This window comes from Brienomyrus brachyistius, chromosome 8, assembly GCF_023856365.1.
Source record: "Brienomyrus brachyistius isolate T26 chromosome 8, BBRACH_0.4, whole genome shotgun sequence".
Classification (NCBI taxonomy): domain Eukaryota; kingdom Metazoa; phylum Chordata; class Actinopteri; order Osteoglossiformes; family Mormyridae; genus Brienomyrus; species Brienomyrus brachyistius.
The window spans coordinates 24,099,380-24,670,667 of NC_064540.1; the positions used below are offsets into that span (position 1 = coordinate 24,099,380).

The 571,288-nt window shown below is 42.9% G+C and overlaps 32 protein-coding genes, 6 long non-coding RNA genes, 3 other non-coding genes and 1 pseudogene across 95 annotated transcripts; 22 read left to right on the plus strand and 20 right to left on the minus strand.

The window, feature by feature from the left end:
• The first annotated feature begins 8,326 nt into the window (after nt 1-8,326).
• On the plus strand, nt 8,327-13,152 carry LOC125747463 (rho-related GTP-binding protein RhoA-C). The gene is made up of 5 exons (XM_049022750.1): nt 8,327-8,448; nt 10,414-10,569; nt 11,110-11,230; nt 11,314-11,444; nt 12,161-13,152. Exons 2-5 carry the CDS (start codon nt 10,414-10,416, stop codon nt 12,332-12,334), a joined length of 582 nt encoding a protein of 193 aa, XP_048878707.1. The 5' UTR covers nt 8,327-8,448; the 3' UTR covers nt 12,335-13,152.
• Nucleotides 13,153-18,268: 5,116 nt separating this feature from the next.
• rbm10 (RNA binding motif protein 10) lies at nt 18,269-30,523 on the plus strand. 10 transcript variants are annotated; one of them, XM_049024052.1, is made up of 23 exons: nt 18,269-18,407; nt 19,939-20,014; nt 20,956-21,508; nt 21,638-21,826; nt 22,085-22,154; nt 23,113-23,186; nt 24,625-24,711; nt 24,831-24,891; nt 25,007-25,168; nt 25,455-25,615; nt 25,705-25,802; nt 26,201-26,288; nt 26,394-26,601; nt 26,753-26,868; nt 26,987-27,104; nt 27,186-27,277; nt 27,374-27,553; nt 27,658-27,837; nt 27,936-27,998; nt 28,124-28,324; nt 28,421-28,486; nt 28,563-28,651; nt 28,858-30,523. In XM_049024052.1, exons 2-23 carry the CDS (start codon nt 19,998-20,000, stop codon nt 28,958-28,960), a joined length of 2,976 nt encoding a protein of 991 aa, XP_048880009.1. In that variant the 5' UTR covers nt 18,269-18,407; nt 19,939-19,997; the 3' UTR covers nt 28,961-30,523. The 10 variants fall into 10 exon arrangements, with proteins under 10 accessions (XP_048880009.1, XP_048880010.1, XP_048880014.1 ...); XM_049024053.1 differs by having other exon boundaries at nt 18,286-18,355; XM_049024057.1 differs by lacking the exon at nt 18,269-18,407 and adding an exon at nt 18,447-19,129 and having other exon boundaries at nt 26,759-26,868; nt 27,005-27,104.
• A 792-nt stretch (nt 30,524-31,315) lies between these two features.
• Nucleotides 31,316-35,444, plus strand: lrrc23 (leucine rich repeat containing 23). 3 transcript variants are annotated; one of them, XM_049024066.1, is made up of 8 exons: nt 31,316-31,392; nt 31,511-31,660; nt 31,946-32,055; nt 32,724-32,986; nt 33,098-33,228; nt 33,518-33,654; nt 33,766-33,970; nt 34,108-35,444. In XM_049024066.1, the coding sequence occupies exons 2-8, from the start codon at nt 31,532-31,534 to the stop codon at nt 34,141-34,143; spliced, it is 1,011 nt and encodes a 336-aa protein (XP_048880023.1). In that variant the 5' UTR covers nt 31,316-31,392; nt 31,511-31,531; the 3' UTR covers nt 34,144-35,444. The 3 variants fall into 3 exon arrangements, with proteins under 3 accessions (XP_048880023.1, XP_048880022.1, XP_048880024.1); XM_049024065.1 differs by lacking the exon at nt 31,316-31,392 and having other exon boundaries at nt 31,408-31,660; XM_049024067.1 differs by lacking the exon at nt 31,316-31,392 and having other exon boundaries at nt 31,536-31,674.
• A 128-nt stretch (nt 35,445-35,572) lies between these two features.
• Nucleotides 35,573-41,447, plus strand: tktb (transketolase b). Its single transcript, XM_049024061.1, has 14 exons — nt 35,573-35,748; nt 36,572-36,689; nt 36,928-37,041; nt 37,139-37,236; nt 37,710-37,901; nt 38,066-38,193; nt 38,522-38,715; nt 38,875-39,039; nt 39,132-39,288; nt 39,870-40,000; nt 40,086-40,169; nt 40,236-40,332; nt 40,414-40,533; nt 40,600-41,447. The coding sequence occupies exons 1-14, from the start codon at nt 35,642-35,644 to the stop codon at nt 40,770-40,772; spliced, it is 1,878 nt and encodes a 625-aa protein (XP_048880018.1). The 5' UTR covers nt 35,573-35,641; the 3' UTR covers nt 40,773-41,447.
• tnnc1b (troponin C type 1b (slow)) lies at nt 41,421-44,466 on the minus strand. The gene is made up of 6 exons (XM_049024071.1): nt 44,330-44,466; nt 42,786-42,816; nt 42,534-42,680; nt 42,282-42,396; nt 42,075-42,211; nt 41,421-41,839 (listed from the first exon to the last, which is right to left on the minus strand). Exons 1-6 carry the CDS (start codon nt 44,351-44,353, stop codon nt 41,808-41,810), a joined length of 486 nt encoding a protein of 161 aa, XP_048880028.1. The 5' UTR covers nt 44,354-44,466; the 3' UTR covers nt 41,421-41,807.
• A 3,257-nt stretch (nt 44,467-47,723) lies between these two features.
• Nucleotides 47,724-62,925, minus strand: LOC125748173 (uncharacterized). The gene is made up of 5 exons (XR_007399481.1): nt 62,784-62,925; nt 59,487-60,196; nt 57,953-58,025; nt 57,508-57,626; nt 47,724-49,291 (listed from the first exon to the last, which is right to left on the minus strand). It is a non-coding gene; the product is annotated as an uncharacterized LOC125748173 (long non-coding RNA).
• LOC125748167 (extracellular matrix protein 2-like) lies at nt 48,049-62,981 on the plus strand. Its single transcript, XM_049024062.1, has 9 exons — nt 48,049-48,184; nt 48,888-49,021; nt 49,279-49,651; nt 49,891-50,006; nt 52,922-53,054; nt 53,164-53,321; nt 53,972-54,108; nt 59,832-60,158; nt 62,810-62,981. Exons 1-9 carry the CDS (start codon nt 48,049-48,051, stop codon nt 62,979-62,981), a joined length of 1,686 nt encoding a protein of 561 aa, XP_048880019.1.
• Nucleotides 62,982-73,891: 10,910 nt separating this feature from the next.
• bgnb (biglycan b) lies at nt 73,892-96,012 on the plus strand. The gene is made up of 8 exons (XM_049024063.1): nt 73,892-74,110; nt 87,862-88,150; nt 91,031-91,143; nt 91,996-92,209; nt 92,613-92,723; nt 92,820-92,913; nt 94,598-94,736; nt 94,851-96,012. Exons 2-8 carry the CDS (start codon nt 87,898-87,900, stop codon nt 95,046-95,048), a joined length of 1,122 nt encoding a protein of 373 aa, XP_048880020.1. The 5' UTR covers nt 73,892-74,110; nt 87,862-87,897; the 3' UTR covers nt 95,049-96,012.
• Nucleotides 96,013-100,364: 4,352 nt separating this feature from the next.
• Nucleotides 100,365-102,380, minus strand: cfap126 (cilia and flagella associated protein 126). Of its 2 annotated transcripts, none has more exons than XM_049024069.1 (6): nt 102,308-102,380; nt 101,484-101,605; nt 101,319-101,381; nt 101,153-101,230; nt 100,851-101,072; nt 100,365-100,726 (listed from the first exon to the last, which is right to left on the minus strand). In XM_049024069.1, the coding sequence occupies exons 2-6, from the start codon at nt 101,538-101,540 to the stop codon at nt 100,556-100,558; spliced, it is 591 nt and encodes a 196-aa protein (XP_048880026.1). In that variant the 5' UTR covers nt 101,541-101,605; nt 102,308-102,380; the 3' UTR covers nt 100,365-100,555. The 2 variants fall into 2 exon arrangements, with proteins under 2 accessions (XP_048880026.1, XP_048880027.1); XM_049024070.1 differs by lacking the exon at nt 102,308-102,380 and adding an exon at nt 101,699-102,015.
• Nucleotides 102,381-102,463: 83 nt separating this feature from the next.
• Nucleotides 102,464-106,447, plus strand: ccnq (cyclin Q). Its single transcript, XM_049024068.1, has 6 exons — nt 102,464-102,796; nt 102,883-103,066; nt 103,368-103,500; nt 103,934-104,152; nt 104,840-104,947; nt 106,001-106,447. Exons 1-5 carry the CDS (start codon nt 102,619-102,621, stop codon nt 104,927-104,929), a joined length of 804 nt encoding a protein of 267 aa, XP_048880025.1. The 5' UTR covers nt 102,464-102,618; the 3' UTR covers nt 104,930-104,947; nt 106,001-106,447.
• Nucleotides 105,053-105,727, minus strand: LOC125748176 (uncharacterized). The gene is made up of 3 exons (XR_007399483.1): nt 105,699-105,727; nt 105,207-105,329; nt 105,053-105,165 (listed from the first exon to the last, which is right to left on the minus strand). It is a non-coding gene; the product is annotated as an uncharacterized LOC125748176 (long non-coding RNA).
• Nucleotides 106,448-136,066: 29,619 nt separating the features above from the next.
• On the minus strand, nt 136,067-138,989 carry LOC125748175 (uncharacterized). Its single transcript, XR_007399482.1, has 3 exons — nt 138,779-138,989; nt 138,353-138,595; nt 136,067-136,186 (listed from the first exon to the last, which is right to left on the minus strand). It is a non-coding gene; the product is annotated as an uncharacterized LOC125748175 (long non-coding RNA).
• Nucleotides 136,145-169,348, plus strand: atp2b3b (ATPase plasma membrane Ca2+ transporting 3b). 4 transcript variants are annotated; one of them, XM_049024049.1, is made up of 21 exons: nt 136,145-136,600; nt 140,752-140,949; nt 141,206-141,463; nt 141,752-141,877; nt 143,657-143,782; nt 146,077-146,118; nt 146,984-147,148; nt 147,350-147,564; nt 147,667-147,909; nt 148,076-148,317; nt 148,629-148,863; nt 149,043-149,222; nt 149,361-149,448; nt 149,833-149,939; nt 150,104-150,295; nt 150,677-150,890; nt 151,028-151,239; nt 151,534-151,641; nt 151,941-152,123; nt 159,202-159,315; nt 165,659-169,348. In XM_049024049.1, exons 1-21 carry the CDS (start codon nt 136,375-136,377, stop codon nt 166,064-166,066), a joined length of 3,882 nt encoding a protein of 1,293 aa, XP_048880006.1. In that variant the 5' UTR covers nt 136,145-136,374; the 3' UTR covers nt 166,067-169,348. The 4 variants fall into 4 exon arrangements, with proteins under 4 accessions (XP_048880006.1, XP_048880005.1, XP_048880004.1 ...); XM_049024048.1 differs by having other exon boundaries at nt 159,202-159,288; XM_049024047.1 differs by having other exon boundaries at nt 159,202-159,355; nt 165,659-165,822.
• A 3,157-nt stretch (nt 169,349-172,505) lies between these two features.
• Nucleotides 172,506-177,883, plus strand: haus7 (HAUS augmin-like complex, subunit 7). The gene is made up of 10 exons (XM_049023129.1): nt 172,506-172,664; nt 173,220-173,335; nt 173,959-174,026; nt 175,003-175,064; nt 175,382-175,479; nt 175,577-175,744; nt 175,897-175,996; nt 176,308-176,514; nt 176,626-176,737; nt 177,027-177,883. Exons 1-10 carry the CDS (start codon nt 172,569-172,571, stop codon nt 177,083-177,085), a joined length of 1,086 nt encoding a protein of 361 aa, XP_048879086.1. The 5' UTR covers nt 172,506-172,568; the 3' UTR covers nt 177,086-177,883.
• Nucleotides 177,884-179,270: 1,387 nt separating this feature from the next.
• Nucleotides 179,271-185,491, minus strand: emd (emerin). Its single transcript, XM_049023130.1, has 7 exons — nt 185,387-185,491; nt 184,570-184,714; nt 182,848-182,946; nt 181,642-181,676; nt 181,529-181,554; nt 180,671-180,736; nt 179,271-180,533 (listed from the first exon to the last, which is right to left on the minus strand). Exons 2-7 carry the CDS (start codon nt 184,649-184,651, stop codon nt 180,305-180,307), a joined length of 537 nt encoding a protein of 178 aa, XP_048879087.1. The 5' UTR covers nt 184,652-184,714; nt 185,387-185,491; the 3' UTR covers nt 179,271-180,304.
• Nucleotides 185,492-188,343: 2,852 nt separating this feature from the next.
• Nucleotides 188,344-220,917, minus strand: flna (filamin A, alpha (actin binding protein 280)). 3 transcript variants are annotated; one of them, XM_049023072.1, is made up of 48 exons: nt 220,762-220,917; nt 217,461-217,934; nt 207,384-207,632; nt 207,169-207,266; nt 206,540-206,687; nt 206,306-206,424; nt 206,147-206,224; nt 205,897-206,059; nt 205,593-205,793; nt 204,372-204,509; nt 203,889-204,015; nt 203,580-203,716; nt 203,307-203,503; nt 203,045-203,158; nt 202,819-202,962; nt 202,586-202,709; nt 202,246-202,406; nt 202,070-202,160; nt 201,698-201,867; nt 201,479-201,596; nt 201,127-201,389; nt 200,664-200,982; nt 200,375-200,548; nt 200,124-200,286; nt 199,882-200,042; nt 199,604-199,771; nt 199,370-199,493; nt 199,066-199,222; nt 198,565-198,754; nt 197,985-198,008; nt 197,033-197,280; nt 196,718-196,804; nt 196,043-196,142; nt 195,763-195,903; nt 195,382-195,510; nt 194,810-194,983; nt 193,735-193,896; nt 193,320-193,523; nt 193,080-193,232; nt 192,870-192,992; nt 192,347-192,613; nt 192,118-192,255; nt 191,923-192,038; nt 190,529-190,661; nt 190,258-190,434; nt 189,952-190,170; nt 189,566-189,769; nt 188,344-189,199 (listed from the first exon to the last, which is right to left on the minus strand). In XM_049023072.1, the coding sequence occupies exons 2-48, from the start codon at nt 217,831-217,833 to the stop codon at nt 189,015-189,017; spliced, it is 7,653 nt and encodes a 2,550-aa protein (XP_048879029.1). In that variant the 5' UTR covers nt 217,834-217,934; nt 220,762-220,917; the 3' UTR covers nt 188,344-189,014. The 3 variants fall into 3 exon arrangements, with proteins under 3 accessions (XP_048879029.1, XP_048879030.1, XP_048879031.1); XM_049023073.1 differs by lacking the exon at nt 220,762-220,917 and adding an exon at nt 219,579-219,676; XM_049023074.1 differs by lacking the exon at nt 197,985-198,008.
• A 2,706-nt stretch (nt 220,918-223,623) lies between these two features.
• On the plus strand, nt 223,624-227,004 carry LOC125747664 (uncharacterized). Its single transcript, XR_007399360.1, has 2 exons — nt 223,624-223,686; nt 224,275-227,004. It is a non-coding gene; the product is annotated as an uncharacterized LOC125747664 (long non-coding RNA).
• An 8,613-nt stretch (nt 227,005-235,617) lies between these two features.
• Nucleotides 235,618-239,128, plus strand: rpl10 (ribosomal protein L10). Its single transcript, XM_049023078.1, has 6 exons — nt 235,618-235,774; nt 236,415-236,473; nt 236,819-236,926; nt 237,047-237,185; nt 237,725-237,887; nt 238,907-239,128. The coding sequence occupies exons 1-6, from the start codon at nt 235,752-235,754 to the stop codon at nt 239,060-239,062; spliced, it is 648 nt and encodes a 215-aa protein (XP_048879035.1). The 5' UTR covers nt 235,618-235,751; the 3' UTR covers nt 239,063-239,128.
• On the plus strand, nt 236,536-236,671 carry LOC125748217 (small nucleolar RNA SNORA70). The gene has a single exon (XR_007399495.1). It is a non-coding gene; the product is annotated as a small nucleolar RNA SNORA70 (small nucleolar RNA).
• Nucleotides 237,224-237,359, plus strand: LOC125748218 (small nucleolar RNA SNORA70). The gene has a single exon (XR_007399496.1). It is a non-coding gene; the product is annotated as a small nucleolar RNA SNORA70 (small nucleolar RNA).
• Nucleotides 239,129-239,416: 288 nt separating the features above from the next.
• On the minus strand, nt 239,417-247,828 carry dnase1l1 (deoxyribonuclease I-like 1). 2 transcript variants are annotated; one of them, XM_049023076.1, is made up of 9 exons: nt 247,624-247,828; nt 245,358-245,514; nt 244,557-244,645; nt 243,869-243,958; nt 243,524-243,636; nt 242,520-242,632; nt 242,183-242,340; nt 242,000-242,096; nt 239,417-240,465 (listed from the first exon to the last, which is right to left on the minus strand). In XM_049023076.1, the coding sequence occupies exons 1-9, from the start codon at nt 247,641-247,643 to the stop codon at nt 240,328-240,330; spliced, it is 975 nt and encodes a 324-aa protein (XP_048879033.1). In that variant the 5' UTR covers nt 247,644-247,828; the 3' UTR covers nt 239,417-240,327. The 2 variants fall into 2 exon arrangements, with proteins under 2 accessions (XP_048879033.1, XP_048879034.1); XM_049023077.1 differs by having other exon boundaries at nt 247,544-247,652.
• Nucleotides 247,829-250,903: 3,075 nt separating this feature from the next.
• On the plus strand, nt 250,904-255,676 carry LOC125747663 (uncharacterized). Of its 5 annotated transcripts, none has more exons than XR_007399357.1 (4): nt 250,904-251,011; nt 251,270-251,786; nt 251,974-252,280; nt 253,880-255,676. It is a non-coding gene; the product is annotated as an uncharacterized LOC125747663 (long non-coding RNA). The 5 variants fall into 5 exon arrangements; XR_007399355.1 differs by lacking the exon at nt 250,904-251,011 and having other exon boundaries at nt 251,205-251,786; nt 253,880-253,985; nt 254,176-255,676; XR_007399356.1 differs by lacking the exon at nt 250,904-251,011 and having other exon boundaries at nt 251,205-251,786.
• Nucleotides 255,677-256,134: 458 nt separating this feature from the next.
• Nucleotides 256,135-260,408, minus strand: LOC125747660 (V-type proton ATPase subunit S1-like). The gene is made up of 10 exons (XM_049023075.1): nt 260,226-260,408; nt 259,674-259,812; nt 259,205-259,279; nt 258,921-259,108; nt 258,787-258,827; nt 258,229-258,314; nt 257,851-258,092; nt 257,658-257,708; nt 257,118-257,355; nt 256,135-256,997 (listed from the first exon to the last, which is right to left on the minus strand). Exons 1-10 carry the CDS (start codon nt 260,345-260,347, stop codon nt 256,788-256,790), a joined length of 1,392 nt encoding a protein of 463 aa, XP_048879032.1. The 5' UTR covers nt 260,348-260,408; the 3' UTR covers nt 256,135-256,787.
• A 987-nt stretch (nt 260,409-261,395) lies between these two features.
• tafazzin (tafazzin, phospholipid-lysophospholipid transacylase) lies at nt 261,396-267,285 on the minus strand. 5 transcript variants are annotated; one of them, XM_049023141.1, is made up of 12 exons: nt 267,225-267,272; nt 266,683-266,756; nt 266,432-266,568; nt 266,211-266,339; nt 265,866-265,911; nt 264,899-264,984; nt 264,647-264,727; nt 264,207-264,248; nt 264,030-264,092; nt 263,876-263,928; nt 263,379-263,456; nt 261,396-262,947 (listed from the first exon to the last, which is right to left on the minus strand). In XM_049023141.1, exons 3-12 carry the CDS (start codon nt 266,538-266,540, stop codon nt 262,843-262,845), a joined length of 792 nt encoding a protein of 263 aa, XP_048879098.1. In that variant the 5' UTR covers nt 266,541-266,568; nt 266,683-266,756; nt 267,225-267,272; the 3' UTR covers nt 261,396-262,842. The 5 variants fall into 5 exon arrangements, with proteins under 5 accessions (XP_048879098.1, XP_048879094.1, XP_048879096.1 ...); XM_049023137.1 differs by lacking the exon at nt 266,683-266,756 and having other exon boundaries at nt 267,225-267,285; XM_049023139.1 differs by having other exon boundaries at nt 266,432-266,756; nt 267,225-267,284.
• A 39-nt stretch (nt 267,286-267,324) lies between these two features.
• si:dkey-150i13.2 (mitochondrial carnitine/acylcarnitine carrier protein) lies at nt 267,325-272,103 on the minus strand. 2 transcript variants are annotated; one of them, XM_049023135.1, is made up of 9 exons: nt 271,794-272,103; nt 269,868-269,960; nt 269,655-269,782; nt 269,413-269,503; nt 269,203-269,320; nt 268,710-268,782; nt 268,473-268,582; nt 268,188-268,309; nt 267,325-267,837 (listed from the first exon to the last, which is right to left on the minus strand). In XM_049023135.1, the coding sequence occupies exons 1-9, from the start codon at nt 271,902-271,904 to the stop codon at nt 267,775-267,777; spliced, it is 909 nt and encodes a 302-aa protein (XP_048879092.1). In that variant the 5' UTR covers nt 271,905-272,103; the 3' UTR covers nt 267,325-267,774. The 2 variants fall into 2 exon arrangements, with proteins under 2 accessions (XP_048879092.1, XP_048879093.1); XM_049023136.1 differs by lacking the exon at nt 269,868-269,960.
• Nucleotides 272,104-272,917: 814 nt separating this feature from the next.
• On the plus strand, nt 272,918-281,906 carry LOC125747855 (rab GDP dissociation inhibitor alpha). Its single transcript, XM_049023398.1, has 11 exons — nt 272,918-273,164; nt 275,233-275,340; nt 276,686-276,785; nt 276,885-277,019; nt 277,158-277,356; nt 277,447-277,578; nt 277,737-277,836; nt 278,094-278,265; nt 278,352-278,496; nt 278,990-279,044; nt 279,136-281,906. The coding sequence occupies exons 1-11, from the start codon at nt 273,120-273,122 to the stop codon at nt 279,286-279,288; spliced, it is 1,344 nt and encodes a 447-aa protein (XP_048879355.1). The 5' UTR covers nt 272,918-273,119; the 3' UTR covers nt 279,289-281,906.
• A 1,355-nt stretch (nt 281,907-283,261) lies between these two features.
• Nucleotides 283,262-288,230, plus strand: ndnl2 (necdin-like 2). 4 transcript variants are annotated; one of them, XM_049021758.1, is made up of 12 exons: nt 283,321-283,356; nt 283,487-283,573; nt 283,704-283,755; nt 284,137-284,247; nt 284,419-284,482; nt 284,788-284,867; nt 285,243-285,337; nt 285,908-285,987; nt 286,423-286,465; nt 286,551-286,613; nt 286,999-287,113; nt 287,339-288,230. In XM_049021758.1, the coding sequence occupies exons 3-12, from the start codon at nt 283,711-283,713 to the stop codon at nt 287,420-287,422; spliced, it is 780 nt and encodes a 259-aa protein (XP_048877715.1). In that variant the 5' UTR covers nt 283,321-283,356; nt 283,487-283,573; nt 283,704-283,710; the 3' UTR covers nt 287,423-288,230. The 4 variants fall into 4 exon arrangements, with proteins under 4 accessions (XP_048877713.1, XP_048877712.1, XP_048877715.1 ...); XM_049021756.1 differs by lacking the exon at nt 283,487-283,573 and having other exon boundaries at nt 283,262-283,344; XM_049021755.1 differs by lacking the exon at nt 283,487-283,573 and having other exon boundaries at nt 283,267-283,356.
• On the plus strand, nt 286,784-286,883 carry LOC125748213 (small nucleolar RNA SNORA11). Its single transcript, XR_007399493.1, has one exon. It is a non-coding gene; the product is annotated as a small nucleolar RNA SNORA11 (small nucleolar RNA).
• Nucleotides 288,231-288,234: 4 nt separating the features above from the next.
• On the minus strand, nt 288,235-301,895 carry LOC125747052 (6-phosphofructo-2-kinase/fructose-2,6-bisphosphatase-like). Of its 6 annotated transcripts, none has more exons than XM_049021751.1 (15): nt 301,533-301,895; nt 296,001-296,126; nt 295,003-295,099; nt 294,493-294,559; nt 294,224-294,298; nt 293,817-293,873; nt 293,563-293,684; nt 292,988-293,195; nt 292,729-292,875; nt 292,426-292,530; nt 292,179-292,308; nt 291,811-291,873; nt 291,637-291,701; nt 290,835-290,954; nt 288,235-289,444 (listed from the first exon to the last, which is right to left on the minus strand). In XM_049021751.1, the coding sequence occupies exons 1-15, from the start codon at nt 301,582-301,584 to the stop codon at nt 289,385-289,387; spliced, it is 1,494 nt and encodes a 497-aa protein (XP_048877708.1). In that variant the 5' UTR covers nt 301,585-301,895; the 3' UTR covers nt 288,235-289,384. The 6 variants fall into 6 exon arrangements, with proteins under 6 accessions (XP_048877708.1, XP_048877707.1, XP_048877706.1 ...); XM_049021750.1 differs by lacking the exon at nt 301,533-301,895 and adding an exon at nt 300,738-301,495; XM_049021749.1 differs by lacking the exon at nt 301,533-301,895 and adding an exon at nt 298,049-300,717.
• A 455-nt stretch (nt 301,896-302,350) lies between these two features.
• Nucleotides 302,351-313,540, minus strand: smc1al (structural maintenance of chromosomes 1A, like). Its single transcript, XM_049021747.1, has 26 exons — nt 313,223-313,540; nt 312,566-312,754; nt 312,031-312,143; nt 311,607-311,810; nt 310,964-311,202; nt 310,311-310,569; nt 310,078-310,218; nt 309,893-309,975; nt 309,616-309,715; nt 309,135-309,242; nt 308,864-309,049; nt 308,413-308,592; nt 308,165-308,311; nt 307,938-308,075; nt 307,726-307,842; nt 307,537-307,643; nt 307,285-307,426; nt 306,995-307,140; nt 306,613-306,766; nt 306,386-306,499; nt 306,135-306,291; nt 305,855-306,009; nt 305,497-305,648; nt 303,863-303,932; nt 303,523-303,633; nt 302,351-303,424 (listed from the first exon to the last, which is right to left on the minus strand). The coding sequence occupies exons 1-26, from the start codon at nt 313,329-313,331 to the stop codon at nt 303,344-303,346; spliced, it is 3,702 nt and encodes a 1,233-aa protein (XP_048877704.1). The 5' UTR covers nt 313,332-313,540; the 3' UTR covers nt 302,351-303,343.
• Nucleotides 313,541-315,020: 1,480 nt separating this feature from the next.
• On the minus strand, nt 315,021-359,311 carry LOC125747793 (neural cell adhesion molecule L1-like). Of its 5 annotated transcripts, none has more exons than XM_049023290.1 (29): nt 359,160-359,311; nt 342,372-342,668; nt 339,439-339,453; nt 338,131-338,233; nt 336,457-336,647; nt 335,027-335,149; nt 334,643-334,813; nt 334,032-334,146; nt 332,919-333,103; nt 331,953-332,084; nt 331,683-331,826; nt 331,451-331,562; nt 329,636-329,796; nt 329,148-329,316; nt 328,718-328,842; nt 328,270-328,371; nt 327,997-328,188; nt 327,383-327,453; nt 326,926-327,151; nt 326,576-326,691; nt 325,748-325,976; nt 325,542-325,664; nt 325,119-325,292; nt 323,290-323,400; nt 321,282-321,431; nt 320,161-320,280; nt 319,451-319,523; nt 319,083-319,094; nt 315,021-318,385 (listed from the first exon to the last, which is right to left on the minus strand). In XM_049023290.1, exons 2-29 carry the CDS (start codon nt 342,484-342,486, stop codon nt 318,112-318,114), a joined length of 3,834 nt encoding a protein of 1,277 aa, XP_048879247.1. In that variant the 5' UTR covers nt 342,487-342,668; nt 359,160-359,311; the 3' UTR covers nt 315,021-318,111. The 5 variants fall into 5 exon arrangements, with proteins under 5 accessions (XP_048879247.1, XP_048879245.1, XP_048879248.1 ...); XM_049023288.1 differs by having other exon boundaries at nt 320,149-320,280; XM_049023291.1 differs by lacking the exon at nt 339,439-339,453 and having other exon boundaries at nt 320,149-320,280.
• Nucleotides 359,312-362,179: 2,868 nt separating this feature from the next.
• Nucleotides 362,180-366,273, minus strand: hsd17b10 (hydroxysteroid (17-beta) dehydrogenase 10). Its single transcript, XM_049023428.1, has 6 exons — nt 366,070-366,273; nt 365,557-365,721; nt 365,078-365,242; nt 364,842-364,970; nt 363,687-363,795; nt 362,180-362,972 (listed from the first exon to the last, which is right to left on the minus strand). Exons 1-6 carry the CDS (start codon nt 366,091-366,093, stop codon nt 362,782-362,784), a joined length of 783 nt encoding a protein of 260 aa, XP_048879385.1. The 5' UTR covers nt 366,094-366,273; the 3' UTR covers nt 362,180-362,781.
• Nucleotides 366,274-366,318: 45 nt separating this feature from the next.
• Nucleotides 366,319-372,633, minus strand: LOC125747872 (uncharacterized). Its single transcript, XR_007399385.1, has 4 exons — nt 370,266-372,633; nt 369,087-370,189; nt 366,617-366,705; nt 366,319-366,393 (listed from the first exon to the last, which is right to left on the minus strand). It is a non-coding gene; the product is annotated as an uncharacterized LOC125747872 (long non-coding RNA).
• A 1,279-nt stretch (nt 372,634-373,912) lies between these two features.
• Nucleotides 373,913-384,736, minus strand: phf8 (PHD finger protein 8). Its single transcript, XM_049023407.1, is given in 23 exon segments — nt 373,913-375,713; nt 375,830-376,112; nt 376,114-376,209; nt 376,499-376,608; nt 376,717-376,812; nt 376,898-377,178; nt 377,343-377,461; nt 377,553-377,638; nt 377,789-377,955; nt 378,315-378,406; nt 378,539-378,826; nt 378,997-379,086; nt 379,193-379,284; nt 379,749-379,855; nt 380,121-380,208; nt 380,491-380,653; nt 380,784-380,970; nt 381,304-381,445; nt 381,534-381,694; nt 381,783-381,906; nt 382,048-382,133; nt 382,284-382,665; nt 384,345-384,736. Coding segments are annotated over 22 exon segments (3,045 nt in total). The 5' UTR covers nt 382,382-382,665; nt 384,345-384,736; the 3' UTR covers nt 373,913-375,624.
• A 231-nt stretch (nt 384,737-384,967) lies between these two features.
• fam120c (family with sequence similarity 120C) lies at nt 384,968-400,499 on the minus strand. The gene is made up of 16 exons (XM_049023406.1): nt 398,791-400,499; nt 398,080-398,326; nt 397,843-397,925; nt 397,452-397,580; nt 396,861-396,963; nt 396,554-396,627; nt 395,151-395,419; nt 394,473-394,719; nt 394,200-394,371; nt 393,544-393,793; nt 392,872-392,986; nt 392,514-392,723; nt 391,571-391,802; nt 391,348-391,483; nt 390,645-390,705; nt 384,968-389,992 (listed from the first exon to the last, which is right to left on the minus strand). Exons 1-16 carry the CDS (start codon nt 399,289-399,291, stop codon nt 389,705-389,707), a joined length of 3,117 nt encoding a protein of 1,038 aa, XP_048879363.1. The 5' UTR covers nt 399,292-400,499; the 3' UTR covers nt 384,968-389,704.
• Nucleotides 400,500-403,658: 3,159 nt separating this feature from the next.
• LOC125747794 (isocitrate dehydrogenase [NAD] subunit gamma, mitochondrial-like) lies at nt 403,659-406,893 on the plus strand (annotated as a pseudogene).
• A 9,947-nt stretch (nt 406,894-416,840) lies between these two features.
• On the plus strand, nt 416,841-422,948 carry LOC125747866 (proteinase-activated receptor 1-like). 2 transcript variants are annotated; one of them, XM_049023421.1, is made up of 2 exons: nt 416,841-417,081; nt 421,174-422,948. In XM_049023421.1, exons 1-2 carry the CDS (start codon nt 417,000-417,002, stop codon nt 422,277-422,279), a joined length of 1,188 nt encoding a protein of 395 aa, XP_048879378.1. In that variant the 5' UTR covers nt 416,841-416,999; the 3' UTR covers nt 422,280-422,948. The 2 variants fall into 2 exon arrangements, with proteins under 2 accessions (XP_048879378.1, XP_048879379.1); XM_049023422.1 differs by lacking the exon at nt 416,841-417,081 and adding an exon at nt 418,961-419,560.
• A 7,769-nt stretch (nt 422,949-430,717) lies between these two features.
• On the plus strand, nt 430,718-483,338 carry LOC125747863 (phosphatase and actin regulator 3-like). Of its 7 annotated transcripts, none has more exons than XM_049023408.1 (13): nt 430,718-430,996; nt 457,207-457,368; nt 460,442-460,519; nt 460,765-460,917; nt 461,730-461,969; nt 462,049-462,259; nt 462,338-462,549; nt 463,953-464,106; nt 479,051-479,106; nt 480,916-480,977; nt 481,945-482,085; nt 482,558-482,634; nt 483,026-483,338. In XM_049023408.1, exons 1-13 carry the CDS (start codon nt 430,891-430,893, stop codon nt 483,039-483,041), a joined length of 1,668 nt encoding a protein of 555 aa, XP_048879365.1. In that variant the 5' UTR covers nt 430,718-430,890; the 3' UTR covers nt 483,042-483,338. The 7 variants fall into 7 exon arrangements, with proteins under 7 accessions (XP_048879365.1, XP_048879366.1, XP_048879368.1 ...); XM_049023409.1 differs by having other exon boundaries at nt 462,052-462,259; XM_049023412.1 differs by lacking the exon at nt 430,718-430,996 and adding an exon at nt 452,157-452,394.
• Nucleotides 483,339-488,820: 5,482 nt separating this feature from the next.
• Nucleotides 488,821-494,617, minus strand: ppp1r3db (protein phosphatase 1, regulatory subunit 3Db). 5 transcript variants are annotated; one of them, XM_049023427.1, is made up of 2 exons: nt 494,539-494,617; nt 488,821-493,033 (listed from the first exon to the last, which is right to left on the minus strand). In XM_049023427.1, the coding sequence occupies exon 2, from the start codon at nt 493,006-493,008 to the stop codon at nt 492,085-492,087; it is 924 nt and encodes a 307-aa protein (XP_048879384.1). In that variant the 5' UTR covers nt 493,009-493,033; nt 494,539-494,617; the 3' UTR covers nt 488,821-492,084. The 5 variants fall into 5 exon arrangements, with proteins under 5 accessions (XP_048879384.1, XP_048879383.1, XP_048879382.1 ...); XM_049023426.1 differs by lacking the exon at nt 494,539-494,617 and adding an exon at nt 493,646-493,751; XM_049023425.1 differs by lacking the exon at nt 494,539-494,617 and adding an exon at nt 493,530-493,751.
• LOC125747865 (uncharacterized) lies at nt 493,755-497,837 on the plus strand. Of its 5 annotated transcripts, none has more exons than XM_049023420.1 (5): nt 493,755-493,860; nt 494,533-494,677; nt 495,204-495,309; nt 495,531-495,595; nt 495,834-497,837. In XM_049023420.1, exons 2-5 carry the CDS (start codon nt 494,574-494,576, stop codon nt 497,059-497,061), a joined length of 1,503 nt encoding a protein of 500 aa, XP_048879377.1. In that variant the 5' UTR covers nt 493,755-493,860; nt 494,533-494,573; the 3' UTR covers nt 497,062-497,837. The 5 variants fall into 5 exon arrangements, with proteins under 5 accessions (XP_048879377.1, XP_048879375.1, XP_048879376.1 ...); XM_049023418.1 differs by having other exon boundaries at nt 493,806-493,899; XM_049023419.1 differs by lacking the exon at nt 493,755-493,860 and adding an exon at nt 493,926-494,376.
• A 632-nt stretch (nt 497,838-498,469) lies between these two features.
• On the plus strand, nt 498,470-500,161 carry pdrg1 (p53 and DNA-damage regulated 1). The gene is made up of 5 exons (XM_049023431.1): nt 498,470-498,622; nt 498,807-498,885; nt 499,406-499,480; nt 499,583-499,663; nt 499,862-500,161. Exons 1-5 carry the CDS (start codon nt 498,539-498,541, stop codon nt 499,942-499,944), a joined length of 402 nt encoding a protein of 133 aa, XP_048879388.1. The 5' UTR covers nt 498,470-498,538; the 3' UTR covers nt 499,945-500,161.
• A 38,435-nt stretch (nt 500,162-538,596) lies between these two features.
• LOC125747870 (endothelin-3) lies at nt 538,597-553,327 on the minus strand. The gene is made up of 4 exons (XM_049023430.1): nt 552,934-553,327; nt 551,887-552,139; nt 542,712-542,867; nt 538,597-541,907 (listed from the first exon to the last, which is right to left on the minus strand). The coding sequence occupies exons 1-4, from the start codon at nt 553,055-553,057 to the stop codon at nt 541,904-541,906; spliced, it is 537 nt and encodes a 178-aa protein (XP_048879387.1). The 5' UTR covers nt 553,058-553,327; the 3' UTR covers nt 538,597-541,903.
• Between the last annotated feature and the right edge of the window lie 17,961 nt (nt 553,328-571,288).

Consider the following 571,288-nt stretch of genomic DNA (forward strand, 5'->3'; position numbering starts at 1 on the left):
AAGCTCGTGGAGCTTAGTGTCCCCTTCCCTCTGCTTTCAGGACAGTGGTTTCAGGGTATTGGCTCGGCTGCATATGGCAACAGCAGTGATTGTTGTTTCCTTGGTTTCCATCTTGCAATCCCTTGTAATCTCCACAATTATTGGCACCCCTTGTAAATATTTGTAAAAAGGGTTAGAAAAAATCTACCTTTCAGTGAAGTAGCTTCAACTCACACTGAAAAAGATTTGAAAAATCCAACCTTTGTTTGAAATAAATTTATTCAAAGAAAAAGCAAATTCTTCATTAAGAAATAATTATTTTTAACAAAAACAGATGTACCACAATTATTGGCAGCCCTGGAAATTACAGTGAACACAATGTAACTGAAGCATGTTTCCCCTGTAAATTGTACATCTTTGAGTTGATTGGAGTGAAAACGAACCTTCAAGCTGTCATCCATGACTTCCTGATTAACTGGGATACACTCATGACGTGACACAGAGGCCAAATTCCTTTAGTCATCCATCAACATGGCAAAGATAAGAGAACATATAAACCAAATGAGGGAGAAGTGTGTTGAGCTTCATAAGTCAGGGAATGGGAATGAAAAATAGCTATTTGCCTGAAAATGCCCATTTCTACTGTCAGGGAAATAATAAAAACTGGAACTGTTACAAACCTGCCTGGAAGAGGACCCAAGTTTAATTTCCATCCAACTACTGTACAGCGATGAAGATTGTAAGAGAGGCAAAAAATCCCCAAGGATCTCTGGTGGTGAATTACAAGACAAAGTAAAATCTTGGGGTTACCACGTCTCCGAAAAAACCATCAGACACCACATTCATTCTAACGGATTATTTGGATAGTATGCAAGAAAAAAGCTGTTTTTGTCAGTTAACCACAAACGTAAACACCTGGAGTTTGTGAAAGACTATTACAACTTTTACTGGAACCAAAATTCAATAGTCTGATGAAACAAAAATTGAACTTTTTGGTAATAAACATTGAAGGTAGGTTTGGTGTAAAAAGAAAGATGGCTGCAGTAAAAAGAACTAAAATATGGTGGAGGTTCTGAGATGTGAGACTGTTTTTCCTTCAAAGGCCCTGGAAGCCTTGTTTTGATACATGACATTATGGACTCCATGAAATATTATAGATAAAAATTTTGCTGCCTGTGCCAAGAAACTAAAATTGGGTCACTACTGAGTCTTCAAGCAGGACAATGATCCTAAGCACATGTCCAAATCAACACGAAAATAATTAGCTGATCACAAAATCAACTGTATCAACGGGGTGGGGGTGGCTTGGCAATGGTAAAAATTGTCGAGCTGGGAGTGGGATACTGATGCTAGAATTAAATTTCCTGTAAGTCCTATACAAGTATTACCTCACAGTTGATGTGTTGCCAACCTCTGCTTTAGTTATTTGTCAGTTACTGTTATGTGTATGTGTATATGTGTCTTCTAAACCATAATATAAATGACCTACTTACAGTCCTAACAAGGATAAATGGCTGGAGGCAGATGCAAAACAAAATCACCTGCATAACTTAGAAAGTGAGCAGTTTGTGGTTTGAAAACCTTTCAGAAAACACTAGTGGTCAGGTCTGAATGAAGATTTTAGCAGGTAACAGGAATGGGCAACCGGATAGGAGAAAGGGGGAAATGACTCATCCCAGTCTGGTAAACAAAAAGTCAGTCCGGTGATCTTAAGTGGGTGCATCCTTCTCCCCAGTTTAACAAAACGAACAGTATTCAGGGAAGGTCTGCAACAGAGATTTTTTTAGATGTACATTTCTGCAAGCCAAACACTGTGACACTCAGGAGGAGTTTACGAGAGAACAGCACCCCGAAGACTACGGAAAATGGGCACCCAGCATAGGAATTTATGTGTAAATATTACAATTAATGTAATACCATAAAATATATAATAAATATAGGAAATTAACACATGTACAATGAATCCGATGAGGAACAGGCATTCATTTCCCAAATTATCTGTAGGTGGCTAAGTACAGTCAGGGAGAGCAGGGGATTATGGGATTTACCTTCCTGTCGAAGACTCACGGGCATGAGGGGAGAAGACAACTGCAGAAACTCAGGTGAAGAGATATTTACCAGCATAGCAAAAGCTACTGCTGCATTCCAGTGTTATTACTTAATCTGTGATAGGACAGAGAAAGCCGGAGCATGTTTAAACCCGTGTAATACACTGACCTTCACAATGACTTGCGGTACTACAGTCACCTCACCTCAAGGTAGGGATTCCATTTCAGCTTAAAATTTCACCGTAGCCTTGTGTCCTAGTATCGTGTGTATTTATATTCTGTTTCTTAAATATAAAAGATATGACCAAAACTAACGGAACACTGCATCTATTCTGATGTCTCAATCGCAGTTGGCTAACCTGGTAAAACATGGGGCATCGATCTGATTTATTAAAAATTTGTGTTTCTTCATTACAAAGAAACTGACATTCCATCGATCCACTGGTAAAACATCTGAGGTACCTCTTTGAAGCTTGTCGGGAATTTGGCGTGTTAAACATGTTAATGAGTGATGATCAAGTTTACCTCCTTCTTGACTCCTATCAGGAGAGAAGATAAGATAGTTGGGGGTTTCCCATGTCTTGAAGGATTGCAGCACTGGCTATCACAAATGTTCCAGGTTGAAAGAAGAAGGTTATGTCAGGGACTGGCATCACTGCCATAGAGAACTCATGCCAGGCCTTATGCCATTCCTTGGTCATCCACAGTCACCTGCAGGAGGAGGTGGACATCTGTGTTCTACACCTCCCTCATGGGACTCCTGCTGGTTGCGGGCAACAAAGTACTACAGTACCCCATGCAGTGCTGCTGTAACCCTCACGGTCTGGAGCTTCTAATCTGCTCACATTTTGTTGTATTAAAGAAATTTCGGTAGCACTTTACTTGAGGCGGCACAAATAATGTAGTAGATACATTCTTACTTAATGCATCAGTTAACCAGAAAGTGTTAGTCATGTGTTGATCCCATGTTTATTCATCATTAAACAGTCAGAAGGGTTCATGTTTTTCCTGAAGTCACTATATATGTTCCTGACTTGTGAAGTACACACTATATATGTACTTCAATAGTGACTGAGTCAATAAGTTACTTGTGCTCCTCCAAGTAAAGTGTTACCAAGATTTTTGCCTCAAAAGTCTGCTACAAAATCTTTTGATTCATGCAAAAAGTAAGACTGATGAGAGCTTCATAGTCTTTCTACTTCAGTACAATAAAATTGTGTTGCCATTTATTCTGCAGAAGTTGTAAAACAATAATAGGAATGGAAAATAGAAACACATTAATTTAAGATGAAGAAAGTGAAACAGGTAGTTCCAAATAAAGTGCAGGCAATGGAGACAGCAGCGTATGTGTAAGTCAATATATAGAAAGTGGAATTATACCCAAGGTAGAGTTATTAAATATAAAGTATAAAGAGACAGTGGGAAAGCAATACAAAAAGTGGACAGGAACTACAGTGGTTCCCAGAGAGTGTTTCCTAAAAGCATAGTTTGTAACTGCCATAGCATCTTAGTTGGATACATTTAACTGAATGGGTCCAACTATGTAAGTGGCCAATGTGAGCTTTTAGGAAACACATTCCGAGTCAAGATGGCCCAGGAACTCAGAGCTAAGTCCTTAACTTTGGTGGAAGGGCACCTACTGGTATTTGATGTGTGCATGAGGGTACAGTCAAGGGGGGAGAAGAATGAAAAGCATGGAGCTGAACACACAGCCTGGTTCAGGATTAGAGTGGATGAGATGTGTGTTATAATCCTGACACTCCTTGGTCTGCTGGTAAGAAAATTCAACACCCAGGAGCTGAGATAAGTGTTCAGGCCTAATTACTTCTTAGTTTATGGGTTACACTCAATATAAACATGTATTTGAAATAGCACAGAGTTCCTGCTCCGTACTGGGAGAACCGAATTGAGAAACACTGCAATAGACCATATCCCTTTTCCTTCTTTAGTGTTTGTAATAGTTTTTATATTATATTATATTATATTATATTATATTATATTATATTATATTATATTATATTATATTATATTATATTATATTATATTATATTATATATTTTTTGGCTGCTCTGGGTCGTTTCTTTCTTCACTGTCTCTCTTTGTCTCCTTGCAGTGTTACCTCAGCTCTATAAATCAGTGTTTGCCTCACACACACACAGTGTGAGAGACTACTGCTTAACCAAGGCCTTTGTTCAGGAAATGGCTTCCATGAAAGAACCACAACTAACGATAGGTAGGTTCTTCCCTATTGTGTCATGTTCTCAGAACCTCTTGAAAATCAACCCGCCACGTTAATTGACTCTGCATACTCATTCCTGTATCAAAGCATTTACTCGGGTCTTGTCTGACCTATGGGACCCCACTGAAATATGTGCCTAACTTCCATGGCTACAGGTGAGTGCTTGAATTTCACGGGATGTCATTAAACTTTCTGTCACGCAACAGATGTGAGGGTTATGATGTTCAGTTAGCTGTTGTAAATGGATTCTGCCTAGTCATGACCAAATGAAGCCTCTTAAACATTTTTCTGTATTTTTTGACCCCACTAGATGCTGTCCTTGGTTTGCATTGGGACATGTGTTGAGTCCTTTTTTTAAATAGAGAGCACAATCTAGTGGGATCAAAAAATACAGCAAATGGTTCATGAAACTCCATTTGGCAATCACTAATTCTGACTATTCTCATTCATGCTAACAACTAATCAAGCCCTTAGCTTAAAAACTGTCATGGAGTCTAACTCTTAGAACCATAACATGAACCTTAGCAAGAGGAAATTGGCTGTTCTTGTTCCTCAGTCAGCAGGATGCACAGGAGTTTCTCCGTTTCCTGTTGGACAGACTGCACTCCGAGATTGGCGCCCAGCACATGGCAGGACAGCGCCCCCTAGGGTGTACTCTGTGCGCTTTAAGCTTAGGTACTGAGACGAGATGCTTCTTGGACTTCCTATCACCAATTCTGGTTTTATTGACATGTCTTTTTTTTCAGAATTGAGGAAGAAGCTGCCATTATGTGGGACAAATACCTTGAGAATGATGACAGTATGATTGTAGGTGAGTTTGTTTTCCATTCACATTTAGGAGATCGTAATCAGTTTCTCGCAGACAGTCACTTTTTGGCACAACACCTGTTAGCAAGTACTCGGCAGTGGAAAGAGAGTTATGGTGGTAAGTGTAATCAACACTCTTTACTAAATATAATGTAACTATATGGTACTTATCTTCTTCGTCTTCATAAAACAATTATTTCGATCGACAAATAATAGTAGCTTATGGTTTGGTTATGTTTAACAAACGAAATACAGATGTTATCATCATAGTAATCGTGTTAGGTGTATTTTTTTGTGATTTTACATAATTGCGTTAGCATTATCGTTAGGTAACAAATGTTAATTGTTAAGAGTGCAGTACGTCCTGTCTACAGTATAAACTTTGTAATTTATCACGGGATGCTGAAACGGTGTACAGCTATATCAATAACGGAAAATTATAATTCATTCACCTGTGCGGCCTTCTTGAGACATGTATCTGAAGGTTGTTTTGGTAAAATGTTTTATTTTCCTTGCTGATTACAGCATCCCACCTATTTCAGAATTGACACACCAGCGCCTGTACTGGTGCAGCAAGATGGTGTGTACAGGTGCCCGTGCTGCCTGTTCGCTTCTTCACAGCAGCACAGCATACATATTCACCTGAAAAATCATCTGAAATTAGCAGTGCGACATGGAGGTACATTAATGTTTTGAAATACTTGAAAATACTATGTTGTTATTTAGACCATCCAGTTCTGTATTTTACATTCATTTTAATGTTCACATTTAATTATCTGTCTTAATGTTTTGTCTAATCTTGACAGAATCTTATGCAAATGCAGCATGCCCTGCAGAGAAAGTCATGATTTCCACTGCATTACTTGTGAAAAAACAATTGTGAAGAGGGAACAGTTTATTAACCGTTTAAAAAATTGCAGTAGTACTCCACAACTTTCTGCTGCAGTTACCGAGGCACCTGCAGATCCTTTGATTACTCAAGCATCCATAGATGTTCCAGAGACACCGACACCATGTGCTTTGGTTGCCCAAGCATCCATGTATGTTCCAGTGTCCCGACAACGTGTGACACGTATCACTGACATATAATCTCTAATACTTTTTTATAATAATTGCACACACACAGAATGTGTCTACCAAACAGATACCAAACATTCAGGGAAACAGTTCAAGCATTCAGATACCATTCAGTTACCAGTACCTGTGTGTAATTGTTATGCTTATGTCAGGGTCGCGGGTGTAGCGACGGGCTGGCTGGCAGGAGGGATCAGGCAGGGATGAGGCAGGCAGGCGGAAGAAGGGGAAAACTGGGGATTTATTCGGGAGACCAGGGAAACAGCGACAAGGAAACATCGGACCTCAACCAACATCATTGACGGACAACAAGGCAGGGCAAGACAAGACTGGGCGAAAATAATAGGACACAGCTGGGCAAGATCGGGGAAGCACACATGGATAATCAGGGGGTGTGGCACACACGAGGATCGGACGAGCCGGGCGTGACAGCTGTATTCATATAGTTGTCAGATTTGATGCTGCAGGACATATTTCTGGATGTTGTCCTTTCTGAAGGAGATGCTGCAATCTTAAACCTTGCCCTGGCGTGCTCATGCTTTCGTGAAATTGTTCAGAGGGAATCCTTTAGGAGGCAGGCTCATTTTCTCTGGCTTGATAGTGACTGTTAAGAGTGTTTTAATGCAACAGTTTTTGTGCATTTTGATAATCCATTTGTTAAACATTATCTCCATCTACTAGAAAGTTTGTGATACATAGGTATCTCAGACTGGAGTAAATTTACAGATTGGTACAGAAGACAGTTCTACAGAATGTACACACTGGACACCTGCACGGGATGCAAAGTACTGTTTAAAAAGTACATATCAGGTGAGCAGAGAATAAAATGTTTCAACTTATTTTCAGTACTTAATTTTAAATTCATTGATTATTCTAATTCTGTGCTCTTTTTTAACCATATTGTGATACCTAGGCTACTTTGGCAAAAAGAGGGAGGTGATTGCATTTTATTCTGACAACAGCCACGCAGGTTTTTGCAGCTACTTGTGCAAAACTTTTGCATAAATATAGGTACATCAAACACATGTAGACATGTAAAAATGTCAAGAGTAATTTATATATGTTGTGGTTTGTTTATATCAAGAGATTTAATTTGTGCAGGATCTTTTGGTTTTACTTTTTTGTATTTTCCTTATATATTTCTTTATATATTTTTCTTATATATCTGTGGTAAATCTTTTTTTTTTGGAACTCATTCCTTGATTTCCATTTCCTTAAGGTATAGGTTTGTAGAAATTGTTTTATTCAAGTTATTTTTATTTATTATGTATTATCACCAAAATGATTTCATTTGTCATTGGCAATTTAGTTTAATAGTTACACTGAGCACAGTGAGAGGTACCCATGAGCAAAGTATCATCCACATCTGCTGCTCTCTGGCGGCCACGTGAAGCCGCCCACCGCTTTACTGGGTTAAACGGAGAAGATGGATTTCAGTACTGTACTGTATGTTCACCACAATCACAAATCACTTTCACTTCACTTTCAAGCAGGTTAGAGATTTGAACATGTTTTAAATTATTATGTTTATTATGGTCATTAGATATGTATTGCTTTTATTTATTTGGTAAATAAAATATATACTTTACTAATTGGTTATAAGTGTTCTTAAAAAGCGGTGTTGCACAGGAATTAGTGTTGTTCAATGATGTGCAATTACATTATGCAAATACAAAACCATACAATAAAGCACTTCAACAGCAAAAGTTGTTGACCAAAAAAAACAAATACAAATAAATTCAAAGTTACATTAAGTGTTGGGATAAATTAAAATCATTATAATGTAGTATATGTCATTAAACTAATCATTACGAAGAGACATGAGATGTGATGTGTAAGTAATCATTGGCAAAGCAAGTGCGATGATCCGCTGTAATGTTTAACGTTAGACAAAAACGGAGCAATAAAGTAACGTATTTAGAAGAACATCTAAATCCATCACATATAACAGTAAATGACAACAAAATGAAAGGTGTTTAGCGACGCAAGTGTTACTAATCTTCACGGAGCAGGACGATGCGGAAGTACATAGAGGAAATGGTCAACGAGTCAGATCTGAGAGACAGTGTAGTTTCTGACCAATCAGAAATGAGTGGGCCGGGCTGGCCGTGGGCCTGGCTGTCTCGCAACCTGCAATGAGGCACTCCTGGTACTGCTCTGCTTCCATTGGTTAATATCTCTTGTCATTTATAGGATACGGCAAATCTATTGGCTAAAGTGAGCGGTAGTGGGCGGGCCGATTAGTGTGGAGGAGTCGAACAGGATAGACTGAAAGCGGAGAGCGCCGAGACAAAACAAACGGTAAAGTAACTTATTTATACTTTACCTCACCGTTTGACTCACGAAAAAAGCGTAAATCATAATTTTATTGAGGGAATTTTACTAGTTAAATGCTGTTGTTGGATCGAGTCATGGCCCAGGGCTGATTAGTACTTTTTGTCCGCTTTTTGAGTGTAGTAATGGCCGATTAAAATCTCCGGTTTCCAATCGCGAATGCAGTGCATCATACCGCCGCGACTTGTGTTGAAGAGAAATATATATATATCCCAATATATATAATGGTACATACATATATATCATCGCGACCCCCTAGCTAGGCGTTAGCAGCTTTTCGGTCCCGTATGCAGCTTAACAGTAATTAAGCGACGTTAGTTTTGTTATTGCGACGGGGAGAATACTAACCAGCTGGTAAAATGGTATGGGTCTGTTAATTAGTTATCCGGTTAGTCCTTCCCTCTGGAGTAGTCACCTACGTGGCGCTTAGTTCTCCTAGTTAGCCTGGTTATCGGCCGTAAAGCCGGAGCTATTTATTCCGTACCAATGTTTCGACGAGAAAGCGAGATGTTAAAGATGGGAGTCTGTTGTTTTTCGGTGTTTAATTAAATAAAATAAAACTTTGGGGCGTTTCGGGGACGGCGGGGGCCCTAACGGTGGTTTTGGTTCTCGATTCGGTTGTCTTTTTTATTATATGAACAATGTCAGATATGCCGTGTAACCGCTTTACACTTAGAATGAACATCTTCATTTTCAAACTTTATCCAGGGTCCATGTCGTATATTTTGTAAATCGTTATATTAATGGAGATAATTTGACGGTAAACCCCCTACTTCCGGTCGGGCCTCACTTCCGCATCTGTACTTCCGGGGGAGTCTTTGACGCCGGACTGGCCCTTTTCCACTATGTGTTGTTGAACTATGACTAGTTTTGTTGGGCCGTAAGCAGTCGGGATTTTCTGTGTCGCACTGTCACCGGGTTATTTGTATTCTCCAAATACTACTCCAAGTACTAGGCCGTAATAAGAATAATTATTTAATTAATATTATAAATATTTGTGTGTACTATAAATAATTGTGTGAAATATCCTAACGTAGATAATACCATTTAAATATTGCTTTTAGCTTTGTGAACAGAGGTCATAATCTGTAATCTTCCACTCTGTTGCAGTGGCCTGCTTGTTAAAAATTATGCCTTATGTATATATAAGGCATATATGTATTATATGTGTATGTATGTATGTATGTATGTATGTATGTATGTATGTGTGTGTATGTATGTGTATGTGTGTGTGTATGTATGTATGTATATGTGTATGTGTGTGTGTATGTGTATGTGTGTGTATGTGTGTGTGTATGTGTATGTGTGTGTATGTGTGTGTGTATATGTATGTGTGTGTATGTGTGTGTGTATGTGTATGTATGTATGTGTGTGTGTATATGTATGTATGTGTATGTGTGTATGTATATATACAGAAACAGACCTAAGTTCATTTAAATATGCAAAACATACTGTGCTTTCCTTACAATATTCTTTCCTGGTGCAGAAAGATGTTATCCCTTCAGGAATTTCAGCATAATTTTCTTTCTCCTTTTTGCATGAATTCTTTGAGCCTGTTTCTTCAGACGTGGTACAAAAATCTCTGTATGAAGTGCATTGGTCATACTATGTGGTTGTATTTCAGTAACCCAGTGAGGCTTCGAACTTTTGACTCGCATTTCTCCCCTTTGGTGTGGTTGCTTTGACACTTGTCTCATTTGGGTGTAAGTTCTAAGATGATGGGCAAACTGATTGTAAAGAAATTTCACATATGACCTTGGTGTTTCTGTTAACAGATGGTCAAACACAGGATTTGAACACATTAGTTAAATATCATATTCAATGCATGTACTAAGGCATGAAGCTGAAGAATAAAAATTATTCATAGTAAAGCAATTAAAAACAAGACTATAACAGGTCTGACCTTGTCTGTCTCATTTTTCTGATTTGCAGATGGCTGCCATTCGGAAAAAATTAGTGATTGTGGGAGATGGAGCCTGTGGTAAGACCTGTCTGCTCATTGTCTTCAGCAAAGACCAGTTTCCAGAGGTATACGTCCCCACCGTCTTCGAGAATTATGTTGCAGATATAGAGGTGGACGGCAAGCAGGTAAGTGTCAGTAGGTTCTCTTTTCAATCTTTTGAGGTTTGTTGTTGTTTGCAAGCTCCTGTGTCGAGTCATGTTCTGTTTGAGAATTCTATAGTATTACCATGAAATGACTGTATATCTGAAATTCCCCTTAATGTTGCATGTTTGTCTTGTAACTTGGTGGTTCTTTATTTGTGTTATTTATCATTCTGTGTTTTTGTTGCTCTTTTGAGGTACATTGCATTCTACGAACTTTTATATGCACATTTTCACTTGTTTCCCATGTAGTTTTTTGATTGTGCTTCTTTATGCTCAGTGCACTGTTTCTTGTTGATTGCTGTTCCCCACTTTGCCTGTCCTTGCTGTGGGCGTGTGTGTGACGTAGTAAACAGATCAGTTTAAATTTCAGAGATCAATTTTGTTTTGAAGTCTGTTAAAACTTCCCTAGCTATTGAAAGTTGGCACCATTAGATTGACCTGAGCTCAGTCTGTGTTTCTGTATTTCTGTCTTGTAAGATATGACATGGAAGTTGGTTCTGGCTTTTTTCGTCATTTGTTCAGGTGGAGCTCGCTTTGTGGGACACTGCTGGGCAGGAGGACTATGACAGGCTGAGGCCTCTGTCCTATCCGGATACAGACGTGATCCTAATGTGCTTCTCCATAGACAGCCCCGACAGCTTGGGTAGAGCTCTTTCATCAGGCAATGTTCACTATGCAATGGGAGATGCACGGTCTCATGTTCCCGATGTGTGTCCCGCTTAACAGAGAACATCCCAGAGAAGTGGACCCCTGAGGTGAAGCACTTCTGTCCCAATGTGCCCATCATCCTCGTGGGTAACAAGAAGGATCTACGCAACGACGAGCTCACGCGTAGGGAGCTTGCCAAGATGAAACAGGTACCAGGATCAAGCTAGTAGGAATACCTCAGCTGTTGTGCCCATGAGTGATTACTTTATCCCTGTTGAAATGATAAAATAACTAGCTAGGTAAAAAGATTTTGTTTGAGTAAAAACATGAATTGAACAAACCTCAATGGTCTGAGGAATGTGGTTCAACATGGAAGTCAGCTAGAAATTGAAGCTCCACTGGAATGTTGCTTGGCAACCTGGTTTTTACAAGAAAATAATGTAGTTTATTGCACTATGATTGAGACCGGAGCCACCCTGAGATGCCTTGAGGTCTGTAGGTAATACAGGGACGGGCATTGTGGTCCCTGAGCAGCAGAATGGAGGTGAATAACACCATGAGGATGGCACCTCCTTGGGAGTTTTGAAATGGATGAGTGAGTCAAAGTAATTACAGGAAAGGTACTGATCACCCTGCAGCCATTTGAATGCATTGTCTTGCTTTCCAGTGGCAGCAGAAGTAATGGCTGAATTGTACTGGGTGGCTGTGTCCTTCCAGAATGCAGTATGCTGCCCTCTGCTGCAGTCCTACTGTCAGCAGTCATATCAGCAGTGGTTATTTCTTGTAGTCTTGGTGTTGCCCCCGCATTTTAGCTTCTCCTTAGGTCTAAAGAGGAGGACTGTCCCACATATTCTTTTCGCTACCAATGCAGGACTCTTTGTGGTCACAACATGGTTCTCAGATCTTTTTAAAATCATCTCTTCAGGAGCCAGTGAAACCTGAGGAGGGGCGAGATATGGCAAATCGCATCAATGCCTTCGGCTACCTAGAATGCTCAGCCAAGACAAAGGATGGCGTCCGGGAGGTGTTCGAGATGGCCACCAGGGCGGCGCTACAGGCCAAGAAGCGCGGCAAGAAGAGCGCCTGCCTCCTGCTATAGAGTGTTGAGGGAGGCTAGGGAAGGGGCTGAAGGAGTCTTAGCAGGCCAAGGATAACTGAGAGAAAAAAATGAGGGAACTTACACCAAACAGGCCAAGTAGTAAAAATGGAGGTCATTGTAACAGGCTAAAGTAGGCGTTAAAAGTTTTATATTCAAAGGGATGATTGACTTCATTTGTTCTTATTTTGACCAAAAAACTGTTTAGTACAAGCTACCTTAAAGAAGGCTCAAGACTTGTCTAATCCTTGTTTATGCTGGACTTTTAAGTCTATATATATATATATATATCCACACCTTTTTTGTACATTTTCTGTTTCCAGCCTTCAGCACCTCTTTCATACACTAGCTTCTTTTGTTGTGATCCCCACACATGATCTGTTACTGATCCAGAGGCTCCGGTCCACTATGAGAGTATGTGAACATGTGAGATGTTAGTGTGTGTTCCCACAATCTCTCCATCTCCCTGGAGTTCCGTGTGCACCAGCATTGGCCTGCGTCACATCTTCAGATCCTGTTTCGGTCTGTGGGCATGCATCTGAGCTGCTGGTTCCTACCAGTCTTCCTGACTAGTGTCTGATTTTAAAAATTCAAAGGACTGTGTTATTTTTTTATGGTTCCATAAACATTCCTAGGACCTCCTGTTCACTCCTTTTACGTTGACGTACCTCTTCTTTCCCCCCTCATTGGTTACTATTGATGCCAGTTATCTCTGGAAATAAAATAGGTGCAGCTCAATATTTAAACCACCAGCTGTTTTTAATTTTAAATATCTGAATTTTTAATTTCCATATAAAGATACATTAAATAACCTGAATTTAGCTTTTTTTGTATGTGCGTTTTTATATGCTTGTCAGATGTAGATGTTTAAATTAACTGCTTTGTTCTGTCACTAGGGTGGAATGAAAGCAGCAGTGCTTACACTATATGTTCGGATTTTGAAAAGGGGCGTGGTTTCGTGATGGGTTGTGTAAAATTCCACCCTCTCCGTCTTTCTCTGTTCACCCCATCTTTTGTGGTCTTTTGCAGCGTTGTTATGGTAACTTATTACTCAAATGTATTAGTGTTGTCTGTTTGTTCTGCCCGCTCTTGTACTGTATATTTAATCCTATGTGAAATTCTATTGGCTCCAATCAATTACTCCTCCTTATCACAAAATAAAATGTGAAAAGGAGATAAAATGGAATAATGACATATTTTCAAAAATAGGTCTTAAAATATTGTTTGAGAACCCAAAAAGGAGAGACCTTGATGCAGCTCTTTTTGTAAAATGCATCTTGGAATTTTCTCTGTACTTTAAAAAAAATAAATAGTTTTTAGGGTAAATGACTTTTGTGTTGTTCAGTTTGAATTAAAGGCACCTAACGTGATATTAGGATTTTACCCAAAATATGTGATATTTAATTGACAAAAAATTGTTTTTCCTGTTGGTGGCTTACACAATGCGATCCTGCTACGAAGCACCTTACCAGTTTAATAAAGTACTGGTAAGTGCAGATTTAAATGGTGAGGGGTAAGTGCAGTCATCTCTCTCTGTATGTATCTCCCCTCCCTGATGTGAAAGCACTAATCCCTCACTGCATTGTTTTGTTGTTCAGTCGTCGTGGGCCAGCCGGCGGCTGTGTCTCTAGGTCAGAGCCGAGGATTCGCCTTTGTCGAGTTTAGTCACTTACTGGAGGCCACCCCTGGATGGAGACCAACCAGGTCACTTCACACACACACGTACACGCCCACAACGCCTCTCACCAGGCAAGGGCCGCATGCCGGCCGCATGGCCTGCCTGACCAGTGTTGCCACAGTGAAAGCAGACTTACTATTCTTCATTTTCCCCCTTTGTGTTTTAATGGCTACAGTATCAGGATTTTTCACTCTTTTTACATTTACTTCTGTCTGAAAGAACAGACCTGCGTTCACTGACAGCATCAGGTCAGCAGTGAATGCAATACAGCAACCAGTAAGATGCTGATATCTGTGTTTTGGACATAGCCCCTCCATACAGACACATCCACGACACCCAAGCCCAACAACCTTTCCTCTTTCCTGTCAATTTGCTTTCTTCAATGAAGTATACATTGTTTAGAATCTCTGTAGTTCCATGCGAGCCCTAACTTCTTCGGCCCCCGCCCCATTTTGCCTCCAGAACCCATGTTCCTTCAGCATGGTGAACGTCATGGTGAACAGCATGGTCTGTTAGCTTCCCATAAATACTGATACATCAATTAGAAACTGCAATAACGTCACGTCTGGCCTTCATGTTATTATAGAAAAGGCCTTTGGTTTCATGTAGCGCATTCTGGTAAATGGGCTGATATTGTTTTCTCACAATGTGCAAAGTATCCCACAAGCCCACATTTAAATGACACAGGGCCTGCTGAGCTTTCAGGAAATGACGAATCTCCATGGGATCTTGGACTAGATGAATTTAAAGCACAGCAACATGCATGTTTAAGGCCTGCATTGATATGTAAGACAATAAGGAAATGATGCACTTTAACCCAAACAGTAAAAAAAGGGAAATAAAGGATATTCACCACAATCAAACAGTAGAGAGAAACACAAAATATGCACTATGACCAACACACTGCAACACATTTTTTTTGCAAGATACAGTCACACCAAAGCACAAGAAGGTGAGATCTGAAGTTTAATTTGAAGAATTTCTGACAAAATGTATTTCTTTCACAGTCACAGTCTGGAAAACGGGAGGGATTTTGTAGAAAAGGTAAGAGCTGGAAAATATGGAATTAAAGTAGTCAGTTACACCAGATGAGAATCTTAATCTCCTTCATATTTTGACACCTGCTAGCACATGTGTGTGCATGTTCCTTACATGTGCGGATGGACCCAGACAGTCCAACTAATGGATCCTTGGCAGCAAGTATGAATACACAAGTGAACAAATGGCACTTAAGGAAGCAAGAGCGAAAGTAGTGAGCTTCTTTGTGGGCCTGCTCTGCCACAGCCCTGCATCATTACATAAAATACATCACTCGATTTGTTCTTTATTCTACTACTTTCAACTTCTAAATGTGACATGCAGGTACTACCCAGCTAAGATCATGCTGCTGCAAATGGACCATGTCAGAATCAGGAGCCCACAGTCAGAGCAACCCTCCGAACTCCCTGCCAGACAGTCTGTTTTGTCTTGCTGTTTATAAAGCAATACAGCAGGATAGCGGTGCACGATCTTTATTGAAAGGATATCTTGCACTCCATGCAGGTAGGTAGAACTACTCAGACTGAATCTCAGTGAGTATGCATAAAACAAATCACGTGTACATCGACCAATCAACATCAAGCTTCTAGCAAACGTGTACACATCATTTGAATAATTAATTCTGTGCCTAGCAAATTATACAATATACTCTGCATGAATATTACACAGTCCACATTTTTGCTCCTGGAGCTGAAAGGGAGTAAAAAGGTGGACTGTGTCTATGGGTCCCCGAGGACACTGTCCTAGTTGATTACAGAGAGACACCACCTAACCACAAAGCTAGACAGGACTGTACAGGCAATGCCAAGGGACGATTTAAGCCTGCATGTTCAAAAGGGACAGAGAGCTGTCAGGACCACAACAAGGACCATCAGCCTGCTAAATGTCTTTGTGTTTGAGATGTGGGTCTAGAAATATGTGCACCCTGTCCCACTTTGGTGCTCACTTAATTCTATCTCTGTTTGGTCCATTTATTTACCTTTGTGTCCCAGTTCTGGGAGTTTTTTCCGTACGTGTATTACTCGTTTAGCCGGATGTAACTTGACGATTTGGCATGATCCTGGGATCTGTTTTCGAAACTCTTGCTAGATGTGTTGTCATAGCCGCACATCCAAATCCTCAAACATGCTCGGAGCAGGTTTGTTCTATGTAAACAATGATTAGCTCACACACTTAACCAGTGCCCGTGCATGGAAATCCGTTCAGTCATGGCCTCGCCATTCATGGATGAGCGACCAATTGCAATCGTTGCACAAATAATAAGAAGGGAATTTCAAACTGAGAGGGTTTTGCGCGATCGGCAAGATCCTTTATTGTTGCCAGATGATATTCTTTTCGAAAGATACCACTTCAGGTGAGATGGAATATTATATCTTAAAGATTTATTGGCTTAGTAGAAGTCCAACTAGGCGAAGTCAGGCGCTCACTTTTCAGACGCGGAACTTTTTGTATACTGTTAGCAAGGCGGAAAATATATCAAAGAGTAAGAGTGTTTGTTGTCATAAATAAGTTTCTGCCTTCTTCTTATTAGCTTCAAAAGGAATGTTTTAAAAACATTAAAGATACATAAAATTAACAAACACACACATACAGCATATATATATATATATATATATATATATATATATATATATATATATATATATATATATATATATATATATATATATATATATATATATATGAATAAAGTGTCGTGTTTGCCAGTATACACGTAAATATACCAGTATATTTTTGTACTTCACTTTAACTTGTTCTCGTGTCCTGCATGTCTGTGCTTGTATTTGATCTGTAATTATGACGACAAAATAATAATGAAACAATGAACGTAATACTACGTTCAAGTGATAAATACAATAAATAAAAAACTACTTACACATTTAATTTGTCGGACACTTTTTCCAGCCGTCTCTTCTGGTTTGGGAAGTTTTGATGCGTTTCCTTTAGTACATATTAAATCTTTAAATTCATCGTACCCCTCCAATAAAAGGTCCTCCTCGGATTGCGTGAAAAAATGAGCGCTGTTTATTTTTAACATTTTGTGGAAGCCAAAGAGAGACTTGACTGGTGTCACATCAAAGTCAAAACTCACACGCGTAAATATGCCACTGGCGAACACCGGACGAAGAGCCGCGTGCGCGTTCATCATAACATCATCTTCTCTAATGTATTTTCCTCCTTCCAACATCATGGTTGCGCTCACGCGCAAAGCGCATTTCCATCTGCCGCTCTCCGCGCTCGCGTTCAGTTTGCGGGCGGAGTCATGCCGTTTCTGACAGCGAGCGCTATTGGCGGATGAAGTATGGTTTATCTATGTTATAAGTATAATTTCACCGATTTTCATTGCTCCCTTGCCTGTTTCCCCATCAATATAAAACACATATGCCTACAGTTACAGAATGCAGCGACACACGTTATTGTTATATTTAGGTTCGGTATCTCCATACGGTAAAGTATCGTTATCATGTATTACGAGTTTCAATAGACCATGCATAATTTTTAAACCTCGTCATGGAACTACTTAGGATGATATTAGGTATTATAAACTAGTTCCAGATAATTACGGATATGGTTTGCCTCTAGCTACAGTCACTTGTGTTCAAAGCTTCAATATGTACATGCATTTCAATGACTTGTCTCCTAACATTTGGATTTATAATTACTTCTGTTTCAGTTAAACAGGGGGATCAGAGATAAAATCAGTAGTAAAACATTACACTAAAGTCTTTATCTGGAACTGGTTTATAATACCTGACACCATGGAGACAATTCAGTGTGTCCCCATGTGAAGATATTTTTTGAAAATCAATTCGCAAAGGGACATTACATTGCAGAGTTAAGTACTTTAGAACAGAATAGTTTAATTAACCCACAACGTTCAAATAGCCACTGAAAGCTGCAATACAAAATGCTACAACTACGTTAGTAATGCTCATCGTAAGTGGTTGGATGACGAGGTGTAGAAATTATGTATGGTCTATGGAAACTTGTAACACATGATGACGTTACTTTACCGTATGGAGATGCCGAGCCTAATGCCTGCCTCAGCATCTCAACGTGTGTCGCTGCATTCTGTAACTGTATTTGTTTTATATTGATGGGGAAACAGGCAAGGGGACAATGAGAATCAGCGAAATTATACTTATAAAACAGAGAAACCATACTTCATCCGCCAATAACGTTCGCTGTCAGACACGGTATGACTCCGCCCCCAAACTGTCAAAACCTCCCCCCGGGAGAACTCGAGCGCGGAGCGCAGCCATGATGTTGGGAGGAGAAAAATACATTGGAGGTGGTGATGTTATGATGTACGCGCACGCAGCTCTTCATCGTGTACTCGCTAGTGGCATATTTACGCGTGTGAGTTTTGATTTTAATGTGACGCCATAGAGTAAGCTTTCCGCGATGGGCTACCACCCTTAGCGGCGCTCAGGGAGCTGGGGGTTAAGGGCCTTGCTTTAAGGACCCGCAGACGTGCTGAGGCTGGGTTTAATCGGCGACCTTGTGATTACAGGCACACAGGCTTACAGGCCCACGGAGCCACACACTGCCCCTTAAACTTGATGCCGTGGTGCAATTGCAGTGATTGACTGGTCGGGTCACATGTCACCGGCAGGACTACTAGATGTACTTAGTTTAATTTAAATGGACATGCAGGCATTCATACTTTATCCACAATTGTTGTTTCTTACACAATTCGTAAAATAATACCTTTTGGTGCTATACAAGTTTCGCTAGTCGGCTTGCCTCCCGCAATCTGTTAACATTGAAAATAAAACAAATTACACCGAAAGGGAAGGAGACTACTACTTCAGTGGGTCAGACTGATAACGCAGGTCCACATGGGCGGACACGACAGGACTTTCGAGTGATAGCGATCCTGTCCAATCATCGAGTCTATACAGTGCCGCTCTGTTTTGTCTACCAGTCATAATCCACGTACACAGTCTAGTGCCCGCCCTTTTTGTAGTAGCCATTTTATACGAGACAGTTTGGACTGTAATTTAAGACTTATTTTTGCGCTAAGTACGTAAAATTTTTTAAGACATTTATGACTTTTCAGCTCCGTTCGTAAAACAAGGGTAAGCACTTTGTTTTGTTGTTCCTAATCAGGGAGAAAATCACACGGCCGTCGGTTGTCTTCCAGGTTTCCGGACGTAGCCTAGTGGGTTAGCATATTAATGATATCGACTCCGACTGGCGGAGCGCTACCTAGCAGGTTAGCATGCCAGCGTTAGCAGCTCCTGCTACTATTATGCGGCTGGTTGGTTAATTGGTCAGTTAGTTGGTAGTGATAACCCTGGAACCAACTTGCCAAGTACTCGTACTGATTCACAGATAACTGGTTAGAGAACGAGAGAGCCGAGTTGCTGGGCTTTACTGGCTAAGACTCCGTAAGGACATTTTCTTCGGTAAACTTTAGGTAAACTAACTAATTAACGCATTGAAGATAAATAGGAGTAGGTAATTATATATACTCCGAAATATGTTTCATTTAGGCTATTGCGAGGAGTCTGATTTGTGGGTTAGCCGTCAGCATACTTTTAAAATACTATTATATTGTAGTTTTGATTAACTAGTTTAATTAACTACATTTATGGTTTTATCTGACAGATTAAAACTAATGCACAGGGCCGCCATGTCACGTATGCGCAGTAATTTGACTTTAGCTACGTATCAGATACACTGCTAAACACAGTATCAGTGCTGGTTATAGTGTTAAAAACAGTATATTAAATAAGTAATATTAAACAGAGTATTAGTCAGTCCTAGTGTTAGATACACGTGTCGGTCATAGTGTTGATATGACGTTACTGTTGTAGTGAGTATTCTAGTATATCAAGAATCAAATAAAAATGCGTGTGGAATGTCATATTTCCTAACCTTTTAGCTCATGTGGATGCTGTAGCCTCAGTAGACATTGGAGTTGTGGAAGCTGGAGGGGGTACCATGGACTACGAGAGACGGTGAGTGTACCTCCCCTATTTTTTTCTTATCCTCGATTTCCCATGAATCCCTAGAGGTTCCTGGAAGTAAGGGTAATTTAGAGGACGTGTCTTGTTCACAGGGAGATGTAGGATGATCCACAAACCAGTAAACAAACAAAGTGACTGAAAGTGTGTATAACTGGACAGCTTTTTCTACTTGTGACAGCTGAATGTTATGAGTATATATCTGACACCATTGTGCTACCTGTGTCCTGCTGCTAATAATTAATACGTTGCCAGGCATATTGAATTCAAATCAGCAAGTATTTGTAAGCCGATGGCTGGATCATTATTTCAGCTCCGCAGCACTATGCAACAATAAAGTGAAATCAACTGAGTACTTGAATCAACTGAATGGGCTGGTTACCCCCTCAATGTATGTTTTTTCTTCTTAATGTCATGGGCATATTCCAGGATGATACTGGTAAGATTCATCAGCTCGAATTGTCAAAGAGTGGTTTAGGGAGCATGAGGAATCATTTATACACTTAAATTGGCCATCACAGAGTCCTGAACTTAACCCAATTGAAAGTGTTTGAGATGTACTGAAGAAGACTTTATGGAGTGATTCAACTCGCTTATCAGTATAAGATCTCAATGAGACATTAGTGCAAATCTGGATGAAAAAGTTGTTGATGTTGCATAAGCACATGGAAAGAAGGCATTGACAAGTGTGCACCTTAATCAAAGCTAAAGGCAGTCCAATGAAATATTAAAGTGCAACTTTTTTGGTCAAGCAGTGTACCTTTTCTCCTTGTACTTTAATTATTCTTTAACATTGTGCGGCCTGTACACTGTTTCTAATAATTAATATCTCTGTGTACCTTGCTTGTAATAACTGTTATTTTCTGTGTTTCTTCTGTGCTGTCATCAGCAGTTCATTACCAATATCTGGGCTGTTTTTTTTTTTTTCTGAATAGAGGCGGTCGGGGAGACCGCATGGGTCGCTATGGCAATGACTTTGATGAACATGACTACAGAGACATGGACTACCGAGGGTATGGGCATGAGGATGAAGAGCCTGGGGAATCCTATGAGGACAGGGTGCCCAATGAAAGACTGTACAGACGAGAAGAGAGAGCAGGAGGCGGGGTCAGAGAGTACAACAGCGGGGTCTTTCCTGATGGCCGGCTGGGTTTCCGGCAACGAGGACCGAGGGGGGAAGACGGCAGGGTGGGAAATGACTTCGCACGTGGCCTCCACTCCCAGTCCCACTCAAGATTTCGCAGGGGGGAGCACTCCTACGAATTTGATCGAAAGCATGAAGACCATCGCAGGGAGTACCGACCATTCAGGCCAGGGCAGGACATGGCACCTGGAGGTATGTACCCAGAGGAGGATGAAGACCTGGCTGAGCTGGAGGAGCAGGGAAGCTGGGGCAGGATGGATGCCAGCACCCCCTCTGGCCAGGAGGAATATGTAGGATTGAGACAAGAAGAAGACAAATACAATCATGGTCCAGACAAGCAAGCGGTAACTTGTGGGCTTCTCAAGTCTGTCCTCAACTCACTGTTAGAACGTGTCATGACTTCTACCTTGACTTGACTGCTCCACCATTGTTCATATTTAACTCTTTGGCTCTGACGTGTTCTTCATGTGTAGGATTTCTCAGATGTGCTGCAGTCCCGGGGAAGCAGCGAGAGAGGAGAGGGTGGGTACCCCGGTGGCCCAGAGTCCTCAGCCGACCCAGACCTCCGTGACCAGGACTACAGGGCTGATGTGGACCCCAACCAGAGGCCCAGTAACATTATCATGCTTCGGATGCTGCCTCCCAATGCAACTGTCAATGAAGTCAGTGGCCCCTCAGCTGCCAATAAATCTCCCTGTTGTTTGTAGGGGTTTTACGGGTTTTACGTAATGAAACATCACCTAAAATTACCTAATTTGAATACCTTTATTTTAATTATTAATGTTTTAATGCTGGAATGTAGGACTCATCTGTTTTCCTTTATTCTGACTTAAAGAAGCACGTGTTTTTAGTTTTTTTATGACAAATATTAGAAAGCTTTTTCTACAAGTATGCGGCCAATGGAGATGTTGTCTTCCCAGATCCGCTCCCAGCTGCAGAAGCAGGGCATCCAGCCCCGAGAAGTGCGACTGATGAGGAACAAGTCTTCAGGTGAGCCGGGGGTCTGGCTTGCCGTGCCATATGGTCTCTGCTTGCTTGCTGACTCTCAGTGGAGGTCCAGTGATGCCCTTGCATCTCATTTCTAACACAGCACAACAGTACGCTAGGACAAGTGTCTTTTACCCATAATCCTTTTCTTCCTGGATGCACAGTGAGAGATTTCGGTCACCCCCTTCTCCACCCCTCTCATTCTGTCCTCAATCCCTTTTTGTTTCTCATTCATGATTATCTAACACAAGGTTTTGGTGGTAAATATATTGCTGGCCCTTTTTAAAGAGGAGATCGTGCCCCCCTCCACCCCCCTCTACCCCCTTCCACCCCCCCATTAAGAAAGGCACTCCATGCACTCCCCATTTCTCCACTCTGCAGCCGCTTTCTTTGCAGGTCTGCTTGCTGTCTGACAAGACCATTGTAAGTATCGTGTGAATGCTGCTGCCCTCTTACTTTGACATGAGCTTAGCTTTTTTTTTTCTCCCCATACAGCCTGCTTCCAATAACGTTCTGTAGCCAGGACGGGGGCATTTATGTCTGTGCTGTGTGAGGTCGAATCAGTGTGTGCGGCACCGTAGCCTTGTGTGGAACGAGCGACTGTGCTGTGTGTGCATGCAGCTCTGTTTCACTCCGCACACACCATAGGTGTCTGTACGTAGGGAGTGTGAGATAGGAGGTTATGCCAGTGAGCTGGCCTGTCACATAGCCCTTGGTCAGTTACTGTTTATGTGCACAGACTGTAAGGTGTACTCTGTGGGTGAGTGGTAAGTGCAGTCATCTATCTCTCTATCTCTCTCTCTCTCTCTCTCTCTCTCTCTCTCTCTCTCTACCTCTCTCTCTACCTCTCTCTTTCTCTCCTTCTCTCTCTCCTCCCTGATGTGAAAGCACTAACCCCTCACTGCGTTGTTGTGTTGTTGTTGTTCTGTCGTCGTGGGCCGGCCGGCGGCTGTGTCTCCAGGTCAGAGCCGAGGATTCGCCTTCGTCGAGTTTAGTCACTTGCAGGAGGCCACCCGCTGGATGGAGACCAACCAGGTCACTTCACACTGCGCACACACGCACACGTACACGCCCACAACGCCTCTCGCCAGGCAAAGGCCGCATGCCGGCCGCACGGCCTGCCTGACCAGTGTTGCCACAGTGAAAGCAGACTTACTATTCTTCATTTTCCCCCTTTGTGTTTTAATGGCTACAGTATCAGGGTTTTTCACACTCTTTTTACATTTACTTCTGTCTGAAAGAACAGACCTGCGTTCACTGACAGCATCAGGTCAGCAGTGAACGCAATACAGCAACCAGTAAGATGCTGGTATCTGTGTTTTTGCTATAGCCCCTCCATACAGACACATCCACGACACCCAAGCCCAACAACCTTTCCTCTTTCCTGTCAATTTGCTTTCTTCAATGAAGTATACATTGTTTAGAATCTCTGTAGTTCCATGCGAGCCCTAACTTCTTCGGCCCCCGCCCCATTTTGCCTCCAGAACCCATGTTCCTTCAGCATGGTGAACGTCATGTTGGAATGGAGACAGAACTTGATTTAATTTTGCTGTGTTGGCTTGAAGTATTTGTATGCTAGAAACCCTCAGCAATAGAACCTTCATTAATTGCTCAGTGTTGTTTAGTCCTGTGTACCAATGGTAGACATATTAGGGGGACTCCCCAAGACATGTACACTATGATCTGTGATGGCATAACTGCTGATTCTATTTTTGTTCGCATTTAACGAATGGTGTCTGAACCCTCCAGGACAGCTGTCTTTGAAGAAGATCTCAGTCTTTTTCATAGTCTATCTTGATGGTTGAGATGCACCAAGGAGGCTCACTAGATAAACGTCAGACTAGGTTCCAGGGTGGTGGCTCACCATGTCGGGGCTGTTTTGGCCCATAAGTCTCTCAATGACTACAGTTGGCCATGAACTGCTGACCAAAGGAGAGGCCTCAGTCTCTCCTGTTGGCTTTGATGAGGTTCTAGTTGAAGTGGGATAGTCTGTTTTACATGTGGGTCAAAGTCCATCTTATTGTGTTTTATGGAGGCTCTTCCTGCCCCTCAGGGATTTTTTACGGCTTTTGTCAAATTAGTTTTATTCCCCCAGATGAAGCAAATGGGATCAGTGCTTGTCAGGATGGTCCAATTGGCACGTGGAGGGGACTTTTTAATTATATTTTTAGCCATCTGCAGGTTTCCCCTAGAAGGGGGGGGTTGAGGTTATGGTCTGGAGAGTGAGGTCATTGCCCGCTCCCACATGCCCCCAGTGGCATGCAGGCCAAGGTCTTGGTCCTTTCTCTAAAGTGGAAGGTGACCTTTCTCTGCGGCTTTCGACCTCTCTCTCGTTTCGGACCTCTCTTGCTCTCACCGGCCTTATTTCCGCCTTTCTCTGATCAGTTGAGGCTCTTCTCTTGGCCCAGCTGCTGGCTGGTGAAACTCACTTTCCTTCTCTATTCCCCCGACTCTCTTTCTGGGTGTGTTTCAGAGGGTCCTCACCATCTTGGGTCAGCGAGTCTCCATGCATTACAGTGACCCCAAGCCCCGTGCCAACGAGGATTGGTCCTGCAACAAGGTATAGATCGACCAGCTTTTGCTTGGAACTGTTCTCCTCCTTTTAGACTGTTAGCTGAGTGAAATCGGCATGCTTGCCTTCTGTGCCTCCTGGTAACCCTGAGTCTCCTCCCTCTTTAGTGTGGAGTGCAGAACTTCAAAAGGCGAGAGAAATGTTTCAAGTGTGGGATCCCAAAATCAGGTAAAGAATGTGTTTACACCAACCGTGCAGTGTGCTCAGATGCTGCTGTGCACTCTCCTCTCACTTGTGCTCTTGTGTTCTGCTCTGCTTCACTCATTGGTGTGTCCCTCCCTAGAAGCAGAAGTTAAATTACCTGTGGTGCATAAGGAAGCACTCATAGGCCAACCAAAGGAGTCAGGAGTTCAGGGCTTGCTGCCGCTGCCTACTATCTACACCCCAGCTGCCCCTATTCTGCCATTGGCAGTGCCCGCCCAGCCGGTGGAGGTAGCCAATGACAGTGAGTATGATCGACTGCCCTGGTCTGCTTGGCTGATTAAGACACACACCTTAAGCCAGGGGTGTCAAATCTTATCCGCAAAGGGCTGGTGTGTATGCTGAATTTTCGCTGCGAATCCCTAATTAGATTACTAAGTAGAGAACTGATTGGCTGAAGAGTCCTCACACCTGGGTTTGAACAGCTGACCACAGGTTATCCCAAAAACCTGCATACACGCCGGCCATTTGGGGATAAGATTGGACACCCCTGCCGTAAGCTGTCTTCACATACAATGGCATGCTCTCAGCTCTGATCCTGAGGAACCTGGGACCTCACACTGCCCTGGAGAGCATCCTGACTGCCCTGGCACCTTTCGCTACACTGTCCCCATCTAACGTGCGCCTTATCAAGGACAAGCAGACGCAGCTCAACCGTGGATTTGCCTTCCTGCAGCTCAGCACCATCGTGGTGAGAGACCTGATTTACCAAGACTATTAGTGTTGATAAGCTGCAGGCTAAATCTAGGCCTCACTCCCATCTCCTGCTTTGTCCTCTAGGAGGCATCCCAGTTGCTCCAGATCCTGCAGGCCCTGCAGCCACCACTGACCATCGATGGGAAGGTCATAGCTGTGGAGTACGCCAAGGGCTCCAAGCGGTAACTCTCACATACTCAAAAGTTTGATGGATAAATGAAGCTTCTTGAACCACTTACCTCACTAGATGGTGAAAAAAAGCTCAATACTTGCTCCAAAGCAAACCAAGAGCACCATCTAGTGGGGTCAAAGAATACAGCAAATGGTTCATGGAGTTTCATTTGGCCATCACTACCCTCAAGCACAGCCCTGTACCATCAGTCAGATCTAAACAAGGTGACATTCTTAGGAAAGTAAATCACCACAACGACACATGTCCCTCATAACCTTCGACATAAACATGCTTGTTATGGAGGGGGGGTGGCCTTATTTTCCTGTTCATTTGCATATTTCATAACCCATCTACCAGTGAGCTTTCAGCTGTTTGATACGCTTTCCACCAATGTCTGGTTTCTCTCAGGGACGTGTTCCTGACAGACAGCAGCCGGGTCAGTGCGGTCACCGCAGCCAGCACAGCCATCGCTGCCGCTCAGTGGGCAGTCACTCAGGTACCAGGCTGTGCGCTCTGCCTTCGCTTGTTTGTCCCAAGTGCTTTGATGTTACCGTTATCTCTATGCACTCCCCCCCACTTTTTTTTTTTTTTTTTTAAACAGACGGCACAAAATGCTGCCACTACATCACAAGGGGGCGAGTACAGCCTGTACCAGCAGGGGGCAGACGTGGGCACGTACACCCAGGAGGAGCATGAGATTCCAGGGTCGGAGGGGCAGGGATATGAAGGAGGCCGTGTGGCAGGGGCTGGAGCTGTGCCAGCTGCCCCTGGGGCTGGACTGATGGGAGCATATGGAGGATCCACAGCAGGTGAGGTGGTTCTGTGCTCAGAGAACCCAGAACCCACATCCTCAGTGCCAGAGAGCAGGATGTACTGGTACAGAGAACAAACATGGAAGTGGGCAGCTGCTCTATTGAATATTCTATTTTGAATGTGAATTTCTGCCTTTCTGTCTCCAAGCTACAGCTGTAGCATCCTCTGAACCAGAGGCACCAGGAGTGGATGCTAGCCAGGGGCCTCTGGGAGCCACACCAACCCAGGCACCCTCCATCCCTGGGACCACGCAGTCCGCACAGGTACGCTGAAGCAGACCCACAGGCAGCAGAATCGGGAGCTTTGGATAGATGGTATGGGTGTGAGTAGAGGCAGGAGCGCTCAGCAGATGGGACCCCTGACCCAATGCTTCTTCTTCAGGCTGTGCTCTACACCCAGGCCCCTGCAGCCCAGAAGACGGAGATCATTGGGAAGCCCCAGCCTGCGGCGCCCAGACAGCCAGCGACCCCCGGCACGCCCTACGAGTATCAGCAGTACCGTAAGTATGAGAGAGACTCCAAGCTGTCGGGGTCTCCCTGCACTTTGCTGTCAGAAACATGCTGTCCCTCCTTCCCTCCAGCTGTGCCAGATGTGTCCACCTACCAGTACGACGAGAGCTCTGGCTTCTACTATGACCCGCTGACTGGCCTGTACTACGACGCCACCTCTCAGGTCTGCTGTTTCCTTGTCCGTTCTGAACGGACAGCACATGTATGGAGTCTAGCTTTATGATTCACTTCGCACTTACGGTCTTTCTGCTTTACACAGTATTACTACAACTCCCACACCCAGCAGTACATGTACTGGGATGGGGAAAAGCAGACCTACATCCCAGCTCCCGCTCAATCCTCCACGGAGATTCCAGGCTCCGCATCCGAGTTCCCACTCTCCAACCTGGCTGCTTCCAGCAAGGAGAAGAAGAAACCGAAGACGAAGACTGCTCAGCAGGTACGCAGCTGTGGCAGAAGGGTGCAGGCGTGGTTCTTGTGACCCCGAATCGCAAGGCACGCTTGCTAAATGGTCCCCGGCGTGGCCACACTCTCCTGTTCCAGATTGCGAAGGATATGGAACGTTGGGCCAAGAGCCTGAACAGGCAGAAGGAGAACATGCGCTCAGCCGCTTCCACCTCCTCACTGCCAGGCCGCGGCGATGACAGGAAGGAGTCGGCCAGCGCCGACGCCGGATATGCCATCCTGGAGAAGAAGGTCGTGCCTGTCCCCCCCATCCCACCCGTAATTCCTTTTTCTTTCTTCTGGTTTTGGTGGGTGTCAGGGGCCTGTCGTCTGCTTCTGTGTCTGTATTCACCCTGCTGCATGTCTCCCATGTGCAGGGCACCCTGTTGGAGAGGCCGCAGACCCTGATGGACCAGCTGAAACGAGTGGAGGAGAGAGGGGTGAGGATGGAGAGGGAGAATAAGGATGGAAGGGGTGTTATCTCACTCTATTTTTGTTACTTGGTTTCATTTAAGCTGCATATCACCTCAGAGTCTGATGCCCTGAAATCTGACCCTCCTCACAGAAGAGCAGCCCCCCTCAGGGTCTGGTGGCCGCCTACAGTGGCGAGAGCGACAGCGAGGAAGAGGGTGGCGGGGAGAAGGGGAGCGTGGACAAGGAGGAGAAACTGACGGACTGGGCCAAATTGGCCTGCCTGCTCTGCAGGAGACAGTTCCCCAGCAAGGAAGCCCTTCTCCGACACCAGCAGCTGTCGGAGCTGCACAAGGTGGGTTTAGATCTCCTGGGGGTGGGGCCAGGTCATTTGGGTGGAGCCAACATGACACTGACTACTCCTCCACGTGTCTCCTTCCCTCCTACACAGCAAAACCTGGAGCAGAGGAAGAGTCGGCAAGCAGAGCAAGACGGCTCAGAGAGACGGGAGGCCGAGGTGTGTACTGGCGCGGTAGCATTAGTACGCACGGTGCCGCGTCGCCTGCAGTTTTACAGTGGGCCATTTTTTGCAGCTGAAGTACAGAGATCGAGCCGCAGAAAGGAGGGAGAAGCTTGGTGTTCCAGATCAGCCAGATGCCAAGAAGATGAAGTACAGCCCCCTGTATGTATGTACATAACCGCCGTAGGCATGTGTATATCTACCTCATTTATCTATCTGTCTCTATCTATTTTATCTGTCTCTATCTATTTTATCTGTCTCTATCTATTTTATCTGTCTCTATTTTACGCACATCACTGCTTCTAATGGGCCACTCGCAAGCTTCATCCTCTTACTGTCTTTCTGTTCTGTATCAACCCCATTTCCAGTGATGGAGTCAGCAACCACCCTGCAGTGATGCTGTGCGGTAGGGCACAGAAGGGCTTTGCAGTGCACAGCAAGGAGAGCGATGGGGTTCCCAGTCTCTGCTGACCTGTCCTGAGTGTCCATCCTTCTTCACGCCCCATGTCATATGGTGCGATGGCACCGCAAGTAGTATGGATTCACAGTGGGAGCAGCGACTGTCCTTCCTGAACCTTTCTAAGCTTTGGATGTGCCCTGTGTTGGTGTGAGGAGATGTGAGCGCAGAGACTGTTGCTGCCTTAGCAGACGTGTGGTAGCATTGTGCCGTATTTACAGCGCATCTGTTCTGTACCGCTATACATTTCAAGTTGATGTACAGCCGACGTGCAGGGATATGTGCTGTATAAGCTGAGCACAGGGTCTACATGTGCATAACTTACAGAGCGTTTACAGCAAGTGGTGGACCACCGAACACTGCTGTCCAGCTGCTGCCTTTTAATGAAATCTGTCTGTTTGTCTGTGTCGCTCTATGTGTTTGGTGATGATGGGTCAAGGGTTGATCCTGCCTGGTGTGACAGTGACAGTGTATTCGGTTGTCACCCACATTCTTTACATGCTTTTCCATGTTGGGATGAATTGCAAATGTGACTCTACTTTCATACCTGTATTTTTCCCTCTTTAGTCTTTATACATGCTGCCCGCATTCTTGACATACTGCTGTCAGTAAAGTATGAAAAAAGTTTGAATGGGTATAAGTAGCATAAAATTGGCATAAATTTACATGCCATTTAGTTTAGTAGCCCTGGGCAACCATGTCTTCGGATGTTGTATTTCCTTTAAAGACCAGAGTTATCTGTTACACGTGACTTATTAACCCTTTTCTGGGGCTGATTATATTCAGCCTGAAGGATGGCACAATACACACCTCTCTCCCTCAGTCCTGCGAGCGTGGCTGTGGTGCCCCCCGGGCCACGTGCATCTCATCTTCTGTGCCCTGTTCTCCGTTCTTATTGCCCCTTTCCATCAGCCTCCACCCCAGTTGCAAGTCCCTGCCACTATTGTCTCAAGTACACAAGAAAATGTCTAATGCAGTCAGTTGATGAGATTTGAGAACCTGAGCTTCATTTGTAATGTGGCAGCCAAAATAATGTACTCCGAGAAATGTTAGAAGTTTTGTATTTTTCGAAGCATGTAAACTATGCATTAAGTGATCCGTATCGCCCCTCAGAATGTAGTGTTCTGTGTTTGCACGCTAAACTCCAGCCTTGTGCATTGGTGCTGACACTTCCATGTACGGGCATGTTGTTGTACAATTTGTGTATATATTTTTCCTGTAAGTAATCAGTTGGTTATTAAGTTATTGGTTCCAGATGTTTTGTCTTCTGGCCCAAGCATTCTGTGTATTGTTAATTATGGCAGTGATTGTTCACTTTGTAAATGTACATTTGAGTTCAGAGGTGGAACTTTTGTGTTTAACAATTTTGCTGCTATGTTATTAACCAATGAAACATTTATATTTTTACCTTTGATTGTAATTTGATCTTTTTACGCATGCCTTTTTGGCGACTCAAATTAATTTACGTGTATCCTAATTGCGTTTGTTTTGTGTCTGAAGTTTGTTATTAAAAATGAGTAAGCAGGATCAGCGGCCTGTTTTTAAGTAGGCGAGAAATAAAGTGATATTTCATTGGATTCAGATACATTTCACATTTATTACATTGCCGGATTACGGCTGCTATCTGAAGCTCTTTTTGCCTTTGGTAGATTGCAGAAAGGCAAAAACCATACACCCATGAACATATTTCTATGTTGATTTCAACTGAACCATCAGGCTCCGTGTCCAGATTTATCTACCGCAATAAGAGGTACGGTATGCAATAGACAAGGTGCTCGACGTACACGTACAAAAATTTGCGATCCTCGGAGAGGAACTTTAACTAAAACGACTTACACGAACATCTATCACTTAATAATATCGTTAAAAAGGATGCAAAAGTGTTTAAGTTACTATATAGGAAATGGCTTGCTATTTGCTTTTACCGTGTTCGTAAAACCCCAGGATGATGCAGCATCTATAACCACGTATTTATTGTTCATTGATAAGTAGTCAAAATGTTACGATTCGTATGTTTACTTTTTCGTAGGCTATTGCATATTAGGCGTGTGTCGTAAGTAGTTTGTAAATCTATTAATCGACTTTGGTATCTGCACTTAATTCGTTTCTGATCGTTTCGGCCAGTGGGTCTTATGCTTACAAGAGAGATACTCCCTGTTTAACCAACCTACCGGATATATGATATGTGACCGAATATGAATGAATCTTATAGCACGAACCAACTCAATAGAACTACGCTTTGCATTTCACCTACAAACGACGCATCCTCTCCCGCTGAAACTATTGGCTACCCCCGACGTCAGTCATGTATGGTACTTCCCTAACGAGCTGAATGTCGTAATCTCCCTCTGAATCTACTGGCTAACCCCAGTGCTAATCATCTAAGGTCGTTGGCGTCGTTTCCATAGCTACGTTATTACGGGTTTCCAGAAGTTCAGATCACCAGGCACGTATTCTGCAATAATGTTACTTCATTAACTATGTAGCTGAAAATACAATAAACAGATCAGCAAAATGAAGTGAGCACACAGACCAAACACATGTTGTTTTTCTCCTTAATGTAGCAAACTACAAAAGTGAAAGAAATGTCAGACATTGAAGAAGAGGAGCTCAGCTTTGGAGAATCAGAGGAAGTAGAGGAGGAGGAGGACACCAAGGAGGAAGATGAGGAGGAGCACGAAGGAGAGGATGCCGTGTTCGAACCAGAAGACCAGGTACAGCTCACGTGGTGAGCTCACATTAATTACAGTGTGTTGTTGGGTCCAACGTGTCAAACTTTCTTAAAAATCACATCATGTTCAGTTAATCATGTTCTCTGTGTGGTTTGCTTACTTTCAGTGTCCGGTTTTTCTCGTTTAAAGGCTAGTTTCATGTATGATAAACAAAGATTTGGTTGTTTCTCTGATAGTTTCAGTGCATTCTGGTTTATTTCTATAAAAACGTCCCATGCAGTGTTTGTGGTCAGTGTCCATAGCACCTGTCTCCCTCTCAATACACAGATTGTTGCCTGCCCAGTCTCCCAGGAGATGATCGTTCATTGTCTGTCAATGTTATGTAAGATTGGGAACGGTCTGGCTCACGCTTTTGTCAAAATGGATTTGAGAGACAGGTAAGTGTCCCATCTGCTCCTCTCATCATTCGGGACTGTGACATGCTTACAGCACTCACCTATAAGGGCTTAAGCAGACCAGCTTTACTGCTGTAGCATCTCAAACCCTGTGTTTTGTCTCCTGCCCCTGTTTACATCTCGGCATGGATACAGTACCAGTCAAAGGTATGGACAGACCTATCCATAAAAAGGTTTATTTGTACTATTCTCTATATTTTAGAATAATTACAGACATCAATATTATAAAATAACATATATAGAATTATGCACTGGCCAAAAAATTTTATTTCTTGGAGGCCAACTATATGGGATGGGTCTTCAAATCCTATGATCGGCAGAGTGATCCCACCACCGGGCCGTTGAAGAAGTCTACAGCAGTTTCATGAGGTGGCCTCCTATGATGCTTCCCTAGCTGCCCAAAAACAGTTTCCACATATAGTGAGAACTCATTGGCTGCTTTTCCTTCACTCTCTGGTCAAACTCTTCCCAAACCATCTCCACTGTGTTTAGGTCAGGTGGCCCATGTCATATCATGTGACACTAGCACTCTCCTTTGTAGGCGGCTTGGTGTGTCCAAAGTTTTGACTGGTATTGTATAACTGGGAAGCTTTCTAGCGACGAAATATGCAACCCAGCCCTGAATACCCCACTCCTTTTTCTGTTGCCAGGAGACTGACAGACATCGCTCTGCTTAGCAACTTTGTCCACCTGCGGTTCCTGGACATCTCATCCAATTGTCTGTCAGACTTGTCTCCACTGGCAGCACTTACGCAGCTTCTCTGGCTGAAAGTGGATGGAAATTGGGTGGAGAGTTTGGCCGACCAGCCTATGAACCAGCTGGCCTATTTACAATGCCTCAGTATGGCAACCAATCGTATCCATAGCCCTGAGGGCCTCAAAGGTCCGGCCCTAGAAAGCCTCAATCTGATTGGTCAGTATCAGACAGATTCAGTCTGGGTAGTTATCAGTTTTGACAGTAAACTTTTGGGGTCAATCTGTCACAACTCTTGCCACTTTACACTGAAAGAACGTCTCTCCTCAGGTAACAGCATTCAGCGAATGTCAGGTCTGCAATGTGACAAACTGGCAAACTTAGTGACTCTAGAACTGAGAGGGAATCAGCTGGAGACGACCGATGGCATCCAGCTGCCAAATCTGCGCAGACTCTACTTGGTACAGTCTTCTCACACCAGAGGGCCTATCTGCGCAGACTCCAGAGAGCCTTGTTTGGCAGTCAATAAAAAAAAAAACATCTGCTTCTTTAGTTCCGAACCACTGATATAATGTAACCCAAATCCCCCAGCATCTGCTAAAGCTGGACTGTGTTCTTAACCTGTATTTTACCTGTGCAGACTCCACCTGGTAGAGCTCTCTCACAATTCAGGGTCTACTTGCTATAATATCAGTAGCAAAACAAAACATTCCTGCTAATCATTCGACCTCTCTTCTACGGCCAGCGTAGGCTCAGAACCGCATTAAGCAGCTGAAGGGACTGGACCATCTGGAGCGACTTACCACCCTGCACCTGCGGGACAACCAGTTGGAGATCCTGGATGGCATCAGCGCCAACATGAAGGCTCTACAGTACTTGAACATCAGGTAGCACCAGTGAAACCGTGGCTGTCCTTGGTACTGGGTGGAGAGCCCAGCCAGCTTCTGGTTACACCTTCACTGGAGATGATGCTAATTGGTGATGGTCTTTCTCACCAGGGGTAACCTGGTGTCCTCCCAGAAAGCTCTTCACTCCCTGACAAGTGTATCAGGTACCTTGCAGACGCTAGTTCTGTCTGAGAACCCCCTGGCTGAGGCCGAGGATTATCGTCTGCATTTGCTGGCCAGGCTGCCCCTGCTGGAGAGGTTGGACAAGAAGCCTGTCACAGCAGACGAGAGGGAGGAGGGCCAGGCTGTGTTCAGGGTCAGATTTTCATCTGCAGTGGGGGGGGGGGGTGGGGTGGGGGTCCAGGGGACTGCTGATGCAGCATGTATGTGTATGTTATTTTTATGAGAGACAAACAGGGGGAGTCATCTAAACAGATCATTTTTCCCTTTTAGGAATTTGAAGAAGATGATGTCTTGGAACAAGATTAGACACATCTGCAAGGGATGTGATTTAAGTCGTGATATTCTTTTCACATCTCTTGAAGCCTGCAGGAATCAGTCCTTAAGTTCAGTTTCAGCTTGTTACTAAGCTCTGTCCACGTCACTGAAATCAGTGTGGTTGGTTTATCATATTTCCATTGGTTCCATTAAAGTGACTAAGAACCTAGTTTTTCTCTTCTAAACTAGAAAAAAAAATCAGTGCACATTATTATAATCAGGGCTGCCAACTGTCATGCATCTGGAGTAACATTCACACTTTGACTCATATTCATGCAATAATTCTTATGGCAAATCCATCTTGTTCCATTATGAACCTAAAATTAGCTTCGTCAATAGCGTTGGGGTAGTTTGCAAAACATACAGACTATTTGCAAGGTAATAAAACTGTCACATACATGTAAATATGTGTGCATGTGTGTGCAGACTTGTCTTGAATTGGCAATCTCACTCCAGCCAGCTGACCGAAGTTTCCAACCCTGTTATGATCATTACTGTCTTCCAAATACAATGGTCTTTTAAAGAAAAGGACATTTCATTGCATGATGGTTCATCCATCGCAGGGCACACTCACACACCATTCACTCACACATGTACTCCTATGGGCAATTTAGTAACTCCAATTAGCCTCAGCATGTTGTTGGACTGTGGGGGGAAACCGGAGTACCCGGAGGAAACCCCATGACGACATGGGGAGAACATGCAAACTCCACACACATGTGACCCAGGCGGAGACTCGAACCCGGGTCCCAGAGGTGTGAGGCAACCACTGCACCACCATGCCGGCCCGGCTTTTATTATATCTGGAAGATATAAAATTATATATAGAACAGTGGAAGAGGTGTTGGTGTGGCCAACGGAGAAGCTCATCCTGTAATCTGTGTGGATCCCAATGCCCCAGTGCAGTAATGGGGACAGTGTGCTGTAAAAATGTGAATTCTCTCCTGTGCCTTCACCATCTTAGCTGCTGTGTGGTGAGCATACTGGTGCAGAATGGCTGCCGTATCATCCAGATGGGGGCTACACAGTGGTGGTAGTTAAAGTGGAATTTGCTTCCGTAAAGCACTTTGGGTGTTGTAAAAAAGCACTATATAAATGCAACATTCATTCATTCATTCATTCATCTGTGTTCATAATCCATTATCCTTGATTAAGCCGCTGGATCATCATAATGTAATAGGAAGATATGACATTACATATTTTTATAAAAAAATATATCAGGAAATTATTGCTTGGATGTTACAGTGTAAAAGCTGATAATTGTGAAATATCATGTGAAAATAATATACATAATTCCACAAATTAAAAATGGATAAGTGAAGTTTCCAGCGTTTGCATTGCTCGGGGGAGGGACGGAACAATGCAGACCCGGACCATGTGCCCTGTGGGAGGAAACGTGGGCTGGGCTATATGAGTATCTTAGTTTAAAACCTGCGGATCAATGAATGCATTCATCTTCTGGTGAAGGCAGAGAGAAGCTTTGGACGAGATGGCGAGCTACGAGAAGCCGTCTGATGCAGTCTTGCAGGCTCTTCAAGATGTGGCCAACAAACTGAGGATTCACTCCATCAACGCGACATGCGCCTCCAACTCTGGGTAAATTTCTTTCCCTTAAATTTATGTAATTCCCTCGTATTTCCGCAAAAAGTCCGCATTTATTCACACAGTGAGCTCAGACTTTTTTTTTAACTTACTGTGACGATTTTGTCGATTTAAATTTAATTGCTGTACATGTTGTTAACTCGTTTACTGCCGAAATACATCTTAGGTGTGATAATGCTACAAAAGCCGATATAAATTTACCCAAATCCCCCTGGCGTATGTTAAACGCGGCAGGACTGCGTTATAAATTTAGCATTGTGTTTCTTAAATCGCATTAATTTATTCCAATGAGCTCTCCGCCTGCCAATTAATGTGCGTTACCTTCTGGTATAATGGAGTTCTGTGGGACCGACCGGTACGCCCGGAGTAATCTACAAGTATTACCGTACTCTTGCCGATTGGGTTTGATTGTCCTAGACCAATACACTGAAAAGCATATTTGCGTGACGCCAATTAAAAACCACGTGGATACGTGCTGACCTCATGGCTGCCGTATTAATACTCACCCATTGATCTTGTCCCTACCTCAAAGTTTGGAAAAAGTGAACAAGAATCCCTAACTGATCTGACTACATCAGTTGAGTTAATTACTTGCATCTGACAATTTTAAAGCATGGTGTGAAAATGTAAATCCTTACTTTGTTCATGTCAGAATCTTTCCCTGTTGAATGTTGTCATGCTATTCATTTGAAACAATACTCATTTGCTTGTGCTGCAACCTCTGATGGAGGGCCGTAATGTACTTGTGATTGTCTTAGTTCAATGCAGTTGCACCACCCTGACACCCAGTAAGTTCTGATTCTGCTTCCTACTCCAGACACCCCACCTCATGTTGCAGTGCCGCAGAGATAATGTCTGTGCTTTTCTTCCACACGATGCGCTACAAGACGCAGGACCCATGCAGTCCTTGCAATGACCGCTTTGTCATGTCCAAGGTGGGCTACTGCTGTTAGGTTGTATTGTTTCCTTATCCCTTGTCTTCTACTGATGTGTGCAATTTGTACCTGACTGAGCTTTATTGATCTGCTATCAGCCATTACTCTTGCATTTAATTTAAGCATATTTGTTTGCAAGTTTAGCAAGTGAACCAAATATTGGCAGAACTGCAGTAAACTCTGTACCTGAAGTTACTTCACAACCCCCCCCCCCCCCCCCCCCCCCCCCCCGATCCAGGGTCATGCTGCACCTGTCCTCTATGCTGCTTGGGTAGAAGCTGGATTTCTGAAGGAGTCGAAGCTCTGTGATCTGCGCAAGATCGACTGTGAGCTGGAGGGCCACCCAACACCAGTAAGACCCTCTGCTTTGCCATGCATCACGCTGCTATGACCCCCCTCCAGCAATGGAAGGGGATGCTGTTTGACTGCATTTCTTCTCTGCTCTATAGAGGCTGCCATTTGTTGACGTAGCGACTGGTTCCTTGGGTCAGGGTTTGGGTGCTGCATGTGGAATGGCTTACACTGGGAAATATTTTGACAAGTCCAGGTATTTCAGCCCTAACTGAGATGCTTATTTTTAAATTGATTTAAGTGTTTTGATTAAGTATTAGACTCTCTGGTAATCAGAATGGCTTGATTCTCTACAGGTATTGATATACCTGTTTTGACTGACAGAATATAATCTCACACTCTGGTCCCAAACGTCATCACAACCTGTTGCCTTTTAGAATCTTCTAGATCACCGTTTCCCAACTCAGTCCTTGGGGACCCCCAGACAGTGCAGTCTAGGTTGGGAGTTGGGAGAGAGCAAAAAATGTGGACCAGCCATGGGTCCACATGAGGACTAGGTTGAGAAATACTGTTCTAGATCATTTTAAGCTGCACGTGAATTGCTTCTCATTTGTTGCATTTTAGCCATCAGTTTGCACAAGGTTTAAGTGGTGAAACATTACCGATAGTCACTCCTTGCCGTTCATTAACTGCATTTGCTCTTGCCTCTCTCCCAATGTCCCCTTTCAGCTACCGTGTGTACTGTCTACTTGGCGATGGCGAGTGCTCAGAGGGTGCAGTGTGGGAGGCCATGGCCTTTGCATCCCACTACTGCCTGGACAACCTAGTGGCCATTGTGGATGTGAATCGTCTAGGACAGAGTGAAGCTACACCACTGCAGCATGATACGGATATTTACCTCAAGCGCTGTGAAGCCTTTGGGTATGTGGATCAAACTTCCATTAGTGGACAGCAGTGACCATAAAGTTTGGATGAGTTCATAAACTGTAGAGCATTTGTTTGCCTGTTAATGACTTGCACATCCCCATGAATGGGGGTAGTGTCTGGCCTCGCTGTGGTTATTCAGCCCCTGTGTATCTCCACAGCTGGAACACATATGTAGTGGATGGCCACAACATCCCAGAGCTCTGCCAGGTGCTGTTGCAGGCCCAGCATGTGAAGGAGAGACCAACTGCTATCATTGCCAGAACTTTCAAAGGCAAAGGCCTGAAAGGTATGGGAACCCCCTACTGAAAACTGGGTCAATGTCTGTTTTTAAAAGAGATGAAGACCTCGGGTACCATAAAATGGCGTAAATATCTCCCACTCCGGTCCTTGAGGTACCTGCAGACAGTCCATTTTTCCGAATGTAAGCTAGGAAAAGGCAAAAACATGGACTGGTTTGGGGAAACGCTAGCCTAGATTTCTGAAACATCTTGTGAATTTGTTCAGTGGTCCTGCTTCAAGTGGAATATCCTGGAGTTCTCCCCTTGCTAGCTTTTAAGGGATTCCTTTGAGCTAACACAGTGATTGTAGGTCCTACTTTGTTCTCTTTTAATCAGGCATTGAGAATGAGGATAACTGGCATGGCAAGCCCCTCCCAAAGGACATTGTAGATGGCTTCCTATCAGAACTTCGGGGGTTGATCAAGACGGACAAACCCCCCTGTCCATTGTTGCCTAAAGAGGATGCTGCTGCTTTGGAGAGTGGTCACATCAGCTTGCCCTCACCCCCTGCATTCTCACTTGGTGATAAGGTGAGTGGATGTGGCTTGTCACTTATCCAAATGAGGTCAGTGTTGCTACTCTATGGAATTACTTGTCCAAGCACTGTTGGAACTCTAAATCATGTAACAAAATGCAACATTGAAAGCTTGCTGGGGAGAGTCCAAGAACTTGCTGTTCTGTTTCTGTAGGTGGCAACAAGACGTGCTTATGGTGTTGCTCTTGCAAAGTTGGGGCAGGTGTGCCAGCGCATTGTAGCTCTGGATGGCGACACAAAGAACTCCACCTTTGCAGAGACCTTCAAGAAAACCTACCCAGAACGCTACATTGAGTGCTTCATTGCAGAGCAAAATATGGTGAGGCCTAATGTCCAAACTGTTCTGCGGACACTTGGAAGGCAAAATCTGTTTCATTCATTAGGCTACAACTATGCTAATCTCCACCTCAGGTTAGTGTGGCTGTTGGCTGTGCCACGCGGAATCGCTGTGTGCCATTTGCCAGCACCTTCGGTGCCTTCCTGTCCCGTGCCTATGATCAGATCCGCATGGCGGCCATCTCCCAGTCGAACATCAACTTGGTTGGCTCCCATTGTGGGGTTTCCATTGGTAGGTCCTCAAGCAACCCACTACATCCTATGAACCAGGAATCATTCTTTCCCCATTGTACTTTTCAACAGTATGAATGGGATGAAGAAATGGACTTCTGTATGTGTGGGTGGGATGAGTTTGGCAAAACTATAGTGTGAATAAGTGGTTGCAGATGGTAATTACAGTACCTCTATTGGGTAACACTTGCCTTAAATTCCTCATCCCTAGAGGTTTAATCTTGCTTGTGAGACAGGGAGAGGATTTCACACGCATGGTTTTCATCCAGATACTCAAGTATCATGTGTGCCCTGCAGTAGACTGGCATCCCACTTGGCGTAGTGTACCACTACCTTGTTTCCTGTGCTGCCTGGGAAACTCCAGGTTCAACCCATCAAGAATGAGGGGCTGTAAGATTGTTGGCATCAGAACAACCTAGTGAAGAAATACTGAACCCTAAGGTCAAATAGCTTAGGATCTGGTATTTACTTTATTAAACTGAACATCCATTTATTCCACCCTCAGTAATTTGGGGTTTAGTCTGTCAAGTGTCTGGGATTTCCAGACGTGACTTTTAGATTGGAACCTCTACCTGTTTTCAGGTGAAGATGGACCCTCCCAGATGGCCCTGGAGGACCTGGCCATGTTCAGAGCTATTCCTACCTGTACAATCTTCTACCCCTGTGATGCAGTCTCCACGGAGAGGTCTGTGGAGCTGGCTGCTAATAAAAAGGTGAGACATGGAAACTCCAAGGATCTTGTCATGAGACATGAATCCATCTACCAGCAAGATCCTTAATATGCTGCCATCCTCTTAGGGAATTTGCTTCATCAGGACCAGTCGGCCAGACACTCCTGTGATCTACCCACCAGAGGAGAAGTTTCAAGTGGGATATGCCAAGGTAGGTGAGAACATTCTGTTGGTTAGTGTCCTCTTAACACTGTTTTTTAACCTAATTTTTGTCTAGGTGGTGCGCCAGTCTGACAGTGACAAAGTAACAATCATTGGTGCTGGTGTGACACTGCATGAGGCTCTGGCTGCAGCTGATCTCCTAGCCAGTGAGGGTAATGGCACAGTTCTTGCATGTATAGCAGGGTATCGCCTAGACTAGCATTGTTTAATAAACAGGATCTAATCTATTTTAGGTATGAATGTCAGGGTTATTGACCCGTTTACCATCAAGCCATTGGATGCTGATACCATTGTGTCCAGTGCTCGGGCCACAGATGGGAAAGTACTCACTGTGGAGGATCACTATAGAGAAGGTGAGCCCCAGAGCCAAGGTGCTGAGTTTGTATTGCTGCGTGGTTTCTCATGTCTATTCTCCTCAGGTGGCCTGGGTGAAGCTGTGCGTTTTGCGGTAGCTGGAGAGCCTGGCATCACTGTGCAGTGCCTAGCAGTTACAGAAGTACCCCGAAGTGGGAAGCCCCAGGAGCTACTGGATCTCTATGGCATTGGTGCCAAGGCCATTGTGGCTGCAGTCAGAATGACCTTTGCCAACTGAAGTAATGGAACCTCTGACTCTGTCCTGCTCTGGTGTCGGTATATCCATGTGTTCAGTGCTAGGGCCAGTCATTTTAGGGGTGTCCTTTGTAGTTGCTGCATTTCTGTCCTTATTACATTAAATGGGACATTCATCTAAATTGCAAGTCTGAGCAAAGCTAGCTTAAAGAATTGAGGTGACTGTAAAATCTGGGTGGGGGTGCCTGACTTTGACAGCCTCAGTAATGTATGCTGCAGAGGAGGTTCCCCAGCCCTTTATGCCAAAGATGTTTCAATGCATTGTCTCAGAACATTCCATGGTCTTGGTGAACATTGCCTGAGCCGAAGGTCTACAAGTGGAACAAGAAACATCACAAGCACTTAAATGCATGGTACCTTTTGATATGAAGCTTGGCTTGTTTTTCCCCTTCTGCTGTGCTCATGGCATAAGGAACAATAAACCAATTTCATGAATGACTTGTCTGTTTCATGTAATGGAAGCAGGTGCATGTGGAGGTCAGCTTCAGTCTGTACTTTGGAGTGGGATTTAAATAATGAATTCGGGGACAGCTTTTCCTTCAAAAGGCAAAAATTTATATTATAAACTCTACTAGTAAGAGTGGGGTTACACATAAATAACATTGATGGGCAAAAGAAGCTTCATGAACCCTTTGTGTGTTTTTTTTTTTTTTTTTTTGTCTCCATTTATGAATAGAGCACCATCTAGTGGCATCAGAAAATACAGCACATGGTTCACGAAGCTTCATTTGGCCATCACTAGTAAATAACTAGTATGCAAAAGTGTTTACTTATACTAGGAAGGCACCCTATAACCCCCCCCCCCCTCCCCCCATTGTATTTATAAGTGGGTGTTTTCCTTTTTTTTTAATAAAGGTTTGGGTTTCTTTACACAGGCTTGACTATCCAAGGGGAAATGTAGGATGTGAACAGTCAAACTTTGATGCTTGGCTGTCTTTGGTCAGGGCAAGGGAAAATATTGGGCTATTTTAATCTTGAGTTTCTGAATATGAGTCTTGAGGTCCACTGTAGTGGGGATCTACTCAACTCCCTTCATGAATTCCAAGAACTCTGCAGATTAAAAATGAATTAGATTACATTTTGCAGCTTGTGAATTTACAAATGTTTGCTAGTTTTCTGTATAAGTTAATGTGGTTCTAGGGTTTGTTTTGAACATAAGTCAATGTCGCTTAAGCTAAAGGTGCTTCATATGTGCCAAAACATATCTCCAGTGAACAGCTGTTTGTGTGTGGATTTCTCATCTTTGTGTGTGTTGTGTTTCATTGATGACTTGGGCCACACTCACCATCATAATCAATTTTTCCATCATTGTTTTTGTCCCCATCCTTCATTAGCTCTTCTATATCATCCTCTGTGATTGGTTCACCGGTTGCTTCCAGCATATTCTTTAGCTCTTCCAGGTCAATGTAGCCATCTCCATTTCTGTCAAATAGGAAATGCAATCTTCAACTGTACCTTTTGGGGTGGTGATTATACCGACTGATGGACTTACTTGTCAAACATGCGGAAGAGTTCGGCCAGCTCCTCCTCCGATTTTCCTTTGCTCTCCTCTTTCATGCAGCGTACCATCATCACCAGGAACTCATCAAAGTCTACTGTCCCGCTTCCTGACAGGGAATACACAAACTCAGGCTTGGTTTTCCTCCATCTGTAGCACTGAGCATGTTAGGTCTTACACATGTGAAGAAAGTCAGTATTGCTAATAACAGCCCTTTATAAAAAGGTAATATAGCATGCTACCTACCATCTTCATCTACTTCATCGATCATCTCCTGCAGCTCCTCAGCAGTTGGGTTCTGGCCCAGCATGCGCATGACCTTCCCCAGCTCCTTGGTGCTGATGCAGCCGTCCTCCGCATCCTGGACGAAGATGTCGAAGGCAGCCTTGAACTCTTAAGGGTGGTAAAAATGAGCAACAAGACCTTACATATTTATTCCTGGGTTCCAGTGTGACTGCATTTTTTTTTAACTTAAGCATAGAATAAACAATTGCTTACCATTTTTCTGCTCTTCTGTTAAGTTCTCAACCTGTTGGCAATGAACAAGGAACAAATAAAGGAAGTTTTAGTGAAATTCGTTTTTCCTTATAAATTTTGCAAATGTTTTTAGTATTCAGCTGAAATTCCAGTTCATTAATAGCAAAAATATGGAAAGTGAATCTGAGGCTGTACATATATCCATAATATAACTATAAACCACTACATGGAAACATTACATTTTATTTATTTATTAGGCACATTTATCCAAAGCAAAGCACAATCGGGGTTAAGGACCTTGCTTAGAGGCCCAGTGGTAAATTCTGTCTATTGACCCTGGGATTTGAACGGCTGCCTTCCGATCACAGGTACAGCCACATACACCCCCCCCCCCCCCACATGCTCTTCATTTTTTGTGCTGGTGAAATTATAATTCTGATGTCTATGAGCTATATTCAACACAACGTAGATTCCATACCGCAGATCCCTGTCATTGGGGAGCTCAGTCTTAAAGCCTGAGATAGTTTCCCTGCATGGAAACTAAATAGTTTCTTCGCTGGAGTCCAGCCCAGCATTGAGTTCATGGAGTTTTTTGGTCCATCTTGAACCGGGGGTCAGGTTTCTCCCTGCTGGTTTAGTCACATTGCTCTGGGGGCTAAACTGACAGCTGTTTCTAACAATCCTGCATTAATCCTGCTTTACTTTTCACTAGGATGGAAGTAACGCCACATAAGGACACACAAAGCCTTCTGATAGGACGATATCATTGAACTAACAATATTGTTCTCCTTGTTGCTCTGTTAGTGTTTCTTCCCTGGATGGAACTGTGAACAGCTTTGTTGGGTAATCTCTGCTGGTTGTAAATCAGCTAGCTGACACTAGCTTACGACACAAGGACACTTATTATGCTTGGCAAATCCTGAAAACCAGTCCTGCTTAATTTACCAAATTTCATCTTACCAAAATACAGTTATAATCTTATCTGAGGAGAGCGAGGAAAACGCAGGACAGAATATAGTATAATATAATTTGACTCTTCATTTCGGATTTGACTTGAACAGTTTATGAGAAAAAGTAGATTTTTGTAGAGGTCTCATGAAAATGGAATGCATGAGAATCCATCGGTCACGCCGACCGGTGGTAGATGGCTTGTAGCTCAGCTGTAACTCTGCCCTCGTTCATTAGGAGCTCAGAGTACTGCAGTGGTATCAGGACACAGCTGTGGGGACACCATTATAACCCAACATGGAGTCCTTCTACCATGCAAATGCTGACTTTTACAGCTCTTACCGCTATACCGTTTTTTTTCTTTTTGCATTTTATTGAAGCTGTAAGAAGCCCAGCTACACTTATGCCTGGTCTACTCCTTCACTGTACGTATGTTTGTGCTATTCACCTCATGCGTAAATTGCTTTGGACAAAAGCATCTGCTAAATATGTACAATGTAAATATATAGTCCTAGACACAATTTCCCAATGTACTACACTTACATTCTCTAATCATATGATACATATCTCCCCCCCTCCCCCATGCCCATGTCGGAGTGGCCCCCATCTCCACTCACCGCTGCTTTATACACATCATCCATGGCTTTTGGTTCAGCTTCGCTCTCTGTTGGACACAAACTCCAGAGGGGCAGACGCAGGACAAAGGCCTCGGGTGCTGCCTGTCACGGCCTTTATTGTTGGAATGACATCCCACCCACTTACGCACAGATATAATTAGATGAGGAACTAAGACAAAAGAACAAATGGATTTGGCTGGACTGGGACTGGGGAATGTAGGGTGTTGACCTGGACTGGAGGTATGGGCATATAGGAATCTCCCAAATATCAGCTATAGATAGTACAGGGATGCCCTTATCTGTGCATCTACACTATTGCTAAAGTTGTTGGCCTGGGATGCAGAAATTTGCCTGCTTTTCTCAGATTCTTGCTGCCAAGTGCTGTAGAGTGTTGTGTTGTTCACTGTGTCTGTTGACACGCCGTCGTCATATTTGAATGAGCTGCTGTGTCTCAGAAGATAGAACTGTTGCTGGTCAACCATTGAGGAATGGTTTTGAATACAAACATGGCCATGTAGGTATGGAAGGTCTGGAGGGTGCCTGTCCTCCCTGTTTCTGAAAGTGAGTAACTAGTGCTGCACTTAACCTGTTAAATTAATTTTGTATCTATCAAATCTCCATTACTAATTGTGTGAACATTATGTGTAAATGTTATTAAGACAAATGCTGCCTGGCCCAGTGACAAAGGCAAGTCAGGGTTAGGGTGCCTGGGTGGATGGGTATTGTCTTGATGACGGTTGTGCTATTTCAAGGCTATCCTGTGTCACGTAGTGCTCATGTCTGTAGAGAATCCTCAGCTGTTTGGAGGGGGGGAGGTGACCCCTCCCACAGCCTCCCATTGACACACTGTCCAAAGCTACACCTGCCATTGTCATGTAGCAGTGCCACAAAAGACACTGGTCAGAGGGCACCCGCAGAGAGCATCAATGTCTGTAGGGAGACACTGAGTGGTCAATCTACCATGATGATGTTGACTGTAACTTAGCAAAATGCAGGTGGCAAATGCCAGTAAAAATCACATTCTTACATTATGTCATTTAACCATGGAAGACACATTTTTAAAATCACACATCACAGTTCTCACACATACAGAAATTCCCACTGTATGAAAACACCCCCCCTGCACACTTTCATTTGAACCATGTTTCCTCCTTATTTAAAAACCCCATGGTAAAACAGTGATGTCACCATTGGGTCCTGATCAAGACCCTTAACTCCAATTGCCCCAGGTACTGTCTGACCACTCTATTTCAATCGTATGTTGAATGTTCAATCGTAAATTAAATGCAAATTTGTGGATGGGTTTGTCGACAAATTGACCACAGGACCATATAGGACCACCAGGGGGCGATCTTAGCCATTCCTTCATGTGGGGACTTTCAGAAAGGAAAGAAATCTAAAATTCAAAATTAAAACAGAATAATATGTAACTTAGACAACATGCACAACAACATTAGAACTGCTAAATTCGACAATATGTAGTTCTATTTCACACCCAGGACTAAAACACTGTCATTCACCCCCCCCCCCCCCCAAGCTTAAAGAGCTTCACAGTTATTAATTACAGAACATTTTTGGGCTAATGATGGAGAATCCCTCAGTGCGCCAATTCCCTTCATTCAGTGGCACTCAAAAGTGTTCTGATTCCACTTATCAGTGGAATTCTGTTTACCAACATTAAAATTATTTTCCAATGAGAGCAAATAATCCTTCAAACTGTATCATCTTGGCACATGGCATCACATACACAAGCAGGAGCAAGAATCTAACAACTGTATCACCATTTGCAGGAAATTCGACTCTAAAACTTCAATATCAAATAACTCAGACATTATGGGAGTGTATCTAGTCTGACCCATACAAAAATGGCTCCTCAGACGCACAGTCCAGCATTCATTTAGAGGAGCTGGTAGAAAGTACCTATGACTTTTCTGAACACATTTTTGGATGCCGAGGTTTTCACAGCACACACACAGCATGTGGTCTGTTCTTGCTCCTGCCAGGACACACCGGCCCCTCTGTGCCCAAGTGCGGGGGCTTGAACACTGCTGGCGCAGCATGTCTGAGCGGACGTCGCCGTCCTCACTGTGCTGCTCGGGCCACACGTTCCCCCAGAGCTGCGCTGAGTAAATGCTGGGCTGCTTTGGGAAACACCGGTCTGGAAGTCGCAGGCATCAGTCCGCAAGCAGGGTGCGATGAAAACGTTACTGTGCACAAACAGAGAGGCGGAGAGCTGGAGACGAGGGAGGCCGCCAACGAGGAAGGCTGGTTCATCGCGCAAAGGTCGCAGAAACACAGACAGGCAGGGGAAGGCCTGGGCGTCCTGTTTATTCAACAATATTTTATGTAACTTCGGGTTCAGACAGCATGTGTTTCATGTTTTTTTTTTTAGTCAGATCACTGTCTAAACTGCATCTGTGAATTTTCCTTTACATCTGAATTAAGCGGTGATGAGTACGTTTTTCCAGAGCATTGGGAATTCAATAAAGGTAGTTCATTAACGGCGTATGTAAGACTTACAGTGCAAAGGTCTTTGGCCAACAAAGAAAATGTTTATTGCTGTTTATCTGGGTGGTAAATATATATTTGCTAAGAATAAATAAATAAATTCAAAATAAGAACATATGGAAATTAATTAAGACTCTAAAAAATAAACTTGAATTTCTTCTGTTCTCCAAAAAGTTACTGATGTCTAGTTGTACGGCTAGATGAACCCTGCTTGGGGTGGTAAACCTCTCCTCAGGGGCACCTCAGCCGTTTCGTGTCCAGGGAGGGGGTTGTGGCTGTTGGTCTGGGACAATCGCCTGCATTATGACTGACTTAAGTCTATGTCGTGATTATTTACTTTGTAAGCCATCAGTCCATCTTTTAGTCAGACATCCTGCTCAGGGTTACCTGGCTCTTGTCTTGGGCAGTACAAGGCTGGGACACATTCTGGAGAGGAAGACCATCCGAATACTATGGGTACGTCAGAGACTGCAATTGGCCTAACTGCTCATCTTTGGACTACAGAGGAAGCAAAATGTTCACGTGCAGTGAAGAGATGGGGTTTGAACCCCAACCATGGAGGTATGAAATAACACTGAGCCCCCACTCATGCCAGTATGTGGTTTAATTGACAGTAAAAGATTTGTTTGTTTAAAGGAGACAGTATGAAATACCTTTCTTGGCCACAGAGCTCCAAGGTGGAAAGGATGTAAAACTGGGTGAGGAAACAGGACAAGCTGTGAGCGTGTGTGTGTGTGTGTGTGTGTGTGTGTGCATGCATGTGTGTGTATTGGTCTAGGCACAGGGTTGTCAACAAAACTACTTTTCAAAGGAGATTTCTTTCCAAACACATTCTTCAGATCCAACATGCGTCCAACAAAAATGGAAGAGAATCTCTGCAGTCCAGTTTACCTTTTGTTATATTTAATGTTTTTTATACCTAAGCTAAATTTGTCCCAGGCCAGTAATGTGGCCAAATGCGAAAAAATCTTGCTCTCCAGCCCATTGTGTTGACATCTCAGTGTGTATGAAGTGCCTGAAATGACACCTTGGTGCTGGGATGGGTGGGAAGACGTAAACTTTTTTTTTTTTTTTTTTACATGAATAAAAGGGGTGTTGTGAATCTTCTTCTCCACCCAATTTCTCATTGCTCATCTGAGTCTCCAGCTTCTCTGACCTTTGGGGGAGCATATCAAGGCTGTGCTTCAAGCATTTTTGGGCCCTCGATATCAATGTTCATATTTGTAGTCCTGTGGCTTGGGGCTTGTACTCTTACTGCCCCCACGGTTGAGGGATGGGGTTTCATGGAGCCCCAGCACCAGGCTGAGACTGCAGCAGGTGCAGCTGTGGTGGAAGCAACTCTCTCAGGTGAGTGTTACCCAGAAATGGTCATTGTCATTTGCACAGGTGCATCTGTGTCATGTGACCCATTCCCTTCCCAGTACTCCAACTCCAGGCCATGGTTGCCATGTAAACGGGATGTCCCTCAGATGTACAGTGTGGGTCACAAATGTGCTGGCTAATGAGCTGCTCTTTTGCAATTTTTAAAGGTATTTAATATGTTTTATCTTAATTATTGGTTCTGTGTTTTAATTCCATAGAGGTATAATTTGATCATGCTGATTCTTTTAAAAAGTTGAAAATACATTTATTGTCTAGTCTGTGAATTACTATTTGTTATTCTGTAAGGTTCTATTATACTAACAAAATATGTGCTTAACTAGGGTTCAGGCACTGGGAAGGGTTACAAAAACCGTGTAATTTACTATAAATGTCACTACATGCTAATATTACTTTAACAAGTTGTTGGTAATGCAAACAGAACATTTCCGATGATTTTCTGAGTGTATAAACACTGCTCTCCTCGGTCTTCCAGCATAAATAGTTTTGGAAATGGAAATGAAGTAGCTGATACCTTTTCTGTAACTAACAGACCCACTCCTCTAACTCACAGTTAGAAATATTTGACATTGACAATACCCTCGCTTCTGGGGGGCTTCCGTATGAGGTTAGTCCCCTGCTCAATGAGGTTAATGTCCTGCTTGCTGAGCTCTGCAGTCTCCTTCTTCAGCCCAGCCAATCCTGACCTTGAAAAATAAAGAAGATGATGATGGGGACAGAAGTGAGAGCATGGGCAAGAAAGGAGAAGGCGATGACCAGCTTTTGGTGACCACCAACCCTCCACATCCTGCTTCTCTCAATGAGGTCAGCATGCTTGCATTGTTAACCTATTTAGCCAGCAGGCTTTCATTTTCCCGGAATAACGTGGCTACAGTTTGTTCTTTATTTATTTTGCTGCCCGGTGAAGGTGAAGGGATGTTGGCATGGTGCTGAAAAAGTGATAACAGATGGGTTGTTTTAAAAGATGAGGCCTGGTTGCACAGGGGTCAGTTCTTTGAACTTTCAGTAAGCATTGCAGGGGGATGAATTTGGGGTTGATCATTTTCCTGCGTCTGGTAAAGGTGAAAGATGACACTGAAAGAGAAGCACAAAGTGTCAACAAACAACTGATGGATGAAGATGATGAAAGTGATGAGGATGAGGATGAAAGTGATGAGGAAGACAATGATGACGAAGATGACAAGGATGACAGTGAGGAGGATGGAGATGATAATGATAACGAGGATGAAGAGGATGATGAGGACAAGGAGGAGGAGGTAAACAATGGCCATGCAGATCCCCTTCCCGACGCAAAGTTGGCCAACAGGACCAGCTTCACAGATCCCCTTCCAGACGGATGTCGACAGGCTGATTCCCGAATTACCTGCCAGGGTCTCTACATCACCCACCTGCCAAACATCACTGGCCTGGGAGTCACGGCCTTCCAGCTGTCGGGTGAGGCGGGAGGTGTGGACTGGGGTGTAGGATCTCAGCTAAAGGACAGAAGATGCTCAGGCGTCTGATTTTTATATCGACCACATCTTCTGTGCTGCTTTTACCTTTAGCGGCATTTTCCTTAGCACAGTAGCAGTATATGTTTAAATGACAGTATCGCAGTGTGCTGCTTCACGACAATGTGGTTTTGAATCATTTCTGGTGTGTCAGGATAATGACTCGTGTCAGTCTTTATGTAGCCAGTCAGGTGCGTAAGATCCCTGTGAGATCCCTGGCTGGGCTGCCCCACCTGGAGGGGCTGGATCTCCGTCAGAATGAGCTGACCGACACCTCCCTCGCTCCCACCCTGTTCCGAGTAAGTCTTTTGAGCATGTCATGATTGCACGGATCTATCTCCGTGGCATTGCTGCATTCGGACGTTTTTGAATGTGTTTGTTTGGGGACTTGGTTTCTACTGAAACAGGAACCATTCGATAACATTTTAGGCATAAAGGCGCAACAGCAGAGCCCTTTGTGATGCTAGTTGTTGTAACCTTGTGGTTGTAAATCCTTAATCTTAAACAATATGCCATGTGCTGCCCACTGAATGAAGCAGTCTCATCCCGGCAGTGCCCTGACAGCCGGAATCTGCTGCCACCTGGTGGATGATAATGACAGAATCCCTATGGTTTAGATAAATATGACATTCCAGAGGCAGATATGAGAAAACTGTGAGTCAACATTGGAAACCACACAGAAAACAGGACCCAAATGGTATGGGTGGGTGTGAATCTGACTCTGGGACCTCGGAGGCTAGAAATCTGAGACGTTAGTGTCAAAATTCTCACCTAAACACATCTATCTGCTGTGGAATACATAGTAGCAAAGCGTCTTCATCTCACTCGGATTTTCAGGTCTCCACAACTACAGAAGCCCAGATGATGATGATGAATACACTTTTTATTGATCCCATGAGGAAATTCACTTTTCACCTACCCCATGTTGATGTTTGTAGGTGAGAGCAAGATTGGCAGTGAAGGGCAGCCACCTGTAGCAGGTGCCCCCACAGCTGGGGGTTAAGGACCTTGGTCAAGGGCCCACAGACATGCTAAGGCCAGACTCGAACCGGCGAGCTGCCGATCATATGCATAGGGGTTTATCTTACTGAACATTACATATCATTATTATTATATATATAAATTATTTGGTTACAAAATATATTGTAGAATTTGAATGTTAATAAGGGTCTCCCAGTTAAGAACTTGGAAAAAATTAGCCTTGTTTTGTCTGAGTCACTGCATGTGAAAAGCACATGAGTAGTTCTTGGCAGTGTCTTTCCCTGCCCATGAAAATCTTTGTGAAACAGTATCTATGAAACCCGAACAGAAAGGAAACATTTAGATTACTAAAAACAGTTTAGGTGCCTTTATACGGGCTGAAAACTCTCCGTTATTATTCAGTGACCGCAACCCTCAAATGAGGTTTTCATGCTACTGTAGGACCATTTGGAAATTTTAAACACAAGGCCATCTGGACAGACCCTAATCTTTAATTGTTACTTTTGAATCCTCTCCAGCTGGACTTCAGCTCCCTTTAGAACCTCTGAAGTGGGTCTAGTTGGAAAGCATCAGAACACAACAATTAATGGCATCCCAATCTGACCGGCCATGCCGGAACAAGACAGGTCTGCAAATAAACACAGGTGTTGTAGATGTGCGACCGCACCCCCTACTGGGAGATATGAGGCAGTGAAGGATCGTTTGGCAAGCGGACATTGTGGTGACCGCAGCTGGACCACACTGGTGCTTTTCAGGACACTGGTTACGTGGTCACTGTGTATCAAGGCTCGCAAAGCAGGAAGAAATTCTTTGAAAACTTTTACTATATCCTGTCCTCACTTCCCACAAATAACAGATGGAAAGAAACCGAGAGGGGATACATACGTATGTCTAGTGTGGGATTATAGGCTGACACCAGGTCCACATTTAGATTCCAAAAACAGGCACAAAATGTCTTTCTTAGAAGTTCTGCTGTCAGTTACTCAAAGTCTCAGATGATCATTCTGGAGCATCATTGCTTGAACATGACAGATTACTACTGTTGCTTAGAACTGAAATATACAGGTAAAATATTTTTAAACTGTTGAGTAATTTTTAGCTGTTACCAGGATACATGGAGGCGTTATTATGGTCCTTCAAGGCAAAAGCTGTCACACCAAATTATGAAGATGCATGGGTAGAATGGAGGACACTCTGTGAAGGCAGATCGCTAGAGAAATGTGACAAAATAAAGGGAGAAGTGAGCAGACAGAAGGAGCCGTTTATTGCAGCAAGGATGTGATAATTAAAGGCTTTATTTGACAAAACCTGAGGTGCACAGTGAAGACTTTGCTATTTAAGGCAAAGCTGTCAAATGTAACTGGGTCATCTGAGGATTCTGTGCTTTAAAATACGCTATATATTGTTTAGCTTTGAAATAGGATGGTACATCTGGAGTTTACAATAAAACTTTCTTGTGTTTGGTTGGAAACAGCTACTTTTAGTGGGTATTTACAATCATGGGTATGTTTATAAAGTGTGGAAAGGTGGTCTGTGTGTTCAGGCAGCTGGCCAGGAGTCACGAATGTCAGGTGACAGGCAGGCATGCAGAGGCAGAATGTCTTCTGAGATCTGAATTAATACAAATATACAAAAAGAACTGGGGAACTAATTACGGAGTTTTTCATCTCAGTAGTGGACAGATAAGTACTTAAAATGGGGTGGAAGTAATTCTTCCTAAATTCTTTGTATTTTTGCCTTTCCTTTGGTAGTAGAATGTTTTTGGTTTGATGTCTCATGCATGGTGTTCTATTTCTGAAAACATTTTTAAAGGCTTGGGCTGCAGACATATCTCACAGTAAACATCGCGAGTGTCTCCATCCTCTGTGGTTTTCTTACTTTTGATCTGAATGGCAATTCCACTCTAGGCTTGGCTCACTCACCTCTTTTAATCTGATCTTCATCACAGTAATTTTTATATATACACACAAGATATATATACACACACATACAAACACATACATACATATACATACACACACACACACACACACACACACACACATATATATATATATATATATATATATAAATTGTTCTGCTACATCTGGTTAAAGTTCATGAAGTCTCGTAGCTTATACTGTATGTCTTCTGCTGTGTTTTAGGTACTTTTCAGTGATTTTATTGAAGTCTCATGCCTTCCAGTCTCCTGGTTCTTTGAGTCCAGCCTTACCATACTCTTGGCTTGTTGTAGAATCTGTCAATCCTGAAGAAACTCAACCTGGACAACAACAATCTGACAAAGATCCCACTTCTGCCACAATCGCTTGAGGTGCTCAAGATCAATGACAACAAAATCAGCTGGCTGACACCCCAAAGCTTCAAAGGTGAGGGTGTGTCTGTGTGTCCATGAGTGCAACTGTTTAGAGTTGATCTTTCTGTATAAGCAAAGGTTGTAATGCTGCTGTCCAGCACTGAGTGTCTGGCTGTCTTCAGGTTTGTTCAAACTGCTGACTCTGGAACTCCAAGGCAATGGCCTCCATGAGGGAAAGGTGTCCCCTCTGACCTTCAGACCCCTCCGGAAACTAATCCACCTACGACTGGATGACAACCAGTTTAGAGCAATCCCATCAGGGCTACCTCCCTCCCTTCAGGTACCAACACAGAATTTCTGTAGTGACCTCTACAGGCAGGATGGTGTAAAGCAGTGATTATCTTGTTAGTAATGTACTGTTTTTCATGGTCTATTCCCTGAACATTATAATAGGATATGAAATATTAGTCTTGCGTTACTTGTAGGGGTGGCATGGTGGTGCAGTGGTTAGCACTGTTGCCTCACACCTCTGGGACCGAGGTTCGAGTCTCCGCCTGGGTCACATGTGTGCGGAGTCCCCATGGGTCCCCATGTCGTCGTGGGGTTTCCTCCGGGTACTCCGGTTTCCCCCCACAGTCCAAAAACATGCAGAGGCTAATTAAAGTTACTAAATTGCCCGAAGGAGTGCATGTTTGAGTGACTGGTGTTTGAGTGTGCCCTGTGATGGGCTGGCCCCCCATCCTGGGTTGTTCCCTGCCTTGTGCCCATTGCTTCCGGGATAGGCTCCGGACCCCCGCAACCCAGTCGAATAAGCAGTTTGGAAAATGGATGGATGGATGGAGTTACTTGTATGAATATCTAAATCAACTCGTATAACCAAACATGTATCCTTCACCAATAGGTATTATAAATATGCCTACAAAATCAAATGTAGCTATTTAATTTGCAGCATGTGAAGTATTTTATAAGTGGGATTCTGCTCTTCAACAGAGGCTCCGGTTCTCACAAAACCAATTGGAGGAGTTGACAGTAAACTCTCTGAAGCTGATTCGGCTTAAGGTTCTGGATCTGAGTCAGAACAGGCTGCAGGATGCCCGCATAGCACCACAAGCATGGACACATCTACCGTAAGCTCTCTCCTCTCCCTCCTCTTTCTGTTACTGTTCAATTGTTGTAAATATTAGGACTGCTGTCATGCCATTTCATCATTTACCACAAGAGTGTGCCATTTGGTCCTTGACCACATGCGTTCATTCAGGATAAGGCGCTTGGCTCTACTGGGACCATAGCATTAAGTCATGGACTTGCTCTTTTTGCTGGTTATCATTTTAACTCAACGTAAAATGCAAAATGGATGCTGCAAGGAATCGAGCTGTAAGTGTCATAGTCGGAATGTGTGTCCCCAAGTCACTGGAGTGATACGTTTACTGCTTTTTGGGGTCTTGTTTGAATATAAGAGATTCTGCATAATTATCTGCTGAGAAGTGCAGCCATGGGAACATCTGGGGATGTTTCAATATATTTTAACGAAAAGATAGTTCTATTTGTTGAATAGACAGGGGTCCATGTCTGGGTATGGATACTTGTATTGTTCAAATATTGTAAAATTCCATGCGTTTTTTGTCTCCGTGGAATCCTTGGGAACCAACTGAATCTCTCCAAGAGTGTACACATACGTTTGGGTAGCAGAAAACACAGTGTGACATATCTCCGAGCAGGACGGAGATGAGATTAACACCCCTCTCCAAACCACAGTGTGATTGGGTCTCCAATATGAACCAACAATGGAGATTGCAAAAGACAGTGTTTATGACCAACTCTAGTCAGTCTAGTTAGTTTATTATTTTATGTCTGTGTTTAAAGGCTTAAAAATGTGCTAATTGCAATATTTCCCAAACAAGAACACCAGGACAATGAAGACACCATGAAGGAAATTATGTTATGTCATTCTGGTGGATCCATTGTGTTCTGGCCTATTATTGAAGCAAAAGACCTTCTGCAGCATCATTTTATAAACAGGAAGACAGAACTACATTCTGCAGTAAACAAAAAGGGAATGTCAAAACTTGTCTTGAGATGATCCCAGACATTTAGATGTTCTAGTCCAGGGGTGGCCAATCTTATTTGCAAAGTGCCGGTTTGTGTGCAGGTTTTTGAGATAACCTGTAGGTCAGCTGTTCAAACCCAGGTGTGAGGACTCTTCGGCCAATCAGCCCTTTAATTAGTGACCTAATTAGGGAGTCGCAGCAAAAAGCTGCACACACACTGACCCTTTCTGGATAAGATTGGCCACCCCTGTTCTAGTCCATACCCATGGTGAAAGTTTAGTGTTGACTGGTTACTTTGATGAATCGATCAAAATTAAGGTGACCTTATTTTGCTTTGCAAGCAACAGGGCACCTGGAGCAGGATGCGCAGAGAGGCATCGAAGCAGCTCAGATATGCTCACAGAAAGTCTTCTGACTATAGAAAGCAAATAGCAACCTGGAACAAAGCAAGATCCTGGACATTTCAGTCATTATTAGGCCCCAAACAAGTGTGGGAAAAGGAGAACGTATGCTTACCCTAATCGAAATTAGTTTTATCTAATTGGTTGTGGGGTGGGGGCGGCATGGTGGTGCAGTGGTTAGCACTGTTGCCTCACACCTCTGGGACCCAGGTTCGAGTCTCTGCCTGGGTCACATGTGTGTGGAGTTTGCATGTTCTCCCCATGTCGTCGTGGGGTTTCCTCCGGGTACTCCGGTTTCCCCCAACAGTCCAAAAACATGCTGAGGCTAATTGGACTTGCTAAATTGCCCATAGGTGTGCATGTGTGAGTGAATGGTGTGTGAGTGTGCCCTGCGATGGGCTGGCCCCCCATCCTGGGTTGTTCCCTGCCTCGTGCCCATTGCATCCAGGATAGGCTCCAGGCCCCCCACGACCCAGTAGGATAAGCGATTTGGAAAATGGATGGATGGTTGCGGAGTGACACTGACCAATCTACATCATGAATCAGGTCTTTGGGAGCAGCAGATGACTGAGTAACTTGAGGTGTTCATTCTCACTCTTTGCCATGTTTCATTGGTATATTTACTTTAGTGCCACATTCCTGCCATTCTCAAATTACAGCTTCAATTTTGCATGGAAACAAGTACAAAAAAAGCTCATGTCAAGTGTAATGTTTCTCATATTCCTTTGGTAATGGTGAGAGTCAGAGGGCTTCACCATCCATTGAAAAGCCCCAATCTCCAAGAATCAAAGTGTTCGGGAATGAAGACTAAACCCTGGTTAGAACACTGGGAATTTCTGAAGCTGTAGATCTGTGGAGCTTCATGTGGTTGGTGCTGTATGTGTGGTCCGGTCCTGGTGGTGCGACTCTCCTGCCTCTCACTCACACATGGGGCTGAACCCCATTCATTCTGTATTGTTTTCTTTCTCGGTGACTCAGCACTTCATGTTTTTTGATTTTGACTTCAGTGTTTAGTATTTTTTTGAAACTTTGCTATTTTAACACAACTCCCAGCAGCTATTGTTTTCAAATTTAGTTCCCTGACATTAAGTAAATCAGGGCTTGCGAATGTTAGTGTCGGTTGCTCTCCACCCGCCTCCTTCCAAACTCCCGTGTCATGGCTGTTGTCAGTAAACAGCTGGAGAGAAGAAAGGCCACAAATTATTTTAGGGTACGCAGCCCAGTTGTGGTGACCAAATTTCACTCTATGGCCGTTCGTCTCGTAGGAAAAAGGTTTGTATTCTTACCACAGCTTTCAAATTTCTACTTCTGAGGTAACAAATCCAGAGCAGCCAAAAAATGAGCTGCAAATGTTCTGGGTTTGAGCCTCTGTCTTTCACATTGGCTCTCTGGCATCCAAGAAAGTGGGAACGTGGGACTACAATCAGTCCTGGGGGATTGACTTGCACATAAAACATGTCATGGACCTCATATGTATTAAATCAGGGGTCAGAGCCTATATCATATGATTCTCTTTTGTCATTAGCTGACTGTGATGGTCCATGATTTCTTCCAATTATATCCTTTGTGCACATGGTCATTCATAAGACATAGACCCCCACCCCCTCCCCAAAAGCATAACATACAGAGCTGCTACTGGGAAAGCTGCTACCCGTCTCATTTCATACTGGTCGTGATGTAACTTCGGGCCCTAGTGATGTCTTTAATCTCATCATTCATGCTCACAACCAAATCTAGACCTATTTTAATCAAAAACTTTGAAATTTCTACAAGATGAGGATGGTTGAAAAAGTTCAACTTGCTCCAACATCAACAACCCAAAGTATGGCTTTCATGCACAGCCCTAAGTATTTCTATGTTTTTTGTTTCAAAAAACCAAATGATTTCAACGTGTTTCCAAAATTGCTATCAACACATTGAATATTTGGTGGAATATTTTCAGGGCTGGTAATTATTCTCAGGGTGGCATGGTGGCATAGTAGTTTGCAAGTTCTCCCTGTGTCAACATGGGGTTTCAGCCGGGTTCTCTGGTTTTCCCCCGCAGTCCAAAAAACATGCTGAGGATAATTGGAATTACCTGTGTATGTGAGCCCTGTGATGGGTTGGCTCCCCATCCTGGGTTGGCTCCCCATCCTGGGTTGGTCCCTGCCTGGTGCCCATAGGCTCCGGACCCCCTGCCGCCCAGAATAGGACAATCTGTTACAGAAAATGGATGGATGAAAAGGAAGCCATGGAAGTCGTGGAGTTGGCACTTCCTGCCTTTGCGTGTGCTTCTCATTAGGAGCCAAAAATTATATGCTCACAACATGAGGTTGGGGGGGGGTCATAATGTCCTGGGGGGTCTTTTTCATGTGTAATGGGGCCATGTACCATGTTAGTCTTTTCCTCCTGCAGTTTAACTAGTTTTGCACCAAAAATAAAAGTAATTTCATGTGTCATAGTATGGGGACCTGGAATAGGTCACTACTGTATGCTTCCCAGTTCATACATGGTCATTCTTTGTCCTCAATGGTTGCACTTACTAAAATGATAAACAGCATCAGAAATGGTTTTGATGTTTACATTTCCGTCCTTGTAGGGGACTCACAGTGGGCTCTAAAAGAAAACAAACAAAACCCCCAAAAAGTTATCTTCAGAGTGTTGCACGTATTTTTCTGTGTGTCTTAACAAAAGCAGATGATGACAAAGGGGGTGGGGGGAGTGGGGGGGGGGGGGGGGCTTGTGTGGCCTCAGCCCGGATGTAGGGGATTTTTATAACAGGTTACATAAAGTTTCAGAGCCTTGGGGAGAAATCACTGTTCTCCTGCAGCTGTTTGCAAATGTTGAGCTGGAACTTCTGAATGTCAACAAGTCCATCTTAAAGTCAAACATCACCTCACACCATCCGTGTTAACAAGCACACATTCCAAGGTAACAGACAAAACCGCGAGACACAAATGAATAACAGAAAATGTCATTTACTCTCACAGAGGAATCGCAGGTCTGGTCTGTCCAGTCAAGCAGACACGAGCTCTTAGCAAACTGAAACAGAAGATCTAATGCTCCTCTGTCTTTAGGTTTGAACACAACTACACAATGAGCAGAATGCTGTGAATAATTTGGGTAATAGCTCAGGAGACGCCCTACTGAGGCCAAGCATGTAGAGTTATTGACATGTGGAAGTAAACACTGGTATTATAATTACTATGATCATTTTAAATTTCTGTAGTTCTGAAGCTGGTGTCAGGGTTGGTTCAACTCTTTCAGAACCAAAGGTAAGAAAGAAATGAGACAGAGCACTTGGAGAACAGCAGATATTCCACAGAGGGCTTTTGCTGGCCTCCTCATTGCCCATTGGTCATTCTGGATTGTGTAAGTGCTGTTGTGTAACCCTGACATTTGAGTCAGTGTCAGTTGGCAGGGTGCGATGGCAGCAGAACAGACCTGTCTGGTATGAGTGTGGGGATCTGGGTGTATGGGGTAGACCTTGCCCTGACAGGTCTTCAGTGCCAGAACGGTGCTCAACTCAAGAAGCCACAACTGCAACAGTAACTTCTTTCTGGGATACTGGCCCTTATTACGTTTCTGTACATGCATTTCAAGATACTGAAGTGGAACAGAACTGTTGATGCCACTAAGATTTATGGTTAATGCAGTAAGATTTGCAAGACCATATTTTTCAAAAACATCACGATGACATATGCGGTTACAAGTAATGAAATCACAATTGTGGAAATGTGGGATTCATATATAAAATCATCCATCCTTTGCTCATGGAAAGAAAAGGTTTGACGAGAACTAAAGCATTTTAAGATGTTGTTAGGTAACATGGATTGGGAATCAAGGGAATGTTTATTTTCAGATAAAAGTAGTGTAGGTACAAGATTAGTTCCTACAATGTTTTAAATGTTTTAATATGCCTGGTCGTTAACACAGAAGGTCACCCCCTGATACACCTTGACGTAGTCTGTAGTCCCATCTGCCTATTCAGTATTCAGTGCTGTCACCCTTTTCCTGCTGCACTGACTCCCTGGCTTCTGGGAATCTGGGGCAAAAATTATGATGTAATGGTCTCACCTGGGACACAGTGCCCTAGTGCCCATGCTGGATAGCCTTGGCTATGCGGCACCCCGCTGCTTTGGGAACGTGTCCCACAGTGACCAGCAGCTTTGCTTTCTCTGTATTTTTAAGGCTCAGATTTGATAATGTGCTCGTCGTAAATGCAGAATTTATCCTATTGTTTTGCCTGGGCGGTCAAAGGCCGAGATCATCAGGGGATTTTGGTTGACGCCTAAGTCACAGGGAGAGAGTCAAGAAGCTTGGATGGTAAACAGTAGAAATGACAAAAAAAAACAATGTAAATCGATCAGCCAGTTGCCTGCTGCTCCCTTTTCTATTTACCAGCGGGCCATTTCTTTACAGGTTGCTGGAGGTTCTTGACCTGTCCCACAACGAGCTTCTCCGCATTCCCTCCTTCTTGCCGGTCCCTCTGCGACAGCTCTCTGTGCACCACAACCAGATTGGGAGCATCCCTGGCTTGGTGTTTAGTCACCTCCGACCAGGCCTCGTGTACCTGCATCTGGCGCATAACAGGTTGGATGAGGGTGGCTTGGAAACTGCAGCCTTTCAGAGCATGGAAGACACACTGGTTCAACTGCTGCTGGACCACAACCAGCTGCGGTCTGTCCCATTGGCACTTCCACGACTTCGAGCTCTGCGGTTGCTTCGGCTCGACCACAACCTCATCAGGTGGGTCTCGGCTTAACGCTCCAGCCCCCCTCTTCATTCTGTCATTTGGGGGAAGATCACACCAAGGTCAGCCTGTGTCAGTAAGATCTTCACACTTGGATCTTCTCATTCTTCACTGATAACAAGTTCTCGCTTCAGAAGTCATTGTGCCTGGAGTTTAGCTGGTGTGGATCAGAGCAGGTTCAACTCAGCTAAATAAAGGTGACCAAACTCTGTCGTCTTCCTTATGGGGGAGCATGCAGACATCCCACCTTATTGATATCCTTGGACAACTGGGAGGAGGGGTGCTGGCAAGGCTTGAGCAGTATTATGGTAATACAGTATATTATGTTATTTTTGTTTGAAAATCCCCCTCCAGCAAAGAAATGCATTGCTTTTTAAAAGCCATCAAAATGCCACATGCCACAATAAAACCTGGATGGTATGACTATTAAAAATAAAGCACTGACCAAGCCTAGTGTCCAATTAACACATCACTCCCTGGTCTGATATAGGCATGTACCATACCACTAATCTTCTAGCTGATACATTTTTTGATTGGTCCTGAAAACATGCTGAGAGACTCACCAAGCTCTCTACTGTTCATGTTGATATCCTTTGCCATTAGTCTTAAACACTTTGCATCCTTTACCATGACCGTTGAAGCTGACAAATGCTTCATTGTTTATATTGAAGACTTCACATTCTTTGTTGTTTATCTTTAGAGTCTCACATCCCCCACAACTCATGCTGAAAATCTCATGTCCTTTATCATTAAGATTCCCATGTCCTGCATTGTTTATGTTTAAAACCTCATGACATCCACAGTTGTGTTGAAGACCTCATGTTCAATTCAATGAAATTTATTTTTATATAGCGCCTCTCATAACGCAGTCACCCCAAGGCACTTTACATGGGTGTGGTGTGATACATTACAACATCATGAAAACGATACGAAAACAATAATACAATGACACAAAAACAAGGAAAAGGGAAAGACAAAGAAAGAAAGAAAGAAAGAAAGAAAGAAAGAAAGAAAGAAAGAAAGGACAGGAACCAAAAAGGGAGAAAGGGAGAAAAAAACTTCTGGGGGTCCGAGATCAATTGGCTGCCCAATCCCCCCCCCCAACCCCCAGGCATGCTAACATTATTGCATTGGAAAGAGGGCTTGCTTGCCAAAAACTGTGGTCAAGATCAAAGCCAATATCCATCAATGAGTCAGTTCTCCACACCAGCCTGAGTAGGGTGGCAGATCGAAGGCGGGACCCACGACGTTACAGTTCTTAAGTCACATGATGTCACTCTTCCTCGGGACTGAACTGGACTCCAGCTCTCATGGTGCCCACCCCAGGTACCATCCGGACATTCTCCACAACTTGAGTTGAAGACCTCATGTCCTTTACCATTAGTGTTACAGACCTCACATCCTTCACTTTCCGAGTTTCTTGCTGTTTGTGTATAAACATGCTATCATGCTGATAACAGTGTCCAGCAGACTGAGGCAGGATGTCAGCCCTGCATTCCACTTCCCTGCTGTTTTTCTTAAAGGCTTCGTTCCAGCCACTGCTCCTTTGTCAGCTGAATGCGGCACTGTTTGCCTCCTATCAGCTTATTTAAATCCTGCAAGGCAGCCTGTTTTAGGTCATGTGCAGCCTTTTCAGGTCGTAAATGCTGGGGGCCGTGTGTTTACTGCAGGCTTTACGTTTGCATTTCCGTTCAGCCCATGTGTCAGAGCACCTTTTTAAACAGTTACTTTTATACAGGTTCACTTGCCTTGCTTTTTTCCTCGGTTGATACTTATGTCTGTGAGCTGATACTTATGTCTGTGAGCTGATACTTATGTCTGTGAGCTGATACTTATGTCTGTGAGAGTAGTAATGGAACTTTATTGATCCGGAAGGAAATTCCAAAAGACCTATAGCAGCATACACAAAAGTGACTTCAAACTGTACATATACAATAGAAAAAGACAAAATGCTATACAGAAGATAAAACACAATACAAGAACACAAAAAGTTGCAATGTGCAGTGTGAAACATTTAAAAATACAATAACAATCCAAAGGGCTGGCGACTGAGTGGGGTGAGTGGGGTGAGGGTCAGGGGGATACTTAGTAGCGTGTGATGGCTGCTGGGAGAAAAGACCTCAGATAGCAATCACTGGAGCAGAGCAGAGCAGAGCAGCTGTGTGAGCCTGTTGCTGAATGTGCCATTTAGCAGCCTTGCATAAAATAGGGTGACCATATAAGCCATGCCAGGGAGGACACTTTGAGCTACTTCAGGCTTTGCAAACTACTTTAAAACTGAAAGGCTCCTGTGCTTGGCTAAACAGTTTGGTTCTTCTTGCGCTTTGACTGTTTTGTTTGATTAAAAGACTCATCCAGCTGTTTCACATTAACATTAGTGGCACATGCATGATTATAGGAGACTGACCAATCAGCACACAGCAAGAACTCAGTGCTTAAGTTAAATCCACATCCTTTTAATTGAAATGGAAGTTTACAAATCCTGTCCTAGCTCAAAGTCTCCTATTTAACATGGATTATCTGGTCACCCTCTGTTATGATTCCACATTCCGAAAGTCTCAAATGGGAGTCTTTCAAATGAGAGCTAAGCATCACATTACAGGTGGCCGAGGGAAACTCACCTATGGCCTGTGCTTCCATCCCACAGATACATCCCGCCGAACTCCATCTGTGGCACCCAGATACACAAGAACTCCACCCTGGTCTCCCTCCATCTGGAGAACAACCCGATTGACTGCAGTAATGTCCAGCCTGCCACTTTCTCCTGTGTCGAGGATGTTTGGGGACTTCATCCCCAGTGCCACAAGGGGGAAGAATAGGCCAAATAGGATGGGGTTGGCCCAAGTCACCATTTCCTTCTTTCTGCTCCCTGCCCTGCATCCTCTTCCCACATTTATTTTAGCTGGAAAAACTTGGCCTTTCCTCAACCCTCCCACAAAAGTGCAGAAACTTCGTAATGACCACAGAGTTATATCTTGGCCATAACCTCAATTACTGTCACCCCTGTTCATAGCCCAGAGGTCCTTCCTCTCTATCTTGAATAGTAATAAAATTGTTAACCCCCCCCCCCCCCCCACACACACACACACACACACACATCAGCAGTCCGGTCCCTCAGAGAAACAGCTGGACAGATGGTCATTGATTGGCTGGGTCACTGACACATGATTGGTGTTGATTTCTGGGATAAGCTGAGCACTGAGAAGAGAGGTGTTAAAGGCTATGACTGCTGGTGGGAGGGGTTTGGTCTGTGGGAGCTTTGATATGGTCGTGTGTGGTAAAGCTCAACCCATCTGAGAGTGTGTGCTCGCTGAAACTCCGCAGCAGCAGCAGCAGCAAGGCTGTGACATACTGTCTGTGACTGTGTATGAAATAAATATCATTGGTGCCACATACATCAGCCAGTTATGCTACTTCCATGAAACATTGACTACTAATTCTGTGTTTTTGTTTCATATAACGTTTAAAAAGTGCTTCAGAGATATTGCTTCGTCAATAACGTTATATTCTGGCTTTTCATGGCCTTCCAGAGCAGCCCACATGGTCAAAACTGATGCATGCAGCGATAAAGGAAGACATTTCTGTACAGACTGAAGATACTGATGCTTTCATTCACACATATTCTACAGCATGTGGCTCTACTTCAGTATTGAAACTTACCTTCAGGATGTTACAGGATACTCTGGCAATTGTTTAGTTTGCTCTTCCAAGGTAAAGACATGACCAACTGCTACGTTTTTTCACCCTACTGAATCAGTTAGATCTTACTGAAGTTCCTGAATCAGGCACCACATGTCACCTTTGCACTGAAGACATAACCAACCTATGCTCTGTCATTTTCATATTTTTATCCTCGGGGGTAAAGCTTTTTGTCATTTCCTTTGCTCTGAATACTGTGTACATAGCGTTTTCTCTAAATGAACCTCTTCTCCGGAGGATCAATGAGACCATAGCACTCTGAATCCATCATAGACACAGAGCCTTGACACTGGCCTACTTGAAGTGGTGGATCCAGCGTAAATGATGGAAGAGACAAGAAGGATGGGGGCCAATCAAGAAGACCGACAAAACTTTAACAAGACAGTGTTGCATTGTGGGTATGGCTATAAAATGCTTCTCGCTGACTGTGATGACATATAGCTGGGATGTAGCCATGGAGAACAGAGGGTTCTCCAGGCCCTAACAGCACCCCCCTCCCATTAGGGGCTATTTACCTCTGCAATGGTGGTGGTGCGGGTGGGGTTTGGGGGGGGGGGTGGTGCTAGATGGGCTGACTGCATGGCTTACGTTGTACAAAGCCTGTGTTCTTTAGGAGTGGGGGGGGGGGAGAATTACCAAGAAATTGAACCCAGACGCAGGTTTGTGCTCTGGGAGTCTGCAGTCACAGGCCACAAGAAGTCAGGAGTGCTGCCAACATCACTGATGTGCTCCTGTTGTTTGTCTCACATCCTCATTTCCTGGACTTCAAACCCCTTGTTAATGACAATGGACCCCTATTCCACTGTCCCCGGGTGGAAGAAGTCAGCCTGTGCTGTTTCTTGTGTTTTGATGTCCAGTACAAAGCGGATTATTGTCCTTTACGGCTTTTTTCCATCGGAATGCCCATGGGATCATAGTGCCCTGGTCTGGGCATGTTTTCACTTACAGCTCTCCTGTCCATCATGAATTCTTTACCTGTAGCCAGTGCCGGTCAAGCTACAGGTGTCAACCTCTGAGGGGGGGGCAACTTGCCAGCTAATTTCATTTTCTCTAAGACAGGCGGGCATGATGCTAAGCTGGTGCTGCCTGCAGTTCCTTTCATTTAAAATTTATTGCCTGTACATTAAGTGCACTGATTAATTATTAACCATTGTAGTAAATTTACATAGGTGACTGAAGCATTCTGTGTTTTCCCTGTATTGATGGGATCTCCATGGCTGCGTAATCCGTGACGCCCGAAGATTCATTCTCTCATCATTTATAAGTGTCTTTGTATTTCATCTGTGGACATGCGATACTGTTTTATTTGAATTGTGCTGGCCTGTATCGCCTGGGCCTCGGTGTTCCCATTCTCCTAAAGGACATGCTGCTTGTACCCTCTGCCTTGCTCTCATCACATTAAAAAGACAGACTAGTAACATGAGAACACACAAGCAGCAGCACTGCTGAACTGTGACCACGAATGACCGAGGCTGAGGGGTGAATGCGGCCTCATGAGAAACCGCAGGGTCAGCATGTCACCCAGTGTGATGTCAGCAGAATCGTCAAACAGACACCCAGTGTCCTAAAGTCGGAGAGGGTCCCACAAAATAAGCGAGTGCATCCAGGCTTGATGGGAACTGACCGAGATCTGCGTCTCCCCGCCTTCCTTATCTGCTCCTATTTATCGTGTTTGTTTTCTCTGTTAATCTGAAGCCATGTTGAGTTTGCAGCCAAGAAGCCCCTTTTAACAGACTGAACCCAGTGAACTTGGGACGCTGCAGTGAATAGGCGCTCCTCCTTCCAGTTCACATCCGTCCCTGCAAGGCAGTCCCCTCACCTCCCCTGTGAAGATTCAGCGGAAGTTAGGCGTAAAAAAATCATGTCAAAGCAAAAACTCTTTTTCCAGAGGGCGACCGGCCAGAGCGCGGAGCCAGTTCTGTATTATGGGGTGGCTAAATTTACATGGCGACCATGTGCACTGGTGCAAAGAAACTGAAGGGTTTAAATGACATCCCTTTGCGCGTGCGGTGTTTGCCTTGTGGACGGGAGCCGATGACCACTCATTAGCGATCTCTGAGCTCTCCAAGCCTGTCCATTGCAGCTGCGCCGTTGGCTGCCATCTTAGTCAGACGGTGGCAGCCGTTGTCTTGGACCCTGTTTGCTTTGTTCCGGGCCTGGAGCGCTTTTCCACCTGACCTGAGTGTCTGGAGTGAGTTATGTGTACTAAAACAACACTTACAATACAGTTCCTGGCCCTGTCAATAGTGTTGCTAATATTCTCCTTGAATCGCAGCATTGTTTGAAGGAAAACAAATTGCAGCCGTGTGCTGGTGGTTACTGTTGCTATGCAAAATGCTGCACATCACGTTGGTGTGAACGCAAAAGGGCGCAGCCTCGTTATAAAGGGAAAAAGCAGTACTGTCTTAATTGGAGAGCGCATGGTGTCATCTGGGGCTGCTCCACTCCTACTGACTGAATAGAGCCTTGCCGTCCAGAGCACGTCTTCTCTGGGCCCTGTGGAAGTCACTCGGCCAAGTGTGGAGTGGTATGGTGCATGAGTCAACAAGACGATCATTCTTAGGTGTTTCTTCACACCTATTAGAAGAAGTGATTGGGGTGGGGGTATTTCAGCAGCTGTGTCTGTAATAACTGATAAATTCACTCAGCACAAAGGCATTCTATTGGAGCACAACAAGCATAGTTAGCAGGCTGACCAAAATGTGTGATTCTAGTTCCATGAGCGTCCAGTCCCACATCTGTGTGAAATGAGTGGTGCCCATTCGGGAACTGGACTTTCTCTTCAGGTCAGAAAAATCATCTCCTTAGTTACATACAATAAGGTTGCAAAACGTGACCTGAGAGTTCCAAGTCTGAGAGTCTTCATCCATCTCGTTTGAAAATACGCGAAGCGAATAAACTCCCGGAATTGAAGGTTTAATGATTTACGAGTGTTCAGTGGGTTATCATCCCATTATGCACGGCCCATTAGTGCAGACAATGGCAGTTGTGTTAAACATTTGAAAGAAAGTGGTTAGTGTGGAAAGACCAGTGGAGGAGAAGTTTATTTTGGTCTCTGGCTTCTGCCAGATTAGCCTGCAAGAGGCTCAGTACTTTCTCGGTATGCGTTTCAGCTCTTTACTTCACCAAAGTGTTATATAATCACTGCGGGTAGAAATATGTTTTCAAATGCTCATCTGATCGGACCAAAAAAAGAAAAATACATACTGAAGAATGTTGGATCTTCAAAGGCAGATTTTTGGAACACATTCCCCAAGGTGGAGTGGTGCTTTGTCTACATTCTGGGACTGTTAAACTGGTATCTTCAGTTTGCAGACATTCTGGAGAGTGCAAATCCACAGCAATACCGGTGTTGGGTAAGCGTCTGTATTTAGGGTTAGAGACATTGATACCCAGAGCTGAAACACTGTATTAAACCACATGCTGATACCTCCCACTCACAGACACCACAGTCTTTAATCAGGTCAAATAAATGTATGTAAGCAGGAAAATATGTGTTTATATATGAATTAATGAGGGTCTACTAGAGGTTTCTGTCGATTTTTTTTGTCCATTCTCATTCCCCCGACTTTGTTTCCTTAAGTGCATCCTTAAGGAATGTCAAATCAGCCTGAACCCTGAATGTGTATATTTGGAGGGGGGGAGTTATCTTCCCAGTCCCAATCCTTTATAATAACAAACACAGGAAATTTCTGGTGCAGAAAGAAGAGGTGAGGGGCAGGAAAACATGCTATCTAAACATTAGAAGCAAACTTAACTTCAGTCTTTTGTATGTAGTTCCAGTTAAAACCATGTCTGACCTGTTCAACATCTCATAATGAGAACAATCCTAAATTGACACTGACCCCACCCAACATATATCTTTCTCTTCGTCACTGTCAAACTATTCTTGGCGAATCCGTATATCTGTATTCACATGTGAATTCTTGTGAACATGCCTAGTGCTACAATGCAGAGGAACATTTGAGGGAATAGGTGTAAGTATCTCTGACCTTCGGCTTATAGGCACTGCCAAATGTTTTTCGGGAAGCAGGGAGCATGAGGACAGTGCACTAAGAGGCGAGAGGGCCGTGTCTCTGTGTCACAGCGGCTGTGAGAATACCGTCCTCCATACCACACCAAAGGAATCTTCTCATGGCTCATTAGTTACAAGCAGGGGCAGGTTTACCATAAGGCATGGGTAGGCATGGGTAACCACTTAATGAAAGAAGGAACAGATAAACTTCTTAAATTTGACCGATTGATCCTCCAGTGTGATACCCCCCACCCAATCAGCAAATTGCACCAACAGCATTCCCGCCCCCACCCTGATCGGTAGGTTTTACCGCTGGCACCCCACGCTTGATTGGAATATTATTGATGTTCCATTGTATTTATTCCCTCTTGTTTCTCTTTCGGCTCTAAAAATATCTCCAATGGCCCCCCTACCCATCTTAACCTAGGGCCCCCAGAGAAGTTAGTCCACCCCTGGTTGCAGGACTCATTCTCAACACAAAAGATGTCCTGTGTTTGGGAGCTCCAGGCCTGGATCGCACAGAGCTGTGTGTCTCTGATGCTGGAATCCACCAACAAGCCGTGCGAGATGCTGGTGGCAGAGTGCCGACTGTGCATGGGGAGCCGAGTTCCTGAAAAGGAGCGAGCACTTGTTTGCGATCTTGAGAATTTGAAACATGGAGAGGATTATTACTCTGAACTGCCGACAATAACACCCCTCGTTGAACGAACGTGCAATTACGCCGAGTCTCTGCCACGCCACGCACATGAAGAGACAAGCTACAAATCAGGGCAGAAATGGAAGGGGTTTAAAATACACCATGTCATTACGCGCTGTGTTGCGCAGTGCGCGTGCTGGAGCTGCGGGAAGTGCATTTCACATGATTAGACTGTGGGAGGGATGTGTTTGCTCAAGAGATAGCGCGGTCTGCAGTTCCTCTTGAACTTTATAAAAACAAAGACGTAAAACAGGACCCCATCCCCAACCAGCCTCCTAAGCTGTCTGGAGTTTGTGGCCTCTGTAGTTTGTAGTGGTGTGCATGGCTCAGTGGGTTGTGCTGTAAATCCCAGGGTTGCCCGAGTGAAAAAAGTAAAACGTAAGAGTGATGTCATTCTCCCCAGGAGCTTCTCAATATGTGTACTTGACCATACTTGTGTTCTCATGTACCCGTTTTGCATTATTTTCCATTGCCGAAGACCAGTTCAAATGCTCAAGAACGGAAGTACAGAGGATGGTAAATATCCCTGGATATCATTCTTGCTCTGCCCCAAATGTCAAGGACACATCGGTTGCATCCTAGCTGAACGAGACCAATCCTAGGATTCATTGCACCCCAAGTTTGTTCTTGGGAGGCAAGTTTGCTAGACTGGTCTTGGCAAGACCACAAGTACAATCTTTGTGTTCTTGGGATTTAGAAGCACCCAATCAGCCCGAACACAGAAATCCATCGGCCAGCAACAGAGGTGTCTGTACTTTTTATTTTCACCTTCTCCCCCCGGCTTCTTCGTATGCTCACACGCAAACATCGCTGTGGTCTCCCTGGCGCTGCTCCAAGTGCACAGTGAACCCTGGTTCTGCTTCGCCTTCTCTGCCTTTTTCAAGCCCGATCCATCTCCCAGCTTCTGCAGCTTCAGGGGTGGGAGGCCTTGCACTGACAGGCGGCTCGCGGGATCGAGCCATGAAGGAGTGATGAGTTCACAGCAGCTCTCAGCAACCCTGGAAGTTGCCTGAGAGACTGGCCATGGAGATGAAGGGGCTGTCATTTCCCGTGAGGGTGCTGGAGTCGCAGGAATCTCTGGATGTCATCAGCCACCAATAACAGGCAGAATGTCCTGTCGGACACTTGTACTTCGCCTGAATGGCTGGCGCCACTTTGCCTTCTGACATCTGGGTTCAACTTGCAAGTCCATTTTGGCTTAGGAAGTAGAAAACAGTTTTACAGCAGACCTTCGGAGCCTGGATGAGTCGGCTATTGGCAAAGTTGGGCATCAAAGCCTCAGTCCGGTGATGAGGCATTGATTAATCTCAATTAGCTGGTCATCAAAGCACTGATACAGATTCTCTCTGTGTTCAGTGTCATATCTGTTCTCTCTCTGTGCTCATGGTGTTACTTCTGTTCTCTCTCTTTACAGTGTCATTTCAGGTTCTCTGTGCTCAGTGTTATTATCTGTTCTCTCTCTGTGTTCAGTGTTATCATCTGTTCTCTCTCTGTGTTCAGTATCATTTGTGTTCTCTCTCTCTGCGCTCAGTGTAATATCTCTGTTCAGGAGCATTCCTTACCCTGTAGTAAACAAAGCCATGCGATATTATCCAATGACTTTTGCTGCTGTTTAAACTCCATCCATAAACACAAGCCCTCATAAAGTGCCTTGTGTAATATTTCCTTCAATCCTTGTGTGGGGGAATCAGGAGCCACTTCCTGGAAAAATAAAGATGATGAGAATGGCTGATGTGGTGAAGCTTGTACAGACGCGGTTTTCACACGAAGGATGTGCAGTCTCAGCTCGCTGCGTCCCAGCTTGTCATTTTAATTGCCGTCAAAATGGCTGTTGTACGTGTTTGTTTGGAACAAGCAGCTGGAAGCCTGTCAGTTGGACCATTAGAACCCCCAAAACACTGCGGTTCCCCAGCAGTGCTGGCCACCATCCCTTGGAGGTGCTAGGAGACACCAGATATGGAATGGAGAATGGAGAATTGTGCAGGAGCAGAACATGGAAGGAAACACCATCCAACGACTTGGATTAATCGTCCATTTACGTCTTGCATCCGCCTATCGTGACTCGGCTGAGGGGCCTGTTTTTGGAGATCGTGATGGTACTAACGTCTTCTGAGAGGTTCATGTCCATGATAAGTGCTCCAGGCTCATGCACTTTCAGGGTCTTGAGTCCTTAAAAGTCCATTGCCCTTTGGTTTGTAATCACTGTGTTTTCCCGCACAAACACACTCATACTTTTTGTTATGCATTGTTTGGATACAGGAAAGAGCGGCAGTGAGATTTGCATTTCGAGATTAGCGGTGGATTCCTGTAATTCATCTGAAACATGCCTCAATGTGCCCCTGTTAATATCAAACAGCTCACACCAATCATACCTACGCATGATGGAAAGCTCTACACACTACATTCACGTAATATAGGATAACTATGATAACTATATTGTACACTTCCACAGATGGCTTAGGGACTTCAGAACAGAGTCATGAGTTACTTCCCCTAGGATGGGGGGGGGGTAGGGTTTTACTCATAAAGACCTACTTTTAGGGGCAGCTTACTGAAAATATCACCCCCAGCGATGCTGCAATGCAACATGGCACAATTTAATTATTCCGGTACTGGTCATACCAGTCCCTAATTTGCTATCAAACATGACAAAATATTTGCATATTTTGGGAACCAAATAACAGAGGTCCTTATCTTCAAATGCTCTCAGAAGGTTTTATTCATAAATCTTCTTTCCAAACCAAATTCCCAGCAATATCATGATCAGAGGAGATTCCAGGGACAACGGGGACCCTAGGCAAAAAACTTCATGTGCCCCCCCAACTCCACCTCCCATGATAATATTTATTACCTTTATTTAACTGTGTAATGTACATTTATAATATCAACAAGGCAAATTTAATAAGCACAAGACCTGCAAAACAGAATACACAAATAAAGCAGATTTGTCGTTGCACTGTACTATGTAATCGGCAGCCCTCGGGGGCCCCCTCCCAGCTTGGGGCCCCAGGCCATTGCCTGCTCTGCCTGTCCTGTCACTGTGCTTCTGATTATGATAACTAGAGTGCAATGAACTTGCATATCTTTTTAAAAAAATATTGTTTAAACATTCCTGCGTCTGAATAGGAAACCAATGAACACAGAGAATCTTTTATCCATATGATTTGTCACGATCACGCCGGAGATAAGCGGCGATCGTGCGGGTAAGGAGCAGGCAGGCAAGCGGGATACGGGAAAACGGGGTTTTAATAAGGATAAGCGGGTCAGGGACCACTGGACGGCAACAGACATCAGGAAACATCAATCACGGACACTGGACTCGGGTAAGACACGGACTGAAATACACAGGACTGAGCAAATGAACTAGATACAGCTGGGTACAATCGGGAGAAAACACGTGGGTAATCAGGGGGCGTGGCACACAGGAGGAGCGGACGAGCCGGGCATGACATGATTATTCATTGTCGCTTTTTCCCCTCCTTTCCTTCTTTCTTGACCATTTTTAAGACACGGAACGACATCTGCACCATGTTCATAAATGAGAGACGGATCTGTCATTTCCCCAGTTTTAGGATTAAACTGTGGATTAATTCTTCTTACACCGGGAACTACATCCTTAGTCTTACACCCTGCCTGCAGCTGCAGAAGTCTAGGTTGTGTACAGTAACACTCTGACCATATAGAAGTGACAGGACTCAGTCTCTGTTCCTACTGATGCTGCCTGCCTATCAGCTTGTTTTATGCTTGGTGATTATATGCAATTTTATTCTCCATGTCCCGGAGAGAGGAGATGAGGTTCAGCGTAAACAGTTATGCGGTTATTGGGAGGTTGTATCAGGTCCTTTAAGTAGGCTAACTAAAGGTGTGAAAAATGAGGAAATGGTGCAAAACTTCGAATGATGCTTGGCACAGGCTAGGCTCGGATACACACAAAGCCCCCCCCCCCCCCCCCCCCCCCAACCACCAACATACTGTGAAAGACACAGTGATTCCATGCTTGAAGCGTTTCTGACAGTGTCCCCATCATAATCTCATTCAGCTGCTGATTCACATCGGTCACATCCTTATGGATTTACTGGCTGCTTGAAGAGGGGAGAAGACATGTTTGCGTACAACCTCGGGGCTCTGAGATCATCTTACGCTGTCTGCAGTAGGTTTGAGTGTACAGCGTTTGTGTAAACTGGCAGCGCGTCACGCCAGGATTAGAGGAACGGCATTTCAGTATGAAGCTTTATGTCCGCTGTGAGTCATGTGGTTAGGCTAATTGGAAAAGGATGAGGTGAATTTGATCGTGTCATCTGCAACTTGTATGTAAATATAAAGATGTTTATGTAAACATAATGGCAGGTTGTTTTTATTATGTCGAATAACTTTCACATAATAGTAACAAAATCACGTTTGCTTACTCGCCATTTACTCAAAGTCTTTGCTCCATCGATAATTGGCCAAGAAATTTTATTCTGAGATTTATTCATGTCATATATAATTACACTGATGACTCCACCGGACTGTCCCATATGGTGTAACTTGAAGTGCTGCTTATCCTGACTGAAGAACATGCAGTTTATGCCAGAAGCGAAGTTTCTCGTTAACCTGTTATTGGACGCAATTTAAATTTCCCCCAGCGTTTAGTGTCGTTTTTTCGGTAACTATATCTGGGGTCCTTTTAGCTGCCTTGTATTTTTTGACGGAAATGCACAAGGCTACGGACTTTTAGAAAGGGTTTCATTGATAAAATGCGTTTCTGGAACCATCACGTCTGTACTATTCTAGTACATGATTTAATTTTACATGAACAGCTCCCGACTGATTACGGACACCGATACAAAACGACGATTTAACTAAAACCAGTAAAGTCGAGTCACCTGTATCGTGGTACGTCCGTGTCATAGTATCACCGTAAACAACGTCTTTAAATCTGCTGGAGTACAGGTTAATACACGAGTTTTTTAACAATATTTTAAAATACGCGTGGTTTAAAAACTAGTCATAATATTACAAAGTTTATTAAGCATTTATGATAGTATGATTACATCACACAAAGTGAAATTATGCGCATTCGTACTCTAAAACCTTTAATATGCGATTTAATTCCATGGAGACATTTTTGATCAGAAATTTTTGAGTCCGGCTGATCCTATGAGCTGAAGACGGACACTTAAAAATTTAATTTAGTCAGATTTATGGATGCTTAAATTAAAATAAAGGAAATCGGCCGTCTTTTCCCTTCGCTCCCCGAGGCTGGTTGCCGATCTGGGCATAACTTTAGGAACACCCCCCACCGCCTGCACCATGTCAACATCCCCACTCCCCTCCACCATGTCATTACCCTGCTTTGTAAACCCAGCTCAGTACTCCAATGCTGCTGGCAAACACGGGCACCGCGAAAAGGCAGCCTTAACATACTTGAATTCAATAGTGAAGTACTCGTAGGTCGCTCCAACGATTTATACCAAATTCATCTATATCACACAACATAAAGGGAAAAAAAGACACAAATCTTGGTATTCTGTGGAGATTGCTGACTTAGATTGAAGGTAGGTTGCAATCTCTTTCTGTCTAGAGTTATTTGCACTATTCGGAAAATTTGGCTATCAAAATGCATGAGTTCGTGTATAATACCTTGATTTACGTAATTACTGCTGCAGAGGTCAATGTCACTAACCACAACGATACTGCTCGTTCCTTTCCTTGGTGCCAGTGCATTTATTTGATAATCTTATTTGTTTATTTTTAAAATATTATTTATGTTGCGGGAGGATGCATGTGTTTAGTGAAGGAATCTTAATTTTACCTGAAAAAAGCACACATAGGGAAATATCCTAATACTTAATCTGATAAATGGACTTCCAGTGGTTCTCCAGTTCCACAGAACTAGGTTCTTATCAAACTTGAATGTTATTTCGGTCTGTTTGTAGCTAGAACCTTGAAATGTGTGACTGTTCGTTTCACTTTTTTTTCCCTTTGAGATGTTATCTTCACCATGGATTGTAGATGGTAATCAGTAAAAACTGTAAGACGTTCAAGAGTTTAACAATGGAAATGGACCCTCTGGCACTTAGAGAGATCAAAAGACAGTTTCCACAGGGAGGATCACTTTGATCACTGTACAAATTGGCACCCTTCCATCCATCTCATTCAGTGTTTATCATGTGCTACGCTCATTAAGAAGTGAAACGTACTGTTTGGATTGGGAATATTTAAACATTCCGTCATTACTGCAGATAACAATGAATTTTCTAAGGTCTTCCCAGTGTGGGATGCATATGTTTATACAGCAAACCCCCTTTCAATAGCAACCCTATAATGAAAAGCAAATACAAAACATGAAAACAAGCTGGAAACACTGATTGGTCAGTCTTCTTATATTCAATCTAGTTCATCTGAGACCTGCTGTTGCTCATTTCTAGGTGAAGCTGCTATTCTCAGCCAAACCTATCTACACTTTCTCTGTCCCATCTAGCGCGCACACACACACACACACACACACACTACACACACAGAACACACGCAGAGACGCACACACTACACACACACACACACACAGACACACACGCAGAGACACACACACGCAGAGACACACACACACATAGAGACACACACAGAGACACACGCAGAGACGCACACACACACACACAGAGACACACACACTACACACACACAGACACACACACACAGAGACACACACACACGCAGAGACACACACACAGACACACACAGAGACACACACACACAGAGACACACACGCAGAGACACACACAGACACACACACAGAGACACACGCAGAGACGCACACACACACGCAGAGACACACAGACACACACACACAGAGACACACACACACACACACAGACACACACAGAGACACACACACCGGGCTGCAGGGCTTTTCCTCTAAGTCCACCTGTCTTCTTATCCACTGAGGGCTCTGAAGCTGCTGACTGCACTTTGCATTTCATGTAAAGAAAGACAGAAAACTCCAAATCCAACAGAAATGTCCAGAACCAGCAGGTTCCCCCAATAGGTCCATGTTCCAGTTTCCTTTGCACCTGGTATGAAACTTGCGACAATCATATGCACTGTGAATCCAGTGACAATCATATGCACTGTGAATCCAGTGACAATCATATGCACTGTAAATCCAGTAACAATAATATGGCAGTTGGGCAGTTCAGACTTCAGAAGCTTTGTTAGTTTTGCACTACAATCATACTTTAAAAGATGTCTATAACTTTCCTAATTAAAGCTAAATTAACTATATAAAACTAAAAGGCAGACTCACTCTTGCTGTATTGAAAAATAAACATTTAGGGAAAAAAATCCCGTAACGTACCAGGGAGAGCAGTTTTACAGTTTGGCTGAATGAGTCCAGTGTCTCAAAAACCGAACCCAAAATGGGAGGGGTTTAGCTTTTTAATGACCGGTGCAGTTTGGGTCGTAGCCTCAGAGCCAGAATGTGCAGGAACACCTCGGGTGTGGCTGCGGTTGGGAGGAGTTGTGGGCTTCGGGTTTGGAGCTGTCATGGGGCTGGGATCCGCTTTATAGGGGCTCGTATCCTGGCTTCTGCCAGTGGGCTTCTCATTTAGCGATATCCTCGAACTGCGCAGTGTGACTGCGTAGGACGGCCACGTCGTTAATGGCAAGAGGATTGGCGAGCTGCGAATTGATGAGGCTTTGTGAGAACTTGGGCCAGACTCTATAAATAAACCCAGAAGTGGACCTGGGTGCATTTTGCCTGTTTTGCAGAAGCCACCACATCCAAGTTAAGGGCTGCCAACCAGTTCCTTTTTTAGGGAAGTAAGGCACCAAATTATAGCCAAGGCGGGCAGCTAATTCCACCCGATGGCACCGACCCTGGACCCGCCCTGTGGGCGCCGTCGGTCTCCGGGGGGGGCCACATCTCTTTGTGTGTTAATGTGCGGTTAACAGCCAGTGCGAAACGTCTGTCACCGTGGCAATGCTAAAGTGTCATGTTCAGTTAATAATGGCATAAATAGTTAACAGAATTGAATTTTTCACTGTGGTGACCCTCTGCTGGGCTCCCTCTGAGTCAGAATCTGTTTTATATAAAGTGAGGGTCTTGGGCTCTTTTGTCCTATTAATCTCTGTCGATTAATCTTTACATCAATCCCTACCATCTAGTTGCATTTGGTCTATGAACAGAATTCTTTGCAAACAGGACTGGAGATGTGGAAGTTTGTGTTGGAAATGATTGAATGACAATTGTTCCCACCAGTTTCAGTTTTTTAACCTTCGTCCTGGAAATCGGGCTCATCTTCACAATGCCTGTGACGCTCCTGTGGATGAGGCCCCTTCGGAAGCCCCCCACCCCCGAAGGGCCACAGAGCATGAAATACCCCCGGCCTTTTATTTAGGCTGGGGAGGTGTTGTGGAGTCTTAGGCTTTCCTGTGGTGAAATGCAAGGGAGGGTAGGGGGATTAGGGATTGCACAATAAGCGGTAGTACAAGGACCCAATGGGGTGACCTGGGTGGGGGGGGCGGCTGGGTAAGGCTTTCCAATAGGTCAGTTTCACTAGACGATCTTTCCCAACTGGTTCCCTGTATTACAGACAGAGAAAATCTTTGTGACTATAGAGTACGTTACAATACCCGGGAATAACGGAGGCGCAGCCTGGGTTTTAGTGATGGCTGGGCTGGAAGGGGGGGGGGGGGGGGGGGGGTGCGGTGGGCGCCACGCTTCAGACCTTGCAGTTGTTACACTGTTTTTGAGCTTTTCTACTTCTGGCTCCTTCAAGATTCCTCACCACAGCAATACTTATATTCACTGGCAAGTGTTTGATTAATGATGGCAGATGTGTACCCAGACATGTGAGGCCTGGCAAAATGTTCTCAGCCCCCAGTCTGTCATTAAAGCCATCAGCCCAGGCTTCTGCATGGTTCTGTCGCTCAGTCATTACGCTGCACGCTGTGCTTGTTTCCTCCTCTTTTTGTGTCTCTCCACGGGTCTCTTAAACACTCACGTGATATGCTCATGTGTATGCTTGATGCATCATCTTTGTTAATCACCACAGACCGACGCACATCTGACTGCAGGTCTGGCTGTGATGCCAGGGTTGTAATTCAAGTCATGTTGGCTCAATGTGACATCTGATTTTTAATGCTCCATGTATTACTTACTAAACATGTTTAGGGAGATCTACTGTAAAAATGAGGAGAGATGAGGTGGGTTCATATGTGACTCTGGAACTAGTGAATTGCCGAGATGCAGGGTCAGCTTACACAACGCATATGGGATGAAACTGGAACTTCCAAAGCACTAGTATATTTTTGCAGTGTAATGTCTTCAAAGGCACCACAAGTCTCTCCAGCAGTGGTTTCCAACCATTTTTACAGTTAGACCTGCTTTTCAAAATTATCTGAGGAGCTGCCGAGTCACGATAGTATATTTTTCAGAACAGCAGAAATGAAAATTTCAGGTCCAGAAAGTAGTAATCCAGAATAGGCATTTGTTTCAACCAACCAATCGAGTACAACGAGCACAGTCGCAAAATACTGAACTGGTTGATTGAAACAAAATCTTGCTCTGGATTTTTACGTTCTGGCTTGAAGTTTCCACCTTTGCAGACTGGGAGATTTCACATTCCACTAGGAATTTCTTAACGATCAATCAATGAATCGCGATCCAGCAGTTGGCGACCACTGCGCACATGAGGCATTTTCATACTTCACACTCTGCGAGGTATCAAGATGGCTGCAGGTGAAGATGGTCAAAAAATGGGCCGCTGTCTTCTTGTGAGTGGGGGGTGTCATCTGGTGGAGAAGAGCAGCACGTGCTACCATGACCATGCGTTTCTGATGTGGGTTGACATCCGTGTTTTACAAGAAAGAATGTAACGGAACGTGTTTGCATGTCCCCCCCAGCTCTGCATATCTAAGTTTTTCACGGCGCCTGTCTTCTCACTTCTCTCGTTTCCTCTCTCTCACTTTTTCCCATAATCCTCTTTTTTTCCTGCATTCTTTTGCCTACATATTCTGGTTCCTTTGTATCAGGCTGCGAGAAGCAAAGTTGGCATTAAACACAATCAGACCACTGGAAACTGACTTCACAATATTGTGCTCCATTAAACAGAACTAGACCGATAAATTTAGGTATTAAATATAATACCTTTTTTCTTCAGGATATTTTTACACATTACAAAGATCTCTTTAATTCAACCATGCCATCTGTCAAACGCAAGGGAATCTTACTTTTTTTTTCTGCCTGCAATATTATTCCTTTAAAAATAGTAAAAATGCGAATTCAACACCATTTTGGATTGCAGGACGCAGTCAGTTTTAGTCAAGCTAATTTTGAGCTTCTCCTCGTCCTCCTCAGCCCCAGCTGAAGCCACTGCCGTTTTGGAGAGTGCTGTAATTTAGTAGCTATTTTTAATTTGAAAAGCACCAAACCGCGTGGCTGTCGCTGTGCTCTCTGTCTGCAGTAGAGAATGCTTTTGAGTGATTTCCTTTCTTCGTTTAGTAGATGACTGGAGCTGTTTCTGTACGTCACTTTCGTCCCAGTGCTGTTGTGATCTTCTGTTCGCTCTGTGTGTGGTTCCTGCGTGGTCTTTCCAACATCTGCTTCAGGGACACCTGTACTGACATGGGTTACTGAGACATTGCATTTCATCTTGCATCTAACAATCAGCTGTGCAAAGTTGGCAGCGTTTACCCAAGTGCTCCACCTATTAACGACAAGCACCTGATGATTTGAAAATTTTGGATGGAAACAGATCCAAGATAATCTGTAAAATCCCCTGTCCAGTGGACAAATCTGAACATTTTTGTCAAAAATGTCTGGGTTAGCCAACTAGTTAACTGACACTTTACCAAACAGAAGCAGCGAGAAGATGGAAGAGTTCGTGAGACCAGGTGCCTTTGAGATGCATATGAATGATATGGAGAGCGGAGGGATTTGCTGTAAACACAGGCCTGACACACACACACACAGACTATTTCCACCGAAGAATGAACTTGCATACTAAAACCCTCTTTGTTTTTTTCTGAATAAACTAGCCCACGTCTTCGCCATGTCTGGTGTGTTCAGCATTCATCCGTGGTGAGAAAAACACACCGTAGGGGCCGGAGTCGGCAGTGTGCGCTGCATTAATGCCTGTGATCATTGTCAGGGGCCACAAAAGCGATCGGCAAGGGGCATCCCAGAAGGCAAAGCTGGTCAGCCTCTGTTTTCGGATTTGTGGGGGTCCTCAGTGCGTGAAGGGCTCAGTTTTAAACATGCTTTTTATTTGGATCCTAACGGGTTTTCTCTCTATTCGTTTGCCTTTTGCTCGGCTTGTAAACACAAGACTGAAACCGTCTATATTTTAAAGCTTAAAAGATTTGAAATATCTCTTTAAAGACTTCTACTCACAGTGTAACAATAATACCCTAACTGCAATAAGATAACAAGGTTAAGGATATACCACCGATTACTAAAAGGAAATATTATTGTCACAACACAGTGTACATATATATGGTATATATATGGTAACCTAAAAAAAACAGAACAAAATTTTGGGAAAAATCATTTACTGTGGGAGCCGTCCTCCGCCCCTGCTGATGAAACACAGAAGTCATCACGCTCCCATACTCCGCACAGGAATATGACAGCGTTTGGACCATTTCTGCCACGTCAGCCAGAAAAGCACAGTTAACCTGGGTCTCGCCAACTAGGAGCCACTAAAACCTGACAGAGAGCAATAAGATGGGTTCGGGGGTGCAGAGAGCTCTGTCCCTTCCCCTATACTGGGCGTAGAAGCATTTTGGCTTGATTTCAGTAGCTTAATCTGGGCAGGAAATCTCCCCACCGTTTTTTTCTTTAGAAATAATTAATGCACGTAAGGTGTTTTTAACATTCTTGCTCTGTTTTTAAATACAGATCGAATGTGTTTGTAAAGTCTTTGTGTAAGTATTATACACTGTGATGTGTGTAAATTGATGTTTTAAAGCTGTTCCTTGAGCTATCAGTGGAATTCAGCCATTTTTTTGCGGTGTCTTGCATAGTATGATTGCCCAAGGACAGTAATAGTGGAGGATGATCTTTCCTGGATTACTGATGAATTGTTTCAGCGCTGTTGGAGATAATACCCTGCAGTCCTTCTTGCCGATATTTTACTTCCCTTGGAGCTGTGCGTTTCTCCATTGAATGTCACTTGCTAACTTGGTCGATGATATAACTTGGATCTGACTTTTCTATAGTTTCCAATGCCCTCCAATGCTGCTCCCTATTGGATGAGGCATTGGAAGATGGATAGATGTTTGTTGTTTGTCTTCATGTCCATCACAGATGTTGGATGACAGGAAGTCTTCCAATCCATGATGCAGATTAAGGACTGTGACCCCCTGTACATGTCATGATCTTCCCTGCATCTGTCCTTCACTCTGCTCTGCTGATAATTACTAAAGTAAGAAAGGTATTGAAAAGGAGGACCAGCAGATGGTCTGTGCGTTCGGTTTCCTGGGGCGTCATAAATGTGGGGGTGAGCAACAAGCATGGCGGAGTGACTGTTTTCTTTTCTCCCCGTTATGGTGGATGTGAAGCCACGTGGCTATATTTGGTGTCCTGTGTTTTACTGGTCCTCAGAAGCCGGACATTTTGCCCAAAAGGACAGTGGTGAGCAAGCCATGAAGTGGTTAGTGAGCAGTTTACTGGAAAGTTTAAACTGCAGGCATAGATAAATCTTGATAAATCTTCCTCCCGGTGCTTTTTTGGTAAAAAGTAAAATATCCTAAACTTGGAAAATCAGCGTTAGACTTTCTGCCAGCGTATCTCTTCAGGAAAGCTGGGATGTTCTTACTACATTGTTGTCTTGGACTCTTGTGTTATCCAATCGGTTGGTGTGTCCCCTTCACCCTTTCCTACACACAGAGTGCGGAGAGGCGCGGTTCATATAGCAGATTCTGGTCTGTAACTGTGTGCAAACACTGAGCAGGAATAGCCATGCTGCAGCCCTGCCTGGCCTGGCATTGGTCCTTATAGCCGTGCTGCAGCCCTGCCTGGCCTGGCATTGGTCCTTATAGCCGTGGACTCAGTATGAATGGTGGATTTATTAATTGCTGATGTATTAACTGCAGGTCTGTCAGCATGATGTAGTGTCTGCTTTGCGAAAACGTTGTCTGAATGTTAGGACTTTCTGAGCTGTCCTAGGAAATGGGGACAGGGTGGGGGGTGGGGGGGGGGGGGGTGCGTCTGGATAGCCTACAGTGATACTCCTGATGTGGTAAACTTGAAGTGGTTTATTACTTGACCTAAAAAAATCATTTAATGGGAAGAGTGTCCTGGTGTCCTTGTATATTTAATAGTGAATGAAATAACGTGTAGCAATTACAATAAGGAGAATGCTCTTTAAAATAAGGTCATAGTTTCACAAGGGAGTTAGTTTTCAAAATATAGAATGGGGGAGTTTATTTAAATAGAAAAGGCTATTTATTGGGGTGGCCCGGAAGCACTGTTAGCTTGTTACCTTGCAGCTTGCTGCAGGTTTGAATCTCACATTTGTTGTCTCTGAGTCTGGTTGTTCCCCCACGTTGTGTGGATTTTCCCTGGGGACCCCAGCTTCCTCTCCAAAGTCTAGCAATTAGGCTAATTGCCTTCTAAATGGCCCATAGTTTATGCGCCCTGTGAGGGACTATGATCACATCTGGGGTGTCCTCTGGACTCATTGAGCTGCATCGGATAGGCTCCGGTTCCCAGTGACCCAGTATAAGCAGTCGGAAGATGGATGAATGGTCAGTCAGGTTTTTTTTGTGATTTTCTGGAATCCATATGGGTTGCAAGACTGAAGTAAAGCGGTGGATCCAAAACCGACGAGAGACAGTCGCATATCCTGGGAGCAACGGTGAGAGGAGGAGGAAGGCGCTGTGGCAGCCTGACAGGCCGTCAGCCCGCCGAAGGGTGGAGCTCACATCGCCTCCTGTGAGATGACCTCACCGTCAGCTGTAGTGTGTTCAGGAATAACAGCAGTGAATCAGTCTCTCCGCCCCACAGTCACACATGACAGCAAGAAGGCACAAGCCAGCTTCCCCTTTTAATGAATAGATGATGTGTTTCACCTCTAAGTACAGTTCTTGCTTTTTCCAGTCTTCCCGCAGCCTCTGGCTGGTACCGTTGGCCAATATTACAGTTTTTTACTGCATGTTGGACATTTTCATGAAGTAGAATTGCCTTGCTGTCTTTTCTACTTCTGTGCTGTCCTTAAAATTAGATTTACGAGGATTTCACTGTACAGTAAAAATGCAGCTTTGTGAGATCAGGGATGATGATAATGGTACAGTAATGATGCAGCTCTGTGAGATCAGGCATGATGATCATGGTACAGTAATGATGCAGCTCTGTGAGATCAGGGGTGATGATAATGGTACAGTAATGATGCAGCTCTGTGAGATCAGGGATGATGATCATGGTACAGTAATGATGCAGCTCTGTGAGATTAGGCGTGATGATCACGATACAGTAATGATGTAGCTCTGTGAGATTAGGCGTGATGATCACAATACAGTAATGATGCAGCTCTGTGAGATCAGGCGTGATGATCATGGTACAGTAATGATGCAGCTCTGTGAGATCAGGCGTGATGATCATGGTACAGTAATGATGCAGCTTTGTGAGATCAGGCGTGATGATCACGATACAGTAATGATTTAGATCTGTGAAATCAAGAGTGATGATCACAGTACAGTAATGATGCAGCCCTGTGAGATCAGGCATGATGATCATGGTACAGTAATGATGCAGCTCTATGACATCATGTCCAATATATGGACGAAAGTATTGGGACACACCTCTTAATCAATGAATTCAGGTGTTTCATTCAGAACCATTGCCAGAATCAAGCACCAAGCCATGCAGTCAGGTTTACAAACATTTGTGAAAAATAGATCATTCTGAGTGCTCCGGTTTCCCCCCACAGTCCAAAGATATGCTGAGGCTGATTGGAGCTACTAAATTGCCCATAGGTGTGCATGTGTGAGTGAATGGTGTGTGAGTGTGCCCTGTGATGGGCTGGCCCCCCATCCTGGGTTGTTCCCTGCCTCGTGCCCATTGATTCCGGGATAGGCTCCGGACCCAAGTGCAATCCCCAGTGTCGGGAGCAGTAGAAATTTGTTCAGTGGAGTGATGAATCACGCATCTCCGTCTGGCAGTCCAATGGATGAGTCTGGGTTTTGTAGATGCCAGGAGAACGTCACCTGCCTGTCTGCATTGTGCTGACTGTAAAGTTTGGTGGAGGAGGGATAATGGTACGGGGTTGTTTTTCAGGGGGTGGGCTAGGCCCCTTAGTTCCAGTGAAGGGAACTCTTAATGCTTCAGGATACCAAGACGAATTTGGACAATTCTATGCTTCCAACTTTGCGGGAACAGGGTGAGGAAGGTCTTTTTCTGTTCCAGCATGACTGTGTCCAAGTGCACAAAGCAAAGTCCATAAAGACTTGGTTTGGTGAGTTTGGTGTGGAAGAACTTGACCGGCACACAACCCCTCACCTCAGCCCCACTGAAAACCTTTAGGATGAACTAGAGCAGAGATTGCAAGCCAGGCTTTCATGTCCAGCAGTACCTGACCTCACAGACGCTCTTCTGGGTGAATGGGCAAAAATTCCCTCAGACACACTCCAAAATGTAGTGAAAAGCCTTCCCAGAAGAGTGGCAGCTGTTATTGTTGCAATGGGGGGACCAACTCCGTACTAATGCCTATGGATTTAGAATGGGGTGTTATAAAAGTTCCTGTAGGTGTAATGACCAGGTGTCCCAATGCTTTTGTCAATATTGTGTATGTTGATCATGAGTTCCAGTAATAACATTTTGTAGTCATTGTAAATGTGTTTGGTTACTGAATATAGAAAAAAATGCAGTTTTAACAAGCAGTTGCTTGTTGACAGTCTCACATAAATATTTTGTTGCACATTTATTTGCTCTAGTCCCAGCTGAGATGCTCATTTGCAGATCTGTTTGTCTGTTGAAGAATTTGCCTGGGCAAACAAAGATGTTCGTTTCATAGGCCTTCTTCCAATGAATGAATCCATAATTCAGACCGAGGACTGTGGATCCCTCTTGTGCTTTCCTGCATCTGTCCATTGCTGTGCTCCAGTATTAATTGCTAATGTAGGAGGGAAGCAGGATGAGCAGATGGCTTGTGTGCTGATTGTAGAGCAAACATGGATTAGTGCTTCTGACCTTTTTCTGTTTTATTTTATTTTTTGTCTATTGACCTATTACCAGGTACAGTAACCAGGCTGTAAGTTTACCCTGTAATCATTTTTGAGTTATAGTCACGTCAAAGGTGTCTGTCACTCTGACGTGGTTAGAAAAGAGTTTTTCTGTGTCTTACATGTGGTCCAACTTCTATTTTTTAAGTGCACAATTTACTATTGACGGAATATAATTCTTCAGCATGATATTTCCCAGAGTTCCGGAATCTTTCTTCAGTGGCTGTGCCAGCCTTACCTGTACCAGTGCAGGGAGAATTTTCTTGAAGCACCACCATTGTGGTCAGCTTGTCTTCTTTGGCCAGTTATTCTGATTGGTCCAGTCACTGGTCTGTTTACAGAACTGGTCTTGAATCTACTGAAGCTGCTACCTCCCTTGGGAAACTCATGTTGCTGGATTAAACCAAATTAAGCGTGGGGGCCACCCCCTGTCTTTCTCATCTGGGGATCCAATCACTGTTCATTCATGATTTTATTGTGATTTTTAATAACGTGTTAAATTTAACACTGTAGCTGTGTTAGATAGTTCGGTAAGTAGGTAGATGTAGTGGATTGCATTTAGTATGTAAAATGTTTCATTGTGTCCTGCACATATGGCGATAAATTGCTTGAATCTTGAAGTCAAGCTGTGTATCTAAACATGAATTATTCTGCAGTTGCACATAATTTCATAAAATGAATTATGAATAAGTTTTACAACCAATAAGTATTCTTGAACAAAATTTATGAGGTGCCCTAAGCCAGATGCAGGTTTTGGGTCAGTCGTTGGATGCTTTAGAGCTCAACGAGGAATACACTACATACATATTTGACTATGCTTCTGCTTTTGAACTCAAAAAAGTCATCAATCAGTGTAATACTACTGCTTCTGCAGGACTTCTACTTTACCTGTGAAGTAGCTTGAAGTAAACTGTTAGTTAAAAGGGGCTCCTGGCTCTGGACTGGGCAAGTGACATAAATAAGCATTAGCTCAGCAGGTGGGCTGCTGGACTTGAAGCTGACCCACCATGAGGACGGCTACCATGGCAGCCCCAGCCGAGTGCCAAAGGAAGCTGGAATGGTGGCCCAGAGTTCTGTGCCTATGTGGATTTTCAGAGCTGATCCAGATCCAGTCCAAGTTCCCTTTGGTGTGAGATGTTTGGGATGGGCTGTGTCCCTGTAATGCTAATTAGGTGGAGTTTATTGAAAACGGAATCGGACTAATCGGAGGTTTGCACTCTTTTTCTGACAAAATTGTTCCCCAGTCCCATTGGTCAAGGATCCAAGGTCTACACTCAACAGCATAATGGGAACCTAATGCTGAGATCTGCTTTTTCTAAATGATGGACATTCCGCCATACTGATCATTTACATTTATTTATTGAGTAGGTGCTTTTGTAAAAAGCGATCTATAATGAGGCAGATAGTATATGTCATGCATGCAGCTATCAAGCAGCCAACTAGGTGTATGAGCAGCTTGGGTGTTCTTCCAGTGAATGATTAGTAACAAGTACAAGATAACATTGGCGCAAGAGCTATACAATTCATTATAAAACATTGCAAATCAGAGTGCTAAACTCCTGTCAGACAAGTACTAAAAAACATGAGCATCCAGTATAGACAAGAGACGACATCAGTGGAACTGCAGTTAGACAAAGCAGGTCAGTGGTTGGATGAATCTTGATGCGTTTTTTTGAAGGTTGAGATGATGATAGGATATGGATGGGCTGGTCATTCCATCATCAAGGAGCTACACATGAGAAATGTCTAGACTTGTTTTCACGTGGCTTAGGGATCTCCAGGAGGAGTTGGCCTGCTGTCCAAAGAGGGCAAGACGGGATGTGCTTCAGGGTTCTGCATCACCACTATGTGTTTGGTCATGTGAATTTAGGGCAGTAATGACACAAATAATTCACACCAGCAGAAAAAAACTGGAGAACAAGACCACTCACCACTCAGGATATGTGGCTGTGAGAAGATGCTTTAGGGTTTGACAGATTCCAGGGTGGTCTGGAAGTTAATGGAGATGAGAGCAGTGTGATGAGGAAGAAGCTCAGATGAAGGTAGAAGGTGCTGATGGATCTAATGGCATCAAGTTGTCTGATCCGTTCCGTCAACCCCTGACCTCTGCTGCTGTGTGGATTCTGGAGGAGGAAAAGTGCGGTTATAAGCTGCTCTCCTGCAAATTAAAGGCTTGCCGGATAATCGGGGAGGGAGTCTACATACACTAGAGAAGGACATCCTGAATCTGTCGGACCATTTTCCTTCCGCCGTATTTTTGCCATGTTTTGGGGCAGATAGAGTGGCTGCATGGGCAGGAAACCCTTTGTTTTGCTTCTCCCATTTTGTTGAAGAACCACCAAAGGGTTCCATCCCTTGAGGTCAGTTTAGGTTATATGGGCATATTTTTTATAAATACATGCGATCTTAACAGCAGTTTTAATGATCATTTAACAGGAAAAGAACCTTCCAGAAAACCTTTCCAGGTCAAATCCATTAATTCTGGGTGAGTCTGTCACCCTGTAACACACAGCAGGAAAGACACTGCAGCACTCAGGGTCAAGTTCAGATACTCGAAACATCAGAATGGATAAATCATGTGATCTAAGCCAAGTGGTGTCATTACTGGCGCAAGACATTGTGGTGTTACTGTCCTGGAATTTTCACAAACTACAATGTCTGGAGTTTAAAGGAATAGGTGAAAAAAGCAAAAAAACATACAAATAGTGTTTGTTCTTTTGCTGAAATCGTTTTATTAATGAGTCAGACGCGAATGGCTGGACTCAGGAAAGCAAAAAATAAAACAAACTGATGAGTGCAGATGGGCTTCTTTGAATGCATGACTCATCTACCCTTAAAGTGGTTCTGCAGATGACAGAGGGGTAAATAATAAAGGTGCCACTAAGTGTAGGATATAGTATGTTTGTTTATTGATGGGGTATATTTAGGTTACATTAAAGCACAGATTCAGTATGAGTTGATAAAAAGCAGGTCCCAAAGAGGAGTCACTAACTACAATGAAAATGTGTTTGAAGATCTTGAAGTGAAAAGACATCATGGAGAAAGTGCTGACACTTGGGTAACTGTGCTCACTATTGCCGCCCTACAGGTTCCTCCCTGTAAGTACGCCCGTGCTGCCCCAACCATGCTGAAGAACCTGCTGCCGCTCCTGCTGCTGTGGGCCACCTTCATATCTTCTCTCTGCTTGGCCCTGCCCTTTGAACAGAGGGGCTTCTGGGACTTTGGAATAGAAGGAGATATAGGAGGGGTAATGACGATGATGAGGGATGAAGAGGATGGGTCAGCCTTTGAACCAACAGTCGGGGTCATTCCCGAATTTCCCACATGCCCCTTTGGGTGTCAGTGTCAGCATCGTGTTGTGCAGTGCTCCGACCTGGGTGAGAGATACTGTGATCAGGGGAGAGGAACAAGGGCTTTGTGTGTGTGTGTGTGTGTGTGTGTGTGTGTGTGTGTGTGTGTGTGTGTGTTTGTTTTGGAAAAATCCGGCTGTGTAAGGAACACAAAGAGGGATGCTGAATGGGCTAATGTTCTTCTGTCTGCTCATAGAAAAAGAAATGCGACATAGACTTTCTTCTCAGGAGAAACCCATCTGCTTCATTTCCTTCGTGACACTTAGGAGGGAAATTTTATCTTGTGCCTGGAAGGCAAAGGGAAAGTTTAATACAGGCAAAAAAAACGAAACATCTGTTGAGATGCAAAGCGATCACAAACAATTTTCATATTCCCAGACAAACCTTCTAACATCCTGGCTCCTTTTTCATTGTGCAATTTCTAATCTGACAGTAAATTATTATAATTAGTTAGGTATTTTACAGCAATCCTGAGTTTTCTTAACGTCCCCTAACCATTGAGCTCTAACTGTAAAATATTATTTACTACATGCCATGGCCTGGGCATTTACTATTACTATATACAGAACCAAAACAGCATATGTAATATAACTTTCTGCTATTTATTGTGCCATAACATGAGCAAACATTTAAATATGCAGCGTTGTATGACATCATGGAACGCAGTACACAGAGGGACCACTTGTCTAAAAAAAGTCACCATTCTGCCACTGCTGTGACTTGTAAATGACACCCTGAAGGACCGGTACTTACCTGGGGCTTTGACTCCAATGCTCCAAATTTTAAATGTTTATTTCTGTGCTATGATGAAAAAAAACCTATCAATTCCTTCTTCGGTCTCACCTTTTCTTGTCACTCTACAAGTTCTGGGGATGATTTCTGCCACGTGGACTATTTCAGTTTAAATTGTCCTAATTATATAGGAAAGAGCTCCATGAAAACTCTCCCTCCCCGGGAGTCATTTATATAAACGCATATACACAAGAAACGTGAGGCGCACACAGACGCACACACACCATAAACCAGTAGATTACCACCAGTTTCCTAAATTACAGACTTCTGAAGCACTTTGGTAACAAGGCAGAAGCCTAATTAAAATGATTATAAGAAGGAAAAATGAATGTTTATTAGCACAGAAAAAAATCTATATTCCAGTTATACAAGAATGATTTTTAAACAATCATTTTAGCAGGACTGTATATTTTGATGTGGTTTTGGACTGGATGCCATTGGACATTAGATTTATGTGGGAAAAGTGGTTCTGGTTTGGTGTTTTTCACAAAATCTTTGTGGGCACCAGGGGCAGGTGGTAATGAATCATTTATGGTGTATTATTATAATGTTACTGATGAGAGAAACCAGAAACAAGTTAAGCTGAGTTGATCTGTGTGTTTATCCAGTGTTTCCTGCTTTCCGGTACCCTCGACACATAGGGGGAAACTGATGCAGAGTTCACCGTGAGAGGAAAGGCAGACAAACAGACACACACACACACACACAGAGGCAGACAAACAGTTAGACAGTGAGGCAGGCAGACAGACAGTGAGACAGTGAGGCAGGCAGTCAGACCAACAGACAGGCAGGCAGTCGGACCGACAGACAGACGGACAGGCAGTCGGACCGACAGACAGACGGGCAGGCAGTCGGACCGACAGACAGACAGGCAGGCAGTCCGACCGACAGACAGGCGGGCAGGCAGTCACACCGACAGACAGGCGGGCAGGCAGTCGGACCGACAGACAGACAGGCAGGCAGGCAGGCAGTCCGACCGACAGACAGGCAGGCAGGCAGTCCGACCGACAGACAGACGGACAGGCAGTCGGACCGACAGACAGACAGGCAGGCAGTCACACCGACAGACAGGCAGGCAGGCAGTCCGACCGACAGACAGACGGACAGGCAGTCGGACCGACAGACAGACAGGCAGGCAGTCACACCGACAGACAGACGGACAGGCTGTCGGACTGACAGGGACCCGGCCAGTCCAGGGTGTAGCACAGCAACCAGGAGCTTTTTATGAATCATGGCCCCTAATTTCTCTCTTGAAGTCAATGTTTGAGTCAGTGAGTGTCTGAGAATGTTACCCACATCACAAGCGGTTCCATAGTGTGGTGAGGTTGAGATCTTTAGTGGTCTGGATGTTAGGGCTTCTGACCAAGCGGGTGCAGCTTCCCAGGGCAGGTGCCTCTCACTGAGGGTAACGGCAGGACTAGCAGCACCGCCGCTGCACTCCACTCCATGTGCGGCTCTGTGATGAAAGATCTGACTCTTTGGTCTCTTTTAACTGGACGGGCCGCAGGTAACACGACAGGTACAAAAATGTGCCGAAAGATTTATGGAAACCCTCTGAGATCGGGATTTCTGCTGGATCCATGGCACCTAACCCAAATTTTTCCTGCAGCTGTGTGATGCTGAGGATTTAAGACAACAGCATCTGCTAAGCAGCTGAATAAATAACTGGGAGCACACTGGACAGGCTCACAGGGGGAGATGGGTTTGAATCCCGGGATAGAACCTGGCTTGATTGTGCCTGCAGCATAAACAAACTGCGATTGCTGTATTTTTGCCTTGTTCAGACATCAGAGATTTTTTTCGGGAAATTCAATTTTATAAAAATCTGTGACTGCAAACAAAAATTCTAAGACTGCCAAAAGTCTTGTGTTTTGCTTGGTTACTGGTGGTTAAGGTTAGGGCTGGGTAGGGGCTAAGCTTGTCAGGATATACCCATGGAAATGAACAGATGGTCCCCACAAAGATGGGAACACAAATGTGTGTGTGGGAGTTGTTGGCGTCCCTATCTGCATGCCCTGTTTTAATCATAATATTCTTGTTAACGTTCTGTTATTTTAACCACTCGATTGTATCGGTAGCCTGACCTTTGTGCTGTGGCTGTTCTCTCACATTCAGGTTTAACTGCCGTCCCAAAGAATATTCCCAGTGACACCAAGCTGTTGGACCTGCAGAACAACAAAATCACAGAGCTGAAAGAGAAGGATTTCAAGGGCCTCAGCGATCTCTATGTAAGAAGGCGTGTGTGAGGTTGGGCTGGTACAGGCCAGGGGTCCAGGAATGGATGGAGAGCAGGGTGTGCAGTGTTAGGCAGCTCGGTAAATATTAACAATGGGTGGAGCTGCAGGGATTACACATAAGGTCACTATTACCAACATTTATTAATATTAATGAATCACTGAGACGCAAGGAAATGGCAGGGCAATCCGAAACAGAAGGCGAAATGACCATTATGCTGGTCCCAAATAACTTTATTTAAGTTTCGCTTGCAAGTCTTTGAGTGTTCTCCCGTTTTACGACTTTCTGAGGCCAAAGTGAATATTTTTGTAAACTCTGTCTCTGAAGCCACAGACTCGCTGTTAACATTTATTCTGGAAAGTTGACCAAGACAATATTTATCCTGACCTTAGCAAGAAACAAAAAAATATTAAAAGATATATTAATATCCCCAATATCCAGTGACTTGTACCCCAGGCCATGTGAGTCTCCTCCAGACTTTGCGAGGCAATTTATAAGGCTTTTAATTTCCGTGTGTTACTTTCAGGCCCCAACCCCCCACCCCCCCCCCCCCAGCAGAAATTTCCTTCCGGTTTGTGTTTGTTTTACTTTCAGCTCAGATGTTTCTGAAGAACAAAGACCTTCTTTTAGTTTGGTAGTTTTTTCAGGGACTTGGATCTCCACACCATCTCGCTGCTCTCCACATCCAAGCTCTCAGATTGTGTTGTCCACACATATTTGCTCGGTCCTGCCCTGCCTCAGATTGTCCTCACAATGTCTCAGAGCACTGGCTCAGTGCCTGTTTGTGACATCACCCCGCACATACACCTTTACGTTCATACTCTCTCTGCTCTGTCCCGTCTTAGGCTCTCTCGTTGGTCAACAATAAGATCTCCAAGGTTCATCCAAAGACCTTCACCCCACTGCGGCACTTGCAGAAGATGTACTTTTCTCGCAATTTGTTGACGGAGATGCCAAGGAATCTCCCATCATCTTTAGTCGAACTGCGTATCCATGACAACCGCATCAAAAAAGTGGCCGAGGGGGCCTTTTCCGGCCTGGGCAACATGAACTGTATCGGTGGGTCTTTTGCTCTCTCTCCCATCATCTTTATTTTAGTTACTTGTGAATGAAACATTCATTACTACTTAACAATATAAATGAGTAATTAATCCAGTAGGAAAGTTCATGAGAATGATTAATTATGTTACTGTGTGGGAGGCTGTCAGGTCTTCATTTTTAGTAGCACAAACATTCCTTTTGAGACAGCCAATTCAGAAATGTTACGACAAGTCGTCAGAATCCAATTCACAGCCCATTTGAGGTTAATTATTTATGAAGTTTAGTTGAAGGAGTTTTTAGCAGTTTTGAAGTAAAATTAGTCCCACTTCCATCATTTTTAGCTTTTCTGTAGCACAGATCCAGCATAATGAGAGCTATTTAACTGTGTGGAAACATAAGGCCCATTTTCTGTCCTTTGTAGAAATGGGAGGGAATCCCATTCAAAACTCCGGCTTCGAACCTGGGGCTTTTAAAGGACTGAAGCTGAACTTCCTTCGCATCTCAGAAGCCAAACTCACAGGCATCCCCAAAGGTGACTCAGATCCGGGTCGTAGTACAGAACAAAATCGAATTTAAACCATGTGCCTCATAAAATGACTAAAGTCCTAATGTCACACTGTGCTCTCAGACCTCCCTGACAACCTGCATGAACTTCACCTGGACCACAACCAGATCCAGGCCATAGAACTGGAGGACCTGAGCAGATACAAGAACCTCTACAGGTAGAGGACACCAGGTGTCCACCATGACCAAGCAGAACATCTGTACCAAAACTGCCTATGTGAGAAGGCTCAGTCACTGGCATAAAACATAACCTAAGAAGTATGAATGACAGGGTTTATTTGATTCCAGCCACAACATATATAACAGTTTTTTGCATTACATTAACCATTGCATTAACTTTTAAACCAGGAATGGGCAATCTTACCCATAAAGGGCAGGTGTATATGCACGTTTTTGGGATAACCTTTAGTGCTGCTGTCCAGGTGTGAGAATTCAGCCAATCATTCCTCTAATTAATCTAATTAGGGAGTTGCAGCGAGAACCGGCACACACACCAGCCCTTTCTGGATAAGATTGCCCACCCCTGTTTTAAACACTGAACATTAATCTAGGCTAAAGTAATTGCATCCTGCAATTACTTCATTAGCTTGTGCAGTACTGACTCTGTCTTATATAGCACATCCATTGTCTGGGGCTAAACGTGCCTTCAGTTGTCAGATGAGAATGAGTAATGTTACAAGACTGGCATGTAGAACTATATTGAGTCTTATACACGCAGTTTTTGAATGTTGAAGAAACCACCTATGATGGCGACTTTGTCTTACTATCTGTGCAATGGTAGACTCTAGTGGTGAACTCAAAATTTACACTAGAAGTAAAAATTGACTGCCAGTTAAATCTTCAACAAAACTTTAAGTTTTTATATATACAGTATTTTGGGGATAAACTCCAGTAGTTTGAATTGGTATAAATAAAAACAGTGAGAATCTAAAAAATAATTAAATAATTTATTATTATTATTATTATTATTATTGTTATTATTATTATTATTATTATTATTGTTATTATTAATCCTGATAATATATAATAGTCTAAAATGGTCTTCTGGTGTAAATTGTATAACTTTCTGCTATTCATACTTTTCAAAACACATTAATGGATATTTTATAAATAATCTGGGTTACACATGAGATATTTGTCCAGGAATTATACTGGGCACCACTCCACGGCCCTACTGGAATTTCTCTTCCACACTGGAGCTGCCAGTGACGTTACATGTCAATGTCTTGCACTTTTAACGATGAGTGACGCTGTGGGATCTGGCCACCAAAAGCAGACAAGACTCATGTCTGCTTAAAAATCCTTAAAAATAGGTAACATGAACGACTCTTTGGCAAATCCAGCTTGGGTCCCAGCCATAGTTTGAGTTTGGACCTCAGGTCCACCACTGCCAAACTAAACAATCAGAGAGATGAACTTTCCTGCTACTTCTGGAGGGCCCACATCCCCCGGCAAAATAAGACCAGTGGTTTTCAGAGATGTACTTTTTTACTTGACTTTCCATTTCGGTTTCTGTCTCTGCTTTTCGTTTGACACACTTTATGTTCTCTGCCTCTGTTCTCTCTCACCAGATCCCCTTTTCTGTCTTCTGTTTGTTCTGTCTGTTGTTCTCTCTCTCTCTCCTTTGTCCCTGTCTCCTGTTCCTTTCACGTGATCCCCTTTTACGTTCTTGGGTTCTTTCTGCCTCATGTCTCCTGTTCCTCTTACATTATCTCCTTCTCTGTCTTTTTTCTTCTGATTACTGTTTTTCCCACTGCATCCTGTTCCTCTCTCACCATCCCCTGTGTCTTCCCGGCCTCCCGTTTTCAGCCATCATCCCATTCTTTGTCTCGTACTTGTCAGACTCGGCCTGGGATACAACCACATCCGGATGATCGAGAATGGCAGCTTGGCGTTCGTGCCTAACCTGAGAGAGCTACATCTGGAAAACAACCGCCTGTCCAGGGTCCCGGGAGGGCTTCCACAGATGAAGTTTCTCCAGGTGAGTCCAGCCAGGTGGCATAGCCATTTACCTTCTGTTGCCATGGCACCATGCCCCCCTGTACCTACTACTGCTGTGCCATTTAGTGTCCCATCACGTCAATTTTCACCTCAGGTGGTGTACCTGCATTCCAACAACATCAGCCAGGTTGGCATCAATGACTTCTGTCCCCTTGGCTTTGGCATGAAGAGGACCTTCTACAATGGCATCAGTATGTTTGGCAACCCTGTGAGCTACTGGGATGTACAGCCTGCCACCTTCCGCTGCGTCAGCGATCGGCTGGCCATCCAATTTGGCAACTACAAAAAGTAGATGGGAAGAAAGTTCAGAGAGGACAACCGGAAAGAAATGTATTCGGCCCAAAAACACCAAAATCTGCATTATTGTGAAAGGGAGCGATAACAATGGACAGGTGACAAATCTAGATTGAACAGCGTAACACTCCATGTTTTGTATGTATCTGTGTTGTTTGCACAAAATGAGGAAACATTGCATTAGGAAGGAGATAAGGAAGAAGACTCTTCTCAGCCTCATTCTCAGCGAAAACATTGTAGTTGCCCAGCCCTTATGTTACATTTAAATATGAAAAAGCAGAATCTGAAAGCTGGCAAAGAGTAGTAAAATCTTTAAGATGCATCTGTGATTTTCGATTAAAGTTTTGATTGGAAATAATGCTCATGAATAGATTTATGCTTTAAAGCGAGTCTCCGAAGTCTGCTTTTCAAAGCAAATTCTAAAACAAGTTTCTTACATTATTCAAAATGAATTTCATAGATATTATTATTATTATTATTATTATTATTATTATTATTATTATTATTATTATAGCGGTAATGTCAAAGGTGAAGTATTCTTCATGGTGAATTTATACAAAAACCAGTTTAGTAAAAAGGTATGTGACAACTAATTTTATTATAATGATAATGCTGGTTTTTAATGTTGTGAGACTTTATTGTACGTTTTTTATTTTACTTATAAATAGGCAGGTCCTGTGGAGGTTCTGAAGGGACTCTAACAGAATGAGAAAACAGAGTAATCTATAACATACCTGCTCTCACGGACTGGAGCAAACCATCTCCAGCATCTTAGGCTTTCGTAGCATATAGCCCATGAGAAATTTTGCACACATTTGCTGAGACCTAAAAAAGGTCTTTGCAAACTGCTATCTCTGTAGAATGCTAATGGTTTTTATACTATTAAAATCTGGGATAGGTCCTGTAGACGCTTACTGTGTATTTTGCTGCTGCATGTAAGAATAAAGACTTTTCCTCTTTCATCTCAGGAGAATAGCTAACGAATGAAGGTTAGACTGGGTGGCACAGTGACTCAGTGGAAAACGCAGTTACCTCTCCTCTGTCCCTCCTTAGGCTCTCTCGTGGTCAGCAATCGTGTGTGTGTGTGTGTGTGTGTGTGTGTGTGTGTGTGTGTGTGGATTAGGTTTATATTACATTGTGAGGACCACATGACCCCTACAATGTGATAAAAACCTATTATTTTGACATCGTAGGGACCATTTTTCAGGTCCCCACAAAGATCTGTGAATGCAATCAAAAAACTGAAAATGCCAAAAGTCTCATATTTTGTTTGGTTACTTATGGTTAAGGTTAGGACTGGGTAGGGGTTAAGGTCGTCATTGTTGTGATTAGAGTTTCCCCATAAAAATTAAAGGAGAGTCCCCACAAAGATATAATTACATACCCGTGTGTGAGCATGTGTGTGTGTGTGTGTGTGTGTGTGTGTGTGTGTGTGTGTGTGTGTGTGTGTGTGTGTGTGTGTGTGTGTGTGTGTGTGGGTTTCCACCAGAAGTCCAAAGACATGCAGTTAGGATAAGTGGCATCTTCAAATATCCAGTGATATATGAGTGCATTTGTCCTGTGATGGACTGGCATACATTCCAGGACATCTCCTACCTCATACCCTGTACTGCCGGAGATGACGTCCAGGCTTCCTTCAGCCCTGTACAGGGTAACTGGTTAGAAGATCGATGGATGCTTTCGACTCTGCTCATCTTAACTGAAAGGCCTCTGAATGCTACTGATTCCATTTAACACGTGAACTCCCTTTAGATATTTACATTTACATTTACAGCATTTGGCAGACGCCCTTAGCCAGAGCGACTTACATAAGTGCTTCAAGACTTTTTCCGATACTAGCTCAATAAGGACCCAGATATAGTGATGTTCACACCACTATTAACTGTTCGATATTGATGTCTGTGGAATGACAAGAGATACACAGTGACACATGTCTCTTTCAGTCATAGCTGCTTACTGTAGTTTAACCAGAACAATATCAAACACTTCTACAGTAGGAAACTCAAATGGCCCTAATGCACCATACTCCTGCACAGACGTGCTGCATCTAGAATCCAACTAAAGGACAGTTAAACCATCTATCTTCCAACAGCTTATCCTGGGGGGGGGGGGGTTGGAGGCTATCCCAGACAATGTAGAGCACGAAGCAGGGGTGTACCCCGGGTGGGATGCCCGTCTGCCACAGGACATGCACCTATGCACTCTTGTTCACAATCACAGTCACAGTTATGTTGTTTTATTTTCTCACTGAAACTGAATCTCAGTATGTCATGTTGTTCCTTGTTAACTGTGCGCAGTCTTTCATTCATTAAATAGCAGACACATTTTTGATTCCATCACACAATAATTATCATAACCAGAAACACTGTAATTACTGCACAAATATAGCGATACATACAGTAACTGTCAAATATTTGGACACGCCAAGTCAACTACAAAGGAGACTAATAGTGTGTCACATCACATGACCTGGCCACCTGACCTAAACACTGTAGAAATGATTTTGGAGAGTTTTGACCACAGACTGAAGGAAAATCGGCCAATGAGTGCTTAGTATACGTGTGGGATCTCCTGGAAAAACATCCCAGGAAGCCAGCTTATGAAGCCTAAGAAAGTATGGTCAGCCAGTCCCTGTAGCAATTGGGGTTAAGGGCCCAATGGCCCAGTGGTTGGATCACTCTGCCAACCACAGGATTTGAACCGGCAACCTTCTGAGTCTTAACCTACAGAGCAGTCCCCCGCCAACAAATATATATATATATATATATATATATATATATATATTTTTTTTTTTTTTTTTAATACTAGTTTGGTCTTTGTTCCATGCATAATTCCATATATGTTATTTTATTTATAATTTTGATGTCTTTATTATTGTAAAATAATAGGAATACTACAAACAAACCTTTCTGTGCTTCGGAGTGTCCAGACTTTTGACAGGTGCTGTATGTTGTTACCCAAGGAGACCTTTAACAGATTGAAAATGAAAACTGCATTTTTCCAGAGGGTACCTAGGATAGGTTTTGATATCACGATATAATACTGATCCCCCACCCTCAAGCCCTGCCTTTTTCTGTACTTTAACTAAGACATCACTTGCTGGCTGAATTATAAATTTGCTTCACATCCTGTTTCTGCAGCATCTGGTTTGCAGACACTGGATTCACAGACACAGGTGGCCAGTCTATGATTAGACGCTATAGTAACCAAAGTGTCTGCTGGAGCTGTTCCTTTGTATTGATAAGAAATTCATTAAGCTGAAAGTTGGCTTTCAGTTCCATTTGATACATCGCAATGTGTTTTTCTGTTTATTAGATTAGTATTAAATATGGGGGATTTCAGTTTCTTAAGATGTAAACATTTTTTAAAGGTAAATACACCAAATTTTAAATATTAATGCATATTTTACAGTATGTCCTTCATTAAGGGATGCCCTGATGTATTACAATGACACTTCTAAGCAATCCAAGACGGAATTTTTCTTAAATATTTGATGAAAGCTCAACCTTCAAACCTGGAGACGGCAGCACGTGACCCCGTACCTCTTAGCCCTGTCCTCTTTGTAGTGCTCTCTGCTTTGGCCGGAGTTCCTCTATTATGGATGCGTATTGCAATCTGATCCCCATCATTTTCTCCATTAATAGTTAATTCAGTTACAGACTTTTGCTTCAGAGCTTATGAGAAGTTCTTAGTGCACAATAACCTTTTAGACCTTAAAAAAACAACAACACACACACATCTGAACATTTGAACAACTCCGCCAAACTGGCAATAGTAAGTGTAAGCTTTTTTGCATTAAAGCTTGTCTGTTTTAGGAAATGCCCCCCGTCCTGGGTTGTTCCCTGCCTCATGCCCATAGTTTCCGGGATAGGCTCCAGACTCCCGACAACCCAGAAGGATAAGCGGTTTGGAAAATGGATGGATGAATAGATGGATGGATGGATGGATGGATGGATGGGTGTTTTAGGAGATGAATAAAAGCACATGAGACTGCTCTGTCAATGACTGGCCACTAGATGGCAGCTTTTGATTATGACTGCTGAGTATAGAAGTAGCATAGGATTACATTCACTCTGATTTAAGGCTGCATACATTATACGTAACATCACTTTTAATGCTTCTGGTCCCTTTACTTCTGAGACAGTTCTGATCCTGTTTTTTTTTTAACTTTCCATCATATTCAAATTGAAAGAATCCAATACTGATGAAGGTGCTTTCTTGTTAAGTAAGGTCCTGATTTGCATTTTACTGGATAATATTCACCAAATCGCTCTGGACTTCGAGTCTCTGTGTAGCTACCAGAGAAAATGACGTGCTCAGACAAGACAAGTGCTGCTGCTTTTAACAGCCCTTCAGCCTGTATGTCCTAATGTTCTCAAGCAAAGAATTTTGGTGACCTAGTGTGACTGAATCAGTGAGTCCGACGAGTCTGACACCGGACTGAATTTACAGCACAATCACTTCATGCAGACTAAAGTTGCATAATGTTACTTATACTGGGATTATTTATTACATAGCACTGGGTCAGACCTTAATGAACATCATTTAAAAACTGCAGAATCGGGCTGCAGCATAGTGTCGTTTTATGTCAGAAATATGCAGAATTTTATCTAATGTATGCATTACATGAGGAGGGATTTTCCTTCTGACTGCTGAAAATGCCTGGAAGACATCAGAAGGTGGATAAAAACCGGCTCTCGTAAGCAAAGAATCACCGCATTATCATCAGCATGTGTAGCACTGATCTGAGATGCCTGCAGAAATCCAGGCAAATTGAAACCTGTTTCGACATTTTCACAGCAACAAACGTGCTTTTGGAAGGACGGACCACCCACACAGAAGACAGGGAGGAATGCTGTCTACATAGCTGCCGGGAGTCAATATCAATTCAACAGCACATAATAATAATAATAATAATCATAATAATTTGATATTGTGGGGTACATCATGAGGATGACAAGATGATCAGGGTTTTACAGAGAAGAACGTCAGAGGAACCCCCTCAACACAGATCCCATCACCTTCAACATGCTGCAGGGTGAGTCAGCAATTTCCTGGCAGCCAAAGCACATTCCACAAAATGCACAATTGCTCACATTAAGGAAATCTATAACCTGCCTTCGTAAGTGGCAGCATACTGCCCAGCCACGAGGCAGAGTAGAGGCTAAAAGAATGGACTTTAAGCTGGATTCCCAGGAGAAGCCTCGCTGGTGTGTCCTTCATCTAAGTGCATAACCGCCGTGAAACACCCGTCCATATAAAAGGCTAAAAACTGTAGGGTTCATCGTAACCAAGAATCAGCCAAACTGTAAAATGTTGTTTGCTTTGTCTGCACTTTAATAAACATATTTGTGCGATTGTTGGTTTAACGCTTCAGGACTAAACTGAAGAGACATTCCATTACACACAAAGAGAATCAGGATGCGTCCACAACTGTAACTTCGAAGGCATATTGCTTAACCTCTGCGATACATGTCAGCTGGCCACTGCCAACCTTCTTCACACTCAGTTAACATCCGGATCGCAAGCTGCTTCAGCTCCAGGCTGAGCTTCCACCTGCTGTCGTGAGGAAGAAGGACCCAGCTTCGACGCTGGTCTGGATGAGGAAGGCCTTACTTCTGGGTCTGGAGACGGCTCAGACATCTGTTCAACCTCGCGTGGCTCGGGGGTCATTTGCTTTAGTTTAAGAGAAGAAAATGTGTTAAAATGTGAACTTCATGCAACTCCATGTGCCGTTTAGTCATCATTTGGGAAACATGTGATAACTCACATATGTGAGTTACCCAGTGTGCCAACTCACTGTATTTTCCAGGATGTGGCTATCAGCCCCTCTGTCCCCAGCGCTGCCACCTGTTTCGTGGTAGACCTGGCTGGGGACCCTGTTCCTGCTACACTGTTGGCGCTGCCCCCAACATTTCAGCCGCTCCTGGCCTTCCTGTGAGCGGGCTGTAGGGTTTATCCGGGCGGGGGGAATCCGGGTCGGGAGGTCCCACGTGCCCACAAACGTCCACCTGTCCCCTCTCTGAAAAAGAGAAAGACAAAAACGATCATATTTTTTTGTTTCGCTGCCTCCTACAGGGGGGTCATGGAACGGCCGCCAACCTTTGCTTTCATCCCCGGGAGCAGATGTCCTTTGTCGGTTGCAATAAATGTTGTGTGACCATCCATAGCTCTCGGTCTCTGAAGTTCGACATCAAACACGAGGGTGCAAAGTTGTTAAATGTAAATGTCACTGAAAAGATTTGTAACAAAACATCGTGCACAATACCTCTTTTGAAGCCTTTGGCAGTGTCCAGTTCTGGAGTCTTTGCGACTTGAAAGCATTTTCGTACTATAAAAAAGACTTAAATTAATTAATAAGCTGGCTTTGTGATTTTTTAAAAATAAAATGACGTATAGATAGACAAAAGAATTATCGAAATCTTTTGAATACCTGATTTGCAGAAAAGCTAGACGCCATGCTTCGCTGTGTTGTCGACAATGGTATCATAGCAACCGAGGGACGCGTTTCCTTTAAGCCGGAATGCTTGACCTGCAGGGGGGAGGCGGGGGCGGCTAATTCAGGGGCAAATTATTAAAAAGAGTAATGTCATTTGGACGGCTGCTGGACACCTGAACAGAGAAAAACCTAAATTCGCAATTTCTCACCACCGCATTAATATGTCCGTTCACACGTAGTTAATCCACTCACGCATCACATTTTGATGAAAAGTGTAGCTTGTTTGTGGGCGGCAGGGTGGCTCAGAGGGGGGTCGAATCCCGCCTCCGCTGTGTGTGTGTGTGTGTGTGTACTGTATGAATGTGTATGTGTGCTGCTTGCGTGGGTTTCCTCCCGCAAAATGCGACTAGGCGAATAGCGTCTTTAAATTGATTGTGGAAAGTATGTGCGTCTTGTTACAGACTGACATCCCATCCAGGGCTGAGGCCTGTGCTGCCTGGGATAGGCTCCAACCTCAAAGTAACCCATTACAGGTTATGGAGGACAGCCAAATATTTTACCCATCTGAAACAATCAGAAATACCTTATATAACCATTTTTTGTTGACGCAGTTTTCTTACTGCCTTCTAATTTGAATTAACTATTTACCGTAAGCTATGCTTATGTTCGATGTCTACTCTGCATCTTTAGTAAATGTATAAAGAACTGAGAGCATTTTTGACACCAAATCAGAGATATCCGTAATAATGTTAACAACGACGTTATTTGGCTGACCGGTTATTGAAAATAGATCGATGAAATTATTTAATTATTCATACAAGCGCGGTCTACTGTCAACCTCGCACCAATGTTCTTCTGATACTTCGCATTGCGTAGGTGGGCGGCGCTGTTGCAAATACGTCACACTCCGTACGACAGGGGTCGCTCTTCCAAAATCAGGATCTTAACCCGGAACGCGATGATTTGGAGAATAATAAAATGGCGGAAGTTCAATGTTTGAGTTCATTACTTGTAGTTTCTTGCCTGCTTTTCTGTTATGCATTAATGATAATAATTGAATGCTAAGTGAGATTTTTGAAAATACTGGAGAGAACTCCAGAATGCAGTTTTTGCTTTAGATCGTTGCTAGATGTACTCATCGGCGTCGAATACATTAACGTTTTACACTTTAATCGGAAACGAGGACATGGAAGTAAAGCCGAAGCACACCAGCAGCCCGACCATGAAAACACCGAATGAAGCTGAGTCGGACACTAGCGCAGACATGAAGACGCATTTTCGTGTTTGTCGCTTCATCATGGAAACAGGTATAAGTCCAGGTCCGATCGTCTGCCCGGATGCTTCCGGAGGGGCAGGACCAGGCCTCATTTCCAAGTGTCCCTCTTTCATGTAGGTGTAAAGCTGGGAATGCGCTCCATCCCCGTGGCCACAGCCTGCGCTTTGTACCATCGTTTCTACCAATCCGCCAGCCTCCAGGTGTACGAGCCATACTTGGTGGCCATGTCTGCCATCTACCTGGCTGGCAAAGTGGAAGAGCAGCACCTCAGGACGAGGGACATAATCAACGTGTGTCACAGGTAGCTTTGGGTTGGTCGGGATGGTGTAGGGCAGGGTTCCCCAGTTTCGAACCTGGATGGCCAGAGTTTAACAGTTTGCAGAATTCCTTTCTCAAATACGTCTAATTCAGCTAAAAACCAGGGTTAGTAGGTGTGACTGAGCAGAGCAAATCTGCAAATCTTCGCCCGCCAGGACTGCAATTAGGGACTTCTGGTGTAGTGTAAGTTTGCTGTACGTCTGTTTGCTCATAGTATTTTAATGCTAGTTTTCTGCTTAGCACTGCTTAGTTGTCTTTCACCCATTGATTTTCCCACTTCCCAGGTACCTCCATGCAGGTAGTGAGCCCCTAGACCTGGACAGTGAATTCTGGGAGCTCAGAGACAGTGTGGTCCAATGTGAATTACTCATCCTCCGGCAGCTCAATTTCCAGGTCTCCTTCCATCACCCGCATGAGGTGCGTACTGGTTTGCTCCCCATGGGGCTCCACCTTTCCTTCGTCCATTTCTTAGAGCTCGTCCTGTCTTCAAGACTGGAGCTCTTGCAGTGACTTCTCTTGGGGAGGGTGGCATGTTCACGTGGGTCTTCACGGTCGACGACGTGACTTGGTGCAGCCATGCGGGGGCTAAATGTGAAAGACTACAAATGCAGTTTTGCGGAAAATGAGCTACCCAGTCCAGCACCGCCATTTTTGGCCCCTGAGATCAACAATGAAGTTATCAGTGATATATTGCTGCTATTTATTAGGTTGCTAGGATAATGGCCCTCGCTAATGGTCACCCATTCATCCATGCGTGTTCTTCTTTCGTCCACGCGGCTCCCTCAGACACTAACTGAATCTTGTGAAGTTGTATTTGTCATTGTGTTGGCCTGTGTCTGGTTTTCTGCAGTACCTCCTGCACTACCTCCTCTCTGTGAAGGGAATTATGAACAGGCATGCCTGGTGCCGGACCCCCATCTCAGAGACCGCCTGGGCCCTTCTGAAGGACAGCTACCACGGGCCCCTGTGTGTGCGCCACCCACCCCAGCACCTGGCACTTGCGGTTCTATACCTTTCCCTGCAAAGCTATGGCGTGGAGCTTCCTGCGGGGGCTGTGGAGTGGTGGCAGGTTAGCATGCACACTTCCGTGCCTTCTGCAGACCCTCGTGGCTATCCTCTGTTATTGTCGGGATTCTCCCACCAGCTTTGCTGGTTGTCATTCATCATGCTTTGCCGCACAGTATTTGAGGGGAAATTCTGTATTTCCCTGTATAACTGCCGCAAATAAGTGTTTAAAGGGGTTAATGTCATTTCAGGGGTCTGATTTCACTGAGGGGTTAACACTTTGCAGCCACATGTCTTAAGGGTGGTTATTAAAGTCATTGGTATGGCTCCTTAGATTGAGTAAGCTTCTTATTGACACAATTAGTAATTGTCATTGGTTTTATGCTGTGACATTGGTTTTTGCATCGGAGCCTTTATTTGTAAAGGATTTTCCAGCTAACACAGGATGAGATTGGCATGCTGACCATGCATACGTTTAGATTCAGAGTCTCCTGAGGACCCTGGGAACACAGGGCCATAGTTTCCATGTGCTTATGTGTTAGTGTTTTACCAGCATCTTGCACAGACTGGCATGCGAGTGATTCTGCCACATCCACACTGGTTCTTCCAGGGTTCTGGCATTATCTCATTCGTGGTCCATGAGGTTCATCATATTCTCTAGTCGTTTAACCATCATGCTCCCTTCTGTCTTTCTCAGCTGATCAGTTGAATAAGATTTGGTTCTGCATTGATTTATTTACTGTTCCCACAGGTTTTCTGTGAAGAAATCACAAAAGCAGAAATAGAGTCCATCATCACTGATGTCCTTCAGCTCTATGACATGGAGGCCAAATGTACATGATCATGCTGCACCTTTAAGGTAGAATTTCTGACCTAGAACTTGCTTGCCCTGACTGTGCTGTGCCTTTCTATGCTAGAACTTGCTCTGCCCTGACTGTGCCGTGCCTTTCTAGCCTAGAACTCGCTCTGCCCTGACTGTGCTGTGCCTTTCTAACCTAGAACTTGCACAGCACAGTCAGGGCAGAGCCTTTCTATGCTAGAACTCGCTCTGCCCTGACTGTGCTGTGCCTTTCTATGCTAGAACTTGCTCTGCCCTGACTGTGCTGTGCCTTTCTAACCTAGAACTTGCTCTGCCCTGACTGTGCTGTGCCTTTCTATGCTAGAACTTGCTCTGCCCTGACTGTGCTGTGCCTTTCTATGCTAGAACTTGCTCTGCCCTGACTGTGCTGTGCCTTTCTAACCTAGAACTTGCTCTGCCCTGACTGTGCTGTGCCTTTTTATGCTAGAACTCGCTCTGCCCTGACTGTGCTGTGCCTTTCTAACCTAGAACTTGCACAGCACAGTCAGGGCAGAGCCTTTCTATGCTATAAATCGCTCTGCCCTGACTGTGCTGTGCCTTTCTGTGCTAGAACTTGCTCTGCCCTGACTGTGCCGTGCCTTTCTAGCCTGGAACAGGCTCTGCCCTGACTGTGCTGTGCCTTTCTAACCTGGAACTCGCTCTGCCCTGACTGTGCCGTGCCTTTCTAGCCTGGAACAGGCTCTGCCCTGACTGTGCTGTGCCTTTCTAGCCTGGAACTCGCTCTGCCCTGACTGTGCTGTGCCTTTCTAACCTGGAACTCGCTCTGCCCTGACTGTGCTGTGCCTTCCTCTTAGATAGCTTGCTGCTCCTTTGTTTAAATGTAAACATTAAACACGTTTTATGTTTTCAGCTTGTCCTCAGACACAAACAGTAGGTGCATTAAAACACAGCAGACACCTCCTGGTGAACCCTAAACCACCAGCTGTTTTTAATAAGGAAAAAGTCATTATTTTCATATTATACTGTTGGTGGAGGTAAAAGGGGAGAAAAAATGGAGAAAGGCTGATCGATATTTAATTTAGTCATGCTCTCACTGCTGTCTCTGTTCCACAGAGGGTCGATAAACACACAGGGCACTGGTGGATTCTGGACCGGATGGCTCTAGCTCTACTTCCTCTGTCAGCTCTGCTGAGTGAACACAGAGCACGTGCTAATCTGCTCGCCGGTGAATTGCTGCTCAAATCTGATTATTTCCAAGGAGCCAGAAGACCGGCACAGTAACTGAACAACAGATACACGAATTTGATGGAGTCCCTTTTCATTTTCTATAATATCTCGACATGTCATCAGCAGAACTGCGATCACATGTCCTGTGAATGAGGCTGCCAGTTTCTCTGTCAACCAACTCCAGGAAGAGAACAGCACATACGGCCGAAACGTCACTGAATGTTTTACCGCTCCTTACTCGCGTGTATTTAAGTATTCTATGTTAACGCCATTGTCAATGGTACATTCGGCATTTTTTCTGTGCCTGAGCTCAGTAAATAATTTGCATAATTATGCTTGATTGCTGTTGTCTGAAATTTAATTGGAATTTGCCCTTACTTGGTAATAATTTTGCAGTTTTTTTTTTTTGTTTTTAGTGTGTGCTAATTTTGATCGTTACTTTATGGCCTAGATGTCAAGTGAAGTAAATGATTAGGATTTACCAGTAAGTTAAAATGAAGCCTATCAGTTTGAGCTCATCCTGGAAATCTGTAGTCTGTATATACAGTAGTTGCAGTGTGAGGATGCTGCACTCGCATGAGGCCAATCAGGGCTCATTAATTAAGAGGTCTTTTGGAACAGAAGCCAGGCCACACAGCAGCCCTCGGGGACCTGCACTGGGGACCCCTGTGCCACATGTCTGCCTGTATCTGGTTATGGGAGCTTATTCTGATTATTCGTCAGTCCGAAAGCTAAATGCCAGGAGTCAGTAGGAGCTCTGCATGGGACTATGGTTTAGGATCCAGGCCCAGCTCTGTGGGTGTTGGGTGTGTGTGTTCTCCCCGTGTTTGCGTGGGTTAGGAACCACGCCCAGCTCTGTGAGTGTTGGGTGTGTGTGTTCTCCCCATGTTTGTGTGGGTTAGGATCCACGCCCAGCTCTGTTTGTGGGGAGTTTGCGTGTTCTCCCCTTATCTTTATGTGAGGTAGGTTCCAGTCCCTCTGTAGTTCATGTATTCTCCCCAGGTTTATATGGGGTTGGTTCTAGCCTCAGCTCGGTGAGTCTGAACTGTGCATTTACTCTTTCCCCCTACTGCTCGGAACAGGCCAATGCTACCCTAGTTGTATAAGTGGTTATTCATGGATGTGTGTATGGATACTATTGGAGTATTGTTTAATATGTGGTCACAATGATAGATCCGCTTGATGTAGTAGAACTGAATCGCTCTCTTACTGTCAGGCTGCAGTGAGTGAGACTGTGATGATGGGACTTGAGAGGGGTTTGGGGGTGGTAGTTCAGCTTTTTAGCGTTTAGAAAGGAGCAGGAAAGTTGATAGGACTGCCTGAGATCTTTGCTTGCTTGGGAAAATTACTTAGTCCTTGACTACTTCTGCCATATATGTTGTTTCATTTAGAAAAAAATACATACATTGTTGCCAAATGAAACTGCAGATTCTCAGACAGGATAGATACATTGTCGTGGTAATGAAATTATTTCTTTACTAATCATTTTACTGCTAGTTTTGAAGAAACCTGTTCTGTGAGGTTGTACTGAAAGGATTTCAAAGGGGTGCTGAAGGTTGTGTCCATGTTAGAATCCGAGTTGACCTAAATAAACATTTGTCCCGTAATAAGGGGTGAGTGGAAAAGGTGAGATTATCTTTACAATCCCCAATTCCATGTTTATTGTTGCAGGAAATCTCTGCGTGAAATTGACGGTTTATACTATTTTCTTAAGTACTTTTAAAATGTGTGATTGTGTCCTGATGGATACCTGGAGACCTGTTTATTTGTAGGATAGGCGTTTCTTGCTGCTTGACAGGCAAAACAATGGAAAATCAGCTGAGTCTTTCTCACTCACACACACACACACACCCAATTCTTACTGAGAGTTGTGCAGCAAATCACATACAATGGAGGGTGAGTGGATTCCTTTATCATGCTCTTTACAGATTTAAATGAATGATCTGACGATTAATAAAAGGTCTTCCTTTATTTCTAAAAGACCAGAATTCTTAAACATTAAGGAATAATCTACTGCGCCTTTGACATTTGTATCGCCACTCACCACTGCACATATGCAGGTAATTCACTGCGAGCCGAGAAGCTGCTTTAATTTATACAAAGCAAAAGTGTCTGAATTACCCTCTTAACAAAGGCTAATTAAGAGCTTAATTAACAAACATCCACACAGGCCATTAGTGTCAGACTTGAGGACTGATCATCTGAAGGTTGTTTAATCTAGTAATAATTTAAAAAAATCAACCAATCATTGTTACACCATCTTTTTAAAACAGTGAGATACTGGCTATTCTATATGATAACTGGGTTTTTGTTTAATTTTAGTGCCATCTTGCCAAAATAGGAAGAAAAGTCCTGTTTTGTGCCGCTTGTCCTGTTTATTTGTACCACACAGCTGTGTTTAATGGATCTATCAGCATGTCCTGTGGTCGACACCTGGCTTTCCAGCACGTCGCGTCACTTGATTGCACACGTGTGTGTTCTGGGAGCGTTTGTGTACAGTTCCTCTGTAATCTTTGTCCAGCCTTCATAATATAGGTATCTGTGCACCAACTGAATCCTTCTAAGGACACGGGAAGTTGCAGTGCTGATCACGAACAGCTGGCAGTGTTTCCAGCTCAAACACGAGTTTTTATGAATTAGCTGCCCCTGAAATGGCTAAGCCTGAATTTGTGCATCTACCCAGGGGCGCTGCTAAGGATTTTGGGCCCCATGAAAAGAATCTTGACAGGGCCCCCAACACAGTTTATTGGGGGCTTCTCTGGGCCCCCTCTCAGTCATGGGCCCCGAGAATCGTCATCGTTTACCCCCCCCTTTACAGCGCCCCTGCATCTACCTGTCAGCATTATGTGTGTGTGCACAAGTGTGCAGTGATTCAGCTCCGGAGCTCAGATCCAGGGTACGATAGCGCAGCTCTTTTTGGAAATTGAACTAGTTTATCTGCAGCTCATGGCTCACTTTGAGGTACCTGCTGCTCTGTTTGCCGCATTCTGATTTTGCCCAGAAACAAAGCTGTCTGTGGGTAGGACTTGCGATTTGTGCATTTAGCTGTAACTCACCAAAACAAATGTTTAATGTGCGGTGATTAGTACGGGGTAATAGAATCTCTGAAGGTAACAGAAGGAGTAATACCACAGCCCGAGGTTAAAATCTTAAATACGTTTTATAGAGACAGTTGAAATTCTGCCATCCTTCACAAGAGAACCCCAGGCCTACAATTTAATGGGTTGAAGAGACTAGTATTGTTTTGCATCATTTGGCTCAGAAGCAAAGATTAAATACATACATGTAAGCAGCATGTATGTCAAGTAAGATATGATACAATATCCAGATGTGTAGTATAATAGCATCCTTTGCCCTGTAAGAGTACGTTATTTTTTAAAAGAAAAAGAAAACCTTGAATCTTTTTTTTGTGGCTGTAAATGCTATCTGTTCATCGGAGGGTATTTTTTTGTTTTATCTGAAACTCATTTTTCCAAGGGTGTACAAAGACAAAATCCTCGCAGCTTGGCTGGACGTCTCTAGTTTGGCTAAACCTTGGAGGAAGGACACAGAGACTCAGAATGTTCTCTGACTTGGGCTTTGAGCTTGAATGAATGCTCTGCATCAGGTTACATTTTGGAGAGCAGGACCCACAGTACCAGCCAGCCTCAGACACAGCTCTCCTGATCAGTGTATGATGCAGATGCATTTAAACACAATGATGTCACAAGCAGCCCTTGGGCAAGAGACAACCTTCCAGCCTTGCAGTCCTACTGGTGTTTATGTGAAATGTTTAAAAACCCCACCCACATAGCCCCCCATTCTGTTCTTCAATTAGCCCCCCCCCACTTCTGCAGGGCTGCTTCTAATGCTGGGCTGCATGAATTATGGAGATGTAGCACATACCACAGGATTCTGTATCATCAATAAAATATCAACGTAGTCCTCAGTGGGCGGGAGAGTGAAGACGGCCTTACTGCGTGGGCAGGGTGCTGGAGGAAGAGAACGCATCGGCATGGAGGGGGATTGGGGTGGGAGAGGTTGCTCTCAGTGTGGAGGTGAGGGTGCTCCTGCTGCACCTGCCTTCTGTCTGCTCGTCCCTTTCCCAGGTTCCGTCTTTCTGGGCCCAAACTGTTTCCCTGCTTCTCTATCCAATCCTGCCCTATTTTTAAGCCACTTTCACCCATCGCCTCCCCTCCTCTGGCTTCACGCGGGCCGGCCGTCGACATGCATAAGCTTTTCTCCTTGTGCGCCGCCTCACCAGAGTCCCAAGTTCACACCGGAAACGGTGAGCGATTAATGCGAAGAGACAAGGATCCTCTGGCTGCTGATTTGACGTGAACCGTTTCCAGGACTAAGAGGAGGCCCTTTTAAGACAGACGGTGAGACAGGCTGCGCTGAGGAAGACCTCTGGAGTGGAATGTGAGAGCTTCCTGCAGAGAGGTCCGTCCCCTCCTGTACACGGTGTGCACCGAGCTGCCTGGGGTGACCTCTGTGCCTGTGAAGCCTCATGCTATGGCCGCCAGGCGTTTGCATCCTGCCAAAGACTCGGATTCCTAGTTAACCCTCTGAGCTGGCTAAGACCATCATTCGGCAGCTGTCTATACCCAAGAATCATATAGGAATCATTCAGTCATACAGCTAGAATACTACAATGCTTTATAATGGCTACCACCCATACAGAATTTCAGGGTTCTAGATGTATAAAGTCATAAACATCATGAAGGTGTAATCCACCCATCAAGGAGGCCTAACTTTTGAATTAATTAGAAATGTGCATGGTTGAGACTTTTCACCGGTTAATTGGGCATTCTCCCGAACGATTTCCATGTATGTGTTTTGGGTTAAGTGTGGGTGTTCCCGTAATGGATCTGCAGCGCACTTAAGGGCCCTCGAGGAGATTTAAGTTCCTCCTAAATGCCTGTGCATTAGACAGTCTGCATAAGATATACCCAGTACGAGTGGTGTATGTCCTCTGGTTGCATGTGAGCTTGGACTGGAAGCCTGATATTGGTATCAAACTGCATTTATGAGTTAGCGTTTCTGTAATTACAGGCTGGCCCAGACATCCCAGCACACATGCGTCGTGGATTATCGAGGAATAAAAAGTTCAGACTTTCCATCCTGCCGTTTGGGTTTCGTATTTCTCGATAATTGCGTCAAAGTGTTTTGGCAGCGCCCGGGTCCTCCAGCTTGAGATAACTGTGATATGGGTTAATATAGCTCTATAGGTATAGCAAGCAAGATGAGAGCAAAAATAACTGCAGATGCCAATCAGATATGGGATCTGTCTGTGCTGTATTGTACCATAAATAAAAGTTTTTTACAATATGTATCTGCCATTTTGGTTCGATGCCACAGAGGGTTTCGTCGCCTGGCACCTGCAGAATCGTGGTTTTGGTTCTTGCTTTAGCTTCATGTGTAGTGTCACGCTTCTCTGGTCGGTTTCCTCATGCAATACAAGGACATTCAGTTCAGCTGCTGACTCTGAGCTGGCCTTGTGTGTCTCTGCATGTGTGTTTGTGTGCCTCCTGGGAGGTTTGTGTCATCCCAGTATGGACTACACTTGACTATGACCCCGAAGGGTTTGTCATTTACCACAGAACAGCAACCATTTCCCAGGTGCTGCAGGTTAATACTCTGGTGTCCTTGGGATGTTTGGGGAGGTGGTCTTTGTTGGATGTCAGTGGTCTTGTGAAAAATGGGGAAAACGTTAATTTCTCTTCAGTAATTTTCCCTTGGGATCAATAGAATCTATCTTAATCTTATTCTGCGTTATTTTTATTGTTATTGTAGAAACAGTACATTTTTATAAAGAAACTTAAATGTGACTTCAGTTTGAAAACATAATATATGATTACAAGTGTATAGTAGAAAACTGTTTTATTTTAGAATTTTACGGTGTAGAATTATTTTTAGCAGTATCAACATGGTATCTTTTTTTTTTTTAATACAGTACTATTTATTATTACTATAATGTATCGACACCAAATCGTTTTCTCTGGTGATTAGAAGAACATTTTGTTCTATAAAATTGTAGGGATTTTTTGTGTTATTTCAGGCAGTCAGAAAAGTTTTAAATGAAAGCTCAGGGCCAAGAAGCCAGTGACTCGAGGGAAAAAGTGTGTGTGTGTTTATATATATGGATATATAATAACCTATTGCAAGATCTTGTCGAGCAATGCACTACATAACAGTGACTTGCGTACGTTTAAAAGGCGGCGCAGCTCGCCATTTCTTAATTTGTAATTGCATTGTAATGTTAATTTTATAGTTCATTAATGTGTATATATACCGATTTCATGGCAAATATAATCTTCTGGAATGTCATCAGACACGTAGCACAGAGATAGACAGCGAAACGTGCTTGTCATAGTAGCTAATTCGAAATTATTGCCCTGGCCTTTAACACCACAGTTTCGGTCATTGAGACTACATATTTCAATTTTTAACGATAAAGGGTAAGAAGCGGATACGGTTGGAGCTTTGTGTTTTGACATTGCAGCAACTTCCTATATTCGCTTAGTTTTCTGCAACGTACAAGCTTCTCGGCCTCAATTAAAGAGAGAGACACAAGTTCAGAGGATATTAGAGTTTGATCAGTAGCATGAGATCCAACATGGCAGCCACTCTTATTAATAGCGCTATTAATGCCATTTTAAATCACTGCCCCTGTTTTTGGATATTCAGGAGTAGGATGACCGACACATATCTAAACTAAGAGCACGGAGCTGTCCTTTTTCATATATGGGCATTTTCATATTTTTATATAACATTTTTTCAAAGCATCAGTCTGTTCCCGCATAAACAGCCGCTCCGGCGGTGAGGCTGCTGTCCATCCCGCTAAAACGCCTCTCTCCTCCCGGCGCGCAGAGCCCCTGCGCCGCGGCGTGTACGCTGACGTGCGGTGTAGTCAAGGGGAGGGAGGGATCACAGCGATGTAGAGGAGGTATGAGTGAGAAGTGCCACCTTTTCCCCTCCTACCCCATAGGCACCCTGGAGCCTGCTCGGATGCTGCTACTAATGTGAGGCGCACAGCGCAAAGCAGGGCACGCATATCCCACGTTTCCCATCACCTCCTGCTGCCGCGCTGCTTTCCCGTTTATTCCAGGAGCAACAGCACCAATAAAATCAAACCAAACCGTGCAGACCTCTCGAATTACCTGTTTATTTATTGGTCTAGTCATTTTAATCCCGTGGCTCCATCGCCCATTTTTCCTCTGCATGTAAGCCCAATTGAACTAGGCAACAACAGCACTATTTGAGGATCTGAATTTTTATTATTAATAAAGAACAGGCTGATTAACAAGGAAAAAAAACCACCGAAGATCTCTGGCTGGCAACTTACCTTTTTCGGTATTGATGCGGCTGAATTAATTTTTTTTTGTTGCAGAAGAAAAATACTGGACTTTCCACTTCTTTTCCTGCAACCCCCGTTGACGTCCTTGGGACATGGCCTGGTGAGTCAATGTATTTAACATTTACACCAACATCTACAATGCCGATGTTTATTTTTATACATTCAAGTCGATGCTTATTTGTTTGGGTTATATGTGTTTTGTATTCATTTGATACACAGTTTTATGATAGGGAAAATGTTTTAAAAATACATCCGCTACATTAGATTTTTTTCCTCAGGATTAGTGTTTGCACCCGATCACCCAACGCTACTGCATTGATGCAGAACTGAAGAATGTTAATATTGATCTTAATGTTTATTTTTAATAGCGACAAAAATAAGTTACCCTTAAAGGAACGTATGAATAACATTTTAAATGTCCTTACATGCGCGGTCGTGATTTTAATCCTGATTGAGGAGTGGGGGTGTTCTCTCCGGTGTTATTTATTAATTAGTTATTTACCGTATGATCCCATAATAGCCGAACTATTTGGGATTCTGTCGTTTGTATGTTCATCTCTGCCGTAACCCTAATTTTTCTTATGATTGTCTTCGGATGGATTCAGATGCTCATAACTTGAATATTAAATTGTCATTTAATCAGTGACGAATAGGAGTCACACTGTCGACATTTAAACGTCGTGTTAGGCTGGCATGTTTGACTGGAGGGGTGTGCTGATGCACTGAGGATCCAGAGGCAGCTTACACCGGTACCCACACCGGTAACCTTGCAAGGGGGCATTGCGCTTGCTGGAGCTTCTTCGAGTTGCGCACAGCCTGCACAGTCCACCGCGTCTCTTCCTCTCATCCTCCTACCTTATGATTAATTTTGCAAAGCACATGAATAAGCGATTTAAAAGACCATGTCCTCTACTCCTCTGCGATCGCTACGGTAAGGGTGGTTCAGGAGAAATCGATTCGAAAGGTGACCAAATCCTTTCTGAAGGTGACCAGTAAAGGTCATTTTATTTTAGAACGTCTTTCTACGCGTAAGAATCGAGAGCATTGATTACGGGTGTTTGGCAGGTGCGTCTGCGTAGACGTCGTATTTCTCTCTATCCTTCCTATGCGTTGATAAATTGTTAAGCTCGTAAGCCGCAATGTAATATTTTGCTGAGCGGCAGCGATGACTTTTTTTCCTCCGACTGCAAGGTGGAGGGAGGGCTGTCTTGCTTTCGCATGCCGGGCTTCGCCTCCGTGCTGTCGGGACATGCAGTGGATTGGCCCTTACAGCTGATCTTCAGCGGAGACCTTTACTGCTACTGGTTCACGGCACGTTTGGGGAGGTAGGGGTGGTCTTAGAGGGCTCCATCACATAGATTGACGTGTCAAGGATGTTCCGTTGTTCAGCAATGACAAAAAAACATGAGATAAAATGAAAATGCTTAGTGAACTGGGTGCTCAGAGATTGCGAGTGATCTGGCAAAACGTCCCGTTTAAATATGAGATATTTTGCATGCATGCTTACACGTATAACGAGGCCGAGTAGATATACCTGCCTGTTCTATTCATCTACCTGTATGAATCTTCTACAGTATTTATTACAAAACATTAATATGTAACTAACCTCCAGTTTTCAGTGTTCGCGGAACGGCAGGTGAGTTATTTGCTCATGACAGTTACATAGTTATTTGCTCAACACGCTATGCATACGCAGCCAGGTCCCCTCAGATAGCAATTATACTGTTGTACCAGCAAATATAATGGACTTTAGATTCTGACGGTAGTTGATATATTCGATATAAACTAGACGTCGGTGCATAAGAGAATAATTTGGCGCTTTTGCGCAACAGGACAATTCCCACCGCTCAGCGTAGTCCTATTTAGATCAGTCATCCATCACAGACGGACGTTTTCACGCTGACCTCAAATATTACTTGCAGTTATTGGAAAGTATAACAATTTTTACCGCAGTATAGTTATAAGTGAAGTGTGAAACAACTTTTGTTTTACTACAGATTTTTTTCCCATGCAAAATCGAAATGAAATCTGCACGGATAAAAGTCAATTCATCGGGGTCTCGACATGCTTTCAGTTTGTCATTGCTGAATTGTTACCATGATTGTTAACATGATTATTTACAGCAATGCGTTTTCCTGTATATATTATAAAACGTCACCTTCTAAAAACGTATTATTTGACCATGTAAAGCTGCACGTAACGGATCATACGTGTCGTATGTATGATTATGCACTTTGCATTTGCTTTAAAAGCGTTTAAATGAACAATTTCGATATTTACTTAGTAAAATGTTGGTTTTGAATATAATGCGTCCCACTTACACTGGTGGCCCAGTTTAGAGCCGAGGTAACCAGCTAAACACCTGTCTGGATTACAGATTTCACTTCACGTAATATTTATTAATTCATTTCATAAGTGGAACAGAAAATGGGCGGATGTCTGGATATTTCAGCAGTATTTTATATGTATAAAGATTAAAATGACGGGATAGAGTTGCAAAATGTTATCATTCTGTGTTAGCAGGGATGGCGTGTAATAGCTCGGGCAAGCCAAGCCTTCACAATAAGAGGGCGTTCGGGGTCATTATAATGTAAATCAGCTAATTAAAACGCATCCAGTAAATGCGCAGTAATTACGTGCTATGCACTCATGTTTGTATGCAGAATTTACTATTGTGTTATTTAACTTAACAATACCAGCAAAAACAGGCAGGACGCGCGAAAAACAGATTTTGGCTTAATGCTGTCCCAGAAGGATCCTACGGCAATGCAGCCTTGCTCACAGAGACGAGCCTTAATGAATATGAGAGAGAGACAGATAGAAGGCTCATATAGGACAAATTAGCAGCATTTGCTTATCATGGATATCCGAGAACCACGCAAAATGATTACTAGTACTAGTATAATTAGTAACTAGTATTGAGCTGAATTGATCTCTCTGTTAATGTTGCTTTGGTGATCTGTTCAGCTTTTGCTATCCAGTCAATCACAACAGCTGACAGCAAAGGCACAAATGCACTGTTTAACCTGGACCGACTCTCTCTTACTGCAGTGGACGTTTCTCTCACTTCACTTCTTCTCAGAGTTTGATTGATGGGTGAAAGTGTGACTCCTTAGATACTCAGGATAGCTGATATTTTAGGGTAACTTTCTGCATGGTTTAAACATGGTCATATAGGGAGGTATGGGTGAATAACGTCAAGTGAACGACATTTAATCAAAATATAATCATAGACATGTTTAAAAAATCTTTGGTTCATTGGAAAACAACCCGAAATAAGTTTCAAGAGGCAGTTATATTTGAGTAAACTACACACATTTTTGTATATTAAAAATGAAAAGTGATCTGCATTTCAAATACAGGACACAACTAAGGATCATGGGAAATCATGGGAAATGTAACACTTCCGTGTTTTTTTCTTGCTTACTTGTGTTTCAGTTAAGATTTAATAAAAATTCACACTTTGGGTAACATGATACAGGTGTGAAGTGAAAAAATTTTCATTGTTGACACACCACAGCAAAATACATCCTCTGCATTTAGCCGATATGTGATGTACCAGTGGGTAGCTATTATTGAGCACCTAGGGAGCAGTACTTTGCTTAAGGTACCTCAGTGGTACCTTGCTGGTCAGGGATTTGAGCCAGCAACCTTTCATTCAGAAGCACATTTCTCCAACCTTTAGCATACTACATGGGATTTTTGCTTTGGTGCACAGACAGCCATCCTACATACGTAAATAACTTTGTATTCCGTAATGCTCACTCAACAGAAAGTGGCTCCTGAATGTGTTTTCTTGCACCGTCTCTCTCGTCATGAGGGTCTAGCCCTCCCAGTTCTCTACATCCCATCAAATCTTCCATGTTCACAGTCACCTGCTGCAGCTGCACTGCATTTCCATTTACTTAAAGAGCCACAGCACCAATAAAATGAAACCAAACCGTGCAGACCTCTCAAATTACCTGTTTATTAATTGGTTTTAATTGTGTGATTCCATCTGAATTAGTATCGTATTTAGTGATGCTCACATCGGGCTTCTCGTTTGGAACCAGAACCTTAAGTCCCTGACATTAAATTTGATTTCTCTTTTCGTGACTCAGTTCTGGCAATATCTAAACGCTGATCCCCACAAATCTCCCTGCTCTGAGCTGGACTTCCAGGCTTTCTTCATGACTTTGCAAATCAATGCTCCTGTCCCGTTACTGCGATGGTACCCTTACACGAGCTGCTTCTACTCTAAACGTAGTTGCTTGAACATGCCCGCTTCATGCCCGTGTGACGTAAAGTATCAAGCAAACATCAAGGGTTGTATCTCCTTGCATGCATCAGACAGATTCCAGCACAAGGTGACACACAACCATATCGGCTGTTGTTTCCGGAAGAAACCCCCCCCCCCCCCCCCCCCCCATGTTTTAGGTAATATGACAATGCTGTTTAGAGTGACGAGGGACTCTGGTGAGTGCGGGTTTCGGAATATGTGTCGGATTACTGGTCCATATCGGAAGTGCTGGCCGAGCAGGAACTGCAAATGGGGAGAACAGGAGCCACATACTTAAGCTTTATTATTTTTTCATTATGAACATTTTTTTTAGAGGGAAATAATTTAATTCTTTGTGTTCGTTTTATTTCACTGCCTCATTTCCATGGGAAAGGCTCTATGACTGTAGTCAGGCAGCTGACAGGCAAGCAAGCCAGTTTGGGCTGATTACATAACTTGCACTCGGTGTGGCTGAAATGCGGCCCTGGTATAGACCTACCTCGCAATGTCACCGCAGGTGCTCGGCCCACGGAACACTCACGAGGTATTCTCAGATCTCCCGCACCATGATTCCTTTTTAAAAGCTATTTTCCGTCTAATTTACCGTTGGAACATTCTGCCGATGGTTGGTATGGGTCTCCTCCCCTGCGCGCTCTACCAGCTGTGGGGGTCAGTTTATCCTCAGCTTGTAAAACGGCATCGCTGCTGCTCTTCAGACATCTGCACGTCCTTTTACAAACGCAGACGGATGTATTCATATGTAAGACAGTGAGTGTGAATACCGATGGCTGTCTAGTGTCTGACAGCGTGGACGTCCAAACATTTTACCACCTTGGCCTTATCTAGCATTCAACCGTCATCAGCCGTAGATGTTTTTTTTGGACACAAACCCCTTTGCTGGGAAAAGACCCATTAATAGTAAATCTTTAAGCCATATGTTTGAGGTCTTTAAGTAAATCTTTAAGCCATGGGAAAATTACCCGTAGTCATGGACAGAACATAATTTTAAAAGGTAAATCCACGAATATCAGTATCTAAATATGTTGCTACTCATAATCACCATGGTAAGATCTACAAAGGGATTTTTTTTCTAGTCCTATTATTTCACATACAGGTATTGAAGATTGACAGTGTGAAAAACTTCTACTATCCTAACAATTTGAGTGCAGATGCGAGCATAAACATCTCTTCTTGGCCTAAGAAGGTGAGAACCAAAGGGCAAGTGTGCAGAGAACTTTTGTTTTGGATACTGAAAGTCATGTGACGACGAGCCAGATGATTTTCATATGGTTTTGGGGTAAAACTCCCCTTCAGAAATGTAGGCACCTGACATGTTTGCCTAATCTGGATAGCCGATGTGCTGTAATTAGTCATAGTTAGTTCTCGTTTGTCACACTCCTGCAGGTTGCAGTCATGGCATGTTATTGGTTATTTTCAGGGACACTCCATCCTTACCGCTCTTGGTCATCTCTGATCGAGATGCTGTCATTGTTTTTCATGCAGCTGGCTACTACTAAACAAATACTACTAAACATCCATCCATTTTCCAAATCGCTTATACTACTGGGTCGCGGGGGGTCCGGAGCCTATCTCGGAAGCAATGGGCACGAGACAGGGAACAACCCAGGATGGGGGGCCAGCCCATCACAGGGCACACTCACACATCATTCACTCACACATGTACACCTACAGGCAATTTAGCAAGTCCAATTAGCCTCAGCATGTTTTTGGATTGAGGGGGAAACCGGAGTACCCGGAGGAAACCCCACAATGACATGGGGAGAACATGCAAACTCCGCACACATGTGACCCAGGCGGAGACTCGAACCCGGGTCCCAGAGGAGTGAGGCAACAGTGCTAACCACTGCACCACCATCTCGCCCCCCCTACTACTAAACAAATAATGCAAAAAAAGTATTTTTCCTTTTCCTTTGATTGGTGATGCCTCTGTATATAAAGTTCATCACTATGTAATGTGATATTTGTTTGGGAGAGAGATCTTCCCTCCCCATCAGCAGGTGATGCTTCTGTTTTGATTTGTATTGGAAATTTATACGGAATTTGCACAGGACCAACCCACTTTCAGTTTATAAAATTATGTTTTTGAATTAAATTATGTTTTTAAATGTGACATCTGCATAACATTAATATGGAATCCTCTGCATTTTTCTGAGCTCAATATCGACACCCATGACATGACTGTATGAAGAAGCAGGCTACTACGCATGAGTCATACCTGGAAATTGAAATGAAAATAAAATGGTCATTTTATTGCTTGCCAGACTCACTGTGGGAGGGGGGGTATGTGGTATGAAGCCCCACTACAGTGACCATTTCTAAAACCAGTTTTTATATATATATACACACACACTGAAATGGTTCATTAATTATGGAGCCTCTTATGGATTTACTAAATGCAAAGTGCTTTTGGAGTCATTAATTAGCTGGTGTACATGTATTTCTCCTGTATGCCGGGGAAAATATCAGGGAATAACATGTGCATTGAAACCGGCTTCCCTGACAGCCAACGTGGACTTCATGAGTATCGTTGCGTAACTGCTTAAGGATGGACAGATAGTGGGTCCCCTGCATGGCTGCGTGGCAAGACTCCGCATCGGCACTGAGCTTGTTGTGAAAGCACTATGTGGAGGCTGTGAGCGAACCAGCTCGGCCTCATAGACTGGTTACGTAAGGCCTGCCACCATTTACATAACGTCATGAGTCCTCTCATTCTCCCCGTCTGCTGTAGCGTCACGCCCGCGTGGAGCCACACCATCGTCCTCCAGCCCCGAGATGTGCGGAGTTCACGCCGAACAGGGACGCCAATTAACTGCTGTAAAGACACGCGTTAAGGAGCCGCTCCGTGTCCCGTGTAACTGATATACGTTGTTGACTGTCAGAGGGCTTTTTTTTTTTTGTGAAACTGAATGATCGTTTGCAGATGCAGCATAGTAATAGGATTGAAACAAGGCAGGAAGACGTATAAGTTTCGGTGCAGCCTCCACTCTGCTCGCAATCCTCTGCGCAGAAACGGGGATAATCAGCACTTTCGTTTAGGTTCTGTTTTTGGATGATTATTTTTATGAAGAAGTGGGGCTTGTTCCCCTGATCTCATGCCCAGCATTACATCATAGTTTGTCACAATCAGTTTGGTAAAATACAATATAAATATTATAAATAACAATAAATATCTGTAATAGGTAAAATAACAGATTAATCTGTTGACATTTTTCTGACTTCTGACATTTCCCAAATGCCCTTTTCTTTGACATCAGCTATGGGGAGAGTGGTGGCTTTGAGCTGATTGGTTGTTTGCAGCCACATGACTTTATCAATGCCTGCTTCTGCTTCCTTGTAAGCAGCACTGTGCAGCACTTATAACCTCCGCCTGACCACTGCAGTCGTGTTCAGACTGCATGGTGCGCGTGAGTCACAGAGACAGACAAGTGTGGAGGCACAGCTTAGAGTGAGTCGCTGTTAAAATAATTCCGCTTGCTGTGATGGGGATTCACAGAACTAAGCCATGAAAGTAGAGACTGTAAGTTTAGTCCCAAGCTGTGTCCCTTATACTGTTACCCTGTATCATCATTGCCCTAAATCAGAAGTGTCTAAGAGATTTGCTCAGAAATGTTACATTTCAGCAATAATGACTAAGTTTCATCCAGCAAATAAACAAAAAAGGTAGGCAAAGAAATGTTAAACGAAATAATAAAATTAATGACAAAATAAGTGATTTCCAAATAAGGAAACTGTGCTACACTGTACTATAATGAGCTAAACACACTGACGGTCCAAACGGTAAGTAATTGTTTGTCGGATTGTTTCAAGCACCTTGAATTCATGCTGCTATCTGCTGTTTACAGATATAGTCAGTCAGGGGACTTCAGTTGGACATTTCTGGAATACTGAAAGCCTCTTTTAAATCATCCATTAAGCATTCATCCTAAGTAACTGGCTAATAACCCCCCGTGGACTGATTTGATCACTTTCCATATACAGTAGCTTACTGTGAATAAAAATTAATTACATTTATCTTTCGTTTCAAAATAAATGGGTATTTTCTTGTTTTATGGCTAACTGTGTGATGTGCTTTGATTAGTAAATGTAAACAGCATTTACCCAGTATCAATTTGTGCTGATTGAACAGGAAACAGTAGGCCCACGACTGGCCTGGATCATGTGACTATGTAACCATGTGATCACCAACTCCCAAGCTGTTGTTGAACTGCAGTAAGACCAAAACCTGCTTTATCTTGTCAATTGACTGATGTTATTAAATTCCTGAGCTCAGGAGCTTGCCAGTACCAATCATTTTAGTGTTACTTCTTATGTTGATTTAAATCAAGGCAAATAACAGATACTAGAATGTGCTGGTAGGTCTTTGGTTAACACTTTATGTTAACTGCACCTTCATTATGCATTCATACAACATTCAGTGCACCTTCATAATGCATCCAAAAATGCATTCATAAGTTGCATGTAAGTATACCTTAACACCCTAACATCTTATAAAATCTTATAATGTTAGTTATTAATGTATATTAAAGCTGTTAAGGTATATGAGGATGTTAATGTACTTATGCTACTTATGATGTTCTATGAATGTACTCATGGGAGTTTTACTTACAGAATATTGTTTTGATTGCAGAATGAAAAATTAGATTGTAGAGGAGATTGGTCCAAGCAACTACAGTATAGGAGGCGGGGCCAATACATCCAATTGGATGGTCCCGCCTGCTTTAGTTTCTTGAACCCACCTCTTTTACAATTTGATTTGTGAGCTCTCTGGACCAATACTTTTTTGTTTTACCCTAAGAACATACTCCAATGAGCCATGCATTGTGAAGGTATGATGAAAGTTCCACGAACGTATTATGAAGGTATTATGAGAGTGCAGTTTTATCAACTCTGAGAGTCTCATAAACCTTCGCTAGGCTTCACAAATTTCTTTTACACACACTCTCAGGTGGACAGTTCAATGTGAAGGTGCCCCAAGAGCTGTGACCCCAGTGATCCTAAATGATACCTGCAGTGTCATCTTGCAGATTTACAATGGTCCCTTGTTGATTAGTGATTAACTCAAAGCTCCTTTTCGGAGTATTTTAATTAATGCAATATAATGTGAATAGAATTCCAGTTCATCAAGAATGATGCTCATTCCTATCTGTATGATGTGGGCAGGGGTGTGGACCAGCACTGTGCGTCAATGTCGAAATGTAAACAGGATTTTTGCTGAAGTATGATATGTAGCCATGGCAACTGGAAAATAAACCTGGATGGTGGCTTCAGTTTAGGATAAAGGAGACCATTCAAAGTGTTTAGTTAGGGTGTTTCTGGGGTCGGTGTGGAGTCCACAACTTGAGGTTGTAGTATCAAAAAGAAGATGAAGCTGTTGAATGCCTAATATACACCTCTGAATGGTGGTTGACTTGTGAACAGAGCTCGGATTTTGACATGTTATTGAGATTCCTGTGTTCAAAAGCACATAACCAACTTTACCTCCTTTGTTTGCTGCTCTATGGCCTAGATGTAGTAATTTCATTAACAATAGCAGGATTTCATATGTACAGATACATTCAAGCCATTTAATTTGTATCAATTCACTTTGTTTTATGTTCTTTTTTTTACTTGCTGCAAGGAAGAACAAATATGACAAATATTTTTAATAATATTTCACAATGAAGTTTATTGTGATATTATTTATTATCAAGCATTCATCCCTTAAACTCTAAGATATTTTAGGAGCTCGTGAAATAAAACATAGTAGCTTATAAATGATAGGTATTAGATCACAGGTACCAAGGGTCATGTGTAAGTTGGTTGGATAGATACACAAATAAAATCCTTTTTTTGTTTTAGCTTTTCGCAGACATTTCTGTTGCAGAAGTCATTTATCAAGTGCTCTCCTGGAATGTCGGGACATAAAACTCCTTAAATTAAGGTACATTCTCTGGTGATTATGCGAGATTGTGCCATGGACTGGGAACTGACGTAACGAGATCCGTAGAGTCATCAGACCTTGTCAAGCACGGTCAAAAATGCATTAATTTCGCCCATAAGAATCAAACGGTATTAACTTAAAATTAGCTGAAGTTAATAACTGAACGATTAGAATGTCAGTGGCTTCCTTCTTTGGGGGTCGTTTCAATTCACCCTCTAGTTACATCCTGAAGGAGAATATCCATTCATTCACCTGGAATGAGCAAGTCTCAGAAACAGAGAGCGCAGTACGGATGGGATGTAACACTGGGGTTTTATTTATGTGTTTTCCTGTGTATTTAGTAACCTGCAGAAAAATGTGCTTCCAGAGGAAATATGCTCACCTAGCAGCTGCACTCGTCCTCAATTTTGGATGGTAGTACTGGAAACATCATGCATCAACAGTCAGGCTCAGCATAGACTAAACAACACTGATACCTCATTGTTTGCTTGATGGATGCTTATAAATCCTGAAGAGTATCATGTTGTTCATGAATAGCAGAGCAGACAATGGAGTCCATGGAGCCACAACATTAGACGTTGAGCCTGCTATCAGTTTCCTCTAACAGGTCTCTGACAGTAAAATTGCATGTTATGCCGTCTTTTGTCTTAGGTAGCCATTATTATAAACAAAAAGCAGTAACCGGATTCATGCCAGAATGGTCCGGTCGACTCCCTTGCTGATCCAGTACATACACACGCTGAGAGCTAAGAAATATCCATTTCAAAACAATTAGCAATTCATATGTGGAGTTTAAGTCAAGGGAGGCAATGTCAAGATTATACAATTCCTTGGTAAGACCCCACCTAGAATATTGTGTGCAGGTTTGGTCACTATGCCTTAAAAGTGACATTGCTGCCTTGGAATGGGTTCAACGTTGGGCTACGAGAATGATTCCTGGTCTTAGAGGAATGTCTTATAAGGAGAGGTTAGCTGAGCTGAATCTGTTTAGCCTCGAGCAAAGGAGACTAAGGGGGGACATGATCCAGGTATGTAAGATTCTAACAGGTCTGGATACTGTTCAGCGAAATGGCTAATTCATCCATCCATCCATTTTCCAAACCGTTTATCCTTATCCATTTTCCGTGGGGGGTCTGGAGCCTATCCCGGAAGCAATGGGCACGAGGCAGGAACAACCCAGGATGGGGGGCCAGCCCATCACAGGGCATATTCACACACCATTCACTCACACATGCATACCTACGGGCAATTTAGCAACTCCAATTAGGCTCAGCATGTTTTTGGACTGTGGGGGGAAACCGGAGTACCCAGAGGAAACCCCACAACGACATGGGGAGAACATGCAAACTCCACACACATGTGACCCAGGCGGAGACTCGAACCTGGGTCCCAGAGGTGTGAGGCGACAGTGCTAACCACTGCACCACCATGCCACCCTATGGCTAGTTCAATATAGTTTAAATACTATAACACACATTTTAAAATGGAAAGCACTTCTTTACACATCATGTAATTAGGTATGGAATAGTCTTCCTGCTAGTGTAGTGCAAGCTAAAACCCTGGGTTCCTTTAAATCAGAGCTAGATAAGATTTAAAAAACTCTGAGCTATTAGCTGAGTTCTCCCCAACCGAGCTTGATAGGTCGAATGGCCTCCTCTCATTTGTAAATTTCTTATATTTAAATGTGTGTCTTGAAGGTGTGTGGTAATTGAGTGGTACTGTGACCCAGTAGATGCATGTAGATTTGCATGTTCTCTTCGTGTCATTGCTTGTCACTCTAAATCGCTGTTTCCCAATCTGGTCCTCCGGGCACCACAGACAGTCCATGTTTTTGCTCTGGGAGCTCGGAGGGAGCAGAAACGTGGACCAGTTGTGGGTCCCCGAGGACCAGATTGGGAAACACTGCTGTAAATGACTCACTGAGTGCCCTGCAGTGGACTGTCCTCTCCAGGATATACTTTCAGCCTGTCATTTCCGGAGTTTCCTGTGGGTGACTGTGACTAATGCAATAATCACTTATTATAAATGGATGCAAAAAGCTGAATGATTTGCATAGTTGTTGTAGAGCTTGTTAAGATGGACCAGGCCTTTGTTTTGCTATCAAATTAACCCCCCCCCCCATGTCATAAGAAATTTATTTATCGAGAAGCAAAGAATCAGTATGTTACAAAGGATGAATATGAAATTACTTTGCAAATTTCAGTTTCACTGAAAGTATTGATTGCAGCTTTTCCCCATTTTGTTAGAGTATTATTTTGTTAGAGCAAACTAGATTTTTGTGAAGACAGCTAAAATGTCCAGCTTTACTTTGGTTGTAGTCAACCTAGTGACTCACTCCTCCCACAAATATATAGCCATTATTTCTGTGACCTAATGTGCTCTTCTGGAAATGCTCCACTGTTTGATATGTGGATGAAAGTGCCTCACCGTGTCTTTTTGCACAAGCTCAGCTTGTAAATTTCACACTCTGCCTGTAATGGAATTCCTCCTCAGAAACACCTGGCACTGTGTTGGTAGTTGGAGTTGTATATGAACATTTCACACATATTGTAAAGGCCTGCATTTTAATGCGGGAGGCAAAGTTGGAGTGTTAAATACCTTCCACTTCGGGTTCCGCTTCTCTGTAAGGCTGCTGGGTCATGTGACCCGAGTCCTTGTCTCCTTCTTCATTCGGGAGTAGCACACCTCTAAATGAGGGCATTCCTGGAGATGGTGACATCCCATGGATGCTCTGAAGGCGGCCAGAGTGGATTTATGTTCCTCGGTAGTTTCCTTGATTTGAATCTTAATCAGAATTAATATGGGTTTAATTTATGATCAACTTTCCTTCCAAGTCACTTGACTTTCCTTTTAAGGCTCTGCAGTTCTGTGTCTGCATTCCTCACCACATGCACTGTGTTAAGGGTTGGGTTGGAAACACTCATCCCTAAATCGAAAGCATTATTAAGGCTGTAAATATCCCTCACAAGGTTTTCCTGTGGTTTACTGGATGGCAGTTTTTTTCTGAGAAGGCACATCAAGCCATGTTTGGAAGCACTCAGATATGTTATTGATTACAATTAGTATCTTCAAATTGTCTTTGATGTTATACAGCATGGTCATAAATATTCATCCATCCTGAAATTGCTTATCCAGGCTAAGGTTACCTCAGGCCTTTCCCACTCAGCATAGGGCCCAAGGCTGGGGTTCAACCTGAGTGGGATGGAGGTCCATCTCAGGAAGAGTATATTACAGGGATTTTAGAGACACCAGTTAGCCAGGTGTCTTTGGCCTGTGGGAGAGAACCCACACAACATGAGGAGAACATCTTGTTCTCCACAAACACGATATATGTGGGATTCAAGCCTCCAACCCGGGAGGTATGAGGCAGTGAGCCTGATTGCTGAGCTAGCATGCCACCCCTGCTCATTGATAGCTCATGTCATTGAAACACCACTGGTCAGGCTGTTAGGGTCAGTCACTGGGCGGCTCGCCCTCCCAGCTGAATGTCAGCTGTGAGTAACTCTAAATTAGCACTAGCCCAGCCTTTTCTGGCTAGGTTCCATGTGTTTACTTTGATTTAGATCAAGTTAGATCAAATAAATTTGTGTCAGCACCCGACAGTCCCTAGCTTAGCCTCTTTTGATGCTGGAGTGATGGAGGACCGAGGAGAACGTCATGCTCAGGCAGTTTATGCCTTTGGCATGTGCAGCACTGGGAGGTATAACTCATGTTGGCACGTAATGGTCAAATCAATGAAAATCAAATGCAGAAGAACAATTTGTTAAAAACATTTATTACTCTTTTTTTGTGGTGCGTCACACATTGTTTAGCATTGTTACCTCACACCTCCAGCGTTGGGGGTTTGAATCCGCCCTCTGCTCTATGTGTGTGGAGTTGACATGTTGTATGGGGGTTCCGCCCACAGTCCATAGACATGTTGTTAGGCGAACCCTGTGTTTCCCAATCTGGTCCTCGACGACCCACAGACAGTCCATGTTTTTGCTCCCTCCAAGCTCACTACTGGGAGCTGGGAGGGAGCAAAAACGTGGCCTGTCTGGCAGGGAGGTCAGAGGGAGCAAAAATGTGGACCGGCTGTGGGTCCCGAAGACTGGATTGGAAAACCTAGGCTAAGTGATATCTCTAAATTTCCCACAAAAATGTGCCTTTTGATGGACTAATACCCATCTTGGCCATACCCTGTCACCCTGGTTAGAATATGGATGCTAGTGGTGTGTTGATGAGCATAGTTTAGATACATTGTATCAAGAGCTGCTTTTTTTGCTTCTGTTATACAAAATCTTCAATGAGAACCTCTTCTGTACACAGATGGACTCTTGGAGGTGCACTGTAAATTTTCTTTGTTAAGAAGAATATATGCACTTTGCCTGCTGAGTCTGGGGGATTAAAAATAAAATCGTTTCCAAACTGCTTGGTATCCAGGCTCTGGTACCACACTTGGGATTTCATTGTTTCATATGACTTTGTTACAAAAAAATCGTGAAAGTATTCTAAAACTGGACATCTGTAGACCCTCTGCATGACAGGTATCTTTATGAAATACATGCTGTGGCATGGAAAATGTTCGGTAAAAATTGCTGAATAATATTACTCAGTGTTCTTTCTATAACTGTATTATTTCCAGAGACTTTTACTTTATCATATCTAAATGCGAATCCTGTTTTTCTTAATAATTTTTTTATGTCCTAGTACATGGTACATTAGTAGATAGTTACTTTTCTTCATACTTTTGTAAACATGAATTCTCATTAACAAGGATTATAATTTTTCACATTTAGAGCAAAGTGATGATTTGTCCTTAATTTGTAGATGGCTGTGTGAGAAAGGACAGACCGGAGGGCAGAGGAGTGGAGTAATCCTGCTGTGCGTTAGAAGCTTATTGTTGTTCATTTACATACATAATTAATGGCCAATTTTATAAAAAGTGTTGTGGGATTTCTTTTATTATAGGCACTCGTTTCTCATGCCGGTGCATATGACCCATCTTACATAACAACAACACTCAGCCAAATGCTGTGATGTAACGTAAACACGACATGATCGGGGTTCCCAGGTCCGCTGGTTTCTCAGTGCCGCTCCTATGTGGCCTCAGTGCTTCCATGTCTGCCTCCCTAAGCCCACCCAGGGACACTAACACAGCCGACTTTGTCTGTAATGTTCCAAATTATGCACCTTCCATGCTTGCGAGGCATGTTTCTACCTCACTTGTCCCACCTGCGTTATTCTATACACTTCTGGTTCTCCATCTGTCTCTTAGCTAGTTGTGCTCCTTCTGTGAGTTCTGTGTAGCCCAATGAGTTTCAGTTTGAGTAGATGAATGAATGAATGTTACATTTATCTAGGTCTTCTCAAGACACCCAAAGCGCTTTGCAGAACCAATGGGGAGCCTCTTCAACCCCCACCACTGTGTAGCCCCCACCTGGATGATGCGATGGCGGCCATTCTGTGCCAGTACACTCACCGCTCAGTAAGTGGGGAAGGGGCAGGAGACAATTCACCAGTTTGACAAAGTGAATGATTAGCAAGCCAGATTTTAATAGGCTCACAGTGGGCAGTTTAGCCAGGACGTCATGGTACCACCCCTACTCTTCCACACAGATGCCCAGGCATCTTTTATGACCTGAGAGAGTCAGGACCTCAGGTTTATGTCTCATCTGAAGGACATTACTACCTTTACAGCACAGTGTCCCCATCACTGCACTGGGGCACTGGGATCCACACTGACCACAGGACGGGCTAAACCCGTTGGCCACATCAACACTTCTTTTATCTGGTGCCGGTGAATTGCCTGTTGAGTTCGATTTTTTTCCCACCCTTGGGCCCTGTGATGCCTGGGAAAGCCTCTGACTCCTGCAGTCTGAACCAGGATAGAGGGTTAGGTTATGATGACATGCTTCACCTTATGCTATACCTCAATGCACTTCCATTCCAGTCACTCCTAAATGTTATCTTTTTATATATTTGTGAAGAATGTTTTTGAATTATTCAGTATCTAACCTGAAATTAATTGACCTTAGGTTCTTAGCGTTTGGTGCTAGTCTTTTATTAGTGTATGCTATGATGATCTATTTGACTAGTTCGGGATGTTTCATCAGAATATCAGCAAGCATACTCCCATTTGGTCAAATTTCAGCTTTGGAAGTATTAAAAAGTGGCTGGAGGTGTTAAATAAAACCTTAAAATAACCACCTGTGGGGTTTAGACTCTGTTTCACCACTTCTTGTCCGATCTGCTTGGTGAGCTTTAGGACTGAACTGTGTTCGAAAGGTTAATGGATCTAGAATCCACATGGTTTTGGCTAGATGATGTTGTTATCACTGCAATTTCAAAAGCAAAGCTACATTCACCTTTATTGCTTCCCTCTTCATTGTTATGAAAGGATTCAATGCTAGACTGGAATATTAGTTATTCAATGACCATTTTCCTTAGCTGTTCTGGCATTGACTTCTTCAGTCAACATATTAAGTTCTCTGCTTACGGGCAAAGGGTATGGAAGATCTCACATCGGTTACCACATTAATTGAATAGTCTTTATATTTTATTTCCGATGCGGTTGGTATCAATAGGCAAAAGAGGTGTAGTGCTTGCTGTATCATCAAATCAAGAAGTTTCTGATGCAGAGTAACATCATAGACAATGTGTTTGGGTGGCATTTTTTCAAACAGTAGATTGAACACCAAGCTGAAGACACCACTGGTAATGCCCCGTCCTTCAATGCTTCTACGTCTCCAACATTTGATTTCATGCAGTATTTATCGTGTTCTGCTGCTAATGTTTTAACAGAGAGTTGAAAAGGAAATTTTGTCTGTAGATGATTTAACGTAATGTAACGTAAAACTAAAACTTGGTCTTCTCCAGTGTCTCTGACTGCTGATTAAAGATTAGGTCCTCCTTGTAGAAAAACAATGGAAAGGATCAAGGCATTCGTCTTGAAGGGAAACCGGGCCTGCTCAAATAAACCAAACTAGCCAGTGCTGCCCAGGAAACATGGAAAATGTACACGGAATGCTGCAGTCCAGAATGGATTCGGTCTCATATGACTGCTCACGGAACATTAGCGCAGTAGTGCTGTATGGTAAGTGACACAACAGCGAATTCTCACATAGGTTAGCTTGACTGACTTCACGAATTGGCGCTATTCATAGGCGGCTGAAAATAAAGAAGGCCCCCATTGTCTGTTTTTGCTTGTACGCACAGCATGGCGCTGTGCTTGCGTAGAGGAGAGCAGCTCAGGACATGTGAAGTGTACTCTGCTGGTTACGTGGGGAGTAAGCGTCGAGTAAATGTTTGTTAATGTTTGACCAGGGGAATGTTTAAAGCCAAAGCACCCATCGGAGCGTGTGTGAGCAGCAGCCTTGCGGTGCACCTTTACTCACCAGCATACAGGACAGCTGCAGGATGAGCTGGAGGGCCATGAAGGTCACATTCACTGTTTACAAATTGATCTCTGCTGGGCTTCCTTTGACTTGAAAAGCATTCTGCTTTTAGGAATGTGTTCAGCCTTGAACAATGTGCCCTACCCAGGATAAATGGGGGGCTGAAAGTGTTTGCAACCCCCCCTCCCCAAGAAACTCTACTTGCAAATCATTTTGAAGAGGGACAGTAAGGTTTTTAAAAACAACACCTGCATAACCTATAACTGCAAATATGCAAGCAAGCGATGTTGTGTTAGTCTGGTTACCTAATTGTTTACTCATTTCCTATGAGGGTAGCAAGGTGACATCACACAGAGGTGCACCGGAGGTGGGTGGAGCATTACAAGTGACAATTTGTGAAATATATATTGGTGGTACAGCTTGCTGCCCCCAACCCCTTCTCTTCTTATTGAGTGCTATCTGAAATTTCATGCCTGCTATTGCCTGCAGGGCTCCATCTATCTCCTGTCCTATCTGCAGCTCTCTTTCGCCGCCAACATGAAGGACATTGAACGAATCCCTCTGTGCGATTTCTCTTTTACCAGTGTATGATGTGTAGCTAACTTGTGAGGACCGGTTGGCTGATGCTAGTTTTCATAAATCACGATATGAAACGATCGGTTGACTCGGATCCACTTCTTGTGTTTGGGTCAGGCGCTGCCTTATGCCAAAAACAGAGAGTGAGCTTGTAAGAGCTTGTTACGTTGCAATGACGGCGACTGCGATAAGCCCCAACATCCCCCGAACACAAGTGCTCTGACATTACAGTGACCTACTGTTTATGATCCTTCACCGGAGCCAGTGCCGGTTGGCACCCCTCTCCCCCCCACCCGTGACCCCATTTGCCATAGTTGTGTCGTGTCAGAGGTGCAGTGCTTTCAGGAAGCGGTTCTCATTGTTCCAGTCGATGCCTCCCCATGGATTTCCAATTCAGTGAAAATCTGTGGGGAGGCATTTTGCTTCTTTGTGGACGTGCGCGAGGTAAACAAGGCAATTATCCCTGATAAGTATCCACCTGCCGCACTGAAGGGCTTTGCGCTGTTCTTCAGCTCAATGATGTTTTCAGTGTTAGACCACAGGTAGACCTATTAGCAAGTGTCCCTTAAGCATATCAGCCAGGTCCTTCTACAGTGACCGACACATTGCTCCCAGGGACATCACAGTCCTCACATTTAACTGGTGCTCTCTCCCAAACTGTTTTCAAAAGGTGATGTGGTCGACCATGTCGTGCTCCACCATATCGGTCCAAGCTGATTGGTCAGACCTTGCTAAGCAACACATCATTGTCCATAGCATTGAATGCATTTTATCTTCTCTAGCCATTTTATCTGATGTTATTTGGAAGATTCCTCCTGCCATTACATGATCTGTTCTGTAGTTCCCCTACTCTGACACCACTGCTTCAGTCTGGTGGTTGCTGGAGGCAAAGAATTGCTGCAGCTCTCTGGATGCTGGGCTGGGGAAGATTCAAGCCAAAAAACCCAGAGCAAGAAAGGGTGCATGTGCACCTTCAGGAAATGGCAGGAGCTTTAACAGTCAACAGACAGAAGAGGCTTCACACGGGCTGAGAAAATAGACGCCATTCAAGATTAATCTACATCAATTTGTTTTGATCCAATCAGCTCTGTTCCTCAACTTAGCTGAGACGTGGACCCATGTGGCTTGGTTGTACACCCATGTAGGATGGTCCAGTCCAGGGTACCATCTAAGCTTAGAATAGATGTGGTACCACTGGGCTTTGAGCAGATAAGGTTGCATTTGATTAACTAGTTACCCACACACAAAGCCACTCGCTCAGGAGATGAGCACGCGCAGTCGATATTTTCTCACTCTGGTCAGCGAACTGCCCTGCGTGCCGCTACCGTTGATGAGAGGTTGTTAGGGAAGTTGCGATGTGTTGGCGAGTACAGCTGCCTGCCTGCCAGCCGCTCCGCTTGCATTTAACAGTAATGCAGTAGCACAAAGAGACCATTGAAAATCCGTCTTTTTCCGTGACTCATATTTTTATATTTATACATAATTCACAGCATACTGTGTTCGAACCGCATGAAAAAAAAACAAGAAATTATGCACCGTAAAACACAATTTTATGCAAGCACGTGCAGAATGTTCATTAAAAAATGCCTTTGTGAATCTGCCAGATTTTTTGCTTGCAAATATCAAATTATCGATTGTTAAACTCTCAATTTTTGCGAGACGCCGCGGATGATGTGTGGGAATCATTTACAGCCATCGCATGGTATTTGGATGGAAAATACCATTTTCAACTTGCTGTGCTCGTCAGTTAAATGACTGTAAACAGCATCCCGATAATTTCTCAGCATCTTTTAGCACCATGGCAGTGAATGAGTTCATCGTTTCTCTTTGACACCACGACGGGACAACGCAACAATTACGTCACCGGGACGTATCAAAAGGTTCGGTGTGAATGTTTAAATTTAAAATCAAATGTCAAAACATCAAAGGCAGCAGTGCTGAGAATTGTAGAGTACAGCTGACAGTAGTTGGGGTTATAGGCTTCTTTGATATAAGCTTATGTCCTTGTTTTTGTTTTAATGAGGACGGACGTGAAACAAGGGGTAACGCAGAGAAGCAGAGCGAAGCCAATGAGACTGTCAAACCGACATTTTGATACATTCACAGAAGGGGACCTCCAATGGAGCAAAAGGGCATTTATAGGATGAAAAGATGGCAGGGGAGTACAGATGGAAGGAGTGAGTGAGAGGAGAAGAGAGATAATGACTGAATACAGGATAATACCCAGAGGTGCAGTATAATTAACTGGAGTGTAGATCTTTACTTACTTCCACATCTGTATTTAATGTATTGGAGCTGCAATCACAGCTGTCATTGTACAGGAAGCTACTTTCTAGAGTACATTTTCTTATTTTGTTTATACCCATTAAATTCTGCCAGACCATTTTTAAAAAACACATTCTTCAAGTTTTCACTCTGGAGGAAATGAATCTTGAGTAGAGAACTGGAAGCATTTCCTTATCTTCACCTATGTCGCCCATATTTAATGTGATGTGATATTTAAATGGATGAGATGGTCCCCACCCCAATTTCATTATCCTCAATTTCCCATGAATCCTTAGAACCACGAAAATGAAAAAAAAAAAATTATCTAGATGATTGTGAAATGCATGTTTGAAATTGCCATATTGTAGAAAAAACAAACAACCTGCACTTACTTAAATTGTAGAAGTTGGTAAGTGTGTAGAATTACTGTTTGCTGTCAGTCACCAGACTGGTTCTGCCCATTTCCCACTGTTTCCTCTTTATTGGTTTCTGCTGGGTTATCCACAGTAGTGACTGATGGCACACCGTGGTCCCAGTCACCGCGGGATCTGCAGCCTCTGCTCTCTCAGCGCCACTAATAATCTCTGTGCTGATTTGTACACTGTGTCTTTGTACTGGTATCATTGAAACACCAGGTGTTTTTGCAGATCTGTTTTCACCTGTTTGTCACTTTTCGTTTGCTTTTGGCTACTGTCCTGAAACAGACTGCCGGCTGGGCCTCGATAACCACGTGAATCACGTGTGCAAACATGCATGTGTGTGCATTCATGTGCAGCCTTCAAGGGTGTGGATGAAAGTGTGTCTTCCTATGTGTATCTGCGCGTGTGCTTCTACAATTTATCACTGCATAGTCATTATGTTTGCATTTTACATTTATTTATTTAGCAGACGTGAGTGACTCAGATAATATGTGACAAACATGGCTGTCAAAGGTTCAACTGCTGTTAGTCTAAGTTTCCATTGAGTTGTCAGTACCTGGTGCTCTGAAGCTACCATCAGAACGGCTATACAGATGAATAACATCTAGGGAATCTAGCAGGAACATACAAGGAAAGAGAATTTATTTGGACTAAGTGAAATCATTTTTACAGGATAGTCGAGGAAGAATGACCAGGGCCGGGTCAGTGTTAGCATGCGGTTAGCTGAAGTATTCCCAGGATGGGTCGGTTTTTGAAAGTGGTGAAGGACTTTTCAGACCGGATGCAGTTGGGTAGCTCTTTGTACCATCAAAGAACCACACAAAAACTCTGCCATGAGACTTTTTGTCACATAGTGGAGGAACCACCAGACAATGCTTGCTGACTGAGGGAAGGAGGAAGGAGGAACATATGACCTGATGTACAACATCAACCATTCCTTGAGAACAAGCACCAATGATGTAATATAGGCACGTAGAGCAAGTCAGTGCCTTACATTGTCAACGATGCTCCCTGCTTGAAAGTATATGATGTAGGACCAAGTGTTGATAGGACTTTTGTTCAATTTACTTAGCGGAGCATGGAAATATAGGTAACACTTTACTTCAGGCAGTTAACATAATTCATTATAGATACCTTCATAATGCATTATAATGGTCATTATAAGTCTTTATAATGCATTCTGAAGACATTTATAGTGCACTATAGATACCTCATAATGCATTATAATGGTCAGTATATGCATTATAGATGAGAGCTTCATAGAGCATTCAAGTGCATTAAGTAAACATGACTATAATGTGTTGTGCCTTTTTATAAATAGTTGTACACATGTTTATAATATTTTAAGAAGGCATTATAATGCATTATGAATGTATCTATAATGTAGTATACATAACTACTTTAAGTAAAATTATACCAAAATATGAATTCTTGGAAGCTGTAGTAGATAAGTATGTACTTGAATTCCAAATATATCTTCATGGCCTGTGTCTACAGGCTTGGAAACTGGGGAAATGGATGCAACAGCAAATGAATTTCTAATGTTATCTTGACACCAGTCACAACAACCCTTTTTGTATGTCCTCCTTGTGCAGGATCCCAGCGACTCCCACAGCTCTGACCTCTGACATTTGACCTCTGAGCACCCTCTCCCTTATACCTTTACTGTGTCCGTCTCCAAAATTCTGACAATCGGGTATCTTTTCCTCCGTGATCTTCTCAACCTCTCACTCCAGTTCTCAATGGATTGGGGACGCCCAGATCCAGTTGTCTGTTGACCCTCGGGGGGAGGGGGACGAAAAAAGGTGAACTGAAAAGTAGGCGGGGGGGGTCACCTGAAGAATTAAAGCTAGACTCTCTTTCCATTCTCCTTCTTCTTGTATGGAGAAACAGGACGTCTGGAAATAAAGGAGGGAGAGGAGTGGGGGTGAAAAATACGTCTCAACGTTAAGAGAGGACAACCCCCCCTTCCCCCTAAAAGAAAGACAGAAAGAGAAATAACAGAGACATTGTGCTCATAACGAGCAAGTGCAGGACCATCCCCAAGTCAGAACAGTCTTTATAGCTGTGTCTCTACAAAGCAACCATGGGGGACCTCGCCAACAGCACGGTAGAATTTTACCCCAAGAGCCAGAGGGGCACTGGGGCCAGCAGTGGCTCAGAGGTCAACCATTCGGGGGATTTCGGGGTCACCCTGGAGGAGCTGCGGAACCTGATGGAGCTCAGGGGGGGCGAGGCCCTGCAGAAGATCCAGGAGAGCTACGATGACACGGATGGTCTCTGCCAACGGCTGAAGTCATCAACCAGCGACGGTGAGGAAGCCTCCAGTTCCCTTTTCTCAAATGTCTTTGATTGCAGTTTGTCTTGTCTTTACAGACAGGTGAGGCTGGGGTACTGTTATCTCATTGGCCGTTTACTAAAAAATGCCTTTACATGAGGCCATGTGAGACCATGAGCCACCAGTAGGAGGACCAGAAAGGCCATGTATTTATGCCAGAACCAGCCTGTATTTCTTAGTGCCTTTATCACCGCAGGCTGACAGCAGGACCACATTTTATAAACCTGCCTGAAAACATGGTCTGTGTACGAACAGTGATTTAATGACCATTTTAATTTGACATTAATGTGTTCTTTGCCTTCTCGTGCTGTCTGGATATAATGGTGGTTTCTGCTTGGGTGTCTTTTACTATGTTTTCCCTATTATCTGCCATCAGATTCCTCATGGTCTGTCTGCCCATTTTTTAAACCTTTGTTCATGGATGTTGAGATTAAATGGGTTGAGATTAAACAGGGAATTCCCCCCCCCCCCAGCTGTCCTGATGTCCGGGCGGAAAGGGGGCTGGATTATTAAAATGCTGTTCTGTTTTGTATTCTAACCCCTCTGGCCAGCAGCTCCTCCCAGCCCTGCCTGTCTGTGTAACCTACCCTTTGCTGTCTGCTGTACTGTGTCACTCCTATGATTTTAATCCCCCCGCTTGTCTTCCTGTCTCCTTCCACTTGCCGATTGCTGTCATTTCTAAGATCAGCCCCCTCCAACTGATTGGCACACACAGATGCACTCGCACATCCGGACACGCCTCTCGCCATCATCCCCTATTACATGTCTTTTCTTTCGTCTCTCCATTCCATTTTATCCTTCCGTTTTTCAGCCCTCCGCTGTCCTTCATTTGCCTTCCTCCTCTGACCTGCTTTCGTTAGAAGGAGCTTTATCAGAGCAGGAGGGCAGGCGACCAGCTTCTCTGCATCCCTGTACATGCAACGGATTTACACCTCAAGGACAGACCTGACATGCAGGCAGATTGGTCGGAATATTCATTTGTTAAATGGATCTATCTGGCTTCCCCTGATTGACATCTGCAGGACTGAGACGTGGCCTACGACTGTCTCGTCTCAAAAACGCTCTTCTAATGTTACACTATTGCTATGTTTGCTCATTTTATTTAAAAAATCTCTCAGATTACAAATCCTAAAATAAGATGTGTGGCAGAAATATCTCGCTTGTCCTCTGTTTTTCCTTTCCGTTAATTTATTCCGTTTCGGATGTGCTTGAATTTAACCTTTATCCATTCGGCTCTGCAGCAGAATGATACTCCTGTAAAGTGCGGGACCAGCGTCAGGCAGACATGTATTTACCGTGATCAGTTTTCAGTCTTTCTGTCATCCCCTGTTCTCCTTCTCTCTTTCAGTCTGCCAACTTCCCACTCTCCATACAAGCTTTCCTGTTATGTTGCTAGGCTACAGACCTATCAGTGGTCTGGTGGGTGTATAGAGGACAGTTTTACACCCCCTATCTGTCTCCTGGACTGTAAACATCAAGTCAGCCCTCGTTACAGTGTTACATTTCAAAAATACAGAATGAATAATGTTTTTCAATTGTATTTTACTATATCTTTAAGGCAATAAATGTAATACATTTTAATCCAGATTAAAGGCATTATTAACATGCAAAATAAAGCGTATTGGTGGAAATCTTAAAAGAATATAATTCCAGCACTCATCCTGAGTGTAGATCTTGTAATTATCCAAGTAATAGTGAGACTATGTCATCGATGTCTCATTCTTACACAGTGCTGTCTGCCTTGATGCTGTGGCTCAATCGCGGGGTCAAACAGCAGCTATTCCACCTCGCAGCACTGGCGGCAAAATGCAGATAAGAAAGGGAGGATTTAGCAGCATGAAAAGTAGGAGAGAGGGAAGGGGAGGCTTCTCGGGCGATCCGATCTCGGAACACCAGCGTCTCCCGTCCTGAAACCTGTAACACAAGCCTCGATTTGGACCCAGGTTCCAGGCAGCTGGTGAAACCAACACTGCAGAACCAAGGGAGGGTGATGGAGAGGGGGAGAGGTGGAGGGAGAGAGAAGGAGAGGGGGGGGGGGCGAGAGAGAGAGGGAGCGAGTGAGCGAGAGAGACAGCAGCTTGACGCATTGTCAAGGACGCACCAAGGGGAGAATCCGAGTGAGGAAGGCAGAGAGGAGGATGGTGTTCTATACCTGAGGAGGAGACGGCGTCTCCGCCAGCCCCTGCGGTTGTGATCAGTCAGCAGAATTCCAGTTAACCCTCGATACTCGGGTGAGATAGCGCTGCCCTGCAGGACATGCGCGTCGCGAGCACAAACACACACACGCCGCCTCTTTTCCAGCACCGAAATTAGCATCGGTCGTACTCCCAATTTTAAAGCCCCGAAAAACATGCGTAATAAAAACATTTAAACCATTCAGCTGTTTCAGTCTATTTCAGTTTGCTCGCCGTAACAGGCTTTTGTGTGTGATCCAGGTAAGAGAGGTTTTATGGTGCCATACTGCTGGAATAAAATGGGTCAAAACCAGTGTGAGGAGCAGGAAGCGCACGGCGTCTGTCAGCAACGGCCGCTCTGTGCGGACGCTCTCGCTAGCCGAAAGGCTCGCCGGGTTCCCTGAGTGCACCTGCGCCAAATCTTTCCGGGCACGACGTTCGTGCCCGCCATGCCTCTGTGGTCTGTGAGGCCAAGCACATCTTACGCTTCCGGTGTAAACACACACACACACACACACACACACGGGAATCACACTGAGAGCCCTTCCATCACTGCAGGGAAATGGAATTAAAAAAATGTGGGCAGCCTATATAGAATGACATCATTTGTAGCTGGGTGAAGGGCACAGAGAGAGAGCAGAAAAAGCCACACATTCGTCCATCTTCATATTCTTTGACATGCTTTCTGTATCTTTCTGTTTTTTTTTTTGAAACGCTTTGATCTATTGATCATTTTTTTGGCCTGGTCCTGTTTTCCTCTCTCGCCCTTTAAGACTGCAGACCAAGTATATTACAATAAACCAGAGGATTGCGGAAGAGCAGAATCATGAAACAAAGATAAGGACAGCAATAGCCACCGCTAAATAAATACATTATGTGAAACTGGACTTAGTGCCCCTGCACTGCTGATTTGCAGTTTCCAGGTCACCCGGCTGTAATCGGCATGGCTGGTCACTCCAGTAGTAACAAATCTAGACTGATGGACAAACCTCTTATGCCTTTGAGGGACAGCTGTCATCTTTCACCTGTCATCTGATTTTTGCAGTATGATGTCCAGTTTTATAATTCAGCAGCAATTAACTACCCAGAAGCCTGAAATTTTGTGAACTTTACAAATCGATGACTCTTTCTGTAGGTTAAAAAAAAACTCGGTAAGAATAATAGCGGTAAGAGGTAAATGATTATTTAAATTGACAGTAATGATGTGTCTTGTTGGTTTTTGAGGCTCTCTGGTGGAACTGCAAGCCCCAACATGAACCTTTGAGGGGTCCTTGAAAAACACTGATGTGGTGGTTGAGCTTCAGGACCACAATGATATTAATAATAGAGACGGAGAACAAAGCGAAATCCATTAAGATGTGCTAATAGTGTCCAGAGAGCACGGTGAAAATGCAGAAGAACCATAAATACAGGGAGAAAAAGCAAGTGAGGGGGGGTAGAGAGGAAGGGGGTGGAGCTTGGGGGCAGAGGGACAGGAGCAGGTGACATTTGGTGGGGGGATCTGTGAGGCCTGTGTGACGATCCTGCAGAGAGGCAGCTACCCACTAGCTAGGCCATCTGTACTGCGCCCGACCCAGGCCCCGAACCCCTGAACCCCTACGCAGAGCCGTGCTACGCCGGTGCCGTCGGTCACGGCTGACGCAAAACAGGGCGTTTAATATCGGGCCCGATCTGTGAACATCTGGCAAGTTGACCACACCTGTGTCGAATGATTAAGTCACCGAATGAATGTACCGCAACACGTAGTGAGCATTGGACAATCTGTGCCCTCTCCCCGGTCATGAGTACTCTCCTGATGTCCATCCATCCACCATGACGCTGTGACCCTTTGGCTTCTCAAGGTTGGCACCTCTAACCTCTTCAAGGGCGGCACAGAGACAAGTGCAGTGGAGGTGCCCTCTTTGTTCTCAGCGTCCGCGTTGCAGCTTAATCACCGGTGATGTGGTTTCAGGTCTGTCGGGCAACCCGGCCGACTTAGAGAAGCGGAAACAGACTTTCGGCATGAACTTCATCCCCCCGAAGAAGCCAAAGACCTTCCTGCAGTTGGTATGGGAGGCGCTGCAGGATGTAACGCTCATCATACTCGAGATCGCCGCCATCATCTCCCTCGGCCTGTCCTTCTACCAGCCGCCTGGGGAGGAGAGCGAAGGTAAGTGGAGAGATTTGAGGCACATGGGAGTGAAAGACAGGCAACATGTGAAGGCAACATGGAGAAAATCAGTATTGGCCATGGTTGCACATAGGACCAATATTTGAACATTCATGTTTATTAGCAAGCAGAATTGTTAATGTATTGATGCGTGATGCGACTCCTTTTGTCGTGGACCCATCTGCTACCTCTGTGTAATATTTGTCTTTCTCCACATCTGTTTGAAACTGCTCCCCCCCCCCCCCCCCCCCCCCAGCTTGCGGGAATGTCTCTGGGGGCGCAGAAGATGAGGGAGAGGCGGAAGCGGGCTGGATCGAGGGAGCGGCCATCCTGCTGTCCGTCATCTGTGTGGTGCTGGTCACGGCCTTCAACGACTGGAGCAAAGAGAAACAGTTCCGGGGCCTGCAGAGCCGTATTGAGCAGGAGCAGCGTTTCGCTGTGGTCCGCGGCGGCAATGTCATCCAGATCCCAGTGGCCGAGATGGTGGTGGGAGACATGGCGCAGGTCAAATATGGTAGGTCTACAAATGCTCAGTAAATGATATAGAGAGGCGAAGGCGGACGATTAGAGGACTTTTTAAGGTGGCTGGGCCATAATTTATATAGAGGGGCCAGCCATGTCATTAGTCAATGATATGTTTTTGAATCAGCGAGTGAGAAGGGAGGGGGCAGATCTGGGACCAATGCACCTATGGCCCCGCCCCTGGGTGAAGAGCGGTAAACACCCAGCTTTAACTGCTCTGTCCAATAGCTAAATGATGAGTTCAGTTTAGGGGTTGTTCACATTACTCTCTCATTTTCAGGTGACCTGCTGCCGGCTGATGGGATTCTTATTCAGGGCAATGATCTAAAGATTGACGAGAGCTCCCTCACCGGGGAGTCGGACCATGTCAGCAAGTCTGCCGACAAGGACCCCATGCTTTTATCTGGTGAGTATTTTCTGTGTCTCTTGTGGTTTTTGAAGTGACATTATGGGGCATCTATATTTACCACTATGGAGGCCTCATTTGTCAAGGAGCTACATTTTGAAACCCTGGCGATGCAAGGACCCCATATGTATTTACAGTACAGGCATTCCACGCTGGCACCAAAATCGAACCCTTAAATGTTTCTTCAAATTCTGAAGGCGTTGCCAGAGATGGAAAAATAAGCATTGTAAAACTAGCAAGCTCCTGCACTGATTTGCAATCAGATTTCCCAACCTCAGATCTAGAATTAACCTATAAAGGGGTCTTGGGTCTGCTGCTTAGTGCAAATCTAACGAACACTCAACCAATCCAAGAAGTCAAACCACAGATGATTAATTAAAAATTAACTGGCGATAGGCATCGATTGGTGTAAATTGCAGAGTGCACTGTGTGCTTGATCATAGTGTGAATTTAGACCTATACTTACATAAGGTTGTAACAGAGCTGCCATGGTAAAAATTGGGTCGTGGTTGAGAAGCCCTGCTCTAGAAGGCTGTACACGAGCACTTTGCTAATTGTCCGGCATGCGCAACTCTGCAAGCGGGTCGGTAGTGCTTCAGAGAACAGTTTGGGATATGCGTGCAATGGGTCTAACTCACGCCTTCCTCCTGAGGATCAGGGCAGGCCTTCATGAGTGAGAGAATGGGAGACATTAGCTGAGTCAGTGACACTGTGCTCACAGCATCATGTAGTATCTGGACTCTGTGTTTCCCCAGGCTGCTGGTCGCCATTGCTGCGTTCGAGATGGACTTCACATGGAACAATACAAAGGCATCAGTGTATCTCACGTTCCTTTGAATTATAGGGAATGCTATTTTGACAAACGCATTTTAACACATGGCTTTCGACGTTAGGAGTAGGCAGAACTTTTCATACTCTGAAGGTATCATTTCCGTTGTTGCTTAGCAACTGCATTCATTATTAAAAAAAAAAACTGCATAGCCGTTAAAAAATAAATAAATAAAAAGAATAAGTGACCCTTTACCCTTGTATAACAGAATAATATATTTAAATTGCTAACACAAAGTTAACCCTGAAGACAGTCTAAAAGAAAAAAATCAGACAAGTACAGTCAGTAGGTACAGAAGACCTGACAGAAAACCCATAAGGGTCAGAAACACCTCTGAACATCAGCATCCAACTCTGAATGATGCATATAAATGATTCAAAACTGTGAATTTATGCATGCCGCAAAATTTTGTACATAACTGCCCTGATGCATTGCTAATCTAAAACATCTAAAATAACTAATTTCACAGAAGAGTTCCTCACCAAAAATCACAGCTAAAATTCTGAAATTTCTAAGGGCAGGACTTAATCAGCTTTCTTAAGCATAGCTTTTCTCCCTTCATATACTGAGATGAAACCAAAGACCAGTTCAGTGAAGATGCTAGTGACTTGATTCATCTGATGCATATTGGTTGCATTTCTGATCCAGTGTGGTGTCACTCTATGTGATATGTGATCTCACACCATGATGTCACCCTATGAGCAGAATCTGATGTGACTCTGTATGAAGTCACTCTGTAACTTTGCGTGTCTATGAATGAGTTATGGCAACTCTGTGACTCTATGATTGCATTTGAATCTGTGACTGACTGTATGGTTGCATGTGGCACTGTATGACTCTTTCTCTGACGTATAAATCTCTCTGCAGCTTGGAGACTCTGACTCTGCACGGTTTTGTGTCCCTGGCTTGGTGACTCTGTGACTCTGTGGTATTGATGTGTTGGTTTGCAGGCACCCACGTCATGGAAGGGTCAGGGAGGATGCTCGTCACTGCAGTGGGGATCAACTCCCAGACTGGTATCATCTTCACGCTTCTGGGGGCCGGAGAGATGGAGGAGGAGAAAAAGGAAAAAAAAGGTAAAACATCGGCGTATTAAGCATTTTAGCCGTTTTAACGTTTTTCTACATTTTTAAAACTCTTACCTTGCATATAACTCATTATATATATTGCCACTGCAATGTAAGATCATATATATTTCTCTTCAGACTAGGATAATCTAGCCACAATTACTGTTCTCCTGATTTAGGATTGGCATCAAGCTGAAATGCAAGCCAGTTTTTATAACACCACTTTCATATTTTATGGCTGGAAAATGTAGTTCAAAACAAAACAATGCCGATAGAGCCTTCAGTCAGATCACAATAGACATGCGTCTGACAGTTCTAGTCGAACAATCTAAAACCTTGCATGAGGTCTGCGCTTCCATTTTGGATTGATGTAGAAAATGTGGAAGGCAAACAAAAATATGCAGCATAATCATTTTGAGTAAGCACAAGGATCACCAAGGACACAAGTGCTTCCTCACACAAAATAGTATGCAGACTGTAGTTATGTTTGAGGAGCAGAACACGGCAAGCTGAGAGCGCTGTGTCTGGGTGCCACCTCCTCCCATGACTCTGAGCGTGTGGGTGGTTCCTGTTGGATTGCTCTGCTCAGGGAGGACACTGCAGATGTGAATAAATAATTAAGAGATGTGAAGATGGGATAGTGGAAATGGTACTATAGTGTCGCACAGGGGTAGGATGGGGAAATGGTACTATGATGTGGCTTTGGGGTAGGACAGGGGAAATGGTACTATGATGTGGCTTAGGGGTAGGATAAGGGAAACTAGTACTATGATGTGGCTTAGGGGTAGGACAAGGGAAATGGTACTTTGATGTGGCTTAGGGGTAGGATGGTGGAAATGGTACTATGATGTGGCTTAGGGGTAGGGCGGGGGAAATGGTACTATGATGTGGCTTAGGGGTAGGATGGGGGAAATTGTACTATGATGTGGCTTAGGGGTAGGATGGGGGAAATGGTACTATAATGTGGCTTTGGGTAGGACCAGGGAAATGGTACTATGATGTGGCTTAAGGGTAGGTTGGGGAAATGGTACTATGATGTGGCTTAGGGGTAGGACAAGGGAACTGGTATATGCTAAGGTGTGTGTATATTTGAAAGGTACTAGTGTTGGGAAAGTTACTGTCAGTTCTCCATCTAGAACACAGTATTACACATATATGCTAATTTTCTTTTTTAATCTTACTTTATTGTCTTTAAATACTTTTGCACAAATTCTATGCACCTCAGAGCTCCCTTAGCACTCAGTGGGGGTCACAGTCCTCACCAAGGGTTTGTTCAAACTCGTCAGTTCGTTTGGTACACACACCTTTTACAGCAGACAAAGGAAACCCCCAGCGATATCCCAGCATCCTCTGAGTACCTGACTCGCAAGGCTGATTAAAGCTTCAAAGCACCACCGATCTCTGCTCACTTGTAGCTCACCATGATTTTGGGCTCATCTTGTTTTTTATTTTTTTTTGCTTTCTTTATTTCTTCTGTATCCCCCTAAATTGCCCCAGTCCCACCTCCCACACCCAAACATCACCCCTGTACTCCTTCCTCAGAGATTAGTAATTCAAATCAGCTACATCCTTCTGCAATTGGAGTTATGCAGAGCAGCATCAGGAACGGTAGGTGAACCCCCCCCCCCCCCCACAGCTGGGGTAAGGTACCGTGGCTGACGTCACAGGAAGCTTCGTGCGGCGACAGTGATGTAGGTCTCCGGGGGGATGGCACTTTCGACCCTGCATCAGCATGCCAACATTTTCTTGAGAGAGAAAATGATACCGGCAAATATTTCAAAAGAATCATGTTTTTCACTGTCAGTAATAAGACGAAAGTGTTTCATTATCCACCCGCCGTGACATAAGGGCCTTATACGTCTGTTTTTCTCCTGTGACACTGAGAAACTCTGGCTTCAGTTATTTTTAGGCAGAGCAAATGCAGACTAGAATAATATATAAAGGATGTTTGTTCGCCGGTGGCATTCGTGGGGACCCAGGTTCCAGGAGGCTTGACATTACCAAATGATGACAAAGTAGAGGACAGGACAGCACTTGGTACAAAGAGGACGGTTAACACCAGTTCTGTGGAATTTCATTAGAAGCCTTCCTGGAAGATGAAAAAAACACGCACTCTCCTCTGCTGTGTGATGAACCATGTTGGGTTTGCTCCGGCCGTGACGCTGTACATCTGCATGTCTGCATCGTATTTATGTTCTTTGCCCCACATTTGTTCACTCTCTCTCCTACAGCCACTTATTGTGTATCGTGTTTCTCTCTTGCTGTCTGTCATCCCTCCCTCTCTCTGACTTTGTGTCCCGCAGGAAAACAGCAGGACGGAGCAGTGGAGAACAGTCAGAATAAAGGTAACAGCATTATTTTTAGTGACTAACAGTACTGAACAAAAAACAGCTTAAAAAAATTCTATTCAATTCAGAGTACAGTAATTATTTGTAAGAAATGTCACAGTAAACAGGTAATGCCAATATTAAAGTGGCAGTGAGATTTAAGAGACAGAAATTAAGAGAACGGTCAAAAAGAAGATTTAACAGACTAAACTGAGGAGAATACTTTTCCATCTTTCAGAATCATTTGCATTACCTGTACCATGAACACAGAATGTTTTTTGTAAATACTTCATGTCCATCAGTGCAGTTTATTTTAAATTCTGCTGCTTCTTTGTCATTGGGTTATTTACCGTTTAACAATCCATAAGATTCCTCAAATTTACTTTAAAGTTGACGAATTGAAAACAGAAAGTAAGAATGGGCCTTGAATTATAATGAGCTGTGTTTATGTTCAAAAATCCCCATAAGAACTTAATTGTGTGTTGGCTTTTGTCTGTAATCATATAGGTAAAACTGCTATCTCTTCGTATGTCGGGCTTAGTGTATGTCTGCCAATGTTTAATGCACGGTCACTATGGACGCTGACTTTTGTAGCAAAAATGTAACCCGATGACATCATTGTATGTCTAAATTTGTTTCAAACTTACATCTCCAGTACGGTAACTTATTCTAAAGGGGAAGATGAAAAGTATGACTGCATTAGTTTTTCCTCTGTGTTCCAGACATCGGGAAACTCTCACGTTGATAAGCATAAATGTCCGATTCGGCTAATGCGGTCAGGCGCCCATACTATTTTAATTTCCATTATGTTTTTCTATTGCAATGACTAATTTCAATTTTTTTGTGTCGCGCCCACCCCCCCCCCCCACCCCCCCAACTCCAGCCAAGAAGCAGGACGGAGCGGTTGCCATGGAGATGCAGCCGCTAAAGAGCGCAGAGGGGGGAGAAGTGGAGGAGCGAGAAAAGAAGAAAGCCAACGTTCCAAAGAAGGAGAAATCAGTGCTCCAAGGCAAACTGACCAAACTGGCGGTACAGATCGGGAAGGCAGGTGGGTGACAGATCGGGAAGGCAGGTGGGTGGCAGATCGGGAAGGCAGGTGGGTGACAGATCGGGAAGGCAGGTGGGTGACAGAGAGGAGCCCCTGGATGTGGCCCGACAAGGCACCCAAACGTCCGGTTAGCACCATCATGCCTGTACTTCATGGGCTTTTTAAATTTATTTACGGCGTCTGTTTGGCCCTGTCTTCCAGGCCTGGTCATGTCCGCCATCACGGTGATCATCCTGGTGCTCTACTTCGTGATCGAGACGTTTGTGATCCAGGGCAGGGTGTGGCTTGCCGAGTGCACGCCGGTCTACGTGCAGTACTTTGTCAAGTTCTTCATTATCGGCGTCACGGTGCTGGTGGTTGCTGTACCGGAAGGCCTGCCTCTGGCGGTCACCATCTCACTGGCCTACTCTGTGAAGGTACCGACGAATCCCCGTCCCTTTCACTCAAGCAGCGAGCATTCATGTGCGAATCACAGTTCTGATGTTTAACTCTCTACTGCCTCTCTCTCCTGATTCCAGAAAATGATGAAGGACAACAATCTGGTGCGTCACCTGGACGCATGTGAGACGATGGGCAATGCCACGGCCATCTGTTCAGATAAGACTGGCACTCTGACCACCAACCGCATGACCGCGGTGCAGGCCTACATTGGTGATCAGCACTTCCGCGAGATTCCCGACCCCGATCAGATCAACTCTAAGACCCTGGAGATGCTGGTCAATGCGATTTCCATCAACAGCGCCTATACCTCAAAGATCATGGTGAGAAGGTGGACCAGACAAAAGGATTGACTCTGTATCCAAATCCTCTTTGCACATATTCTCCTTTTGACCCAAGTTTTCTGTGTCCAAGGTATCATTTATGTCAACGAGCTATGACGTGTAATGTCCTTTGTCATTTTTCACCACCCCGTCGTTGTTCTTCCAGCCTCCAGACACGGAGGGTGCCCTGCCCAAACAAGTGGGAAATAAGACAGAGTGTGGTCTCTTGGGCCTGGTGCTGGACCTAAAGAGGGATTACGTCCCTGTGCGAGAGCAGATCCCCGAGGAGAAGCTGTACAAAGTCTATACCTTCAACTCCGTGCGAAAGTCCATGAGTACCGTGATCCAGCTGCCCGATGGTTCCTTCCGCCTCTACAGCAAGGGTGCCTCCGAGATCCTCCTCAAGAAGTGAGTGTGTGGGCAGGACGTAGTTAAATGAAGTAGTGCATAAAAGTACAAGTCTGTCGATCATAATGAAGGATTTTTTATTGATGTCTTCTTCCGTTCAACTCAGTAAGACATATATTTCCGCTAACTCGGTCATAGAGTAGACCCTGGGCTTCATTGTGGTTTACCCTCTGTTTGCAGTGGGTCCCTTAAGCCTCCCCATCTTCACCTGTGTGCAGACACACGTTTCATTTCAGCATGTAGAATGTTTTTTATGAGTCATGCGTAAAAGCATGTTGCTATTCTCACTCATACCTCTCCCTCCCCATCAGGTGCTCCACCATCCAAGGGGGCGGGGGAGAGCCACGGAGCTTCCGTCCACGGGATCGAGACGAAATGGTGAAGAAGGTGATCGAGCCCATGGCCTGCGAGGGCCTGAGGACCATCTGCATTGCGTATCGGGACCTGCCTGGCAATCCAGAACCCGAATGGGAAAACGAGGCAGATATCGTCACTGAACTCACCTGCATTGCCGTGGTGGGCATCGAGGATCCGGTCCGACCTGAGGTGCGTGGAGCTGCTCAGACCAGGTTCTGGAGTGGTGGAAGCTCCTGAGAACCACTGAATAATGTGACGGTGATCTGCTTCAGATCCTCTCACGTGATCTTCCACCAAACAGATGTTCTTGTGTGGCCAGATGCTTGACTGGTCTTTCAGCTGGCATGTCACAGAGCCATGTCCCACAGGTCCCCGAAGCCATCCGGAAGTGTCAGCGGGCAGGCATTACGGTGCGCATGGTCACGGGTGACAATATCAACACGGCACGTGCCATCGCGGCTAAGTGCGGCATCATCCAACCCGGTGATGACTTCTTGTGCCTGGAGGGCAAGGACTTCAACCGACGAATCAGAAATGAAAAGGGAGAGGTGGGCTTGAATTTTCAAGGCCAAAAAGCCTTCAGTACATGCTTCACGGCAGATGACCTCTGTCTATTTAAAGGTCCGCCTTTAGGCAGGCCTGGTGGTGCGGCAGACGACATCACCCTCTTTCCCTCTCGCTCGCAGATTGAGCAGGAGCGAATTGATAAGATCTGGCCTAAGCTGAGGGTCCTGGCTCGTTCCTCCCCTACAGACAAGCACACACTGGTGAAAGGTGGGTTGATGGAAACCTTGCCCCAATGCACAGATGTAGATTGCATGATATATTATCATATATTTAATTTTTATTTGTCAAAGTCAGATAGACCCATATCTTTTTTGTTAGCAATCAACAGAGCAGCACTATCATGGAGTTATTCCCCAGCTCAGAAAACCCCATGGATGTTTCTTGTGTATAAATCAGCGTTAGCCCAAAGAATCTTGGGTCTGGGAGCATATCAGGCGATTTATGACAATGACCCACTAAGCCCTGTCTGACCCAATTGTTGGTCTGGCAGCTTTCATGAGCAGAAATCTGAAATGCGGCCGGGAAGGCCTCTCTAGAACATTCTGTCCAAATGTGGTTGTTGAATTATTGTGATTCTTCGCTGGCATCCAGGCATCATCGACAGCACTGTGGCCGAGCAGCGTCAGGTGGTGGCCGTGACTGGGGATGGAACCAATGACGGGCCTGCACTCAAGAAAGCCGACGTTGGCTTCGCCATGGTGATTTTCGGATTATTACAACCAAAACTCAAACAAGGCTGATAGTAACTCAGAATGCTAATAATGCTAATGAGGATACTTATTATGAGTCGTTACTGATCATTATTATGTATTGCCTTACTTGCTCCACAGGAAAAGGAAGTAACAGTATTGTCTCTCCATAGGGTATTGCTGGTACGGACGTGGCCAAGGAGGCCTCGGACATCATCCTGACCGACGACAATTTCTCTAGTATCGTGAAGGCGGTGATGTGGGGCCGTAACGTCTATGACAGCATCTCCAAGTTCCTGCAGTTCCAGCTGACTGTCAACGTGGTGGCCGTCATCGTGGCCTTCACTGGGGCTTGCATTACACAGGTAGGTGCACCGTAAAGGCAGGACCTGCACACAGCAGGCTGATAACGAAATCGGAGAAAACGATTGTGGTCGCCTTAAAAAAGGATCCATTTGCATTTATATTTATTTATTAAGCTGCAGTAGAATTGCTGTGGGTGGAGCATATTGCCATGGGGTAAAAGTATCTACCGACGGATTAAATAAGTCTTTTTTCAATTATGTATATTTCATGTCACAATCTGTCTGTAGAATTAGAAGCAGGCTTGGAGCAACCACAATTAATATTACCCGCACAGATGGACACAACAGGAATTCATTTCATTTGAAGTTGAATATCTGGCAGTAAAGAGTTCCATTGGGGAAGTGGAGCAGAAGGTAAGGTGGTCTTTCCCTTCCCCCCAGGACTCCCCTCTAAAGGCCGTCCAGATGCTGTGGGTGAACCTGATCATGGATACGTTTGCCTCCCTGGCCTTGGCCACCGAGCCACCCACTGAGGCCTTGCTGCTCCGTAAGCCGTACGGCCGCAACAAGCCTCTCATCTCCCTCACCATGATGAAGAACATCCTGGGCCACGGTGTCTACCAGCTCACCATCATCTTCACGCTGCTTTTTGTCGGTACGGGCCGGGAGTCGTGGTGGAAAGGCATTTAGGCAGACTATTGCTCTACAGTCGAAAAGAAATGTCGTACTGGAAATGGGGAGATTCAAGGTAGACGTCTTTTTTTTGCCTGTTCCTTTCATGTGGCCCCTCAGGAGAGAAGATCTTCAACATCGACTGCGGCCGCAACGCGCCACTGCACTCGCCACCGTCTGAGCACTACACCATCATCTTCAACACCTTTGTTCTCATGCAGCTCTTCAATGAGATCAATGCCCGCAAGATCCATGGCGAGAGGAACGTCTTTGACGGCATCTTTGGCAACCCCATATTCTGCAGTATTGTGCTAGGGACATTCGGGGTACAGGTGAGATGCTACGGAGCTCTTTGTGTTTTCTGGATGCCGCTATTTCGACTTTTCCCTGATTAGTGTGGTTATGAGTATATTTATGAAGGTATGTGTTGAGGTACAGGGTGTAGAACAGGGTCATGAATGAGGTTATGGATTTACGGTATACAGTAAAGCACAGTCATGCTGCCGTACTGGGCTGCACGCCGCTTGACGCACTGCACCATGCCACACCCTACTCGGATGAGCAGTGCTGTGCGCGTTGGGCTCCGAGCAGAGTATGACTCTCCACTGATGTCTCCCTGTGTACAGATTGTGATCGTGCAGTTTGGGGGGAAGCCATTTAGCTGTGCCCCTCTCAACGTGGAGCAGTGGCTGTGGTGTCTCTTCGTGGGAGTGGGGGAGCTGCTGTGGGGCCAGGTGGGGGTTAGGGACCAGCTGCCACCATTCAAAGACACCCCCCCTCCACCACAGACCCTCCCCCCCATCTGTTTCTGTCTGCCGAGGATTGCCCCACCTCCCCCCTGTAGAACAGGTCCCTGGAAGAAAGGAGGAGAGCAGTTGTTACTTCCCTTCTCAGCTGCTGGTCTCCTTGCTTCTGACATGAACCTCCATGTTCGAATCCCAGAACCTTGTAGCCGTTGGTGTTTCACATTCTAAATGGGGTTAACCCCACCGCCCACCCCCCAACCCCAATGTCTCCTGTTCTTGCTCCCCAGGTGATCGCCACAGTGCCCACCAGCCACCTAAAGTGCTTGAAGGAGGCTGGCCATGGCCCCGGCACCGACGAGATCACGGATGAGGACCTGGCTGAGGATGAGGAGGAGATCGACCATGCGGAGAGGGAGCTGCGCCGGGGGCAGATACTGTGGTTTAGAGGTCTCAACCGTATCCAGACCCAGGTGCAGTTTCACAGAGATGCCCCACAACCCCAACTAAGCAAGGAGAAGGCTAAGAGATCTTGCCCCCCCCCCCACCCCCCCCCCCCCGACATAATTCCCTGGGGTCACTCTTTGTCCCTTTTCTCTCTGTTTTCTCCCCATATTCTTGTTACTTTAGCCTTCTCTCTGTGTCCTAGATACTCCTCCTTCATTGGTCCTCATGTCCACCCTTCTCATTGGTTCATAACCTCTGCTCCACCTTTCCGTCACACCTAATTTGAATGTGATTCCTTGTCTCCATGGCAATGCCTCCTTGAGCTGTCTCTGCTTCCTGCTGTCTGTCCCTGTCACTGTCCTCCTGACCCCAAGCCAGTAGACCCACTGTTTACACGTGTTGGTCACGCAAGGCAGGCCTGCGCACATTTTGGCAGCAGCCGATCACAGAAATTTGGTAGATGATGATGATGCCATTTAAACAACATCCATACTTAACTGGCACCAGAAGGTATTGAGGGCTAATTAAATTAGCACTAAGCAATGCTGTCAGTTTACTAGATCCTGATTCATGGTGACTTGGCATGCTACCTGTTGGCTAAGTATAGATTAGACTGGCACACATCGTCCACGGGTAGTTATCTTAAAGAAATGAAAAACTCACAGATCACTGGCGGTGTATACCGTAGTGAACTTCCGTAACCTGAAGGATTAAGTCGTGTACTGTTTTCCCTTTACGCCTTTATGAATGCAATGGCTATATTCCTCTGAAACAGCTTTAGCTAATTAGCTGTAGTAATAAAGTAGTGATATGTGTGGGGAACCTTGGCTAGCCAACTACACCGAGTATACTAGTCAAAATTACAGACCCTGAGTAACTCATGAAATACTAATTTACTTCTGAGGACTCACTGTGTGGATTTAAACCTTCTGGCCTCCAGACTGTGGGTGTCGTTTAGCCAAGAATATGCCATGCAGTTTCAACTCGGGGTGAAACTGTCTGTGTGGTAGCCTCGTTTTTGCCAAAATGTGCGTGCCTCTATGAGTTTGGTGCGCATGCCGTGACAGCAGACCTATCCATTGCAATGCCCCTCACTTCTTTATTTCTGAAGACAGATGCGGTCTTTTTCAAAAGCGGCGAGAAAATGTGCAGTGGCTGTTACCGAGCATGTGGTCCCTGAGCCAGATCTGTAACTAAACCAGCTGAAAGCACAGATGGACAGCTGTAGTCCAGGAGGGTCACAGGAACCTCGAGGTTTCAAACCTTTTAACACCTTGGCGGCCTGGCTAAGCTCATGTAAACAGCAGATTTATCATTTATTTCAAGAAGTCCGTGATCTCTCTTGGACTGTAAGCAGCTTTGACTGTGTTGTTCGTTAGCAGAGAAAAGAAAACAGTAAGTTCTGGAGATGAAGGTTTGCATGCCTTCAGCTCAGAGATTCATGACCAATGTCGGGCCCTTACTGCGATGACCACCTGGTTGGGGGGTATTTTAGGCGCATGTTTGATTGATTTGTTTAGGATTAATCGCCGGCTTGTTTTTTTTATGTGGAATCCTGCTTTAGTGCTGATACGCGTTGCTGTAAAAGCTCTAGAAGTGTTATTTATAACCGTGGCTTGTACCTTTTAGAGGATTGGAGTATTACACACATATGACCAAAAGGATTTTGTAACTCTGCCACATACATACAGATCCGGGCTTGTATGACTAACTGTCCATTTAACCTTGGGAAAAAGCAGATAGCAGATCATCAACTGCTTTTCGTGTATTATGTCCTAAGTTTAATGAGTCGGTGTGTTCCTTCAAGGTGGGGGACATGATCTCTCATGCCCTGTGCCACCTAACTTACAGGACCATGTTCGTATGAGAAACCATCCATTTAACCTTGAATTAGGGAAAAAGCAGAAGAAAGATCTTCATCCGTTTTGTGTGTGTTATGATCCAAGGTTAATGAGTCGGTATATTTAGTCAGAGTGGGGGACATGATCTCTCACGCCCTGTGCCTTGTACCGCTTTCCGCAAAAAGAAATTGCACACATGAAAACACAGAGACGGTTCACTTTGAACCGTGCCGAGGCGTTTTCAGAGTTCACTGGAATGCAGGTACGTCTCACTCGTTGTTATCTGTTTCCATGGAAACTGAGAATTTACTGCTGGATGTGAGGATCATACACATCACCATTAGTGTCACTGTGATTATATAAATGTGCTGATGATTATTATGGTATGTAGTTGCTTGTCAGGGGGTCCTGGTCCCAAACATAGCATCTAATGTCTCTGTTCACACAACAGCTATGTTAAATGTAGTTTTTTTTTATTATTATTTTCATTACATTCATAGTGCATGGATCACCCCTTTTTGTATGAATACATGTATGTAGACAAGTGAAATGTTCTCACATGAGACATTTCTGAAGCCTAGCATGGAAATATCTAGTGCCAAATACAGGCTCACACAGGCTTACTCCAGGACCATGTTGGCTAGTATGTAGGCAGTCTGAATGACGTCATGCCAGTCCGACCAGGTGTCATTTGTGCAGCTTATTAGATGTGCTGAATGCACCTGGAATATCTCCACAGTTCAGCTCATGATTGCCGCTTACTGGATACATTAACAAGGGTCTCACCGAGATCCATTCCATTCAACATGTCACCTTGCGGCTTGTTCTCTGCTCTCTTGTTTTGTGGTCTTTGGCTGCTGAAAATCTGGGTCCTGCTGTGTGAGGATAATGAGCATCTGCCCACCTTGATCGATGGCCGGCTCTTTCTTCTCTGATCCCAGCTGTATTATTTGGATCTGTCTCTCAGAAGAAATACAGATGTCCAAAGTCATTTCTGACAGTCCTGTGATACACGACACCTTGTGCCCAAACTCTAAACCCCACCTGTAGGTACATCTATTCCAGTTACAAAGGCATTATGAAACAAAAACAACCCAGATCCTTTTCCTGTCCCAGTCTGACATTATTTCAAACTGACAAAATGGAGAGAGCGTAAAGCTTGTAATTAGATAATTAAGTGGCATTCGGTCTCAGTTATTTTTATTTCCGTTGCATTTTTATTGCTGTGTTCATTTCTGAGTTTATGCAGACATCAAATGAAGTTTGAGGTCAAAGTAAAAGAGGAAAAGGAGTCCTGTGTGTCCTGTGAACGATTTCTGTAGAGCAGTGTTTCCGAATCCGGTCCTCGGGGACCCACAGTCGGTCCATGTTTTTGTTCCCGCCGAGCTCCCTGGAGGGAGCAAAAACGTGGACTGTATTTGGCCAACAAGGACCGAATTGGGAAACACTGCTTTAGAGTATGTGTAGAGTATGTTTGGTCATGATGGTGAGATCACCTTGCAGTGTAGTGCCAGGCTGATATCCTGAACTGCTGTCTGGCTTGTAGGTTTTTACCAGCACTGTTGATTGATTGGGTAAAAGTTATCATCACCTGACTTTGTTGTGTAAAAATAGCTGGCCAGAATGAGGCTAGCCAATAAGTTATTCGCTCCTGTGAAGCTGCGGTGATTCAGGCCTTTCATGGGGATGTGGGTCATTTAGATCTTTCTCCGGTAGGAGAGCTTGTCTGTTTCTGCTGTTCTATGGAGGTCTACACTGACGTTAGGCCACCCCTGATACACTGGTGGCAAGATGCGTGGGTCTCGTGATTAATGTTTGTCATCTGAAGGATTTTTGCCAAAAAAATGATGGCGTACCCAGCATTCCAGACTACTGCTTGTTAAGATGTTCCACTAACATAGAAAATAAAATGTCAGCATAGTCTAAACTGCTAAATTAGCACAGTTGTGACCATACCTCCTTTCTTGCAACATTCCCACATCTGTTAAAATACTTAGAACATACTTAGATGTTCTTATACATTTATCTAAGTATATATCTAAGTATATATTATTCTGTTCTACTTTCTGAATAAATCAAGCCTGTCTTCCTCCGTGATTTATGGAACCTGTTGTATGATTTAGAATCAGTAAAGCCTGACTTCCTCCCTGATTTAGGGAAGACTTTGTCTGATTTACAATCAGTCCTGCTTGTCTACCTCCTTGGGTTAGGGAGCCCTTTGTATGATTTACAATTATCCCTATTCATTTTCCTCTTAATGTAGCAGAGTATTTCTATGACTTAGAATCTGGCCTGCCTATCTTCCTCCTTGATTTAGCATAGCCTTTGTATGACTTAGAATCTGGCCTACCTGTCTTCCTCCTTGATTTAGCATAGCCTTTGTATGACTTAGAATCTGGCCTGCCTGTCTTCCTCCTTGATTTAGCATAGCCTTTGTATGACTTAGAATCTGGCCTGCCTATCTTCCTCCTTGATTTAGCATAGCCTTTGTATGACTTAGAATCTGGCCTGCCTATCTTCCTCCTTGATTTAGCATAGCCTTTGTATGACTTAGAATCTGGCCTGCCTATCTTCCTCCTTGATTTAGCATAGCCTTTGTATGACTTAGAATCTGGCCTGCCTGTCTTCCTTCTTCATTTAGCATAGCATTTGTATGACTTAGAATCTGGCCTGCCTATCTTCCTCCTTGATTTAGCGTAGCATTTGTATGACTTAGAATCTGGCCTGCCTATCTTCCTCCTTGATTTAGCATAGCCTTTGTATGACTTAGAATCTGGCCTGCCTATCTTCCTCCTTGATTTAGCATAGCCTTTGTATGACTTAGAATCTGGCCTGCCTATCTTCCTCCTTGATTTAGCATAGCCTTTGTATGACTTAGAATCTGGCCTGCCTATCTTCCTCCTTGATTTAGCATAGCCTTTGTATGACTTAGAATCTGGCCTGCCTATCTTCCTCCTTGATTTAGCATAGCCTTTGTATGACTTAGAATCTGGCCTGCCTATCTTCCTCCTTGATTTAGCATAGCCTTTGTATGACTTAGAATCTGGCCTGCCTATCTTCCTCCTTGATTTAGCATAGCCTTTGTATGACTTAGAATCTGGCCTGCCTATCTTCCTCCTTGATTTAGCATAGCCTTTGTATGACTTAGAATCTGGCCTGCCTATCTTCCTCCTTGATTTAGCATAGCCTTTGTATGACTTAGAATCTGGCCTGCCTATCTTCCTCCTTGATTTAGCATAGCCTTTGTATGACTTAGAATCTGGCCTGCCTATCTTCCTCCTTGATTTAGCATAGCCTTTGTATGACTTAGAATCTGGCCTGCCTATCTTCCTCCTTGATTTAGCATAGCCTTTGTATGACTTAGAATCTGGCCTGCCTATCTTCCTCCTTGATTTAGCATAGCCTTTGTATGACTTAGAATCTGGCCTGCCTATCTTCCTCCTTGATTTAGCATAGCCTTTGTATGACTTAGAATCTGGCCTGCCTATCTTCCTCCTTGATTTAGCATAGCCTTTGTATGACTTAGAATCTGGCCTGCCTATCTTCCTCCTTGATTTAGCATAGCCTTTGTATGACTTAGAATCTGGCCTGCCTGTCTTCCTCCTTGATTTAGCATAGCCTTTGTATGACTTAGAATCTGGCCTGCCTATCTTCCTCCTTGATTTAGCATAGCCTTTGTATGACTTAGAATCTGGCCTGCCTATCTTCCTCCTTGATTTAGCATAGCCTTTGTATGACTTAGAATCTGGCCTGCCTATCTTCCTCCTTGATTTAGCATAGCCTTTGTATGATTCCCAGTGAAGCCTGCCCATCTCCCACCTTAATTTAGTGGTGGCTTTTATCCTTAATAATCAATGGGGTTTCTCCTTCTATAACTTGTATAGCCAAGACCAAGGCGGAGTGACACGTGGGCCATAATCTGCAGTGACATTTGGGAAGATGAAATGGAGGATTTGGGCTGATCTCTGTAGGAGGAATGCTGGAACAGAGCCAAAGATACAAGGAAGGAGATGGTGCATCATGAATGAGAATCGCCTGTAGGTCGTGGGCCTACCTACATAGCCCTGTCTCTGACATTGAATTGTTCCCACTAGGTTTTTGATAGTTGCTAATCTCTCATCAAATGCCTTAAGGGATATTTCAATGAGGTGCAGACAGTTTTGCAGATTTTCTCTTAGTATTAGACTGCATTAGTGGCATATGACAGGAAGTGGAAGCAGAAATGTGGGGAAGGTTGTGTATTACTGGATCAATGTGTTTTGATAACCTCACTTCAGTAAAAGCTTCCTGATCAGATGGTGGAGTCCTCAGCCAGAGTACCAGCAAGAGGTATCTGTTACCGTGAAGGAAGTATTCTATCTCATGTCTATGAAGGGCAAGGCACTCACCACTGCTCATTAGCGGGAGGACCGTACAGAAGGTCACATCCACATTGGCAGTGGGCCAGTTCATTTTAGTGAGGGGGAATTCACCGATTTAACAGTGGTGGGCCATACCATTTTTGTGAGGGGGAAATCAACTGTCTAACAGTGGTGAGCGGGTCAATTTTAGTGAGGGCAAACATTTGTTAAAAATAACAAATTTATAGCAAATTTATGCAGTTATTGTTCAGTATTGATGGATCTTCAGTCTTGCATGAAACCTACACAGATTATCCCAGCCCTTCATACAGTATAACCAAATATTCTACCTGTCACCTGAGTACTAAATGTTAAATGTGTTCAGTGAGTGCCTACTGCAGAATCCAGACACTGCATAGAAGACGCCAGTGTTCCCAGCCATTAAAAGTTTAATTGTCACACCGAGCCGTACTGTTTTGTCTGCTTGCTGATTCTATTCCTACTCTACAGCTGAATTTTCCAGAACATCAGCAGAAGTGATGTTCAGATACTCCCCCCTCCCCGCACCCCCCTCCCCCCAACTCACAAGTTTGTGAGTTACAAACCCAGTGCTGGCGGGACACTGGTTTTCTCACTGAAGCTCAAGCTTGGTTTGTGACGTTGTGATGAAATGTCTGACTGAATACAGTGCATGAGGTGCCCAGCGACACTGATCACATCGGGTAACGTGAGAACGCGACGTATCTCTGTTAACATCACGGAATTTGATTTAAAACTCTTTATTTGCTGCTACCTCAGGTCCCCTAAGATCTGATCCTTATATTTTCTTCCATTACCCCCCTTCCTGGTTTTCTGTTGACCTCCTTACGATGAGCAGGCTAATGGAAGTATTGCTGTAATGTCCTTCTCTCTCTCTCCCACAGATGGAGGTAGTGAGTACCTTCAAGAGAAGTGGTTCGTTTCAGGGCGCAGTGCGTCGGCGCTCATCAATTCTCAGCCAGCTCCATGACGTTACCAATATTTCTACCCCCACTCACGTAGTTCTGACCACTGCCAACGCCGCCGGGGCGCCTGGGAGTGAGTTCCTACTTTTCTTGAACCGCACACAGCCGGGCACAAACACACACACACACACACACAGGCACACGGGCAGGCAGACATGCACCCACTCCAGCAGAGCACAGGCGGGCGGGGGTGGGGGGGGAGGCGGGTGGCACCACTCAGAGAGACACCACAAGTGGAAATGGTCCTTTGGTCACATCTGCTTGTTTGCTTCTTTTCCTTCATAGCCGTTTTGCGCATTCTGCTCTGCGTGGTGATCTTTGCTTTCCTGTGTGTGTGTGTGTGTGTGTGTGTGTGCGTGTGTGTGGTTTCTCAGGTGGCTGCTTTTCGTTGCCGTTTCACGTCCTCCTCTCCACCAACTCACTGTCTTTTCCTCTCTCTCTCTCTCCCTCTCTCTCTCTTTCTCTGGAGTGCATTTTCCGCTTGTTTCTGCCACTGGTCCCTGTTTGGCTTCGGTCTGGAGCAGATCAGCCGCACCCCTCCCTCCCTGTCACCATCCCAGTCAGATGGGACTGGAGTGAGAGGTTTTAAGGGTTTTCAAGGTTGGGTTCCGGCAGGGTGTTGCATTCTTGGCAGGAAAAACCTTAGAAAGTTACCAAGGCCTCATCTGTAGACTGCCTTCCCGTGAAATCCATGAAAAAAAAAAACATTAATTGAAAGCTTGTGCACTGAAACATGTTATTAATCTGAAACTATTGCCAGAATTTTATTTAAAAAGTTGGAAGTGGTCCATATTTTCAGTGGCTTTTCTAAATTGTCCATTTTTTAGTGTAATAATAAATGGTATTTCATAAAATTTCCCTTTTGATCAGTGTACCTCATTCTCATCGATTCGAGACAGCTTATTATCTATGCTGCTATTTATGTCTGTTAACACAACACTTGTCCTTCTCTGCAAAGCAGAAAGCTGTGTACAGGTATTCCTCTTTTGACCTTTTACGGTGAGAAACAGCCAAGTTAGTGGCTTATAGGAGCCGGAATTTATGATCCGGACAACCGGGCGAGCAGGACTGACAGGGAGGCAGCGAAAAGCTATGTAAAAAAGGGTGGTTCTTTCATCTCATACTTTATTGGCTGAAAGGTACACAGACCCTAAATCCTTTTTAATATAGCAGATTAGCCAGGAAAACAGGGGGGTACAAGTCTGGTTTCTGAGTTTTTACAACGCAATTCCTTGGGTGAAGGCAGTCAACTAAGCTGAGTTATGGCTGAATTCTGAACCCTTTACTGCTGTGGAAAACCAGTGACTCCCAGGATACAGACTGATCTCTACCACTGGCTGCCTGTATGTCCCTGGTCTCACATACACAAGCCTGCTGTTTCCAGTGTAGAAAGAGGATCGCCTGTACACAAACCGAATGATATTATGCAACTGGATTACTTGTACTATATAAGTACTACAATGTACAATATGTGTATTGTACACATGCGGAACGTGTAGTGAAACCAAGACTAACCTCATGGTACACAACCTTGAAACGACCAAACTAATGATGAGTAATAATGAACCGCTGCATGTTAAACTCAGGTCTAACAGCATATGATGATAAACACTTGTTTCTGTGAGTATTCGAATGGAAAGACAAGTTAAATGGACACGTTCAGTGTGGTTTTCATGGCTGCAAGCCAGCACTGTGTAAACCTTCGAGTATAAGCCCAAATGGTCATAGCACCTAGTGTCCTGCTCCTGCCCAGCGGGCTCCTCTCTCCTCCTCTAGAAAGAGTCGCGACATGCGGGTTTCTCCTCTGTGTGTTCTTACCCTCACTGTGTCTCGCTGCTCCTCCCTCCTCCTCCCTTCTCTCTCCTCTTTTTCTTTCCCTCTTTCTTCCTGTAGGGTCCCAAGGCTTCTGTGAGCTCTGTCTTGATAAAGGATAAAACATTAGACAAAGTCCCTCCTTTGTATAATAATAAGAATAATTTATATTGTTATTCAATATTCCAGAAATGTGGACAGGCTTTAAATTCTGGGGTCATCTTTTCAGTTTGTCCATAAATAAGAAATTAAATGTAGCGGCTGGTAGTAATAATGTGTGCTAGGAGTTTGTGTAGGAAATTAGTCAGTGTTCAGTGTTTGAACAGTGTTTGCTGTAAAGTTATCTGTATGTATCAGTCTCTACGCACCAATGACTTCGTTTTGATTGATTCATTTGAATAATCATCCCTGTTTCTCAAACAATGAGAGAATTTTATCACTTCTTTTTTTTTATTACATTCTTCCGCGTCTTTTTCTATTCTTGTCAATTGAAGCTCATAACCACGGTTAGTGTTTGTTTCGTTTCCTTGTGTCTCTTTCTCTCTCTCTCTCTCTCTCTCTCTCTCTCTGAACAGCTCTTTGTCAGTGATCTGCTTTCTGTTGGTTACTCTGTCCTCTTCAACTCTATTCTGTTGACTTTGTTCAGTATTAGTGGCTGTGAGGTCCGTTCCATAAAGCATTTTCTAAATATTTGCTTATGGCTGGTTATGGACTGTAAACCCAGAATGGAATTGAATGCTAATATACATTAAGTCTGAAAATCCAGATTTAAAGTGTGTGAACACATCAAGGTACAGAGCTGTACTTTCTGATTTCGTGTACTCCTTATTTGAGGAACACATTTTCATTGCTTCAGGGAGTATCCCTGCTTTGACACAATATAGGAAAGTGTTCGTTTTCTCAGTCAAATATCACTTATTTGTTAATAGATCTTTTTTTTTTGCACCACAGATTTCACTTACTTGGCATCAAAACTAATACTTCACCAAATCATTGCTAAACTACTGCTCTACTAAAATACTCTTAAGCTAGTACTCCCCTAAAAGACTATTAAACCAGCACGTCCTGCTTCAGCTTCATGCGTTCTGAGTATTGTTACACTACGCTTCCCATAATTCCTGCTTCGCAACATGAGAATAGTTTGAAGTCAAGGCTGAGGTTTACCATTACCTTTCAATCAGCCGTTCAGTGACTTTCAGATGAAACATTAGCCTGCAGCAGTGTGTGTCTCTCTCAAGCAGAATTTGAATTACATTGCCCCCTCTTTGATATGCTAATCATTCCTTTTTGACAGTTTTTAACATTTTGCCTAAATACCCAAACTACAGCAGTGATTACAAGACAATTATAAAATGTAACCTTCAAAAATAGTAACTGATCTTTAATCCCCAATTTATGTTAGTTTTGTAGGGCTTGTTATACATCTGTAAGTTTGTTTGTCTTCTTGATTTTAAAATTAAGTGGACAATACTTATGAATACACTGAGACCCCCTCTGACCGCTGTAAGGGATTTTGCGTGTATTTGTCTGTATCTAAATGTGTGTCTATTTGACGTTTTTATCCAAGCCTCATCATTTTGTTAGAAAGTTCTAAGAGTGACTTTCTCCAAGCGTCATTTAGTCATTTTTTCAAGTTTTTCATCTTTCCCTTAATTTGGGCAGAACCCTCTAATCTACAGAGCAAGCCTTTATTTTTATTACATATATATGTATATTTGGACTCCATATTCACGGGGCACATTTCATATGGCTGGCTGAATTTTAAGTTTTATTTAAATTTTCGGAATTCTAATTTTGAAATAGTAACTCCATTAGTTGTATCATATTGTGTATATTTTTTTAACAAAAGATATACTGTGCTGTAATACCTCTTTGGTATCATACAGTAACAAAAGATCCATTGTATTCAGCAGCTTACAGAATATCCTACAAGGACGTGGGACTTGCGAGAATTTTTCATGGATATATTTTTCTGGGTAGAGGAGGGATTCGAATCATCGACACCTCTTTGCTATCACAGCCTCTATAAGCTCTGTCCCCTCTATGCCTCTTGCTTCCTCTGTTTCACTGCTTATACTCTTCATTTAATGTTTTGTTTGACCAACACAGTAGGAGCAATCACTGGGCTGGAACTTACTTTTTAATGATTAAGTTTTTCCATCAAGCTTTTGAAGGGCTACGTGGGGGACACGCAAGATGCAATCTGGCATGATTGAAAAAAAATAAAGAAGGAAAGAATAAAGCACACGTTAAATACTCAGGGTACTTCATTTTATTCAACGAATGTGGGCATTATACTCGAAAGTTTACTGTATCCATGAAAACAACAAATGAAGATAAACATTAAAGGACAGAAAGCTGCACAATGCTTTTCTCAGTCACAGACAGGCTCTTTGGAAAAACAAAAGCGCACGGCTGAATGCTGGAATCATTCCTTCCTGTTTGTTTGTTTGTTTGTTGGCCAGTTTATGCTGGACGTTGTTTTGAATCCCGTTTTTCCTAGTTCGTTTTGCTGCTTTCGTTTATGTGTTGGGCTGAAGGCCTTCGTGCATTGAGCTGTCCAGAGGCATGGGAGCAGCTGAGCACGAACCGGCAGCTCCCTTAATTAACACGTCTTTCTAGACCTTTCCATATATACATACTGTGTGTATGTATACGTCACGCTTTCTTTGTCTTTACAGCATGCGACTGGCTGTCGTGGCCTTTCCTTTGTTTCGTGACACAAAGTGAGGCAGCACAAAGCTGAAGGCACTGCTGCTCTACTTCACTCTACCTTTCCTTCCTCGCCATTGAGTTCCGAGCTCCATTCTCTCATGTGCACCTGCATCGACATGGCTGCTTGCTGAATGACTCTCTGGCACTCTGCACTCCTCGTCTCACCATCCACAGGGAACATTTAAGAGTCACAGCTGAGACACTGTGTTTGCTTCACAGATGCCAGCGGCTCATGTGTTTCCCGGTTTCTGTGTGTCTGCTATTTTATAGATACGGCATGACAAAAGCAACCATTTATTTTCATACTATTTTGAAATGATTTTCAGTTATATTGCAAATCAATTAGTGCCTTAAAACGTTTTTTTTTCATTTCTGTTTAATGTTTTAAGCTTCTTTTTTTTATTATGTTGTAAAATCACTCTCTACCGCTTGGATTCCCCCATTACTACAGTGATTTTACAGTGTTGGTGTGGTATTATCGTTATTTGTTAATTACAAATAATTTGTGTTACATTTTTAGACAAATGAACACAATGTTTGTTTACAATGAGCAGAGGGTTATTCTGTGAACAAAAGACCCAAAGGATGTTCATCTACTGAGGGCCTGCTGTTAGTCATTTCTGCAGGATTGATAGTAAAAATGCCCATTAATAATATGAATTATCTTCATGAAGATACCGCAAGTGCCCAGGTATAATTGGACCTTAAGTGTCACCAAATTCACACTGTAAGCAATATGATGAAGTCATGCCTTAAATGAGAGATTGAAGGACACTTCAGTTTTCACACCAGCACCAGGAGTACCAGGCACACACCTGTCGTTATCTTTATGCATCTCTGAGACACATATTCCTTCAGCCACCAGAATCTTTAGCTTCAGCTTGGCATTCCTGTGTTCTGATTGGCTGCCTGCTTGACATGTGCATGCTGACAGGGTCTGACTGGAGCTGCCCGTTGCTTCACTCACCCTCCCTACGCTCTACCCTGAAATCCTGACCCGACCCAAAGCTGAAACGCGATGGGCTCCCCGCCTTGCTCGTAATGCACGTCAGCATAGCCGTGTCCACTCGGGGGCGCTACATGCAGGGAACAGCAGTGGCATTTATTATAACATCTGACGTAAATGAGTATCTGTGTGTCGGTGTGCTCAGCCATGTCCTTTTATTTATCATTGCTTTCTTGCAGAATCGACCTCTCATTTCCCCTGACGTTTGTGCACATGTATACCTGTGTAGATTTATCTCTCCGCCCATGCGACACGCACACACTCAGTCTCTGTACTTGTGTTTTATCTTTTCCGTTTTAATTTAAGTGCTTTTTTTCCATTTACTGTGACCTACGCAATGGTAAAATGACACGTTGTGTTAAATATTTGCTCATGTTTCAGATCATCCTGTCATTTTTTTACTCTCTTTTTTGAGAAACTTGTAAGATCAGGTTGCTCTTTCCTGTATTACCCTAAAATGAAAACACAGAAAATGTGCCAAATGAATTTGCTTAACATATTATGCAGGGGACAAGCTATGAAGTTTCTAAACAAACTCATCAAATTCATTCTTCCTTTCTGATCACTTGAATAATAAAAATAGTAAAAATCTGAGAACAATCAGTGTATTACATTAACCACGGATGTAAAACAAAAATTTGGTGACTCATTTTGCCCACTTGAGCAGATCAGCCACTTGAGATATCAGAACCTCAAGCACCGTGGTCAGAAGCATGCCATCAGCAACCTGATCTTAGATCCTGGCCTGTAAAATAGCACTCCTGCCCACGCTCCCCCTCCTTCCGTAATACTGAAGGTTTCTTCACTCTTCCCTCACCCCTGCCCACCCACCCTTCTGCTCAGATGCGAGTGGTGAAGGCCTTTCGTAGCTCGCTGTATGATGGCATCGAAAAACCCGAATCCAGAAACTCCATCCACAACTTCATGGCACATCCTGAGTTCCTCATCAACGACTTCATCCACAACATCCCCCTGATCGACGACACAGACATAGACGAGGAATCTGAGCTCTCCAGGCACAACCACCTGCACCCGGCCCTGCGTGCTCCACCACCGCCCCCCCAGCCTCAGCCCCAGAAGCGTACGCGCCCCCCACCGCGCCCCTACCGGCAGTACAGCCTGCCGGTGACTCCCAACCGCAACAACAATGCCATCGACGGCAGCCTCCTGCTGAGCATGGTAAATGCCGTGCAGCTCTCAGCCCCCCGCGGCGACGGCGGCCTGCTGATCGGCGTGGAGAGCTCTGTATAACTGCTGCCGGGGCCGCGGCTCGCAACTCGGGAGCCAAAAGACTCTGGCAGACTGTGGCGTGACAGCGTGGGAACAAGACGGCGGAATCGGAAAACGACCTTACCCAACAAGACTCTGTGGATAGTTTCTTCTGAAGCAATTTTCCCCTCCCCACAAAAAATGTCCCCCCCCCCCCCCCATTTCTGCTCCGCTCCATAGTGTTTGGTTATCAGCCAAGAGGCGGAGCCATCACCCCCCCCCGCCACCCTGCCAAACACCCCACCTGAAATCCCACCCCGTCTAGCCTCAACTGAGACTTTTTCGCACAACTTAGAAAGTGCAACACGGTGGGAGGATTTAGACTGAAGCCGACTGCCGTTGGTCTAGACCTCCTGGTTTCGTAAGAGTAGGAGAGACTCATGGGGGATGAACAAGGTCATTCATTCCACTTTTTATTGATGTTGTTATTAGTATTATTACTACTACTTTATTATTACTACGATCACCATTATTATCATTATTATTATCATTGTTAATACTACTACAATTACTACTAATACTATATGGCAGTTACTAATGCATTATGGGTTAGCTTTAAGTATAATATTTATTTGTGTATTTATTTATTTATTTATTTATTTATTGGTCTCTCGACCTGCTTATCTCCTTTTGTTTTACTTTCGTTTTCATTTACTCTGTGTCTGTTTCTCTGTGTGTGTGTGCGTGTCGTCGTGTCTGTTCTTAAAAACAAAAAGAGGGGAAAAAAAAACAGTACTAACAAGCAAGGACACAAAAACGTTTAACCCTAATAGTGATTTTGAACAAATAGTTGTGTTTGATAAACACAAAACTACATAAAAAGGAGAAGAAGAAAAAAAATCACATCATTGACTTCACCTTCCTGTTTCCTGCTTTTTTTGGGGGGGTTCTGTAGGCGATCTGCTTCTTTCTTTACGTCTCCTTAAATAACAAAGGCCTGCAGACAGGTCTGAGAGAAAGGCACCTGAGGAGTAGTGTATTTTGGAATGGGCTAAGTCAGCTGCAACAAACCGGAAGCCTAACCCAGGCTGCTCCAGGACCAGACCTCACTTTTACAGCAGAAACTCAAGACAAACTGGAAGAATGACCGTCTGTCCCTTGCGTGTGTCATTAATTCCCAATGAAACAGAGCATGTCTTTGTTTCTTGGCAGAGATTTGTATTCATCGTTCCAGCAAAAGAAACGATGTATCTGTTGAGCGACACCTTGACAGTAGAGCATTTTTAGAAATATTAATTTTAAAGAATAACATCTGAAGACAATGTTAACTTCCACTGGCCCCTATTTACTGTTTCACCCTTTCTTGTTGCTTTAATGATAGCCTTCCTTATTGCTGTGTACAGTAATATACTGTATTTTCACAGGTACTCGCCCCATTTTTATTGATTTACTCTGGCTGCTGTAGGCCTAAAAAGCTAGATGGGGTCATTTTTAATAAATGCATCGTCTGGTCACTTCTCAGCTAGAGAAACACAGCACAGCACATGTCAGTTTTATATGACTATCATGTTTGTTGCAACTGACTTGTTATCGAAAACATCACTTTTGACTGCCACTGTAACTAAGGTTTAAGTTAAAGCTGATATTTGTCAGTTGAGTCGAAGAACGCAGAACATCTATCATGATGTTACGTTACACTATTAGCTTGTACAGTACCATCAAAAACTGCCAGAATGTGGCCATTCTGATAGCTAGTAGTAACGATTGCTCTGAATTCTATTTATTTTGTTGAAAATAGATACATTAGTTTTCAACCTTGCACAATATCAAAGACTTATACTGTAGAAATGAGATGGCTAAGTTGCAAAGGAAATGTGCTAATATGTGTTCTGCTACCAAAGGCTGTGTGAGCTACGCGTCAATCCGAGCTCAGCAGTCTGAAGTGTCTGAATACAAAATGCACTGCAGCGTTGAAATGCGATTATTATTTGTCACATCCAAGGACTGTGCTATGAGATAACGGAGAAAAAGACAACTGTATAAGAGTTGGACTTGCAGTAGCCATAGGAGTCCAGTCCCTACTTGTTTATATATTTTTGAAATCAGTGGTGCGATGTGGAAGGACATCCTAGTAATGTGGACCGGTACTTATGCAACAATCTGCCACGTTAAAGACTTTGTTACAGAGGTTTGCTATACGGTCCGTTCATAGGGCTCTCCTGAAATACCTTTATCTGTGTACAATACTCTGTCTTGAAAGCTTGGTTTTATAGACACTGAAGTTAGGGTCTGATGGAAGTTGGGGCATGGATGTATGATGGCAGCAGACGAGCATGTGTCGAAACCTCACAGGAGAATGATTTGACACAGCCCTGTCCGGAGATTACCCTGTTTCACTCCGATTTGCTGCTGGAGCAGAAGAGCAGAAAACAAACACTGAGCCTTTTGCTCAGCAAATGTGCAAATGGCAAGAGATCCAACGGCCTCGCGAAGTCCGTCTCGTCTGACAGCTGGGCCTCGTACTTCTGCTAACGATGGCTAAGCCGTTTCTGTCGCAAAACTCCGAGTGTCTATGTAGAAAACATTTTGTGTGTTTTAAAGCAGAAACTTTAAACCTTGTAAGGATGTACAGAAAGCAGACAGTAGAGTCAGAATAGATAGTAGGTTGCTTACAGGCCTTTCACAACACAGTTAGCACATTTCAAGTCAAGGTCGCCACGTCAACCAGGAAAGCAATCAGCATATCGTCATGACGATCACTGAAGAGAAAGCCTGAATTTCTCTCATCCACGTCCACCATGCATTTTAATACATGGAATAGAGGAATACAGGTAGTAATATTTAAAACTATACAATGAACAATACAAAAAAGTAAGATTCCACTCTCTTGTAAAACGCTCACAAGAGAATTGCAGAAAAACTACAAAAAGATGGAAAACCTTTTGTGTGTAGAATAAAAGTCCTATTAACAAAATACCACTGCTGTATATTTTGCCAAAATGTACGTGTGCATCTTTTGTTTACTTCTTATGTAATATTCCAGTGTTTTTTCCTGTTTTCTCTTCCTCCGCTCTACCAATTTTTTGTAAAGAAAAGAAATGACTTACATGTAATCACTTTTACATTATTATCATCATTATTACCATTATTATTACTTTTTTGCCAACCAATTCTTTATGCTGATGGAAAACAACTGAGCAACTCTCCTGAGCATATTCTATTGTACTGAATCTGCGCTAAGATGGAAAAGACAAAAAAGGAAAAAAAAAAACTTAAGACTATTAAATATAATAAATTTACCTGCCTGTTATTTAAGAAAAAAAATCTATATAAGAACACACCTGTAAACTGTACGGGAATCTACGAGAATTTACTGGGAAGATACGTAAACACTTTTGTCTGTATAAAAAGAAAAAATCAAAAGTATTCTACAATAATAACTTTGACAAGTGTCTCTTGTTGTGGGTCATTGCTATATGTGCTCACATACTTACGCAACACACAGGTCACAACTGAAGACAAACAGCCGTCCTTGTTCTTTCCACCTTTTGACATTGTCTAAGGATAACAAGTTTAATTTTATTACAACAGGTTACCCTGTAACCTCACTCTGCCTTATACGTTTTTCTAGGTTTTCAAATGATGCAATTAGAAAGTTTGATTATGTTGCTGACACGCTAAATTATTACACTGGAAGCCTTTGTAATAACATGTAGATTACAGTATAATAATACACAAATTACTAAAATACAGGCCAATTATTCCTCTTGCTATAAATGTAAACAAACAATAATAATCAGAAATAGGCAGTTGTGGGTGAAACCCTTAAAGTGTGCCTTTAAGGTCAACAAAGGGGCAAACTTTAACCAGCTAGTTATCCAGTCCTGCAGATAATATACCAGTAACCTTTTGCCACTAACTCAGACACTACAGCAACAGAAAAAGTCCCATTTTAGTGTATAAATTACTTAGTTGCATTTTCCTGATTTTGTTTACCAGATTTTCCAGTATTGTGTCACTTTAAAGTGTTTGAAAGCCCTAAATGAACTTCAGAAACCGTGGGTCAATACTCTGGATGACCTTTGGCTATTCCTGCTATAAGGTACTTAGCTGTTTGAAAATGAATATGCATGTTTCTTAATTTATTGAACAACTTCTAGACAATGATATGCCAGGCTTTCAGAACCATACTCAGGTGAAGCTCAGGAATTTATAGCCTTATGAGACAATTTTTCATGCAAGAGCAGGAAAATGGTTCTATATTGTAAAGTACATAAATATAGCATCCCAAAAATGTCAACAATGAGTGAAGAGACATATAAAAGATTTTTTGTCCCTTATTCTACCATGTTCAAGTTTATCATTTAAGTTATTACAAACATTCAATATAATTAGGCGAGTTAGTTCATTTTAGGTCAAGCATCATGATCAGATACTACAGATGAGCAGATACCACACAGCAGGTTTCCCAACCCAGTCCGTGGAGACAGTCCACGTTTTTGCTTTCTCCCAGCTCCCTGCCAGGTCATCCAGACAGTCCTACCAGGTGCCAGGAGGAATTAAAAAACGTGGACTCCTGAGGACCGGATTGGGAAATGCTATACAACATTGGCTAGTGTCCTTGGGAAGAATAAGTCTATATTGCAATGGTCACAATTGCACGTGGTGCAGGGAGATTCAGCAGCATCAAGGGCTGACCTCAGTGGATTTACTGCAGGTCCTGGAGGTGCTCTCTTGCTTGCTATAGCTTTTCCAATCCCTTTCACTTCTCTCCACTGCTTCCCTCACACTGACATCTGCTATTGACTCTTTCATCCCACTTTCTTCGTCTCTCCACCAGTTATCCGTCTCATCCCTAAGATATTTTTGATATTTTTCAGGTTCTGCATTGCAGCACGATTTACAGTACAGTGCATTTGAGCAGAACTCAGCAATGTTCACTATGGGGTGTGTACAGCCATCAATACAACTTATATGGGATATAGCCTGGAAATGAATTATAGACCTGACATAATGTAATGCAAAAAATGTAAATATGCAAAAGACATTATGCAAATAGCAATAACTCTTGAATGAATTAACATTATATATGTTTATTATAGTTTATAACTTTCCATCCCAATAGCTACATGCTCCATCAAAGAGGATGGAAACTGAGAGGTTAGGTTAGGTCTTGCTCAGTCAAAGTAAACTAACAATTGATGCAGTTCAAATTAATTTGATCTTTTTCAAAAATCTTTGGAAATTGTGATATTGAATTATTAATTGCTATGATTTTTACCTAAAAGGCCAAACTTGTATAGTTAGAAAATCTAATTGAATTGATGAAACTTTATTAAATTCATAAAACACATTGGTGATACTTAATGGCTATTGAGTTGCTGGGCTGTTGTTTTTCCATCCTAAATGATGTAATTTCCTGCGATGGGCTGGCCCCCCATCCTGGGTTGTTTCCTGCCTCGTGCCCATTGCTTCCGGGATAGGCTCCGGACCCCCCGCAACCCAGTAGGATAAACGGTTTAGAAAATGGATGGATGGATGGATGATGTAATTTCCTGATGGATGACTTAAAAAGGGACTAGCTATTGTTATCTGAATGAATGCTAGAGCATTCATTAACAGGATGGAAAGTGTCATTGAGGATGTAGGGGAAAAAAACTAAATTTATAACCTACTAAAGAACAACCTTAAGATAAAACCCTTTACTTGAAGCATGTTAATTGGGGAATGGAAAAAAATGACTTCGGGGTTGTCAACTTTGGTCAGCAGGCTGGAGTGAGATTTTCAATTTGAAACAAATCTGAACACTCATGCACAGTATTTACATGTATGTAACAGTTTTATTACCTTGCAAGAAGTCTCTAGGGCTTGAAAACTACCCCCAACGCTTTTGGTGCAGCTAATTTTAGGTTTATAATAGAATAATATAGATTTACCGTAAAATTCCTTGCATGAGCGCGAATTAAAGTCTGAAAGTGTGAGTGTCACGCCAGATGCGTGAGAGTTGGCAACCCTGAGGGTTGGTGTCTTGAAAATGCTATTTAAAAAATACATTTTAGTGTCTATTACTCAGGAGCATGGCAAAACTGACAATATCAAATCATACTAAAATTATTAAACAAATTTAAATTAACTTTGATGTTTGTTTATGATTATAAAAATAACAACTAACTGATGCCATTTCTATCTGTAAGAATTTAACATCTTCCAAATATATTAAGATAGAGAGGAAAGGGCACTGGACAGTACGGGATTCTCAACTATCACGCATTTGGCATGACAGTCACGCTCTCAGACTCACGGCCACGCAAGAAATCTTACAGACTATTTACAAGGTAATAAAATAGTTACGTACATGTAAATATGTGTGCATATTTGTCTCGCATTAAAAATCTCATGCCAGCCAGCTCACCCCAGTTGGCAACCCTGATAGTAGCAACGACGCCTTTATAAAGTTATGATCACTCGGGGGTTAGACGCAGCGGAGCTCAACATGCGGAGTCTCTAGGGGGCCGAGAGGAACCTTCCACCTCCCAAGCTGTAGATGTCAGTATGGGTGAGGGATCGGCTCTGCAGCTCAAACATGGCGGGTACTTTGAAAGAGAAACAGCTTTCCCGGGAGATCTACGACCGTCTTCAGGTACTTTGTTTTGCGATTTTGTTTGGTATACGTCTTATGTACCTTCTTAAATGCAGTAATAAGCTCTCATTAGCGACTTTCCTGAAACTGTCGGAATCACTTGTATCAATTTGTTTAGGATACAAACTCCTTTGATATTAACGCAGTGATAAGTTATTTATCGGATTTAGTTACGCATTGCATTCCCCTTGGTGTGAGTTAGACAGGAGCTATGTGCCCCAGCTTCTAAACGGCCCATATACAGGTCCCCTAACCTTAACTACACCGTACAGAAGTACCTTCAAACGCCACCTTCTCCTTCCCCTCTGTTTTCATTATGAAGCCGCCGAGGCTGAAATTTCGACCTCGCAAAACCTATTATGCATCCCTTGTAACCGACTTAAAGCCGGTGGACTACTTTGGGAATGTCAAACCAGGTATTATGTTTTTAAATCGTGTGCATGTGTAACATGTCCCGAGCGATGGGACCCTTCGTCAGACCGCTGGTTTTAGCAGCTGCTATGGACGGCTGTGTCCGTGAATGTAATGCCGACGGTTGTCGTTGCTGAACTTCAGAGCCTCGGCTGTCCCCTCGTTGACGGGCTGTATTTGCGGGAAGACGAGAGCATGAGAGACCTGCTCTGCCTGCCTTCCTTACATCGCTCCGATATCCTCAAGTGGATCTGTGTCAGGTATGATGTGGCGCAACATGCCGCCAGCAGCATAGCATGTTCCACACCAGTCTGATGTTGACCTGATGAAAGACCTGTTGAGTGAAACGCTTCATGGTTTGAGTATTTTATCAGGTATTAAATTTCCCATTATTATCTACAACGCATCCATTTTGCGTAGCCGCTTGTCTATTGCGGGGTCACCGTCACAGTAAGCCTTTGCCACAAGGTGCGGGCCACCCTGGAAGAATGTTTGTTGTATGATCTAGGGCTGAGCTGTGTGTAGTGCGCATGCGCAACAATCGCGTCCTCACTTTTGTTGGACACGACTCGCGGCAGCACCAACAACTTATTTGACCCACAATATTGGTAGATCGGTGTTTCCAATCCGGTCCTCGGGTACCCACAGTCCGTCCATGTTTTTAGTCTGCCACGGAATTCGGAAGGACAGTACACATTTTTTTTGGAGGGAACAAAAACGTGGACTGTCTGTGGGTCCCCAAAGACCGGAGTGGGAAATACTCTGGTAGATATTAACAAGGTCTATTTGGCTTCTTTTTTTGTTTTATGAATTTCACAACTATACCCAAATTTGACATATCCTTATGTGATTTCACATATCCTTGTTTTTTTTTTGTTTGAAGTGTTTGTCCATCCTTCAACAAAAAGCTCTCTGTGCTGCGATCAACAGAGACAGATGCCATCGATCAAGGTGAATATCACCCATATATTAACTTTTAATAGATTAATTAAAATTATTACTACCTAAGGATACGCTTTGGTTTGTTCTGAACATTAGATGATTTTTTTGAGGGTCTTGTTACTGATTTGGCCTCTTTTTTAATGGAGCACACAAGCCCCAAAATGCTGTGTTACAGTGACCAGTAGCAGTAATTATATCTGTCTATTGCCATATGATTCAAGATAATGAAAGATAAATAAAAGCAGATGCTCTTTCAAAGTGACAGAATCCGTACACTCATGTCATACATTCAAAGAAATGTGGCCTTACAAGTAACCAGCAAAGCAAAATCATGACAGCAAACCATTTTTTCATTGACCCTAAAGGCTGATTTACACTTCTTTGTAGAATCTGTGCTGTCAGTACAGTGTAGGTTTGGTATGGCTGCATAGCCCCAGGTTATGGCATGAGGCGATTACCAATGGTACCTTAAATCAGCCTTAAAGTAGCAGCATCCCCCCCCCAGGAGTGCTGCCCAGTGCCTGTGATTGGTAGCTGGTAAGCTGCACATCCCAGTATACAGAGCATCTTCTAATCTAGATGTACATCGCACCTACTGAACCTGCTGCTCTGTGGGTGGGGTAACATCCACCCTTCAGAGGGTTGTTTTAGCATGCAGGTCGTCTGAATATTTTGGTGTGTGTGTGTTCTTTCATGGTGTGTGTGTGTTGTCCTTTCATGATGTTTCTCATAACAAATGGATATTTGCTGAAATGTTTTAAGTTCGATGTATTTGATTTATGACATTTGTGGCTGAATGACTTAAGTATTTATCTAAAACACATACTTTTTAATAGTGTAGCTAACCGCTAATTTGAGCAGTTAGCCTGGCCTTTTGTGATTTTGTAGTTGCACATTTTGTGCTTTTCTTTCTGAAATAATTTGGTCCTTCAGTGGGGGCTGAGGGCACGTTGGGATAATGCAGCTCACCTTTACCTTCGCACAGAAATCATGGAGTTTGTCCAGGAGCTGATGTTGTGCAAACCAGGTGACCTGAACTTAATCAAGGTGAGCACATGTATGCCTCAGAGTATAGGAGGTGATACTTTTACATAACCAGTTTTCTAATAGTATCCTAGCATCTCTTGGTTACCAGCAGACTGAGCACCAAAGGCTGATATTACAAGTATTTATGCTAATGGACAGTTTTTTTAGCACTAATTTAACTACATGTTGTTCCACTTGTCTTGCACTGCAACACTGAGCAGGCCAGCCTTGTAAAGCAGATTTGAAAGTGGGGCAAATATATATTCATCACACCCAAAAGCTATACAGTACCAATGTAATAAGGAAGGTAATTAGGAAGCTAATGGCCCCGCCTCCAGGGTCAGGCACCGCCCCTCTGCCAGCTGCTGTTCCTCGATCAGCTCATCTCCCTGATCCCCAGCATGCCTGCAGAGACGGCCTCTGGATTTTCATCCAGGTAAGTGCTGCTGCTTGCTGGCACAGAATTTGGGGCATCCTGGAAGTAGGATTTTGGCAAATGCAAACTGGGAATAAAATAAGGGGATTTTTTTCAGGACAGAGTTGGGTGTGGCTGAGCTGGTGGTGAGGAATGAGGAATTCCTGAGTGAGCTGCTGTCACCTTCACATCTGGAACAACTGGGCCAGCTCCTATCTCCCTCTTGCAGCCCATGGACTGCTGATGTCCGGGAGCTGTTGCACCGGAGCACAGCCCAGTGCAAAGCGTGAGTCCCACCTTCATCTGTGTGTCAGGCGATGTTACATTGATTACCAAATTCATTTAAATAATGGACCTCACAATTATTACCCTTAAGAGACTGATGTTATCATTGGTCAGTATAGACTGCTGGGTTGAATGTTGTTGTCTTGTTATCAGAGCCCAAGGTCAGTCAATGACTAAGAGTGAAGACCACCCTGGAGGCGTGGTAGACTTACTACACTCCACTCAGTCCTTACTGGAGGACCTGCAGAAAGAGGTGAGGCTTAATCACTCATAAACTCATATGATTGGTGCTTTTTCTTGTCAGTCTGATTCTGTTTATCCTGTGAGCTGTCAGCTGGGGACAAGGGGCGTGCCTTTTAACTGTGATTCCTCCAGTTGTAATTTGTTTACACAGTACTGGTGAGAATAGAGGTCAAATATTAAAATTGATGAAATCAGAAAGCATGACTCTCTTCTGAAGTGTGGTGTAGAAAAAGACTGAGTAAAATGCTGTTAGTAGAGCAGAGCCAAACCATATTGTGGTATTTTTGTCCTTCTCCCCCTGCCCCCGCCTCCCCCCCCCAGTGTGAGTTCCTGCAGGTGGCCTCCTCTCCTCCCCTTTCTCCCACCGCCCTGCGTGTCGCCATATCCGATTTGTCTCAGCTGATGTCTACCTTCAGCCAAGCTTTCTACGCGGACTTCAGGAGCTACTGCAATCGAAGCCCCCCCATTCTCTCCCCAGACACGCACACCTTCCAGAAAGTTCACCGCCTCCTCTCTGCCTGTAACCAGGTGCGCTGTTCGCCAAGATGAAAGCATCCGCTAATGAAGTAAGAATGTGGAGCTGTGCTCTGCCTCCCTGCAGCCATGAGCAGCATGTTGGCCTGATAATGTCTCCCTCAGGAGCTTCAGGCTGTTCACCAGCTGTCAGACACCTGCGGTGCTGCTACTCAGACAGTGCAGCAGATACTGACAGTCCGGCGCTACTGGGGAGATGGACACAAGCACACCTTGGGTGAGTCTGGAGGAGGCATGACACTGAGCTCTTGTCCGAGTAGACAGGTGCTCCTTGGTAAAGTGAGAAGTGAGTGTTTGAGGTCACGGTGGGTGAATTTTTATCATGAGCCATCAATCCCTTCCTGTTGGCTAAACAAGGCAGTGACTGACACTTTGGGGTATAATCCCACCCACCTTGCTCTCTCATCCTTATGTCCACTGTGCTCTGCGTGGGTAAAATCATTTACTTTGGATAAATGCATCGTTTGTCATGGTCATCTTATGTGCATTGCCCCTCTGTGTCTCAGCTGCCAGGCTGGAAGAGCTGAAGCAGAGGTACTCGGAATACCTGTCGCTGTGCCAGTGAGGGGTGGACCGTGCAAAATGTCCTGTCGTCTTTACTTCCTCTGAGTCCCACATGCTGCCTTGTCTCTGCTTTGGGGGATTTTGTTCTCCCGTCTGTTATTGTGCTCCTCTATGTCTCTATCCATCAGTCTGCCTCCAGAGCACTTCCTTTACTGAAATGTTTCTCATTTTTTGACAAGTTTCAAAAAGCAGATTGGCTCGTCGTACTCTGGAAAGGCACAAACCACTGGGGGCACTGTTTTGCAGATGAATCATGAAACGCAGTCCTCTGTGGATACTGCGGGCATCCGGTAATCCGCTCTGCAGATCTGAGCTGCTGTAATGAGGCCTTTCAGTGAATATGTAGAACTCTAGTTTGACTGTGTAAAACCCAACTCCATCCTTCAGGATGTTAAATTTCCCCGTAAATGCTGTACCCTATTCCTGTTGCTGGGAACCCTCTGTCTTCCATTTCTCCTTTTTGGTACTCTTATTTATAATGTGTTAATTCATCTTAGGAAAATATGTTTGGTCTTATATATTCATTGGGAGCCCTTTTTGTGTTAATATAAAGACTGCTTCCACAACAATGGGAATTATTATAAACCCCCAACAGCTTCGAAGGGAAGAACAGAACTTTGTGTTCTGAACTTAAAAAGAAAAGGTCTCCAATTACCTTCCGTTTGTAGATCCGTTTTTGACAAACAATATCAAAATTGTCCTCAGTATTGACGTTATTTTTGGCTCTCAGAGCTAGTTTGACTCGATGGCAGCAAAAACGTACTTTTGCTTGTTTTAAGTATTAAATAATTTTTCAGCATTTCTTGTTTGTATTTCTTGCAGGGGTGCCTTTGCTCAAACCCATTCAGCACTCCTCTAGGAAGCATTGGCTGTTGACGTAATGTGCACTTGGCAAAGAAGGCATATCCTTCACTTGCTGATATGGATGAGACACACCTAGCTGAGTGTCCAACCTGCTCTAAAGGGTGGGTCTGGTAGCTGAAGAGAATTTGGTTGACCTTTTTCTGTATTTTTTGACCCCACTAGATGGTGGTCTTTGTTTGCATTGGGACATGTGTTGGGTCCTTTTTTGAACATAGAACACCATCTAGTGGGGTCTGAAAATACAGCAAATGGTTCATGAAGCTTCATTTTGGCATTAGCTTTTGGCAAACGTGGCATTCAAGTTACTGCCCACTAGTAGATTATTAACTTTTATTAATTAAAAATGAATGTGCAGTGTTTAATTTGCCATACGGAGACTGATGGAAAGTTTTTGAAGGGCAATAAAATTTCCATTAACAATAATGAACTTATGACTATGGAAGTCATACGATAAGCCTCGCCTCTTCTGAAGAAAAAAAAAAACAAAATGATGATTTTCAAGTCACTTCCAGATGTGATTATCAAAGAATGGCACATGACATCCATCTAATCAGTTAGTTCTACACATTCTCTGAAAACATTGTGAATACATGCAGTATCAGTGATGACTTTTTAAGGTGGAACTTTTTATTTATAATGCAAATGTCATTTTATCAAAAAGCATTGCATGTCTTGGATGAAGCCCAATGTGGCATGCATAGGATTTCACAAGGCCTTTTTACAACGACATAGGCGCTCAAAAAAAGGTTTTGACATCTCATTAATGTCACTGATGTTTTTCGGACTGGTTATTATTGACGCTTCCTGTTAAGACAGTAGCACTAAGTAATAATTTGGTTTATTAATGCAGATTATTGATCGTGATCCTCTGGGCCCCAAATGAACATGACTTTTCTGTAAAGGAGGTGTGTGATTTATATGTATGATTATGCATCGGCCGTGACGCTGCAAATCACATTTTCTCTTGGATTTTGATGAATAGCATTTGCTTCAGAGGTCTCTCCGTCTTGGTGAGCCTGGTGACCAAAACTCTTCGACTGAGGTTCTGCCCAGAACATTTACCAGCAGGGAAGTCATTAAGGATACATGGAATGCAGCCATTTAAGGACAGATTTTTCCATAAGAAACAGCATTTAATGGGTGACTATGATAGTGTTCCCAACCCGGTCCGTTGGGAGGGAGCAAAAATGTGGACTGACTGTGGGTCCCTGAGGACCGGACTGGGAAACGCTGATCTAAAACCATAACTATCCACACATGCAACTTGCATGTAAAACCAGAGGCAAAACGTGGCAAACACATACATCTACTGAAACAAAAAATTGGAGATATTTTGATGTTTATTTTTTTTTTTTTTTAAAAGCAGGTGCATTCCAATAGTAGAAAAGGCTTATCAGTTCATACAATTAAAACCAGCAGCTAGAAGCAAACCAATTTTACATATGGAAGCAAAACAAAAAGATAAAAATATGGGATATACATGAGAAAATGCTAATCAAATACTGAACAACATGTCAGTTACTGTATAAGAACCTTAGTTTCCCTTTCATAAAACCCAAATTACAAAGATTAAAGCTTTTATTGCACCCAAATCTAGCTACCTCTTGCAACAATTTGCAGAACTGTAATGATTTAACTTCCGTTTAAGACCGTTTACAATGTGTAGTACATCTTTGGCACAGATAATGTGCGTTAAAATAAAACTAAGCTTTGCTTGCCTTCTACTGTAAATGCAGTACACCAGAGCTCAATTCTTTTCTACTGCAGGAAGATTACAAGACCCTCTGACAGATTCTCAAAATAACTTTTTCATGTTCCTATCCTGAGTGTTCAGAAGAACATAACCATGAGGGAAAGCCCTCATTTGGACTATGACCGGCCCTCATTCTCACAGAACACATTTAAAATGAAGCACTAGGGCTACAACCAAACAGAGAATGGACATGCAGTTGTAGCACCAGTGTAATGAGACTGGATCTAAGTAAACAGGATACTGCCAGAGACAAGCAGAGGAGTTTGGAAAAACACCTTGCTCTTCTCAGGCTTTTGACAGCTCAAGGCCGACAAAGTTAATCAGAGTTACATGGAATAAATTTTGCCTCCTCCTTCACCAGCTTACAATTACTAGCTTCCATTCAGTTTATCAACACTGTAGAAGACATAACAGGCAGCACATAGGCCTTGGCTTTGAATCACTGCCCCATTTGTCCAGGCTAAGAATTAAACCAATTAAAAGATTTAACAAGCCAATTTTTATACTCTAGTTTTTTTCTTACCTACATCAAAGAAGCCAGAAATTCACACATTACACGTCTAAGAAATAAAAACTTGACAGTAATATATATGATCCACAAAATCATTCTAGTTTGCTGAAGGGGTTTGCTGCCGGTGTCTCCATGTTTGTAAACACAAAGTATAAAAATGCTGCTACGACCAAAAACACCAAGAACTGGAACCAAAGCGGGATGAATCGTGACTGTTGGGGAACCGTTTGTTTGGTAGAAACATCCCGGGACAGTTTATGGAGGGCCGGCTTTGAGTGCGACACCTGACTGTAGCTCGCAGCTGTCCTGTGGAAGCTGGGTCTGCAAAGAGTCCATATACTGATATCAAAAGGCAAGTTTTCATACAACACCCTGTGCTGACTGAAAAACTGGAACTTCCCAGTGAAAAGGTCAGTCCAGAGCAGTGCGAGCCTCACATGAAGATAAAGCAGACTTACTCTTTTGCATAATCCATGTCAGACTCCCTGGTGAACTCTGGAGTGATGTGGTGCCTCACACTGGAACTGAAAGGAAAAGAAACACAGCTCATGACACTCAGCACATGCGCAGACACAATCACAAAAAAAACTAAAAATATGGAAAAAATATATATATACATTTTATACTAATCACTTCAATACTTCACCCTTGGCGCCTCGTCACACAGCAATTGTACGAATAACTTAGGGCACAATATTATTCATAGTAACATAATGATAAACTTGAGCTAAATCTGTTCAGTCTCAAGCAAAGGAGACTGAGGGGGGACATGATCCAGGTATATAAGATTCTAACAGGTTTGGATGCTGTTCAACCAAATAGTTACTTCAGCATTAGTTTAAATACACGAACTCGTGGCCATAGGTGGAAATTAGCGGGAGAACATTTCAAGATGGATTTAAGAAAGCACTTCTTTACACAGCGCGTAGTCAGAGTATGGAATAGCCTTCCTGATAATGTAGTGCAAGCTGAATCCTTGGGTTCCTTTAAATCAGAGCTAGATAAGATTTTAACGACTCTGAGCTATTAGTTTAGTTCTCCCCAAGCGAGCTTGATGGGCCGAATGGCCTCCTCTCGTTTGTATAGTTCTTATGTTCTTATGATTTAAAAACACCTGCCCTGTGTCTCTTGTTCTTCAGCAGTAGAATCAGCTTAAGAAAGAGACCGTTTTGTCTAATTAAATTATGGTGAGGAGACTGATTACTATGACTTTAAGATCTTGTACTAATGCCAAATGTTTAAAATCAATCTTATGACAAAATGCATTAATTCCCTTCCATAAAAATTGTGGATTAATACTATCAGAACACACTTACCTCTCCCCAAAGCCTTCGCTCCTCAGCTAAATTTGGACAAGAAACAAGCACGTTTAGGGACAATTCAAACACTTTTTTCTCTCTGCATGAAGTGACACACTGGGGATACTTACAGGAGTGCGATAGTGGACGTAAGTCACTTCTTCCTCTGAAATGAATTAATAAACCACATCAACACAAACCAAAACTACTCCATCTCGGCATGTCATAGCTGGCAGACAGCCAATCAAATTAGCTTTCTCTTTACTGTAACATCATTAGAGACACGGGGAGGTCTAATCTGATTATCTAATGGGGATATAGAGCAAAATTTCATCATACAGCCGTTGGGAAAGGCGTCATGTTAGTCAGGGTGTCTCAGCTGTTTGGTGCGCGAGTGCCTCCTAGGGGCATTTTAGAGTATTACAAAGCACATACCAGGGCTGCAACGGTACGCAAAATTCATGGTTCGGTACTAACCTCGGTTTTGGGTTCACAGTTGGGTACAATTTCAGTACATCATGGAAAACAGTGTTTGTTTTTAAATTATTTATCATTAAAACGGCAAAGATAAGTAGGAAAAGCTGTAAACCAAAGGCAATGCATCTGTCGATATGTCTGAATAAAAGAGACGTTTTTTTTGCACATTGCAAAAATATATACAATTAATTTAAAAACATCTAAAATATCATAATCGTAATGAACTAAATCCTGGCTAAATCCCGTGCTCTCTACTACCAAGTATGGTAGCGTATCAGTAGCGATAAACACCCCATAGCTGTAACGGATTTTTTAGCTCAGTCTGAATTTCCTGGCAAAAGTGGGGAGACTAGCTTTCAGAGGCTGTTTCTGTCTTGCTCAGATCATACACACACTCGGATGATGTGGTCTCAAATGAGTTCTCACTGAATGTGTTTCCAGCAACATATCCGAGTTCAGTATAACAGAGCCGACAGGCTCTTGATGTTTTCAGCCACTTTCTCCCCGGTGTTGATGTCTTTTATTGGGAGACCAAAATGTTTCCAAACTGCCAAATGTGACTGAATGCAACCAGAATTCACCAAGTCACTGCCACAACTAGCATAATATTTTCCATATTGAACATATACTCCACCAGTGTCAATAAATGTATTCATTCGTTTTATAGTGAGTACCGAATCAAAAATGATGTACTGGACGATGTAGTAGAAGTAGGACTGTACCATTACAGCCGTAGCCCATGTGAGACCAACACACCAGTATGAGTCAGGAAGAGCTTGGCAAAATGATCAAATAATTTAATTTCCACTGTAATCAGTAAGACATGGCAAGATCTGAAGGGGCACTTGGGACAGACTTACGCTCCTCTCTGTAGTAAGTCTTGTCAGAAGGCGGCTTTTCTCTGGAGCCCTTTGCCATGGCTTCCTTTAGTTTCTTCTCATAAAGTGTTCGTGTGGTGCCTGGGTAACAGAGACATGTTACTGTTTACTTAGGTCACAGTACAGATGTCACAATCCAGACACCTCCACCAACATCTCATTCTTTAGAATCGAACAATAAGAACATTCCAAAATACGAGTTCTGCTACATTTGTTGCCTTTGAAATCTGAAACACTGCAGCACATACTGACACAGACGTGATAAAGACAAAGGCTGGAATTAATAATCATCTGCTGACCTTCCTAGGCCAGTCAACCACATAGCATTTTTAATGAACTAGTTTTAATCACAAAACATAGAATGTTGACTTTTGAAGAGTTCAGTTTGACTTTCTACCTTGCATTCTGTAATTACACAACTAGCAGCGTAAATCTAGTAACACTATATCATCTATACTACGGACTAAAGGATTCTACCACAAACAGCAAGGTCAAGTATATTTATTTATATACTTATATTTAGCAAAAAATCTGAAATATATATAATTTAATTGTTAATATAATATAATCTTTTGCAGTGCCTTAGTTGGGTTTTCCTCGTAACTAGGGATAATTTTAAAAATCAATATTTTATTCAGGTACTGGCAGGGAAAAACTGAAAATTTGTGCAAGTTAGATTTAAGAAGTCTGAATGTTTAAATCTGATACCAAATAAAGGACACACAAAAATTTCAAGTCGTTATCTTTAACGGTTTTTGAGACTTTCATTTGCAGGACGGGTTTCCGCCATTGATTATGGTATTTTGCTACAGATCTCCAAAAAAAAAATTCAAGCATTTTTGGTGCCAGTTAAGCGGACTTTTTTGAAGGCTTGTATGAGAAAACTGAAGGTGAATATCACCGCTTTTCTAAATGAAGAATGCTGAAAAATGGCCGCATTGTAATGGATAATTTCAGTGAAGTTTTTGAAAGAAATAACAAGGCATAGCTTGGGAAAAAAAAAAGAAATATCATTTATTTCCATGAAATATAATCATGGAATCTGAAGCATTTTGGTTTGGTTTTTACACTTTACTCTAGTCAATGCATTTACCGGCCCTTATTTTAGTAGGTATTTCAGTAAATATTTTAATGGCATTCAGCTTCATTTTAGCCCAGTATTTTATTACGTGACAGGAAACATAACTAAAATGTTGGAAGTGTATACAGAAAAGAATAATAATTCATAAACTCAAATGATTAGTACATTAAACCCGTCTCATAAACAGATCCCAACAACCTGAAAAGGCTCCATCCAACACGAAATTTTGCTGATATGGATTTTATCTCTACACAGTCATGAGAACAGAGTCACCCTACAGTCCCTTTAATTATTTATTTATCTGCTTGTTTATATAGATTTTCAAGAGAGGCTAGAGAATATGAAAATGACTATATGTGACCCGAATGTCACTCAACAACAGAAGCATTGCGTCCTAAGACAACAGCAGTGTAAAACACTGTGAAGATTAGCAATCAATAGATTTAGAAATAGTAAAAACCGCCTGGAACCAGTTTAGGATGAGTAATGAATAAGTACTTTACCATTTTAACTAATCTCACATCAGAACACAGAATAATGCTTTATTTGAGAGAAAAATGGTTCTAGTAATATAAACTTTAAAAAGTACTTTTGTTATAGTATGTTTCACCATACAAACATACCAACAACGGGGCCGTGTTTGATGCCATAATCATCCAGCAGCTGACTGATTTCCCGGTCAGACTTGGAGCTCAGCGTGGACATGGGTGCAAATGGAAGTACCCAACAGTAGATGCACACACCGGTTGTGGGGGGACAGTGAAGATTCTAAGGGTCAAAAAATGAATGACAAAGAAGTTTAACAAAGAAACCTCTAACACTGGGAGAACCCAGATTATGGGATCCATGATGGAAGGAGGCAAGGAGTTTACAGGAAGAGACTGATACACAACTGGGAGATGGACAGAACCGTAGACAGGAGAGGGAGAGAGACAGAGACATGAACAGGGGTAGGAGAGAGACACGGGGAAAGGAAGGTAAAAAGAGAGGGAGACCGGAGATGAAAATTAGAGAGAAAAAGGACATGGACCGAGAGAGAGACGGAGTCACAGGGGGGAGGGGACAAGAAGTGGAGACAGGACATGGGATGAAACGAGAGAGGGGACTAGGGAGGAAGAGGCAGGGACACGAGAGGGAATGAGGGAGGGCACGCGAGGGAACAGACAGAGAAACGGAGGGGGGAGGTGGGGGTAGGCGACCTCGGCGGCAGGAGAGAGGGAGAGCAGACGAGAGCGGAAAGGATCCGGACCGCCGAAGTTGCGTTTCGGAGAGTAAAGACCTTCAGCAGGAGAAAAGGGTCTCGACTGTTGAGTACGGGTTCATTTGTAAATAAAAGAAAACATCAGAAGAGCACAGAAAGAAGACGCACGACTGTGTGTACCCGAGTGTATCTGTGTTCGTGTGTATTATTTGTATATGTTTTTTTAAATGAATACTCACACTCCGTTCGTAGTCTGGGTACACTTTCCGTAGCAGGGCCTCTCCTCCCTCCGCCTACCTCGTCATGTGTCACATGACCACATTCGGCATCTACGCGCACTGACTTCAGATCAGTTCTTAACATCGGCCCATACTGTAAATCGGGACGCAAACCGGTCCAGGACAGTAATCGGCGAACAAGGAGCAGCTCGGCATTTACAGACTAACTGCCTGTAGGTGGCGCGCTGATACCGCTGTTCGGGATTCAGTCAACGCATAGTGATTGCTTGTCTTGAATCCTCGTTGAGATTCACTGACTACTCCTGAACAATAAAGTTTAGCAATTGAAATTTATTTTACTTGTTCAGAAGGAATCGTAACAGTAATTCTTATTTTTGTTTTTAAGTGTGCATTTCACAATTGCATCGCTCAAACTATTAGTGTCCTGCTAAAAGAGTCATGTCAAGCTAATACGTGGAATTAGTGTGCAGTTTTCTCAGTAATACAAACGAATGGAGTTTCATGTGTCACACCTATAGGACAGGACACGAGTTACCGCTTTGTCTCCACAGCCTATGTGAGGTGTGGGTGACTCATCGGAACAGGGCGTTGGTCGCTGATGTATTTCAGTTTGAGTGAAGCGTGGCTTTGGGAACCGTATGCGATACATATGCGGTGCAGAGAGCAACTTATGTTCAGCACTTTTCTCACTTTTGACGGTCTAGATCCCCGATTATACAATTTCACAGCTTGAGATCTTCAGAATAGACGTACTGCAGTCAATGGAGTCCCCTCTAAATATTTTTGTCCAGTAATTAGTGCTACTCTGCATGTTTTGTGACCTTTTATAATTGATACTTTAGTGATCCCCGTGGAGAAATTCTCTTTTCTTACTTGGCGCTTCACTTCGGCTTCTCAAGGAAGACCGGCATCAGAGCTAAAATACTCAGGCCTATAGTCCCCAAGTGATCTAACAGTCCTCATGACAGGCACAGAAGCACAGCCCCAATGCACCACACGCTGCCCCCTTTTGTGTCTGCACCAACTATCATGCTTGAGGTTAGTGAACGCCCATTTTTGAAAGTACCGACGCGGCAAAGAATTTGATGAATTAAATATAGCGGATGTCCATAAAATCAGGAAACAAGTTGGACAATAATGCAGTGCAATATCGATGTCGATACTTGTGACTTGTCATACAGACTCCAAATTCATACGTGAAAACACAAAGCTCATACAGTTGAGGCCAAAATTATTAGCCCCCCTGGAATCATGGAACATTTTCTTAAACTTCTTCCCAAAGTTTGCAACATTGATGAAACTTGATATAATCAAACATCCACCAGTGCTATTTACTAGCTTTTGATACATTTTGTAATATAAAATGTATTTTTAGTCTTTCTTTATATCAAATATAGTAAAAAATGGGGTGGTCAAAAATATTAGCCCCATGTTAATGTTTGCTTTCAAAACACACCTACACTAATTAACCAATCAGCTTTGAAACCACACCTGTGCAATAAATTGGCTTCCTAACAACACCTGCAGTCAATTGGCTTCCTAACAACACCTGCAGGCTCCCTGTGCCTCAGGCTGCAAAACAGCCCCACAGCATGATGTTCCCACCACCATGTTTAACTGTGGCAACTGTGTTCCTAGGGTTGAAGGCCTGTCCCTTTCTTCGCCAAACATAAGCAACATCCATGTGCCCAAACAGTTCCAGTTTAGTCTCATCAGACCAAAGCACAGACTTCCAAAAATCTTTACATTTCAAATGTTCACGGGCAAACCTCAGTCGGGCTGTGATGTGCCGCTCTGAGTAAAGGGGTTCTTCTGGGACGATGGCCGTGAAGCCCACCACAGTGAAGAGCCCTCACAACTGTGTTCCTTCAAACATCAACTCCAGAAGAGGCCAGGTCAGCAACAATCATCTTGGCAGATGTCCGGGGTTCTTTGCTGACATCTCTGACTATTTTTCTCTCCAGAGTTCTTCAAATCTTGCGCTTACGGCCACGGCCAGGTTTGTTTCTAACAGAATTTGTCTCCTTGTACTTGGCAATGATGCAACGTACAGCAGTTCTAGACACTGTGAATCGCTTGGAAATGGCAGTGTAGCCTTGCCCCTTATGAGCCTCTACTATCTTCTTTCTGAGCTCCAGACTGATTTCCTTTGTCTTTGGCATGGTCAGTAACAGTAGTCCCTCATGTGTTCAAGAGCCCTGTTCCTTGGGAGTCTTTATGCTGATTGAGTGTTGTTAGGATGCCAATTGACTGCAGGTGTTAGGAAGCCAATTTATTGCACAGGTGTGGTTTCAAAGCTGATTGGTTAATTAGTGTAGGTGTGTTTTGAAAGCAAACATTAACATGGGGCTAATATTTTTGACCACCCCATTTTTTACTATATTTGATATAAAGCAAGACTAAAAATACATTTTATATTACAAAATGTATCAAAGGCTAGTAAATAGCACTGGTGGATGTTTGATTATGTCAAGTTTCATCAATGTTGCAAACTTTGGGAAGAAGTTTAAGAAAATGTTCCATGATTCCAGGGGGGCTAATAATTTTGGCCTCAACTGTATTTTGGGCACAATCTGAATATTAGAAATACTGAAAACAAGATCAATTGATTAACTTAAAATCACAATGAACCAGAAAACCCAGCCAACACATTCTGGAGGACTGCCATTTATATGGTCGAAACAGACGTGATGGCACTTGCCTGGAAATTAAACCTGCAAAACTTCACCAGAAATTACTTGAGCTACTGAAGATTAGGAGATTACAAAAACCAGCTGATCCAACGTTTTCAAATGTAAATGTATCGAACAGAGATTAGTCATCTTGTTCAACTAGCCCTTATGCACAAAAAGCCTTGAGAACAAGTGGCTGCAAAAGGATGAGAATGTGATGGCAAAAAAAAAAAAAAAAAAAAATGGGAGTTCCTCTCCAAGTACAGAATCAAGGACGACAAGCAGTACAACATTTAAACTTTATTGAATATCAAAATACTGTAACGTTTAAAAGCCTCAAACCTTCTTCCCCAGCAGAAACACTGATTATACAATGACAGGAGAGGGGGTTGCATAGTCAAAAGCTGCAGAGCTTGGATTTTTGGTCAGTTAGGGGGGGAACCTCCAACTTCAGTTTATACTTAATCATGCTAAGGTCCATCAGTCATAGGTTCATATTGGACATGGGTACAATTCACATGAAACATTTCAGAAATGCCACTGAAAATGAGGAAAGACAACCCACTAGGACACCCATTTTAGAACCAAACCAAAGTTTAGCTTTATTGATATGCTGCAGACATGTTGCGCTTTGAACAAAATCCTCTTTGAAAGTGGGCTACTAAAGTCTCACCACATTGGACAGACAACTCCCGTCTACACAGCCGCACAGAGCAAGGTTCTAAAACCGACAAAATCTATAACTAGAAACCTAGTGCTATTGGCCTGAAGTCTTAACACTAACTACATTCCCCAGAATGCAAATCAGTTTGTAAAAGCGGGCTTGTCCGACAGCAGGAAAAGGTGATTTATGGAAAAGGAAGCATGTCAGGGTTGTGTGAAAAGCAGTGAAACAATTCAGTGTTTGGCATGTCACTGGACACAGGAAGAGATCAAGGGGGAGAGGTGTATGGGGTTTACACAGAGAGATGATAGGGGCTTCCAGGAATGTGCTCATCTCCCCATTTAACCACTAGGATATATTCGCCCTTTTCCTTAAGTTGGTAGGTGACACTGTAGAGGCGGTTGCCCAAATGCTTGACCAGGATCTCCTCACAAGGTACCTTTGGACCATCTACTCCCACCAGCAGCATGTTCCTTCCTAAAGATGGACAACCAACAGTTCAAGTGAAAATAAAAGCAATTCATACATAAACAAGTAGGATCATTTCTTTGGGACTCTGAATGGCACTTGCTTATTGTATTAGCACATTTTCAAGGTACTCAGTATTTATTGCACTGCCTGCTGTTGTACAACTTCTGAAAGTTAACTTGTATTAGAATCCAGATTAACCACAGTAGGTCAGCTGAATCAGATTTCAGGTCACTGTATGGAACCGTTTATTCTTGAAAATCAGCTTGTCTGCACTAGAGAAGTATGCAGAAACTGTAGAACAAAAAAAACTGGACTGACTCAAGCCTGGCACCCTTGAGGAGTAAGATAGCACTTAAGTTTGTGCTACTCTACCTGCTTTGCTGCAGTCCACGGAGAAGCTGTTTTTCTGGCCGACATAGGCTTTGGTCAGACCTGGGCCTTTTGCTACTACACGGGAAGCGTCAGATGAAGCCCAGGCTGGTGCCCCCTGCTGACTGGAAGAGAAACTACGAGACACTGGATCTACCAGCACAGAGGAAGTCTCGTGCAAGCTATGGCTGTTGATCAACCGTGAACCTGGAAAGTTGAACACAAAATTCTGGGTCACTGCAAGCGAGTCAAAACCAGAGAATTAAAAAGTTAAACTAGTAAAACATTAGTCTTGTTCCCCAGAAACAGTGAAACGTACTACTGACCATTGAAGAATATCCAACATTTAGGCTTGTAGGTCATTGCAAGAGTTACTCAAATGTTCTTACCAGTAATCTTAGCTTTGAAAGGGCTGCCCACGATGTGGTAGGGTCCTCCATACTTGATGGAGATCAGGTAGTTCCCAGGGGCTAAAGGCGTGTAGGTAACTTTGTAGCCATCAGCACACTCCTGGCAGTCCATCTTCACCTTTGAGGGGCCATCAATGGTGACTGCCAGAGCTCCAGGGCCTGCAGAGCTTGTGTTCACAATGAATTCACACGGAGATCCTGAAAAAGATGGCTAAAATTAGACTGCATTAAGGGGGGCAATGGCACAATTTGGTCAGCAATAAAACCTTGCGAACAAACACTTGCCAGTTACGCCTCCTTCCAGTCCAGCGCCATAGGCAGATACCATGCCTGGGTCACCAGCCTGACCAGTCTCTCCCACACGGATCTTGAAGGGGCTGCCAGGGATGTGGGAGCCATTGAACTTCACGTCAATCAGGTACAGTCCATTTTCCCGTGGAATGAAGCGTACTGCATACTTGTCTAGGACAGGAAAGCAAAGGAAGCCATTAGCGTGTCTAGGAATTTTACCCTGAATGCATGCCAAAGTCCTACAACATGGTCCTTTCCCAGTTACCTTCATCTATTTCAGTGACACAGCATTCCTCCAGTGCGCCAGATGGGCTGTGCACCTTGGCATCAATGACACCCTTGGCACCATTCAGACTCACTGCAAAGGAGGCTGGCTGGTTCACCTTTAGTCCAGACTCCTGCAGAAAACAATAGTCGACATATGGAGTGGTGCTCCCAGCCCCCATTTTTTGGGGTCAGGATGTGTTACTGGACAGGCAGTCACCTTGATCTGGATGTTTTACATCCAGTGTTCACTCCGTGCAGATTTGGCTCATGGGAGGAGTTTCACATGAAAATGTTCCGAGGGCAGAAGATGGTTGGTTCAGAGATCATTTGTCTTGGTCCCACTTCCTCTAGCCGCTTTTACCCATCCCCTCTACAATCTGATTAGTTCTCTGAACCAATCATTTTCGTTCTACTGTCAGAACACTTGTGCAAGTAAAACTCCCGAGCACAGAGCTTTGGAACCATCATGGAAATCCAAGCTAAGTAGTTCATAGCTTTTCTGCCGTCGTACCCCGTATTGTACATGTTTGTCAATTTTGACCCAAATTCCAGTCCACTACTCAAATTCAGAGATCTGATTACCCCTGGTAAAATGTTGAAGTACTATATACGTCCTCACTATTATACCCAAGACTAAAGCAAAGAATGTTGCTGCAAATTGTACAGCAACAAAAATCAAGCTCCCGATCAAGGAAATAACAGGATAATCACATTTCATAAAAAACAGCAGAGTCCAAAGTTACCTTAAGGCAGCTAAAAGGGTTAAAGAGAGGCTTCTGATAGACAGGATGGGAAGAGACCTTAACAGTTTTAGAAGTGTAATAAAAGCACAAGGTAGTGCCATACACAACACTTACACTAAAGGAACAAACCAGCACCAAGAGAAAGCCTCCGATTATCTTTAACCCTTTAGCCCACCCTTTTCCACCTGATCGTCTGACTGCTGGGAGCCTTTAGGACGAGGCCCGAGAAACACACACAGTCCTTCAGTATCCCAGAGCTTCCTTAACCACCCATCAAAAGAGCAGCAGCAGGTTGCCATGCATCCCAATATCCCACGACTACTACAGCTTTAGATTTCAGACCTGCAAGACACCCTGGTTCAGCTACTCTGTAAATCTGTTTCAGCACCTGTAGGCTGAGGGTAAATCTAAAGCAAGGAACTAGAACAAAACAATTCAGTCTCCAAGCACAACATTCAGGTTCTCTATAGTACTTAGCCATATCCCTTCTATTCATATGGCTAATGCTTACCACTTTAGCCATTAATATACCTATAATGTACTTCATTTCCAATTGGCTTTATAATGCTGGGCTCCCTGCAGCTGCTGAGTTGTGGGTGGTATTTGTTCCTCTGGAGTGGACATGTGTCTGTCTTTCTCGATGCCTCACCTGAAGACTGGCAACAGTTAAGCGCCGAGCATCATCTGATGGGGAAGCCACAGGAACCACAAAAGGGCTGTCTGGGATGTGTTCATCATTGAACCTGATCGACACCTCGTAATCACCTGTCAGGATACAGAACAGATTTCAGCAAAACAAACACATTCGTCACAAGTCTAACTGAAAATTCAGTGGCATCCTTACCCGGTTCTTGGACAATGTAAGAGACCCCACTGGATCCATCTTTGCGGTCCTCAAAAGCGATCTCAGCTTTACTGGGACCCTCCACTGCAATAGACAGCCCCCCAGCTCCTGCCTCACGAGTCCAGATGCTGAACTCCGCTATGGATTTAAGAGGGAAAGCAAAGACACGTCAGGACACTGATGAGCTCACTACCAGGACATTTACATTTCAGCCGGTTCCCCTCAATACCTGGAACTCCAGCTTCAGCTCTCTCCAGCCCAGGTCCACCTGCTCTGACCTTGTGGGCTCCACCCTCCCCCAGAGGGCCTACTGTGAACTGGAAGGGGCTCCCAGGAACATGCTGACCCTTGTATTTCACACTGACCGTGTGCACACCCATCTCACTGGGCACAAAGCGGATGCAGTACGTGTTGTTCTCGCCTTCCATGATGTCGGCTTTGTGGACCTTGCCAGAGGGGCTTGTTACCTGGGCAGTCATGTCTGCAATGCCACTCTCTAAGGGTGAAAAGTAAAAACAGGGGTGTCGTTATTTGCCAGGACCATTATGAGAAACCAGAGTACTTTAAGTGGCCTCTTACCAATATACGAACATCTGGGCTATAGAACATTTGATGCTTATAACTTGACAACTAATCCAAACTATACAACTGATGCTCATATCAAACTGTTCCTTAAAACTAAGATCAAGCAGGCACGCGGATTTGTAGCTGGATGAGTGAGAGAAGGGGGTTTTGTAGCTGGATTTCGTTACCTGGTAGCTTGAGATTGAGGTCACACTGGCTGCCCACATTGGCCACTGATGCCGCTTTCCTACGCCGGGTGATGCTCTCCTTCATCCTGCCCTCACCAGTCACCTTGACGGTAAACGCACTGCCTGCAGTGCAGAAAAACCATTACATCTTAGAGATGTTGAAGAAACATGTTATTGTGCGTTTAATGCTAGTGAAACGGTATATTATACCTGGCACATGCTGATCGGCAAATTTGATGTTGATAATGTAGTTTCCTGGTTCAGTGGGGCAGTAGGTGACCTTGCATGTACCATCCTCCTGATCCTCTGTGTTTATGTCTACTTTGCTGGGGCCTTCAATTGAAAGGCTGAGTCCTCCATAACCTGGGGATGCCGCATGTGACGGAGATGAGCGTTAGCTCTCCGTTATTCAATTTCATCCTACTCTTTAGTTACAGCCATCCAGCTCACCTGCTTCTCTGGTGTCTATAATGAACTCTGCAGGCTCAAAAGTACGGGCCTCAGTCAGGCCTTGTCCAGACACTCTGACACGGCTAGCATCACCAATCTCAGACTGGTTAATCATCACTGGGATGGGACTGTTGGGGATGTGGCGGCCATTCTTCTTGATGTTGACAAGGTGCTCGCCAATCTCCTTGGGGACAAAGGAGATTCCTAGAGAGACAAAGTTCAGAGTCTGTGGATCCCAGAAGACTGGGTTGGGAAACATTTCCCTAATAGCTACTGCCCTGCAATGGAAGCAGCACAAAGTATTTTTCATACATTCCACAAGTGTTTAAGAGCTAAATCACCTCAGAACGGCACAAAATGACAGGCTCATCTGTGAATCTGGAGGTATTCAGCATGTCCCCAGTCCATGACTCACCAACATGCCCATTGCGCAGCATCTTGAGCAAGCAAGGCTCCTCGCGGCCAGAAGGGGTGGTCAAGGAGGCAGTCAGTTGGCTCAGGTCCAGCTCCCCAATGTCCAGAGGGATGTCGGCTGCAGAGCCCACTTTGAGGTGGGACATCCGCATGGAGTCATCACCTTATGGGGGAAAAAGGTTAGGGACGCAGAACATATTGTGGTTAAGGGCTATTTAGCAGGCAGGTCTTGCTCAAAACTCAAAATGGTGAAATCTTAACTGTCAAAATACCAGGGATTTAAATCAGTATCGGAGGTACAGCAGAGTCAGGGTTGGGGGGGGGGGGGGGGGGTGTCCCGATAAAACTAATGCATAGAGTGGCTTAATGTTGTACTTGACTTTTGAACCATAAAAATCTAAAGTAAAAAATTGAATGCATAAAAATGGCTTATCACTACAAATCATTCATAATTTCCCAGTGAAAATGCATTAAAACGTTATTCAGACAACTGACCTATTATTACAGTTTACTTTGCATTTACTAAATAATTTTGGGACAGGGGGTGGCATGGTGGTACAGTGGTTAGCACTGATGCCTCACATCTCTGGGACCCAGGTTCGAGTCTCCGCCTGGGTCACATGTGTGTGGAGTTTGCATGTTCTCCCCATGTCGTCGTGGGGTTTCCTCCAGGTACTCCGGTTTCCCCCCACAGTCCAAAAACATGCTGAGGCTAATTGGACTTGCCAAATTGCCTGTAGGTGTGCATGTGTGAGTGAATGGTGTGCGAGTGTGCCCTGCGATGGGCTGGCCCCCCATCCTGGGTTGTTCCTTGCCTCATGCCCATTGATTCCGGGATAGGCTCCGGACCCCCCGCGACCCAGTAGGATAAGCGGTTTGGAAAAATGGATGGTTGGATTTTGGGACACTAAGGGAAGCAGAGCTGCACCCTGGCAAAGTGCGATTTGACCAGAAGGGGGAGCTGGGCACAGGCTTCGTCTATTTAAACCTTGCTTACTACTTTCCCTGGCTTGGATTTTTAAACATTTTGAATATTAAGAAAAAAAACTAGCCACTTTCACATGCTGAATACTGACCTGTGATCTTTGCAACAAAGGGGCTGCCCGGGATGTGGGTGTCATTATATTTGACCAAGATGTTGTAGTCGCCAGGAAGCACAGGAAGGTAGGACACTGTACAGGTGCCATCTTGATTGTCAGTGCAACTGATGTCAGCTTTTGAGGGCCCTTCAATTGCCAGGGACAGTCCACCTTGTTGGGAAATGAGGCGAGTTTATTCCAACAGAATGGAGTATTCGTTTCATACAGGTCACGATATGGGGTCTATTTGGTGCTGCATGATATCACATCGTGATGTGGATTTTCTGTGAGTAATAGTGATACAAAAAAAGATCACTTGAAAAAACTACAGCCAAAACAAAATCTACCAATAGTGATTGACAAAACAAGTTGAGGCAACTTGCATCAATGCCACCAACACAAAGTAGTAGACAAATGCGGTGGATACTGCATAAGCGCATGTCAAGATGACGATACCGAAATGACACTGCAGCCCCAATTCAGTTAGAAACTCGTGCTCTAAATGGTGGGAAGCTGTGCGATAACTTGCCAAAAAACCTGCCGCAAAATGAACAAACTCCATGTTTTACCTTCTCCTGCATCCTTGGTGTTGACAGTGAAGACCGCTGGCTTGTTCACCATGCCGTGAATCAGTCCTGGGCCGTAGGCAGTCACATGACCGCTATTGACATAATCGACATAGAACTGCAGAGGGCTTCCTGAATGGAGTAAGAGGTTCCATTTAAAACAGCGAGAAACCCTAACCCGTCAAATGGATTGTATTCCCTATGCATGTCACTCAATTTCATTAGTAGATGTCCTGTCCAACTGGAAACAGTACTCCTTCAGATTATCACATGATGTTCAACATAAACCAACATTAATCTTGCATAGCTAAAACCCCCCCCTTGCAAAAACTTAATGGGGAAAGTGCAGAGAAATTAAGTTTCAGGACCATGCTTTTGGCTCACCTGGAATATGGATTCCATCGTACTTTATGTCCATCTCATGTAGACCAGCCTCAGTTGGAGCATACTTGACAGTCACTGTGCCATCTTTGTTGTCTGTGATGACCGGCTTTGCTACCTTGCCTGAGGGCATGCGCACGTCGCCTGTGGAGAACATGTACATCTACATAATTTCTACACTTCAGACCGCTACAACTTGCCACCAGTAGGTATTCACTTGTTTTTCCAGTTGGCACTTAAATCTTTGTCAAAACAAAAATAGTTCCTCATTGGGCGCCTTTACCTGTGATCTCTCCCTTTTGGATGGTGAATGGAATCACCAAATCAAACGGCCGCAGAGCAGCTACATCAAGCCCATTCATGCCAATGGGTCTGTCAGTTGCCTGAAATAAAAAGGATCAAGAGATCACTGTCAAGGGGGAAGGACAATCTTAAGAGTAGCCAACTAATAAATATACATCTTACAATTCAGACAAGAGTCAAAAAAAGCTGGACATTGACAAAGGCTTGCAGATATGATTGCTGAAAAGTGACACTTAATAAAATAAAACTGCCAAAAAAGGAGAAAAGCAAAAAAGGATGGGGCTTTCACTTCCAGCTGGTCACCATATGCAGCTGAAAGCAAAAGCAGACAAATGAGTGGATGACTGCAGGACAGACAGACCCAACGCGACACCTGACAAAACAAGGATGGACTGTGACAGGACAACGTGGCAGAAAGTGAAGGAGCACTGGTCTAAAAATTCAGCCATTTGGTTAATGACAGAATGCTATGAGCTCATTGTACAGAAAATGAAAAAACTCATTTAAAATCTGTTAAGTGAACACTGATTAAGAGAAGGAACACAGATCAAAATCACAAGTGATCTCCAAAGAGAAGGGTGATCTTAAACCTGCAGATAGAATGACTCAGGACATAAAGCAGGACAACGTGCCAGTGAAACAAATATTCAAGTACCCAGGTTTGACCCATATTGGGTGTGTAGGCATACTGAGGGAGCTGGCTCTGCTGTAGGAGCTGTTCAGTGGGTACTCCATCCAGGGCCTGGGGAACAAGACAAGAAAGGGAGGAAAGGGATTGGGAGTGCCTAAGTGGCATCTTTATGCTCCAATCCAAAAAAACCTACTGGACAACGATCCTTCTGCAAGCTGTTGGAAAAATGAAGTATGGATAAAAACATGCCCTGTCAGACATGGCATTTCATATGGACCTTTGCTACGTGACGTCTTACAGCTCACTGGTAAAGAGTAGAATGAAATGTGCCATACTTACAGTGACCTGGAAGGGGCTGTTGGGTATCTGCTCCCCTCCAAAACGCACACAGATGACATACTTCCCAGGCTGAGGGGCTGTGTAGAAGATGTCAAAAGTTCCATCTGCATTCTCCACCACGTCCACATCCACTTCTCCACCGTCCGGTGTGCACACCGTACAGGTCACCTTGCCCTTTCCAGCTGCTTTAGCATCCACCGTGATGACCGTTTGTTCACCGATCTGGATTGTGGGGCCCACTCCTGCACCTGGGGTTTGCAGACAGGCAGAATCTTAGACAAACCGATCTTTTGTTTGACAGTGGTACATGTACATAGTATCCAAGAGCTTCATTGTCACCCTGTAACCAAACATGCATCCAAAACAGAAGCAAAAAATGCCCATTGAAAATAGGGGGAGGGGACATTGAAGAGTAAACCACTCAAACCTGTGAAATAGACAAAAGCTTTAACGGCAAAGATTAGACAAGTTAGTAGAGCAAGTATACAGTACTTCAGGATACTCCAATCCCATTGGTTACTCTAGTTTGCACTTGAGGTTAATTAATACAGCAAACCCATTCACCAAGTTTAAACTACCATACTGGCATTCCAACTATGTTGGCAGGACTAGTTAGTCAGTCAGTATGACAGCCCCTAATGACAGCCATCAATTAGCAGAAAGACCAAGTAGAAGGGGATGCACTCCCATGCTTTCAAGTCCTGGATGACCAAGAGCGTTTTGGGCAAATCCTAATTTTTCCCCAGTTCATTTATGTTAACCGTTAAGTCGTTTTAGGATGAGGTCTACCTCTTGGAAATGTTGCAACTAACAAGTGCGAATAAAAAGGAATCTGATGGTATTTCACCCAAAATTCATTGAGGTAGGAACTAAGCTACATTGCAGCAGGCAGGTTGACCAACAGGCCAGAAGTCAGCATTTCATGCAAAAAGGGGAACGCTACAGCGCTTACCTAACCCATGGCCTCCAATGGAGACTGAAGGTGAGAAGCAGAGAGCAAAATAAACAAAAACATCAACGACAAAATGTGCTCCAAGGATGCTGGAATGGAAGTGACGTGAACGTGAGCAGTGCTGCGGTATAGACGGGTGTCTGCGTGGAGTGTAGAAGCATGAAGTATCCTTCAGAGCAAGACTAACATTCAGAAATAACCTGGGATCAAGCTGTACCCATCAACTCAATGAACATTCAGGTACCACACCCAAGTATTCAGTTCTCTGACATGCACTGGTTAACTGTGCTTCAAAAGGTGACTAACATACAATTAAAAGTTAATTGGACTGAAACCCTAATGAATTAATTTCAGAATAGTCTGATATGTGACAAATATGAACACAGAAGGCAGCACAATGAACTTGTATGATTTTGTACAAAATCCTTTTAACGATCGACTACAACATCAACTCGTGTCCCTTCCCAGAGCCATTCAACGAGCCAGTTTATGCACACAGCTTTGAAATGACCCGTGGTACTCCTCTCACTACCAGATATTGGTTAGGTGTAACCCACCCGCACTGGTCTGCGATATTTACCTGTAACTGTGCACTTGCTGGCGTCTCCAGTGGGAAGGGCACGGATGCGGTATGGGGAATAGGGAATCTCATCCCCTCCATACTTTATCAGTATAGTGTAGCGGCCAGTCATATCTGGGACATAAGACACTAAGTACGTCCCATCCTGGTTGTCTCTGATGTTGGCTTTCTTTGGTTTTCCCTCTGGGTCCTGGACAAAGAACATTTCCATAGTCAAAGTATTGAATACAACTTAAAATTAACGGATTTAAAAAAACACAACCAATCTTGGACACAAGCGTTCTAAACCAGTGTTCCCAATCCGATCTTTGAGGACCCAGTTGGTCCACGTTTTTGCTTCCTCAGCTCCGTGCCAGACAGTTTGCATTTCTGCTCACAAAAAATATGGACTGGCTGTGGGTCCCTGAGGACCACACTAGGAAACACTGGTCTAAAACAGTCATGAAGATCACATTATGAATCAAGGCAGGAGACATGTCCCAACCACCCAACCCTTCATACCGTGATCTGCACAGCCAGCAGTCCTTCTCCTGCATCCTTTGCATCAATAGTGAACTCCACAGGCAGGCTAGCTGGCACACCAGTTGTGTTGAGACCGGGACCACTGGCACGCACCTTGCTGGCATCGTGTGTTGGCAGAACCTTCAGCTTGAAAGGACTGAGGGAGAGGGTGATGTCAACTTCAGCGTTAAACTAGTCAAACCACTAAATAAATCTAAGTTTAGTTACTGAACAGCTGGATTAAACAAGATGGGCAAGTGGACACAGCAGTCCTGTGTGCTGCAAAAGGGGAAAACCCACACACCTGCGTGGAATCTCTTCATCAGCATACAGAACATTGATTGAATAAGGACCCTCTCTGGTTGGGACATAGCTGACTGAGTGAGTCTGGTCACCATTATCAACCACTTCCACTGGCTCAACAACTCCTGGGGATACAACACCACCATCAGCAGGATACCAGCAAACCACTTTCTCCGCAGCACACTAAAGGCTGGATGTATCCCTTCGTCATGTGACGGACTTGTTGAGACCTTACCCTTGGGTCCCTGGACCCGAACTTGCAGAGGAGCGACTCCAGCTTTGCTGGCATCAACAGTGAAAACCTGGGGGATGTTGGCCCTGACGTTGGTTCCCAAACCTTGGCCCAGGCACTTTACCTTTGTGGCATCCACAGTGTCATGCACAGGTACAGTAAAGGGACTTCCTGCAAAATGCAGAAGAAAAAAAACCTGACTATCAAGTCATCTTGCTTTAGCAACTGAAGCACAACTAGAACAAGTTAAAAACCTTCTACCCATTGGACAGGAGCCTCACCTGAAACTGGCTTTCCCCCATAAGTGACATTGAGGTTGTAGGTTCCAGGCTCATACGGGATGTACTCCACAGAGCAGCTACCATCCTTGTTGTCTGAGCAGGACATGTTTGCCTCGGAGGGACCCTCCATTGCCAACCCCAGGCCACCAGTACCTGCACCACTGAAACACAGCACAAGAGTATAACATACCAGCCCTGCTATAAACATAATGAACTCGTGCACGCGCTTCACTTCTCCATACCGGGTCTCCACAGTGAACTTATTGGGCTTGTTGGTGATTCCAGCTTGCAGGCCTGGACCATGCACACTGACACGGGCTGGGTCGCAGCCTTCAGTCACTGGGACACGGAACGGGCTGTTGGGCACAGCAGCTCCATCGTACAACACCTCCACGCCATGAACACCTGCGGAGACAAGGTGCTTTCCTATAAAACTATCCAAAATGCATTCCAACAAAATTTAACCCAAAAGGCAATTATCTTGAAACCTTACCCTCCTCATATGGTGTGTATTCAACCTGATAAGTTCCATCACCGAGGTCCTGGATGAGGGCGTCTGTGCGGTTGCCAGAGGGGTTGTTTATGCAGGTTTTAATATGGTTGCCACCAGATTTGGTTAGGGCACGGGCATCCACTGTGAAATCTGTCGTGGCTTCACGATACACTCCTTAGAGAAATTAGATGACATTTACAGAAAGCAGTAGTACTTGCATGTAGACAGATGCTACTCATCCTGCATAGGATGATAAAACCACACACTACCGGTAAAAACAAAAAGGTACCTTTGCCTTCCACTCCAGGTCCAAAGACTTTGACTCCACTGGGGTCTACAGCAGGTTCCACCTTGAGCCTGGCAGGGAAGTTTGGCACATCTTGCCCACCGTAGCGGATGGTGAGTGTGTACACACCGGGGTAGAGGGGAATGTAGGTGATTGTGTAGGTGCCGTCACCGTTGTCCTGGATGTGCACCTCTGCTTCAGTACCATTGTCAGATATGATCTCAATGGTAAGATCAGCAGGACCAGCATTAGTACAGTCCACCACGAACTTCCCTGGTTCCCCAACCTTGGCATGCTCAAGACCAGGACCGGAGCACAGCACCTATAAAGGAAGGAGTTTATACAGTAGGAAGTACATTAAAAACAGCTGACTGGATTCATCTGAGGAACAGTGGAAACGTGTGTCGCACACACACACTGGCCTGAAACATTCCAGTTGCATATCAAAGTCTGACGCTATGCTTACCTTGGATGGGTCACTAGGTGCCACTGCTTCCAAAGGAAATGGGCTACCGGGGATGGGGATGCCATCATAGGTTAGATCCAGCGCATAGTGGCCTTGCTCTCGAGGGATGAAGCGAACCTGACTGGTCTCGGGACTTAGACCTGGTTCCACCTTGCTGGGCACAGCCTTGCCAGCAGGCCCAATCACAGAGGCTGCCACTTTCCCCTGTCCTCCTGCCCCTTTGGTCTTCACAGTGACGTCTTGGTCTTTACCCACCATGATCTCTGCCAAAAGACAATGAGGGATTAGTTTGATGAATAGAAGGATACCTGAAATATTTAACAAGCCTTCAGAAATACAAATAGTCACTTACTGTCACCCACACCTGACACCTTGATCTTGCTGACATCCAGAGAGGGTGCCACTGCCACCGAGAATGGGCATTTGGGGATGACATCGCCACCATAGGTCACATTAATGCCCATGTTCCCCTACAGGACAAACGTGCAGATTTTACATGCGACTCAAACATGGAGATACCCCTCATAGTTGTACTACATGCGAGAAGCAAGTCTGGCCCAATGTTACTTACCTGCTGCACAGGTGTGTACTTCACAGTGTACGTGTTGTCATGGTTGTTGACAATATCAAAGTCACGAACAGCTTCTGCCTTCGTAGGCCCAACGAACTGTGCATCAAGCTTAGCCTTCCCGGCTGCCTTGGTGTTTACAGTGAAGTAGGTGGGTTTGTTGAGCTCCACACCTAACAAAAGGGGAGAGAAGTTTAGATTTAGTTTAGATTAAAAACAGTTGGACTTGACTCAGGGAATTCTTTGGAATCATGTATAACCAAGAGACCATAACGTACTTCATTTATTTTAAAAAGAGCATGACAATCAAAACCATCTCCATTATCAAAAACCATCTCAAACCCGACCACACAGCTCACTACTCAAGTGCCTCACCGCTCCTGCTGAGACCGGGTCCCTCAGCCTTGACCTTGCTGGCATCATGAGATGGATCCACCTTGATTCTGATGGGTGTCATTGGAATGGTCTGAAAAGTGAACAAATGAATGCATGAATGAATGAATGAACCCACCCTTTCAGACCCCCACAACTTTAGCTATGACATTCCCTACCTGATCAGCAAACAGAACCATGATTGTGTAACTTCCAGCACCGGGTGGTGTGTATTTTACAGTGAACGTATCATTGTCATTCCTGATGATGTCAAACTCGATGTCTGCCTCTGCTGGGCCCACCACTCCTGGGGCACACTTGATCCCAATGCTGATGTCTCCTGCATACAGAACCACGTTGTTGAACTGCTTATTGCCTTGAAAATTAACCCCCACCCCCCCCCGAGAAGGAAACCTAAAACAATAACTTGGACAGATTGTTGATTAAACTGCCAAGCTAAGCAAAAGCAACTGACATTCTGCAGGGTTCGTTTGTGGAATATTTATGCCCAGAACATACCTTGACCAGCTTCTGTACAGTCCACAGTGAAATAGGTTGGATCAAAAGCCTTCAAGCCAGTCTTTGCCACCCCAGGACCAGATACCTTCACTTTGTTAGGGTGACATCCTGCACCAACGTTCATCTGTACAAAACCACAAGTCATATATACACACACACACAACAAAACCACTCATTTGCATATTATACATTTGAAGTACCATATGCACAGTTGAGGCACATGTGAAACAAACCCTGAAAGGACTTTCTGGGATGTTGACACTTCCCCAGGAAACCATGACCGTATGTTTGACAGGCCTGCGGGGAGTGTACGAGCAGCTGTAGGTCCCGTTGCTGTTATCCTTCACTTGGACAGGTACTTGCTGGCCTTCTCCATCCTAAAGTTGAGGAAAATAAAATCCATCTGATGAACCATCTTGTTTGCGTTTGATCAGTAATCGTATAGCAGACGTGACTTACCTGTGCCTGAATCTTCAGTGGTGCTTTACCCCCCAGCTTAGCATCCACAGTGAACTCTGCAGGCTGTCCCACAGCCAAACCACTGCTCTGGAGCCCAGGACCATACGCCTTCACCTAACACATGAAACCAAAGTCCGAATGTCAACAGCATTTTTCATTATGATTGTGTAATGCTACATGGGCCTGTACTCCTGTCACACACACGCTACAGCGTGACATTAACAAAAAAAAACAAAAAAACAAAAAAAAAAAAAGTTAGTACCTTGTCCGGGTAAAAGTCTTTCCCAGGTGCAGGAAAAATCTCAGCCATGAAAGGACTATGCTGGATGTCCTCATTGCTGCACAGCACGTGCACAGCATATTCCCCAGCCTCCATTGGCCAGTACCGGACATCACATGATCCATCACCCTTATCATCACACTCGATCTTTGCTTGAGAGGGACCTTCCACAGAGAAGCCTTGGAGAGAGGTACATTGGTTTGAGTGCTCTGTGTGCCTTAAAATATGCAAGTAGTGAACCAACAGATTACTCACCCAGTGTGCCTACATCGTCACCAATGGCCTCTACCACAAAGTCTGCAGATTTCCCTACTACGCCACTCTCGAGCCCTGGGCCCCATGCTCGCACCTTTTGAGATCCGGCTTCAGTCCCCACCTTCACCTCAAATGGGCTATCAAAAAGCATTGATTAAAATCATCTGAAGTGGCTGTATGTAACATGCATAGAAAAATCTACATTTAATAAGTTTGGGGTATTTACAACTGATCTGATCCAAAGGCCTACTGAAAGATACATTAACACAGGGCTTCCACATTCAATTTCAACCCAAAACCACGTCTCACCTGCGAGATATCTGTTGTCCACCCCATGTGATGGTGATGACATAATGTCCAGGGGTTGTTGGGTAGTACTCATAGCCATATACTCCATCTGCCAGGTCCTTACGCTTACAAGGTTCCTCAAGGCCCTCTGAAAGCCAAGGCAACAATCCAGAAACATGAACCAAAAATTGTTTGGCTCCCATGCATTAGTGAAGAACAATCTGCTCATGAAAGTTTCACAAAAATGTTCAGGGCAGAAGATTGCATCAGAGAACTATATTGTACTGGAGGTCGGCCCAACTAATCAGATGTCTTTGTCCCACCTCCTCTACAATCTGATTGGCTCATTCTGCCCTCAGAACAAATTTTTGCAAGTATAATTTCCACTAAAATCACAGCTAATTATCTTAAACCAGACATTTATGACTGGTGAGACTAACTGCAAATGTATATGTGCTGTACTGCAACTATTAATGGTTCCATTGGAGCCCAGATTCCACTCACTGGGCCCTTTGATGGTGACTTTGAGGTCTCCTGTCCCGGCCCCCTTCGTGTACACTTTAAACTCTGCAGTCTCCTTAATCCTCAGGCCTTTGGGTTGCAGTCCACGTCCTGTTGCTCTGACCACGCTGGGATTGCAGGCTGAGAAGGGAAACCGTGAGCCACATGTAGATTTGGAATTACTTCATCCATTAATTTGAAGTAACTGCAAAAGTTTAGTTCTTGCAAGAATATCATGGTTCGGAATGCTTCATGCACATGCACGCCAAACCATAGACCCCACATCATCTTGGTTTATCAGTGCAGGAACCAGACAGAAAGAGTAGATAATGGTTTGTGGCCACATGGTAGCTGAGGATCTGTCAGTCATGGTCTTTCCAAGCACAGGAAACCAAGAGAACCCTCACAGCCTTTCCTATGTACTAATCAGACGTTCACAGATCCTCCGTTACCAAAGCAAAACTATTTATATTATGTACATAAAAATTAAGCCTGTATTTGGGCAGAACCAGAGGCCCCAGGAAGACCAGCAGAACAGATTTGAAATAAAATGTGTTGCAAAAACCATTAACCTCTGGTAGCATTACCATGTCACATTCCTATTGCATTTCAGGTGAAGGGTTAGTTTAATGGATGACTGACTTTCCATTTATAAAAAAAAAAAAAAAAGAAAATGCCTCTCCACACTGTCCCATGCATGAATTACTGCACACAAACATGCATGCATGTCAACGCATTAGTCTGGATATCAGTACTCTGGCATGCAATTAAACATGCTGATCTCTGCATAGCGTCTACAGGAGGCTACATGTGAGGTACCGAAGAGATCCAATGACACAGGAAAGCCAAGAAATGGATCCAAAAAGGATGGGAAGGGGATCAGTGACGTACAGCACGTCCAGCTATCAGGATAAGAGGAAGACAGTATTTAAGTTTAGTCAAGTAGGAATTAAAGCATCAGGGACGAAAACTTTGCGGGGCATGTAAAGACAGTGTCATTGATAATCATCCTGAAGGTTGGGAAATTTCTAATGCAATAAATTCCAAACAGATGTGTTGTGCAACAAGACAGGTTCTTACAAATTTTAAGAACTCATCCTGTACCTTGTAAAGATTCCACAAACTCAAGAGTTTCCCCTTAAAAGCATAGCAACTAATCTGAGTAACGAGAACACAGCAAATATGGTTTAACTGCTGCCAAGTTTCATCCAAATAATGCCTTACCTTCTCCAACAGTAACGCTGAAGGGGCTCTTTGAGATCTGCCCCCCAGCGAAGGTAATATAAACGGTATGCTGCCCCTCTTGGGTGGGTTTATAAGTGCAGCGGTAGCTACTGTTCCCCTTGTCCTCAATTTGACATGGAACAGTGTCCTTCTTCCCACTGGGGTCCATAATGACCACCTCCACCTCTCCCATACCTGCCCCTGAAGGAGAGAAGGCAGCAGGTTTAATATTACCATGAATCCTTTCAAATTCCAAGGGAAACGAGCATAATGGTTTCAATGGCTATGATTACACTCATAGTACCTGCTGTATAGATGTCAAAGTAGGTGGCCTTGTTAGCAATGTTGCCTACAGGCTCTAGGCCAGGGCCCTGGGCAGTCACCCGGTTGGCATCACCTTGCGCCATGCCCACATCCACCTCAAAGGGGCTCTTGGAAATGTGCTGTCCTGCAAACAGCACAATCACCTGGAGAGTTGGATAGAAAAAGTAAACAAGTGATCTCATGTGACACCAACAGAGGCCTACTATATTGATAGAACTGACATCCCTTACCTTGTGCTGTCCAGTAACTTTGGGGGTGTACATCACAGAATAGGTGCGGTTCTTGTCATTGTTGGGGGTAACTTTAGCCTACAGAAACAAGCCTCTTTAATAATAAATCACAAACATGTTTTGAAATTTTTAATAAACATGGCTCCACCATTCCCTCACCTCCTCCCTATGCCCTGCAGGGTCCTCCACATACACCAGCACCTCTCCCATACCAGCACTGATCGTCTCTACTGTAAACTCAGCCTTCTTCATAACCACATTACCCGTAGGCTCAATACCTGGAAAGAAAACCAGAATCCTAAGCCATTACACCATTAGCAGTCACACACCCATTCAGGAGGTACTGAAATATGACAAGGTGTCTGATTAATATGTCACTGCTTAAGTAATTACCAGGTCCATATGCACGGGCCTTTTTGGGGTTAAGTTTTGGTCTCAGTGGAGCACCAGGCTTTAGCTTAGCCTTTGGGAACTGGGACAGGTAGGTCATCACGGAGTGTTCATCCACATTAGGGTCTACAATCTCCTCAGGGGTGATCACCTAGAATGGAAGAACATTGGTCACAAATCAAGCATGGGTGGAGCCTGGGTTTCATACAAGGTCACATGCAAGGCCGCAAGTCAAAATTTTGAGCAAGCCATTTTTAATTAATTGTGAAACCCTGCAAGATTATACACTCAAGGAGTTGAAGATCACATTTTTTTCCACAGCCTCTGCAAACTCTGGTAAATAAGCCTCCAGCCCATAGACTATGTACAGGAAACCAGAACCCACAATTTTCAACTGTCAGTGGCACAACCAGTCAACACGCTCTGCTGACTTCCTACAGTTTTGCCTGCCCTCCATCAAAACACATGCCAAGAAGGTGCCAAGTTGGTTACGTACGAGCATCAGTTAATAGCTGAAGGCAGGAGGCATGCATTCTACTCACTATAGAGAAATCCTGTGGGCCAATCCACTGAGATGAACACTCTGTACTGTAAGGAACACCCTACAAGATCTGTTGCTTATGTATACATACCTGTGGGATTCCCAGCCAGTCATCAGCCTGTTGCATGGCCTCACGAGCATTGTCCACAGGCTTGTCATGGTCCCAAGAGTCCCAGTCTGGACACAGGCCTGGGAAGGTGGTGACAAAATGCAGCATTACGAAAATGCCCCCAAATTTAGCCTTAGAACAAAGTCACAGGGTTCCTGCATTTCTGATCATCTCAGAAGCCCGGTGTACATCCTCACCTGGGGCACAGCTATCCACAAGGGCCCCCAAAGCCTTTCCAGTCTGCCAGTCACGGCTGAAGTTGGTGATTGGAAGCTCGGGCAGCTTGTTCTGGATCCAGCCCAGCAGCCTCTGTTTGGGGGTCTTCTGCTTGGCCTCTGCATCCTCCTCCTCATCCCACATAGGCATAGAGATGGAGTAATGCAGGATGAGAGTCCAGATCAGGCCGAGGATCAGCTTCAGGTTCCCATCCACGATGGCTTTTGAGTCTGCATGGTGGGAACATAAACGGCAACAGCTGAAGGAGATACAAGCCGGAATTTAACAGCTGCATTGCTAGGCCATGGCATACGAGATACATCAAGCAGTAGAAAAACAAAAAAAAGTATCCTTTAAGTAGCCTGAGGACCTTCAGAAATCGTCTTGAACAGAAATAAGATCAAGCTTTAAATGCTAAGAGTTAAGCCTGCTGTGATCATTAGTTTTCTGCTGTGATTTGTCCAAAGCAATAATCAAGTGAAAGACTACACATTTACATTAATGAAAAAAAAAAAAAACTACCACCTACTTTGTAAAGAGGGCACAAAGCTTACTGGTTGTCATATTACCAGGGCCAAATGCAAGTCAGGGGTGGCCAGTCTTATCCAGAAAGTGCTGTGTGTGTGGGTTTTCGCTGCAACTCCCTAATTAGAGGACCGATCAGCTGACCTAAATGGTATCCAAAACGCCAGCATATGCATTGGCCCTTTGCCGATGATTGCCCATCCTTGCAGTAAGTGAATGAAAATGCAGTGTGTCAGACCCAAAAGTGGTGGAAAGATCAGGAAAGTCCAAGAAGTACAAATCCAGACCAAAAGTATTCAGCTGGTTAGGTGAAACAAGTCAGAGGAGTCAAAGAAATCCTTGGTCTGGATTTGTACTTTTTGGACTTTCCACCTCTGCCCAAAAACCTGCATTTTAATTTCAAACTATACCTCAACGTCTGTTTTCAGGATTGTAGCAGTTCTAAAGATTAGGTCTGTATCATGAAACTATACAATTCACAAACCATATCATGATACAATCAGTACAGGCATAAGTAATTAGTTAAAATAATTCCCAAATGAGGTTAATTGGTAATTCAGAACATTGAACGTCTTCCCTGCATTGCTAGGCCATGGCAGAACATTACTTACTGTAAGAATTCAAAGATGCCTCATAGCAATCTGTATTCAACTACCTTATAGTATTCAATTTTAAAATTTATACATTTAAGAAATGAAAAATTCAGATTTAAGTCTCCTATAGCAATTCAGTTAAATATAAAACTTAGACCTATACATTGGCTTACATTTGGTTTCATACACCACATTTGAGGGATAAATATAATTATATATGAATGCCGAATTAGGTTTGCAAACCTATGATTTTTTGGGGGATGGGGAGGAATTTCTGCTCAAAATATTAAGCATGGCTCAAACTCCAGAGTTCAGATGTTTGTTACCGCCCTAGCAGACAGCAGCGACCCACAGAATGCAGTGGAGATGCAGCCCTTCAAAGCTGAAGCCGATTACGCAATACAAACAGGAACCGACGAGAACAAACCTCTATCTGCTACTCCACCCTCCATCCACAGGCTTCAGTGGGTAGCAAACTGCATGACTAAACACACCTTCCTGCCATCCTGTGTGCCAGAGATGCATCCCATAGCTGATGTTTATCTACTTATGAATCATTGCTGAAGGCAGCAGAGCTCAGACACTTCCAAACCATCTTCAGGCTGGGTTAACATGCACTGCATTCTGACACAGAACATTAAGCAAAAAGCAGAAGTTCTGCAAGCCCAAGGAGATAAGTATAGGTACCCTATGCCTGACAGACAGAAACCCAATACCGCCACACTAAAAGGTCACCTATCCAGATGTGTTAAAATTTACAAGACAGAGTAAAGCAGTCACTTATTACCACTGTTCAGACTGGTTCATACTTCACACCGCAGCACATGCAGCGGAAGGGGTGTAAATTTGTAAGGTCAGCCGTGGAGACCATGCCCAGGGGCCACGCCCCAAAGGCCTGGTGTCAAAGCAGGCAGCGGCAAGGTGGCACAAGCAGAGCAAACGTCCAGGATGGTCTGACATGAGTGTGTGCGATGTGGCACAACCCATTCGACATGGGACAGTCATTTGTCATTGACCAATTTCTGTACAACCTGGGTTCACTTAAGGGAAGTTCATGTGAATCCCATAACTATGAATTAAATTGAATTAAATGAATTAAACAAAAAAGGGGACTCCCTTAGTTTTAAATGTTCATGAAAGCAACATCTTTTGCTCCAAGTCAATTACCTCAAACTGGACTCGTAATTGGTGATCAGAATCACTTAACATGGGGAAGCGAGTTCAAGCCAAATCCTGTGTACACAACCACGACTGATGTAGTTTCTATAGCAACAGGGCAGCTCCCTAAGCGAGTCACTGTAACAAGTCATATCATGCGTTGCCACAGGTGATATTGAAAACATCACTCAGCCCGAGGAATCTTGTAGAAAATACCAAAAAGAGCCAGCTACACTGAAGTGATGCTGCACTGTTGAAATCACCAGCACAAGGGAGCTTCACGTCAAGCTGGTACTTGCCAGAGGAATGCCTTCCCTGTCAGATGTTAGACAAACTGTCTAGGTGTGGCTCGTGTCTTTGGGCAGAGCCATAATCAACCTTCAGATAGGATTAAGCACCTTCAGGGCCCAAAGGCATGCGAGACAATAACACAGACTGTTAGCTAGGCTAACGTGGCAGTGTTACATCTCAGGAATCACACGTATGCTACAAAAATTACTGTACACAACTGGAATTGCATCGGTCAATAGAGGCTTCCAAGTGACTTTCCCCAAAATGTACAGCGCTAAAAATTACAATACCGTCAGAGACCAGAAAATTGCACTCCGTGCTCATTGGCACAGGAACTGATCTCCATAAAAGGAAGCTCAATATTCTGAAATCACACTCTGAAAGAGTTTACCAAAGTTGCAGCTTTTGATTGGAGGATCAGTTCTTACCATATGCCACAAGGAACATTGTCTCTAGAGGAAGTGGGGTTTCCAGCACTGACTCGCCCTCTGGGCGGGCCAGCAGCAGCCCAGCAAGCAACACGCATCAGGAATCCAGCTCATTCCCAGCAGACCAGCCATTACAGAAATGTCCGGGATTAAACCTCTGCCTTTTTTGGCCATTACTGGTCAATCATTCCACCACAGATCAAAGGCAGCTTTCTGGTAGTGCCCAAGATGGGAGAGACGCTCATGTTACTGGGCTGAAAAAAGGGACCACAACTGGCTGAAATGGAGAAACATTGAACAGCAAACCTCCCCAGACCATTGGAAATGGGACAATAAGGAGTCCCACAAAAGGCTTGTTACATTTTCCTCAGACTAAAACTTAGAACTCAAAATAGTGCAATAACTAGTCAAACTCCATTTCATTCAGTAGTGCAAGTACAGAATTAGATGGCAATAAAACAAAGAGACACCCTTGAGGGGAAACAGAAGTAGGCCATGCAGACAACTTTCCAGTAACTGCCAGGTTTCAATCACTAATGCAGCCTGAAATGGTCTTTCCCCCCAACCAGCTCACTGAACTGGGTAAGGAAGCACCTCTCACACGGAAGTCCCAAAGGAAATTGCTCACATTCCAATTACAACTTATCAGAAGCCCCCAGTCTGAGGTTTGGGGCCCAGCCCCCCCACAGCAGTGACTCAGGGTGAGACTAATGGAAAAATACTACTCATTAGCTAAAGAGGGCCAAAGAACCTTCCAGAATCAGCCAATTGTCACCACATATCTAGCATCTAGACCATGTCCAGCTTGTATGTTCCCAAAATAAAGTTGTGTTGGGGTTATACATTTAAGTTTAAGCTTGCAAAATGAATGCCGAGCTAGTTTCATCGTTAGCATAGTAGCATTTGCATTTAACATGACAAGCCGATTTTGAACACAACACAGGCTGTAGAGCCACTTGAGCAGCGTTAAACACGGTATGAACTACAATAGCTGCTCCACACACACTTCTTCCTTCTCCCCACCTCCAAAGATCCATCTCGCTCCTCCCTCCTGCTCACTGGAATCGTTCCCCCTGATTTTTTAGCCTTAAAAGGGCAGAAGAAAACCCTGATCCTGGCAGGGCCTCCCATTCCTGCACTCTGGAGTTTGATTTCAGCAGAGGAACGTCAGGGAGGGAGGAGGGAGAGGGGCGGGGAGACGAGCACAAAATCTGCTGCGTACGGGGTTTTCAAAACTGGGTACTGACAAGAGTGCCATCAGTTGCTCAAACTTGTGGCTGGATAGTGTCCAGATCAACAGAAAAGCCCCCCCCTCTTCACCCAAGCCCTCCCCACAAGAGAAATGCAAAATGGGAACAACCACCGGAATGCCTGCAGCAGAAATAAGCAAGACTCTACAACTCAGTCGAGCCACCCCAAAACCAAAAGCATTCGTCCCAGCTCCTACTCACTGAGGGGGGGCTTTGAAGAACTTTATAGCCCTTGCAGTTCCAAAAAGGCAAAAAAAATTGTTTAAATCCATTTACAAGGATCATGGTGGATTGCTCACAGCCTGTGCTGAACATCACACCAAGGTGCAAAAAGACTGTCGCGGAACTAAACACGGTCCAGCTGTCAGAGCAGAGCAGCCAGAAACTGGAACAGCAGGGACAGTAGCCAGAGGAAGTTTCTTGTAACGATAAGTGGAGCTGCATCCAACTCATTACATCAACATTGTGATCTCCTCCCTCATCACACAGCCTTAAGGGAAACCGATTAACCAGACTGAAATCAGTTCCCAAAACCAGGGGATTACAACCAGGTCGATTTAAAAAGCAAGGCTAATATTCCCTGGGGAGGGAAACCCCACCACACACAGCAGATTAATCCAATCAAATGATGGCCGATTAACATTTTCATAGGAGCATAGACCTGGACAGTTATTCTAGCTTCATCTGCTTAACAGTAGCACTGGCAATGCGGCTAAGCAATGACTGGATCAACCCAATTTAAGCCCTACAAGATCAGGGATTACAGCGGAGAAGAGTTCGGCAATATCTGGGTCTATAAACAAGGCCACGCAGTATCAGAATTCAGAAATTACCCATAACCAAAAGTAGCAATCCAGCATCCATGCTTGAGGAATTCTAACAATCCATGCATTAACCAGAGGGGGAGGGCAGGCACCGTCAGGCTGAACTGCAGTGCGCATTCAACAAGCAAATCAACCACCAGACATAAACACAGATTTATATTTACTATGTGAGAAATTTACTGCATTCGGGTCCCAGGAGATGGGGGAAGCGCTACTGAAGACGAGTCACGGCCAACTTTCCGTAGAGCTGTGCCCACAGACCGAGGCGGGGGGGTGGGATAGGCAAATGAGACAAAACAAGCTACCCTTGACTGAAGTGAATAAAACCTTCAAATAACCCAGCTTATCATAAATCGATAAGCTACTTTACAGCTCCCTTCTAAAAACAAGGTTTACCGTAACTTAACAGGCACCAAGGACATGGAGCGCATATTAAACCGTAACCTACAGTGCCATTTCCCCAGCCTGGTCCTCAGGGACCCCCCCCCCCCCAACGGTCCATGTTTTTGCTCTGTCGCAGCTCCCAGGAGGTTCGAGAGACGTGTTGGGAAACCCTGACCTGCAGCTTCTTATTGTGGGGAAAGTCACCTCCCTCCTTTCAGCAAATTGGCAGGATAGCATTGCTTTCAAATATACCACCAAAACACCGTTTACCAGGGAATAAATGTGAAGATGGTATGAAATGTTAGCATGTATGTACAAGGTCACAAGAGATCCTTCAACGGGCTGCCACACAGACACCACAGATATGGGACCTGTGGAGACAAACCTCTAAAATGAGACTGAATTTGAGATCGATTTAGAACCTGTCAAGTACCAATATGGCATGCACAAGCATGCAGTTTACTCACGTTCACAATATCATTGCATGACAGTTTTTCCAGGAAATACCATGTTTTGGGGCCATGGCTGGGATGCAGACAAAGTCATTCATGATTTTTTAAGTCAGAAGGACCTCAGAGCAACTGTTTCCTCACAAAACTTCCTTAAACCAAATGTAAACACTTGCAAAAGCCAAGTATAGCTTCCAATCCTGGACCTGAGCATCACTTCTTGGAAGAGATGGCAAGTGTTGATTACATGCCACAGGTAGTATTCAAAACTGCACTGTACATCAGCCAGGTAGTTATAGTGGAGACATTATATATAACAAACATTTAGCTAGAACCAAAATTCTGAAATTTGTAACCAAAATGCAGAGTACTACCCATTTTGCCAAGATTACTGCAACAAACCATTTCCCAGTAAGGGAGCACTGACCAACCTCAACCACCGGCTGAAAAAGCAGCACCTAAGATGTTGTGTGAAGCCCAGCAAGAAAGAGTGAAATAAGGTGTGGGGAAGAGATCAGTGGAAGCCACATGGCACTCAGATGAGGAGACACTAAACTACTGTTCAGCTTGGAGCTTCATGTCCTTTAGGCTGCCAGTTTGCATTCAAAAACCTTTAAAAGCAAAATTTTGCTCTTCAGGTTACTGCTTTTTATAAAGTTACTACTGCAAAACAAAATTTAAAGTTCCATTACAGATTATGGTGAAAGCAATCAGCAGACCTCTCTCAAACTGATGCCACATGGGACAAGATCCCACATGGAAACAAAGTCACAGAAACATATCCAAGCCAAAAGCTACACAGAAGACAAAAGGCTTTAGTTAGAGAAAGCAACCACTCAAAGAAACAGTATCTGCCACAAAGCAGGGTGATAATTGACAAAGCCTGCGACATTTCCCTTTGAAGTTCAAATCAAACCATACAGAAACTGTCCAGAGGGAAACCATCCGGACATAATCAGTCCCAAGGAAGACTATCAAACCTTCTCCAAACTAGGGTTAGACAAGTTCAATCAGACCTATTAAGAGCCCATCAGCACGGGCAGCAATCTTCAGCCTCAGGTTGAGAAGGCAGTGATGAGCAAATTTATGCCAGAACAACATTTTTGACGATTGAGAATAGCACTGAAATCCCAAGGCCTCCACACAAAGCTGTTGGACTCACCACAGCGTCTAATAAAAAGGTTGAGCTTTAGGTACCAGATAGGATAATTGGACTCAGATTACAAAATGAGATGACAGCCAAGTTGATACTCAGAGGCAGAAACCGTTTACCTATGCTTGAAAAAGGTACAATGAGGACACGTTCAGAAAGGAAACCCACAAACAGGGTTCCGAGCTGCAGGCACATGCCAGGCGGCAAGCTTATGTGCCCTTGACTTCCTGCTGCTGTCGTGAGAGCATCTGACCACAGCACTCTGACTAATGCAGCACACGCCACAACATACCCACAACACGAGAATCAGTTCTGGCACCTGCCAGACAGAAAGCGCAAAGACAACTCACCTCAGACAAAGATCAAAACAGGCTATCCAGACAGATCAGGACAAGATTTAAAAAAAAAAAAAAAAAAAAAAACTAAAATTGTGGTTACGAAATGATTTTCCCTCATACAGGTAAACATGCAGTGATGAATAAATAACCTAAATAAAATCTACACTGAATTCCCCAAAATAAAGCTGCCATCAACCTATGCAAGCGTGACATGATTTAATAGGATGAGAACTACAGTCTTGGGTAGAGGTGGTGTTCAATTCCCTTAGAGCAAGCTTCCCAAACTTTTCACGACACTGCAGTCGGATCGAGAGGATGTATCAAAATGACGAAACCGCCCATGTTTAAGGAATCAGAAGTGCCTTCATCTATTGGAGCTACAGTCCAAAGAGTTAACAAGATTGTAGCAGTAGAGATAGTCCAATACAGAACTACCCATCCACTTGTAACAATTTATCCTATTCAGGGTTGTGGGTGGTCCAGAATGCATCAGAGGCTCTGGGTGCAAGGAACAATCCAAGGTTGGGGCACCAACCCAACATAGGGCAGGCAGGGAGGTGAAGGGAAGGTCTTAATCCAACCGGTGACTAAAGTCTTGCCGACTGGCAACCCCCACCCACAGCAAAATATAGGAGGGGGAAATCACCACCCTGTTCAGAGAATTACCACAACATCGCTTTCAAAAATACCAGCAAAACACCGTTTACCAATTCACTTAGCGTGCAACCGTTAACAGCAATCCCAGTCATTATGATTAGCCAACTTACACCCTTCAAGAGCGAATGAAGAGAAAAGCAAAGTAGGATCCAATTAGAGACAAGCTGACAGCGCTTGGTCAGAATGGGTGCGGCCACCTTCCTGGCTTGTCACAAAGCAGAAGAGCCCGGTGCAGACTCACACCAAGGGACTGCTCACCGCAAACTTTAGATGGGAGGGTTCAAGGTTGCAAGCTCAGGATGTTCTGGGGGGTGTGCAGTCAGCTACCTTTAGAAAAACCTCCCATCTAAAAAACTTCATGCAAGGGTTAACGTTCAATTTTCATCCATACTAAAGCACTAAGGCTTGGGTTTCTATTACCATTTACTAGGTACTGAGCCTCAGTGCTTTACACAGAACCATCAGTGCTAGGGACCACCTTTAAAATCAGGCAGTTTAATACATTTTGCAAACTGCCAGAGATTTCCATCAAATACCATTCCGTTTTCTCCAACCTTCTACCTGGACTCCTCAGCATTTGACACACAAACTCTCATTCTGAATAATTAGAAGCCCTGAACCAGACTCCAAGCCAGTCTGGATTACAATCAAGGACAAATACACCCAGCCTGGGCAGGACCTGCGGCTTCCGTCTTGCTCGGGGAAAAAAAAGGAACCGACACACCCTGTCACCCCAAACATTTCACATACCATCTGATTAGCTAGCCTTCCTGATAGCTAGCCTTCTCGCATACCAGCAGCATTTCATCTCCCCCATATACCTGCATTACCTGCCCTACATTTAGTAAGACTCCTACGAGATGAAACTGCAGTTATGCAATCGTGATCTTGCTTGCAACATTCAAACTGTTGACTGTCCATCTTTGTTAGACAGCCTAATCAGACAAACTCCAGAATTGGAACACAGCCTTCCCTCTTGAAATGTACCCCACCCTTTACTATACGTCCCTGCTTGTACAATATCCCGAAGGCGCAGATCTGAAATCCTGAACTAACAAAAAGCATGCAGGTATTTGTCTATGATGAATGAAAATTCCTTAGGGCTGTACATTCCCCTTCCAAACAGCTGGTTTACAAAAAGGACATTCACACCATAACCACTGCACAGTTAAGGTATCTGGTGTATTTTGGTAGTACATCAACATTTGTACTACATCTTAACACTGACTTTGGTAGATCAAGCAATGACAGCCCGCAGATGCAAGTCCAAGGCACTGATCTACAGGCATGGACGACCGGCTACCGAGTTACTGGAGAAACATGCGATCGGTCAAGGTGAAAGAGGGAGTTAACTGTATATCACAGGAGTGATGACGGGCCGTTATAAGTCGGCTCCTGTCCCACAGGATATTTGTTCCGGATCTCCGGAAACATTTCGGGTCCGTTAAGCGTGAACGCGAATACAGGGCACTGGGTGACTTTAAACCCGGCACTGGTAAAGCGTTACACTGCATCCCACGTGAATGAGTTCAGCGGATGCGCTTTTCGGGAGAAATTAGGGCTACTTTTCAATCTTCATCACCCGTTACAACTTAATCCACATGAACAAAGGAACTATTCTGCCCTATCGAGAGAAAATACCGATTTTCACAGCGTATGACTCATAATACAAAACGAATAGAAACAGACTGGCAAGCTTTCAGGGGAAGGCGGTGTGGATAAAGATACAAATTCCTGCTATACAAAATGCACATTAAAGTGTCGTGTTTTTCCTCATTCGTAGTTTAAAAAGACCGCATTCACACTGCAGTCTGATCGCAGCAGTGCGACTAAGTAACGGTAAGTCTCGCAACCCACCGGACATTTTGATGAGCAGTAACAATAAAAGCAAAAGCATGTAGTTAAGTGGCCAAAGAACTTTTCAGGGGCAGATTATCGACAACTCCATTACCAATTACACAAACTGGGGAATTTATTTATATATTAAAAAAAAAAAAAAAACACCAACCTATGGACACCAGTTTGATGTTCTCTTTATCCAGAAATTCCAGCGCCACCGACACGTTTTCTAGTTGCATCTGTCGGAAAGTGGGGCGCTGGTTGTATTTTCGGAACATCTTCTTCTGGCTGAGAACCTCAAGCAGGGCGATGAGCCGAAGCCCGTCGCTCAGGTCGGTCTGCAGGTTGGCGATGCGCTTGTTCACGCACTTCAGGTGCTCGTTGCACCAGCGGGTGAACGTATTCTGCTGGATCTTCTTCCATGGCGCGTCCTCGGCCAGATCCTTCTCGGTGGCGGGCATGTCTGAGTCCTTGTCTTGAACGAGAGCAGCGTTGATGACGGGTGCGCTCGACTGGTGGAGGCGTGGGAGTGGACTGCTCATTTTTATGGACTTACTCTCTCACCCGTTCGCTGACTAAATCTTTTGGGTGGGGTCAAACGAATTTTACAATTCTTCGCAGCTGCTTCTTTCGTAGCTATGGTCTAGATCGGGAAAAGAAAGAAAGGAATGGAAAGAAAATGTTGAGACAGTGAAAAATGAAGTCTTTGGGTTTTTTTTTTTTTTTTACGACTTTCTCCCCTCTGGTTTGCCGTAGCGCGCAATTGTTTCCTAAGGGGAGCCTTGCACTTCAAACAGAAGTTAGAGAACCGATCGAAAGTTTATTAGTCTGAAGATATTTTACTCTTTTCATCTGGAGTTCCTTACAGAATGTGAACAACTAAACATACAGCTATACCATAAAGAATTCGTTTATTAAATAAACGTAAAGTTGTCCTAAACGCTGATAGGCCTGCTCCCATTTCGTACAGGGGTGCTTGCCAGTTTTGGAATGTTGCTTAAACACGCAACAAATGTTACGTCTTTATTGTACGAGCTTAAATGTCTGAACTTGTTATGTAATACCACATCAGTCGCGTCTTCTTGCTTTAAATGGACAGGAATGCTGAGAGCTGCAAATGTTCCAGCTGTTTTTCATAATAAAGGCAAAAACACATCTCCCTACTCCGAACGACTGAAACATTTCCGCGGAAAAACACATTAGGATCTATCACACTTCAACTTCATTTACCAAATGTGAGAAATAACCAGCTATTGACAGCTTACAGCTGCCAATGGAAAGGTTAAAAGGCCAGTGTAACTTTGACTGGGTATAAAACTTAATTCGTACCAAAATCCAACACACCCATACCTCTTACTTTGGTCTTGCAGTTATTAAGATATTATATATCGTCTTATAAATGTCATTTTGAATATTTATGCTATGTCACACTAAACCTGAATGGTTTTTACAGACAATCTTTTTTAAGGGAAGAGCTGTTGAAATTCTCAATGAAACTGCAAATTTCATTGAACTATAATGGCATGCCAAGTAACTCTTGGAGTCAAAGTCTCAAAGTGGTTTTGGGTGTTAAAACTTTCTCATTTTCAGGAAATACACACCGAAACGTTTAAAATGGGTTAGCTAACATTCTCAAATGACCATGTTTAGAACCCGAAAGTTTTGCTGCTTAAAAAAACAGAGGCCCAATCTAATTCTTCAAATTGGAATCACAGATCCAATTACAAGTAATCTTTTGCTATCCACGAAAATATATCTCCGAAATGTTTTAAACCTCATCATTAATTGAAAAAAAAACAATAAATCAAGAGAAAAATGAGTTCATTCTCGCTTCGTACTAACTTGACATGCCACACCTAAATGCTGACAATCAAATTTTGACAATCGGGGTTTGATGCCCCCTAGCACACGTTTGGTGTATTACAACCTCATCTGAAAAGACTGGCCTCGTATAGCAGACACCTGACATGCTGATAATTAATAGTATAATAATATATTACATATTTTCAGATTCTTGCAAACCTTCCTTATTTAGTTTTGTTAATTGTCTAAACAGGCAGTCTATTGTTATTTATTTGTACACAGTATAATGTGCACAGAACTATACATCATGATAAAATTAGTCCCAACAAAACCATCTGTGAATACAGTGCAAGCAGTGCATCAGTGAAACATTGTATATAAATATAAAATAGCAATTATATAAACAGTAATTTTATAAAACTTTAGTTGCTCTTAGAAAAAAAGATTAGGGCAATTTCCATAAAATTTTATAAAGTCACATTACCTTATTAGCGTGAACGTTTTTCTGCCACACTGTCAGTGCACGAAGTGAGAAAGATGTAGCTGCGCGCGAAGCGTGCGTGTTATCACTCTAACCACACCTTTAAGAACACTCGCGAAGCAAAGAGAAAGAAACGGAACTCGAGACGCGTATTACTTTCGTTCTTCCCGCAACTGGACCGCAGGAGAGATCTGAATATACGGGCTGAGTGAGACGCACTGATTGTAACCATTGCAAATAAACGTGTAACTATAGTAACAATGTTTTGCATTTGTTTTTATGACATCGGCATAATGTGGAGGCGAAACATACACTGATATAACGCAATAACTAGTCATCCATCCCCTGGCCTTTTGGTAATCTCCCTTGTTATGCTGTACAGATCTTTAGGGTCGGCACTAATAGGTCGCAGCCGTACGTCTGGCACCCTTGAACCGGCTACGTACTGCCAGGCCCGTGCGTATGAGGGCGCACGCGGCTCCCACATCACTGTCCAGGCATGAAACAGACCTTTTCCATATTTTGCCATATTTGGTGACGGGGCCATAATTAGATTACCGGAATGGTGCATTTTAAATACTGCAATAGCAAACTACTTGTACATATATGTTCACCACCTTAAAAAACTGTTAAACAAATAAATGTTACAAAAGTTCATATCAAACGTATAAATATCAAGAAAATATAACACAGATGAAAAGATTTCACTTGTTTGCGCAATTTCTGATCTATCTGCAAGCAATAAACAGGTATTTCATCCCACAATCTAAGGCGAAAATAGCATTTAGGAGTAATACAAAACTGTTCTCCAAGCATGCACAGACGTTTAAACGTATAGTTTCTGATTCACAGCGTACCATGTTTCAATAAATACAGTAACATACACATAACTGATCTGCCCTATAGCGGACAAAAAAGGATACCGACCTTAAAATATCCAAACGTTACCCTTTCCCTCAGACATTACAGTACCCAGTACACAGGTCGACATAACTTTGTAGACTTCCATGTAGAACAGCTGACAAAACTTTGGAGATTTAGATGACCCGTTATATTTCAAACAAAACCCGCACAGAGTATCACTGCTTGTATAATAATTTACTTAATATCAGTTATTTACATATATGTAAACTAAAGAAAGATAAAGTTGAAATGTGAAACACGCTTTTTGCTATGTACCATGTACCTGTGTTTCTCGTCTTTTCTGCCTAAAATACACTTGGATCGCCTTCCGTCTCCCGCTGGGGCGTGCGTAAAGCCACACCAGTGAAAATTACTTTGTCTCCGTACCTCTGGATCACCGCTACGGCTGAGAAAGAACAAGACTGACACCCCTTGGTCTTCTATATCTCCCTCTCTCTTTTCGCCGTTCTATTGCAAAAGCCTTAATTGGTAAGATGTAAAAGGGGGGTGTTTTTTTTTCTTATGGAGTGAGTATGTTTCAGTAGAGGGCTGACGTTATACCGGCGACCGCGCCTCCGGATTGTAACGGTATGATGTCACCCCCTTCGGCTCGCATGTTCAGCTCTGAACTCACATCTTGCATCGGCAATGACGGCTGACCCTGGATCGGTCTGCAGTTATTTTGCCTCCCAGTCGTCAACAAAAAAAAATCGTCTTTTCATTCTCTGACTGTCTTCCTACCTCTTGATGAGGACCATTTAACTTTAGGTGAGCACAAAATCTCACTTTTCCGTATAATCACAGAAAGGGGAGAATCCGAGAAGATACACTGCAAATGTCGATGTTCTTACACCTGGATTTAATGATTTGCAATACTCTTCACTATGTATTTGCCACTGGCTGAGCAAATTCTGCAGCGAAACAGGAAATAAAACCAACATTTAATCCTAAAATGAACAGGCCAGCGTGCACCGGGTTTGCTGATTCTCCGTGGTTCAAAAATAACCAAACGCCACAGGTGAGTTCGGAATCTGAATCTGTCCACCAGCAAAACACTGCTGCTATTGTGAGATAATGAACCATAATGACATCTTTCTTAACTGTTCCAAGCCTTCGGTGATTCATGCGGACTGTTCAAACAAGCGAACTGGAAGCGGAATCTACTTTTCTTCTGCCTGAAGAAAGCCTTAAACTGGCACACAAATAAGGAGCTGACCTTTATACTAACAAGCTGTTAGCACTATAATATGGTCAGAGTTATAACAAGCGTCTTTAAGTATGCACATATCACCCGTGCTGTCAGACACGCCCATTCCAATGCCAGCTAATCAGATGTCACTCTAATGCCGTTTTCTGGGAATTACTCCACTTTCACAATATGTAAGAATTCTTGGTCGCAACTTTATATCCTGCCTTTTTGGCTCATGGTTTTTATTTGTTAATTTTGCAGATGCTTTGACCATAAGCGTCATATTTATTTTGAGAGAATGCAGGGTCACTCGCGGGACCGATCGTGGGTTAAGTGCCTCGCACGAGGACCGAGCAGCAGAATCACTCTGACGACCCTGGGATTTAAACTGGTGACCTTCCAGTGACACGAACGGCATCCAATCCTGCTGAGCTGCACACTGTCCCAAGATTAATGAGTCTACTGTTAGAAGACTGCTGCAAGCAGGCTATAGATTCGAAGGAGTGTAGCTCTGTGTGCTGAGCTTATCTGGATTTTCCCATCAAAGTGTGTGCCAGCGGTTCAACTGGGGTTCTTTGTCAACCTGACCTTTGCAGTTCTGCTTAGCATGTATTGTCCCACCAAGGCTGCAGCCTAGAATATGTGTGTAAGTGTGTGTGTGTGTGTGTGTGTGTGTGTGTGAGAGAGAGAGAGAGAGAGAGGTAGAAAGAGAGAGAGAGAGAGCTTGTTTGTGTGCATGCCATCAGTAATGTGAGATACCCCACCCTTCCTTTTTCACTCATTTCTCTTTTTTTTTTTAACTCAGTCATGCTGTTGTGGAACACATGGTAATGTTCAGTGAGTACTGAACCTTAATCCTCCTATTAATGGTGCATGATTAATGCATAAATTTTCATTGCATTCTGACACCCCATTCAGTCTGTTCAATATGAATACATACAGATGGTTGAATTCGCTCATTAAATTCCCTATATTTTACACGGCGGTGACATCATTGGCATTTGCACACTGTCAGGACCTGCCCCTCTGCCGTGCGTCTGTAAAAGGGACCGACCCGGACCCTTTCAGCCAGCTTCCGACTTTGTAGCCCAGAAGCAGCACAGTGCTGGACACATCTGAGGCAGGACAGGAGGCACACCTGTTTGGATTGGATTTCACCATAAATATACGACTGTCTGACATCATAATGTCAGAGTGCTTCATATCCACATCCCTGTGTCGTTGTAACAGCCATGTGGGTCTGTGGAGCAGATATGTGTTACAACACGGTCTGCTGTCCTTGAGGAATCAGCGGCCAGGTCACTGCAATTTCATGCCGCGTTTCATGAAGATGAACAGATAAGAAAGCGATGAGTCGAGGGGCTCTAGGCTGACATCAGCATGGACAGTCAGGTGTTGCCCATTTAACTAACTGTTCCATTTTTTCTGAGGTGTGGGTGGGGTCCTGATGTTTGCCAGGCTATAGCCTGCGCATTAATACACCCCCTGAGTGGACCACAGCAGAATGAGATGGTTTGCTGTAAAATCTCTCTGTCTGGGTCACTGTGCTGCTATGAAATGACATCATAACACTCTGGCTGAACTCAATGTGCATTTAAATTCCCTTTTGATTTGTGGAATTTGAGGAGCCTGGCAGGACTTTTCATCCCAAAATCAATGAACAGCTAAAAATGTTGCAAATATTAAAGTCTGCACCAGCCCCCCAGTAACTTCACCAGTAACTTCAACCGATGGAAGTGCCAAAATAAACCATTGAATGTATTTCTGTGTGCGATGTTTGTGTAATCCAACAACATACCAAGGCAATAACCAAATTCGTACATGTTTGTGTGGCGTAACGGTGGGTGTGTGCTTCAAGTTTGAACTGAGCTTAATATATGCATGGTGATGCAATCAAAAAGAAATCCAGTGCTATCTCAGCTGTACCTTAACATATTTCTGAATTTTCTGCTTAGCCAACAAGGTGAGTGTGTGATGCGAGTAGTGGATCTGGTGACACAGAACTGGAAACAGGCTTGAGTGAGTTTCTTTCCTGTTTTTATACACCCTCTGCTTCCCTGAGATCTCAGGGGCCAAGATGATGATGTTTCGGATGCTACAATTTTAACAGCTTTTACATTTTGCATGCATGACCCTGCAGTGACTTAGTGGGCACAGGCACCTCCAATACCTTGGCTCTGGGGATTTTAATCTTTGCTTCTGCTCTCTGCATGGAGCTCCTGCACGATTTCTCCCCGGTGTTCAGTTTTTCTTCTCTGGGCCACAGCTGTGCAGTAAGATCTGATTAGCTTCTCTTAATTGCCCATTGTGTGTGCCCTATGGTCAGCTGAGATCCCATCCAGGGTGTACCTCAGCCTTGCGTCCTTTGCTGCCAGAGTTACACTGTCAGAAATAAGTACCAATTTGTACCTTTGAGGTTACAATTACTTGTCACTGTAGCTGTACCCTCAATGGTCTGCCAAATATACCCTAACTGTAGGTAAATGCACCTTTTAAGGTACAGAAATGGACTCTGAGGAATATTTTTGTACCCTTGGGGCATACATTAATGTTGTTTGTACCTTGGGGGACAAAACCGTACCAGGGCTGTACTCTTTTCTCTGACAGTGTAGGCTCCAGGCCCCAGTGACTCTGACCCGGACGAAAGATTCAACGATGGACTGACAGACTGTTTGTCGTGTGCCAGTCCCACAGCGATACAGCACCTCCAGAGTAAAACGTCATGGTATCCAAAAACAACACAGTACCAGACTGAGCAACCCAGGATGCATCTTAATGTTTATATGTTGCTGATAGCATCTCACCCTTTTGGCAGCTGCAGGTTATAATATACTGGATGAAGCACAATCTGCAGTTCCTAAAATAAACAGTACTCAGCTCTTCCCTTTAACTGAGATCTAAATTCACTACAGTGTAGAAATACATTTATGCCTTGGCTTCATTGTCTCAGGAAAATGCCACTAACTTCAGCCATTTAAGAGTAATGTGATATGTCGGAATGAAGCGGTTACTCTGTGCAGCACGACTGAACTGGTGATGTCGTTTTAAACTGGTTACGCAGTTTGCCCATGTTGTTAAAGCGTTTGGTTTGTCATACTGGATGATTGTGATTGTGTGTCAGAATATGTGTTTCTAAATTCACTTAAACGGGAAGTTTGCTGTGCCCTGTCTGGCAGGCAGGAAGAACATCAGCTGAATCATTGTTTAAAAACCACTACTGGGAGGCTTCATTATACTGAGGCAAAAGTAAAGGAAAAACAAATACTCTAGTCATCTACATTATGTTGTTGAACAGAATAACAAAACAGTAATAGAATCAACAGAATGCAAAGCTCCGCCCACAATAAAACTGCAACCAATCACTGAAAGCCAGACCCTGCACTGCGACCACATACCCCACACGTAATGACACCCAGGTTCACCCCTTCAGGCTCATTGCCAGTCCTCACTTGCTGGCTAACAGCTTAGTTAGTTGGACACCTTCAGTCTTTCATATTTGTGTTCCCACTCTCACTCACATCCAGTGTTGGGCATTTCAGGAGCAATAACTACCTATCTAGACCGGGATTTTGTTTCTAGCAACCAGCTGATCATAAAGAGTCACAGTCACAGAGTTCTCAGCTGGTCGGTAGAAATAAAATCATGGTCTGGATATGTGGCTTCAGGACCTGAAATGCCCAACCCTGTTCATCCATTCTAGGTCTCCATCAAAGAGTAAGCCTTTTGATCCCAGCCCCTGGCTGGGATGTGATTCGCTGAGGCTGTGTCACAGTGGTTGCCATTGGACAGGGCTCAGATTTGGCCACACCCCTTTTATAAAGAGACAAAGCTCATACAGGGTCCTCCTGGCCCCGAAAACATGCTCATGATGAAAGCTTAAAGCCAAAGTTTCAAAGATTGGGTGCAAACATTTATTAATGTTTTATATTTTCTCATTTGAAAAGTAATCAAGAAGCTTGGGCAGATGTGTCCTACTCAGCGGGGGAATGCATTTCATGTCATCTTTCCACTCTCCAATGGCAGGAAACACACCTAGAATCTGTCTGGTCCTGTCACTGCTTGAGTGAAGTCTTGTTTAAAGTGTGATGGCATGGCGAGACTCTCCTCTCGCTCTCTCTTCCTTCTTCTCTCTTACTTTCCCTTTTCATTGGACTGTGAGCAGTCCAATTTTGGAATTTTTGTCAGACTGAATGCAGCCTATCAACATGAAACAGCTTGCACCTCCGATGTGAGCATATGTGCATGTGTTTGGACATGGAACACAGTTTGGCCAGTTGTGTAACACAGTAACTGCTATGTGTAGCTTGTCTATTATTGTCCACAGAATTGGATGTTGATTATTACAGTAATAATCCTAGAGCTGTATCATTTATGCACTCTGGTGCCAATCATGTGTTGTCTGATAATCTCTTTAGGCTAATTGACACGGTTAACATCTAGCACAGTTGTGTGGAAGTTACCATTGACTCATCTGGGAGGGAATTTTCTCCAGCCCACTGAGCTGCGAGGTTCCATAATGCCTTTCTGCTTTGTGACTCAATGGTAATTCCAATGTACCACGCTCCCCTGACATATTAATATAAAAATGCAAAAATCATGACAGCATCTCAGTTTATTCTTTTCTGCGTATAGTTTTATTGACTGAAGCCAAAAGTTGTGAGCTGGAGGCAGCTGTCTGCCTACACAAAGTCTCTGCTAACAGAAAACATGGAGCAGTTTTATTCTGGCTGCTTAGTATTTTTGAGACATGTATAGTGCTGACAGAGAGTCTAGGGATGCTTGCATGATTCAATAAAAATATCGCTAATTCATTAGTTTTATAACCAAGTAATAATCATTACTTAATTTGTATACAATGAGTCTACCAGTCAAAAGTTTTTGCATGCACTGAGATATTCTACATATGCATGTTCATTTACTAAAAATACACAAAAAATTCTTTGCTAACAAATAATTTTACAGTATGTTCACTATTTGAGTATCTTAACTAGCAAAAAATCATGTGTGATCTTTGATTCATCAAAGTAACTTCTAGCAGTTAAAATAGCAGATAAAATTCAAGGCATCCTTCCTACAAGGGACATTAACTACTGCTCTGTTTCATTGGATGAAGCAGTTAACTAGTGCATGTAAAGTTAAAGGACAGCCTATTATTTTACTATGCCATTGTCACACAACCACTTAATAGGACATCATGCATGCACTGTTACATATTCTTTCCATGTTATGAAGGAAACTTGTTTTATTTGACTTTTATTTTCATTTAGAGTTGTTCACCCAACTTTCCAATGTTTAACAAGAATAAAAAATCTGCAATAAATGGAAATGTGATAGAAACCTGTGATGTGCGAATATGTTTGACTGGTAATGTGTATCACATTAGAAACAACCAGTGGTTTTAAGTAATAAACAAACAGTAATAAATTGAAACCCAAATTATAGTTCTAAAAGACCTTTTCTGAGTTAAAAAGTTCATTGGCAAGTAGTCTCATTGGATGCTTTTTAAATTAGTAACACCTTTCCAATAACATAAAACAAACATTTGTGTTTGGTATCCCTTTGGGAGTCAGTAACTACAATTACAATGAATAATAAAATGGCAAGAAAAGAACTGAATGAGTCAAAAAATAAGACACTTAATAAAAAGAGAATTTATGTGCAAGAGATATGTGCAAATATGTTAAACATGATTTGTCAATGGACTCTTATTACATATCCAATAGGTCTGCAACATTTTTACAGAATTGAGCAAGTGTCCCTAAACATTCTGTGAATAAAAATGTTCATGGGATTACATAAATATTACATTAACATATTTAGCAGTCCAGAACATGTCATTAACCCACAATTTCCCCACTGTGTGTGATGGTGGACTGTCTCCGATTTAAACAACATAGTGTGATGTTTGGGCCACTGTTAAGGGAATTGGAACAGTTTTCAGTTGGAGGGACGTAGATTTGGTTATGGGTGGTAGAGACATGTTCCTACCAATACTGTAGGAGTAGTGTGTGTGTTTAGGGGGGCGGGGGGGTTCAGGGCTGATTTGGTCCTTACCAGTGTTGTGCCAAATCTACACCCTTGTTCAGTTCCAGAACATTGTCATTTAAACCACAAGCAGCAATAAAACTGTCAGTTCAGAGAGGCCTTTATCACGCCACAGGCCTCACACTACCAGCTGAGTGAAGAAAACAGCCCCCCCCAACCCCATCTGGAGTGCACAGGCTCTCTGCTGTCCTGACAGATGTGGCATTTCAGGCAGTCCTGCTCCATGTCATCCCAGAGGAGAGGAGAAGCTAAGAGCAGCTAAGAGGACAGGAGCAGCTTAGAGGAGAGGAGCAGCTAAGAACAGCTAAGAGGAGAGAAGCAGCTTAGAGGAGAGGAGCAGCTAGGAGGACAGGAGCAGCTTAGAGGAGAGAAGCAGCTAAGAGGACAGGAGCAGCTTAGAGGAGAGGAGTAGTTAAGAGGAGAGGAGCAGCTAAGAGGACAGGAGCAGCTTAGAGGATAGGAGCAGCTAAAAGGAGAGGAGCAGCTAAGAGGACAGGAGCAGCTTAGAGGAGAGGAGTAGTTAAGAGGAGAGGAGCAGCTAAGAGGACAGGAGCAGCTTAGAGGAGTGGAGCAGCTAAGAACAGCTAAGAGGAAAGGAGCAGCTAAGAGGAGAGGAGCAGCTTTTTTCTCACAGTTAAAAATGAGGCCATCACAACACAAGGGCAAGACCTGCAACTTTCTCAGCTTTCTCACTGTTGAAAATATCACAAAAGATGTATTTAGATGGAAAATACACATCTTTGCAGAGTCTTTGAGGAGTCTCAGTTCATCTCCACTCCAGATATCTCATGACTCCTTTGAAAGGAAAAAACATTTCCTTATACTGACCTCCACTCATTGTGTAATCTAATTTTTTCCATCATATCATTTACAAATCTTTCATTATGATTTTCTTTTTTGTTATTTTTCTATTTGTTATTTAAATACAATAGGAGAAATGTCAAATTACAAAGGTATTTCTGAGTTCAAATAGCAGTTATCCAGTATTTCTTCAGAGAGAAAATACAGCTTTTGCAGTAAAATGTTCCTGTGGGATGCCATTTAAATTTACAAGCAAAAATATTTTTAAAGTCTCTGTATAACAATGAAGATGTAGTGGAAGATTGCCTTAGTGATTTACCAAAAATACATTTTCTTTCTGTCACTCACAATCTCCAGTACCAAGTGAAATGATGCTACACTTTTCAAAGATGGATTTTTAATGCCCGCAGTGATCCCTGCACTCAAACTCAGATCATTCAGCAGTCTGACTGCAAACATCATACTTACTGCATTTAGTTTTTAAGTGCATTTTCAGGTCATATCCTACATTTTATTTTTATATAGTGGAAGAAAGACAGACATTGATATGCCCCGAATCTGTCATGACATTGGCTAAGCTTTTTGGAAAACATCTTGTAAGGAAACAATGATTTACAGTCTGGCCACTTCCTGGGAGATCAGCCTGATCTTTATTTTGGACCTATGACTGAAAATGGAATTTCAGCTTCATCCCAGACCGCATAAAATTGGACTAAATGCCAAAGTGTTCATGTTCAGGCCAAAAATCAGATTCGTTCTTTAAGTGTCTCTCACAAGAATAGGCATTAATGGATGTTTGGTGATTTCTATATCCAAAACACTCTGCTTCCCTTCTCCTCAAACATCTTTTTTTTTCCTTCCCAGCTCCCAGTACTTATAGGTTTTAATGACCTTTGTGGGGGGCATTACATCACACAGTGAGTAAGAAGGGCAGAGGGACAGGGAGAGCATAGCACTGGTAGTTTTGCCCTTATATGGAATGGGGAATGTGGAGAGATGGGGAGGCAGCGATGAATGACTGATCTTTCTCTCTCTGAGTGACCCATCCACCTCTGTGGCTCCCTCTCCCTTTGATCTGGATCCCCTTCTCTGTGATTAACCTTCAGGCCCACTGAGCAGTGCACCAAAATGTACACATACACACAGCTAAAGAATGTAGCCGAAAATAAATCAGAGGGAGAACACAGAACTATCCTGTAGATGTTACACATCCATACCAGTTTGTTTAGCACATCTGGGAGCAGTCTGATTTTTTTTTTGGGGAGGGGGGGGGGTTATGGTGTGTCAGAAATGTGGATCTCTTTCGGTTTTGTCCCATTTGTTGTGTGGTGATGTTTATCATGGCTGGGGTGGCTGGGTGGATGGAGGGAGGTTTGCAGTAACATGTTAAGTAAAATGAAACGTGTCTGTGTGACATGATCCTGGATGTAGCTGTAATTGTTAGCGTATGTGCTGTAGCATTCTAACACATTGCAAGGTTACCTTGTATGTTATAGCCCACAGTGTGTTTTAGTATTCTGATCTACTGTATGTTAATGAATTTATGTTTAATCTGAGTGTGGGTTGCTGAGCTGTTTTCACATAGTGAGCGCAGGCTCTGACAAGACAACTGTACTTCGTACAATTAGTATAGTTCTGTAGTATGGGTACTCACCTGGACACTCCAATTTCAAATTCCTTCCCTTACTCAGGGCATGTACCTACATTTCAAAAAGGGCTAACTGCTTTCTCAGCCAAATCATAAATTTAGTGCCACAGAGCTGTACATGCCCCAATGCAAACCAAGAGTGCCATCTAGTGGGGTAAAAAAATACAGCAAATGGTTCATGAAGCTTCATTTGGCCATCACTATTAATTACAATACCACTGCAAAGGGAGAAAATCTAGAACATTTACATACATCAAACAAAGATATGATACTACTCCACCATATAGTTAAAACTTCCTAATTTAGTAATAATATGTTAATCACCATTTGTACAAGTACAGGCACATAAGAATTTTTTATTTTTCATATATCCCATCATACTCTTCAATGAAACAAACATGTATATAGGTGTGAGCAAAGCGTGTACAGTCAGCTATTCATGCAGTGGCCTGGGAGCAGTTTTCAGGGCTACAGGCCTTGCTCAAAGGCCCAAACGCGATGCAGGATTCCCTGTTTGGCTTAACATTCTTCACCACGTCTTCACCAAGACGGTCGATCACTTCATAACTTGCTTCCAGAGCTGAACAGTATAGCCTAAAGCAGTATGAATTATTTCAAGGGAGGAAACATGGCATAGCTGCTAAAGCCCAATATAAATAAAACCAATTAACTGCTGTTGTTAATGAAAATGCTAATTGAGCCATATACGTAAAATATTTTTGATATGAGTGATTTTAAGCACAGGTATATTGTATCTGAAGGAACCATTGAAGTGTCTCCTAAGATGTATAAAGTGAGTGTAAACAGTGAGTCATGTTTTATCTCGGAGAGATAAGTCATTACAATCAGACATCAGATAACAATTGTTTCTTTTCCCTCTGTGCTCTTGCACAGTAAAAAAGCAGCATAGACACGTGGCAGAAGTTGGGTAATAAAAGACATGAGGCACTTAAAGCAAATGGAACCCTGGCAACACATTTTGCTGGGTTTCATTTATCAGCATTGTGGGTTACATCTGAGTTAAAGAAAGACCACAAAATCTGTTAATGTGAAGATCACTCATGACGTCCAGAAGGGAAGGTCTTCCTGAACATAAGGTGAGGTGAAAATGAAGTAAACAAGGCTACAGATTTCAGAAGAACCTCGGTCGTCTTAAACTCGTGACGCATTTTTAAAAATTGATGCACCCGCATAATGAAGAATGCCATTGTTTTCTATATCAACATAGTGCAATGTATCGCTTTTTTTCAACAAAATGAGGAACATAAAACTGTCTTTCAAAAGGAAATTAACTGAGCACTATTTCATATTTCCGTTAAAAGCCCGTTAGCTCAAGGTTCCTTCTTAGGAACATTTCAACCAGAACAAGCCTAGTTTATTTTCAGGCTTTAGAATGTGTTTCCTTACCTTGGGAACAGTGTATTAGAGGCAGGGAAACACCTGAGTTCTTCCTACAGTCTTGCCTACCGGGAGAGAAAAACACAGACCAACATCATCAGATACTGTACGTGGGGAGGAATTAATCTCAACCAAATTTAATGACACAGAAATTGGTGGGATTGATTTGAAGGGTGGGGGGGGAACCTTGCTCACTGTCTGTTCCATAGCAGTTAAATGCCACCCCCATCATCCTTATTAAATATCCACATATCTGACCTACCCAGTCAGCAATCTGCTGAGCCTATGCTCTCACTGTGTTGAGCAGCTGCTTGATAACCCCCCCCCCCCCCAGCAAGTCGTCTCAAATAAAGGTGTAAGTTAAATAAGCGCTTCTCTAATCTTTCTTTCAGCAGAAGACACAGGCACAGCAGCAGGGCCAGCTGGGGAGGTACACGTGGCCCACCTTCACAGCTTCGTATGATCTCACAGCTCAGGTAGCTGGAACCGACACAAAACTTGTGAGGACAGGTTGTGTAGTGTGAGATCTCAGAATACAGAGATGAGCTCAGGGCCAGAGGAGATACCTCCATGGCTGCAGGAGAGGATCAAAAGCATATCAGACAACTGGATTGCTGCCAAAATCAGTTATTAAATTAAATCAGAAATGTTTTTTTTTTGTACACAAGCATGTCGTGAACTTCATCACATGCGCATAAAACTCAGGAATGTGTTTACAGCGGAGTTCCACTCTTTAGTGGTAATTAAACTTTCGCTTCCTTTTAAGGGCCACACTGTGTTATGTTTTCAGCAGAAATTTTGCCCAAATTTGAAGGAAAACTTACGTTTTGTTATCATTCTCCCAGTAGGACAAACCTCTAATTTTAGCTGTCTAATGGTAGTAAACTGGAGGTATGCTAATTGTTTAGCATATCGGCACATGCCTTTATGGTCACCTGGTTGCTATGACAACCAGTTGTTTGGAAAGCGCAAACACAGAGACAGAAAAAGGAGTTCGCAGTCTCTCGTGATGGATGGATAAGTGATACCTCATTCATGCACCTTATGCATGGGCCACACAGTGCACACTTGGGCCATTTGTATGACGCTCATCGACAAACGTGGTTATTAAGGTTTACCCTGGTAGCCCCAGTCCATGCAAAGCTTATTTTATTTTATTTATTTTGTTTGTTTTCTTTGTAACACTACAGAATCAGGTGTCATCTGTCTCTCTACAAAGTGGCTTATAAAGAGCCCTTTATAAATGGCTTTTTTTGTATATTCATATTGTTCATTTTCTGTAATAATATATCAAAGTATATTGCTGTATTATTATATTCAGAATATTTACATCCTACAGATATACAATTAAGAAAAATCACACAGATGATAAGCTAGAATTAATGTTTAACAGTATGGACATCCATATTCTTATAATCTAATGCAGCTAAAAATTAAATTTATCTAAAATTTCTATGTATATATCCATCCATTTTCCATGACCATTCAGCAAATGGTTGTGGGATCCTAACGCCTGTCCCACGATGCACAGGGCATATGGCATCCCACACCCCAGACAAGAGCCCAGTCCATCACAGGGCCCAAAGCGCACACACATTAAGGACAAGCAGGGCAAACCTGGGGAGAACATGTTAATTCCACAAACACTGAGCAGGGCTGCATATGTAAACAGCATGTGTGTAGTGTCTGCATGCCCCTAATCATTCACAGCTTTCTATACCCACAATCCTTCTTCACTTTCATCATCTCCAGCATCTCATCACATTCCTACTCAGTAAAACGTACTCTGACAGCTATCATCTCTGTCGCTTTGCCCTCTTATTCACTGTCTAAATATTGTTTTGCCGGGTTGTCTCTCAGACATTAAGTCATTGGGAACCTGAAGCCTTTGTGGCCATTTTGTTCTATTTACTCCCTCTGCCTTCCCATCATGCTCCTGTGGCAGGGCCAGCCCTGGGTGTTCTTGTGGCCTAGTTGAGATTCTGCTGAGCGTCCCTCCCACTCACTTCCCCTCTCTTTGCCCCGCCCCCCCTCCCCCCCCATTGCCCATGGCAAGCCGGTCCTGCCTTGGGGGGTACACTGCCTCTCAGATATTACAAGTGTCTCTAATCCAATTTATCGTCATCAGAAGCAGTATATTCCAAATAAATCTTCAGCACACATTAGAATGAATGGCCTCAGGCTGAGAGATGTTTAAAAGGGTAGATGAGCACTTTTATCAACATAACGCAGACCAGACAGAAGAGATCAATAATCATTTGAATACGGAGCATGCTGTTACAGGAAACAATAAAATATTTCAACAAAATGTCCAGTGATGGGAAGAGGATATATACAATTTCTTTTGCATGACTAAAAATGAAAGCGACGTGAGCGACATGTTGCCTTTGGGCGTGGACTGGCGTGTTATTTGTGCAGGACACGGGGTAAAAATAAACTGCTTGAAACAGGGTGCGGCAGATTACAAAATGTAAAGAAGATGTGGTCCCACATAGAAAATTCTGCTGATATGGCTAATATTACCAACAATGCACAGCTTGTCACATTAACTGAACAGAAATATCAAAAGTTGGCTTCCCGTTAAAGTCATTGTCAGAGCTAGCAAAAAGGAACAGCCCCGCCAAAACACACACACACACACACACACACACACACACAGAGAGAGAGAGAGAGGTTTGTAATTATATCTTTGTGGGGACTGTCCATTCATTTTTATGGGGAGAACTCCAATCCCAACATGACGACCTTAACACCTACCCAGCCCTAACCTTAACCATAAGTAAGCAAACAAAATGCAACTCATTTCTCTCTATTTGACTATCCCTGCCGGCCCCTGGAGGATGGGCTCCCCTTTTGAGTCTGGTCCCTCCCAAGGTTTCTTCCTTCTAGGGAGTTTTTCCTTGCCACTGTCGCCTATGGCTTACTAACTGGGGGCTTTGGGTGAGGATGCTGTAAAGCGCTTTGAGACAATGTAATGTTGTGATAATGCGCTATATAAAAATAAATTTGTTGTTGTTGTATTTTCAGTTTTTTAATTGCATTCTCAGGTCTTTGCAAGGACCTGAAAAATTGTCTCCACAACATCAAGATAACAGGTTTTTAAAATTGGGGGAGGAACATTTGGTCCCCACAATATAATATAAACCAAATACACACACACACAGATGAGCTCCTTCTCATATAAGACCCAGTAGAATTTTTAACATTGCGACAGACGTTTCTTATGTTTCTAAAACATGTTAATACTGAATTTGAAAAAATGTCATCAATATAGTCAGGGTGTACGTATTTTATTAACAGTGCCTTTATGTTGTCCGGTAATTGTGAAAAATTATTTCCCACTAGGGATCAATAAAGCATATTTATTTATCCATGTGCAATACAAAAATGTTTTAAATCATTAATAGTATAAAATGAAGAAACTGGAGTTTGCTGACACCTACTGGAGACTGAAAAAACTCAAATGTCAAATATCTACTTGTAATTGTGACAGGAGAAATCACAATTATCTATTAACTGGACAGCCGAAATTAAGGAAATCCAGCAAACAAACGCCGCCTGGTTTAATTATTCTTTTTATAATATGTTAATTATTCATCCATTTATTTGAACAATTATGTGAGATTACTTCACAGATTACTAATTGGTTTGTTCACCGTACACACCCCTTACATAAACTCCACAATAAGAGTTTGACTGGATTCGGCAACACCAACCAGCGCAAACCTATTTCTCACGATTCAAACTGTCTCAAACTACGCGATCGCCTCCACCTCCCACGTGGGACTCCCGGAAACCAGAAACTGTAATTAAAATAATTTATTAAAGTATATTATTTAAGATATACATATATATTCAATAATTTCTTAAAACCTATAATCTAACGTCGAAGTCTCAGTGGGGTTGTGTCTGGAGGGCAGAAGGACCAACATTGTGAATAAATACAACATATAATGTCAAATTAAAGACGGAGGGATGACACGTGAAAAAAAGGTGGGGAGGGAGACGGTAGCAGGAAGTGACGCAGCGGAAAGAGGAGTGTCCTTTTCCACCATTAGGTGAGTATGAGCGTGGCGGGGTTTGCGGCTGCTCTCCTGAAAAACTCGCTAAAACACCGTAAAAACACCAATATTTCTCCCTAGAATTGTCATTAACGAACCTGCATCTTCCTCTTGTGTTATAGGTAGCAAAGATGGGTCGCCGGCCCGCCCGATGGTGAGTGAGAAATGTGGTTTGTTACTCCGGAGCCGGCTGGTAGAATCAAGATGGCCGCGCATGACCACGATAATGATTGTGAACAAATAAAATAATGGCACATGAAACTTCTAAAGTGCAATTGTAAAATATACAGAAATAGTGAAATGATGAAAATAATTGCTGCAACATCGAAGTGGTGTAACGCTAGACGGCTGGCGGATTCAAAGATGGCAGCGTGCGTCCCGCATACCATGTGCCAGCGTGCTTGGGCACTGAAAACGTTATATATTGAGAACCTGAAATATTAAAACACATTACTAGTACCGAGTTCCTGAAATGCTAATATACTGGTAGAATATAGACATGTTAAGAAAATAGCGCGTAATAGGCGAACCATGTGCGCATTTGGGCACGAAATGGTTAAAATAGTGACGGAATTAAAAATGTTCAAAATGTTATTCGATCGCAGTGTACTTTATAGCAGGATTTGTTAAATACGAGACTAATCAAGCTCTTAAAACGTTTACCACGTGTCAGTAATACCGCCATGTAAAAAATACTGAATAGGTACAAGTATATGGTGGTATACTGTAGTTATTTGATAGGCTGCGATGGATATACAGAAAATTCTAATTTTATTTTTATGTTTCCATTTTAGCTACAGGTATTGTAAGAACAAGCCTTACCCCAAGTCACGATTCTGTCGGGGTGTGCCTGGTAAGTTTTTCTGCTGTTTCTTTTGTGATTGTGGTTTAAAAACATTTTCCATGTTCATTTTCCTGCAGCTTATTAAGCCGACCAGGCTGGTCTGCTGTCCAGCTCTGGTGTGCAATGGCTGCAGACAGTGACCCTCTCTGGTTGTGTATGTTTCCAGCTGTGAGGTGCTGGGCACGCCAAGGGACCTTTGAGACATTAGCAAAATAGTTTAACATTGTTTTCCATTATTTAATTAGATCGATATGAAGGCACAAAATGACCTACAGTCAGATTGATGTTAATTGAATCCATATGCTGGTCCTTGTAGAGTTTGACTTTAAGTCTTCCCGTTCTCTCATGAACCAGACCCCAAGATCCGAATCTTCGACCTGGGTAGAAAGAAGGCGAGGGTGGATGAGTTTCCGCTGTGTGGTCACATGGTGTCAGACGAGTATGAACAGCTGTCCTCTGAAGGTATGAAAAATGGTCTGGTTCTCACACCATGTAATGAGACAGATTTCTAGCTGGCTGACTTCTGGCTGGGCCAGAGAGAGCTCCACGGGGTTTCTTAAGTCCTCTGGTGGTTCTTCCCAGCTCTTGAAGCTGCTCGTATCTGCGCCAACAAGTACATGGTGAAAACGTGTGGCAAAGATGGCTTCCACATCCGTGTCCGCCTGCATCCCTTCCACGTCATCCGCATCAACAAGATGTTGTCCTGTGCTGGAGCTGATAGGTAAGACTGGACCGCGAGCTGTCTCTCTCCTGCCCCCCCTGCAGCTTATTAAGCCGACCAGGCTGGTCTGCTGTCCAGCTCTGGTGTGCAATGGCTGCAGACAGTGACCATCTCTGGTTGTGTATGTTTCCGGCTGTGAGGTGCTGGGCACGCGAAGGGATCTTTGAGACAACTTTTATTACTCTGACTTGAATTTTATGTCGGTTCCTCACCAGATATTCATTTAACGACTTGCTTGGTTTCAGATAAGTAGCTGTTAAGTACAGGATTATTGCAAATAAGAATGTTGGCTAACTAGGCCTAGTGCTGAAGTTACTGTCTTTTATTTAAACATTTTTTAAACTTTGTTCTAATTTTTTCACACTCCTTATTCAGTTTTCTGTTGATTCTGTATTGTGTATATATTCAGTTTTTTATATTCATCTAAATTTTTCCATATTTTGCCCTTGTCTTTGTTTCTTGCCCTGATAAGGATAGTTTTCATTGTACTTTGTGTAATGATAAAGGCATTCATTCACTCATTCATTCATTCCCTGCAGGCTCCAGACTGGAATGCGTGGTGCTTTTGGGAAGCCCCAAGGCACAGTGGCCCGTGTCCACATCGGCCAGGTCATCATGTCTGTGCGCACCAAGGCCCAGAACAAGGAACACGTCATCGAAGCTCTGCGCCGAGCTAAGTTCAAGTTCCCTGGCCGGCAGAAGGTACCGTCAAAAAGCTGCTAACTGATAATCTGAGGCCAGCGTTGTGCTGCAGCTGAATGTACAACCCCCACCCCCAATGATCTGTGTACATTTATCTGAATAGATTCAGGACACTGTGCACTGTGATAACTGGAACATTATGGGTGCTTTTCCACCGCACAAAGTACAGTACTTTTGCTTTTCCATTGACTTCCGGTCGAGTACCAGTACCGAAAGTGCCAAATCAGCTGGGGTGGTACTTTGGGGTGGGACTTGCAAACATATTTGCTGTCAATTGGTTATGTAAATAGCCTGCCTCTGAAACACAAGATACAACCACCATCTTTTTTTAAACACACAGCGAACAGTGAGTAATTAAATTAAAAGCAATAGAAACAAAAATATAAAAGTAAAATGGAAGGATGGACAAACTAGGAAACACAGGCTTTAATTGCCATATGGTCAGATGAACAGATCCAGCGGGATTTAGATGGCAAGACTCTAAATAAAGTATGTGCCGTAATAGCAAGCGGCTTGGAGGAAATGGGGCAGATGCGAAACACTGGGCAATGCCGCTTGAAAATCCAAAAACTTAAGCAGGACTACAGGAAGGTGAAGGATCGTAGTAACATGTTTGAATTCAGTGAAAGAAATGCTGCGCTGCGCTTTGTGATGATGTCAGTCAGGGGCGGTCACTGATGTCATTTGGCACCGGTACCAGTTTTTACGGCAGTGGAAAACCGACACAAGTACAATACTTGTGGTACTTTATGGAAGTACTGAAAGTACGGTACCTGGTGCAGTGTGAAAGCGCCCTATGTTTGTGGAACTGGGATTCAGAAGATTCTTTATATTGATTCTCGTGTCTTCAGTTGTCATTGACTGTCAAACTTTTTAATTTTGTCATGAGTACTCTGCATATTTATCTACCTTCAAATTTATCCCAATTCAAGAATTTCCTCCTGGAATCTGTATATATCTTCCATGTTCTGTGCTCATTGGTGAGAACGGAGAATTCACTTTTGTTTCCTTGTCTTCAGATCCACATCTCCAAGAAGTATGGTTTCACAAAGTTCAACGCTTGTGACTTTGATGAGATGATGCAGGAGAAGCGTCTGATCCCAGATGGCTGTGGCGTGAAGTACATCCCAAACCGGGGTCCCCTGGACCGCTGGAGGGCTCTTCATGCTGAGTAGATGATGCTCTGCTACTGGGTAGTCTGGCAAGATTGTGCAGTCAGGCAATAAAGTACTGAGTATGAACTCTGCAGTGTTGATTCTGCTTCTTTCGTGTGTCTGAGAGTCCAAGCAAAGAGTCCTAATTTGAATAGTATACATGTAGAATTCTAAATGATACAGCTTCCCTATAGAAGGAGTTTCAATTAGTCCTAAGGTTATTCAAATATAGTGTTGGCTGTGGATGTCACACTGCATGACTACATGTGAGAGTGTACATGTCCAAGCTGCCTGGTTGGTTCAAGCCTGCATGAACCTGTAATGCATTCAAAGCTGCTTATGTACAGCAGGAAAGAACAAATCTATACCAGTGGGTCTGGAATAAGGCATTTTATTCATTAATATCCCTTTGGTCAAGGTTCCTCAGTTCTGGTCTTGGGGGCCAATTTGCTGATTTCCCTGCTCACCTACTAATTAGTTAGTTAAAATGAGCAGGGACGTCCGCAGTCTGCTGGATTCTGACCCTCTAGGACCAGAACTGGGGAACCCTGCCTTTAGCGCTTTGAAAGAAAAAGCAGGTTTGGTACAAAAATAATTTTCCTCAATTGTGAAAACATATAAATCAACCACAAATAATACTGAAAGTGCTGAAACAGGAGTATCAGTATATGCGCATATCCCTGAATATCTTTGTAGTGCCATGGGGGCCAACATGTAGTCCCTTTTCTGTAAGGCAGGTACTGTTGAGTGGAAGCGTTCACCTGCTATCGCAGGAAGCTTTGCGACTTTTGTACATTCATTGCGTTCCTCAGTGTAAATTGGTTCTGCTATGACTTCCAATGCCTCTTTGGTAGCTCACGTATGTTACAATATAATACTACAATGGCAAAAGTGTGTTTTTAAACTGGTGAAGTCTTGATTGTATGAAAATAAAAATACTGGATCTTTTTTAAAAGTGGCAAAAAGTTCATCAGAGGATGTTTAACCTGAATTGCTTCAATGACCATTTTTAAAAGTATAAATATAAATAAAATTGACCATCTAATTGTGGGTAGTAGTAATGGCCAAATGAAGCTTCATGAACCATTTTCTGTATTTTTTGGTCCCACTAGATGGCACTCGTAGTTTGTATTGGGCCATATATTGAGCCCTTTTTAGGAATAAAGAGCACCATCTAGTGGGGTCAGAAGGTACAGCAAATGGTTCATGAAGCTTCCTTTGGCTATCACTACTTGATCAGAGCTGTCTGCTCTTGCAGTACATTCCTGTTCTTCTGACAAAGTGCTTCAATAACTCCAGCCTAGGTTTGCAAGAACAAATGTGGCCGCAGTCACCAGAAGAATCCAGCATGCTTCTGTCTGCGCTGAGCTTGCTCGAAGCTTCAGCGTCACCTCCACTGGGTAGTGGTCACTGACCTCCAGTGCCTGAAATAAGCCCGGATCTCAGTGAATATCCACAGAGGCTCAGAGAAAGCAGAAAAGTGCTTAATGCAGAACTGCAGAGGGAAATGTGCACACTAGGAAATTATCGCAAATATGAAAATAAACTGCTCTATGCATCATTATTCAGTGTTTACCAGCAGCAATGTCATGGTTTGGTTAAACTTCAAACTTTATGAAGTGGCCTACGCTCTGTTCTACATTGTGAATGTCTGATTTGCCTACAGAGCTATGACTGGCCAGCAGTAATTATCTATGTATGATTCTGTAAATGATTCAGGTGGTACTTTATAACAGTATACTTCTTCCTATTGCAAACAGAGCTAACATCTTAGGCTTACAAAAAGCCAATCTGCCCATAAAGCACGGGATTTGGTCCAGATCGTAAACCAGTTCATGACCGGGCATGCATCATGGCCTGTCCACAAATTCACTTGAGCTACTTGTCTTTGATATATCGGGAAAAACCTACTCACTAAACCACTCTTGTCAGCTGTACATGTATCCCTATTTGAGGGTAATAGGAGAGAGAGGTAAGGAGCATGTGCTGATTACAGCGCGTTGCCACACCCACCACATGACAAACCACCTAAGGGATGAGAACCTGAGGGCAGCCAGTAATACCTCAGCACCACACTAGTCCAACAGAATAGTCTGAGATTTCCCAGTGGCTGGAGTGCCAATCCTGCCACCAGCCCTCAAATTTTCCCTGCTTGCAGGGGTGTATGTAGATCAACGTATATACATACCCAGGGCATAATAATTACAAGTTAAGGGCCTTGCTGAAGGGCCCAACAGAGTAGAATCACTCCAGGCATTCACAGGATTCAAACCAGCAACCTTCCAATTATTGGCAGAGATCCCTAGCCTCAGAGCGACTACTTTGCCCATAATAGGAGGGTACGCTGTAATATCCACATTGATTTTATGTGAACTGAAAACCTTTTTGATTCTACAGCGTAACTGTCTCCATCAGTCTGAATCCAACCTGCTAACTAAACCTATAAAGAATTGGATTTGTTGTCTATGTACCAGTTAGTAAGATACTGAAATTAAATCACAATTTAATTTTACTCAATCATTCACTGAGACTAAGGTCTTCTAAGGTGTTATTTCTCCAAACCAAAAACTAAATTGCTTTAATTTACATCAGTGGTTCGCAAACTCGGTCCTCAGGCCCCACTGCCCTGCTTGTTTTCCAGCTATCCCTGCTCTACACACTGCTGATTGACTGAACACACCTGATCCAGGTAATCAGAAGCTGAAAGACAGCTGGGACTTGCTGTCTGTGGGGCAAGGATAGCAGGAAAACAAGCAGGGCAGTGGGACCCGAGGACCGAGTTTGAGAACCACTGATCAACATGATGGCGAGTTCAAAAGCAAGGAAACACACATCTGGGGACCCGCATCATCTGTGTTGCCAGGATGACCAACTCAAAGCATAAATGAATGGAATGATCGTGGCATAACGAAATTTAGAAGAACAAGGGGGGGGCGCAGAAGAATGGAGACATCTGACCTGGTCTTGTGACAGGTAGAAGGTCGTGGCGAAGTTGAACGCTTGTGCTGACTTGTCCACTACGGCATTCAGAAAGTTCTCTCCATGCACGACAATACTATGCAGTAGACAGAGGTGGCAAGGATCAACAAAGCCATCAGTGAAAAATGACAGCCATGGAAGAGCTAGCACTGTGCTCCTTACCGGTCGTAGGCACAGGTGGTGGTGTCCCTCACTGTGGTGTCCACCTTGTCATCGATCAGCCAGTAGAATCTGGGCTCTGTCATGAGTCGGATTTTCTTTTTGTTTTTCTTCGGCAAGTATCCACACCCCGCATTGAAATCGCCCAGGAACATGATGTCCTACCAGCATCCCGTTGGAATGGAGGAGAGACGTAGCCGCAATGAGGTGGAGGTGCAGTGGACGTTAAAGAAGAAAGATTCAAAAGACGGCCTTTGAGGTGCAGTGGAGTATGCAGTGACGTACGGGGCAGTGCGGGGAAGCCCGTAATCGGCTAATTTCAGCATTTACTTCAGCTTACCTCAACCCCCCACTTCATCTTAACATCTAGGAAGACGTCGTACAGCTCATCAATCTCTTTGGTGGCGTTGGTCGGGGTGGTGTGTTGTGGGATTAGGACAAACTCTCTGATCACTGCCCACAAACAGAGACAGTGACTGTCAGTATCATTTTCTATTGTGAATGCAAGGATGCCCATTTGGGTATGGATGGCAGGGACATGTCCCTACCAATATTGTGAGAGTACTATGCATGTCTGGAGGGGGTGGGGGAGTTTGGGGATGATTTATTCCCTACCGATGTTGAAACCAAACCTAGACCCATGGCTAATGATCTAAAATGGAGAAATTTAGCTACTTTTTGGTTACACCGGCCTTCGTTCTGCTTATGCTCACTTCCTGCTTTACTTTTCAAAGAAGTCACACTTCCTCATAACATACAGTTCCGGAAAAAGTTAAGAGACCACAGCACAATTTCTCTTTCACTCATTTGTCAATTTATGGGTATGTTTCTGGGTAAAATATACACTTTTGCAAACTGCAGCTTGACTCTTCCCTGCTTCTCATTAATGAAGGGATTCTTCCTTGTTTTATGGGACTTCAGTCCTGCTTCTAGGAGCCTGATACGAACTGTCCTAGCAGTGCATTTTACACCTGCACTTAATGTTTCCCATTCCTATTGAAGGTCGCTTGATGTCATCGTCTGATTCATGAGAAACTGTCTGATATGCTGATGGTCATCTCTAGCATTAGAAAGTCACTTTTGCTCTCTGTCTGGCTGGTTCTCCCTCGTTCCTGGTGTCTCCTGCTTCACCTTGTTCTTGTGTACTGCTGTGTTGTAAATTTTGAGCCTGGAAGCATCCTGCTGCTCAGCATAGCCTTCTGCCAGCAGAACCAGGATTAAACCAGGATTTAAAAATGCAGGTTTTTTATTTTTAAATATGGAGAAGTCTCTTAATTTTTTTCCAGGTCTGCATGCAAGACTGACGCCTCCCCGGCCCAGGTGAGGGTTCTCATGAAGGCCCACCTGTGTGCGGTGCCCGTAACCTGATAACAAAGGGCTCCCGGGCAAAGGCATCCTCGTCTCCTTTCTGGGTGTCAGGGTACTGGTACTGGTCCTTCACCGTCACCGACCCCTTCCTGTGGCGAAAGAGGTTACAGATTCCCCTCAATCACAGCAGCGAGGTCTCACCGCCCACGAAAAGGTGGGTTTCATTAAAATTACTTTGCTCCTCCATAACCATGTAAAACCCCCATAAGGCCCTGTGAGACACCCAAACAGAAAAAAAGAAAAAAGCAAGAAAGTATGAGGGAAAAAAGCAGTAAAATAAGAATGATACCAGTGAGACAGCAAAGGTAGAGGCCAGCTGACCTGTAAACAAAGACGTACTGCTCCTGGTATGTTGGCGTCCTGCCAAGTCGAGCACTGGCCACATAGTCATACTGGTAATTTCTGTCAAACCTTGAACAAAGAATAGTGGGATTAATGTGAGGTGTGACAGACAGGACTGTCCAGTCCCCAGCCTGACTAAGAAGCATTTGGTGTGGCCGCATGACACTGAATATCCCATATATTATTTACTTCACTCTAATTAACTTATTTGTACCATTTCATCACATAATTGTTGATTAATAAACAATTATGCATATTTTCTCTCCTGGGGAGTTGAATTTTAGAATTTAGTGATCAGTGGTCATTGCTGACACACTGCAGCACACAGTGCACAACAACGGAATGTGTCCTCTGCATTTAACCCATGTGTGACATCGTGACCTGGCCCAGGGAGCAGTGCTTGGGGATGGTACCTTGCTCAGGGTACCTTGGTGGTCAGGGATTCAAACCAGCAATCTTTCAATTTCAAGTGTGCTTCCCTAACCATTAAGCCACCACTGCCCAGTTTGTTTTGAGTTTTACCTCGAAAAACAACACATTTAACTGTGCACACAATCATTTTCTACTTGCAACCAACACAGTGAATTTTCTAACGTCAGTTCCAGCACTGCATGTTCAAACATATTAAGGTTATCACGCCCAGACACCTACTCACTGTTGTGCTTACCTGTTGAGTGCCAGTAGCAAGGAGTTGATGACTTTGGATTTGGTGTCTCTCACCTCCTGGAGCAGGCAAACATCACAGCGAGACACGATCTGGAAAAATACCCAAGAGGAGGAATCAGGAAACTCTGCACAGAAAATATTAAAGGGTGTGTGGCAACAGCACCTTTGAACAGCAAACAGTATGTGAGAATCTCTCACATACACACATAACCTAGACCCACTTCCGCAATGTGTGTATTTTTTATACTGAACTCACTGCTTATTACAGATGCTCCTTAACGACCGGGTTCTGTTCCTACGACTAATTCGTTAAGCGAATTGGTCGGTAGGCGCCCCTTACCAATATTTCATGCAAAAGAATAGATGAAATCAGCTTTAACATACATTACTTAGGCTTGCATGCTATAAATACAGGTAATTGTTTTTATTTATTGTGAATAAAGGAAGCTGTTATAATTTGCATAAGCCTTACATGTGACAGAACATGAAAATATAATCAGCAAAAATCATAAAAATGATTTACAAAAAAAAATTGTGAGGGAACGTGACTGAGGCTAAGACTGAGACTAAGACTGAGACTGAGACAGACTGAGAATGGGTCGTGCAAGATGAGATTCTTGGTGCTGAGATGCAGTTGTACAGTGTAACTGGTTGGAAAGCAGGTTGTACCTCTGGGCGGTCGTTAAACAGCTAGGTCGTTAAGTAAGGAGTGTCTGTACTTTATTTTAAAATATTTTTTTCAGCAATTAAATAAAAATATCACTGTATCTTAAAAAATATGTTGGGCTGGCAAAATACTTACCCTGACGAGAATGTTCATGACATTCTCTTTGCTTGACTTGGAATCACCAAAACTCTGAATGTTGAAGGCACAGATTTTGAAGCCTGAGCTCGGCCTTGGTGAGCAAAGAATAATTAAGATGATAAAGAGGAGCGATGAGAGGAGACCCATAATGGTGCTGGGGACAGAGGTGGTGAGAGAGCCAGTCAGGAGATGAAGCCAAGACAAGAGCCAACCACAGAAAAGACACCATTACACTTTAACAAACGGCGGCCTGCCTTTCCAAAACAGTTGGAACACTGTGTAAAAAAGTTAAAAAAACACACAAAATGCAATGATTTAGAAATCATATAAACCAAAATAAAAGAATAAAGACATCACGTCAAATGCTGAAACTATATACATATATACTATGACAAATATATACTCAATTTGAATTTGATGCAAGCAATACGCTTCCAAAAAGTTGTGACAGGGGCATGTTCACCACTCTGCTGCGTCGCCTCTTCTTCTAACCGCCCTCTGTAAACGTTTGGGATCTGAGCAGGCCGGTTGCGGGAGTTTATGAAAGTGAAACGTTGCCCCATTCTTGCCTGATATAGGATATCAGCTGCTAGGCAGCTCAGGGTCTCCTTTGTCGTATTTTTTTAATATGTGCCACATTTTTCAGCGGGTGACCTGTCTGGACTGCAGGCAGGCCAGTTTAGCACCTGGCAGAGATGGGCAGAAATGTATTTAAAATACGTATTTAATTACTTTTTGTATTTTTCTGGGTGGAAAACAATAAGATGTAATGTGTAACAAAATATTTTGAAAGATTGTATTGTATGTTTTTAAAATGCTTAATTAAATATGTAATTTATTTTAAGAACCATCATCACCTGACTTACAGGCTATGAAATATAGGCTATCACCTATCTGGGCTATCACCTATCTGGGCTAACACCAAAGCTGCTTTGGTGTTCAGTGAAAATTGCCTTAAAGTATGTAGTCAAATATGCTATCAAATATTGCTCAGTGAATGTCATTATAGGACAGAAAAATAGATAAATTAGCAAACAGCAGTGCTGGACTCTAGAACTAGTGAATTAACTTGCTAGCCTGCTAGTGGCATTATGGTTAATTTCACCAGGCAAGTTCAGGCAGTGGCGTCCTCTGGTTTACCATATATGGGAGACTTCATTGGCAGAAAATATGGCTATTATATGCACCACAGTCGCTGGTTCATATTTTTTAGCTGTATATCTAAAAAACAGTTTCATGTTTGAGTTTGCACATTAGATTCTTCAGACCAGTTTTCCAATTTGCCTCAGTCCATCTTAGATGAGCTCGGGCCTTTTGGTGTTTCTGAATCATGTTTAAATATGGTTTCTCCTTTGCATGGTAGAGTTTCATCCTGCATTAGTGGATACAGCAACGAACTGTATTCACAGACAATGGTTTTTGGAAGTGTTCCAGTGTTTCCGCATTACACAAATTTTCCAGTCCACTGTCAAACCCTGTCAAACTTTTTTGGAACATGTTGCTGGCATCAAATTCAAATTGAGCATGTGTTTGTCATAAAACAATTATATTTGTCAGTTTCGGCATCTGATGTATTGTCCTTGTTCTATTTTAAATTAAATATGGGTTTATATTATTTGCAAATCACGGCATTCTATTTCATTTACATTTTACACAGCATCCCAAAATTTTTATTAATTTTTTTTTTAAACAGGGCTGTAGAAACCTTTGGCTGTACTAATAAGCTACACAAAAGAGAAGAATTTAGAAAATATAAATAAAAATGAGATACGCTTCAGTTAAATGGAAAAAGTTACAGAGTGACAACAACCACTGCACACAACAAGCTCTTACTGAAACTGTTATTTGTAACGTGGATCCCAGATCAGCAAGTACTGGCATGGCTAATTATGAAAATACAGAATGGAAGGTTCCCAATTGGAGGAAAAGAGCCAGAACAAAGATGATTTGAATTTACTAGATGAAAGACAAACTAATACAAATGGTTAAAATGCTCTGAATATTAATCTGACACGTAGCCTTTCAAGAATTTGGCTAATTACCCAAACTTCTTAAACCCAGATGAAATGTGTTTATGTTCAACCTGGATTCAGATGATCAAAATGATAAACACTAAGAGTTTATGGTTCACAAGATCCAGTAAGGAAACAAAACAAAACAGCGACCTAAATTCCCAGTTTTACCTCTTTCTTTCCTTGTATTCCTCACAACATGCACTTTAAAGTACTTCTACAGTATGCAGGAAGAGTTTCATCTCTCCTACCTTACGCTTTGGCCGGACATGTCTTTTCTGAAGCGGCGCGGTGTTCAGCTTAATGCTCCGTTTGAGAACACAGCTTGGAGTGTCATATTACGTCCCACATTTTCACTCCCTTTCCGCCTAGAAATTTTGCCCTTCCTGTCTTTGAAATTCGAACCAAAGTCACTGACACTAGCACTAGCTGCTTACTTAGCAGAAAGCCGGGAGAAAACGTGTCGGGATGGGGTGGGGTGGAGTCAGTGTGCTCATTTGTTGAGGGCTAATATGTAAACAGCTCATAATCATTAAAAGTGTCATTGGGAGCACCAATCAGAGGAGCATTTTTAGGCACTAGTTCTCCGTCTTTGAGGAGCCTGTTCCACCTTCCACTTCCCTTTATTTTTGAGTATTTCACAAGGACCTCAGAATGTTAAAACCCGACAGTTCAGATCAGATTGGTGAAAGTTAAGCCCTCTGAAATAATCATGCTTAAACGAAGCTTAGGGCTGACCTCATGACCAACACCAGCCAATAGGGAACAGCGGCTGGCTTCACATCTGCTGCTTATCATAAGACCACTAGATGACAGAATGGTTTCTAAGAAACAGGGCAGCCATGTGATCCTCTGTTATGCTTATCAGGACCCAGCATGTGTGTCATATGCACAGATGGCGGCAGTAATAGATAGAAAAGCTCAGTTATCCCCCATTGCCTCAAACTAAACGCTGAACGTTCATTGCCTTAACCAAACATGTACCTGAGATCTCCCCAATATTTTCAGCCATATTTTAGTCACATGGGTTTTTCAAGTTGTTGAAAGGAACCGAAATTAAGGAGAAATGCAACAACAAACTTGTAACAATGAGTATATAAAGTGAACATCTTTATTCATTTTATAATGTGAGTTTGCTGCACAGCAACTACCAGAAGGACCACTGCTATGGGCAGTACTGTGGTTTAATAACCTCGCCTGGTGGTTTATTTGGAGGTAGGTTTGTGTGAGGATGTCCTGCCAAATCACTTCGGGCATTTGGAGAGAGTGAAGGCAATTCTGAAGCTCAGAGAACAAGTAACCTTATTCTCATTTTCAGCTGGGAGTCTTTTTGAATTGTATTCAGTGTAAATGTTAGTTTGGGACCCCGGGAGGAGACCCCGGGGAAGACCCAGGACACGCTGGAGAGACTATGTCTCCCGGCTGGCCTGGGAACGCCTCGGGATCCCCCCAGAGGAGCTGGACGAAGTGGCCGAGGAGAGGGAAGTCTGGGTCTCCCTGCTGAGGCTGCTGCCCCCGCGACCCGACTCCGGATTAAGCGGGAGATGATGGATGGATGGATGGATGGATGGATGGATGGTAAATGTTACTTTAATTGTCTCATCCATGCAGAGCAGGGGGGCCTGTTAAGTCCTGTTACTGTATGTACTGGATGCCAAACTGGATGATGTAGGATGAAGAATGCTGCAGCACAAACGTCTCAGTGCCTTTTGTAAAGCTAGTGCAGTATTCCCCTTTTAATGCAGATTCAAATTATGCGGTTTCAGTTTACACGCTTGGCAACGACATAAAAAAGAGAGAGAAAATCCGGTAGAAATAGTACATTTTAATTTGCATGCCAAAACCGTTACTTACTCACAGAGTCTTTTAATTTTCACTGGGAGGTGCCCCCTTCAGTAGCCGGAGGAAAAAAGATCGTCATCATTATAGAGAGAATTAAGGAACAAAGAAGAGAGAGTGCAAGAGGAAGTACGCTAGTATCGTATTGTTATAGTAATTACATTTCAGTTAATTTTCATTGCTGTTTTATTCATTAATTGTTATTAGGGTATCATTTAATGAATATTTACTACATTAGGACTTAGCTATTAAATGCAAAAATCGTTTTACACACTGGATCCTGAAGCACATTGTCTGTGTAAAGGGAAGGACTTCATCTGGCTCCTGGTTGAATGAGTTTGTCAGGTGTATTTATATTTACTGGGTGCCTAAAAAAAATAAATAAATAACAAATTAAAATAAAACCAGGGTGGCATGGTGGTGCAGTGGTTAGCACTGATGCCTCACACCTCTGGGACCTGGGTTTGAGTCTCCGCCTGGGTCACATGTGTGTGGAGTTTGCATGTTCTCCCCATGTCGTCGTGGGGTTTCCTCTGGGTACTCCGGTTTCCCCCCACGGTCCAAAAACATGCTGAGGCTTATTGGAGTTGCTAAACTGCCCGTAGAAGTGCTTGTGTGAGTGAATGGTGTGTGAGTGTGCCCTGCGATGGGCTGGCCCCCCATCCTGGGTTGTTCCCTGCCTCGTGCCCGTTGCTTCTGGGATAGGCTCTGGACCCCCTGCGACCCAGTAGAATAAGCAGTTTGGAAAATGGATGGATGGAAAATAAAACCAAAACATAGGTAGAAATAGAAACAATGACATATAATAACCATGATACCAGTTGATTTACATCCTTTCAGTAGCTGGACTCCGCGTCATTCTTAATGATGATGATCTTGAAGTGGCTCGTGACATTTTACATGTTTCCTGCCATTGTCTTGCGGCGACGATAGTTGGATAGTTAAAGTTAACATTAAAACTAAGAAAATAATTGACCTAGTACAGGGATGTCAAGCTCCAGTCCTGGAGGGCCAGAGCCCTGCCACACACCTGATTTAACTCCTTGTGCTAATTACCACGTCGCTCTTGAGCTGAATCATTTGTGGTGGAGCTGGGAAAGAGCTAAGCTACACAGGGCTCCGGCCCCCCAGGACTGGACTTGGGCAACCCTGACTTAGTGATTTGATGACAGAAAACAGCACCAATCCAGGTAATTCCTTTGTTGTGTGTTCAATGCTGGCTGGAAACCAGCCGTACCTTGTTGGACATTTTCTGTTCAAGCGCCCTGGGATTTATTGTGTATTCTGTGTTTATTATGTGTTATTGTATCTCTGATCGAATCCTTATTTTGTACCTTTAGGTGCCCCTGATTGTAACTATTTATATTTCCAGTAGCTCCTTGTATTTGTTAATTTTGTTAATTCTCACCTGCTCCTCATTGCCCCTAGTCTCTTGTGTTTGTGGTTGATTTGTATTGCCCGCACCTGTCCCTTGTTAGCCCTCATCATCTATGTATTTTTAATACCTGCCCTTGCCTAGTGCTTCAGTTGACCATTCTGTTTATTCCTGTGTTACTTGCTGCTTGGTTCTCATACTTCTTTCGTTCCTCGACCGTATTTGGTGTTGGTGTTTTTTTTTGTTTTTTTTTTTCCTCATAATTCCACAAAAAAATAATTTGCTATTTCTTTCTTCTTTCAGAAACCAGCATAACCTGTCAGCACTCATCTGATATACTTGACTGATATGAATTTCATTTTTTTTTTTGTGGGCAGTGGTGGCTTAATGCTTAGGGAAGTGCTCTTGTAACTGAAAGATTGCAGGTTTGAATCCCCGACTACAAAGGCACCACTGAGGTACCCTGAGCAAGTTGCTGTCTCCAAGCACTGCTCCCCGGGCGCTGAATTAGCTGCCCCCTGCTATGTCACATTGTCACATATGGGTTAAATGCAGAGGACATGTTTTTGTTTTGTGATGTGATGTGTCAACAGTGACAATCACTAAATTTAAATTTTATTTACTGTTGATCTGTTAAAAGTATTGCATGGCCACAATGACAGCAGCTGTGCATTTCTTAACAGGGACAGATGTCATTAAAGTCTTTGATACTAATTATGGACGGGGAGATACAGCGGCTTGCTCTGTTGGGCAGTCACCTAATGAGGTGATGGATGACAGCTATTTCCTGTTGATCACTGCTAGTATCACTGCTGCAATATCAGACAGTTAAACATCAGGAACACACTTCTGCTTTTTTGTACATTGTATTCACATTATCACACTTAAAATATACGTGAACCATAACCCCTGTTTAAATGTTGAGTGCATTGAACCTCAGTATCGGTGTCTCGCCTTTTGTAACTTCCTAATGATCATTTTTAGCTGCAATGGGAAGTCGGTGCTCAGCGACACCTGTTATGGCACTTTTAAATACCTGGAGGTGTCATGGCCGCCTTGCTACCAGCAAAATTAAAAGCTAACTGATTTAGAAGAGAATATATCATGCTGCCGTGAAGAAGAATCAGCTTCTGCTGGTGCTGCTTCCCGTTTGTCTCCTCGGGGAAGAGCATCACTTCTCCTACAGTTCCATCAGCTGCGGTAGGTAATGCTGTGACATTCTGATATTCAGAATGTTAAATAATTAGCAATGGCTATATCTGATGCATAATATCGCATGCTGTGTGATTAAAAAAATAAGTTCAATTACTGAAGTCTCTACATATGCAGGATATTCTGGTATCACAGCTGACTAAATATTCTTCTGGTGTTTGCTGTGTATCTGCAGAGAATCATCTCATTAGGATCTACGATGCCTTCTATGGGTGGATGAGCCACACCATTTGCTCTAATGGTCGTCCTAAGTTGCAGCTGACCAATGCACGATGGCTAAAGGCGTTGACATTGTATCTGAAGGGTAAAATGTGCTTTTCCTTTCCCGATTAAACATACTCATCTATTTCTACACAGGAAAATGTCTGCATTTTAGCTCTTCATCCCCGACGGAACCAGCTGTGACCATGCATTCACTCTCACAGGTCCATGTCTTGGAATCTACAAACATCTTGAAGTATCATATGAATGCATTGTAACTTGTAAGTTTTTTAAAAACCCTTACATATTGTTCATATTCTGCACCTTGACAAGTCTTTTTTGAGCAAATCCTACCCACCTAATTATAATTAGTGAAATCTGATTTGCATCAAACGTTTTCATTCACCAACAAACAAATAACCTTTCATTAGCATTTCAAAGGCTTGCAAATGTATTTCCTTTAGCTTTTATATCACTTTTTTCTTTTATCTGGCATGTTTAGTGCTAGACGTGTGCCCTCACCCTCTACCTTACTGTATTTTTCACTACCTACTATTACCAGCGGAGGTTAAGTGTAAATTCACCTTCACCATACATCATTATTTGGTTAGACATTCCATGAGAGTACATTATAGGAAGAGGTGATTAGTTCAGGTCCTAAATGTAAATACCCAGAACAATATTTTGTGTTAACCAGTCAGTTGAATATAAAGAATCAGTCGCAGAGTCACTCAACTGGTTGGTTGAAAGAAAATCTTTGTCTGGATTTTTACTTTCTGGACCTGAACTATCCACCTCTGATTATTGGTTACCAGTAAATTGTTTTGTTTCTATTTCAGTTAAGAAACGTATTTCAGAAGAAAACCAAAAAAAAAAAAAACTGACTTTTCAATTGACTTTACTTACACGTACATACATACATCCATACATTATTAATCTCCAGCAGGAAATCTGGAAGATACAGCAACAAACAAACAAAAATGGACAAAAGCTAATCAGTGACATGCCTAAGCAACTGAAAAATTAAGAATAAAATACAATGGTACCTTGGAATACAAACTTAATTTGTTCCGGAAGGCTGATTGAGTTGCAATTTCATCGAGTTCCAAGTTGAATTTACCCATAAGAAATTATGTAAATGAATTTAATCCGTCCCAGACCCACATGTGACTGCCTATTTAAACTCTACCTAAATAATGATTAAAAGCATTAACAATCGATGTAAAACTAATACACACATGAATAAGAACACATACAAAAGTGATAAACATGAAATAAATGGCATTTCCATACTCTGAAGTGAGAGCAAACAAACATGCACTACCTCCTTTTTAAGTTCTACCATTACTGCTCACTTTCTTAGGGGACATGATTACTGTACCACTAAATCTACTTCAGATAAAGCACAAATATATTGACACTGAACGCAAGAATGCAGCTTTCGCATGTTGAACTCAGTCGGGAGGTACTGCGAGACCGAGAGCGATTCATAAGGTATCAGCATCCCAGTTGGTCTGTTTGCCTTTGTTTCAGCCCATCAGAGTTGCATCCCAATCCAAGTTTTAGCAGATCTGTTTGTTTTGTCGTGTTCCAAATTTTCAGGTGAGTTGCAGCTGAGATTTTTCTCAACTGATCCGTTCAAGGTCCAAATGGGTAACCCATACAGATTTTAGCAGGAGCGTTTGAGTTCCAAGATTTATGTCAAGGTACAAGTTGAAGAAAAATTCACTGAAATTCGATATCCAAGTTGGTCGAGTTAAGAGACGTTCCCAGGTTTTACTGTATTAGTAATGCATAGAGTGCATAGTCATAGGGGTGGGAGACATTACTCATGATAGAGAAGAGCTTGTTCCTCATTTTCGTGCCCCCACCTCCTCCAGGGGGATAAGGATGGCCTCGAGCACTAAGCCAGCCTCCTTGGACAGTGTGTTCCATCTCTTGGCTTCCCCAGCTTTCATACCACTGCCCCAAAACAGCAGCATGGAGGTCTGTAGCAGAAGTTATACACAATAAAACGGCTAAATCCAAAATCTACACTTGTGACCATGGCAGTAGCTGGAATTTTTGAACATGTGGCTTTTGCAAATGTACTTTCCACAGTTGCTGCAAGACGTACTTGTTTCGCAGTGCAGAAATTGCATCTCTTCCTCTTCTATCCCTTTCCATTCGCTTGCAGTGTGACTGCAGGCCAATCAGGTTTGGACTGCTCGACAGGCCTTACAAATGCTTCAGAGGACGGCCTGCAGGGAATATGCTGCACTCATACTCCACAACAGGAATCACAAGAACCTTTTCATGCTCCTCCAGAACCAGCTTCCTCTTATTCTTCTGGCTTTCCTTCCAGTAGGGATTTAGTTCACTCCATACTGTTGTAATGCAGTTGTAGCTGGAGACATCAGTGATGTTGGAAAATATCCATGGAGCCAGCAAGCCATCTTCCTGTCTGTGATTTTGATTGTCCACATCTCCTTTGTTAGCATTGTAATCTCGATTGTGTCCTCAAAACTGACTTCAGTGCCCATGTGAAGCCTACTCATTAGCATCACATTCTTGGTCCTCTTTGGGATTTAAGAAACTGGAGTGGAGGTGGGAATGAAAGCAAATGACATGACCTCTGTCTTTCGATGCAATCAGAGTAGATGGCAGCTCCGGCTTCTTTAGCCTCGATGTGCCGACCATAGTGATCTTCAGGCCAAGTTCAAAGGAAGCAAACAAATTATCATAGATGACTACGTCAGGTCTCATGACAATTTTAGGACGGCCCCTCCAAACAATGTGTGAAATGTTTACTGTTTCAATGCGTATTTATAAATCTTTTACACGTTTCAATGCACCTGTGCTCATTTAGTTGACCCTATTAACATTTGTAAAAATTTGTGTAGCAGCTCTGCAAATTATAAAATTTGGTCAAATTTACATTGTTGCATTTCACGCTAGAAAATTCATATTTGGGGTGTTTTTCCTGCTGTTGACTTCCTGTTGTTTGACTTAAACTAATTCATACAGTATACTGTTGATGTATATATGTGGAGATGCCTCTAAACCCGGCTGTTTATATTAGTCCAGCTGAGCACCGTTCTCTTCCTTCCTTGTAAGAACATTTTCATGCTATTAACTCACAACCAGAGGCTGTGTGGCTGTTGTGTATAATGACTCTTTGGTCTGATGTGAATTGTATCATCATTGCATTTTTGCTGGAGAACCTTCAATCATGGATGAACTAATGAAACATTCATATATTGTGAAGTTGATTTACTGAGAGATTAGATGAAATATATAGTGGTGCTTGTGCAAGTATAATGAAAACTGATTGTAATCCGCCTAGCCTGCAGAATATTGTGTGAAGCAAGGTCAACAGAAGGAAAAAAAAATCGAACATCCCACGTCCAATACAAATGTATCGCAAAAGGTTATTTATAATGAAAATATAGTTAAGCTTAGCAAAATGGTTGCAGAATCAAAAAATCAAGATGACCTAGAGGGTATGTTGACCTTTACTTAATTAGTTGCCACTTCCATGTTAGCATTAAGCAAGCATAATTTAGCTGCCATGGGGAAATAAGTTTCGACCAATCAAATTCATGGACGAGTCATGTGACAAAAGCATATATAACCTGTAAGCATTTAATAACATGTGGCTCCCTTTGCACAAGGTGAATAAAGTAACGTAGCATTGAAAGAAACATTCCTGATGCCTGTTTGTTGTGAGCCTGCCGAGATCCGATTCTTACACTATAGTGGACCTCCTGAGACAAGCCAAGAACATGAAGACCTTCACCAACATGGAACTCAGTGCTGACTTTCCTTTACTGCTTCCCATTTGTCTCCTCAGGGAAGAGCATCACTTGTAATGGATCCTATAGTTCTACGAGCTTCTGTAGAGCAGTCAGTCGCTGGTCTGGAGTGGCTTCACTTAATATATTGATTTGTTCTTTAGTAAATTAAACACAGTTGTCCTCCAAAGATGGGGGGAGGTGGTTGGAGTAATACATATATATAAAAAAAAAAACACAAGGAACCCAGTGCTGGGAATGATGGATGTCCTCCTGTTAATAAAGTTTTAAAAGGTTTTGGCATTAAACCGTTGGCTTTTTTGCCTTCATATGAGCATATTCCTTAGTTTTGGGATTCAGGGTGAATCGTAACATGTATTTATTTAAAATACCACATTTTCTGACAGATGAGTTATACCAGAACAGAGGTGAGATCATATTTAAAAGCACAACTGATTACTGGGAAAAAGTCACAAATTATAAGGTTTAATCCCTGTAAAATAAAGCAGTTCCATGGGTCTGAACACAAAAGAGACCATTTCTCGCAGTTAAAATCTCCTTGTTCTTTATACCTTCACATAATTACTTACATAAAACAAAACCAATTCAGTGGAAATGATTATTTACACCTTACACTGCACATAACAGGATACATAATTCATTCAATATTACAATAGCCACTCTATAATGTACAGATTCCCCATAGTTAACACACTGAAATTCATAAGGGTTACTATACATCAATGCCTGCCATGAATACAGAACCACGAACAGAAAGAAGATGGTGTGGTTCCACTCTGGAACCAGTGATAAAAAGGGCAAATACCTCCAGAACTTTATTAATGGTTGCATTTCACCGGCACACTAAGTACCATTGAGTAAATCAAACTGGGAGCCCTGGAAGGGGATTTAAAAAAAAAAAAAAAAACCCTGAGATAAAGGTTAAGTGTTTACGGGATCCGAGAGCTAAAGGACACACTCTGCTCACATGGAATCTGAAGGGAGACGGGATGCCTCAGTCAGTCTGAGGCACAGCAATGGCAGGGCCCTTGGGGTCATCGAATCTGTCCATGCTGCGCAGGTGCATGATCATCTGCAGGCCGTAAGTGAGGATGAGCAGCAAGAGAAGCGACGTCACCAGGCCCATCCAGATCCCAGGTGTGAAGAAGCTGGCACAGTCGTTAGCGTAGGAGAAATTCTCCCCAGTTACGCCGAAACCCTGGATCTGTCATGGGGAGGACGTAAGGTAGACGGAAGTCAGACACTGACAACAGCCCGCTTTTCAAACCACCCCTCCGATGAAGCCCCAGAGGGCACTCTTGTTAAAAAGGTCACCCCCCCATACCTGAAAGTCAGTGAAGGTGAGGATCCACTGGCCTGCGTTGTCTGCAGGGGTGCTTGGTACCAGCAGAGGGTATTCAGAGTTGCTGACCATCTGACAGTGGTATGAATACTCAGATGGGGCGGTGATGGCATTGCTGCCATTGAAAGTGGCCTTCTGACCATCATAGTTCAGCTGAACCTGGTCCAGAGTGAACCACTGCCGTGCAGACACTGGGTAGAGGCGCTGACTCATGGCAAAGCTGCGGAACAAGGAGATTAAGGAGACTTCAGCTCAAAGGGGACTAGCTCACATTTAGATACCGGTTTCCAGTCCGTTGACTGAAGTCTAGGGACTGATTCCCTGCTAAGGGCTGTTACTCATCGCCATAGCAGCAAAACAAGCAGTCATCACTGTCGCCACATGGTCTATGTTCACAGAAACAAGGTCCGCTGCTACGACAGCCAAGGGCTTCATGCAGTATCGCCGTCGAATGACTTTAATAATTCACGAAATACATGCGATCCGACCCATTACATTTTTTGGTGACAGAGGGATACTCACGTGAGTTGGAAAGTTTTAAAGCCTAGAATGTTTCCATATTTGAGCACGAGTCTAGGAGGAAGGACAAAGCGTGAAGTCTTTAGATTAGCAGGATGACCCTTCAGCATCACAATAAATGCACACATTATGTACATATAAATCATGCTAAAACTGTAGAGGTTATTTAAAAAAAAAAAAAAAAAAACACACTCACTGGGAGTTTGAAGCATTACAAAAGGAGCCACCTGTGTCAACCCCACTTGAGATAAACGTCGTGTCGGTCAAGTCAGCTTTCTGACCAGTCTGAAGGAAGCTGACTGTAAGGTTGCTTGCCCAAAACAGGATGCAAATATTTCCCATATTGTCATGGATCTGCAGTGGGGCAAAGACGTCATTTGTAGCCTGTAGCAAGGAGCGGCCTGCTGACTGGGGGGCTGGGTTCACATGCCGTGTCACCTAGGGGCCACACAAATGGGGGCGGGGGGGGAGAAAAACAAAGGAAAAGGTTACAATGAGACCCACCAAATTCAGCCTGGGGACGGAGTGTATCTGCGAGGAGATGGAGTCAGAGGTTAGAGGAGACCCATCTCACCCTTGAGGGCGCAAGGGCGGTGTAGACCGCGATATAGGGCACGGCCTGTGCCTTCACCGCTTCCAGGACGTTCCCCATCAGCCTATCTGCACGGAGGAGGCGTCAGGCAAACAGCAGCCAGCCAGCGGGGGGAAAGGAAGAATTAAATACATTAATATAACAAAAATATAAATGGACTCAATATCAATAACTGCATTAAGCAGGTCTGCTGCATTTCCAGGGGAGCAGTGGCGGCATGGATACCCAGGCAGATTATGAGGGGGGGCCCAGCATTTTACAGTGGCCCTTGAATATGGAGGGAATATAAACGAACGAATGAACGAATAGGGAAATGAATAAATTGAATGAATACATGAATGAATGACAAACAAAATTGGGCCCAAAGAAAGATTTTGGGCCCCTTGACAAAATGTCAGTCGATGTCCCTGATCACCAGAACCCACTCAGCAAGTAAGGCGATTTTTATTTGGAAAAAATAAGTAAAATTATATGCTTGCCAACACACACAACAAATGGCCTCTGACATAAAGATGTCGGTGGAAAAACGTTCCTGCTCACCGCTTTCCCTGAGACTGTCTTTGGCAGCCATGTCATCGGAACTGAAAGAGACAAACGAGGCAGTCTGAGGACAAGATGCTCTGATTTTCGTAGTGGAAGCGATCGCTGACATTCATCCACGCAGCTGCCATTACCCAGTGCCAAGCGGCAGCCGAAAGACCAGCAAGGCAGGGCTGGACACATCCAGGTGCAGCCTGTCGAGCTGCTCAGGGTCCACGGAGAGGGGGGCCACATCCAGCAGCTCCTGCAGCACCTCAGGGACAGAGGCAGAACCCGACACCGACGGCAACACCAGCGATGAAGAGGAGGACTGCAGTGCTGCCTGGAGGGGGAGGGGGGAGAGAAAATGAATCCAGCAAAGTGTTACGCCCCCATCCTCCGATTTCAGCAAGGACAAGCTTCTCATAACAAAACTCACCTCCAAATTGGGAAAGACGCTGTCCTGTTTGTTTCCAAACACGCCACCGTATAGCGTGACATCGTCCACGCTTAACTAGACAGAGCACAGAAACAGCCAGAAATCAAAATGGAGGCAAGAACGGGAAAACAAACTCAAGATCATTGTACACATCATCTCTGCACACCTGATCCTGCACAGCTCCACTAAAACCAGGCTTGCTGTTGCTGTTTTTCCAACAAATCTTAAAACCCAGCATGTGACACATGGGCAAGCGGAACAAATTGAACCAGCAGACAGAAGAAGCAGGAACACGTGAACCAGGAGAGGGCTCAGGGTCACACCAGAGTGACAGCTCACTGAGTCACTAACATCAGCATTCTATTTCGACTACAACAGTTTTCGGTCCCTGTGAGGTCTTCCGACCAGGAAATGTAAAGCCCGAGCCAAGTTAGGAAAAAATAAATGGGGAAAAAGTATGTACTCAGACCCTGTCCTGCAGGAAGAGCAGCACGGTACGAGGGGCAGAATTAGGAGTAGATCCGAAAGCAGAACTCAGGTAGGTCTCCAGCTGGGATCTGGATACAATGTGACCAGCCACTGGGGGATCCTGTGTCCACAGGGAGCGCCTGTAAATTCAGCAAAATCATTTTCACGTTACAAACTAACAATCCATATTTTAAGTCGATGAAACAGGTGATATGGTTAAGAATTCCCACCCCTCGTGCATTATTTTCAAATTTTTAGCCATACAGGTGTTCAGGGATCATAAGAAGCTTGAGACCAACTTAGTAATCGCAGAAGCTTAAGTTCCTAATACAAAAAGTTTTGAAGGACTCGTGCCACTTTGTCCTAAACTTTTATTAATAATCCAAAAAGCTACTAAAGTTATAGAATTCAGGAAAAAACAACGATTATCATACCGGTTAGTTCAGTTCATCGTGTGAATGAAAAGGATTACAAACTTCCAAATATCCTAAAGATCACACAGTACATATGACCTGCTACACAGCACCTCACCAAAAAACAAACAAGCGGTTACCCTTCACTGGACCACATTATCAGCGGGACGTGTTCGCTGCAGCTCCGCGTTGTGAAAATACTCAATAACAGCGAAAACACCATCGTTGCGCTATGAAGCCGACCAACCATTTCTTCCGCCATCTTCGCTGCCGCCCGCAGCTATTTCGACAGCTGACTGTGCCGTCACGTGAGTTTGGTTAGCGCTACTTCCGTAATGATGGGGGCGGAGCTACATAAGGGGCGTGAGCGTGGAGCCAACAAAAGACAAATCAGAATTCAAGTTCCACCTCAGGGGCCACTTTGACCAATAATAGAGTATAAGCTGACTACGCATTGACTTGAAATGAAATCTCAGCATGTGGGCGGTGTCAAGTGCAAACGGTCCAAGCAGTTTTAATGGTCCCATGTAACATGGAGAGGGCAACATGGTGGTGCAGTGGTTAGCACTGTTGCCTCACACCTCTGGGACCTGGGTTTGAGTCTCCGCCTGGGTCACATGTGTGTGGAGTTTGCATGTTCTCCCCATGTCATCGTGGCGTTTCCTCCGGGTACTCTGGGTTCCACCCACAGTCCAAAGACATGCTGAGGCTAATTGGAGTTACAAAATTGCCCATAGGTGTGCATGTGTGAGTGAATGGTGTGTGAGTGTGCCCTGCGATGGGCTGGCCCCCCATCCTGGGTTGTTCCCTGCCTCGTGCCCATTGCTTCCGGGATAGGCTCCGCGACCCAGTAGGATAAGCAGTTTGGAAAATGGATGGATGTAACATGAAGTTATCAACTTGGATTGATTCGAAGCAGAACCACTGTGATTTTCACTCTGACCTTCAAGTTTTACACATTCAACAATATTTTGACTATTAAAAGATTCAATATAAAAGTTTCAAGCCCTGCTGAAGCCAAATGAAAGTACTACAGAGTTTCAGCAGACAATGTAATGTGACATTTTTGGAATGACCTTTTAACAGTAGCAACTGTGTTGGGCCAGGGCTGTGAAGCACAGAGGAGGAAAGCTCATTAGGGGACAAAACTGCAAAGGATCACAGGGCTTCGCTCTGTAGAGGAAATCACGCTGACCTGAGGGGTTGGTAAATGAATACATTTGTGCAGGGGTTCTTAGAAGAGATGTGGCAGAGGACAACATTTTTCCATTTTAAGGACCCAAATTTGACTGTAATAACATTGCACCAGGTTCACAAAATCATGCCGTTTTAATAACAATACAAAATTCAAAACTTTACTGAAGAAGAAGAAAAAAAAATCAAGGAATTCATTATAGTTAAGCAACATTATAAATTCCATATTTTACAACATCATTGCCTACCAGAGTACCGAAATTACACGGAAATTGTCATTTAAATAGTAAGTAGTGCATAAAGTGAAAAATAACTGGGTTCACATTGGACAAAGACGTGACACTTGACATTACATTGTGTCCTACAGGACATCTCATATAGTAAAAACGGTTCCATCACTGCCAGCTGCCAAACTGCAAAATAAATCCTAGGCTTACAGATCCTGTCATGTGGCACCTCTCATATTATTAGGGAAGCAACCTTTACACAGCATATCACCAGCTTGTATCACAACCTTGTGTAGTTTAATAAGTGCACTCAAGAGTTGTGATTTACAGTTTTTTTCCTGCCAAGTGTTGGCAGTCCATCCTGGGTTGTTCCCTGCCTTGTGCCTATAGCCTCTGGGATAGGTTCCAGACCCCCCACGACCCTGAATAGGACAACTTGGTTGGACGGATGGATTTTTTTCTCCTTAATGGAAGACCCAGATCTATATCAGTCACATGTTTAAATGATCTAGATTTTAGATGTATAAAAACATTCAGCCCTCTTAACTGCAGTGATTTCACCTTTTGGCTTTCAGAATAAAACACAGCGAGGCACATCTTAAACTTTAGCAAGCAGAAGCCCTGATTTTTAACCTGGTGACATACCGACCTCAGGAGGGTGCCATCTTTTCTAAACTTTATTCTCAATTTCAGTAAAAAGCTTGAATACGTTTTGCAGATAAACTTCAAGACAGATCAGTAAAACATCCAGAATTCTAGTCAACATGCACGCGTTTCCTGTCTATATGATTATTTTACATTTATGACTCACTCAGGTGTGTTAAGTACACAGTCATATTAAATCACAATTTGCTAAATCATATTATTAAGCTAGGATCTCATTCTGATACTGCATTATGGGAAAATCAATGAAGAACTAGCATCAAGGGATATATGGGATATTTTTTTTTACATTCCATCAATGTAATAAGTCCTGTGCATAGAAAGGTCAGCACTGCAGCCTTATACAAAGGAAATGAGGTCACATTTTATAATGTTGATTTGTGGCATAAAATATTAGATAGTAGGTTTAGCAAAAACAGGAAAATAAACTCTGAAAAACCTCAACAATACCTGAAGTTCACTGCTGTTCCCTCCCCCCACCTTAAAATCATTTCCATCTATCATTTCTATTTATAGTCACTGGTAAAATTTCCTAAAAGGCAGAAGAGTGAACCCGCGTTACACATCTCTGGTCAAAGTGAGTTTGCAAGCAGTGCACTTCAGTCTCTGACAGCAGTGGCATTGCGTGTCACTCGCTTCACAGTCGGGGCGGACCAAGCCCAACCAAGAATGGCTATCGCTTGCTACTCTGAATCCGCTGGTGCAGGGTGTCTGCCTGGGCTTTCAGCCCATGAAACTCCACCTGGATGAAGTCAGTCAGAGCTTTCCTGATCTCCACCTGAAGAAAAATTAAACAAACACCGAGACATGTCAGTTTGAGCTTATGTATATTAGCAGAAACCCAAATTTGGATTTAAAATTTTAAAAATAGCTAAATGAAACGTGAATGTCTGAAGCAGGCTGAGAAAGACCCAATATTTATCCAGAAAAAGAAAAAATATATAGTGAAAAATTATCTTTGCAAGATTCTGGTGAACAGTAGAAGTTTTTACTCCAAATCATTATTATTTTTTTTTTTACTTAATAAGTTAACTTACGGCTCCAAAAAACCAAAAAATTAGCTAGTGTTATTTACCAAAGCGGATTGGGCAGATTTACCCTATACAGCAATCTAGGAGTTTGAATGTCACATAGACATGTAAGCACTGATAAAAATATAACTTAAAATGTACGTTGATGGATCTGAAACGGTTAACCTGAAAGTCTCACCGGATTTTTGTTCTCAGACTTTAATCTCTCGGCCAGATGCTTGACAGTAAATGGCTTCCCCACCAAAACTGTAATTTTCTGACAAGACAGACATTTTAACATAATTCACAGTCACATAACGAAATGCATTAAGGATTGACAAAAAAAATTCAAATTAAACTGCAAACTGACAATTCTAAATATTGTAAACTACAGTCATAAGCATCCAAAAGATACAACCAGGTTATAAACATAATCATTCTTTTTACGAAAGGAGAATCTTTACTGTTGGCACTGAATCAAGAAGTATGATAAGATATTGGGGTATGAGGTATAGATGACAGCTCGTGGAAGGTCTTTGATCTCTAGATCCATATTTGTAATTCAGTCAAAATCAAAGCTAATAGTAGAAAACATTGAAAACACAAACCAGTATGGCTGCCACAAAAGACTCGTCTAAATTTCCAATATTTAGTACGTTTCTAAATGAGTTCAGAGGTGGGACTAACGTGCCTCACCTGTCCAATTCGGGGAATATATGGAGCTTCATTGGGCAGGACGTCATTCATTCCTGAAGAAGTGATTAATAATTACAGCAGGTATATTATGGCATCCATGTGTCTATTCACTGCAAACATGCCCTGTTGAGATGCTGACGTCCGATTTACTGACCTACATGCCAAAGCGGAAGGATGACGGGGTTCAGGGCGCAGTCGGCTATCAGACGCCCCACCCCTGCAGCGACAGGCAAGCAGAGTCCTACTGTTTAGGCGTCTTGAAGAGAGGTCCACGGCACACAGTGCCTCGAGTATGAAGGAGTCTGCAGGTTTAAACCAGATTTAAACTTACCCCATTTTAACCTGATGAACTCCTGAGTCATGTTTACTTTTCCTGGGGGGGAAAGGAAGACCATTTGTCTACTGTCATGAACTGCATTAAACTGTTTACACTGTTATTTAATTGTCATTTAATTGCTACTTTCACTACTGCATTGGATCTGGTGGTGCGTTTTTATTTACTACTTTACTGTGATATTTTATCTTTTTTGTTCTATATATTTAATTTATTGTATCTTATAGCATTGAGTACAGAAGTTGCAAACTCATTGTACTTGTGCAAAGACATTTATTCATTCATTCGGTCATCTTAAGTAATCTGAATATACTGCAATTATGCATGTAGCTGATAACAACAAATCTCATAAAGTGTTTGTGTTTCAAGGTGCCACATTGCCTATGGGGGGGGGGGGCAAGGTGGCACATTGCCTATTGGGGGGAGGGGTGCCATACCCTCTGGGAATATGTGAACCCACTCCCCTCTGTTCAGCTTCTCCAGGACGAAGTCCATGCCCTTCTGATACACACCATCGCCTAGGGAGACAGCAGACTCTGCACTCAGCTTCCCATCCGTAGGCACACCTCTTGTCTTTTCAATCAACAAATAAGAGCTAGGAAGTTCTGGTTGGATCTTATTTCCAAATTCAACTCCAGCAGCCTTTGGGGGGTGTTTTGTGATGGCAGGGCAGCCAAGGGCAACTATACCTCGACACACGGGAACGCATTTCCCCCGGCTGAAGAACCTGGAGTGAAACTCTCGGGTGAAGCAAATATCAGATGCGGCCGGAGTCCTGTGCACCGAAAGACCGGCCCAAAGCGGACGGGACAGTCGGACCCCAGGGGAAACAGCAGACAGAAAGACAAGGATGAGTGAGATGGAGCCCCATGAGAAAATACTCTGAGCCTGCTGTAGAAGCTTTAGTCAAACTTGAGGAACTTTGGGACGTAATAAAGCCCCATCACTAAGAGATACACATTATCAATGGAGAACCAAACTCCTCCAACGTTAACAACCTCGGATCTTACTGACTAAAAGGAGATCTGTCACTCAACACCTGACAGCTTAAGCCTAGTTCATACTTCACTTTTCCACATGCGCTTTCGGGGTGTAGATGGTCGTGCAAGAAACCTTGTGTTCATGCTATATTTGGCTGTGGATGTGGATGGTGCTGCATACAGCAGTGAGATTCCACCAGACCAGAATTGGGCAGAAGTATTACAACAAACACAAACACAAGCAGTGTAGTGAAATGGTAACAGCTTTTTAAGAACCGTTTTAAAGTTGCTACCCTCGGCTTGGGTGGTGCTATAGTACGACAAAATTAACTGGATCCCACTGGTGAATTTTATCGTCAAAGATATCAAAATGCCAAAATAATGTTTCTTTTGAAAATACCATGTACTGCATTATAATGTTTGAACAGTATAAATGATCTGGACATAAAAAAAAAATTAGATATGCGGATACCTCCGCACCTCCTACAACAATAGTTCTTCTTCTGCTCTTTCTTGGTTGACCTCTGCTCTGTGAAAGTCAGTGCTGCCACCTACAGCAAACACCTAGTCGATTCCCTTGTGGGGTCATGACATTTCCTTTCCTGCCTGCTGATCTGACGCCTGCATTAAAGGGTAACATGGTTCTCCTTTAGCATATTAAAGGCAGTTCACTCACCACCTCATCTTGTTAAAGCTCCACAGGTGTCTGAGCTTCAGAATTCCTAAAGAAATGTGGAGACAAATAGAAACCCATCAAAACTGCTGCTCTGAACGCTACACAAACCAACTGGGTGAAAATCCTGCCTCTGGTTTGCTGGAAAGAGACAAGAAACCTCCATCCAGTAGCGCTTAAAAGTTTACAGAGAAAGACAGCAGATATATCATGGAAACCATAACTGCCATACTGCCACAGTTGGTGAGATTTAGAACCAATGATGTTAGAACATGTAACAGATATACATTGAGTATCCAATGCAACAACAACGACACGACTGAGTTCGAGAGCTGGAACTCATCATACCCCAGATGTGCGGGTCATCCATACAGGACTGATGATTTGACAAGGTGATGAGGGGCGTGTTCTGCGGGCGATTGTCTATCAGATCGTGAAGAACATTCTGATTGTGGACAGTCAGGTAGTTCATGTACTCTGTAAGGGTCAGAAGAAGACCATGAGAAAGGAATAAGCATCAATGGAGGAAGACTGAAAGGAGAGCTTCAGGGAAACAACAGGTAACTCACTAGTCCAGATGTAGCTGTAAGACCCCACCATGCCCATGATCAGGGAGCTCGAGAGGCGCCAGCCCAAGTAGGGGCGTTGTGGGAACGGCCACGTCACCTCCAAGGGCATTGTGAACGCCAAGACGACTTCATGCGGGCTGTAGTGACATCGTGCGCACGAAGTCACGATATCCAAGCAAACAAGTTCACACATCCATCAGCACGCCGGTTAAATACGAACACCCCGAATCAGCTTCGCGAGTAGCGCAGACCTCCGATTATTGTTTCTTCAAGGCGTTCGATCCCAAAAGCCAACGTCCAATTTCGCGCAGAATTGTGAAATGCCCTGCAGATCAGATGAAGCCGGTGGGAAATCTAATACAATTTTACCAACTCTCACGCATGTGGTGTAATACTCAGGCTGATGTAAGAAATCTTGCGGCAAATCTATAATATTCCATTATAAACCTAAATATTAGCTACATCATAATTGTTGACAGTATGACTGCACAGACTATTTACAAGGTAATAAAACTAATACATACATATAAACATGTGTGTGTGCTGACTTTTCTCTAACTGAAATTCTCTCGCCAGCCAGCTGACCAAAGTTTGCAACCCTGCTAATTAAGAAATCAAATTTGCACCGGATGGTAAATTTCGCATAACAAACTGTATTTGACCACCTAGCTACTGACACTGGCAATAAGTCGTTCTGATGTCATTTCTTTTGCTTATTTCAATCGGGCAAATAATGTACGATTGCGACAAAAGACCTGAAAGTAACAGTAATAAGTCCGTAAGAGTATTTCACCTTTCTCCCGTAGACAGGCGTGCAGATCCAGGAAGGAAGTTGATCCCCCGCAGCGTTTCATGGGAAATGTAGTTCGACATTTAACAAGCCAACGCGACCATTAAGGGGGCGATTATCTTTGTTTTTTTTTTTATTATATAAAAATTTTTAAATAAACTTGCAAAATAAAAAATAATAATTAACTTTATTTGTGCTTACTGAACAAAATCTCATGTGCGTAATAAAAGAAATTACAAAATGATATGTATTATTTATCATACATTATTTCCAAAATTTATAACATATGTAATAAAGTGGGAAAAACTCTGTTGTATAATGTTATGTTTAGTATTTGTGAATTACAAAATATTTCTCACCATAGTATATGAATGGTTCCCACATTTTTCAGTGAGCACATAGTTTTGCATACACCATAAAAAGATGTTATATTTTTCACTTCACAAAAATGTAAACACTGTCAGGATATAACAAAATTGTTTTATAAGATGAAAGTCCATCATCTCCTTATTTGGCTCAATGATTGTGGTCCCAGAGCTGAGGTCCATGCTCACTACCAGTCTGGAGCTGCCCAGTTCAAGAACTTCATGGCCACTTCATAACCCAGAAAACATGCCTGAAAGATGGACAAAGACCCAAGGAACATTCATAAGCAACAGAGCCAATGGTTACAATTATGGTTGATGATACTCAGTCAGGTCTAAAGAACCAGCTTGTAAAATTGCATTTATTTTGAAATGACCAATATCATGTGATGGTCTAAGACCTGGGGAGTACTGGGGAGTGATAGCCAAATGAAGCTCCATGAACCATTTGTTGTGTTTTCTGATGTATTGAGCCCTTTTTTTGAACAGAGAGCACCATCTAGTGGGCTCAGAAAATACAGCAAATGGTTCATGAAGCCTCATTTGGCTATCCACTAGTACTGGGCCTTCCACCTTAATGTTGCTATCAGGCTTAAGTTACCGCATTGGCAGGGAAAGCTCTCAGCATCACAGCGTTGAAGCCTTTATAGAGCGCAGATGCACCCTCCTCTTGAATCAGCTTCCGGAGAACATCTCGCAGACCCCTGTATTGACCATCTGTAGCTAGAACACACAGCAAATCTACATATTGAATGACTGAGACTGGATTTTCCTTTTTACTTCCATAAGATGGAGATGATATTATTTAAGGCCTAAATACAGATCCAATGGAAATTGTAGAGGACACTGAAACTTGCCACAGTCACCTCAGTACAGCTTGGTATACCTGTTTGGAAGTTGGACTTTAGCACATCTGGTGGAAGAGCAACCAGCCAGTTGAAAATTCCTGCCACACCACCGGCCAAAAGGATTTGTGGTGTGCTCAGCTCATTCACACTAGAATTATGTGGCAAAAGATAGAGGAGAAATGCATTTTTTGACACTGTATACCAGTACCATATAGTTCTTCTCTTCATTTTTGAGGATTATCTCTTTAGTTGGGAATGATTGTTGTATTACTGACCTTCGGCCTTCAGGAGTCAGGAATTTCTTCAAGTACTCGTAAGTCAGGAAGTACAAACCAGTGGAAGGCACATCTGGAAATGCCCATGTGCTTGTAAGGTTCCAGTCTGAACACTTGTCCTCATATTGTCTAAACATCAACCCGGTCAATGATCTGAACTATAATGCTGTTCAATCAGCAAATGGAGTTCAGACTTAGGAGGGAAGTCATAAAAAGTAGATCCTTCAATAATGATTAACATCTGCACTTGAAAATCTTTGCCTCTTTTGCCATTTGATGGCTTTGAGTGTCACCACAGCACACGCAACTGCTTGAACATTTGATAATCATGCATTAGTCTCAGCACAGTAAACATTACATACTAAAAGTCTACAATGTTTGTTAAGTGCTCATTATAATTTATGATGGTGCTTTGAATGGTGCCACCCGTAATCATACCCAACGTGAAGCATCCTCCGGATGGCACACACTGAAGCTGCGCTTGGGAAGGTACCTCTGATAAGTGTGAGCATGGTTCCCTTGTAGACACTGCGAATGCCGCGTTCCTTAAAAAGCTGAATCACACAGTCTACTGGGCCAGTATACTTCCGCTTCCCTGCTGTTGACTGTACCTGTTTACATGAAAAACCCAGACCTCCTCCAGCACACATGTGACACAGTCCATGACAATCACAGGCCACGGCTCACAAATGGAGTTACTTGCCTGCAGTAAACACTTGATTCTCTCCCCCGGAGCCACAATAACAGTCGTGAAGGTGCCGGCCAACATCCCAGCTAGGTATATCTGGGAATGCCTGAACAGGTGAGAGAAGGACCACCATGTGACGCTAACCCCACACATACATCTTGCTCAGTCACCAATCCAACCAAAGGCACAAGGCGTCTAGCCACTGTCGGTCGGAGACGTCATCGTGAATATCGACCCCCTCCCCCACCAGCACTGACGTGAGAGGAGTGTAGGGGTCTGGCTGCTGCAGCTGCTTCCCGAGGCTGAAGCCAAAAAAGCTGATGGCCATCATGGGGGTCACACCAGCCAGGGGGGCTGCCATGCCCTTGTAGAGGCCCAGAAGCCCCTGAGGATACAGAGCAGAAGCCAATGAACCGTTTCTACGTGGAGCAAAGTGAGCTGGTGGGGGGAGCACTGTGCCATTTGAATACCTCTCTGGACACCGTCTTAATAAAGCAGTCATATGTTCCTCTATACATGACATTCTGGCTGCAGGTCCCTCTGGGTTGGGTCTGTAGACAGACCTGTGGATATATGACAGATTCCAGGGCATTACGGAGGTGAAGAGGAAAAGGAAAGCTGTGTTACTGACTCCCTGGGCAGAAATCCTTCTCCGCCCAGTGTGCAATTCATGCAACTTGAGGTCTTTAAATGAATATTTATATTTATATATAGTTATTTCTCATAGTATTATTTCTATACTTATATTTGATGATTGCCAGGGATCGTCAACCTGTTTGTACATGGACAAGCGTATCCATGTCCAGACTCATCTGTGTTCATAGCAAAATGTTGTGATTGAGAGAAATAAATGATACTATGCAGGCTATGTTTTTAAATACCATGTCTGTGGTAAAAATTGTATTTTTATCAGAATGACCATCACAATTTGCCCTGCCGTTGACCCCTGGTGACTGCATATAAAAGCGACTATTTATCGTCTCCAGTATACGTCACCACGTATACTTTGAATAAAGAGTTCCACAAAGTGTGAATTTTTGTATTTGCAGTCATACAGGTATTGGTGAAGCTAATATTACGTTAGCTAGCCTTTGGAGGTTATTCACACTGTGAGGACTCTAACTACAGCGAGACACCCAGGAGGCAACTGAACCAAGGCTATTTAAGCTTATCAGAAAGTAACTGCTGAGCAGAGGCTTGGGGTGTGTACCAGACAATCAGGTGTGCAATAACAAGTTGTCTCACAGGCCCTGTTATCAATACGGGCCATATTTCTGTAGATAAAGACTCAGGGGAACATCTGGCAAAAGCGATGTGTTCGCATTTCCGAAACACTCATTTGTGAACCCTGAATTTTGGTGCCAATAGCTGAGGCTATGAAACACAGCACGGTATTACATCTTTCAGTGAAATATTATGTCACATGTCAGGGAAACGCAGCCCCAGAGATCCACAAGGAATTAGGGTGCTGCACGCCGTTTACTTCCTGTGAAAAGGCCATCTTTCCTTGAGTGTCCAAATTTTGTGCTGTGTGGATTTTTCATAAGTGGTCAGAAATTGATACTTTATTATTCCCCGTGGGGAAATTCTCTTTACGCCTCCCCCAACTTGCTCTCTGTAGAGTAAGCTGGCCACGATAGGGCAACCACCTGTTGGGGCACCGAGGGATCTGGGGGTTAAGGGCCTCGCTCAAGGACCCACAGATGTACCGAGGCTGGGTTCGAATCGGCAACCTTCTGATCACAGGCACATAGGCCTGAAATAGAGGATTCATCACTGATGTAAAAACATACCATTGACAGCTAAAATGGTTGGTCTGCAATAAGTAACGTTAATCATTTAAACAGGTAAAACACACCAATCCACACCTGACTGAACCAAAGCAAGGTTGCTGGGTTTCTGATACGACCTACAGCGTTACCTCGTTCAGATCCTCAGCAAAAGCTCGTTGCTGGTCAGACCAATCCAAAATGGAATGAAATAGTCAGGGTTTAACCTCTAACGGTCCCTCTACATCTTAATGAGAAACATATCTCTGTCGATCCTTCATATCCCTAGGTGACGTACAAAGCAAATTTACGGCAAGGCATTTCTGTCACAGTTCCAAGACTCCTAACATAATTTAAACCGGAGAATGAACAACGTAAGTGGACTCTCTTCTTAACTGGTCTTCATGACAGTTAACAACGAAATCAACATAAAGGTGCAAACATACTGTATTTTTTTTCATTTTACGCTAAAATGCGTTAATGCAATTACTGGCAGAAATTACACTGTACAGATAAATTTTAGATCCACAAAGTAACGGAACTCTGGTATACTCTTCGCAGGAAGTGTAAAAATGAGATGCGTTCCTTAACAGATTTAATGTCACCTGAATCATCTATAAGGATCACCTTAATCGTGTCTAGCGGGTGTCCCGCTAGCAGTAGACAGGCTCCGCCGACCCCGCCGGCCGCCAGGTTCTTCAGCGGAGATGTCCGCCTTCTCGGCTCCGTTTCTCCCATGTGACGGCTCAGTAGACTAATCCGGCCTGGGATTTATCAACCAGCCGAGATGAACATGGCCCGCCAGCTCCACCCTTTTAACACATTAGCCAACACTACCCAATCGCTCCGGTTGGCTTCACGACTAGGATTCACCGTGCTATTGAAAACTTCTGCAGAAAATTACCTCTTTTCACGGAACTACCAGACTTTAGCGAAGTACAACAAATAATGTAACCACGCCCCCTAGCGGCCTCCATTACCAAGTACACCGTCCAAAACAGTAAAAGTAACTAATAATAATAATAATAATAATAATAATAATAATCATCATCGTCATCATCCTCATAATTAACACCTTTATCATTATTATTGTTGTTCTAAATGCGAGCGAGCGAACACACAAATCCATAAATACATACATACACACACATACACACACACACACTCACACGCTCAGTCCACGTATACATATTTTTATGTCAACTCTCCATTCATTTGTATGGGAAGAACGCTAATCCTAGCATGACGACCTTAAGCCCTACCCAGCCCTAACCTTAACCATAAGTAACCAAACAAAATACAAGACTTTTGGCTATTTTAGTTTTTTATTCCATTTACAGAATCTTATAAATTTGAGTTTTTTTCGTACCACATGGTACAAAATGTTACAGGTTAATTTGACACACACACACACAAGGACACACACTGATCCTATTGAATCCTACGCTGGAAGATATGATTTGGCTGGCGGAGGAATACCAACTCCGCACCAAGGTCACTAGCTGTACAGTTGGAATAACTGACTCTAATCATCAGATTAATTGCCCAAGTTCTGTTAATTGTAAAATTGGTAGCATTTACAGAATGCTATGAAAAGACTTTATAAATGCAGGCGATAATTATACATGCAGAATTAGCCTTGTATTTCTTGATAGGAGTGACACAGACTGGCCAAAATGGGAGGTGGCGATGGGAGCGCACTATTTACCGACGCGGACGGCTGTAGCTGGGAGGGTGCACTCCCTCACTCAGGACCGTCTTTGGGTTTGCTCATTCAGAGGTGTGGAGGCTCCATCTGTGACCTGGTTCATATAAAACCTTGCGAATTCAGCCTGTTCTCCTCGGCATACATTAGAAACAAGCATCCATTTGATTTGGTTTGTTTGCTTAATTTAGCATCCATATCTGACACATATATTTTATCGAAGACACAAAAAGAGGTGAAAGTACAAGATGGATGAGGAATACGATGTGATCGTTTTGGGCACTGGACTTACAGTGAGTAACAATCGCCTGATTCTGTAGGAAATGCTTACTCATTTTATTGAGGTGTCATATGATACGTATCACAAAAGGAGATTAAGAATTCTCGTTTATATATTACTGCTATTTTGTCTCAATATTCATTGGATCACCTACATTTGCAACAATTGTAACAACTTGTCATAGGTTGTTATTTTATCTTTGTGATATGAAGTCATTCTATGGGTTTGCTTTTTCAAGCGCTTTGGGGAAAAGAGGATCCATTTTGTGTCAGGCTTCGTAAAGGGATGTATTACAGTCTTCTGGTGTAATGTCATTTGGGGAAAAGAGGATCCATTTTGTGTGAAACAATAGGATGTTGTACAGTAACGTTTGCAACATTTATTCATAAGCACAGATCCTGCGACATGCAGTCCGACATACACTAGGCCTAGAGACATTAGAGAAAAAAAACGTTTTTAAATTATGTATATTGAGCTTCCCCTCCCCAGCTCAAGAGTATATTGTTTCCCCGAATGGATTCATTTGACATTTGAGCTGTACATTTACGCTCTAACAAATAATAGCTAAAAAATAGATAAATGCATGTCATAGACGCTTAAATGGGTATGATGTATTACGGCTGTGCAGGTCTGAACGTGGGTTTTAATTCATATGTAATTAGTGTTGCATTGGCGAATAATTAGAGCTCTGTCTGCAGAGTAATGTTGTAACTGTTAATGTCTCCTCACACAATGAAAGAGCAGGCGCTTTAATGGAAAAATACATACAAATGCACCTTTATGTTTGACATTTTGCGAATAAAGTGAAACTCGGACACTGAGATGGAGAGAAAAAGCAACAATGTTACATAATAGCGTAGAAATGACAGTGTTGCGCCGGTGTGACGTCACGCGTTAATGGCCATAATATTGAAATACTGAGACTACGTGGGAATAAAGGTTTAAACACATCGCGACATTTGCAGACGCGAGACGTCAGGAAAACGGTTATTTGTAATGGAAACATTGCATATTTATAAGTGCGTTGCCTGTAAAATTGCATCGCTCGCTTTCGTACCAGTGCCCCATCAGTCCACAGAAGTACATCGTTGGTGCTGTTTGTCGCTCAATCGCGACCCAGCCTTGTCAAATACCGTGGGTGCGGTTTTGGAAGACCAGAAGTATCCCAGCATGCACCGTTGCATCATAGCCGGCCCTGAGAACCCCATAGAAGAGCGGCGGGGGGAGGGGGGGTAGTGATGGTGCTGCTGAGAGGGGCTCTACAATGCCGATTCTTAACCCTTCAAGCTGTCGCCTGAAGACTAAGATCGATTTAACACACAAAAAAAAACCTGAGACGGCAGGATGGTGTCTCTTTCCCGTACGGAGTCACTAAAGCTATGTTTAGTGTTTGCTCTGCCTTTCTTTCGTAAATATTTGTTTAAAACACCCTCATCACGTTTAGAACCAGTTTCTGATACATTTTTAATTGAATCAAGAACGTTTGTATGTTAATGCAGGTAACATTTTCTGCACTTTACGCACCTGTTATATTATGATGCATTATATAATACGATGATTTTATGATGCATTGTGAAGAAGTATGCCAAATACCAAACTGAATGTTAATTTGTATTTCACAAGGACACAACTGTGGTTTGTTTCTGTCCTGCAGTCTTTAAAGATTTTACTAACTACTCCCCACCCCCCAGGTGTTTAGTTTTGTTTGTGTGTGTGTGTATGTGTGTGACTCTTCCTAAAACCATTGTCCAAATGCCCATTGTAATAAATAAGACTGCATTGTTTAGAATTGTGCCAGTCAATCTCAGAGCTTACCCCTGTCATGGTACTTATTTTAATTTAAGTTCTACTTTATTCATTGTCTTAATTTTTGACGATATCACTAATTAATGACAATGCAGTCTGTATGTAGATCACTTTGTCAGTGCTAGTTATTTTGGTTTAATTGTGTTGTGAAAATGCTTTATGTGCTTGTTTAATTTACTGAAGAAACACCTTTTTGAGGCCTTGTCTCTAATTTCTGACACTGTTCTTGTCTGTACTGTCTGAGTTCGTGCATGTTTTTTATCTTTCTCCCTCAGGAATGCATCCTGTCAGGTATTATGTCTGTGAATGGGAAGAAGGTTTTGCACATGGATCGGAACCCTTATTACGGGGGCGAGAGTTCCTCCATAACCCCTCTGGAGGAGGTGAGCAGACGCACGCTCCATGCGGACACCAGTCAGGCTCTAGTGGGTGTGGTGGGTCACAGTGGGTGTGGTTACGGACCAAACACTGTCCTTTTTAGTGTAATTCTAATCAGTAAAATGAAGATGACAGTCCTAACCAGGCTTAATTCTACAACCAGTGCCACCCAAAGTGATGCTTTCCCTGCATTTCAAGACATTTAAGTTCCAACAGAAATGCTGCTATTGTTTGCTCTCTCTTTGCTGGTTGCACTGACTGAAACATGCTTCTCTGTCTTGTAAAATTGATCGTTTTGTTCCGTCTTTAGTCTCTTTCTTAGTCGGCTTTGTAAAATTCTTGAAACAGTCGCCCAAATTGTCAGAATCCTAAGCCCATATAGCAGTTAACGGGGATCAAAATCTGCCAAATTAAATGTAAAATCACCGTACATTTAGGGCACATATAATGAAGAAGAGCAGAGACGGAGTAACTGGAACCAGTTGGTGATTTACGTAGTTGCGGGGTTCGTCAAGCTGTCAGGCAGGTCATTTATATTACTGAGGCCTTATAAGCAAACAAACAGTTTTAGTCTAGCGTTTATTAATAGAATAGCCGTGCTTTATTAATCCCTATCTGCTAATTTGGTAGCTTTATCACATATCTTGTGTATGTATACAGGTGAGACCAAGGTTAGGGGTCAGAGCACAGGGTCAGCCGGCCTGCAGTGTCCTTGGAGCTGGGAATTAATGACCTTGCTCATGATCCATTTGCCTTGCCTGGTTTGGGCGTAGGGCTTTAGCCTGCTAAGCTACACCCTGCCTTGTTAGATTTTTCCTAGTATAGTTTACCAAGACATAAAACATGTATGAGTTTGAAACTACAAGAGAATTAAAACTGGTTTAAATATAGAGATTTCACTTCTGTCTCACCATATGATCATGTTGATGTCACTTTGCCCTTTCTTTCAATGCTGTGTCCTCACCTCCTGTTGCCCCATATCCGTTCCTATCACACTGCATTTCTGAGTTCGACCTGACTAACTGGTTTAATGCCCGGAGGAGGACTCTAGCCTTTTATGTACATGGGAGTTCATACGGAAGCACGTACTGGATGTTCTCCAAATTAGCAGAGTGTATTTGTGTTGTGGCGTTTCGTTTCAATCATGTTAACGGATGCAATAAAGTGTGTGTATCCTTTTAAATCGTAACATAAATATAAATCTGAATAATTAAATTTATTCTGGTTGCTTGGTTACAGTGCTATTTTTAAGTATGTTTAGCTCCGTGTGATGAGAGATGATTTAATTCCTGAATTCTGATGGTATATGAAATGCATAGTGAATAATTCAGTTTTCCTTTGTTCTGCTAGTTGTACAAGCGATTCGGAATCGCAGATGCTCCCCCTGAGGCAATGGGTAGGGGGCGAGACTGGAATGTTGATCTCATCCCCAAGTTCCTCATGGCTAACGGTTTGTTTTTATTGCTGCTTGGCTAATGTGTGTGTGTGTGGCTCTCTAACTGCAAACTGGCGATAGGCACGAATCAGGTCATCTTGCTTTTTTCTTTAGGTCAGCTGGTGAAGATGCTTCTGTACACAGAAGTGACCCGATACCTGGACTTCAAGGTTGTGGAGGGAAGCTTTGTTTACAAGGGTGGGAAGATCTACAAGGTTCCTTCCACTGAGAGCGAAGCTCTGGCCTCCAGTAAGCAAGCAGTACTTTCCAGTTCAATACTGAACAGAATATCTCACAGCTGTCTAATGCTTCAAGTTTCGAAGTAAAGGTGATTCTAGAAGTTTGTTATTTCTTAGTTAGCCCTTATTTCGGCTTGTCCGTGTGCAGATCTCATGGGAATGTTTGAGAAGAGGAGGTTCCGGAAGTTCTTGGTTTTTGTTGCAAACTTTGATGAGAACGATTCCAAGACCTTTGAAGGCGTTGACCCTAAACTTACCACCATGAGGGACGTCTACAAAAAATTTGACCTGGGACAGGATGTCATTGACTTCACTGGTCATGCCCTCGCCCTCTACAGGACAGATGAGTAAGTGCAGGGAGACTGATGCCCCCAAACACACACATGAGTGGAAAGCTGTCGTCTTCATTTGCCTGCCCTGTGCTTGCATTGTTACAGTTACCTGGACCAGCCCTGTCTAGAGACCATCAATCGCATCAAGCTGTACAGTGAGTCCCTGGCTCGCTATGGCAAGAGCCCCTACCTGTACCCTCTGTATGGGTTGGGTGAACTGCCCCAGGGTTTCGCCAGGTATGACACCTTCCTATTTTTAAATACATTAGTGAGACTTGTACTGAAATTGATTATTTGAATCAATGCAATTAAAACACCCCAGCTTGACCAGTGGTGTGCAGTGTTTGATCGCTCTCACAGCATTTGAAACCATGCATCCCCCTGTGCGCCCACAGGCTGAGCGCGATTTACGGAGGGACGTACATGCTGAACAAGCCAGTGGAGGAGATCGTGATGGAGAATGGACACGTGGTCGGGGTTAAGTCTGAAGGAGAGGTACGGACTCGCCTCACATTCTGTCTGCTGTACGATTTTTGAATAGAGAAATGTGACGATAAGCTGTGATACAAGGGCAAAAAAATACCTTATTTTAAATGGAAATCATTTTCAAAATGTAATTTGTGTACTTAATCAAAGCATGTTTAAATATTGTTGACAGAGAAACTTTAAGTACGTTGCTGAATTGTGAAAGGTGTGTATTTGAATGCATATCTCTCTTTGTGTGACTCTGCTATTCTGCCTCTGACCTGCAGGTGGCGCGCTGTAAGCAGCTGATCTGTGACCCCAGTTACATCTCAGACCGGGTGCGCAAATGCGGTCAGGTGATCCGTGTGATCTGCATCTTGAGCCACCCCATAAAGAATACCAATGATGCCAACTCCTGCCAGATCATCATCCCGCAGAACCAGGTCAACCGCAAGTCAGGTGAGACGCAGCCACTGAGAGGTGATCTTGAGACCCTCCACTCCAAGGCTCATCTTCCCTGACATCTCTGCTGTGTCTTCTTACAGATATCTATGTGTGCATGATCTCATATGCACACAATGTGGCAGCCCAGGGCAAGTACATCGCTATTGCCAGCACCACGGTGGAGACCAGCGAGCCGGAGGTCGAGATAGAACCCGCGCTAGAGCTGCTGGAGCCCATTGATCAAAAGTAAGGCTTATGGGAGTTTTACCTACACACAAATGTTTTGAACGGAACAAAAAATGATTGGTTTGCTCACTGAACCAATCAGATTGAAGAGGAGGTGGGTCCAAGCAGCTAGATTAGATTTCACCAACCAGTCAGATGTCTTGGTCCCACCCCTCTAGTTGCCTGCAGCCTCCACCTCTAGAATCTTGGTTATCTCTTCAACTCACTTTTCATTCTGTCCTCACAACGTTAATGTGTAACATTCCCACAAGTGTAAATAAGTGTAATTTGGCTTTTTCTCCCATTCAGTCCTTCCAGTCACATTGAGGGTACGTTTGAGGTTGGAGGACCAGTTTTTCATTGACTATGTACCAAGACAAACGATTCACTGCCTGAAAATGTGCTGTAGACCACTGATGAATTGTAGTTAGGCAAGTCTTATACCAGGTGGTGAGATTTAGCTGTCCTCAGCACTGCCTGTGCCTGACCTGTTTTGTTATGTCTGCATCGGCAGGTTTGTGGCCATCAGTGACCTTTATGAGCCTACAGATGACGGCACCGAGAGCCAGGTTAGCGGCGTGTCGTTTGAGCGCACCAAGCGCATGAGAGAGACTGGAGAAATGCCTTGGGTCTAACTCTGTGTTTGTGGTTCCGCCCCAGATTTTCGCCTCACGGTCGTATGACGCCACCACCCACTTCGAGACCACCTGCAACGACATCAAGGACATCTACAAGCGCATGACGGGCAGCGACTTTGACTTCGAGAACATGAAGCGCAAACAGAACGACGTGTTTGGTGAAGATGAGCAGTGAGGCGGAGAGGGGGTGGGTTTTCCGGAGTGGGTGAGCAAACGGGGGGCTAGAGTTCAGTGGGGGGGGGTGTGAGGTTGGGGAGGAGGAGAAAGCTGTAGAGGGCGTGTCAGTCCAGATGCCCTCCCCCTTCCAAACGCGCCTCTTCCTCTCACCCACCTCCCCTCTCTGAATGTTCCCAGGACCACAGATTCACCTCTCCTACAGCCCACTACGAGGCAAGCTTGACACTTCTGGAGGGTTTTTTCGTTCTGTTTTTGATTCCGTGCTGATTAAACTTCTGTCTGTGAGCTGCACACACAAGTCGTGAGTCCCTCCCTGGAGTACCTGGGGACAGTATGCTTTTGGTTTTTTTTGTTTTTTTTTTTTTTTTTTTTAAAAAAAACAAGATTTCTATTCCTAGGACACGTTTTCTTTTGGCTAAGTTTTGACTGCACTGTCTTTGTCAGTGGCTCAGTGCTTTGGTCGTTGTCATTTCTGCTTTTTATCGTGGGTTAGAGGGTCCCATACGTACGTGCACAGACACACAAATCATTGCAGTTAATACACACACCTATCAATTACCTGCTGAACTTTGGCTGTGGAATGAAGTTGAATGTTTATAGGTGACATTGAAGGATTTTTCACGGCCCCTGGGTTGTTGCTGTATACCAAAATTAAGGGACTTTTTGGGATTTATGGGCATAACATTCCCATGTCTCCTGAGAGGGATCATGTGACTGACAGCACGTTTTCGGTCCCTTCTTACAGGGGACACGTCCTATAGATTTCTGTCTGTTAAGAATTCTGATCAGCCTGCTTTTTCTATCTCAGTGTCTTGGCCCAAAATACCCTTGAAAAAGACATGAAAAGAAAATCCCAGTACAAGCTGGTCGTCTTAATTCCCCACCCTTTTACGTGGAAGATCAGTGTCACAGCCAGAAGCTTGGGGGGTGTCTGAGTGTGAGCTGAAGGTAGCTGGCCTAGTGGTTAAGGACATGGACTGGTGGTTTTGAAGGTTACTAGATAAATGCCCAGGAATGCCTTATAGTGATGCTCGGTAAGGTTAATTGAGACTTAACTGTGCAAATGGGTAAAAGTGTAAGTGTTAGGGTAAAACTGTCAGAGAATATCTAAAAATGTTGTGGTTTCTTGTGAGCTAAAACTGTGAATTTGATTCTGAAGAGTGGAAGGCAGGAGAGCAGGATGAGATTGAACCCCAAAGGTCTGGGGGTTTGGGACTTTTTTCTAAACCTTGTTTGTGAGGTTTGGCTGTTTCTCATGTGGATTTAGGAAGCATTATGTGAAAGGGTGGTGAATATAGATTATGGGGGGCGGGGGGGGGGGGGGGCACCAGTCTATAATTCTGTCTGTAAAGCGTGTGTCAGTGTGAGGAGTTATGACAGTTATGACAGTGGCATGGTTTGTTTGGTGAAATCTGGTGACTGGTTTGGCTGTGGTCTGAAGCGAGATTTTTGAATTTCCTGTCTGACAGTCACATGGACTCCACAATTCTCTTCCTCTTTCTCCCATCAGCTGCCACACTTTGCCCCTGATATGTCTTAATTAGCAGACCTCTCTTATGTTCTTACTTTGGTGGGAGGAAGAAGGGCTGTTTAGGCTTGTGTTGAATTAGTAGATAGTTAATAAACTAGAAAAAAAACTACTGAAAATGAAAACGGGAAAGACTAGGAATTCTTTAATGCTTAGCTCAACTGGAAACTAATTTCATGTTTCAATTACACACTACTCTTTAGTAAAACCTTACTAGATGCCAAACAGTTACAAGAGATGTGTGGTTATACAAATACAATTGCTTAAGGCTGTTTAAAGCTAAATGTCTTAAAACAGACAGTTATGACCAGGTCAAATCTGAGCATTTATTTCTTTCCGATGCTAACATTAATGTCTGTGATTAACGCCTGTATTCACACCCATTCCTCTTTGGGCAGGCTTGCCCATAGGTTATACTCATGGGAACAATGACATTGAAGCTGAAGAACCTCAAAGCAGCTGCTTTGGTGAAATAACCCTGTTCTACTGCTCATAGCCTTTGCATATTAGTCGATAACTAAACATTCCATTCCAACAGAAAAGGGGTAACTTCATCGAAACCTCAAAAAGCTTGCAGTTGAGTCTGAAGTAAAACCTTAAAGCTCCTTTGTCATCCAGATTTTTTTTGTCATCCCTGTCCATAGCTGCATGTCCCTGAATTATGAAAATTTGAATTTTCTCATCTTTGAGGTTCAGTGGAACAGTCACCAAATGAAAGGCTTGATCTGTGCTGTGCACTTAAAAACATATCTCTGTGAAATTGGTGAAACTGGAATCGTCAGGTTTAAACTAAAATTTGTTTTATTCTTTCCCAGATATTCTTTCCACTTCATGGTTATTTGACTGAAGACATTGTTTTATATTTTATTTATTGTAATATTGCCTGGTTCATTTGATGTATGTGATGAAAACAGTTTAAACAGTAAATTCTCTTCTGACTGTCCTGTTCAGACTTACCAGTAGATGGCTTGTGGTTCTTATTTGAACACTAAAATGTCAACGATACCAAACTTCTTGTACAAGAAATTAAATAAAAGAAAATATGAATACAGATATTAAAATAAATAGCACATGGTAAACTGAGCGAATGCGGATAATAACTTGTGTTTTTTGGCCTGATGGTGTCTCCACATGTCTTCTGTTTGACTCAAATAGCTGAAATATATCAGTATCAAAATAAAGGTTAACAGAATCATGACATGGATCATACATGCATTTCTGTCTGTAATGCCCATAATATTTATGCAATGCATTTAAAACTGCTATTGAACTATAATAATATTGAACATCAATGACTGATAGTACATGTATTGCAGGACCTAATGGTGAAATCACTCTGCCAACCACCGGATTTAAACTGCTTACCTTTCACTCACAAGCAACAGCATGCTGACCCCCTGAGCCACATGGCCCCACACTTACAGTCCCTTACATTTCTCCTCTTCATATAAGAATTATAGACTTAGGCATCCATTTTCTATACCTGTTTGTCCAGTGCAGGGTTGTGGGGGTCCAGAGCCTATCCTATGGGCACCAGAGAGGGAACGTCCCAGGACGGGCCACCAACCCATCACAGTGACCAGGACATCATTATGAAGAATACTTGGAGCACACAATGATACTACAGTTATATGTATTTTTTATCTATATTGAAATATGTTTTGGTTGCAACTATGTAGTTTTGAAAAATCAAACCAAATAACTGCTGTTCTACTGGCAGTGAAAAGAAAGATTTTTTTAGTGTCAGCTTGGATTCTGGGATAAATGCAGCTGGAATGAGAAGGCAGTTTTTTTTTGCCATTTCTCGTATTCTTCCTTGTTTAACTCCAACAAAATAAGGACGTATTTCAGACCAATTGGCTAAAATACCAGCTTCATAATTCTGAGGATTAAACTGCTTAGCATTTTTTATATTACTTTAAAAGGCTAAAACAGAAGGAAGCTATTGTCTGTTAGCTTAAACCAGACCTGGATAAAAGTGCTATCACTAAAATAAAATGCTATGAATTTGAGGGCAAATCTATGAAGATGAACAGATGTTTGCCTACAATTACTCATTTGAAATAATAATATATGTGTAGTTAAACATGAAAATGCACTGGTTCAATTGATTTCAGCATTTTCTATATTTTCAATAAAGGGAAAATATGTCTATTATTGGAGTTGTCATGAGACACACAAAAAATGATCTAAAATGCTGTTGAAACTGTAAGTTTGGTAATCCACAGAACATAATCACCCGGCCCGGCATTATACAGTAATTAATGAATAGGACAAGCGGATATAGAAAATGGATGGATGGATGGATGGATGGACGGACGTGAACTGTGTAGTTACAGGGAACGCGATTCACACTCCGGAACATTAGGGGGCAGTGTACGCATTTCCATTCGCCGCTGTCGGAGATGCTGCTCACCCTCCACCACATTAGGGGGCAGTCTGCGCTTTTCTTTATCGTATTTGGTTCTCGGTCTGGAGATCCCGAAGAAGGAAGAGCGGAAACTGCGCTTGTGTTCTTTGTAAAGTGTAAGAGGCTCAGTGAGTTCTTCTCTTAGTTTATGTTACTTTTTGAAGTCATATATAGATGTGCTTACAGTCTTTATAGTTGGTAACAAATATTGTTAAATATATAAAGTCTAACAGTATTCAATTATTTTATTGTGTATAGACGGATCTGAGACAATGAAGTGTCGGCGGTTATGAAAACTAGTTTTGACAATGACTCCGTGTTTCTAAAACAAGTTTTTAAATAAAGGTGTGTTATATGTTAGTATTATTTGTTAATGGTACTGTCTTGTTTGGGCGGGGTACACATTTGCTCGGTAGCCGTTGATGTAAATTTCATTCAGTCCCGGTGATATTGCCACTCTCTGCTGTCCCCACAGGAACAGCATGTCACAGCGGAGGGTTTCCCATTCCCAATCCCGCCCTTCAACGGTCAGTCGCGAATCTAGCCCGAAAACGTGCACAATACTGCCCAGGACCAGTCCAATATGTAGCGAGATGTTGTTTTGTTTTCCCCCAGAACATGCATATAAACTGTCCTTTTAATGTACTATAATACAGTAGCAATGTGGGAAACCTTATAGAGGCACGTGAACTTCACTGAAAAACAATACATTGATTTTTAATTTAGCTTCAATGTAAAATTAAGCATAAGCAGCCTCTACTGAAGTAGCTGTTTTGCGAACTGAAGCTACTGAAGTAGCTTTTCACACATCGTTTTTTTTTTTTACTGACATAATGCAAGTAGAACTGGGTAAATGTGTCATACACCCTGTTTGCCTTGTTTTCTGGTCTCCTGATTCTGGACACCAGAGCCGGCAGGTAATTGAGGATGATGAGGAGGATCTGTCCTTCACTCTACCCAGCTCCTCTCAAGTGCAGAGAGGGATGGATCGCCTCACATCAGCTGAGGTGGACAGAAAGGTTTGTCCGAACACAGCTTTGAGAAAGATGCAGTGTGGTGATTGATCTGTAGATACCTTGCTAGTTTGTGGGACAGTCTCACATGTGCTGCTGAAAATAAGAAATGAAAGCACCCCGTGTGAGAGCTCTGCTTGAGAACTTGCTGATGCCTGTCTATATGTTCCTGTCCAGATAGCTGAGGTGGTCCAGTTTATTCTTATCAAGGATCAGAAAAAGATTCCCATCAAGAGAGCAGGTCTGTGCTTTTGTGGTTTGGGGGTGAAAAGCACTTAAGAATCCTATTGTAGTGCATAAACCAGGAATACAATATTGTTCTGCATAAACCAGGAATACAACGCTTCTCTATGCTGCTGCACTACATAGTGAGCGGCAGTGTTTCAGCTCCATGTTTTCCCTTTTGGTTATCTGACCTGTTCTACAAACTACAGACCAGTTTGTTTAGACTTCTTGTGAATTGCCTTTAGGTTAGTATAACATGTTGGCAAGTCTCGCTTCTGTATGGGTTGCTCTAATGGAATGGACATCTAACCTTTCCTCTAGACATTATAAAGAATGTTATCAAGGAGAACAGGAATATCTATCCAGAGATCATGAAGAAGGTTAACGTGACCTTTGAAAAGGTGAGTGGGAAAAGGCTTTGAAGTTGTGTAGTGTGCTTGCAGGCTGTATGTGTGTGAAATTTGAAATGTCAAAGCGTCCTAAAAGTCCTACTAAAAATGGAAAGGAGAGTATGTTAGTATGTTGGCGTGTCGCCTCACCATTGTAGAAATGCTAGGGATCAGATCTCTGCTTAGCTGACACCTGTTTACATGCCTGTATATTCTGCTGAAGTGCTTGGCATTAAGAACCTGTCTCAAACCAGCAGGAAATCATCCGCTTAACCCCCAGGCTGTTTACCACAGTGCGAAAGCAGGCTGATCTGTTGTCATTTTTTTCCTGAGATTTGACACTAGGTCTCTGCATTATGGCAATCAAAACGTGTCTCGATCTTATAGGTGTTTGGACTGAAGCTGGTGGAGATTGATGTCAAGAATCATGCTTTTATCCTAGTCAATAACCTGGAGCAAGTCACAGACCAGCTGGCCAGCATGTGAGTGACGCCCTTTTTTTGTTGTTGCAAAAATCAGACTCGACCACCCTTTTCCCCCGAAAGGCAGATATATTATGGTGAAGAATGACAACATGTTAAGGATGCAGGCCAACGCAGCTGAAACAGCCTTTTCTGCCATAATACCATTTTGTTGACAGCTGTAGCAGTAAGTTTTAACCTCCTTTTTAAACTGACTTTATCATCAGTATTTTATATTTAGCCCAGTGAGTTATTTATGTTTGCTAAAACTGATTGATAGTTTGAGTAGAAATTAGTACTTCAATGAATCCAAGACTTGGATCTCTCCCAGCGTGTTTCTCGTCCTTTGGCTGCACTCCTACTTTATTTTTCTTCTAAATGTGGCCTCTGTCCAAAAACTGGCAGCTCTGACTGTTGCTGTCCAAAACTGATGATCGCTTTCTATGTAATGAAATCTTTTAAATCACGTTTTGGGCTGTCGAGCTCCATCCTGCTGTAAAGAAACGATGCACCTGTTTCTTTAAATCGTCCGGCCGTTACGGACAGGCACTGATCGTGTGCCAGTCTCACGCGGACGTCCATCTGCTTCAGGAACCCAGCTCACCCTAAGACAGGACTGCTGTTCGTCATCCTGAGCGTCATTTTCATGAAGGGTGGAGCCGTCAAGGAGGGTGAGGTGAAATTTAAATCCTAACCTTGGCCTGACTTTTCCTCCATTTCTGATTGATGATTCACTGCTCTGTCTGTCTGTTTTTTTTCTTATGTTAATTCCTGTGGAACCTGCAGTCTGTAGCCTTCCAAGATGTACAAACTCTCGAAAAAGTGTTTTTCCATTGAGAAGCTAGGTGAATAGGTGGTAGGCTAGTTTAGTAGCCGTTTGCTCATTGTGTAGTCATTTTATTTTTTTTCTCCCATTTAAATTATTATATAGTCTGTGCCTCTTTGAATGGAAATGGAGGACACCCAGCCTGGAAGGGTTTTTTTTTTGTCTGTTTCCTCCCACCTTTGGCTTGACAGTGGAAAGTTTGTAATGGGTGATGTATGGGTAGAACCTCTTCCTCTTGCATTTCCTGCTTCTCATCCCTCTGTGACCTTACTTTCTGCAGCCGTAGTGTGGAACACCCTAAAGAAGCTGAGAGTGGATACTGGGTAAGATGAAAGAACCACTAACCCGTCCCTTGGGTAGCACTTTAAGTTGATTGTTTAGCATCCTGGAATCTGTGTCCTTCTGCAGGGAGAGGCATGAGGAGTTTGGAGATGTGAAGAAGCTGCTCACAGATGAATTTGTCAGACAGAAGTAAGTTCACCAGACCAGCTAAGGGCATGACGCTTTGTAGTCACGCAGCGCATTTCTGAAGGTACTTCACGCCTTTTTAACCTTGCTTACTTATCGGCCAAGTGGCTCACTGCGATAAGCAGCTGTGCTGAGGCACAGAAGGTCCTGGGTTCGAATCCTGACTGTGAAAGTTGGTGTGCTCAGAGCAGGCTTCTAGCAAACCATAGAGTGCCTGTTTATACCACACCAGAGAATAACATGGGGTCAGGGGCCAGTCAGAGCCCAGCAAGGCTTATCGGTGCTCTGAATGGAAACCTACCAACCACACATTTTAAAGCAGACGTGACCTGCTTTTAACGTGACTTGATGTGACTGAATGGCTCATTTGAGGCTGATCGTGTCCCAGGTACCTGGAGTACGTGCGTATCCCCCACACCGACCCCCCGGAGCATGAGTTCCGTTGGGGCTTACGGGCCGAAAGAGAGGTCTCTAAGACACAGCTGTTGAAGTTTGTGGCCCAGGTGAGAGTCCCCGTCCAGTAGGCCTTGATCTCAGTGCTCAGTCTGTGCGACGCCGCCACCTGTAGGTACGAATTTGGCCTCTAATTGTCCGACTCCTATAAAATCACAGGAAGGACTCATCTCAAATTAGACCTTTTAGAAGCTGATTTTTAATCTAAAGGTTTGTTTTGTGCAGTTTTCTCCCATATTCTTTCCCCATATTTACCGCCTCCGTATTGCCCCCAGCTTCATGAGAAGGAGCCTCAGAACTGGCCCAAGCAGTACAAGGAAGCCATGACCTCTGATGCAAGGAGCAGCCAGGTGTTGTGACTGTGGGGGAGGGAGGGCCCCTGCCCGCGGGGGAGGCCCGCTGAGCGGCTCGGGCCCCTGCCCATGGGGGAGGCCCGCTGAGCGGCTCGGGCCCCTGCCCATGGGGGAGGCCCGCTGAGCGGCTCGGGCCCCTGCCCATGGGGGAGGCCCGCTGAGCGGCTCGGGCCCCTTCCTGCAGGAACCCTGATGACTTACCTCTGTTCTGTATCTCTGAATTTGTAAGCTTTTATATATAATTTAATAAATTGTTACCTTCGTGGCTCTTTACAAACATGAATGGTACTTGACTGGCACTTCTGAGTCAACCCTGAAGTTACTTAGAAGCCCATTTTAAAGTTTTTGGTGGTTTTGCAGTTCACCAACCCATTTCTGCCCCTTGCAGTGCTTTCTATTAAGGGCAGTACTAAAGGTGGCTGTATACTTTACACAAAATTTACAGAATCAGTGATTTAGCAAAAAGTGACGTCATAAGTGCCATAATCACTGCAGTGATCCCGGTTTCAGCACACTGCCGGCGCGGGGTCCCCGAGACACTTTTCTTTATTCTGATCCCACCCACTCTGACTGGCTGACATAAGTGTGGTGTCGCACGGTTGGTCAGCAGGACTAATTATGCAGTTACCACTGTGCTTTGCACTGCACTTTAAATACTGTAGATTAATGTGTATTCATGTATTTCTGTCAAGAGAACATGTCCTAATGATATATCTGCTGTGAGCATGTAGCCTTGTCGTTTAAATCGTTGGCTTTCCTGTTCGTGCCACTTAGCATTAAACAAATAGTGGCTGTAAAAAAGGAGAGAAAAACATCAATTTCAAAAGAGCTGTCATTTCTTTTATTAAAATAACTCACGTACTCGCCACAATATGTTTATCTGCGCTCTGCACGTGGGTCTGCTGTGTGAGAAACATTCTGCAGCCTCGAGGGTTGTGACATGACAGGACGAAGCAGGCAGCAGTGTATTTTTAAGTATGAGATTGATTATTCTCTCCGACGTGTCCGATTTAGTTTTGTCCAGATGATGTTTGAGATGAGTGAGAACACAACAATCTTAAGGCGGTTTTTAAAAAAAAAATACTGGAAATTTCTAAGAAACCCTGCCGTAAAATATCAAGCTGTAGGATGACCTTTCAATATAATCCAGGAAAATTTTCCCTGTCAGATCATATATTTTTGCATTCGTTATTCATAAATGAATAACAAATTTTAAGATGACAGTCACATTAAGTTCATAGCAGACCATAGCTGATGATAGCACATAGAAGACATCTGTCCTGCATCAACACCGGATCTGCTGCTCTTCACTGTAATCAAAGTGATGTGTGCTCCACTGCTTGGCTTGCTGTGTTAATGGAAGCCGAATCTTTCTTGAAGAAAAGTCACTGTCTTCCATTGCTGATGTACTTATTGACATGGAGAGAACCTCGGTCGTCCCTAGAGGAGCATTAGGTGGTTAGTCTGTGACCCTCGTCATCCTACCTGTTTCTGCTTCCCTGAGTATGGCTTCTGATCTCCAGAATGACACGTGCCTTTCAGCTCGTCCACCTTGTGATTGCTCTGCCTTGTCCTTTGCATGATGGGTAATTGTCCTGCTGTACTCTCCCTTTGAAAGGGGACTGGTTTTCCTGATTCAGGATTCGAGCCATTTGTGTCCCATCAATTAGCAACACTTCCAAGGGCTTCAGGCCGCATCCTACCGTGTGGAATCATCCGATCATCTTGATTGCTGTTGGCTAAATAGGTAGAAACACCAGGCTGATTAAAAAGGCCTTTTGGATTCATCAGTCCTCATGGTTTTGTAGTCTTCACTGCTGCTGTATCCATGGAGTTGGCAAGCGGCAACACATCCCCTATAATTCCCAATTTTGAAGTGAAATGCTACTCCTTCATCCACATAAAGGCAAAACAGAGCAGTATGACTCCCTCCACTGTAGTTTCTTCTGCAATAACCCCTTATCCTCTCTAGATGTGCTCTGGCACTGTTAATAGGGCTTCTTCCGGGTCCCTTGTAATGTCCACATTCTGCAACAGATGGGAAAATATGGCTTTGAAAGTGATTAAAATGCAGTGCAGGGACTGGCCCATGCTGGTCAGTACCCAAAGGGGAAGACACAGACCCACTGACAGCCTGCTGTGACACACCCTGCCCCCCCCCCCCCCGCCACCCATAAGCTTTAAGCTTCATTTTTGCATCACCCTGTAATAAAACAGTGATGGGATTCAGACAGGAAAAACCTATTTAATTGGTTAGAAAAGGGTATGGATTGTAGCATTAGCTAATGGGTGATGCCTGTCCATGATCCACTTAACAGAATCCCTCAGACAGGAAGTTAAGAATCAAGCTACACAGAAGTCTGCATGCAGAATTACACTGCTCTCCAGGAGGGTTTCAGTAAGGAGGTTCACTCTGAGTGAGTGTCAGTGTTACGCTGCATCGTGAAATGGCAGAATCTGCTAGAACTCATGTGTGAGTTGAACTGAATTCTCCTTTGTACCCAAATGATCAGGGATGAAATTGTAATTTCCATTCATAAACTAAAACTACAAGAACTTATACTTGCTCACCATGATATGCTTGATTTCTTTATTTTCATCTAATCGCATCAACACATGAATAAACTTTAGCGAAGACTGAATCAGCTGTAACCTATAGCATTAGTCCAGGGGTGGCCAATCTTATCCAGAAAGGGCTGCTGTATGTGCGAGTTTTCACTGCAACTCCCTAATTAGATTACTAATTCGTAGACTGACTGGCTGAAGAGTCCTCACACCTGGGTTTGAACAGTTGACCTAAAGGTTATCTCAAAACCCCACATGCATACCGGTCCTTTGCGGATAAGATTGGCCACCCCTGCATTAGGCAAGTACAGGCAAACAAATTTCGCAAGCATTTTTAAAACGCTGAGATGTTCTGCAACTCCTCACTGTGATTAGTAATGGGCATATATATAATATACATATATGTAATATATATAAATATATAACTAGCATGTGCCCTCTGGGCCATCCTGCTGCTGCAGCATTTTCCAAGGAAAACCTCAAAACAGGCAGGATCAATGTAAAATTACAGCACGTCAGCAAATCTGCTGACCACTTCAAAAATAAATCAAGATGCTTACAAATTCACTTGCATTAAAGTACAAATTTAGTAAAGCAAACATCAGGCACTGCAGTTATTTTTTAGGAACAGATTCATATACCCAAGGTGCTTTGACTGCCATAGATGGATTATGGTCGGACAATACAAGGCTTTGATTTGGCTAAAGACCTAAAAGGCTGTGGGTCACACGTTCCTCAACAACACACAAAGGGTGTTTGATTAGCATGTAGTCTTGACACCGTGTGTTACCACATGCGATTTGTGTGTAAACGGCACACTCTGTTGTGTTTGTGTCAGTCTTCCCAGGGTTACCTGCAGACTGTCTGGAGTCTGACCCAGATCCTGGAGACAAGGTGTTTTGGTTGGTGCAGGACTAGCCAAGGGCCGGGCACGCCTGTGGCGGTACAGGGGCACCGGGCTACACTGGGCTGTCTGATTTCAGCCCCCCACAGCGCCACAACAGAAAAGAAGAGATGCACAGTTGGCAAAGGGGAAGGAGGAGAAGACAATGGGAAGGATGCTGGTTTAGAAATAGACTACAATGTGCAGATAGAGTATGAGAAACAGAGCAGAAAGGGAAGACAGGATGTGGATCCAGAAAGAGTGTAATCAAGAGGAACAGGATGTGTATGATGTAGAGATTGGAAGACCAAATACCATCAAGAACAGAAAGGAAGAACAGAAATATCCGGGAGAAGATCCTGAAAGTGGGACAGCGAGAGAAAAGTCATTCCAAGAGATGAAGGCACACGGAGGTGTCTGCAGAAAGGGCAACTGCTTGATAAGGACCATGACTAGCAAAGGGAACTGGCATGGAGATTCCTCAGGAATCACACTAACTACAGTCTGCATCTCTTCAGGTGTGGACAGCTGACGTACCATTCCACACTTTCGGTCAGGCAGAAACTTACCTGTTCTATTGCACATTAATAAACGCAATGCCTCATGGCTCTTCCCAGTTATTTGTAGCTGCATGGGAAAGCCTCTAAATAAAAGCTTTCGCAAGTTTTCTCTGTTCATTCAGACCTTTGTGGATGCCCCCCCCCCCCCCAACCCACCCCCGACCCACAGCCTAGCTCTTTAGAGACCCTCCCTGACGAGCTCCAGGACTCACCGTTGGCCTGTCCCTGTGCGTGTTCACAGCTTCAATGTTGAGGTAAATGGATTCCACTTTGCAGCCTGCAGAACAGACAGCCTCTTAGGGGGTGGGGCGCTATGAACGTCAGGCAGATGACTCAGGAGCATGTGACGGAGACATGCCGCCATGACAAAGCCGGCAGTGACTGACCGTAGGCGACTGGAGTGAGTTTCAGAACCGTGTGCAGGGGACATTTCAAGTATGGAAGCTCATCTGTGGGCAGAATATGGACAATATCAGCACCAGGACCAGGAGAAGAAACGTGAGACTTCGGAGTCGTGTGCTATTTATAATTGTATTAAAAAGCAAAGGTTTAAAGGTTACTGGTATGCCAGAGAGAGCAGATGGTAGTGACTGCCCTATAGTTAGACAATCGTTACATATTCTTATACATACAAGCATCCCATCTAGGGTGCACTTCTGCCTTTACCCTTTGCTGATAGGCTGCAGGTTTCTCCATAGCCATATCCTGGATAAGTGGTTGTAATATAGCAGAACTGACCCACTGACTCCCCTACCTGCACTCTTGTCCAGGAAGTAAGCTAGCAGGCAGCGCATTACAGCCTGGTGACACACCACAAGCACATTCTCCTGCCTCTCCAGCTCCATGATCACTGGCTCCAGCCGCTGAACCAGGTCTTCATAGGACTGCAGGAGATACAAGGACAGGGAGGTGAAGAATCCCAGCATATCCGCAATCCCATTAATGGCGAGAGACGTAGAGAAGTTTGCTTCTGAATATCCATAACACAAACAAACACTTACCTCCCCCTTAGGGTAACGATATCGATACTTGTCTTGGTCTCTCAGTGCAAATTCCTCAGGGTAATTCGCCTGGATCTCCTCGTACATCATCTCCTCACACACTCCCTGAGGCAAGAGTGTAGATTAGCACATTGCTAAGAAACAACTGGGTGAGCATAAGCAGCCATAACACACAGAGTCATGTGCGTTTCCATGTTTTACAAGGCCTCACAACATCCAGCTTTTTTGTTAGGACTTATTAACGTGGAGACACATTCATCAGATGTAACCCCAAAATCCACACACAAAACCAGCCCGGCTCACAGCATCGATCTCGTTGAGGGCCTTCCACTGCTCGTAAGGCACTCCCAGTGCCTCTGCTGTCTGGATAGTCCTCTTCATGTGGCTTGTCCACACCTTGAGGTCCCTGATTGACTGACTCTGGATGAATCTGCCCAAGGTGGTGGCAAACTGTTGATGAGGTGGGGGAGGCCATTGGCACGAGGTCAGAGTGGGACAAAACAAACAGGCAGCTCTGGCAACAACCTGCAAACCACGATGCTTCACTGTGCTTTTTGCCCACCTGAATGCCCCGTGAAGACAGGCCTGAGTCACCCCCGATACGACCCAGAAGGTTCAGCTCACTCTCCCCATGCCGACAGAGGTAAATGGAGCGTGGGGTCACGTGTATGTTCATCAGGTAGTAGACGATGCGGCTCTGGATGTGGTCCAGAACCCGGTTCACCAGGTACCGGGAGCCCACGTTGAAGATCTTGATGTAGGACAGATCTCTGGAAGAAGAACGGGGAAGAAGAACGTGGCTGAGAGATGACAGACTCAAGCAGAATGCCATTTTTCTGTGGGGGGAGGGACAGTTTACATCTCTGCCTCGGAGCAACACTGGAAATATCAGAAAATGCGGCCAACTACAAAACGTTAGTTATTTCACATCTGAATATCAGGCGCTACATGATTTTTATTTGTCCCAGCTCAAGCTAAATTATATTTTATGTTTACATGTGTTATACATGTTATAAAGAACACGATACAGGCATTTTTCAAGTATAACTGTAATGTGCCTCTGGAATTCAGACCCAAAGGTTTAACTTCTTAATTAGCTTTCGGATGCAGCATCAAGATGCAAGCGCAGGCTGTCACCTATCCAGTTCATCATCCAGGGGCACATATGTGGTCCTGTAGCACTCAATCCTCTTCAGAAAGTCCTCCACGGCCTCATCCTTATCACAGTCCTTATAGTCTGGGCTACTTAGCTTGACTTGCTATAACACAAAACACAGCATCTGACACATCTCTGGTGACGGCAACTCTGCAAATATATGCAGGGTGTGTTAATTTCTTATCCAGTGCAGCCCAGAGCTGCCAATAAAAGCAACAGATCTGAAAAAATTTACCATAATATTTTCTGCTATGATTTCTGGATCGTCACACACCGACTCCACGAAGAAGACCTGCGGCACAGACATGAATCTGCAGTTTTAACTGAGTAAGTTAAAGTTACGTTGCTAACCACAGGATGGATTAAACAGAAGCATAAAAACATTACGCATCATTTATGATACATCAAAAAACTGTATATAGACTGGGGGTGGGCAATCTTACCTGCAGTGTGTATACGGGTTTTTGGGATAACCTTAAGGTCAGCTGATCAAAACCAGGTGTGAGGACTCTTCAGCCAATCAGTTGCAGTGAAAAGCCGCATACACACCGGCCCTTTCTGGATAAGATTGGCCACCCCTGGTATAGATCCATGCTGGTTGTGTACTAGGTGCAGCAAGCCATCAGCCCACAAACTACTTACCTTGTAGCCATTCTCCTTGCAGAAGTTCAGGATGACGTCCCGGCGTTCTCGCGTGGTGTTGGTAGCATCAAACACCTGGTGAGGAACAGCGGCAGTCAGATGCTTCAGTGGGACTTATGGTCACATTTCAATTAGCTTCCCAAATTGATGCCATGCTCTTAAAATAAGTAACAGCATCATCGCTGACGCCAAGAGATGGCCGCTGTTGTGGACATGGAGACAGATTGTAATCACCTGGGACAAGGCATGATATGTCCCTACTGACTCACCGCCACCTGGCCCAGATCCTGGGTGAAGTAGATACAAACATCCTTCAAGGCAGCCATGGCACAGGCCCTGGAGACGCCAGAGCAAAGCAAGGTCACCCGCAGGCTTTCCTTCCACCTGAGCAACTCACTGGAATAATTACTCAGCTGAGCTTAGTCGGCCGTGATGATTCAACAGCACAAAGCAGAGACAGTAAACAGAGAAGACTGCCAACCCTAGCGTTTCACCACCGGTGTTTGCGGTGACCCCATGAGACGTAACACTGCTCCCTGGCTCTTTCTTAATTTATGCTGGTGATCTGGGTTGACACCCCGAAAATTTTTCCACATAAGTAAAGTCTTCATTTAAAATATCCCTAAACTTACAAGCCTGAGGTTCTCGGAGCACAGATAGGACTTTCTGAACAAGGACACAGTGCTGAACACAGGAAATCATTTTAATAATGTTGATCTGGTGTCTACACACATACATACAACTGTTCTGTGACATCAAGTGTCCAACCTCTTTCTTACCTCCGAATTTTCATGGCTTCCTCATTGTCTGGACGGAAGAATTCATAGTTCTTGTATGTCTGTACGGCGTCCCGGCGATACTGACCCACATTGAACACTAAAAGGACAAGTTATCAGCATGTGTTTTAATGCTGTAATAGCATGCGCACGGACCCTATAGCTGACATTCTGCAAGGCCCATGGGCTGCCAGCAGCGTGAAAGATAACTTTGGGGCTTCACTTTATAACGTGGGCTAATTTCCAAACTGGCAAAAAGACCTGTAGTTAAGCACATTAACAGCAGTGGCCCAGTGTCGTTATATTTAAACCGCAGCAAAGCCACGTGAACCCCAGAGATGTGATCTGACGCTTGAGGCTCCACAGTCTTTATCTCAGTGCCTGTTCTCACCTAAAGGTTTGAATGTGTGGCATGTTACCCACAACTCAGTTTCAAACAAGAAATTATTTACTTGTAGGGATATTGCACAACACCCAGATCGATCAAAAATACAACTACAAGTGATTTCACATTATCATATGATTTCAAACAAATTTCATTACAGACAAATACTACGTTGATTTATCAAAAACCCCATTAAATCATGCATTGATCATATATGGAAAATTCATCAAATTAAATAAGAAATGTTTGCTTCATGAACCACAGATTCTGAAGTTTCCTAATATAAAGGATTTTCTTGAAAGTGTAGATTCACAAACCATTACCAGAAACATGAAAGTTAATTCGGTGACTGATTGTATCAAAAATGGCAAATGTGGGCCTGTTCACAAAGGTTAAAGAACCACGTGTGACGACATCTTATTGTCTTTCTGTCTTTGGAATTCCAAAATGGCTTCCCAGGCCACACTGAAGGAGGTTCCCTCAGATGATATGAGTAGGAATCCAGCAGAATAATGTGGTTATTGAATGCATGAGATAAGGCAATCTGTCAAGTAGTTTAATGACACCTCAGTTAACATAATCAATCATGAACCCATGCTACCGCAGGCAAACTGACCTTTCGTAGGCACTCCAATCCAGTTGAGGTAGCGAGTGAGCTTCTTGGAGATGTATGTCTTGCCTCTAGCTGGTAGTCCCACCATCACAATCAGGGTAGGTGAGTTGGTAAACTGAGGCACGGTGGCTGTAAAGCACAACCCATAGATGTTATAAAATAATGAGCTAATTTCTTGATGCAGGGGCTGGTATGCATTCCTCGGGGTGGAGTTTGAGCCCCAAAACTGGAGTGAGAAATGGTTTGGTATACTCATGCTGCATTAAACGTGAATTCGTAACTCAAAAACTGCAAATGTCTACTTGGAAATTTCAGCTGGGACACCCCCTGAAGTTCGGAAAGTTCTGACTACTGAGGTAAATGGAACACAGCATCATAAAGTGAGCATACTGAGAGGCATCCGTATGGAATATGCCGTTGTCTTATGAGAACAAAAAAGATGTTACACGAACAAAGTTACTCTAGATCTTTGATCATATGGCCTGTTTTGCCTAAACCAGACCAAAAGGGATGGACTTAAAGAACATGCTTCAATTTAACATCTTCTAAACCTGCCTTCAGGTTAGGTCGGGTCAGGTCAGGTAGCATGTGTTGATGCAACATGTTGCTACACCCATTACATAGCGAAACTCCTCGGAATCCCGGCCAGTATTCCCTCAGGCAGATACACAGTCCACTCCCACCCTCCAGAAGTGGCCATCCATCTGCCTCAGCCAGGTGTTACGTGGGCGTCCCCTTGGCCTGGTCCAGCCGCTTGGGTCCTCAGGAATGAGGATCCTGTGAACCGGATCACCCTCAGGGAAACGTGCCACATGGCCGCTCCCACACAATGCAGGTAATGTGCTTTGACACAAAGTCAAAGCAGCGGTACCCAAAGATTCTCCAAAGTACCGAAGGAGTCCAGTCTTAGTCTCAGCTCACTGGATAGTGTCCATGTCTCACAGTCATACAGCAAGACAGGGAGCATCAGGACTCTAAAGACTTGGACCTTCATCCTCTTGCAGAGATATCAGGAGCACCACATGCCCCTTTCCAGCGACCCCATGACCCCCCATGCTCTTCCAATCCTCCTGCTGACTTCATAGGAAGAGTCACTAGGGACATGAATCTCTCTGCCGATGTTGGTAAATCTCTCGACAAGGTTGACATTCTCCCCGCAGACAGACACAACTGATGGCTGTGCCCAAGAAGTCATTAAATGCCTGGATCTTGGTCTTTATCCAGGACTGAGCAATATATTTCTGTTTCTACTTGCAAGGAGTTCTCTCACAACACCACAGGAGTTCTGCGGCCACACCGCAAAAAAACCCCGTCAATGAAGAGCTCTGTTTTGCTCAAAGTTATTGCTTGGCCAGTTCATCAGATCCATTCTGTTTACATTATTTTAATTAAGACCTGAGGTCCTATGAAGTTTATTTTGCATTTAAGAACTGAAATGCATTACAATGTTTTTTCCTCACAAATTCCCAAAGAGTAAACAACAGCAGAGACACTTGTTTCTATGGGTTTTGAACGCTAAGCATATCTTCGCCAACACCAGTACCAAGGTCCAGTTGCAAAACTCCTCTGACAGTTAAAATCTCTAATCAAATGGCAGTACAAGGTGACAACCGTATCAAGCGCCACTCCATCAGGCTAGTGGTTGATTGCAATGTTCCTGGTTTGGCAAACAAGACCTGAAGTAGATGTGACCTAAAGATACTTCTAGCCCTCAGGCAACCCAGCTTATAACCTCCAGACTCTACAAGTAGAAAGAGGAGAATGACGTTCCCAGCCATTAACTCAAAGCAGTCCTGTAATCAAACAAATCCAATCATGACAAAGTCACGTGTTATTGATATTCTGATAGGTGTCAGGTTCAATGAACACACACACTAAGCTCTTATGCTTAGGTAAAAGGTGTAGTTTTAGTGCATAAATTTAGACTTAGTGTGAGGAACCTAACCAGTATCCTGGATGTGAACCAGGATGATGAAATGATCTTGGATCAAACTAATGGAGCCAGAGAGAACAGAAGAGGGACGGACTGCTCCGGGTGAGGCTGCACTTACACCCCGTCCTCTGGCTGGGACCTGTCCACGGCACCCAGATCTTCAGCAGGGCTGTCTGGGTCAGTTCAGCCTTCTTGCTGCACATTGCTGCTTCCTTTCCCCCCTTGAGCACATGTGCAGTGGCGCCAACGGGGACCCGGGTAAGAGAAAAGGAGGCGGCAGCGGTCCCTCCCCTACAAGAGCCCCAGACTGGGTCACCTGACTGCCTCCAGGGGAAGAGGCGGCAGCCAGCATGACGACAGGGAATGGGGTGAGGGGCGGAGACACTAGTTCCTACCGTTTTCTCCCCAGTGGGGATCTGCTTCACAGATCACGAAGAGGGGGGTAATTTAGAGTTTGAAGCCACAGACTACCAGGACAAACTGCACTCTCACCCAGAAACTTTTACAGTGATTTAAACATAAGGCAGTGAAAGACAAAACAGAATTCTATATTACAGCACAGACCACAAAAAATAATAATTTTCAACCTGATATTACTCAAAATTTGACACAGCGCAATAAAACTTTATATCAAAATAACAACCACTAATACCAGAAAAAACTAAGTCTCCCAATTCAGCTGCTGATCCAATGATTACGTCCTGTCGCAAAACGTAACCTGAACCAAAAGCCAAAAATAGGCATGTGAAGGTCAGGCAGCTTCCTTGGCTGACAGGAGAGACTAGGTCATCTAACTGAATGTTTAAATGCTACAAGAAACCAAGAAAATTCCAACCAAAATGAAACACTTGGCAGGTAGAGATTTAAATCATTCTGGAACATTGCTGTCAAAAACCTTTGGCTTTTAAAATGGCTTCCATATCAACAGCAAGCTAACACGTGGGTCTCATCCTGCTTCCATATGTAATAAATGTGATGCTATAAGACAGACCCCAGGCAGCAACATGGAATAATACACATACGTCAAGGCCTACTTCTCCTCCATTAAACCTATCATTCATTCCAGTGACCCAGCAGTCTGTCCTGATTGTGTGCTACCTAACTAGTGTTTTGAGAAAATCCAGGTAAATGCACATGGTGCTGTGCATCATGGTCAAATAGACGTTCAGTTTAAATTGCAGAGCAGTAAAAAAAAAAATTCTAGGGACATAAAGGCTGGTGCTGGGACTCTGCGAGTAAATGTTTGCCTTGTTGTATGAGGAGAGGTTAGCTGAGCTGAATCTGTTCCACTTTGAGCGAAGGAGACTAAGGGGGGACCTGAACCAGGTGTATAAGATTCTAACAGGTCTGGATGCTGTTCAGCCAAATGGTTACTTCAATATTAGTTTAAATACTAGAACTCGTGGCCATAAGTGGAAATTAGCGGGAGAACATTTTAAAATGAATTGAGGAAGCACTTCTTTACACAGTGTGTAGTTAGAGTATGGAATAGTCTTCCTGCTAGTGTAGCGCAAACTAAAACCCTGGGTTCCTTTAAATCAGAGCTAGATAAGATTTTAACGACTCTGAGCTATTTGTTAAGTTCTCCCCAAACGAGCTTGATGGGCTGAATGGCCTCCTCTCGTTTGTAAATTTCTTATGTAATTTCTTATGTAACCATCAAATTGTCTGTCAAAACAAATAAAGCTGACATTTTATGTTGCTGAATGACCACTCCCTGTCATACGTGGGTCTGTTGAGTTCCACGCACAAGAATGAGAAACAAGAACAGTGGAGGACCATCATGTAAATATTATAAAGGGAAATTGTTTAATATTTTATATTGATCGGCAGAAGAAGAAAGCATCGGTAGAACACCGAGATCAAAAAGCAGTCAGCTACTCTCCGTGAACTTCGGAAAGGAACTAAATTCACAGAGTTCCTGACACAACAAGTGTGGGGCTGATTTCACTGAACAACACCGTCAGCTGACAAATATCCAGACATCACCTCTGCAGTTGTGGGATCTTGCCAGTCTGGTTCCTCCTCTTTCCTTTTATCCTTGAGGGAGTGTAACCTGACACCCAGCCCCCTGGCATTCATGGGTAAAACTGATGCACTCAAGAATTCAGGGAATGTCTTCTCTGAGTGTGTGACATCACTACCGCAAGTCCGCTCTGAGACACCCTGCCATTTTGAATTTAGTAAGAAAGCAAGTATCTGTTTAGGGTGACATGGGTGTCTGCACAGAAGACCCTTTCATTTTGAAATTCATGCTTTTCTTGGTCACATGCATGCCGTGGTCTTTCGGCTCTTTCCCATAGGATTTTCATCTGAATAAACCAACCATTTATTCCTAGTTGATACGGCAGTGTCAGAACTCAAAAGACCTTCAGCCAGAACCAGAAATAAATTGAGTCTATGTAAGACAGTGCCTGCTGTCAACACAGCACAGGGACACAAGCTTAAATATCCAGTGACAGGTCTCTCATAAACATAACCAGCCATTTTACTGCTGCACCAAAAGGTCTAACATTTCTAGATATCGTAGTTCCTCTACCTTCATTTAAAACTTGCCAAATGTATACATTTCACACGTATTTATTACACGGAGAACCAAAAAATAGCGTAGGATTTCATCTCTAAAACGAGAAGGCGGGACCGGCGCCGTTTAGAACACTATTTAGATAAATAGCACAGATATTCCAGGGGCCAAAACAGTGGGACTGCATCTGTTCACAGGCTGATCGCTCAACGGAAACATGCATCTGATACTCTGAGCAGATCGCTCTGAAAGTCCTGACAGCGTCCTCATCTGTTCACCTCACCTGCGCTATCGCACCGAGTTCGCCTTCTGCCTGCTCCCTTTGGGATTGCCGGGTGGACCTCCATGATAACAAGACGCCCTTTTGCGCACCCAGTGCACAGGAGAGCGTGTTCTCAGCGACTGAAGCGCGATTATCGTCCACATGTCCTATAGATAATGTTACATATGCCCTCCCCGTCCCATTATCCGAAGTGTGTTTTAAATGCGGCCAGGGTCGGGATCACGCCTCCTTCAAACGCAGTGCCGAAGGTCATTTATTAGAAAAAACAACTGATATGATTTTAAAGGCGTTTTCGTACCACGGGCGCTATCATATTTAACAAAGTTTATTAAATAAAAGCAGCGTCGGCGCCGTTAAAGCTTTGTTCCTAGTGAAGTTTACATCCATTCACTGTCGACAATAATAAGTATAACGAACAGAACAAAGAGGACAAACGCATAACCAGAAAGCGTAGCAAATCACGCAGCGTTGCTGCGATATTGATAATATGGGAGTGCAACGCAAATTACTACAGTTCTGTAGATATCGTATACAACCTCAGGATTCAAATACATAGTTAAGTGCAAATCAAGTTTGAATCGAGCTAAATGTAATCTTATTCTGCCTCGACTGTTTTTGTTTATGACAAGTCCGCCCTCATTAGATGCATTTATGCTGGGGAAAAAAATAGAAAAAAAAGAAGAAAAAAAAAACAGTGTAAGGGATACCAGAAGAGCGCTGTTGCTTAATATTCATAAGACCGAGTAAAGCAGCGCTTCCCGAGCCAGTCCGGAGTCCGAGCGCGCATGAACTCACCATGCGGACGCTGGGATCGGCTTCGCTGGAACCAGTCCGGGGATTCAGCCATTGCGTAAGAGACTCTCCACACGGCTATTATTAGTCCAATATACTGTGTTATTTTGGACAATATTGTACAAGTGTGTTTTGACCCCGGCGAAGAAGCACTTTCTGTGCTGGAGTCGGCGGGACTTCAGACCGACTTCACCCGTGCGCCGTTCCGGGATTAAACAAGCTAGTTCTTTACTCATGCACCACATCGGTATTAAACTAACTAGTACTCCACCCGTGCGCCATCCCTGAGTTACACTCTTTGTTTACTCGCGTTCCCGGTCACGCTTTCTTGGAAATGGGTAACGTGTCCTTGGCGGGGCTGTTTTGGTCTTGGAGCCGCCCCTCCTCCTCTTCCTCATCTCTAAACAGTAGGTGGGAATCTCAGCCGCAGCTGTCATGGGCTGACGGGCAAGCCATTGTGCAAACAGCTCTAAATCACCACTAATGATCACCACTCTCTCATTTTTCTTAATATTTGCCACAAAAAAATGAGGCAAATATTCAAAATTTTATGTAGAATTAGTTACTTTGAAGTCATGCTTAATTTTTTTCTACGTGAAATGTCCATACTTTCATTATTCAGTTAGCGGTATGGCTGAAATTCGGTTTGTCTCAGCACAGATTAGACCTTCATAGGAGTAATGCTGGGCATAAAGTATATGGACAGTAAATACAGCACCAGTGGCCTAATCTGACCAGGTCCCCATTCATTTGTAATTCACACTACGGGTGCTTCAGTATGAGAACCTAAAGCAAACAAAATTACCGCAGTACACAAACCGTGAGATTTTTTTGACTACTTTATTCAAAGAGACTGACAAATACAGAATGCAGAGACAATTCTAAGTTAGGTAGGCTCAAAGCTGCATGATCTTGTAGAAACAGGACGTTTTAAAAATAGGGGAAATGTGGGTAACAAAAATGAAATGGTGTGCGTAATATGGGAAAAATTAAGAAAATGCTTGCTGCTAATGGAAAGGAGGTTCTTTAGGGGACGGCAGACTATGGGTGAAACACCACACTGGACACCAAGATCTGTTCTCCAAACACAGCAGGAGTTTTCATATCCATTAGAAGGTGCTTCCAGCGCTAATGCTAAAGCCAGAATCACATGGATCCGTGTGAGGTTGTACAACTGACCAAGGCTGCGTGAACAGCTGTTCATATTATACCCAGTGAGTCTTCTGCTGATTTGACTTGAACTAGTTTTTGCTACCCCTTTAGAACCTGAATTCAGGAACCATTTGGTCTGAACAGGAAAAAAGCCAACACACATACACTGCGGGGTGGACACAGGTCTGTCCTAAAGCAATGTAACATACTCGAACGTCTTCTCACAGGATATTACACAATACCATTGAAAATCCACAGTTTATGTATATAAAAATTAAATTCCAGACAGCCCAACATCTAGCACTCTCCACCCCAGATTTGTACAGATCTTGCTAAAGCAGACATCACTGGAAATAGAGAGGATTACACACCAGCATTATGTACAGCCTGATTAAAAAACGTATTTCTGAAGAGAAGCACTAATGTAGACAGAAAAGGCTGCTCTGGTTAGCAAGACATACTGAATGGGTCTTGATGACCAGATATTCTGGGAAAGTGGAGCAGGAGTCTCATGAAGAACTACTCTGTTCATTCATGCTTAGAAAAAACAAATCACTAAGCAAACACTTATCTTAATGTCATCTGGGAGAGGGTCCCAGTTACAGCATTAAACATAATTGTGGGTGTCAAAAACAGGCGTTGGCATTCCTTTTATCTGTCATCTATTCATTGGGATTAGGGTTGGCGTCCGGGTACTGAGAGAGGTCAAAGGTTAACACCTTACTGATGACACAGTCTCCTTGCTGTGGGAAAACAGAAAGAATGCATTTTAACATGTAAAAATACAGGACAAAGAGGCATCGTCCAAATTGTCGAGCTGTGTGACAGATGTACACCGTACCTCTGGGTAGACCCCAATTAGTGAGTCCGCCTTAGTGTAGAACTCCTCTTTCAGCGAGATGACGATTGCCTGGAAGTTCTGCATGGACTGGTCCTTGATGTAGTTGGCCACCTGTATGACACATTGTCAGTCATCCCACACAATGATGAAGATGCTGCCATCATCCCATTCTCATTCTTAATGTACCTTTAAGGACGATTTTGCTCATGTTTCTCGTTGACAAATGCTTATCAAGCCTTATGCCTGAATTCCCTATAATCTCTATGTTAAAACTGTAGTCTTTTACCACAAAACTTTTACCCCCAACCTCCCCTTTTCTGTCCATGGCATTAAGACACACCTTGCCGATGTTGGTGTTGTCCAGTGCAGCATCAATTTCATCCAGTACAAAGAAAGGAGCAGGCTTGTAGCTGATGGAGAGGGAGATGAGAGAGAGGAAGTATGGGGAGTCAGTTTACCATTCAGATCCAGAAAAGCTATATGGAAACATAATACTAAGACAGCAATTTAGCAAAGCAAATTAAATAAAATAAAAAAAATAAAAAACTCAGGAGGGAACCTACAATACACTATTTGGAAGTTCCTGTTACCATCCACTAAACTAAGATGGACTTTCCAGCAACGAGTGAATTAGATTTGTTAAGAGTATGAAAGTTACGGTTCCTTTCACCACAAATTACATTAAATTCGATCCGGTTGATATAAATCCCAATACCACAAAGCAGGATTTCAGAGTGAGGCACACATGTCCTGAAAGTAATCGTGCTTTAACTCTCTGAGGTCTAGGGGTAGGGAACACACTTTCACTGACTGGGGCATGGTCACACATTTCATTCAATATCATAAACTTAATTCATGGCAAATAAATTTCTTAATCTTACTGTACTTTGTAAATATGTCAGATTTATGTGCAGTTTGTAATTTGACATCAAAGTACAAGATATTGCAAAATGCAGTTTGGAACACTTACAGAAACATTATAAAAAGTACATAGTAAGCAATGGTGGAAGTTTGTTTTGATCCCAGATATCTCATCACCAAAGTCTTGGCTACATGAAGATGACCAAATAGTGCAGCTGTAACATTCAGTTGGATAAATAAATAAGAGAAACCGAACTCATGTCACTATTTCTGGCTCCTTTCATTGAATATGTTGCAAATATCATGTGTATGCATGAGCCATTCACAGCTGGGCACACACACCCCCCCCCCCCCTTTTATGGCGCTGATGGGGAATGTACCTGGATCATGTTTCACCACTATGTTGTTCATCAAATTACCATGCGAATGCGATTTGAAATGCGGCTATTTATAATGCGAATAGCGATTTTCAGGTGAGGGCGGCACTACACGCCCCCCATGCAGGTAAAACAAAGAAAGGTGACATTCTTTACTTTTGCCGATTCAACCTAATTGTAAAAACTTTAATATTTCCAACAACTGCCGTTTTGAAAAGCCGACAGATTACGGACTTAGTCAGCGTTTTTTCCATATTTCTACAATACGATTTCAGCGAGTTATGAATTGAATTACACGAGAAAGATATGCGGCATCGTCGACTCCTGAGGGTTAAGGCCATGCTGTGCTTCGGCTGTATTCAGAATCCGCAGTTCACTGCTATACATGCTCTAATGAGTTTTGCCTGTTTCTCATTCAAACGACCAGAGTGTGCCACTCACTGCCACACCCACCATTCAGTTAGAAGCACTGACCCTCCCTGGATTTGGGGCACCACACACCCCGCTTGCCAAATGAAGCACACTGCACGTCAGAGCTGCATTCCATGTAAATGTATTTATGGAGATCTGGACTTTGTGATTTATTTTTAAGGGCATTTAGTTTGTACTGAGCATGTCGCTATATTTTATTCACCCCTGAGATGGCATGCAGTTGAAAGCCTACCATATTTTTCACCCCCCTTACTTTGGTAAGTTGACTCCCCCCCCCAGTCCCCTATCACCAAGACGTCCTTACCTATGTATAGCAAAGAGCAGAGCCAATGCAGCCACAGTCTTCTCCCCTCCTGACAGGTTGTCCATGGGCCGGAATCGCTTTCCTGGAGCCACACAGTTATAGTTGATCCCATCCAAGTAGGGCTCTTCAGGGTTCTCAGGGCCCAGGAAAGCCTGAATCAAAGAAAAGGAGGACAAATGTATAACAAAATGACACATGGTGTACCAGGCGCATATTGACATAACTGCACATTAAGCACACCAGGCTAATGATCTGGAGATAACTTTGGACCTCTCCCTGCTAAGTTAACACATCAGCTCCTTAACCAGCATGCTTGCGTCAGCCCCATCCCATGGAACCTGCGACCGCATAGGAGTACCTGAGCGCTGCTGTTGCGCGACAGGGCCTTGTAGATCTCATCGATGTTGGTGGCCACGGACTCGAAGCAGGCATTGAAGCGGTCAAACCTTTCCTTCTTAATCTGCTCAAACGCCTGCTTAGCCTTCTTTGCTCTCTTACGGGCTGCCTCAAATTCTAAGCAATAAAATGGAAGAGAAAGAAAATCAGCAAAAATCAAATCCTCATTCCTATCCTGTAGCCTGAAGATATTTGCTCCTCTTGTCATTTGAATTCCTCCTCATTGTGCTCTATAATCTCACCATCGCTAGTCTCTTGGAACTTGTCCCTGACGCTCTCCAGCTTCTCCATGGCCTTCATGTTAGGCGCACTGATTCTCTGTAGGATGCTCTGCTGCTCATTCAGCCGCTGTTGGAGGTTGTTCATCTCTGCTTTGATCTCCTCTTCAGACAGAGTGTCCTAATGCATACAAAGATTAACACTCAGTCACCACGTGGCACCAGTCTGAAGGTTCAGTGATCTTTTTGAAATAGCTTGTGCCAAAGCCATGTACCTTCAGGTCATCAGACAAGTTGCTGTAGTCAATCTCAATCAAAGCCTCCTTGGCCAGGACTGTGCTAGATGTTTTCTGACTGCTGCTTACTGATTCTTCAGCCTGAGAGGCCCCCTGAGATGGAGGAGAAATCAAGAGAGTTTATTGGGATGATGTCCAGAGATGGTCCCACACCAGGATATAAAGATTATTCAGACAGAAGGGTCAACCGAGGACAGCTCCAGCACCTCTTCCTGACTGATGTCGTCCATAGTGCCAGACTTCAGTGGCAGACGGATATCCTGCATTTTACAGGCCTGCAGCAGGTTGTGTCTGTCACTCCGCTTCTGCTCCAATTTAGTCTCTATGGCTGTCACCTCCTTCTGTAGCTGGGTCAACTCCCTGGAACCCGGAAAAATCACAAATTTCATTCAAAATTGTGCCATCTGTCTGGTTTTCAGAATCATGACATAAAAAATGGAACAGATCAAACTACTGAATGAGAAGATTTATTTAGGAAGCAACCGATCTATTACAACAGTCTGATCACACAGAATGCAGAAGCTAACTGCATCATTCAGTATGTACATACTACATGCATTTCCATTGATCCTGAGATATACTCCTTACTTGTTAGCGCCCCCTAGCTTCTTACGGATCTCTTCCATTTCTTGGTTTTTATCATTGACTTCAGACTTTTTGGCAAGGTGCTGGTTCTTCAGGTCTTGTAATTGAGCCATCGTCTCATCAATAATCTTCATGTGTCTCTGCTCCTCCTAAGAAAGAAAGAACATTGTCAGTTAAATTTAACTATACCCACTTCTCCTTGACCAGTACACGCTTTCCTTCTCTCATTTGCTATTCCCTTCTCAGCTCCTCCGTGTTCCTCTCTCCCCAGGCAATAAAGCAAAGCTTCTTACCTTTTTCAGTCTCTCAATCTCACTCTCATCCTTCTTCACTGTCTGCTCCCACATCTGTACTTTCTCCTGATCTTCCTTCAGCTGGTTTTTCTCATAGTCCAGCTGGATCCCGAGACGGGTCTTCTGGGTCTCAAACTCCAGCCTGAGAGGAAGGGGAAGATGGTGAAGTACAGCCGCAGTCAACAGGCCGACACAGAAACATTCCTCGACAGCTGCTCAATCCTTGTCAGTCTCACTGCCAGATCGGCTGACCTTTTCTTGGCGATCTCATTCTGCCTTTTGACTTTCTCCTCTTCAAACTCTCTGATATTCCTGACTCCGATCTCCTTGCAGAACTCCACAAACACCTCATCCTCAACCTAGAAAAAGGTATCATTTTGAACATACTAATACTCCGTTTCGACCCTCTGCTCACATTGTACACGTGCATTGGTTGCCTACCAGGTTCATACGATCTTTAAGGTCCTTCATATCTCTTTCACGCGACTGGACAATCCTCTTGATATCATTGATGCGTGGTCCAAAGTTAGCCAGCTCACTCTCCAGCTTGGATTTCTCCTGTAGAGCAGAATAATAAGGATTACCACAAAACCTGTCTAACACCAAACCATCACAACAGTCAGGTTTATCAGCCAAAGTATTCACAGGAGTACCTGCATGTTGAGGGACAGGTGGCGTGTCTTTGTCTGCTCAAGATCGCTCTGTGAGTACTTGAGTCTCATCTGAAGGCCGTGAGCCTGAGACTGAACCTGCCTCAGCTCTGCCTCTTTTCTCTTTGCCTTCATTTGCTCCTGTGGGCAGTAAAATCTGGGTTGATACCACAGTCTTGCCCTCAAAACAAAACTCATTCCATACTGTGTTTTGTCGTTTTCCATTTCACCTTCAGTTCGTCGGTGAGCTTCTCCTTCTTCTCCTTAAGCTTGTCCACAGCTTTCTCGTCCCAACGGCGAGCTTTGGCCTTCAGGTCACTGGCACCCCCAGAAATCACACCAGACTTCTGGAACAGGGTGCCATCCAGGGCCACAGTCTGCGAGGAGGAGGGATTTAAAAGGCAGATATCAAAGGCAACAATGGGAAATTTGCAAATATGGGAGACTGGAATCCAGTGACAAACTGGTGCTCAGGTACCTTGTGTCTGTATGGTCCCCCAAAGGCTATCCTGCGTGCGTCCTCCACATTCTCGCACACCAACGCATTCCCACAGGCGTACTGCAGGGCCTTCTTGATGTGCGGGGGTTCATAGCGAATGACGTCGATCACCAGCTTCGCCCCACGCAGCTCTCGCAGCTTCTCGTCAGTGGGCTTCACCTACAAGTGGCCGAACGGGAGGGAATGAGTGACGTGCGACTAAAGACAATCATTTTCATCACTGCCTCGCTGGGAATGACAAGACATGGGTCACACTTAATATCAGGACCTGAAACATGTGGCACTGCCCAGCTGGTAAAAGGGGATTAAAATAATGTAATATAAAATAATTTCTATTAGGTATTGAAATACATGCAATTGAACAGAGAGACATCTCTGTGTTGTTAGACAGTCACCTGCATGCCCTGCACCAATGAAAGGCTGAATGTACCTCCAAATAGTCCAAGGGCAAGAATGTCTCTGGTTCGCCCCTCTGCTCCTTGATGTACTGAATGCAGTCTCGGCCAGTCTTCTCAGAATCCACAATGATGGCATCCATGTTTTTGCCCAGGACCTTGGTCACGGCGATCTGATATTTCTTCTGGGTAGGCTGGCACAGGTCAATCAGCCTCCCATACTGAAGGGGTACAATGGAGACAGTGAATGTGTGAAGAGCAGATGGAGAAGCTGGGAGGGCTGGTCCACACAGGGTCTCCACCTACCACAGATCCAGGATATAACCTCTTGATGCTCTCCATTATTTCCGCCTTGCGCTGCTGCCTGCTATTCTCTTGCCGGTCGATACGAGCATCTCCCAGTTGTTCCATTACCTGAAACCAGTAAGACAGCACTAGTGAGACTGACAGATCAGTTAAATGATGCCCTGCTTGCAACTCTAATTGGGATACAGCCTTTCCTGTTTTTATATAAGAAATACTTAGATAACTGCATGTTGCTTGATATGTTGACTGATTTTCGTCTTGTAAGCACACCAGGCTTGTAAGCATTAAAACATTCCCCCATCCTTCTAAAAATTCTGGGCTAGTTTACCATCTATGTCTCCAGGAACAGTCTCCTGGTGACATCAGAGGGCAACATCTTCAGTCAATTAACAAAACTCACATCCCATCTAAGGTGGAATCGCATTTATGGGTTTTCCTTGTAACCCAAACTGCCATGGCCCCAAAGACAAGTGCATGTCACCTGGTTCAGCTCCATGTTGATCTCATCAATTCTCCTCTTGGCTTGCTCCACCTCCTCAGTCAGCTCCTCCTCCATCCGTTTCTGTTCGTCCAGTGACTGCCTATAGGAGAGAGGAGTCACTACAATCAAGCACCATGTGGCCAGCTACATCACATAAGGCAGGCTGAGTCTTTCCCAGGTGTTTTCTGTGGAGCCTGTGAGGGCCATTCATTCATTCCTGTGGCATTTAATAAACAAGGTAGAAGACGCTTAAAAACAAAACAAAAACAATCAGTACCTGCTGGTGGAAATGTAGTCCTCCAGTTTCTCAATGCGCTTCTGATTCTCCTCAATCTCTCTGATTTTCTGCTTGATTTTTGCCTGTAACACAATACGAGTCCAATCAGCTCACTTCCTCCAAAAGAAAAGCTAAGTTCTCCATTTTTACAGATCATCAAAATTATTTTATTTGCTCATTTGTACCTCAGTCTCCACTTTCTTCCTCTCTTCCAGGTCCAGTCGGTCCTGATCAGCCTTCTGGTCACGATTGAACTTCTCCAGTTCCTGGGCTAGTGTAGCGGCCCTTTTGCTAGCTTCTTCCTTCAGCCGGTGGTATTGCTTAACCTTGTGAAGGGACCGAACATAGGGGATTCAGTCAAAACCAAGAGAGGACTGTCCTTATATCATGAAAATCATAAGATATTTCATCACCAAACCTGATTTTCCTCCAGGGTGAGATCCTGGCCTTGGCTCTGAGCCTCCTCTTCCATCCGCTCCTCAAACTCTTGACGGGCCATCTCCACAGCACCCTGCTCACGGTCCAGCTCCTCCATGTCTGCTTTGCGCTTTTTGTACATCTTCTGAGCATTCTGCAATGACTTGCGTGCAGCCTCCAGCTTCTTGATCTTGTGGGCAGTGTTCTCCTTGGCCTTGATATACAGGGGCCTCTTCTGGTTAAGTTCAGCATCTTTCTCTCTGGAAAACAGTGTTGAACACCACAAACCTCTTAACTCAGTCACCCCAACAGGGTTTTCATTTTGCTTAACTAGCAATAACTAGTAAGTTGACGTTTTTATTATTCAACTCCAGACTAAAAGAACATTCCAGGTGCTATCGTGTAGGATGAGAAGTGGGTGGGCAGGACTGTATCACACACGCAATCACAACCTGGCTTGAGTTCTCATTGGATACTTCACTCATTCCTACTTGGTTTAACCTGGCAGCAGTTTCCCCACCCACTTTTATGGTCTATTACCAGTGTGAGCCTGACACATTAAAGAATCTCACAAAGGTCTGCCACTCATGTGATGCTGTGTATACAAGTGTCAGCTCCACTGGCTGCTACCTCCCCCCACACCACCCGACTCACTTGATCTCCTTCTCCACGGTCTGCTGGTCCCTCATCATTCTACCCAGCTCTTTCTTCTTCTCTTTCAGCTCCTCCTCAACACGATCCATCCGCTTCCTGTCCTTGTCAATCTCACGGTTGCGGTGAGAAAGCTCTCTGTTCAATTTCTCAATCTCGGCCTCATTGTGGTAGAGTTTGAAGAGCTGCAGCTGCACATGGGCTCTGACAACTTCGTCTTTCAGCCTCTGATACCGTTCTGCCTGGAAAAGTAGCAATGGGGGAACAAAATGTAAGTAAACGCAGCTAAGATCAGTGTACAAAAGTACACCAAGTCAATCATTTTATTATACACTGTATGTTGAGTAATATGGAAAAGGGGAATTAAAGTATTCCATGACCTCTAAAAAGTCATGTCAGCTGTCTCAAATACAAAGAACACTTAAAACATTCTCCTAATCAGAGATCAGGGTCAGAGAGCCTGAATGCTGGAGGAGAGGCACCAGGAAAGGAGCAGAAAAATCAGGTGGGCAAGAAGACACCACAATTTTCCAAATGATGGAACATCAGACCTGTGGGTGCTGCTGGTATCTGCGAGTTCAAGACCAGCCAAAGATGAATGTATGCATTTCCTGATCTGGAGGGATGAAGACTGAGGGATGTGTACCTCTTCTTTCTCCTGCTTGGCCTCTTTGCGCTCAGCTGCAATGTTCTTTTTGCGGTGGTAGTTGAACTGTGTATCCTCCTCAGCCTTCACCATCTCCTTCTTCCGGCGGTCATACTCCTGAGCCAGCTCCCCGGAGCGGGAGATCTCCTCAAACAAGGCGGTCCTCTCTTTGGGGTTCTTCATAGCGATGGACTCAACCGCCCCCTGACCAGAAGGGAACGCAGCATTCACAGTTTCCGACAAATGACCTCAAAAGAATCTCAGATTTGCTTAGACAGCCACAGGGAAGCACACATGAGCAGCATATTCAGAAAACATTCACACAAATCAAAAGCACATTTTCTTTCAGACTTTCAAAATGCCAACAATGGACAGTCAACAAGCGACAATGAAGACCTGCTCCGAGTTTGTCTGAACTGCACACCTGGAAGACGAGGAAGTTCCTGGCCTTGATAAGAATGCCCAACTTCTCCAGCTCCTCGCTGTACTCAGAAAGACCCACAACTTTACTGTTGATGCGGTACTCTGAAGAAGAGCCTAAAGAGAGAGATTAATATTGTGAAAGGCTGACAAGCAGAAAGGGGCAGGCACAAACTTCACTGACTAAAAGTGTGGAATGCACACTTCAACCATGACACTGAGATGCATGTGTGCATGCCCAAAACTGCATACAGCATGAAAAAAAAAATCACATTTCACATACAACCTCTCAAATGCATGCAAGCAGCAAGTAGCTGACAAGATAGCAGATGTTCTTCACAGGACATTAAAATGACCGTATATTGTACTTAGTTGCTACTGACAAAATATTTTAATCAGGCATTTATACTCCAGATTCCCAACTTCCAGTCTTTACATACCAAAAAAGAAAAAACAAAACATCAGAAAACAAACAAGATACATTAAGTGCTTAAATCCTTAGATTAGGACAAAGCGAAGTATGAGGCGCAGGTGCGTACCTATGATGACCCGGGTGAAGGTGCGCTCCTCCCCGCTGTCTTCGCAGTACACCATGCTTACAAATGCGCGGTTGGCAGCAGGCTTCCCGACTGGAGCTCCATGAATAAGGTCCTTAAGGGTCTTCACACGCAAGTTACTGGTCTTTTCCGCCAGCACAAAGCTGATGGCGTCCATCAGATTTGATTTTCCTGTAGATCACGGATAGTACAACGTAAATCTCGGCTAAAACTGTACATTTTAACTTTAAACAATTTTAAACGATACGTTTGACACATTTAAATAGTACACGTACTTGGTAGGACATCATACGTAAACACATCGCTCCAAATGCATCATCCTGCATTAACCCAGACGATCAGAATGCCTCGGCTTAAAACAAACCACACTAAAATACTCCCGCTACGCCCCTAGGACAAACTAGTCCATGGCTTATGAACAGCCTGCAGCTATGCATATACGGGTCACCAATTTATATTAAATTTAATATTTACGACAAACTGTTCGCCGACCTAGGAGCACCGAGCGCGGTTTTAGTATGAAACGGACACCGGTAAGGTACAGACCCGCCGACCACAGATGGAGTACGATAATTGAACTTGGAGGCCGCTGCAATGGTCCTCGACCTCGATTTCTGTCCGCGGCTGCTGAATACTCACCCGATCCATTGGGTCCGATGATGGCCGTGAATTTGTGGAAGGGCCCGATGATCTGGCGACCTTTATATGATTTGAAGTTTTCGATCTCTATCAGCTTCAAGTAACCCATTTTAACGGAGCTAGCCTGCTAGCGCGCTAGCCACCGATTAGCTTGCTAACTAGCGTCCACGCAGGACGTTGTGATTCTCCAAAGAGCAAAACACTGGACCCTGAATAAGCGATGTATGGATATTACAACTATATATTTTTATGACTGAATAAATAAGCAACTCTAATGCAGTAACTATCCCCAGAGCTAACTAGCTAAGTTAAAAACACAGCCCGCCGCAGCGCGCGCAACCGAAGTCGACGCACACATCTCGCGAGACTGAAGAGAGGATTTCGCCTCGGGATTGCAGAATGGCGTGGCGATAACAAAGGTCGTGGAAGTGGTCCGTACATACGCATACTATATAGCCTTTTTCAAAACCATTAAATTTAAATATTATGGTTTATCAGTTTTTAAAAAGCTAAATGATCGATTTGAAATTGAAATATTTTTATATTTTGCAATGTACGCGTTGGCACTTTATATTAAAAGCGCGTTTCGTGCAATGGACTACGGGTCGCTTTAAAACGTTAAATTGCATTTTGAATAAATTATATATATTTTTAAAAACACATTTAAGTAAAACATCGTGCAGCCAGAAGTTAGGCCATTTTTACTGAAACCTGTTTCCCCTGGTTCTGCTTAACTGTCATACATCCGACCATCATCCCAAGACAGGGGTACACCCTGGGGCGGATGCCAGTCTATTGTAGGGCACGCGCATGCAGTTTAATAGATGTCAGTTAGCCTAACTTGCATGTTTTAGACTGCACGAGGAAGTCCACACGAACAGAGAAAATCCACACATAATAGACCAGAGGCAGAATTTGAACCCCTAACCCTGGAGGTATAATATAACATGTATAACTTCCAAGCTATTGTATTCCTCTATTATTATTAATATTAATGAAAATTAGTTTAAATGATAATAATAAACCTTCTAATAAAAAAATGAGATTTTTATTTCTAATTACGAGGGGATGCTGAGAAGTTCCTGGCTTTGCCCCCTTCCAGTTGAAATAGTCTGAGTTGTCCATGTTGTCCGTTTTCTGGGACAAAGACGGTATTCTGTTGGTGGACTACCTAATTCAAGGCTCTAGGATCACCGGACAGTATTATGCTAACCTTCTGGACCAGCTGAAGGAGACAATTAAAACGAAATGCCGTGGAAAGTTGACCAAAGGGATCCTTTTTTTGCAGGACAATACTCCTATGCAGACGTCCAACGTTGTGGCTGCCATATTGAACATCCTGGGTTTCTAATTGGTTCACCATCCCCCCTACTCACCTGATTTGGCCCCTTCGGACTATTATCTGTTACCGAATTTGAAGAAACGCCTGAATGGGCGACGTTTTGAGGACGTTTGTGACGTCAAAGATGCTGCTGAGAGCTGGTTTGCAGCCCAACCAAAGGACTTTTATTTGAACGGTATAGAAAAGCTGCAACTACGCTGTACCAAGTGCATCAATCTCGGGGGAATAAGTTGAATAAATGTATTATTTTACAACTCTGACACTCTTCTTTCTAGGCGAAGAAATTGTACAGAAGATTTTTTCTTGATTTTCTATGTAGTAAATTGTGTTTATGCTTGTTTTTTTAATGGCACATTTTCTCTGACCAAAACATTTCCATATTTCCTTTAACTATATATTACAATTGAGAAAAAATACTGACAAATACACAGTTACTATGTAGTAATGCGACACTCATTCTGCATAATCCATTATTTTATTTGCTGTTGCTGTTACAGCGGCTGATGCAATAAGCATGTACAATGTCAGTGCCCCCGAATGAAAGCCCCATCCTACTGCAGGACTGCTGAGCATCAAAACATACTCCTGCAACCTCATTCCATCATTTCTCCCTAGAACACGCCCCAGTCTGTGATGGGTAACTGCAATCCTCCCCTTCATTTTGGTAATCTCATGTTACAGCTTTCAGCGTTTTTTAGAAGCTGTCATTTTTCTTTTAGAACTTTATTTTTTATTGTTTTTTTTGTTATCTAAAAAAGACGACAGGCAAGAAAGTTACATACAATAGCAATATACTCCCATAAATAGGCAGTAGAGTGAGTGTTCTGGATTTCCTGTTTCATGCTGTCTGTGACATCAGTTCTTGAACAGAGGACACTTGGGCAACACACTGGTCTGCGTGGTTGGTTATCCCCTAAATGCGTCTTGTTCCTCATGCACTACACTTGGTCCCTGATGCGTTTAAGTGAGGAATCAGCATTTGAAGCAAAAACAGCTAAACACTGCACACACTGTGGGGACTGGACACCACACGGATTTGAAAAGTAGCCCGATGAAACCTGGCAGGTGTCCCATCAGCACGAATAGGTACAAACACTCACGCTCCTGACTAACAGTATAAAAAGACATTGATCAAAATGCACTTCATTCATATCTCAGCATGGACTGACATCAGTGTTCTCCATTTTCATCCATCACCGTGGATGTTTATTTTTTTTTGCAGCATTCTATCACTAAAAGAATTGCAAGTAATCAGAGAAATGTCTTTGTCATTATACGCTAATATGCTAAAACTGCCTGATAACTATTAATGTATACTGGAAACAAGACAAAAAATGTTTCATTTGATACTTTATGACAACAAAAAACAGAATCTCTGTACTACATCGATGCAGTGCAATGATATAAAAAGAAAATCAGAAACAAAACAATTTTCAAGCAGTCTTTCGGATAATGTACACAATCCTGTGGGTCTTATTTACATTCAGGAAGTAACATCTGCTCTTCCGCTATCTCTACATATTCCATACCTGACTCTCATTTTAACAAGTCCTGCAAATATCCTTCTACTCCTTTGCTGCTACCATTAATATTCAGGCTACACAGAGATGTGGAAATATATTTGTCATCGATACATTTCTCTCATTTACCAGCTCGGCAAAGAATATATATGATGTTAACACCAATGTTCGTATAGTTGTACTGAATATAACAATTCCACTTCACTCAGCACATGATGCTTTGTTGCAACACTTGGTTTTTACAGTTTGTTGTTGTATCTTAACATCTATATTAAGTGTAATGTTATGTTCCACACTACTAGGTGTGTGTGCACCTGCATGTTGTACATTAGATGATGCTCAGTAAAAAAGGAAAGACTTCCTGGATGTGAATTGCCATCAGTCAAGGAACAATGTGTAGCAATACAGGAGGACATTTCAAAACTTCAGAGCTTATTAAAACCCAGTGTTTTCATCTATTAGAAATGACTGATGAATTGTATGCATTTTAAATAAAAAAAAACCAAGCTTTCGCTGCAATATAGCTGAGTGAGGGCAAAAACATGAAAATGAACCTCTATGCAGAAATGGTAGCAATGCTTCATTCCAAACGTTTTTTAGCGAAGATACAAATATCATAAAGGAAAATTTATAGTACTGGACAAAGAGGTATGTGGACAAGAACAGGAACCCAGAAAGATCATGGTCCCCATCTATGAAAAATGACCTCCCTGTGGCTGACACTGATCTACCTGTGGTTTGATTTTTAATCTCATCTTCTACACAGTAGCTGGTTTCAAGAACTGCCTGTTCCCTGATCAATGACCTCATCCACTTACTCCAATCAGAGCACTTTATCTACCGCTCGTCAGTGCTCTTTTTTGATTTATCGTAGGCAATTTCATTACTCTGTCAAGAAACGCCTACATTGCCTCTCCCTCTTGTATTTACCAGACCACTATGTGTACCTGACTATGTTCCCAGCTCGTTCTGCTAACCTCCCAATACTTTTCCCACAATTTATACTCATAATACGCATATAATTTGGCTAATGTAGCATCAGAAATTTCCCCCAAAATATGGGTCTCCCATACAGATAGAAAAAGACAGGCCAAAGACTTTTAAAAGGCAGATACAGATATAAAAGCACAGAAAACGCTACACAAAGTAACTATGAAATGTATCTCTCGTGGTTAAACAATTAAACAATGTTTCTGTTTTGAAAATAAAATAACCTGATCATAAACAAAATATATTAAATAAAATACATTTTATAAAGATATAAAAGAAGTACAAAAATAAGGGTCCATAAAAAGTAACATTTGATGACAGTGACACAGACATTGACAAAAGCTAATAAGACACTGTACTGTTATGTTTAAGACACTTAAATGGCAGACAGGATATAATTATTATAATGACAATAACAACAATCACATGTAGTCCATCAGCAACAGTTTATAAGAATTGTTTTCAATATGCTTTTATCATCCTAGGTCTGAAAGTGTGAAACTTCATAGGTAAACATTATGCTGAGCCCACAGCCCTAACTCATAATCGTGCTCTGTAGTGATCCCGCCTTGTTACATTTTGGTATGATGCCACAGGAACTGAATTGCATAGTTACTGCAGCGCTGAATGTTCCTCCTTGCTAATGAAGGTACTTTCCATGGTCATTTCCCTCACGGTTCATCTGGTAGATGCTCATCTGTCAAAACCATTTGATATATTTACCAAATGGCCAACAGAGGCTAAACATAGGGGCAATGGGCTTCTGAACCATCTCGCAGGTACTTCTATAAACTGCTCTTGGCGATTTCCGTAATTTACACGATGTAAAATTGGATGTTTAGCTTAAATTAGATCCATTTTTGTCTCACAAGATGTGGAATTCGATTGGACGCTGCTTTAGTTTCTGTTGTGTTTGGCTGTGTGCCGCCTAAGTGTGTCTGTGTGTGTGGATAAGCCTCTCCAGAGGGGTGTTGGTTGGAACAGTATCAGGTTGTGTCAGTCGGAATCGCCATGTAAGCTGCTGTGTGTCAGGCTGCCTAATTGCCCCTCAGGAGTGCACTGATCGAGGTGGGGACGCTTGGGCGCGGAGGGGGGACGATGCCAGGGTTGACAGGAGAAGTGGCCCCGGAGCTGTCATGGCCAACGGTGCCAGGTGCATCCCTAACTCCACCGTACTGGCCGATGAAGGAGCCATCTTCATTGAATTGGATCTCCATACTCTCGCCGCAGCCAGCCAGGCTGTCGTCGCTGCCCAGCTTGCTCTCACCACCCAGAGAGGGCTGACTTCCGGAATGCTTCTCGTCATTGTCACTGAAACGGAAGTGGGGGAGGTGTTACATGTGGCACCATGTTGGTTTGATCAAGGGATAAATGAAGAGTCATAGTCGGCCTAGCATGAGATAAGCGTGCGCTGAGAGCCAGCCAAGAGTGGCCTGAGAAGGGACCAAATGTTCAGGCAGAGGTTGGGTAGTCCAGGTCCTATATAAGGAACTAGATTTGGGGTGTTTCTCAATACCAAGAACGCAAAGATCGTACTTGTGGTCTTGGCAAGACCGGTATTGCTGACTTGCCTCCCAAGAGCGAACTTTGGGCGCAATGAATCATGAGATTGGTCTTAATCGGCAAGGATGCACCCGATGTATCCTTGACATTTGGGGCAGAGCAAGAATGATATCCAGGGATATTTACCATCCTCTGTACTTCCGTTCTTGAGCATTTGAACTGGTCTTTGGCAATGGAAGATGATATAAAATGGTTACACGAGAACACAAGTATGGTCAAGTACGCATATTGAGAAACAACCTTGATCCTTTTAAAAAAAACAATGGCCATCCATATGCAGAGGTTTACAAAGGGGTCTTGTGGTGAAGGGGAGTGTGTAGAGTGATGGTTAAAGGACATCATACATTGAAGCATGCTGCCCCAAGTCCTGTGAAGAGCCACGCTGCAAGGCCCAAGGAAGCAGCAACCAAGCAAACACTCACAGAACACAAAGATGCAGACGTACCTTTCCAATGATCTGCAGTGCAGAGTGAAAGCAGTTTGAGAAAAACAGGAGTGAGACAAATTCATGGGGGAACTCATGAGCCCTGTTTTAAATGGTCCGTTTTTAAAGACTAACGCTTCACTAGAGCTCCACTGTAAACCTGCAAATTAGCAAGAGAGACCTTGCGTGTAAGGTCAGGTGGAGGTCAGGAAAGAGTGGGAAGGACAGGCAGAAGTGGGGGAGATGGAGAGAGATCTACATACAGGAGAGATGGACAAGGGTTAATATTAAAGGGGACATGGACAGACGTCAAGAGGAAAAAGAAACTGTGTTTATGGTCCGATCCTGCTGCAAGTGAGCGCGACGTGCCTAGCAACTTCAGTACACACCTGTATTCCCCGAGTGTCTCGTCCTTCATGGGACGAGCATCTGAGTCCACATGTCCCTCCTCCTTGTCTTTGACTGAAAATACAAGAGGAACAACTTACAGTTATTATATTCCATAAAACTATATTTTTCTTTCATCGTGTTTGCAGTTTACTAACTGTTAACATGCGCGACACCTGTATTTCTGCTCATACGAAAGACTGAGGCTTAAAATGTACTTCAGTGGTCAGCATCAGCTAATTGACCATTCTATAGTATAATTAAAACCCACTGTGGGTGGGATTAATGTGGACCACCAATCACAAATCAGCCTGATTGAAACGGTTTCTCATTGGTTATTCTGTTATTGTGCATTGGGTTAGTATATATAGTTAATAACAGTGCATGGGCATGGGGAAAGTGTCCTACACTGATTTTGTCCTTCACACTCAGGTATTTGCTCCCATCCTCTGTGGTGATCCAGTCCAGACCTTTTCCCCTTTTACCTTTGCACTTTGTCTCTTGTCCCATGGTGCCTAGCTACCCAGAGGGCAATTTAGCACAGCAGTGTGCCGGGTGAGCATCGCTGCATTACCTGTATACTTTCCCCCTTTGCCCCTTTTGATGAAGCAGAAAACAAGCAATACCAGCACTAACTGGAGGGCCACCCCACGGGGCAGATTATGTACGAGCGTGTGCCACATTAGTACAACAGTGTTACCTGCATACTTGCCCCCTTTGCTTCTTTTGATGAAGCAGAGAATAAGCAATACCAGCACCAGAAGCACGATCGCACTGATGAGCCCGATGAACCAGCCTTGAGTGGCAAAGTTATCGTCCACAGGAATCAGCCCTGTGGGTAGAGCGTGGAAGAGGCTCTTAGAGATATTCAGTAACGTGGCAGAGAGACAGAGGCGTTCAGGATGCCAGAAAACTCTAGTTGTCAATTTGCACAAAAAACAACAAATTCCTTTTTACCTCTATTGATAGACTGAGTAAACCCTCCCTGCACATCTCATATGAGCTTCTTACAGTTGATAAATGAAATGAGTTTGCCGTCTTCTTCAGTGATAAAACTGGGGTTATAAGAGGAAACATGAAGCGTACTCGCCCCCAAAACCTGGACATTAATGCACCATACTGTACTGTTCAAAGTACCTGCCTGTGTATTCTCCTATTGACCTTAATTGTTGACCTACAATCAAACACATTACTTCTAGACTCATCGAGCTGCACTCTTGATCCCTTTCCCACAACATTCTATACTCGTTGTTGGCAGATGTCCTAAATATTATCAATCTTTCTTTAAAAGATGGTATTTTTCCTCAGTGTCTTGAAATTACTATTGTCAGGCCTTTATTAAAGAAAAGTAATCTTGATGGTACTGTGCTTAGTAATTACAGGCCAATCTCTAACCTTCCATTTCTTGGTAAAATAACTGAGAATGTTGTGTCTGTTCAGTTGAAAAATAAGGAGGGAGGGGGCAGCTTTTAGTCACTATGGTCCCAAACTCTGGAACTCTCTCCCAGAAAACCTGAGAACTACTGAATGTCTTAGTACTTTCAAAATTAAGATGAAAATGCATACTTTCTAAATTGCATATAATAATTTACGATAATTACTTATTATTTTATATATTATTTATCTATCTGTTTGCTTATTGACAGATTTTTTTCGCTCTCTGTATATTTATTTATTTTTTATTTTAAATATTTGTAAAGCATTTTATAAGCCCTGTGGTCAAAACAGTGCTATAGAAATAAATATTGATCGATTGACTGATTGATAGATAGGGCTGGGGGTATAGGGACGGACAGTTAGGGATAATGACTTGCAGAGCCCACACTGAATTACCTGGTCCTGCAGTCTTCACTGTTGTATTCCAGAACGTGCTGTTGTTGGAGATGAATTTAAGTTTATAATATGTTCCAGACTTCAGGCCTTGGAGTTGGTAGAAGGACTGAGTGGAGTTGATGGCTTCTGACGCCTGCAGTTGACCTTCTCCTGTCCAGTGCACCATAACGACAGCAGCAGTTAGCATGCTAATTAGAGCAGATGGTTTGACAGCACAGCCAAGAGTGCTGCTCCTTGCAGCACTGGTGCCAGAATGAAAAATATGTAGATCAGGCCTACAACATGGGACGTGACGGGGTTACAACATGGCCTGAGACGGGGTTACAACATGGACCGAGACGGGGTTACAACATGGGCCGAGATGGGGCTACAACATGGGCCAAGACAGGGTTACAACATGGGCCGAGACGGGGCTACAACATGGCCTGAGACGGGGTTACAACATGGGCCGAGATGGGGCTACAACATGGGCCGAGACGGGGCTACAACATGGGCCGAGACGGGGCTACAACATGGCCTGAGACGGGGTTACAACATGGGCCGAGATGGAGCTACAACATGGGCCAAGACAGGGTTACAACATGGACCGAGACGGGGTTACAACATGGGCCGAGATGGGGCTACAACATGGGCCAAGACAGGGTTACAACATGGGCCGAGACGGGGCTACAACATGGCCTGAGACGGGGTTACAACATGGGCCGAGATGGGGCTACAACATGGGCCGAGACGGGGCTACAACATGGGCCGAGACGGGGCTACAACATGGCCTGAGACGGGGTTACAACATGGGCCGAGACGGGGCTACAACATGGGCCGAGACGGGGCTACAACATGGCCTGAGACGGGGTTACAACATGGGCCGAGATGGAGCTACAACATGGGCCAAGACAGGGTTACAACATGGGCCGAGACGGGGCTACAACATGGCCTGAGACGGGGCTACAACATGGGCTGAGACGGGGCTACAACATGGGCTGAGACGGGGCTACAACATGGGCCGAGACGGGGCTACAACATGGGCCAAGACAGGGCTACAACATGGGCCGAGACGGGGCTACAACATGGGCCGAGACGGGGCTACAACATGGGCTGAGACGGGGCTACAACATGGCCTGAGACGGGGCTACAACATGGGCCAAGACAGGGTTACAACATGGGCCGAGACGGGGCTACAACATGGCCTGAGACGGGGCTACAACATGGGCCAAGACAGGGTTACAACATGGGCCGAGACGGGGCTACAACATGGCCTGAGACGGGGCTACAACATGGCCGAGACGGGGCTACAACATGGGCCGAGACGGGGCTACAACATGGCCTGAGACGGGGCTACAACATGGGCCAAGACAGGGTTACAACATGGGCCGAGACGGGGCTACAACATGGCCTGAGACGGGGCTACAACATGGCCGAGACGGGGCTACAACATGGGCCGAGACGGGGCTACAACATGGCCTGAGACGGGGCTACAACATGGCCGAGACGGGGCTACAACATGGCCGAGACAGGGTTACAACATGGGCTGAGACGGGGCTACAACATGGGCCGAGACGGGGCTACAACATGGGCCGAGACGGGGCTACAACATGGCCGAGACGGGGCTACAACATGGCCTGAGACGGGGCTACAACATGGCCGAGACGGGGCTACAACATGGGCCGAGACGGGGCTACAACATGGCCTGAGACGGGGCTACAACATGGCCGAGACGGGGCTACAACATGGGCCGAGACGGGGCTACAACATGGGCCGAGACGGGGCTACAACATGGGCCGAGACGGGGCTACAACATGGCCGAGACGGGGCTACAACATGGGCCGAGACGGGGCTACAACATGGCCTGAGACGGGGCTACAACATGGCCGAGACGGGGCTACAACATGGCCTGAGACGGGGCTACAACATGGGCCGAGACGGGACTACAATATTGCTCGAAACGGGGCTACAACAGAAATATGGAAAGTACTCCAGTGGGGACCTGGCCGGGGCCCAGTCCTGCTCTCACCATTCTTGTAATACTCCACAAGGAATACGACATTTCTGCTTCTCTCTCCTGGCACCCAGCTGAGATTAACACTAGTTTCTCCAGTAAATGTGGTGATATTGGTGGGAGGACCTGAGGAGATAAACGGTATCCATTTTAACCCATGCAGCCATTGTGGAAATCATAAGTAATGTTAATGCATCTTGCTTTGATTTGAAAGTTTCATAAAGATCACCAAAATTGTTCATGAAGCTGAATCTTATTACCCGAATTCTAATAGGACTGTATCTTTATACAGCATAGTCATAATTCACATCTACACAGAATACTTTTACAATATTGTGCATAAAGGGTAAACATTTGTACCTTTGTTTGTCACTGGGGCTGTATCCTAGTAATTGTACCTTTTAAGGTGCAGAAATGGACTCTGAGGAACAAGCAAAGGTACAAAGTTTTACCCTTTTTCCTGAGAGTGTATATCAAGGGTAGGCAACACTGATCCTGTAGTGCCAACATCCAGCAGCTTTTCCATGCTACCTGGTCTCTGATGAACCGCATCGCAGGCAGACAGTAACTAGGACAGAAAGGATGGAAAGCATGCTGGATACTGGTACTCCAGGATCAGGGATGCCTACCCTTGAGTCTATATATTCTGATTAGTTTGTTAGCTGATGTTTTTATCTAAAGTTATTCATGAGGTGAAATTTCACTGAAGGGCGACTTAGTGGCTACACTGTGGCCTGACATCCCCAGATTAGGGGTTACAATCCCATCCCTGCTGCATGTGAACGTTCTCCCAGTGCTGGTCACGATTCCTTCTGCAGTCCAATGACATGCAGCGTGGCAAACTGGCATCTCCGTACTGTCTGTTCTATGTGTGCTTTTGTATCCATCGAAGCTACAACCCCTATAGGCGCTTAAATGAACTGCAAATTCTTGGTGCAGGCTTTTAGAGAAATTAATAAAACTGCACTCATCTACATCAAGCTGATCATCAAAACTTACGTCCTGTCTGCCCCTCTTTGTGTCTGTCCAAGCAAACGCCTCTCAATCCAGATGTTCCTCAATGGTGGATTGAGCTACCCGTCCACATTCGTTCATCAAAATCCCTCTCAACCTTCAAGAAATGCCTGACCCATCTGTCCTAGGAACATATGAACTAGCCATATATCCATTGTCCTGTGCTGATCCTTCAGCTGCTCTATTGTGTACCCTAAATGTTCTTAGTCTGCCACCTTCTCTTTGATTTGAATTAGCTCTCTTATTAGGTTCTTACTATATTTGTAATACGTTGTATAGCTGATGCTCCCATGCTAACTTGCACTTGCTACTGGTCATTCACTGGAAGATCAGCTAAGCTGCACTTATGCCTAATTGGCTCCTTGTCATCCATATGCTGGTAATGTACCATCTGCCTCACTTACACGTCACTTTGGATAAAAGCGTCTGCGAAGTAAATAAAATGTAAATGAGGCAACAGTGCAAACCACGAAGCTACCCTGCCGCCCGTTTTTAGTGAACCAATGAAATAAAACATAGAATTCATTATTGTAAATCTTAAACAGGCACCCTCACAGTTAGTGTGCATCTTTGACACTACATGAGCTTTTTCACACCAGTGTTTCCCAGTCCAGTCCTTGATAACCCACGGACAGCCCAGGTTTTTGCTCCAAAAAATGAGCAAAAATGTGGATTGGCTTGCAGGGAGCTTGGGGGGAGCAAAAATGTGGAAAACTGTGGGTCCCTAAGGACCGGATTGAGAAATACTGCTTGGCACAAGTGTCACAGTGCTGTACGTAAAACATCATGATCAGGTTGGTAGGGATTGAGTGTCGGAGCCGGAAATCTACCGCTGTCGAGAAGTGTGGCGGCCTTCTTCACGATGGGGTCGCCGTCTCCTGCGGAAGTGTGCGCCCGCAGGTAGAAGCTGTAGTAACTCTTTGGATCCAGGTTCTGCAGGGTGATGTGCGACACCGTGGGGTCGTCGATAATCTGCAGCTTCATCTCTTGCTCATTGCTGTCCACTACGGAAGCACAGCAGGAATTAGTGAACTGGGGGTGAGCAAGTTAAGCAAAGCCACGCTGCCTGCCAAGCCTCACAGAAATTCAAGAGAAATGAGTCGATAATTAATGCCATCTCGTCGTCATCAAATATTCTCTGCACTTCCTCTGATCCTAGGCCTTCTGATGGCTCAGAAATGACACCCACCCATGCAGGCAATGCAATTAACAAAGGTACGTTAAAATGGAAGGCGAGGGAGAGGCACACCCACATTCCTGGTAATGCAGCAGGTACCCCGTCAGTATTCCATTTGGGTGTCTGGGTGGGGTCCATCGCAAGGTCAGTTCTGTCTCCGAGGGACTGTCGAAGTGCAGCGACCCAGGGGGGCTCGGTACTGCGGACACAGAGCGACACGAATGGCAGCCATGAAGTTAACGTCGACCCCCCCACCCGAAAAAAAACTATATGTGAGCTCACCTCCCTCTGGGGTTTTGAAATGGTGCAGCTCTGATAGGGGGCCATCGCTCTTGTTGTTGAAGACTAAGAGTTTCAGCTGGTAATCTGAGAAGGGCAACAGGCCGGCCAGCACGTGCTCATGGCCCTGTCCCACGACAATCACCACCCAGGCTTCATTCTCATGTTTCTCATGGTTCCCTCTGGTCCTATGGCCCCGTCCACCTTGGTGGCCAGGCCTCCGGAGGTGGATCTGCAGGAAGAGGAGGGCAAGACGTCAGGCTTTTGATACCATAAAATAAGGAAGTGGTTCCACTGCCTATAGGTAGTGAGTTTTTTTCCCACCAGTTATACACTTTTCCTGATTTATTTAACCCGAGCTTCTTAAACCAGATTCCTCCTAGATTTTCTTATAGTTGACCTTAGTTAATTTAAATTTATTGAATAGCTTATTGAACAAAAGACTATACTGAAATCAAATGTATATTGCATTAGCCACTTGGGTAATCAAGTAAGGGTTCAATCATTTTGAATTATAATACTAAATGAGTATTTCATTGATGATAAAATGCAGGGGATAATTGTGACGGTGGCCATCAAAAAAAAAAAAACCTTGATCTAATCTAACCAGAGACCTAAAGTAACCTACCTAGCAATAGAGATTTAAAAATAATTCTTTCGTTGCTTAGTTGATGCATTTGCCCAAAAGAATTTAAAATTTCACCCATTTATACGACCAAAAATACAAATAAACACAATGCAAAGATGGCACTAATGAAACCACAGAGCTATTACACAAAGCGGCCTTCTTCGCGCTGTGCACCAAGGACCCTCACCCCACCCACTCCACACCTTGTAACCCTGGAGATGGCCCCGGATTGAATCCGTGCTCACAGGATCCCACGTCACTCGAATGGTAGTGCTGTTAATATCCTCTGTGCTGATGTTCAGGGGTGCCTCTAGAGGCACTGGAGAGTAGACGAGAAATGGCACTTAGTCAAAGACCGACAGAGAAAAATTCTAATTTGAATTCAAACTTGTAAATGACAATGTGAGGGATAGAAGATTCACAGCATCAATATGGAAGCGATGAAGTGATGCATCATCGAAGGAAAGCAGAATAACATGGAATGAGATGAGTTGTAATCATCGCAGGAGGAAACAGAGGACATGGTCAAAAACACAAGAGGAAGGACACCTACCGTCTTCTCCAGAGTAGCCAATGATGGCATTGGGGGCGGGACCTTCTCCAATATGATTGACAGCCTGAACTTTGATCTCAAAGGGTTTGAAGGTGCCTGTGGACTTCACGACATACGGGGATGTGGTGGAAAAGTTCTGGTGCCAGTGAGGCCCATGTCCCACAGGGTGCCTCCACATGACTTTGTACTGAAACCCAGGACCATTGAAGTACTTTTTATCCAACTCCTATACAGAGGTGAAAGGACACAGTGGTTAAACAACAGATAAAAAGGAGACAAAAACAATGACTGGAGCCTGACTCTAATAGCTAGTGCAGACTGTGCTGTGCTGATTTAGTTAGGGATAAATTCACTGTATGCTCAGAGGAGTTGCATTGATTACAGTATCACCCACAATATAGTGACTGAAGTTACAGTATCGGCTGCACTGAAAGAGCACATTTTTTTACACCCTCACCTTCCATGCGATCACCATGGAGTCTGGGTCATTAGAATCACTCCTTACGTTCTGAGGGTTCCTGTCTGGGACTGAAGACATAGGGAGCGAGTGAGACGCACAGGATCAGGGAGAGACACAGAGTGAGACGGAGAAGAGCAGAGTGAGCCACAGCAGGATGGAGTAAAACATAGAAGTGTAGAAGAAAGCAAATATAACGGAAGAACTTCATTTCCTTTAAATCTGTTTATATGGTGATGAACCAAATTATTGTATAATGAATGTGTAATAAAAGGTAGCGACCATAACAGAATGACTACAAAGTCTTTTGGGTACAGATACACAGCAGTAATAGGGCAGTCAAAGTCTGACACCCTCTGCTGGTCTCCAAACTACAGTCCAGAGAGCAGGTCCAGCAAGCCAGGCAACAGCACATTCCACAAGAGTTTGTGTTGCATTTCATATTGTTATTAAAGACTTCTTAACACACATGCTGTGTTTTGTGTTGCTTTTCTGCATACATACGGATAAACAGCCTCCAAGCAAATGGTGAAGACACTCAGTGACACCGCATCTGAAGTGCTATGTGTGTAAAGACTCCGTATCTCCCCTGCCGTGTGCATGTACGTACTCACCAGCAGGCGGCGTGTGGTGCAATTCCGAGGGCTCACTCGGCTCACTTCTGCCGTACTCATTGACAGCGATGACTCGGAAGCGGTATGTCCAGAAGGGCCGAAGATGGATCTCCACTTGCTCGATCTCTCCTGAGACATTGATCATTTTGTGCCAGTGTCCCCCACTGGGACTTTCAACCTCCACAACAAATTCTGGAGAAGAGTGACAGTGAGAGGTCAGAAGATCAGTCAACGCAGCATGAGGAAAATAGGAAGATCTGGAAAGGCCGTTACCATTTATCGGTCCGTTGTGATCATAGCCTGGGGTCCAGCTCAGGGTCAGACTATGATTCTGGATATCAGAGAGCTTCAGGTGTGAGGGTTGGTCTGGACGGTCTGAAATGAAAGCAGAAGGTTAATCATGCTAAGGAGGACTTTTCACCTCAAACAGGAACTTATCCCTAAATCTTAATTGTGTAGATCAAGCACCCAGCCCTGGACTTTAAATAGACCCTGGCGACAGCTAAAGGTCATCCATTTAGCCAAAGACAATGAGCAAAACATCTCTACTACAATTTTCCTGCCAGTAGATGTGTTAGACTATGGGCGTTGTTAGGGCAGATCACGTGGGGCTATAGCCCTGAGTATTTTAGCCTTGATGCCAATCTTCCTTCAAAAAAAAAAAGGTAAACTTGACGTAGCCCCTGGTCCTTTCGATAGCTAGACTCTAATATCTCCGTACCCACAACAGTAATGGAGCCACTGGCATTTGCTGTGTCCAATTCAGTTATAACTTCACAGGTGTAAACCCCCTCGTCCTTGGGTTCAGTGTTGGATATTATGAGGCTGGACCCATCAAATATGTACCTGCAGATGAAGAACAACACAGTTACCAAATTGTGAATATATAAGGATCCAAAAAAACACAGAACATGTTGTAGTTCTACAATAATGAGACACTAAAGTATAAATAAACATATGTATAAGACCAGCAGAGATGAACCACAAACAGTGTTGTGTTGTTTGCCGAGAGGGTGGTATGTGTGTGTGTGTGTGTGTGTGTGTGTGTGTGTGTGTGTGCACTGAGAAAGTGATACTTTCTTGTGCTTATGACGCATCCAGTAGCTTAAGGTTGAAACTGCATTCAGAGTAAACTGCTGAAAGATCCTCACTTGTCTTCAGCAGCAGACTCATGGATCTTGTGTTTGTTCTTCCGCCACACTGTCTGCGGATGTCGGAGGCTGCGCAGCAGTGGATCCACGTAGGCCTCGCAGTGCAGGACAGCTGAATGCCCTCTGTGGACACGCAGGTGCCCAGGACTGCGCACAATCTCTGTCCTGTCTGTTACAGGAAAGGTCAGGTGAGGATGTCCTGAGAAACATCCTTAACACACTCAGCTTGCTCAGTTCCTTGAAACAAGTGGTCTGCTGTTAATTATATACAATTTCCTCATTATGGCTACAACACAGCAGATGAAATTCTATTCCATATTTAGCCGATTTGAGGTCAGCATGCTGAGAGTAGTTCAGAGGGTTGACATGGAGTCTTATACATAGGTTCCGTGTTTTTCTATGGATGACACCCACAGAGGATAGGGATGGTTGATTTAAGCAGGTATGCAATGGAACATGGCCATTTTGTGCCCAGTTGTGACACTCACTCAGCACTTCCAGCTCTGCGCTGATGGACAGGTTGGTGTTCAACATGGAGCACTTGTAGAGACCTTCATCCTGTGGAGAAACATCGTGGATTTGCAGAGTCCCATTGACCTGCTGGGACACTCTGGCATGGGACAACAGCATCTCGTGGCTGTCACTCTCCCTGTGTGGACAGTGAAGACAGTACATGACTAGACAGCCTCTGCTTCAGATCCCTGCTTCCAGCCAGTGGTCCCGTCCCAAGTCCTCTTTAGGACAAATGTTAGCGTACAGCAGAACTGCCCAGATTATCCATGGAGGGACACACCAGCTGGCCATCTCCACACCTGAGCCCAGCTCATCTCCCAGAGACCTTGTTTTTGAGATATTCCTGTTATGCACTTTCTTACCCCAAGAGCAGGGGTAGGCAGCCCTGATCCTGGAGATCTGGTATCCGGCGGCTTTTCCATCCTACCTGGTCTGATGAACCACACCTGAACTCAGGCAGACAGCAACTCATCAGGTAGGATAGAAAACCTGTTGGATACTGGCACTCCAGGACCAAGGTGTCCTACTCCCAGTTGGTCCATCCCTGTGATGTCCCTGGACAATTCTATGATTTGTCCTTCAGTCACTGCCCTGCACTGTCCTTTTCATCTCACACTGCCAATCTTTCCTGGTCCTGTCAACATCTCCTCTTCAACATCAGAAGTACTTGTTTATTTCCTTCCACACAGGTCACTCAGGTACTTGTTCAATCTCTTATAATCTCATGATTAGACTATTGTAACTCACTCCTAGCTGGACCGTCTCTGAGCGCCATTTGTCCTCTGCAACGGCCGCAGAATGCTGCTGCTGGACTTGTTTTCAATCTTCCCAAGTTCCCCAACCCTACACCATTGTTACTATGTCCCCCCACTAGCTTCCTGTTGCTGCTCGTATCACATTAAAAACACTGATGCTTGCCCACAAAGCCAAAAATGTTCCTCCCTAAAAGTATTTATTTCACCCCACACTGCACGACATTCTCTCTGACCCTCCAGCACCTCTCGACTGGTCCCACCATTTCTCAAGGCGCAAGAAAGACACACACAGAGACTCTTCTGTGTTTTGGCACCTATGTGGTGCAATGAACTTCCACTAGATGTCTGAACAGCTGAGATCATTGGGTGCCTTCAAACGATGACTAAAAACCTACCTCTTTTGGAAGTACTTAGATTAGCACTTCCTGGATTACACTCATTATTATAAAAAATTTGTATTACTTGCCAATGGATTTTTTTAGAGTGATAATATTCTTAGCCAGGTTCAATTGAACCAGTATCAGAATGTATTCACTGATGAGGCTTCTAAGCACTTACGTAAGTAGCTCTGGCTAAGGGTGTCTGCCAAATGCAGTAAATGTAAATGTGAATATACTCCTGTTCTAGAACCATATTTCTCAACCCGGTCCTTGAGGATCCCCAGACGGTCTACATATTTGCTCCTTCCCAGCTCCCAGGGCTCCTGCGCCAGTTATTCGAAGTTCTTGATTGGCTTGGAGCTGGGAGGGAGCAAAAATGTGGACTGTCTGGGGGGTCCCAGAGGACTGGGTTGAGAAACACTACTCTAAAAAATGTCACATGGCTCACTAACAAAGTGTTTCCCAATCTGGGCCTTGGGAAACCCCAGACAGTCCATGTTTTAGCTCCCTCCCAATTCCCTGCCAGACAGTCCACATTTTTGCAAAAAGTCTGGGGGTTACCGTGAAGCAGGTTGGAAAACACTGCACTAACCCATACACAGGCAAAGCCCTTGCTTCCAGAGCTCTGGATTTGTGGGGAGCACAAATCTCTCACCATTCGACCTTTGGCCTGGGGGAACCGAACGTGCGGCAGATGAGCGAGACCGTCTGTCCCTGCGTGGCCGTGTATATCATTTTATCCTCTGTCAGGATCTGAGGGGCAAGTTCTAAAGAAAAAAGAGAGAGACAGACATGATGCCCACAGGCCCATAACCTGTGAGATTGGCGAGGCGGGAGAAGCTATTGCAAGATGTCCATGGGGCAGATGAAGGTGCCTATGACCTCACCAATGACGTATATGTAGGTGTTGACCAGGATAGTCCCGTGCTTGTTGGAGGCCTCGCATTGGTACACGGCCGTGTCGCTGTTTGTCACGTCTCGTAGCGTCAGGGTGCCACCGTGCACCATGCGTCTGACGTCAGGGTCGACGGCTGTGGAAAGACGGAAATGCACTGGACACTGAAGCAATTGGGACAGACACAGGCGTACGAAGAGGTCATGACCTCTAAGCCCATAACGTCATCTGTTGCATGGGCATGCTTGGGGTCCAGTCTCACCCGCGATGGGGTTTCCGTTGAGGCTCCAGCTGATTGTAGGGGTGGGGATGCCGTCTGCCTGGCAGTCCAGCCTCACAGTCTCTCCCGGCGCATACAACTGGCTCACAGGCTGCTTGGTCCAGTATGGAGCCGCTAAAGGGAAAAGCACAGCGTCTATGCAAGACCACACAGGACCTTAATGCCTATCTCAGTTATCCCCATAACCCTTATGAATGATCTGATCCACATTGTAGTTTGGGTCCCTCTTAGCTTCCATTAGTCCCTTTTAGCCCCAAACTTCTTATAATCATTAGGAATCTAGCCGGGGGTAGATTTTGCTACTAGCCAAATGGGCTAGTTCAGTAAAACATGATGCAGTCTGACATGCAATTTTTTAGTGTATCAGCCAGCTACTGTTTTTCGTCTAAATTATCCACCCCAACATTTTCCTATACCTGTTTGACCTATTTAGTGCTGTGGGGGTTCTGGAGTCTATCCCAGAAGCTATGGGGACAAGGCAGAGAATAATCCAGAACGGGGTGCCAACCCATCACAGGGCACACACACCATTTGGCAATTTCAATGTACCTCAGCATTTTTTTTGGACTGTGGAGAGAAACTAAAGCACCTGGGGGGAATCCCATGACATCACGGGGACAACATTGTATGACAGCATGCAAACCCCACACATACAGGGCTGAGACTTCAATCCTGTTCCCAAAGATGTGAGACAACAGTGCTAGCCACTGAACAACTCACCGTGTGAGATACACATGGAGATGGACTCAGAGTGTCCTAAACAATTGTACCACCCTTGGTGGCACGTTCAACCTTCATTAATCTTAGGTCCTTTTAGACAAGTGTCTTAAATAACATTAATGACAAACTGTTAGTCCACTGTTTTGGGGGAGAGTTGTAGGCTCCATGCTTGAACTACACTTCCATTCAGTGCAGGCTTTGCCCATCGCTTCCTGAAGGTGTGCCTACCTTCCACAGTGACGGTGTAGGTGTGTGTGGCCACACCCTGTGTGTTTTTGGCGCTGCACTGGTACTCCCCATCGTCGCTCTCTTCAACGCTGGTGAAATTCAGCCACCTGTCGAAGTTTTGCTTAATGACACGGGATTGGGAGAGAACTCCATCTTTCCTGTGCCATGTGATGGACGGCGTTGGCCTGCAGACAGGGGGGGACAGAGCTGAGGAAGAACCATCTATCTACATCACACTAATGCATATGATGACTCACCTTGCATAATTAAAAGCAGAGGTGAACCTTCTGGTGTAGGTTCATATATGACATCGTCAAAATATACTGTACATATACAAACAGATATATATAGATATACAAATATGTGTATACATTCATATGGTCGCATATCACATATACACATTCATGTTCACTCACACATGTTATCTATTGTTATTAGTCATGTTAATATTAATCAATGTGTTATATGTTGCATATCCATCCATCCATCCATCCATCCATCCATCCATCCATCCATCACCCACCCCCTTATCCTTATATTGTAGGATAAATTCAGATCTTTTCAAGTAATGTATTTTCATGTAAATCCTGCTATTCGAACAGCCAATTAACTCCTTAGGATATTTTAGGGTCTTTAATGTCAGTTTCCATCAATGTCATGAATCTTCCCATCATGGTTCTGATCAAACCACAGTGTGTGTGTGAAGAGCTTTATTAGAGCTTTATTCTCTCAGATTTATGAAAGAAGGTTGAATAGGACCATCGAGGCCTCAGTCTTGTGCCGAACTGCTTACACAGACCAAAATCCTGCACAGTTTGCTGGGAATCGTCACCAATCTTGGAACGTGAATTCGCACAGATGTTAAAAAGGAAGATCCTGGCACAGATAGGATGCACCCTGATTCACATTCACCGCAGTATTTTGAGAGTGTTATTATACCCAGCCGTGTAATAATATATTTTGTTTTTTTAACTTTGTATTCATATAAAAGATATTATTACTAAACAGGATTGGTATATTCCAACTATGTCAAGCTGAATCTGATTTATGTTAACAAACAGGCAAAACACTAGCTAAGGCATAGAAATACACCCAGGTGTGTACTGCACTCACAGGCCCTCGGGAATGCACTCCAGAACCAGGCTGTGGCCCCTCAGGGCTATCAAAGAGCTGTGGGAGCCAGGGGGCTGGAGCAGCTGAGGCCTGCGGTTATGCACCACCGAGTTTGCTGCAGAGAGAAAGGCGACCCCAAGAGGCAGAACATCAAATCACCTTTGCTCATAGACACCCCTCTGGCCCTAGAAACAACTAGCAATTTTCATTCTTCATCAAAATCCATAAGTATTTCATAGAAAAGGATTAATATAATCTCAGCTTGCTTGTTCGAATATGTTTTCATCGACTGATTATAATGTTACACAGTAGATGGTCCTTGCCAAGAAAACGAACTGAGGTTAATGATCTCTGTCTTTTGTCTTTGTAAACAGGCCTGTGCTGTTTTGTAACCTTATGATTGTGTCTAGAGATCCTTACAAGGGTTTCTTGCTCAAGGGTATAACAGCAGCCCCCCCCCATGTAAACCACTGTGCCATATGCAGCTTTGTGACATTTACTAACCTCTAATTGGACCAGGCTAATATATCAGGTCAAATTCCATAAAAATCAGAAGGCTATGGCAAATCCCCCCCCCCCCCCCCAAAAAAAAAGCAGTTTCTGGGACTTACAGGGGGCCACAATGAGTGTGACTGGCTCTTTAGGCAGGATAGTTCTGGCAAAGATGTACTGGGCGTGGCAGATGTAGTCATTACGGCTGTCCGTGGAAAGCACATTGGAGAAATAGAGGCTCCCGTCTTGGCCCTTGACCACACGTTCATTCAGTTCTATGTGCTTCAAGTCTGCAGATGAAGGGGGTTTGAGGAGTGGGGTCAGTTTCAAACGTCTTTTAACGGCCAGCAGACCGACATAACTGGACTGATAGATGGATAGTAAGACAGAAAGATGGAAAGAGGCAGAGAAAGTGACTGAGACAGAGATGACGAAATGGCGAGAAAGACAGAATGACAGAATAACAGAGAGAAAGACAGAATAGCCAGGACATATAAACTCACTTATATCCATCCAGTGGATGTGAGGCATGGTTGTGCTGAAAGGAGGGTTACAGTACAAAATGACTTTGTCTCCTTGTTCTACCTTGATCTGCACCTTCTTCTCCTTCGTCAGAATGGGAGTACCTGAAATATACAGAGGCAGCTTGGCACAAGCAACATGATCCTGCAAGGAGGCAAAAAACTGACTGATTACACAGGAATAGCTATAAAGTGTGGTAATGATCGTTATGACAACAATAACATAAAAACAATGTATTATTGTTGCATAGTTTTACAAAATGATTGTGATGCCGTTCAGTTCACAATCTGCGTTTCTCTTGTAAAAACAGATGGTTATCGATCCCCAAGGACCGATCAAGTTCACGTCACCACGGAGATGACTGCATGACATCATCTCAACCTTGTTTCTAAGGAGTTGTTGTCAAGGAAACCGAAGGGGATGACACAAGAGAGACAGGTAGATGATATTCTACATGTACTGGAAAAGGTGTAGTCTGACGTGGGAACCATTTCCAGGAAGATCACATCAATATTGAAATTTCCTGTTTTTAGACAGAGTAGCGACAGATCTGCTCTATATAGACAAATACATAATCTGCATTTGCCTATATCTACAGAATATTCAATCATGGATTGCTGATTTTATGAGGACTATAATTTTCCATTTTTGTCTGTATAACTCCTTTATATGTGAGAATTTATTACTGACCATATGGACAGCATTTTGCTCCAGAACATGCTGGTTTCTGTGTGTGTTCATAAAAAAATGTGGTTGTACTTCTATTTGATAGCTAATTTTCTGTTAAATATATCAATGCTGAAGGTGGCTGAGAACATAGCCAAGCCACTGCTGGTCATCAGCATCCTTTGCTGTGTTTGTTTTTGGGCTGAACATTGCGGCTATGATTCTAATAAATGATAATGTACCTTTTCAAAGTCAAAGCCAAATCTCATGCATTTTTATTAGAATGTTCCAGAAAACTCCACCACCTGCTTTTGGCAAGTATTATCTTACATAACAGCTTAGCCTCTGTTGAAAAAAATACACAGGAGTGTTTCTGCAACAAGCTAAACGCGGGGGAAGGACAACAGCAAACAATTTGTGTGAGATGATGAAAATTTTCTTTATACTTAGGCAGTATAAGGTATGTGTTTTGTATGGGGCCTTTCTGGATGAGAATTCATCAGCTCTAAGTAGAAAAATAGAAACCTTCGAATTAGGAAATCATGAAAAGTTCAATAAATGTCCTTTAGTCACCACTGCATTTTGATTGAGTCCATTTATCTGGGTCGGTGAACCAATAATAATAATAATAATAATAATAATAATAATAATAATATAATCATCATCATCATGTTCTACATTGTCTCATTTGGAAATGGAAAAGGCAATATTCTACACCAAAACAGCCAGAAAGACCATGACTCACTCTCTGTAATGACTCGGGCTTCCGTAGAGACGGCAGTGCCCAGCTCATTTGAGGCATAGCAGCGGTACCTCCCCTGGTACTGACTGATGGGTCCTTCCCCCGAGGCCGTGAAATTTCCGGAATTTTCTGATACTGATAGCCGGGGGTCTGCGGCAGGGTCAAACTGCTGTCCATCCTTTAGCCAGCGAAATCTGACCCAGGAGAAACAACAGAAAAATAAGTAAGGACATCAGGCAATAAACCGCTCGGCATGAGTGAGCGAGGATGTATTTTGTGGAGGTTATATGGGGCGCAGATGAGAACATGTAGTTTACTGTCATAACGATGAGCAGAAACTACATGGAGGTTTTGTTAATCACACCTCTGAGAGCTCGGTTTCACTATTGAATACTCAATGAGCGTACAGTACTTTTTCGGAATTCAAAGAACATGGCGTTTAAGTGATCATGTTAGAGTTAAACTATAATGTTATGTCTGTTAAAGTGTTGATAGCTTAACTATTTCAAAACCGCTCCTCCCAATCCATGTAATTCTTGATTCGACCACTAGCACAGCTAATACAGCTAATCAGTACCTCACTTTTAAAGTAATTAAATGGTGGTGGTAACATTAAACCAACGGTCCAGTGGTAGGCAGGGTTCCGCTAATCTCTAACTGCTAATCAGCGAAGCTAACATTTCGTTAACCGAGTAACTTTAGAAACTGTTAGCGGACCAGTCAGCTTCTGCTAAATTCAGTTCCACAAACTGTGAATCCAGTAACATTTTTTCACAGGTAAAGTAAATAGAGTTGAACAGCTAAGAAACATTTGTAAACCCTAAAATCATACATATTTGTTCTGGTCTATTGTGGGCCTGTCCACAACAGTCTATATCCATCCATTCATTTTTCAAACCGCTTATCCTACTGGGTCGTGGGGGGTCCGGAGCCCATCCCGGAAGCAATGGGCACGAGGCAAGTAACAACCCAGGATGGGGGGCCAGCCCATCGCAGGGCACACTCACACACCATTCACTCATGCATACACACCTATGGGCAATTTAGCAAGTCCAATTAGCTTCAGCATGTTTTTGGACTGTGGGGGAAAACCGGAGTACCCGGAGGAAACCCCACGACTACATGGGGAGAACATGCAAACTCCACACACATGTAACCCAAGCAGAGACTTGAACCTGGGTGCCAGAGGTGTGAGGCAACAGTGCTAACCACTGCACCACCATGCCGCCCCTTACAGTGCTAACCACTGCACCACCATGCCGCCCCTTACAGTGCTAACCACTGCACCACCATGCCACCCCCAGTCTATATCAGGGGTGTTAAACTTCAGTCCTGGGGGGCCGGAGTCCTGTGAAGCTTTTTTATTTATCTGTTCCACCACAAATGATTGATGATGTCCCCATAATGTGATAAATATCCATTTTTTTCCCTTATGGGGACCGGACTCTATTATATAACAATCTGTGACTGCCTATGAAAAAACTAAAAATGCAAAACTGTTGTATTTCGTTTGGTTACTTATGGTTATGGTTAGGGCAGGGTGGGGGGTTAAGGTTGTCATAGTTAGCGTTAGCATTTTTCCCATAGAAGTGAATGAGCAATCCCCATAAGGATAGGTATACCTGACTGTGCGTGTGCACTGTTTGAATACATAGTCTTGGAGTGTTGAAGACTTACATTGGTGGTGGGTTTCCAGAGGCTTCACACGTGAAACCGATGTCTTCAACAGTAAAGGCGGTGTATGACATTGGCTGTTCCTTGATTACGGGCGGCTGCTTGACTGGGAGAGAGAGGAAGAGAAGCTGTTAACCTGCAGCGGTATGCGATTGACCACAGCCGCACTGGGAAGAACAGACCCAGTAAACCCTGGAAACAGAGCCTTTCTGGCTGAAGTCATTCTACTTGTCTATGACCCTGATCAGACTCTTCTCACTGTTTCTCGTTCTGCTTGTCATCACTACAATCTCTAAAGTGCTTATTAGCAAGATTTTCTTCCTGTATATTCAAAAAGGAAGGGAGATATGAGCATATGAGATATGACAAGGATATCAAGACCTGTTTGTTTCAGCAACAACTCAACTGGCTCTCTAACCACTGACCTGCTCAATCCGCATCTGTAACCCCTAAGCTAGTCTCTTGCATGTCTTGAATGCTCTTTTTGGCATCTTGGCTTGGATTAACATTTTTATCAGAATCTTGCTTTGTTTACAATGGGCACAATAGCTGCTGCTTCAGTGCTAACTTTGGGCAAAAGCTAAATAGATGTAAGTAAACTTAAATGTAAGTGTGTTATCTATGGGGTTATTATTGTAGCAAAATCATTTGCGAATGTGTATAGAGAATTGTGTGACTGTATCTGTGTGTGCGTAATCTGATTTGTAAATGTGTAAAAGAATCCGTAAATGCGTACCGAGATTGGCAGATCTGCACAGGAATCTGTAAATGTGTATTCAGAATCCGAGTGTGTAATCAAATTTGTAAACCTGTAAAAGAATCTCTAAATGTGTAATGGGATTTGCAAGTGTATTGAGATGCATAGATATTAATGGCTAAAAAGTCTAAGTATTCTGCTCCAAGATACAGACAAGTCATCAGTTACAACTCAGTCGGACCTCTCAATTGGCTGTATTTTTACACGTGGTTTTTGCTGAACTTCTGCCGTGGCAGATCTGTAGATGCGTGTGGAGATATGCTGCATCGACTAGGTTTTGAAGGGTTAGCACTGTCTCACTGACAAGCTGGTTGTACACATAGATTCTGAAATTTACAATTTCAGATTACTGTACACATCTGCAGATCTCAGTATGCATTTACAAATCAGATTATGCACACGGACTGAGATGCAGTCACACAGCTCTCCATACACATTCGCAAATAATTTGGCTACAATAATAGCCCCATATTTATTTGCCCTGAGCTACCATGCATCAGTTCTGTAGATCAATAGATCACACAAAGGAGGAGGAAAAACAGGAAAGTACTTACAGTTGCTTATTTGATCTGGGAGTCCAGCATTGGGAATGAGAAAGAGGAGACAGGGAAAGTTCTATTACTTCTGCTTATTTCATTTAAACTGTAAATTCAAAAAGCTGAACAGTCATCTGCTTGTGTATAGTTAGGGGGTTCAAAATGAGGTCATGTCCCAGCCCTGCAATATGCTCTGCGGACTGTGAGCAGCTTACTAGTAACAAAGTGTGTGTAAATATATCCCAGTCACGTGACCTGTGTGATGCAACGACCCATTGGGAATCCGTCACCCCCGGTGACCCTCGATCAGCACCGGCCAAGCCAGCAGCAGTGACAGGCTCCTCACGGTCGGCCCGGAAACCATACATGAGGAATCGTAATGGGACTTCTTCTGGTGGTTGCTAATTACCCAAACCGTGGGGCGGGAATGTCCTCCGCAGTTAAGCTGCTAATATCTCCTCTTCCCCTGTGGTTAGATTGCCTGGAGGTTGATGCTCTCCCAAGCCACCTACAGCACTAAAGGATGTGAGCCCACCCACTTGTGGGCGGAGGGACCTGCCTCCCACAAGTGGGTGGGCTTATGTCCTTTTATAACCTTCGCCCCTCCCGGGGTATTATTCATCCTCTAGTGCCTCTTGTGCCCCCATGGTTGCCATATTTGGCACAATGTAATACAACGTAGCTCTTATGCCTGCAGATAAACACCTTTTCATTGGAAAAACCCTGCAGCACTGAAATAGCTTCGGTCCTGGCAGAACAAATTGACATGTATGAAGGAGAGAGAATCATATGCCTGCTTGCACCCCCAGGACAGACAGATGCTCTTGTAAGGAGGGGGGGGGGTCCCTGGGGTGTTTTAAACAAACAGGGGAAACATTCTCTCCATTGTAGTCACCACGCTGCTTTTCTCTTAGTGTAGTACGTATAAAATTTGACTAATGCCTAGGGTTTGCTTGGTGGGGGGGTGGGTGTTAATACCATGTCTATCTATGCTCTAGGGTCCCCAAACTCTATGTGCCACTCTTCCTCAGTCCTGTTACTAAATTCAAACCAAGCACCACAGTACAGCTGTACAGATATTTTTTCACCATCAGGTTTATATCATTCTGATTTCCTTGTTAAAGGCTCCATGTTCTCAGTCTGACCCCTGCCCCCTTTTCCCCTCCTTTATGTTTTGCACTCTGCCAAATATATAGGCACCCTGTATTGATTGCTTTCTCCTTGATTGGAGCCGGACCTTTCAGTCAGAGAGAACAAAGGTTGAAATTTAAAAGTCAGACATCAATGACCCCTGCAGCATAACCTTTGAAGGCCTGGTGACAGGGTGTGCCCAGCTAAATCCCACACACAATAATACCCACTGCTGTGCATCACTTCCAACAATCTGGATTGAATTCAGCACACAAAACATTTGTATTACCCATCCCCATACATGCTAGTAGTATGTATGAAAACATAACAAACCTGCAGCTTATGAATAAAATATACATTAAATGGGTCCTATCATGCTCAGTTTCACTGTTCACAATTTTATTTTTGGGTTCTACTAGAATAGATTTACATGCTTTGCAGATGAGAAATTGATAGAAACCAGATAGAATGGGAGAGGGGCATTATGGGATTGCTGTCTATGTTTTAGGCCTAAGGCATGAAGATTTTGTATGCATACATGCTGTTTTGCAGAAAAATCCAGAATGTGTAGACTCATCCTCCGGGTCACTAGGCTAAGGAGCAGAAACAAGCAGGAAACTTGTGGGTACAAGGTATGAAATACTTCATAAGATGGATAAGAGAGGCGAGAGGTTGGCTAGAAGGAGGGCTGGGTCAACAGGAAGACTACTGTAAATGAGGGGGAGTTGATAAGAAGAGGGGCCAGGATTGAATGGAAGATGTTTGTTGCAAAAGGAGGAAGTCCTTTTATTGATCATGTATTGTAATATGATCAGCTGTGCTAATGCTGAAGATTTTGTATGCATGAGGGACATATAAGCTTAAGATAGCAGTAGTATGGGGGTATAGATTGAATAGGGGGTGGGTTCTGTAACAAACCTCGAGTGAAGAAATGGGGGTTGTCAGGCAGTGCATGTGATAAATGTACATTGGGGGTGGGGTCAAGCCACATGATGACCACGGGATGGGGTAACCAGAGGCAACTGGTCATAACTAATGTTTTGTGTAATCAATTGTAAGTGCTGTGTCTCTCAAGGCAGGAGCCAATCATAATTGATATGCCTCGTGAAGTAACCAACCGTAACTGATGAGTTTTTTGATAGGTGATTTGCTTTTTGGTGAAGTAGCCAATCATAATATCCATATGCTTTTTATTGAAGCTTGAAAGGTATATAAACTTGCTGTTTTCCTTTGTTTAGTGTGTCACCACCTTTGGACAAGGGATACTCTTTTTGCTCTTCTGCTTATTAAAGAAACTACTTTACAAAGACTCTGAAATATTCTCAAGAATTCAGCAAGTATTCAAGCAAGGACGGAGGGCTGTGTTAGTCTTCCACAGCTTCAATTTTCCAAAACCCATTATTTTTCTCATACTATACATCTCTTCAATCTGTCTATACCTTTGTCTGAAATTCTCTGAGTTTTAAGCCCCACCCCCAATGTACCCAGTGTGTTCTGATTGGTCAGCTTGCCTCAGACATTCTACCACTGTCTTGTAATCTGCAGGTAGATTCGTGCGACCTCACCGTGTCACGGAAGTAAGGGCTGCAATTCCAACAAGGCTTTTCAGGCAGATTAGAGAGAAGAGCAGTTTCTATACTGAGTGTTACTCCCTTTGGTGTGTACTTTCGGCCTTAAGACTTTGCAGACGGTTTACATGCACATAATGCTATATAACACACTAAAGGAAAGGGAGAATCCAGAAAGGCCCCTTTAATTTGTTATTGAAAAATACTTTTGATTAACAAGGCTTATGGGTACTGGCAAGGTGTATTACTCACAGTCTTCAGGGATGTGAATGACTGCCCAGCCTGGGTGGAGAATCAGGATCAGGAGCAGAGAGAAGGGGACGAGGGAGAGGGGGCCGCCCAGCCGCTGAATCTGCGATGAAGACATGGCTCACTGTCCCATCCAATCAGAACGGCGAGGGGGCGTGGCCGTGGGCACGTGGGCGAATGGACTAACAGCTGCGTCTGCAGGTTGGTCCCCGTTCGGCCTCCTGCAGCTTCCTGAAGGTGAAGGTGTCTATAATGGGCACCGCTGGCAGGTCGCGCTCACACCTGCCGTTTCCTCTTCCTCTGGAAAATGGTGGGGGGGGGGGGGGGGGGGGGGCATTTAAAAGAAAGCACAGAAATGAAGCGAGAAATGAGGCAGCCGAGTCAGCCAGGCAGGAAGGAGGAAAAGATGCAGGCTTGTTATTCGAAAATGCAATTATCTGGGGAAGGCTGACAGAGATAAATACAAAAACATGTAGCGGGGAGAGGATGAATAAACAAACCGGCGAAATGCAAACAGACGCTGCGGGGATGGAGCAGCAGGGGGAGATCGGGGCAGATGGACGGACTGTGGGGCCACGCCGACAGAGCAGGCAGGAAGAGACCAGGAGAGCCAGAGTCAGTGACCTTGGCATTGCAGAGTGAAACTCAGGCTGCAGTGTGACCCAGGACCAGGGTTATTACAGTTTTCAAATTTGCATTACTTTTTATTTTTACTTTGTATTTCAGTTCCATTTTGTTATTGATTTTATTTCAGTTAATGTTATTTTTTTTCCTCTCCTAGTTTTAGTTTTCGTTTTTGTCAACTTTGTTAACCATGTTCAGGACGCAGGCAAACAGCAATGCCTTGCATAGTCCATTATGGAAGTTGAATGGATGAGTTGTTTTATAACTATTTCCATAGAAACTGCTTTAAGGAAACTACTACTACTATAATAATAATAATAATAATAACCAGACCCCATGACTCTGACCAGGGTATGAGGTTGATGGATGGATGGATGGATGGATGGATGGACAGACAAACAAAGACCAGAACAGAGTCTGGAAGGGAATTCAGTACAATCTGAAAAGAGCTGAGGGCTTTGCTCCACTGTTTCTCCTTCACCTCATTACACTGTTTCTCCTTCACCTCATTACACTGTTTCTCCTTCACCTCATTACACTGTTTCTCCTTCACCTCCTTACACTGTTTAGCCCTCACCGAATGTCAGCATGCGCAAGATGAAGGGCGAGAGGCGGGGGTGGGCCGGGCCTGTCTCGGGTGCAGGGTGACAGCTGTGTTGGCTTTAATTACGCATCACTTCTCCCCCTCCCTTCATTACCATCCCTCCCCCTCCTATACCCCCTTTCTCTCAGCCCCCCACCCCCTCCATCATGGCCAGATATGGTGGCCCATCCTACCATGTTAAGATGTTAAGATGAAGCCATCACTGCAGTCCTCAGGATGGGGGTCAGGCTTAGGGTTAAGTTGGGGTGTTATAGTGTAAGATTACCGCAGCCAGAGTCGCACTGCCTATACCTTCCTGTCAGATCACACTGAGTACCCCCACCCTAGCCACCCAGCAGCAGGCCACAGTGTCCAGACTGCTGGGGTGGACCTGCCAGAGAGGCTGTCATTAGGCTCCGAAATTCAGCGGCTTTCACTGTCAGTGGTGAGAGGAGGTCGCGAGAGGGTTAAAAGTCACTATGCGTGACAGGAGAGGCGGGGGGTCGCTGGTGGGGGGTGGGGAGAGGCAGAGGAGACGTGTGCCAAGGTGCTGGAAAAACACACGCATGTGTTATCTGCACACATGGCTGGGGGGGCAACTCAATGAACCAAGGCCGCCCCCCCCACCTAAATCACCCCTGTAGCAGCCAACAGCCCCGGACACAGTGGCTTCATGCAGTGAACCACCTTCCAAATAAGGGCTGAACCCATACGCCAGAATCTGTGAGTGAGGTGCCTCGACATTCCTCGCCTTTAAATATTTAACACCTCCAGCTGCGAAGATGTGTAAAGGGGGTGGGGGTGGGGGGTTGGAGAGGAGAAAGGGACAGGGGGATGAATTAACATGGCCACCTCCTCCTAACCCTGTCAAAGTCCCCCGTGGGCAATTTTTATTTGTTGTCTGGGGGGCAATTCCTGTCTGTTGTCTAGCCTTGGGTGGGGGGGGTGGGAGGTTCACTTAGAGAAAATCAGCAGACACACTGAGCAACTGAAGCAAGGATGGTGTGATAAATGACAGGGGGACAGACCCTCACATGGTTAATAATTCATGGCGGCCTTGTCAGTCGGGGCAATTTGCCCAAAATTCACCTAAATCCATAATTCATATTCATTGCTCCCCTCGATGCTGCTGTCTCTTATGCCTTGTGCCACCTCTGCCTTTTGTCTCTCTGACCGTGCAGATTCCACACCTGCAACTCAACTGCATAACACCAATGTCATGTACACACAGCGCACAGCCAACCCACACCAGCCCCAGCAAGTCGCAAGAGAGCATCTGTATGTCAGACTTGGTCGTCGTGTTTTGTTGTGTGATTGCCCTGCTGCGTGTCATTTGCATACTTAAAACACCTGGTCTCTGTTCTCATCACGGCACGTCACACAAAGGCAAACGTCCATCTCTTCGCTTTCACACATCTCTGATTACCTAAAATTTATTAACTGAAATTAGCTGTATATACAGGTTCATTCATCATGTACATAGTTGTACACATACAACATGTAGTGAAATGTAAACTGGATACTTATTGTTGTTACTGATATGTACAGTTTGACATAAAGTGGTATGTGGTGTATGATGCAAAGCTAAAAAACTACCTTCATTCTGTAATGAGCCACATGAATCACTATCAGATTCATATTTTGTGCTTGAAGATTTTAACAAACAGTGTTGGGCAGTTCAGGTCCAAAAGCTACAAATCCAGACCACGATTTTGTTTCTACCAACCACTTGAGTATAAAGAGTCACAGAGTACTCAGCTGGTCTGGATATCGAGTTTCTGGACGTGAAATGTCGAACACTGTTAAGAGCTTTGTTCTAAATCATATCCCGATTAACCCTCAATTAACCTCAGACTGCATCACTCAACTCGTGCCACCATTGGATTGGACTTGAAAAAATTAGGAAAGTTTCAGGAAAGTCTCTACTGTGAAAGACCTTAGGTGATTTAGAAATAAGGGAGGGAATGAGTTGTGCCACTCAGCAACATCCAACACGTAACTAAAATTCGTACTGGCAGCAACAAGCTGAAGAGCAACAAGGAATTAACCCAAGTGAAAGTAACCCAATTGGATTATAATGACTGTACTGATGTGCGGAAGGAAGTACTTCGCCCTTAATGCTCATGCGGCATAACGATCGATCTTGATTACTATAAAAAAACAGAATGCAGAGGCAGCTGTATGATCTGTGTGCGTGGATCATCAGTACTGCTCTGTGTGGTTTCCCTCAGATTATACAGGTTCTGGCAGATGATCGCTTCTTGGTCTGGATAACATCATTCAGAAAGAACCACAGAAGGAACGGCAGGAGCTGGAGCTTGTCTACGGAAACTGACTGGATCGATCACGCTGATCAATGGTGCTCAATGCATCACTTATCTCAAAGGAGGGGATTCCATCCACCCAAGACATGTAGGGGTCCAGTCGGGGGATTCCCAACACTGGCTGCTCTAATACCTGACCAGTCAGCAGTTAATCTGCAGATGTTGGGACTGTGGGAGGAAACCCACACAAACACAGGAAGAAAATGCAAATTAGACCTTCAGAGAGCCGGAACCGGGGCTATGCCTGAATGGACGCCACAGCTTTGCAGGGTCAGCACTGCCTATACCTCACCAGCTGAAGTCTACTGTCCTTACAGCTAATGGATACTGTCATCCTCCTAACGCTTACTGCTTTCACAGTACTGACAACAACTGAACTAAGACACTACTTCAAAATCCTCGGAAGAGGTCAGCAACAAACCGGAAAGGTATCATGGCAGAATTGTGAGTGGAGCTCTCATACGGAACATATAGCTCTGGAAAAAAAATAAGAGACCACAGCACAAGTTTTTATTTCACTCATTTTTCAATTTGTGGATGAGCGTCTGTGAATAATTTATATATTTTTTACAAACCGCTGCCTAGTTCTTCCCTGTTTCTCATTAATGAAGTGCTTCTTCCTTGCGTTATGGGTCTTCAGTCCTGCTTCTGGGAGCCTGATACAAACTGTCCTAGCAGTGCACTTCCCACCTACACTTAATGTTAATAACTTAAGGTCACTTGATTTCATCCTCTGATTCGTGTCGGATAAGTTAACGGTCATCTGGCATTAAAACATCACTTCCCCGCTTTACCTGGCTGGTTTCTGGTCGCTCACAGTGTCTCCTGCTTCACCTTATTCTTCTGTACTGCAGTCTTAGAACTTCTGAACCTGGAAGAAAGCTGCTGCTCAGCATAGCTTTCTGCAAGCAGAACCTGGGTTAAACCAGGATTTAAAAAGATTTTTTTAGTAGAGAGTGATATCTTAATTTTTTTCCAGAGCTGTATACGGGTGATGAGTCATACTGTCTGAGTCACGCAGTGACTGGTGGTGTCCAGGTGCCGCAGCGTGAGGCCAGTCGAAGTTGTCAGTTAACGGCGACTTGGTGACCTTCTTCACAACGCAACATGATGTGTTAATGTCTCAGGTTCAGAAACCCATAAAACACCCATAAAAAACAGACACAATGGGATGGATGCTGACTTTAACTGGTATAACATATACTGCTGCAACTTATCATCCCTGCTGCTTTTCTTTTTACTAAATATCTTCAAATAGAATGTAGATTTAATACACATGCATAGCAATTGCAATCCTACATATTTACATTTCTTGTTATTTTTGTGTTTATTCTGTTACATTTTAATGCAATATTAATACATATTCAACGACATCTCTTCCTCCCTTATCTACACAAATTACACAGTCTCCCAGTTCTCTACTTACTTCATTTTTCCATTCATGCTATCTCTCGCCTTCCCCAATTATCTGTCCATCGCTTCCTCTTCAGTGCACATCAATAGCATTGTATTTCGCCTGCCATGCAACCAAAAAGACGCCCCTCCCCCCCCCCGTGCCCCCATTTGGCCCTCCGTGGCCTATGCCTTATCACCCTCTCTCAGTCGACATCCATGACTCCCCCACTTCTCTCTTTATCCCCCTCCGTAACTCTCCTCATTATTGCTTTCCTTTGTCCATTAACCACCAAATGTCCCCAAAAAAAAAGAGTCATCGGTCAGCAGGAGGGATCGGCGGGTCCAAGTTAAAATGTGTTTAGTGGGAATGCGCACTGACTGTGCCACTGGAGGTGCCCAGCAGTCCAGGGTGACTGAGAAGTGCACTGATAGGCGGGCAGGGCCACCAACACAAGCACCCAGGTATATTCTGTGAGGCGTGTAACACAACTGGACTTGTAAACCAGTTTAAGGAAGGATTGTGTGAATGGTCTCTTTCGACAGCCAAAGCTAAAAAACCAAAACACATTCTCCAATGCACAGAAAACCTAAAGAGGTAGTATGATCCATTCCGTGTCTCTACTGTCCTGCTATCTTCTCAGAAGACTCCACCCTTCTCCACACATTGTCTGAAGGCCTTGAATGTGCCCCCACCTGTCATCTGGGAGAGCTGCGCTGCCGTGTTTCCATGGCAACCAGATCTCCCCTGGCATCCCCTCGAAAACTCACATGCACGCTCGCCCATGCGTGCATCACACCGAATTAGTATGTCTCCCATTCATGCACGGATTACAACGTGGCGTCAATGAGATGCATGGTTCCACTAATTATGTTCACGTCAGCATGTGGACCTTTCAAAGCAAACAGATATTTAATGCACAAAGGTGAGGCCCTGCCTTCTTCTCTTTGTACTGAATACTCTTGTAGTCTCTCCCAAGTTCCATCAAAACCACATTCAAAGAATCAAACCTAGACAAATGACAGATGTGTTCATTGACCAGGTTTGAAGTGTGGATTTCTTATAGCAAAACACTGAACAATGCAAGGAAACAATGTAAAAATGAATGAAAGGTGGTTGGATGAAGCTTGATTGGAAACGCAGCAGGACATGTAACCTGAAAGTCTCTGGCTGAATTCAGAGGACTCTGGTTTTGTTCCCTTGACCAAGTATTTAACCCAGAATCCTCCAGTAAAATATTCAAACAAATAGAATGTTTGTGTCTTTCAGAATGAAAAACTAAGCCCCTAAATGCAAGGTAAAGACATGGTTTTGAAGGACCATACCTCTAAACTCGTTCTAAGTAACATTTCAGTGTAAATCACAGTAAATTACAGTGTAAGTGGCAGGGAGGCACCTTGCAACTAACCAGTAAAATGGGAAAAAAAAACACTCAACAGCTTAATATGCAAAAATAAAAGTATCAATGGAAGCCCTGTGCTGCCTGGGATTGACTCCTAGTCCCTGTTCCCTTATCCAGGGTAATAAAGGAATGTATGGAGTATCAATGGAAACCTATTGCCAGGCTATATTATCAAGCAGGAATACTTCAGTTTATGGGTGAGTGAGTTTCACACATCAGATGTGTCTCGCTTGACAGAACTCATGAAGGACTGGCTGTCTGGATCCTGACTGCAATGAATTCGCAGTGTCCACTTCAGAAATGCTTCTGCAGAATGATTCCAATAAAGATCATGTTCAGATGCATCCTCATAAAATTCAAGATTAATAATAATGGCTTGGGAAGACGGAAAGCTTTAAAATGTTATTAGGCGGAAAACTATAATGAGTGACCTTATTACTGTCTCCCAGTCTGCTTTCTCTGTCTGTCTGTCTGTCTGTCTGTCTCTCTCTCTCTCTCAGATATCTGAAAACACTCTTACTAGGTCTTCATTGCTGCCTCAATCCTTTTTGTTTCAGGCCTTTCAGACATGTCTGGTTGAGTGACACTAAAGCTACAACATGATGTTCTCTGGCTTTCTTCCTCTTGGCTTGGGGTCACTAAAATTCCTACATTGTTCTGTTTTTGTATTTCACTGTCTTGTCTTTGACCACACTTGTCGTTTCATTTATTTGCACTGTTGTTGGTCCTGTCGTCCCCTAACCCTAAAGCTGTAACATAAGAATTTAATTGTGTTCCTCGGAACACATGTGGCAATGGAACTTGAAGCTTGCATGTCGAGTCAAATAATTAAATTAGACCTGAAGAATAACAATCGAACCCATCATCACAGTCTTCTTGTACATCACTCTGGCCATTTTTTCAGAGTTAACTGAAGTATTAAGGAATCAATCCAACAACCACGATGTGCCACAGCCTCTATGTTGGCACCGGTAATTGGGTCATCAGGGGTGACCTACTCTATGATGTCAGACTTGCAGAAGATGCAGTATCCTGGGGAGATGCTTTGTTTCAAATGCTACTCTACATTATCATTAGAGGTCTGATAATCAGCCTAATAATCAGTTATCTGTATTGTGATATAGAGAGCCACTGACTACCTGCTCAGTCTCTATGAATACATTTACATGACGCTGAATTATACAGAAATATATTATTAAGTAATTGCTACCTACGTCTGTAAAAGTCAATATTTAGCTGCTTTTTCATTCTGTCTTTTGTAATCAACAAAGGAGATCAGGTTCCTGTCCTCTCTGTTTTACCACAGGCAGTCTCACATTCAAAGGTCTATACCCAGACCATTGGGTGTCCCTGGTTTGGATACACAAATCAGTCACAAACAATCTCTGCTCCGATAGGCCACATTTGAATAACCAGTCATGTAATATTTTTGTGTTTTTTTTTTTTAAATATCTACCTGGTATGTCATGCCATGCTAATCATACCAGACAGAGATTACAGACCAAATGACCTTCTCCTTCCTGCCATATTTGATATTTCGTAAATTGCATTATCACCAGACAATGGGGAAAATTCTTTTATGAACACAATCAGATTTTTCAACAAAGCTTTAAATGCCACCCATAAATCACAGTTCTTGCCTAAATATATTTCCTAAATTAGAATATAAAAATGGCTGGGATTGGTTCCCACAGAGAGTTCTTGTTGTTAATGCAGCACTGATCTGCAGCCTGCTCTGTTATGGGCCGTCTGGCTGTGCCTTGGCTCGGATCTGTCACTGGATATCGGCCAAATGAACCTTCAAACTGTAACATCATTCCCTACAGTCATCATCTCCTGACATACAGTGGTAAGAAGAAACCAAATTCTGTAAAAAACTATATTCATAGACAAGAACATTGGCCTACAAATGAGGAGAATCTCTGTGAAGATCAGTTTTCCCACCCAGGGAAAGTAGAAATGTGGATCAGACTAAATGTTGAAACAGCATATGATTCTGTACCAGCTGACTAAAAACCACCAATAAGATAAGCGCAAGCAGAACTGGAGATGTGATAGAGAACAAGATCATATACACTGGACATGCTTCTGCTGCAGCTGACTAAGAATCACACCAACACAAGTAGAACTGCTGAGCCTGATATCAGTGCCCATTACCTGTGAAATTCTTTGGTTATGGATGCAAAAATAAAGGCATTAAATCCACTGGAACCTTCTAGCTCCAGCTACAGTGGAGAAGGCCTGGAAACATCACTGCTTGGGTGCAGTGGTTCCATCAGATGTCATGAATAATCTGATGGTGTAGAATATTGAGGAGAACACATTTACTGGTGTACGGAAACACTGAGGGAATGGGCCTTTTATTTCGGCGGTCCAATCAGACCTCATTAAATAATTACCATCTTGGCGCAGATCCATCTTGCATATGGAAGTGCATATTCTCCCAAGGAAAAAAGCCAGACGTCCGTTTGATGAATGAGCAGGACTGTTGTCCCTGAGGTGCTATTGTGTTTCAGATGTTGTTTCCTATTGAACACAGATGGAGATCAGCTTCACCTCTCTTTCAGTGTTGCCCTTCTCTAAACACATGGGCGGGGCAATGGGCACCTACATTAAGCGCATATGCAAATGAGCGTGAACTGATGAACATGCAAAATCAGTTCATTCAAAGTCAGCCATTCAAATAGGCTTCAGAGCCGAACGGCGGAGGAAAAGAGGCAGCAGAGGCCCGTCATCTTGCGGCCTGAAATGCGTCTGTCTTGCGTCACACTGAAGGCGGTCTGCACAGACACACTGGACTGCATGTTCACTGTTGAGTCATTGTGGATCCCCTGCTTGGATCAGTTTCCGTGTGTATGTGGCGTAGATACCTCTCATTCCCTTCCAGTTACCACAGCAACCCCAGACTCTACGGCACACATGAATATTTCCTCCCTCCCCTGCTGCGTCCTCCCATCCCCCACCCCTGCCTTCTCCATTGCTCTGCTCCTCTCCATCTGTACCCTCTCTCCATACAAAACCATCAATCACCATGAGCGTATTCTGAGATACAAAACCAGGTAAAAACCTTTATTACATAATGATTTAATTATAGCTCATATTAAGGTAAAGACAGAATCTCATTACCGTTACTGCAATAGAACTACATCAACTGAAATACCAAGGATGTGGTATGTATTTCACAGAAAAGTCAAAACAAATGGCACTGCAGGGCTGTTTTATGTCCGGTTCTACCAGTTAGCCTGTGTAGGCCTCTGGTCTTGCATTATCATCTCCTATGTCTCCTAGGCAGCCTATAGCCTGATCGTAAAGATCATTCTACTGTCCAGAAACGAACAAGGCAAGCCTACCTTTGCCTAAGAACATAGTGGAGTTCCGCGCTACAGACCTCTTCACAAAACCAGAAAATCCAATCATCACAGCCTCAGAAAATCCAGTCAGTATCCAGCTGGGAATGTCTAATTTCTCGTTAGTCACGCCCAGAAGACAGAAGACAGACGGGCCCCAAAGTCCTCGCTGTCACTGGCTCTGATCTGGTCTTGCTGCTGTGGTCTTGCGCATGCATTCATAGCCCAGGCACAAGTGGGCAGACAGGGCGCAGAAATGTTTATGTGTGTGATCTGCAAGGTTCAAAAAAGCAGGACTGCTCTAAAACTGTTACCTCATTACATCAGGACTTAAAACATTACTGTTTGCTGCAGCTTTAAAATAAATGAAATCAGTTAAGTCATACACTATCACTACATCATAACTTCTTATCAGTTAAGGGTTTGGCTTTTAGGTTTTTTTTAAATGTATTTATTATTTATTATTTTAATTTGTAAATGTTTTGTCTTTATATGTGATTTTAATGTCTTTTATTTGAATGTGCTCTTCTTCTTCAGGCTTTGGAAAGCACCTTGAATTGCCTTGTGTCTGAATTGCACTTGTATCTAAATAAACGGGCCTTGCCTTTAATCTTTAACTCAGATCTGAATAAGCTGAGTGATATTATGTGATAAACATTTCCTTGTTTTTGCCAGCTCAGTTCTGGTCGACCGCGAGCCTGAAGCTCGATAATGTCTAGAGCATCCTGGACGAATATTTTTGTATGACCCCAAGCTATAGCCAATTCCATCTACTGGACCACAGGGCCCTGATACGGCAAGAAAAACAGACAGATACGCAGGGCACAATGCCCTTATACATAAGATGGCACAGGAACATAACACAGTGGCACGCAGGATTTAGGGAACACAGGACAACTGGGCATACAGACACCTACAGAGGGGCACAGCACACTCGCATGAGGGCCGGTAGAATGTATTACTGTCTGTCAACGACTCCATGGCCTTCCACTGCAAATGTATTCATCTATCTGTTATTTGCCATTAGTGCATTTTGTGTATATTTATGGATTTGTAAGTGAGACACTGACCACAATCCGTGAGAACAAACACTTTCAACCACAATTCTTAGTTACGCTACTAAGTGTGGCCTTCTTCATCCTAGCCCCACCCCGAGCTCAGACAAATCACCTCCTTCATCACCGGTCCTCTTCCTCTAGCCTCTGCCCAGAATAACTGGCCAGAAGCCCCCTCCCTGCCCTCCGCTTTCTCTCATCTTCCTCCTTTGATGGCCACTGATGACAGGAAGGACACAACTGGGACTCTCACATCAAGAGAGGATGTACAAATAACTCTTTGCTGACCTTTCCCTTAGACCAGAGGACCAGTGGGCAGGTAGATCTGGGGGGGGGCAAGTGGACCAGGGTTCCAGAGAAGGGGGGGATCCACACTACTACATCTCTATTGACATAGCACTATGAAAAAAGAGCGAGGGTTTGACCTGAATTATGTGGCGGCATGGTGCTCTACGCTTTTCTCTGCCTGTGCGTAACCACATGAGCTCTTTACATACATGCATAAACCACAGCACCCAGAGAGCTGAAAAACAACATCATTCCCAGCAGGGTCAGCCAGTTGAAGGAATATTCCCTCCCATGACAAGAACAATTTGCAGTTGTTGCTATTTTTTCCCACCAGAACAAAAAAGAAAGTGATATATGTTACCATAAATAAGAGGAGGCTTGTGGTTAGCCTGGAGACAGATTTAGGCAGTCCCGATAGATGGGACGGCCTGTCTGGAAAGAAGAGAGCAAAGCAGTGACAACGAGGACTGCTACAGGAAACAAGAATCAGGCTTTCGGGGTCACTGCACTTCACAGCAATTTGCAGCATAAACAGACTACTTAAACACAGCAGCCAAAGTGTTTGTAAGTGTTTATCTTTTGTGTGAATGCCTCTGGGAGTTTGGGCAGTGAGTGCTGGTATCACAGCAGGCATGTGCAGTGCAGATAAGACCTGTCCAGTGTTGAATGTATACAGCGCTGTTTTCAGCATAAAAGAGCCAAAGGCACATGATATCACAGAAAGTATCCAGTGCTGATATTCATGTGAGACACTGCAGTGCTGAAGTGCCAGGATGCAGTAATATCTTCCTCTTTCTGGATTTGTATTCTCTTCCACTTTTTCCTTTGTTAGGCACTATATTAATGCTGACATTGTGCTTCCCTGCCCCCACTTAAATCCTCAACTTACCCCCGCCCTTCCTCAGGCTGGAAATTTAATTTTTCACTAGTTAATTAAGTCATTAGCCTCATTATGCAAGAGGGCCCTGTACTTCACTCTCATTTCTTCCTCCCTGTTATTGCTAAGGAGCAAACTGGACATTGAAGAGGCACAAATAGGCGCCAAATGGAAACATCAAGATTTCCTTCAAACTATTCATGAAACAAGAAACAGTCTAATAGTCAAGGGAAGCCTGGTGATCAGATAGTGGGTGAGAAATGCCTGAAACTTCTGTTCTCACGTCCCTTTTTGTGTCAACCCTCTCTCCTTTTCCGTCCACCGTCACCTAAAATATACATTTGAATGTTTGAGAAATATCATTCATATTTGAGCTGAACTGAACCTGGTGTATTTATATAACTATTCAGCACTTAGATATTTTCATGATGTGTTTTTTTTTTTTTTACCTTTTCAGCAGAACTTGGAAAAATGTCAGAAAACAGACTGCATCATCTAAATACATGCATGGGGAGAAGCTTGGCTGAGATGCGGGTCTCTGAGAGGCCACACACTGCAGAGACACACGCCTTCCGCTCACACGCAGCACCACCCGCAGCTCCGCAGCCTAAAATTTAGCGTGCAGCCAGAGACAAACTCCGGCCCCAATGTCATGCCACTGAGAGACAGAATCTCATCGCTATTCCATCCCCAGACCAAATTATCCATAAAATCCTGGAAATATTTCAAAACTGTGTTCTGCAGTAATGCAGACGTGACATGTGTCTAGTAATCTACTACTGTGAGGTAAATATGCATTCACACGAGCACGCGCTCATATAAAACACACATATCTTAACATAGTCATAATACAGACCCAGCCCATTAGTTACAGGGTAAGGGCATTACTGGCCGACTGGAATAATGTTCATGAAATCCATGAAATCTTGAAATTATGGAATCTGCCTCAGCAGCTGTACTTTCTTTGCACCTGATAGACTCCACTGTTATGTTATTGTACTGCTTTTCTTGATGGACTTTGCTCGGAAAGAATGAAGAACGAATTAAGCAGGGGCTGTACATCCCGTCTTCAGCTCTGACAGGTTCCAAGTTTGTGACTGGGAAAATGCTGCATTGCAGCTGATGAGCTGATCGCTGTAATGCACTGAGCAGCACTTGAAAAAGCCGATACCCAGGTGCACCTTCTGCTTGGGGTACCTGTGGTCTCCGAGGAGGCGGCGGGCAGCGTGAGGTACAGAGCTCAATCGCAGACCTTAGCGCTTCCCCGGCCACCTCCTCTCTTAACAGGATAGTTAAGTGAGATCAAATTAAAAATGTCAGGAGAACATGTACCCGCTCATTAGAATGCAGGGCGCCGCCCACAGCCCCAATTTCATAAGTAACTCATACATCACAGCTGCCACACCCAACGCGGGCCGCACCAAACCCCACAGCAGCGATAGTAAGACGTATGATACTGAACAGACAGCAAAAAGGCCCACACTGTACCAAAAGCTTGGCAAGGGAAACAAAACCTTGTACTGTGCTCCGTCCATCCGGAATCCTGACACACAGTGGGCAAACAGGGTCTAAGTGCATTAACAGGGCTGGCCTCCTATTGTCTTAACGAGTGCAGCTAAAAATAAGAAGAGGGTGAATTCTTTCCACGTCGCAATACAAGGACCCCATTCTGTCAGGGAACGGGGAAGAAGCACAGTGAAAGATGGGAAACCTGGCTATTCCCCAAAAGGAGGGAGGGGGAATTAGCCACAAACAAAGGAGACTGACTGATAAAATCTCTCTTCTCCGTGTCGTCATCTGTCTCTGTCCATTCTGCTCCTTCTCTGCAGTTTATACTTCAAACCATAGATTAGATGGTACCCTAATGGTCAGTCACCCCCCCTCCCCCCCCCCATGCTTTATGTTGCTTCCTTGGGCAGTGCTTTCCTGCCAATCTCCAGGCACGCTTATGCATCTGACCGCGCAGATCTGTCACGTCAGTTCAAAAGGACATGCCAGCGATTATGGTGTTTTAGCCTAAAGGCCGCGCATTAAGCCCCAGACAGGCAGCTGCTGAAGTCTCCAGGAAGTCATTGACATTTCCATCCACACTGGCCGCTTATGTGTTCGGCTGTATCTGTAGGGTTAGAAGAGGATCTGGGAAGCAGCAAACATGACCTCTGTCTCATTAATTCCCACTGGCCTGACTTCAAGTTCTGTTTTCTTCTGCACTGATTAAAAGTATTACTCTACTAACAGCTACGTTCATCCGTCTTCTAATTGCTGACTCTGGTCAAGTTGCAGGGGAGCCTGGAGCCTGGAGCCTGGAGCCTCTCCCATGCTGCATATGGTGCAAAGCTGCAGTGCTCATTGTACCCGATGCCAGCCCATTGCAGGGCACACACATGCATGCACTATGGGCAATATAACGATGCCAGTTAGCCTAACTGTATGCATGTCAAATGCAGGGGGAATTCCCTGCCACATGGGGAGACGCAGAGCAGAGCAGAGGTGGGATTCAAACCCATAACCCTGGTGGTGTGAGCCAATCGAATAAATACATCAAAATAAAGATATGTTTGATTAATACAACTAAAACGCTCAACATTAATAATCCACATTCTCAAAACCCACTTTCTGTCATTCTGTTTTATATTCTGTATATTCAATATCCATTCATCCATCCACTCATTCAGTCATTTACCCATCACCAAACTGCGTGTCTAGCACAGCATCACTGACAAACATCAGTTTTATTTTTATGATTATTTCTGGAGTATTTACACTTCTCTGGACAAAGGTTGGTAGTGAGCAGCAATTAAATTAGAGGTGAACACAATAAATAAGTCAGGCAGATGAAAACATTTTGCACCCCTTGAATAATAACCTTTCCTTTCAGACTCACAGAAGAATGACAGGAGTACTTAGGAGCTTAATGTCTTAGTTTAAAACAAAGCACATGACCTCAACCCATAACCATGTGCCCGGCCAAGCATGGCTCCATAACACTCTCTCCGCACCCCCCCTGTCGACCAACAACCCCCCTCCCGTCGACCCCCTCCCCTTCCCGGTGACCTTGCTCCATCTCCCTCCCACAGTGTGTCAGTCGGGACATATAATTTTGCTGGTATAGGGTGGCTCTTTGCATTTCAAATGTAATCCCCTCCCCCCCCCCCCCCCCTCCATTACCCAGCCTGACCCCTCCCCCGGCCCAGTTAAATCGCGCTTTATTGGTAGGCTGGACTCTGCAGCATGGCACAGAACAAAAGTATAAACACAATGCAGCTTTAAAACCATCCCGTGCCATTTTTCTAAATGGAAGGATACTCCTAATGGGCGGGATGCATAACTCGCATATATGCTTTATGTGTGTTGTAAGAATGTTGTATTTGTATAAATTATTCATTGTTATATACATTTTTAATAACTACAGGGGAAAAAAACGGACACAAAAGATTCTGTGCTATCCCAAAGTCAGTCCTCGTTATCCATGTTCGCTCACACACAGGGCTATGGAGCTGTGAGCCTCAGAGCGAGGGCCCACCCCCGCACCCCCGGCCCTGCCCCACCCCCCACCTTAGAGCATGTGCCACGCCTAACCACTCGCTGCTGCTCGGAGCACAGCCCAGAGAATGAGCACTCAATGGGGAGGGACAGAGTCACACACCCCGGGGAAGGGAGGCCTTGCATCCAGGTATCTAGGGAGCAAGCGGGCCGTATCCAAACGGTATCCAGGCAGCAGCCGGGCAGCATCCAGACGCTATCCTCAGCGGAGTAAAACACTGCTGTTTTACTTCTGCTGCGAACCGCCTCCCCTTCTCACGAAACCAACACCGGAAGCATTCTGCTCCCTTGCCATCCTGTCAATCTCCATTTTCCATTGTTTCTTATTACATTTTACGGCGGCGTCTGCTTGCAGTTCAGAATTTGTATGGTGGAAATGCAGACCCAGGGGCGGCTGCTGTGATTCCCGGAGAGCCCTCCCTCAACAGGAAGCATCAATGGAATGGAAGTCACTTCGAATAAAAGCCATGCACATGTAACCGTGAGAGAGTGTTTCGAATGCACGCGTGGAGCTTGGAGACGCTTACTGCACCGTGCTAAACCTATCGCTGAGCCACACCACCGTAGATGCTCACCGCCTTCGTATCTGTGTTTGCTTTCATCCTCTTATATGAGGGAGCCGCATAATGTGATGTAAGGGGAAGGACAGCATGTGGGGTGGAGGATGAGGGGCAGAGGGTCCACAGGGGCAGAAGAAGAAACAAAATATGTTCCAGGAAAAGCAGGAGAAAGGGGATTCCTGACAATGTGGCTGATACGGTAAGTCCGAATCAAGGGGCGTGTGTAACACAACAGCCCCTTAAAAGTCAAACGTAAACACGTGCACACACGAATACATACATGGGCAAGCAACTGCCACCGCGACTGCTAAGATTATTATGCTCATACCTTATAAAAGATGGGCAAACATCAGTTTATAAAGGTAGAGTGAGCTATTCAAAGCTGTGCAGGGCAATAGATATAATGCAGAGATCTGAGCAAATAGATAAAATACCACACAGCACAATTTCCTACACGGCTGCCTCACAGTTGCTCAGATCTCTGCTGCATGCACTCCTCTCTACATGCTCTGTGCAGGTACTGTACACATGTGGCAGGCAGCTTTTAAAACCCCTCATGTGAGGCAAATAATAATAATTGAAGATAAACCGATTTAAAAACGCCCAAGCCTGCCGGTCTCCTACAACCAGAGTTACAACACATATCATTATGTGATATTTTCATCATCACTGCTGTTGCAAGCAACTATAAATGCAGCCTGAAATTTTTGCAGATTAAATCCTGCCACTCAGACTGCCAGCCCTAACACAACACAGCATGAGATGGCAAAGGTGATGCCCCAAACCTGGCCTTACCTTGCAGCTGAAATGATGACCAGTGACCAGCTCCTTTGCCCCGTTTGTGTTTTTCCCCCACCTCTCTTATTTCCTATTCAATAAATAGATTCTGCGTACTGTTCTGTACTGCTGCTGCAGAGATACCAGAAACACGCCCTTTTCTCTTGGTCCTCTCACTCCCTCCCTCTCCCTGATTGGCTGTTTGGTAAGGATGACATCACCCTCTCTCCCTCTCAGCATTACAGTCAATCCTGTTACTACTTCTCAGCCCCTCCCAATGCCTCCACTTCTTTCTCCTGTTCCTCCACCCAGCCCCCACCCCCCTCTCTTTCATTTACACCTCTCTCCGGTGATGCAGCTGTTCCTCAATTATAACAGATGAGCCCCGTTTCAAACCTTTTTAGCACCCTCATTGAATGTTGGATCCTTCGGAGGCAGACTCTGCATTCATTTTATTCTCCAGGAATGATTGTCTTTAATGGGCTTAGCCTGCCTGTGAATCTCTAGATGTGTAATCCCTAAGGAAGAGAGCTTCATCCAAACAAGTTATCCACGGATAAAGAGCAACTATACTTTTCTCTCAGTTGTAGACAAATTATGTCTATTGAACGTGGGCTAATTACCAATATTTGCAGAGCACTCCATGGCAGATGTAAGGGGAATTAATGTTCAAATTAGAAGCAGAATACACAGATGGCCATATAACTCAATATCTACTTTAAATGCAATTATTTTACCTTCCCTGTATTTTCTGAAATGTTGCTTCTTCGCATCATATATCTCAAAGAGGAATAAAGGGCAACAGACAGGAATAAAGTTAATGGTTGGCATATATTGCACTGTAGGGGCAGGACCATCTTCTGTTGCAATCCTCTCCATTGTACACTAACAGCTGGGGTGTTTACATGGAGTTGAAGATAGTTTTCCTCTGCCCTGAGGTAAAGCAGAATAGCAGACTGGGCCCCACACCAAAAACCAGGCCAGTGGGAATTAATGAGACAGAGGTCATGTTTGCTGCTTCCCAAATCCTCTTCTAACCCTACAGATACAGCCGAACACATAAGCGGCCAGTGTGGATGGAAACTTGAGTAAGAGTGTTGACCACCTGACCAAAGGTTCAAGGCATCAGGTCTGTCCTCGTCCACAAGAGAGTGTGCCAGGATGGAGACAGCAGTATAAGGCCGAGCCTCCTTTGGTGGGTTTGGTGGGATTTGTCAATCAAACTAATTTACTGTATTAGTTTAAACCAACCCACAAACCCACTGTGGGTTTTTAAGTTTCATTTTCTCCATCAAACCTCTCAAGCCTGGTGCACAAGTCAAGCTCAGCCTGGCATCCCTGTACATGACAGCTGGTTATAAACACTGACAACAGCAGACCAGGACCTAGGAGTGAACACACTGACGAATTCCATGCCAGTGCACTGCGCCAGAATGAGACTAGCTTTGTGAAAAACAGTACATTTGGGCAACCTTACAAAATTGGATTCTTCCATATTTATGCCAGTTAAATAATTGACTTTGGATGGAGGCCCAGCAGCTAGAACACTTTAGTGTTTTGGGCCACAAGTATATAAACTATTCATCATCCACTTCCAGGAATCACTTCTGCAGTCGTGACCATGGTGAATGTTAATGAACCCCAAGGCAGGAGACAGGCCACATATGGGATGGGAACCGTACCTGGAAAATATCACTCCAACCACCTGGCCCCAGGATGAAACACTCATGGCATATGGATCAGGACCTGCCAGTCATTAGTAAATAGGACTGCCTACTTTAAACGAAACAGACTTGTGTACAGATTGGGGACCTATTATCTGTCCTCTTTCCATAGAAGAACAATTCAATTTAGACAAGCACACATATCACATTATCTTCCCTTCTGTCTGACTCCTTTTCCTCTTGGTCATCAACAGCCCACAAAATTGAAATCTCCCTCCCATCCTCATTTACCATCCCCCTGTATTGCGGCCCTTTTTGGGATTTTTCAGTACCTTCTTAACAACATAAGGATTTCCAATTTATTACACAGAATATTCCATAAATCAGTCATTGTGGGTGTTGTCCTGGCATGTTTTTGTTGGGACACATGTCCCTCCAGCACAGCTAATCAAAAGAAACAAAATCTTCTCTCTCCCACCAGTTCAGCTACAGTAAAAATGACTCAGCAGGGATCGATTGGAGGATGTTCTGATATGGATTCAATTAAATATTAATTTGCGGTAAAGGGACAGGAAGCTGAAAATCAAAACATGACGACAGGAGCTGAAAACAGAGGAATGGACATACATACCAGAGAAATTATATATAAATAACGGCTGATGTGTGGATGGAAGGTAAAGTAAAGATCAAACTGGTATAGACAGCAATAAAATCCCATTTTAACTTCTTTGACCTCCACTTAATAGTCGCTGAGACCTAAAGGAGGTTCTTTCAGCTCTGGGATTGTAAGGTCCTACTCAAGGTCACTACAGGAAAAAAATGCCTAACACGGACTACAAAACGAAACAGAGGAAACGCCGGCAACTAGCACTAAACACAGGCGACAGCATTTTGGAACAAAAATGCAGCTGGTGAAATGTGACCTGCTCACAGAGAGCATAAGCTGCAGCGACGCATGAGGAGAAAAGCATTCGGCTGATCCATGTGAATTTCTTGTTAACGAAACTTGAGGAATCTAAGGAGAGACATGATGAGCAGAGGTTCACCGTGGACAAGTTGCCAGTTCATCACGGGGGATAGCCATTCACAGACACCCACACGGAGTAGTTTCACGCTTGAGTAAACCAATTATCACTAATGTCAAACTCAGGTTCTTGTAGGCCATATGCCAATGAAATGAAAATTACTGGCTGTTTGGCTCAGCAAGAAGGTCATCGCCCCCTAGTGGACTCGAATGCACATTAGACCTGACATTTTCTAGACATGAAACAAAACGCAGCAAAACGAGGATCTATTTTCATTCATTTCCTCCCATTTCTCATTCACTCATACAAGGTAATTTCAGGATAAGAAAAACATGGCCTTCAGGCTATATGGACAAGGTGAAAATCTATCTGTTTATTTTAAATTACTAAAGGAATTTTACATTTCAACTCACTAGGAGACAAAAATTACCGCATGTGATGAAGCTGAAAGCAGGACAAGATATTGAACTAGAGATTTTTCTATCAGATTTTTTTTTACACCAGAGATAAGTGTGATATGTTGCGTGAGACAGGAATTACTGATCTGCGAGCCTCAGAGCTCATCGGTATGTACACAAACGACCAGCAATTTCTGTTTTAAAATCAGTCTTTCTGGAACATTCACAACTTCTTCCACTAACTTCGCAGCTGTCCAGATGCTCCTTCTGAATTTCTGAAGGACTTAAAGTTTAGATTAATTTAGCTTATCTGCTCATGTACAGTACATCATTATCATCATTCCATGCCATCATTTTTAATTTCAGCACCTTAGGAACTCAATTATAGACACATGCCAGAAATTACACTACTAGCATTTGTAGGACATTTTTCAAAGCTTTACTGCTTTCATGATACCCACAATTCTGAGAACCAGTAACCCTGACCATCATACGTTCTTGTTTGCTGGTTGACCAAAGAACTGTAGTCCCCATCAAGAAGTTCCCCAAGTCTCTACGGCTGCATGCGAAGGGCTCCATCCAGGCGAATCACCTCCCCGTTGATCATAGGATTCTCAGCCAGTGAGGTCACCAGATGGGCATACTCCGCGGGGTCACCCAACCGCGAGGGGAAAGGCACCTGGCGAGCCAGGAAACTCTGCACCTTCTCAGGCAGTCCAGCTAACAGGGGGGTGGAGAAAAGACCTGCAAAACACAATTATGAAAGGTTACAACGAAATCAACGTTATGCGTGTTTCTCCGGTGTGGTCTTCCAGGGGTGGAATGAGGAACCAATCCAGAACTGCTCATCACATTTCCTCAATCTCCAAGCAATGCCCTAAGAGGAATCTGTTCAAGGAACACACAGCCCCACTGTACGAATTCTTAGTTTTACACTTTGTCCTTTAATTTAAATAGCTCTATCAGCACATTTTTGCTATGCTTGAAAGGTGTCGTATAAACTCTTGCTCGTACTACTTACACTTAAATGGCATTCACAAACCTGTTTAGGCTTCAGATAGCTGTATGCTTGTAATCTGCCTGCTTCGTACATCACTTCCACTGAAGTTAATTCTCCTAATTATAAGTACACTGTGTGACATTTACTCTTTACCAGTTACCCCACTTATGGACAGACAATCCGGCCCCATGCATTTTATTCATCTCCTTTCCAAACAAAAAGCGCGTTTCACTTTTTAACTTGTATGTCTACCAAAGATTTAGCAAAAAAAAAATCCAATGGAAAAAAGACATAACAGGAGCTAATGGTATGACCTGTGTGGGGAAAAGGCAGAGCGCCGCTGCCAGCAAGGGGAATATTCCCCCCAAACAGACATGAAGTCACAGCTCAACACAGCAGTTATTTAAGCTGCGCAGGTACCAGGCGGTTAGCAGATGCATTCAGCTGCGCAGACTGACCAGGTGCAATGGTGACCACACGGATGCCCATGGGTGCCAGGTCTCGAGCAATGGGGAGAGTCATGCCAACAATTGCTCCCTTGGAGGCAGAGTACGCAACCTGGCCAACCTGGGAGGGGCAGAAGCAGATGTACAGGGGGGCAGTTACACCGCTTGGCTGTTTCACACATGGTTCAAGTCTATTAATCAACTAGACAGGTGCTAATTAGAGATGCGTCGATTGTAAATTTCTTGGCCGACTCGGTGTTCTGATTTTTCCAAGTGTGATGTGCCGATACAGATTTTTGCTAATTCTGATTTTCTTTCCAAGAACTATAATTGACAGGATATACAAACAAAAAAAATCAGCTTTTCTTAAATGCAATTTTTTTTTTCATAATAAAAAAAAATTCTTAAACTAGTCTCACAATAAAGTGCTCTGTGACTGGAAAGCGATGCAAATAACCAGTAAATGAAAATGAGTTGCTCTACACCCAACTTTATCTGGCATATTTTACTTTACCAAAACAAGAGCAGGGGCAACAGACTTAAATAACAAAACAAATCTGTTACTTATAATTTTCCAGTACGTTTAAAATTCACCAAATACACAACATTGACCTTTTTCCTCTTTTTTTTACTCCCTTAAAATAAAGTCCATAGGATTCAAACCCCCAAATAAAACTGAAGTGTACTATTCTCTTCCAAATAATAATAGGTACAGGGTAATATTACTAATACCAACATCGCATGTTACGCAAATACAATTCTTTCACCGCTAGTGAGCTGGATTAAGAGCAGACATTTTCATAATGTACAGACATTATAGCACAGGTGTCATAGGAAAAAAACCTTAGCCAGCTTTGCAATTTCAATTAATATTCAACATATACTAGATAATCTTGAAAAGGAATAATCAGTTTAAAGTTTACCTCCAACGTTTCACCACATTTTCATGGTGGTTCCCACACGGTTTATTTTGTAATATATCGATTATATTACATAGCTTCGTATCATCTTCACTCACAGTGAAGAACTTTAACAAGTTACATGAGACTGACCAGTCGGTCTCCAGCATCTCTAGTACTAATGATCGAAGACACTGAAACCTCACTACAGCTTTAATAAAAAGTGTTATCAAACCCTGAAATTGGTTATAATGTGGCTGTCAGTTACCTGACCGTCAAACGCAGCCACGCTAGCGGTGTTGATGATGCAGCCCCTGTGCCCATCAGCATCAGGCTCATTTTTTCCCATCTCCCCCGCAGCCAGCCGGATCACGTTGAAGGTGCCTGCAGCATTGACCTGACCCATAAAAGGGAGAACAGTGGTAGCGATGCCTCAGGTACGAGGACAGGGACAGACATACACAAACAGCAATGGCCCACGTGCGAGACCACAGGAACACTCACAGTGAGGACCCTGGTGAAATCCTCTAGGCTGTGAGGCAGGTCCTTCTTGAAGTTGTATGTCTTTACTGCCACTGCAATGCCGGCACAATTCACTGCCAAATCCAGACGGCCAAACTTTTCCCGTGCCAGAGTCACGGCTGAGCGGACATCGGCCTCAGAAGTCACCTGAGGGGAGAGAGCCGGCCACAGAGCTCAGGCTGTCATAAAACCACATGTTGATGCCTGAAAATGCCGTACTTTTTCCAACCCTAACCCTAGTCTCAGTTTCACAATTTTTTTTTAATCGGACATTATGGAACTACTGCACCACCTTAACGTTTCAAAAGTTTCTGAAACAGCATCATAATCATAAGAATGACACAGAATTTAACTACAGTTTCACAAATATCTACCGGATTTACGCAATGCAGCACAAAGCATATGGCCAGGGGAAGGACGCCCGGCATAGGTAGCTGTTACGTTCCTGAAATGTCACTCACGTCGGCGGGAGCGAAGGCGCAGCGGTCTCCAAGGCTTTTAGCCACATTGAGGCCATCGGAACTGGGCAGGTCAAGGATGACGGCACTGGCCCCTTGGCTCACCAGCCTCTCCACGGTTGCCTTCCCCAGCCCAGAGGCACCCCCCGTCACAAGCCCCACCATGCCCTGCAAAACATGGAAGGGCACTGGAGTAATGCATACACCACAAAAAGCAACATAGAATGTCGAAGCAAAACAGTACTCAACAGTGAGAAACCGGGTCACTCAAAACACCAGCCTTTTAATTAGCTGGAAAAAAATCAATGCGAGACAAATTCATGATTTGACATTTACCTAGTGTTGTCATGTTCGTAAGGAGATTTAACTTTAAATGATCTATCGAACTTAATTAGTGCCTTAACTGCTTAAGCAACTAATGCTCGGTAATTTGACCTAAAGAATCAGACCCGACGCTGCATATTAACCAAATGAAGACTATTCCTTCTCACTTGGCGGCTGTATTCTCCTTCTCACCTTGATGCGCCGAATGTTCGCCATCTTCTCGCGCTGCGCGTGGCTCCATGACGTATAAAGAGTGCGAATCCCAGACCAAACAAATCGACCGCCGTGTCCTTAATGCCCATGTCATCAAAAGAATTACCAGTCTCTATTAATCGAACTTGTGCGGCGTTTTATTTCAAGCTTAATCTGTTCTCTTTGAATGGTTGTTTTAAAGAGAAGGACGCAAATGTTCTCTGCATTGCAATGAAATGCCACTGCCACTATAGTGGCAGAGTTGGATTGTCTTTTTTCAGAGTGGCATGCTACAGACAAGCCAGGAGTTGTCGGGGTTCCTCCCTAGTGTCAACACAAGAAAAGACATTTGCAAAATACTAAATCAGACCGAAGATTCATATGGATAGCAAACTGTCAAAGCATATTTTCAGTAACATTGTACAACTATGTGTAATTACACAATTTCTAAATGAGCAGAATATTTAATTTACTTATTAAAATAATAATCAATTGTGATACTGTGCTGTTTGAAAGCTTAAATATATCAGACAAAGATTATACCTACTTAAAATAGAGTAGAACATCAGACTGGTTGGACCCACCTCCTCTACAATCTGGTCTGGTTATCTCTGAACCAATCATTTTTCCTTCTGCCTTCAGTGTAAGTAAAACGTATGTCAGAAATTACGGGGTGACTTCAACATATATTTTTACTATAATAAAACCAGATAAACTTCTATATCTGTCCAAACTATTTTAAACACATAACAGTACAACAAGCGATGCAGGCATTTCAAGTTGTTTGGTGTGAAGACAAAACGCTGCATGACTTGGAAAGGGTATGTCAGAAATGAAACTTGTGTTTTGGGACAAATCTGCTAAATTAGTAGATTTATGTGCAACTCTGCCGATGTGTATCTCTGTATATGCAATGTATATGCCATTTGCTTCACAACTGCACGACGTGTGCAAAAGTGTAAAAGTAATTTGGGATAGCCGCTCTGTCGCGTGGCTCCGCAATTAGTGCAAGTGATGAAACGCCGTTAGAAATATCAGCACTAGCCATCAACGTATCTGTATCACACTGCGGGAGAAAAAACGTGATGTATCGATTTATCATCCCACACCTAAAGTATATAGTGCACCCCCCCTGCCCATACATTGTATGGGGGGAGGGGGGCAGGGGCCTCAAATGACGATGGAAGGGAACACTGTGGCTCAGTGGGCTAAGCCTGTGTGCCTGTAATCACAAGGTCGCCGGTTAAACCCAGCCTCAGCACGTCTGCGGGTCCTTAAGCAAGGCCCTTAACCCCCAGCTCCCTGGGCGCCGCTAAGGGTGGTAGCCTATTGCGGACAGCTTACTCTACAAAGAGCAAGTTGATGGAGGCGTAAAAGACAATTTCCCCACAAGGATCAATAAAGTATCTATTTTTAAATTTTTTATTTAATTAATTATGTCAGGTGGTTGGGCAGCCGGTTGACCTTGGACCCCAGAGGTATTATTTTCTCCCTACTTGGGCATCTATCTTTCATTTCTGTCTTCCCTTTTCCATCTTTGAATTATTCTGTATGAATGATGTAGGGATGTATTACACGGTATCTGGTCTGTAGAGCAATCTTTAACAGTGATGTCTGCAGTGGCATTTTCGTCTTGCCTGTCCCGCACTGTGTAATCTTGGCGTAGGCCCAGCCCATCTGGTTTAATGACCACAAGGCCCACCAGAAACACTTAAGATGGCTGCTTACTTCAGACGAAATCAGCCGGAATCTACAGTTTGGTAATACAACACATGACACGTGATCAGCACGCTGCCTGCGCAGGGACACCAGGCAAAGTGTTTCGTTTGCCCACCCAATGGCCACAGTTGGCTGACATAAATCTGACACCACGAGGTTGGTCGACAGGACTAATTATGTAGTTACTAGCATGCTTTGCACAGCACCATTCATATGCTTAAATAGTGTACATTAATATTTGTATTCCTGTTTAACTGTTCATAGTAAATGTTGTAACCATGTAACGTTTGCTGTGGAATGTGTGTGTTCCATGAGCGTGTAACCATGAGTGTAGTTTGAGTAGTTGGCTTCCCTCTGTGCCGCTTTTAGTATTGAACCAACAGAACAACTTCCGTTTTAAAAAAGTTGTCATCTCCTTTATTAAAACAATTCACGCGCTCTCCACACTTATTAGCGCTCTGCATGTGCGTGTACTCCCATCTCAGGCATTCTGCACCCTCTAGAGCTATGATGAACAATGTGCCAACGTCGTTTTAAGTTTGTGACAGATTGTTTTCACCAATGTATTTGATTTTGTCTGGATGTCATTTGATGTTTATGGCCACATTTAATCTGAGGTATGGAAGAGATGGGGGGGGGGGGGGGAGGGGGATTACACTACACTGGGAAGCTGCACAGTGTTTCCTTGACACTTTATATACTTGTTAATTTTTAAAACACTGTCATCTGTATACTTCCATCCATCCATCCATCCATCTTCCAAACCGCTTATCCTTCTGGGTCGCGGGGGGTCCGGAGCCTATCCCGGAAGCAATGGGCAGGAGGCAGGGAACAACCTAGGATGGGGGGCCAGCCCATCGCAGGGCACACTCACACACCATTCACTCACACACGCACACATAAGGGCAATTTCGCAAGTCCAATTAGCCTCAGCATGTCTTTGGACTGTGGGGGGAAACCGGAGTACCCGGAGGAAACCCCACGATGACATGGGGAGAACATGCAGACTCCACACACACGTGACCCAGGCGGAGACTCGAGCCCGGGTCCCAGGCAAAAGTGCTAACCACTGCACCACCATGCCGCCCCCCCATCTCTAAACTTGATGGAGAAAATTAATTACTATTAACCTATTAGTTACCAATATTCTGAAGATTTCCTCATGTTCCAGTATAGAGCTGGATCAGCCACCCACCGCTTTGAACCGGTTCTATCACATCAGCTGTTTGAGGCAGTCATGCAGAGTAGCGGTTTCACTCATCAACTTAATTTAACAGATCAGCAGATAAAATCTCTACCTGGGTTTCGCGTCCGGCCCCATCAAATATCACCAGCATGCGGCTCGACCCACAGTGGATCTACAGTCGGCTAGTTCAGCAGCTGACTAACTAGTAATGAGACCAGGGCTGGCTGATAGGCAGGGCTGGAAGTGGTGGCTTTTCCACTAAAATGCAAGCATGAAGATAATGTTACGATGGTCCAGGTTACGATGGTCCATGTTAGGGTATTTGGGTTTTGGGTATTCCAGTTCCATTCCGTTTTTCACATTCAGTACATTATAAAATAAATTACATGAGATATTCAACACTTTATTATAAAATAGGCTTTGTATTAATGATTTTGCCCAACTGTAGGCTAATGTAAGCGTTCTAAGCATGTTTAAAAGCTTAGGTTACTGTTAGCTTAGGTTACTGTATTAAAATACCATTCCGTCTTACAATACTTTCGCCTTACGAAAGGTTCATCAGAACAAAACCCCATCGTGACCCACAGAGCATTTGTTTCCTGGGCCAGTTCATCAAGGAATAATGTGTACAAGCATAAAAGACGTAACAGCTCCTGCAGCTCATACAGCAATTTTGCAAATGAAAAAAAAACCCAATAGCAGTGAATGTGATGAGAAAACGAAGAAACAGTCCAGCACTGAATGACTGGAAAAGGAGGCTGAAAAGCATTACTGTGCAAGGCAGTAAGTTGTATAGTTATCTCCAAAACGGGGCTTGCTATCCCAAACCCCAACAACGACACAACTTGCTACCTCACCCCAGTGCAGCCCTATACCCAGTGCTCTTCAGACTACATGAAAACTGCATCATTTTCATTACTATTCAGATTCAGATTCTTTATTGTCTCCACAGCAACGAAATTTAATAGAGAATAGACAAATTAGTAACAATAAAACAGACCAGCACGATAAAACAGTCATATCCCATAGTTTCAACATATTGCACATTTCACCTTCTAGACAAACGAGCTGAAGAAACTGATCCATACTTTAACCAATTTTTTTTTGCCGTAACATCCATGAATTTTGAGCACCTAAAGTGTCATGCAACAGGTGTAGTACAATGACCACGCTTCTCCCCGAGAGGCAGGCTTCCCAGTCTCCGTTGATGTGTGGCTGCCGTGGGAAAGACAGTAGGTTGTATAGTTATCTCCCAGATCTGGTGTGATCCTAAAACTATACAAACTACTACCTCATCCTACAGCAAGCAGTTATTCGGCAGGTGTGTTAATGTGTCCACTTCTGTCCTGGGAAGATGGACGACTCGCGGAAAGGCAGGAGGGCGGGAAAATGTGCACATTGGGTCTGCTGACAAATGCCAAATGAAGAGGGCAGAGGCAATGAATGTGGACAGCAACAGTGAAGAATTCCCTTAGAAACCCACACGGATTACCATATGATTGTGAGACTATATGCCATACACACACACACCATAAATATCACAATGATTCCTAATATAATGGTAATTATATCACATTATGATTGTTTACAAACATTAAGGTAACACCAAACAAAAAATGTTAGTGACTATAAAAAGATTAAAACTGCTAAAACTGCCTGCTCATTTAAGCAAGTAGATGGCACCATCCTGGAAAGTGATTCCCACTCAGCAGAACATCAATAAATCTCCACAAAAGTACCGAAGAGATCAGTGAAAGGAGTGAGATCAGAGTCAGGTTGAAGTTTGGAATCTTCAAGGTAAATTTCACAAAAGATACCCGATCTTCTGATCGATGCATTAAAAAGTCACAGCTTGAAGAGTCTATGCAAACATTTTTAGAAAATGATGTTTGGTATCACTAGAAGAAATAACAAAGATTTTGGAATTTAATATACATGGTCATAACCTGAATTCCAGGTTGTTTTTTTATAATACAAAAGTATCCACTCCATGATGTTCCATGCTATGGCTGAAATAACTCTTGCCTACAGCTAGAGTAACATAATCTATATGCAGGGTACTACAACATATTTCCCAACCAGAAAAACAAGTTTGCAGTAAGATAAGTGATGCTATATACTGTTCGCTCATGCACACATAAATTACAAGTCGCTTAACCCGCAGGATTACAAGACAAGTTCGCTAAAGATTAATTGGTGACAAGTGTCATAGCAAGGGTTTTTTAAAACTAAATCAACATCAACATCTTGACAGATGCGGAAGTTGTTTACATTGACAAAATAATACCACTTTATTAAACCAAAAGGTGTATAGATTTTTATTCATAACGTATTTCAATTAAAAGAAATAATACAAGAGATTTTCAACATTATTGTGAAAATGAGGGGGGAAGTTAAATAACAAAAACTGTAGCACGTTGGTAAGTTACATTACCATCTCCTTCAGTGTTCAGCGATTGCCCGCGGAGCTCAGGGCAATCATAATATTAAAGATAATATACAACACAGCGGAAGAAACTGTAGACGCTTCCACACATATGGATTCATGTACTTATCAGGCTCTAGAATCTTTTATTTACTTGCTGACAGGGCAGGTTAACAGAGGAACTATTTACATTATTAACCTAGAAAATATACAAATAAATAATGCTTATCAATTGCCACGAGGTTTGTATTTCATATGAGCTAGACTGTTATTTATGCTGTATTGGGCAGAAGATTATTACATCGTAACTGCCTAATTATAAGTTGACCAGATACCTGCTAACTGCTTAAATGGAAGAACCGCCCAGTATCATTGAGGGCAATTCCAAGCAACGGTAAATTAACTTAACGCAGGAGGACTGAAATATTGCACAAACTACCGTCCCCAGCTGATGGACCTCAGAGTGTGAATTCAGCAGCTATCGATGCCAACTTAGACACACGGGCGGGTGCTGAACCACAGCTGCAGACCGGACTGAAGTGACAGTCTGTGGAAAGAGACGCGGCATGATGCCAACTGGGCATATTCACTGAACCCACTATACATCTCACCTAACATGCATTATAGAAACGCATTAATAATTTTATAACGTAGAACAAGCGTCTGCACAATAACCGGTGTCTTCATAGCTAAAGTGCATTTGAATAGTAACCGCTAGCAGCCATACAACCCAACCTAACCTAACCATCAACACAGTTGGCTAAAAGCAGTGCATATGAAACTTTACTAGCTGCTTAGGAATATAAGCACAGCCACCCGGCATCCCATTCTGACGTTCCACTCTCTACCCCTTCTGGGTCAGTCCCTCCCGGACACACACTCCAAGTGCCCTAACCTTAAACCCTTTGGACTCTCGTCCCAGCAGCTCTCACAGATCACATAATGAATGCGGTTCGACGGATTTTTCTCTTGTCCTCCTGTTTCCCGAATCCCACAGACCCGCCTTCGTTGCTACCCGGAAACCAGCCCGGCCAGTAGCAGGAGCGAATGTAAGGACATACCCAAGGAACGTAGCTTGGACCAGTTCGGTTCAGCTCAGCTCACCTCCGCCATTTTACAACAGAGAGCACGGGAGTGCGAGTGCAGGCGATAAACCCCCGGCGCCTTCTCATTGGGCAGCTGAGTCTCGCGGAAAGCCTGCATCGAAAACGAGGCTGCCGAGCGAAAAGCGCTGAAAACTGTCCCGCTTATGTGAACAACAACGAACAACAATAGTAATAATAGGAAGTCGCAGCCCTATACCGGGTAAGCGTCCGGAAGATACAAATATATTCATGAAAAACACTTAGTGGAACGAATGAGTATAGACAGAGGACTTGTGGGGCCTGGAGTTGTTTACACACATCTCAAAAATATCTTTGACCTACTCTTAATTCAACTGTCCTATTCGCTATTTACAATGTTACAACTACAAATGGCTGACATATATTGTGTGTTCAGTTTGCTTTACCGATCATGCACCAAGACCTTCTCTGCTGTATAAAGTTAGTGCATATTTGTTACTAATACTTCTAAATAAAAAAGCCGTGATTAAGTATGCAATCATCGTACAATATCCGAAGACTATAGTTTAATAAGCAATTCGGGTTTGAGTGTTTGCACCTTACGTTTACGTGTATGACGGAAAGTGTACCCAGCGGAGCACAAAGGAAAGGAGTGCTCCAGGCATACGACCCTGAATTAAATTAGCGGTCGACATGAAAGTCTCAGCTGATATGGTCAGAACTGGTAAAGCAAAATGATGAAATTCACTTCAAAATGGTTTATTCTTAATAGTTTCAGCAGAACAAGAGCAAAGGGAACCAGGAACCATTATTTATTTGCATTTAAAAGAAAACGCAAATAGCTTCCCATGACCATCAGTTAGGAATCGGCTGATTACAGAAAAATGAATGGGAAGATCCATCTGGAACTAACTGCTCATATCAATTGCTTCAAGGAACTAACTGTAAACATGCAACAGCGCGAGGAAAAAGATCAGGCACAGTACAATGCATTTTAAAAATATCCTTTAATTGGATTTCTTGGTGGGGAAAAAAAAACAGTTCTCGTAAGTCAGGGGATTTCTCAAGAGTTTGCATACCAAATTTTTTAATCTGCATGCGATTGTATATTTTTTAAGCGACAGATATTTTGCATTAGTAGTAGTGTTATAATTTCATGTTAAAATGTCAGAGGAACCCTGAGAATTTCTGATATGGCGACATTCATTTTAAAATAATGATACAGCTGAATGGCTAATAGACATAATATGAGTCACAGAGACATGAATGCAAACCCACCTTCAGAAACCATAGATATTTAAATGGTGGTTAAAAAATCTAAAAATAAACACATTAACCATAGTACCTACATGATGTATGTATTGGTAGAAAATACATTTCACAGACAAAATGTACATTCTTGCATTTAAAAAAAGTTATTTCTATTGTATGAAAGTGAGACACACAGGGTTTGTTTAAGGATATTTTACTAAAAGGTATCTGTTGACCTCTGATCACCTAATTGGAGCAGAGAAACAATTAACAAGCCAAAAAGTTCAAAACACAGACAAGCTGCTGAAAAATAACCAATTTAAAACAAATTTTAATTACAGCACAACTCTTCCCTACCCACGTGACCATTAAAAAAGGTCAATAAAAATTTACAGTAAACTAGAGAATAATTGATATAATAGTCTTAGGACATATAACATTGCCTTTTCAAAAATATTACCTTAATCATAACTGCAGTAAACAACAAAAATAGAGAGATAATAAAAAGGATAGTTCACAAAAAATACAAAATGTTAACTAACATTTCAGTTTAAATCAGGTTTTTCCCACAAAACATTCTCTATTTTTATATAAAATAGATTACAAAAAAAGAGCTTTTTTTGTTTAAACTAAAACCTGGACAAACTATGTACAAGTTATTTTACTGTATTTTTTAACTATAACCAAAAAATGGACCACAGGCTTTTAATTAAAAATGTTGCTTCAATTCAAAAAGAGGTGTGATATTACTATTACATCAAAGCAACCACTCTGTCCTATATATTCAAAAGTAATGAGATTCCTCCACAGAAATCGTGCCCCAGGCTCCAGTATTTTCACTGCTGGAGATTAACTTGTTCAAATCATATGAAATGTGCACGTGTGCACAAAGCTGTTTAAAGCCGGTGCAAAGAACATGGTTGTGGTTAACATTACATAATCATATTTTGCTGCACAAATGTCCACTCTCCCTAGTCAGACAGCTAGCACTGTACATCAAATTCAGTATTTAAGGTTACCGATACGAAAGTAGACAAGAAGGAAGTGAGAGGGAAAGTAGAATGGATTACAAGAGTAGCATATAATGAGGAGGCAACACATATGCAGTATGAAGGATCGCCGCCTGCATTAAACCAGAAATAAAAGGAAACATTTGCCTGAGCTGGAGGTCAATGGCTCTCACCTCTGCTTCCCATTGCTGCAGACATTCGTCACACAGGTAGGGGCACTGGGAGTTAATCCCTGGAGTCAGGGACAACTGTACAATGGTGTCTCCATTCTGTTAGGTCCTACTTTCCATCACAATGCAGTGAATCTCACATGTTAACAGGTTGACAGTAAACCAAGCTACAGAATTAGCAAAATTTTACACTCTCCCGGTCTAGCCCACTGCACCACTAAATTCAAACCCCCCCCCCACACACACACACACACAAAGCTTTGCTTTGTCATATGTAAATGCACTACTCACATGCTATGTAGTACCCCCTAAAAATAACCTTCAGATCTGCATGCAGTAATCCGCACCACAGCCGCAAAGCTGATCACGTTCGCTGAAGAGGCAGTGCTGTGTGCAGCAATTCTTTTTTACAATTATATTCCGAAACTTTGCAGCAATAACTTTTTCCCCCTTAGTAGTATAAAACAGCAATTAAACTGGCTCCACAGGGTAATTCTGAGCTGAAAGATTCTGGTGAGAGAAAGATGAGCAGAGACCATGCAGAGGAGGAAAAGCGAGAGTACAGTAGCTGACTACAAAGAATAACAATAATAATAATAACAATAATAAAAGATGGAGCTTAATGCGTGTTTGGCTTAAAATATTTACACTTCATTCCCATTGGACAAGCCCATGACCCCTGTGACATGAGAGGTGCCCAACCCCCTCCAGCCCAACCAGCCGCCCACTCTTACAGGAGCAGTTTTCCGTTACGGTGGATTTTGAGAATCTTTCCTAGTCTCTGCTTTGCGGTGGCCAGACCCCTTTTTCCCCGCTTTCCTGTGAAACGGGAGACAAGAGAGGCTGGCTGAAGCAGCGTTTCCCCAACACTGTCGGTGTGACTGTAGGGTTAGGTGGGGTTAGGTGGGGTTAGGTGGGGTCGCACAATGACTCACCTTGACCTGCTCCTGCTGCCCCTGAGCTCCCACCCCCAGCGGGTGACGGGGACGAGACAGAGTAGCTACTGCTGCTTTGGGGTGACTGCGATGGCCGCCTGGAGGTGAGGAAGACCCCCGGGGCCATGGCAGCTGGCCCTCTGGGGCCTCCGAACGGGCTGGGGCCGGCGGTGTATTCATGGTCAAGAAGGCTGGCAGAGTAAATCTCTGCCCTTCTGTCCTCTACCTCAGAGGCAGCCCCCAGCCCGTATCCTTGGGGATCTGAGGCAGGGGGGGGAGGCAGAGGCAGCGGCAGCAGCTACTTGCGGAGGGGTTTTCGACTGACTCTGGCTGCTTGGCTGCTTCTTGGTGTATCTCCTCTTGGTGGTTTTCTGTTGCTTCTGTCAGAATGGAAAAACCAATTGCCTGATCTGGGCCTGTCACTAGCTGCACAGGAATCACTGGCTGGTCATGTGACCCCTGCTGTACAACACTGAACTGACTTAAAGTAAAACTCAGTTACAGATGTTCTGAGAGACAGAATGTTGCTGCTGTTGCACAACTCACCACCACTAAGTTCCTAAACTTAACATTTTCCTGTTATCATTTCTGTAAGTTGATAACCTTCTTAATCTTCTGAGATTACCCTTAGCTGCTACGCCACCTGCTGGGCAGGGCTTCAGCTCTCACCTGCTGTGCCAGCTTGGCAGCCGCGGCAGCAAGACCCGTCTCCACAGATGCCACTCGCGTTCTCTCCCTCACTGGACGTTCCTGTTTGGGCAGCGATGGGGTGACCCGAGCTGGGGAGGGGGGGCACAGAGTCAAGCTGGAGTACTTTGGGTGGGAGAATAAAACACAAGCTCAAGCCAGAGCTGGGGGGCGGGGCTTGTCTTTGGGGAAATCCACACCTTTGGGGTTCCATGGTGTGTCTCCGGAGTTCCTCTTCCGCTTGAACTTGGATTTGAAAGCCAGGTCTTCCTCATCGGACTCCAGAGAGGGGTACACTGAGAGAACGAGTGACTTTTAAAAGAAGCTACTCACAACCGAGTTTAACAAGCAACCACCTGCCCACTACAGCCATATTCTCACCATAATCGGAGTCCTTGAAGCAGGTGCCCAGAGTCTCCTGCTCATCCAGGCTCTCCAGCTCGTCGTCGCTGAGGTTACGAGCCGGCCGCTTCACTGGTCTCTTCCCGGGCCTCTGAACGACCCGCACCTTCTCGGGGCCCGATCCCCGCTTCGTGCCAGGGTAGGATGGAGACGAAGGCGAGGAGGAAGAGGAGGATGAAGATGAAGACGAGGGCGGATTGGCCATGGAGAGCATGCCCTGGATGGCGTCTCGCGTACTGGGAGAGGCGGGTGCTTCCTCACTGACGGAGAAAGAACGAAAGAAGCAGGCAGTTTAACGGTAAGCAGGAAAACAGCCCACCTCTGACTCCGGAGCCGGCCCTCGTTTGGGAGATTAGCAGAAACACTCTGGACGGAGGCGGTAGTGCAAACAGAACAAGACTGCAGGCAGGGGGTGTGACACCACCTCAGTGATGGGTCCAGTCCAGCCACTTGTTTGCTGGCCTTCAACAGGTCCAGGATGCCCCCAGCGCCCCCTTTAACACTCTGCAAGGCAACTGCATCTTCGTCTGTTGTGTAGTCCTCCTGCAGAGTGACATCGCAGAAACACCCCTGGATACGTGTTGGGATATGCAGAGACCTTTTACAGTACAAATACAGCGACGAGGTAGCTCACCTCGATATCGAAATCGACCTCCCCTGGCTCGCGGACTCGGTGGGGGTCAGAGCACGGCTTGGCCCGGGGCAATTTTCGTGGGAGACCTGCAACAATACCGCAAAGTGTGAGCCCCGACCACCAGGACGGGACCAATCGGCGGTTAGATCGATGACAATGGCCTACACGTCACTTTAGCCCTTGGGGACAGTGGCTGGTTTATTTAGTGTGGGAAGTTTATTGTGGCGGTAGCGCACCTGAAGCCAGTTTCTTCCTTCCGGAGCGAGCGGCCCGGCGTCTGGAAGGTGGGCTTTCGTCGATCTGCAGCTCCTCCTCGGAGTTGGACATGTCAGGGCTGTCCAGGCCCTCAAACTGGGCCTCACCCATTTTCCCAGCACTACTGGCTGATTTACTCCCCTTTTTCCTGCCAGAGGCCAGATGCGGAAAAGGAAAATTTGAAACAGCCCAGGACACAAAAAAAAACAAAAAAAAAACTACAATAGCACAATGTAAACTAATGGTGAACTGTGTTTATGAGTAATGAGTAGATACACCTATCAGATGGTTAACGTTTTTTTCAGATGGAGTGACACTCTCTGATGTTCTCTTCGTTCACTTATTAGGCCGACAGAATAAAACAAAAAGGTACTGTATGTGATGAAAGCGAGGCTCCCTGCATTTCACTGCAAAGTGGACTGAACAGGGCAGCTCAGAATACGGCAGCAAAGTATGAAGGCTGCAAATCTGCAGCCCCCCCGGGCCCCATAACCTCGCTACACTCACCCCTGTTCTTTGCCATTTGTAAGCACCAACTTCAGCTTGCTTTTGTCCAACTTCCCCTCCAGATCATCCAGGCTGGTGACAGGCAGGTCCAGCTGCAAAAGACAGTGAAAAACAGTCTTGATTTTGCGTATTATCATCATACCAAATTTCCTCAATGTTTCCTTCAAAATTATCTTCATGCAAAGGCACAGCATGCTGCAGAAGCACAAAGTAAATATGGTCACCTTGTTCTTGCCCTTGGTCCAAGGCTGGAACTTTTTGAGTGTGTGCTTGGTGTGTATCTCCAGCAGGTCCAGATCTTCAGCTCCAGGCTTGGCCTCCTTGCCCTTCTTGTCCCTCTTCTTGGGTCCTGAGGCTGCGGCTCCATCCTTTGACTTGGAGGCTTTCTTTCTGCCAGGAAGGCGCCCAGGAGTAGGAGGGGATGTCATCGGGGTGTGAGGAAGGGATGAGGAGAAACCCCGAAGGGGAGCAAATGGGGCTCCAGTCTTCCCCACATTCTGCTGAAAGATGTCCTGTCAAAAGAATTAAAGGAGAATCAAACACCTACTTCAACTAAACAAATGAGTAGAAATTCAGTCGGTAAATGAACTGATAGCATCAGCGCATTCAATAACACAGAATGTTTGAACATATAAGTGCCCCCTCCCCTCATTATGCAATGCTGAGGTTCACCCCATCCTACCTCCACCAGGCGTATTTCCTTGGCCAGGTCTTTCACTAACTGCTGGGTCTTGATGGTCTCTGGGATCTCGTGTGCGTGATCAGCCACCGCCTGGGATACATTGTTAGCAACACTGTGTTAAGTTGCAGTTCAACATCGCTACTATAAAATGTCAAACACCTGTTTTTAACACACAAAAGGTTCACTCATCCCTCACCTCCTTGCGGGTCCAGCTGCGGAAGGCGTTGTTGAGAGCCTTGGCACCGTGAACCAAGTAGGAAGCCGGGGGCCTGCGATTTTCCCTCAGACCTGCAGGGGCGGCATATATCATTCCCATAATTCACCATGGAGCACAAGGTATAGCACAACATCACAAAACAGAGATGCCTGATAAATGTAGTTTTGAGAGACACGTGGAAATCCGACAGATAATTTCACTTCATTAAGATATTAAAGGTGTTTAAGCAAACAATAAACAAAAGCCTAGTAACTTGGCATCATGTCATCCATGAAATAAATTAAGCCACAGTTCCTTAACAGCTAATTTTAAATGTAAAAACAAACTGTACTGAAACAACATTTAAATCTCAGTATCTTAGTAAAGTATCCAACTGTATAAACAGCTAAACATTACATTAAAATGTAATGTGTCTGCAAGGACTAATGCACAAGACAGTGTCCTGTAATGTGATTCCATGGTGAAGAATGATACCTGTATACTGCTAAGGTCTTATCTTAATGGAGGGACAAGCCCCTCAGCCAGGGTGACTTACCTCTGAGTGTGTCGAGGAGGTGCTTGCCTACATACCAGCACACAGTTTCAAAGTTGGGGAAGCGGAATAAGTCAGCTGTGCTCAGTCTCTTCTCAATTTCGTATGCCCTGAGGGTAGAGTCAATAGTCAATTCAAACAGTGATGGGTAACGAGAAAAAAAAAAAAAAAAAAACACGGTGGGGGGCGGGGGCAGAATTCCTGGGCACTGTCAATCACTTGACTGGCTTTTCTCACTTGTTATGTTGATTTGTCAATTATCACAAGTGGTGTTAAGCAAGGCACATCTCACCCAAAGAATTCAACACTTAGCCAATGAAATGAATGAAGAAGAAATTATGCCATGTTTAGTCGAGCAGCTCTGGACCGTCTCACCTGAGCTGCATGTCGATATTCAGGCTGTGCAGAAAATTGCCCCCGAATGCCAGGCAGTCCACTGGGGTCAGTACAGCATGCATCCATCCTGAAAGCGATAAAGTAGATGGGAAGCAAGTTTTTACCAAGACATTGGATAGAATGGGATGAGAACACTGTCCAAACTATAGATGGCACCCAATAAATTAACAGTGTCTGAGAGAGCACTGTAATCCCACACAGGCTGGAGAGTACAGTCTGGTCGTATCATTACAACCTGTGGGACTGGGCTCTCTTTTCTCAGTGAAAATCCTATTCAGCTTGTCTCCTCAGCACTTGAACAAAAGTTCCCCATGGTACCCATCAAACAGGTAGGAAGTAAGGACAGTACCTGTTGGTATGAAGAGGGTGTTGCCCTGCTTGACAGAGCATTTGTAGCACATGTCCACCTGGTCTCCAAAGAAGAGCTCGTTCTGGTTGGACGAAGAGCTCCACCGTTCAAATAGAGCCAGATTGGCTGGGCTTGGTCTGATCAGGTAGAAAATCTTTTCTCCCTGGAAAAAAGCAGCACAGGAGCAAGCTGATTGTGGGATGTTCGTTTTTGTCTACAACAGTGGAAGATATCATCCTGAACGCCCTCCTTCATCAGCAAAACGTGCTTATCCTCATCCCTCCATCTCTTACCCGAAGCACATGGTACCACACAGAGGTGCCACCAAAGTCAATGTGAAAGTCTGTGTAGCTGTCTTTGACCCCCATCAGGCAATACTTCTGAACATTGGGCCTCTCAAATGCTGATTCCTCTGGCCACAGGTTCTCTACCCAGGACAGCTTCCGGACGATCTTGGGCGTTTCTACCAGGTTAGACAGCCTGAAAGAGAATCCGCTGGTATTAAGTCTGGAAGCTCTTACAAGGGGATATGGTCCATTCTTCATTAAAGGAAGCCTTCTCAAGCCTGTGCTTTTTTCCCCTCATTAACACATATTATTCCATTCTGGATCAGCTCAGTTTAGGCTGGTTATTTATACAGTAACTGGAACACAGCACCACTGTTACACCCATTTCCCAACAACAGACTTAACTGCACTATCCTACATGATCAGAGATATGACGATGATCCTGTGATTTAAAGAGCACAATTGTAACTACAATTGTACTGCAATTCATGCAAGTAGCACCAGCCTACAGGAGCAGACAAGGCACCTTGTCTCTGAAAACTCCAAGCTGATCACGTTGAGGACTCTGTCTCGGTTGGGGCTGTTGTAGTATTCCACAAAGTCACCCAAGCGCATCTTCAGGTCGGCCTGACGACCAACATCAATCACATCGATCTCCCGATCAGCTCCTGCAGACAGAAGACACATCAGCCTCACCGTAAGGCCCCTGCCCCTCGGGGAACACAACAGACAGGCACGAGATCATCACACACATACCTATATAGTGCTCGACGTCAGAGACGGAAAAAGAGGCCGGAGGCAGGGTCATGCCCAGCCCATCCTTCCGCAGCACCAGCACTGGGACACTGAAGGAACGCTCCTCAAGGAAGTCCACCGTCAGCTGGGCTCCAGAAGGCTTTAGAAGAACCTCCTCAGCGCTGACGTGAGAAAGGAAAACAAGGGAAGTATCACCTGCAGCAGGAAGCAGCCGAACAACTGTTCAGTAGGACTGGGGTGGGGGGTTACCTGGGAAAGGTGCGGCTGCGCAGCTCACGGACAAACTGAGATGAGCCGGTCTTCACTGGACGGCTCGCATCCCTGGACGCTCCTGCCCCATCAGACTGTCTGTGAGTCCCACGCCGCTTTCGCACTGCAGTGGAAAGAGGGGACCATGACACACACAGGCACACCAAGGCATCCTGACAGAAAATCCCCATCGATTGACACAGATGACCACGCAGGGAAAAATTATGTGAAGTGAGTAAGGAGAGTACTACAGACGGATACTCACTGACAGACGGGCCATGTGTGACTTGACAGTTGGGGCAGTGGTAGAGGTCAATGTCTGTGGCTTTATCCTCCTCTACCCCTACACAGCTGAAGAGATATGCACAATAAGCTTATCAGAGCTTTTCATACACCTTCGTTGTCATTATATAACATCAGTATATCATACACAGTTGTATAATTAATCTATTATACTATACTATATTATTACATATAACATCACCCTAAATACTGCGTTACCTTCCATGGAACCAATCTTGACAGACGTCACATTCGATCATAAAACGGGTGACGTCATACGGCAGCCGGCACAAGCAGTAAACAGGAACCGACGCCATGCCAACCAGATGGCGTCTTCAGGACTTTATGTCGTCGGGGAACCACAGACTGTGACGGTATTATGCCAGAAGATGTGCTTGGAGGAGGACAAACTGAAGTACTGCACGGTGCTTTGGTCTCAAGCTGCGACTCCACGGGATCTTCTCAAAGTCTCCCAGATGGAAAATTAGAGCTCTACATACTGACAGAGCATGTCAGAGAGAATGGAGCAACAGGTGCGTTTGTACTTGGCGCGTTTGATTCTCGTCTTACAGAATCCACTGCATTAGCCAGAGTCGTCAGCCTGTTGGGTGAGACAAACGCACTTTGAAACGAGGCATATGGCACAGATTGTAAAAATGACCACAAAAAAACACCAACAAAGATCAACTGCATTAAAACTGATCAAACAGAAAACCACAAAACCCATGCACTGTAGGACTCTTTATGCAACCATCCATCTGTCAACATTTTATTCTAGTTAAGGTCTGCAGGGGGCCTTGGAGCTGATGCAAGGCAGCACAGGGCACAAAGTTGTCAATCTATTGCAGGACACAGGCACACACAGTATTACACTGTATAGGCAATTTAGAGACAGCAGTTAATTATGCTAACTGCATATCTTTGGAGGGCTGGAGGAGACAGGAGCACCTATAGGAAACTCCAGGAACTTGGGGAGATCATGCAGACTCCACACACAGAGAGCATGGTTGGGATTCAAACTCCCCCAACCCTGGAGGTGTGAGCAGACAGAGCCACTGTGCTGATCAGCACAATGTATATATTTTTAAAATTAGAAATATTATTATTTAGGCCTGTGATCCTGTCCAGAACAAGCAGTAGGAACGTGGATGGATGGATGGATTACTATCTCAAGCAAATAAAGCCGCTTTCCATGTCTGCTTATCCACAGAAGGGCTGTGCAGAGCCTAAGGGCAGCACATCACAGGGGACACACATTAAAATGAATTTAGAAACACAAGTCCGCCTGGAGTCCTGACACTGGAAACCCACACAAATAAAAGAAAAGACGCAAAAACACACAAAACCATGGCTGGATTTCAACCCACAGCTCTGAAAGTGGGAAAGTGGGACTACAAAGTCCTGTTAAATAAGCTTGCTCCTTCAACATGCACAGCATACCTTCGGCACTTTTAAACGTGCCTTCTCTCCAGTACACTGGTCAAGCGTTGGTTTAATTCCGTTAAAACAGGTGCAAACAAGTCAAAATATACGTATGTACTACATACATGACTACGTAGCCGTAAAGAGCGCAGGACCCTGATATACGGATTAATCGTTTTTGCAAATACTGGAAAAAAAATTAAACTGAAAACAATCTGAAGCAATAAATATTTGTGTGTGAAATTACTGCTGTTCACACCTTTTATGAACCAATATATTAATTTTAAAAACCGTAACTGGAGGTACACCAAGTTTAGTGAGACCGTTACACTTATCTAGCTGTTTTTAATATTATTCGCAAAACACGATTTTTTGCATTTCACCAGGTAATTTCGTAGTATATATGATATATAAATATAACGAAACATGGTTTTCGCTTAAACTAGAAATACCGAAATTCATAAAAGATGCTTGAATACGGTGTCTGTCAAGATACGGACTTTTTGCTTCGGAGACGCGCGTTCACTGAAATATTAACTATCTTAGTAAAAAAACGCACACTTAGTGAAGTACAAAACCCTTATTAAAAAGTCGCAGCCTCCATGCCGTTCTGTTATCCTGTAATACAGCCTCCATGTGCTAGTTGAACATGTAAACATGACTAGTTACTACACACCGCGAGCTAAGACAACGCGCCATAAGCCCTTTATAACTAGTTACCAAACAGAGCAGGGTAAAGTTTACCTAAAGCCAATATTATATAGTTATTAAGCAAGAGAGCTGTTAGTTTTATTAACAAAGTTTTGATTTACATCATGCAATATGGCGACATCACACAGCTCAAATATATATATTTACATGTACGTGTGAAGGCCGCTTGGAAACGTTACGGGTCTGCAGCGGAGCGGCCGCGGAGATCCGACGCCCGAGAAGCGGCGGGCTTCCCCACTCTGCGCCGAGGCTTCGGTGTGGCCCAAAGCGGGGGAATCGTGTTGTTCGCCAGTAATTAGTGGAGATTCATCCGACTGTTTTTTGAAAAAATTTCCGGGCTGTGGAGCCGGACCGCTCCGGTTCACAAACCGACGGACAGAAATCCAGCCAGCAGGAACGAAACGGCTTTAAACCAGAGCGACCCTGGCACCGCGACGACGCTTGAGGCTGTCAGAGTGTGACTGTCAGCCGGAGGGGAACAATAAAGCTCGGTTAGATCGGTCCACATCCAGGCCTACACGGGCCCATCCGGGCGAGATACTGAGGCCACATGTCTCCGAAAGCGAACGCTGTATGCCTACATGGTCCCTAATTTTCAATAGCGCCTCTACCATTACACTTAGCGGTTATTTCAAAATCTGTAAATCATATTAAAATAAGTTAGTGAAGTTCTCATGTGCAGCTGACCCTGATCTTGTTTGAATGTAACTATCAGCAGTCTTGTGTAATTGTAAGCACTCAAGTATACCTTTGCAATGAAGACAAAATGCTTTGTTTTACTAAAAGAATAAATTTTATTTCAGCACTGTAAGTCATTTCCCAACCATACAAACATGACTGCAAACCCTTTGTCAGCCCTCTTTCCTTTCATCCATTGTGATAAGACCACAACAGCAAAACAAATATGGAAAAAAAAACATTTCTTTCCAAAACATTCTGGTGCTTTTTCCTGCTGCTAAAACACATTTTAGACTGTAAGAATATTAATAAGGAATTTACCCTTCACTGCACAAGTCCTTATAAGAGCTTCTGATACATATATCAGCACACACAGATGCATGTATCAGTTACACATTGGATGTGGTGGAACACACAGGAACCAGTGTCTAAAATACATATTCATAATAAATAGTAAAGTTTGCTATAGATTAATGATGTAATGAACAAACTCCTTCCAAAGCAGCATCTGAGTAAGTTTGTGATATATAACGTGTAGGTCCAATCTGAAAGCGTGCCTTATTTTGTGAAGTGAAGGGTCGTGATAAAGAAACAGGGAGAATCATGCAAAAAATAAAAACTACAGACACAAATCTAAATAAATGGAATGAACATTTTCTTAATAGTGTTTAGTGCCTAAACAGAAATAAACCCAAATTACTCGTTCTACATATATGTGGAAAGATGTGTTAATACGGGAGAAATGTCCATGTTAACTGACAAGTTCAACCTAAATTCAGCTGAATAACCAGAAATCACAAGACTTATACCCTCTTTCAGCAAAAGATGTGAACATCACTATTTTCCTTTCACACAGTGGACCTCAATTCTTGTACAACTTCACCAGCTGAGCTTCATGATATGCAGGTAATTTTTTTTGGAATAAACTAATCTCGGTTGAAAGAACCTGAAAGCAAGTTTTTGGTTCTTGTGTTTTTTTTCTCCTTCTCCCCACAAATAAATCCTCCGTAACATTGTGCTTTCTGTAAGGCAATAAAAGGGCAGCTACCAACAAAAACAAACCCGAAACAGCAGGGTGTAGCAATCAGATTTTGCAATAGTTACATCAAAGTGGTGAAGCAGTCAAACAATTTCATATAAAATACAAGCAAGGGAAAAAACCGCAATTGATACAGGTTACAAATCGTCTATTTGTGCTAAGCGCATTTCAATACTAACAATAAGCAACAGTGTACAGATAGTGGTAGTAATAACATTAGTAAGAAATAGTAAGAAACACTTTTAGCTCCACACTGCTGGAAATATTTAATTAGCATCTTTAGAATGTTACATACATCCTCATTATGTGTATTTCAATTTGTTAATTTTGTTGGGGAGACGAGGAAAAAGTGGGAGATGGTTTAGAAATGTTGGAGACAAAGTTATTTTAGAGGAACCAGAAACAGGATATAATTCACATAACTACAAACAATTGTCAGTAAGTCTTCTACTCAACGGTGTGTAGTACATCTAGGAATATGACCAGTAAGTTCCACTTAGGTCCAGGTGTCCCACCTGTGTGTGCACAGTGACTGCTTATACATGGGGTTTGTCAGTACATGCCAGGTTCACACAGTTGCTGTATGCCATTCACATCAGCAAGTTTCTGTGAAACGTATCACTTTGTTTCTGGCGATGTATTGGTTTTTTTTTTGAGTGGTGGGAGGGTGCTAAGCTTGCATCTACTATGACAAACCAAATGCATGACAGCCACATTTCATACCGTCAGCTACAGGAGAGGCTCGGATTTAAATGTGGGTGAACATGGTCTCCTCCTTAAGCACTGTATGACTGTTTGTACATCGCTATATGCATTTCTAAATATCCATGATACTCCACTTTAAGAGTGGAAGTGTATCTGCATAATTAAGTGATAGCTTACCTACATTCACCAACAGGACTCACCAAAACTATACAGAGATACAGAACATTAACAAGAAGATGGTAGTTGTGGATTCAGTGTGGTATGTGTGTCGGTGTGTATACATGCACAAAAGGAGGACAATGTCAAGGTCAACTATTGTATTTTTAAAATGCTTTACCTATTTAATGAACTGTACTATACATACTGTACTAGGTTCACAGTCCAGTCCAACCTACTGTGGCTCAGACTACAGCCCGTCTGATATTATGTCTGCCTACAGTTCCAGTCTAATGCATTACACGCTAGGAAACACAGCAAAGCATAACACTGTTTAATCTAGACTTATTAAAAACAACAAATATGAAACCTGTTGTTTCAGTCTTTGCTTATGATTATTTGATAAGGTGAACATTGAACAGGGCCATTTAAAGTGATTCAGTGTTAATAATTCTTTACCTTGGGTTCAAAAATATACTTCATAAATAAAGGGTATAGTCAAATTTATCATTAAGTAATTTTCTGAAAATAGTTTTAAAATATTTAAAAGTAAGGTGCTTGAAACTGACTTTTAAAGTTCATCAGAACATTCCGAACATTTATTTCCTAAAGGTACAATGCCCAATGTCCTGTCTTCTTGGCTTAAGTTTAAAATAGTTCAGTATAGTCTTCTCACCTATATTATTAGTGTTACACTTACATTTCACCTGGGCACTACTTCACATTTTTTGAATATACATGTCATTTGTAAATTACTACTTGCTGTCATTCTGATAATGACAACTGAGTTTACTCAGTGATTTCTGCTGGCAAAAAAAAAAAAATTCTTTTAAACAAACAGGTAATTTCAGACATCATCCAGTGCCAAGAGCAGCAAAAAGGCTATGGACTATAGCATAGAGTACAGAGGATGAAATACTTATACCATCCTTTTTGTACAATGCAATGCACATTATTTTTTCAATTTTTACACCCATCTAAGTGTATTCGATTAAATCATTACATGCATCTTTGGATAGCCAAGTAGTACTGTTTGGCTAATAACTGGATCTGTTGATAGGTAAATGATTAAACAAATGAAATGACTCCCTCCTAAGAGAACTGAGTGCCTGACAGTTATAACTGCCCTCTTCCCAATAGCTGGCCAATAGTAAAGCATGAAATCAGCAAAGCTAAGAATTTCAGTCTCTGCAGTAATTTGGGTTATAATGGCTCTATCCACATTAATAAACACATTAGCCACAAATAACACCAGGTATGCCCTAAGAAAACAAGTAAAGGCAATTCCTCATGGCAATGAATGTCTTCACAAGTTCATGCCACCTGGTTTAACAGCATGGGGGGATTAATATATATCATAAAGCATTATGTTTTTACGAGGCTGCCTATGTTTTAATTTGGTATGCAGTTAAACTGGTAGCAGGGAAATATTTTCTCTTCAGAATCATAGCATAAATGGTAGGAACTGTTTTTCAATTATGAAATCTGAACAGGAAATTTTGTCTAACCACTTTTAGGGTTTCAACTTAGGCCTCATTTTATCCTATATGAGAATAAAGTGATATTTATTTCCATACAAAACCACGATTTACTTTGTTCTCACATTCAAACTGATTTTTAACAAAACATCTTAGATTTCCATTGTAAATCTGAAAGGTACTTTAGAAATAAATACATATATATTATATAAATTCATCAAATCTGTATTAACTTGGTCTTTGTCTTTCCATAACAATAAAACTAATTTTCATGGCCAATATACAATGAAATAAATAAAAAGTTTACTTAAACCAGTTATGTGGTTTAAGATTGGGCTGCATAAATTGTAACATCTCTTATTAAAATTCTGAGTGCAGAGTACTTAAAAGCAATAGGTATATTTTTGTCAATATACACAAAATGTTTAGAGTCACATTAGTTAGACTTGAAAAATAAATTTGCATTAATTTGTCGGAGGCAGCATACAATCACTCTGAAAACAAGGTGCACAGAAATGTTAATTGCAAAGGGAAGTCCTTTTGTTGGCTGTGTTTGTTTAGCTTGTGCAGACGGGACAGGAGTCAGTCCGCTGCACAAGTCTGAGGCTGCACCAGGCTGAGGACAAGCTTGATTGTCAGATAGAGTGTTTGCCACAAGCTGTCATGGGAGTGCAGTCATGCTGAAGCTCACACTGCGTACGTTTACCCGCCATCCATCAGTTTACTCAGCACAGCACCGCGAAACTTCTCAAATCAACCTCTCATGCTTCTAATACTTTCTCAGGTGTCAAAAACAAGATTTTGAGACTTGGACTGTGGCTAACATCTTATACAATAAAAAGACAACTTATCTACTTTCAATTCTCATTTTGATGCTTCACTTAGATTTGTTACACATTTGCTATTGGACTAAGATCTTTGATCCTACTGTGCCTTACCCAAGTTACAGGCCTCATACAGTAACACAACACACAGCACAGTCTGGTGCAATTTAGTACAGAGGTACTGTACCAATGTGCTGTATCAATGCAATCATCTCTACACTACTCGGCATTACACACTGTTGCTGTAATGTCTACACTACACTGCTCTCTTAATATGTGACTGACGTGGGTTATGCTTCTCAAAATATTTTGAATTCATGGACAACTGTAGCCATTTTGAAAACAGAGTGTTGTTATTTTTGGGACAGGGGACTAATATGGGCAAATGGTTACCAACGCCCAAGAACTAATCTAGATAAGTGATTTATTTTACTGGCTTAAAGGTCTTTCTGTTCTTTTCAGGAAACACTTGTGTCATTTCAAATTAAAATTGCTCAGCGTAAAATGACAAAAAGGATGCAAGTGTGAATGATTGGCAAAATGGCTACAGCAGCCCTTGAAGAGAATTTACCATGGCAAAGGTATCACAAGGACTCCCTCTCCCCCTTATTACGTTCTGGCATGAGTTCACTCTTCCTTCTGTAGAGCTCCATCTGATGAGCTTTCATCAAGGCAACAAGGTGCCTCCGTCTCCACTCTGTCTCCTGATTGGTTGTCTCTGCTGGCTAAGGCACACTGGATTGGCTGGACCAGAGGTGGGGGGTCTAGAGGCTGGGCAATGGCTGGTGCTGGAGAGTTGCCATTCACGTGCTGAGGCACACCTCCGTCAACCTCCCCCTCAGAAAGTCTCCTTGCCCCCTTGATCTCTTCAGTGGCTTTTGGCGGGGTAATGGAGGGTGGGGTAGTGGGCAAGGTCTAAAAAGACACAGAGGTACGCAAATTATGTATTTTGCATTTAGTACATTTTTGCTAAACATTCGACTGTCCTCTCCCCTCATTTGAAGAACTGCACAGTTCCCATAGTCTCAGGAACATCAAGAAAATTCTTCAGGACCCACCACACCCTGGACATGTGCTGTTTGAAGGCCTGACAGTTTTAGTCTATTGACCTGAAACAACAGACTAAAAAACAGTTTCTATCCTTCAGCCATCATCATACTAAACGTCGCTAAGCTAACAATCTGATCTAGTGCACCTTCATGTTTACAATACAGTCTCATGTTTACAACTCAGTTGGACCATTGCTTTACTTTAATGCTGCTGTTTTCAAGTGCAATAGGTGAAACATGTAAGTGCAATAGGTGCAGTATGTCGAAACTATGGGGAACGACTGCTTTATCGTGCTGGTCTGTTTGCTTACTGTTTATTGGATTTTTTGTTTTATTGTTGCTAATTTGTTTATTGATGTTGTGACACTGGAGAGGATGGACTTTTAAATTTTGTTGCTGTGGAAACAATGACATTAGAGCATCTGATTCTGATCCAAAAAAAATAAATCAAGATTCTAAATTTTCAAATGAAATCTAATTCATTATAAAAACATATAGCAAAAAATAGCGGAAAATACCTGCGTTCTATTGGTTGGCTTTTTCCCACCCCTTGCTTTTCCCAGGCCTTCTTTCCCCCTCCTGGATTGGTCAGTGGGGGTAAAAACATATTTACTGTCCTTAAAGACACACCACAATCTATCGTAATATTACATGCTTAGTAAAGCAAGAAACACCAACAATGCTCATCTCCAAAAATAAAATACTTATGTATTTCATTTCCTATCATCAATGGACAGCTGGCTATTTTTTCTTTGTTTAAACCTTAATAGGTTTGCTTTGGCAGACACAAAGTGGAAAGGTGATCTAATTCTCAGTATATTGGTTGTTCATGATTTCAGTCAGGATTAAACAAAAACCAGGGCAAGGACTGTAGCTACTGGTCTTTTCAAGGGATCGACACCCATAAGAGGTTAAACAGGTCCTGTCAGGTACTTATCACAATCCAGAAGAGCAGTACTAATTAAAACACAAGTATACCCCGGGGACCTGAGCCAGGAGAAACCTTCTTCAGTTTTCTAAGCGTACATTTTGCATTTCCTTTAGATAACATGGTATATCGCTATTGTCCTGACTGAATCTGCGGTAGCCCTGTAATGCTGTCAGCCAGAAATAGCATAGTGACAGTTGTACAGCAAAACTAAGTGTATAAACACATTCTGTTTAAGAAGACAGACACCCCTTCCCCATTCACTGCAACAAAAGTCCATAGTAACTACGTACCCTTTCCCTCCTCCAACCGACACCACCTGCATGTTGAATCCACCTCTCCCACGTGCAGGCTTGTTCCCAGCCCATTGGCCGACTACCATACCAGCGATTTCCAGCTTCCCTCCCTGGGGGGGAATGGACTGTATGCCTGGGTGAAGAATTAGCCAAGATCTCTTGAACAACTAGCTAAATCACAAGTGAGAAGGGGCCATAAAGACCAGGCGGAGAGCCTCACCTGGGAATGTGCGCGGCCTGTGTGGCGAAGGGTGGTGATGGTGAGGAGGCGGGGGCAAAGAGCCCAAGGGCCTGGGAGGGTAGATGGAAGCTAGAGGGTAAAAGGGTGGGACCACAGTGGGAGGGAGGAACGCAGGAGGAGGGAGAGGTGGTGGAGGCGGGGGAGGGCGGGAAAGATTGATGCCCTCGAGAATCGCCTGCCGCATCTTCTCCACTCGAGACACCTGCTCTTCCTGCAGACAAAAAGGAGGAATTAGAAAGATGAAGCATTGACCATGGAAATAAAGGCAAGCAGGGCAAACAATAAGGACTGATCATTCAGAGCCCAGGAATTAGTGCCCTCAGTAATGCCCGTCTTGTCTGTTCAGTCGAAGCCTGATCTCATGTCACTGCTAAAGTATCGCTTACTCTGTGCCACTAACATGTGCGTCTGCGTAAAGACACGGTGGTGAAAATGACCGTGTGTCGGTTGTGTCAGGGGCTCAACTACACCTCACGGCCACATCAACATACATCACCTGCCTGAAACATTACCATGGACCGGGAAGAGGGTCATCTTCTGCTTACAGACTCCTGAGTGTGTGTGGGATGGACCCCTCTTACAGGCAGATGGCAAAAAACTGACTTCACCCAAATAAGATGTTCACTCACAACATTTGTCCCATTTATTGTTCAAAAAACAAAACAAGGCTTTGTTACAGAACCTGAGCCAGAGTACTATACATTTCTAATATTATTATCAGAATACTTTTATTATCCCAAAGCACAGTTTATATCTCACTGGTCATTACATCTATCTTCTCTTCAATTTGCTCCAAAGCCCATTGCTTTAGAATTCTAAATTCTAAATGCTTGAAGTTACAAAACCTTGAGAGAGAGAGAGAGAGAGAGAGAGAGAGAGAGAGAGAGAACGAACACTCAGGTGACGCGTCCCTGGCTCTCACCTGGCCCTCACACATGTCCAGCAGGGTCCCCCTGTCCCGAGCTGCCCGGGCCAACTTGCTTTGGAACAATTTGCCGTCAAAGAAACCCCAGGGACAGCAGTGCTCCCAGGGCAGGGGCTGCCCACACACGTCGTTGACAAAGAGGGCCGTGTCCACGCCGCTCATGAAGAGCGAGGCCAGCTGCACGCCGCGGCTGTCGATCTTCTCCAGCTGCGGAGGTGCAGAGATGCAGGAGGGAAGAGAGCAGGATGATTCAGCTGCTTTCTCACACACTCGACTGCAAGGCGCCGTCATTAAACATTTAAGGCGAGAACAAAATGGAGGAAAGGAGGAGGGAGGCGGACAGAAGTGTTCGCACCTTGAGCTCCTGCAGCTGGTCGGGCTCATATAACTGGCGGGACACGGCTTGGGCTAAGAAGGCATCCAGTTCATGACGCTGCAGGATTCTGCCTCCAGGCCACTGCATCATGTACCTGTCCACAGGCCGCAATGGTGAGCGTGCACCTAACAGCTTGTCATCATCATCACCCAAATGTATGCGACATTCTGAATGAGTATGAATGAGCGAGGCTAATTCTGCAGGCACCAGTGCAGGGTAGTTTTAAGTCAGGCTATCCACAGAGCACTATTGTAAATCTGTTTCTGGCCTGGCACAGATCATCCAGAGAGCTCTCATACCCGAGGCTGAATGGCACGCAGAGCCAAGGCAGACCTGCCTGGCCCTGCTCCAAATTAGGCTGAGCGCACTTATAGCAACAGAACCGCCCCTCCAAACTGTGACGAGTCCCAGTTCACTGGCACTGTTTACATTTGACCTGAACCGAAGGCTGAGGTGAAAGACTCCACAGCACTGGAAAACGAAGGCCACATTTTAAATGCCAAAAAGACTGGTAAACAAGCTGATGTGTCTATCCAGGATGACTAATTATGTTCTCAGGGGAGCGATTCAGTTTAGAGCTCCAATCCTACAGCGAGCTCCACCGGACCTGAAGCTTGCAGCAGATTGGCGAGTGGCGTCGGCCGCACGGACCTGAGCACGCAGCACATGAGCAGCAGGTGCGAGGGCACGTTGGCAGGGTTGAGCAGGGCTGGGCAGTCGGAGCGCATGCAGGCCAGGAAGGCGCGGGTGCGGCGGCTGCGGTCCTCAGAGGCCCGGCCCAGCCACAGGCGCCGCAGGTTGGGGCAGGTCCACTCGCGGAAGCACAGCGCCGGCACGAGCTCCGGAGTGAGCGCGGATTTGGCCTTGCTGGCACACCACTCCTTCACAATCACCGGGGGAACTGGGGGGGGAGCAGTGGAAAGGAAGGGGAGGTCAGAGGGAGCACTTCAGGGTTCATATGCCAAGGTCAGTGTCAACGGAAATGAATAAACAAAGTCTGTGGTGCGCTGACCACACTGACCCCTGGCTGGCCTAACTCAGGACACTAACTCTAATTCAGCGTTTCCCAATCTGGTCCTCGGAGACCTACAGTTTTTGCTCCTTCCAAGCTCCCTACCAGACAATACACATTTTTGCTCCCAGAGGGAGCAAAAACAGACTGTCTGTGGGTCACCGAGGACCAGACTGGGAAACACTGCTCTAACTGTATACCAGTGCTGCTGGATGCAAACGCGGTCTAGTGCATCACTAGCGCTAAGCAATACTAGGCTCACTGGGGGCTCCCTGCATTTTCCCCCCAGCCTTACCCTCCAGAGGGGCTCTCTTGCGCATTGCCATCCTCTCCAGCCTCCGGTGGGTCTCCGCCAGGCTGAAGAGCACTCCATAGGCATACTGCCTGGCTGAGCGGAAGAGCAGCGATGCAGGAGGGAGGTCAGGGTTACAGTCATCCTCTATACACACTGGCATCTTCATCTCCCCCTGGGACAACGAGACAGGAGGCATGGCAATGGAGAGTGAGAGTGTCAGGTGATGGCCAGAAGTCAACAGTGTTAGCACAAGCTGCATCTAGACAGTAGTACCTTGGTGAGGATGTGGTAGATCTGGGGGTACATCAGCCCCCTCCTGTGTCGGTGCTCAGCTACTCTCAGCACCTCTGCACTGACTTGTGGCAAAGGGGGTGTGGTGATGTCCATGTGGCTTCGTGTTGCCATAGAGAGCAGCGATGGAATCGAGGGGCCGCTCCCGTTCCCGTTAGGGCCGTCACCTGAAGCCCCGCCCCCGCGGCTGCCAAGATCCTCCCACCTAGAGGACTTGTCAGCCAAATGGCTACAACAGGGGGCAGGACAGAAACACTAATTCACAATACGTTATTCTTAATGACCACCGCTGCAACACTAAAGCAGAAGACCACATTCTTCAAAAGGGATCATTTTCAAACAAATTCGACAAACAATTATCAGCAACCATTAAATGTTATGTTGATTTTGAGTGCAAGAGAAGCAGGACGCATTTGACCATGAATGTACATTTAGAGGTCTTTGAAAACTGGAGAACCTTGAATCTGCCGCGAGATATGAGTCTCAGGTTCACATTTGTTTAACGTCACGTTTGTGTTTACCGGGATTCCAGACAACTAACTTTTCCAACAATAATACTTTAACAGTATTTTTGTTATTAAACCTGATATTATTTAGCATCCCAAATCATTTTGAGAAATTATCCTTGTCTCTGCTGAATCAGTTGGCAAACAAACTTACTTGCTGGCGTCATTTTGTTCCTCCCCATCAGAGGAAGAGGATGGGGAAGGAGATTGACCTGAAGGAGCAGCTGTGTGGTGATTGGGCGTCCTGGCTCCCCCCTGAGATGAGTCGTAAGGAGCCGACCAATCGGCAAAGCCTGTCTTTCCCACCAATGAATCGGTGCAGTCTTGTGCAGGAGGTGGTGGATTTTGGAACAAGAGAGCTGGCCCAGGAGCACAGCCATGTCCATATGGCGCAGCATGATAAGGCACCTTGCCACCTGTCACCTGGCAGCAGAACACGGGCATGGGGGTGGAGTCACACAGACCCAAACAAGGAAGAAGAAATGAGAGGATCGCTTTTAAACAACCATATTATATAGAGCGAGAAAACAAAGAGAAAACCTGATCTACGACAACATACATTAACAGATAAAAAGACATTACCAGGGAGCCTGCAGAATTAGTGCCAGGAATGTGGCCGTCCACATGCTGCCATGGGAATAGCCTAATCTTTAGAGCCACCTCTCGAGGTGTTTATAGCTTGGATATAGCATTGGGGGCCAAAGGTTCCATAAATGGTTTACACAAGCCCCTTCAAAGCACCATCATCAAAGCACAACAGTGTGTAGAAATGCGCATGGACACAGGAATGGAGAGCAGATCTGGGCAGCTAATGTTGTGTCAGATGCATAATTGTGTGGAGCTCATTCTCCTAGCCTGGCACAGGGTTTTTTTCTGTGATTTTAAGACTGAGTTCTCTGAGACACCTCAACCCTGTAGAACACTATCAGAAATCTTCAGAGGTGTGGAGGTAGGGGAACGCTGTTGCCAGGCCCCAGCCATGGTGCTGGACTCCTGCTGCACGTTGTACTCATGCCTTCCAGGCTTCATGAGGGCCCAACAGGCCACTAAGTCACATTTTATCGCTTCTATTTCTGTCCACGCTTTGCACTCATTGTAAATCCACTCCAATGAATTCAAAGATTCTCTACTGATTAAGAGTAAGAGTTCATGATTCAATTAGGCCAAACAGCAATTATTTACTTTATTATTGCCAAAACCTGGTCACATATTAACACACAAAGTTACGGAAACCTGATGGCAAACACTATTGTGTAATGACTCCACTGTTCTGCAAATGAGTTAATGCTGTGAAGATTTGTCTTAACAAAAGGCGCTTTTAGCTGTCCCTAGACCTGGATAAGAACCACCCCAATACATCCCATTATGTTCTTATGCACAAAGAACGCTTTAAAGAAAAGCAACTTAACGGAAAGAAATGGCTGGGCCTTACAACACTAACTGTGCTGTGGGTTAAGTGTAAATGACATCATTACACAAGCACTTCAAATGACCTAGAATATTGCCTGTCAGAAAGCCAGGTGTGGAAGAAGGGGCTAAAATAAAGAAATGACTCACCTGAGGCTTCCCAGGCTGCATGGTCCCGATGTGACCAGAGGGACCCCCGAATGGACCAGAACCAAAGCCGGGAACTAAGCGAGCCACATAAGGCAATAGCAGTCAAGATGGAACAAGAGAAGAAACAGCGCAAAAAAACAAAAGGTGAAAGCACAAATGACAACAAGTATGATAGTCCCATCTAATTTCAAAGTCAGGGATATTCTTATTTAAAATGAACAAAGATCTCACAAAAACAGCCACACAGTAGAGTGGCCACTGGGTTAGGGCTAGGGCCGAGGAGTGTGTGGGACTGGCCGGGACTCACAGAGGTATGGCGTGGGCCCCAGAGACAGCGGTCGAGGGTTACTGGCCACTGAGAAATACTCCACTGCCTTCTTAAACCTGTCCACCTTGTCCTCTGTCCTAGACTGGAGAAGCAGGACAGCAGCATGCAGGTTAGCACTGTATGCCAACCATCAAGTGGGAAAAAGTCCCCCAACAACACACACCTGCGTGGACCCACACTTAAAAGTACCACCCACAGGTGGCGCTGCAGGCTGTGAAAGGACAAAAACTATCCAACACACCCACTGGCAGCATCTGCGTTTATATGCGCTGCGATGGGTACTTGACTGAAGGGCTTTCATTCAGGCGAAAAGTGAATCGCATTAACGTGGAGGCTACCATACATAGCAGGACTGAAGTATAAACAGTGCTGTTCCAGAATGTTCAGATGCCTTTAATCTTCATTCCTCTTCAAAAATAAGCTGTTTTTCTGAAGTCAGTACATATTTAACTATACCTATTAATAACTACAAAGATGAAAATAAAAATGAAGTAGATGTGAATAGATGTTGTACTCGCAAAGTGCAGGAAATGATATAGGATGTTTTAAAATAAATGTCCTGGCACTCACCTGAGACTGCTTAAAGACATCTCTGGCCACAGCGTCCAGGTTTCCAAGATCCTTGATCGAGGAGACGTACTCAGACACTGCTTTGATCACAACCTCACATGGAGGCAGCACTAACTGGTGAGCCCGCACCTGGCAAAGGGGGCGGGGGGAGACAATTCACCCACAATATCTATAGTACCACATGCAGGGAGAACATCCCACAAAGAAACGCAGGAATATTTAAGACCCACACAAGGGACCTGAAAAATGTCCCCACAAACTAAAAAGCAACAGGTTTCACCACATTGTGGGGACATCTGGTTCCCACAATGTGGTGAATACATCCCCCTTCCCACACACACACACACACACACACACACACACACACACACACACACAAAACAAGGGGTACCTTAAGAGAGGCCAAAGGATGTTCGGGGCCTAACAGACTCCAGTGGAAGGCAGCCAAGTCTTCATCTGGCAAAATGTGATTCCCTTGGGAATAATTTTTCAAATTACAAAAAAACATTAATGTCTGAAACACAACCAGCGGCCCACCTGATTATACTGAATTACAACAAAATAGTCTTATTGTAATATAATAAAAACCAAAAAAGACATGAACAGACATGCTGGCAGCCTGTCTCACCGAGCAGAGCAGCAAAGGTAGGAAGGTGGTGGGTTTTGAGGCCCAGCTGTCGAGCCGCTTCAGAGAGCAGGTACTGATGGGTGGTCAGGTTCTTCCCGTTCCATGACAGCTTGAGGGCATGCGAGCTAAAGTAGGCTGGAACATTGCATAAAGCAAATTCCGAATCCTGGGCAATCAAGCCCTGGAATCCAAAATCCCTATACAGGGAGAGTACCTCCTGGTGATGATCCTGGAGAGTCTGAACCACCTGGAAAGGGAGGAGAAGTCAGAGGACAAAGGCCTGAAAGAGGCATAGCAGTGCCCAAAATATTCAGTCCAAAAGCAGGAAATGGAAAATAATTAGTTCTATTTAAATAGCTACTATAATGGATCCTGATGGAAAAAATAATTTGCAACAATAAATATTTCTGCTGGCAATTACCTTTCCTTTAATTCACACAAGTCCAGTGCAAAACAAAGCTGAACACTGCACAAAAACCAATGTTTCTGCTACAGCTGCTACAAAAACTTATTCAGAGCCATTTTCCCTCATGGTTTGGTTGGTACATGCCTACCTGGGCAGGTAAGCTGATGCTCTGCAAGAGATGAAGCTACTCTTTCAACAAGTGCTTTGCAAAAGATTTCGCTGATTCAACACATGGTAGCGTAGCTTAATGAAATCAGCGAGAAGCCCATGTTGCGCGGCGGCAGCCTGGCAGTCAGGTGACCTACCCGTACGCGGAAGCGCAGCATCGCCAGGCGGACACAGTGGCTCAGGCAGGCCGGAGGCAAAAACCACGCTCTGGGTGGAGGTGTGGCCTTGCTGCCCACATGATTGACGATGAGCTGTGCTGTCTGTCTCTGCGCCTGCGCCCGCCGTGCCCACTCTGGCCAGCGGTCCTTCCCCAAAGTACCGTTGAAGATCACAACCAGCTCGAGGCCGCCTTGGTACAGGCAGGCCTGCGACAGGGCCGCCAGGTATCCCAGCATCGCATTCCACTGCCCGCCACACACCCAGTCAGTCTGATAACCGCCATAGAGCCGCTGCAGACCAGAGTCTGCATCAACCAGCAGGCGGGCCGGAGGAGGGGGTGGGGGCAGCGAGTTCGGGTGGTGGTGATGGTGGTGCGGTGATTGCCGGCTTGTGCTCCGCCCAAGTTTGAGCAGGTCCACGGATACAGCAGCCCCGGGACAGCACTTCTCCAGATACTCCTGGAAGCCCTGGACCCCCATGACAGCGAGGGCCTGATCTGAAACTGTAATCTAGGTCTTTAACCTGTGAAATTATTCTGGGACTGAAATGTGGGGTTTTCACCTGAACAATTAACCTGGGACTGTAATCTGGGAGTTTAAACTAAAAAAATATAACATGGGGCTGTAATCTGGGAAATAAAACGAATCTGGGACTGTAATCTGGGGAATTAGTCTAGGGACTCTTAAAACGTCAATGACGAAAACCCACAAACTATTTCAACTGCAAGAGGCAGTCAGTAATTTAGTTAACCGGTCTTACGTTTCTGCGCTAAACTCACCGTTTTTCATTTAAAACTTATTACACATGACAGATATCAGTATTTAACTACTGGGAATATGGATATAACCGGATTGAGTAAATAAACTAGCGGATTTGCGTTAGCCACGTTATTTAGCTATGCTAGCATGTGTATGTAGCTGCTAGTTATCTCTTTTTCTATAGTATACAGTTCTGAGCTTAGTACTACCTATTCTTCTGATGGGTTAACCGCTAACCCGCGACAGCGCTGGTATGCCCATTAACTGGTTAACCAGATCGTTAACTAGGAGCCCACATAGCTGGGTAGCTAAGAGGGTGGATAGCTGCCTAGCTTAGGAAAGCGCTGTTATGTTCTTTTGGACCGTATCTACCGGCTTGTTCTCATGCTTGCCGATGATTAACAAGTGAATAAATGCAATAATGGTTGTCAGGCTGCCATATCCTCACGCATTTACCCGTTATTTAGGCTTTTTAACCACCCACACCACACACGGCAGCTAGCACCCTTAGCCCTTCGGCACAGCAACGTTTACAGACTACTGTCGACCCCGCTAGCTTTACAGCTATTCAGCTAACCAGTAAACCACCTCACGCGCATAACTAGCTGGTTGTGGCGGAATACAGTCAGGCCAACCAGGTGGAGAATAGTTGTTTGCAACGTAACTAAGTAGTTAAAAAAAACGTCAGGCTAGCTGTTGGCTAGTTGTGAGGGAGGGGGCGAAGGATAAAGGAAAGGGGATGTGGAATGGAATGGCGGCTAAAAGAAAAAAATAAAGAAAAAGAACAAAAATAAAAGAGGGAAAAGCCGGCTGGTGGCTCCCGCAGTGTCCCACTCACTCACGGTTTCATGCCGTAGAGAAGACGGGCTTCAGGCGTCGGCCATCTTGTCGCTGTGGCTTTTCGCTCCGCGGGCAGCGCAGGGACGGGGGGGGGGAGCGGAGAGGAGAGGATACGCGTGGGGAGGAGAGGTGGGAGAAGTGCGTGACAGAACCCTGGGGAAGGGCAAGGCGAAATGGGGCGCCCCAGCTGTCAGCCGCCCCTCTCGACCCCACAAGAGTCGGCCTCTCGTTACACTCTCACCTCACCAACATTGGAAAACCATATTTTCCCCCATCACTTGAAAACAACTGGATTTACTTCCCCGTATGTTTACCCAGTGTGTTTAATTCCAAGTAGGAAACTTAAGGAAAAGGAGTGACAACATTTGGTTTATTTAAATCAAAGTCAGCCTTTGGGATCTCCGTGAAAGCAGGAAGTGTTTTCAATAATAAAACAACATGTTTTGCATCATGTATAGTGCAATTGTTCTTTACACACGAACACAAACACATATCCAGTGCTGGTGAAGTTACTAATCAAAGTGATCCATTACAGACAAAAGTGATATGTACTGTTCCAGAAAATACAAATCCCAACCAAGGTTTTGTTGCAACCAACAAGCTGAGTACCCTGTGACTGCCACTCTTTATGCTCAACTGGTTGGTTGAAACAAAACATTGGTCTGGATTTGTACTTTCTCAACTTGAACTTTCCAACTTTGTCTGTAATGGATAACTTTTGTAACTTCCCCAACACTGGTTTTTACCTTTTAATTAATGAAATATTTTTTATTATTGTTAAAGAATGAAATTTTACTGTGTGATAAACTATATCTGACACTCAAAGCTATATCTCAAAAATCCAAAAGGATTCTTGTTCATTACAACTCCATGTTTACTTAATTCCACGAAGAACTCCATCCACTCCTCCATTTTCCAAACTGCTTATCCTTCTGGGTCGCGGTGGGTCTGGAGCCTATCCCATAAGCTATGGACACAACCAAGGACAGGGGGCCAGCCCATCGCAGGGCACACTCACACACCATTCACTCACACATGCACACCTATGGGCAATTTAGTAACTCCAATTACCTTGAACATGTCTTCCTACTGTGGGGGGAAACTCGAGGAAACCTCACGATGACATGGGGAGAACATGCAAACTCCACACACATGTAACCCAGGCGGAGACTGGAACCCTGCCACTAAGAACTCAATTTCTTGATATGGAAGCCTGAAACTTCAGCCTATCATTTACTTATTTGCTTATTTATTTATTACTTTGTTGGACGAGTTGGCCTATCACTATAAGGGCAGCCTTTCCAGGGTGAGCTCCAGGTACACAGAGACCCTGTACTAGATAAGCTGGAAGTAAATAATGGGCTAATCAAGGTGAAATAAAAGGTTTATTTAGTTATTTATTTAGTCATTGAATGGATAGTCTCCATTCAATTTGTGAAATTTTATTTAATGTTGCTGAGAGGGGGGGATTCTCCGACAATAAATTTTGCCAAACCTTCCCATGATAACCTGTGTCACTTCTGTGAGATGGCAAAATGGGTTAAAAACCGTGAATGACACTTATGCACCACATCGTATAAAAAATGGGGCCAGATTGTCAGTCGGAGCCTGGGTGTCAATGAAATCTGTGCAATGTCCGCTTCAAAGATGGCGGTCCCCGAAGAGGATATGTATATGTCACCTTCACCTGTCTGACGCTGCAATAGTATCTTGCATGGGGAAGGATACTTATAGGAATTAGTTATTTACCAGAAGCTGCAATTTATGGGGCTGGTGAACTAGAAGAGCCATGAGATAGCTCGCACTTTAGATGACGTCCACCAATCAGTCACTTTTCTGCCATGGACTTGCAGTGAACAAACCTATCCCACAATGCATCAGGCAGAGACAGAACACTAGCGAAATATGGATAATCCAACACAAAATATATTGCATGTATTGTATAGTATTGCAATAGTTGTTTTTGTCTCGCATATATTGACCTTGTCATATTAATAAATATATAAACAATAAATTAATAAATATAAAGCATAAATATCTTAATAAAATAAATGCAGATTACATCCATCGAAAGGGAAGAAGGGAAAGATGCAACAAAGCATGATAATAAGTCACTGGTTACGAAACAAAATCACATGTTCTTCCTTTTCCCTCTTTTTCACTTCTCTAAGGGTGCTGTTCTCAGGATGCAGTTCTTCTTTTATTTTCATCAATAACAGGCAGAATTTAAGTACCTTCTGGACAGAAAGGACAAATGCCTGCAGATGTAAGTATCTTTTGGTCTTTCTCATCTTCCTCCTCCTCCTCCTCACACTTACTCATCCCTTCCCTGATGTCTGGGGGATACAAGGCAGCCATCTGTCAGTCTGGCTGCCCCCCCCCCCCCCCCCCCCCAGCTCTGACTGAGAATTCATCGACTTTTCTCGCTGTTGTGCTCCAATTGGAGCACAATCTTTGTCCAGACTCCAGTCCATTTGCCTAGCCTCCAGATGGGCAGTCTGAGATTCAACAATTCGTTTAAAAGTAAACATGAAAAAGCATTGTGCAAAACATTTATCATTTTAAAGAACAAACTTAAACAAGTGTGCTACATCACATCTCCTGTATCTCTCAGATGCAGGGCCTGTCCGAGTTTATTCGAGGCCCTAAGCGAAATGTGAATTGGAGTCCTTTGCCCTAACATCCACGCCACTGGCCTTAGTATGATTATCATATGGGGGGGGGTGCTGTTTGTAGCAAAATAAAAAAAAAAAAAAAAACAATAAGAACTTCCACCAAAATTTCAAATAACCAGATTGAATGTTATTTGGGTATAGTATGTGAATGGCAAATGCAGTGCTTTGAAAAGCTGGAGGTAAAGATTAAGAGGATGACTACCAGCAACAGTGAAAATGCCATTGGGGAGACAGGGCAGACTGGAGAAATGCCATAGATATACGGTCACCAGGAATCAAAATGCACTTGACAGCATATCTTAGTGATGATAATCTTCAGCACTGATGGTCTTGCCACTTTGGCTGCAATTAGGTAGGAATTAATGGTAATGATTAATGCTTTTGTCTTGAATTTGAGCCTTTTCATGGAATAAAAGTTTAAGATTAAAATAAACTCAATTAAAAAGGATTCAATTAGAAGAAAGGGAAGCAGTTCAATAAGCAGAGCACATAATGGCAAACAAACACTGGTCGAGTTTGCGCAGCACCTGCATCGTCACTCTGCACCACACTGCCCCCTGGTGTTAACTCGTCATGTCGCTGTCCATGGTGCGTTTCATTGGACCATCCGTTACCTTAACCAGTATCTGTGTAATGTAGGCCTGTCACATAAGCCAGTAGTGTATATCCAATTGTCTTTGGCTAAAAGTCCATTCTAATAATATTATTTATATCATAATTATAAACAAATGTTGTTTCAAACTTTGGCTATTAGAACGGTTTATTTTTTATGCAGTTCTTTCATGTGGCTAACTCAACTATAGGCCTGCATTTCAAGTAAGTAATCCAGATGTTAAGCTATAGATTAACCGATTTATGATATGCATACACACACGCACACACAAGATGTCAGCCACCATCTAGTTTCTCTTACTTTCCAGACTCTTGAAACCAACATGCGCTGGTCGATTGCACGAAGGATTAAAGTAAGATTCTCCCATGTTTAGTTTTTATTGTCTGGTCGTGCGTAGATTTTAAATTTTAAGATATTCAGCAGTTGCCTCGTAATGGTGGCAATCATTAAGTTATATTCTATAATCGGATGATCTTTATGTTGCCTGACACTTAATTGTTGCAGTATGTCGGTTTCTTTGGTTTACGTTTCAGAGTATTTCCTATGCTGGTTTCGGGCTTTTTAACGACCTATTTCTGTTGATATCCGAGCCAGCTGTGTACGGTCAGAGACCACAGTCTTCCCACGCAGTAAGTCTATCCGTCCATTCACCTATCCATCTCTCTGATAACCGCTTATCCCGATCAGGGCTGCTGGCAAGTCTATCCGTTGTGTTCGGAAGGTCGTTTTTAACATTGCTCTTTAATTCGAGCAAAGAGCAGAATTATGAGCTCCTTGCTCGAGTTTTGTAATTTGCCCAGTCTATAACCATATCCCGAATGAAGGATACTAATTGTGTTAATTCTTAATTGTTTTAATCCTGTAATTAGGTCAGGAAAGTTACTTGAAATAACTATTTACGTGCAGGAAGTTTGTCAATTAATCGTTGCGTGCCAAGTGTGTTACGTAAATGCTGTGTAGTCAATGTTATTGGTGAAATTGAGCAATTCGCCCAGCAGGAGGCATCCTTCAGCTAACCCTCAACTAAACTAACTCTCTTACTCTTGCATTATACTAATTGTAGTGTTAACTGATTATGTTACTTTCCTGTAGCCTGATTAATGTTTCCTAATGTAACCCTAACTATCTTATTAACAATTCATGTTCTGTCTTCCTTTCCTCCACTGCCTCTATTATCTTTCATGAACAGACCATTGTGAGTATGTGATACAACATCTATGATATCTACAGTACATGCGTTAATTTTCTGTTTACATTATCGTTATCGTGGAGAAATACATTTCTGTCAAGGGAGTGTATTTATCCATCTATATATATACACTACATAAAATATGACAAGATCTCTGAGAAAATCAAGTAAGATAACATGGAAAGGTAAACTTGTATGAAGAGTCAAAATACAAAAAGAGTCAAGAAGGGTGAGAGCATCAGCTTCTCTCAGTACCAAACACATTAATATATCCTGTATATAATAAACATGGGTAGATCTCTTCGTGTGCTTTTTATAATAACCCAGAAGACTTATTATTTCACGATATGTAGTGATGTGCCTACAATCAATTGCACAAGCAGAGCAAAGTTTCAAAATCCAAAATAACATTGTCTAAAATACACGGACTAGAAAGTTATTACTTCATATTGAAATTGTCTATTTCCTGATCTTTGTTAATTTCAGCTTCCCCCTGCTAAGTATGGCGGCAGATACACAATGACATTGATACCTGGTGATGTCATTGGGCCAGAACTGCTTAACCATGTCTGTAGTCTCTTCAGGTCTGTTAAAAGTCTGTCTGTAAAATCTCAAGTCTAGTTTTGAGCACAGAGGGTTAGGGTAAGGGTTAGGATGTTATGTTCTTTGCAATGCTGCTAATCACCTTCAATAGTCCAGAGATGCAGTATGTGTAAGAGAGATTTGTATGGCCGGTATTGGGCTGTGGAGAACAGGTGTGTTAGCAAATGTTCGTGATGCCTATTAACAGGTTTGCCTGTGTCCTAGTGGACATTGAACTGGTTCATGTAAATTCTTCAGCAACAACTGAAGATTACATTAACAATGCCATTATTGCCATCCAACGCAATGGCGTCGCGCTCAGTGGTCAGCTACTTTTTTCATATAAGTGTGACTAACAAATAATCTTCAAAAGAATCAGTTTGACGGACTAATGAAGAAATTAAGTGGACTGACATCCAAAGGCACATTAGCAATGCAGGGAAATCAACATTGTTTAATTTGTAAATTTTTTTCTGTAGGCAACATTGAAACCAACCATAATATGCCCCCGTCTCACAAATCCAGGAACAACTTGTTATGGTAACAATGAAACTTCTGTGCTGACATGCAAATATGTTGCAACCACAATCCTGCAAATGTCAACAAAAATGAAATCTCCACTGTCACCTAAATATTGTCTTTTTGGTATCATTGTAAGAAATTTCCCAAATATTTTGGGAACTGACACCTGTGTCCCTCTCTTAGAATAAACGTTGACCTTTATGCTAACGTAATACACAGTTAGTCCCTACCTGGGGTGAGAATTTGCCATTTGAGATATCAGCATCTTTATCATCAGAGAGAACACTGAGAGTGAATACAGCAGTCTGGAGCATGAGAGGTTTATGGGTATACTTTGTGTTTCTGGTAGCGTTGGCCAAATGAAGCTTCAGGAACCACTTGCTGTATTTTCTGACCCCCACTAGATGGTGCTCTCTGTTCAGAAAAGGGCTCAAAGCATGCCACAAAGCAAATCAAGAGCACCATCTAGTGGCATCAAAAATACAGCAAATGATTCATGAAGCTTCATTTATCTATCACTAGTTTCTGGCTCTTTTCGCTGCTCTTTGTGTTTCACTGTCAGTCTCTATCAGAGAATGTCAGGAGTGGTGGAATGCCTGAAAATTATCACTCAGTCCAACTCCCTGAGAACTGCTGAGTACGCATTCCAGCTGGCCAGAGAAAAGGGTCATCAAAGGGTCACTGCTGTGCATAAGGCTAACATCATGTAGGTTAATTTCTCTTGTAGTTTGCTGTGGTGGTGTCCAAGTTCATTATGTGGATAAGTGGCACATTTGTTCTTTTGCAGGAAGCTGGGAGATGGCTTGTTTTTGCAATGCTGTAAAGAGGAGGCATCAGGTTATCCTGACATAGCTTTCCAAAGCAAGATTGTTGACAACACTACCATGCAGCTAAGAAACTGACATAATAATGACACTTTATTGATCCTTCATGGGAAAAACTTCTTTCTTTTGTTTCTCAGATTGCTTGCATATGCCAGTATGATATGAGGTGCAGTGCTCAGCACCATGAGTGAGACATATGTACAGGGCACAACACATATATGCATGCACATCATAACTGTATTAGCATCTAGGTCCACAGACTTGACTGTGAAACAAAAGCAGCACACCTGATCTGACCAGAAGTGTTAGTAAAGAGGTCTCTCATATGAACTATGAATTGTTCTAACCCTTGTGCTATAAACCACTAACCATTCTAACCTTAGCTTTATTCTTCTTTTACATAATGTTTTACAAATAATTATTTTTTTTGCAGAAGATATAAAAATATAGGACGGTGATTTCAACGTTTCCTAACATAGATTTTCTAAGGAGTTAATCGGGGAAATGGAAATCAGTACAATTAATTATTGATCTAAATTTTTTGCAACGATCCGTTCAAGATGTTGCAAAAAACCGAACATCCTTCAGTCTTTCATGCTGCTTATACAGTACATGAAGAACCTCATTCCCGTGTTACTGAAAGCACACCATTTCTGCCGTGCAGAGGGAAGCCGCACGTGTCCCACGTCCGGCTCTCCCCTAGCAGCATACGGCAGACATTGGAGGTCTGAGCACTGCCTGAGATGTCATGCAGTCCATCATTAAAGCAATTCAGGGTGGCGGCCCATGGACCAGGAAGTTGTACTGAGTTCACAAGCAGGCTGTTAAAATCTATGAGATTTACCAGTGAACAGTCAGATACCGACTTATCTACCAAACATTGCTTAACACACAGATGATGTACTGAACACTGGTAAATGTATAGACAACAGTAACCACAATATTACTGCTGTCCAGTTTGTATGATGAATATGAAGAGCATTAAGCTATTGTTTAAATTACAGATGAATATGGAATTATGTTGCTCTTGAAAGTTCATAGTGTTGCACCGGTGTGACAACATCAGTGAGGCATATTTAAGAATGAAAACACTGTTTGTTGTTACAGTGGGTACATGTTTTTCACTCTTAGTACATTGTTCAGTAAATTATAGATATTCAGTATTTTATTATAAAATAGGCTTGGTTTTAATAATTTTGCCCCACTGTAGGCTAATGTAAGTGTTCTACGCATGTTTAAGGTAGGCTAGGCTATGATGTATGTTAGGTGTACTGTATTAAAATTCAATTTCACCTTACAATGCTTCTGCCTTATGATCAGTTTTCGGAACGTAACTTCATCCTAACCTGGGGAGAGGCTGTAATGAATAAGACAGACTGAAGCATTGCTGTATTATTACATGTCTGTGAACTGGAAGAGTGGTGGAGCTACTTTTTATGTCAATTTCTCATTTATTAGTTTCATTTATTAATTTCCTGTGAATAATTTGATGCTACAATGATTCTGGATGTTATGCCAGAAAGCAGGTCTCTCTCTCTCTCTCTCTCTCTCTCTCATGTACACACATAGACATGCAAGTCTGTTTATAGTAAGCAGACACTTCCAGAACCAACCTGGAAGTGAACCCATTAGCATGTAACCCTAGAGGTGTGTTACAGATGAACCATTTTATCAAGGAGAGACTCTTTGCCACTGAAAGCTCATAATGTAATGGAAGGTTTGGATGCAGACCGACTGATATTCATAAGTAACTTTGATATTTACAGCAAGGGCTCTCAAATCATTTCGGATTACGAAATCTGTTTCAGTACCAGACATTTGAAAGGTTAAATGCAGCAGATCAAGCAAATAAGCTGAAGTGTATAGCCTTAAAATGGGCATCTAATTTTTTCAAAACAGCAATCTCATTATAGGGTTCATGGTAAAGTAGAACTTGTGTAACTGTTTTGTACTGTTAGTGCTCACTGTTAGGAAGCCTGCCATCGTTTGGTTAAAGAATATGACACATTAATCATGTCCATCATCCTCAGGCCGCTTTGTCTGGTGAGGGTCGTGGTCAGTTGGGCAGAAGCTTCTTTTGGCCAGTTTCTAGTTCATTCTGAAGATCCCCAGATGTTCTCAAGCCAGCTTTGAGATATAATCCTCAAGAACCTCTGCCTGCTCGACATGCTCGGAACAGCTGCCTTGGCATCCTTGTAAGACGTCGAACCACTTCAGCTGGCTCCTCTCGAACCGAATGAGAGGCCGATCTGTATCAGAATCTCTCTAGATCTCTGAATTCCACATTTTATTATGGAGGGAGAACCCAGCAAACATGTGGAAAAGCCTCATTTCAGCTGCTTGTACTCACAATCTTGTCCTTTTAATCATTACCCACAGCTCATGACCTTAGGTGAGGACAGAAAAATGGATTCTTCCACTTCACCACCACCTGTTCAGCGCCTTCGAACCTGCAACCTCCAGACATATCCACCTGTCATTCTCCTGTTCCTTACTGTCTCTCTATGGCCTTTGCAAACTCCCCCAATGCTTGAACTTTTACTTCTGTGCCTGCCTACACTGTAGCCTTGCTGGCTGCCCTGTTAGTACCTTAGACGGCACTCTAAGTTCGCTTTGAGGCATGTTTTAAGCTTTTTTTTTTTTAACAGCAAATCTAGTGGTGTCAGAAAATACAGCAAATGGCTCATGAAGCTTTGTTTGGCCATTGCTACCTTTTACATTGTACTTTTCAACCAGTAAACTGCTATTGGTTTTGAGTGCTTAAAACTCAACTCTTTTACTATACAAATTTTTATACTGTCATATTCAAAACTAAAGAGCAAGCAGTAATCCATGCACTGGCAGCTATCAGCCCATAGATGATTACATCTCTCTGATAAAAAGAATTTTGTGAGCAAAGTCGTCATGATTCATATTATTATGCATGTAATTACTGTGTAGGTTCTGGACACAGCAGAATGGAACAAAGGTACCAGATATTGCAAAATGCTGAGGATCCTGGACTTATACGGAAATGGCTGGCATTCCAGAGTGCAAGAAGGAAAACTGCTGCTAGACCCAAGTGCAGGGCCCCAACTCAGTTCTTTTATGAAAGCTAACCAAATGAGCAAATGTCTGTGATGAAACGTGGCTATTAAGCACCTAAACTGACCTGCAGTGTGTGACAGAGTATGTAGGCAGACTAAAACGTGCAGACCAGGGAAGTGGGTTAGTGCTGTTGTACTCTTAGTATAATGTGCTTAAGATTATAAAACATCCAAAATGCCCGCACTGCATAACTAATGCATCACAATGACTGCATAGGAAAGGTAATACAGAATTTCCAATAATGCATTGCCAGCTCATTCGACTCTAGGTGAATTAAGGAGTAAACAAGGTCGCACTTCTTTGAGCTGATGTCATAGACTTGAAGGAGATACATGCACAGTCATGCTGAAGGATGTTTTTTATTTACTTGACAAATAAGTTGAAGAAATGATCATAAAACTTATTAGGATCCCATTTACATTTTTTTAACAATGAAATATGAGCATCGGCAAGGTCAGATTATGTAGTCTGCTATGCAAATGATGACATTGGACACAACAATTTCATGTCAAGATAGAACAGAGGCCAGTACACACTATCCCCATACCTGTGGCAAGAATGATATTGAGTTAAAAGGAAGTGATACATGAATTGATTGCATCTTCCACCCACTTATTCTGTTTAGGTTACTTGGAGTATTTATGAACAAAGAGCACCATCTAGTGGGATCAAAAAATACAGCAAATGGTTCACGAAGCTTAATTTGGCCATCACTACAGACCACACACACACAGTTCAGAGGAACTATTTGAACCCCCCAGTCCTAGCAGTATAAGGCAAAGGTGTCAACCAATGTGACATCATGTCACTGCTTACTTAATATGCTATCAACAGCACATTTGTGAAGATGCCTGCTCAGTTTGGCTTATATTGAAAAGTGGCTTGTTTGAGGTAACTTACCACGTTCACTCCAATAGCCGATAACACAGTTACAGTTAATATACAGGGATTCGCTGATGGTCTTTCCTATGCTTGGGTTACAATTTTCCCCTGTTTGCATATCAGTGACTACGTAGAACAGCAGGAGGACAATACTTTTGTGCTGGACCCTGGAAATACACTTTGACACGCTCAACTTAATTTGAAAATGCTCTCTTTCATGGTGCATCCATAGGGAATCCTAAGTTATCTTCCAAAGACTTTTATCTTTCACTGACGTAAATAATCCGTTCACAAACCCTTACATAAATCAAATTTTATGTAAGTCGAATTTACTTTGCCATCCAATTCAAAACACTTTATAGCAAGAAACACTTAAATAAAAAAAATACATGCTAAAAGACATTAAATAAATGAAAAGTGTAAATTAACTTCCGTAAGCTACACATCTCAGGCGAATTTACATAAATCGAATTAACGTAACTGGAGAGCCGCCTGTATGATGCGACTTCTTAGTCATTTTGAAGGAAATCGCCTCATCTCGTGGAAGTCGCCCATATTACAATTCTCTAGAATGATTCCGTGAAGGTGTTTAATGTACATTGCATGAAATTTGCTTATTTGTAGGTTGGCCTATATTAAACATACAGTACTGCGCAAAAGTCTTAGGCAGTCCAAAGAAATGTTTAAAGCTGTTTATCTGGGTAGCAAGTGTACTTTGGTTTAGAACAAAAACACAATTTAACATTAGAACATGTGCAAATTAAGAGTAACACAATAAAAAACTAGCAATAATTTCTTCTGTTTTCTACAAAGTTACTGATATCTAGTTGGATGGCTAGATGAACACCGCTTCAGTTCCCAAACTTCTCCTCAGGGGCACCTCAGCCGTTCCACGATTTTCTTAAATTTTACCAACAGCTCAATTAATTAATTAAATATATTGCTTTTAAAAAATCAGTGACAGATTGACTAGCTGTATGAGATGTGCTAGTGGACAAGTAAAACAATACATGGCTGCACTGGACGGTCGCTGCAAATACTAGGATGATTTTAGCAGAGGTTCTTTAATGGTTATAAGCTGACACACTTTGACAGGTACGGTATAATATCATAGTTTTACACCAACACCAGGATAATCTAAATATAATTTTCTTTGCCTGCCTAAGACTTTTGCACAGTACTGTACGCGTATGTAACTTTTCTCTCGTATTGGAACAGACGACTTTGTCGTCCATTTCTGATCAAATTGAAACTGATTAAGTGAAGCTGAAGGCGAGCAGAACCTCCTCTCTCAGTGTAGCGCCAACTACGTGTAAAACTAACGGTCCAGATTCGCAACTGCATTTAATATGTAATAATATGCAAAATATTAACCAAGTGGATTAACAGGAGGGTTAGGAATGATAAATAAGACAAACAAGTAACTGGTGTGGTCATGGTCATGCTACAGAAGGAGACAGGATGGTCAAGTGGACGTGGCAGGCAAGACATGACATTCTTCAGTGTTGTTCAATGTTGTAAAATTCTGTTCTGTTTCAAGTGTGCCTGTCATTCTGCTGACCTAGTCATGATTCAGCCACAAATTAACAATATCAATTAACAACCTAGCAAGGAGCGATAGTGACAGGTTAAAGTCCATGCAACATCAAAGGAAACTGTTTCAATACCAAAGGCACAGTTAAAGGAGTTCAAATGTACAGGCAATTCAACGACCAAAACCAACTTTACTTAATGCCAAAAACTGCAATTACTCACCACAGACTTTCTTTCACTGACTCCATCCATCCATCCATCCATCCATCCATCCATCCATCCATTTTCTGAAACCGCTATCCCGGAGGCGCAAGTCAGGGAACAACCCAGGATGGGCCGCCAAACTCAACTGCCTCTTATTATTAATAAAAAATAAAGCGAGACAAGTCATATGAACAACATCCCTGAAGAAAGGGAAGAGATTAACTGTCAATGATCCCATTAAAGGTCAATTGAACATATAAGTATTTTCAATCACAAGAGATTTTGAACAATCTTGGCTACACTTTCAAGAGAAAATAAGTTTGTTGGTATTAGCAGACTGCATAGACTTGGCCAGTCTGAGGAACAGACCTTGATGTATACTGCCAGTGAACGCATTTCCCCATTCTTCATCCACCATCCATAAATGCTTATCCTATACAGTGTCGTAGATTTACTGGAGCCAACACAAACATGAACAGGGAAACTACAAATAAACACACATTCCAATCCCCAGTCACAAAGTTGTGAGGCTACAGAGCTTCTCAGTAAGCCGTAATGTTGCCCTGCCACCCTCACGCACACCTCATATTGACTTTATGGGAAAAAGCAGCAAATACTTCATAAGCCTTAATAAGCTTGAGAAGAGGTTTGAAACTGAAGCAGTGTTCTTCTATCCATCAAAAAAAATATCAGTAACATTTTGGAGAACATTGTTGCTTTTCATCTGCATATATGCTAATGTCAAATGATGTGTTTTTTCTAAACACTACTTATTACCCGGATACTGTAAATAGCTTTTGCACAGTACTGAACAGTATGTATTTGACAAAATGTATCAATCAGAACTTAAAAGAATTAGAAAAAAATTGGCCTCAGTGCTTTATCCGTGATAGACCCAATGACCCAAAGTATGTTTAGAACATAAACCTATTAAAATATAAAGGCAAGACTAATCGGTCAACTGGACGAACACAGTAAAGGGGAGGTTAAAATGAATTACTTGTGATATTAGACAAACTTTTCTCTACTTCTCTACGAGCCATCTATCTCAGAACTGCAGAGCTACATTGTCATCCGGTGCTTCCTGTTTCATAACAGGAAGAGAGCTAGCAGCCTGTCCTTATCTAGTCTGGCATATCTGCATAGTTAAAGGTTTAGTGACCACAATCGTGCTTGTTTTTTCATGGCAACAGATGTGACCAGAGGAAAAAAATGTCCAAAATTTCCAATAAATACCAAACGGCCAATCGGAAATGTGGTGTAAAGCTGACAGACTTTTAATAGTACAACACCCAGACATCTTAATTTGTACGTATACATTCTGCAATCCTATGACATTTCCTGTAAGAACAACATTTACCGAAATTCTTTCATGGGAACATTCAGAAAAAAACATTTAGAGATGGTATCTTTCCATGGGAAATGTCAGAGCAGGCCCAAGCATGTTAGTTTAAACATAATTTAAATTTATCAGATCCTAACCAGAAACGTACTTTTGCCTTTTTTGAAAACCAAAAAATAACAAGCAGAAAGTCATCTAAGTTCTGTATTGCTGTAGCTGGGATTAATTTAAAAAAATAATAAAATAAAAAAAAATAAAATATATATATATATATATATATATATATATATATATATATATATATATATATACACACACTCACACACACACACACATATACAGTACTGTGCAAAAGTCTTTGAAAATGATGCTTAAATTATCCTCGTGTTGGTGTAAAACTATGATATTATGCCTGTCAAAGTGTGTCAGCTTAGCCATTTCAGAACCGCTGCTAAATCATTCTAGTATTTGCAGCGACCGTCTAGTGCAGCCGTGTATTTTTTGACTTGGCCACTAGCACACCTCATAGTTAGTCAATCTGTCACTGACTTTTTAAACCAATATATTTTATTATTTAATTGAGCTGTTGGTGAAATTTAACAAAATTATGGAATGGCTGAGGTGCCCCTGAGGAGAAGTTTCGGAACTGAAGCGGTGTTCATCTAGCCATCCAACTAGATACCAGTAACTTTTTAGAAAACAGAAGAAATTATTACTAGTTTTTATTGTGTTACTCTTAATTTGCACATGTTCTAATGTTAAATTGTGGTTTTTGTTCTAAGCCAAAGTACACTTGCTACCCAGATAAACAGCTTTAAACATTTCTTTGGACTGCCTAAAGACTTTTGCACAGTACTGTATATAGTATATATATGTGTGTGTGTGTGTGTCTGGGTGTGTGTGTGTGTACGTGTGAGTGCCTGTTATTATCTCGTTTTGAGAGGAAATTTACATATGCAAAGACAAATCACTTTATTTTGTCTAATTACTTTAGACAAATCACAAGACAACAAAAAAAAGCAAAAAAAAACAAAAAAAGCAAATTTCCAAAACATGTTTTTGAGGACATTTCTGTGGACTTTTGCATTTTGGAAATGCAATGAATGTTCTTCACTGGAGTACATAAGAACTAAGTGAGTATTTCCTGATACTATAACAGATGACGAGGAAGCATGACTGGTGATTTTCAGGATTTTGTGAATTCAGATTTATAAATTACTTATGTGACCAAGTGTTGAACTAAATATAAACTTTCCACTGTACCTTAAATCTCACATATATTAATATTCTTTTCTTAATCAATATTACTTTGTTTAGTAGCTACTAGACTGGTTTATCTTGTCAGGCATGTTTGTGTCTCAAGATCCAAAATTTTACTTTTATTGGTCATTTTTCTGCTTAGCTGATGCTTTTGACAATTTGTATGACTAGATATTTTGATAGAGAAACGTATAAGGGCCCTTCAATGTTCAAATGTTCTAATCCTGGGCCGCACTAGAAATTTGAGCAAACAACATGCAAATACTGCTGCTTGACCACCTGGTCATCTGCTGCCCTTTAAATTCCTCTGAAAAGGTTATATTATTACTACAGAAAAGATTTAGGGCCATCATAGAGAAGAAGCAAATAATTAATTTTGTCATTGAAGTCAAATTTTTGAGATTACAAAACCAAAATGTTAAGATTATAAAGTCAAAATACACTTTTGAGATTATAAAGTCAGAATAAGTTTCAAGAAAAAAGACTAAAACTTTGATTACAAAACCAAAAACTGTCATGATTAAAATAGTAAGTTTTGAGGTATAAGTTGAATTCTACATGAATTTGCATTTTGTATGGAACAAATCCAGAAAGCAGCTGAATGTGAGGCATCTGTATGGTGTCGTCATGTACTGTAAGACAATTCACCTCCTACTGATATCTCACAGTCACTCACAGATTTCTACTGTTTAACTTTCGAGTTTTTCCTGGAAAGTTTATTTCAACTTTAATTTTGAAAGTTTATTTTGATTTTTTCTGGAAATTTTATTCTGACTTTATGTCAAAAGTTTATTTTGACTTTATGATTTTTTAATTTTGGCTTTATAAAGTTTCGACATTATGATTTCAACATTTTTTATTTTAATGTCAAAATTGTTTTTTTAGTTTGTTTGTTTTCATTTTGGTGGCTCTAAAGCTCTGCTGTACACAGCAGCGTAGATTTGGATAAGGACAGTAGGAAAACGTCCCTACCAATATTCCAGTAAAACCATCCGTATTCAGGGGGGCAGGCGGCTCGGGGCTGATTTTGTTCCTACCAAACAACAATTTGTTCATACAGCTAAAGATTTTACAAAATTATTTTAAAGCAATATGCCTGAGTGCAGAGGCGATTCTATGGACACTGAGGGCCATGGGCAAAAAACTCCATGGGACCCTCCAGCTCTATTAAGTGTAAATTTATATCAACAAAGAGAATGTAATAAACACAATTCCTTTATTTTCACTTTAATGTGAAAAACAGAATACACAAAAACAGCAGATTGGTCGTCGCAATGTATTATGTAATCGGTCCAGCTCAGGGGCCCTAGGCAGTCTCCTGCCTTGCCTGTCTTGTCCCTACACCTTTGCCTAAGTGCAATCCTGTCTTGTGGTGTGTACTGCCTGGGATTGGCTTCAGGCTGCCTGCCCTGCTAGCCCAAACCTAACCCCTCACCCAGATCAGCAGCTGAAAGATGCATGGGTGGATTTCTTTATTTTATATATATACAGAACAAAAACAAGCATAAAAACAATCTGTTGTCGAAAGTCACTTCTTTGGCCAGATACTTTATAATGTGAATGTAAAAATATTTTTTCTTATTTGATGATCTTTTAAAGCATAACAGCCCTGTAGTCATATTATGTTAGTTTATTAATCTGGATGCTCTTAGGTAAATAAAAACATTCGTGACATAAACACACTGGACCGGTTGCTACAATGACATCATCTGACAAATAGGTGGTCTTAATAAGACCCGTTAGGCGTAAGGAAAGATCGCAGAGAAGAAGCCGGGCTTAGGGAGTGTCGCCGAGAGACGTTTTCCTCTGCTTTGTCTTATATATTGTCATATATTTGTCGTTTTCTTTTTTATTGAAAAGTGAAGAAAGTACCGTCATGTTAAAATTGCTTGTATTTTCGGCATGTATAGCTCTCCACTCCGCCTCTTCATTGCCAACTCCATCCTCGCCAACTGTTTGTAAGTATTTTCCCTTTTTTTGAAATAACTTCTTCAAAAACAATGCATTGTAAGGTTCGCTGAGGGTATTATTATATAAGGCTTAAAGTCTTTCAACTTTTAGCTTACATAAATACCACCAGGAATTTACTCCCGCGTTCGCTCTATGATTCATGTCTTTGATCCATGACATTGTGTTTTTAGTCTAATACATTAATTAAAGGGGTACCCTATTTTTTCACACCTGAGCAAAACCTTTGTCAAAAACAAAAAAAAAAACGTTCCCCCTATCCAGTGTAAAAGAACAAATTTATCTACGTGGTTAGAGTCGCGGGGTAAATAAATATTTGTGAAATAAATATGCATATGTAAATTCAAAATACTGTTTTTATTTTGACTTTTCTGTCTCTCTTGCGGTTTGTACCCTGGCCTTACATTTCTCTCTCGCACTGTTAACATACGTTTATTCCGGTCATACGTAGGCTATAGAACATTTTTACTTCGTTTTTTAAAATATAGGCCTACATAAAAGTGCGTTGTTTATCCGAAATGAAACCGTACGGAATCTTTCTTTGTAAAACAGTCTGATGTGTGCTGTAACATATTTTTGACGCATTACGTTATCGTGTTCTCACATATAAAATACGTTTCGGCTACAGAAATACTGATGCTCCTGTTTAACCTAGAGTAAATCCACTCGAAATAATACGCGTTTAGTTGGAAAATACCGTTTTTTTTTCTCTGGCACATGAACTTTGGTCCATAGGTTCATGCTTGTTCCATGAAATTCCCAGCTTGCGTGCTACACCCTTATCAATTAAGAGCAGTCGTCTTCTCAGAGATGTAGGAATTGTTGAAGTTACAAAGTCTGCACTCTGCAGAATGAATCGTTATAAATTTATGATGTTGATTCATACCCCAATTCAGTTTCATTTAACACATGACAAAGATTCTGCCAAATTTGAATTAGCAGGTAAAACCGTTACATCAAACCAAGCGCTCGTATTCTTAATAAGCTGTATCAACAAATGAAAATGGCAGTTTAAAAGTCCAGTTTAATATTGGATATTCGCTGGATAGTCAGCTTTAGCTTACCTTTATCTCAGAAATGACACCACCAAAAATCACTAGACTAATATTTTCTGTTTCAAGAGAATATACATATTCTACTACAACAATATACACTGACTGATATGTTCATTTGGTATCGTCGTTATTCAGTGTTTTCCGCGAAACCCATAAACCAGGGTTAGAAGAGCAACCTATTGTTAGGTACACAAAATGTATTCAAAATATACGAGAGAACCAAGTATTGCTACTGTAGTATATCTGCTATGATTTTCTAACAGGCAAATCTATGGAAGTAAATTAATGACAAAAGTCGTTGATGAAAAAAAAACACGTTGAATTACACTTATCAAATAAAAAAGCATTGCATTATTGATGCTTTGAATTTTTGGGGATTGTAATTTAATATGTGTATACATTTAAACATTTTAACAGAAAACATTTCAATTGTAATTTCATTGCTTAAATATTCAGTACAAAAATATTCGGCTTCCAAAATTCAGTTCCAAAACATACGTATTTTAAAGTGCATGTTTATAATTCAACCACATGAATTCAGTTAATTTAATTTCGCCTCAAAATAAATTTGAAAAGAAGAAATTCAGTTGAAAATATTCCATGTGTTTTATTCGCATCTTTATTATTCAAGCAGTAATATTCAGTCGTCTTATTTACGGTTTACAATATTCAGCCCCGTTATTTTCGCTGTTTCAAATACGCTGCCAGAATTTCAGTGGTTTAAAATACGGTCCGAAATTCAACCCTCTACATCCAGGACCAGCAGGATGACTAATAGACTGCCGATAGAGTTCGTCTGACTGCTGTCCAAAATGGAGCCAGCGGGAAATACAATCGAACCTCGTTACTAAGTACAAGACGGGATATCAAAAACATGTACGTTATAAGCATAGAACGTTGTAACCACTTAGTGCAAGATGGATGAAAGAACTCACGAAATATCCATGTAAATGATAAAACTTTAATGGAACAGACCTTTAAATTGACTAGAAAGCAAACGAACACATTATTACTTGTCAAATAATTTGGCAAAGCTCATTTGGATACTTGAAATTTTCCTTAAATTACTCACGATTACTTAGTGCCGGCCGGCGATAAACGGCAACGAAAATACACAACGGCTGGTCAAAATGGATTTTTAAAATAAACATTCGCATCCAAATTGGCATTTGGCCTGAAAATATTAATGAAATGTTGGTCAAATTAAATCATAAAATCCTTTACTTCCATTATTATTCTGAATTCACAATTACCGGCATGACCGGTATTTCACAAGGTTTAATAAACAAAGAATACGCACGCAACACTTAACAAGCCATTACTACGCAGTCCAGTAACGGTCGGTCAAGGCAAATCATTTAACGCGGGAAGTTACAACGCAATAGACAAATGTGCATTGTCGGGCGAAGATCAGGTAGATACAGGTAGATGTAGCGACACAAGTTGTGGTGGGCCGGGAGAGCGCTGTACGTTGTAACGATGGTTAGTTTTCGTATTTTCTCTGGAAATTTGGATGTTGTATCGAAGTTTACGCTGTAAGGGTGTACGCTGTAAACAATGGCTGCTATTGGAATAATACATAGGCTAAAAACGGGAATTAGAAACCTGTACGTTGAAAAGGTGAAAACGTTGTATCCGGGGTACGTAGTAACGAGGTTCGACTGTACAAGTACTGATTGACTTGGCAGCAGATTTTTGTTGATTGTGTTATTTATGTTTCTTGTCGTTTACTAGTCAATCCGATAACTTATTGCGCCCCCAAGTAATAGATTTTATGTAAGTAATTCGCTAGCTGCATTAATTATCACCAAACTTATCTTGCTAACGTAAGATGCCTGCGGGTACCTACAAGGTCCGCTAGCTTGCAAGCTGGCCAGCTAAGTAGTTGGGATGGGATAGTACTGGACTTGGAGACTAACAGGTCCGCGATGTCGGCGATGACACCAGAAGGGACCTTAATAGCACTTTTTGAAAGTATGATATGACTAGTTCATTAAGAAATAGACGGTGTCCAGCTACCTAGCTGGCCAGCTTGCAAGCTAGCGGACCTTGTAAGTTGTATTTACTTTAATATTTTAATATAATAAATATATATTTATACTTTATATATAACAATAATAGATACTTTATTGATCCCAGTGGGAAAATTCTTTTTACGCCTCCCCCAACTTGCTCTCTGTACCTGAGGGCAAGCTGGCTGCAAAGGGCAGCCTCCCATCGCAGCGCCCAGGGAGCCTTTGCTCAAGGACCCTCACATGTGCAGAGGCTGGGCTCAAACCGGTGACCTTCCAATCACAGGCATTTCTAAACTAGTAAATACATATGAAATAATGTATGCCACAAAATCTTTAACTAAGATACTGGTAACATATCTAACATACTGTTCTACCTTGTTTGTACGTCTTGTTTTAAGTATTTTTGAGGCATTTGCAGTTCAATACGAATATCTTCCAAGCGTGGATACGCAAAGGGTGAATGCTTAAAATGCCCCACAATTTTTCTCCCACTGGCAACATCATCACTTACACTTTGTTGTGGTAGCAGCCCCTCCTGCGTCACAAGCTTATGCTATCTGATGTTCCTACGTTTATCTGATGCTCTTAGCGTTAAACTTGAATACCACACAAATCAACAGGAAAGAGCTGTCTTGTGATCGATTGTACAAATTGATTTAACAAGAAATAGGAGCTATCTTTTTGCAAACTGCCGAAAACTAAATAAGTAAGCATCAGATGCGGATCGGTCACATAGGGGAGATACCCAATACTTCTAATAGGTATGGATTGGTGTCAATACCGATCCGAATGTCGGTGAACCTTTACCCTCAAGTAAAGTGGTACCAATTTTAATATCTTAAAAACTAAAGCATAAAAATTCCTACTACACAAACTAGTAAGATGGTTTGGTTAAAATCGGAAATACACGGGATGTCAACTTAACCTAGGTCACACAAGCTTGTGTGGAATGGGTGTAATTAAATATTAGAGAGATTTGTTTTAATTAATTTATACAATTTTGTTATTGCAGTTCCAAGGGTGAGGTCTTTCCAAGGATTCTTAGTGACATCTGAACCCATTGACTATGAGGATTCCTCAGAAGGCAAAGGACATGTCCCCAAACTAAAATTCAACGTCACCAAAGAGGTCAAGGAGTATCTCACTGGTCCTCTGCTCACTGTCTTTGTCCCTTCCATCTACACACTTGTGTTCATCATCAGCATTCCACTTAACACCGCAGCCATCCTCTTCTTCATCGGAAAGATCCGGCCCTCGAAGCCGGCCGGAATTTACATGCTCAATCTGGCTTTGGCGGACCTGTTGTTCGTGTCGCTCCTGTCTTTCAAGATATCCTATCACTTCAACGGCAATGACTGGGTGTTTGGCTCTGCAATGTGCCGCATTGTCACATCTGCATTCTTCTTGAATATGTACTGCTCCATCCTCCTCATAATGTGCATCAGTGTGGACCGTTACCTGGCAGTCATCTATCCTATTGAATCACGGATATGGCGCAGTCCCCTGAAAGCTGTGGCGGTTTGTGGCTTCATGTGGTTCCTGGCATCCGTAGGAGTGACCCCTCTTCTCATGTCCAAGCAGGACCTCCACTTGACCCTGAATATAACCACCTGCCATGATGTGCTGGACATCAATCAGATAAAGGACTTCTATGTTTACTTCTTCACTATCTTCACCTCCATCTTCTTCTTTGTACCCCTAATTGTCACCACCTTCTGCTATGTGCGCATCATCCAGGTCCTCTGCTCCACCAGCACTGTGAAGCACTCCAAGAGGACCCGGGCCATTGTGATGGCTGTCATTGTGTTTATCATCTTTGTGGCCTGTTTCGCCCCCACCAATGTCATCCTGTTCACCCACTACCTGCAGCTCACTCGTGGTTCTTCTGAGAGATCCTACATGGCCTACCTTTTGTCTGTATGCATTGGTAGCATCAACTGCTGCCTGGACCCGCTCATCTACTACTTTGGGTCGTCCCAATGCCAGAAGCAGGTCGCTAGAATCCTGTGTTGTAAGGCTGCGGAAGACAGGAAACAGGCCTCTGAGTACACCAGCTCAAGCAAGATGGACACCTTCCAGGTAAACATAAGCGACCCATACAAAAAGCTGATGATCTGATTCTCCTACAGGGATCTAGAGAGGATGATGCTGACTTGGTTAACATTGAATCTGAAGATGGAAGTTATGTTTCTCTTATTTTTCTATTCCTTTTTGACTGTATTGTTTAAAGAACAGCCAGCTGGCCAACCCCTACCACAACACAGGGCACAAGGCTGGATGTCAGTATAAATATAGTTGTTGTTCTGCTTTTGTTACCCATAATTATTTTGTAACTCTCAGTGTAAAATTAATGTATGGATATTTAATATGAATGATTCTGTACTAGGGCTGGGCGACATCTTAAAAAAAAAACAAAATGCATTATCTTAATTTAAAAAATGGGCGGCACGGTGGTGCAGAGGTTAGCACTGTTGCCTCACACCTCTGGGTTCACAGTTCCAGTCTCCACCATGGCTCCATGTGTGTCGAGTTTGCATGTTCTCCTTGTGACGTTGTGGGGAGTCCAACGGGAAGTTTTAAGTGTGATTTTTATATAGCTTTTTCCTGGGTTATTCCCTGCCATGTGCCTGGAGCTCCCGGGACAGGCTCTGGACACCCCATGACCCTCCATAGAAAATGGATGGATGGCTTTTCATATAACTGTGTGATCACTATTGAACATTTTGCTCTTATACTGTGTGTATATGATAAATATATGTATATCTAATAAATTTTATTTAACCGCAATGTCTTTCAATGTATTGCCTTTTTTATTGATCAATAGATCTTATATAACCACGTAACCAATTAAGGTTACAATGATCCGAGTGGCAGAGAGTGAAAGGACCGGTTTTTCTAAAAAGCACACAGACTAGTTTAACACTAAATGAAATTTGGATCCAAATGGTCTGATTTACATGTTTTCAGAATGTATTGGAGATACGTAGAGTAGTGGAACGAGGAATGACCTTGTAATGAGAAGAGTATATATTCAAATGTAATGGAAAAACCCATTTTACCAGTAACTGCAATTAAGACACAATGTCAGCAAGTGATATAATATGTTAAGCTATGTAACTTATTGCTTAAGCAAGTAACTGCTAGAAGGGTACCACCCTGGACATTCATTTTTATTAATGCCATATTACAATACGCCTATTTGAGATGAGAACAAGGGCAAGGTTGGGAGTTGCCTGCTGAACATGCAATTATTATGGTAAATCAACGAGTGTACATTTCACATTTTCTAAACATTTTTGGCCAAGTTTAATCTCAGGGTATTGAAGCAGGTGTCAGTGAAGTAAGCTGACTTCACTTATTGTAGAAATAAAAAAATTATCATTTGAATTTTAAAAAGTCTGAATCATTTCAATTAAAATGGTCTGAATCATTTAAATAAAAATGTAGCAATTCTTCCTGTTATGACTACAAGTGTAGACACATGTTTCGGTTTGCTTGTGACTAAGCACTGAGCTGTACTTATCAGGCGTATTATTTCCTCCTCTTCCCTCCTTTTCCCTGCATACAAATTATATTCAGTTTCAGTAAATGTTGTCACAGGGTCATAGTGAGCCTGGAGCCTATTCCAGGAAGCACAAGGCAAGATGACACCATGGGTGGGACACCAGCGCGTTGCAGTTGCACACATTGACCCAGCAAAAGCAATTTAGGGACACCATTGTTGTTGTTGTCAATAGCAAGACAACACAGACTTCCTGTTCCCAAGCAGCAGATTGCATTACACCCAGGCACTCGCGTTCAGCTGAGAGGTGTAATTCTTTCAGAGTGCGCTGGGGCTTCCTCTGGGACACACAGAAGGACTTAACAAGAACAGCTCCGGTGGAAGCTAATTGTAGGAGGTATCATAAAATCTGCAGACCACCTCCTGATCCAGAAGAACAGCAGTTATACTCCGAGACGCTATCGGAGTTGATACAGTCCGCGTTTTATTATGCAGAATCAACCTGACAATCCTGCAAAGAAACCGAAGGACAGTCACTGGTATCGATGATCATATCTTTTTTGTTACTACATTAAGCTCATGGTGAACTGACAGCTTGATCTACAAACTCACTACAGGTGGGTACCTGGCAGCCCCATCCTGCCATCGGCTTTGCTTTCTCATTTTCCATCACTCATGAAGGAGACTCCCAGACATTCAAACCTCACTAGAGGTTGGACCTACTAATGCTGGACCCCTGAGAAACAAATATACAGCCGACGGAGTGAACAAAGGATGAAAAATATGGGGCTATTATTGTAACAAAATTATTTGCAAATGTGTATGAAGAGTTGTGTGACTGTATCTCAATCAGATGTGTAATCATATTTGTAAATGTAAAAGAATTTGCAAATGCATACTGAAATTTGGAAATGTGTACAGGAATCTGTAAATGTGAATTCAGAATCTGTGTGTGTAATTAGCATGTGTACTGAGATTTGTATGTGTGTGGTCAAATCTGTAAATGCGTACCTAGGTATTAAGGCTAAAAAGTCTTTTGCTCCAAGAGCTTGTAAATACAGACAAGTCATCAGTTACCACTTTTGGCTGTCTTTTCACATGTTATTTTTGCTACACTTCAGCCACAGCAGATTGTCTGTGTGTGGAGGTTTTGAGGGCTTAGGGCTGTCCCACTGTCAAGGTTTTGAGGGCTTAGGGCTGTCCCATTGTCAAGGTTTTAAGGGCTTAGGGCTGTCCCACTGTCAAGGTTTTGAGGGCTTAAATGTGGAACACCATCAGGATATAAACCGTCAGACAGTATACCTCATGATATGAAATGCTGAATATATATCTGAATTATATAATATCTAGTGACTTTTTAGCCATCAATACCCATGTACGTATTTACAGATTTGTTCATGCATTCACAAATCTATGCATGCATTTACAGATTTGTCTATGCATTCTCAGATCAATGCATGCATTTACAGATTTATCTATGCATTCACAGATCTATGCGTGTATTTACAGATTTATCTACACATGTACAAATCTCAGTATACTTGAAAATCTCATTATGCATATGAATCTGATGATGCCCACGGATTATAAATACACATTTACAGATTCCTGTACACATTTTCAAATCTTAGTACGCATTTACAAATTCTTTTATACATTTACAAATCTGATTATACACCCATGGATTGAGATACTGTCACACAACTCTTCACACACATTTGCAAATAATTTTGCTACAATAGCCCCATGGAAAAGCACCATTAACCACTAGGGGGAGAAAATCTTTCATCTCAACATTATCAGACTGGAATAACCAAGTGCTGAATGGCACTCTTTAAAAACTATTTCTAATGAAAACTGAGTATCAAATGGGACATGAGATTATTTATGTTATCATTTATTACAGAGCATAATCAAATTATTTAGGCAAGAGGAATTATCCTTGCTTGTTTACAAAACATTAAACAAAAATTAAACAAAAAAAAAATTGATTGTGCAAAATTATATATTACTACCTAATGCTTTATTAACACGTATATGTTTGTGTTTGAATAATAATGTTCAAGTAATAAAAAAAGGATTTCAGTTAATTAAAGTGTTAATAAAGCATGTGTCCAGCTCTGGTTATGCAGTTTACAGTACTGCATAGGGACTAAGAAGTTAGCATGACGATAGGTAAACACTACTCTGTCTCGGGAGCCGTGCAAATTGCACGAAACAGAGCTGCTATTTAGGTGTTAGGAAAAAAAGCAAATAGCACATAGAGTAAAATCTCGGTAAGTTCATAAAGGAAAAAAGAAAAAGTTCTGCTGGATCTCAAGAAAATTTGGAAGCCACTTGACTCTCCTGCCCAAAAACTCTCCTTACAGAATAGAGTGATTTTCACACATCCACAGACAACTGATATCCAACTTTGTTTTTCTTTCTCAACATCAGCTAGCTGCAGATTTGTTAACATGCTACCATAAATAGAAGTTCCAAATGTACTTACAATGGTTTTCTGTCAACACCACAAAGGACCAACAACACCAAGCTCTCATTTGAAGGCTACAGCTTACAACAGAGAGAGGATTAAGCACACACCCTCAGTCATGCTTAGTATTTCTCCCTCAGTTCCAGCTCCAACTGAGAGAACAATCCACTGAGACCTAAATTCAATTCAATTAAATTTAACCTTATTTATATGGACCAGAATGGGGAATCTGATCCACAAAGAGCCGGTGTTGGTGCAGGTTTTTGGGATGACCTCTCAATCAGACAATAATAAAGCAGCGATTCTCAGCTCCAGGCCTGGGGACCCACTGTTATTGGCTGATTAAGAGGTCATTCCAAAAATCCATAGCCACACCAGCCCTCTATGGAACATGTTCCCCACCCATAATATAGAGCTTTTAACAAGGAGAATTGTCACAAAGCACTTTACAGAGTCCCAGGCCCAAGGTCTTCAAGGTGCCTATGGTGACCCTGGCAAGGAAATCTCCCTCAAAGAGCCCATGGGAGTAACCTTGGGAGGAAGCAGACTTAGGGAGGAAGCCCAATCTCCTCAGACCAGCACTGAGTAGTGCAGCTTGCATGCAAGAAGATGGAAGGACAGCACAGGTAGGTAGGAGCATTGTGGAGCACGACATGCGGGTAGGCAGTCAGGCAATCAGGGCGAGTCAGGTGGTTTAGGCTGATGGCCGGCAGGCAGTGCGGCACAGGCAGGGGGCAGGCAAGCAGAAACAAACAGGCCAGGGGGCCGGCAGGGGGCTCCCTTGCATCTGGATCTCTGTGTGCTTCAACCCAGAAGTGGGGCGGAGATAAGGAAAGTGCATCAGCATATCTGGTGTCACTCCTTTGTGTAAGGAGTAAAGCAGGGGTGGGGAACCTGTTGCATGGAGGGCTGGTGTGGCTGCGGGTTTCTGGGATGGCTGACTGCGAGGTCATCCCAAAAGGCTGCACCCTCAGCGACCCTCCATGGAACAGGTTCCCTACCCTAGGAGCAAAGGGATAAAATGAATACATTTGTGATGCACAACACGATGCAGCAGTCTAGGTGTTCTCATCACGAAAGAACCAGGCCCAGGTTTAGTATATTGTGACCCCAAAAAAAGAGTTTAGATTTCAAGTGGATACATCACAACATATCCTAGGTGCTGTGCTATACTGTGTCTTTAGGATCCCATAGGAACATTTAGAAGATGCATCCAGATCCCTCTGAGACGAACTAGACTCAGATCTATTCTCGTCATTTTGAATGCTAGTGTTTGCACAAGTATATGTATGGTTGTCATTAGGGATGGGCCGAATGGCATTGAATGGCATTTTTTCAGGTCTGATCCTATTTTGATAACAACTGGCAATACCAATACAGACTCCAATACAAGAGCTATTTTTACTTTAATATTTTTATATAATATGTATTTAAACTTTATATATTATTGATATTAATCAATAGAACATACAGATGAAAAATGCATGACAAAGAAATCTTTTTGCCATACCAGAAACATACACTGTTCAAAAAAATTAAAGGAGCACTTTGAAAACACATCAGATATCAATGTGGAAAAAAATCATGCTGGATATCTATAATGATGTAGACTGGGTAATGTGTTAGGAAGGAAAGGAGGCCACATCATTTGATGGATATGAAATTATCAACCTACAGAGGGCTGAATTCAAAGACACCCCGAAAATCAAAATGAAAAATGATGCGGCAGGCTAATCCATTTAGCCAAAATTTCATTACAGTAACTCAGAATCATACTCAGTAGTTTGTATGGCCCCCACGTGGTTGTATGCATGCCTGACAATGTCGGTGCATGGTCCTAATGAGATGACAGATGGTGTCCTGGGGGATCTCCTCTCAGATCTAGCCCAGGGTATCACTGAGCTTCTGGACAGTCTGAGGTGCAACCTGGTGGCATCGGATGGATGAAACATAATGTCCCAGAGGTGTTCTATTGGATTTAGGTCAGGCGAGCGTGGGGGACAGTCAATGGTATTGGTTCCTTCATCCTCCAGGAACTGCCTACATGCTCTTGCCACATGTCGTGCACCAGAAGGAACCCAGGACCTACTGCACCAGCATAGGGTCTGACAATGGGTTCAAGGATTTCATCCTGATACCTAATGGCAGTTAAGGTGCCGTTGTCTAGCCTGTAGAGGTCTGTGCGTCCCTCCATGGATATGCCTCCCCAGACCATCACTGACCCACCACCAAACCGGTCATGCTGAACAATGCTGCAGCTAGCATAACGTTCTCCATGGCTTCTCCAGACCCTTTCACATCTGTCACATGTGCTCAGGGTGAACCTGCTCTCATCTGTGAAAAGCACGGGGTGCCAGTGGCAGACCTGCAAATTCTGGTAATCTATGGCAAATGCCAATCGAGCTCCATGGTGCTGGGCAGTGAGCACAGGGCCCACTAGAGGACGTTGGGCCCTCAAGCCACCCTCATGAAGTCCGGCTCTGACCAAACAATCAGAAACATTCACACCAGTGGCCTGCTGGAGGTCATTTTGTAGGGCTCCAGCAGTGTTCATCCTGTTCCTCGATCTGGAGCAGATACAGGTCCTGCTGATGGGTTAAGGACCTTCTACGGCCCTGTCCAGCTCTCCTTGAGTATCTGCCTGTATCTTGCAATCTCCTCCATGCCCTTGAGACTGTGCTGGGAGACGCAGCAAACCTTCTGGCAATGGTATGTATTGATGTGCCATCCTGGAGGAGTTGGACTAAACTGGTGGTGAACAAAACTTCCTCAACACTCATAGAGGTTAGCCAAATAAGGTATGTGACTATAAAGTAATGATCAAATTATTAGAAATGAAAGGGGATACTGTCTCTTTTCATGTATATAGCAAAAGGAAAGAGCCGGGGGACAGAGGAAATATATCACAGCGAAATGAGGATCCCAAAATCCATCCAGCTGAACTCTGACTATTATTACAGTACATCTTTGAAAAATCTAAATAAATTGAACCTGAAACAATGCTCAGATGTGTACGTAACTATACTCCTACGTACATGCCGTATTTGACATATTACATGTCTACTTACAGTTATTGCATGCATATGTTGTTCATTTTCAATTGTTCTAGACAATGAAAATACAGCATGAGCACATTATTCCAGCTTAAATCTTATTCACAGGTGAAGGTGTAAATAAAATTAATTTGTAATTGATTATTCCTGATAAATTTCCATATGTTGTACATGCTATCTACATCTGGCAGTCAGACACAGACGTATACACACTGCAGAGCCCTGTCCCTTGTTACAGACTCGGGGCATGGGCGAATAAAGACCCTATTTAGGGTGGCTGCACCCCCTTGCTTTTTTTTCTCAACCCCCAGAAAGATGATTTCGTACCCTCAACTCGGAAGATGTCATCGTGGGGGACCCCGTCCCACCCCAACCCACTGCTCGACAGATGTAATGGCTGAGTCCGTAGGAGGGGAGACCGCATTTCTGCAGATTGTCAGAGGAAACCTACTGGAGTCAAATGCTAGAATCGCCCCTGACTCGGCTGGGAAACGCTACACCGCTTCTGAATTTCAAGTGCTTCTGGTACCCAATACTGTGTAGCTTGCACACCTGTACTTCCCATTTATTATCGAACGATGGCAGCATTGCATAAATAATGCATGTTTCAAAATCTCGAAAGCATGTCGTATGTACAATGGTTATTAGAGTTCCTAGCTGCTAATAAGTAACTCGCTGAATGTTTTTTGTTCTATTACATCTATTGAACATCACTCTATTGAGTACTTGATGTGTTCTGGGAACCTTCTTAACCAGTCAGTTTTGCATAGCTTAGTTGCAGTCTGTTTTACAGAGTAAAGAATTTTAGCTCCCTTTCAGGTGTCCCATTCGTAAAAGTGACAAACGAAAAAAATATTTTTTTTGTGAGCATCCTCAGTTTAATTTGGGCTGAGTTTTGTTTTTGTCAGTCAGACTGCATCCAAGCTCTTCAGTTCAAGATGCCTACTATTGCTCGGGCATTTCGTTTCACTTGTTTTACTGGCTCGCTTTACAATATAATGTTAAGGCGAACCGCTATCTGCTTCGTCTAATATCTACCGAACGTTTTTATAATTGTTATTTACATAGGTTTATTTATTAATATTCTATTTACACTGACGTTATTTGTTATATCCATTTAGATTACTAACCGAGCAGGATCACATCACCCGTCCCGTTTACCCCTTTAAGTATCCTATCGTTACTGTCTATCTCGAAAGGGGCTGACTTGTCTGCGCCCATCAAAACAGTCTCATTTACTATGTTACACGTTACAAACACAGAATTTGATTTTAATATATATGCTGTTGGACACCGTTGGCAAAGTAATAAGCATTTACAGTATGAAAGCCGCGGCGTGACAAAGTGTTTTCGTGCCTGCATCTTTGTACTGTAATAATAGCGGCTTCTCCTAAAATCACAATGTGACAATTGATCGTTCGGTCCATGAAGATATTACAGCATCCCATTTGAAGCTAAGAATAATAATGAAAGCTGGTTGCTTTTGCACGTTACACTGAGATGCAGACAGAGACAGCCCCTATTCCCCTCCCCTCCACACGCACGCACACGCACAGTCCAGGATTTTCCTTCACTCTCGGGTTCCTAGATGCTCGAAGCCGCGCTTGTCATACCAAATTAATTTCCACTATCGCTGGCTGGTAGTGACCGTGGCCGTCTCAGATAGGTTTCCAATATCTTATTGTCTATTTTTCTTTCTGAATGGCTACATCGGGTGGAATAGAAGGATGTATGCTGCAACGAGGCAGATCTCAAAGTGACCCCAACATCCTCACTGAGACCAGCATCGATCAAGCGCACAGCACAGGTACAAATGCGATTTCTTGCTTTGTTAAATTAAACCATTTTGCATTCAGCTGCTTGTCCAGTGTAAACCATTGTAAACGCAACGACTTTTATATTTAAGCGGTCATTTTTGCAGTGAACACTAAAACCCAAGCCGTGCAACGTGCCTTCCATTCAATAAACGAGTACAGACTGGTGATTCGGACAACTGATGTAGATCTTAATTATTTATTGTTTTGTTTGTCTTTGCAGAAAAAAATGCTTAATGCGCATTGTGTCAGTTTGCCTGAATTTCATAATACATGCATCATATGATGGGATAACCCGCCGACATGACCGTCAAATCCTTTAAACGTCTGTGCATATTAATATTTTTCTAGTGCAGTAATTTAATTAGCTAGATGTGTTCTTCCATAGATACTTATACTTAATCTATAATTATGAAATCACACAGCATGTTCCGATTTCTCTCAAAATGGACTCTATTAATGCGAGTGCTTTTTAGGACATAGGTCTTTACTCCTATTGCACGCCCAGGTCCAATGTCTTAAATGACCGCCGCTCTTCGCTTTGTTGCTCAACAAATTTCATTCTGCCAATAATATTATTTATGTGTACATTGAGATACCTTTGAACAGATCAGCGAATATATTTATATCGCAGCCAAAGACGTTTTAATTATATAGAAGAGACATTTTCTGTGACTGGAAATCTCCAGCCCGGCTTTGTTAAAGCGGTTATAGGTCTGGGTATTGGCCTATACTGTATGTGGTCGCATACAAGTGACATCAGTGTACGCTAGCAATTATCTTTGTCCTTTGAGCATTCATCCCATTTTCATTGGAGCATACTGTCGAAGACTGTAAGACATACACATACGTTTATGTTATTAAAAGCAGTTTGAAGCTGCATCAGCATGGCTATGCATTTGGGACCTGTTTCGCCAATATGATAAATAACTGGGAGATTTGGGCCTTAGCATAATGATCTACTACCGATCTCAGACATAATTACAAATACAATTGTACACGGCATTTAAAATCATTTGTATTAATATTGTTATATTAAGATGCTCTTAATATGACCTTCATGTTCTTGGAATGAGTACAAATACAGTGACAATAGGGTTATTTCAATGTTATTTCATTGTCATTGCTGGTAGTCAAGAATTATGTCTCTTTGTGTTCTTCTGTTTAACTGCCTGAACATTGCCTTTTGGATGGATATAGGTGGTCTCTGAGGGTAAAGAACATGACATTTGTTAGCAACCCAGTAAAGCATCTTATGACACATTATGGTGACCAGCCTCCAATATTTATATTATTCATGTTCATACCATCATAGGCTGGTCATCCTTGATTGGTTATATCTGTCTTATTTTCAGTGGAGTGTCAACCATTGCTTACTATCTCACATTTCAACATAGAACTTAGACCAGTGGATGAATCTATTTAAATGCAGTCTCTCTGTTAATTAGCAGTAGTTCACCTGTGATAATCAGTTCTACATACCTAAAGGTGTTGACTCAGTAGGCCACTAGAAAGCTTAAAGGAATGACATCACAAATAGGACTGAGAGCAACACTATAGTGTTAATACCAGTTCCAGCAGACATTGCATGTGAGGAAACGAATACTGTTCCTTTGTGGCAAATTCCCTTAATGATGTGAAGTTTATTGATTTTTTTTATTAATATCACAGTTATGTATAATTCACGGAACCTACCACACAACACTGTAATACAGAAAGAGAGAGACAGAGACAGTATCCATTTGTCACCATTTGTAATTTTCTTTTTTTAAACTTTAAGTATGTATGGACAAATGACTGACTGAACCCTTTCATTGTGCTGGGAAATTACTGTGTCTTGTAGAGGCTGGTGATAGCGTGTATTTAGTAGTTTCCATGGTAACAAAATGGCTGAGGCCAATATCACACCTCCGGTGTGCAAGAAGAAGCTGTTTTGTATCTCTGCTTTTCTGACTGAGGATGCTCAGTGTGACTGGACTGGACAGTCAGTAAACCTACAAATATCCAAATGCCACATACTTGTGCCTCTAAGTATTGTTTGGAGAGCTCAATCAATTTGTTTTAGTTTTTATATATATATTTTTATCATTGTATATAAATACGGGGGTTTCAGGTATAAATTAGCACCTGATTAATACTGATGAACTGAAAAGTTACACGTTTAGTGCTGCAACTGTTTAAGAAGGATGACTGATCTGTTTAAGACAACACAGAATATCATAGATTCTTGTGGCTGCAAATACAGTGGTTAAAGATGCAGGTTTATGACTAACGTGAACCAGTGCTATGAAGAGTTCTGAAGGTTGCTGATTGGCTTTTTAGCGGGCAAGGGATAGTGGGTTTCGAAAACCCACTGATTCCTATTGGACCCTATTTAAAGTTTACTTACCGAAGTTGTGTCAAATTTCTAGCGTGGAAATAAACATTGGTGATATTTGAATTCTTTTCATGGTAGAAAATTCTTATATTTAACAGTGAAAACACCCATGGCCTGTCATGTTAATGTGAAAGACGTATATTACAATATGAATTCTATTGACAGTGTTAGCTGCAGATTCAGTGTAAGCCTTGTTTTAGTCACACTGTTGAAACAGTGGTATTTGACCATACATGTAGTGATGAAATGTGCGGCAGCTGCTTATATACAAACAAACCCCATTTAACAATACTCCTGCAACATTATTATGTTCTGGATTAGGAGTGTTTAGAGTGGAGTATATAGATGAACTTTTGCTCTTGAAATGACATTTTTCCAGTATCTGAAACAAGGGGATATGAATGTTTTGAGGGGTCCAGCCCCTCTTCTCATCTGTAGATCATTAACTGCACCATGAGGTTCATCAAGCCAATCAGCAACCATTAGAACCTTTCCAAGCATTGGCTTTTGTTGGTCACGTTTTTAATCATACTGTGGCTGTGGTGTAAATGTTAGGGGTGAAAGGTATTTGACTAGTGGGATGTTGCGTGAATGGTCTTCAGTAAAGTCTGTTTTCTGTGTCCCAGAATTCTATAATTTGATACAGAGAGAATGCTGTTGCATTATTCAGGAAAATCCTTTGTGGTGATAGTTCATGAAGGTTTTTGGAGCTGTGGATGTGAAAAGCGTAGTCAGCACTGACTCAACATATAGTATTTCTCAAAAAACTATCTCTGAAGACTAATGGTAATGAAAGTGTCATCAGAATATGCTGAAGTTATAACTACACCTCTGCTCTGAAAGTGAGATCATCTTCTCTGAAAATTACAACCTAGACAGGCCTCTCTGTTTCATATCCAGATGTGCTTCTGAACGTTTACTCCTACTGCAGAATAGTCAATGCCGTTTTTGTGAGCGTCATCTTAATTCTCCTTGGGTACAGTGTTTTGTAAATACACAAAATGTGATCTATAGCACCTCAGGGGAAGAGTATAACAGCAGGAAATGCTGAGAGATAAATAGAGACTCAACAATCCTCTTTCCTCACAGAGGCTCTTTTTGTAATGTTATCAGTAAAGTAATCCATTTTGTCATTTAATAAAAGCCTACTCTGTAACGCATCTGTAAAGGGCATTTAACGCCCTGAGGAGAAAGGCACCTTACCCTTAGTGAAGCAGGACAGCCTTCAAATAGATCATCAGACATATTTTAGAACTGTGTATCAAACAGGAAACCACAACAAGGAACGTATCTTTCTTTACCTCTCTCATACATCCATCCATCCATCTATTTTCCAAACCACTTATCCTACTGGGTTGCGGGGGGTCCGGAGCTTATCCCGGAAGCAATGGGCACGAGGCAGGGAACAACCCAGGATGGGGGGCCAGCCCAACACAGCTCTCGCATAAATGCTTCTTAAAATGTACAGCATGAAAAACAGCAAGAAAGTGATTCAGTAATGAATCTTGAAACTTCGGTCTTGGTGGTGGAGCATCGCCGTCATGCGTAATTCTGAAAGCTGTCACTTAAATGGTGTGGCAGACGCTGGAACATGTTGCATGGTCAGAGATGGCCTGCAGCAGATAACCCTTCCACTTGCCATTAATTACCTCTCCCTATCTTCTCTCACATTTCAGAACATGAGTCATCCGTTCCTTGCGAAAACAGTGCAGTTCTGTCCAATGTGGTCATTTTTGCTGTCAGACACATCCAGTAACATACAGAAAAACATGACTCATCTGGATGTTACATTTGCAGTTGACCTCTACCTACCAAACTGGACGTCCTATACATTTTATAGAAAATCACTACATTTTCATTGGAAATTGTGATAAATCTTATTTGGAAATGCCATAGCAACACATTCATTTACTTATTTGGCAGAAGCTTTTATTCACAGCAATGTAGATTTGAGAAAGTGTTACCAGCCAGTCCCTGGAACAGCTGTGGTTAAGACATCGCCCAAAGGACCAGTGGTGAAATTACTCTGCAGACCACAGGATCTGAACTGGTAACTTTTCAGTCATAGGCACAGAGGCCTAATGCACAGCGGCCTAATGCACAGAGGCCTAATGCACGGATCCACACATCACCCCTTAACTTGAGTTCATCCTAATGTCTTCAGTTCCATTCTTTTATTGACATTCCCCAATAAAATTGTAAGTCCAAAAACATGCAATGATTTCAATTGACATTGGCGTGTGCTGTGTGATCCCATCCAGGATGTCTTGTGCCTTCAAGCTCACAAAGACCCTGTACTGTATCTATGGTTATTGAATATAAGTGGATGGGTTTATATTTTTGTTCAGTTTTCTAGTATCTGACGAGTTGGAGCTTTGCTTATCCAAGCTCTGGAACGTATACATGGTCTTTCTTTTGAATTTCCATTATTCTCAGGATGTCTCACCAGAGGTGTGACTGAATCCTGCTGAATGCTACACTACAGCATTTTGGGGGGTGGAGGGGGTTATAAAAATTCACATTGTCCATCCATCCATCCATCCATCCATCCATTTGCCAAACCGCTTATCCTACTGGGTCACGGGAGGTCCGGAGCCTATCCCGGAAGCAATGGGCACGAGGCAGGGAACAACCCAGGATGGGGGGCCAGCCCATCGCAGGGCACACTCACACACCATTCACTCACACACCTACGGGCAATTTAGCAACTCCAATTAGCCTTAGCATGTTTTTGGACTGTGGGGGGAAACCGGAGTACCCGGAAGAAACCCCACGACAACATGGGGAGAACATGCAAACTCCGCACACATGCGACCACCATGCCGCCCCATATTTGAAATTGCTTCCAATAAATATTGCGATATCTATAAAATAAAAAGCAGTTGAAAAATTATGCAAAATACACTATAGCCAAATTCTTATCTGCTAATAGAGTCTGTCAAATATATGTTGCCACAAGTTGTCTCCAGACACAATGCATTGCTGACAATGGAATCCAAAATATTTTCATACAGCAGAAGGTGAATGTCTTTTGGTGACCAGTTTTTATTCGCTTTAGTCCTCCACACATTTTTGTTAAATTTCTCAACAACATGCAACACTGTCTGTGCACGAGTCCGACAGCAGGGATGAAAATGATTATGATTGGCTTGAAAGTGCATGCAGAACACTTGCAAAAGCAACATTAGACTTAGATTAGATTTTTTTATTAGATTAGATTTTTAAAACATACAAGATAATCCTGAAAAAGAACATTCATTAATTGCAAATCTTGCATAGTTTTGTTTCCTATGACAGAATAAAAGTGTTTTAGTGGAACTTATAGGCGGCTTCAACCCAGTTGCCTGTCATGGCCTTTGCGGTATCAAGGTCAAGGGCAAAATTTATTTCTATAGCACCTTTACACAACCAAAGTTGACCAAATTGATGAACAGGCAGAAATATATATAGCAATCAGAATTTTTAAAAAAGAGAAACTAAGTCTTATTAAGGATATAAAAATCGAAGAAAATACAAATAAATAATAAAAAAATAAAATAAAATCTCGAGTTAGGAAGGTCAAAGATATCATGCTCCACTTGAATCAAGCACCATTTCAAATAGATTCAATAGACTTGAACAGGGACTTAAAAGTCTTTACTAACTGAGCAATTCTGATTTGCAAGGACAAACTTTTCCAAAGAGTAGAAGCCACCACCAGAACCATTATAACTATCAGACTGGAAGACCTAAGGGTTCTGATGGGGGTATGAAGCTGCAGAATTTCTGCCAGATATTTTGGTACCAGTCTGTTTAAGGCCTTAAAAGCAAACAATAATATTTTAAAATCAAACCTGAAATGGACAGGAAGCCAATGGAGAGAGACCCAAACTGGTGATATATGGTCTTTCTATTTTCTATTTCCTGTCAAAAGACACGCAGCCTCATTTTGGACTAGATGCAAAGGATGATGATGACAACTGATCCATGCCAACAAACAGAGACTTAAAATAGTCAAGTCATGTAATGAAAGCATGGATCCCTTGTTACATAAGAACATAAAAAATTTACAAACGAGAGGAGGCCATTCGTCCCATCAAGCTCGTTTGGGGAGAACTTAACTAATAGCTCAGAGTTGTTCAAATCTTATCTAGCTCTGATTTAAAGGAACCCAGGGTTTTAGTTTGCGCTACACTAGCAGGAAGACTATTCCATACTCTAACTAAACGCTGTGTAAAGAAGTGCTTCCTCAAATTCATTTCAGAATGTTCTTCCGCTAATTTCCACTTATGGCCATGAGTTCTAGTATTTAAACTAATATTGAAATAGCCATTTGGCTGAACAGCATCCAGACCTGTTAGAATCTTATACACCTGGATCATGTCCCCCCTTAGTCTCCTTTGCTCGAGGTTAAACAGATTCAGCTCAGCTAACCTCTCCTCATAAGACATTCTTCTAAGATCAGGAATCATTCTCGTCACCCTACGTCGCACCCCTTCCAAGGCAGCAATGTCCTTCTTAAGTTATGGTGACCAAACCGGCACACAATATTCTAGGTGGGGTCTTACCAAGGAATTATATAATTGTAGCATCACCTCCCTTGACTTAAACTCCACACACCTCAAGATGTAACCCAACATCCTATTGGCCTTTTTTATTGCTTCTCCACACTGGCGAGAGTGGGACATGGAAGCATCAACATACCCACCGAGGTCTTTCTCATAATCAGCTTCCTTTATTTCCATGGAACCCATAAAATATCTGTACTTGATATTTCTGCTCCCTACACGGATTACCTTACATTTATCTATGTTAAATTTCATCTGCCAGGTATCAGCCCTGTTGCTAATTAATCCAGATCCCATTGTAGCCTCTCTGCTGCTAGATCAGTATCTGCTACACCACCCACCTTGGTGTCGTCTGCAAATTTAACCAGTTTACTGTATGTATTGGTGTCAATGTCATTAATGTAAATTAGGAACAATAGTGGTCCTAAAATTGAACCCTGCGGTAACCCACTATGAACGCAGGCCCACTGTGACATTGTGCCTCTAATAACTACCTGCTGCTCACTGTCTATTAACCAGTTTTGATCCAAGCTGCTACAGTTCCTAAAATCCCTGCAGCTTTGAGCTTAAGCAAAAACCGTTTGTGGGGGTCAACATCAGTGGCCTTCTGGAAGTCTAAGTAGATCACATCGTAGGCCTTTTTGTGATTAATTTCTCTTGTAGCTTCCTCAAAGAAATTAGTTAAACAGGATCTGTCTCTCCTAAATCCATGTTGGCTATCCCTCAGAATGTTATTTGAATCCAGGTAATCTACCATTTTCACTTGGATTATAGCTTCCATTATTTTTCCAGTAATGCTAGTTTAACTGATTGGCCTATAGTTTGCTGGATAACTTCTATCCCCTTTTTTGAATATGGGTGTTATATTAGCATGCTTCCAATCAGAAGGTGCCACACCAGCAGATAACGATGTCTGGAATAGTAAAGCTAAAGGTTGGCTAATAATATCCCTCATCTCTTTTAAGACTATAGGTAAGTCAGGATGAGGAGCCAGGCCATCGCAGGGCACACTCACACACCATTCACTCACACATGCATTCCTACAGGCAATTTAGTAAGTCCAATTAGCCTCAGCATGTTTTTGGACTGTGGGGGGAAACCGGAGTACCCGGAGAAAACCCCACGACAACATGGGGAGAACATGCAAACTCCACACACATGTGACCAACATGCCGCCCCCTAACAACAACTATTCCTTAAAATATTAACGGGATGCGTATTGAGATACCCAAAAGTTAATAATCTGTATAAATTTGGCATATCTTTATGCTTATTAAATTCAGTTAGTCGAGCACGCCACATACTACTGTTTTGGTAAATCAAATGATAACCACTGATGTGGCAGTGAAGAAAGGGACAGTTTAGCTACTACAACATCTTTTAAAAGAAGCGATATTGTGGTTAAACTACGTAAAAAGATGTTGGTGAGGTGGTGGTACTTTTTGCTGGTTAAAGTCCGAACCATGTATTTGGTAAATATAGCTTACGCGCACAAACAATATGCACTGGCACCGTCAATCAGTGTAAAATAAGTCCAGATTTTAGCCTAAATATTTTCTCAAGTACATACTTAATGGAGATTCTAAGGTAGCAGGCAGACTTTATGGCTTTAATAATGAGTGTATTTAGCAATTGCAAGGACAAAATACATTAAGAAGCTCTCCTTATTAATGGTTACCTAATAAACATAAATAGGCATTACTTATGGTGGAGTTTTGCCTTTTCTGGTGGTCCATCATCCAGAATAGGGCCTGTGTGTTTTCTCTTCAGGTTCTCGTGCTTAGCGCTAGTGCTGCTGTGGTTTGCCATTGAAACTGCACAGCGTACAAACCACCTTTTGGTTTAGTCATAATTTGAACTACTCCCATAATTACATAATGATATTAAAGGAAAACATTTGTTATAATGGATTGACGTTTTACAACTCAGAAGTTAGTTTCATTAAAATAATAAAAAAAAACAAGGCATCAATTTATAATACTGATGTTGACGCATTTTCAGCATCTACGTTATCGACCACGTTGACCAATCGTGGCAACCCTAAACCAAACTAATCTGTTTGTCAAATTTAAGGGTAAAAATGACCCCAAGGTTCCACACAACAGATTTGTTGAAAGGGACCAAAGGGTCAAGAGAAGCATCAGAGTTGTCCTGGATGGTAGGACATTCAACCTAAATAACCTCCATCTCACTTTCATTCAACTTTAATAAATTTAAATCCGTCCAGGCCTGAATATCTTTTAAAAAGTCAAACAATATCTGCAATAAATTGTGTGACTAGATTTTAGAGGGTGATAAATTTGCATTTCACCAGCAAAACGATGAAAAGGGATTTTATGTTCCTTAAAAATAGAATCCAGGGGCAGCATGTGAAGTGAAAAAATGATGGGGACAAAGATGGAGCCCTGAGGGACCACACAGGAAAGGGGGGCTCTGCTGGAAAAGAAAAGTCAATGAGATTTAAAAAATCCTTGACCAGGGACCCGGTTTCACAACAGACATATATATATAAAAATATCTTGGTGTAGTCCCTACGAGAAAGTCGGCAAAGTCCTATATAAAATCCTTCACGATTTGGTGGACGATATACCAATGCACGAAGTATAGGACGAGAAAAGTTTATCTCAAAGCGCAGCAATTTAAAACTAGAATAGGAATCAAATGAGACAGCACTGAAAAGTGGGTTTAAACACAGACACCAATCCTCCGCCCCTGCCCACAATTCGAGGGAAGCTGAAATATACAGCAAATACGCAAATAAGAAGTTCAAAGAACTGGCTTACCTCACCGACAGTCAGCAAAGTCCAGATCAGGAGAAATAAAGAAAAGATTCAATAAGATTGTTTTGTTAGTTAGTGATCTAGTGTTTATGTGACAACTGCGTGTGCATAACATATGATGTCAGAGATAGTACTGGACTTCGTTAAGGCCTAGCAAGTAGTAAAGAAACCTAAAGGACTGGATTTATTACTGGAAAATTGTAGGTTTAAATACAATACAGTAACTGATTTTCATACCCTTGAGTAAAGTTTTCATACTGGAGGTAATATTTGCTTCCTAAGTCCTCAGATACAAATGTGATTGCTAGGCTATTAAAAATGTAAAAAATCTAATTATAAGAATCTGATGCTTCCAGCATAACTGTGTCCCTTTTGGACTTGGAGGGAGTTCTGAGTCATGATATGTCATAAGTTAGGAGGACTCAGTGTACAGGCCACTCTCGTGCGTTTTCTCAATCTGCTTGAATGTCAGTGCTGCTTTTCTCTCCCTTCCCCATAAATCCCTTTGGCTTTCCAGCCTCTTCTTGGGACTTGCATGTTCATGTCTCGCTACGCCATCTAGTCTATGAGGTTTGGGAAAGCGGTTCCTTTTTTATTGCAGCAAACTGGTTCTATAGCTGGCTTGACAGGATAGAGGAAAGCTTGTTTTATGACTTTGCCTCCTGCTTGATATCACTGCTTATCAGCTTTTTATTACTGTTTGTAATAAAATTAATGAGTCTGGGTCTGGTGATGTGTTGGGTACGGAGGCACCCATACTAGTGCTAGTATTGATATCGGGTTTGATGCCATGGTCATGTACTCGTACTCGTACTCGTGACAATGGCCCGATGTTTATAACTGACACCAAATAAGGACCTACCAGTGATATCACTGTTTTGCCAATTACACAGAACAAAATGTCTGTGTGAGGAAAGTTAACAACGAAAACCAAAGCCTAGCAGACCGCAAACTGTGCTCTACTAAACTTTTAAGAGGACGTACAAAAACAGATTCATACAACACTTAATCTATATTAGCATCTAAACCTTGCAACAACCCAATATGCAGCAAACACTAGAACGGAGAGAGAAAATGTCAAGTGATAATCCTCCGCAGTAACAATAACAGAACCTCTTACCTAGTATGTTGTTCTTAAAGATCAAGCAAAGTCTCGTAATGGTGATACATGCAACAAGGTTATATTGTCTGAGGTGGTATGCGGCGCGAGACGTTCGTGCATGACTGTTTTGGGGGGGTCTTAGGCTGCCCCTGATGTGTTTCTAATGATAATTAAATCCGGCCTGCCAAGCCATAATTTTCCACAGGGACTAAAAAACGATGATCAGCACCGCTAATCGGCATCTAACCCCCCAGTCAGCAAGTTTTAACACTGGCTGTGTAACAGATTATCTCTATATAGTTTTTTTTCATTATTTCAGGGGTTGTTTTTCAGCCAAAATATTAGTGTCCAGCTTGGGACTGCATGTGAGTGTTTCAGGGGGGGTCCGATATTGTTTATCCCAGTATTTTAAAATGAAAGAATCACATATTTTTTTTACATCACCAACCATACTTGGTATCGGTATTGGTGAGTAGCAGAAAGGGGGCATCAGGATTTGTACTCTGTCTATACTCTGTGTTGTTGCACCCCTGCTGTTAGGATGTGTGTCCATCAGTTGGTTTGACTCTCTAAGACTGTGCGCTCACACCATCTTACTGGATTGTCCAAGCATTTCATCAAAGGCAAACCTACCCCACCTTTTGGATTTCCCCTTTCCCTACGACTCCGTACAGCACTGCACTGATTATTGTGTGTTGCACAGCCCTAGGCAGCTCAGCCTGGGAGATTACGACCTCCCCCCCCCCCCCCCCCAAACTGAAACGGTCCATGTTTTATTAATCAAGTGCTAAATTTACCCAGAACGTCTTTCCTGTGGTGAATATTCAGATGCATGATTAAGTCTGAGAATCCAGAGGACAGCACAAAGAATGGCACACAGCGGCCGACAGCCCCGCGGTGCCTGGCTCAGGTGTGAGCAGGCTTGCCGGTCACAGATCTTCCCCAGCTGGCAGTAACTTGGCTTCTAATCAAGTGAATTGGGGCTAAAAAACCTGTTGATCCATGCTCCATTTGTCTGTAATAAAGACTCCAGGGACCATTAAATGCCTGAAGGTCTATATGCTAGCCTTGTTATTACGGATGTGTAATGTAGCTGCCCGGCTAAAATCTAAAATAAAACAGGCGAGATGCTGCGAAAGATACCACTAGCTATTTAAAGCGTAAGCCTGACAGGATTGTGTGATTTTTATGTTCTGTCTTTTCGGGAAGCGTAAGGTGTGTGTAGAGCACGTTGATGTGTTGTGACTTATGTGGCGCTAATGGGTATGAAGGTGCTAACTGATGGCATCCTGGAGCAATAAGCCTTAATGTCGCAAAGTGCTGTGAGCCTCAGAGCGGCTGTGACATCGTGGCCTTGCTGCACCGGCCCATATTGTCTGTCAAATAAGTGTCTGACACGCACTGCTCCAGCATTTGCAGGGTATTAAAATGGGACGATTCTAAGGAGGGAGACGATGGTGGTGGTGGGGTGAGGTGTGTTAGAGATGCCTTCCCAAATCCCTGGAGGACAATGTAGTACTAGAGTCGGTGATTAATCAGCCGCTTTTCGGCAAAGTGCCTTTGAGGCCCGTGGGGAGACAAGCTGTAGTGAAGGTGAATCTTTTCCTTCTGGGTCTCGGCAACAAGGCCACACATAGAGAGGTGAGCTACAGTATGTAAGTTTGAATAGTAGCATTTACCAATATGCAAATGTATATAACCTCATCTGTCAGCAACATAAAATGACTTCTACACTGCTTAGATGTACAACTATATTAAGACACCAGTAAATCATTTTTATTTCCTGTTTGGTTGCAGATCGCCTTTAATAAAAGCCATACAAAATACAAAATGTTGTTCTTTTTTGTTAGTATGTGTGGTGCATTTAGATGTTACAGCAGGAGGTCTGCGTGCAGATTCACGCGTGCAAAATGGGGGAATACAGGAGCTCAGAGCATTTTGTGATACCAGACCCCCCCCCCCCGTTGTCCCCAGCATTGGAGAGAACCATGGAGAAGATGACGGGGTGGGACAGAGTGGTCGCACCAAAATCCGTGTCTGTAGAGGGCAATTTGGTCACAGTCGGGCAGCCAATAGTGTGGGGAAAAGGGTTAGAAACACCTGCCAGCTAGCACTAGCCACTTGCTCATCATAGCTACCCCCAGCAACATTCGATAAGCCTTCGCGATCAGATCCAGCTGGCTCTGTGCCAGGATTTTAATGCTGGGAGATGGCAGCGGGCGCCAAGGTCACCCATCCTGTGCGCCTGTCCACCCCCTCGGCAAGCCTCGGGGGGGTTTGCGTTTCCATCCTCAGCTCGTCATTAGATTCCCCGGCCTTCCATGAATGGGGAAGGTGCACCTTTTGTTTCCTGCGTTTATCAGCACGGCGGTAGGATCACGGGGGGAGCGGGTCAGCTGAGCAGGAAATGCTAATGGCATGCAAATAAGGGGACGTATCACCAAGGAAGAGGAGATGATGGAGATGCGGGAGACGGGGAGGGAGAGCAGGAGGCGAGGGCAGCGGGGAGGCGGAGACTGTTAGAACAAAGGAGAGGGGAGATGGGTAGTGGAAGAAACTGTTCAAATTCCAGTGGCGCACAGTGGATGGAAACCAGCACAGCGGCCAGCACAGAAATAAGCTACATGTTGTTAGACACACTCAGTCTTGCTCGTGTATATCTACGCTCGCCTCTTAACTCGCTGAACAGCTGAGATGCATACCAAGCCTGCACTGTCAAATAGACGAGATGCATATTGCAGCTATAGAATGGTTGATTAAACTAACATCAGAAGCTGTAAATGTCTCTTTGCAGCTGAACTGAAAAGCTGCAGGGCGTCTGAGGAGGGCCCGACGGAGACTGAGCACCATGCTTTCAGTTTATCTCCAGCTTCCCTGTGTACCTGCATCCCTCTTGTCTATGTTAATAATATTAGCTGAATTTACGCTCTTACGCTTCTTGCTTTTTTGCCACTCTGCTGCTTCCTTTAAATTAAATATTAGTAGTAATATTAATGTTGAACACATCTTCAGTGTCGGTGCTGTGAAAACGTAACCTGATAATTAGGCTGTTAGATGTTGTTTGTCCTTCACGTACCACCATAGACTAATGTGGGAATGATAGGTGAAAGGGCTGAATTGAAGCCCCCCCTCCCCACAGCCCCCCACACCTCGCTTCCTTCCAGCGATGTTAAGCAGAGATGTCACTGACTTCCATTGACTTCAGTACCACAGACAGCAGCGCAGATGGCAGTCAGCGATCATGATGTCACTCCCATCCAATCATATTTCGGAGCACTGCCACCAGGATGTATGGGTTCCTCTCATTGGCTGGCTGCGGTTTGGCTGACATGGGGGGAGGGAGACAATGGGGCACGTTTCCATGCCAGTGCTGAGCTAAACAGGGACAGCATGGCCGCCAGCCTCGAGGCAGGAGGTGCCACCAGCTTGCAAAGGCAGGCTTGAGAGAGCATAGAAACGATCCGGAAGCTGTCATCTCGCTCCCTCATCAGCTCATTAAGTAGCCTGTTTCGCTAAGTGCCTCAGAGCAGGATTAAAATTAAACCAAACAAATCTAAAATAAGGCTTTGATAAACAGAGTTAATAAGGCAGCAGTCCTGCTGAGTGTAGATCATAGGGGATTCCAGTGGATTTAACAAGCGGGAATCACCGTTTAGAACTAGCAGGGAACAGTGTTTGTATATACTGCTGCATATTTTTAAAGTTGCAAAGCTGCGTTGTTATTACCTTGGTGTGAGTGTGGTCATGCATCACCCCTGTCATAACCGTAGTTTATGTTTGTCTGTCATACATCAGCGCCATCCGGGGGTACAGCTTGTGTGCTAACCCGTGGGTGTATGCCTACATTTCTTGTATGCTTCTGGGGTCTTTGTGTCCCCCAGTGTGTCTGTTCTTGTTTGTGTGTGACTGCGTATATTTGTGTGTCCCAAATGGAGCAGAACCACGAGGCAATGCACAAATTAAGCTGTTTTAATGAATCTTGCATGCGCTGACCCAAAATTCATTCAGAGCTGAATAACAATACATAATCACACATGAGAACACGCTCACCTGATCCCAATAACGGTGACTGCCTTGTGTTTAATGACACATAGAACAAGTTTGACTAGGTTGACCATGTTATTGGTCAACAGAAACAATGGAATATCGCCTCATGCAAGTCAATATGTTTTCGTGTAGCGACAAAAGATCAGATTGGATATACTGAGAAACTGAAGACATTTTTTTTCATTTAAAAATCGCTTGCCCGGGTGTCCTAGCTGTAATTAAAGAAACCCACTGAAGTCTTTTGAGTGTAGCTCAGAAGGGGAGCAGGGAAACTCAGATAGAGGTGACTCATGCAGGCTAGAATGTCTGGGAATAAGAGGGTCCTGCAGAACACATCAATGCCGAGACTGGTTCCAGTACATACTGGAATTGCAGCCTCCAAAACCTCACTGAAATAATGTGTTTTATTGTGACTAAGATAAGACAAACAGAAGAAATTAGTCAGCGGGGATCTTTTAAGCAGTTCTCCTGTGTGTAGCATTCAGTGATATTGGGAAATGTAAGTTATACTTTCCAGGGTTGCCAACTCTTGCACATCTGGCATGACACTCACGCTTACACTCTCACGCTTACACTCTCACGCTTACACTCTCACGCTCATGCAAGAAATCTCATGGCAAATCTGTATTATTCTGTTAGAAACCTAAAATTAGTTATGTCAAAAGCGTTGGGGTGGTTTACAAACCCTACAGACTATTTACAAGGTAAAGAAACTCTTACATACATGTAAATGTGTGTTTGTGTGTGTGTGTGCAGACTTGTCTCGATTTGAAAATCTCACTCCAGCCAGCTGACCAAACATAGCAGACTACAGCTAATTCAGGATGACCTTATAAGAATGTATTTTAAGGGCATGGAAGTGTGTTTCACAGCAGCCAAAACAATTGCCATTGCATAAAATTAATCCAGAGAAGCCAAACCACCACGGTTGATTTGAAAGAAGCGTGGATGAAGGGGAACGGTATAAATCTGTCTGTTTATAGTGGTGAGGAATAAACCTGCGTGGAAGTGTTGGTTTCTGACGCAGGATTAGCCGGCGATCTGGGCAACATCTGTAGATAGTTACAGGAAAGAGTGAATGTGATAGAGACTGCGTCAGTACGCCAATCTATTACAATTAATGTGACATTTCATGATTTTGTTTGTACTTTGTACTTGGGGTTCTTTGGCAGATGTATGGAATATGTTCCATTTCAGATATCACCTTCATTGTAGTACAGGGTACATTAATAATCAAAGCGGCTGTGAAAATCTAGTCACCGATGAATCTGTTGCAAATGTAAGAAAGAGCGTGACCCAGAAAGGCATGACAATTCTTTGTCATCACAGTGTGAGCAAATTCTGTCCTTTTGCCTGTAGCACACAGTTAGGTAAGGGGGCCCACGACCGCCGCGTTTACAAATCCTGAATGCTGAGGGGGGAGCAGAACTGCCTCCATAAAGACCTGGAGCAGGATCTTCTGACTCATACTATATATATATATATATATATATATATATATATATATATATATATATATATATATATTTTTTTTTTTTTTCTTTTAAAAGACGTTTATCATTCACATTATCTTCAGATACTGAATTATTTAACAGTTTTAAACGAAAGTGGTGTTAGAAAAGGCACATTTTTAAAATGATTCATTCACAAAACCGTAATACTGGTCAAAGGACGGAGAGATCAGACGTATATCAGACCCCCATGCTTTGAACTCCTCAATTGTAATGCTGTTGTGACGTCATAGATGGACGCGACAGGGACACTTCTGTTCCCCGGCTGCTGAGCATTGCTTGGACTCGTGCTTTCGGGAGATGTGGGTGGTGAGGAGCTTAGTTAAGAGCTGCCTGGTGCGCAGCCAAATCTCAAAATGCTCTTCCTGAAAGATCTCCATGCCTCCCAGCCCTCCGGTTTCACAAAGCCCTGACTCAGGTCACACCACGTATTTTAGAAATGTCAGTCGACAATAGTATTAGGTACCATGTTTCGTTGGTTCAGTGAACTCAGATACCAAGGAAATGACTTGCTGTTTAGAAAACATGTGGAGGCATTAAATTTAACATATCAGTTTATGGTTTTAAAATTCCGAGAATATTTTGTCTCTGCTGCCAATTTTTGGTAACATTTTCTGTGAGTGCCATGTCTATAAGAATCTTTGAACACATATTCATATAGCATTATAAACGTGGCTATAAATATTTATCAAAAGGCATAACACATTATAGCCATGTTTATAATGCATTATGAAGCTGTCATCTATAGAGCATTTGTATAATTAATACCTTTATAAGGCAGTACAGGGCATCCTTAATGCTTATACTGATCATTATAATGCATTATAGAGGTATCTATAGTGCATTATAGACGAGAGCTTTATTGGAGCTTATGAAGTATTATAATCAACATTATAATGCCTTATGACTGTCAATATAAGATACTGTAATGCTTTATTAATTCTTATACCAACCACTATAATGAATCATGAAGGTATCTATAGTGCATTACAGATGACAGCTTTAAGCGTTTCCACTTTTCTTTTTAAATAGTTTTTATTTTTTTATTTTACGTGTAATAAACATATGCAGCTGCTTTCTAAGAGAAAAAATCTTCTATTGATTCAGAATGTGTTTACAGTATTAAGAAAGTGCCGTAAAACCTACATTGCAGCTATAATTATTCAGAGATAAACACCCTCTCCTCTGGCCATCGATTTGCCCTGAGATGTTGCTGATGTAGTGAGCATGGCTCTCGTTGCCGGCTGCTCCCAGGAGAGTCTTCCGCTACTCAGGATACCGTCCAGCAGTTGCATCTTGTGGATTGCCAGTTGTTTTAAGTCTATATTTAATATAATTTGATAAATATTGAATGAGCTCCATTTCAGCTCAGTGAGAATAAAATTCTGTGGTCTTGTTCTCTTCTTTTATTTACTGCTTCAGCATCCTGTGAGATATGAGATAACACTCAGCAGTTAAATTTGTCGTTATCGCCTGCATTTCTTGACCCCATTCATGCTAACATTAATATCCCCGTTTATGCTTTCAAAGGCGATTTCAGACTGTAGATTGCATTTCACTCGCCATTGATTGTCATCATAATAAACAAGCCAATAAACTGCGCCCCCCCCCCCCCCCCAAGGAGAACATCAAAGTCCGAGATAGAACAATTACATGTAAATTATGTATGGAAATCAATTGGATGAGAAGGGTGCATTCAAGTGGTAGCATAACTCATCACTTGTCAGGAGAGTTCTGGTTAGCATTACCTATTTGTAAAAATGTTTACGAATAAGCTCATTTGTGAAGCTGAAAGCAAGGCTCATTGTGACATGCGAGCTTCTTGACATTTCTGCTTATATCGCTTCCCCTTCTGATGCAATTTTAATCAATATGCTCTTCTTCTATTATTCTGCTAGTCTCTTTATTTTCACTGAGCTGTCTTCAGTCCCCCAATGTAAATAAGTGCATTTAAACTGGTTTTTGTACTGAAAAGCAGATCAAAGCAGCATGCTGTATGCCGAAGCTTTTGTTATTCTACTGTTCACCTGTAAAATATTTTAGGTATTGAGACTCTTTGCGGTTATGCCTACAGGAACCAGGAAATCCACAGGCATCAGTATGAAGTTGGTTCCCCCCTTTACAGCAGTAACATCTGCCACTCTACTGGGAAGGTGTTGCACAAGTTTATGGAGTCTGTCTGGGGGAATTTTTGCCCATTCACCCAGAAGAACATTAGTGAGGTCAGGCACTGGTTTTGGACGTGGAGGCCTGGCTCGCAGTCTTTGTCCTAGTTCACCCCAGGGTGTTTCAAGAGGTTGAGTTAAGGGCTCTGTCCAGGCCAGTCAGGTTATTTCACACCAAGCTCACCCTACCTTGTCTTTATGGACTTTGCTTTGTGCACTGGGGCACAGTCATGCTGGAAAAGAAAAAGACCTTCCCCACCCTGTTCCCGCAAAGTTGGAATCATAGAGTTGTCCAAATTGTCTTGGTATGCTGAAGCATTAAGAGTTCCCTTCACTGGAACTAAGGGGCCTAGCCCACCCCCTGAAAAACAACCCCATACCATTATCCCTCCTCCACCAAACTTTACAGTCAGCACAATGCAGACAGGCAGGTGACGTTCTCCTGGCATCTACCAAACCCAGACTCATCCATTGGATTGCCAGACAGAAAAGTGTGATTTATCATTCTACTGAGCACGTTTCCAGTGTTCCAGAATCCAGTGGTGGGGTGCTTTCCACCACTCTATCCGGCACTTGGTATTGCGCTTGGTGATGTGAAGCTTGATGCAGCTCTCAGCCATGGAAGCCCATTCCATGAAGCTCCCAGGGCACAGTTTTTGTGCTGGGGTAAATGCCAGAGGAGATCTGGAACTCCGCAATTATTGAGTCAACAGAGCGTTGGCGAATTTTATGCACCATGCGCCTCAGCATTTGAAGACCCCGGCCTGTTACTTTATGTAGCCTGCCACTTCATGGCTGCCTTTCTGTTGTTCCTAAATGTTTCCACCTTGCAGTAATACCACTTACAATTTACTGTAGAATATCTAGCAGGAAAGAAATTTTAAGAACTGACTTATTGCAAAAGTGGCATCCTATGATAGTACCACTCTTGAATTCACGGAGCACTTCGGAATAACCCATTTTTTCACAAATGTTTGTAAACCTTATTGCATGGTTAGGTGCTGTACTTCATACACCTGTGACAATGGGTCTGAATGAAAAACCTGAATTCAATGAGAGAGGTATGTCCCAATACTTTTTTTCCATATACACACACATACCCATTCAGATGCACAAAACTTTACAAAATCAAAAATGGGTGCAGTGGCTATCATTGTGGCCTCACACCTCTGAGACTGGGGTCTAAGTCTCAGCCCTAGCTCCATGTTTGTTGCATGTTCTCTCCATGTCATTGTCCATAGGTGTGAATGAGGGTATGAATGGTTAGTATGCCCGGCGATGGGTTGGCGCCCCATCATGGATTCCCTACCATGTGTCCTTCTGGTATAGGCTCTAGCCCCCCTGTGATAGCCTGAGGTCAGTGGGCTCCATTGTGTAACACTTCCGACGATTGTGGATTTTGAAAATCCCATGATAACTTTCCTCCAACAACAGTGGAGCCAGAAATCGCAGCGTGGGTGAGCATAAAATCGGGGGGGGGGTGCAGTCCCATAACAGTTCACTTGGTGACAGAATCACACTGCGGTCTCAGCTATATATTCTTTCATCAGTTTTTAAATGACCCGTGGCATCACTAACACCAAATGATCAAAGAGGAAGAAAAATCTATTTGCCTCTCAACCGCACCTTTCCTCTGAATCATTTAAACACGCACAGACCTGTTAGACACAATCGTTTTATGGAAGTGTATCGCTCGCTGTAAATGCTGAACGGGTGGGTCCAAATTCCATCTGGGTGGGCCTAGGACCACTTGGGCCAAACACTGCTGTCCTGTACATTATTATATAACTGAATAACTTGAATATCTACATATGACTGTATATTGGCTCAATAGTTACTTAATTAACTACATCAGGGTGGGTGAGGAAATAAATGGTACTTATAATTATGTTTTTGTGCATGCTGAGGAATTAGAATTCATAGAGTTAAATATTTTGGCTAACAGGAGACTGGTAAAAAAAAATATGATCTTCTAGGACGCTATCTCACATGTAAAGGGAAAAAAAACCTGTCAGACCGTCCGTTGGTCATATGAGAGCTGATCATTATTTACACCTCCAGTTGTGTCAGTGTCCTTTGGGAGAAGCCATATTTAGAATGAACACAAGAGCAGGAAAGCCGACCGCACACTGAGATCTGCCATTATACTGAACAGGTGTATGTTTTTGCTAAAAAATAATATTGGGACCGGCCTGTGTCTAATGAATATCTTTAACATATAATATTCATTGTGAAAAAAATTGGAAGACCTTCATAAATAAAAATGAGCAGACGTTTTACGTAATAAAATTGTTTGCATAATAAAGCATGTATGTATACCCTATCTAATGTGTCATATGCTTAAATTTGAATCAGTATTAAGTACATTATTAGATGCTTTGGACAACGGTTAGAGAATGGCAAAATCCATAAATACGATTTTAATTGAACGGGAAGAATGTGTATTTCATATCGGCATCAATATTTCGGTGTAAATATGTGTCCATATTTATATGTACGGATGAATATGTACCCCAAGGAGTGTGTGGTGTAACATGAGCAGTGGAGGGGGGGTGGGATGAATGGGGAGGCCGGTGGGGTGCGGTGGGCTCGCGCCTCCACGCGAGTGTTTGCGGTGGCGATTCTGCTGACGGGGCTGTGCGGGGCCGCTCCCTCCGCGCAAAGCCGGCGGAGCCGCTGCTTCTCTTTCTGTTCCCCGCTAGTTTCTTACATGGTGAATATTCTGGGCCGTTGTGTATATGTGTCGCACCGTCGCGGGGTCTGGCCTGAACTGTTTTTAATCGTAAATCGTGTGGCGTTGAGGCATTCGGCGAAGAAAAGAGAATGATAAGGACACAAAGACAGCTACAGGAGAAACACACTGTGAGTGTCTTTTCTTACCTTGAGGGTGACACTAAAATCTCCCGGAGTAATTAAACTCCTTTTACACTTATTTTACACTTATCATTGCGGTAATACGGCGATTAAGGTATACATATCTGTATTATTTATGCATTTATTTTGTCAGCGAAGGTGTGATGATCAAAACGGAGAATCCCGTTTTGCACGATCGGCTGGCAGAAATAGGCATAATAAACAGAGCTTCATAACCTATATCTGTACTATATGCAACATCTATTTAGGGCGCCGTAACTTCTCGTCTTTGTATTCATTTTACAAGAGGCTTTAGGGTCAATTAGGTTCTTTTCTAGTTTTCTTATGCCCTGTCAAAATTCAAATTAAGGTCATGCATTATAAATCTCTTAATGAACGTGATATACTGCAGTTGTTTTAATTCTACTCACTTGATAACGTTGCTGAAGTCTCAGACTAATACCTAGATGTTTATATTGGTAGCCTTGCATACTTTACTATTTGTACTATTCGTTATTTGCACTATTTCGTGAATGATGTTGGGGATATTGCGCTAAAGTTTTTCCACTTCTTTGCACTTACACACCTGTATGCATATATATGACCACTTTATTAGTTATGCTTAGCTAGAATCAGGTAGAAAACACTTTTGTCTCCAAAATCGTTTCAGAGGTAGAGAAGTTGTATGTTCAAAGAAGCCTTTCTGCACGCCTCTTTAGTACTAAGCTGTTATTCTTGCACTTGTGGCTTTCCTCTTGATTTTGACGAATCTGTCTGTTCTCTTCTATCGTCTTTCATATACAAGGTGTTTGCAGCCATTAACGGAATATCCTTTGCTCATTACACCAATCTCTATAAACTCTCGACCCTGCAGTGTGTAAAAATCTCAGATGGCTAACTGGAACCATCATGTTCAGCACCGACTGTCATACCATGTTGAAAATCCCTTAGATCAGGCGTCATAGTCAATCAGGTACTTGATGGAACAGTGTTCTTTGGTGATTTCTCTATGGCAACAACCCCAGTAATCCACTTAGCAAACCCTTCCCTGCGTGCACTTCCGCCAAAGGACTTTCTGCAGCATCCAGGGTGGTATCCATGGTAACAGTGGACTGACCCAGGGCCTTTTTGCTGCAGAATCTTCTGACTTGACCTGAATTTAACATTGGTTAGTTGGGCAGACGGACTGGCCAGCTGACCTGATTCAGCTTGTTTAGAGTTAAGTGGGGTCCTTAACCACAAGGGGAGACACAACACAGCACCGCTGATGAATCTTGGTGAGCCCGGCCACATTCGCTGTCAAGCCCTAATGTAGTCTTTCAAACCACTGACAAAGCGAAGCATTTTTGAGCTTTTGAAAAAACAATTATTAAGAAAAAGATACTATTTAAATTTTAATTTGGTATGTGATATTTTGCTTCAGCATGAGCCATAATCATAATCTTGCCTTTAATAGAGAATGGTGGAAAGACCAGTGTTTTTTGTCATGAATTATGGATCTCAATTTTATTCGGTCTTTTATTGTAGCTTGCTGAACCAGGCATTTGTTTAGGCAAGCAATGTCTGCCACATATCCTGGTGAGGAATGATGTCTCCTCTTTAGTATACGTCAGAGGATGCTCGTCTGTGCGCTCCTCCAAGGGGTTGTGGCGAATAAGCCATTTTGCCTGGAAATAATAGTCACAAGTTCACTGTATTCACTGCCTGTTAATATCTTGCGAATTCAAAGAAAGCTGAAATCTCACCTTTTGTGTTTCAGAAGGTTTTAATTTTTGATTCCTCCCACCAGTGTTTATTGGAAGGCGTTGGAGAGTAAAACTTGTGCATTTTCTGATTCTCAGTATTTTCTGATGTCGCTGTCTGCCAGTTGTCATATGTGAATCAATTTTAATCCTTCAAACCATCTGGCCAAGCTATTATTTTTTTGAATTTTCTTTATATACATATGTAATGACTTATGGCTATATAAATAACACATCAACATGTTACATGCAGGACTTTGGCTACATTAAGCCACATTACTTTATATAAATCCATGAATTCTATTGCCAATGCTTTGCTTTTGCCTACAAAGGATTAATTGGTTTAATGCTTTATAATGGCTGCGGCTTATAAAGAATTTTAAGTTTAATTTGTTTGCACCTCTGTCTGGCCCGTCTGTTAATATTCAGATTTTGTCCCGAACACATAGATAGTTTTGCTCATATCTAGTAAAATTTAATCCCAGTTTGAATAATTTCTAGATTGATGCATTATTGGAACATCATTAAAATAGAGCATATAGAGATTTATGGCCCAGCACTGTTCAGGATGCTGTGGTGGAACTTCTGATCAAAAAGTGGCTCGTTTTGACAAATTGCATAGAAACCAAGGTATTTAACTCGAATTGCTTCAGTAAGAATGCTCAGAAATGTAAATGAGTCAATAGCGAAACTCCAGGGTAAATCCCTTAAATCTCCTTAATATTAATTATAAAGTTCGTCTCTAAAGCAGTTGAACTATTGAATACCCTTAGCTGCATCACTGTCACCGTCTATGGATTGTATAGCCTGCAACTCGCTCTGCAAGTGCTATTCTTGTGAATAGTAAGCCGTTACTGTCTCCACAGTCCACCCTGCTAGAGAGGTAGCATTTTAAATGCATAATACATTTGCCAAACACCAAAATGCTCCTGTGTAATCTGCAGAACAAGACTAATGTTACCAAATTCACTTTATCACTGCCTCCTAGTGGTACAGGGCAACATGGCGATTCATTCAGGTGGAAAGCTGTGTCCATGTGACACTTTCATGTTCACCCCATATTGCTTGTGGTACACAGGTCACAAGCAGATGTTGTGTGTGTGTGTGTGTGTGTGTGTGTTTGTGTGTGTGTGTTATACTGTGCTTCTGCCCTGTCTGGGTTGTGCTAAGCTCTGGGTAATGCTGTTGCTTGCTAGATATGAACTTACTGAATGCAGAAGGATGAAACACAGGAACAAAAAGTAAAAATTAAATTAACTCTGAATTTTCATATCATATTAGATAAAGTATGTAGAAGATAATTTCTCTGGGGTGAAGGGAGTTGTATTAATTAATTCTTGCTGCAAAAATAACCTAGTTAATGTGGATAGAATGAGTCTTCATTTCAGGATTTGTATTAACTTAGTAACTTAGTTAATATTAACTTAGCTGAAATTTGGTTGTGATTTTAGTGACTCTAACGTATTCCTCTCTTTGTGACATAACGACTTTGGGATTCATACACTGACTCATACACTGGCTTCGGCTATTACTATAACCCTTGGTATAACTTGTGGAACGATCTTTGACTAATAACAGGGAAATTATACTATGTTTAGCATCCATTTATAAAATGGTAAATGATGTGCAAGAAGTCAGTTGCATACGTCAATTCCCCATTTGTTCTGGGGTTGCATCAGCCATTCTCCATAGTGTATATGGAAAAAAAAAGTCAAACAGCATATTTGTCTTCATTCAGCAGGGGCTGCTGTTTGTCCCATCAATGCTAGAACTGGATGTTAGAGAGACGTTTGGTAGTGGAAAAATGGTGGTAGGTCCAGATGCATCATTGCTAAAATAGAATTGCAAGCAACACAAAAAAAGCATAGAGTAATGTTTTATAGAACGGGACTTGGCATAATGAATCCAGATAAGTTTACGTTTAGGCCTCACATGGCTGAGGGTTTTGGTGTTTCAGTACACTTTCTAAATGTCCCGAGAGCTATAAACCTGCTGGCTCCGTCTGCCGGTGCTCGAAATGAAGTGTCCGGTCTCCCTGGGCCTTTCACATGCTCCTCTCCCACTGGGATGTTTTGAATCTCACTCTTCGACGAGAGACGGCAAGGGGGCAGTCTGTGAATCGATATGCAGACGAGATAAAACCATAAAGATGGGCGAAGCAGCAGCTTCCAGCCCAGCCCACATCTCAGCTGTGAGTTCCCTGAGGTGTCAGTTCTGCGTCGCAGCCAGACTGCGTGGGCGGGCTTATTTCTGACTGCCCCCCCCCCCCCCCCCCCAACCAGAATGCCTCTCTCCAAAATGGTAAAACAGCACCAGTCACTCTGACTCTTCCTTTGTTGCCTAGCCGACATGACAAATGCTAAGCTGTTTTTTTCTCCATTGGAAGAGCTGCAAAAATAGCTTTTAATTATAAACTAACAGCTTTGCTTCTGTCTGTAAATGGAATAGCAGAATCTGATTGACTCGTTTTGTGGCCTTTTTCTTCAGTGTGTATGTCCCAGGTTTCAGAGTCGATGTACAGAGGTATGAATGGTGGCTTCGGATTCAGTAAATGCCCCAACTCAGGCCCCGTGGCACTTGTACAACACCGTCCTCTGTCTTCAGCAGAGCGTTTCAGAAGCACTGTGGGTATCATAACAAACAGGGTCTTCTCTATTGCGGAAAGTGAATGTCTGTCTTTTCACAACACAGTTTAAATGCACAACATCAATGAACAGAGAGATGCTTGTTTCTTCTCAGGGGAATAATCCAGCGCACAGGCAGATGCATTAATTGAGGCTTTGCTAACTCATTTGACCTCTGGGTCTCACCCCCTAATTAAAGTGCTTGCAGTAATGCAGCTCTAAAGATCAGCTTTAAAGATCGTAAAGAATGGCAACATGATGATCAGCAGTGTTTTTATTATGGTCGCTCTGCAGTAATTGCAAGCGTACATATGCAGCAATGACCAGAGGGTGCTGGAAATTGTCTCTAGAAAAGTAGCTCTAAGAGTCACTGAGCCCGTTTTCTTTTTCCCTGGGGGCCAAACTGTTCTTCTCTGTACATTCAGAATGCTGCCTTGTTTTTTGTACTGCTGTAGATGTGATGGACCAACAGAGGGCGCTCCGCTCTGGCTGCCTGGTGACAGGGGTGCGCACGCCCCCCATCCGCCGCAACAGCAAGCTGGCAACCCTCGGACGTATCTTCCGGCCCTGGAAATGGAGGAAAAAGAAGAATGAGAAACTGAAGCAGAGCTCTACGGGTGAATGAAGCGTGGAGTCACAGGCTGATCAATTCTTCTACTTGTTCTATTTATTCTATCTAATAATCAGACCCCAGTCATCCACTGTCCTGTTAAGGGTTGTGTGTGTTTGAAAATTGCCTCAAAAGAAACAATGTTTTTATATGAGAAGCCGTGCTTACAATTCCTAATATTAACAATCATAAATCAGATTAAATCAGATAACACGTAATGTGTTGGTGGCTGTGTCTTAGGTTTTGGAGATGTGTTGATGTTGTGATATTGGTTTTAATATGGATGAATTAGCAGTTGAGGTACCTCTGTTTGTGGTGTTGGACATCAGCTTGCAACCATCAGGTCGTGGTTCTGCTTGCAAAGAACAAACTTGTGTCTTCTTTGAAATAAGGGTGTTATTGATGGTGGTCCCAATAACATAGCTGAATTTGTGAAAGCAGGTCTGCATGGTAGCAGTAACATTATTGGCTGAAGTATATGACTCAGTGTTCGATTTTTTGTAAAAAGTGCGTGTATGACATTCTGTGAGCATACGTGATAGATCACTAAGCAGTCGTGCTTTTGTGATACTTTCTTAAGGAGCAGTAGATTTGTGAAAACTGACTATGGGTAACTGGTCAATTATTTATTTTGTAACAAGGGGCCAGTAGCAGCTCAGCCCATATTACAGTGTGTGTGGTAAGTACCACAGTTAGGAAAAGATAGTCAATGGTACATATCAGTAACAGGGTGTTTATTTATGGCTCTGTAGGTACAGTAATAGGCTGTTAGCGAACCAGAGCTCAATCAGTGTGGCCCTGTTATAGAACCCAGTGAGTGTGCTCCTGTTATGTAGCCCAGTCAGTGTGCTCCTGTTACGGAGCCCAGTCAGTGTGCTCCTGTTACGTAGCCCAGTCAGTGTGCTCCTGTTATGTAGCCCAGTCAGTGTGCTCCTGTTACGGAGCCCAGTCAGTGTGCCCCTGTTACGGAGCCCAGTCAGTGTGCTCCTGTTATGTAGCCCAGTCAGTGTGCTCCTGTTACGGAGCCCAGTCAGTGTGCCCCTGTTACGGAGCCCAGTCAGTGTGCCCCTGTTACGGAGCCCAGTCAGTGTGCTCCTGTTATGTAGCCCAGTCAGTGTGCCCCTGTTACGGAGCCCAGTCAGTGTGCTCCTGTTACGTAGCCCAGTCAGTGTGCCCCTGTTACGGAGCCCAGTCAGTGTGCCCCTGTTACGTAGCCCAGTCAGTGTGCCCCTGTTATAGAGCCCAGTGAGTATCCCCCTGTTATGTAGCCCAGTCAGTGTGCCCCTGTTATGGAGCCCAGTGAGTGTGCCCCTGTTATGGAGCCCAGTTAGTGTGCCCCTGTTACGGAGCCCAGTGAGTGTGCCCCTGTTATGGAGTCCAGTCAGTGTGCCCCTGTTATGGAGCCCAGTCAGTGTGCCCCCTGTTATGGAGCCCAGTCAGTGTGCCCCCTGTTATGGAGCCCAGTCAGTGTGCCCCCTGTTATGGAGCCCAGTCAGTGTGCCCCTGTTACGGAGCCCAGTCAGTGTGCCCCTGTTATGTAGCCCAGTCAGTGTGCCCCCTGTTATGGAGCCCAGTCAGTGTGCCCCTGTTATGGAGCCCAATTAGTGTGCCCCTGTTATGGAGCCCAGTCAGTGTGCCCCTGTTATGGAGCCCAGTCAGTGTGCCCCTGTTATGTAGCCCAGTCAGTGTGCCCCCTGTTATGGAGCCCAGTCAGTGTGCCCCTGTTATGGAGCCCAGTCAGTGTGCCCCTGTTATGTAGCCCAGTCAGTGTGCCCCCTGTTATGGAGCCCAGTCAGTGTGCCCCTGTTATGGAGCCCAGTCAGTGTGCCCCTGTTATGGAGCCCAGTCAGTGTGCCCCTGTTATGTAGCCCAGTCAGTGTGCCCCTGTTATGTAGCCCAGTCAGTGTGCCCCTGTTATGGAGCCCAGTCAGTGTGCCCCTGTTATGTAGCCCAGTCAGTGTGCCCCTGTTATGTAGCCCAGTCAGTGTGCCCCTGTTATGGAGCCCAGTCAGTGTGCCCCTGTTATGGAGCCCAGTTAGTGTGCCCCCTGTTATGGAGCCCAGTCAGTGTGCCCCCTGTTATGGAGCCCAGTCAGTGTGCCCCTGTTACGGAGCCCAGTCAGTGTGCCCCTGTTATGTAGCCCAGTCAGTGTGCCCCCTGTTATGGAGCCCAGTCAGTGTGCCCCTGTTATGGAGCCCAATTAGTGTGCCCCTGTTATGGAGCCCAGTCAGTGTGCCCCTGTTATGGAGCCCAGTCAGTGTGCCCCTGTTATGTAGCCCAGTCAGTGTGCCCCCTGTTATGGAGCCCAGTCAGTGTGCCCCTGTTATGGAGCCCAGTCAGTGTGCCCCTGTTATGTAGCCCAGTCAGTGTGCCCCCTGTTATGGAGCCCAGTCAGTGTGCCCCTGTTATGGAGCCCAGTCAGTGTGCCCCTGTTATGTAGCCCAGTCAGTGTGCCCCCTGTTATGGAGCCCAGTCAGTGTGCCCCTGTTATGGAGCCCAATTAGTGTGCCCCTGTTATGGAGCCCAGTCAGTGTGCCCCTGTTATGGAGCCCAGTCAGTGTGCCCCTGTTATGTAGCCCAGTCAGTGTGCCCCCTGTTATGGAGCCCAGTCAGTGTGCCCCTGTTATGGAGCCCAATTAGTGTGCCCCAGTTATGGAGCCCAATTAGTGTGCCCCTGTTATGGAGCCCAGTCGGTGTGCCCCTGTTATGTAGCCCAGTCATTGTGCCCCTGTTACGTAGCCCAGTCAGTGTGCCCCTGTTATGGAGCCCAATCAGTGTGCCCCTGTTATGGAGCCCAGTCAGTGTGCCCCTGTTATGTAGTCCGATCACTGTGCCCCTGTTATAGAGCCCAGTGAGTATGCCCCTATTATGGAGCCCAGTCAGTGTGCCCCTGTTATGGAGCCCAGTCAGTGTGCCCCTGTTATGTAGCCCAGGCAGTGTGCTCCTGTTATGGAGCCCAGTCAGTGTGCCCCTGTTATGTAGCCCCCACAGTAATGTGGTGTGATATGCAGGCTGCTCAGCAATGGAGCGTCTGTCATACCGAGCCCCCAGAGTAATGGGGTGTTTGTTGTTCCCCGCAGCTCTGGGAGGGAAGGCAGCGGCGCGAAAGAGCCAGGATGAGCTGGTCAGGAAGGGGCTGGCAGAAATTCTCAAGGCAGGTGAGACAGAGGAGTCTAGGCCAGAGGACGTGGGCGCGAGGCGCAGGATCTTTCACGTGCCGCGTACTTCAACTTGAAGAGTCTTGCTTAGGGCTTGTGGTGTCAGTAAGATTTCTGCAGTCTGGCACAGCTGTGACTCAGGATGTGGGGGGGTCCCGAGCTGCTTGTTGTTCAGTTTGATAAATTAGTGTTTAATCACAGTAGGTGATTATAGGTGATCGTCTTAGGAACTTGTCGCCCCGCAGACTCTGCACTGGCCTGCGGGACAAGCCCAGAGGAGCCTGGCACTCCCACTCAAGAGCAGTCGGACGGGGAGGAGAGAGATGAGGAGTCCCTTGTTTCTCAGGTCAATCTGAAGAACATGGAGGACCTGGGATCTGAGGAAGACTCCTGTCCAGGTGAGACATCTACCAGGAGAAAGACAAAGAGGTTTTGAACTCCACCAAAATCTGAATGGAATTCACCGGAATCAGACATCACATGAGATTTTTAATTTAAAAACAAAACGGTACTTTTTTCTTTCCTTAAATACAGTTATATGGTTAATAAAGAAAGAGACCATAACGTCCGTTGTGATCTTGAAATATGAAACAGAAAATCAAATTAAATAGGAAAAAAAGGTGCAGAGCATGAACATGTAATTCTAACAGTCGTTGGATACTTATACCTATATCGGACTGTACATTTATATTTCATCTTAAAACGGTGAGGAATAAGGGCAAAGACAGTAACATGCTGTAACAGTATGTGTGATTGATGTAATTCATAGAACAACCACTGGGTGGTGATAGAGGCAGCAGAAATCAAGCTGTGCTAAAGCAACTGCGTATAGGAATACCCTTGATATACATGTATATGATAATTGACATTACAGACACTCCCCGGGTTACGATGGGGTTACGTTCCGATAAACATAGCATTTTAATACATAGCCTAGCCTATGCTAAACATGCTTAGAACACTTACATTAGCCTGCAATTGGGCAAAATCATTAACACGAAGCCTATTTTGTTATAAAGTGTTGAATATGTCATGTCATTTATTGAGTAGCACACTGAAAGTGAAAAACAGAATGAAATTTGAATACGCATTGTAAAGTCAAAGTATTGTAAGGTGGACAATCGTAACCTAGGGAGCGTCTGTGCTTTATGTGTAATGCGTAAATATTTCAGGATGTGTTGTCCTATCATCATGATATATTTTCTTTAAGTGCGGCATTCCTCAGAGGATGATGAGGTCGCAGTGGATCAAAGTGACAATGTGGGTGAAGAAACGGAAAATGAAAAGGATGGAACTCCAGCCGACTCCCCTGCCTGTAGCCTTATTGGAGCGGTTGTGGACCAGGAGAGGGCAGTAGAAGGTGGAGAAGACCCACCCAATGGAGATCCCAGCCCCTCTGCACCACCGGCAGTGCCAGTCAAGCTGCTCACGCGGTTGGGAAGTTTGGAAGGTGAGTAGCATGATGTTTGTCCAGAGGTGCTACATTCAGGACCAGCAGATTCCTTAATTCCTACATTTGTATGCAATAGTAGCTGTACCGGTAGACCCTGGAAAGACCTCGCCCTCCTCGAAGACCTCGATCCTGCCCAAAGAGACACCGTGGGGCCCTGAAACAGTGCGAGGACAGGGCTCCACACCAACAGGCTCACCCCACCTTGGTGTCCTGCAGCCTCAACTGCCCCCTAGCTGCATCATCGAGGAACTGCATCGAGCCCTGGCCACCAAGCACCGGCAGGACAGGTAACAATTGCAGCTCCAGGGCCCCCAAAGCCCCGGTGCGCGTTGCAGGTGGCTAACCGCTGTGCACCTGTCCCTCAGTTTCCACAGCAAGGAGATCCGTTTGTCGCCTAAACGGCGGTCAGATGGGCGCCTCTCCCGCACTTCCAGCACAGAGAAGGAGTCAGCCGGGGATGCAGAGAGCAAGAAGGAGTCCGACGAGAACAAGGAGAACCTGCGGCTGGATGAGTATTACAGCGACACCTCTGGACTGCTTCATGACCAGGACAGCTGGAATGAGTCTGTCATCTCAGGTGAGACTTGCAGCTCCTCTAGTGCTTGGGAGCTGATCCCATACAAATGCTCCATCAATCGGTGCCACTAAAACTAAAATACATGTCAATACATAATGTTTCATTTGTCACCAGTGTGCGATTTGTCGTCTGCGTACCTACCTCCGATTTACATTTTTAATGAAAAGGGGATTATGGTGCTTTTAAGAGAACCAGCTTGTACTAACCCTGATTCCCTGGAGGATTTATGCGACATTCTGTATCCTCCAACTGGGTCATTGTGGACACATGGACCTCTGCTGACACCGAGGCACAGGGCAGTTTGTGTGCTCAAGCTGTGAAAGTCAGTTACTTTCCACAATGAATTTGCTTGGTTTTTCATTTAGTCTTTGTAAATCTTAAGAATGTAGCACTTTGTGTGTTTCTCAAGTCAAGTTTATTTCTATAACACATTTTAGAACAAACAGTGGTTGACCAAAGTACTTTTGACAGAATCAATAACACATACAACACAAAGTGTGTCTTGTTCACTGTTCTGCATGTCTGCGTAAGGGTTACAGTTCATGAGTATAACTTTTATTAATTGAAATATATATGTTTTTATTTTTCATGAAATTATATTTAAATATAATTATATTTATATTTAATTATATTTAAATATGATATTAATTCTATTATGCCTGGTTTATTACATGTGAAGATACAGCAATACTTAACTGACACAATCAGACAAGAGTAATACTTTATGATTTTTTTAGGAAGGAAAGAAAATTTTTATCATTAGAATTAGTACTGTTAGTATGATCCGCTTGTTTTTTATTGTCACGTGTAATTTTTTAATGACAAGTACTCCATTCACAAAGTGAGAAATGGCAGAAGTGACTTGTGATTTCTGTTAATCTCTCGAAGTCTAACATTCTGCCAGTTCAGCTGTTGCTGGCGCGGCCGTGTGGCATGACGTTGTTTATTTTCTCACTTTTTGCTCATTAGCTATTGTACCTTGCTGAGCAGTTTCACACTTCGCAGCCAATATCATGCCCGCTGAAAACAGCATCAGCACCATTGCTTTAAAAGTACTGAGGATTCATTATGACTATTTCAGCATATGACCACACATGGATATGACCTTCAATGTAGCTAATTAAGTTCAGGTCCAGAAAGTTAAAAATCCAGACCAATATTTTGTTTCAACCAACCAAGTGAGTACTCTGTGTCTGTGACTCCTCAGACTCAACTGGTAGGACGAAACAAAATCTTGGTCTGGATTTTTACCTTCTGGATTTTACTTTCCACCTCTACTAGTATATAATAATATACTGTCTTTGCCATTAGAATCCAGACTGTACATGTCCCTGCAAGCAAACAGGGAGCATGTTTGGCACTGTGAACATTTATTGAGTGAAAGTTTGTGTTTGTTGCATCAGGAACGTTGCCGCGGAGGATGAGGAAAGAGCTCCTGGCCATCAAGCTAAGAAACCGACCCAGTAAGCAGGAACTGGAAGATCGTAATATCTTCCCCACGCGCAGCGACCAGGAGAGGCAAGAGATTCGACAGCAGATTGAGATGAAGCTTGCCAAGTGAGTCGGCATGACTGCCCCGTTGTTACACTCCTCTCTCGTCCTCATCCCCACCACGTGCACCTTTCTGTGTGTCACCTCCTATTGGCTCTTTCCTTTCATTGAAGCATTTCCTGCACTTTTTTCATTTGCCGTTTGCTTGACTCTCCCCTTTGGCCTTCATTACCCATGGATTAGGTATCATTTGCCATAGGATCTGTCTTCCTGGTTCAACTTTTTGTTAATTCCTCATATTTGGTTTTTGCTCTCATTTGCTCGTTTTAGGTGTCATTATACATTGTTATGTGCTCTCATTGGCTCTTCTTAGGTGTCATTATACATTGTTATGTGCTCTGATTGGCTCTTCTTAGGTGTCATTTTACATTGTTATGTGCTCTCATTGGCTCTTCTAAAGTGTGATTTTACATTGTTATGTGCTCTCATTGGCTTTTCTTAGTTGTCATTTTACATTGTTATGTGCTCTCATTGGCTCTTCTTAGGTGTCATTTTACATTGTCATGTGCTCTCATTGGCTCTTATTAGGTGTCATTTTACATTGTTATGTGCTCTCATTGGCTCCTCTTAGGTGTCATTTTACATTGTTATGTGCTCTCATTGGCTCTTCTTAGGTGTCATTTTACATTGTTATGTGCTCTCATTGGCTCTTCTTAGGTGCCATTTTACATTGTTATGTGCTCTGATTGGCTCTTCTTAGGTGCCATTTTACATTATGATGCTCCCACTGCTTGTTCCACACCTCTGCAATATATGGTGAAGGTGTGTTGTTTTATAGCATTTATTATGCAGCACATCCCGTATCTCTAAAACAGGACTTGTTGTAAATCTGCTTGTAGCAAGAGTTTAGCCTCTCTAAACTCTTAAGGCTGCTCTTTTGCTAGACCTGTTCCCAGAATCTTCCTAGAATTCTTTTGCGTGGATAAGAAAAGCAGAACCTGAGAAACACAAACCCTTTTTCATTGGATTAGGCTCCTTTTTATTGAGTGAAGCACCGCTTAAAATTAAATTTCGCTATCAGATTCTTACGTTGCACCCTGTGTGGTGTTTGTTCAAGTGTATTGATGTTAATGGAATGAGACCGTTCCATTGAGAGGTGCAAGAGGAACACAACAGAGGGAAAGCTAATCTTATTTGTAAGCTTATATAATTTTTGTGAGGTTTATATAATCAAGGATTAGGGATGCCTTGTTTTGTATTTTAAGCTGTTGTTCAGGGTAGTGGTTCATTGATTTTTGTGAGATAAAGGTTCCCTCTGTATCTTGTTTTGGTGTCTGGTGCGTCTGACTTAATTTCTGGATTTACTGAAACTTGGATACACTTCTGTAGATACTACAAAGCATGCTTACATGGTTTTACAGTATCATTATTGCAATTTTTTTTTTCATTTTGTTTCATTCAAACATCGTGTACTATGTGCTCTGTCAGCAAAGCACAAAACTGGACAGAATTAAATAAATAAAAAAAACCCAGACCATCACTGGTTAGTAACAGGTGGCAAATGATTCTGTCTCCATGGTTATTCATTAATTAAAACTCTGACTTAAATGTGCCATAGCCAAAAACATTAACATGCTAGTTTTTATTAATTCATTAATGTATTTCTTTTGGTGATGGATAAAATCACTGCATGTGACCACTCTGATTACATTCTCTTGTTGCACCAGGGTATACATCTCCAACAGGGGTACAAGCTATTTGCCAGTTTTTTGTCTTTCACATAGCATCAAATTCACTAACCATGATCTCAAAACGATGTCTTCTAACTGCTAGCTGAGAGTTTGAGAAAAAGAATATTTTGTTTGTCTTCATGAAATGCGTGAGATGGCAAATCGCGAAACATCTCATCAGCTTTTGCCTGCAATTGTCAGGCCAAAGAAGTTCTTAAATGACAAGATCATGGCAAAAAAGTAGCCAAACGAGGATCCACTTCATGGAGCAAGTGAAGGATAAGAGAGGAAGCTGGAAAAGAGACACCTTCCTGTTTTCAGGTGCAGCTTCTTTAACGCCAGACAACAGGCAGTGTCTTTACAACGCACACACTGTGTTACTTTTTGGGAGCCATGTGGCAGTAGCCATTAAGCAAGTAAACGAAACTAGGAATAAAACAGGAATGAAATCTAAGATTGTCCACATCCCTTTTTTAGTGAAACAATCAGGCAACATGGTGAATCTGAAGTTTACCATTCACAATACTGAGTGAAGTAGTTTGAACCTTCTTGCACTCATGTTTAATACAGTTGTGGGTTTCTCAGGTCAGTGAAATTACTTAGCCGTGAAAAGTATAGCCACAGCTACAGCTCAATGTTTTAAATAATTATTATTAGCTTTTAGGCCCCATGAAAGCATATAATATTGGGCCCCCCAGTCCAGACCAATCCAGTTTTTTTCAAATTTTTTAGGGCCCCTGTCAGTCAGGGGCCCTTGGAATTGTCCTAATCCCCCCCCACCCCCTTTTGGCGCTCTTGCTTTCCAGACATCCTGCCTGTGTCTCCCACTTATTCAAACACACGCAGATAAACACACACGAATGGCCATTCAGACACTCGCGATCCACAGGGGATGCTGGAAGGCCAAAGTCAGCATTGTTTCCTCTAAACAAATTTACGGAAAGCTATTGTTAGTTGTTGAAGCTGCTGCTGTAACCAGTATGTGTATAAACACACTTAATGGGTGAAAGACAAGGTAAAAGGCTGAAAGCCCAGAATCTGCAGTGATGGGCAGTGCAATGTGAGAGGGAAATGTTTTGCAGCGTGACAGGCAGTGCTGTGCAAGTTAGTGAAAATTCGTAGTTAGTTAGTTACTGGTTACCTTGTTCAAAAGTAATTCAGTTACTTTGCAAATTACTCTATATAAAAGTAGTTACTAGGAAAAGTAACTTGTGCATTACTTCAATTCTCTTATTAATGCATACATACCCAGGTGGCAGACATACGTCAGCAGGGCGTTGGTTTAATATCGGAACCTTGTTAAATGATCTCGTTCTGTTTAGGCCTATTAACAATACAGTAAAACCTCGGATTGCGAGCATAATTCATTCCGGAAACTTGCTTGTAATCCAAAGCACACGTATATCAAAGCAAATTTTCCCATTAGAAATAATGGAAACTCAGATGATTCGTTCCACAGCCCAAAAATATTCATATAACAATGATTAATACAAAATATAAAGTAAAAATACATATAACAAATTAACCTTTGAAAAGAATTGTGGATGGTGCGAGGGAGACAAGAGAGAGGAGAAGAGGAGGGTTATTTTGTAGGACGACTTTCACTATAACTAACGGAATCACTGCTATCTGTTGGCTCACTGGAATCTTTTTCTTTTTGTGCGACTTTAACAAGGAACCTATCCAATGACAACCGATTTTGCCTCCTTTTCGATTTCCCGGAAATGTGGACATTGTATTGTCATTAAATAGATACATTGCTCACATTGCTACACCCTTATCCGGGTGGTGCTTTTCTACTAAATTTTGACTATACTGTACGAGTGAGGCATGCCAACTGAGACCGAGCATTGGAGACGATTATTCACAATCCCACAGCGAGAGAGAGAGAAGGACCATCGGCTAAGTTGTGATCACGTGACGCTTGACAGGCAAAGCGTATACGTGATACTCGTATTGCAGGACCTTGCTCGTTTATCAAGTTAAAATTTTTTTTACAAATGTTGCTCCTCTTGCAAAACACTTGCAAGCCAAGTTACTCACAATCTGAGGTTTTATTGTACTTAAATTTATGTAATATATTGTAAAAATCTGTTACATAAGATAATATGTGTTTCAGTGTTGTTGTTATTCCAACAATTTTTGCTTTAATCATTCAGTATAACTGTTAGGCCTATTATTGTTTGTGTTATATTGTCAAAATTTTGACAATATAACACAAACTTTTAATCATTAAACTTGTGTAGCTATATCGTATTAAAAAGTAGGCCTGCATACAGGGTAAACAGAACAAATGTACCCTATACTGTATAAATATATGTAGTATACCCCAACTGTGGGTTATGTACTGTAGGCTAAACATCGCAGAATGATCTCATTAACATTGTGTTGCTGTTGAAATACATCGTGCACATTGGGGGAATGTCGAATCAATATTCAGCAGCAATGTCTGCAACATTGTGGCAGAGATTTTGTTGATAGATTTTCAAGCATTGCGGCGACATTGTGCTTATGCATGTGTGCTGTCTAGGTAGTTATATTATTTTAGTGCTGCTGCCGTGACAGGGCAATAAAATACAAATGTCATCCTTTATGCATCACTGTACCTAATCACCCTTTCACTGCGCCACCGTAAGGTTAGATGATGCTAGATCATAAACAGAATATTAGGAGAATAAGTTCCATTTCTCCATTAATATTTTCACGCAAGGCAAAAGTAAAGAGTAAGAAGCCCGTTCTAACATCAGTACTTTGAAAAGGTGATTAGTTACATTACTCGTTACCCCCAAAAGTAGTGGAACATTGGGAGGGTGTCGAGACAGAGGGGTTGCTGAGTGGTGCGGTTGTCACTGCTTTTTACATGTCACAAGTATGTATCGTACCCTTCCTCAGAAAACCAATATATAATCAAAATGCTCACAGGAAATATTTCTGTCTCCAGTCCGAAGACTTCCTAACTGAATGATGAAGTAGCTAAGATCAATGAGGGTAACTAACACTTTACTTGAGGCAGTAGTACACTCTTACTTAATATATTAATTAACCAGAAACTAAGTGTTAGTTACATACTGATACCATGTTCATTCATCATTAATCAATCATAACAGTTCATGTATTTCATGCAGGTATTATATTTGTTAATGATTTGGACTTGAGTAGTTACTAAGTAGTTGTGCCCCCCCCTCCCCAAATAAAGTGTTACCTCAAAGAGTTTTTTTAAGGCCGGTTTGAAATACGGATAAGCATAGTCAGAGACTGGTAGCTGTTGGGTTTGTAGTTGAAGTACAGAATGATTGGTAATTGTGATAAAAAACACTTGTGAATCATCAGACACTCTAGATATGAAACACTGTTTGACCGATTGATTGGGTGATTGGTTTATGAAACTTAGAAGCAGCGACATTGGATAGATGTTTATGTAAGGATCAGGGCACCCTGGCTAAGTATATCGGCTGGTCAATATTGTTTGCTACTAAGCAGAGATTATGACTCACACGTACAGATCATTAATTTCCAAAAGCAGAGATTACCTCAGTTGTTTCAGTAATATATCCAGCTTCTGGGGTACTATGTGAGCTGGGGGCCTTTGTGTACAAGTATCTTCCAAGCAATTAAACAGCAATTAATAATAATGATGTTGTTGGCTTTAAAACTCATTTAGCGATGGGTGTGACCTCGGGTGGAGGGGAGACTCTGTGGTCTTGTGATTTACTTTTCTGAACAAGGTCGTAAGACAGTCGTCTTTAGTGGAGCAGCGTTGTAGTGTCACCCTCAAACAGGGTGTGAAGTACATCACATCAGATCAGTAAGGCACATGCAGTTTCATTATGAGGGATAAATGTCCACTTAGTATAAATCAGTACAGTGGATTAAGGAAACATCCATCCATTTTCCAAACCGCTTATCCTACTTGGTCGCGGGGGGTCCGGAGCCTATCCCGGAAGCATTGGACACGAGGCAGGGAACAACCCAGGATGGGGGGGCCAGCCTATCGCAGGGCACACTCACACACCATTCACACACACATACGCACCTATGGGCAATTTAGCAAGTCCAATTAGCCTCAGCATGTTTTTGGACTGTGGGGGGAAACCGGAGTACCCGGAGGAGAACATGCACACTCCACACACATGGAAGCCAGGTGGAGACTCGAACCCGGGTCCCAGAGGTGTGAGGCAACAGTGCTAACCACTGCACCACCATGCTGCCCCTTGGTCATGGACTCTTATTTTCTAAATGTTCTCAAGCCAACTAAGAGATATCATCTTTCCAGCCCAAACTAGATCCTTGTCCAGTAGGATATGTACCCGGAGGAAACCCCATGACAACATGGGGAGAACATGCAAACTCCACACACATGTGACCCAAGCGGAGACTTGAACCCGGGGTCCCAGAGGTGGGAGGCAACAGTGCTAACCACTGCACCACCATACCGCCCCTTACAGTGCTAACCACTGCACCACCATACCGCCCCTTACAGTGCTAACCACTGCACCACCATGCCGCCCCTTAAGGAAACACAAAAGGACAATTACAGTGCCATTTTCACATTGGATTTTTATAAGTCTGTCAAAAAGATACAAGAATTCAAGAAATTCACTCTGGCTAAATGGTCCCACATGATTTGCATCCTGCAAGGTTTTAAAGGTGAAACGACAGGAAAATGCTCCTGTCACTTTCTTTAAAAATCACACACATATTGACTGATTATAGCCGGAAGCAGCTGGAACGTTCTGAATAGATTCCAGTCCCTCAATAGTGTAGGTGTTTTTTAAATAGCATTATAATGATCTATATAGCACTGTAATTATCTGTAAGGCAATGCAATGATGTGCTTTGTTCTCCCTGGATAGCGCTGTGCCGTGCCGTTTTCCATGCCACCCATTGTGTAGCGCCGCATCTTGCCAGAATGCAGAGAAGTAGCCCGAGAGAAGGGGAATCCTCTGCTGCTATATTTAGCGCCGGACGTGGGCAGTGAAGCTGAAAAGCTGCAGCACAAGCATTCGGTCTGTTGCCCCAGCGTGCCTCCAACCCGTCAGCACATCGACAGCTGTGTCGCTCGGAGAAATCTAATTCCGCTCCACAACAACTGATCCGTGTTTCTTCTGGGGTCCCGCATGCTCTTTCTAGCCCGGCCCGCTGCCTCGGCTTACGGTCTTGATGGACGTCTAACCCCCAGCTGAGAACCTTGTCCTTGAGCCCCCTCCGTGAGTTTTTTTTTTTTGTCAATAATGCGTTCGCCACTGTCCCGGAGGGAGCAGCTCATACCTATATTTAGATCCAGAACTGGTGAATTATGCATGGCCTCCTGCCCTGTTATCATCCCCCCCCCCACCACAGCCTGAGCAAGGCTAGCTTTTCACGAGACCAGGAGCGTGTCAGGACGTTTCAGCGTAGGAGGCCGCCTGGCAGATTGTCGCCACCTTTCCTCTGCTCTTATCCTCAAAGTCAGTACACAGAGGGCTGCCGGAGTGCCAATAACACTAACCGGCACCCAGTCACCCACACGCAGCTGCTCCTCATGCACATATATAAATGCCCGTGCTCATAATGAAGAGCGATTATTCATACTCCGCCAGAGAGGTGCTTTGTTCTGCCTGTAAGGATATTGTTCCAAACAGCTTTTCTTTACTCACGTGGACCGAAGCTGCGTTTAATTTCATGCAAGAAATTAGTATAAAAAAATTTTTTTTCAGTGAAACCATTGTAATTTTGTGCATCACATGAGTTGTCTGCTGGTGATAATAAGATAAAATAAGATGAGATAAGGTACTTTTATTTGTCATTTGTACAAGTACAGGTACATAGAGATCCCTTTATTTACGTATCCCATAATGCCGTCCAATTTAAACGTGGACATATATACATACAGGTGAGAGAGAAGCTTGGGGTCAGGGAGCAGGTTCAGCCATTTATCTGGCATTACTGCTTTTTGGGGAAAGGCCCTGACTGATATAAGTACTCTGCCAAGCTTGGGGATTTGAACAACAACCTACTCGACAGAGGCATGGATCCTGAAACCATAGAACCACACTCCACATTTATGAATAAAATAAAACAGCGCACTACTATAGTCCCATGAAATCCATCCATCCATCTTCTGTACCAGCTTGTCCAATTTAGGGTCGCGGGGGGTCCGGAGCCTATCATGGAAGCTACGGGCTCAAGGCAGGGAACAACTCAGGATGGAGTGCCAACCCATCACAGGGCGCCAACCCAGTGAAATATGACAATATAATGTGCAAAAAAAACAGAAGTATGTTGTAATTTTTCCTGTTTTTTTTTATGATTCAGCAGCCTCCATGTTTTGGGCATGAAACTAAGAAAGAAAGTACACACTGAGCAAACCCTACAGCAGTGTTTCCCGGTCCGGTCCTCAGGGACCCACAGTCAGTCCATATTTTTTCTCTCTCCGAGCTTCCTCCCAGAAAGTGCAGGGAGCAAAAACGTGCACTGTGGGTCCCCAAGGAGCAGACTTGGAAACACTGCCATATAGAAACAAATACCAAATGACCACAGTCCTCTTGAGGATGCCTGAAAACATATTATAGATCCAGTGGGTTTCGATGATCACATTATGTTGCTATGCAACACAGGGTGGGCAGCCCTTGGTAGGTTTTGGTTCTCCTGCAGGGAGAGACCCTCAGTTTCAGTCGCTGAAATATTAAAAATCCTGTCTGAGCTCCATCTTTAACATTTGTTCGTGTCAGCATACAGTTCTAAAACTCAGAGTGGTCTGGCCAGCACTGCGCTGTCAGTCAAGCCTCTGAAATCTATATATAAACCTTCCCTTAGAACTATGCATATTTATTAAATTCTATTGATTCCTATTATGCGACGCTGCGGCGCATTTTATATTCAACATGCAAGGTTAAAACGCAGTTGCTCATGTACTCTGTGTACCTTTTTTCAGGTAAAGGTTATACAGGAGCGTCTAACGTTACTGCGTCTAAATGGCTCTGCTTGCTTTCTATGGAAAATACCATATGTAACTTAAGATACATCCATTTGGAAAATTGTCAGAGACCAGTGGTATGTTGTGGTCTGTTATGACTCTAGGTGGTAATTGATCACAATAAATGGAGCTGCTCTTTTAGTTAGAACATTAACCGGCTTTCCTTTCAATGCTTCTCTATAGGTGTTGGATCTGTCCTTCATGGGCAGTTAACAGCTGGAATAGATGTTTCAAAGCTAACCAAGAATTTACTCCAACCTGCATGTTAGAGAAGTTTGTTCTTATCCTGGCCCCAACACATAATTGTTCCATAATATACATCAACGCTGTGAACAAAGGCTCTGTTAGCTGTTGTGCTCTTTCAGACCTGGAATATACATGGTATGTAGTTATGGGAGCAGAAGCGTGTCTATAGGAATAATAGAAGCCCATGTGGAGAATGAGAAACTTCCAAGTGCTTTTCTGGCAGTTGTTTCCAAAGGTGGAAAGTTCAGGTCCAGACTACAAATCTAGGCCAAGGTTTTGTTTCAACCAATCAGCTGAGTAAAAAGAGTCACAGTCACAGAATTCTCAGCAGGTTGGTTGAAACAAAACCTTGGTGTGGATTTGTACTTTCTAGACCTGAACTTCCCATGTTGTTTCTGAACGAGGCTGGAATTAAAGCATCCTCTGTAACGTGCTGAGTGTTACTCTTCACCCCTTATAGTGCCTCCATAACACTCCCAATAAAAACTATTGGCAGCAGCACTGTAGCAGAGCTTGGTGCTTTTGCCTCTGTCCATATTTCCTGCACAGCCCAGAGGAGCGCAGAGGAGCCAGCAATGGATGGCTAAGAGCATCCAAAGTGCTGAGCTGTGTTTGGCCAGTGAGGTGCTTTGTTCAGTCAGAGGATGTTCAGGATCCACATCAAGAAAGGTTGGAAATTATATGCTGTCACTGTCTTTTCACCCTGCGACCTACATGCAGCAATTATATAAGCACTTTATAGGTTAAAATTGGATTTCTGTGTGGCAGGATAGTGTCTAATTAAAACATCAAACTGCAGCCTTGCTGTTCACATTAGGAACACTGAGAGACACTAGGTGAAACATCACCACACTCACATCCACCATGTGGGCCTGATAACTAACCAATTAGTGCACCTGACTGGAAATTAGCCTGGAGGGAACTGGAATATGCTGAGACACCAAACCAAAATAACAGAAAGAGAGGATTATGAATCAATATAGCTTGGGATGAAAATTCAGTCTACATTTAGAGTGTTTTTTTTAATAATGTATTTTCATATTCATTTACATGCATATGGAGCCTTTTTGAGCTCTAGATGTTTAGCTGATTACTCGGAAGCAGTGATGAGACACAATACTTAAGGTTTAAACATTTAAAATTTATTAGTCTGAGTCTGCTCCATCTATCTCTTGTTCCTTCTCATTCCTGTTAGACATCTTACTAGCCTTTCTCCTTATCGTCCTGATGGTGCCATCCTGTCCTCGGTTCCCTTGGTTCCCTCTCATTGTGTCACATTGTCAGTACACCATCCCACGCAGCAGCCTAACAGTTTGCTCATTATAACCTTGGTTACACAAAACAAGCAGTCGCAGAAGATCAGATTTGCATAAATGATTAAACAATCCATCACCTGTAACCAAAAGATTGACGGAATCAAGTCCCAAGACTGATTCTATAGTTTAACCATTAAGCAAGGATCTTAACTTGAAATGCTTTCAGGAATTATTCCTTTGAGTTTAAATGAACAAATTATAAATGTTGTTGATCATTATAACTCAGAAGAACCCAAATGATTTACATAGCTGTATTTGCATACTAATGTGGCATTACCCAATGAGAGGCTAGAGCGTTCTTATTCTGTATAACAGCTCTCTTGTAGAAAAAGAGAAACTTGCACTTCTTTCTGCACATTATGGTATACTTTGTGGTCTACTTGTACAGTGTACATTTAATATAACTGGAATTATAGCCACTGCGAGCTCTGTGCATACAGAACATGCATTGTCTCCCGGTTTTTGGATGGTTTTCCTCCTACATTCCAAAAACACAATTAGGCAAATTGTAATTTCTAAATTGCCGTTGCGGGGTCTTGGTGTGTGAGTGTGTGCCCCGCGATTGACTGGTATCCTGTCGGCTGGTTGTGCCTGGGCATTCTGGGATACGTTCCATGCTTTCTCTGACCCTGTACTGTATAAGTGGTTTTAGAAGATGGATGGATGGATGGATGGATGGATGGATAGCATTGTATACTGTAATTAGAATATGGCTGAATGTTTATACAAAAGTTTTAAAGCACTCGTTTTTCATTGTAAATGGCATTTCTATTCTTTCTCATTACAAAATAAGGTTAATCTGCTCTTGAACTGCTGAAGTTCACAGAGCACTTGAAAGCTATGACCTTTGCTGTTTGAAAGTGACCTTCGCGCTGGCTCCCACCCCGGTGTGAGCTGGGGTCAAGCAGCTGTTTGATAAATAACTTATATGTGGCCCTATGAAAAGCAGGCTGTATTTCTGGCAGCGACTTTTATATCGCTTGGAACCTTTGAAAAAGCAGCTGGGAAAAAACACCACTTTGAACAAGTGTCAGATGCTGAGGCTCGGCTTTGAAGAGGCGCATGACCATGGTGTTGCTGGTCCGTGGATTGCTTGTCATGCCACATTTGCCACAGCAACTGGCCACTGTAAAAACAGTACTCTGTAGTATGTTTTATGACATTGTTTATTATCAGTCTTTCGTCATTTTTTTCGTTATTTACTTTAGGGTCATGACTACTGCAATTGTAACTGATTGCAACTTTAACCCCCTTCAGGGGTCTCCAACTCCGGTCCTGGAGAGCTACTATCCAATAGGTTTTCCATCCTGTCTTGCTTCTGATGAGCCACACCAGTTCCGGGTATTTACGTCGGAACAGGTGTGCCTCATCAGATGCCAGGTAGGATAGAAAATCCACTAGACTGTAGCTTTCCAGGACTGGAGTTGGTGAGCCCTGCATTAATGAGAGGGGCACAAGGCGCTGGCGGAGCCTAAAGCATGCACAGGGTGAAAGTTAAGCTCCTTGCCATGCAGAACGGGACTCGTTTCACTGACAGCTGAGCCTCCGCTACCTTGTGTTGGAGAGCGGAGTCCCGTTAATCATCAGCCATCGTACCTGGGTCCTCAGCTGCTGCCTGGGCTCTATTTCCACTGCCGTACCAGACTGGTGGCTGTGAGGGGCACAGCTAGCATTGAGGCCAGCGGTTCCTGGCCCCCTGATGTCGTGACTGTCCCCCCAAAGCCTCTGCTTGACCCGCCTGCTTATTGTTTCGACATGCCGTTAACACCCTACTGAAGTGAGCTGCTGCGAAAACACAAACAAATACACAGGTCCAGAGTAACAGTGTCTGGGATTCTGAGGCGTCCCTGTACTGCAGCCCTTTTGGCGTTTGCTGCCGGCTTGTCCGGCGTGTGCCTGTTTATCCGACTGCACATTTGTGTGTGTGGGCGCTTATGTACCTTCAGTACTTGTCTGAACGCAGTGCAGAATTTCCATAACTTCATCCTGAAAAAGCAACCAGATGGTGTCTGCTGGCAGCAAGAAGAAAAATCGGGCCTTTTTTTAAAATGACCAATTTAAGTTTCTGTAAAAAAATTTCTTTTGCCACAGTTACACAAATCCTAAATATATAAATGTGTGTGTGTGTGTGTGTTTGTATATATAATACATACAGTACTTACCTGTCCTATTTTTATTTGTGAGAGACTATTTATAATCATTTGTCCTTTTTTGCCTGTTCTTTTTAAATAGCATAAGTCTATAATTACATGAATTTTTCTCACTATTGCGCTACATGGAATAAGTTTGTAGAAATGTAGCCAAGTTCGACAAACAGCAAAGGTAATGATGGCCAATGATATACTGAGGCGTCGATCAGCACCTCTACCAAGCTGAACTCTGTAAAACATCAAGGATGTATTTAGGTCAGCGCTGGAATCTCGCGTGGACACACACATATATACACACATACACACACGGAGCTGGAGATAACAGAAGAGGTGGTTCACAGATTCTTCCTCGCAGATGCCCTGATGAGTGTTTAAAAGTGGCTCAACTCAAATATTTGTTTCCTTGTAAAGGTCTCTTTTAGCCTGCATTGGACAGCAGCTGCAGATTAGGATTCAGAGAACCTTCTGATCCCTTTAGATTCTGGTCAGTGCCCTCTGCAAATTCCAGGACTGTTGGCCAAATGGTGAGGGATCCATTAAAAAGTAAACCCAAGGCTTGGTTCCAAATTTACCGCAGCAGCTTTCCCAAACTGCGCCTGCTGTTGCCGTGAATCACCACCGTCATGTGTCTCTGTCTACACCACTCAGTGTTGGTGAGAATGATGCTACTGTACTGGTCTTTTCAGCTGGGATTCATCATGTATGTAATTTGCTGGGAGCACGACGTCCAGTCTGCAGTAAAAGCCCCAGTCACATGCAGAGTAACATGCACGGCTTTCCGGAGCTTAGTGCTGTTTCAGGTTTAATCTGAAGGGTAGAAAGGATAAGGTAATGAGAGAAGAATTGCACTCATAAATGCAGTTCATAGCTTTGCATCTCTGCAGTCTTGTAAACAATAGAATTAAATGCTTTTGTTGTCATTGTACATTTCCGATACAACAAAATTTCCCATGCATCACCCGGAATGGTTATTACAAAAACAAATAAAAAGATTAAGAATTTTCAGAAGTAAAATTAAAATATGCTGTATAAAAAGTGGAATATGCTATATAGAATGTTATATAGAAAGGTTAAAAAAAGTAAATAAATAGAGTTTATGTATATGGTACAATGATTTGCACATAAACAGGCATTTTTTGCACATGATAGGTAGCAATGCACATTTCACATGGTGAAATGTTAGATATTATTGCACGTGACTTTTGGGGGTGTATTGGGGTTGAGGGGAGTTGGGGTGTATAAAGTATAAAGAAGCAGACTTTTAAAACTATTTCAGACCTTAAACATAGCAATTAACAATAAAAATATTGTACTAAAGTGTTTCATTTTCCGAGCAGCCATGAACGTGAGATTCAAGGCCTTGATCAGGGCATACGGCGTCCGTCTCCCCCATGAAACACGATGATTCTGCTTTGCTTGGGGGGGGGGGGGGGGGGGGGGGGGGCTGTTGGTGACAAGAGGGAGTGGGCATCTGTTTAAGTAGATATTCAGAGCATTTCTCTAATAGGCTAGTTCTCGTTTGCTCTCACAATTATAGAAAATTATAGAAAGAGCATTTTAGTTTATGGTATTTTATCGGACAGTAGTCAGATTTTCCATTAGTCTTATTTTCCATTAGAGTCATTATTTTTTTAAATGATAAAATGCATACAGTTTTGAAATATATTATGAGATATTTTATATAATACAGTACTGGGTTATTTGGTTTCTGTTCCTTTATAAAAAATCTTGCTGATGACTTGAGCTGGTTTTATTTTGTTTTGAGCATTCATTGACATATTCCCAGTGATGTTGTCCAGTAATGTGATCATGAGCATTATATGACCTCGAAGTTACAGCATATCTGTGATGGGTAGGCGGGAACCTGCTGACGTATTAATTTGGTGTTTGTGCAGCACCTGAAATCCCCGGTCAGGAAGGTAGGGTTCTCGTGTGATTGTGGAAAGGGCTTATTCAACCAGACGACTTTTCCGATGCGGGAGTGTGGTGATGATCCGCGGAGAAAGTGGTAGGAAGATGAGATAAAACAAGACGGGACTTTTTCAACATCGAAAAGCAAACTATCAGAAAGACTGTATTTCTGCTGTACAAGTTCCTTCAGGCGTGTTCTGAGTGTGCGTGGGAATTTTCTCATGCAACGCTCCTGCAACGAAATAATGTACGGAGGAAAGAAAGGAGGCAGGGTTTGGAATGGCTCTTTGAATAGCAGCGCTGTCAGATTCTCGGGCAGACTGCAGATCAGGCTATACAGTATCTGCAGGTACGCTGACTCCACTCTGCTACTGAGCCGTGAATAAGTTGCGTCCGCTCTCTAGCGTTATTGGTGTATAGGCGGGCGTCAGTGTAAGAACAAGTCACAGGTCAACGCCAGGAGTTAGAGGGATTTCCCGAGAGAGAGAGCGTGAGGCTGCGCGCGCCTCCCTAATCCCCTTCTCGAGCTAAGCATCACAGTCGGGATCTGGACTCAGGACGGGGAGAGCGGGGGGCTGCCGCTGCAATGTTCAACTCCATATTTCGGCGTCTTTGGAGACTTGACTGCTAATACGGAACTGTACAGTATACAAGACAATCAATCGCGATGGTCCAGAACGTGATACTAGTGTTTTTCCGCAGGAGACTAAGCCAGCGCCCGGGTGTAGAAGAACTGGAAAGTCGAAATATTCTAAAACGTAAGTACCTTTTATGTCGTAATACTGTGTCCACCTGATTTAAAAAGAAAAGACGGTGTCATTTACGACTGCATGTTGATCGTACGGATTCCGCTTTCTTTTCTCATTTATTGAAATGTTGATGGTATAATGAAATGACAGAAATGAAATCCAAAAATAAGACTGACTTATCTGGTAGAGTTGTACTAAAGAATTGATTTTGCCCTCTTTTTATGAAGTAGTTCACAAAAATAATGAAGAAAATTCACATGATTACATTTTTATATGGAGTATACATAGTAAATCGAAATGTAAACATGCATTTTTTTAAATACTGTTTTATTATACATATTTTACTAAACATATAATTGTATAAACATACATATAAAATATACATTTTATACTGTTTGCTGGCTTATGAGATTTAAAATGTGTCCATGTTATAGCAAAATATTCTGGTCAGTTACACATCTCAGAAAGATAGAGTATAGAAAAGCCCAAAGGAGATTTTGATAGGGACACTGACATACTTGTACTTAACACACTTATGGGACTCTGGGGATCTCTCAGTTACGTTTAATGTTAATCTAATTTCAGGGCTAAAGAAAATTGCATTTTGACATATGATACTGGTAAATACATTGGTCACCGGAAGTAATGTCCCACATAAATAAGGGACGTGTTGCCTTCAGTGTGCTGAAATGCAGGGGCTCCCTGTGCTGAGGAGGTAAGAGGGAGCTGGAGCGGGGCAGGTGCCCCCGTTTGCACAGCCGGCGTCCACATGTTTGTGTATGTGGCACCTGTGGGCCCCCGATCCTGCCAGCTGTTGCTCAGCATGGCAGCCCACGCTGCCATCCTTCATGCAGTGCGGCACGGGTACACAAAGGGTATGGGCCCGCATCAAGGCTGCTGTGCATCGCTCCCAGCCGAAGCGAGAGCAAACACAACAAATGGCAAGAGCACAGACATCAGAGGATCAGCAGGCGATTAGAGAGTAGGAGGCGTTAGGCGTGCTAACAGAATAACCAAAGCTATTATTTACCTCCGTGAGCTCTAAATTAGAACTTTTTGGTCTGGCAAATAAACACACAATTCTACCTGGTGAAAGCTTCAGGCAGTTAATGGGACAGAGTGTGGTGGTCTTGTCCTGAAGAGTCCCCACGTTGAGATCAGCAGAGCGAGGCTTAAGATAATCCTACCCCAGAAACAGTTCAACAACAGAAAAGAATTGAAAAAATCTCTGTTTTTAGGCAACATCAGCATTAAGTAAAACCTAGTGACAGAAGATCCAATTAGGTCCAGTGTGTGTAGTGTGCTTTGTGTCTGTTTGCAGTCAGTGTAGACACTTACCTAGAGAATGTGGCGTATTCTGACATCTGGCCTCAGCTAAACAACTGTGCTGATTCTTCGTTTGGCGTGAATCTGATGGCAGAGGTCAACTCATCACACAGCCTGTCCTAAATAGTGTTACTTAGACCTGAAACACATTTGTACAGTAATACAGGTGAAGTAGCAAGTGAAACAGGTTGTGTTCTTGCAGTGAATGAAACAGAAGAATTTAAGAAACTTGTAAGAGAAAGTTTAGACCGTACATTTCTATTGTACCTGCATTGCAACCCAGTGTTTGCCAACCCGGGCCTCGGGTCCCCAAGGATCAGGTTAAGAAACTCAAATCTAAATCAACTTCCAAAAGCTGGGAGTGCGACATCTTGTATTAAAGATTAGGCACCACATCATATGACATGGCTGAACACCGAGCTGTGATTCGCCTGCCTCTTATCTGTTTCGCTTTTACTGACGTGGACATTTTTTTCTTCTTCTGGGTTACAGAAAGGAATGACCAAACAGAGCAGGAGGAGAGACGGGAAATCAAACAGCGGCTTAACAGAAAGGTATGTCAGCTCAAACAATTCCCACCATCACCTGCAGTGTCCTGCAGTGTGGGCCACGTTCGGGGTCCCAGAAAAGAACCACCGTACTGTTTTTTGTTTTTCCTGGAATACCGACGCAGCATATTCAGTGCTATTGCAGTGCTATTGCCATTAAACCGTCATGATGTCATGTCCACACGGGGCTGTGGTGGAAAAGGAGGGATGTAATGAAAGTGCAGTTGCAGTGATGAAGGGCACTTATAGGATGCTGAGTAATGACGATGAGCTTTTCTTCTCATGACACCATGGGACAGTCGCTTAAGGTCAGACTTATGTTTGAGGTAAATCCATGCCTGGTACAAATCGATTGTACTGGTGTTATGTTACATTCAGATATTATAGATGAAACAAATTTAAGAGGTTTAATAGGACTGTATAATAGCTGCCGACTGTTAGCACGTGATAGAACATGCAGCGTGACCTGGAGATCTGGATGTCAGTGTGCAGAAGTTAGAGCAGCTAAGATCTGAAGTATTACCAGCAGGTCTTCAAGCTCTCCTTGTCGTCTTGATGCCGCTTACCTTTAGCGGTCCCCCCGCCCGTGATAGAGCCCGGTTTCGGGTGAAGGCCGGTACCATTCCAGTGGGGAGGCACTCATGCTGGCTGCATGCGTGATAAACTTTCAATGCTGTCAGTATAGCCGAGTATAACTTATAAACATCCTTAGTTCCCGATGTGTAGTAGAAGTCAGACAGGCTACACCTACCTTTTCAAATGTGAAAGACGGGGGCGCTGGCAAGACACAGGACGCAACCTTGCTTGGTGATGCCACTGTGACTGAAAGGCATTATTTTACAAAAATCTGCATTCCAGCCCATTACCGGATGCTCTGCTGCATCATTTGTGAGGCTGCCCTTCTCCTTAGCCTGCTGGCATTTTGTGGCCAGTCGCAGGGTCCTTCATCCTCCCCCTTCCCTGTTTACCGCAGCTCAACCAGAGACCCACAGTCGACGAGCTCCGGGATAGAAAGATCCTCATCCGCTTCAGCGACTATGTTGAAGTGGCCAAAGCTCAGGATTACGACCGCCGTGCGGACAAGCCCTGGACCAGGCTGTCTGCTGCTGACAAGGTGATACATGGCAGCTATGTGCCCTCCATCAGTATCGATCTCCACTCGCACCCACATCCTAGCCATGACTTGCCATGGGCTCCAGTTTCCTGAGCCATCTCTTAGAATTCTTGTTTAATTTTCTCCAGTCATGTTTAGGATGCCGCTGCGTGGAGGGAACTGCATGTTGACATTGCTATGGAAGCAATGTTTTCGTATAATGAAAATCCACATTTATTCACTTAGCAGACGCTTTTGTCCAAAGTGAGGTAAATCGTACAGCTAGGATAAACGTCCGATGAGGGGCCGATAACAAGATGAAGATCATCGCATAGATAAGCAAGAAGCTAACAAATAAAAATAAATAAAAGATGACCATGATGTCATTTTAGTGAGGGAATCCCTTGCCTGAGCACCATCTGAGCAGTGTGTCTAGCTTTCGGGGTGACAGCTGAACACCTTAAGGAGCTTTGCTTTCCTGTGTCTTCCATAGGCAGCAATACGGAAGGAGCTGAATGAATTCAAAAGCAACGAGATGGAGGTCCATGCGTCGAGTAAGCACCTGACAAGGTCAGTCTGATGCGTCCAGGTGATTTCACATTCCAATCCAGCCGAAGTCAAGGTCAAAGTGTATGTGAACGTGTGCTATATTTGGCACTACCAGCAACAAGAACAATCAAGATATAGTGCTGAACCAAAATAGCAAGGATCCTGCTCCCCAGAGGTCCCAAATCTGCACACGGCCGAAACCTTGACAACGGAAACGAATGGCCGCACAGAATTAGCCTATGTTTTGCTTACGTTGCTAACCATTTTCGTTGACCGCATTAGCTCTGCAGGAACAGAATCCTGAGAGTTAGCCCCTGATTGATGAAGTCCTTTGAAAACAAACAGGCTGTGGTGTAATCCGTGGCCCTGCCCCCAATCACAGGTGTTCCCCTCCCTCGCTTCCCTGTTGCAGGTTCCACAGGCCGTAACGGCGTCTCTTCCATGAAGAGTGGCTTGATCCTGTTCCGCCAACGAAGACCTTCAGAGGATTCTTCAGAGTGGCCCGCCCTGCTCCGCCAAATATTTGGGTGCAGTAAAGCCTGGAGGCTGTGTCTCCATGGGGGGCGCCACTTGAGAGGGCGTAATACACTAGGAGCTCCACACCTGCTCAGACAGAGGTCTCCTGAATTTTGCAGAGGAACAGAGTACAGCTCAGACCTTTGTTCGCTCTGTTTGCTCTTTGTCTCCAAGGCCATTTTTTTGTACGGACTCTAAAGAATAAATGAGGGAGGTGGGGAGGGGGAGGGGTGGGTTTGGGGGGTGGGGTAAATGCATGTGACCTGCTTAACTTTTCCAACCATAAATGTTAGTCGTAGCTCCGGCGTTGTGAGCTCTCGCGTGTCTTGAGCTGATTTCATATCCCTGTACAAATGTCGGTCTTAACAGGAATCCATGTCTTAACACAAGAGAGGTCCCTTTGTAAGCAGTATTTATTGTCTGCTCAATACAAGTTTTGAATTTTTTAAGAAACCCAGATTTGCGTTTGTTGTTGGGTGGGGTCTGGGGAGCCGGGGGGGGGGGGGGGGGGTGTTCAGGGTTGCAGCTATATTGTCCCGACCGATAAACGCTGATGGCAGGCAGGACTGCACTGTCATTATTTGCTGTGAATGTTAAGGTGACACAGAAAGGACAATAAGTGAAGGTGTTCACATGGAATGGTCACCAGAACATGATGATGTTACAGTTCTTCATTTGTTTGGCATTTGGTAAAGAGTCTTTATAAAGTGCAGCGATATGTGTAAGGCTACTATCAGCCAGGAATGCACACAAGGAAATGAGTAGAACTTCTAGATGTGAGGGACCTTCAGACCTGAGGAAGAAGCATCCGTCTGGCCAGAATGACCTCCTGTCCGCAGCCTATAGCTTCAGCCACGCACCCGTCCGTGGAGCAGGTTCAGAGAAAAGCCTTCAAGCTGAGATTAGCAGCCCCTTGCTCATAGTTTGGTGGGGGTGTTGGATGAATTTTTGGGGCAAACCCAAGAAGGCCTGCAGTTGTGGATAAATGCACCTTGTGAAGCCTTGTTTGTGCCTCGTCATTTTGACAGCTTAAATATATAACAGAATAATTAAACATTGTTTTATAAACCAACATATAAAGATACACCAGACAAAAATATGAATCCAGTTCATTCTGGAAGTTAAAATTGGAATCAAGAAGTATTCTCTAAATGAGGAATGTGGTTAAGATGAGTATAATGTAAAGGGTATAGTTAAAAATTATAGATCATGTGACTTCTAAAAAGAGATTTAGGGCAGACCGTTGCTAATAATGAAATGAAAATGATGCTTTATTTGCCATTTGTACAGGTACGAGAACAGGTACATTAGAATGCTTCTTTTCGTAATTCCCCTCTAGCTCGCCTTTAAGGCACACACACACACACACAAGTGGGTGAGAGCAAAGCTTGGGCTGTGAGTGCAGGCTCAGCCGCTGGAGTATTTGGGGTTAAGGGTCTTGCTCAGGGGCCGAACAACAGCACCAGTCTGCCAGTCCCAGGATTTGAACCGGTGGCCATCCGATCTTGGAGTCCTGACCTGCTGAACCACTGCCCCCAAAGGTTACCTAGAAGACAGAAGCTCCCAATACAGTGAGAATCACATGTCTTCAGGTAGAGCAGCACTCGTTGACACGACTTGAATGATGGGTAGTCAGTACGAATAGAAGCTGGGCTCAGATGGAACAGGCTGGACCTGTGAATGCGAACTGGAACAGCATGATTCTGCATGGAGTTACACTTCATTAGGTATGCAGACAGAGCATCACATAGGAGCCCTTCATGTCTTCAGAACCACTTTAAGGGTAGACAAGTTCAAAGATGCCTTTCTGTACACCCCTGTTGTACTGAGTTGCCTTTGCTCTCATGGCTTTCCTGCTAATTTTAACAAGTCTAGCCAGTCTCCTCTGACCTCTCTCATTTACAAGGTATTTTTGGCTTTGTCACTGACTGGATGTTTTGCGTTTTGTAAATTCTAGATGCTGTACTGTGTGAAAATCCCAGGAGTGTGGCTGGTTCTTAGGTGTTGGAATCACGTCTGGCACCCACAATCACACCACATTAAGACTGTGCATCTTCCATGTTTTAACACTTAGTAGGACAGTGACTGAACCTCTTGACCCTGTCTATATGCTGTATGCATTTAGTTATATATTCAACCACATGATTCGCTGTTAGGAGGAGCAGGTTGTTAAAAAAGCAGGGGTATCTAATAAAGAACATAAGAAACAGTATAACTTCTCTATGGGACTCACAGGTAGTGATAATGAGAAAAGAAGTCATACAGAAATGGTAGAGCTATCAACTGCTGTGTGTGTGAACAACAGGACAAAAGAGAAAAAGCTGGATAAATAATCAAATAATTTATTTATACATGATGAAATATTTTGGTCTTATGATTGGGAAGGAGGGGCGGCACAGTGGTTAGCATTGTTGCCTCGCACCTCTGGGATCAGGGTTCTCTGCATGTGGAATTTGCATGTTCTCCCCATGTCGTCGTGGGGTTTCCTCCAGGTACTCCAGTTTCCCCCCACAGTCCAAAAATATGCTGAGGTTAATTGGTGTTGTCAAATTGCCCATAAGTGTGCATGTGTGAGTGAATGGTGTGTGAGTGTGCCTTGAAATCGGTTGGCGCCCCATCCTGGGCTGTTCCCTGCCTTGCACCAGTAGCCTCAGGGATGGACTCCGGACCCCCCCCCATGATCCTGAATAGGATAAGCGGTTCCTGAAAAAGGATGGATTTATGAATTTGGAAGAATCATACCTTTTGTAATCCCAAGACGGAGAATGTGTATGGTTTTGGAACAGGTTTGCTGCCACCACTGCTGCTGACACTTGATCGTCATAGTGTGATAACTCAAAAAGTATTTGACAGATCTTTTTCAAACTTTGCATATTATTCGAGTAAAAATCTGAAACTGATCAAATTACACCAAGCTGTGCCACATAGTACTAGCAAAAACAAGTCTCAATAATGTGACAACTCAAAAAGTATTTGATGAATCATTTTCAAACTTCACAGGAATTTTTTATAGGAGAAGGTCTGGAATTGCTATCATTCAGAGACAAATCACACCAAATTTGAAGACATGCCATTTACCGGCAGCAAAGGATGGGTGACCACTGAAGACACTTGACCTTGCAAACATGATAACTCAAAAAGTATTAAATGGATTTTATTACCACTTCACAAAAACATTATTTGGATTTGCACCTGGTGTCAAATTGCACCAAAATAGAAGCAGGAAAAGGCGGCTACAGCAGACACTTGTGAATGCTAAAAATATTTTATAGATTTTTAAAATATTTTCCAGGAACATTATATGGACAATTATCTGAGACTTATTTCATTGTGAGACAAATTGCAAAACTGAAGCAGCATTACTTAGTAGTGGCACATGAAAGGACAGTCACAGGCACAAATCTAATGAACCTAGTTACATTGAGGCAAGTTAGGCTTTTAATAAAGATTTACTTTTTGAAGAGATAGAGAAAGAGATTGGGGGTGTGGGAGGAGTTCGGATTAGATGGGGGTGTCAGGTTCGGGGATTGGATGGGCAAGCAGGAAGCAGGGAAAGACGAGGCAGGCAGGCGGAATCTTCAGGATTTCGGGGTTTTTTTGGGAACGGGAGAGACAGGGCAGACGACGACAAACTGACATCAACTAACATCAATGACAAGTCTGGGGAAGACGGACTCAGACGCAGACTAAATACACAAGACAAGCCGAAAATAACAGGAAACAGCTGGGCACGATCAGGGAAGCACACGTGGATGATCAGGGGGCGTGGCACACACGAGAATCGGACGAGCCGGGCATGACAGGGGGCAATCCGCGGAATATATTGTTATTCCTACAGCATCTAGTATATATAATATTCCATGCTTAAGACCTGGGCACTTCTTTTATTATAATAATTTCTTTCCGTATGTTCAGCAAAATACTTAACGGTTTTAACCTGTTCTGAATTATATTGCAGAGAAAAGGTCACTGATCTGAAAAATTCCATTGATCTTTACAGGGTTGGTGGGTGGGGGAGGGTTCAAGGGAGGGGGACAAATCAATCGTACAATATGGGCAACTCGGACTCACCATTTCACTAACCTGCAAGCCTATGGACTACGGGAGGAATCCAGAACTGGAAGGAGGAAGGAAACCTGTGCAGCAACAGAAAAATGTGCAAACTCCACATACACATAGGATTGAGGGATGGGATTCAAATCCTCAAATCTGGAGGCGTGAGGCCACTTTGGCATCTCGAATAATGTGGCAAAACATTTTTCACATCTGAAAATCATGCAACACTTCCCTCTAGTGCTGTGAGGTGGCACTGCAGGAAACAATCAGTGTTAAAATCTGCGTGATAACCTATACTCAGGGACGGATTATGGGTTGTGTGGGACCCTGGGCAAAACGTTCGCGAGGCCCCCCCACCACCACCACCACCACCACCACCACAACCACCACAATTCAAGGCCCCTTGTTAGCCAAACGCCCTCCCTATAGGGTCAGGGGCCCTTGTAGGCAGAGGATCAAAGAATGTAGGCCCTCTAAAATAGACAAACGAAAATACATTGTTGATAAGCGTTGCAAATTGTTTTGGGCTAGGGGCCCCACGAGCCCCCTGCACCCCAAGGGCCCCTGGGCAGCGGCCCTGCTGGCCCGGTCCGTAATCCGTCCCTGCCTATACTCTTTTGAAATGTTTCACCCATCCATCCATCTTTTAACCACGTATCTTGTTCAGAGTTTCAGCCAGCACAGAGAATAAGGCTGGGGTACATCCTGGACATTCATTCTCTGTGGGCTATTTAAAGACACCAATTAGCCCAAAAGCATGTCTTTCGATTGTGCAGGCAAACCCATGTGACATGAGGTGAACTAATCAGCAGATACCATCCTAAATGGAGGAGTGATGCTGTGCCAGTGAAATGGTACCAGTCAAAGGACCGAGTACACATGCTTTTTCCATCTTACATCATATATTTTTTGTAAACCTGTTACATTCTACACAAAATAACATAAGGAGTTCAATACCAGTGATCTTAAAAAATGATCAAAAACTTGGAGGCTGTATATGGGACTGAGGTCTGGGTCACATAATGATGTCATCATTAGTATGAGTTGTCCTTCACTATGCATCTTAGGGAAATTTTTGCACAATTTCCAGTGTGTTTTGTATGATTCTCTTGCTGAAGAATGATGGACAGCCCAATCAGCCACAATCCTGATGGAACAGCATATCTTTGAAGATATCCTATAATCACCATGCCGGCAAAACAACCAAAGTCTCTAACTCTGCCTTCTTGAGTCCTGATACTGGGGGTCACATTTGCCCATGAGATCACCCTCTGTGCATCCATGGCAGTTCGGCCCAAATATTTCAAATGACTTATTTTTCAGATAACATTCATCTGACTCATTTTGATTCACGCCTCCAGTTTGATACAGTTCAAAGCATAGATCACAAAAATGAATGTGACTTTGTTCAGACCTTTGACTGGGAGTTTAAGCTTTATCACCCTGGAGCATGTATGTGCATTGTTACAGGAGTTTTGTTCACTAAAATCATTAATGAACCATGTTCATCACCAGAAGAAGAGGACAGATGGCCTGAAGCATGGAATCTCCAATCAGGAGACTTTCTGGTGCCTCTCGGCCAATCTCGTGGTGTGACATTCCTGGGCTGAAACCCAGCCCCACTCCAGCCCTGGTCTAAAAATTTTGAGGTGAAAACTCAGAAAAAAATTAAACTCTAAATAGCATTTTGAAAGTGATTTTTGTTTATTTTTTCATCCATCCATTTTCTATAACCACTGTGATGCAGAATTAAAGCAAGTCTGATTCCATCCCAGGGCACTCATTCCTCTACCACAGCCAATTTAAAGAAAACTTAAACTCTATACAAAGAAGCAGGGGCAGGAATCAAACCCACAACCCTGGAGCTGTACGCTGTACTGCTAATTGCATGCCATGCGGTTATTATAAAATGATTAACACAAAACTGCCAGTGTGTGGGGTCCAGTTTCCATGCTGCAGTGCTTTTTTCGTATCGGGCCAGGTGTTTGTGGAAGGTGCATCTATGACTGAAGCACCCAAGGCAGAGTCTACTTTTCTTAAGATGTTATGTGTGACACGCTGCCAAGAAAACCAGCTGCAGGAACAAGATGTGAGTTGTGACCTTCTAGAAATTCACAGTGGGCAGTCTCTGGGCCTCTGGGGTCTATTCTTTTAAAAGGGCTGGAGTGCAGGGACGGATTACGGACCGGGCCAGCGGGGCCACTGCCCAGGGGCCCTTGGGGTGCAGGGGGCCCGTGGGGCCCCTAGCCCAAAACAATTTGCAATGTTTATCAACAATGTATTTTCGTTTGTCTATTTTAGAGGGCCTACATTCTTTGATCCTCTGCCTACAAGGGCCCCTGACCCTATAGGGAGGGCGTTTGGCTGCCAAAGGCCCTTGAATTGTGGTGGTTGTGGTGGTGGTGCTGGTGGTGGGGGGCCCTTGCGAACGTTTTGCCCAGGGGCCCACACAACCCATAATCCGTCCCTGCTGGAGTGAGAGTGCACAAAACTTCCAATAGCATCAATACTAACAGGACCAAGCAAGAATAAGTCAATAGACTTAAGTGAAAGTAAGCATTCTTTCTTTACATTTACTTGTTAGATGCTTTTGTCTAAAGCAACAAACAATTGAGGCTCAGAGACCAGGGTTAAACAGCAATTTGGGGTAAGGGCAATATGTCAGGGTCTTAATTATGGAGATATCTATGTGTTGGAGATAAAAATGAACTGCAAATCCGAAATCATATTTGTACATTCGTAAGTTGACCTGCAGGGAAACATTTGGAAGTACATTTCTACTGTGACATTTACCACAAGATTAATACATTCAGTTCGCTATGCACGTGTAGTACTCTAGGCTTACAGATTCTCATTTTACCATAGTAGTTTAGACTTTAGACAGTTTGTATCCACTAATGTGTGACCCATTCATAGATGTAGGTAAATTTACATCTAAAGTTATCGTACTTAAATGTCCCAACGTTCTTGTAATTTTATGAAGCGCAAATCCATATTCATAGTCGCAAAAGGTGTACTTGTGTCTAAATTTCACGAGTTTTACAATTTTGAATGGCAATTTACGAGTTTAGTTCAAGTTGCGATGATGAATCACAGTTTATGCAGTTGCGACTAAAGTACTTCCTTGACGGATCACTAGTAACATTCCCAGTGGCCGAAGGGTTTTGAAAAAAAATCGGATTTGTAATTCATCTTTACTTACAATTTACTTTAGACGTAAATCCTCTTCCGCTTTCAGGCAAGCCCCCTCAGCTCTCTGGAGCTCTCCATGGCATTTGGCTTGTCAGAACTTGAGTTTTTTTTGTCAAAATGAATAAATTAGGATTTAAATATAAAATATAAAATGAGGATTGTATTTCAGAAACATGCAATACGCACAGGCACACATTTGCAGCTCTAAATATGGATTTGCGTTTCATAAAATTACGATATCATCGTGACATTTAAGTACGATTACTTCAGACAAAAATCTATCTCCATACTTCGCGATGATATGGTTGCTGTAGCAGACATTTGAACCCAACCATTAAGACATGGACACACATTGTTTGCTGAGTTATGTACCACCCCGACAGTCCCTGTAATCATATACATGGAAAAGTTGTTCAGAGTAAGTCATTTGACAGCGTTGTGATCTTCAAACATTTACTCGTCAGAATCCAGAGGAAAAAAATAAACTGTATAAATTACTGCAGTGAACATAAAGCTATTTAAGGTTGATTAAAAGTAAGTGGCTGTGCGGTGTGTTCTAGCTCCACCAGGGCACGGATAAAACCGATTACTAAAAGCAATGAAATGTTTTACAACAAAGTACGACACCCATCTCACATGGGACATGTGCAAGAAAGAGTGCTGTTGGCACTGTTTAATTGAGTTGGTGGTCTAAAATGCTAAAATGATGTGCGAGTCTAAAGGTTTCCTTTGTGACCTGGAAGCAGGTGTTTCTGGGACTGCAAACCACACAGACTTACTCATCTTCCCATAAAAGCACGTGGCACCAGTTCCACCAGTGACTGGTGCTTCTCCAGCCCATTCCCACTCGTTTCTGAAAATGGGATAAGTTAATGGGGCTTGTTCTTCAAATAATGTGACAGTATGGTGCTGGTTTACACTTACAGTATTCGTTTTGACACCAACCTGCTAGTTCAAAAGTTTTGTGACATTTGTATGGTACAATAAGCAAACAATGTCTTTTAGTAATTACGATATTTTTGTCATTATTTCACTGAACTTACATGTCATTCACACAGACATACATTACTTGGTGCTTATAGAACACAGAGAGTTGATTAACTTAAACAGATACGATCTAAAAGTGCTAAGATGAAATTCAGAGTAGAGTGTGGTCCTGTTACAAATACAGTGATTGATAAAAAGAACATCTCTCACGTGACAACATTTAAAATCTTTTCAATGCAGCACAGATTATGCTACCAGATTCTGTTTTCAAAGGCACTTGTGTATAAAATGCTATTTAAAACTGTCAGACAAATTTTTAAAATGCAGTCCTTGAAAGAAAAACAAAAAAGAATAAAACATAAAAATGTACAAATGGATCAGTGTGAGTCAAAAACTATCCCCGAACATAAGCCAGTATTTTACCGTCATTTTGAAGACTTATCCTATATCATTTTACAGTAATACTTACAAGCAGAGCACCTTTGAACATTTACTAACAACCTGAGCCAGTTAATATCAGTGGTTTCACACTATCACGTGAAATTTGGCACAAACAGTGATTCAGATGAGTAGAAAAGTGCAATATTGTTTTTTCTGACGTGTGCAGATGTGAGATCGCTGCTGAGACCTAAGTGAACGTGAGAAATTAAGATGACTGTAAATAAATGCTTAATTATCGAAGAAACATATGCTAGCGGAGTATTCCTCCACCAGAATCTCCTAAATAAAGTGTACCATGCTTTCTTCACACTCTCGGGGAACTATTAGCTTATAGCTGTGGCAAGTAAGTTTGTAATTGATTCCGTTGTTGTTGTCCCAGTACTCAGCTCCCATGGCCCGGAAGCAGATGGCAAACTCCACAACTGCCTCGGGCTGCAGGATAAATGGTGGGACAGGCAGCCGAAAGCGGAAGATGTCTGACTCGGGCTCATTTGCGGCACTGTCTCTATGTATGGTAGTTACCCAGGAGGCCTTGCTGATTGCACTGCTCTTCCAGTTGGTGAAGGAGTAGACTGCAGTGACCTCTTTCTCAAATGCCAAGTTAAGAACTTGTGCTGTGGCAATGATACCCATCTCAGAACAAAGGACCTCATCCAGACAAACCCGCTGCTGGCAGAGGCGATGGAGGAAATCTGGTTGATCTGCCATACGTTCTGGAAAGGACGGCTTAAAGTAGGGTAAGGATATTTCCAAGTGCTTGCCTGAAGCCATCTCAGCACTCATCAGAAGCCGTGAGATGACATGCTGTGGTACCAAGGGGTCTTCCCCAGCTTTGAAAACCTTGATGTCCTCCAGGTCCAACCCCAAGGAGTCGACAAAACGAACATGCTGGCTCCTGGGGTCCCTCTTCCATTCACTGGAAGCTGGCAGAGATCGTGCACGTCTCCTTATAATGGGCTTGGGTGTAGGCTCACAGGAGAGGCTCTGACCAAAAAAGGCCTCCCTGGTCAAGAGGGTGCTCGAAGCGGGAGGCCGGATTCTGACCGACATTCTCTGGGGCTCGACCTTCGACCCCAGGATGTCCTTCACCTGAATTTTCATGGGGGGTCTGGTGACACTGCTGTGGTCAGCAGCATAAGCCAGACTGATTCCAGCATTTTCAGGAAGGTGATTTTCCTGCCACCAACTATTTTTCCTCTCCATATCCGAGACACAGGGACCCAAGCACCTTGGAATGGGTAAAACATGAAAATACTTAGACGCTACAAAACTTTATGAAAACTGTTTATTCAGTAAAATGCACTTCTGTACTTTTTTCATTCTCATTGAATCTGTGGAGTTCAGTTAACGTGTACAAGAAAGAGAGCATACACGGGAATTGCATTATATAGATACTATATGTTACACCTATAGCTATTTCCCTGTCACGCAACACTGTACGATTAACAGTAATACATTTTACACAGTATTTTGTTATTATATTGTGTTTAATATTAAGTTTAGATTTCAATCAGTAACCACATTTTAACGTGCAAATAGTACATACAAGAGGTATACAGTTTGTTTCTATACCGCGATTGACTGTCCAAGTACTTGCAGAAATCAGGTAGGCTACAGCAGGACTTCTCTCGATGTACGGCTCCTTCGTGAACTAGGTCTTGCGTTTTAATCATAGCCTTCGCTTAAGTATCTTTAAATCACAGGACGAGCAATCGCGCACGTACGAGATTCCAGGGCTGGATGTCCGTGAAGCTCAGTCGATCAATGATCTATGTGCGGATGCAATTTGCAAACGCTCAACTGAGTGGCTCAAGTCAAAGCCAATTTTTGAACAACATACCGTTAATTGTTCACTTGTAAAGCAACTAAATCCAAATAATTTAGATTTAAAAAATCATTATAGTTCTTGGAGTCTTCTATTTGACATTTGGCACTGGACAAGCATTCTAGGGGGTGTGTTATCCATACTCGCACAACCCTTGACATTTAAGGACATACTTTCATGGGAAATGTAGTATCGCATCCACGGAGCCAAAGCAGAAAGGCAACGCTAAGGTATTGTCTCGACGGACTTCCAGGACGCATTTGAGTCGGGTAAAGATATATCTTCTAAGTTTTTTGAATATTACCTATTCTTTTTAGCCATTTATTATGAATATCCGAACCTTATATTTAACTGCGCAATTGTTTTGTTTTTGTGATATACTACATTTCCCGACAGACATTGCGCTATTAAGCTGTATATTCTAATGGCATAGCATCCGCGAAACACTAGATGGAGAAATAACACAGGTGTAAACTGAAGTTAAAGAAATTTGCGACGATGCGTATATAAGGTACGAAAGATAGTAAATACATTTAGCGCTGAAATAAAAATTGGTATATTAAACATAGATAATATGTGATTCAGGTCAAGCATTATGCCTTGTAGTAAGCCAATAGAATACGTCTAGCCCGATGTCGTTATTATTGATTGGGCAAAATAAAATTTGAAAGGGGTTTATGTGGAACGGAAATGCAGAGTAAACTGGCAAAGTCTGCGTTAATCAGTCGTATAACGTAAGGCACTAGGTAATGCTTTCCCTCCAAATGATATCTGTCTAGATAAATAGCTATATTACGCCAAATTGTTCGCATAAACGAAACATTAATCGTTAGTTGGTTTGGCGTAAAATGTAATTCGTGAAGGCGGTGGAGACATGTATCATCAGCGACCGTAACCACCAGGTTTACCTTGGTAACGGAATACCGAAATAACACGGAGCGCAATGGGACCCATCCTGCAGGAGCGAGCAGCGACCATTTCCAACAAGGTGTCGTCCAAAGACAGAGCATGGACCAAAGTCACAGGAAATAACGGGTCAGCCACCAGGTAAAAATAATATTGATAGAATAAGAGCGAATTGACTTTGTACAACTGGTTACACTGCGGTGACGGTGTAAAATATTAATGTTTTATTATAATCATTGTGAGAGCTACATTTTATTTTTACAATTCATATATATTTTGTATGCATGCAGTTCCAAGAAAGAATCAGTGTTATAATTACAGGCTTTGATCATCCAAAGTTAGTGTTGGTGAACAAATTAAGTAATGTGAATTACCCTGGTGTTTATTTAGAAACTGTGTATCATATTTGAATTGGAGCTGCCAAATAACCCGTAGGTGTGAATGGTGTCTGTGCCCTCAGTTGGGTCGGCGCCCTGTCTCATTCCCGGCTTTGTGCCCATTGTTTGTGTCCCATGACCCTGCGTAGGACAAGCGAGAATGAACTGATGAACGAATGGAATGGATGGATGGCAGATAAGCTACACATTGATCTTGCTCTTATTTTTTTTAAAGACCACAGGGCATGATTCATTTTCTTGCTGTCTTTTTTTTTTATCTCTGTCCACAGTAACAAAAAAGGGAAAGTGAATCAAAATTACAGGCTCCGAAAAGCGTTAGGTGCGCAGAATGTATCCGCACCACCAGTCCATCATTCCACTCCGGCAACCGGAAAAGTAAGTGAAGACAAGGAAAGACTCTGCGTCCTGCCACTGGATCTGAACTTTCTCTGTCTTACAGTGTGCCCGTTTTCTTACAGCTGGTTGCAATTTCTGTTAATCGAAACTAAATTGTATTATATTGATATGTGGGAAATGATTGAAATGTGAACTTTTGGCGAGATTGGGTACAGTGTGTAATAGCTGGCCTGAGTAACCTTTCATTTCTTTGATGATAGAGCAAAGGAACCAGAATCAAGGCAGAGAAACCCAGGGTGTCGGATGCAAGGAATAATCAGCATGGGTGAGAGAAACCTGGAGCTCCTGTGTTTTTATTCTGCCCGAACCCATTTCAGAGAGATAACCAATCATATTGTAGTGGAGGTGGGTCCAAGCAAGTAAAGGAAGTGGCACCAACCGATCAGATGTCCTGGACACAGCTCCTCTGCAATCTGATTGGTTCAGAGAGATAACCAATCATTTTCATTCTGCCCTCAGAACATTTTTATCTAAGTAAAACTCACATAAGCCTGCTTTCACAGGACTCCCTGGGGTCAGAAGGCGTCTCAGGTTGAGGGAGCGGGAGAACGAGAGGAACTGCCAGTGCCGCACACAGGCAGTATGAGCCAGACAGGCCCGAGCAGGAAGGGCCTGTCGCTCCCTCTGCCCCCTCGTTCTGACATGCACCAGGCACTGCTGGCCCTGGAACCTCTGCGTTTGCGGGAGCAGGAGGAGACGGACGCAGACAGTGCCAGTGACCTGTCTGACTCCGAGAGGCTCCCCGTGCCCCCCTCACCCTGCACGCCCCCGCAGCTTAACCTCAGGGCCGAGGTGATCAGCCCCAGCGACCTCCAGCCACATTTCCCGGGGCCTCGTGGCCTGAGCTATGGCAGCCACAGCTATCCTGATTTTCTGCCCCCCCCTTTCAACACCTGGAGCCTTCAGCAACTGGCTGTCTTTCTTAACACCGAGGGGAGGAACGCTCCTCGTCCCCGGCCAGTTGGTCACTTGGAGAAGTACTTGGAGCGTCTCTTGCAACTGGAATGGCTCCAGATCCAGACGATCCAGGAAGAGAACGGCAAGCCTCCCGCTCCCGTGTCTGTTAGCCGCCCCCTCCCCCGTCCCCATACCGCCCCGCCCACCAGCCTTAGCTCCCCCAAGTCTCTCCGTCAGTGCCAGCGTGCCTTCCCTCTCGCCTTCCTGTCATCGCTAGCTGAGCCCTCCTCCGGGTTACTCTCGGGTCGTGTCTGCCCCCACTGCCGCATCCGCTACCCCTTCTGCAACGGGACGTGCCTCCTTTATACGTATCAGCATTACTCCCGGCTGAGTCCCCTTCTGGAGCGGCGAGCGTGGGCTGGCGCCCCCCCACGAAGGAGTAGCAGTGAGAGCAGAGCGTGTGCCGGCGACCGCATCCGCAATCCGGGCAGCCCGGTGATGGGCAGCAGCCATCTGAGGCGCATGCAGGCTGCGGGGAACATCCGGAAACCCTCAGCAGGGCAGGGGCTCACATGCAACGCTCCCATCGGTCCGTCGTATGCTGGGACCAATGGACCGAGAGGCCTTACTAAGGGGGCTGGTGCTTCCTATGTGAATGTGAAAGGAGGGAGCCCACGAGTTGGGAAAGAGAGAGGAGAAACCGTGTCTGTGGGAAAGGTTTTGAAGAAAGACCCCATCCATACAACTGATGACCACACTATGTCCAAAGGGCTTACTGGTGCAAAAATTAATGAAAAGCAGAAACGAGTTAAATTTGTTACAAACTGTAAATAACAGTTGTCATCTATCCATCCATCCATCCATCCATCCAACTACATATCCTGGTGAGTGCTGTGGGGGGAGGGGGAGGTGGCCTCTGGCTGGCCTCTATCCTGTCCCTCACACCTTCAGGCCCTCTTTGGTTCATGACATGGCATAAAACTTATTCCTGTGTATTTTATGAAGGCTGTAGAAGTATATATTCTGGGTATGTCATGCTTTCGAGCCTGTTTACAAAAACCCCTAAAAGATTTAATGAAAATACAGCCTTTCGTTAAATTAGAAGATAATGTTACTTCCTAAGCTAAACAGCTTCTAGATTTTATAGGTATCTCCAGTTGCTTTAATTGCAGATTGACTTTTCTGCTGGCATTGCTAAGTTAAGAAAAAGACCACATCCGCACATCTGGAGTGTGTGTGTGTGTGCGCGTGTGTGTGTGTGTGTGTCTGAGAGAGAGACAGAGACAGCCTCATACCTCCTGGGGTGTTCTGCCCTAACTGATCGATGGATGCGTGGGTGGCTTTGAACACCCTTAGCTCATTCATTACAGAAGGTTGCTGAACATAAATGCAATATTTTAGAAAAGTTATGTATCTTCACATGCTGAAATTTCTACAGATACTTTAAGGTGAGCTTTATACATTTGTACTGTTTACATGTGTTTTTCTTAGACGATGAATGTGCACAGCAGTGTGTTTGAGATGCATTGTAGTTATATTTACTTCGGTAAGTTGTGTATAATTTAAAAATTGTTCTAGCATGCAATACACATTAAAAGGTGCAAAATGTACCTTCAATGAAAATAGTTTTTTGTATTCTTGAATTATCATCATCATCTGTGCGATTGAAAATTACATTATAATCAGGGATGAAATGAATTGTGAAGTCTAAAATATTGGATAATTGTGGTTGAAAAATCTATGGCAGATAAGATTTTTTTCTGAAAAGTTATGGAACTGGAAATATGTTGTACTTTATGCATATGCATTTTTACGTATTTGTTATCAAGACAAATACATAAAAATACAAGAACTTACTTTACAACTGTATGAAAAAAGTACTGCGTTCAGGAAACTTATGTTGCATTTATTCCCGAAATTTGTTACCTGTGGGTCACAGTATGTGTGGGTTTTACAGACATTTCAGTGTTTTATAATTCATATGAATTTTGAAGTATATCCTAACCAATAAAGGGATTCAGAATCGTTGTAACAAGGCTATAGTGTCTCGTTATATGTTCTGTGGTTATAATGATGAGTCATTTTCAGTTTCTCATTTTAGAAATAATGCAGCTTAAAGCTACGCAATGCTAATGTGTCAGGTGCGAAAATAAAGGTTTTCAGTCATGCTTAGTGAAGGATAAGAATTAAAAGGTTAAAATCTGCAGACGATACCTGCAGCAGGCAATACAGACATCGGAACCAGAGCTTACAAGGTCAGTGTTTCCCCGACAGAGGAGGACATATTTAGTCGTTACACAATAGGGTTCTCATGGATGATCAGTCGCAACAAATCTTAAAGTATTTGACAGAAGTGGAAGAAGCGGCAGAAGATGTTCTTGCTGATAAACATCAGGTGAAGTTGTTATCCTAAAAGGGTGTTCAAATAGCATCACCGCCCCAACAATTTTGTTTGATTAATACCACCACCGAATGCTAACTGCTGTAGTTGCATGCCATGTTGCGTGCTAGTTGCAATAACTTATAGGCCGCATTGTCAGAAAAGTGTCCCTGATAATTTTTATTTCTATATGTTTCAGATAGTAGATCTTGATGTTAAGCGAAACGGGAACAGAGAGGCGCTCAACGCGCTACGGAATGAAGGCGAGACAGACAGCGGTGAGAATGGGGACTGATCGTAAACATCACGACACCTGTCACCTAACCTAGGATTTTAGTGTTATTAAGCATGATCTGTTTCTCATTATTACTAAACAATGGCGTAAAGTATTCGTCAAAAATGTAGCAATATTTTAAAAAGGCACGGGAGCGGTGTCTTCGAAGGAAAGATATTTGTGCAGCCTTCTTTTAGTTGTTACTGAGAATGACGAGAAACTTGTAAACTTGTTTCGCACTACTGAATAGAGACATCCTGATCGGCACTTGTATGTAAAATGATATAATATCAAATCGTAGTGCGTTTTTCTTAAGAACAGTGGTGTTGAGTTATATGTTAAATCATATAAATACAAAATCATTAAAAATTTTTACATAATAATGATGACCCTACACAGGCAAAAAAAAAACCGTTGAATACAAACACATCATGAATTTAAGGCGTCCAAAAACAATAGTTTTTCTCATTCTATTCTCTGGGTCCAGATTTTCCCCTCATGTGTCTCTTCCTGTTTGCTTACAGGAAAAGTTAAAGTCTGCTTTGGGAACATGTTTATAAAACTACCAAAAAAGACAACAAGAGAGATGATCCAAAAAGGTGATGTAATTATTCATTGCCTTGCCGCAGTGCAAATCTGGATTTTGCAGCATTGCTACTTTCAACCAGAGCTGGCTAAATTATTCTCATTTACCTGAACAGACCAGGAGCAGCTGGAAAAAGGAATAAGTGACACCCGTAAACGACTAAAAGCAAAAGTAAACCATCTCAATGAGCTACAAGGTAAGGGTCCAGTTTGTCCCATATTATGCATTATTCTCTTTGAACCTCTTACTGAACATTTTGCTAGATCAGCAGTGTTGTTAATCTTCCAGAAGCCTTTGGCAGACAGTAATGAGAGGCTTCATCTTCTGCACATGGAGCAGATGAAACGAACCCCTGAATATGATTATTTGAAGTCACTCTTATTTTCTTTTTCAGGAAAGCCTGACCTGACAGGATACAGCCTCTCTCCCCTAAGCAAAGACGAGATGAAAGCGATCAAGCAGATACTAACGAGATGAGCCATGTGCCACAGAGTTCTCAGTTGTGCCATAATTCATACTTTGAGAAGGTATATTGGGACTTTTGGGGCAGCTGAAAACCCCTCACCCCTGTGTTAGCCCTCATGGAACGCCCATGACATTTTGTGAGGATGTCGGACCATCCTGTGCCTCCTGGAATGCTTTTTCCGTTTGTTTCTGTGTGCTTTAGTAAAATGAATAAAGCTGTGAATATGAAGGCCTGTTTTATCTGATCAGTGTTTTTTTAATTGATTAATGATAATGGGCGAATGAGCTGCGGCCGGCACAGTGACTCAGTGGGTAGCGCTGTGACCTCCCTCCTCCCCTCCTCTGTGTCTGTGGAGTTTGCCATGTTCTGGATGCCAGACCAAATGACAGACTGGCTTCCCACGCAGAGTGTACCCCAACCCTGAGTCCTGTGCTGCCTAGCATATGCTCCAGGTGGCCACCTGCAGGCCTGATGAGGAGCGCCTCTGTGATCAGAAGGTTGCCAGTTCAAATCCTGTAGCTGGTAGAGTAATCATATCATTACTGGGCCCTTAGCCCCAAAGACCTCTTCAGATGTGCCAGATAAAGGGCTGATCTGGTACTCAGACCCAAAGATTCATTTTCACCTCTATGTGTGTGTGTGTGTGTGTGTGTGTGTGTGTGTGTGTGTGTTCCTGGGGGGGGGGGTCAATAAAGTATCACTGTTCTGTTTATTTTGAGGCTTTAAAATGCAAAAAAAAAAACTTTTTTGAGTCTTTTCTTACTGCTGCTGCATTAAATTATTTTTGCATCTACTTTACAGCAAACAGCAAAAGAAATGCAGCAACAGCAAAAGAACATTTGTACTGTATTTTAGTTTCCCTGCATGTAACATCACTAGGTGGCGATATGTTCCAAGAAAACAAATACTGTCCTACATTACTGAAGGTTACTGAATGGGGAAGGAGCTATTTATTTATTTGATTTTTATTTAAAGTGTGTTCATCAGTAGTGGATTATCTGTACTGATAATTTTGAAAACTAATTTGGCCTTGTATTTTCCTTTAAATGTTCATGTGAGTTGAATTCTTATTTTCAATAAAATAATTTTTTAAAGTCGTATTATAAATAAATATTTTTTTTTATACATAGAACACTATTGTGACCATACTGGATATTGAGAATTTGTGAACTTGGAATGCAAATTAGGGGGTGTGGCTCAGTGAGGTAGACTGCCGCTTGACGTCCTATAATAATAAAAGATGATGAATATTGCTGAATCTAGTCCTGAATGGATGAATTTTAAAAAGTCACTTCAATGTATGTATGTGTAATTTTGTACAAATACTTCAGCATAGTATGTGTAGTTACTCTTCTCACGAGTCCATCTTAAGGGCTCACCATGTAACATACACTGATCAGTCATAACGGTCAAAACAGCTCTGACCCATCGAGGCATGGACTCCACAAGACCTCTGAAGGTGTCCTGTGGTATCTGGCACCAAGACATTAGCAGCAGATCCTTTAAGTCCCATAAGCTGTGAGGTGGGACCTCCATGGATCGGACTTGTTTGTTCAGCAGATCCTACAGATGCGTGATGGAATTGGGGTCTGGAGAATTTGAACGCCAAGTCAAAGCCTCAAACTATCTTTCATGTTCCTCAAACCATTCCTGAACAATTTTTTTAGCAGTGTGACAGGGTACATTATCCTGCTGAAAGAGGCCACTGCCATTGGGGAATACCGCTGTCATGAAGGGGTGTATTTGGTCAGCAACAATGTTTAGGCATGTTTGTACGTCAAATACCAGGACCCAAGGCGTCCCCGCAGAATACTGTGCAGAGCATCACACTGCCTCCACCAGCTTGCCTTCTGCTTATAGTGCATCCTGGTGCCATGTCTTCCCCAGGTAAACAAAGTACACACATAATACAATGTGTGTTCTGCCACCCTTCTGTAAGAGCCAACATAAAAAATTTTCAGCTTTCGTGTGTGGTGGAACCAGATGGGCTAGCCTTTTCTCCTCACGCGCATCAGTGAGCCTTAAGTGCTTATGACCCCATTGCCAGTTGGCCTTCCTTGGACTCCCTTTGGTAGGTACTGACCACTGTATACTGGGAACACTTCACAAGACCTGCCATTTTAGAAATACTCTGAACCACTCATTTAGCCACCATAATTTGGCCCTTGTCAATCTCTCAGATCATCATGATTTTTCCTGCTTCCTTTCATCAACTTAACTGACTGTTCACTTGCATACTATATAATGACACCCTTTACAGGTACCCTTGTAACAAGATAGTCAATGTTATTCATTTCAATTGACAGTGGTTTTAATGTTATGGCTGATCAGTACAGACATGAAAGATGTCTGTACTGATCAATGGCGAGCAATTATGCACGTCAATGTGCACATCAGTGCAGGTGCTGTGATGCTGTGCTCTGAAGGTTTAAACAAGATTCAACATCAGAAAACCTTTATAATCCCGGAGGTAATCGCTTGTGATTACAGATCGCAATTTCTGTGTAAAGATAAATCAATATATCATATAGAAATGACAGGTGGCTGAATAAGCACAGTATAAGACCCAGGGTTAATGGGATACAAGACAGATGAGGGAGAAGTTCCATCACTGTCTGCTGCAGTGAAGAATTATCATCCCCGAAACGTGGACAGGTCTGTGTTTACTTGGAAGGGATCTCTGGAAGAATCTGCATTGAGTCAATCAGCTTTACATGGTCTATTAAATTTTACAGTCTTCATTCAATCCTTTTTCCTGGTTTACTGCTTACAGTAAATGATGAAATGCTAAAATAATAAATGTCCAAACATCTGGATACTTTGAAATCATTTATATGGTATCTTTTCAAGGTTTAAGTTTTAAGTTTTAAATTTTACAAATCCATTTCCAGAAGAAATCCATTGTTGCTTAGGTTATTGTTCTATGACAGTAATAAAAACAGTTCAGGGGAAAGTAGTGGTTTATCGTGACACCACTGATAGTGTCATAGAACATAGTCACATGATCTCTTTGCACGAAAAGATTTGCGTGCCATAGTACTAAGGTTAAACAGAGTCTGGGATGATGTCTCTATGAGTCAGTGGGACTAAGGATCTGACTGTGCCTGCAGTCTTAAATAATTATAGCTGTGTTATCATGCATCACTTCTGTCACTATTGTCTGCTGGCCTCAAACCAAAAAAAAATGTTTTTTTTTTCTTCTTTTTTTAAAGCATCTGTAGTCATGATTCATTCTATTGTTTATATTCTCCACTTTTCACATTTACACTTTACTGAGTATGCTTTTCAGGTGAGATTTTTTGAGAAATTTTATTGGTAAAATATATATTCTGGTGTAAAGCAAATGAATGCTGCTTCAAAATGCATTTTTGTGATTAATGTGCGACAATGTTCTATAAAGTACTTTTCATTTCTAATATTAAAACATGGAAAAAGAAAAAATCCGGAAAAACAACCACATGTATTTTAAAAAATGTATGCAAAATAACGCAGTAATATAACGATCAATCGGTCAACTTACACTAGCAAAGTTTCACTGGTTCTCTGTTCACTGATTAAAAGTTTTTATGCTTCCTTTGCACCGAGGGTTTGCTGAGCACGACATGGACAAACACAAGAGAATATCAATAGTCAGTTAACACATAGTACGCCTCCTTTTACACCAGGGTGACAGGAGTAATTGTGCAAGTTGAATGGTCTGCTTGACTGACGTGTTATCTTACATTATGTTCTCATTCTGGTTGAAGGTTCAGACCTGCCTGTCGGGTTGAGGCTGATAAACCCTCACTATGTTGTCATATACATGAGGAGGTAGACAGAAGGTGGGACGAGCAGCTTGCTGTGAAATTTAGTAAGATTGGTCACTTTACTTGAGGGGACATGAATAATGTAGTGATACATGCTTACTTAATGTATTAATTAACCAGTAACTAAGTGTTAGTTACTGATCCCATGCTTGTTCATCATTAATCAATCTGATTCCATTCAGGCACTACATTAGTTAACAGTTAATTAATTAGGTAAAAATGGTAAGACCACGAGGGGCTGAATTACTCATTTACTACTCAAAATCATAGGTTTCCCAATGAAATGCATGAACTCTCATGATTGATTAATGAGGAATGAACATGGGATCAGCACTTAACAAACACTTACTGGTTAATTAGTGCATTAGGTGACCAGGTACTACTAAATTATTCATGTCCCCTCAAGTAAAGCGTTACAATAAGATTTATTCATTTTTAACAACTTCAAATAACCAGCACATAAATCATTTCACTTTCCAACATAAATTTGTAATTCTGTTGTTGATAGAACAGCAAGGTACAGAAACACTAAGATTAGTTGAACTGTTTCGCATGCTGGTTATCTCTGTTTTGATGATTCATACTTTTCTAAATAAGAGAGAGGATCGTGAAATGAGTAGCTGTATTTAGAAAAGATTGGTGATACTTTATTAATCCCCATGGGGAAATTCTCCTGTCCCACACTTTGCTCCATGAGACACACAGACCAGTGAGTACAATCTTGGGAGTCACAGTAAAAAGGCAGCCAACTTGCAGCACCCAGGGAGCTGGGGGGGGGGGGGGTTAAGGATCATGCTCAAGGGCCCACTGATGTATAACTATTCCGCAGAAGCCAGAACTGCTAACCACCTGATCATAAGCACAGAGGTTTAACCCACTGAGCCACACATCGGATTAACCTTAGAAAAAAATCAAGACAGGTAACTACCATTGAGAAAAAGCCATTTCATTTTAGTTTTTTTCGTACAAAACACACAAATACAAACAGGCAAAGAGCGCAATTAAGGTTTCGTGGCAAACTGCCAAAGTTGGAGGACATGGCAGTTTTGAGTGGTTCTGGAGGTACGCTGTCCGATTAGCTGCTGTGTGTCTAAGGATACCCCCCCGGGCCTGTATTGTGTGCAAACATTTTTACATGCCCTAGCTGAATCCTTTCTCTCTCACATATTTTGTTCATTTTCTACATAGCCTTTTCAACCGTGAACGTAGATTCAACTTGCATAGGATTATCGGACTCTTTCATGAAGTTTTATGGTAGCATAAGCCTTGTAAGTCTAAACATAATAGGGTATGTCTTGTATGATGGCAATGACAGTTTGGGAGCCAACTCTAAATGATATCTGCACGTTCATAACAAAAAAACCATAAATCACCTGCAATGTGTGAGCCTCTTATATTGCTTAAATGGACACATTTTCATAACGCAGTTCAGAGGGTTTTGAAAAGATTGTCTTGGCATCAGTCCAAGATGAAAAGGTGGACGGTAACGTCCCCCTTATGTTGTGAACGTTTTACGGGCTGTGATCAGAACCACTGTCTGGTCTTTCCCACGGTTTGTGTTTTCCTCTGTGACCTGGGGGCAGAAATATCATAAAGTGAATTATGTACAAGAAAAGCAACTACAGGGGAAATAGAACCTGTGACTTGATTTGTCCACCAGTGCATTGAAACCGCAGAATGAGCGAGGTCACAGCTTACTATGGCCAATAATATGCACACAAGATGAGTGATTTTTTTCTATCTGTGCTTCACAAGATTGCTGCATCTTCTATATGTGTTTCCCTTCGATTAAAATTTATGTAAATGAAACCTTTCATAAAATAATAAAAAACTGCTAATTGAATATCACACAAATAGCATTTTAATTATTCTTAGCTGCATAGCTGTTTTATCAAAGAAAAGCATGAACAAAATATCAAATTCCATCCCTGTTCCACCCTCTGGTCTCATATTTTTGCTATTAAACATATGGCAATATCTGCAAATTAATATTCATTTGAAAAAGCTTATATATTCCTGGAATTTTTAAGAGATTAAAGTACTGCAGGTCCCTGGAGGATGGAGATCTGGTGTGCAGGCTACATTCCAGGTAACACTTAGCTGATGTTTCAGTAACCACCAAATGGGCCGATTGTGGCTATTAGCCATAAATTCTATCTAGAATCAAGGATCTAAAGACATTAAATAAAGCTGTTTTTTTAACAAAGCTTTTACAAGGCCATTAGCTGGGTGAGTCATGCCTCAGCTTGACTCTAGATGAAAAATAAGACTGTTAATCAGAAATGCAAGACAATCTTGATTATCCATCCATTCTACCATCCATCTTCTAAACGCTTCTCCTGGTGAGGGTTGCCAGGGGACCGGGGTACATCACAAGGGATACATACACACACACACACACATGCATGCACACACACAGGTTTGTAATTATATCTTTGTAATTATATCTTTGTGGGGAAAACTTTTGTCTCCATTCATTTCTATGGGGAAAACTCTAATCCCAACACGACGACCTTAACCCCTACCCAGCCCTAACCTTAAGCATAAGTAATCAAACAATATAGAATTTTGGCATTTTCACTTTTTTGATTGCATTCACAGATCTTTGTGGGGTCCTTGAAAAATGGTCCCCATAGCGTCAAAATAACAAAAGGTTTTTATTACATTGTGGGGACACAATCACACACACACTTTCTATATACGCAGACAGACACACAATCATGCCTTACAAGCAATACAGAGATACCAATTAGCCTAACAGCATGTCTTCAGTCTGCGGGAGGAACATGGCAGAAACCCAGCCTACACACGCAGAACATGTGAACTCCATACAGATTATATTCTCTTGTTATATTCTCTTGTTATATTCTCTATATAGTGTCAGTAATGGCAACAACATTTCATAACTTCAAAATTTGGCAGATTTATGCTGGGAAAATTACAAGGTAAAACTACAGTTGGAAACAACATTGGTCAGTGCAGGTCAGGTCAGTGCGATCCCAGTGTCTCTAATGTAATCATACTGGACGTGTCACCTCTGAAAGGAATATTAATCTGCAATGGCATGCAGCACATGTTATGTCTGTTTGGTCTAGTTTTGTCTAGTTTTAAGACCATACTGACACATTTTATGAGCTTTTTTTTGCCAACCCACAATTACAATAATGTTGTGTTACTCAATCGTAGCACGTGTGGTAGCGTGACCCTCACTGAGAGATGGGGGGTGAGCGTGACATCAACACATACGGTGTTGGAAACCCCAGGAACTACTGGCTGTATGATGAGGACAACTTTCTTTTCTCTTTTTTTTGTTTTACTGTGAAAAGAGTGTGTTGTGTGTTTTTATTTAATTTCCCCATAGCACTTGTTCGCTAAATTAACAGCTTCTGATATCACATCACCTTTAGCCATTTAAAGCTGGCGTGGGAATTTTCCCACAAACTTAATAATGTTACTGTTGGTTTTGCCAGAACTATAAGCCATACTGTTTATATAGCCTGTTTTATTGTTTACTGTCCATGACTCTCTCTCTCTCTCTCTCTCTCTCTCTCTCTCTCTCACACACACACACACACACACATACACAATATATAGTGTCTTGGTTGCTGCTGTGCATGGGATACAAATAAATCTAATCAAGTATCCAATATATTTGTATGCAGAACCCCAATTTTCTTTGTGCTGCTGATACTGGAAAATTCCTATAAAGCTTATACAAATATACTGAAAAACAATATTATTCCTTATAAGAGCTCATACTTCTAGTATCAACAGCCCCAGGTTTTCGGCTTGTTTTCATTGCTCCCCACCCTGTGGTCCAAATAGATGTAGCTGAGCGATTCTCATGATATTCAAGTTGTGTAAAGTGGGAAGTCTCCTGTAATTTCTATTGCATGCGGTTGAAAGTGATGAATCGCAAAGCGGTACAGATCGCGGCCAAGCAGTGTAGATGGCAACGCTGTGCTACTGCATTGGACGTGCTGCAGGCACAGAGTTACTGAAGTATAGATGAGGTGTGAAAAACTGCTGTTTATTGGAGCCCAGACAGGTAATGGTAGCAACAGTGATAACTAGAATCAGCTGTAAACAAATAACAGGGCCCAGACAGGTAGGCACAGACTGAGCAGTCTGATGGACCATGAATAAAGAGTGAAACACAGCAGAGAGCCAAGAAAGTCCAAAGGTCCAAGTTTGTGGAAAGGAGACGTTATTTAATAAAGCGCTTTTCGTATATGTTTGACGCGTTACGATCCTGTGAAGGGCGCCAATCTAAAGAACGTTTTAGCTGTTTCTTCATATTCATCTTGACCTTATGGCTGCCCCAAAGAGCTTGTTTGCCTCCTTTCAACTGTGGAGGAACAGAACCTGGTAAGAAGTCAGTGATGGATGCAGGAGAAACCCGCAGAGCAGCAGAGGACGCTGTCAAACTAAAACCCCATCAGGGGATGACCGTTATAAGTTACTAATCCGAACTTCTCCATAACAAAAGCATTAAAAAGGGCATTATTAAAGTCTCCAGATAATGCCCTGAGCAATTATATAATGTGATAATATCCTGCCTCGAAATGGTTACCCACTGATGCTTTGCCAGGAGCATCGCAGGCAGCTTGCAGATCATTCACTGGACTTAAACTGCTTAAATTTCAATAAAATCAGAAAAATGGGAGTATTCTAAAAAATTTGACCACTAGTGTAAATTAAGCTGGATAAGATTTGCAAGGCTGGAGTGCTTTCTAAAGAATGGCATGTGAGTGTGCCTACGGTGGGCTGGCGCCCCATCCTGGGCTGTTCCCTGCCTTTTGCCCGTAGCCTTCAGGATAGGCTCAGGACCCCCTGCGACTCTGAATAGGACAAGTGGTTACAGAAAATGGATGGATGGATGGAGTACTTTCTAAAACAATCACTTGATTGCTCATTACTGAAAATGGTGTTTAAGGGAACAGGAGAACACGCTGTCTGAACCACTGCGACTCATTTCAGATAGATAACACGCGTGGTCGAGTGTGGGCAGGGTCACACTGTCCCTGGTCACTATTACAAACAGAGCAGAGTGATGGGGGGGGGGGGGGGGGGGTTCAGGGAACAAGGCTACACTGATAAACAAACATGTTGTAGGTGTATAGGAATCTTGTGTGCCATTTTACTGAGCTGTATTCTGTTACATCTTGGTATAATAATTGCGAAGTGAAGTGACAGGGAATGTCTTTATCTGTGAATTCTGTTCATTATAATAGAAGACGTGTGTAGGAAGTTTCTTTGTTCTTTGATTTGCGTGTTAAAGGTTGCATGTATTTTACCGGAGTACTGACACCTGCATTTCAGTAACGTGAGTTAATGTTATAAATACGATCCAATGAGTAAAGATAATTACAGTTTACTGCCTTTGCCTATTGCCTTTTAAACACATTTGCTTTGAATGTTCAGCTACACTGCTATAATCGTCACACCACCTGCAGCCTATTTCTGTAGATTGAGAGGAGGGGGAAGGCGGTGAGATATAGCCAGGTGTCAGTGACTAACTGCTACCCAGCTGGGACATCCTCAGAATTTTTAGTCAGCCGTGGAAGAGTGGGACGGCCTATCAGCTGGACAGGAAGTGGGGGACGGCCTATCAGCTGGACAGGAAGTGGGGGACGGCCTATCAGCTGGGCAGGAAGTGGGGGATGTAAGAATGAGACAGACACTGGATGAGAAGCGCAGATGAAAATGCAAGTGCAGTGTTTGGCTTACACCTCTTTCAATAGGATAGAAACACGCACAAAAGCACAAACATTATAATTATATTATTAATATTATTATATTATATATGTTATTAACTGTTATTATTAAGTTCATGTATTTTAGGATGTTAAGCTATACGGTAACACTTTACATTAACTGCACCTTCATAAAGCTTTTATATTGCATTCATAAAACGTTCAGTACACCTTCATAATGTATTCATTAAGTATTCATAAAACATTCATAAACATCATGTATGTATACCTAAACATCCTAACATCCCTTAACAGCTGTAATATACATTAATAATAAACATTATATAATAATAACAAACATTAAAATTGTATAATCATGTGATGTTTGTTATTAATGCATATTAAAGCGGTTAGGATGTTAAGGTTTACTTGCATGCTGCTTATGAATGTTCTATGAATGCATTATGAAGGTGCACTGAATGTTCTATGAATGCATTATGAATGCATTATGAAGACACACTGAATGTTCTATGAATGTATTATGAATGCATAATGAAGGTGCACGTAATGTAAAACGTTACCAGATATACTTACATGCTGCTTATCAGTACTCTACGAATACATTATGAAGGGGCTGTTAATATGAAGTTACTATAGTACTACTACTGTAATAATAATAACGATAATAATAATAATAATAATAATAAGAAGAAGAAGAAGGAGAATATATGCACTCACTCTTACCCACATTCAGAGAATTTTTAGCAACACCAGTTATCCAAAATGCATGTTTTTGGACTGCAGAAGGAAGCTGTAATACCCTGAGGGAAGCAGCTCAAGAAGGGGAGAACATGCAAATTACATAAACGTGGATCACTTCAAGGAAATATATAGCAGTGCCTGTATCACGTTAAGACAAAGATCCTGATCCTCGGTCCCAAACTGTGCCCTGAAGGTCCAGGAAGTTGACCTTGTAACCTCCTGGGTTATCATGCCATCTGCTGTCTACTGCTTGAGAGGCTATAGTGATCTGATTAGTGATGCTCCTACCAGGCGAGAGGGTAGAGTATTTCTAATACTATGAGTAGAAAGTCAGTTGCAGAGAAATACATGTGAAATTTATGCGAACTGTAACTGAACTTCTTAAGATTCCCAGATGAGTCATGAATGGTGAATGTTAGAGGTATTCAGTGAGTAATTGGTGACGTGCAGCATTCAGCGCGTTGAACACGGGGGAGTCACTGCACCCTTCTCAACCCCTCATCTGTTTCAAACTCCATAAATAAAAGAGTCGAAAGCCAAGGGACAGCTATGACCCCTTCCAACTCTCAATAGATTGATGGCTCTGTGATGGAAATAAAGCACAAATTATTCCATTTAGTCACAGAAAAATCAATTACAGAAGATGTTCTTTGCCTATCATGAGTAAACATGGAGCAAATAAATAACTCTATGGCCAAGTGTCATTAGCAGTGTAATGAAGGATATAAGATTTATAGTACAAGTATTGTGGTTCATACATTCTAAAAATTATTACATAAAAATTAGTCACAAATGACTGCTGAATTTAGAAGTATAAGTTAATTTAAAGGTATTGGAATGTAATTCATTAAATGACATTGTGCAGATGGATAGAAAGGAATATTAAGTAATTATACATTTATAATTTTATGCTAACCACACAAATCTCTATTAAAACATTTTTGTAATATAGTTTTGATTTTTGCTGCAAGTTGAAGGCAGAGTCTGGTCCTGTAAAGCAAAACCTTCATGACAAGTTCCAGATATTATTTACATACATTGAGGTTCAACAAAGACGATTCGGAATCAGTATCAGGCAGAGAGACACAAACGTGGGGCTTTGTGGCAGGGTCTCTATCTCCTAGAAGTAATGAGAAGTGAAATGACAGCCCCTTCGGACCAGTAATTTGTCTGTGAAGCCCTTTGCAGTCACGGGCACAAAGGAAAGGCCTCCTGGTATGTGAACTTGTGACCTTTTGTCTTTTTGTCTCGGCAGGTGTATCTGATGTTGTTCTCATCTCTGTTCAGTTTTGCACACATTGCATAAAGGTGGAAACAGTCATTGTTTGGAATGCAGACAGCGGCAATGTCCATATATGGTTCCTCATTGCTTTGCTGATACATGATGATGCGTGATTTGTTCTCGAGATTGTCGGTATTTTTAGATGTTAAAATGGACAAGGAATTTATGTAAAACGATAGCAGCATATATAAAGGCACTAGTCACATAACATAAAAGATTCCCTAAAAAGTTACCGATCTTCAAAATCTACAAATTGGGCATAGCATTGCACCCCCTTTAAATATAATACTGCAGTTCTGATCGGTATTGTTCATTTGCTTCTTCTTTTGGCTGTAGTGATCTCTCTCACCGCTCCAAGACATCATCATAGCACACTTGTGTTTTATTGTCTTTCCTTCAGGTTCTTGTAAAGCTGTCAGGATAAAAGTATCGCAACTTGGCCTCAAAAACACCGCAGGATCCACGTAATGCGGTGAGCACACAGGTCTAATATCGGCCTTCCAGCAGCTACTGCACCTCCACATACAGTCAGGACCATAAATATTTGTACACTGACACAAGTTTTACTATTTTACTTGTTTATTGAAATATATTCCAATTGAAGTTATACAATGGGCATGGACATAAAGTGCAGACTCTCAGATTTCATTAAGGGTTTAGGAGTTTCAGCTCGTTAATGTCATGCCCGGCTCGTCCGATCCTCGGGTGTGCCACGCCCCCTGATTATCCTCGTGTGTGCCACGCCCCCTGATTATCCTCGTGTGTGCCACGCCCCCTGATTATCCATGTGTACTTCCCCGATCTTGCCCAGCTGTGTCCGATTATTTTCGCCCAGTCCTGTCTATTTCAGTCCATGTCTTGCCTTGGTTTTCGTCCGTCATTAATGTTAGTTGATGTTAGTCAATGTCTGATGTTTCCTGGTCTCCGTTTCCCCGATCCCTGAATAAATCCCCAGTTTTCCCCTTATTTTGCCTGCTTGCCTGCTTCTTGCTTGCTTGCCTGCCCTTGCGATCACCCGCTTCAATCAGCGCGATCGTGACAGTTAATATGTGCCACCCTCTTTTTAAAGGGGACAAAAGTAATTGGACAATTCACCTAAAAGCTATTTCATGGACAGGTGTGGACAATTCCTTTGTTCTTTCATTATCAGTTAAGCAGATAAAAGGCCTGGAGTTGATTTGAGGTGTCTTGTTTACATTTGGAAGAGTGAGGTGTGAATATACAACATGCGGTCAAAGGAACTCGGTATGCAGGTGAAACAGGCCATCCTTAGGCTGCGAAAACAGAAAAAAACTATTAGAAAAATTCCCACAACATTAGGAGTGGCAAAATCCACAGTTTGGTACCTTCTGAGAAAGAAAGAAAGCATTGGTGAACTCAGCAACACAAAAAGGTCTGGACGTCCACAGACGACAACAGTGGTGGATGATTGCAGAATTATTTCCATGGTGAAGAGAAACCCCTTCGTAATTGCCAACCAAATGACCAACACTCTCCAGGAGGTAGGTGTATCATATTCCAAGTCTACCATAAAGAGAAGACTGCATGAAAGCAAATACAGAGGGTTCACTGCAAGATGCAAGCCACTCATAAGCCTTAATGGAAAGGCTAGATTGGACTTGGCAAAAAAACCATCTAATTAAGCCAGCACAGCTCTGGAACAGCATTCTTTGGACAGATGAAACCAAGATCAACCTGTATCAGAATGATGGAAAGAAAAAAATATGGAGAAGGGCTGGAACAGCTTATGATCCAAAGAACATTGTATCTGTTGTGATCGGCGATAGCAGGTAAGGCGCACGGACAGGGTGACGGGCAGAGAAGCAGGCAATCAGGCAGAAGCAGGGAAAACAGGGATTTATTCGGGTTACGGGGACTGGGAAACATCTGACACAGACTAACATCAATGACAGACGTGGACTTAAAAAGACAGGACTGGTTGAAAATAATCAGACACAGCTGGGCACGATCAGGGAAGCACACGTGGATAATCAGGGGGGCGTGGCACACACAAGGATCGTACGAGCTGGGCGTGACAGTATCATCTATAAAACATGGTGGAGGCAGTGTGATGGCTTGGGCATGCATGGCTGCCAGTGGCTCTGGGTCTTTAGTGTCTCTTGATGATGTGACACAGGATGGAAGCAGCCAAATGAAAGCTGAGGTGTTCAGAGACATCATGTCTGCTCAAATCCAGCCAAATCCAGCCAAACTGATCAGGCGGCATTCAGGGACGGATTATGGGTTGTGTGGGCCCCTGGGCAAAAGACTGAACTACAGACAGAAAGACCCTCAAACAAACAGCAACTGAAAGCTGCTGCAGTAAAGGCCTGGCAGAGCATTAAAAAGGAGGAAACCCAGCATCTGGTCATGTCCATGAGTTCAAGACTTCAGGCAGTCATTGTCTGCAAAGGGTTTTCAACTAAGTATTAGAACTGAACATTTTATATGCAGTTATATTAATTTATCCAATTACGTATGATCCCCTGAAAGAAGGGGATTATGTAGAAAAATTACTTTTGTTCCCAAATGTTTATGCAATGTTTTTGTACTACCCACTGAATTAAAGCTGAAAGTCTGCACTTCAACTGCATTTGAGTTGTTTCTTTTCAAATTTATAGTGTTAATGTACAGAACTTAAAAATTGAAAAACTTTATCTCTGTCCAAATATTTATGGTCCTGACTGTACATATGGAAAAACTTGACTGACTTAGGCCAGGTCAAGCAATGTACTTCTTATTTCCTGCATATGCAGGAAAAATGACTAACAACATTTTCCAGGTAGGGGAGGGCCGCGCCCTCGGTCACGACTTATGCAACCAGCCCCCCCCTTTTTTTCGCACCTTGCATGCTACAATTGACCTGCCCTTAAAGCAGTGGTAAAAAAATAACAACTGGAACGTTAGATACCGTTACGTTCTGAACCCCTGAAAAATGTCCATTTTTGGATTAAATGCCGACATTCATTTTCAGATATTTACATCATTTTGATCTTAATTGAAGCAAAACTGTGTTAAGTACACATTAAAGAAGTGTTTCCAAATCCGGCCCTCTGGGACCCACAGGCAGTCCACAATGGTTAACCCTACTACTCTGTTGGGGATTAAGGTGTATTATAAAATAGGTGAATTATGATATTACAGCTGGGCAATAGAATTATTGTTTTCTCCATAGAAGTTTCCGTCATATTCAGGCTGCGTCCTTTGTGGAATTTCTGCTCTCTGTCAAAGTTATGACAACCTAAACAGCTGTATCAACAACATGGCCAAAATAACGAAATATCTACTTTGGAACTATGCTGTGGTTTAAGTTAAAATAATATATATGTTCATGGTATATACTCTACTAACACTTTTGCTGTATTAGGAATAATGCAGGAATACTTGAATAGTTTAGATTTTTTTATCGTTCGTGGTTAAACTTGTGGATGGAGACCGCAAAATCCTTTGCGTGGTAGGGCAGTTTGTGTGCCTTAATGCAGAGCTGCACCATCTGGAGCTGGTAAGATCTCCCTTGGAAAATAGGTTTGTGGGAAGAGGCCAGACAAACCATAAAACCCATCCAACAAAGACCCCCAATGAAATATATTTACAGGTGCGAGGTGCGATGCCATGTGAGGAACAGTTTGATCCTGAAAGACCCAGTTGAGATAAACCTCAGCAATTGACATTGGAATTAGGAATGTTGGAGCGATACCTCTCTTGTGGAGGAGGAATCTGAGCTAGTGTTGGACATACTAACTATCGGCTACATATGGACCACTTTATGGCTGGGCAGAGTTTTTCATGGTGAACAAGGGAAATGAAATGATACTTCGTGCAAGTCCTTTGCTGTCCTATCTTGCTCTTGTATAAGACGTACACATATACAGGTAAGAATAAAGCCTGGGGTCAGAGCACAGTGTCAACCATTTACCAGTTAAGGGCCTTGCTCAAGGGCCCAATGGGGATATGACTACTCTGCTGATCACAGGATTTAAACTAGCGATCTTCTGATCATAGGTACAGTCCTAATGTGGAAAGCCAGACACTACCCAAAAGGAACAACCTACCTGCAAAAAGTTGTGACAACCCTGATGAGGGAAGGTGAGGGAATAAGTTGCCTTTGTTCAACTTTTAATTATAGAGAAGACACCTATGGCTGTAGCTACAAACAGCAGTTTACAGTAACAAGCCTTCTTGTAGAAAATAGGTGATGTGCTCAAATGGTACCATGTACAGGCTCTGTGAATCCTACTGGGAGACTTCAGTGTTCATGTGGGGATTGGTGACCTGAAATCGATGCAGCAGGAGGAGGCCAGATGGATCAGGAGGACCCAGACAAATTGTCAGGGTTGGCTGGGAACATCTGGCTGAAGCCTCAGAGCAATAGGAATTCAAGCTTCCCCTTCAAAGGTGGCTGCTGTCCTCAGTATTGCCCTGGCAATATTAATTTTCTAACAAGTATTGCCTGGTAATACTGTAACAAACCTCCATGGGTATTAAAGGTATATTCTTTAGCTGTCCTAGCCCGCTTCCCCACAGGTTACCCACCCAGCAAGCCCAAGGGATACACGTCACCAATTTAGGGATCAAGTACTTTATTTAATTAGTTCATCTCCACTTAGCTGACTCTTAGCACAATACAATTAGCCAGGGAGCAGATATAAACAGACTGTAACCCCACCACCGGAGTGTGTAACACAGCAACTCAACAGATAATTACCAGCACCCCACTCACAGAAACACAGCAAGCCAGGAATAATCGTGATTCACACTCAGTGATATACAAAACACCCCCCTCCGAAGCGGCAGCATATACAATTACGTCCAGCCCTCCCTTAACACACCATATTGCACGAACCCAATCGACTAACTGTTCCAAAAACACACACCCGCACACACACACACATACATACGAAGGACCTTAAAAAGGACACTTCCCTTTCTTCCACAAGACCCACCCATGGGGTCTGGTCAGCTAAGCCCCGGGGAGAACACGGCTGTGAACCAAATTCCTCCCACAATGCCAATGGTCCGACCTGCCGACAACAGTGTCGCCCTGTGAATCCACGAGGCGTCTACCTATATTTCACCCCCTAACTATCTTCGCCGGCGGCGATCCTACTGACCGCGACCGGCACCAATCTACCGCTCTAGCATCACTGACCGGCGTTTTTCCGCCGCTGTCTCCAACTTCTCCCTCTTATCACCTCACTCAGTTGCATGTCCCTCCCCCGCTTAGCCACAGGTGAACCCAATAACTAATTTCCCCCACCTCACGTCGAACACCGCCCCCTTCCCTATTACTCTAGAACAGTCTCATCAATTCTCCCCCAATACTACTTTTTTGCAGACCATATGGCAGAAATTTCATTTCGAAGACTTGAGTAACCTGTAACGAAAACCTTATTTTATGAAGTGAAGCATCTGATTGCATCTATGAAAATATTCTACTTTATCAACGACCTAGATACTGTCACTGCGCCTGTCCTGTGCACGACGCCTCACGGCGGTGTGTGTGCGCTGTGTTGTAGTACAGTGTAGGAGAACATTCCTGATCACCTCCACCACCAAGTGTCGACTGATCAACAAATAAGACTTCCCAGCAAATAAGAAATCACAGCAAAATGTAAATGATCAGATAGCGTCCCACTTATACACCATATTTAGATATTATAATTGTGATAATTGCCTTAATGGAGGTTCATGCTTCTTGACCACCCGGTAGGGTTTTGGGTTCACCAACCACAGGAAAACATATTTGTGGGAAACTGTTACATTGCAGTCATCTCTCTGTTTTCTATTTTATTTGTATAGTGCACTGTCACATTGTCTCAAAGTGCTTTACATTATCTGCACCCAAAGCTCCCAGAGAGCAAGCCAGAGGGCGACTGTGGCAAAGAAAAACTCACTAGAAGGGCAAAATCTTGGGAGGAACCAGACTTCTGTAACCGCTTCTCCAGTTCAGGGTCATGGGGAGTCTGGAGCCTCTAGACACAAGGCAGGGAACAGCAACCCATTGCAGACCACCCTCACACTCCAGTCACAGGCCATTTGGTAACTCCAAGTACCCTCAGTATGTTTTTGGACCGTGGGGGGGGGGGGGACTAGAGTACTTGTAGAAACTCTACAATGACACGGGGAGAACATGCAAACTTTACACACTTGGAACCCTGATGGAACGCTGGTCCCAGAGGGCTGAGGTGACAGAGCTAACCACTGCACCACCATGTCATACCAGTCATATGATCCATAATTAACATTGAAATATTTCACATTTAGTTATGAAATAACCACAGAAACAGGTATGAGGCATTTAACTAGTGCAAACACCATATTGTGCTTGGCAAGAAAGATTGCCAGTACTTACAAAGAGTTATGGTCAGAAGGCAGTTGGGGCCTGTCGTGATGGTAACCTTAGGATCTACCGGTGGACACCTCTGCCTGCTTGTAGAAAGAATGGGGGCCTCCTGAGATAGCTTAAAGGTAGTGACAGACCAAAAAGGCAGTAGCAAACACTGTCACAGAGACAAAAGCTTGTACTTGGGAGGAGGTCAAGAGAGAACCTATGTGGAGACCCTTAAGATATTTTAGAAACTGTTCAATGCCTTGGAAGAGGGAGGTTGGACTTTGCTCTGGATGTGTTCAGGCAGGGTGAGGAAGTGCTTACCAGCTCTAGGGATACTGAGGTATAGTGGATAGAACATCTTGAGGAATACTTTGAGGAACACCTTCAGGATATGCAGTATTTGAAGCTTCTGGCAGATCAGTGCAACTGAAGTGTGATGCTCAGAAGATGGTGGGTGAATTATTTCGGAACTAGTCAGTAGGTAGGGGTCCCTTTTTAAAAATAAAAAATTGGACCAGGTGGCGTGTTCCAAATACAGGAAAATATATCTCAGTCTCGCTGGGAAAGCCTGTGTCAGGATATCAGATGGTTAAACCAAGGAAAGTTGAATCTACGATTCTGGCCTGACCCTGGAACAGGGAAGCAACTTCTCCCATGCGCAGCTGTATAAGAGTTTATGGGAATAAGCTAACACAGTCTACATGTGCCCATATGATTGCACATCCATTCACATACTGTGGGAGGTGCTACAGGAACATGTGACACTGGGACTGTGAGTGTGTGCTATTTGGTCCTTGTAAGAATGCAGGAAGTGTCCTCACCCGTTGCTCAGAATCAAAGGCATTTAAAATGGATGTTGGACTCTGGCAAAGGTGCCTGATTTTTCCACTCCAGAAGGGCATCTGGTAAGGGGGGCTAGAAGAGACTGCACTGTCATTTAAGTGATGAGTGGGTTTCTCTTTTTAAGTAAGGAGGAGAGTCTTCCTTTTGTGGAGGCGTTTGAGTACCTTGGGTTCTCATTCACAAGTGATGACAAGAGGGAACATGTGATTGATGGGTGTTTTGGTTGGGTGAGTGGTCAGAGGAGGCTCGTGGTTTGCCGGTCAATTTATCATTCTGATCTTATGCAGTGGTTATGAACTGTGGGCGATTAGTGAAAGAACAAGGCTGCAAATTAAAACAGCCAAAATGAGATGTCTCTACAGGGCTGTTGATCTCACTTTCCGTGATGGGGTGAGAAGTTTGGGGAACCAGAGGGACCTGAAGAGACCAAAATAGAGAAGCTGTTCCTTCAGATTGAGAAGAGTGAATTGAGGTGGTTGGGGCATCTTATAAAGATGCCGTCTGGATGTCTCCCAAAGGGGCCCTTGTGGGCATATCCTACTGGACAAGGATCTAGTTTGGGCTGGAAAGATGATATCTCTTAGTTGGCTTGAGAACATTTAGAAAATAAGAGTCCATGACCAAGGGGCGGCATGGTGGTGCAGTGGTTAGCACTGTTGCCTCACACCTCTGGGACCCGGGTTCGAGTCTCTGCTTGGGTCACATGTGTGTGGAGTTTGCATGTTCTCCCCATGTCGTCGTGGGGTTTCCTCTGGGTACTCCGGTTTCCCCCCACAGTCCAAACACATGCTGAGGCTAATTGGACTTGCTAAATTGCCCATAGGTGTGAATGTGTGAGTGAATGGTGTGTGAGTGTGCCCTGCGATGGGCTGGCCCCCCATCCTGGGTTGTTCCCTGCCTCGTGCCCATTGCTTCCGGGATAGGCTCCGGACCCCCCGCGACCCAGTAGGGTAAGAGGTTTGGAAAATGGATGGATGGATGGATGGATGGAGTCCATGACCATGAAAGTCTGACCTGCTCTGCATGTTGCCGTCGTGACCCTCACTAGGAAAAGCAGAGGGAAGATAATTTCATCACTGTCTGATGAAAAATACGTATCTCCAAAAAATCCACTATGTCAGGAGCATGAAACACATTTTCTCAGAAGCTACTATACAAAATAAGCCTAAATGAACATAACGAGACACCCTTAGCACTGCAAATAGAGGGCTATTGTTACACAATCGTCAGTGAACGGTTTCACATTTTAGATGGACTTATGTGGATTTCTGCCAGTGAGGCAAATATGTCACTGTCAACGAAACACAAACTAATCTCCCTTTATAGTCACAAATGACAATCATGTTAGTTTACTAGCTAACAACGTTAAATCGTATTAAGAAATAATCCATAAAAATACACCATCTTGAATTCAAATACTACTTAAATGGGTGACTTCATAAAACATCACTTCATTGGTTAATTACAATCAAATGCTATCAGTAGACAGAGAACGGGCGTATTCCATCGACAGTAAAAAGTCACAATCGTCAAAAAGTATATACACAGTCATCGGACAGCGACGACATGATGTTTTATTGATTGAACTTACAAATTGTAGTCTTTGATATACTGCAAATAATTTAAAAGCTTCTCTGATGATTTCAGTTTAACGATGTCTCTGTGTCGTCATAATTGCTTGGTTTCTCCCTCTTAACAGTCATCTTCCTAGTTACATTTGCACACCAATAATTTTCATTTAATTTTACACCCTGCACGAAACCGTACTGTTAAAGGGCTGATTCTTCATGTCTGCACAGTTCTTCAGCGAGTTTTAGAAGAATTTCCCCGGAGGTACGTCCCGGCAGAAGCCGCAGCTGGGTATAAACATAGCTGCTATAAAAAACCTTAGTCACCTGGGACATGTTGTAAATAACATAAAATTTAATGTCTTTAACACGTCATCCTGGAATGAAATATCGAGCCGTAGCTTCCCCATTTTTTCAGGTTAGGCAAGTTATCTGTCGCTGATAATATCTCTTCTAACATTTTTTTTGCACAATTTACATTTAACACACAGAAATGTCTATATAGGCTTATTTGCATTAAAATATATCATGAATTACTTTTATTATGTCCCAGATTTTTTGTAAGAGTCCCATGTAAGACAAACTCTTTTTGAGGTTCCACTGGAACATGCCACTGGAACCTTCCACTGGAACATTCCACTGGAACATGCCACTGGAACATGTCACTGGCACATGTCACTGGCAATCCTATGTTACCATAACTGTGTGATTAGAAAAACTAAGACAGGGTTAGGGTTCACATGATAATTGATTGAATAAAAATGGAAGTGGTTGATGCAGAGGTTTGTGTCACCATTTTCATCGAATAGTGTCTTCCTTTATTGTAGAAAATACATCTAGCCAGCTGTCAAGGGTACAGAAGACTTATGAGAAGGAAACAACCGCAGGTGCTGCCAAACTGAATTCCTGCGGAAAGTCTTCCCACACTAGTTAGAAGATCCTGCTTGGAAGGTTAGTCATGGTTCTGGGAAGCTATAGAGCAACCAGGAGCACATGTCAGGAGACAGAATGCGAGGGCAAGAAGCCCTGCCACGACGGAAGACTGATTCTCTGAGCATGAGCTGTTTTGTAATATTGGCCACCCGAAGAGAGAAACATTCAGCATTCATTCCAAAAGAAGGAAGGGGTGGATCTGATAGAGTATGTATTCACTGTACTATAATGTACTATTTTCTTTTTGGTCCAGAGATGTCATGTGGATGTTGATTATTTTCGTGTAACTGCACTGTTAGCTTTAGCAGCCTAACAGTTCTACATTAATGCATTTTAATGTGCGACCTGGTTAGTGGCACTCCGCTTAGTTTTCAGTCATTATTTTCACATAACCTCACACTTCGTCATGGTTTATCCCTAATAATCATACTTATCTGTGTTTAGTGTCAAAAAGTAATGAAATAGGTTCTGTAGTTAATGAACTGTTTATATTTAAGTGATTTATTACAATTACTTATGTCTGGCATTTGGATAACTTGTGTCACTAATGTAATGATTAGGAAGAACATCTTGGGAATTGTCCTGTATAAAACATGGCTTTCCAGAAATCCTTACTTAAACCATTGATTAAATGGAATACGGCAAATTCCTAGGGCATAGGGTTACATGACCCAGACATCTCACCTTTTCACCAGAGTCTGCAAATTGATAGCATAAATAAGCCATGGACACTGGGGATCACATCACCTTGGCAAATTAAGAATGTAGAATTTCTTTTCTACCCTGGCACAACAGCAGAATCCCCTGGTATGTGGTTAGTGCATTACAGGATCTAAAAGGTACACATTGAAACTTGTAGAGCCCAAGGTGACTTAAGCAAGGCATCAATCTCTTTCAAAGTATGCAAATTATAAGTGGCAGGGTTAGAGCAGCCAAAAGTTAATGCACTGTACTGTACGAGCTCTACTGACAAGCATTTCGATTTCTTACAGAATCTTTAAGCAGAAAAATTGAAAGTAACGAAGACCTGATGTGTTATTGTTGACTCCTCTTGGAATTTTCTGCATAACAGCAGCCTCCCTTTATCATTATCTGTGATAGTCTGGCCCCTTCAAATCCTGCCATGTTAGTCTTTGCTTTCTCAAGACACACTTACAAAGTTGGCTCAACATCAACACAATATATGTTTTTTTGTTCATCCTTCACTTACGTTTGACAATATTATGAGACAGTTACAAATGGAAAAAAAATTCAAATAGAGAATCTCTGAAAGAACGATGCATGATGCCTGTAAATGACTTAGACAGGAAGGACAATTATCATGTCACAATTCAGCAGGTAGCATGTTAAATGGCAAGGAAGAAGAAAGGAAATTCAAAGGCATTCAAACAAGGAGGATTTTGAAGACCTGCATACTCTAATTATTAAAAAGCAATATGATACAATCAGAGAGTTAAAATCTAATATGCTAAGTGCTTTCATCATAGAGTAAATGAAAGGTCCGTGTCATCTAGAGTGGCCGCAGTTTGTATTATATCTAGAGAGATGGCACATCTCATCCAGCTGACAACACTAAGGGCCGCAGAGTAAAACATCACCTATGCTTCCTTATAAATACTGAGTATTTGTCTTTATGTATTGCAATACTTTTGGGCGAATGCATTTCTCATTACAGCTTATATCACATATCCCATGTGTTTTAATATAAAAATGAAACTTATCTTAAAATAAATGCTGCAGGTTTGTTTGTATCTAGCTGACTCTAACTACTGTACATTATGGCATAAAATATTTTAGGTAAATATAATTGTAAAATATAGATTTTTTTTTAAACTCAGCATATACTGTATTTTTGCATATATTCCTTATGCAAAACTGTAAAATGCACTCGTACTCATTTTTTTTTTTGCCCATATTTTCATGTGATACTTCAGTATATTTATTGCTAAGTGAACGTGAAAATATTTTGTTAAAAGGTTTGGAAGCCTACTTTCATTAACCATAATTAGATTTTCAACCGTGGGAATTTGATGGAATAGATCTCCTGAAATTGATGTCAACCTGAGGTTGGTGCAAACTCACTCAACCTACTGTTGGTTCATTTTGAAAGCACAAGCATGTGTCATGGGTTCGGCACCCCTGTAGACCACCCTCGGAATAATGCAATCCTTCTGTGTGTTTATATTAGTTACAATTAAATAGTTGGATAGTTAAATTATACATTGTTTTTCAGGCATTATCTGACTTTCTCATGAACACAACATTCCTGATTTGTAATGCGTATTCATTACCTCGTTCGATGTTCTACAGAAGTTGCTTGTGTCTAACACTTTGTCTGTGTCCTGGCTATACATTCCTCTTTTACCCTGGAGATAGGGTTGGGTTCTAGCAAGAGAAGAGATCGGTGGTTGCATGGGAGGTATCAGATAGGCCTCCACAAGTAACATGTCTTTCACCTTTCAAAACAAAATGGATTAGGATTGCCTGGGGCTCTCTGGGAAAAGAACCTGCTACTAAGTGTCCTGTTGGGTCAGCAGCTTCCCAGCTTGGGTGAGAGAAGCTCCGAGGCTCTGAAAACAGCTCCCACGTCTCAGCAAAGGGCTTTATACAGTATGGTGCCCTGTCCTGAGGTTATGTCAACTAAGAATATTCTTGTGTGGCCTTTGCTGTTTTAGCACATAACATCTTGGCTTACAACTTACACTTCATCATCATTTCTGTTTATATTCCTCATTTAATTACATTCCCTGATGAACAAAGATTTTATTTATTTATTTTTATAGAAAATGCACAAATCCAAACACTTAGCAGCTTCTTTACCAGCTGAGTTTGTGGTTCCAAAGCGAAGGATAGTAAGTAGGTGATTCCTTACAGTAAAATGTTACACGGTGAATAGAATTGTAGCAATTCATGATTAATACATACATGTATTAAGGATAGTTTGGCTGAGATACAGTAAGGCTGTATTTCTGACATTCCTGCTTGTTATTTTAGGTTGGACATGTGATAACGCATGTGCACGAAAATCATATTTTTTTTGTTGCTTCATGCAAACTATCAGTTTACTGACTATAAGTTAGAAAGCTGCATCCATGACCTACTGCTCAAATGTGAAACATACAGTAATATTGACTATGGGCAAAACGTCCATTTACTGTATACTTATTAGAAGCATATGACTTCTTTGTGATATGTAATACATTCAAATTTCCTGGCTCTGAAAACATTTCCTGCGTTCTGTTTGGTTCTGTCTACCAAAACAGTGAATATAATTGCACCACTTCAAAGAAATATATAAATATCGAAGGACGGAGTGTTATACTATTACTTATATATTAATTAGGTAAGGAGCCCATGCTGATTACAGTGTGTTGCCACACCCACCACATGACAAACCACCTCAGGGATGAGAACCTGAGTGCAGCCATGCAGCAGGTGATACCTCAGTGCCTCACCAGTCCAAATAAACCAGCGTGTTTTTTTTTTCCAGTGGCTGGAGTTCCAAACCTGCCACCAACCCCCAAATAGTGGACCTGCTTGCAGGGCTGGATGTAGATTAATGTCATAGTCAGGGCAAAGCAATTGTAGGTTAAGGGCCTTGCTCAAGGGCCCAACAGAGTTGAATCACAGATCCCTAGCCTCAGAGTCACCACTCCAGCCTTGAGCAGTTACTATATTTGTTACTATGTCTAATTCTGTAAGCCTTTGTGAAGTACTGAAGGAATTAATGAAAGAACTACTGAAGTAACAAGTCATGAATAACACAAGTGAAATAGTGATCTGGTTCATCGTTAATGAATCGTGATGCATCTTTTATTTCAAATAGCAACTATATTTGTTCATGATTTGTTCATAATTTGTGCTTCAGTAATAACTAAGTTTTTGCTATTTGTGGCCATCAAGTAAAGTATTACTGAAAATATTAACAAGTATCACACCAATCCTGCATAACCTTCACTGGCTACCTGTGTCTTTTACAATAGATTTTAAGATCCTTTTACGTATTTATAAAGCACTAAATGGGCTAGCACTTTCATACATTACTGGCCTTCTTACCCTTTATATTCCCACTGGAATTCTGCGATCTACCAATGCTAGACTTCTGTGTATTCCGAAGGTGAAACATAAATAAATCGGTGAGGCAGCTTTTAGCTATCATGCTCCAAAACTGTTGAACACGCTGCCAGAAGGCATTAGAGAAGCTGAGTCGCTTGACACTTTTAAAATGCTATTGAAAACACATCTTTTTAGAGCGGCACCTTGACCAGTTTATAATTTATTATTCTTCATTTTATTTTCCTACTGACGTATATGATAGTTGTATTATTTGTTTTTCTTTGACTACCTGTGTTATTTATTTTTTATCTAACCGTTTTGTTGCTATGTCAATAGAATAAAATATTAATAGATTTTTACTAGCTTATCTTTTTATAACTTTAATCATTTACTCCTTTTTGCTTTTTATTTTTATTGTGAATATTTTATTTACATTTTATAACATTTTAGCTATTTTTATGTGTTTTTATTTATTTGTTTATTTAACCTTATCTCACATGTGAAGCAGTTTGACCTGCATTCCATGTATGAAAAGTGCTATATAAATAAGATTATTATTATTATTACTCCAGTTTCCCCCCACAGTCCAAAAACATGCTGAGGCTAATTGGAGTTGCTAAATTGCCCGTAGGAGTGCATGTGAGAGTGAATGGTGTGTGAGTGTGCCCTGCGATGGGCTGGCCCCCCATCCTGGGTTGTTCCCTGCCTCGTGACCATTGCTTCCGGGATAGGCTCCGGACCCCCCCGCGACCAAGTAGGATAAGCGCTTTAGAAAATGGATGGATGTGTTAGTAGGTAAGAAACACATTTAGCAATACTTAATCTTGTATGACTTCATTGGGTGTTAAGGTGCATGCTTCAGGATTTCCTGATGTGTACATCGTTAATAAATGCATTAACTCATAGTTACTGTCACGATCGGTGGCGGACAAAGCGGCGATCGTGCGGGTCGGCTGGGAAGGAGCAGGCAAACATCGGGGCAAAACTCTGGGTTTATTGGGGGTACTGGGAGCAGGAAACATAGATCCACAACTAACCACAATGACGGACAGGGGGAACAGGTAAGACCAGGACTTAAATAAGACAAGACTAAGCAAAGCAAATCAGACAAAGCTGGAAACAATCAGGGAAGCACATGTGGGTAATCAGGGGGCGTGGCACACACGAGGAGCCGACGAGCCGGGTATGACAGTTACTTTGGCATTAGTTAATTTATTAATATATGCTTATTTGTTGACCAGTATTGTAAAGTGTTACGAATTAGTTTTATTAGTATAATAAGAAGCCTTCAGTGGCATCCTTATTAATGGCTGCATTCATCCACCCTTAAAACATTATTTATTAGCTATTGTGGCACTTTTAATGATATAATCCTGTTTAATATATTTTAGTATTAATCAACAAATGCAACTTGTTCTGAGAAAAGCTTTTCCATTGTTTTTATTAAGTGAGAAATTTAATGGGAATCTTACAGGGGACAATTTTGGTTGCATTCCTGCTAAAATATACAATTTTCACACTTGTTTGTGGTTTTGGCAGAATTGTAAATTTAAAAACAGTTTGTGCGTGAAAAGCCTGCTGGGTTCATAGAACATGGAATCACTTGGCTACAGTTTTAGATGCGCTGATAAGACTTCTCTTGTTAGTCTGAAATCCTTAAAATCCTGCATTCCTTTGATATTAACACATCAAAGCATTTTGTTTTTAATAAAGAACGAATTATTGTAATCTTTGTCTTTAAAAATTCTGAATTTAATTAAATTAATAATGGCTAATAAATTATGATATCTATTAGGGCAATTATTTTTGTAATCCTTCAATATAATTTCTGTATATGTCTCATTACGGTGGCCGATTCATGTTAACGCACGACAAATTATTAGAACAATAATTCCTTGCATTTCCCCTCCATGAAATTCCCTGAGAGATGCTTACGGAATGGTTTGATTTTAGCTGTGAGTACTGGGATCCGGTGCAATGTCATGATGGAAGCTCTCACATTGCTTACAACTAGGAAGAAATATTGGTCTTTATATCATTATCATATCATATATCATAATCGACATATGGTCCTTCTTCTTTCATTGTCCCCCAGAAACTTCCATTGTGTTGTGTCTCAGTTCTATTGTGTTGTGAACAGATTTACAGTGATTTTGTTTTGCATGTGTTTTCAAGATTTGCATCCCGTTTATCAGTGTACAGCATTTGGAAAACTTAGCATGGGTATCGTCATTTTGACTAAAGCATTTTCTGAATTAGCGTTGCGTCTTAATTTGCCTTTCAGTAACTGTAGAGCATACGTGTTGTGATTTGATTAAAATGTTTTTTGAATCTGTGTTTTCTGAATTAGTACCGCATTGACACAGATCAACCATTGCAAATTGGTCGCCGTATAGCGTAAATGAAACGTTGGCTGCGTACGAATTCAGTGGCTGCGTCCTTTGATGGTATATGCAATGAATTTTGAGATCTAAGGAAAAGAAGGACACATTTATAGACTGCATTTGAAGCACTCTTGTCGCTTCTCTGTGACACATTCGGCTTTTGAATGCAGCCCCTGAACTCAGACGGAGCCATTGTTTCCTTTCTTCACAGGGATAAAAAACATTTTCTCTACAAGATGTGCTGGAAATGTTTGCAAATGGAACATATCAAGTAGAAGATATCAGGAGGTTTCTACATAGCATTTATGTCACTCCCACATCTTAAATACATTTAGTACAACCACATCCATTATCTTTTATTAGCTTTCAACTTTTTTTATTTGGGAATGAAACACAATTAACCGGTGTAGCTGTACATATTTACCCAAATATGTTTTTAGGGGTAGCATGGCCACCACCAAATGACAGAATGTGATAGAAAACACTTATAATGCAATAGGACATTGACATTCCCTGTCCACTAACTGTTTGGCTTGGATTGTGAAGTCATTCGGTCACACATCTGTCATTGGAATGCCAAATTTCGATAACCATAATAAAGCAAAGATATTATAATGGCCGGGCAGATTCAAATATAAAATAGTGAAAGGAAAAATAAAATTGCTATAAGATGTTGCACCCCAGGCTCCCAGTCAAATATTTGGAGAGCATACTTGGTTTGAAAGTTGACAATGCAAGCAGAGTTTTGGAAATTTGGGTATACATGGAATGTTCATAGCCATGATAGTTTAGCTGGAGAGTAGTAACCCATTGTGAGCCAGTAAGACAACTTGAATGGATGCTTGTCGACAGGGTGTGATCTTCTTCCAGGTTTGGTTACAGGAGATCTGTCATCATTCTCATTTCCAGTGATCCTCCCATTAATACATGTCAAGGCAGACAAACAGAATGACAATCATTATTCCGGCAGAATGTAACACCCAGCAAGACTTTCATCTATCTGACCACTGGCTACTGTCTTGTATGATTTTGGATGTTTCTTTGTTGCATATAAGGAGACATTAGTATGAAGTTACTTATTTACTCACAGTATGTACCGTTTATTTGCCTCAGTCCAAATACTCTGTTCACTTTCCTTTGTCGCTGATTCGATAGATGTCACATGCATTATTAAATGCAGGCAGATCTTAAAAGTGCCTGCTGGTGGGAAATGCTTTGACTGAGGTAGCACCTTGTCTTTTTAAGGGTGAGAGTCAGATTCTTTCAGGTTGAATCTTGCAGGATTGGAACCGGTGCTAGTTCAGGAACATAAGGTTTATAAAGGTTCACTTCTTGCCTCAGGCCATTGGCTTAGGAAATGATTCACTTAATAGAAATTACTAGGTACTTTTTTTTTTAAGTTTCACTAACATCAAGATACCTTAAAACTCACTTGATTGTCAGATGAAATTGTCTTGTTTACAATAATTCTCCCATCCATCTACTTGCTACTGCTAATGTAATATGAGGTCGCGGTGAGACTGGAACTCTTCCCAGGAAGCACTGGGCAGGGGTCCCACTACAGATTTTGAGCCCCCTGATATTTTACCCCACAACCCTGACTAATCCAATTACACTCCCAGTACCTTAGGGGCCCCTGTCATTCAGGGGCCCTTGGAATCATCCAAATTTCCTCCCTATTACGGTGTCCCAGGCACTAGGTACTAAGCAGGGGAACCATCTTTCAGGAGGTACAAACACCGAAGGAAAATTAGAGAGAGCAGGACATTGTAACACACAGTGCTAGAGAAGGCATCGATTTTCATACTGCTGTATAGTCACTGTCCGCAATAATGTCCACTGCTTCTAAACGCTGATATTGGTGTGTCTATAACACAATAACCGAAGCAGAATCACAAGCCGAAGTTGGCATGATGTTCTGCTTTCTCATCGGAGGTGAAAATGTGAGCTGACATATTAATCAGGTTTATTTTGAAACAAGGCTGTGAGCAATATTGCATGTCTTCTATGTTTTTGTTTGTGTTATTCTAGATGCTGCAGTTCCTATAATTTAAAAGCAAACATTTAAGATGATGGATAGATGGATGGGATGAATGGATGGATGGACATTTAAGCTGATCTGTTGAATCTAAAATATTTCTTAGTGTGTGTATGTGTTTATGATTGCCCTCGAATGGACGGGTAATCTATCTGTTATGTATCATTTGTCCTGTGTTTTCAGGTGTAGGATCCAGAGCACTATGAACCCAGTGGGGGAAAATGTGACTGAAAATAAAAAGATGGACCATAAAATCCAAAAAAGTAGACCCTGTCCATGAGAAAATTCCGAGAATGCTTATAAGAAAGCTTTATGCATTACTGTTGCTACATATCTGTTCTAAGCAGTTGCACCCTATGTAGTTTTCTCATCTTCTGTTGTTTAGTTACCAGGCAGTACCTTTTACAGAACCACAGCAAAGCACAGAATACAGCCAAAATCACTGCTGTTTCTCTGTGTATTACTTTGAGCCCAATATTTTGGAAATTCATGCCATAGATTGCACTAAGCTACCATTGTCATTTCTTTGCGCCTTCATGTTGTACTGAAACACATGGATTGCGGAAGCAGTTTATTTATATATGAAAACAAGTGCTTTGAGAGGAACGTAATTGACATAGTCAGAGCAACATGTCAGCGAAGCTATGCAGTTTACCTCCGGCCTGATTTATGATGGAGCTTGAGATGGTGTTAATCTTACTTATTATTGTTGCCTGGGTTCCAGATAATCACTCTCTACATCTGCTGCCTGCCGATCAGAAGATAAGTTTGGGAGCTTCTGACAGACGTTTATTACCGCTGTTAAAATGTGATGCACTCCTTATGTCTACTAGCATCACAAAACAATGGCTATCTAAAAAACAGGCCGTCATATCGTGGGGACAAGGTATACTCAGGGCATGGAGATTAGGTTGTGTGATGTGCACTGCCATGCAGGTGACGAGATGGATCATTAATTGAAATATGGAAAAAAGATACTTTCTCCTTTGCGCAAATGATCTCAATGTATTTATTTAAATTGTGTTTTAACGCCTTGGAAGTGAGGAAAATATTAATTCACAGCCTTCTGCCTGCCGATGCATTGAAAATGGTATTCAACATGGAGCCTTGAAGTCGGGAATACTAAAACTCTCTTACATTCTCTAAACTCTGGAGGTTATTGCTATTACATGCTCTGTATATCACCTTGCACACAGTGACAGGGTCAACATTGGCGTGCTTTAAACGCGATACCTGTGGGAAAACAGGACCTGAATCTCGTGGACATGGCGGGAAATTGGGCTCTTTCTGGGTCTGCTGGCACATTGCAGTATGAAGTTGTTCCAGATTTACTTTTGCTAATAGTTAGGGGAACATGAGATGAAATTTTCTTTGGGCATCCAGAAGGTACACCCTATTAAATCGCTTGTATATTAGGTATAATGATTCCATAGGAGTCCAGGGGCAGGTTCTGGACATACTATAATCTGGTAAGACGTTACTCAGAAGCAAAAAGGATTGTAATTGTATTTCTGTAGTCTACCCTAAGTATAACAAATCATGCATCATGCTTTAGTAATCAAAATTTAGATTTAGTAATCAAAATACATTTAACAAAATACCTTTCACGTCATTAAACGGTCACATTTATCAGTTATCACTATTTTCCTGAGCAACTTAACTTGAACATGTCTTTCAAGCCAAAAGTACTTAGGTGCTATATTTCCCATCATTTTTATATCAGTACTATCTTGATGTCAAATTATGCACAAAATTTCAGCACTAAACCCCTCAGACGGAATGACTTTGGAGTTAGTGGATGCAAAATAAAAAGGCCCAAAGGCCCAAGATTGAAATCATCGCCAACAACTGGATTTGAAACAGCAACCCTCCGCTCACAGGGAACAGCATCCTAACCTCCCGGCCCCATCGTTACACAAACTCTACTTTAATCAACGGCCAAAATATTATTACTGATTCACAGACACCACGGTATAATTTTTCTGTAGTCTGGCTGATTTTCACACAGAGCTGCTATGAGTTTAAGTGCTACAATAAAAACCCCTGAAGAGTGAGAAAGAGTTTCACACAATTCAGATATATTACATGGCACATCCAGCCTAAATCTTTATTGTTATTCAAAACAGATGACTGTGAATACACATAGACAAAAATTAATGTTTTTCTTTCTTAATTTTCTATATACATGAATGTCATTACACTGCAGATTGAAAACTAGACACAAGTGACAAGTCATCGGGGGATGACCAACAGTAGTCAGGCTCTGGGGGAGAGTATTGTGGTATTTAGCATGGCAAAGAGGTGTCATAGTGGATTATGGGGAGAGGTAGCATCCACGTGCTTTACAAATGAGGCGTACAACAGAAATTTTCATCATGTGGATATGGGTTAAATTCACAACTGCAGCCCTGCACATGCATCATCCATCCATCCATCCATTTTCCAAACCGCTTATCCCCTCGCGGGGGATCCGGAGCCTATCCCGGAAGCAACGGGCACGAGGCAGGGAACAACCCAGGATGGGGGGCCAGCCCATCGTAGGGCACATTCACACACCATTCACTCACACATACACACCTATGGGCAATTTAGCAAGTCCAATTAGCCTCAGCATGTTTTTGGACTGTGGGGGGAAACTGGAGTACCCGGAGGAAACCCCACAAGGACATGGGGAGAACATGCAAACTACACACACATGTGACCCAGGCGGAGACTCGAACCCGGGTGTCCAGAGGTGTGAGGCAACAGTGCTAACCACTGCACCACCATGCCGCCCCTGAATCATGTCTGTTAAATATATAATTGTATATTCAGGTCGTCGTCAACTTATTACTGTGATCGGGCCCAACTGACGGCAGTTGGACCTGGAACAAAAGACTGAAGTACATGGCATGTGACGGTAAGTCAAACTGGTCATAGGTCGGCCCGTTATTTAAAATTGTGAAAATGTTCATATTCTGTATAATAAAATTCTATCATCTATAAGTCATGGTGTTTTTGAACCTTTTTATCACCATTTTCTTTGTTCGTTGCTGCTGGCAGGTGGAGCGGAAATCGGCACATGCTCATGCCGGGCGACATTTACGCTCCCCCATTCAGCGCTGTCGCCGCCACATATCTGGGGCCTCGAGACGGTCGTAAAGCCAATGGCCTGTATGTGTGTGTGGATTATGTTTATATTACATTGTGGGGGCCAAATATCCTCCACAATGTAATAAAAACCTGTTATTTTGACATTGTGGGGACCATTTTTCAGGTCCCCACAAAGATCTGTGAATGCAATCAAAAAACTAAAAATGCCACATGTTTCGTATTTTGTTTGGTTACTTATAGTTAATGTTAGGGCTGAGTCTGGGTTAAGGTCATTATGTTGGGCTTAGCGTTTTCCTCATAGAAATGAATGGAGATATAATTACAAACCTGTATGTATGTGTGTGTGTGTGTGTGTGTGTGTGTGTGTGTGTATGAAGCTGTAGTGATGCTAGCAAGCATTTATTTAACAACCGTTAAATCTCACAGTCCAGTTTCCCTGATCACCACAAGACTTCCTTATACAAAACAAGCCCAGACAGCAGTTATTCCTCTAATCACACATATTAAAAAATATATATTATTACTACTATTATTACTAAGTTGCTGTGCCATGTGACACAAAGGCTGCTGATGCTAAGCATTTAATGAAATAGATCAAGACTGAGATCAAATGCATTTTTCGATTAACATATTTCATATTCCCCAGATCTTTTCGAATATTTTGTATGTTAGCGCCATGATCTTAATTAATTAATTCATTTTCATACAAAAAGCTAAAATAATATAAAATAGATAGGGAGGTATGCAATTTATTATAAATTAACAAATCGAGTATGTACCTGCTGTATAAACACAGAAGCTATGGAGCTTAAGACAGGGCTGGGAATGAGATGAGAGTGTGCTGGCAGAATAGACGGAAAGCATGGAAAGAGTGGGGGGATTTCCACTTTCCCCTCAGAGCCCTTCTACCATTGATCATGATGACAGTCAGACATAATGGTATCGAGCCCTGAGCAGAAGCAATCGAGGACGCAGGGGAAGGAACATTTTCAGCAGTAATTAGCGGAGGATGAGATGATATACGAAGATTTATTACAGGTTTAATTCACGCGAACTAGGATTTCCAACATTTGCTTTTCCAAAATTTTATAATCAGAATTGCTTCATAAACAGCACTGAACAGACAGAAAATAAACAATAACTGCGATGAGCTGGCAGTATCTTATCAAAGCTGACCTTGACTTAGTATGCTGTATACTTGCTGTTTAATTGATTAAGAGTAAAATTAGGGCTAATAGCATTGTATTAGTTTATAATGGTAACCACATATTTCTGTGGTAATGTGAAGAATATCTGATGAATTGTATGTAATTGTTGATTTTCCAGAGCTTTTATACAGAACGAGAACTGAGAAAGTTTCTTGGGATGGCTTGGTAGTATCATCCATTGGGTAGAAGTTTCGCCTCTGCTGTGTTGCCCTTGACTGACGAGCTTGAAATGGATGCTGTGTTTGAGTGCTCTGAACTTTCCCAATGTGAAGTCCTTGTTCTGCAGTGACTCCACGCTGGCAGCTCCTGATTTTACCTGCCCTGGACATCGATGCCTCTGTGATTCTTTGTTTCCTGTGTGATTCATTGTCTTTGTTCCACTGGAAACATTGCAAAAAAATTGTTTGTATTTTTGTCTATCTCTCCTGGAAGGGATCAAGTGCCATTTTGTTTGTGAACCTTATTCTTATTTTGGTGTAGTCAGGGTAGTTGTATGTATCTTCCTTTTCTTTCTTCTTCTTTTTGGTAGGTAAATGTAGTGTGTGTTGGATGGAGGCAGTTTGGAGATTTAGTTTGTTATTTTGGCCTAGCTTGCCCCTGGAGATGTGGCATGACCATCTTGTATTATACAACTGTATATGTTATGTATGTAGTAGGTTGATGGCTTCGGCACAATAAGTTGTACAGCACTTCTGGAATTTGTTAGTAGTGCGTGGTGTTTTAACGGACCCGCTGGTGTTTGTTACGTGTCTTACCCAGGAGACGTAAAATACACATTCATTATAATAGTCCATTCATTATAATAATCCATAATTGCTTATCTAATGGTGGTGCAGCATCCGTCTGATGCCATCTTGAGAAGCACAGAGCATGGGGCTTAGAATACCTTGACTGGGATGCTAGTCCATCGCAGAACACACTCTCAAATAAACCCTGCAGAGAATCTGTAAACAGCACTTCAGCCAAACCATGTGTCTTTGGACCGTGGGAAGAAATCCACCCTCAGCTAGAGCATGTAAACTCCAAACAGAGAGCAGACCTGTGGACTGAGGAAGCCATGTTTTTATATATGACAACAGCAAGAGACACCAAATAATAAATCCTTACAGTTCTTGTAATTCTAGGACGTCCGATAGATCAAGTTATAGAGTGATTTTCTTTCTATTTGAATGTCTCTAGAATGCAGAGTGGATCTGGAACTAAACAGCTGGTATGCAATGTGGAGTGGAACTGGAACTAAACAGCTGATATAGAATGTGGAGTGGATCTGGAACTAAACAGCTGGTATAGAATATGGAGTGGATCTGGAACTAAACAGCTGGTATATAATGTGGAGTGGATCTGGAACTAAACAGCTGGTATACAATGTGGACTGGATCTGGAACTAAACAGCTGGTTTAGAATGTGGAGTGGATCTGGAACTAAACAGTTGGTATAGAATGTGGAGTGGATATGGAACTAAACAGCTGGTATAGAATATGGAGTGGATCTGGAACTAAACAGCTGGTCTCAACCCAACATGATAATTCTTTCCTCTGGATAGATGGCTTTGTTTTCCAGTCCAGTTTCTAATGATCTGTGTTTACCATATGTGAGATTTCCCACTTTACGTATCCGGCTTGATGAGTATATCCTGACAAGAAAATCAGTTTTTAAAGTTCATATCATGTAAGCCTGAAAAAATGTAAAAAATTACAACAGTACTTCATTATTTTGTGCGGTGTCCTGAGATTGAAAGGATTTCAGTGAAGATTCTCAAAAATGCGGTGGCTTAGGGTAAAATCTGCATTTTTTTCAGCTAACATTGTCAGTAAAAAGTAAAAACAAAACTGAGAGCTGAATATTTGAAGAGTAAACACTGGCTGGGCTTAAAAACCGGATACAGAATGACTGAAAATATAAGCTGTGTTATATTAAAAATTGGCATTTCCTGTAGTAACCAGTTTGGGTAGGTAACTCATAACTTTATTGTGAAATTTTCTTTTATTGTTCGGTCATACATATGTACATTTGCATGTATTTATTTAGTTGACACATATTATCTAAACCATGCACAGCCAGAACTTGGAGCAATTGGGGTGAAGGGTCTTACTTAAGGACCCAGCAGCAAAATCACTTTGCCAGTCGTGTATTTGGGGAGGGACAGACCTGCCATGACGTTTCGTATCATTCGGATAATTAGAACTTAGACCCCATGACATTTATCTGCGAAACTCTTGACCTCAACCCTAAGATGAAAAGTTTAAGATCTTGGGCTGAACAGCAATAAGCAAACAATGTTCTGGAGCCCAGAGCTTTAAGAAGAATGATTTTGCAACCCAGCGGCTGCACCCGTCTTCAGGACATGGAAAATCTAATATCCTGGGGTCTAAGTTTCCCGTTAGTTCTGTGTTACAGAGGTTCAGACTTTGGTGAGCCCTGCCTGTGCTTGGCCAAGCTCACAGCCACCCATCACGGCCCGCACTCTCCTGTGTATTTACTACACGGTACTATTTACAAATAAGGATCACTGATTTTTGTAAACAAAATCTGCTCCTTCCTGTATTTGGCTGGTTCAGGGTACATTCCTAGACAAGAAACAATTATGGTGCTTATAAAATATGTATTTGATTCTCCTCGAAATGCATACCTTTCATAATTAAAAAATCAAAATAAAAAACCAGAAAAGCTCTGTGAATGGCAGGTTAATTTAATAATGGCCAGAAGGAGAGGAGTCCTGGTAAATTGTTCCCAGACATGCCGGTTATTTTCTGTTTGTTATCAGCAGTTTTTAGTTAATTTAATTGCTCTGTCGAGTGTAATGCGTATGCACATTCAAATCTTACAAATACGATTATTAAAGAATAAAAGTTCTTTTCTTTCACATTCTGAAGATACATCAATTAATTTTAATGGACTCCAGTGGTCTCCTGAAGGAACTGTCTCAAAGAGGTAGAAAGATTAGTGAAAATCATGTCTCTAAATCTTAAAAAATTCAAGTTGAATTATTATATATGCAGCAATACTAATAATAATGCTTTGCTGTTAGCACATAAATCCTACCTTTACCCTCAAGTTTCACAAAAGATCTTTTAATACTTATTTTGCACATATATGGTGATTTCGTACTGTTTATGGTGATAATTCATATATGCAATCATTTATAGTAATGAAATATAAACCTTCAGAGAGCATGAAATGCATATTCTTTGAACTATAGAGACTTCAAAATTCCTTGCGCTAACTTATATAAGCAAAGAAACTGTTGGTGGTAAAGCCTTTAGCTCTCAACTCATAGCTTATAGAATAATCTGTCAGAGTGCGGAATACCACCCGCGGTCTCACTATAAATCTAGACTGAGGACCTATTATTCTAAAGTAGCTTACCTCAGTCTCAGTCAAGTTTATCCTACGCAACACTGCTAGGTCCGTTGTACATAGTAATGTGTGTCTTTATGGAGAGCTGTCATACCTCATTTCCATGTCCTGTTCTATGTCCCGTCTGTTCCCGGGAGCGGGGGGTACTGTCACATCCTGCCCGCCACATCTGCCTGACCCCCTTGTCTCCTCCCTCACACTGCCCTGATGGGCCACAGCTGATGCTTGCTGCCCCTTAGTAATCTATGTATAAAAGGACCCGTTTGTCCTCTCTCTGTTAGTCTGGTCGTTGACGTCATACCTCCTGTTGCCTGTGCCCTACCTTTTGCCAGTCTTCCAGTTTTGACCCCTTGTGTGTTGTTTCACCGCTCCTGTTTGTTAAACCCAATAAAGTTCCCTTATGTTTGCCTGATACCTCCTCGTTTCCGTTGCATGACAGGTGTTATAATTAACACTTATATCAGATGGCATATTATACCTGAATTGACACCCTGCAACTAATTCTAGTGGTAAAGTGGTGTAGAAAATATAGCTCATTTTACAAATAATGTCTCAAATTACAGCCACAGTTTACTTGTATTTCATTTGAAACAATCAGCAAAGCACAAAAATAGTATTAAACTAGTCAGCTACCCAGTACAATTATATCTGTTAGATTCATTTGTCATAACTCAAAAACAGAATGAAAAACTCTACATTTTATCCCAAAGTTCCTAAACAGGAAAGCCCTGCTTGAACAGGCACACTAAGCTGTGCCTGATCTACCTGTCAGTTTCTTTCTTTCGGGCAGACTGATACTCGAGTGCTCTGAGTGTTAACAGAAGTATGGCTCTAAATTAAGCTTACTTTACAGAGAATAGCTAGACTAAGGCAGAGTTATTTTAGGAGATATTGAATTTTTCTGCTTCTGCTGTGCTAATCATGTCAGGGCAAATGGCAGATCTGCGAAAAAAAGTATAATTCGTGTGGATGCGTTTTCACTCTGGCTGATGACACCTGGCAACCCACCCCCCTCCCCACCCACCCACAACTCTTGTCTGCTCAATGGTTGTGGTTCCCTCTATATAATTACACACATCGGCTTGGTGATACTGCTGATAAGAAGCAGCCAGTAAAGTTGCCATTGGGGTGAATCACTTTCCTCATTAAAAACCCTGAGTTTTCTTCACAGGTTCTTTTCTTCAGGTCATGCCAGCTCACAGACGGGTTGACTGTGCTGGCTGAGTACATTTAGAATGTACTTTTAAACTTGAGTAAAAGTCTGACGCTCCTTGATTTCTATGCACATAGAGTTACATACAAAATCTGAATGGTTGTTTCGTAGTTTATTCGTATATATATACATTTATACAATATAACTGGAGACATGAAACGTTTGAACATTACTATGTATGACATAAAACACAGATGGGTGAGGGGCAATTAATATTTCGTATTTAAGGGGTTATTTTATGCACTTTTACAATCAGTTGGCTTAATATGTCACTGGACCAGACTGACAGGCTCATTAACTTTATATATTATTTGTTTTTAAATGTACTTCTGTGAAAATCTGTGAAAAAAAGAAAACAAAGACCTTGGGCAGGAATCAGCTCAACACATTCATTCCCATTTAAACATTTACACTGAAGACCTTTCACCAGAGCAGCATCCATAGTTCCCGAAAGAATCTATTCATTCAGAAATTTACATTCTTAAAAACGTTACATGTCATTTTTTTACATTACCAAGTACAATACATTTTGCCTGTCACATTTTCCACTGCCCTAAACAGTCACAGTTAAGCAGAAATGCACCAGAATGCATTATAATGCAACATTTGAACTCCAATTCTCTTAAATTATTAACTATCAGTGATTTGAAAAATAAGTACAGAGTGAAACACAGAAAACCAGGAATTATTTGCATTTTGTTGTATGTTTGCATGAAAGATCGTGAGATTTTGAACAGCTACTTGAACAATGCGGATTTCATTCATGTGAATCAGTCCTGGTTAGCATACTGAGACACTGTACCCTGGACTGCACCAGGACCTACTGCCGTAAAATGGAGAAAATGAACAACATAAAGGTCCTGTTTTTAGGGAAATGCAACTTACTTTTGGAAAGTCTCTTGCAGAAAGACATGGGAACAACGCCAGATTTAAAAAAAGTCCAGTTTTAAATATAATTATAGCAAAGGATTATGATTCTAAGTGAAGAATGAAATTGATTAATATTTTGATGCTTTCCAACTTGACTGCACTGATACATTAGTAACACGTAGTTTTAGTATGGATGTGTGTGTGAACATTGTATCCACCAATACAATAAATCTTAGTGTTTGATAGGTATAATTACTGATTGTGTTTTATTCATTTAAATATGTTTTAATATAAAAGAATAATAATAATAATAATAATTTTTACATTCACATTTCTTTATAAAATACTGTGCCCAAGTAGGAAAAAAACAAATAAACATTTTCCTTTAAATTACAATCTGAAAAACGCCACAAAAGTCAATTTCTGTTTTCAGGAAGTAAATGGAGCTGATATTCAGACAACCTTGCATGGAAATAGGGATGACATGATGACATGCCTGTGGACCTGAATGACGAGCTGTGCTACACCTGACATTCAGTAGCTATAATGCAACAAGGTAGCTGAAATCAATACAAAAACACAAGTCGTCACAAGTGATTAAAAGGATGTATATAGATAATGTTAGAGCTGAAACGTATATCAAAAGCACAATAATACTGTGAGGTAATGGGTAGAATGTGTTGTCACGCACAGCTGAAAGAGCTACACTACATTGTAGGTCGATGTTTGACCAGAAATGGGCACTAGGGTGATGCTGTAGGTTTGTAATTTCCTTAAGATCCGCGGGCTGTCAGCGTTACGCAATAACAGGCAGGAAAGTCACAGCCCCGCTTCTGTCACTACCTGTGTGGACCTTTAGTATGGCAGACAGCTGTAAGGTGAGCCCCACATGTCCCAGTGTGTTTGAGGAAATGGAGAAATATCCATTTACAGTTTTCCAAAAATCAAATCAGGAAGTCTGTGGATTATCTGAAAAGGAATCCATCCATCCATCCACCCACCCATCAATCTATCCATCCACCCGTCGTCCGTCCGTCCGTCCATCCATCCACCCATCCATCCATCCACCCACCCGTTGTCCATCCATCCATCCATCCATCCATCCATCTAATGGCATGTACTGAACTAATGGGTGACCTAATAATTCTGACAGAATTATAAAGTACCCATGATGATAACAATAATATCAGTCTTAGCATTTTCTTGCAGTAGCATCCTGAAGAACAGGATCACTTGTCCAAAAGTAACCACCAAAGTGAGGTAATTACCTAGTATCGTGCTCATAAACATTACATTATTCTCTACTTTGAAAACAAGTACTTTTGTTAGCACTAGAAATACTGTATTTTTATAGTATTATGTTACTGTATAATTTTTAATATCTTACTTTGTATTTTGCCAGATCTTAATCTAAACTGTAATATTAGCTATGCTGTAGTTATTGTTTGCTGGGTGCATAAGTATAGAATGATGGAAGAATATTTAAGTGTATTCTTCTAAAACATAGTGTTAGAAAAAAAAAATTTATTGGCACAGTAAACACAAACTACCAAATGTACAATATTATATATTTATGTATTCCACGTAATAAAACAATAAATATTACTTCACAAAACAAGTTAAAAAAATTAGCATGCACATCATTTTTACAGAGGTAAATTACTTTACCTGTATTTTTTATTTTAAATATAATTCTGGGGTCACGTCAGAATTTCAGAGTTGGGAGTTGATGGCTGCAGCCACACAATGTTTTTCTGAGCATGGTTGGAACCATACAAAGTATTTTATGTTGCCTGCCTCCCAAACTCCATCTCACGTTAAAACAACCCAGGCGTGACATCTATTGTTTGTTTTCTTCAATGTAAACAAGAAATTCCCTTCAGAGTTAGATATATATAACCTATATAAGTCTGACATTATGTTTTAATGTAGCCTATGTCATGAACACATATACAAGAATAAAATTGTAAATATAGATACTGTGGGCACACAGAACAGAATAATGTTTAGAGTTTTTAATGATGCTGCAGAGTAAATAAAAAATTAACAGTTTCGCTGTCCTTCCGTTGTTTGCAATTACTTTATCCTGCCGTTATGGATGATAGAAGCCACTCTAACGAAAGAGGCTTATAGTATCTACATAAAAAAGTCTGATTTTTTTTCAGCTGATCTTCAGATAAATGTGCAGTCACATCTGTTCTGCGCGGCTTGGATGCTCACACATTCCACACTCTTCCGCCCTCCATTGGTAGCAAGCAGCATGAAGAACCTGACCTTCCCACAATGAGCATCTGTGCCGGTCTGCCACTTAGGGTCAACCTTGGTTTAAGGTTCATCTGATCCTCTGTGAGGCTCATTTCAGCCAGTCGAAGGAGCATGTGGGGGGTTTCAAGTCTGAATCCTTTAAAAAAATCCCCCACCCATGGACTAGTCAGTCAGAACACTGGATGAGGAAGATTCCAGAAAAGGCGAAGGAAGTATGATCGACAATATTTTCTTGGTGCTCTTGTCCATGTCGTTATGAAGATCCTCAACTACATGATAACAAGAACATACATGTAAATTTGCCATCTATTGTATACAAAAAATGACTGCATTGTAATTATTATCACAGGAAACACTCAATCCTGCTAAAATGCTTCATTTATCCCTGCTTTTTATTAATTATAATTATTTCCAGCTTGCAATGATTTAGTGTTCTACCTAAATACATATCCATCCATTTTCCAAACCGCTTATCCTACTGGGTCGCGGGGGGTCCGGAGCCCATCCCGGAAGCAATGGGCACGAGGCAGGGAACAACCCAGGATGGGGGGGGCAGCCCATCGCAGGGCACACTCACACACCATTCACTCTCACATGCATTCCTACGGGCAATTTAGCAAGTCCAATCAGCCTCAGCATGTTTTTGGACTGTGGGGGGAGACCGGAGTACCTGGAGGAAACCCCACGATGACACGGGGAGAACATGCAAACTCCACACACATGTAACCCAGGCGGAGACTAGAACCCGGGTCCCAGAGGTGTGAGGCGACAGTGCTAACCACTGCACCACCATGCCGCCCCCCCTAAATACATATTTACTTATAAATATATTAAAATACATAACTCAGATTACCTTTTGATTTTTGAAATATGCCTTGAAGTTGTGCCATGCTTTTGAACCCAGAGGGTCTCTAAATAGTTTCCGAGCTGAATTGATATGAATGCCTATAGCATTCCATACGGCAAACCCCAACATGCAAGGTCATCATAATAACCATAACTACACCTCTGGCAAGCTTTAGGCGATCAGCACATACAGAACACACTGAACGCCACGTTGCCATGCGCGTTACCGTGCCATGCAGAATCGACCGCATTCCGGGTCACTCTGGGAGGTGCATGCACAGCGTGGAAACCGTGCAGCTCCCGGGTCTGTTGGCAATCCTCCAGGGGAGCGGCGCATGCGTTGCGGGCTGCGGTAGTTGGACATGCCGTAGGGCACTGTGCGCCTGCAGATAGCCAGACAGAGGGACACAGTGAGTCACAGCGACAGGAACAGCACAGCAAATGTCACTATGGCTGGGTATTAATGTGCGCTTTCCACCTTCAGCTTAAGCAGGGAAAACTGATAATGCCCACAGAATGTGTGCAAGATGCATGGATGTATGCATGCATGCATAGATGTATGCATGTATGCATTTACAGATGGTCTGATGGGAGGATGGATGAATGGATTTGTGCAATTTTGTTATTAATGGATGACAGAACTGGTGGGCAAACATATATTCATTTAGTTAGTCTGCAGGTTACTTTAATCAGATTACCTTTTAATGCTTATAAAGACACAATGTTTTTTACATTTGACTGAGTTTCTCTTTTGTTCTATTCTATTCTAAAATCTACTAGAATGCAACAAATTCATTTCATACTGACAGAATATCAGTGTAATAACATGACTGTTAAAGCCATAAAGCAGCATTCTTGTTAGCTGGTAATTTCAGAATATATGAATGTATTCATTTTTGTTACGTTTATTTATAACTGCGTGGCCCCATTGTGAGCAAAGAACAAGAATGTACTCTTCAGTCATCCCCTGCACATATATTTATTGTTTATGCACAAAGTTTAACACAACAATGATTTATGTCACACCTTTTGACACATTAATTGCATAACAGCTTCTGCAGTGGATAATCAGCGCTATGTTGTATATGTTATAACTTGCCCTAGAATTGCAGAAGAAAATTAGCATTTAGCTCTTTTCAAAGTCCAAAAGTCAAAACGGCATCGCAAGTAAACTACAATTCCTAAAAAGATTATTTAAAGCATGTGAACTACACTGAAGTCCCAGCACCTTGCAGTTGTATTAGTGATAATAAAACACTGAGTTATATGATACTGGCTCATTATTCTTCATGCACTATCCATTGTGGCAGTCTTCATGAGCTTTGGGGATGAGTGCCAAAATCAAGTCAGAACATTAGGCATTCTGCTCCCAATTCTCATTTAGAAAGATAAATACACCTTAGTTGAGGATCAAGCTTGAGCATGCAGATCTAATAGGTTAGAATTCATCAACAAAAATGCACATAGGGGATAATTGCACATCCTGCTTTAGAGACTGTGAAGAATGCTGGAAAGGGAAAGGCAGCCTTGAAATTAGACCACCTGATTGAATCGGACTGGGCCATAGTTTACATCATTTACTTACTATGGGATCCTATGTATAGAGTATCTTTTTACAGTCATGGATCCTTCTCAGTTTATCGAGGAGATGTGCCCTAGACGTGCATGGTTTGCAGACCGCATGGATTTCAAACAACTATTCTCATTTTATAAATAAAATGTGACTCGTGTTTTTTTAACTTAAGCGATGTGATGTAAACACAAAAATGTACTTTAGGAGATGCACATACTGTATGGCATTATTTTAAAAGGGGGGGGGGGTTATTCGTTTAAATATATGAGCATATATGAGAATGGGGTCCCTTCTCCTCCCCCTACATACTCCAAGCAGGTGATGCGGTGCGGCCGCTGGCAGCAGCAATATGCAAACGAGCACAGGGTTGAACATGCATCCAGCGCATGAACCTTCACTGTCACCTTGGTTATTTCAATGTGGAATGGATGGCAGGCTCACATTACATCAGGAGCACATTTCCAATGGCAGTGGAACTTGGCAACGTGTTTTTAATACTTCAGAACCTTTACTCCATTAAAAGCTTATGACGAATTTCTAGTTTTCACTCCAGTGCAATTTTCAATATCCTGTCCCTTCCAATCTCTCTTTATGATTTAGAATTAAGACACTTGGCTGATTGTTTAATATTCTTTGTTGAAATGCCTTTCCAGCTATCCTTGGCCATTTTAACCTTGTAAATGTATTCTACCCTTTAATCTAGAGCTGCATATGAAAGGTATACTACACAACAACATGTCAAATATGGAAGAATGCAAACTTAGTAGAGAATCAAGGTCGTCAAAGTGATTCTGACCACCCCATAGATCACATCTATCTTCCATCTGCTCATCCAGAACAGGGTGGCGGTGGACCTGAGGCGTATCCCAGAATCCCATGGTAGGGGATGCTAGCCCAGCACAGTAGGCCCACACAACGAGCCTATTTGATCTAAATGCATGTTTCTGAACTATGGGAGGAAAAGGAGTCTCTGAGAGGAAACCTACAGAACTTGTGGAGAACATGTGAATGTCTCACAGAAACACACACAGTGAGGATGGGATTCAAATCCCCAACCTCAGACCTTTTGAAGGAAGCAAAGGAGGATAAGTGGGGGGGGATGTTCCTTTTAGATTTTTCCTTATAATATGAGCTGCACTTTTAACTTCTCTTGTAAACGTTGTGTTTTTGGGAGACGCTGGTTGTCACGTTGAAAAGTCATAAAGATGGTGATAACCAGAATAAAAATGCTGCCCGGAGGAGAGCGAACGTCGAGGCCCAGCTGTCTGACAGCGGCACCCGCCAAGCGGGGGGAATAAAGGCACCCGTCAGCTCCTACCTGACTTCAAAAGAGAGGCAACAGGGGGAGCTTTCTGAGGGAACAGTGAGCTCAGGGGGAGCACAGCGTAAGTCTGCAGTTAATCAAAAAGCACAGGCCCCAGTACAAATAACTGTGCAGTTCCCCAGAAACACAGCGGTATCGTGAGGGTGCAGTAACAGTATCAGGACTGTGCCAAGTATACCGCACATCGTGTAATTCCTGAAGCTGGACTCCAACACACTATGCAAGAGTACGATCTGATCTCAAATATATGCCTCTATGAGAAATGGTAGGTTGTCTTCAAAGGGCTTGCAACAAATTATAACGATGCCAAAATCGTTATACAGTACAAGCAAATAAGGTATCATTTATTTCTGTTAAGCTTATCTACTTAAATGCTAGTGTCATCACAAGAAAAGCAAGACTATTGCATTAAAATATCAATAACAGAACAGTGCATTATTACGGTTCTATTCGCAGCTTTTATCTGCTAATGTATTTATCTGGTGTTGCACAGGCTGAGTTTACATATTTCCCGTACAGCGTAATAAATAAAGATTAAAACCCCACCCTTACACTTTGGACATCTTTACAGCACAATCTAACCATCAGTTCACCTAGTGTACTGATAAATAGGAAAGATCATAGTTTATCCACATAAAAGGTGTACTGGAACCCAGGAATATCCTGGAGAGAGACATAATGTAACCAGGTGACATACCAATGCTTTTTAAATCCACAGTGCATAGTTCACATACAGCACACACCACCTCATCTGTAAATAGTTAAACGTGAATGTTTCCCTAACCCAGTCTGAAAATCTCTATTATGGATGGCGAAACTAGGCCCGATTCAAAGTAGCAGAACTAGGCTTCACGATGATCATCTGTGCCCAAGGAATCATGAATCTGTGACATAAATTTGGCCATTAGTGGTAAACAGTAATGCCTGGCAAAGAGTGCAGAAGATAAAACGTAGCTTTAATCTTCCTAATAATCTCAGCAGTTTACTTAGGATCTGCACAATAATATTTATCTTGGGTGTAGGCAAAGGTGAGGCACTGGCATGGATTAAGTTCACTTCAAGTTTGTACTCTGTTCACAGAGTGATTCTCAAGTTTGATGCTGATGTGGGACACAGGATGCATATACGATGCCTTCATGACTTAGCCACATCTACTGTGAAAGTTCTACAGAAGGAATTAAGGTGTATAGGTAGGTACTACTTATATAACTGAATCAGAATGACCTATGTTTGTCATTAGTGAGTCCATTTGTTACCCAGATGGAAAAAAACATATCTAAAATTCAAAAGGAAAGGTAGTGATTTAGTGTTTTTGGAACTATTAATCACTGTGATCTTAAATCCGAAGGATATTTCACAACACCATTCTTATCTAACAAAAGATAGAATCTGCCATTATTAGTAAGAAAATTTCTAAATTAAACCTAGCATTTACGAATACTATAAAAGTGTTCACAGGTCCCAGAGAGTCTACATTTTTGCTCCCTCCCAGCTCCCTGGAAGCATAAATGTGGACTGTCTGAAGGTTGCCGAGGACCAGGTTGGGAAATACTGTACTATAGTATCTATGTAATACAAAGTCAGTCTCATTTTTGCATGTTTACAACAAACTCTGCTTTTACACTCACTTATTCAGATTAGTTCCTTTATAGTCCAATCAGAAAAATCAGTTCAAATCAGCAAAAAAGCACAGGGCCCATGGTAAGGAACCACCTGGATGGGATGCCAGTTCAAATAAGGCTATTCTGTCTGAATACAAGACCACATTAATTCATTTTTTTAAAAAAAGCACTGTTGTAAAAATTATAATTAAACTTCATCCGATACATATTCCACAGAAGTGATTTTTTGCACGAGATTTCACGAATTATGATAGTAATATATAGAAAATGCAATTATAATGATTTTTATTGAATATTTGTTCTTTCTGTGGGAATGAAAGCCTTGTTCCTGATTTTCACATTGTTACATAACTATGGGGCAGCAGGACATTAACTGCTTCACCCAATGCAAACTGATAAGTGGAAGGCAGCCTGTAATCTACAGGGCTGCAGTACATTGTTCAGCTAATTCAGACAATAAAAAAATCCGTTCAGCAACAGACAGTGAAAAGCCGATGGAAACAGACTGTCAACAAAACACGAAAATGCAAGATTGAAAAATGCATGCTAATTAAAAGCTATATGACGGTCATTGCTAGCTAACTCTGTTTAAAAATCCCTTCCTTATTTATAGAATTTGCAGACTGTAATGCATTATTACTGTATATTAGTGTACTTTTCCATGTACTATGACATTCCTATGGAGCTATAGTTACATTCCTATGAGATCACGTGAGGTTCTCTCGTTACATCACCAGGAGTGTCTGCAATCGTGACAAGCCAAAGGGCAAAAGCTAAAGGCTCTTAATAATTTATTCTGATATCATAACATTCATAAGATTCCTAAAGCCTTTCACAGAGAAAAATAATAAACCCACAATAAAAGAGAGTTTATAGTTAAGCCAGCTATGATTCCTGATTACTTGTACAATAAGCCCCATTCAATATATTCCGCAAAAGAACATAGCAAACAGATATTCCAAGTACTTCAGTAGTTATTTAAGTGACCTAAAGGCTCATACGCCTACGTTGATTTAACATCTAAAACAGTATAAAATGTCAAAGTTGCAGGGATATTACATAATCAGCAAAATCCTAAGCATAAATGAGCCACCCCCAGCCTACCGAATGCTAACGTCTTTTACGACACCTTAAATGGAAAATTAACCATTTAATCAGCTCTGCAGAATGTCTCCATAAAAGATTACGAAAATAACCCTTTACCTCTTTTTTATTAGATTCATTTGATGTCTCTCGACATTCTGCATGAGAAATTTCATTTCTGACCTTGTCTGATATTAGTAACATTACCACGCTTTAATAACACTATAAATTTCATCTACGTGCAGACCTGTTTCAAACAGGTGACCTACAAAACAAGTTTTGTTTCATAACATACAATTCCTTATTGAGTTTGAGTGCTTATATTTTATTACATGACGGTACATGCTACTTTATGTCTATTTAAAAATAATAGCAGGTAACCGTGTGAAAGGGTGGTGCACAGCCGATTCGGTACCTCAGGTCATTGTCAGTATTCATCTAGAATTCTTCCCGCCTGCTCCACCTTATTCCCACTGTCTCTCTGTTAGTTTCTTAAGCTTTGTTTAAATAGCAAAGCCAAACCAAAGCCACCCCTTCTGCCAGTTTCAAACATTTCTACTACTATACTTTGCAGCAAGGAGCACAATTTTTCTTCCATGCCATTCCTGTTCCCATACACAGAATAGTGTAGAATGTTTTGGAAGAAACAGATCTAATGTTGAATTCCCTTCTTAATAAGCCGTTTACTTTCATTACAGTTATTCTGGCATAAAATCATATAAATCACTTTTTGGACTCCATTCCGTTGCTACAGTTGACATTAGTTACGTTAATGCTCCAAAATTATTTAATGCCACTACAATTGGTTGCATACAGCTGTTCCCTGTAATGTTAGCAACTTAGGCCGTCTTGTTCGTATATCAAAATTTTCTGGTAATGCGTGAATACGTATTAATTACATCCTTTTATTAAAACTGGACAAACATGCGGCATATTCACAGGGTTGTACTATGATTCTAGCTTGAGCTGTCAGATTGACAGTGGCCTTTCAGCTCTACTGCAACTGTCAGATGTATAAGACTTTGAAGAAATGCTTGTGTTTGTCCGACATTATGGAAGTACTATGGATTACAGTATTTTTCAGTGGAGCACACACCAATCAGCCATAATGTTAAAAACCACCTGCCTAATACTGTGCAGGTTCCCCTCATTGCACCAAGACAGCTGCAACCCATCAAGGCATGGACTCCACAAGACCTCTGAAGGTGTCCTGTGGTATCTGGCACCAAGACATTAGCAGCAGATCCTTTAAGTCCCATAAGCTGTGAGGTGGGACCTCCATGGATCGGACTTGTTTGTTCAGCACATCCCACAAATGCTTGATGGGCTTCAGATCTAAGGAATATGGAGGTAACAACACATTTTTCATATTCCTCAAACCATTCCTAAACAAATTTTGCAGTGCGGTAGGTCACATTATCCTGCTGAGATATTCCCCGATGGCAGTGGGCTACCATTGCCATGAAGTGCTGTATTTAGTGTGCAGCAACGTTTAAGTAGATAATATGTAGCTAAATAACATCAACATGAATACCAGGACCCAAGGTTTCCCAGCAGAACATTGCCCAGAGATTGCCATTGCCTCCGCCAGCTTTCCTATGTCCCAGGGTGCATCCTCGTGCCATCTCTTCCCCAGGTAAATGATGCACATGCACCCAGCCATCCACATGATCCATCCATCCATCCATTTTCAGTATCCACTTGTCCTGTTCAGGGTCGCAAGGGGTCCAAAGCCTATGCCGGAGGCTACGGGTGCAAGGAAGGGAACAACCCAAGATGGGGTGCCAACCTATGGCAGGGCACATTTACACAACACACACTAATCACTGCAACACCACGCTGGACCACATGATACAACAGAAAACTCATCAGACCAGGCCACCTTCTTCCATTGCTCCATGGTCAAGTTCTGATGCTCATGTGCCCAGCACATGCACCGTGTGTTCTGACACCTTTCTCTCATGGTCAGCATTAACTTTTACAGCAATCTGTGCTACGTTAGCTCTCCTGTGGGATCAGACCAAATCACCCAACCTTCGCTCTCCACGCACATCAATGAGCCTTGGGTGCTCATGACCCCATCGATGGTTCACTGGTTGGCCATCCTTGGACCACTTTTGGTAGGTACTGACCACAACATAGCGGGAACAGCCTACAAGACCTGCCATTTGGAGATGCTCTGACCCATAGCCTAGCAATCACAATTTGGCTTCAAAGTTGCTCAAACCCCTAAGCTTGCCCATTTCTCTTGTGTCCAACACGTCAACTTCAAAAACTGCTCACACCATTCAGTAGATCTGACAGCAATCATGAGATTTCATGTAACCCTGATATTTTATGATGCTCTAATAATCAATTTCTGAAGTCCGATACAAATGCATTAAACCACTAGTCTTATATATGCATATTTATATTGGTATTGCGCCAGTCTGTAGAACTGATTTTTCAATACCTTAATCAGTTACACTGTAATATTACAATTTTCACATACAAAGCAAAATAAAAAAAATACTTCTTATGTATAATAAGAACAGGTTATCACGTTTGTGGGAGAATTGTAAGACAAAATCATACTCATTCATCAATGAATGCATTAGAAATGAACCTGTAAAAGCAGAGCACAATAATCGTATTCTGAATATTACTATGCTTGCAGAGCTGGTGCCCCAAATGCCACTCCTAAGACTGAGGAAAGACATAGGAAATAAACAAAAACGTCCTCTGTCTTGTTACGGTCCAATTGTCCATTATATTGCTAAAATATAATACTGTTGCAGCTTATCTAAATAGTTATGTTAAATGTGATATCTATAAGATCAACTTACATAAGCGCCACACCTGCTGTTGTACTGTCAGTCTCAAAAGTGTTTTGTTAGCACTAAGAAACATTAAAATGTTCACTTGAAGTACTTTGAATTTGTGATTAAAATGATCAAATATTTACTCTCACAGAATGAGACCCAAGCTTGTAACAAGAGAATTCCTTGTGATCACGTTCATGTTGTTCTTCAGCAAAACAAGTCAATATTGCTCCTATTGCTTCAAGATGATCCAGAAAAGATACACAGCAGTGACCACAGAACTCTAAAGAGACACTTTACCCTTCTGTGTAAATGGCTGAGAGACGCCTTAAACCAGAAATCAAATGGGACACCTTTACTGTACATTGCAGAGCACACATATATCAAATAATGTAACTGCATATTTATGTACTGATAGAAAGTAACAAGAAAAAACATGTTCAAACAGGGGAAATATGCAATCTCCACACACACACACACACACACACACCAAGAGTGGGAATGGAACACAAAAAAACTTAAATAGGTATCTGTATGGCCATTGATTAACCTTAAATAAGGGTGCACTGGATTTAGATTCATTGTTTTTTTTTGTAAACGGGAATGACAGGTAGACACAGAAAAGGGAAACTGATTTAAGGCTTAAAAAATATATTCAAATTGGCTTAACATATATTGTTTGTTTCCAAGAAAACTTATCTAACTAGTATGCAACTAATTATTCACAGCAAATACTCATGGAATTATATAGCACTAAAAATAAACGGTTTTGGACAAACTCAAAGAAAGAAAGAAATCAACTTCTTAATTTGCTCACCTTCTCAAATTAGTGTAATATAGTCTCGTTTTACTATTAAAATATAAAACAGCAATACACAGCACTGAGCAAAAGAATAAGAAACCGTTCAACAAAATCTTTGATTACATATTTGCACCCAAGGTAAACCTCAACCACTCTGCATTGAGCTGTCATGCGTTAGAGGCGGTAGCCCTACTCACTCTGGCGTGTTGATCCAGATGATGTCCAGGTGACAGTAATACACGCACTCCTTGTCTTTGTAAGTGTAACACGTACAGCGCCTCTGCCTCCTTCGCGGCTTTGACGCTTCGCAGTCCGGACAAACAGCATCCGCGCTCTTAATGGCCCTGGAGGGGATGCTTAGTTCCACAGTAGGGCGAGTTGACAGGATATCCAGTTGCAGCGCTTCAAGTCCGTTTTCCCGGATCGCTTCCTTGTTAAGAGCCGCGGAACCTTAAATTACACCGTTCGAAACATGGGTCACATTGAATAGGAGGGGTACCCAATAAATGAAACGTGACAATTCATACTACAGGGCTATTTGTTAAAGTCAGTCGATTTGTATAATTGTAGTTTTACTTATGACTTAAGTCAAAAACTAAAATCCTTTCAAATTCGAATGCTTACTCGAACCGGAGTCGATTTTTATCGGGCGATGAGAGAAAAAGGTTTACAACCACGTCCGCAGTATTGGCAAGATTAACGACTTTAGCCAAGTAGAAAAAGCGCGCACACTAGCAGATTATCAAAATTGATGTGGAAGATTAAACCACTGCGTACTAAAATTGCCTTTGACAGTTTAAACATTCAAATCATTGTTATGCATAGAGACTAAACGTGCGATTGCTCTTGTTTTGCGGAAACACATGGGTCGCACTTCAAGGTTCAACGAGGTTTTCTGTTGATTCTTATAAATTTATTAACCATGCGTTAAGCACGTTTAAATTTTAATTTCAGATGATTTCATACTGGCAAGTTAAACAAAACAAGACTTTTCAAACTTTCAGTATGTACAGGATTTACATCAGAAATATATTTAAGTGAAAACACTTTGCACAGCAAATTTATAAACTGGTAGACAGTACCAGCGTTTCTTCTGAAAGTTGCCGGCATTATTAGTACTACTACTCTCACCTGTAAATTAAAGTTACATAAATCGATCCATAGTAAACGCGTCCTTCCAGAACTTTGCAACAAACAGAGTCTCATATTACTTATTAATTAATGCAAGTACTCTGTAAACTTACCTTTTGCCAAAGCAGTTGTTAGTCCAACAAAAAGCAAAAACCCTAGATCCATGTGGGCTACATTAGCCATACCACTGTTCCCGAAAGGCCGACTGATTTGAGATTGAAAAGGGGGAGTATGCATATATACACTAGTATCGTTAGTATCCAATACAAAAGTTCACCAAAGCAAAAAAAAAATCTTGTCTTTAATAATGCAACTGAAGTCGACACATAAACCTAGATTTTCTTGCAAAGTGTTATCTCCCCAGAACGACGCACGTGTTCATTTTTCATTACTGCACGAATTGTTACAATACGGTACTGAACATAGGTGCAGACGCAGCCCGTTCCTCACTCCCTGCTGAAACGAGATGGACATTCCGCTCTCTTCCTTAAGTAGATTAGGGCAGGACATTTTATATGCTGTACAGTCAATACACAGACAAGCACCACCCGCTGAAACGCGGAACGATCATACACGCGAACACGTGCGTCCTTTCCAGAGACTTTCACGTGCTGGTTGCATTTTAAAGACAGTTGTACTTTGGTAGTTACATTAGCGTGTTGCTGCCATAATTAGCGTTTATACCTGGTATGTGTTCCAGTGTTGTATGCTTCACTTAAGTGATAAACCTTCTTGAACTGAATAGAAAGTTTGAAAATAACCTACTGCAACGTTGCATAAAACCAGATCAAGGTTATTATAAATTTACGTGGTATGGACCTACAGTAATATATTCATGTATTATGCTCGAAATATTGGTTCAACTTTAAACTTTTACAAGTAATAGCAAATACAGAAAAATTACTAATACAAAATAAAATCTTGCTCGTATGAAAGATCTGTGATTTGGTAACTTTTTAAAATGATTATTTTTACTGATTATTATATATATATTGTTAGTGAAGATTCATTTTATTAAATTTAATTTTAGTTTACTGAAGATTTTATTTTAATTTGGTGAAGATTACACTATATTTACTGTAAAGCCAGTCAATATTAAAACTTTCGGCAGCGATCAAATTGAAATAAGATTTTCACCATGGAGTGATGGAGCAGAATCGTGCTTTTGGGGAGATTCTCTCAATATGTTTCACGGAGGGCTTTCCCACTCTCTTTCAACCAAGCCCCTCATTCTTCATCCACTCCCCACCCTAAACTTCAACACTGCTGTATGTTGCAATTGCATGGAAACAGATGAAACGTTCAGAATCTTTGTTCCACAGAGTGAATGTTTTTCTTGGGGGTTAGTGGAGAGAGATGGTGTGGTCTGGATCCCATTAAAGATCCAAAATCCATAGTGTGGGGGGTGGTGAAGACCTTTGTCAGGACTGGGGGCAACTACTTTTTGAAAGTGAGCTGAAAATTATTAATTGCCATACAGTCAATGCAAAAACTGCAGGAAATTAAATCATTAAATTCTATAATTCTCCTTTAATTTTATCATAGTAAAAAAAATCTCCATGTCTGACTTTCTACTATAATTTGTAATTTGCCTCTGTTCTTCACTGTACCATGTTCCTTTGCCATGAAATATGCTGATAATTTATTAACATAAACTTGCTTATTATTCTGCTCCGTTCTCATAATCTCAAAGACAGTAATGCATAAATTAAAACCTAAAAAAGCCACTTTATTTTGAAATAAGTGCAGAAGATAATGCAATTTAAGATAGCTTGCTATACGCAATTTTAGGAAGATGTGTTCTAAACAGTGCAAATAGGTTCATAGCTAAGAAACAAAGAGATAGGTATGAAGGGTTCAATGAAGTAAAAGGTATGAAGGGTTCAATGAAATAAAAATATATATTAGATGTGTGTAAAATGGCACATTTTATGTTAAAATGGTAAGACCACTGACCTTTTGGTCCAGTGACAAAGGCATGTCTGTTGCAGAAATGAAAGATAATTTAAAAGGTCAAAGACTAGTAAAGCTGTGCTCCCAGTATGGCACACAGTTGGCCTTAACGGATTATTAGTATAAAACAGGGATGCAATCTCATCTACAAAGGGCCGGTGTGTACAGTATACTGCTTTGTGGGGCAACCTTTAGGTCAGCTGTTCAAACCCAGGTGTGAGGACTCTTCAGCCAATCAGTCCTCTAATTAGTAATCTAATTAGGGAGTCGCAGCAAAAAGCCGCATACACACCGGCCCTTTCTGGATAAGATTGGCCACCCCTGGTATAACACCATCCTTAGTTTTGTTGTATATAAAAATGCTTACAGATTAAAGTTTTCATGTGTGATATATTATAATGTGCAAAAACAGCTGCATTAAACACCATCATTTCAGTACTAAACAAGTGATTATTTTCACAATTTTAAGCGTAGTTATTAAAAACGCAAATTCTTATACTGAACAATTTGGATATAAAAACAGACGTTGAACAGAATTGAAGCCACAAGCTGGAACCCTGATTTGAGTGTCATCTATTTATTTGCTATTCTTGAAATTCAGCTGCTAAACAACAAATAAGGTAGATTTCAATAGAAAAATAAATGATACAGTATTACACCCACTACACAATTCATTCCAATCAAATTTTTAATAAATATCCATCTATGCATCTCCTATCTCCTTTTTCAGGTCAGGGTCCATTTTCCATTAATATGGTCATAAAACAACTCAACAGCACAATGAGATTATTGTCATATTACCAGAATCCAGATTCCACATGCAGCCCAGCTCTTCCACTGTGTTCAGCTCAGCTCGCCCACCTGAAGACTGAAGTCACCTGTTTCTAATTAGTCAACACATTTTTGGGTGTCGGGCGACGGGATCTCCTAACTACCGCTAATCCAGTTTCAGCACCACAGTCCGCAGCCACTAATTAGTCCCCCAACATGTGCGGAAACCAAACAAACCGCCGCTGGCAAGCAATCAGCGGGTCATGGTTCACTCCTCTGGAGGCTTTTCCCAAGGAAGATTTACTGGAATCGGGAGAGACAGCAAGAGGAGGAAGGCGCTGGTCATTACTAATCCTATCACTTACTTTTTTTCACTAGAAAGCGCATAAGCGTCTCCTCAGTTTGGACCGACTTCTCCCCACTTGTTGGCTGACTGCCTGAGGCTGCACCTTCTCACTGAATCCTGCACTGAACTCATGTAAGTAGTTTCATAAATAAAGCCCTATTCAGCTATACATATCAGGGTCCATATTCTAGGACCCTGCTGCCTGTTGACAATTCATACACTCCCACTACCTCCCTTTGTAGCTTTCTGAGGTACTGTGCGACTGTTGTCAATGCCAAGCCTTCTCTTGTTTTATTTATGTCTATCTTCTGACCTGTTTCTTTTTAATAACACTTTATTGATTCTATGTCGAGAAATTCTCTTCACTTACCTCATCTTACTTTCCATAACACAAGCAAGTTGAGAGCAGCCACCCGTAGGAGTGGCGCTTAAGGGCCTTGCACAGAGGTCCACAGCGATGACTATTCTGCCCAGGCCGCGTTCAAGCTGGTGACTCTTCAATCATAGACACCGAGGCTTAGCCAACTGAGTCGCACACTGTGTCGGTCCTCTTGATTCGGAATTTAGATTTTTGTTTAGGATCTTGTTAAACATCAACTCTGAATTTGGATTTCACCTCAGTCTCTGCTAGGTTTCCTAGCTTGGATCCCTGCTACTTGGATATTAACAGTGATTGTGGATTGATCAGTCTCTTCATTTTTCACAGAATACCTCACCCTTGCAGAGGATTTAGCAGGACTTGTTGCTCCAAATTCTCACCAACAGATCCATAGTGAGCATTCATCTCTGGCTGGGATGATGCCAGTTACAGGACGCCCTGTTACGGACGCACCAACTCTCACTGCCACTTTTGCAGCAACAGCGGCTCTTCTCCCCTTTGTTCCTATGTGCCTGGCTGCTGACAAGTGTATGGGATTTTTGATGCAATGTTGTATGGTGGGTTGTGTGTGTTTTTTCCACCAACGCAGAGCCAGTACTGGGCTGATTCTTGCTTGGTGCCCTTTGAGAACCCGCCTGCATTTCCACCGGTTTCAAAAAAAGAACAGAATAGACATGTTACAGTACATACTGATGTTCAACATGCGTTTCCAATTCTAGACTTGTTGCCTACACTCCAGATACACTGAGTAGCTGATCAACAAGTCTCCTGATGATTTACTAGTAATATTTCACCCCTGCTGTATGGTAGCCAGTCATACTGTATCTGGTTCTGAGTAGGTGTCACGGGACGACACGGAAAGGGGACACTGGTGTGGGCCAGGTAACATAGGTTCATATGAATTTTTTTTTTTTTTTTTTAAGTGATCAGTTGTCATCATTGACACACAACATGCACTCAACAAAGAAATGTGTCCTCTGCATTTAACCCATACGTGCAAGAGAAAGCTAATTCAGCATACACTCAGAGCAGTACCTCAGTTTTACTTTGCCAGTTGGGGATTCAAGCCAACAATCTTTCTATTAGAAGTGTGCTACGCTAAACCTAAGAGCACAGCGGCCCATTTTTTTTTTAGTTTTTTTTTTTCATTTATATTTTAATCTACTTTAAGTTTTTATAAGTGGCAAAATGAAGAAAATGAGCCTTTAAATCTCGTAGTTCACAGAGTAAAACTCATTGTGTTCTGTAATGCTTGTATCTACTTTTGTCTCCTTAAAGGCTGTTCTCCTGAGTCAGTGTGTGTAAGTGAGTTTATTCTTGCTTGCTGTTTTACCACGGTCCCCTTAAGGGTCTTGCAATAAGAATCTGCTCAAAATTGTCCGCCTCATGATCATTATTTTATTTGACCTGCCACATGTTTAGAATTTATTAAATCTGACCAGCAGATTGATCTTTCGTTTTCCACAGAATAAAAAAATCTATGTAATATTATTTCGCTAATAAGCTGGCAAGGGTGATATATTAACTGTTAAGTGTTATTTTAATGTGCAAATTTGAGGGGGCTCTGAGTCTAAAACTTTACAGGTAATGATTTTCCATTGTTATCTGTATATGACAAAAAACTTGAAACAAAACTATATTGGTTATGGATTGAATTTTCTGGGTATGCGGATTTGGACACAATAGTCTGTCCCACTTTCGTTGACATTACAGCTTTTCAGTGGAGCCATTTTCTAGCCCAGGGCCATTTTTTTCTGGTGGAAAAGCGTGGAACCAGTTCCAGATTTGGGGAAAGAGCCTGGTTCCGGCACCATGTTGGGGGAAACGAGGCAAAAGAAAACCATTGAATAGGCCATCACCTTGTGGTGCCACAGGAGTCTCAAAGCATCTGGCTTCTGGATATGACATAAGAAACTGAAAAAAAAACAGTTATTCTCATGGTGTGCTGAGGTCTGTGGGATCTCTCTGTTCCTAAACAGTCATATCACGAAACAGTTTAGCTTTCACCTGCAACCCTTCAATACCCCCTTAAAGGTCACCTCCCTGGATGGTGTGAGCCTAGGAACTGAGAAAGTGATCCATCACACTGCTACACTAAAACTTCTGCTAGGCAGAAGAAACAATCCAGCTGCTTCTGTTCTCATCTCACATGCACACCCCCTCATTCTCAGACATCCATGGTTGTATCAGCATGACCTGTCTATATCCTGGAAAAAGCATGAACTCTTGACCTGGAGCTGCCTTTCCTTATCCCACTGTTTAGTCCTACCATGTGGAGCTACATCTGTGGACATAGTAGCAGTGCACAATGTACACAATGTACTGTCTGAATATGCAGATTTCCAGGATGTAACACAAAGCTAGCTTCACTTCCCGCACACTAGCTCTGGGTCTGCTCAATTGCTGTACTCTCTGGTGCATTGCTTGCTCAAAGCCGAATTTACCCAAAGCTGAATTTACCCACTGTCTGATCCCGAGTCACTTAAATTTGTTTAACAGGCCCTCAAAACTGACATAATCCTCCCCTCTCCCCTGCCAGCAGACACTGGATTTTTCACTGTAGAAAAGGACAGGGGTCTCCAGTCCTGTATTGATTATGAAGCCTTGAATGATGTCACAAATATCATTAACTACTACTTTTGATCCCACCAGCTCTAGAACAGGTCTATGCTGTTATGCCATTTGGTCTCTCAAATGCCTCCAGTCTTTTATGAATGAAATGCCATAATTGATCAGTTTGTAATAGGCTATGTAGATGATAGCATAGCATACTCTACAAACTAGGCTATTTCTTTTTTTTCAGTTCAGTGTTTCCTGGTTGGGGGGGGTTAGAAAGTTCATAAAACTTAGTTTAGTTAAGGCACAACAGTTACATTGTCAATGAGTATTAGGTTAGAAAATAATATTTTAGCTGTATTTCCCGTATAAATCACGCCCATTTCTGGTCTTCTATCGAATACAGATACATCTCATGGTGTTGCTGTACACCTCTAACTTTGTCATTCATGTACATGTAAGATATTATATGCTTCCCTGTGCAGTGTGTACCCAGCCCACGACTCCATGGCAATAACCCGCCAGCATGTTAGAATCATTACCTAATGGACCAGCCTATTTTCCAGGAACACATCTACATTTTCTATGCTTTGGTGATCATTTCTTTAAAATGTGCAGAATGATTATCTTTCCCCACAGATGTACAAAGAGCTGAATCTCTTTAATCGGGTTTTGTGATATGGATATGGAATGGTTTCTGCGAGTACTTGAGAGCAAGTGTGAGTTTAACCTTTAGTTACCACCCCTGTTCTGCAAATGGACATCCCAGTGATGGACTACTGGTTAGGAGGAGTGGCTAGGTTTGGGAAATGGCCCACATCTAGTTACTGCAAGCTGTGCGTACTCTAAATAAAGATGCTTATTGCAGACCACAACCACCTCCCCTAGTCCACCCAAGCCAACACCTCCAGCTGTCCAAGAGAGCCACCAAACTTTGTTGTCCTTCACGGAAACTCAAGGTTCATTGGCCCTTTCAAGATCCTCAAATGCATTCCTGTTGAAGCTGCCTTCTTGATATCGGATCTCCTTGACCTTTCATGTCTCCTTGCCACAGTCTTACACCTTCTTCCAAGGGACCCACTGAGCCTCTTCTACCCCCTTCTTGGGGAGTTTGGGCTTTACAGGATTATTGGCAAAGAAAAGGTCAAGTACAGCACCAGGTGGATTGGGAGGAATGTAACACAGAGGAACGGTCCTGGGTTCCTCTGAGAGACAAGGAGGAATTTGGAGGTATGTGGTGCTGCCCATGCAGGGGTAGGGGTGTTATGTTGGTCAAATCCACATCCGGCATCCAGTCCAGGACTTCACACACACTTTAAAGTTTGTACGATACTGTGTGATTGTAGCTGCTGCTAAGCCTTCTCTGGTTTTGCTTCTCTGTCTGTTCTCTGACCTAATTCTGTTTAATGATTCTGGAGAAGAGTTTTTTGTTGTCAAAAACACATGTGATGAATGACAGCATTGGCTTACCAACACAAGCATAACTATTGCCTTTGTTTGAGTGGTTCACCATAATATTTATGTGACCCTAAGACTTTTTTAAAGCATTGTAATGAGCCTAAAACATAATATTTTTACATATAAAAGTTCAAACCCTGATTTTGCTCACCATGGCAGACACTGAAACCAGTGGCTTAAGAAATTCCAGAACAATGGATTGTTTAATTGGAATGCGAAGTTAACTCAGAGTACTTAGAATTTTACAAGCATCCTTTCAATGTTAAACGTGTGTTTCCAATACTAGACTTGTTGCCTGCACTCAAGATACACTGAGTGGCTAGTCAGCAAGTCTCCTGATGATCTACAAGTAATATTTCACCCTTGCTGAATGGCAACCAATCATATCTGGTTGCAAGAGTTGGTGTCACAGGACGACATGGAAGAGGGGACACTGGTGTGGACCAGGTAAGGAAAACAATTTGTTTTGCTTCAATCCTGATAGATCAGCAAGGTGCAATTTTTGATCCGAGGGTATGGTCATTAGACAGGCAATCGGTGTTAGCAGTCAGGGGCTAGGCACGTCTTGGAGTCGGTGGACAGGCTGGAGGTCGGGAGACGTGCGTAGACGATCCGTGGGCTCGGCAGAACTCAGTGTCTAAAAGGCAGAGAAAGGATCTAGAACACAGGAAGGCAGGAGAAGGGCACTTAGGAGATAACACTTTAGCTAAGAAGATCTTGCGTCTGGTGGCCGTGCCAGACACATCTAAATTGGAATGCCAATTAAGTGCTTTGTGGTCCCAGCTGGAAAGGGCGAGACCACCGATGACAAACACTGGTTAATCAGACTGCTGGCAAGCCGGTGCTCCCCTGAGGGGCTGATTCGGACGGTCGGGGTTTCCTGGGAGGTGTTGGTCGACCTGCTGCAGACAGTCCGCTTGACGTCACTGGGGAAGTCCCAGGGCGATCTATAAGAGTCGCTGAGGTTTAAGAAAAAAATACATATATATACATTAATATACAATTAAAATCAGGCGTTTTTTCCCCAAGACGACAAGTTGAAAATAGACCACTAACACACCAACATCTGATCAGTTTTCAAAAAATTATGTATGTATCTAGCCCATATGGTTGTTTATTTTATATGAATAAATTTCCACTGAACAACCTTAAACGATGCAAAGCTTGTCTAATATATTACAAATTTGAATTTAGTGATCATTGGTGACACACAACAACGAAATGCGTCCTCTGCATTTAACCCATACTGTATGTGGCATGGTGGCATAGCAGGGGGCAGCTAATTCAGCGCCCAGAAAGCGGTACCTTGCTGGTCAGGGATTTGAACCTGCAATCTTTTAATTACAAGTGCATTTCCCTAACCATCAAGCCACCAATGCCCACAAATAGTTAAAGCTATACAAATTGACTTTATGTTCTTGTCCATCTTCACATGGAAATATCTGAGGACTCAAAGAACATGAGACACAAAATAGAAACTCTTATGTGATGTAAATTGTGTTTTCTTTTAAATGAAACGCTTTGCTGTAATAAAATTTATTATATATGTGTGTTTTCATTGAAAATATTGCCTATTCATGTATTTATGTAACATTTGAAATGTCTCACATGGGTGAATGTATATTGAAATAATGTCCAAGAGCCCATTTAGGTGTAGTTTAGAAGAGATGAGAATAAAACAGATTAAAACAAAATAGTAATACTTTATACATATATATATAGAGAGAGCATTTTATTTCATATTAGACGTGAGCTTTTGAGATAAAATGAAAACGAGGCGAACAATATTTTTATTCAAGTCTGAGATCAACAGAGTGCGAGAGCAACTTAAATTATATTCTTATTTTTGAAAATTGTAACTGAAATTTGATCAGTACAAAGCCAACTAGCAAAAAAAAATGGTTATTTGTCACGGAAAGAACAAAGAACAAGAATCACTGACCCTGGTTGACCTTGGAAATTAGACTTCAGTGGGATTTTTGATCCACGTTATACTGGTCTTCCTGGCATTTCCTTTTCTTATAAAAAAAAAACATTTTAGGAAAACAAATCTGGCAGCATGGTGTACACAACCCACCTCAGCCAGGATCCAGACATCACACATCATGGGAAAGGGGCCCATAAGGTTAGCAGCCTCATTCTGTGTTGATCCTATGGAGAAATGAATCTAAACTAAACAATCACCTTTGGGCTCTAGCTCCCAAGCACAGACAGATACAGTAAATCATGCTTACTCACAGTTTTATACTTGTGTGAATGGTGGGAATGTACTTCTTCATTGTGTCAGCACGAAAAGCTTTGTCCTTGAATATGTTTTTATAATTAAATATGCGCTTTGTATGCGTTATAATAATTGAGTCAAGCAGATGTGTTTTTTGAAGAACTACAAAAAATGCAAACCACCATGTGTTCATGACTGGAATTCTTATGGTTAATGCTTGACTGCCACTCAGCTAACAGCTATTTAAATACATTAAAAAGAAGAATGTATATGTTGCAATGGTAATGGTGCTTTCTCCACTCACGTGATTTATATTTTTGCATATTTAATATTTCTGATATGAGAGACGTGGTTCGGGTGTGTCACGCCAGGGGGTATAAATCTGCGTGACACATTCCATTTTGATCCCCTTTTTCGGCAGGCTGGAGTAGTGGGTGTGTCAAGAGGTTTGTGGGCGTATTTAATTGTTTGTGGGCGTGTCAAGGTGGGCGTGTCAACAGGAATAGAGTGGTGAAGTGGGCGTAACCATTAACATAACTTCCTTTAAACTTTCTAGAAGTATGGCAGTAATTGTTAAGAAGCATAAGAAATGTCTTACGGAACATGAGCAAATATGAAATAGGCATTTAATTATAGATCTGTTAATCATAGTCATTGCCTGTTAATCATAGTCATTGTTAGTGTCTCCTCAGTCCTTCTGTTGGATCATTTACAGAATTAAAACATATAATATATAGACTATATTGTATTTTTATTGACCTGTAGTTGGCTAGCTTTTCCACCTATGGGCTGGCTAACTGATTAGCTGGCAGTTTGTTGGCAAACCACTTGCATTAGTTTAGATAGATGCTTATTAGATGATTTTCCCCCGGCTCCTTTGATTTGCTGCCCACACTGAAGACATTAATAAAGACTTTGGTGCCGATCACAGTGTAACTTGCGGTCAGTCGGTTTTATAGATTCCTTGAGAATTGCTGGGAGGTAAAAAATGATTGTGATGCCGGATGCGTGAGAGTTGGCAACTGTGCCTCTTTCACACTGTGTTCTAATGTAGTAAAGATTTCAAAAGACAGTATATCCAAATGCTATATCTGCAACTAGGTCCACAAATCTCTACTTTCTTACTGTTCTGCTGCTGTCCTACATTCTTTACCCACAGCTTCATGTGCACTCAGATTATGATGAGTGAGGTAACCGAGATCTACAGGTATGGGAATGTTGGGAAGGGCACTGTCAAGGCACTGTGCAAAGCATCATGGGACTGATTTTATATATATATATATATATATATATACACACACACTGTATTTTTCGGACCATAAGACGCCATAAGTGGGGAGAGAAAGTCACTGCATCTTATGGTCTGAATATTGCTCTGCTCACATGCTTTAAAGAAGAGGATATGCAGTAAAGTGCTGCCCCTCATGCTAGGGCTAACCTGCCTTTTAAGCGCATGCATATTCCGGATGTGACGTTTTCATCTGAGTTCCGAGTCGGGGAGAAATAATCGAATGTACCATTATTCTCAGAGCGCCCTCTCACATCACATAGCCACACCCCCTCTCCCTCCTATCTTCCTGACAGCCAGCTCCATCAGGAGGACAGGAGGGGGGGACGTGTGCAGCATGCCGGACTCACGCCCACCCACATCTCACCCGATCGGTTTATCCTATTTGTTACTGAAGTGTCTCCTTGTTTTGTTTGTACTTTTATTGGTTTTTGTTGACTTTATTTGTTAATGACGGTAATGATGGTTCTTAATGCTGCTGTTGACTGCTGTTCACTTTACATAGTTGACATAAAATACTTTAGGACACTATTTGGTTCAGAATCTTTTTTCTTCATTTCCCTCCTCTAAAACTAGGTCCAGTGCATCTTATGGTCCGAAAAATACAGTAAATAATATCTCTGAGTACCTGATATTATAATTTAGTTATGTATTGTAGTACTATCCATCCATGGGTGGAGGCCCGGTCACCAGGTACTCACCTTCGAGCTCCCGCCCCCGGCCTGGCTCCAGGACGAGGCCCTGCTTTTCCTAATCTGGGTGGGGTAACATGATCCCTTGTATCTTTTGTCATCATGGGGGTTTTCTTAGTTACACCCAGTCTGACTGCTCACCTAGGACCAATTTGCATTGGGTGTCCCTACCAGAGGCAATTGCCATTGACAGCATAGCTCCTAGGATCACAGAGGCACACAAACCCCTCCACCATGATAGGATGGTGATATACAATCCATTGGGATTTTTTCTACTTTGTATGCTTACATTAATTAACATAGCACTTAGTTTTATCTTTATTTTTTTTAGCAGTATACAACTGTTAAGGTCTTTGCTCAAGAATCTAATGGTGCAGTCTCCCTTCTGTCCATGGGATTTGAACCAGTGACCTTCTCAGGCCAGGCACAAATTCACAGACTTATGGTTATCATATGATTATGGTCCTTATTGAGCATTAAGATAGGGAAAATGCTTCTAGATATGTAATATTGTGCAATCTTTTTAAAAAGATACTGAAAGCGGACAGTTGTAAGAAAGTACAGAATCCAAAAGTAATGAAGTCTTTGTGTCAACACAGATTTATTTGGTAAAGTAATACATTTCACTTTGGAATTCTTTTGGAGAGGTCAGGCAAAATGATATATAAACTGATTATTAAGTAATCACATTTTCTTCACTTGGTAACAATGTTTCTGGGGCCTGTCACTACAGGATCTGCATCATCCGTAGATTTGAGGAGCTCATATGCCAGCACTGAAAGCCAAATACAAAAGCAACTAAAAACCAACTAAAGAACTAAAATGGAAAACTAATTAAAAGCAAGCCGAATATAAAAAAACATGTATGTCCAGTTCCTGGCTCTGAGAAAAAGGGGTTTATTAGCAAAAACTGAGCACAAAGGAATAAACACAAAATAAAGGGACCACGAGGGGTACCCTGTAGGGGCTGTTTCTGTCGTGCCCCCGTTTGGTCAAGCACACACTTGTATGATGTTGTCTTATGTGTTTTCATCAACATGCTTGAATTCGGTATAACAGTCAGACAGCCTTGGCTTTATCAACTACCCCCTCTCCAGTGTTGGTGTAATTTATTAGAAAACCGAAATCTTCCTGAACCGCCAATTACTACAGGCTATCACCCGGATGGGCAGTGATGGTCTAATGGTTAGGAAAGTGCACTCATAATCGAAAGATTGCTGATTTGAATCCCTGACTAGCAAAGTACCACTGAGATACCCTGAGCAAGACACCAGCCCCCAAGCATTGCTGACCCCATGCTGAAATACCTGCCCCTGCTACGTCACATATGGGTTATAAGCAGAGGACACATTTTGTTGTTGTGTGTCAACAATGACAACTGATCACTTTTACTTCATTCACAGCCACAACTAACAATTTTTCTTATTTTTGGAATTTTGGTCCTGCCGCTGTCAAGAAATGTATCCCTTCGTTTCATTGCCAAACGTGTACCGGTGTATCGATAATTCTTCCTGGCAGAACAACTACACTTATCACTAAAGGAATTTAACTCCATTTTCACCCAATTTTTGCCACCCCCCTTTTAAACTTGAATTAAAAGAAGTTAGCCCCTTTTCACCCTTAACAATGCCTTGCTAAAGAAAGAAGTTATAGTGCATAATGTACGGGTGGCTGCCCTTTGTCGACAGCTTACTCCACAAAGAGCAATTTGAGGGAGGCGTAAAAAAGACAATTTCCCCACGGGGATTAATAAAGTATTGATTATTATTATTATTATTATTATTATTATTTATTATCATTGGCTCCATTGTGGTTTGTTTGACCTCAGAAATAGTTTCACGTTATGCATTAGGCCAGACTTAAAAAGTGAATAATAATAATAGATTAATTTTTTCTTTTTTTGTTTTGTGAATTTTTAATAAATGTATTTAATTAATTAATCAATTAATTAATTTGCAGGAAAGTTACATTTTGTCATTGTTAAAAGATAGAAATTGATGAACTGTTAACAGAGGGGAACAATAGTCAAATTATGTATATAGTATAACAAATTTAAAGCATATGACTGCTTTCTTTCTTGATTACCAAAATGGCAAAATCATATCTGTCCTGTGATAGACTGGCATCCTGTCCAGGACATACCTAGTGGTTAGAAATTGGATGGATTATTGAGATATATCACAATTTGCTGCTCCGTCTTGTATAACATTATACAATAACTTACTGTTAAAGAAATTTTGGTAATGCTTTACATTAACTGCACATTCATAATGCCTTTATAACTCATTCACAGAACATAAGGTGCACCTTCATAATGCATTCATAAAGCATTCATATATAACAATCATGAGCAGCATGTAAGTATGCATGTATATTATGTATATGTATGCATGTATTTATTACTTAACGTTTATGATTTTATTCTGATTTTAGCTTGTCTTTTCAAGAATTGGCCAGGGACAACTCTGTCTGGCGCATTTACATATTTTTGTTCTTTTAATCAATTAGCACCATCCTTGTTAAATGAATAAAATAAATAAAATAAAGTATACCTTAACATCCTAACATACTTTAACAGCTATAGAATACATTAATAAACATTATATGAAAATACAAAATATTATAAATGTATAATCGTATAATGTTTGTTATTGATGCATATTAAAGCTGTTAAGGTATATTAGGATGTTATGTTATGGTATGTTAGTATGTTGAAGTATACTTACATGCTGCTTATAAATGTTCTATGAATGCATTATGAAGGTGCACTTAATGTAAAGTGTTACCAAAATTTGAAGATGTTTTTAGAATGTGTGAGATTGCAGTGGTTATGGCATAGCTGCTTGTCAGAAGAACATTTCAGGGCACTTTATGTAGCTACCTGGGGGTTTTAAAATTTAATCTTCTCATCAAATGTTGCTTATTCATGTTTTTGCAAATAAGAGCTTGTACAGGTTGTATATAATTTATATAACTCTAGACATTAGCGGGTATAATTTCTATATACTAAAATCAGCATTTAAGTAGATCTCTTGCATGTAAATTAAAAGATTTAGCTAATTACAGTGTAATTATAAGATATAATTAATTACAGTGTAACAGGCATTGAATCTATACAGTGCTTTCAATTACAAGGCACAATTCTGTTGTCAACAATTGAGAAACCATGTCATGAATTGATCAGTTGTTATCAACACACATTATAGATTCACTTGAAAATAAATATCCACAGTATAACATGGATCTTAAATATAAACATATGAGTACTAAATGTATGGCACACGTAAACTTTGTTTTGTATAAACATGACTGCAGATATGTAGCAGATATTGGTTACATGGTGTCTGTCAAACTCATTGATCAAAGTAGTGGAAACACAGTTAGAGAGCAAAGCTCTTTAGCCTGCTTGCTTGACTCTGTAGCTAGTCTGCACAGCTTAGCTTAGATGTTAACAGGATACAGGGAGGAAAAATCATAAATAGCAGTGCATAAGTCATTATTCCGCTTAGATGGATGTCGGGATAACGGGATGAGAGATTGTCCTGCTGGAGGTGAATTATGGGCCACTTAGGGCAATTACCAGTCTTGCGGTTTATCACAAATTCCTTAGGGTTAAGGCATTTAAATTAAAAGGCCAACAATTAATTTAAAAGCCTAGCTAGCTCAACCTGGCCCCCCCACCCCTGGCCCCCCCAGGTGTGCTAATGTTACGTCGTTTAAAACTAAGTATGTGAGATAAAAGCCAGGTCACCCCTCTGCCACAAGCTTTTACGGAAATGTGATTGTGAAGTTCGGCGATGTGTGAACAGATTGCTTCTGGGATCACAGCAAGGTCTGAATGCAGCCCTACTAATCCATTAAGACGACACGGTGCCAAAATTGAGGCCGTTTATCAATAGTGACGGTGCAAATTTACTGACGAAGTTTTTCATCCCTGTTATGGCAGGTGACAGTTGCATAGGGCGGTACTGAGGTACTTAGAGAAAAATTCTTTGAGGAGCAGCCTTGTGTCATGGTATGTTATGTATAAACTTATATATAATTAAAAATAAAATCCGTCTATTACTCATCCATCCATTCATGCATCTTCCATGATCTAGTACAAGATGTAGTACTATATATTTTTTGTTTTTTAAATTAAATAATGAAAAACATTTATGCTATTGATATAATACTAATATTAATTAACGTCTTTTAGTTATTATATAATTAAATGTTTAGGAGATGCTTATTTCCTATAACACCTAATGATTAAGTGGTATGTATTTATGGATGGATTGATGGATTGTTCAAGGGATGGAAGAATATTTTGTGGTGTAGGTGTTTGTGATTGTGTGGAACTATATAACAAAAACACACACACTCACACATATCGGGTAAACATATCTTTATCATTCATTCATTTTTATGGGAAAAATTTTTATGCTAACTATGACAACCTTAACCCCCACCCTGCCCTAACCATAACCATAAGTAACCAAGCAAAATTTTTTGTTTTTTCATTGCAGTCACAGATGTTTATTAAATTGAGGAAACCGGTCTCCATAATGGGAAAAAAACAGGTATTCATCATGTTATGGGGACATTGTGTCCCCATAAGGTAAGGTATACCCACTCACACACACACACACACACACACACACACACACGCACACACACACACACACACACACACACTAATCTTATCTTATCCTTAGTTTGTCAGATCCATTATCTATCTCTCTTGAATGTGACTTAAATTAGCAATCTTTTCTCCATGATTCTTGCTTGACTTCTTGGTCTCTCTCTTGCAGTCTCCATCTAATGTGTTATCACTCAACCATAACTATATTTCACACAGTTTTGAGGAAAAAAAATGTAGTTCACAAACAATTTGGTGTTACACTGACACAGACACAAAAATCATATTAAACTCCTGTTGTGCTGTCACGCTCATAAAATCAGACATCTACTGAAGCCTCTTGGGATCTTTGATTTAGATAACCATGTGTTATTCACTTATAGCATCCTTCACAAGAACTTATTTTGTTATAGAGAAAGTGACCAGTGTACCAATTCATCTAAGGCTGTTTTACATGAAGAGCGATTTAATGACACCAGTCACACTGTTCCCCTTTGTCAGAGCTCTATCATGGTTACTTAGTATATAGGAAACAAAGTAATATGATTTCATTTGCCACAAAGTGGTATGTGGGAATTGAGATACAGAAAAGCAGAATTAGGTCAAGAAATGCAACAAGTTAATTCCTGGATTTCAGAAAAGCTATTACTATGCAACTACATTTATAGTTGTCAGTTTTGGAATTGTGTTTTTCTTAATTCCTATCACACCTATGCACATGATCAATTTTTAAGGCCCCAAACATGTGAAACTTTTTCCAGTCAAATATTTTGGCCAAAGTAAAAAACATACTGATTTTCAATTTTCCATTTCAATTCATGTCAATTCAGCAGTTCAACTTAACAATTCTGCAGTTATTTATATTTGACATAGGTCCCTCACTACAATGCACATACTTTACATGGTGCATAAGGCAATAAATAGAATCAACCTATTTTATTATTATTGTTATTTTCAGCATGCATGTGTGAGTGAATGGTGTGTGAGTGAATGGTGTGTGAGTGAATGGTGTGTGAGTGTGCCCTGCGATGGGCTGGCCCCCCATCCTGGGTTGCTTCCGGGATAGGCTCCGGACCCCCCGCGACCCAGTAGGATAATCGGTTTGGAAAATGGATGGATGGATGTTATTTTCAGCTTTAAGTATGTCCTTTTTGTTATTTTGGTCTTCAAGCTTTGTACATCAGCGAAGTGAAGTCTGATTATTTTCTTCAGTGTTACTTAATATTCCATTTTAGTCCTACTCAGTTCATGAGAGAAAATGCCTTTTCTGTAGTGTACACAATTGTTTATGTATATTTTGATAAATGTTACTTTTAAACTGTTCACACAGCCATTGGTGTATGTACATTGTTTGAAATTAAGCTGGGGGATGATTTCATTCTAACGTCTGCACATCCCCCAGATCGGTTCCTGATGGAACCTTTGAACTATGCTGGTGGTCATTCACTCTCATGCATTTGACTCATGCTAGCAGAATCCACAACAGGTACATGGCATTTTGAACACTTCTTAACAGATACGTCGATTGTTCACATCATACATCATAATATACAAAGCAAATGTGCTTCACTAATGCAGAAACAAAAAAAAATCACAGAGTGAAATGAACATCAACATGAAGCTGGCAAGAGATGATTCTGAGAATGCAATAATGATGGAATGGTTTTGCTATATAGTAATTAATTTCATGTATTTCATGGGGAAGCGTATATCAATTCATGATTTGTTCTTGAGTAGTAAATGAGTTAAGTCATTTCTGCCACCTCAAGTGGTCTTACCTAATTCATTAACTGTTAACAACTGTAATATAGAGCCTGAATGGAATACATGAACTGTCATGATTGATTAATGATGAACAAGCATGGGATTAGGATGTAACTAACACTTAGTTACTGGTTAATTAATGCATTAAGTTAGCATGTATTACTACTTCAGTCATGTCCCCTCAAGTAAAGTCTGACCATAATTATGACATAATAATTTATCAGCCATAAGCTATAAGGCACATGTGTTTTCTGATTTTAGTTTCCACATGAAACTTTACCATTTTGGTTGGTCACTGATTAAGTGGTCGGTGTGGTTCAGATTCCGTGGTTCTGGATGTTATCCTGCTTTTTCGATGGAATGCAATCTGTTCTCTACTGGAGGTCCTCTGCATTGTGCTGCCAGAACATTGGTTTGGC

Bases quoted from the DNA above. Each gene is read 5' to 3' on its own strand.
- LOC125747463 (XM_049022750.1), top strand. From the start codon at position 10,414: ATGGCTGCCATTCGGAAAAAATTAGTGATTGTGGGAGATGGAGCCTGT. The intron at 10,570-11,109 runs GTAAGTGTCAGT...TCATTTGTTCAG, and splicing joins TAGAGGTGGACGGCAAGCAG to GTGGAGCTCGCTTTGTGGGA. The intron at 11,445-12,160 runs GTACCAGGATCA...TCATCTCTTCAG, and splicing joins AGCTTGCCAAGATGAAACAG to GAGCCAGTGAAACCTGAGGA.
- rbm10 (XM_049024052.1), top strand. The intron at 27,278-27,373 runs GTCTGCTGTTTC...TGCTTTACACAG, and splicing joins ACTACGACGCCACCTCTCAG to TATTACTACAACTCCCACAC. The intron at 28,652-28,857 runs GTATGTATGTAC...CCCCATTTCCAG, and splicing joins AAGATGAAGTACAGCCCCCT to TGATGGAGTCAGCAACCACC.
- lrrc23 (XM_049024066.1), top strand. From the start codon at position 31,532: ATGTCAGACATTGAAGAAGAGGAGCTCAGCTTTGGAGAATCAGAGGAA. The intron at 33,655-33,765 runs GTAGCACCAGTG...CTTTCTCACCAG, and splicing joins CTACAGTACTTGAACATCAG to GGGTAACCTGGTGTCCTCCC. The intron at 33,971-34,107 runs GTCAGATTTTCA...TTTCCCTTTTAG, and splicing joins AGGGCCAGGCTGTGTTCAGG to GAATTTGAAGAAGATGATGT.
- tktb (XM_049024061.1), top strand. From the start codon at position 35,642: ATGGCGAGCTACGAGAAGCCGTCTGATGCAGTCTTGCAGGCTCTTCAA. The intron at 35,749-36,571 runs GTAAATTTCTTT...TTCCTACTCCAG, and splicing joins ACATGCGCCTCCAACTCTGG to ACACCCCACCTCATGTTGCA. The intron at 39,040-39,131 runs GTGAGGCCTAAT...TCTCCACCTCAG, and splicing joins TCATTGCAGAGCAAAATATG to GTTAGTGTGGCTGTTGGCTG.
- tnnc1b (XM_049024071.1), bottom strand. From the start codon at position 44,353: ATGGATGATGTGTATAAAGCAGCG. The intron at 42,817-44,329 runs GTGAGTGGAGAT...CATTGCCAACAG, and splicing joins ATGATGTGTATAAAGCAGCG to GTTGAGAACTTAACAGAAGA. The intron at 41,840-42,074 runs GTGAGTGTGGCC...TTTAATCTGCAG, and splicing joins TGGAAAAATTGATTATGATG to AGTTCTTGGAATTCATGAAG.
- LOC125748167 (XM_049024062.1), top strand. From the start codon at position 48,049: ATGTTCATATTTGTAGTCCTGTGGCTTGGGGCTTGTACTCTTACTGCC. The intron at 49,022-49,278 runs GTCAGCATGCTT...CGTCTGGTAAAG, and splicing joins ATCCTGCTTCTCTCAATGAG to GTGAAAGATGACACTGAAAG. The intron at 50,007-52,921 runs GTAAGTCTTTTG...GGCTTGTTGTAG, and splicing joins TCGCTCCCACCCTGTTCCGA to AATCTGTCAATCCTGAAGAA.
- bgnb (XM_049024063.1), top strand. From the start codon at position 87,898: ATGCTGAAGAACCTGCTGCCGCTCCTGCTGCTGTGGGCCACCTTCATA. The intron at 92,210-92,612 runs GTGGGTCTTTTG...TGTCCTTTGTAG, and splicing joins GGGCAACATGAACTGTATCG to AAATGGGAGGGAATCCCATT. The intron at 92,914-94,597 runs GTAGAGGACACC...CGTACTTGTCAG, and splicing joins AGATACAAGAACCTCTACAG to ACTCGGCCTGGGATACAACC.
- cfap126 (XM_049024069.1), bottom strand. From the start codon at position 101,540: ATGATACCATTGTCGACAACACAGCGAAGCATGGCGTCTAGCTTTTCT. The intron at 101,382-101,483 runs GTATTCAAAAGA...TCTTTTTTATAG, and splicing joins CTAGCTTTTCTGCAAATCAG to TACGAAAATGCTTTCAAGTC. The intron at 101,073-101,152 runs GTTGGCGGCCGT...TCTCTTTTTCAG, and splicing joins TCCCGGGGATGAAAGCAAAG to AGAGGGGACAGGTGGACGTT.
- ccnq (XM_049024068.1), top strand. From the start codon at position 102,619: ATGTACTCATCGGCGTCGAATACATTAACGTTTTACACTTTAATCGGA. The intron at 103,067-103,367 runs GTAGCTTTGGGT...CCCACTTCCCAG, and splicing joins ATAATCAACGTGTGTCACAG to GTACCTCCATGCAGGTAGTG. The intron at 103,501-103,933 runs GTGCGTACTGGT...GGTTTTCTGCAG, and splicing joins CCTTCCATCACCCGCATGAG to TACCTCCTGCACTACCTCCT.
- atp2b3b (XM_049024049.1), top strand. From the start codon at position 136,375: ATGGGGGACCTCGCCAACAGCACGGTAGAATTTTACCCCAAGAGCCAG. The intron at 141,878-143,656 runs GTGAGTATTTTC...GTTGGTTTGCAG, and splicing joins GGACCCCATGCTTTTATCTG to GCACCCACGTCATGGAAGGG. The intron at 149,449-149,832 runs GTGGGTTGATGG...GCTGGCATCCAG, and splicing joins CAAGCACACACTGGTGAAAG to GCATCATCGACAGCACTGTG.
- haus7 (XM_049023129.1), top strand. From the start codon at position 172,569: ATGTCAGTATGGGTGAGGGATCGGCTCTGCAGCTCAAACATGGCGGGT. The intron at 172,665-173,219 runs GTACTTTGTTTT...GCTGAACTTCAG, and splicing joins AGATCTACGACCGTCTTCAG to AGCCTCGGCTGTCCCCTCGT. The intron at 175,745-175,896 runs GTGAGTCCCACC...TCTTGTTATCAG, and splicing joins AGCACAGCCCAGTGCAAAGC to AGCCCAAGGTCAGTCAATGA.
- emd (XM_049023130.1), bottom strand. From the start codon at position 184,651: ATGTCCACGCTGAGCTCCAAGTCTGACCGGGAAATCAGTCAGCTGCTG. The intron at 180,737-181,528 runs GTAAGTGTGTTC...TTTTCCTTTCAG, and splicing joins AGCGAAGGCTTTGGGGAGAG to TTCCAGTGTGAGGCACCACA. The intron at 180,534-180,670 runs GTAAGTCTGCTT...GACTCTTTGCAG, and splicing joins GACATGGATTATGCAAAAGA to ACCCAGCTTCCACAGGACAG.
- flna (XM_049023072.1), bottom strand. From the start codon at position 217,833: ATGAGCAGTCCACTCCCACGCCTCCACCAGTCGAGCGCACCCGTCATC. The intron at 206,425-206,539 runs GTAATTACTTAA...TTTTCTTTCCAG, and splicing joins GGCCCGTGCATATGGACCTG to GTATTGAGCCTACGGGTAAT. The intron at 192,256-192,346 runs GTATTGAGGGGA...TTAAATCCATAG, and splicing joins AGCTGAAGCTGGAGTTCCAG to CGGAGTTCAGCATCTGGACT.
- rpl10 (XM_049023078.1), top strand. From the start codon at position 235,752: ATGGGTCGCCGGCCCGCCCGATG. The intron at 236,474-236,818 runs GTAAGTTTTTCT...CTCATGAACCAG, and splicing joins ATTCTGTCGGGGTGTGCCTG to ACCCCAAGATCCGAATCTTC. The intron at 237,888-238,906 runs GTACCGTCAAAA...CCTTGTCTTCAG, and splicing joins AGTTCCCTGGCCGGCAGAAG to ATCCACATCTCCAAGAAGTA.
- dnase1l1 (XM_049023076.1), bottom strand. From the start codon at position 247,643: ATGTCCGGCCAAAGCGTAAG. The intron at 245,515-247,623 runs GTAGGAGAGATG...CTCTGTCCCCAG, and splicing joins ATGTCCGGCCAAAGCGTAAG to CACCATTATGGGTCTCCTCT. The intron at 243,637-243,868 runs GTCAGCTGGCCT...CTTTCGCCACAG, and splicing joins CAGTACGTCTTTGTTTACAG to GAAGGGGTCGGTGACGGTGA.
- LOC125747660 (XM_049023075.1), bottom strand. From the start codon at position 260,347: ATGGCGGAAGAAATGGTTGGTCGGCTTCATAGCGCAACGATGGTGTTT. The intron at 259,280-259,673 runs GTCTGAGTACAT...TGCTCTGTCTAG, and splicing joins TGCTCTTCCTGCAGGACAGG to TTAAGCGTGGACGATGTCAC. The intron at 258,315-258,786 runs GTGAGCAGGAAC...TCCTCCGTGCAG, and splicing joins AGACAGTCTCAGGGAAAGCG to ATAGGCTGATGGGGAACGTC.
- tafazzin (XM_049023139.1), bottom strand. From the start codon at position 266,624: ATGTGTGAACTTGTTTGCTTGGATATCGTGACTTCGTGCGCACGATGT. The intron at 264,093-264,206 runs GTAAGTTTAAAT...CTGTCGCTGCAG, and splicing joins GTTCATCAGGTTAAAATGGG to GGGTGGGGCGTCTGATAGCC. The intron at 262,948-263,378 runs GTGAGACTTTCA...ATTTTTCTTCAG, and splicing joins AGTCTGAGAACAAAAATCCG to GTGGAGATCAGGAAAGCTCT.
- si:dkey-150i13.2 (XM_049023135.1), bottom strand. From the start codon at position 271,904: ATGGGAGAAACGGAGCCGAGAAGGCGGACATCTCCGCTGAAGAACCTG. The intron at 269,961-271,793 runs GTGATCCTTATA...ATATATCCACAG, and splicing joins ACCCGCTAGACACGATTAAG to GTCTGTCTACAGACCCAACC. The intron at 269,783-269,867 runs GTATTCAAATGG...CTGTATCCTCAG, and splicing joins TTAAGACGGTGTCCAGAGAG to GGGCTTCTGGGCCTCTACAA.
- LOC125747855 (XM_049023398.1), top strand. From the start codon at position 273,120: ATGGATGAGGAATACGATGTGATCGTTTTGGGCACTGGACTTACA. The intron at 276,786-276,884 runs GTTTGTTTTTAT...TTTTTTCTTTAG, and splicing joins CAAGTTCCTCATGGCTAACG to GTCAGCTGGTGAAGATGCTT. The intron at 278,266-278,351 runs GTGAGACGCAGC...GTCTTCTTACAG, and splicing joins CCAGGTCAACCGCAAGTCAG to ATATCTATGTGTGCATGATC.
- ndnl2 (XM_049021756.1), top strand. From the start codon at position 283,711: ATGTCACAGCGGAGGGTTTCCCATTCCCAATCCCGCCCTTCAACG. The intron at 284,483-284,787 runs GTCTGTGCTTTT...CCTTTCCTCTAG, and splicing joins GATTCCCATCAAGAGAGCAG to ACATTATAAAGAATGTTATC. The intron at 285,338-285,907 runs GTGAGTGACGCC...CATCTGCTTCAG, and splicing joins ACAGACCAGCTGGCCAGCAT to GAACCCAGCTCACCCTAAGA.
- LOC125747052 (XM_049021749.1), bottom strand. From the start codon at position 298,133: ATGTGCAGCAAGAAGGCTGAACTGACCCAGACAGCCCTGCTGAAGATC. The intron at 292,876-292,987 runs GTGGGCAAAAAG...CCTCATCAACAG, and splicing joins TGTCTTCACGGGGCATTCAG to TTTGCCACCACCTTGGGCAG. The intron at 291,874-292,178 runs GTAGGGGAGTCA...TTCTGCCCACAG, and splicing joins CTTCCTGGACAAGAGTGCAG to ATGAGCTTCCATACTTGAAA.
- smc1al (XM_049021747.1), bottom strand. From the start codon at position 313,331: ATGGGTTACTTGAAGCTGATAGAGATCGAAAACTTCAAATCATATAAA. The intron at 312,755-313,222 runs GTGAGTATTCAG...CGTGATCTACAG, and splicing joins CATCGGACCCAATGGATCGG to GAAAATCAAATCTGATGGAC. The intron at 308,076-308,164 runs GTGAAATGGAAA...TACTGCCCACAG, and splicing joins AGCTCACCGACGAACTGAAG to GAGCAAATGAAGGCAAAGAG.
- LOC125747793 (XM_049023288.1), bottom strand. From the start codon at position 342,486: ATGTCTTCATCGCAGATTCAGCGGCTGGGCGGCCCCCTCTCCCTCGTC. The intron at 328,843-329,147 runs GTGAGGATCTTT...CTTCATCTGCAG, and splicing joins GAGTCTGCTGCTGAAGACAA to GTACATATTTGATGGGTCCA. The intron at 321,432-323,289 runs GTGAGAGCAGGA...TGCACTGGACAG, and splicing joins TGTGGAGTATTACAAGAATG to GAGAAGGTCAACTGCAGGCG.
- hsd17b10 (XM_049023428.1), bottom strand. From the start codon at position 366,093: ATGGCGAACATTCGGCGCATCAAG. The intron at 365,243-365,556 runs GTGAGTGACATT...CTCTCCCCTCAG, and splicing joins GCGCCTTCGCTCCCGCCGAC to GTGACTTCTGAGGCCGATGT. The intron at 363,796-364,841 runs GTAACTGACAGC...TGCCCCTCCCAG, and splicing joins TGGCTGCGTTTGACGGTCAG to GTTGGCCAGGTTGCGTACTC.
- fam120c (XM_049023406.1), bottom strand. From the start codon at position 399,291: ATGGGGGTCCAGGGCTTCCAGGAGTATCTGGAGAAGTGCTGTCCCGGG. The intron at 394,720-395,150 runs GTAAGTTTGTTT...CCCCTGTTGTAG, and splicing joins GAACAAAATGACGCCAGCAA to CCATTTGGCTGACAAGTCCT. The intron at 394,372-394,472 runs GTACTACTGTCT...TCGTTGTCCCAG, and splicing joins TCTACCACATCCTCACCAAG to GGGGAGATGAAGATGCCAGT.
- LOC125747866 (XM_049023421.1), top strand. From the start codon at position 417,000: ATGTTAAAATTGCTTGTATTTTCGGCATGTATAGCTCTCCACTCCGCC. The intron at 417,082-421,173 runs GTAAGTATTTTC...TTGTTATTGCAG, and splicing joins TCCATCCTCGCCAACTGTTT to TTCCAAGGGTGAGGTCTTTC.
- LOC125747863 (XM_049023408.1), top strand. From the start codon at position 430,891: ATGGCTACATCGGGTGGAATAGAAGGATGTATGCTGCAACGAGGCAGA. The intron at 430,997-457,206 runs GTACAAATGCGA...GTACTGCTGTAG, and splicing joins CGATCAAGCGCACAGCACAG to ATGTGATGGACCAACAGAGG. The intron at 460,918-461,729 runs GTGAGACATCTA...ATTTTCTTTAAG, and splicing joins TGAGGAAGACTCCTGTCCAG to TGCGGCATTCCTCAGAGGAT.
- ppp1r3db (XM_049023423.1), bottom strand. From the start codon at position 493,478: ATGATTAAAACGCAAGACCTAGTTCACGAAGGAGCCGTACATCGAGAG. The intron at 493,034-493,377 runs GTATAGAAACAA...ACCCATTCCAAG, and splicing joins TACTTGGACAGTCAATCGCG to GTGCTTGGGTCCCTGTGTCT.
- LOC125747865 (XM_049023420.1), top strand. From the start codon at position 494,574: ATGGGACCCATCCTGCAGGAGCGAGCAGCGACCATTTCCAACAAGGTG. The intron at 494,678-495,203 runs GTAAAAATAATA...CTCTGTCCACAG, and splicing joins AATAACGGGTCAGCCACCAG to TAACAAAAAAGGGAAAGTGA. The intron at 495,596-495,833 runs GTGAGAGAAACC...CTGCTTTCACAG, and splicing joins GCAAGGAATAATCAGCATGG to GACTCCCTGGGGTCAGAAGG.
- pdrg1 (XM_049023431.1), top strand. From the start codon at position 498,539: ATGGATGATCAGTCGCAACAAATCTTAAAGTATTTGACAGAAGTGGAA. The intron at 498,886-499,405 runs GTGAGAATGGGG...GTTTGCTTACAG, and splicing joins TGAAGGCGAGACAGACAGCG to GAAAAGTTAAAGTCTGCTTT. The intron at 499,664-499,861 runs GTAAGGGTCCAG...TTTCTTTTTCAG, and splicing joins CCATCTCAATGAGCTACAAG to GAAAGCCTGACCTGACAGGA.
- LOC125747870 (XM_049023430.1), bottom strand. From the start codon at position 553,057: ATGCATACTCCCCCTTTTCAATCTCAAATCAGTCGGCCTTTCGGGAAC. The intron at 552,140-552,933 runs GTAAGTTTACAG...GTGTAATTTAAG, and splicing joins AACAACTGCTTTGGCAAAAG to GTTCCGCGGCTCTTAACAAG. The intron at 542,868-551,886 runs GTGAGTAGGGCT...GGCTATCTGCAG, and splicing joins ATCTGGATCAACACGCCAGA to GCGCACAGTGCCCTACGGCA.